General features: G+C 46.1%; 16 protein-coding genes, 2 non-coding genes and 3 pseudogenes across 26 annotated transcripts; 8 read left to right on the plus strand and 13 right to left on the minus strand.

Moving 5' to 3' along the window:
• Positions 1–24,453: 24,453 nt before the first annotated feature.
• On the plus strand, positions 24,454–37,338 carry CCDC102A (coiled-coil domain containing 102A). Its single transcript, XM_063113068.1, has 8 exons — positions 24,454–25,096; positions 27,177–27,403; positions 29,782–29,890; positions 31,791–31,907; positions 32,214–32,423; positions 33,412–33,582; positions 34,565–34,668; positions 37,070–37,338. The coding sequence occupies exons 1-8, from the start codon at positions 24,512–24,514 to the stop codon at positions 37,197–37,199; spliced, it is 1,653 nt and encodes a 550-aa protein (XP_062969138.1). The 5' UTR covers positions 24,454–24,511; the 3' UTR covers positions 37,200–37,338.
• A 9,154-nt stretch (positions 37,339–46,492) lies between these two features.
• LOC134387444 (ubiquitin-like modifier-activating enzyme 1) lies at positions 46,493–47,179 on the minus strand (annotated as a pseudogene).
• Positions 47,180–65,309: 18,130 nt separating this feature from the next.
• DOK4 (docking protein 4) lies at positions 65,310–72,853 on the plus strand. Of its 3 annotated transcripts, none has more exons than XM_063111996.1 (8): positions 65,310–65,474; positions 69,064–69,171; positions 69,325–69,439; positions 69,708–69,827; positions 69,911–70,100; positions 70,860–70,998; positions 71,197–71,320; positions 71,438–72,853. In XM_063111996.1, the coding sequence occupies exons 1-8, from the start codon at positions 65,409–65,411 to the stop codon at positions 71,554–71,556; spliced, it is 981 nt and encodes a 326-aa protein (XP_062968066.1). In that variant the 5' UTR covers positions 65,310–65,408; the 3' UTR covers positions 71,557–72,853. The 3 variants fall into 3 exon arrangements, with proteins under 3 accessions (XP_062968066.1, XP_062968067.1, XP_062968065.1); XM_063111997.1 differs by having other exon boundaries at positions 70,860–70,992; XM_063111995.1 differs by having other exon boundaries at positions 71,197–72,853.
• A 32-nt stretch (positions 72,854–72,885) lies between these two features.
• Positions 72,886–81,297, minus strand: POLR2C (RNA polymerase II subunit C). Its single transcript, XM_063111998.1, has 9 exons — positions 81,162–81,297; positions 80,939–80,988; positions 78,743–78,811; positions 78,537–78,589; positions 75,661–75,789; positions 75,191–75,242; positions 74,813–74,981; positions 74,584–74,658; positions 72,886–73,944 (listed from the first exon to the last, which is right to left on the minus strand). Exons 1-9 carry the CDS (start codon positions 81,245–81,247, stop codon positions 73,800–73,802), a joined length of 828 nt encoding a protein of 275 aa, XP_062968068.1. The 5' UTR covers positions 81,248–81,297; the 3' UTR covers positions 72,886–73,799.
• Positions 81,298–82,613: 1,316 nt separating this feature from the next.
• On the minus strand, positions 82,614–97,045 carry COQ9 (coenzyme Q9). Its single transcript, XM_063111658.1, has 9 exons — positions 96,962–97,045; positions 93,891–94,053; positions 92,647–92,782; positions 87,563–87,705; positions 87,194–87,278; positions 85,569–85,673; positions 84,142–84,297; positions 83,751–83,804; positions 82,614–83,299 (listed from the first exon to the last, which is right to left on the minus strand). Exons 1-9 carry the CDS (start codon positions 97,029–97,031, stop codon positions 83,264–83,266), a joined length of 948 nt encoding a protein of 315 aa, XP_062967728.1. The 5' UTR covers positions 97,032–97,045; the 3' UTR covers positions 82,614–83,263.
• A 48-nt stretch (positions 97,046–97,093) lies between these two features.
• CIAPIN1 (cytokine induced apoptosis inhibitor 1) lies at positions 97,094–113,641 on the plus strand. Its single transcript, XM_063111659.1, has 9 exons — positions 97,094–97,177; positions 101,666–101,851; positions 102,369–102,521; positions 105,193–105,269; positions 106,699–106,867; positions 108,415–108,488; positions 109,414–109,529; positions 112,272–112,353; positions 112,889–113,641. Exons 2-9 carry the CDS (start codon positions 101,695–101,697, stop codon positions 112,997–112,999), a joined length of 939 nt encoding a protein of 312 aa, XP_062967729.1. The 5' UTR covers positions 97,094–97,177; positions 101,666–101,694; the 3' UTR covers positions 113,000–113,641.
• A 9,637-nt stretch (positions 113,642–123,278) lies between these two features.
• CCL17 (C-C motif chemokine ligand 17) lies at positions 123,279–125,110 on the minus strand. The gene is made up of 3 exons (XM_063109912.1): positions 125,020–125,110; positions 123,995–124,112; positions 123,279–123,384 (listed from the first exon to the last, which is right to left on the minus strand). Exons 1-3 carry the CDS (start codon positions 125,087–125,089, stop codon positions 123,279–123,281), a joined length of 294 nt encoding a protein of 97 aa, XP_062965982.1. The 5' UTR covers positions 125,090–125,110.
• A 33,164-nt stretch (positions 125,111–158,274) lies between these two features.
• CX3CL1 (C-X3-C motif chemokine ligand 1) lies at positions 158,275–168,289 on the minus strand. 2 transcript variants are annotated; one of them, XM_063112818.1, is made up of 3 exons: positions 168,220–168,289; positions 162,251–162,371; positions 158,275–160,342 (listed from the first exon to the last, which is right to left on the minus strand). In XM_063112818.1, the coding sequence occupies exons 1-3, from the start codon at positions 168,287–168,289 to the stop codon at positions 159,295–159,297; spliced, it is 1,239 nt and encodes a 412-aa protein (XP_062968888.1). In that variant the 3' UTR covers positions 158,275–159,294. The 2 variants fall into 2 exon arrangements, with proteins under 2 accessions (XP_062968888.1, XP_062968887.1); XM_063112817.1 differs by having other exon boundaries at positions 168,199–168,289.
• An 8,886-nt stretch (positions 168,290–177,175) lies between these two features.
• On the minus strand, positions 177,176–181,266 carry CCL22 (C-C motif chemokine ligand 22). The gene is made up of 3 exons (XM_063109273.1): positions 181,194–181,266; positions 179,768–179,891; positions 177,176–177,260 (listed from the first exon to the last, which is right to left on the minus strand). Exons 1-3 carry the CDS (start codon positions 181,264–181,266, stop codon positions 177,176–177,178), a joined length of 282 nt encoding a protein of 93 aa, XP_062965343.1.
• Positions 181,267–205,938: 24,672 nt separating this feature from the next.
• LOC134387446 (U6 snRNA-associated Sm-like protein LSm3) lies at positions 205,939–206,249 on the plus strand (annotated as a pseudogene).
• Positions 206,250–225,687: 19,438 nt separating this feature from the next.
• TRNAL-CAG (transfer RNA leucine (anticodon CAG)) lies at positions 225,688–225,770 on the plus strand. The gene has a single exon. It is a non-coding gene; the product is annotated as a tRNA-Leu (tRNA).
• A 252-nt stretch (positions 225,771–226,022) lies between these two features.
• Positions 226,023–226,105, minus strand: TRNAL-CAG (transfer RNA leucine (anticodon CAG)). The gene has a single exon. It is a non-coding gene; the product is annotated as a tRNA-Leu (tRNA).
• An 8,597-nt stretch (positions 226,106–234,702) lies between these two features.
• LOC134386824 (cytochrome c oxidase subunit 6C-like) lies at positions 234,703–234,930 on the plus strand (annotated as a pseudogene).
• Positions 234,931–244,249: 9,319 nt separating this feature from the next.
• PLLP (plasmolipin) lies at positions 244,250–265,553 on the plus strand. Its single transcript, XM_063113224.1, has 4 exons — positions 244,250–244,452; positions 260,605–260,778; positions 262,935–263,057; positions 264,619–265,553. The coding sequence occupies exons 1-4, from the start codon at positions 244,318–244,320 to the stop codon at positions 264,733–264,735; spliced, it is 549 nt and encodes a 182-aa protein (XP_062969294.1). The 5' UTR covers positions 244,250–244,317; the 3' UTR covers positions 264,736–265,553.
• A 1,427-nt stretch (positions 265,554–266,980) lies between these two features.
• On the minus strand, positions 266,981–273,309 carry ARL2BP (ADP ribosylation factor like GTPase 2 binding protein). The gene is made up of 6 exons (XM_063113225.1): positions 272,977–273,309; positions 272,125–272,186; positions 270,546–270,652; positions 269,283–269,368; positions 268,992–269,088; positions 266,981–268,454 (listed from the first exon to the last, which is right to left on the minus strand). Exons 1-6 carry the CDS (start codon positions 273,012–273,014, stop codon positions 268,353–268,355), a joined length of 492 nt encoding a protein of 163 aa, XP_062969295.1. The 5' UTR covers positions 273,015–273,309; the 3' UTR covers positions 266,981–268,352.
• A 4,092-nt stretch (positions 273,310–277,401) lies between these two features.
• On the minus strand, positions 277,402–324,440 carry RSPRY1 (ring finger and SPRY domain containing 1). The gene is made up of 15 exons (XM_063110752.1): positions 323,994–324,440; positions 312,442–312,946; positions 307,713–307,765; positions 306,776–306,888; positions 305,760–305,886; positions 304,951–305,009; positions 303,039–303,105; positions 302,476–302,607; positions 301,447–301,562; positions 300,373–300,516; positions 295,196–295,307; positions 293,172–293,274; positions 292,684–292,836; positions 281,942–282,046; positions 277,402–278,908 (listed from the first exon to the last, which is right to left on the minus strand). The coding sequence occupies exons 2-15, from the start codon at positions 312,792–312,794 to the stop codon at positions 278,812–278,814; spliced, it is 1,734 nt and encodes a 577-aa protein (XP_062966822.1). The 5' UTR covers positions 312,795–312,946; positions 323,994–324,440; the 3' UTR covers positions 277,402–278,811.
• Positions 324,441–324,735: 295 nt separating this feature from the next.
• On the plus strand, positions 324,736–351,400 carry PSME3IP1 (proteasome activator subunit 3 interacting protein 1). Of its 4 annotated transcripts, none has more exons than XM_063109465.1 (7): positions 324,736–324,923; positions 333,429–333,570; positions 334,064–334,162; positions 334,569–334,690; positions 339,220–339,353; positions 342,929–342,993; positions 350,410–351,399. In XM_063109465.1, the coding sequence occupies exons 2-7, from the start codon at positions 333,444–333,446 to the stop codon at positions 350,625–350,627; spliced, it is 765 nt and encodes a 254-aa protein (XP_062965535.1). In that variant the 5' UTR covers positions 324,736–324,923; positions 333,429–333,443; the 3' UTR covers positions 350,628–351,399. The 4 variants fall into 4 exon arrangements, with proteins under 4 accessions (XP_062965535.1, XP_062965537.1, XP_062965536.1 ...); XM_063109467.1 differs by lacking the exon at positions 324,736–324,923 and adding an exon at positions 324,985–325,270 and having other exon boundaries at positions 350,410–351,400; XM_063109466.1 differs by lacking the exon at positions 324,736–324,923 and adding an exon at positions 324,985–325,251 and having other exon boundaries at positions 350,410–351,400.
• A 5,005-nt stretch (positions 351,401–356,405) lies between these two features.
• Positions 356,406–400,673, minus strand: CPNE2 (copine 2). Its single transcript, XM_063109464.1, has 16 exons — positions 400,183–400,673; positions 385,268–385,482; positions 382,987–383,166; positions 381,172–381,246; positions 379,249–379,320; positions 378,165–378,248; positions 377,795–377,884; positions 376,564–376,662; positions 376,098–376,184; positions 374,662–374,721; positions 372,254–372,387; positions 370,106–370,160; positions 366,533–366,584; positions 364,986–365,119; positions 358,316–358,552; positions 356,406–356,969 (listed from the first exon to the last, which is right to left on the minus strand). The coding sequence occupies exons 2-16, from the start codon at positions 385,445–385,447 to the stop codon at positions 356,862–356,864; spliced, it is 1,647 nt and encodes a 548-aa protein (XP_062965534.1). The 5' UTR covers positions 385,448–385,482; positions 400,183–400,673; the 3' UTR covers positions 356,406–356,861.
• An 8,141-nt stretch (positions 400,674–408,814) lies between these two features.
• On the minus strand, positions 408,815–469,388 carry NLRC5 (NLR family CARD domain containing 5). The gene is made up of 47 exons (XM_063113289.1): positions 469,305–469,388; positions 467,568–467,874; positions 466,648–466,707; positions 465,087–465,155; positions 462,520–464,194; positions 461,381–461,464; positions 461,157–461,240; positions 459,270–459,353; positions 459,084–459,173; positions 458,387–458,446; positions 456,876–456,941; positions 456,312–456,395; positions 449,527–449,610; positions 448,439–448,528; positions 446,410–446,478; positions 445,535–445,603; positions 444,733–444,816; positions 444,235–444,318; positions 442,635–442,724; positions 441,831–441,875; positions 440,638–440,727; positions 439,439–439,522; positions 435,684–435,767; positions 433,119–433,208; positions 432,875–432,937; positions 430,642–430,725; positions 427,734–427,817; positions 426,836–426,925; positions 426,393–426,458; positions 424,806–424,889; positions 424,634–424,717; positions 421,789–421,875; positions 420,659–420,739; positions 419,808–419,891; positions 419,454–419,546; positions 417,861–417,944; positions 417,483–417,566; positions 414,959–415,042; positions 413,645–413,728; positions 413,263–413,346; positions 413,044–413,121; positions 412,226–412,309; positions 412,067–412,138; positions 411,713–411,796; positions 410,328–410,411; positions 409,889–409,972; positions 408,815–409,065 (listed from the first exon to the last, which is right to left on the minus strand). The coding sequence occupies exons 2-47, from the start codon at positions 467,860–467,862 to the stop codon at positions 408,954–408,956; spliced, it is 5,532 nt and encodes a 1,843-aa protein (XP_062969359.1). The 5' UTR covers positions 467,863–467,874; positions 469,305–469,388; the 3' UTR covers positions 408,815–408,953.
• Positions 469,389–496,987: 27,599 nt separating this feature from the next.
• CETP (cholesteryl ester transfer protein) lies at positions 496,988–515,981 on the minus strand. Its single transcript, XM_063112517.1, has 16 exons — positions 515,864–515,981; positions 514,807–514,921; positions 512,265–512,399; positions 512,105–512,175; positions 511,782–511,869; positions 510,838–510,907; positions 510,550–510,610; positions 508,309–508,400; positions 506,875–507,054; positions 506,080–506,130; positions 502,717–502,884; positions 499,423–499,490; positions 498,991–499,024; positions 498,442–498,514; positions 497,343–497,428; positions 496,988–497,178 (listed from the first exon to the last, which is right to left on the minus strand). Exons 1-16 carry the CDS (start codon positions 515,979–515,981, stop codon positions 497,104–497,106), a joined length of 1,485 nt encoding a protein of 494 aa, XP_062968587.1. The 3' UTR covers positions 496,988–497,103.
• Positions 515,982–540,623: 24,642 nt separating this feature from the next.
• HERPUD1 (homocysteine inducible ER protein with ubiquitin like domain 1) lies at positions 540,624–551,569 on the minus strand. 3 transcript variants are annotated; one of them, XM_063110501.1, is made up of 8 exons: positions 551,315–551,569; positions 548,320–548,397; positions 548,157–548,228; positions 546,929–547,059; positions 544,682–544,804; positions 543,624–543,974; positions 542,217–542,322; positions 540,624–541,387 (listed from the first exon to the last, which is right to left on the minus strand). In XM_063110501.1, exons 1-8 carry the CDS (start codon positions 551,459–551,461, stop codon positions 541,223–541,225), a joined length of 1,173 nt encoding a protein of 390 aa, XP_062966571.1. In that variant the 5' UTR covers positions 551,462–551,569; the 3' UTR covers positions 540,624–541,222. The 3 variants fall into 3 exon arrangements, with proteins under 3 accessions (XP_062966571.1, XP_062966570.1, XP_062966572.1); XM_063110500.1 differs by having other exon boundaries at positions 548,157–548,231; XM_063110502.1 differs by lacking the exon at positions 540,624–541,387 and having other exon boundaries at positions 542,243–542,322; positions 543,781–543,974; positions 548,157–548,231.
• Between the last annotated feature and the right edge of the window lie 11,563 nt (positions 551,570–563,132).

Raw genomic sequence — 563,132 nt, forward strand, 5'->3', positions numbered from 1 at the left:
ATGTGTATATACTAACACAGGAACACGAGAAACACAAAAGAGCAAGAAAACACAACATCACCAAAGAAACACAATACTTCTCCAGTAACTAACCCCAAAGAAATGGAAATTTACAAACTGCATGAAAATAAATTCAACATAACAATCTCAAGGAAACTCAATGAGATACAAGAGAATGCAGATAGACAAGTCAATGAAATCAGGAAACCAATTTATGATCTAAATGAGAAATTCAACAAAAATATAGATATAAAAAGGAACCAAATGTAAATCTTGGAGCTGAAGAATTCAATGAAGGAAATAAAAAATGCAATTGAGAACTTCAACCGCAGACTAAATCAAGCAAAAGAATTCTTAAACTTGAAGACAGATCTTTTAAAATAACATAGTCAGAAGGAGGGATGAATGAAAAAGAGTGAAGAAAGCATATGAGACTTTGGGACACTATTAAGCAAACAAATAATTATGTTATGGGAGTTCCAAAGAGAGAAGCGACAGAGAAAGACACAGAAAGCTTAATTAACAAAATAATTGCTGAAAACTTCCTAAGTCTTGAGAGAGATATAAAAAGCCAGATACATGAAGGTCCAAGATCCCCAAATAGATTCAACTCAAAGAGGTCTTCTCCCAGGCACATTATAATCAAACTGTCAAAAATCAAAGTCAAAGAAAGAAGTCTAAAAGCAACAAGAGAAAAGCAGAAAGTCACATATAAAGGAGTCCTTATTAGACTATCAGCAGATTTCTCAGAAGAAACTTTGCAGGTCAGGAAAGTATTGAATGATATATTCAGAGTGCTGAAAGAAAAAAAAAATGCCAGCCAAGTATACTATACCTAGCAAAGCTATCCTCATAAATGAAAAAGAAATAAAGTCTCTCCCAAACAAGCAAAAACTGAGGAATTTTATTACCACTAGACCAGCCTTACAAGAAATGCTTAAGGGAGTGTTTCAACTGGAAGTAAAAGGATAATAATTACCATCATGAAAAAATATGAAAGTATAAAACTCACTGGTAAAGGTAAATTCATAAGCTAAGTCAGAATTCTCCATTACTGTAATGATAGTGTGTAAATCTTTCAAATTTATCTGGCATAAAGCTTAAAAGTTAAAACAGTCTGAAATAACTATGGCTACAATCAGTTATTAAGGAATACACAATATAAAAACATATAAATGGTGGCAACAAAAATATAAATGGTGCGGAGGAGGGTAAAAGTTCAGGTTATTTGTACGTGACCAAAATCAAGTTGTTATCAGCTTAAATTCACCTATTAAAACTGTAATAATTTTTTTGTAAGCCCCATGGTAACCACTAGCAAAAAATTACAACAGATACACAAATTAGAAAGAGAACATAACTAAAGCTTAGCACTACAGAAAATCACCAAACCACAAAGGTAAACTGAGAGGAAAAAAGGAACAAAGTATCTACAAAATAACCGGAAAACAATGAACAAAATGGCAAGAGTAAGTCCCTACCTATAATAATAACCTAATATGTAAATGGATTAAACTCTCCAGTCAAAAGACATAGAGTGGCTGAATAGATAAAAAACAAGATCCAACTATATGCTGCTTCCAAGAGTCCCATTTTACCATTAATAACACAGATAAGCTGAAAGTGAAGGGACAGAAGAGGATATTCAATGCAAATAGTAACCAAAATAGAGCAAGGGTGGCTATACTTAGATAAAATATATTTTAAGTCAAAAACTGTAACAAGAGACAAAGATGGTCATTATTTACTGATAAAGGGGTCAGTTCATCAAGGGGACATAACAATTATAAATACATATGCACTCAACATCAGAGCACCTTAATAAATAAAGCAAATAATAATGAACATGAAAGAAGAAATAGATAGCAATACAATAACATAGAAAATTTTAATACTGTTCTTTCAACAATGGATAGATCAACCAGAGAGAAAATTAGTAAGTAAATACTGGATTTGAACTGCACTTTAGACCAAAGAGACCTAGAACTTTTCACCCAACAGCAGCAGAACATACATTTTTTTTCCATTGTACATGGAACATTCTTGCTGACAGACTATGTATTAGGCCACAAAATAAGTCTTAACAAACTTAATAAGACTGAAATCATATCTAGTATTGTTTCTGACCACAACAATATAAAACCAGAAAACAGGAAGAATCTTGGAAAATTAATAAATATGTTGAAATTAAATAACATGCTCCTGAACAAACAATGGATCAAAGAGAAATAAAAAGGAAAATTTTTAACTACCTTGAGACAAACGACGGAAACACAATATATCACAACGTATGGGATGTAACAAAAGTGATTCTAAGAGGGAAGTTTATAGCAATAAATGCCTACATTAAAAAAGAAAAAAGATGCCAAATAAACAGCCTAACATTATGCCTCAAGGAGCTAGAAAAAGAAAAGCAAACTAAACCCAAACTTAGAAGAAAGAAAATAATAAAGATTAGAACAGAAAAAAATATCAAATAGAGAACAGAAAAACCATAGAAAAAATCAGTAAAACTAACAGTTTGTTCTTTGAAAAAAAAAATAAACAAAATTGACAAACCTTTAGCTAAACTAAGTGAGAAAAAGAGAGAGAAGATTCAAATAAATAAAATCAAAAATGAAAGTGGAGACATTACAACAGATACCTCAGAAATACAAAGGATCATAAGGGACTATTATGAACAATTATATGCCAACAAATTGGATAACTTAGAGGAAATGTATAAATTCCTAGACAAATATAACCTACCCAGATTGAATCACAAAGAAATAGAAAGCTTGAACAAACAATAACAAATATAAAGATTGAAGAAGTAGCTAAAATCTTTCCAACAAAGAAGAGGTTCAGATAGCTTCACAACTGAAAGCTACCAAATATTTGAAATATATATATTACCAATATTTCTTAAACTCTTCCAAAAAAATTAAGCTAGAGGAAATGTTTCCAAACATAATTTACAAAGACAGCATCACCTTGATACCTAAGCCTGACAAAGACACAAGAAAACTACAATATCTCTAATGAAGATCAATACAAAAATCTTCAATAAAATACTAGCAAACCAAATTCAAGAACACATCAAAAAGATTATACATATCACCAGATGGGATTTATCCCTGGCATGCAAGGCTGGTTTAACATATGCAAATCTATCAATGTGATACATCACATTAACAGAAAGACCACATGATTATCTCAACTGATGCAGAAAAAATAATTTGACAAAGTCAAGCATCCTTTTGTGATAAGAACTCTTAACAGTTTAGGTATAAAAGGAAAATTTCTCAACATATAAAGCCCATTTACGAAAAACCCACAGCTAACATCATAATAAATGAGGAACAATTGAAAGTTTTTCCACTAAGATCTGAAACAAGGCAGGGATGCCCATTCTCACCACTTCTACTCAACATACTACTGAAAATATTAGCAAAAGCAATCAGACAAGAAAAAGAAATCAAAGGAATCCAAATTGGAAAAGAAGAAGTAAAATTATCTCTACTTGCAGATAACATGATCCTAAATGTAGAAAAGCCCAAGAATATCACACACTCAACAAAACTGTTAGAACAAATAAATGAATTCAGTTTAGTTGCAGGATACAAAACCAGCCTACAAAAATCAGTAACATTTCTATACACAAACAATGAACTAGCTGGAAAAGAAATTTTTTTTTCTAAATCCCATCTACATAGCATCAAAAAATCCCCACAAAGTACCTATGAATAAATTTAGCCAAGGATGTGAAAGACTGTACACTGAAAACTATAAAACATCAATAAAAGAAGACACAAATAAGTGTAAAGATATCCCATATTTCTGAATGGGAAGAATTAATGCTGTTAAAATGTCCATACTACCCAAAGCAATATACAGATTTAACACAATCCCTATCAAAATTCCAATGGAATTCTTCACAGAAATAGAAAAAAAAATCCTAAAATTTGTATGGAACAATGAAAAAACCCAAAAGCCAAAGTAATACTGAAAAAGAAACACAAAGTTGGAGGCATCACACTTTCTTATTTAAAATTATATTACAAAGCTATAGTAATCGAAAAGTGTGGTACTGGCATATAAACAAAACATAGACAATGGAACAGAATAGAGAGCACAGAAATACTCGTAAATCCAAACATACATAGTCTACTAATTTTCAACAAGGGCACCAAGAAGAAACAATGGGGAACAGATAGTCTCTTCAATAGATGGGTGCTAGGACAACTGGATATCCACATGCAAAAGAATGAAATTACTTTACACCACACACAAAAATCAACTCACAATGGATAAAAGACCTAAATGTAAGACCTGAAACTGTAAAACTCCTAGAAGAGAACACAGGGGGGAAACTCCTTGACATTGGCCTTGGCAATGATTTTTTTTGACAGCACATCAGACGTGCAGGCCACAAAAACAAAAATAAATAAATGAGACTAAATCAAACTAAAAAGCTTCTTCACAGCAAAGAAAATGATCATCAAAATGAAAAGGCAACCTACAGACTGTAAAAAATGATTACAAATTACATATCTGACAAGGGGTTAATATCTAAAATTTATAAAGAACTCTTACAACTCCATAGAAGAAAACCAAAAAACCTGATTTTAAAATGGGCAAAGGACCTGAATAGACATTCCTCAAAGAAGACATATAAATGGCCAACAGGTACATGAAAAAAGCACTCAACATCATTAATCATACAGGAAATGCAAATTAAAATCACTATGAGATATCACCTCATACCCATAAGGACGGTTATTATCAAAAAGACAAGAGATAAGTGCTGGAGAGGGTGTGGAGAAAAAGAAACCCTAGTATACTGTTGATGGGAATGTAGATTGGTACAATCATTATGGAAAACAGTATGAAATTTCCTATAGAGATTAAAAATAGAACTACCATATGACCCAGTAATCCCTCTTCTGGGCAGGTACACAGAGGAGATGAAATTAGCACATTGTGAAGATATCTGCATTCCATGTTCACTGAAGCATTATTCGCAACAGGCAAGACATGGAAATAACCTAAGGGTCTGTCGATGGATGAATGGATAAAGAAAATACACGTGCATGCACACACACGCATGCACACACACAAACTCACACACCAGGGTATTATTTAGCTTTAAATAAAGAAGGAGATCCTGCCATTTGCGACATGGATAGACCGGGAGGACATCATGGTAAGTGAAATAAGCCAGACACAGAAAGAAAAATATTGCATGATCCCACTGATACATCATATATATATACATGGAAATATATATGACCTCAAATTAAAAAAATAGAAATGGGTTACTTGCCATGGGGTGAGAGGAGGGAATGGAGAAATGTATACAAAGTAGCTGATACGTAGGATTAAAAAGTCTAGAGATTTAATGTGCAGCATGAGACTAAAGTTAAAAGTGTAATCTATTAGGGATTTTTGTTAAATAAATAGATTTTAGCTGCTCTTGTCACACACAAAAAAGTAACTATGTGAGATTATGGATTCTTTAATCTGCATCACTGTTGTAATTATTTTACTATCTATATGTGTTCCATAACATCATGTTGTAAACCTCAAATATATACAATAAAAATTTTTTTTTAAATCGATCACAGATCCAAATGTCAGAACTAAAACTATAAAACTCCCAAAGGAAAAAAAAGGAGAAAATCTTTCTGACTTTGGGTTAGGCAAAGATTACTTAGAAACACTCCGAAAACAAGAAGGTGACCGGTCCCCCCTCCCACAACCAGGCACATTACACCAGTGCCTTGGGGCCCACCTAGGGACCGAGGGTAAGGAGCTGGGGACTGGACCCCCCCTCCCACAACCAGGAACACCATGTCAGCACCTCAGGACCCACTCGGGGACCTGGGGCATGGAACTGGGGATTGGACACTCTCCACAACCAGGCACACTGCCAGCACCACGGAGCATGCCAAAAACATCTCCTCCATGTGGGTGGCCCACCACAGCCACCACAATAACCATGGCTGCCATAAAGGCGGCTAGATGCCACAACCACCACACAGATGGTCCGCCAGCCATTGGAGTGAGATGACACAAGGAGAGTCACCAGCAGAGATAAAGAAAGGAGGAGGATGTCTGTCTCCACAAAGCCCATTTCATAGTGACAGAAGAGACATCTGCTCTCTGATAGTATTGGGGGACCTGAACATGCCTCTCAGCATTGGACAGATCATTTAGGCAGCAAATCAACAAAGTACCCATTATTCTTTCAGAGGGAGAGAAGAAATTTAGGGTGATTAGAGGGGGGAGGGGGGAGAGAACGGGGGATGGGGAGGGAGTGGACAAGGGGCATAAAGAATAATTACAGTTCGTAACAATATATATGCTAGTAATATTGATTTGATAAACATATCTCAATTTTGAACCCCAAAAATATGTATAATCAATTTTGATTCAATAAAAATTTTAAATAAATATTTAAAAAAAGAAACACTCCAAAAACATAATCCATAAAAGAAAAGAATTGATAAATTGGATTTCTCAAAATTTTAAAGTTCTCTTTGAAATTCACTGTTGGGAGAATAAGACAAGCCACAGACCGAAAGAAAATATTTGCAAACATATTTTTTAAAAACTTTACCTTTAAAAAAAAATTAAAAGAAATCAAAACTTGTATCTGGACTATGTAAATAATTCTTATAACTAATAGGAAGATAACACAATAAAAATAGGAAAATATTTGAAAAGTCATTACACCAAATAACGTATAGATGGCAAGTAAGCACATGAAAAGATGCTCAATATCATTAGTCATTAGGGAAACGCAAATAAAAACCACAATGAAATATCAGGACACACTTTCTAGAATGGCTGAAATTAAAATGACTGGTAATGCCAAGCATTGTTGAGACATGGAACAGCCAGAACGCTCATACATTTCTGGAGGGAATGCAAAACAAGACGGCCACTTTGAGAACAGTTTGGCAGTTTCTTATAAAGATACACTTACCATACAGCCAACAATTCTAGGTATTTACCCAAGAAAAATGAAAACATCTGTCCACACAAAGACCTCCATATGCAAATGTTTATAGCAGCTATATTCACAACAGCCCAAAACTGGAAACAATATGAATATCCATCAACTGGTGAAAGCAAACTGTGGTATATCCATACAGTGGAATACTATTCAGCAGTAGAAAAGGAATGAACTGCTAAAATGAGCAACACATAGATGAATCTCAAAATCATTATGCTAAATCAAAGAAGTCAGACACAAAAGACTCTATATTTAGATTTCACCTATATGACCATCTGGAAAGGCCAAAACAATAGAATCAGAATAGATTAGTAGTTCCCAGGAGGTGGGAAAAAGGTATTTACTACAAAAGGGAATGAGGCAACTTTTCAGGGTGATAGAAAAGTTCTGTATCATGACTGTGATATACGTGCACGCGTGACTGTACACATGTGTTCAAACTCATCAAATTACACTCCACAACGATGAATTTTATTGGGTGTATCCCTCTATAAACCGAACTTTATAAAATCAAATCGAAAACAATTCAGAGGGGCTGGCCCCATGGCTCACTCAAGAGAGTGCGGTGCTGGCAGTGCCAAGGGCACGGGTTTGGATCCTGTATAGGGATGGCCGGTGTGCTCACTGGCTGAGCGTGGTGCAAACAACACCATGCCGAGGGGTGCGATCCCCTTACCGGTCAAAAAAAAAAAAAAAAATACTGAGAAGACAGGGAAAAGGAAATAGAAAGGGGAGGGGAGGGCAAAAGAGGTAATCTGCCTCTTCTTCTGAGGAAGAAAGTCACAGAAAAACTCACAGGACTCCAAAGAGGGAGAACCACAAAATTCAAAACACCTGTTTGAAGGTAGTGGCAGAGGAAAGTGGTTGAGCGTGTGCTTTAATTTTTCCACCACTGAATTTGTAAAGATGTGAAATATGATAGCACCCGTCCGTGACAGTCTGTAGAGACAAGCACATTCCTCCACTTCCCCATCTGAAAGTCAAGTCTAATCTCCAAGGGGATCATTTGGTGACACATATAAACTTTACATTCTGTATATCCTTTGACCCAGGAAACTCATTTTCGTGAATTTATACTATGAAAATACTAGGGCAAGCTAGAAATATGTACATGCAAAAATATCTATAATACTATTGTTAATTAAGAAAAATTGAAAACTACTTAAATGTCTATCAATAGAGGAAGAGTTAAATAAATTACAGTTCATGCCACTCTGGAAAACAGTTTGGCAGTTTCTCATAAAACTAAACGTATACTGGGCTGGGCGTTTGGCTCACTCTGTAGAGCGTGATGCTGATAACAGCAAGGTCAAGAGTTCAAATCCCCACCACACATACAAAAAAACTAAACTAAACATGTACCTATCACATGACCCAATAACCGCACTCTTGGGCTCTTATTCCAGAGAAATAAAAATTTATGTTCACACGAAAGCCTGTAACAGATGTTCACAGCAGGTTTATTCATAACAGCTCCAAATTGGGATCAACCCCAATGTCCCTCCAATGGGTGAATGGTTACCCTGTGGTATATCCATACCATGAAATACAAGACTACTTCAAAAAGTTTGTGGAAAAATAGAATTGAGATCATATGAATCCTCCCATGAATTTTTTGAAGTACTCTCATACAACTCAGAAATTAAAAAATAATAAATTTCTTTAAAAACTATTGATACACACTACTTGGATGGATCTTAAGGGAATCATCCTGAGCAAAAAGAAAAAAAAAAATGTCAGTTTCAAAATGTTGCATGCTGTATGATTCAATTTATATAACATTCTTGAAATGACAAAATTATAGAGATGAACAGATTAGTGGTTGCCTGGGGTTAGGAAGGGGTGTGTATGTCTATAAAGAGCTAGTTACAAGGAATCTTGTGGCAATGGAACAGTCCTGTGTCTTGTTTGTGGTGCTGGTTACAGGAATCTACATATATCACAAAATTGCATAGAAAACAGTTTGGCATTTTCTTATGAAGTTAAGATACACTTTTTAAATGAGTGCTTATAAAACTGGTGAAATCTGAATAGGGTCTGTGAATTGTACCAAAGTCAATTTCCTGGTTTTGATATTGCACTATACGTACTCAAGATGTTACCATTGGACAATATTAAGTGAAGGATAGATGGAACCTTTCTGTACTATTTTTTGCAGCCTCTTGTGAATTTATAATTTTTTTCAAAATTAAAGTTAAATAACACAGTACAATGGATTGCCATTTCACTATGAAAAATTATGTGTATGTGGCCATGTAAAAGATGAGCACAGCATATTACTGAGTGGAAAGAGCAGGTTGAAAACAACACACATAATATTGAGGTCAGAGGTAGGGTCGGGGGGGCTTGATAGTCGGCCTCAACCCACCCCATCCTCCTTGACTCCACCATAGGAAAGGATTCAAGAGCAGAGTCACAGGAGACAGTGAGAACAGGCTTAATATAATAACAAGAGATACAGATTTCACAGAGAGAGAGTGCGGCACATAGCTCCAGAGACTGAGCAGGGACCACAGCAAGTTTAATGCACAAGTAAGAAATACACACTTAAAGTGCAGGCTGGCTCAAGAGAATGGAGCAGCTGCTTGCTGAAAGTAAGTTTGATACAAAAAGAAAGAAATACACACTCCATAAGCAAAACCCAAGCCCGCTCCAGGAGAATGAGCAACAGCCCCACCTTCTGCTGGGATCTGGCTTTTATAGTTTCACTACCTAATGAATACTCAATTAAAGGGGTGGGTCCCAGTTACATAACAACAGTCTTGCACATGCTCAGTTGGCTCCTACCTGGAGCATGTTCATTGGTCAAATCCTGTCACATGCACCAGGCATGTTCAAAAATGTTCTGTACTCTCTAACATCTCTAGTAGAAGGTCATTCAGAGGATAAACTCCATTTTACTGAGCATGCTCAGCCTCCAGGGTTACACAACCCCTCTCTACTGAGCATGCTTGGCCACTGGATTTGCATAAGCCAGCACCTTGTGATCTCATGTTCCCCCTGTTGGTGCTGAAAATAGGTCTAACTGGCAATAGGAGTTTTCCTCTAGGGGAGGACCCAGAGGAGGGGGGGCCGAGACCTCAGGGAGTGTCTTGAAACCCAGAGGTGTGTCCTGAAACCGAGCCCAGGGAAACTGAACACCTCCTATATCATTACCTTGGGCAATTCACTTACACTTTCAGAACCTCAGAGAAGAGACAAGGGAAGCATTAAATGAAACAATTTGAAGTATTTCAGGTGACAAAACTGAGGCTTTGGCAGTAGAACTGATTGCACAGAAAGGACCTTGAGCCAACCTGTCCATTCCTTCACTGTACTGATGGGGAAACTGAGGCCTAGACAGGCAGGTGGATTTGACCTCCAGGGTCCAGACATTAAGGTCAGGTCCCCAGACCCCTAGTCGTGATGCCCCCAGGCAGGCACCAAGGGAAGAGGTGCTTGACCCCAATACACAACTGGGGAAATCAAGGCCAAAGCAGAAGTGACAACTCCCTCAAGCCCTTCAGATAGAAGCTGTGGTTTCCACCCCCTTTCCCAGGAGCAAACCACGATCTTTACTTCTGCTTGCAACCTCCAACATCCCCCTCCCCATCCCTTCAGAGAGGCCACCTTGAACCTTCACCCCACACCCTCAGCCATCTTGTCCCTTACCCTGCAATTCATTATTTGGGGCCCTCTGGGAAACAGAAATCTCTTACCTGACTTCCAAGATGGCTCCAATTGACTGTGGGGAAACTGAATAGCACACCCGAGGAGGACTTTGCTTGGGCTTCCACAGCAGGCCAGTGGTCAAGCTGGGACTCAAACCCAGGGCTCCCAACTCCAAGTCCAGTACTCTATCCCCAGCATGCTGCAGCCTCCAGAAGATGGTTGGGTACCTGAGTTGCTGTGTGGACAAGTAAGACTGTATTTAGGCCAACAGAGAGATGAGGGGACATGTGGAGGACAGGATAGAGCCTTTAAAGAGGAGGATTTGATAACCAGCTCCAGTATTCAGTGCCTGTACTGTGTGACGTTGGGCAAGGAAACTGACCTCTCTGTGCCTCAGCCTTTTTCATCTGTAAATGAGGCCAAGGAGACCTATTTTCCACAGAGAGATTCAAACAGCCATTTTCATGATCCACAATCCTGAGAATCAGGCCCTGACCCAGGTCCAGGTCTCTGAACAGAGTCTGCAGCCAGGAATACATCTGAGCACAAGGCTTGGGAACCCCTGCCTTCCTCCCCAGAGCTGACCATGCACCCCCAAAGCCCACCCCCTTCCCAGCAGCACTGGGCTTGCTGAGCCAGCCATGCTTCTGCACACAGCCCCACCTGCCTCCACCAAACAGCTGCCCCTGCCAACCACAGCCCGGAGTCCCTGCCTCAGGTTTCCCCCTGGCCTGAGTGAGCTGTGAACCTGTGGTCTCTGCAAAAAAGCATTGAGAGATGCTACAGGCCCCATTTCAGAAGTGGAGAAAGGGAGGCCATGCCAAAGCCCAACAGGGAGTTTGTGACCAAACTGGCACAGGGCCATTTCCCGGAGACACGATGTCCCCAGGCTCCAGTCCAGGTTGCTCCGAGAGGAACTTTACCTGCTCCAGTTTGCCGAACACAAGCTCTGTGCCAGGTCCCTTACTGAGCACCTGATAGTCTTCTACCCCGTCACCCAAGGTGCAGGTTACTGGACTAGCGCCAGTTTACAGGTGAGGAAACAGGTCCAGAAAAGAAAGGTTCAGTAACTTCCCCAGGCCACATGGGGGAGCTAAGATTTGAACCCAATGCCTGACCACTCCTTAATTTAAATCACCTTTTCTTCCAAAAACATAGATCTCTACATTCCCCCAGATTTGGAATTGCCACCCAGAAATGGAATGAGGGTGAGTCCCAGCTTGCTGCTCCCAGGATATCACCGGGCCTGTGTCCACCTGGGCAGGGGCATGCCCAGTGCCCACTGGGGGACCTGTGGATAAGAACAGAGCACTGGGGGGACGTGAGGGAGGATAGGCCCAGAGGGGGCTGACCTGTGAAGCTGCTACTGCTGCCACTTCAGCTCCTGCCCGGCTGCTGATCTGTAGATTCTGCAGGAAGAAGGGGAAGTCTCTGCTCTCTTCACCCCACACCCGCACAGGACACTCTCGCTTCACTTCTTCTTTTGACTGAGCTGATGGCCACGCCCTGTTCACCTCTTGATTGCACCCCCCAGGGCCTGCAGCACTTCCTGGAGGTGATCGAGGACTGGGCAACACGGAACCGTGCAGGGTTCAAGACCCACCTCAGCTCCCGTCCTTGGGCAAGAGATGTTGCCTCTCTAGGCCTCAGTTTCCTCACCCGTAGAAAAGGGAGAATGATCCCTGCCTGAGCTAACAATCAATGGGATTGATGATGGCAAGGACCTCAGGCAAGGGCTGGATCAGACAGCCTGAATAGTCTGGGTACAAGTACCAAGCCCACCTCTTACTGGCTGGGTGACTTTGGGCAAGTTAACAAACTCTCTGAACCTCAGTAAATGGAGATAATGACAGTACCAGGTTGTGGGATAGCGTGGTGCTTATAAATGGTAAGGCTGACAAAGTCACTGGAAGGGCTCCACAAAGCCATCATGTCTCACAGATGGGGAACCTGGATCCCAGAGAGGACAAGGGTCTGGCCCTAAGTTACCCAGTGGCAGAGCCCTCTGGGGAAGGGCCTCCCTGGCAGCCGATCTCAGAAAACGTGGCCAGAAGAGTGGAGCTGAAAAGCTGGCTGGCTTCTCCTTGAGCCAGGTGTCTGGGTAAGCCTACACAGGCCACACCGTCCCCAGAACCCTAAGGAGAGGGGGGAAGTGACTCGTGTGTGTGTGTGTGTGTGTGTGTGTGTGTGTGTGTGTGTGTGTGTGTGTGTGTGTGTGTGTGTGTGTGTGTGTGACCACACTCTCCCAAGCGAGCCACGGGCCAGGTGTCTGGGTAAGCCTACACAGGCCACACCGTCCCCAGAACCCTAAGGAGAGGGGGGAAGTGACTCGTGTGTGTGTGTGTGTGTGTGTGTGTGTGTGTGTGTGTGTGTGTGTGTGTGTGTGTGTGTGTGTGACCACACTCTCCCAAGCGAGCCACGGGCCAGCCCCCATGTGTGTGTGTTGGGAGAGGGGAGACAGGGTACTCTCTATTGCCTCGGTCTCATCCAGGTTCCCTCGGAAAATTATGACTTTCTACCCCCGAGGGGGTAAGATGGAGATGCAGCAAAGGGGAAACCACACAGGTCCCAACAGGAGCCCTTCCAGCATCAGCCCAAGCACAGCCCATAGGTAGCACAGATGGCCTCATGAGAAGGGGAAGGGGAGCTGTTGCTTGGAGGGCAGCCAGATCCCCCACCTCAGCTACAGTGTGAAGGCTTTGCAGGAACACCAGAGCACCTGTGCCCTTGACTCCTTCAGCCACACTTCTGCTGAGTGACTTATGTAAGCTCTTGCCATTCTTTGCACTTTCGTTTCTTTGGCCACGACCCACACCTTGACCTCTAGGCCCTCCCTTTCTGAGGTCTCCTGGCCACCTCTATGCTTGCAACTCCAGCCACCTCCTCCTCATGCTGTACATGACCCCAAGCAGCTGCTCTCAAGGCCCAGGAGGAGGCCCTGCCCACCCTGCAGCCCCTCCATTTTCCAGCCTGGATCTGTACCAGCCTCACTGTGCCTGGCCTCAGTTGGGGGTGCTGGTAACTTAGCCCTGCACTCCAAATCCTGAAACTCATTGCCAAGACACTCTCCTACTCAAAAGCCAGTAGTGGCTCCCTATTGCCCATCCAACTTCTTCTTCCACCCAGTTCTGGATGCACTTGTTATATTCATATGCACCTCCCTGCTCTGTCTAGGTATATACACATGCACCTGCGCAGTCCTCCAGCTTCTCTCAACCCATCAGGGCTTGGCTTGAGTCCTGCCTCCTCTGGGAAGGCTTCTCTGCCTCCTACTCCCCTACAAAACGTTCTGGATGCTTAAGCTTTAGGAGATGCCAGTCCCTTGCTCAGTCCCCCAGGCAGGGAGGAGAGCCACATATCATCCCTAGTGAAGTATCTCCCCATGTGGGAGCTACTCACCTTGGTGACCTGCAACAGGACTGTAAGTGAGACCCCCAACGGGACATTAGATAACTGAGTCACATCGTGTCTTGGTTGCATCCAGCAGAAGCCTCAGTTTAGGGCTAAATTGACTTTAACCCCTTTCTGACACTGACTTATGCTACCCCCCTTTTTTTCGTTCTTCTATCTTTTGTTAGAAATCAAAAACAAGATATTTGATTTTTTATTGTACTAAAATATGTATAACAAAATTTACCATGTCAACCATTTTTAAGCGTAGAGTTCTGTGGTATTAAGTGCATTCACATCACAACCTTCCATCTCCAAAACATTTTTCATCTTCCCATACTGAAACTCTGTATCCATTAACCAAAAACTTCCCATTCTCCCCTCCCCCAGCCCTTGGCAGCCACCATTTGACATTTTATCCTTGACTCTGACTACTCTAAGTACCCCATATAAGTGGAATTGTCCTTTTGTGACTGGCTTATTTCACTTAGCATAAGGTCTTCAAGGTTCATCCACATCGTAGTATGTGTCAGAACTTCCTTCCTTTTAAAGGTTGAATAATATTCCACTGTACGTATATACTCATTTTGTTTATCCATTCATCTGTTGAGGGACACTTGGGCTGCTTCCATCTTTTGACTATTGTGAATAATACTGCTTAGATCATTGGTGTACAACTTATGTCCCTTTTTAACAAAGAGAAAGTTGCTAGCTAGATTTTAATAATGTTGTTTTGTTTGCATGCTGTTTATTTTTATGATTTTCTGCAACTTATGGCAACTGATATAGATTTACTGGTAATATGAAATAGTCCCTTAAAATACACTTACACCCTAAAAAGTGAAATGATTTTAAGAATAATGCTAAACAAATAAAGGCACAAGTGCTCTGTGCTGGTGGCAAAAAGTGGTGGCAGTAGTACAGGAACGAGAACCTCTGAAGTGTGGGAAATACTGACACAAGCTCCAGTCCTGAGTTGGGAATAGAACCCTGCTGGGGCCACTGGAGAGGCTGACACCAGATGAGCATGGCATTCAGAGAGGTGCTTAGAGGTGTAGTTTTAGGAAAAGGAATGACAATGGTAAAATTCAGAGTTGAATCTGGGCTCTGGACCTCCCAGTGTGACTTTCCTCCCTATGATATGGTGGTATTAACCTCCAGCCCATAAGGTGGCTGCAAAAATGAAATAATTCATGCATGCCAAGCCTATGAACAACATCCATCTTCATCCCATGAGTGGGTGGGTCCTCCCTAGCCAGGCCCCTGCAAGACACCACCACCCCCAAGACAGTATTTATTGCTTGCTCCCTTAAGAGAGAGAGCCCAACTGTGAATGAGGTTGGCTGGAGTTTAGGTACACCATCACCTCAGCTTCCACCACCTTCTCCAGCCCTATCCCCACCTCTGAAAACCCTGGGACAGAGCTCTGGGCTCCTGGTCCAAGGCTGTCACTTATTTGCTATGGGACCTTATGTAAATCTGAGCCAAGAGCCTCTCTGAGCCTTCATTTCCCCAGCTTTAAAATGGGGATATCCTTGTCCTCTGAGTACTCAAGCCCCACATATCCCTACCAAAATCAGTCTCTAGCAGATTATCAGATGCTGTCAACGGTCAACCACAAAGAGCAAATACAAAGCAAATGAATTGACAAGCGAAATTGCAAATCTTGCAAAAAGAGTGGGATTTCATGAAACTGATGGAACGAATGCCAGAGAAAAGGAGAAGCGGCTGACCACAGAGGAAGAGGATATCTGTGAGGGAAGTGATCTAGACCTTCCAAAAAGAATTGCTGGACTATCAAATGGTTCAGAGTGACCCTTGAGTTTGAGGAAGCCCTCAAATGTTTATGCAAAATGAACCTCTTGCTACCAAAAAAACGACTCAAAAGGGAAGGATGCTGCATGTTCAAATTTGTCAGAAAAAAAGTCTTCAAATATTAACAGTTTGATACTCTTCATTCTAGCGCATGCATGGTTGCAATTATAATTTAAATATTGTTCATCATGGGGTAAAACACACATCATAATTTTTAGTTCCTTTTTGTAGGTAAAATTCCGATCCAGCTGGGTCCCCTCACTCTCGTTGTGAATTTCTGATCCTCTTTTTGAAAAGATTCATCTCGGGCGGCCTTCCAGGGCACAGGATGTGGTGGGGAGACGTCTCGTCAAGACCGCAGACACCCTACCCCCAAGAGAGAGGAAGCCCTGAATGCTGGGCGCAAGCGACAGTCCCTTACAGTAATCGCCGGGCCCATCAAGCACCATCGCACAGCCAAGAGTCTCCCTCGGCCGGGCACTTCTTAACAGCGGGGAGGTTGCTTCGGTCAACCCTTTTGTTGTACAAAAGGGGAAACTGAGGCCTGGAGAGGGCACAGACTGGTTGGGATACGTCCACTCGGTGGCAAACCTGGCATTAGGAAGAATGCAGGTAACAGAAGTGAAGACTCGGTAAGCACGCTCCACGTGCTGTGCCCGGGGACACGCCGTGCCCCCTTCGGCCGCAGGGCGCCTAGTGCATCCTTGGCGCTCGGGAGACTTGAGGCGGGAAAGCCGAGCCCACGGGGCCTCCGACCTGCCTTCCGTCCCCCCCCCCCACCCTCAGCCCCCTCGCTGGGGTGGGGCCTCTGTCGGGGTCCCAGCCGCTCTCCAGCAGAGCCCGCCGCCCCGGCCCTCGCCCCTCGCCCGAAGTCAGGCTTGGTGCCCCCCCCCCCCAGCCCAGCAACTCGGCGGGCCGGGGTCACCGCCAGGCCGCGGCTCGCGCTGGCGCAGGGGGCCCCGCCGCCACCCCTCCGTCCCCTCCCCCCGGGAGGGAGGAGGAGACTCGGCGGCCCTCCCTCGGCCCTCCCGGCGGCGGCCGCAGCCAGCACCGTGCCCGCTCCACCCAGCCGCGGAGGGTCGGACATCCGGAGCCTGCGGGTCCCGGCCCGAGGTAAGCGGGGGCGACAGCGCTGGGGGCGGAAAACCACCGCGGCCCGGCAACTCGCTCCAGGCCGCGAACCTTCCGCGGGAGGGAAGGGGTTAAGTGAGGGGCGTGCTGGAGGCGACGGGAGCAGTGGGGGCTCCCGCAGCAACCCCCGAACTCAGAGCAGAACTTTCTCGCCCCCTCTGCGGGCTCCCCCACCTCCTGGGGCCGCCGACCCTGGGTGAGGAGGGGCTGCCGGGCGACGCGGGGGAGCGGGGACGTCCTTCGGAATGCAAGGGGCCGGGGCCGGGACGGACGGGAGGGGGCGGCGGGCGGGGGCGGAATTTGGAACTCTCCCTGGGGACCCAACGTGGTCACCATGGCGAGTGCGGGATGGATGGGCGGTGCTGGCCAATCAGAGCACGGCGCCACCGCCTCAGACCCGCGGCGGCTGCCAATGGGGGCCGCGCAGGCCGGGAGCCCCCGCCGCCCTCCGCCCGCCGCTAGGGGGAGTGGGGCGGCTCGAGGGGCCGAGGCGGCTGGGGAGGGGGCGACTCAGGGGATTGGGAAGCAGGAAGAGTATCTTTGTAAGGAGTTGGGACAGGTGGAGCGATGGCTCAGTGCGAGAAGAGAGCGGGCCTCAGTTACCCACCGTTCTAATGGTGCCGACGGGTGACATCTCGCAAGCCCGTCCCCTAGCCGGGCTTCAGTTTCTCTACCTAAAGTCGTGGTGGTATCCACCATCCCACCACCCTCTCATAGGGCCGTTGGGGTAGGATTGGTTCAGGTTGGCACAACCTCTGCACACCTGTTGGACAGGAACCTTATCAGTGCATCTTCTCATCCTATAGGTAGGGAAACTGAGACACAGAGACGACAGGGACTTGCAGGTATCACACAGCACATCAGTGGCAGCGCTGGGACTAGTGGGATGTCTGCTGTACAAGGGTGTACAGTTCAAGGAGTTACTACGAGGTCTGGGGGTGGGATCGACGCCCATGAAGACTCCTACCCCTTGCCATCCCAGCTATGCTCGTCCACTTGGCTTGGTGCCTGAGGACACCGCCTTGTAGGTGCTCCCAGGGGCAGTGTGCCCTTCAGGTAGTCATGACCCAGGAGAGGAGGCATCCGATCCCAGCACTCCAGTCCCCTGCCCCGGCTTTGGTGCTGGTCCACTGTGTGGATGCAGACAAGAAGCTGCCTCCCTAGGCCTCAGTTGGCCCATCTGTAAAGAAAAGAGTTCAAATCAATGATCTAGGATTTCGTTGCAGCTGCTCAGTCTGAGATGGGTAGCTGGGAACAATCCAAGAATGCCTGCCCTGGGGCTCAGGTCCACCCTGGAGGCCTAGCCTCCCGCCTCCTCCCAGTCCTCCTCTGGAGGTCCAGCAGCTGGAGCCTGGGCAGCAGGACAGAGGGACAGGTTCCCACAGCCTGCGGGCTGACCATCCTTGGGCCCTGCACTTATTCAATCAGGCTGTCCAATGTGGTTTCCTGCCAGGCTCTGCTTCTTGCCCGCAGCCAGGCCTGTAGCCATGGGCTTGCCCCAGATCCCCACCTGAAACGTTCTGGGAGGACATATAGTGTTTCTGAGCTGGGGGGTAGGAGTTGGGGCCATAGGGCCCCCCATCCCTTCAGCTGGCATCCATCCAGGCCTCAGCATTGCTCATTGCTTTGGAGACCATTGAGAGACTCATCCAAACATGCTTAGGACAAAACACAAGGTTGTCTCCCTGTGAGTCAGTTAGGCTTTCTCCAATGAGAAGCAGGAGCCTTGGCCTGGCCATGAAATGACCTCTGACGCTGACCCTGACACAAACAGGCTCAGACACCTACCTGCCCCTGAGCCTGGCCGCAAACTGACTCCTGATCCTTAGGATGGCTTAACCTTCCCAAACTCTCCATGGTCACAAGGGTACCCCTAACAGTAGCATCTGTCCATCTTCCATTCATCAGCCCAGGAAACATTTATGCAGCATCTACTGTATGCTGGGCTCCATGCTGAGAGCCACCAAGATCAAGATGCCCTTGTGGACTTCACAGTATGGCTATTGGTGTAGAACATGGAGGTGCCCAGGGCTTTGGGAGCACTGACATAGTCTGTGCACAGAGGCTAGGGAAGGCTTCCCAGGGGAGGGGACACTGGAGGTGGGTCTTGAAGGATGTGTAGGAGTTTGCTGATGGAGAAAGGTGGGAGAGACATTCCGGAAAAGTGCATGAGCAATAGGAACCATTATGGGCAGGCTGATGAGGTCCTAGCCTGTGGCAAGTGTCAGATCCAAGCATTCTTGCTTCTGTTCTGGAGTGGTCAATGAGCATTGCTGTGGGGCTGGGGTTCAGGAGCTCTGCATCTCACTCAGCTCTGCTCCCCACTTAAGGGGATGCAAGGTCATAGTTCAGCCTTCTGCTTTTCACTCCACCAGGCAGCTTTAAGCAACTACTGTATGCAGGGCCTGTCCTAGAAGCTCTGAGTGGCACAAGTGTCCTATCTGGATGAGGGGAAGCCTGTGCTGCAAGAAGAGACAGGGCCACTGGCCAGGTATGGCTGTGGGATGGTGTAGGGCTGTGTTCCCCAGGTAGGGGTAGTGCTGGGGAGATCAAGGCATATCTTGGAGGTGGTGGCAACCAAGCTTGAAGGATGAATGGGGGTTTCAGAGTCTGGTGGTGGGGCATTCTTAACGGGAGGATGGCCCAAACAGAAACCCAGAGAGTTAAAGCAGGAATAGAGGGCTGGCCAGTTAGCTCATTTGGTTAGAGAGTGGTGTAGGTAACACCAGGGTCAAGGGTTCGGATCCCCATACAGGCCAGCCAGCAAAAAAAAAAAAAAAAAAAAGGGCAGGAATAGACCCATCTGGCTGTTGGGAGACAGGAGAGGGGAGGGTGGGGAGGGTGGGGCGGGGAAGCCTCCCTGGGGAGCAATGAGAAACAGGTCCCACCTTGACCTGTTCCTTGGGGAGTGAGGTGGCACCCTGGGGGAATCAGGAGGCCACCCCATGCACACATACACACACACCCTGGGAAGAAGGCACCAAGCCTGGTGGGGAAGGACAGGCAGGACAGCTGGAGCCTATGTCCATAACTGCGAACTGTGCCTCTGTGTTGCATCTGCCTCTTGTTGAGTGTGTGCGTTACCAGGGCTGTGTATATGTGTCCCCAAGGTTGTGTTATGTGAGTGGGGTGGGGGTGGAGGTAGGGGTGGGGGAGACGTTGCTAGGCAGGGTCAAGCTGCCCTTGGGTCTACATGGGTGTGCAGGATTCCTGGTGTGCTAGGAGAGGTGGGCGTCTCCAGAAAACCACCCTGAGGGCTTCCACCCCCACCCCTTCCCACAAACATGTGCCCACACACCTTCCAGGGGACCCTGGGCCTGCAGGAGTAAAAGCGGGGTTGGTCCAGAGCCTCCCTGCTCCCACTGCTTCCCTTCCTCCTCCCCCAGCCCCCAGGAGGGGCCTAGCCAGGTGGCTGGGGAGGGGAACAGGGGCTAAGTCTGAAGCCCCCACCCTTGCCTTTAGCATGGGTGCCTGGAAGCCATTAGAGGCTTGGTTGGCACCTGCCCTGCCCATGCACGACAGGCTTGGGATTCCTGGAAGGAGTGGGTGTCTCCCTCTTGGCCAAGCCCCATGCCAAGCCTGGCAGCTCGCAGAGGCAGAGCATGTGGCAGTGGCCTCCTCCTGCCACGCTCCTAGCTTAGGGACTGCAGGAAGGGCCCAGCAGATAGGGGCCAGGCCCCCATTCCTGGCACAGCTCTGGTGGGGCTGCTGGGCTGGCCCTTGGGTTTCCTGCCTCTTCCTCCCCTCCCCCACAATCTCTTGAATTGTTTTTCTTTTCCAAGAGCTTCTCCATGTGGAGCTGGGCCAGGAAAATGGGGAGAGGAGGGGTATGAGTGTCTGTATGTGTGTTTGTGTGTGTACATGTGAGTGTATCTGTTTTTCTTAGGGTGAGGATATATCTGTGCATGCCTTCCTGCCTGTCAGTGTGCTGGCACACGTATTCTTCAGCTGTGTCTGTGTCTACACATGTATTCTTCAGCTGTGTCTGGGTCTCTCTGCATCCCTAGCTGTGTGTGCAAATGGATCGTCTGAGTATATGTGTGTCTGCCCGTGTGCCTTTGCATCTGTGTTTGTGTGCATAGGATTACTGATGTGCCTGTGTGTGCAGAGATGTCTGTGAATGCCCATGGGCATCAAGGCCAGCCATCTCATTGCACAGGCAGAGAGACTGAGTCACAGAGAGAGCACTTGGCCTGCCAGGGATCTCTCAGGGTGTTGATGATGTACATGGAATTCGAGCCTGGATCCATATGGCTGTGTCTGGGTGCTTGAGTTTGTGCAGATGTTATTGGGATTGAGGGGTGTGTATGTGTCTAGAATTGTGAGCAGTAAGAAGGCATCACTGAATACTCAAATGTCCCAAACTATTAAAACACAAATTCTAGCCCCACACCTACTAAAAAGGACTTTCTAGGGGATGGAACCCAGGAACTGTATTTTAAGCATGCGTCCAGGTGTATCTGAAGGACGCCCCTGATTAAGAAGCACTGGTCTCCTGAATCCCTCCCCCATTCAACAGGTGGGGAAGCTGAGGCCCAGAAAGAGACAGTGGTTTACATAAGGTTAGTGAAAGAGCTGGGCCTAAAACTCATGTCTGATGAGGGCAGACAATTAACAAACAATAGCAAATGGACTAGAGAAATGTGGTAGGATCACTGAGCAGCACTGAGGAAACATGATGCTAAAGGTCATTCATTTAAAATCACACTGCTCCATGCGGTGGTGTAAAACCTGCAATGTCCGGCTCTACAGGTGAAAGCAAGCGCAGGCAGAGCAGTGGAGGTAACCAAGATTGGCATGTGCCTAGAGAGGCAAGAAGAGGACAGGGAACTGGGTCACTGAGGGTGTTTGCAAAGGAAGGATTAGGACTGTGGAATGTGAGCTGTGTAAGGAGAAAGGGACGTTGGGGTGGGCCCGGTGGACAGTAAACAGGTGGTGGGAACACTGGGTTGTGGTTCCTTTTTGGGATTGAAGAATTTTTGAGTTGGAGTCCAAGAGGGAGCGAGCTTGGAATTGATGCTGGAGAGGAGTCACAAGTATTGGTAATGACAAAGGGTGTGACCACCAGCATGATCAGGTTTGCACTTTTAAAAACTCACTCTGGCTGCTGCTGTTGAGAATGGATTTGAAGGAGGCAAATGCTGTGGGGGGCGGTTCAGGGGTTGGCTACAGTTGCCCAGGTGGGTGATGATGGTGGGGGGTCTTGACAGATTAGTGGCTATGGAGGAGAAAGGTGGACGGATCCAAATGATGTATGGAAGACAGACTGACAGGATTGGGGGAGGTGGTTGGGAGGAGAGAAGGCAGATTCCAGGATGCCCCCAAAGTGGAAGGAGTGAGGGGGTGGCCTTCTCCCAGAGGGGGCATCCGGAGGGAGGAGCTGTTGTCAGGGGAATGGACACAGTGAGTCAGGTTTACACACCAAGATGAATCTGAGATGGCTGTGGGACATCCTGGTGGAAGTATGGGAGGCTCTGAAGGACAGCCTGGGCTAGGGAGAGGTTCAAGGTTGCTGAGGACATAGTGAGATGGTTCAGGCAGGGGCAGCATGAGAGGAGAATGGGACCCAGGACTGGATGACAGCGGCACTTGAGGATGAGCCTGGGAAGCCCTCCAGGGAGGCTGCTGAAGAGTGAGCATGGCGTCCTGAGAGAGAATGACCACCTGGAGAGGGCTGGGGAGGTGAGGAGAGAGGGCTGGGGAGGTGGGCCACTCTTGATGGGCCTTGAAAGGGAGGAGAGAGGGGAGGGTAAAGGGCCAGGAGAGACTTCAGCAGGGGTAAGTCCTCTGGAGAGGACATCATTGGCCGGGATGGGAGAGGGGCATGGGGCTCAAGGAAGGGGCACCCTTCTGTCCTCTTGGGGGCAGAGAGGAGGGGACCATGGGTCTTGACAGCTTCCCGTGACAGCAAACTATGACATTAGATCACCTGCCGAGAGTGAGGGGGGGTTAGAGATGGGAAGGGGGTAGAAGGGACACAGAGGGTGGGCAGGCAGCGTTGAGGCCAGCCAGTGTTGAGGTCCACGGTGCCATGCTGAGAGTCCCACCAGTGCTGCACTGGTCACTCAGAAAGGGAGCTCTTAGGGGCAGGTGTGATCTGTGGACCAAGGCTCAGCCGAATGGGGAAGGAAGGGCGTGATGTACCTGAGGGGCTGCTGGTGACAGTCAGCATGAGGCCACAATGGAAGGAGAGTAGGGCAGGTTGGAGACAGGGAGGGACGTGTCTCATTTATTTTAAAGGGGGCATGGTCCATGAATGGCAGAACCCAGTGTTGGGTGTGGGGGAGCTGAGGTGAGACACAAGAGAAAGGGAGAGGAAGTATTTGCAGTGAGTAAGGGTGTCAGGGAGGGGTGGCCCTGGCAGAGAAGGGTGGGGAACATCCTACCACATCCTCGCCATCTAAGAGACTGTTTATTTCCATCATTGTCACCGGTACATGCAATTTATTCAGCAAATCCTCACTGGTGTTTGCACTGGGACTCATAGATACTGTAAATGTCTTTGATAATTTCCCTCATCTCAAGTTTGAGAGAAATAAATTAGAAAATTCACAGAAGAAGACACAACAACCACAACAATTCCTTGAACTTGTTAAGACAAATGAACAGATATAATGTTGATGGGGGGCAGGGGGAAAGAGGAATCGGTAAAGGGACACAAAAATCAACTACATTGTATATTGATAAATTAAAAGAAAATAAAATTCACATAAAACGCTAGCTAGGCACGGTGCCTGGCCTGTGGTCAGCCCTCCAGAAATTGTCATTGTCATCATGTGCTGGGACTAACAATGGCCAAGACCAGCCACTGCCCTCAGCAAACTCACAGCCTGGGATGAGGATGGGGAGCAGACACAGATAAATGGTGCAGCAAGGTTGTGTAGTGCAGTGATGCAGACACAGGCAGAGGCTATGCACCTGGCCTGAGGTGGCCGCGGAGGGCTTCTAGAAGGAGGTGATATATGTCAGATGAGTTTTGAGGCCGAGAAGAGTTAGCCCAGTGCAGGAAGCGGCAGGGAAGGGTCTCCTGGCAGCAGACCGGGGCTCCCGCGTGGGTTCGGTGTGGAGACAGTGTAGTAGCAGTACGAGACGTTAGGTGTGAGATGGGATGGGTCAAGGACAGCAGATCAAGGTTTCAGGACAGCGGCTGCTGCTGCACGGGGGAGGCACTGGAGGAGGGAGTCTGGAGGCCGGTGAGGAGGCGGTTGCAGGCCCTTGCACGCCATCCCTGCCTCATTGGGTGTCTCCTGGAACAGACCTCTGTACTCCCACCTTTGCCCATGCTGTTCCTTCTGCCGGGCCCTTCGCGCGGCTGATCGTGCGGATGATGGTGGCCACAGCGTCGTAATGGTTGTGTTCTCTCGCAGGTGCCAGGAGGCGTCCTCCACCCGCAGCCCGGAGAGCGGTGGGTCGCGGTGGGTCGCGGTGGCCATCATGCACAGTGGGGTCGCGTCAGCCACACGTCTCCGGCGCCGCCGCTGAGCCCGACCTCGAGTTCGAGCCCAGGGCGCGCCCGGCCACACCATGAGCCACGGGCCGAGCCCCCGGCTGGCCGAGTCCCCGCAGCTGTCCAAGGGCAGCCTCCTGACCATCCTGGGCAGTCCGTCGCCCGAGCGCATGGGGCCGGCGGACTCGCTGCCGCCCACGCCGCCCAGCGGCACGCCTTCGCCTGGGCCGCCTCCCGCGCTGCCCTTGCCGCCGCCGCCCGCGCTGCTGGCCGACGGGGACTGGGAGAGCCGCGAGGAGCTGCGGCTGCGGGAGCTGGAGGAGGCGCGGGCGCGGGCGGCGCAGATGGAGAAGACCATGCGCTGGTGGTCGGACTGCACGGCCAACTGGCGCGAGAAGTGGAGCAAGGTGCGCGCCGAGCGCAACCGCGCGCGCGAGGAGGTGCGCCAGCTGCGCCAGCGCCTCGACGCGCTCACCAAGGAGCTGGCGGGCGCGCGGCGCGAGCGCCAGGAGGCGCAGGGCGAGTGCGAGGCGCGGGGTCGCGAGCTGGCGAGGCTGCGGGGCGCCCGGGGGGCCGCCGACAAGACGCACGACGGCCCCGATCCCGAGCGGGAGCACGAGCCGGTGCGCGACGTCGGGTCGGAGAGGCCGCAAGGCAGCCAGGTGAGCGGCGGGAGGGCGGGACTGCGGGGTTTGGAAGGCGACAGATGCGCTGGGCAGGACCTTTGTGCTTGGTGCTAGAAGGGGGCGGGACTGATTGCCCTGGGCAGAAGTGGGGGCTGCAGGCTTGGGAAAGGAACTGGTAAGGGCCTGGCCCTCTGGAGGTTTCACTCCTCCAGGTTGGACCCTTCTCCCGCAGGGCCACAGATTATCTCCCTTCCGGAGACCGCCAGGGTGGAGAATCCCAGGTTCTGGGGATCCCTCCTCCACTCGCACACCAGAGATGTCAGCAGAACTAAATATTATCATTCCCTTTAAACAGGAGAGGGATCCAGCAACTTGCTGGGAAGTCACGGATTAGTAGCAGAGCTGAATCCATTCATCCGTTCAACTTGAATTGGGGGGAGGGGTAAGCACAGATCAATTAAAGCTGAGGGTTGGGGAGTTATCAGGGCACTAGGATCACAGAAGTCCCCTACCCAAGCACTGGGAAGGGAGGCCTCACAGAAGCTTTCCTGGAAGAGGTCACACTTAAGCTATGACTAGGAGGATGAGTAGAAATTAGCTGTGGAAAGTGCTGGATGGTATTCCAGGTGCTAGAAACTGCCTGTGCAAAAGACCACAGGCCAAGAGGGCCTGCTGAGTTTGGGAAATGGCAATAATAACAGCTCCTGTCATTCAGTGGGCACCTGCACAGAGCGCTAAGCTCTGCATGTGCATTATGTAGTGAATCTTCACAGCAACCCTCTGAAATATTTGCTTTGTGATGAAGACCCTGAGTCACAGGTCAGAACAAGGGTCTCAGCTGGTGATGAGTGGCTGGTGTTTGAACCCAGGTGATCTGGCTCCAGAGTCCCTGGTAATGAGTATGACAGTGGCATTAACAGTGGGTATGGAGGGCAGCCTCTGCTGAGCCCCTGGCCTGTTACCGGCGGATCCTGATTGCCCCCAACTCCATCCCCAGATAAGCCAGCTCCTCCACCTAAGACTCTTGGGTGTCTCCTCCTCTCTCCTGCCCAGCCCCTTCCACCCCTGTAGGCTAGAGTAGGCACTGCTGCCTCCTGGTAGCTGAAGCCCCCTCCTCCCCTGGTTCACCTGGTGTTTGGAGATGGTGTTGACTGATCTTGTTTGGGGCTCCACAGCGCTGTTACTGTCCTGTCCTTGTTCTAGTTGTCAGTCACAGCCCAGGAGGCTGCAGGTACAGCAGTTAGAGCCCTGGGGTTGCAGTCTGAGTTTGCACTCCAGCCCAGCCACTTCTGTGCTGTGACCCAGAACACATCTCTTCTCTCCTGTTTCCCTGTTTGTGAAATGGGACTTCGGACCAGGTGGCATCCAAGGTGCCCCACCAGGATCATCTGAGATACAGGAGGAGTAGAATCTCACTTGTCAGAGAGTCCTCATGTCCACCATCCCAGTCCATATAGGGAAACTGAGGGCCAGACTGAGAAGGGGCTAGCCCAGACTCATCTGGAAAGGCTGTGGAGGAAGCTAGAACAGAGGCCATGGCCCTCTTGGGTTGGTGGTCAGAGACAGGACTTGGGGAGGGGCAGGGGCAAGTCAGTAGGGAAGGAGAAGCTGGCAGGGAGGAAGGGCTCGGTGTTGGGTTAATAATTCCTCACTGGTTCTTGTCTAGGAGCTGGTTCTACTCACAGGTGCATCTTTTATCATGTCACCAGTCTCCCTGTGCCTTAGTATTTGCTCCTGAAAAATAGGATCTTAGAGCTGGAATTCCTTTTAAGGGAATCTAGTCCTAAGCTGTTGTAGGAATCCCTGCTTCAAGATTCCTTCCCACCAGCGTCTCACCATATATTTTCACAGAAGCTCACCACCTATCCTGGGGAATCTTCCAGGATACAGGGAACCCTGGGGGCTGACTGTGCAGTTCCAGGAGGTGAAGGGGAAACCCCAGAGATGGAGAGGCAGGCAGCAGAAGAGGAAACTGGGTCCCAGAGGCACTGGGTGACTTGCCCAAGGTTACCCAGCAAGCTGATCCCAGAGCCAGAGTCTAGGAGAGACCATGAGGACCGCTGCCAGGATGAGGGCTCAGCAGGCACTGGTCCAGCCTCCACCTTGGTCCCCACAGGAGCTTGAGCTGGTGGAGAGCCTGCTGAAGAGCAGACCAGAGGAGCCCGAGGGCTGCTGGGAGGTGCGCAGTGTGGGGGCCGGGGGCTCACGGAGCAGCTCGGGCCGCCAGGAGCGCAGCCGGCTGCCCTGGGAGGACACAGCTGCCACCGAGGAGGATGCCTCCAAGTTAACTGCCTTGCGGCTGCGGCTGGATGAGTCCCAGAAGGTGCTGCTCAAAGAGCGAGAGTGAGTCCTGGAAGGCGGGCGGGGGCAGGGGCCAGGCCAGGTTGTGCTGGGGCACCCTCAGAATCACAGCATGAAAATCAGTGTGACAGAACGTGAGACTTGCTAAGGTGACAGGTAGTATTTAGGCTCAAGTCTTGGAACTTTAGAGCAGTGGTGTTCCACCCGAGGACCCAATGCCAATTTTTATTTATTTACTCAAATGACATATATTGGGCATCTGTTCTGGGCCAGGCAGTGCACTCAGCCCTGAGGGTGCAGCCATAAATATGACAGAAGTCCCTGCCTTCATAGAGCTAACTTTTGCAGGGAAGGTGGGGAGTTGCAGCTGGGAATCTGGCTTTGGAAATGTTGAGTGTGAGATGTCAAGGAGCCAGCTGCGTACATGGACGAATCTGGAGTTTGTGAGTCAGGCCTGGGCTGGAGTTGAAAATGCAAAAGTCAGCAAATAGGTGATATTGAAAGCCATGGGCCTGGGTAAAGTCAGAGAATGGAGCCCTGGAGCAGCCAAGTTCAGAGGTCAGTTCCTCAAGGAAGGAGAAGCAACAGAGGACACAGAATAGGGGAACCAAGAGAAAATGTTCACGGAGGACCAACTGAGTGATCGGCTGGCCCATAGGAAGGGGACTGGACTTAGAACGTGGAGGTCACCAGTGACCTTGATTAATCAGGGCAGTTTAGAGGCATGGAACAGATTGTAACAAGCCTGATTATAAATATCCTGCACCTTTTCTGTCCAGAAATTTTGTACACTACATAGATAGTATAACCTCACTATACACAATTAAAAAAAAAAAAAATCAACATACTCCCCTGTGAAGATGAAGACAGAGATCAGGGTGACACTTCTATAGACATCATTGTTTCTTTGGCCGAGGAATGCCAAAGATTGCCAGCAAAACACCAGAAGCTGGGGGAGAGGTGTAGAACAAATTCTCACAGCCTCAGAAGGGATTGACACTGCTGACACTTGATCTTGGGCTTCTAGCCTCCAGACCTGTGAGAGAATAAATTTCTGTTTTTCAAGCCAAACAAACAAACAAATCACCCTCATGCACTAACTGAAGTATAAAGTAGAAATGAAAGGAATTTATAATAAAACATACATGTTGTGGCTCTGATAGAAGAAATAATGAAGTAGTCAGAATCGGGTGCCTTTATACAGAATGAGGGTGATGACCATAACTGCAAACACTTACATAGCAGGTGCCCCAAGTCAGGCACTGTGCTGGAGGCTTTGGAGTGTTTGCTCATTTCAGTCACCTTCTAGGACAGCTATAGAAGCAGCTTGTGCAGGTGCACGGAGCTGGCAACACAGACACCCAAGTGGTATGACTGGTGACGAGATTTGCTCAGAGATGAACAGCCTTTGGTAAAGTTCTAAACAAAGAAAAGTGCAGTCTTCCCTCAGTTTACACAGTGATTCCACTCCTGGGAAATTCAGCGTATGTTAGTACAAAACAAACTTTCTGTTTATAAGTAAATCAGAATGAGGTTCTAGGCTCAGATTATTTTCACCCCCAGGGATGTCCAGCAGGACATACACAATTCAACAGGATGCAAGACAATGCCTAGATGACAGGACATCCAGGGCATTGGAGGGCATCAGGTACCCCTGGCCCCTGCCCATTAAGTGAACCCTAATCATTGTGATAACCAAAAATGTCCCCGCAGATTTCCAATATGCTTCCTAGAGGATGGCCTTGTACTCTCTGAGAACCCCATGTTAGAGTGTGGAGTGTTAGACTCTCAGAAAGGGAGACCGCTGTGGTATGGGGTTGTGAAGCATGGCCTGCTGGACTGTGATGGTAAGCTCAGCAATTGGTGGGTACCTCCTGTGTGCTGGGGCCAGGCACCATGCTCGTTACCCACAGCACCTCATTCATGTTCAAGGCAGAGAGCAGGTCGGGGGTCACAAGAACAACATGGGGATCTTACACAGTGATAACAGCAAGAGAGGACTCCTCCCTCCAAGAGTCACTGGACAGTGTTTTCCAGCTTTTGTAGCCACAGAGCCTTGTTTCACACCAAGCCTTACAGGGATCCACAGTATGTAGAGCAGATAGGAGCAGGGTAGCCTTGACAGATGAACCCAGGGCCCAAAGGGAGGGAGGCACGGGCTTGGGAATTCCCAGTGCCCTGGAGACCTGACCATCTCCCTGCACCATGAACTAGACACCCACACTTGGGTGGGTGTGCAACTGCAGGGAAATGCTAAACCAGGGTGCTTGCCACAGTGTGGGTTACCAGGACCCTAAATACTGAGGCAAGGACTCTGGACGTGGGCTGGACAGGTGCAGTGTACCAGCAGGGCCACCCTCTGTGAGGACTCCAAGCAGAGGGCCCTGGTAGGTTCAACCCTGTGTCTGTCCCTTCCCTAGAGATAAACTGGCACTGAGCAGGAACATTGAAAAGCTGGAGGGGGAGCTCAGCCAGTGGAAGATCAAGTATGAGGAGCTAAGCAAGACCAAGCAGGAGATGCTCAAACAAGTGAGTCTTGGAGACCAGGGGGGACTTCCTGGAGGCGGCAGTATCACTCTGTTGAATTTCAGCAGTGAGGGTGGGAGAGTGAATGGAATTCATCCATTCAACAACTGTTCTGAGTTCTTGGGAAGGCAGAGTCCCTGCCTTCAGGAGCTCACTTTGTAAAGGCCACGGGTGGGGGAGATCGACACTATCCAGGCAGATAAACTCATGAGTCACTAAGGAGGCAAAACAAAATGAGAGAGATGGGGTGGTGGATCAGGGAAGGTCTCTCTAAGCAGGTGACGTTTGAGGCAAGACCTAAAGGGGTTGAAGAAGCCATCCTTGAGAAGATATGGAGCCGAGTGTTCCTGGCAGAAGGCACAGCAAGTACAAAGGTCCTGAGGCAGGAATGAGCCTAGTGTGTTTGGGAAACAGGGAAGGCCAGTGTGGCTGGAGAGAAGAAAGTGAAAGTTGAAGTCACAAGGGGGGCTAGATCAAGGGGCCTTGGAGACCAAGATGAAGAAGGAGAGTCAGGATGTGCCAGATATCGTTGAAGCTTCATGGCAGTCAAGGGAGCTGTGTCCTTATGTCCCCATCTTACAGATGAGGAAATTGAAGCTCCAGAGAAGGCAGTCGATCACTGCAGAATGGGGCTCAAGGCAGGCTAGGCTGCCTGTTGCCTCCTGTGCAGGCCTCAGTGGCCACCAGGGGGCGCAGCCACCCAAGGAAAGCCAAACTGGATCCCCTGGGTTTCCAGAAGATGGGAGGACCACAGACCTCAGAACCTCAAACTGCCCTGGAAGGGACTGAGACTGGTCTTATGTTAGAATCTCTTAGGGAATCTCCTAAAATACAGATTCCCAGACCCCACTCCCGCCTTCCTGAATCAACATCTTTGGAGATTGAGTCCAGGAACGTGTATTTTTAGTCTTCAAATTGTGAAGTATACTCATCTGAAGAAAATTGAATGAAACACAAAGGTGCAGTTTAGCAGGAAGTTGCAAAGGTTCTCTTTTGTATCTGCCATTTTTTCCTCAACATTGTGTACTGAGGACTCATCTGTATGGTTGCATGGAGCAGCAGTTTGTTGGGGTTTGCTGCTATACAAATAGGGAATTGTATTATTTTGAAAGCATCCCAAGCAATTCTGATGCAACTTTGTGCAGATCAGTGTTGACATCAGTCTATACATTGAGGACTATCCCGTGCCAAGGCCATACAGGGATACAAAGGTGGACAGACAGACAAGCTCCCTGTCCTCCCAGACTTGCATTCTAGTGGAGAGTGGGATGAGGAGGAATCTCCTCTAGGCCTGGTGGAGAGGGGCCTCCCTAAGGAGGGGCCATTTAGGCCCAGGCCTGAGAATAATAGTCAATCCTGCAAAATAACTCAGAAAGAGTGTTCCAGGCAGAGGGACTTGCACGTATAAAGGCCCTCTGGTGGGCAGGAACTTGGCGTATTTGAAGAACAGAAACAAGTCCCCTGTGCCTAGCACAGTGAACTAAGGGGAGAGAGGTGGGAGATGAGGTTGAAGAGGTGGGCAGAGGTCTGATCGTATGGAGCTCTGTGAGACCAGAGAGAGGAGGTGTACTTTATCCTAAGGCACCTGGGAGCCATCAAGGGGGCTTTTGGGGTAGTGGAGAGGGTTTACAATTGAATTTATCTTTTTTAAAAGCTCACTCTGGGCTACTGTTGTGGAAAACAGGTTGGCAGGGGGGCCAAGACTGGACACCGGGAGACTAGATGGTAAGGAGGTGGGAGCAACATTGGAAGTGGCAGAAGGTCAGATTCAGGGTCTGATGCCCAAATGGGGCACCACCTCAGCTCCCTGCTGAGCACTCCTGCACCAGTGCCCACTCCCGGAGCTGGTTCCCAGGTGCATCCTGGTGGCTCTCATGTAATCAGGCTGGCAATACCCTTGCAGCTCAGCATCCTGAAGGAGGCACATCAGGATGAACTGGGCCGCATGTCCGAAGACCTGGAGGACGAGCTCGGTGCACGGTCCAGCATGGACAGGAAGATGGCTGAGCTGAGGGGTGAGGTGAGGCGGCCAGCGGGACCCGAGTGGGCCTGGGGTGCAGGGGGTACAGGGGCCCTGCCTCCATCAGCTGGTCACCCAAGGGCAGGAGCCAGCCACACCTGAGGGTACCCCAATGTGCAGGGGACAGACCTTTCTCCGCCACAGAGACCAAAAGCACCCCACATCCTGCACACCATGAAATAAGCCCAGCTTAATTATAGCCACTGCAGCTGCAGCTGCTTCCTGGAGCCAAAAATGGCTACAGGAGGTGGTGGGGGCATCCAGCTCAGGCCCTCTGTGCCCCTCCCCTGTCCTGCCCTGTTGCAGATGGAGCGGCTGCAGGCTGAGAATGCAGCGGAGTGGGGCCGCCGTGAGCGGCTGGAGACAGAGAAGTTGGGCCTCGAGCGGGAGAACAAGAAGCTGCGGGCACAGGTTGGGGACCTGGAGGAGGCACTGGCCCGGCGACGGCGGCAAACAGCCAGTGCACTGGATTGCGACCTGCGGGCCAGCCAGGCTGCGCTCTTCGAGAAGAACAAGGTGGGGCAGCTAGTGGAGTGGCCAGGGCTGGGGTGGCCGTGCCTGCCCACCCAGCCAGAGCATAGCACCTACTGTATGCCAGGCCTGGTGACAATAATAGTAGCTGCATTTATGGAGCACCCACTGTGTGCCAAGCCAGTTGGTAATTGTAGTAACCACATTTATTGAACACTTACTATGGGCCAGGCCCAGGGATAATTATAGTAGCCACATATATTGAGCACTAACTGTATGCCAGGCCCTGTTCTGTGGTGAGCAGGTTGCTGTCCCCAGTGCTCACTGGCTGCTGCTTGTAAGTCAGTTGGGAAGGCAGGCCAGTGTGTGTGTGGGCAAGGGGTGGGGGTGCTGTTGCTGTTCCTAAGCAGCAGGAGATGATGGAGACCTGGACCAGCCTGAGGTTGATGGAGATGGAACAAAGAATGGATTCAAGAAGCCATTAGGCAGTGCCTATCCATCCCCATTTTACAGAAGTGAAAACGGAGGCTCAGAAAAATCACAGAGCTCGGGCCTGGGTATCTCCTTAGCTGGCTGCTCATTCTCTTCCCAGCCACTCCAGCCTCTGATCTCTTTCTCTGACACCCACTCCCCAGCTTAGTTCGCCCCCAGACCCAGTGCTTTAAATGCCACGTATATACCACCAAGGACTCCTGACCTCACCCCTGCCCAGAAGTCCCGACTGTCAGCCCCACCAGCCTGCTGGGCAGCTCCATGGCGTATCCAGTGGGCTTCTCAGTGACATGTCCAAAATGGAGCCACTGGTTCCACCCACCGAGCCTTCTCCTCCGTTGCCCCCCAAGCCTTCTCACCTCACTAGATGGCATCTCCAGCCTCCAGCTGCTCAGCCAAACCTCTAATGCTGGTGTGGAAAGGTTCTGAGAAGAAGAGACACACCCAGCAACCCTAGAACTGCCTGACCCTGGGGACTCACTGGCATGTGCCCAGGCTGACACTGAGCCCCCCCGGCCACCCTGTCTCTGTCCCCCTGCAGGAGCTTGCAGACCTGAAGCATGTGCATGGCAAGCTGAAGAAGCAGTTCCAAGAGAAGGTGGCAGAGTTGGCTCATGCCAACCGACGGGTAGAGCAGCATGAGGCAGAGGTAAAGAAGCTGCGGCTTCGGGTGGAGGAGCTCAAGAAGGAGCTGGCCCAGGCTGAGGACGAGGTGAGTCCCCACTGTGGCCCCCAGGAGTGGCCTTCAGACCTTGGCCCAGATAAGAGAGGAGCTGCAGGGCCCTCTTGGGGTACTCCATGCTGGGCCTCCAACCTGGCACAAGCCTGCACCTCAGGAGGTGACCAGGGGAGAGTGGGCAGGTGGGCGATGGATGGGTGGTAGGATAGGAGTGTGGAGAGGAAGATGGGAAGGCACATGGAGAGACAAGGTGGATGAGCGGTGAGTAGGTTAATGGAAGGTGCATAGGTGGATACGTAGATGGTTGAATAGAAGGACAGGAGAAGGACTCCATGGATGGATGAACAGATGGAGGAAGGAATAGGTGGACAGATGGATGGGAGAGGGACGGAGGGAGGATGGATGGAGGAGGTATAACAACAGATGTCTGCGGGGTGGACGGACAGATGGGTAGGTGATGGCTGTATAAACAGATGCATGACTGGATGGGTAGACAGTGGACAGATGGTTGGACAACTGACTGTATCAGTGAGTGGAAGAATGAATGGACGGAGGGAAAGGACAGGGTGATGGGAAGATAGGTATGTCTGGAGAGTGAAAGGGCACATGGGTAGCTGGTTAGATGAATGAATGGTGGGTGTGGAGGTGAGTATGTCCATGGGCGGACGAACATCTCCGTGGATGAATGACCAGGTGGAAGATTGATGGGGATGGATGCATAGGCGGGCGGATGGCTGGATCACTCTCCTGTGAAAGAAAGGGAGGGGGAAAGATATTTTTCCAGGGTCCTGGAGGATGGGTAGATTTGGAAGGACGGATGGGAGCAATAGGGATGGAGAATGAGGAATAGTCCCCTGGAGGAGGTGGACCTTGGTCTAGGCCTCAAGGAGCAAACACTCTCAGAGGAGCACATGCCCAGAGAGGAATGGTAGGAGTGGCCGGTCCTGGGCAGATGGCAGGCTAGGCCGCCCCAGCCCAAGGTGACCCCCATGCTCTCGGGCCCCCACACCTCCAGTTGGACGAGGCCCACAACCAGGCGCGGAAGCTGCAGCGGTCACTGGACGAGCAGACGGAGCAGAGCGAGAACCTGCAAGTGCAGCTGGAGCACCTGCAGTCCAGGTGGGCCCTGGGGGCAGGGCCGGGGTTCCAGCGTGGAGAGGATTCACAGCTGGGGCACAGATACGGGGCAGAGAGACTTCCAGCTGCGCAGGGGTAGAGCCTTATACTAGGGCTAGAGGGGAAGATAGAGAAGGAGGAGATTCAGGCGCTCTGGAGCCAGAATCCTGTCCCCTCCAGGCAGGAAGGGCCAGGGCCAGGAAACCACGGAAGGGGGAAGCAGGAAGTCAGCCCAGGTGGGGGCTCTGGAATTGTCTGTGCCAGCAGGCAGGCAGGTGGGCGACATGAGGGCAGGAAGGGCAGCCAAAAAGGTCAAGCCCAAGGGGTGGAGCAGCGGGTAGTGCCAACCCTTCTTGTTGACAAGAAGAAAAAGCAGCTTCCAAGGTTGTGAGCTGGGGTGACCCCAGGATAGCAGGGATCTGAGGAATTGGAGGGCAGGGAATCATGGAGGGGCCTGAGCCCTGATGGCAACCTGACCCCTCAGCTGCCACCAGGATCCATCAGCCTCAGTGAGGGAATATGGGAGGGTCTCTGGGGGGCCTGCCTAGCATAGTCCACCTCTCTCCCCCTGCTCCCATCCTTGTCCCTGCACTCTGAATCACACCCTCTCCCTGCTCCTCCCCACTTCACAGCTCAGAAGCCCGAGGAACAGAGGAACATTATAGCTACCTCCTACCTCGTGGGTGACTCTTCCTGTGCCAGGCCCTGGCCAAGCACTTCTTGGGTTCTCTTATTTCATGGAATACAGAAGGCCTGGGCTCTGCAGCCAGACTGCCTGGGTGGTGGGAAGCCTGGCCCTGCACTTAGTAGCTGTGTGGTCTTGGGATGCTTACTTAACCTCTCTGTGTCAGTTTCCTCATCTGTAAAATAGGGATGATAAAAGTTCTTACCTCTTGGGCCAGCCCGTGGCTCACTCGGGAGAGTGTGGTGCTAATAACACCAAGGCCGGATGTTCAGATACCTATATAGGGATGGCCAGTTAGCTCATTTGGGAGAGCGTGGTGCTGACAACACCAGGTCAAGGGTTAAGATCCCCTTACTGGTCATCTATTTAAAAAAAAAAAAAAAAAAAAAAGTTCTTACCTCTTGATTGTTGTGAGAATTAAGTAAGCTGACCTATGCTTATAAAAGTATTTGGCACATAATAAAAGCTGAGTAATTGTCAGCTGTTGCTGCTGCTTTTACTACTGCCCCTCGGGAGGGGGCTGATATTTGGGTTAAATATTGTGTTACAAGCATCATGCTCCTTCTGTGAAAGGAAGGAAGGGGGAGAGATTTTTTTCCAGGGGCTGGCAGATGAGGAAACTAAAGCCCAAGAGGATAAGTCTTTCCATGGCCACACAGCAGCTGGATGGCCAGGCAGGCTCACCCCCTGACCATCTGCCTTCGGTGCACTATTTATTGAGCATTTACTGTGTGCCGTTGTGTACCGAGATCTTGTGGCAAGGAGTACAGGCTTTGGATTCAGACCTAACAGCTGTGTGACATGACCAACTGAGCCTCAGTTTCCCCATCTGCCTGGGATGATGCCCAAAAGTGTGCAGGGGCCCAGCACAGGTCCAAGTCAGGCTCAGTGTCTGGCCGGCTCTGCCCACTCAGGGTGCAGCACACACCCCTCAAAGGCCGCTTAGCCTTGGGGCTTTCCCGCCGTCTGGGTCACATTCTTCAGGAGCCATAAACTCCCAAAAAGGGCAGGCCGGCTCTGCTCAGTCTCTCAAGTGTTTCCATGGGGAGGGCAGGGCCACCCAGGACTGCTGCCTCTTTTTATTTTCCAACTTTTTGTGCTTTAATGTTCCGGGGACAGCTCACTAAATCACTGCAGTAATGGAGGCCCCCGCCTGTGCCCCTCCCTGCCAAGTTAATAATTCATGCCTTCCAGTAAGATGCAGCCAGGACAGCCACTTTGCTTGGTGGGGGGTGGGTGGGGAAGGGTGGGGAGGGGGAACGGGGATTCCTTCCACCAGCTCTTCTTGGAGTCATAAATTTTGGCCTTAGGAATTTTAATGTGAGGAAGAACTAGGACCGAACACTTTCTCGCTGACACTGGGAATGTGGGGGCTCAGACCAACCCCCACCCCCAGCAGCAACTCTGCTCCCTCTGCTTCAGTTCAGAACCCAGCCCCACTCCCAACTGTCTGCATGACTTAGGCCAAATGACTTGATTCCTTTGTGCCTCAGTTTCCTTGTCTGCAAAATGGGGGTGATAATAGCACATCCATCATAAAAGGGGCTTCTGTGAGGATTATATGAGATGAGGTAACCTATGTAAAAGGCCTAAAGTGGTGCCTGGCAGCGGGGAAGTGCTAGGGAAGGCTTAGCTGCTATCAGCAGCAGCTGCAGCAACATTATCAGGGAGGGAGTGGGGCCAGACTCTGTCTCTGACCTCTGCCACCCCATCCCACAGGCTCCGCAGGCAGCAGCAGAACACCCCCCTCTTCGGGAAGATCCGCAGTGCTCGCTTTGGCACCGAGGAGGCCGGGGATGGAGCCAGCGACCTGGACGAGGACGAGGACCTGCAAATCCAGGTGGCCTAGAGCCTTACAGGGCTGGGCAACCCTGGCCCGAAGCTGCAGGCCCCCAGGGGCCCAGGCTGACCAGTTGCCTGTGCTTGCTCTGGGACAGATCCCACTCCCTGCCACTAACGGATGACTTCCTTGTCTCCCAAGGAGGGCATCAACAGTCACACCCTACCCATGCCCTGTGGAAAGGAAGCCTATGCCCCGGGGGTCCTTGGACCCATTTGGTTTTATAAACACAGGACCACTCTAAGGTCCAGTCCAGGCGACCCCACTCACCCAGGACTTGATGCAGGGGTGGGCCCTGTCGAGGGAGGGTTATTGGGGACCCAGCCCCAGGCTGCCTTTTGTGGCCTTGGAGATCAGGCAGGGGCTGTTCATAATACAATGTGATGAATTCAGTCTTTTGTAATAAATGAAGTTCAAGTTCTTGAGACAAAATCCTGACAATGTGGCAGACATGGGCAAGGGGGTGTCGGGGACAACATCAGCCTGCACCTGGCACTGAACCAGAACTTGGAAATGTCAGGTGACTCAATAAATGAATGAATGGGAGAAAGAATGAATGAATGAACAATGGGCGTCTAATCTGGAGAAGAGACTTCAATTCTAGCACCCAATGAATTCAAATCTCCACTCTGTCCCTTTCTGGCTATGCAACCTCAGGGATGTTACTTTCCCTCTCTGAGCCTGAGTTTAGTCATCTATAAGTTAAGGTGTCTCATAGAGCTGTTACAGAATTAGATGAGTTCATCTGGAGCTCAGTAAAGATTAGTTATTATTAAAATACCTGAAGGTCTGCCCTGGAGAGGAGGGAATTGCCAGCCAGGCACAGGGGATGAAGTTCAGGTGGATGACGGGAGTTTACCCAGAGGGAGGTGTGGACACAATACATAATAAACCCTTTCATCTTTTCTCCAGCCCCGCTCTAAGTAGTGAAACTACAGGCAATTTTAATTTTATTTTTGATGTCTAATTTCCAAACATTTTATAGCCAGCAGATTCTATCTGATAGAAAGTTATTAGAAACATGGTAGCATATGCTTTTGAATCTTTCAAAGTTGAGATGGCATTTAGGACACCGGCACTTCTGATGAGATGCTTTAGGTGTATTCTCAGCACCAGGACCTGCTTTCTATGGAAGGAGGCATTGTCAGAATTTTTCTAGCATGCAAAAGGTGCTAAGTCCCCTGTGTTTAGGGGTGTGCAAGGAGAAGCTAGCACAAACAGGAGTTAAATTAAGTTGAAAAAGGGGCTCCCTGCTGGGGGTGGGAGGCTACACTAAATGACTCTTGTTGTGGCCTAGTATGAGGGACCCCTGAGGCTACAGTGCTGGGACCTAAGGACATCTGCGGGGGGGTGGGGGGGTGGCCCGCAGACCCAGGAGCCCAGCTGAGAGCTGGTAAACACAGGCACTGAAAATTTCCCCCGTTGCCAAGCCTAAACTAATGATGCTAGTGAGGCGGGGTTTGCCGCCATGGCAAAGAAGCCCCAGGTCTCCTCCTGGGCTCTGAGGGGAAGGAGGGAGGGAAGAGACAGCCATGGGGATTCCCCATGGATGGCTCTTGCTCTGGGAGCCAGCACCAGCGGAAAAGGGGCTTTGGGAAGAAGACCATTTCCTGCCTGGGGTCTTTCTTTTTTCTCTTCCAAACAGGAAGTTGGCCCCAGAAAAGGCTGAAAGTGCTGCCCTTTGACCCCCAGGAGTTAGCAGCCAGGCCCTCACTAACAAGAGCCCTAAGAGCCAGCTCCGCAGGCCTCCGGCCTGACCTGCCATTTCCAGACACAGAGCAGACCTGTCCCGGCGCAGGCGGGTTCCCCCAGACTCCCTGGCACCTCTGGCGAGATAGTGTTGAGCAGGGGCCTCCTTGTAGTCCCTATCTCCCAGGCGGGGCTGCTCCTGAGAATGTCAGTGAGGAGGGAGAGGGTCTGGCCTCCCAACTCTGCTGAAAGCAGGAAAACCCAGGCCTCTAGAGGGGAGGGACAGCTGCAGGCAAAGGGCTGGCGATTCTCTGGGCCTGGAGCGCGTGTCCCTTCCCTTCTCACAGCCCTTCCACGGCTCCCCTTCACCTACAGCAAAAGCCACCGAGTGGTTGTGGCGGTCACATCTGCCAACAGAAGCATTAGCTTTAGCTCACATGCTTTAAAAAAATATTTAATGCATTGCTAATATTAGTCATGGTAAGTTTTCCCATAAAAGCGTGGGTTTCCTCTTAAGAAATCAGCACCTCTGACCACCCTGGGCGGACAGTCCCACATGGCCGCAGCTGCTGGGCTGAGAGTCGGCTGCTGCCTGGGATGGGGTACAGGCACCCCGTGCAGCGCAGTCCCCACCACTCCCTGCAGCCTTTCCCTGCACTCACCTCACTTGTTTAAATTACTGCCTTGCCCTTGGAGGCACTTGAGGTGTTTTTTTTTTCCTCTTGCCTAGTTCAGTTTCTCTTTGAACAGATGAGGAAACTTCAGTGAACGAGAGGGGAGGCACTGAGCTCAAGTCAGTGTGAGATACAGTCAGGCCAAGTACACGTGCCACTCTAGGGCTCAGAACTCCTGCAGGCTCCAGGTCCCTGCAGGGGCGACTGCCAAGAACAGGTTGTATTTATCGAGCCACATGGTGTGCCTCACGTGCTTCATGTCACTGGTTGTTCCCAACAGCCATATGAGGCAGGTACCACCATCATCATCCCGTTTTATGCTGAGGATCCAGAGGCTCAGAAGGAGCAAGTAACTATCCCAAGGCCCCACAGTCGATCGCTCATGAAACTGGAATCCCAGGTCAGGCGGTCTGAGGCCAGAGCCCACACTCCTGAGCATGACCGCTCCCCCTACCCCTCCAAGGCCAGGCCCCATACGGCCCCTGCCTCCTGCATCCCCACCTCCACTCCACCCTCCACAAACCCGCAGCTCCGGCCAGGCCAAACCCCCTTACTACCACCCAGACTTGCCCTGCCCCAACCAAAGTCCCACCAGCACTTTGAAGCTCAGCCTGCGTGATTCATTCTTAGTGTTAGTGGGTGTTTGCTCTGCTTTGCCTGCCTCACCAGCTGCTCCTGGAGGGCAGAGAGTCCTTCCAGCAGCCACACAGTGCTGTGGGCCTAGTAGGCATCTTTAAGTGTGGGAAGGGAGGGAGGGAAGAAGGGAAGGAGGAGGGAAAGAATGATGGATGGATGGAAGGATAGATGGATGGGATGGTAGGAGGCTGAAGCCAGAACCCCACCCCACCCTCAACCACACTGCAGTGACTGCCACACCAGTCCTAGAGGGGTCTTCCTGCTGGTCAGCTAAGTCTTCCTCCTAGAAGGGAGCGTAGAAGTCTCCCAAGGCAGTCAGCTCAGGGGCATCCCTGCCAGGGCCTCTCCTCACAGGCCTGGAGTGCCTAGACAGGCTGGAGAACCGGCTGGGCCAGACTACCCTGCAGCCCCTCCTCCCCCATAGTGCAGGGCTAGGGGCCTGGAGTCTGTCTGCTCTCCAGCCAAGGTTGCTTTGCCCAACCTGACTACCAGGCAGCTCCTAGGGTTCCCTGCCTTGAAATCCATGTCCAGGCGTGGACTACACAACAGCCCTCCAGACAAAACTAGCTTCTGACCCCAGCCTGCTTTCTGATTGGCTGTGTGTCTTCTGGTAAGCGCCTGCCTCTCTCTCGGCTTTAGTTTGCTTATCCGTACAATGGAAACAGGAACAAATGGGTTGTCCAAACCCCCATTGAGTAATGTGATTATACTGTTAATATTATCTTTCTGGCTTTCCTTGTCGCTCTGCACTCCCTCCCGAGACCCTAGTGGCTTGTCTACCTGGGGGCCATCTAGCCACTGGGGCATCCTTTCTGGGGCAGCGTGTCGGGGGCTGGAGGCAGAGGCAGCACCCAGGAACCCGCTGCAACTCTCAGCCTGCCGCCTCCCCCAACCCCCCTCCAGCACCACCCAGCTCCTCTGCCTGCTTTATCTACTAATTGCAGGGTTGCTAGATGCCAGCTGCTTCCCAGGCCCCAGGCGGACACCTCCCAGTGGAGCAGGGGCTCCCCGGAAAGCCTCCCAGTCTTCCTCCAGCCCCAGAGACCCAGCTGCACTGGGGGTGGTCTCCATGGTGCTCAGAACCCCCCCCCCCACCCACACACACACACCCCGGGGAGGGGGCCTGAAAAGGTGGAAACATGAAGCCTTTCTCCACGGCTTTCCCACATTCCCGGGCTTCCCTTACGTCAGAGAGGAGCATCCTGGCCTTCCCCTCCCCCACTCAAGAACTAGCCGTGGCTCTCCACTGCTGGACAAGTAAACTCCCACTCCACATCCTGGCACGAGGGCCACCCCAGACTCGCCCTTGAGCACATTCTCCAAGTGGTCTCAGCTCCCTGTTGCTCCAGGATCAAGTCCCAACAGGTCCTGTGCTGTGGCTTCTCTTCCTCCCCCACTGGCCTCCCCAGGACTGCCTCTGCACCTGCCCTACGGCCTAAGCATCAGCATCCTGGTCAGACTGGATGCCAGGTGTCTCCACAGTGACTTGGGGACATGCCTCCTCTGCCCACACCTGGACCTCGAGCTCTGAGGGAAGGGATCCTGCTGCAGGAATCAGAATCTCCCCAGAAAAGAGGGAGGGACTCATTTGGGGCTCATGCTCCTCCTCTGTTGAGTCATCATAACCTTCACAACAACCTGGGAGGTGGACAATAGCAAGATGAGGAAACTGAGGCCCAGAGAGGGAAGGGACCAGCCAGTCAGTGACAGGATCAGGATTCGAATCCAGACAACTCCAAAAGCTGGGCATTTTCAACCACGGCCCTCAGCCCAGGTCTGAGCCTGGTTTAGAGAGAGTGCTGGGTAAATGCTTATGGGAGGGAGAGGGGGAGGGAGGGAAGCCTGAGCTAATGACGGATTGAACAAGTGTCACCAAGCCCCCTGCCCTTCAGATCACTCTGCAAAGCCCTTCTCGTCCAGTGTCTCACTTGACTCTCTAACCGAGGCAGGTCGGAGTTGGGAACCTCATTACCTAGGTGAGTAAACGGAGGTCTGAAGAGTGAAGTGGCTTATCCCAGGGCACACAGCCACTGTGTCCTGGGAATCCCCAGATCCTTTTAACAGGGTCGTAATCCTTCAGTCCTTTGGCCCTTCCATTATAATAACCTGAGGGAGCATCCAAACAGATGCGGATTTGCCCACACCCCTAACTAGGCAAGAAGCTGCGCCTCTTGAGCCTCGGTTTCTATGTACGTAACACGGGGATGTGCTGTGAGATTGAGAAAGGATGTGTGTCAAGCCCCCAGCACAGGGTTCAGCATCCAGCAGTACTGTTGTTTGTCCACCTTTGTCCAAGGGAACCTGTCATGTCTGTGTGGGAGACCAGTTATCCAGGCAGGAAAAGCACACTTGTCCATGCTGAGGCAGAGATCCTTGTCCAGGATCTGCCTTTGCCTGAATGGACTGCCCCACCCAGCCCTGCCCAGCTCCCCCTACCCTCAGCCAGTCTCAGAAACCACCTGATGGCTCGCCCCATTGCCTAGGTGTCTTAACTCCAGAATCGAATAGGGCTGGGAGGTAGCAACGCTTGGAGAGCAATGACATCTTTGTCTGTCCTTGGACCACCACCCTCTCCATGCCAACCCCTGGCTAATACATTGGAGTCAGGTGGGTAAGAAAATCCGTTGGGAATTTGGCTGGTGGGAATCCTTTATCAGATAAAGCGTATCTGATCCTCCAATACCTAAGGGGTAAACTGAGAAAGCTTCCACGCTAGGAGGCATAGGGGCGAGAGAAAAGAGAGGTGCCATGCCAGGCCATCTACCTCTGTTATTTCTTTTGCTGCTCCTGAACTCCCAGTGAGGTGATCACAATTATTATCCCACCTCACAGGGGAGAAAACCGAAGTTGAGACTGTCAGTAGCTTTCTGAGGTCTCATTGCAACTAATAAGCAGGACTTGAGCTCCGGCCACTGCTCTCCAGAGCGGATGCTGGTGACTCCATTACACCAGTGCCTCATGGTGCACTTGGAATATAACACACACCCCTTCCCAGCCTCCAGGGACCCTCGAGGTCTGAGTGGTGTTTCTTTCCACAGCTTCATCTCCCACCATCGCCATCGCTGACTGGGTTCCAGCCCACTGGCCTCCTTTCTATTCCTCCAACACCCCAAGGTTATCCCTGCCCCAGGGCCTCCGGGCATGCTGTTCCTTCCACCTGGAATCATCTTTCCCTCCTTCACATCCTTCCGGTCTCATTTTAAATGTTACTTCCCAAAGGCAAGGAAGTGGCAAGGGCTTCCCTGGCTCGTCAAGCCACACAGATACTCCCTCGCCCGTACTTCCATTAACCTTCATTTCAATCCCTTGACATTTATTTTTCCGGATGGCTTCACCTTTTGTAACTGCCAATTTATTCGCCTGGCAAGTGCTGACTTCCCACTCCCTTGCCAGCTTGTGGGTTCCTTCTTTTGCTCACCTTGCTACCCTCGGCACCTACGCCTGCCACCGAGCAGGAGCTCACTAAGCACTGGGTGAATGAATGAGTGAGCGCGTGAATAAATGAACAATGCATGGCTAACTTTCCATGTTCTCTCCCAGGCCCCAGCTCTGGGTGCCCGAAGTCCAGCCCCAGAGGCTCAGGTCGGTCAAAGGCAGTAGGAGATGGAGCTATAAACCAAGGAGGGCAAATGGACTGTGCAAAGTTTTTCGAGAGGAAATTCAAAGATGCAGTGCTATTAAAAATTGATATTTCAATGAGATAATCCCTCTCCTAGGCTTTTAATTGATTGTCTAAAAAGCCTTCCTCTGTTGTTGTGTTTCTTTATTTGCAGGGACCATTAACTTTTTTATGGACGATCAAACCCAGATAGAGTAGAAGGGCTACCGCACGGCTGATTCAAAAACAGTAACCAGGGCGCCAGGGACAAACATCTCGGGGGTTGACCAGGAGTGGGGACATGGCCATGGCCGTGGAACTGGCCTTGGCTCTGGATACCGGCAAGTTGAAGCTGACTCCTTTGAGGAAGGGGGGAAGCCCCTGCATGTGCAGGACACACACACACACACACACACACACATACACGCCCTCCTCTGCCCCCAGCCCTAATGGGCACAGAGGCAGCAGGTGAGGGCTCTATGAGCGTGCAGAGCAACAGGCCCCCCAGCTGTAAGGGAGAGCCCCACTGTGGAAGCGGAGACCCCTGGGTTGCTCCCTTGCCACTGGTGGCCAGTTCCACGTCTGCTCCTGGCCTCTCTTCCCTCACTGGCCCCTCGCAGGGAGGGGCTGGAGGTGGATGAGGAGGAAGAGCAGGTGAGTGGGAGTCAGGGTGTCAGGGTTCTGCCATTTCCCATCACTGGGCCTCCGTTTCCCCATAGGTGCAGTGGGGGGAACACTAGCTGCTGTGTCAAGGGGTGGCTCTGAGGGCCGACTCACACAGTTGCCAGTCTCAGCATCCTTCTCCTGGCTCTGCACACATACCCCCTCCTCTTGCAGGCTCAGCTTGCAAGGCTTGTGGCCGCAGAGGTGTTCTGTGCACACCTGTCTGATGGGTCTCTGGCCCCATCTGCCTCCCCCCAACACCCACCCAATCCACCCACTCCATTATCCTGACAGGCAGCCTCAGGGAAACCCCCAGAGGGTCCCCGGTTGCAGTGGCAGGGGGCTAAGCCTGAGCCCTTTCTAACTGATTTGTCCCAAGCTGGCCTCCCCAGCTTGCTCTCTGCTGCTCCATGCCCACAATACCTCTTTTCTGGGAAGGAGAAACTTGCCAAGCAGGGCTGGCTTCATAGGCATGCGGGTGGCCTCTCCAGCCACGCAGGGCCCTGCACTTCCAAGAGCCCAGTGCTTGTTTTAATGCCTTATTGTTGCCACCTTGAAATTATTAATAATTTGTAAAAGGGGGTCCCACATTTTCACTTTGCACTGGGCCCCACAAATTATTTAGCCGATTTTGTTGCTAAGGGACAGAGCTGCTTTAGGAAATGGCCACAGGGTGGGTCCCCAGGGTACTGCCCCAGCCATTAGGCCATGGACTGTCCCCCTTAGAGGGCTGACCTTACCCCCATACCTTCCCCTCCTCTCCTTACCCAGGTCCTCCCAGCAGCAGCCCTGTGGCCCTCATGTCCTGTCTGCAGGGCCCTCCAGAGGATGAGGAAATTCATGGGGAATAACTTCCCCCGGCATCTCTAAATCTCAGACCCTGGACAAGGGGCTCGGAGGTATGGCAAGGGGTCCCCAAATCCCTATATTCAGCAAGCCTCATCCGTGGACTGAACAAATAACTTTTCACCCAAACAGGTATGACTCTTGTCAAGTGGAAGCTTGGAGTCTGCAGAGCAGATGACGCACAAATTAATTTAAATAATCAGTGAAACTTATAATAAATAGCCTTTGGTTAACTGGTTGTTGGTTTGGGGTTTTTTTGTATTTGTTTTTTTTTTTCAGGTACCTGGTATTAAAGCTACAAGTGCTTTGACCTTATGGGCATTAGGAAGATTTCATCCATTGGTGCCTGTCCTCAGAGGGCAACAGGATCACGTAGCAAAATGAAGCCAAAACAAAGACAGGTCAGTTTTAGAAATCTATCCTAAGGAAGTCTGTAAGCGTGTGTCATTCTATAAGTGTGGGTGCAAATATTTAGCCATAGGAGTGCTCATTGTGGCATTGTTTACAAAAGCAAAAATAGAGACAGCTAAATGGCCAGCGGTCAAGGGCTGGTTAAACAAAAGATGGTGCATTTCTCCGGGGGCATGCCGGACACTCAGGAATGTCCACCTTGTTAAAGAAGAGAGAGGGAGTGAAATGTTATTTTTGAAAAAGGAGTACAGCATGGACTAGGTTTTCTCTCTATGCACATGGAAGAATTGATACTGTCATGTTAGTCTCAGGGTCATTGTTTTTCTTCCTTCTTATCCTTGACTCTCCAGGCTCCCGGTGGCCAGTCACCAAGGAGTCAGGGACACTTGACTTCTGAAGATCTCTCAGATCTGTCCACTGCCACCACCTCTCCCCTGCGAGACTTACTTTTGCTTCTTGTCTTGCTCCCCAGTTCCAAGGAGGCCACTCCATCTATTCTCTAAGAGCAGCCAGAAGGACTTACTTCAAAATGCAAACTAGATCTTATCCCCTCCTCTGTATAAAACCCTTGACTAACTCCCTGGTACGCTTAAGATGGAGACCGAACCCTTGAACTGGCCTTCAAGACCCTGCGTGGCCAGACTCTTCCCTCTGCTCTGCCACTCTGGCCTCCTCCCCCCTCACTCTTTTCTGGGGGAGATAATAACTCTTTATTAGGATTCAGGTTCCAAACAAGATAGAAAGCAGTGGGAAGAGGGGTTCAGGTAGGGAATGATGAGGGAACACTAGGCTTGGTGAGCTGGGCCACTGCCGGAGGCCGAATGGGAGACCTGGGCTAGAAGGGGTCTAGAGAGGGGTAGACTGGGGCCAGCCTTGAGGAGCAGATAGGGGTCAGCAATGGTGTATCAGACATAGGGGACCTTGACATCCTCACCGCTGTCATCATTGCAGCACAGCTCAAGCACCAGTGCCTGTACAGGGCAGCCCAGCTTTCACTTCAACACATGGCTTATGATCTCTGTCATCAGCAGATCCAACTGCTCCTTGAGCTTGGCAGCTGGCATGAAGAAGAAATAGAGCATGGACACACCTGGGACAGCATGAGGATCTCTAATTTGTGCTCTGCCTTAAAGCAGTCAAGGAACTCTTTGAGGGTCATCTCATCGATAGGCTGTAGCCCCTGTACCCGAAAGCGCTCCCACAATGTCCACTCTCGGTTATAGTGATGTAGTGTGACAAGGGGTTCAGAGAAGTCAAAGAAGGGCAGGGCCAAGTTGAGAAAAACCATTCTTGTAGGAGTCAAGCTGTCAGTGCCCCTGTGCCACCTCGTACAACTCCAGACACACAAGGCCAACCACAGCTGCTGTGGTCGTGGCAATGGCTGGGGTGATCTTCCTTGCAATCAGCTTGCTCTTGAGCCAGTCTGCAGGGGGAATGTTGTAGTTTTCTGCCCGGAGGTTGGATATAGCCATGATGAAATCCATATGGAAGTTGCTGTTATCATCCTTCTCGAAGTCACCAGGTGCCTCTTGAATCCAGGGAGCTTGTCTGGGCTGGGCAGCATGGCCTTGAGCACCTCTAGATGGCTGTCATCAACAGAGGAGTTCTTAGATCCATGCCTGTCTTGTACTAGACCATGAACTCCTCAAGGGCATGGGCTATTCTTATGCACCACTGTGTTCCCAGTGTCCAGTGTCTGGCACACAGTAGGTGCTCAGATGCTTGTTGAATGAATCAATGAATCAGTAATGCAGGAGAGACTGGCCCAAGCACCCAGCCTCGCTTCACTGCTGGCTGGCCCCCTGTCCAGGGAACAGCTTGTCAGACCTGCTATTAGCTTATCACACGTGCACTCAGGAATGCAGCCCAAGGAGAACTGCCCAGAGAGAGCCATGTGCTGGGAGGTGGGGCTGGAATGTCATCCTGGGCCTCCTTCCTGAGAGCTTCTCTCTGAGTCCATCGGAAATCACCCCTTGCCCAGCCTCTTCCAGAGGCTTCCTTTCCACCCCCCTCCTGGTCAGTCCCCTTTGAAGTGAAGGTTACCAGGGAGGCTGGTTTGTGTCACTGTCGAGCTGGGGGAAGGGAGACAGGACAGGACCTCATCTTAACTGGTCAACTGGCCCAGATCTCAGTGCTCCTGTTCAGCTGAGGGGCCTGGGGCTCTCACAGACACCAGCCTCTCCCCAACACCATTGAAAAGAATTCACCAATCCGATGGCTGCACTGGAGCTGCCTGGGATTCCAGGGACTCCTCATAGCTCCAGACTGCATCTCTTCTGGGTCTGGCTCTCTGGAGCCTACCCTTTTCCCAGGAGCTGATCTGGGGGTGTTGGGGGAGAGAGGACCTTGCAGGAGGCCCCATGGGTGGACGACTGGGCAAGAATCTTCGTCTTCTGTCAAGGCCCCAAGAAATAGAGTCTCCATGGTTACCAGTTCAAGTCCTGGTGTGACTGTGCCAGATCCTTCTACTCCCTGGGCCTTAGTTTCCCTACCTGTGAGATAAGGATTGCAATGCCTACTCTGGATTGCTGCTGTGAGGTTCAGTAAGCTATACAGTATTTCCCCAGGTATGGACTCACACCACTGGGGTAAATAGAATGATGCGGGTCACTCTCCGCAAAGTGGAGTTTTTCTTCTCAGTCATTTTTCTTCTCAGACTCTGACTGTTGTCAAGGAAAAAGTCTCAGACAGGTGGTAGCAAGGGTTTTGCACCTCTCTGACACTTGGACTTTTTAAACAAAAGCCTTAGAGCTTCTTAGGCAGGCAATGTTAGCCCGCACAAATTTAACGTACTTGTTTTGTTTTCAAGGTATTTTATTTATACAGTTTGTTCTTGAGGCACATAGAAAAATGCAAGGTGATTTAAAGAAAGGTATTGAGCAAAGAAATAATACAGGAGATGCTTGAATCTGGCAAAAATCGTGAAGTGGCTGGAGTGGCCGGGGCCTGGGAAATACTTTCACAGTGTGGGTGAAAATTCTTTGAACACTGTCAAGTGAAGTACAAACACAGAGTGAAAGGGTCAGCCGCAGAGAGCGCTTTGCATTTCCTGGGAGAAAACCTCAGGCCTGGGGGGCTGAGGCCCAGAGAGAATTATTAATGATTTAAAGCAGTGACTTGTGATAATAGCCTTCCCTCCCTCCATCCTATGTTCCAGCTAGATGCTTCTGCAGCTATTATTTCGTTTAACCTCCTTGTTTCCATTTCCAGGGGAGGACATTGAAGCTCCCAGTGGTGAAGAGTCTCGAGCTGGAGATGCCTCTGTCCTCAATGAGCATTTTCAAGTGCACTGGACGCTGCCTCCTTCCCTCCCTCTCCAGCGTGAGGCCTGGTTAGGCCCTGAGGCCTGGGCTGCCCTCTGCACCCAGGAGGCAATCAGAATCCAGAACTTAACCTCCCACAGGGCACTGTCCCTGCACCACCCCCAAAATAGCCCATTGGAGGGGGGGAGTCAGAGGGAGTAATCACATCCCTTAACTTAAAGTAACAAATTTTGTACTTATACAATTGTTCTTTTTTTCCTTGAAAAATTTGCACATGGTCACTGTACAGAATTTAGAAAATGAATATGCAAAAGTAAATACAGAAGTACCATGGATGATAATGAACCCGTTTTGGGTCTGTCCCACCTGCCAGGTCCTGTTCCCAGGGATTTGTGTGTACTGTCTCATAATTCTAGAAGGGGAGAGTCTCTTATCATCATGATCTCCCCCACTTTACAGATTACAAAACTGAGGCACAGAGAGGCTGGGTAAGTTGCTCAGGTGTGGACCCAGGACTTGAACTAGTCGGTTTGATCCTGGAGCCTATGTGCCTAAACATTGTCCTTCTCTGCCTGGAGCCCTTCTGTCCTTCGGAGCAGAGCCTCTAGTGTGGGTCATATGGGGTTCACCTCCCCAATTTCCAGAGGGAAATAGAGGTGCAGAGGTGAGTTCACCTTATTCATTGCCTCAGTTTCCCCAGGCATCACATCCTGACTGGAGTTACTGATTACTAGGGCTGTGGTGTTTCTTCCCAGCCATGGAGGACCAGGTGAACCAGAGAAGAGGGGGGAAAGCAATAGGATTCGGGAAAAGAATGCTGCAGGTGCCTGCGCTGGTGCCCACCCACAGGCCCAGACATGGGCCTGGGGCTGCCATCACAGCTCCTGGGCTTAGCCATATGCTGCCCAGGAGAACGTGCCGCTGGGTTGCTCCCAACACCTCCACCGTGGCCACTCAAGCTCATTCCCTCCCAGATGAATGGGGCCACACGCCAGCGCCTGGAGCAACTGAAAGCCTTGATAATGCTCAGCCGAGAAGCAAAGCTGGTCTCTTGACCTAGAAAGAGTGCTGGCTGAGGAATGAAAATGTAATAAAATAAAATTGGTCTTCCTGGTGGGGCTGAGGGGCCCTCCCTGGTGGGGGCCATTTGGAGCTGAGCAGTCTGTGAGCTTCTCAGGATGGTGGTCTTTTAGCTCAGCAGGCTTAGGCCTAAAGGATTAAAGCAAAGCCAGCCAGGGGCCAGGGTGCTGCCCCCACCCCATCTGGGACCCCAGGTCCAGCATCAATGCTGGGGTGAAACTGGGACTGAGGACCCTGTCATGAGCTGGAGAGCCGTGCCTGGTTGTCATGTCCTCATTTAATCTCCTTTAGAAAGTGCTGGGGGTGGAGGGGACATCTGTAGGTTCATCTGTAGATTTGGGGGCAGCCCTGGTCCCACGCTTGATTTTAAACGTGAGGGCCCTGAGGTCGTGGGAGGGGAAATTACTTGCCATTGGCCTCACAGCCAGAGGGATGTCAAGCTGTGGCTGGGACATTTAAGTTCCACATTTAAGTCTTTTCTTGGTGATCCACTGTGTCCTCCACCCCCCAGCCCCTGCCCCCCACCCAAGGGTTGAGTGAAAACTTATAGGGTGCACCTTCCGAGTTCAAATTTGGAATTTGGAACTTGGGAAGATTTTTCAGAGTAGTGGATGGGCAAATGCTTGATTAGGTAGCACATGAATAAAATAGTTTCATATTTTTGAGATGTGATATATGAGGGGTCTTCAAAAAGTTCATGGAAGGATTTGTATTATCTTTAATTCAATTTTTCCATGAATTTTTTGTAGTCTTCTCATATATGTACTATATGTTATATTGTGACATATATCATATATTTGTATTGTGTGTGTGCATGCATGTGTGCATGCATGTGTGTGTGTGGAATCATACAGTATATACTCTTTTTTGTTTGGCTTCTTTCACTTTTACTCAGCATAATTATTTTGAGATTCATCCATGTTACTGCACGTATCAGTACAATCATGTGTCACTTAATGATGGAGGATACATTCTGAGAAATGTGTTGTTAGGTGATTTTATCACTGCACAAACAGAGCGTACTTACGTCAGTAGGCGATAGGAATTTTGCAGCTCCATTGTAATCTTACGGGATCACTGTTGTACGTGCAGTCCGTTGTTGACCAAAACGTCAGTATGCAGTGCATGACTGCAGTTTGTTCCTTTTATTGCTGAGTTCTATTCCAATGTATGTCTATATCTACCAAATTATTTTAAAATGCAAAGTAGTAGATGGTGACAGAAAGCAAGTGAATGGTTGACAGGCAGGGAAGTGATAAAGAGAAATGTAAGAGAGGGGAAGAAACTATGCAATGATGGAGATATGTTCACTATCTTGATTGTGCTAATAGTCTCGTGGGTGTATACCTGTGTCAGCACTCATCAAATTGTTCATTTTAAATATGTGGAGTTTATTGCATGTCAACCATACTTCAATAAAATTATATGTGTATGCATATATATGCACACACACGCATATGTGGTATGTGTATATATATGTATCATCTATACACAGACACACCCCCCACAGGTCTCATGGTGCTAGTTACATATATATATATAGTCCTTTATTGGCTGGAGTAGAGTATGTATATATGTAACTAGCACCATCAGACCTAGGATTTAATGGATATTATTGCTTAGTTCAAGGACAGAGCAGGAATGATGTTTATGGGATTTTTTGTTTTTGCTTCTGTTTTTTAAAGTAAATTGGCACTTCCGTTTCTGGGATAATGGAGTAGGCCTCCTTTTCCCTGTTCCTCCCCCGAAGTACAACTAAAAACCCTGGAAATCATGTGTAAAACAAATACAAAAAGTCTCTGAAAGGTGGAGAGAAGAAGGCAGACAGGCTAGGGAACATGGGACCCAAGCAACAACACAGTGGTGATTTTCCTGCCTTTTCCTTTTGCCTCATACATGGCACACTTGGAGCTGAAGAAGCCAGCAACCCAGGAATGCCAATAGACACAGACAAAACAACAACAACAAAAACAAAAAAAACAAAAGCCTGCTCTCTCTAGCCAAGGGATCAAAGAAGAGGGTATCCTGGCAAAACAAAATATTTTTAGGCAATGACCAGTCTCAGCCAAAAACCACAGAAAAAAACTGTGGTCCCACCTCTAACCACACCAGCAAAGGCTGAGTGAGGACCCTAGATTTCCACCCTCACTAGGCTGTGACAGGCACCCCAACATCCCATCCAGCCAATAATGAGGCTCTCCTGCTGCAGTGTCAGTAGACCTGGACTCCACCTGACCTGACAATAATGAGATGTCCCCTTCCCTCACCTTCTGGGGTGTCAGAGGAGGCCTAGTGGAGAGTCATCACGATGGTAACAGGGCCACCCCCATGGTGGTGTCGGTGGAGAACATGAGAGCTGGAACTCCCACCCCTGCCCAGCAGGAATGAGCAGCAGCCTCCGAGGTGTCGGCAGAGGCCACGTGGAGAACCTGGATTTTCACCTCCGCCTGACTGTAAGCAGACGGCGCTCCCCTTCCCCTGCTGGAGCAGCATGAGAGAAAGTCAGCTAACACAGAGGCTTAAACAAGATCTAGTTTCATAATCTAATATGGAAATGTCCAAAATGTTTCCAAAAAGCACTCATACCAAAATTCAGAAAGATCTCAAACGGAGTGAAAAAAGACAGTCAATAGATTCCAACACTGAGATGACAGAGATGTTAAGTTATCTGCCAAAAAAAAAAAAATGATCTGACAACTATTGTAAAACTGCTCCAACGAGCAATTATGAATATGCTTGAAACAAATGAAAAAAATAGAAAGCCGGCAAAGAAACAAGATATAAAGAGATCCAAATGGAAATTTTAGAACTGAAAATCCTGGGTATAGGATTCTGAGTTGACTACTCTTTTCTTTCAGCACTTGAAAAATATTATTCCACTTTCTTCTGGCCACCATGATTTCTAATGATATAAAAAGCTTAGTGGGTGGCTGGACAACAGAAAAAAGGGGACAGAGGAAGGAATCAGTGAACTGGAAGAGAGAACAATAGAAATTGCCCAATCTGAATAAAAGAGAGAAAATAGGCTGAAAAATAAAACAAAAATAAACAGTGCCCCAGGGGCCTGTAAGACTATAACAAAAGATCTAATATTTGTGTCATCAGAGTCCCTGAAAGAGAGGAGAAGGCAGGGCTGGAAAAGTACTCAAAGAAATAATGGGTAAAATCTTCCCAAATTTGGTAAAGGACATTGACTTACAGATTCAAGAAGCTTAGTGGCATGGCCTTGTAACACCAAGGTCTAGAGTTCGAATCCCCATACCAGCCAGCCACAAAAAAAGAAAAGAAAAAGCAGCAGCAGCAGCTGAGTGAGTCTGAAAGACAACAGCACAAAGAAGTTCATTCCAGGATACATCATAATTAAACTGAAAACTAAAGGTAAAGAAAAAAAAAATCTTGAAAGCAGCCAAAGGAAATGATACTTTACATATAGAACAAACACCATTCCAATGACAGCAGATTTCTCACTAGATATCATGGTGGCCAGAGGGAAGTGGGACAATATTTTTCAAGTGCTGAAAGAAAAGAACAGTCAACCCAGAATCCTATACCCAGTGAAAATGTTCTTCAGGAATGAATGGCAAATCCAGATATTTCAAGGTAAAGGAAAACTAAGAGAATTGATACCTACCCTAAAAAATGGCTAAAGGAAATTGTCTAAACAGAAATGTTAAAGAAGGAAATTTGGAACATCAAGAGGGATGAAAGAACATGGTACACAAACATATGGGCAAATAAATAGACTTTCATTCTCCTCTTGAGTTTTCTAAATTAGGTTTGACAGCTGAAGCAAAAATTATTACACCATTTAATGTGGTTCTAAATGTATGTAAAGGAAAATTTTAAGACAATTATATTATAAATTAGGGAGCATAAAGGAACCTAAAGGGAGGTAATGTTTCTATACTTCACTCAAACTGGTAAAATGATCACACCAGTAGACTGCAATAAGTTAAATAGACACAATGTAATAGTTACAGCAACCACTAAAGAACTATACACAAAAATAAAAGTTCTTGGAAAAATAAATTAAAAGATATGAATTTTTCCATGAACTTTTTAAAGTACCCTTGTATTAGTCAGGATTCTCCAGAGAGACAGACCCAATAGAACAGATACGTAGATAGATAGATGGATAGATGGACAATAGGGGATTTATTAGGGGACTTGGCTCATGGGATTATGGAGGCTGAAAAGTCCCACGATAGGCCATCTGCAAGCTGGTGACCCTGGGATTCTGGTAGCATGGCTCAGTCCAAGTCCAAAAGCCTCACAACCAGGGAAGCTGATGGTGTAATTTTCAGTCGGAGGTGAAAGGCCTGAGGACATGGGGGCCGCTGGTGCAAATCTGAGAGTCCAAAGGCTAGAGAGTCTGAAATTCTGGTATCCAAGGACAGTAGAAGAGGGGTGTCCCAGCTCTAGGAGAGAGAGAGCAAATTTGCCTTTCCTCTGTCTTTTTGTCCTATCTGGTAGGTACCTAGCTGACTGGATGGTGCCCACCCACATTGTGGGCAGATCTTTCCCACTCAGGCCACTGACTCACACACCAATCTCCTCTGAAAACACCCTCACAGACAAACCCAGAAAGAATGCTTTACCAGCTATCTAGATATCCCTTAACCCAGTCAAGTTGACACCAAATATTAACCATCATAGTAGACTTCAGAGCAAAAAAAAATTACCAGAGACAGAGAGGAACAGTATATAATAACAAAAGAATCAATCTAACAAGAATATATCCTTAATGTGTATGCACCAAAAATTATAGAACCACAAAATATGTGTAACAAAAACCAATAGAACTGAAAGAAGAAATGGACAAATCTACAGTTATAGTTAGAAACATCAACACCTTTCTCCAACTATTGGTAGAACGACTAGGTAGAAAATCAGAAAGGATATAGAACTACAATCAAAGCTCTCACCTTAAAGACCTAGAAAAAGAAAAGCAAAATAAACCCAAAGCAAGAAGAAGGGAGAAATAATAAAGGGAAGAGCAGAAATCAGCAAAATCTAAAAATAAAAAAAAAAATAGAGAAAATCAATGAAATAAACAGCTGGTTCTTTGAAAACATCAATAAAAACAACAAACCTCTGTCAAGACTGACAGAGGAAAAAAGAGTAACAGAAGACACAAATGACTTATATCAGGAATAAAACAGGGAATATCACTACAGACCCTGCAGATATAAAAAAATAAAATAAAATAACAATAGTAAGAAAAAAGTACAAACAACTCTATACACATGAATTTGACCCGGATGAAATAACCTCTCCCCCCCAAAACACAAACTACCACAACTCATGAACATGAAATAGATCATTTGAATAGCCTGATAACAATTAAGAAAATTGGGTTTCAATTTTTAAAATTCCCAAAAAGAAATCTCCAGATCTAGATGTTTCTGTTGGAGAACTCTACCAAACATTTGAAGAATTCTCACAGTTTCTTCCAGAAAATAGAAGAGGGAATACTGTTGAATTCATTTTATAAAGTCAGTATTACCCTGATACTAAAACCAGATAAAGATAATACCAAGAAAGAAAGGGAGAGAGGGAGGCAAAGAGAAAACCACAAACCAATACCCCTTATGAATATAGACACAAAAATCTTAACCAAATATTAGCAAATAAAATTCAGCGATATTTAAAAAGAATTATACACCATGACCAAATGAGGTTTATTCTAGGAATGCAAGGCTGGTTTTTCACTTGAAGCTAATTAAAAAAAAATTGAAGTCAATTAATGTAATCCACCCTATTAACAGGCTAAAAAAGAAAAATCACATGATCATACCACATATCAGTCAATATAGAAAAAGCATTTGACAAGATTCAACAATCATTCACAATAAAATTTTTTTTAAAAAAAGGGAGAGGAGAACTTCCTCAATTTGATGAAGAAAATCTACAAAAAACCTACAACTAACATTTATACTTAATGATGAAAAATTGAATTCTTTCTCCCGAGATCAGAACATGGCGAGGATGCCAGTTCTCACTGCAACATAGTGCTGAAAATTCTAACCAGTGCGATAGAGCAGTAAAAGATATACAGATAGGAAAGAAATAAAACTTCTCTATGTGCAGAAGATGTGATTATCTATGTAGAAAATCTCAGAGAATCTACCAACCCCCCCCCCAAAACTCCTAGAACTAATAGGTAAATTCAGCAAGATTTCAAAAGACAAATATACCAAACAAAAAAGTTATTTCTATATACTAGCAATGAACTCGTGGGCAGCAAAATTAAAAATACGATGCCATTTAAAATTGCCAAAAATAATTAAATAAAATGCGTAGGTGTAAATCAAATTAAAAATGTATAGGACTTGTATGCTGAAAACTGCATAATAAAAGCTGCATAATGCTGATGAAATAAATCAAAGACGATATAAATAAATGGAGACATATACTGTGTTCTTGGATTGGAAGCCTCAACATAGTAAACATGTCAATTCTCTCCAAACTGATATACATGTTTATTGCAATTTCTATGAAAATCCCAGCAAGGTATTCTATAGATAAATATAGATAAGATTATTCTAAAATTTATATGGAAAGGCAAAGGAACTAGAAGAGCTAAAACAATTTTGAAAAAGAATCAGCTAGGAGGAATCAGTCTACCTGATTTTAAGACTTATTATATAGTTATAGTAATCAAGACTGTGTGCTATTAGCAGAAGGATAGACACACAGATCAACAGAACAGAAAAGAGAACCCAGAAATAGGTCCAACTGATTTTTGACAAAGTTACAAAAGCAATTCAATGGAAGAAAGAGAGCCATTTCAGCAAACAGTGCTAGAAAAATTGGACATCAATAGGCAAAAATAACAAAACAAACGCAAAACAACACAAAACCTCTACCAAATCTCACATCTCCTCCAAACTTTAACTCAAAATGGATCACAGACTTAAATCTAAAACTTAAAATTATAGAACTTTTAGACTAAAGCACAGGAGAAAATCCAGAGTTCTTAAACTTGGCACCAAAAGCACGGTAAAAAGAAAAATGGGTAATTTGGACTTTATCAAAATTTAAAAATTTTGCTTTGTGAAAGACCCTGTTAAGTGAGTGAAAAGTCAAGCTACAGACTGGGAGAAAATATTTGCAAAACACTTATCTGAAAAAGGACTAGTATCTAGAATATATAAAGAACTCTCAAAATTCAAATATATAAAGAACTCTCATATAATCAAATTAGAATATGGGCAAAAAACATTAAAAACAATTCATTGAAGAAAATACACAGGCAGCAAATTAGCACATGAAAAGATGTTCTACATCTTTTGAACATCTAAGATACTTTACATCATAGCCATTAGGGAAATGCAAAATTAACCACAACAACATATCACTACACACTTATCAGAGTGAATTAAGACAAAACAAAACAAAACAAAAAACTAGTGATAACACCCAATGCTGGTGAAGATGTGAAGAAACTGGATCATTCATACGTTGCTGGTGGGAATGTAGAATAGTACAGCCATTCTAGAAAACAGTTTGGCAGTTTTATTTTATTTTATTTTATTTATTTATTTTTTAAGGATGACCAGTAAGGGGATCTTAACCCTTGGCTTGGTGTTGTCAGCACTGCACTCTCCCGAGTGAACCACGGGCCGGCCCGAGTTTGGCAGTTTTTAAAACGAATTCAACATGCAACTATTATATGACCCAGCAATTGTACTCTTAGATATTTACCTCAGAGCAATAAAGGCTTATGTTCACATAAAAACCTGTACACAAATGTTTAAAGCGGCTTTATTTGCAATAGCCCCAAACTGGAAACAACCCAGATGTCCTTCAATGGGTGTATAATTACACAAACTGTGGCACATCAGTGCCGTGGACTACTACTCTGCAATAAAATGACTTGGATGAATCGCTGAAGATTACTGAGTGAAAAAAAGCCAATCCCCAAAGATTACATACTTATGATTTCAATTCTACAACATTCTTGAAATGACAAAAGTATAGAAAAGGAGAAGAGATAGTGGTTGCCAGGGGTTAAGGAAGCGGTGGAAGTGGGAGGGCAGTGGGCGTGGCTGTGAAAGGTCAACAGGTGGGATCTTTGTGGTGATGGAAATGTTCCATATCTGACTGTGCCAATGTCAGTATCTGGGTTGTGATATTGTACTGTAGTTTGGCAAGATGTTACCATTGAGAGAAATTAAGTCAAGAGGACTCAGAATCTCTCTGTATCATATCTTACAACTGCATGTGAATCTACAAATATCTCAAAATAAAAAGTTTAAATCAAAAGCTATTTAGATGACAATAGTACAGAAAGAGGGGACTGGGCAAAAATTATGAGGATGAGAGAATGAAGAAGTTTGGGAAATGGCACTCTAGAGAAGATGTCTTTTTACTGTGAAAACTCATTGGCCAAAACTCCTCCAGAGGTTTCTGGTGCCAAAAACAGTTTGCCATGATGGATCATGTGCTGGGGGTTTTATGGGCCGTGGTTTGAAGCAGAGCAGGCGGGGTCAAGTTTGGAAGATGCAGAGGAAGGTCAGGAGGTGGAGGCCCAGGTCAGCTTGGCTGTGGGGACTGGGGTGGCCACCTCTTCCTCTGGCAGGCTGGGGCTGGCGAGTTCAGGCTCAGGGCTGGAGGCTGCTAGGAGGTCACAGTCACCACAGTGACCATCCAGGGAAATTTTCAGGGGGAGGAAAGCACCCCCCTTAGAAGTTCTCTGGGCAAGGCTGAGGCCCAGATGTCTTAGAGGCAGGGGGATATACTCCACGGACGGATGCTGGAGCTCTTGGTCCCTCAGTGTGTTAGGCCTGTCCGTCTGAGAAACCTGGATAATGGCTGGACTTGGAGTATTTGCATTTCTCAGGACTTCAGTTCAGATGTGGCCTTTTGTTGTTTTGTATACAGTATATGGTCTAAAGCAGTGGTTCTCAAATGTTAGCATGCATCAGAATCACCTGGGGGCCTCTTAAAACACAGATTTCTGGGAAACTCCCAGAAATTCTGATTTCATAAGTCTGGGGTGAGTGGGGAATCTGCCTTTCTAAGTTTCAGGGTGATGCCCATGCTTCTCGTCCAGGGACAGCACTTTGAGAACCACCGGGGTGAAAGGTGCAGACCTGAATACCAGAGAGGGGGACGGTTCCTCCCGAGGGAGGGAGGCGCTAGGCGACTTCTTCCCCATCCCTGCCTGGCACAGCTGAGAAGACGTGTGGCTTGTGATTCCCGAAGGGCAGTGACCCTGCGCCTGCACAGGGACTGAGGGGCAGTGACGTGCGGGGAGGGCGGGGGCGGGGGACGGAAGAGGTCGCTGGGTGGCCTCCAATGGGGAGGCTGGGCTGTGGATGGCCCGAGGATGAAGAGGACTGGGGAGCAATGGGTGTGTATGTGATCCCTGAAGAAGTTTGGGGTGGGTGAGATTTGGGGGCTGGGAGCTGATGTGGGGTTCAGCGTTCAGGGGCTGAGAGGCGATGTGAGATTGGGATCTGGGGCCCACGGAGGGTCGGTAGAGCTGAGCCTGGGGAACCAAGGCGACTTGAGGGGAGCAGGGTCGGGGAGCAGGGTCGGGGCCCGGGACGGAAGCGCGTGTCCCGCGGCTCGGAGGAATACGGCGGGGGCCGGGCGCCCGGAGACCGCGCCGGAGGGCGGGGCGGCGGGACCGGGGCGGAGAGGGGAGCACAGCCGAGTCCCATCCCCAGCCGGAGCCGGCGGCCGCGCCTACCTCGCCGTCCCCGCCCGGAGCCCGGCGCCAACGCCGCCCCGCAGTCCCCGCCGGCCGCGCCGTGACGCGGGCATGAGCCTGCCCCGCGGCCCCGCCGAGCAAGCTTCCCCAGCCCGGGCCGCGGCGCCCAGGTAAGTGGGGAGGAGGGGCGCGATGCGGAGAGGGGGACCTAGGCCAGGCCGAGCCCGCGAGACCCTCCGCGACTCCCACCCCTGGGGACCCTCAGTCACTTTCCTACTCTGTGGGGGGCTTCAGAGACCCACCCCCAAAAGCCAGGGCAAGGGCCCTGAAACTGTCCCTGAGGACGCTCCCCCACCCCCGCCAGCTCTCCTCTCCTAGGAGCCCAGGTGGGGACCTGACTTCACCAGCACCCACACATACTCCATCTGGAAAACCCTGGTCCCTGTGCTCCCTGGGCTTGCCATCTGCAAGAGACACAATCCAGCCCATGGCAGACCCCGTCCACGTCCCTGCTGTCCTGCTCCCCCATGGCCTCCTGCCCTCTCAACTCCTCCAAATTCCAAGAATATTTTCTCTACTCTAACTGGCCCCCACTGCCCACCCCCACTTGCAAATGGGGTCCTATCCACAGCTTAAACTTATGGCCAGTTGCCTCCTGTCCTTGAACCTTTCTCTCCCGGCCCCAATGTCCTGTCCACCTTCTCCCCCAGGGCCCCCCAAGGCCCTGGTTCCAGTTAAATGCTTTCACCACAACGGGGCATGAGCTGAAGTTAGGCACCTGGGTGCTGTGGGCAAAGCAGAGTGGAGGGGGCACTGCTGTTGCCGGGGCATTTGGATGGAGGGCTTGGGGTGTGGGAGTCTGATCATCAACGCAGAGAGGGGGCTGGCCTCAGCTCTAGCACGCTCCGCCACAGCACAGGGGCTGGGCTTGCTTACTGTAGATTCTTTCCTGGACCCTTTCAGAAGGATGTGGCTCCAGCGCAGGCCATTCCTGTCCCCTGCCCGGGATGACTCCCAGGAGCTGTGCCCCCTCTCATGCAGATACTTGTCTCTCTGTGCCTAGGTGCTGGTTACTTCTAGCCCTTCCCTCCCTGGCAGGACAGCAGGGCTGGGCATGACCTCACCCAACAATCCCGGCCAAGGTGGGGCCACTGGGCCAGCCTGGACACAATGTCAGCAGCACGCTGTCCCCTGAGGCAGCTTTGAACCAAACTGTGGGTCTTGGGCCCTGCTGGTTGTTCAGGAACAACAATTGGCCAAGACCAGCAGCCCTGGGGCCCAGGAGGTGGAAGCCCGCCGCTGCTCACACATCTCTGGAAGCTGAGCCAGTCCACCAGATGGGTATTGGTAGTGATGGGAGAAAAGATGAGGAGGACAAATCCTGGAGAGAATTATGCATTCAGTCCCCAGATATTGAGCACCTACTCTGCCATTGGGTAGGTGTTGGGTAGGAGCTGTTAGCTAGACAGACGAGGCCTATCAGGGAGCTGACATTCTAGCTGGCTGCCTGTGGCCAAGTAACAAATGAAGATGAAAGAACAAAAAGATCCCATAGTGATGTTTGTGATGAAGACAGTGACACGATGTTATGAGAGAGTTCCTAGTGTGGTTCCTTTGGCCAGGAGGTGACCTTTGAGTTGAGATTGTATGAAGTGGTGGGATGACCCTTCAGACCATGTGAGGGAACAGTTGCAGGCAGGGATCAGCGAGTGCACCAGTCCTGCATGGGAAGGAGTTGGCATGTTGTGGGGTGGTCAGGCGGCTGGGAGAGGACAGAGTGGCAGCGGTATGGGGGCAAGTACCACTTTCCTGGCTTAAGGGGCTGGGTGACTGTGGCTGTTTTGTTGTCCCCTCCTCCTACCCTTCCTCTCTGCCCCGTTGGGTATTTGGTCTGTCTTTACCACTCATCTTGGATGAGACCTGCAGTGTTTTGGGTGGCGGGCCCCTTATGGGGTTTTGCTAGGGGCACTCTCTGCTGGCCCCTGATAACGATCAGCTGAGGGAGAGAGGGCCAGACCAGCAGGCGATGGGAATGTGCTGGAGAGAATCTCACAGATAGGATCTTTGCCATGGGGTGGAGACAGCCAGACAACAGTGAGATAGTGTCCAGGTAAGGCTGTCCCTGAAGCCCTGATAAGATCTGATCTGTCGGGGTTGGGAAGGCCCAGCCAGGCTGGCAGCCGCTGCTGCTCAGTCATTGGTTGCCAGCCTCAGCGAGTAGTGTTGGTTCTGAAGCCAGAGCCTCCAGGCAGAATCCAGGTACAGGGAGAGAATGTTCAGAGTGGCTGCCCCATGGGGCAGGTGGGCAGGGAGGACCCAGCCCCGCCCCTCTGCTGGGCACCAGTGAGTCTCCCTACCCCTTCACCGGACACCTGCCCTGCTGGGGGAGAGGAGCCATTCAGACCTCAGCTCTCTCTGTGAAGGAGCCTGTGGTGGCCTGGCCCAGGGCAGGTACTGTCTCTAGTTGAGCAGCCTTGTTGATGCCAGGCTAGGAGGAAGGATGGGCGCCCTTATTCCCCCACCTCCAATGGAAACTTGAAGGGGCAGCTGGACACCCTGCCTTGCTTTTCTGGGTGTTTAGAGCTCCCAGGCCTCATGCCCAGTGCTGGGGAAGGGCCCAAGACCTCAGGGCCTCTCAAATTAGTGGGCATTCTTCCATGCTGCAGGCCTGTGAGAGGCTGGTGGTGGCTCAGCAGTGATGGTGACAGTGACCCCAGAGGTGGGCAGGGAAGGGACTGCCTCAGCTGCCCTCTGCTTCTTGATGCCCCCTTGGGCCTTCATGAGCCCAGCTTGGGGGCCATCCCTCTTGCTTAACACAGTGTAGTCCCTCTGGGGGATGGGTTGGTTCTGGGTGCCCTTCACTTTGACCATACTGGCTGTCAAATTTGCAGGTCCACCTTTTGGCCCTTCACCCTCCCTCCTGATCTTCACAACCCCCCTTTGCTGTACCTACCATTTTGGGTCCCAGGTTGAGTCTTGCTCTTGAAAACCTCATTAGGGACTGAGTGTAGCCAGGAGTCCCTGTGACTTGGGGCCAGAGTAAGCTACCAAGAATTTGCCACCCAGTCTTCCCCATAAAGGTCACTCTACCCACTGGTTTATTTCGTGGGGCTCTTCTAGGGCCTGGGGTATGGGGCCGGGTGAGGGCCTATGGACAGAAACAGCAGGAGCACTCCTGAGAGCTTGATGGCCACAGTCACTTGGAAGTGCCATTGTGAAGAAGGCCCATGGAGCTGGGAAGGAGCAGGCCTGCACTGAGCAGGTGGAAGGCTGGCTTCTGGTGCTTTCACAGTCCTCACTGGATAGCAGTTCTTAGAAAACAAACAAAAAACAGCCCATGGAGTTTTCAAGGCAGAAACTCTAGGTTCTAAGTGGGTAGGCAGGTTGCTTCATGGATTCATTTTCTCATTCAAAGTAGGTGGATTTACCCTCATGTTTTTACCAACAGAGAAAATGAGTCACAGAGAAGTTAAGTCACTTGCCCAATACTGCATGACCAACTGAATTCATGCTCCTGATTGTGCCACGTCTGGGCTGTCTTGGATGAACCCAGGAGCCCAGTGGCTTCTTGTAGGTGTGTTCTGAAAGGGCCTTCCATGCTGTGGACCCACAGCCAGTGGCCAATCTGACAGTCATCTTAGAGGGGAACTTCAAGGAGCTGGTTCTTGCTCTGGGGACAAGGCCACCCCAAAGTCAGGCAGTGGAGACAGAGCTGGGAAAATAGACCCATCTCTACTGCTATAGCCCAGGTGTGGCAGGGCTGTTTGGAATTAGTGCTAGTGAGGGGACCCAGACTATACAGGAGGAAAGCAGAGCACTTGAATGTGGGAAGGTCTTGGAAACCAGGGAGCTGGGTAGGAAGGGAGTGAATGGGCAGGAGGGGAGCTGAGGGGGCCATCGGGGTGCAAGTGGTATAGGGGAGCATTACCCTCTCTGCCCCTCTTGTTTGCATGTGCTCACTGGGGTTGTCCCATCTGTTCCTTATTAGGGACTCAACAGACAAGCTTCCAGGAGATTAATTAATGCCAAGCTGCTGGCAGATCCAGCAGCATGCCTACCCCAGTGTCCCGTCCTGGCAGCACAGATGCCCAGCTAACCCCAGAAATGCAGCTCCATTCCCACCAGTGATCCTGGAGACACAGGGGCCATGTTGCTGGCACAGCCCTCCCCCTGAGGCTGGATGGCAGAGAAGGCTTAGCTGGTGGCAGGCAGCCAGAAATAGCTGCAGGACATCTCACCCCCAGGCTGGCTTCCATCACCTACTGCAAACTTCTCATTCATCCCTGGCTGTGCCCTGGGCTTGCTGTGTGAACTTAGCCATGTAGCTTACCCTCTCTGGGCAACTTTATTTTCCCATCTATAAAATGAGGGTGTTAGACTGGGGTCATTACTGAGATGCCCCCTAAGTCTGAGTCTTTGTTACCTGATGATCTGCCTTATTTGGAGTGGCCCTGCTGGTACCTTCATTTCCTGCTCCACATTGATCAACCTTGGTGCCCCATGCTCTATGCCCCAGGCCCTGGCAAGTTCTTTCTGTAATTAACTCCTGCCAATGCTCAGGACATGGTGGCACTGCTTGGCTTAGCCTGACCCAGTGGCCTGTTGGGGCCAGGGTCCTGGGCCCCACCCTCACAGACTGGCCCAGTCTTCCCAGCTTCAGGGCCAGGGCGAGGCATCTGCCTCCACAGTGGTCACCTCCAGCAAGCCAGGCACATTCCTCAGTCTTATCTGGGGGCCCGCCCCACTGGACTCTGCCCTCCCACCCAGGAAGCAACACCCAGAGGAACTGCCGAGGAGTTCCAGGGGCTGAAGAGTTCTAGGAGAAGGGCCTGAGTGGGCTTGAGGGGATGGTTCTGAGTCTCCTGCCTGGGGCTGGAGAGAACCAGGTACAGGACAGGGACTGGCAGAGGGATTTGGAGGTCTGCTGAGCTGACACGGCAAATTGTCTTTAACCTTGGGAAGTGTAGGTTTTACTCAGACAGCAGACTCTGGGCCAGCTCCGGGACTCCCCTCCCCCATCTCTGGTAGGCTCTCCCCTGGGGGCTCCTGTGCCTGGGAGGGAGATCTGCCCTTGTCAAGTTGCCCTAAGTCTGCCTCAAAGTTATAACAGGAGATAGGGCCACAGGCCCAAACAGCTGAGGGACAGCAGCTCCTGGGCCCCAGACCAGGGCTCCCAGCCATCTCCCGTCCTTGATCCCCACCTCCATGGTGGAGCTGGAGCCGGAGCCGGAGCCTGTCCTCCCAGGAAGGGGTTAACTGCCAGCCCCAGCCATGAGGGAGGGGACTGGGCTGGACCATTTTCCTGCTGCTGCCTCCACCTCGGTTTTCCTGAATGGTTCTGTCGTCCTGGGGTGAGGAGGGAAGGGAAGGAAGAAGGGCGGAGGGGAGAGGGAGGGAGGGAGGAGTGTGGGAAGAGGAAGGAAAAAAGAGAGCGAGACAGAGAGGGGAAGAGAAAGATGTTACTGCCTCTAATCTCCCTATCATTTTTATTTCCAGCAGGCGCTGGGCGAAGGAGCTGCTAGAACAATGCTGAGGCTGGCTAGGTGAGGAGCAGCCCAGAGCGGCAGCGGGCAGCCCCGACGACAACGGACGGAGCGTGTTGAACAGGTGATCACAGAAGCCGGAAACCGAGGCCACTTGGGCATCCCTCCCCTTGCCTCTGCCAGGACCCAGTGCCCCAAAGACAGTGGGGAAACCATGGCGACCAATTTCAGTGACATTGTCAAGCAAGGCTACGTGAAGATGAAAAGCAGGAAGCTCGGGGTGAGTGAGCCTTGGCGGGGCCCTGCCAGGGATGGGTGCCCGAGGACTCTGTCTGGAGGCATGGTGGGTTGGGGGTGCGCCGGCTGCCAGCATGAATCGTGTGTCTGTGGTCTCGGGGCTTCTCACCAGTGGCTGCCTGGCATGTGCCTGGGCCCGGCTCTGCCTGCTGCATCCCCCACCCCACCAGGGCTCGCTGGCATCCTAGCCACTGGGCCAGCAGTGGTGGTGGCCGATGGGCAGGCGGGTCCCTTGCTATTGTTGAAGTTGTCGCCACAGCAGCAGCAGCAGCAGGAGTGACTGGAAATGCTGGGCTGTGTCTGAGCAGAAGCCCAGCTTCTCACCTTCCCTCCCTCGCCTCCTTCTCATCACCTCGTCTTGTCTCCCATCACCTCTCCTGGCCTCTTTTCTCTTAAATACATCACCCCCCCTGCTTCCGGCTGCTTTCTGCATGTGGGTATTCATCATATTTTGGGTTGTTGTTCTTAATGTTAAAGAAGTGTTTGCAAAGGAAAGTGGTTTGTTGGGGAGGGGGGGGCCCAGAAGCTATTTATGGGGTTTATCAGTAAGAAGTTAGGGCAAATGGCCCATTGCCCTGGGACAGACTCCTTCCCTCCAAGTTGTTGTCAGGTGGCTCTGTGCTTGCTTGATGCTTGGCCCCAAGCTGAGGGCTTTGAGGGGCTACAGAGATGTGGACTTATAGGGCATGTACCCCCCCCGTATGCTCCCAATGGTAAAGACACCCCAGAAGGCATGGGCAGGGGCCCCAGGGACCAACTTAATGATCCTGGTGAGGTTGAGAGAGCTGCCTCCATTCTCTTGCCAATCCTCCTCCCACCTCCAGTGAGAGGTCTGGCAGCTGCCCCCTTCCCAGTATGAAAGAAAGCCCTGGTGACTGGGTGACTGAGATCGCCCAAGTCTTGTGTTTTCCCCAGAACCCTGTCCCTCCTTGTTCCCCACCCCATTGCCTTGATGGGGTGGGGGTGGGATGATCAGACTGCTCAAGGCTTCCTGGCTCAGCCTGAGTGGGGTGGGGGAAGCTGAGGACGGGAGGAGCCAGGATCTGATACCTGGCTTCCCTGCCTGGGTACCAGACAGAGCAGAGCTGGCCTTGGAGAGGGGTGGTTCTTGCCCGTCCTCCCCTCCTGTGGCCCCAAGGGCCCCTGTATGGTGTGTTCTGTCTGGGCAGGGGCCAGTAGCTTCACTGCCAGGTGGGTGATCAATCAAGCAGGGCTGAGCTGATGGGCAATGTTTGGAGTCTTATCTGGATTTGGATGTGTAGCCCAACCTGGGCCCCAGCCTGGTGGAGAATGGGCCTTGGCAGCCATCAGCCACTTCACTCTTCTCCTGAGATGGGGTTTCAGCCCACTGACTCAGAGTAGGAGCACAGAACAAAGACAGAGCCTGAAGCCGGGCTAGGGAGGTTAAGGCAGCAGGGGCCCAGCTTCTAACATCGCTCCTTATTCCTATGGCTCCAGACCTAGAAGTCTCCAGGGGTCAGCTAGGCTGAGGCCCTGTCCAGGGCAGAGCTTGCCGGGAAGGCACTGGCCACAGAGGCAGCCTCTTGGGTTTAGTCTCAGACCTGTTCTAGAAGGAGACCTGAGCACCCAAGTAGCCAACAAGTGGGCACAGCCAGGGGAAGGGGTTGGGAAGTGGGGTGTGGCCAGGCCCCGTCTGTGGTCCACCCCCATGCAGGGAATTCAGCTTCTTTCTGCAGACCTGAATCTCACTTCCTCTGATGTGAGGGGCTGCAGTCACCCCCAGGCAAAGAGCTCAGGAGCCGAACCTCCTACCTGCCAGGACCTTCCTCCCGTGGCAGAGCTGTCAGAGTGTTTCTGAAGCACTGATCAAAGACCTGTGAGAAGTGGGAAGGAGGGCTCTTGAGCACCGAAGCTCCCTGGGGCTGCGTGAGTGTGTAGCCTGTAACCAGGCAACCAGCGTGCTCAGGCACCCAGGACTTCTGCCCCTGCTGCTGCAGGCTGCATGGAACCCAACCTGACAGGGTGTATCTGGGTCGGCAGCATTCATTCATCCATCCATCCATTCATTCACTGTCCCTTAAATGGTCATTCACTTGTCTGGAAGAGCTCTGTTAACGAGGCTACCAGGATATGAGTGAGGATTCTGAGATTAAAATACAGTTTCTGCCTTAAAGGAACTCTGCAGCTGAGAGCTAAGGGCGGCTATGGTTTAGATAGATAAGCCAGAGGCTAACGGGGGTCCCAGACAGGAGTCAGAAACGGCCTGGCTCTGAGTGGCTTAGAGGGCATGGGGATTTGAGATTGGGACTCCTAGGCCCACTGCATCCTGTGAACCTTTCTGCCAAGGACCTGGCATACCCATGGTAGAGTAGGGCTGAGGAGGGGGCAGGGCCTTGGGGTTGTGGCCCAGAGGTCTCCCTTGCCTGCTCTGCTCTGGACCACCCCTCAGCCTTCCTACTGTTTGCCAGTAAGAGGAAATCCAGAAATGCTTGGGGAACAGGCTCTGCCAGGCTTTTGGAGTGCTTGCTGAATGGAGTAGGTAAACCCCAGTCACAGACTTTGGGCTGCAAGAGAGCCTGAGGCAGGAGAGAGGGGCTGTGGAAGGAAGAGTCCACAGCTCAGGCAGGTGTCTGGGGCCACCCCTCAAGGTGCCTGATAGGCTAGTTTGTCCCTTTAACCCTAGCGAATGGTCACTTCCTCACCCCTTGGCTCCTTGCCCCTCAAGAGGAGTCCACGAAGCAATAGAGAATTTAGGCGGTTTAAGTCACAGGGCATTGACAGTGGTTGGGACAAGGAGAGAACACACCATGCTGTGGGGGTAACCCTGGGTCCTTAGCTCTGCCCCTTTACCTCTGAGAGCCTCTGGTTTCCCAGCTGGAATAGAGAGGTAACTCTGCTCCTTATACTCTAGGGTTGGTAAGAGGATGAAAAGAGAGGGTGAGTGAAAGCTCCTGGAGACAAGGTGGGGGACTGGTATTGCCAGCATCAAGAGCCCTCATCTGGCTCTGAGAACGAGGCTGGCAGCGGGCAAGGGTCTAATCCCTGTGTCTAGGAGATTCCCTTTGCTGTGCTGGTGCTACTGGAGTCCTGGCCAGAACAGCACGTACAGTGGACTACAAGGATCGGCTCTGGATCTAGACAGCCTGTTTTAAATACCAGCTCTGCCATTTATTAGCTGTTACTTAACTTTTTGGTGCCTCAGTTTCCCATCTATAAAATGGGGATGATAACAGAACCAACCTCAAGAGTGACCCTGAAACTGAAGAGTGCTAATAACAAAGTGCATGAATAGAAAGCACAGTACATGTTAGCTACTTACATTAAACTCAGAGCTGTGCTCACAGTAAACGGTAACTCAGGAGAGCACCCTCTGTGGAACAGCTTTTTGGAACCAGCCAAGAAATGACTACCTTTTCAATACGGGGAGGGGGCCTTCCCCACAGGGAGTTGTCACTGCTGGAGACTATCATCCCCAGGTTTGCTCCAGGACTGGGGCTCAATGGAAGGTTGTGTGGCACTGCCCTCTGTGGCAGGCAGGGGTAACTGCAGGGCCATGTTGGATAGGGTGGGAGTGGTCCAGGGAGGCCTGATCCCGTCATCTTGCTCCACAGATCTACCGGAGGTGCTGGCTGGTGTTCCGGAAATCCTCCAGCAAGGGGCCCCAGCGGCTGGAGAAGTATCCAGATGAGAAGTCAGTGTGCCTCCGAGGCTGCCCCAAGGTGAGGGGGCCTGGGTTCCTCCAACCTATAAGCAAAGATGATTTGCTGAATCCTGAGGTCCAAGAGCATACCCCCTCCTGGGGTGGCAGAGCTGTGGGGAATGCAGAGTGACATGCTCCAGCATGGCTAAGTCCCTTGTGGATGCTGTCCTAGGTGACCGAAATCAGCAATGTCAAGTGTGTCACGAGGCTCCCCAAGGAGACCAAACGGCAGGCAGTTGCCATTATATTCACCGACGACTCAGCGCGTACCTTCACGTGTGACTCAGGTGAGGTGCCAGCATGCAGGCCTCCATCTGGCTTCCCCTGGACTGGTCGTGGTCAGCCGTCCAGCCAGAAAGAGGGAGAGCAGGGCTAACCCTGGCTGGAGATGATGATGTGTGTGGGGTTGGGGGGTGCCTATGAGGGAGCAGGCCCCCAGGATTGAGGTGGGGCAGGCAGGCAGAATCTGCATGGTGGGATAACGGAGGCTGATGCAGATGGGTTGGCTGCGGGGTTACCTGAGTTGGCAGCATGATGAGGTATGATTTTCTCCAGAGCTGGAGGCGGAGGAGTGGTACAAGACGCTCTCTGTGGAGTGTCTGGGGTCACGGCTCAACGACATCAGTCTGGGAGAGCCCGACCTCCTGGCCCCAGGGGTGCAGTGCGAGCAGACAGGTGAGGCCTGGCCGTGGGGGTGGGGAGAGGGAAGAGGCCCCCATCTCAGGCAGCTCTGGCTCATTTGTCCTCTCCTGCTCCAGACCGCTTCAATGTCTTCCTGCTGCCCTGCCCCAACCTGGATGTGTATGGCGAGTGCAAGCTGCAGATCACCCATGAGAACATCTACCTCTGGGACATCCACAACCCCCGCGTGAAGCTTGTCTCATGGCCCCTCTGCTCATTGCGCCGCTATGGCCGGGATGCCACACGCTTTACCTTCGAGGCTGGCAGGTAGGACCCTCTCACCTCCCCACCCCTATCCTGCCATGGACATGATGGTGGCTTCCATTCACTGTGTCAGGCACTGTGCTTTATTTATTAGCATAGCAATCCGAAGGGGAATGTAATATTCCCATTTTACAGATGAAGAACTCAAGGCTCAGAGAAGTAAATTGCCCATGGCAGGAAGATCAAATGAAGCTGTTTACCAAGTCAAACTGCTTGGGCTCAAATCAAATGCTGGCATTGGTACATACCAGCCATGTAATTGTAGACTGAAGCCTCGGTCTCCTCATCTGTCAAATAGGGGACAGTAAAAGTACCTAACCTCATAGAATTATGGTGAGGACTGGATATCCCTTAGCTTGAACTCTGGAGTCAGCTTGCCTAGACTTAAACTCTGTTTAATCCTCTTATAACATTGGTTGAGTTACTATTCTTCTGTATGCCTCAGTTTCCTCATGTGTAAAATGGTTTGAGAAAATGCATAATAATGAGGAAACTATTAACGGTGCATAGACGAGAAGGTGGTGGTGGTTGTGAAAACAGAATGGGTTAATTCTTGTAAAGCATTTAGACAACCATCTGGCACACAGAAAACACTCAGCACATTTGTACTGTGTGGTCAGACTTCCAGACCACAGCCCTGCCTGTTCCCCAGAGGGCGTGGGGTGTAGCCACAGCTTGTGATACGGGAGAGCCTGACCAAACACATGCACAGGAGTGGTGGGGTCCCCACCACCTTGCCCTCCGTGCCACCTATGTCTCCAGGATGTGCGACGCTGGGGAAGGGCTCTACACGTTCCAGACACAGGAGGGGGAACAGATTTACCAACGGGTCCACAGTGCCACCCTGGCCATTGCCGAGCAGCACAAGCGGGTCCTGCTGGAGATGGAGAAGAATGTGAGGGTGAGGCAGTGGACATCAGTCCAGGGTACATGGGAGGTGGGTGGGCAGACAGGCCCAGGAGCCTGGGGTCTGCCAGCTAAGTCTCTAGTTACTGTATACACAGTACAGGCAGGCAGGGTCTTGGGCTGGCTGCTCAGGGATAATGTAAGCCACTGCCCCCAGAGCTAATGGGAGGGACCCTCTTCTCTGCCCCCCCAGCTGCTGAACAAGGGCACGGAACATTACTCATATCCCTGCACACCCACTACCATGCTGCCCCGCAGTGCCTACTGGCACCACATCACAGGTTCCCAGAACATTGCTGAAGCCTCCAGCTATGCCGGTGAGTTGCTGCTGTGCCCCAGCCCCACCTGCCAGAAGGCTCTGTGGAGGATAAGGCCTACTGGGCAGGGGTCTTTCCACTTGGATCTGTGTTATGAGCCTGCTTCTGTACCCACAGGTGAGGGGTATGGGGCAGCCCAGGCCAGCTCAGAAACGGACCTCCTCAACAGGTTCATCCTGCTAAAGCCAAAGTCCAGCCAGGGGGACAGCAGCGAAGCCAAAACTCCATCCCAGTGACAACAGGGTTGGCACACACTGATGACTGCTGGGGGCCACCAGTTGCAGGGCTGACTGCAGTGTACCGTGGACAGCCTCAAGGGGCCGTTGGCCAAGAGCCTGGAGAAAGGGAGCAAGCTGTCCCTTCCTTGCCCCCAAGGGTGAGGCTGGACCAAGGCAAAGGGCTGGCCACATCACCTGAGCATGTGTGAGGGGCTAGAGCTACCGTGGAACTATATACTGTTAATGATTTTAATATATATGGCTTATGACATATTCTACATTAATGAGATTTCCCCCTCTATCCCTCCCTGCCAACACATACACATTTTTTAATCCCGTGACTGAGCCATGGTCAAGGATGTTGTTGAGTATGAGGGCAGTTGTTTCCCTGTCCTTCATGGTACAGCCCTCCTGCTGCCAGGGCCAGAGAAAATGGACAATCAGAACTCAAGGCTGGTACTCTGACCACTGGCTTTTCCCAAGCAGACCAGGGGCCAAGACAGCAGGTGGCTCCTCGGTTCCTCTGGGCCTAAAGTGGCACCGGAAGGATCGACTTCCACTGTGCCATCTGGCAGCCTTGAACTTGGGAGTTTTAGGCAGAGGTGACATCTGGTTGATGCCTCAGGTGAAAATCTGGTTTTAAAATGTAACTTCTGCACAGGCTTCTTCCTGCTTAGTAGGCTGAGAAGACGCCCTCAGGGTGGGGGTGCTGATTACCTTGGCCAAGTGGAGGATAGCTAGAGCTCGTTCCTGCCCAGGGCCAGGCCAGGAGGGAAGGCCGCAGCAGGGCTGCTGTGGGGAGCACCCCTGCTGCCCCCTCACTGACCAGGGGTGGGCAATGCCCCACCAGAGGGAGCCCCTCTGCCCTGTGTTTGGCCACCCTATGGCCAGCCAAAAGCACTCAGAAACCAAGACCTTCCCATTTCCTCCTCCCCACATGGTGCTGAGGCTCCCTGCTGAAACGCAATTAAAGCAATTGATTTTCTAGTGCTGGTATTTATGACTACCATGCAGAAGGGCTATCTTTCTATTCACATCAAACCTTTAGTTGTTCGGTTTTTTTGTTTTTGTTTTTAATACTTTAGGGTTCTGATTTGTGGGAATAGACCTTGTAAATAACCACTATTCAAGTTGTGGCAGGATAAAGCAAAAGGCCCCCTCCCAAAGAAGCCCTAGAGCCAGGGAGGTGGCGCAGCCAGCTTAGCTCTGAACGTGACCCAGGAATGATCACACAGAGGAATAAGCTAGCCTAAAGAGGGGAACTGGGCTCCAAAGGCCTTGGGGTGGGGGTGGGGGATGGGGAGGCAGAGCTGGCTGGCTCAGCTAGTGGCACGATGACGCATGAAGGAGATTTTGTTGTGCTCTTTATTGCCAAAAATAAAAACTTTTAAAAAGACAACTACTGTTAATCAATAAATACATTTCTTCCTTTCTGTACTGATCTCTGGTTTTCTCCAGGCTGCCTAATTAACTGCACTGGGTATGTTCCTACGTAGAGATAGTGCTAAGGGGTCAGGCCCAGAGCCTTCATTAAGGAGAAAGGAAATATGTGAGAGGGGGCCCTTGCTCTTCCCCAACCCCCACCACTGCTGCCACCATCACCACCACCACTAAACTAAGTGATCAGGCTATTGGCAGTGAAAGAGTTCATTACTGATGGATAGAGAATGAAACATTGTGCTTATTTATGAGGGGAGGGGCCAGCCAGGGTCTTCTATTCCCAAAGGGTTACTTCTCAAATTAGGGATACCTGGGAATTCGAAGTGCCAGTAGGCTGGCCCTGGAGAAAGGACTGGAAGGGTTTATAGGCACCCTAAATGAAGGTTCTAGCACTCAATCCTAACATCAGAAACCTAAGGTACAACTATGAAGAGTTTGTCCTTTTGGACAGAAAGGATTTAAAGAGCTGGAATGACCAGGAGAGGAGAAGTTCAGCTCAGTGGTTTTCAACAGGGAAGCAGTATGGCCCCTACAAGCACATTAGGAAACAGGATGGAAGGCATGTTTTGGGTTCTGGGAGCACTACTGGCAATCAGCAGGCAGGGCCAGGGATGCTAAATGTCTAGTAAAAAACCGTTCTGTCTAAACACCAATGGCATACCTGAGATCTAACTATGACCCCCTTCTAGTTGGTACTGAAGACCTGCCAAGAAGCTTTAGCAACAGCAGTCCAGATCTCAGAAACTAGAAGAGTCTCAAGAGAGACCTGAAATCCAGCTGCTGGTTCGAATCCCCTTTTTGTTGAAACAAGCAAGCTGAAGCTAGTTTATAGTTAGTACGTCACTCTGGATCTCATGGCTTAATTGAGTCTGTAAATCACTCAGCTTCTTCTTCAGTCCAGAGAGGGCTGAGAGGACAATGGTTTCAGGGCGCAAAGATCCACAAGACTCCACGTTGTAGTAAAACCTGAGAGGCAAGAGTCCAGTGAGAACCCTCATGAGGCAGGCAGGCCAGCCTGAGCTTTGGCCATGGACAACCCTTCTTCCCTATAGGTCTTAACTCCATTCCCACGAGGAACTTGACCTTGGCCCAGGGCTGACCTCCCTTTATCTAAAACCTCTTACACAGAGTGATTCCAACCCAGTTTGTAGAACCACAAGGAGGCTAGATACCTCAAAAAGGTACTGTGAAAATCCTAAAACAATTCTGTATGTATATATGTATTCCACACTGGGGATAATGTAGAAAATCAAGTGAGCAGTGACTATGTGCTATATATAGCCCCTTCATATTTGTCACTGGGGAATGAATTGGTCAGTTTCTGCCCCTAGCTTGGACCTGAAGAGCCTATTCTTTGGGGACTGAAAATCGGAACAGGAGTAACTTGGATAATGAAGAGAGCCCCTCTTTCTCATAGTGACCAAAAAGGCGATAATGACCAGCCCTGGAATATGTACATATCACGGGTTTAGTTTAGCAGTTAATGGCCCCTCCTCGGCTTATGAGAACTGGGACATGAGGGAAAGGAACTGCCTAATTCAGAGCGTGCCCCCAAACCATACATTCTTACACACTTTACCTTGCCATGTTGGACTGGGGTCTTACCTCTCTGGCTTGCCGTTGGGGTCATAGGGAGCCTGGGACTCATCCTCATCCAACTCTGAGTACTCACTCTTTGGCCTGAGGTCAAACACAGGTCAGCACAAGGTTCCCACTATGGCTTTCAGGCACATAGGTTAATAGAGAGCCTTCTTCATCTCAGCCATTAGCCATTTCCACCCTCACCCCCACCCCGAAGACTAAATGCCTGCCTTCACTCCCCATAGAACCATACCATTCCTCAGGCTTGGGGTACACTGTGTGCCTCAGGGCATTGTCTGGATCGTATTCAAAAGCCACCCCTGCAGTAGGGTTCCACTTGGCATGTTCCTTGCCAAAGCCCTTTTTGGCATAGGCCCGAAGTCTCAGTTCCTGGCCCTTTCTCAGTTTGACAATGAGGATGTCTGCAGGGAGAGGTGTGAGTCAGTTAAGGGCCAGGAGAGGCATGGTTCTGCAAATTCTGACCTGGAGTGCCAATGGAAGACCACATACAACTGGAAAAATGGGTCTAAAGCCAATGTACAAGGAGACCAGGAAGTCTGGTCTTTGCTCCCCTCTAGCCCACACAGCAACAGGTCAGGAAGACGTCTGCACACTCACTCCAGCCCCTTACCATCCTGCTCCACATAATCATTGGGATCATTATCTCGGTTCCGGGATGTCACCTGTAGGGAGCCCAAACAGAAGCATTATTAGCTGCTCACCTCCCAGGTTACCTCCTCTGGCAACCATCTCCCAGCATCTCTAGATTGCAATCTGTCAACCAGGGAAAGGCTGCATGAAAAGAAGGTGGCAGAGTTGCCTCCTAGGACTCCAATCATCACTTCAGGGTATGATAATGAATTTTTCAGTCAAAAAAATTCCATGGCCTTTAAAAAGATCCTTGAGTGACAGAGGGCACGCATCACCAATGATGCTTCTACCCAAGAATAATACAGAATTAGCACTTCTAGGCATCAGTTTAAGGCAGAGGGTAACAGGGAAGGTCAAGATCTTATAAGCATCCACCCCAATCTGGCCCACTTAGAGCCAGAGAGAGAAGATCAAAGGCCCCGGGTAGGGAGGATGCTCTCAGACAATGACCGGAATGACCCGGGGGCTGTTGGAGATGAGGTCTCGAGACGTGACATGACGCGTCTGGTCTTCATTGCACCGCACGTCCAGGGTGAACTCCACCGAGCACTCAGGGCAGAACTCTTCACATGTGCAGTCCTGAGGCAGTAGGAGAAGCAGAAATGAGTCTGTGGAGAGTTGGTGAATCCTGACTCGGCTCCCTGCTTCCAATACCCAGTTCCTTAAGTTTCTTCATCTATAGGAAAGGGTTAATCACAATCTTCAGGCACTTGTGGCTGTGACAGTCTGGCATACCATTCTCATATGAACATCTGCTCAAGTTTAGAGACAACCTATATGCATGTTTCCTTTCCACCCTCACCAGCTGCCAGGCTACCACCAGGAGACCAAACATCTCACTCTGGCCCTCAGAGTTCCTCAGAGAACCAAGGCTATTAGGGAACGAAGGATGCTTTTATACCGTATAGTTCAGCTTCCCATGAGCCAAGTGCACCAGCTTGGGAATGCAACCACCCACAATAGAAAAAAGTAACTTTCAAGTTCCAGACAACTTACCTTTTCTAAAAACAACCTTTCTATTATGGAAAATTTCCTACATACACAGAAATAGAGAAGAGCCACCATGTAACCAGGACCCAACTTCCATAATTTTCAACATTTTGCCATCCTTTAAACAACCAACTCTTGAATCAGCCTATTCCCATGTTAGGGACTATCTGCTGCAGTTTAACTTCAGCCAAGAAGAGAGTTACTACAATGTAATCAAGCAAACTGTTCTCTCCCTCACACCAGTGAGGAAAACCCAACATACGTCTGATGTTTGTGAGATGATGAGAGAGAAGAAACAACTAGAGGTCACACCTGCGTGGTCTGCAGTCATACACAGGTAAGGCAGGAAGGCGACCCAGACCCTCAAGATTGAATCACTCTTAGAAATACTAAATGTTAAGAATCAAAATGTAATGAGAGATAACAACATGAGAAGGTACACAACCTCAAAAAAAAAAAAAAAAAAAGTGTACTGAAAGGAGAGGAATCTGTTCAAAATCAAAAGAGACTAAAGAGCTATAACAACCAAATGAATCTTGACTGTATCACAGACCCAGAAACAAACAATAAAGACATTCTGGGGAACAACTAAGAAAATCTGAATATGGACTGAATATAGACTTTACAAATTAATGCTAATTTTCTTAGGCACAATAATAGTGTGGTTATGTAGGAAAATATCCTTATTTTCTTAGAAGATGCAGACTGAAATACTTGGGAATGAATTGTCATATCTGCAACTTACTTTCAAATAGTTCAGCAAAAATAACACGTGAAAAATAAAGCAAATGTTAAAATATTAACAGTTGGTAACTATTCATGAAAATTAAATGAGTGTTTATTCTATTTTTTCAACTTTTCTGTAGATTTTCAGAAAAAGATAAGCAAAAAAAAAAAAAAAAAAAAAAAAGATCCACACCATCTTCATTCACTAAATATAATACTAGAAAAAAATTAAATGGAACGAACTGTTAGGTCATAGGACGTGCATGTCTTTATACAACATATTGCCAAACTGCTCTTGGTTGTACAACTGTCCCCACCAATATCTGTGATGTTTTATTTCTTAAAAACAAAAACCTGGAGATGTGAAACAAATATGGCAAAATGTTAAAAGATAAGTTGTGAGGTGGGCATTTGTTGTATCAGCTCCACAATTTTCTGTATGCTTGAATATTTATTTTAAAAAATACATACAAGGGGTCTTCAAAAAGTTCATGGAAAGACTTGCACTATTTTTTAATTCCATTTTTCCATGAACTTTTTGAAGGACTCATGTATAAATTTACAAGCTACAAGAACACTTCAAAAAGCTCATAGAAAGATTCATATTATCCTTTAATTCTATTTTTCCATGAACTTTTTTAAGTACCTTGTATATATTTACAAGATACATATATATTAAATTAGCCACTACAGGGGCTGGCTGGTTAGCTCAGCTGGTTAGAGCACAATCTTATAACATCAAGGTCACAGGTGTGGATCCCCGTACTGGCCAAGCCGCCAAGAAAAACAAAGCCAGGGAAGAACAGAGCTGAAAGGACTGTCCCCTAGAACCACTGGAACATGGCCTTGCTGACACCTTGATTCTGTACTTCTGGTTTCTAGAACTATGAGAATAAATTCTATTAAAAAAAAAAATTAGCCACCACAAAAATGACATGCCTTTGGAAATATTAGAAAATTGATTGATTTAGGATAGGATCACCCAAAGCCATCAAGAGGCAAACAGTCTCAGGCTGTTATTTAATGCAGCCCCAGTGAAAGGATGATCTAATCCTATCCCACTCTCTCCTTAGTCTGAAGGCCTGTTAACATGTCATCGGAGAAAGGAAACATTACCCAAAAGAAAGGAGGTAAGACAACAAGAGTAGCACCAGCTATGGGGGAGAGGCATGAATGTGGCAGACACTAGTACTTAAGTCCCTTGGGTGTCACTCTTGTGGGACAGTTCTCACTCCCTCTGTTCCTTGCCCTCACGCACCCCAACCTTCCATTGACTCCCGTTAGCCTCCTACGCCCCTGCTACTGGGAAGAGATGCTCTGGAAGGAACAGCCCCCACAGTTCAGTATAAATGGGCATTCTGGTGTATGGTGGATACTCCACTCTTATGTGGCTGGCCAATGAGACTCCCGAATGCCCTGTGAGCCTAATCAATCTGAAGCCCCAACAGGACCAACGACCAAGGCTTGCCTCAGGCTCTAGACAACATCTCCACCATTGTCTTTCTAAACCTACAATACAGTCCACGCTTGAAACAAGAAGTCAGGAAAAATCCCTCTGAGAACTGAAGCCTCTCCCCAACTCCCACATTCCATCCAATCCCACAGCATACCCGGGAGTACTGTAGCTTGTCCACAATGTCGTCACTAATGAGAGGAATTAATCCTGCAAAACATAGAAAAGCACTTTAAAAAAGGCCAAATAGCGAAGCCAAAACAAGAACTTAGAAGTCTCCTTGGCGGTGGAGATGGGGGGAGGCCTCCTCCTCTGGCACCAGACACTATACCCTCCCTCTAACCTTCTAAAACCAGCACTCACCAAGCCTGTGAGCGATAAACTCATCATGAAGGACTGAGGAATTGGCATCAATTTGAACCCAGTCAATGGCTGAAAAAATGAAGGAGACATGCAATTTAGCCACCAAATTCACCTAAAGGCTTAGAGCAGTAGTTCTCAAGATTTAGGAATCACCTGGTGCTTATTAAATTGCAGATGCCTGGGCCAGGCTGCCAGACTCCAATTCCACAGTGCTAGAGTGGGTCCCAGGAATCTGCATTTTAACAAGAACCAGACTCCACATCCCTGCCCAGGTGAATTTAATGCAAAGGGTTACTGTATCACACAGAAAAACACTGACTTAGAGAATAGAACAAGAGTGGAAACATATTTCTCTGAGCTGAATATTTCCATGAGAAGCACTTAAATCTGCTACCTCTGCCAACAACAAATCGAAAAACACAAACTATTTGTGCACTTAAAAGTTAGGGGAAAACTTCACACAAGTAACACAGACTTATGGTACATACCTCATTTTATGATATAATGACTGGATCACCAATTTAGTACTTTATTATCACTCAATCAATGAATGTTTACTGAATTCCTTTAGCAGGCAAGGCTTTCAAGCCCACTTGCTACCAGAAGGAGGATAAGGACTGCACTCTCACACACGCTTGACTTAAATACACATTTATTCATTCATAAATAAACATTTGCACATAAACAATTAAATCCAAAAATCAAATAGCATTGTTGCCCAACTGCCAAATGAGGGGCATGGACACTATGAAAGTCAGAAGAGGACCAGACACAGCCAGGTCCCAACCTGCTTTGTCCTATTGCTGCGTATTGCTTTCACCAACCCTTGCCAAGTAAGGACCATGACCCAACCTTTTCTACCTCTTCACTACCCCAGCCTCTCCCTTTGGCATGCTTACCCTCCCCTGTGCATGTTAAAATCCTCTGAGCCTCCTAAAAAACAAGCCTTGTCTACCCTCCATGCTATAAATGTAATCACTTCCTCCCTTTGAACTCCCCTCTTGCAAAACTCTGTTCAGACTTCCCTCAAGATGCTTGTCATATTTCACCTTGCATCAGACTTGTGGATGTCTTGTCTCTATCTCAAGCTTTGAAAATTCCTTGACTCAAGGTCTTGAAATGACTTTGCATTTCTAGCATGGTGCTGAATATTACTTGCATAACTGAATTTGTGGAAAAAGTGGCATCTGGACTCAGAATGTCAGGGCTACATCATGAAATAAAACTCCCTCTATTTTACGCATGACGAAACTGAAGCCAAGGCATGAAGTAATTAGGCAGAGGGAGGTCCAGCGCTCCACGATGAGGTGAAGAAGTAATTGAGGGTGATGGACGAGCTACAATGTTCTTTTGTTTACCAATCATTTGTCTTGCTTATTTCCTTAAAGTCTGAACACCTGATGCAGCAGCTATGGCTTACACTCGTATTTCTTTTACCTAAACCAGACTCTCTGATCTGACACTCAGAAAATACTTGGAGTATTTCATACAAGTATAGTCAATGCATAAAATACCTGCAGCTGAGTGGCTGGAACGAGACCAGAAACAGATCTTCCCTCTTGTAAGTGCCAACTGCGCTTCTAGCTATGTTTCTCCTGAACTACTGATCAAAGTCTACCTCCCATTAGCGTTGTCTGTGGATTCATCTCTCCCCTGCAACCTCACTGTGAGCTTCATTAGGGCAAAAACCGTGTTCTACACAGATTTGCATTCGCGGTGCCTAACACCATGCCTGGCACTTGTATGCTCCATAAATGCAGCTGAAGGAACAGATTCATTAGACATCTACCAGTATTGAACTTAATAAAGATTACCTCACTTAACCCTAGATATCAGCCCGATAAGTACCATTACTGTCCGAATGTTACAGATGAGGAAACTGCAGCTCCCAGTTTAATAACTTGGCCAAGTTTCAGAGACAGTAAGTGAAAACAGGCCTCGAACCCAAGTCAGCACACTCCTGAACCCATGCTCCTCAGCATTGCATATACAGTATAAGGGGGCACCTAATAGCTGGGTCAAGGGCACAGGGTCTGACCAAGTCCCCAGCACGGCAGTTTTCTCAGCACCCCCACCCCACGCCCACCCCAAGCCGGAACCAAGAAAAGGAGCCTGGGCGGCGGGGGGGGGGAAGGGGGGGCGTAAAGGGGGGCGGGAACTGGTGGCCCTGGCAACAAAGAGGCGGGGGTCGCTTACCTATAATAGGCACCTCAGCGATGAAGACCCTCCGAATAGAATTGGCCACCCTGAAGGATCAAAACCCAAGTGGCGTGAGGGCGCCGCAGCCTCCACAGGCCGGCCCCAAGCTCCCAAAGCCAAAGCCCTGGCACAGGGGCCGCTCTGGAAGGACACCACCCCCACCCCCGGCCCGGACCTCCGGCGCTCCAGAGCCGCCAGCCTCCTCTCTCAGTAGCCTTACGCCAGGTCCGTATTCTCGATGATGAACTTGACGTTCTCGTCGGTGAGCTCCGTGATCCGCACCGTGGGCTGGTTGGCGTACGGCATCTCGCCCACCTGCCCCCGGCCTCCGCGTCCGCCCTGCCGCACCTGCGCCGCCGCTGTCACCGGAAGTTAGCCGCGCGGCCCCGCCGCTTCCGTCCAGACTCGCTCGCAGCGCCGCCTGCTGCCCGGAGGCCGGAACTGCAACTCTCTTGGAGAGTAATTTGGCAAAACATGCATACACCTTTGACTCAATAACAATTCTAAGAATTCAGACTGCAGAAAACTTGCAGTTGTAAATAAGAATACATGAAATACATGTACACGGACGTCCACGGCAGTACTGTTTGTAATTTTGTAATGGCAAAAGATAAAACTAATTCTCCACTGATAGAGAACTGGTTAAATGTACACACAGGAATACTATGAAGGCTTTAAACGTTCATACGTCTATGAATAAACAAAAGTATACTTTAACAGTGCGTTTATACTCTACCAAAATATATTTGTACGATAAGTATATACCCTTTCCCTTCCACCCTCAAGTCTGGATCGTGCACTTCTGAAAACTATAGGAAAAGATACAATGCTCTTTAATATAATGCATCATCTACAGTTCTGTTGCAGTGGGTGGGGAGGAGCTTTTCATCTTTGCATGCCTAGTGCCTGGCTGTATGCACCACATAGTGTGTATGCTCAATAAAGAATTACCGAAGTCCCCTAAAATGTGGCAGGGCCTATATTTAGGGGACAGAAGAGTAACCAGAAGATAAAGAGGACTTTGCCTTAGCAAGGAGTGATACTTTTTCCTGAGACAGAGGAGGGCACTGAAGGGGCCCTTGCTCTACAGGCTGTGTGATCTCAGTAAATTGAGAATTACAGTTGTCTGCTCAGTGTGAGATGGGTGTTATGAAAGGATAAGGGGAGAAAGCAATGAAATTTGGAATAGCTACTGCAGTAACTTGACAGAAGATAGAAAAAATTAGAGAGGTGCAAAAAGGGCCCAGTGGAAGGCCCACAGAAGAGATCTGAAATTCAATTACCTCCTGACATCCCCCAGCAATATTCAGCTGACTTAGGCTGAAGAATGCAAAGCCAAAATCAGAGTTAACCAGATGTGCAAAGGGAGCCCTGCTAGTGTAGAGGCTGAGAAAAATATTAAAGCTAAAGAATGTTTCACTGAAATGGTTAGTGATAGACAAAGGCAGCCAAGGGACCTAATGGTCTGGGGAAAGGTCTGTCACCATTTTATTGACAGGAAGACCTAGACCCAAAGACAGAGTTGCAATAATTACTAAGTATTAGGCAGCACCAGGGCCAGAATTCAGGTCTCCTGGCAGTTAGCATCAAGCTTTTCTACAACACTGCTGTCTCCCTCTGGGGTCTTGGAAACTTATCATGGTCTACATGGGAACTAATTACACAACAGGAAACTGCTTCAACCATATTTATTTATTTATTTATTTTACAGAACTCTAAATACACTAATAATCCGACAACACATGCTGGTGAAATGTGACACCAGGACTGGGATCACACCTTTCGCCAAACGGAAGCATCACTGTCCAGCAGGCACCTGTCTCAGGTGAGACAGCTTTCTGAGAGGGTTCCCAGGAGCAGCATCTCAGGACAGCTGAGAGGGAAGGAGCTGCAAGGATCACCTCTGTGTGCTCATGTCTGTGCTGTGCTGGGGATGAGGTGACACCTTGCAGTAGCTTTGGCTACTTTGACTCTGGCTTAGGAACCCAAGAGCATTTCTAAGGTTAAGACATGATCAAGGTGACTGTGAGACCATGACAGGAACATGCTGGGTTTCTGTGGCTTGAATGCTTGGACAGCAGTCTCATTTTCCAATCGCAATGTGGAAAGACATCTGGAGGCTTGGCCTGGCATTAGGAACTGAAGAAGTGGCCCAATCCTAAGCCAGAACCATGTTATCAAGTGCCCTGTGGCTTCCAAGTGGTTGTGGTAATGACTCAGGAGTCTCAGTTTGTTCTCATTAACACCCTGTTACGTGCATGGCACTTCATACTTTTCAAAGCCCTTTCAATCTATCTGCTCGTTTTCATCCACCCCTTCCTCTCACCGGCGCTGGTTTAGACCTGTCAAGTTCTTGAGCTGATACAGGGATGGAAACAGAGAGAGTGGTGAAGACTTTCCCTGCCTCTAGGACTTGAATGGTAAAGATCAGGAATTCAATGGGGCACACATGGCTATGATAGAGACTTGACATACCCAGGTCCAGGGAGTCAATGATGGTTTTTTCATTTGTTTGTTTTTGGTGGCTGGCCAGTAAGGGGATCTGGACCCTTGACCTTGGTGTTACCAGCACGACACTCTCCCAAGTGATCTAACCAGCCAGCCCCCCAGAGATGTTTTTTGATGTCAGTAAAAAATAAAGAGGTGGGGTATTTGGACTCATGACACTGGGGCTGAGCCAGTGTCAGTCTTATTATTAGCTTTTCAGTTTAAGGCTGCAAAATGATGTTGGGTCAGTGACACATGATGTAAGTATCACAGGGCCAGAGTGAAATAGGGGGTGGGCAGGAATGAACCAGGCAGTACTCACCGTCACCGCAGCACCCATGAGTCCTTGCACCAGTGCCTCTCCAGTGGACTTTACCTAGCAATCAGAATCAAATTCCCTTAAGCCCCCAAACACAAACTCAAAGGTAGGACAAGTAGGACCAATCAGGAGGCCTATGAGCCCCCACCAGTGGAGTGAAGAGGGTCCTGTGTACTGGAAGAAGAGCTCATGGACAACACAATCACCAGTGGGCAAAGCATGGCTCCAGGGGAAGGGCTGGCATGAGGAACAACCTGTCAGGCTCCCTGGGAAGGCCTATAACACGGTCAGCTGAGGCCAAAAAGGAACAGGAGAAGCCAGGTGATCCGCTACGGCCTGAGGAGGATGGGTATTCCTACTGAGGAGGGTTCCCAAATGACTAAGCCTCAACTACCTGCTTGGCAGTGTGGCCCATGTTCATTGCATCCTTAATCCGGTTTTCCAAGAAGCGCCAAGTGTCCTCAAAGTCTGGGGACGAGTCCTGCATCATCACCAGTTCTGTTGTGTTGTAGATGCCAGCCAGCACTGCTCGGCGGGTGTACCAGTTAAACTGCCAAGAAACCCACACAGGAAGGTGGGTTACCACTACTGCTGGGGGACATTTGGAGTGGTTCCCACTCGAGACCATGGGGACTCCTGGGCTCTCTCCTGATTTCTTCTCTTCCTCACAGATACAAATGGCCCTCTGGACAACACTACTGTCCCAAATTGGCTGAGCATCAGAATTACCTGGGAAATTAAAAATGCAAGGTCCTGGGCCCAACATCTTAGAATTTAGAGCCAGTGAGCCTGAATTAAGCACCAGGAATCAGGAATCAGGAATAAGTATCCCAGGTGATTTGATTACATCCAACCAATTTTGGAACTGCTGGTGAAAAGACTAAGTCTTGGGACATCTAAGTCCCCAGTAGACTCTGTAATCAGCTAGTTACAACAAAACCTTGCTGTGCTCATCAATAAAGGGGGGCTGGGACAGGATCATGGACAGATTACAAACCTGAGTAAAGCTGAGAGTTCAAGTCCTTCAGCGACTTCTGACTGTCCTGACAAACTGCTCTTCAGAGGACCAGCTAAGCTGCTTGGTGTTTTATTCTGTTAATTTTTTGTTTCTAATTTCATTTTCCTACTATCTCTGTTGGTGGTATATTCCCACGTGGGGAAAGTTTATTAAAACACTTTGTTATAACTGTGGTGGGAGTGTCTCTGTGTCTCCTCATCCTGGATTCGACAAAGTAACAACACGTTTTAATTTCTTTTATGAATTTTATAAAGGTGAACTTTTTTTTTTTTTTTTAATTCCCTTCTAGAAATATGACAGCATTAACAAGTCAGATTCTTTCCTGGTGCCTATTTAAAGGAGATTATTGATCTCTTAGCAAAGTAGGCCATGATGGGCTGGGGAAGGGAGTTTCTTTTTAAAGCAATGGGCATCTCCATGGCATTCTTTTTTTTTTTTTTTCTTTTTTTGAAATTAGACTCAGGAAACACACCCACTAAGGAATTCTGCAGAATCTACGACTTCGGAGAGTGATGGAGAAATGGTTAGAAAAGGACAGCCCAATCACAAGACCCTCTGATGCCTGTGTGACCACTGTAGGTCAGAAGGAATAATCACTGGTTTGTGGCTAGAATGCTGGTCCCCGAATAAAGATGACCTAGATTCCACTTTGGCTTATTGAGAAAACTTCCTCATACCTTACATGGGAATAATGTTGCAGGCCCCTGAAGGGACTTGTGATCAAAGGAATTTCACAAACTTCTTGAAGAAATGCTTAACCTAAGCCCTTCCCAGTATCCTGTGGGCCTGCAGAAAGCACTCACATCAGTGGACTGGTCCCCAGCATAATGCCACATGTCATCCACCATGCTGGTGAGCAGGCTCAGGCTGGGCGGGATGTTGTGAGGGAGCATGAGAATGCTCAAGGCCTGAGGAGAGAAAGACAGAGGAGTAGATACTGCACACAGGTAGCAACGGTACACAGGTGGCCAGAGTCTCACCTCCACAGAGGTGTACGAGGGGCCTGCCATTCTCTGAGACCCACCATCTCCACCCACCAGTGTGAGCTCCTGGCAACTAACAACGCTGACTACAGCTGTGGGGAGCCAGGGGCATATTCCTGTCCTAAGCTGGCCCGGTCAAATTCTCCATCCGTAGCATCTGGAATTGGGAATGCACACAGCCAGAGGATCAAGACTAGTCTTTCCAAAAGGACAGAGAGCAGGATGGCGGAGGGTACCCCATTCTGTCACACAGAGGAAGCAGAGATAGGAAGGGAGTTAGGGGGTGGTTTCCAGAGCCAAATTCTAGGCCATTCCCAGGGCCCAGTAGCATGCCTGCCCTTGGTGCACCACTGCAGTACCACAGTAGATTCCTCCCTGTTTTTTTGCTTCACTCAAGTTGATTTCTGTTTCCTGAAACAAAAAATGCTTCAAATAACATAAGTGACGGCACAAACAGGAGACTCCTCCATTAGCAGACATCAGCTCCTCCTGGCCTGATAGGATAAGCTCTTGCCACTTTACCAACTCAAAAATCCATTGGCTGTGGCCTGGGGGAGCTGGTCAGAGAGGCCCTAGATTGGCTGGAAAGTTTTCTCTTAGCAAAGCAGCCCAGAAGGAAATGCTGTGCTGAAACAGGAAGGTAGCTGAGGACCTAACACATACGCTTCCACTGCTTTAACTGCAACGTGGAATGAGTCAGGGCTGGGGTCTGAAAATCAAGAGTGGCAAGCACAGACAGGGGACAGGACTTGACTCTCAGCTGTACTCCCTTCACACCCCACCTGGGGTTAAGGGCACTACAGGTGTTCAAATGGCAGTTGACTGAATGACTGAAATTATGCTCAAGAGTCTTCCAGCTGGGCAGAAGACATGAAATGTCTGAGTCCCTCTAATTTCTGATGTGTTGTGACTCTATACCCTCTTAACTCAGAGAATGGCCCACACTCTGACATGCTTTGAAAGAGAAGAAAAAGGAAGCTTTCAGAAAAGGGGAAAAGCCCTTTGAATGAATAGTACAACCCCCAAGCATCACACTGACAATCTGACAAGAAGCCCTAGTCCTTGAGATCTGAATCATGACAGGGCTATTATTGAAGTGAAGATGGTCAATACAATCTTCTGACTTTTCTAACCTTCTTTATGGATTCCTCCTCATTGAAGACCTGGTGGCACACTGGGGCCACTAGGACCCAGCCAGGTTGTGATCTAGAACCCAGGCCACTCATACTTCCAAGAATTGAGACACAGATGGTTCAGTTACTCTCTCTCTGGCATTCCCAAGTTTGAAAGCTGAGCTCTACTAAGTGTCCTAAGTATTCTTGGGTTTATGGAGAAGATTAATGAGCTAACTTTTGAACAGTGTGCACAGTCTTCTGAGTGAAAGGTGCTGAGAATTATAATATTAATATTATTGTTGCTTTGGGGCCTGGATATGGACTTTGTACCCGGGGCCAGTGCTCAATGTACGGAATCAGCATTCTCAGTCTGGTTTCCACTGCATCCCTCAGGAACTGGTCTGTCTTCCTCTTCCTGGAAGAGGGAAAAGAAAACAGTGTGTCTCTGGTTCAAAGATAGGGGCTTGGTGCTACATGGTTTACTCAGCCCTAGGAAGGAGGGTCCCACCAGCTCCTGACGCTGGCCTGACTACAGCTGTCAGAGGGAGGCTGCTGGGTTTCAGGACCATCAAAATGGCAGGGTTACTCAATGCTACTCTCGTTTGGCTCTGCTTGGATTGACATCCCAGAGACAGGTGGTGGGGCCTGAGTCCCTTGATTCTCGGCTGCCACCCTGAGCAATAATGCCATAGTACTTACTCTGCCTGGCCCAGCTGTACCAGCTTCTGCTCTTCTTCCAGAAGACGGCTGAGCTGAGCATTGCACTGGGTCACAAAATGCAGTATCAGCTCACTACCATCATTCCCAAACATGGTGGCTGCTGCACTGGAGAGACCCAGAGACTACAAAAAAAGAGAAAACAGAAAAGTGGTGGACAAATGCAGTGGATATTTGCTGCCTGTTTATCACTAGTGCCTCTTCTAGTACTGGCAGCTTGATTGTCATTGGGACACCCCAGTCTTCACATGGGTCCATGTAGCTGACCACTACCAGTCCCTCTACACTCCATCAAGCCCCTTGATGTGTACACAAAGCATGGAATCCAGACTTGGATAACTGAAGTTCACAGTGACTAGCTCGGGGATGGGCATGTGACCAAATCCAAGTCTTAAGAGTCTACTTTAGGGCTCTTGCAGCACTGATGGGAAAGAGGTGCTCTCTTTCCACTGGGGCTGATAAAGCATTTTTAGTTGTGCATGGGAAGTCCCTGCTGAGAAGGAAGCTCATAGTGCAAAGCAGAGATAATGGAAAGACAATTCCCTGCAGCACAGTCTAAGAACACTGCAGCAGAGCTACTTCCAGACTTGACTGTTATTAAATGAGCCAAAATATTCCCTTTCTAGCTGAAGCCAGTTAGAGTTGAGCTCTGGCACTTGTAACCTGGAGTCCTCACTGATATAGAAAGGGGCTTGAGAAGAGCATTCATAACTCCCTTCCTGACCAATTCACTTAACCTAAGTCTCTTGGAAATTGGGTTTCTCAGTTGTTTAACACAACAAAACTTTTTAAATGAGTTGTAAAGGAGTTAACAAAGTCATGAAAACCCTTTGCTATTCGTGATATACAGCAGTCATTGAGCATCTACTGAAGGCAGAACCCTGACAGCAGCAGGGACAGAGGGCAGGAAAGGAACAAGAAAATATTGAATATAAACTCCTACTGTTGAGAGTGGAGAAACCACCTCTATAGAAGACAATGTGGCAGGCCAGCCCGTGGCTCACTTGGGAGAGTGTGGTGCTGATAACACCAAGGCCCCGGGTTTGGATCCCTATATAGGGATGGCCGGTTAGCTCACTGGGTGAGCATGGTCCTGATAACACCAAGTCAAGGGTTAAGATCCCCTTACTGGTCATCTTTTAAAAAAAAAATAATAATAATAATAAAAATAAAAAAGAAGACAACAATGTGGCATAATAGCAGAGTTGCAGCAGCATCAATTCTTTTTTTTTTTTTTTTTTTAAAAGATGACCGGTAAGGGGATCTCAACCCTTGGCTTGGTGTTGTCAGCACCACACTCAGCCAGTGAGCAAATCGGCCATCCCTATATAGGATCCGAACCCGTGGCCTTGGTGTTATCAGCACCGCACTCTACCGAGTGAGCCATGGGCCGGCCCTGCAGCAGCATCAATTCTAACAGTGATTGTCTGCTTACTATGCGCCAGGTAACTTGCTAAGCACATTGCATACACGGCTTCACCGCATCATCACAACAGCTCTACAGGTGGGTGGTATTATCATCCACATTTTACAGATGAGAAAACTGAGGCTTAATTAAAGCTCTTAACCATGAGGCTAGACTGCCTCTGATATGTATATAACAAGAACCTCAAAAATATACATATTTTTCTGGGCCAGTTATTGCCTCTCAGCTCCAAACCTGCCATTCTGGACCCAGCTTTGTGAGACAGGAGCCAGTGCTCTGAAAATCACATTTCTGGTTCCCTGTTAGGTCCTACCGATAGGGCCGCTAGAGGAAGTCTACAAGGCTGGAGGAGGAAGGGACTCGCTCCTTCCTGTTTACTGCCTGTCTGCTTGTGGTTCCAGTGAGCAACATCCCAGCAATACTTCTTCACCCTGGCAGCAGCAGTTGCCTCCCAAAGTATGCAGTTTTCCCAACACTTGCAGAACTAGTTTCATCAAACCACCATCCTTTCCCCCCATCCCCTGGTCATGTGCCAGCCCCAAGGGACCCTTCCTCCAAGCTTAGAGACACCAGCGCTAGCTGAGTAGCACCTCCCCCTCAGAGGTCAAAGTCTCTACTACATGGGGTCTCTCCTTTCATTTTCTAGTTTTAATAATTCCAACTCTTCCCTTTGTTCCCTTAGCCCAGGGGATGGAGCTGTTTCCTGCAGTTGCTACCTCCATAATACCTCAGAGTGTTCTTTTTATCTTTATACCTGGTTATAATTCTTTGTATTAAATTCTCCTTATTCTAATAACTTGTGCGGTTTCTGTCTCCTGACTGAACCCTGACCAATACACTCTCTGAAAGAGTAATTCCACTTCTTGGAATTTGTCCTAAAGAAACTAATCAGAAGTGTACTCAAATATGTTGTACATATAGGTTTACGATACTAAAAAATTGGAAATAACCCAATTGTTTTTCAACTGAGGTTAAAGTAAATACAATAGGTATGCAGCCACTATGAATACAAAGTGAAAAAGTTGATTAACTATAGAATATTCAGCGTATTCTGATTTTTCCAAACACATTTTCTTCCTCTACTTGTTCTACCACCTTCTGCAATGACTCTTTCAAACCTTCTCAGGACCCTCAAACCTTTGTCTCCTCCCACCTTTCCCAACCTAAGGTTCATGTGGCAACCACTCCTACTTCACAGAAAAAAACAGAAGCCATCCCCTGGGAACTCCCTTCTTGCTTTTCTAGAACTAAACCTACAGCTGTCTTCTCCAACTTTGCACCTAATACATCTAAGGCCAGTCCCTTCCATCTGTTTTCCAGATCCCATAATTCTCTCCTTCAATGAACCTCATAATTTTGGTTTTGCTTGTTTTCTCTTGTATCTTCACCCTTACGCTTGTTTCTGTATTCTTCCCATGAGTGTTCAATCATGTGCAAACTTCCATCCCATTTCTCCTCCTTGGTACACCCTAGCTCTTCTACCTTTCACAGCCAAATGCCTTTCTGCTTCTCTACTTTCTACTCATGCCTCGACCCACTCCCACTGATTTCTGACCCCCCAAATGGCTGCTGCTACAGTAACCAACATCCTTTTGGCTACCCACACTCTTCTGCTTTGCCTACCATATCAAGATGCTCTAACAGACTTCTCTGACAGTTCATCCTGTTCTTAAATGTCACCCTACTCTTAAATGTCAAAGTTCCTTGAGGATCTAGACTCCTCTCCCTTATCACATTATATGCATGCCCTGGGCAATCTCATTCACTTCCATAGTTCAATCTTCACTTATATAAACTCATAATGCTGAAATGCACATCTCTAGTCCAGTTATCTCCACAAGTTACAGACCTCTATGCTTGATGACTCCACTTGGTTGACTCAAAGACCCCGTCATACTCAACAAAGATCAAGACTATATCCATGATCCTTCCCCAAACCCGGTCCTCTTCCAATGGCCCTAATCTTAGAAAACGACACCACCATGTACATACACGTGCAAACTGGCAACTTTGGTGCCATCTTGTGACTCCTTCCCATGTCCAACCTATCACCAAACCTACCCATTTGTCTCTAGTTTACTGCCATCACTCTAGGCCACACAGCCTCATCCTTCCTGGATGACTGGCAGCAGCCCACGATGACCCTCTCTGCTTCCAATCCATTTTTCATCCAGCAGTTAAAATGAGCATTTTGAAATGCCAAATTTAATCCTCTATCTTCAATTATCCTTAGAATAAAAGCCTACCTTCTTAACATGACCTTTAGGGACTTGCCTGATATGGTCTCAACTGACCTTTCTCCAGTCTTTGCTCATTTCAAGTCTCTCTTCCTTCACCCTCTGCATGATGGTTCTCTTTGATTCTTCTAACGTAGCATGCTTCTTCCAACTTTGCACATGCCGTTTTTCTATCTACCTGCTCCTCCCCATCTGCCCCACTACCACCAAGTAAAGCCTACTCATCCCTCAGTTCTCAGTTCAAAAGCTTTTTCTGATGATCCTTCCACCTCACCCCATATTAGATCAGGCCCCTCCATTTTATGTCCCAATAGCACCTTTTCTTGGTAGCACTTATCACATTTTCTAAGTGTATATGTTTAATCAATGTCACTAGACTGGAAGCTCAACAAGGGTAGGCACCATGTCCACTGTGGCCACTGTCATGTCCCTAGGACCTAGCACAGTGCCTAGTGCACACTATTTGTTCAATAAATATTTAAATAATGAACGATTAATAAGGTTTTTTTAAAATGTGAAAAAATAGGCATTAAAATGTTGATAGGATATTTGGTGTGATCACAGATGATTTTTACATTATTTTGTATATCTATATTGTTCAAAGTTTTCACAATGAGTATACAGTGGAGTCATAAGTACACACATTTCACCTATATGATTTCTGTTACCATATGTGCTCTCGGGAAAGAGTGAGAGAAGACAAGGAAATACAGTTACATTTAAGTTTGTGGGATGGGAGAGGTGACTCTGAAATTTCCTCAGTCTCTGTTCTTATAGACCTCTTGTAGGGTGGTATCTGGCTATAGTGGGTGGTTCTGTACAACATGACCTAAACATGAGCCTACTGCTTAATCTGAAGCAGAAGTCTGTTTTAATGCATGAGGAAATGCTATTAGACTTACTGAGAAAAATAAGGTGTGTTGGTCTCCAAAGTGGTACCTTCTTGAGGGTTTTCAAACACCATATATTTCATTAATTCTAAGATGCACATACTTTTTTTCATTTTAAAAAATCCATGTGAATCATAGAATTGATAATTTGTCACCGTTTAATAAGCAGCATTTTTTCTTTTTTATGGATGCATAAAATGGTGCTTCTTACAATCGATGGCATCTTAGAGTCAAGAAAATATGGTAGTTTTGATCTCCAATAATTCTTGCCTAACAGACTGTCTTTAGAGTGTAACTCTCAAAAACCAACTCTATGGTACATTCTTTTTCTAATTAAAAAATAAAGCCATTTCTACCCTATTAGGAAAAAAACCCAAAAAAACCCCAGAATATCTTATAGCTGTGCGGGGCTCCGAACAGGGCAGGAAAAAGGCAGGAGGCCCTCTGTTCTGCCTGATGGGAATCCCTCCTGGCCAATGCTGGTCAGGCTGCCCTGACCTCCCCTATACACACCTGGGCTCCTTCTGCAATCGCCTCTGCAGTCCACCCATGGGCGGGCACAAACCCCAGGGCTGCCGTCAGGATGCGGTGCTGTAGCTGCTCCTCACTCTCATAGTCCTCTTCTTCCTCGCCACCCTGGTCTGTATACCTGAGAAGTGGGAAGACCGACCAGCACGCTTCATCTCACTGCCTACTGCCTGACCGGAAACCAGTAGCTCTGGGTCTCCTCTAAGTATATGTTGGGAGGACATTTACTTTTTATTTTTGTGTCAGTATCAATGTTTTGATGCCAACAGAGTAAATATTATATCATCCTCCCCCTCCCATGAGAAGGGATCCAGTGAGTTGAGGTCATGTGACATGAAAGCAATGTTCCCACAACCCCCTGGATTACCCAGTTTAGAGTCCTTAGCACACTGTGTTCTTTATTTATATTTGCACTAGACTGTAACTTCATGAGGGCAGGGGCAATAGTTATATTATTCACATGGCCTGGCACATAGTAGATCCTCAAAAAATACCTGTCAAATTCAAATGAAAAATAATTAGGAAACCAGAAAAAATGATGAGGAACCCTCTAATTTCAGATCTAGAGAAACTTTTCTATGGCAAGATTAAAAAAAAAATCTAATGGAAATGTAAATTATTATTACCTTTCTGGAGGGCAATTTGGCCCCACATATGTAACAAAACTTTAAATGTACACATACTTTGACCCAATGCTCCCACTTCAAAGGGGTGATTCATATACTTTATTACATTATTTTTCATACCAGTTAAAGAAACTTAAATATCTATCAATAAAAGACAGATTAAATAAATTTTAGTACAGTCATTTGCTGGAATGTTATACAACCATTAAAATAATGTAAACTGTGAAGACATCAGAATGGACTTTTGAGTGAAAAAACACATTCTGGAATAGCATGTATAATGTAATTAATCATTTATTATATACACAGACTTACATATGAAATATGCTTACAGAAACATCTAAAAAGATACACAAAAATGTTAGCAGAGTTATCTCTGTGATTTTGGATAATTTCTGCTTGATTTTTGTGAACTCTGCATTGTCTAGATGTTTTAGAATGTATAGGGACCATTTTTATAAAAACAATGGTCTTTTCAAAGATATCCTTGTTAATGATGGAAGGTGAAGAGGAGGATAGAGAGAAGGGAGGAAGTGGAGGAGGAAAAGACATACCCAAACATGCAAAGGCCAGAAATGGGTGGATTGGGGTTCTGGGGCCTACCTGGGGAATGAATGAGAAGACTCTGGATTGGGTTTTGCTGCCCCCTGTGTCTCAGAATGCTGAGAAAAAGAGGGGGGAGGTTGCTGCTTCTGCTCATCTGAAGACCTCAGCCTCACAGCTGAAGCATGGAAGGCACGTGGCACCAGTAGTCGGCAACAAGACACTGAAATAGAAACTAGGCTGGTCAGTCAGGGACACTTACCAGAGACCCTTGAGACCCAGCGTGGTAATACAGACACGGAGGAGGAATAGTAAGGCAGAGACTCCTCCAGAACCACTTATTCAAATGTTGGGTTCCACAGAAAAATCTTGGGTAAACTGGAAACCTTGGGACATGATGTAGTAGCAAAAGTGGTGGCCAGGAAACAGAAGACCTACCTGGCTTCTTGATCTGTTTCTACCATCTGTTAGTTACGTGGTAATGGGCAAATCATGTCACCCCAATGTGCAGATTTTGAAATCTGCAAATTTAGAGCAATATTCTCTACTTTCTCAAAAGAAGTGTTGTAAGGCCCAAACAAAAAGTGAAAGTGATTTGAAAAGGTTACATATTATGGCAAGAGCACTAAAGTAGGAATTGGGTCTCGGTACTGACTCCCCCAGTGCTTTTATGGTATCTCTGGAACAGTCACTAATCTCTATCTGCTTTCTCATCTGCAATACCTGCAACTCCCCACTTACTTTAGGAAAGATCAGTAGTGTGTTTCCTAAGCATAAACTCATACTACATTCTTCTTTCCCAACATTTTATTGAACAAACTGTAGAATGAACACTTGTATATCCACCACTAGGTTTTACACATGTATCTATCATGCTCTTCATTCATCCATCTTGATTTTTGATGCATTTGTTACAGATCTCAGTATTCTTCATCTCTAAACATTTTAGCATGCATATCATTAACAATGTATACTGTTCTTTTATTGAGGTGCCATCTATATACAATGAAATGTGCAAACCTTAATGAGTTTTGACAAATGTATACACTTGCATAACCTGAACCCTATCTAGACAGAGAACATTACCATCAACCCAGAAAGTTCCCTCACACCCTTTCAGTCTTTCCCCATCCATACTGTTCTCAATTTTTTGTTGTTGTTGTTTGTCTTTTTGTGACCGGTAAGGGGATCGCAACTCTTGGCTTGGTGTCGCCCGCACATTCCTATATAGGATCCGAACCAGCAGCGGAAGCGCCGCTGCGCTCCCAAGCGCTGCACTCTCCCGAGTGCGCCACGGGGCCAGCCCCTCAATTTTTAACTCTAGATTAGTTTTTGCTTGTCTAAGTTCTGCCTGTCCTAGGATTTCATCTAAATGCACTTTTTTCTGTAAGCCTTCTTTCAATTAGCATATTTTTGAGTAAATCAGTAGATCTGACAAAGATTCTCTCCTTAACCACATTCTAGCCAGGCTCCTGAGCCCTCTTCTTAACTAGGCCTCAACCTAGGCCTATAAAGAGGTGAACACACTAACACGGTTTTGCTCAACGCCAAAGCCCTAACATGACCCTAGCCCTCTTTAAAGTGTCTGCCTGAGAAAACTTAAGGGTGTCAAAAAACTTTACCCCAGCCAACACCTGAGGATAGAGCACTGTCTCCCCATGGGAAGATAGAATCCTAACTTCAATAATTGCCAGCTAGCAGATACGGCTGGCCTAACTGCATTTATAAGAACCCTTTGCAATCTTTCACTTTCCTGATTCTACTGAGCCCCCACTTGCCCTCCTCCCTATTTCCTCATTCTTCTTTTAAAGCATCCAGTCACTTCTGCACAAGCTGAACTTAAGGTTGAGTTCTGGACTCTTTTCCCTATTACAAGTTACAACTGACTAAAAACTGTCTTTACCACTTTAACTAGTGTCCAGCTTTGTTTATCCGCAACAGATCTTAAGATTTCTTGGGTTTTTTTTTTTTTTGGGGGGGGGGGGATATTTGTTTGTTTTGGCAGCTGGCCAGTATGGGACCCTGAACACTTGACTTGGTGTTATACCGCCACACTAACCTACTGAACTAACCCGCCAGCCCAGATCTTTAGTTTTTATTACCAAGTAGTATTAGGCTGTTTCAGTGTTTGGCTATTGTAAATAAAATTGCTATGAATACACTTGTACAAACCTTTTTGTTGACACATGCTTTCATTTCTCTTGGGTAAATACCTAAGAATGGATCTGCTGGGTCACAGGCATTACTTTTACTAAACATACTTTAGTTTGGAATTTTGTATAAAAACAGCAAAAAGGCATTTATAAAAAAAATCTAGGGAATGATTCAGGGAACAACGATCTCAGAAGAAACATAGAACAGTATGTGTAAAAATATCAGTATTTTAGTGTATGTACAGAAGAAAATGATGCAAATATACATAAAACTTTGAAATGGAAGGGGTGGGTCCCAAAATATGACTGTGGAACCACCGTGGTTCATAAGGAGATTTTAGGTGAAATACAAGAGAGTATTTCATTAGCTTTATATTTATGTTAATATGTCAATGGGTACGACCTACTTCTGGACGGTGATACTGATTTTCCATGTACGGTAGTGCTATAAAGTTTCCTCTTCAACTAAGATGTAGAAATTAAAATACAGAGCATGTAGCAGCAAAGGTGTTAAGAAAATTAACATTAAAGGTGTTAAGAGAACAGTGACGTGATGGGGAAATGACTGACTATGGGGAAACAACGGACTAGGTGCTCTCTACGGCCATTTCCAGGGTCCTGGCCCAAGGACTTGGCAACGGAGTTGAGAAATGGTCCGCGACTGCCAGTTCTGCCACGGACGGACGGGCTGTACGAGCTTGGGCACTCCCAGCCCTCTCTGAGACTCCGTTAACTCCATGATATGGGGGTGACAGGCCCTGCCCAGCTGCTCTTGCCCCTCACAGCTCGAGACTGGAGACCGAAGCCTGCCAGGCGTCCCGTTCGAGCCCGCGACGCCGGCGATTCTGTGCCGATGCCCTTCACCTCACCTTGCTAGCGGGCCGCGACGACGGCCTCTTCCGCCCCGCACCCAGCCCCGGGCCGTCCTCGCGCCCGCTTCCTGCTCTTCCCCGCTTCCCAGCCCGGCTGCCCCCTCACCGGGCAGGCACCGCAGCTGCAGGAGCCTCCAGCCCGCCCGGCCGAGCGCGCCGGACACCGCCGCCGCCATCTTGGAAGCGGGCACGTAGCCCAGCATAGAGACCACGGAGCGAGGAGGGCGGAAGTGGCCGCGCCGCGGAATCTCCTCCTCTCGCGAGAGGTGCGAGGCGCGGGGCTGGCGGCTGCGGAGAAACCGGGAGCCAGCCTAGGTGGCAGGTGAGAGCGATCGGGTCTACCTGAGAACCCGACTTCCCTCAACGATCCCTTCCCGACCCACCCTCGACCCTCATATCCTCTCCTTTCTTATTTCCGGCCCCGTCCCTCGGTGGGAACGTAGTCACGCCGCACCTCTGAGAACCCTGGCGGGCTTATTCCCCGGGAAGCCGTTGTGAGGGGGCTGTCCCGGCCTGCCCCGAGCTCCCGATGATGGCTTCTTGCTCTTTGTGGCTGCCTCTTTTCTCGCGCAGCCGGCACCGGTCTGAGGTTCCGGGTGCAGCGCGCTGAGGAGAAAGAGCCCTGAGCCGGGATCCGGGAGGCCTGGGTCTGAGACCCGGTTCTGCCAGTGGTCAGCTGTTGTGACCTTGGTCCTCAGTCTCGAAGTTTCGGTCCCTGAGGGTATCTGGTAGCAAAGCACGGAAGCTTGGGGGTACCTGAGCTTACAGATTGTTATTTTCAGCCTGTCATTTGTCTGAACCCCCAAGGGTGTTGAGTTGGTATCATTATTTTACAAATTTGCCAGATCAGAAGAATCATCTAGCATGCTTATTAAGAAAACGAATGGCCAGGAGAGTTACTTCAGTGTGTCTGGGTGTGGTCCAGGAACATTATTTTGAATTATTATTTAATATTATTTTAAGTGCCCTGGTGATTTGTAGGACTGCAAGTTTGGGAAAGGTTGGTGAACATTCTGACATTACTGAGTGCCCAAGCTCTGGATGGCTCAAGGAGGTCGTGGTCTAGTTAATAAACAAATGTAAATGCAGAGTACCTCACTGGGGTATCATCAGGGGAGGCTTAATAGGAAGAAGTAAATGGTTTTTGGGTTAGGGACAACAGGAACATCTAATTCTGTAAATTTTGTGTGTTTGCAGTTAGAACCCATATCTTTATCTGTTGTGTTTTGCATACCCCTTATGAACTCTAGCCTTTTCAAAACATCCTGCTCTCACCTGCACTGAGAGGGTGAGGAAGAACTTCTAGGCCAAAACCCTCCCCAGACGTTAAAATTTCAGATCCATATCACTGCTGATCTCTCCATAAGGTTTTGTTTTCTGGGTTCTGTCTACCCATCTTTGAATGAGTCTTTCCTGTGGAAACTAACACTTGGATATCCTTTCTGAAATCTTTAATTCCTGACACACACCTAATTGCCTGAAGACAGTTTCCCATGTCTTTTCCTTTGAGTTTTCTGTTTCCTTGCTGCTTCTCACCTTTAAAAAATTCTTTTCTGTATGTGTGCATGTGAGCTTCAGTCAGTTCATTTTTTTTTTTTTTTTTTTTTTTTTTTGTCTTTTGTTGTGACCGGTAAGGGGATTGCAACCCTTGGCTTGGTGTCGCCCGCACCGCGCTCAGCCAGTGAGCGCACCGGCTGTCCCTATATAGGATCTGAACCCGCGGCGGGAGCGCCACTGTGCTCCCAAGCGCCGCACTCTCCCGAGTGCGCCACGGGGCCGGCCCTCAGTCAGTTCATTTTAATTAAAATTTTCCTTTCTGATAACTGCCAGTATTTCCAGAATTTTTTTTTTATTGTAAAATTGTACATTTCTGTGGGTACAGAGCTCAATATCATTACCTGTGTGCAATAAGTAATGCTCAAATCAGGGTGATTAGTATATTCAACATTATACCATGTAATCGTTTTTTGTGGCCGGTTACCGATTCCTTCCTTACTTCCCTCCCCCTCCTCCTTGTCCACCTCTGGTAACCTCAGTTTATTCTCAGAATTTTTTATGCACTTGCCTTAAAAAGGATTGATCTTTGGCTTGAACCGAAGCCTACACTTCTTTTTTTTTTTTTTTTTTTTTTTGGCCCCCTTCACCCTTAAGAGGGACCAAATGCCTCAAGATTTTATGCTTTCTGGGTACCTTAAAATATACAAGTGCATCTCTAGAAGTTATTCTCAGACATCTGCTTTTACTGTGTGCCAATAAAATTTTAAAAGAGCCACGGGCAAGTGTGTGCAGCATAGTTGGAGAGGTATCTAATATACAACATCAGTGATGTGACAATGACTTCGACTCCACCTCTATTTAGTTATGAAACTGGGCCCTGAGTCACAGTGTCTATGTATGTTGGCTTAAGTGCCAGACATTTTTTCCTTATGTTTTTTTTTTTAATTAACAACAATAACACAAAACTCTGATGATGAAAGTATTACACTTTGGCTGTTAGATATTTAAAAGAACGTTGTCTCCTGCTTTATCTGGAAAATGCCGACTAAAAGTAGTGGCTTTGCCTATTTTTTGGAGGGTAAATGTTCAATAAATGTATTTTATGAGCTCCCTCTTGCCATAAGATTATTTTGGCGGATATGTAATTCAAAGCATTTTATTTGCGTTTGTCTACTGACATAATCCTGCAGGAGTACTAAGATGTCATAAAGTGCAGCTCTTATATTGTGTAATTCTAACAATGAAAAAGAAGCTCCACATAGCTCCCTGGGGAGTCCTCCTAGCAGTCATGGAAGAACAGGGTTTTATAGGACTATTTGGAGCAAAGGCAAATAAACTTACCACAGAGAAGTGGAGGCTCAGAGTTCTCTTAGAACATTATTTTCTTGAGCTCTGTGTAACAGACCCTGCTGAGTGCTTTGCATATTTTTATCTTCTCATTTACTACTTACGGCAGCCTTGCAAAATATGAGGTTATTATTTCTACTTTATTGATGAGAAAACAGACTCAGAGGCTAATAACATGTACCTAATAAGAAGATCCAGTGGTAGATAGACCTCGTCTGCTCTATAAAACTGCCTCCATAAAGATGCTGAAAAGGTCTAGACATCTGGGTTTTTTTCTCTAGCTAATAAGTAACCTTTTGCCTCTTGTTTTCTTCATGAGGCAAGGTTGTAATAGTCACTGGTGGACAAGGAGCTTGTCATACCTTTCCATTGTCCCAAGGGAGAGCCTGTTCCAACAGCATTCTAGAAACAGGTCATTTATTTCTTATAACTTGGTCACCTTAAAGATTTACAAGTGTTCTTCCTCAACATCATGTGACAGTTAAAAGCTTAAAAATTCCAGTTCCCGACTGTGTGCTTTATAGGGATTTAAAGACCAAAATTAAATGACTATGGAATCCTGCTCGTCTGATAACACCTGGCATCCTTTTACTGGGAATAATAAAGGGTTAGGATAATAAAGGTTAGGCATTCCACATCAAGGAACTAGGTAAAAACTTGATAGAATGAAATGCAAAGGTTTTCATGGAATAAGGAAGGATTCACTTTAGAGTGGTGGGAGATGCAGGTGGAGCCAGATTATAGAGACCCTGAATCCAGAAGGCTAAGGAGTTTTGATTTTGCCTTAGAAAGTAAAACCTTTAGTAACTCCTTTAGGAAATAATTGACAAAATCAAAGTGGTGTAGTATTTAAGGATGACTCTGGCTAATGGGCATGTTTTGTAGACAAAGAAGAGAGAGATTTGAAATGAACATTTTTAAAGAAGGAAGAGTGTAGTGGACATGGCTTAAATTCAGCCCCAGAATGTCTTTGGTGGCATAATTATCACTGAGTTCGCCACCTCTACAGACGTCAGAAGTATTCAGCGTAAGACTAATCCATGCTTGACATCTCTACCACAGCTTCTGTCTTTGTTTCATTTGTTTGAGCTATTTTAAGTCAGAAATTTAGTGGCATTAATGTTTAAGAAAGAAAGGAGGATCTGAGCAGAGTGCTATCTCCTGACCTAATTTCATTGTAAGCACGTTATATTCTAACCTGAGTATCAAGTGGAAGAGAAAGTTGACCCATGGAGGGAAATTTTCATAGGTTAAAAGCATAGGCTTTATAGTCAGATAGATTTGGATCCAAATCCCATTCATTACTTTATCCACATAATGCTTACTAGTTGTGTGACTTGCACAAAGTCAGCTGCCTCAGTTTCCTGACTGTAAAATGGAAATGATATCTAGTTTAAGGCTGTTCTGAGGTTCAGTTATGATAATGTATGTAAGATGCTTTGCACAGTCTGGCTAATGTCAAATGTTAAAGAAAGACATAGTAGATACTATTGATCACTGTAGATTTAATAGAATTGAATTTTTGTATTTTAATGAAAGGGAATGTGTTGTCTCTTTTAAAAAAAACATTATGCTTGTGGTTGGGTTATATCTGCCTTTCTTACTGAGTCACACTTCTGCCTAATTAATGTCCTATGTATTTTATATTCTGTTCAAGTTGAGTTATCTCAAATCAAACAAGAAGTAATCTTTTTGCTTCCAACCTCCTTACTTGACTCTAATCACCTTTTCTTGACTATGCCAAATCAGGATTCTTACCACCTGCCTCTAGGGAATGTTGGGATTATAAGCTTTGAGGTGATGGGTTCATTTATTCAGACTCTGGCATCAACAGTAAGATTTTTAATGTCATCATCATTCTCTGGTGAGAGGTTGGAAGTAGGTTGTCATTTTAATTGTTTATGATGATGCCCCATGGATTAAATTGCACTTTTGTCTCTGCTCAGTCTTGATTTTCTTTTGCCAGTACTTTTTAGATCTGTCAGCACTGCAGGAATGGCAGATTTTGGGATCTCAGAAGGCCAGTTTGTGGCGGTGATCTGGGATAAGTCATCCCTTGTAGAGGCTCTGAAAGATCTGGTGGGTAAGCTTCAAGTGTTAACTGGCAATGAGGGCCGAGTGTCTGTGGAAAACATCAACCAGCTGTTGCAGTGTAAGTACTTGTCTATATCATCTTTATAGGATTGGAGGGGTTTTGATGGGAGTGCTGCATTTCTGTAGTTCCTTGATATCTGAGTTTTTATTTTGGGTGGCACGTGGTATTAGTGGCCAGTCAACCTGTTTTTCAGTTGAGATATATTAGACTTAGGAGTGTAGTTGATGATTTCTGTAAGTATGTTCTTGTTTCTTAGTAGCTATGCCACTTTTTTTTTTTAAAGCTTAGTCTTCACCCAGTTTCCTTTTTAACTTCTTTCCCTGAACATATAATAGAATATGAAACTAGTAAGACTAATAGAATATGAAAAGATAAGACTTCAGGAGAGCAGGGCAGAGCCTTATTGCCCCTTTTGCTAGTAATGGTGGTTTAATAGTGTTTAGACTATTAACTGAAGAGGTGGATGTTCATTCTCCTGGGACAAAGCCTGTAGACTTTGTGGGGGCTTGGGAGGGATTGGGAGATTGCTTCTGGGGCTCAGGCGATTGCTGATTAGAGTCTTCCTTCTTTTCAGCTGCCCATAAAGAATCCAGCTTTGACATTATTTTGTCTGGTGTAGTCCCAGGAAGCACCACTCTGCACAGTGCTGAGATTTTGGCTGAGATGGCCCGGATTCTTCGGCCTGGTGGCTGTCTTTTTCTGAAAGAGCCAGTAGAGACAGCTGTAGGTAAGGAAATCTTCACTTGAAAGACTACAGTTTGACTGGGTTGGGTCTTTGAGTATGCTTGCTGCATCTCCCTGAGCATGACATATCATTTGGAGATCAGTATTCCTACAGCAGAACCTTCTTCTTAGAGATAAATTATTGTTAAAATCTGAAGCAACGCATCTGAAGAAATGGGGATCATTGGCTGACCCATTAGGTAATAATGAGGGAACCTTCTTTCTAAAAATGACTGGGTTCTGAATTTTTATCATCTGGTGTTAAAGGCGTTCAGAGGTGTATCATTCATGACAAATATCATGGGTATCACTGGGAAGAATCTCTATTCTTAATGAACTAGTTTTTCTTGGGGTTGCTAATATGCCACTATATATAAGAAAAACTTATTCCTTGCATGGGAAAATATTATTTCTAAACAGATATTTATTGAATTGGTATTTTAGCTAAATGCCTTATTTTGGAAGACAGTTCAGAAGTTAAATTGTGTTTTCCTTAAGAAAATAGATTTTTATAATTTTTTGGGGGGGGTCAGGTTTTTTTGTTTTGTTTTGTTTTGTTTTTATTTTTATTATTATTTTTTTAAATTTTATTTTGTCGGTATACATTGTGGCTGATTATTGCTCGATTTTTATAATTTTTAAAAAGTTTCTTGGATAATATGCCACTTATTTTAGCTCCTTTCAATGAGTAATGTATTTGAGCAAGTTGTTTTAAAAATTTTTAATACATACATTTCATTTCATAAAATGATTCTTCTACATTTATTTTTTTGGTGAACATTTTCTTGATATATGATGTTTCTAAAAGAGTGGGTTATCTTTCACCAATATTAATGAGAAGGCTTTATCTTAGAAAAACTAGCCATGATATTTATTTTAAGTAAATACCTTTGTTATTTAATAGCATTGTTGGTATTTTTAACCTGTAATACATATTCGAGAATTTGGAAAATACTGAAATAAAGAAGAAAATAAAAGGTGCTCAGAATTCCACTACAGTTAAGATTTTGGTATATCTTCGTTCCAGATATCTACATGGGTCCTCCTCCCTACCTCTTCAGAAACAACAACAGCAAACCCAAACAGATACATAGTTTTGTGTTTAATTAGTACTTTCTGTAGGTACTGTTTTCTGGGGAAAAAAAATGGTTCTACATTATTTGTCTCTCCTTTTTTGGGGGGGCGGGGGTAGGTGGCTGGCCAGTATGGGGATCCAAACCCTTGCCTTTGGTGTTATAACACAATGTTCTCACCAACTGAGCTAACGGGCCAGGCCTTATTTGTTAATAAACCTTTGCCTTCTGGGGAAAAAAAAATAGGCTGGGTTCTGCATGTTAAGCTTTTGTATGTCTGTAACATGGAAAATGATATAACAGTAAAAAGGAGCAAATATTAATATGTGTATCAACTCAGATGGATCTCAAGGGAAATATGCTGAGTGAAAAAAAGCCAATCTCAAAAGGTTCCATGCTGTATGATTTCATTCATATTTTTGAAATAACAAAATTATAGTGATTAGTGGTTGCCAGGGGTTAGAAATGGGAGGAAAGAGGGTATGTGTGTATGTGACTATAGAGGGGTAGCATGAAGTTTCCTTGTGGTGATGGAACACTTCTGTGTCCTGATTGTGGTGGTGGTCGCACAAATCTACAAATATGATAAAATTGCATAGAACTGTACACACATGCCGCCCCCTCTCCCCCCACCCCAACGAGTACATGTAAAACTGGTGAGATCTGTATAAACTCTGTGGACTATCATTGTCAACTTCCTGGTCTTCATGTTGTGGTATAGTTGTATAAGGTGTTACTATTGGGGGAGATGAGGTGAAGAAGGGAATACGGACTGCCCTGAACTTTTTATTTATTTATTTTTTTGCAACTTTCTGTGAATCTATAGTTATTTCAAAATAAATAGTTTAAAAATAATGGCTGAAAGTCTGGGAGTGGTAAGATAATTACTGATTCATGTGAAACTGACACATGAAAGTTTCCAAGAAATAAAAACCAATTTTTGCTCAGTGTTCTATCTGTTAGTCATTCAATTCTGGAACTTTCGCATTTTTCACTAGACTTTGAATCAAAACATGACAATTTACTTCATCAAATAAAATAATAGAGGCTGGCTGGTCAGCTCAATTGGTTAGTGCACGGTGTTATAACATCAAGGTCAAGGGTTCCGATCCCCAGCAGCCACCAAAAATTAATGATAATAATAGAAATGAAAGTATTTTGAAATGTATAAAGGTATTCATTGTTTATGTGATGTGCATAACAAAATCATCAGCATTCTTTGCTGAGAATTTAAACCTTTGGTGACTGAACACAGTATCTCTGTCAGAACTATACAGAGAGAATACTTGTATTTCTGTGCACTTTGCAGTTTATAAGACTCTTTCACCGTCATTATCCAACAACCCCTAGAAAGAGTTTCCCAGAAGCAGAGAATGATAAGAAACGATCATAATGGAATCATAACATTTAAGAGCATATGTAAGAGCAATTTGAACAACCAAAAAGATTTATCAAGTTAAAATGCTATCTATAAAATATATACATGTTAATCAGAATAGGTTATTATTGTTTGAATGCCTGCTGATCTACATAGGATACAGCCTTTATTATTTTTCTTGCTTCGACCTATAAAGCTGTTAATTGGGGTTTTCCTCTTGGCAGTTAACAATAGCAAAGTGAAGACAGCATCTAAACTGTGTTCAGCCCTGACCCTTTCTGGTCTTGTGGAAGTAAAAGAGGTATGTTTATAGACAACCTGCTTTGCTAGGAATTTAAACTTTGGGTGACTAAGCCCAGAACCTCCTTGTCAGCACAGTCAGGGGAAATAACAGCTCTGCAGGTGAGGTGTTGAGGGTTTCATAGAACTAGGAAACGAGAAATGCTACTGATGTGAGATATGTAATACTTCAAAGGACAAACCTCTGGGAATAAATCTCCTTTGAAGAGACTCAGCTTGGGCTTATATGGGTTGAGACTTGTTCTGGTCTCCTTGGTGATGACAGCTGAGGTGGGGAGAGCAGCAGCTCTGCTGCTCTGATACCCACCTCTCAGTGGACATGAATCCTGGGTCTGGGTGGAATGTAATCACCAAGATCAGCCTCACATTTTTAGTGGGAGGCTGGAATAAGTTGGGGGAGTAGGGGAATCCCATTTCTGACAATTCAGTAGAGATATTTAAATTAAATTGGTGTTTATATTTCTATATTCCTCTCCGATGTTAAAATTTCCTAGGGTGTGGCAGAGGTAAATGTTATATCGTGGTAACTGCTATACCACTGATTTTGTTACGTGATCTAGAGCCTTAGATTCTTTATGCCAGTCCTTCCTTCCTGTTAGTATAAGGTTTTCTGTGTTTGATTCTAAAGTAAGGAATGCTCATAAAAATTCAATTTATAATGAAGAATATAGAATATAAAGTGACATTCCTGTCCATCCTTATGCTTCCCTCCCCAGAGGAAGCCACCGATGTATCAGATCTTTTCCTATATATTTACAAGCATGCATATGCATATACTTCTTTTTGTTTAATGTAAATAAGATCATATGTATACAATGTTCAGTCAGTATCTTTTCTGCCACCCTTAGATATCTTAGATACTTATCCACCTCAGTATATTTCTCCTCATTCTTATTGATAGTGATGTAACAGTATTCCATTCTGTAGACAGACTGTGATTTATTTAACCATTCTGTAATTATTAGACATAGAGGTAACACCCTGACCCTTTTTCCCCCCACCTTTGCTACCTGCTACTTCTTCCCAGTGAAGGTAGAAAGGATTTCCCTCCACCTTTCTCTTCTAATACAAATTTCTACTCTCTTCAATGTGGGCATGCTTCCCTATTATACAACAAGACCATGTCTGATTTATCTTTATAATCATAATCATTAAGCCCACACAATGACTAGCATAGTGTCTTATACCTAATATTTGATAAATACTCTAAAACTTTCCAAAGGGTAGGCTCAAAGTAAACATACAGACAAAAGTTATACTCTAGGGTTCTGATCAGTGAAAATCTGAATGTGAGGCATGAAGTGATATCTATTACCTTCTGCCACTATATACTTCGTACACAGAAATGAGTATTTAACTCCTGTATAGGTAGACATAGTAAAACATTTTATAGGACTGTGGACTAATCCTTTTGATGTCTTGAATTCTAGCTGCAGCGGGAGTCCTTAAGCCCTGAGGAGATACAGTCTGTTCAAGAACACCTGGGTTATGAAGGTGACAGGCTGCTTTCTGTTCAGATCACGGGCAAAAAACCAAACTTTGAAGTGGGTTCTTCTAGTCAGCTTAAGCTTTCCATCTCCAACAAGTCTTCTCCTTCAAGTAAGTCTGGCCTAGGGACATTCTTCTGTTTTAAAGGACCTGAAAGGACATATTAGAAATTCAGCCAGAGATCTAAATGATATGGTAATATTTTTAAAGGATCAGTCCTTCTTTAATTTCTGTCATTCCAAATGGGAGAATACTTAATGTACTATTAAACCTGGGTATATAGAGTCCAAAACTGAAATAATATGTAGATATAATCTAGTTCAGCTTCTTCTTCACCAGAGGACACTGAAGCCTCCTGATCCTAGAGTCCTGACTCTAGTGAAGTCTTTCTGGGCCCCAGAATTACATTTATCTTCCGAAGACCTCACAGTAGTGATAATGGTAGATAAGAGTGTCCTGGTCCTGTTCCCCTGTGCTCTTTTTTCTTATACCAGTTAAGTCAACTTTTCTTCCTTTGAGGATCCTAACACATTTATAAACTGTATTTCTTCTGTCCAGAATATTGTGTGCATGCACACACACACACCCTTTGCCTCAACTATCATCCTTTCTATCACTATTTTTTAATGCCTGAATTGTTGTTCCAGCTGTGAGGTATGAAAAAATTGGCAGATATTACTGGTACATTCTCATTGCACTATTTTGACTATCCAGCCTATATCTTTAAGAAATCCTTTGGAATCTAACCTTTGGATTCGCGGTTCCAGAATGGGTAGAAACAGCTTAGATGAACAGTTGGCCCTGTGGAAGTTCTGAGCATCCAGTTGTGACAGCGATCACGAAGGGATGCACTTACCCCAAAGGCCTTGTTGATTTGCCCACACTGAATCCTGGGTCTCAGCTCTCTCAGAGGCCCTTCCTTGCATTCTCCTGACCTAAACAGAATCAGGAGGTGTGAGGTTTGTGTCTGCCACTGATTGTGTTACTTTGCCTCCAGCAGCTCTAGAGCCTATTGTCTTGTATATAACAGGTTTCTGCAAGGCTAAAACTTTGCTGTTTATGAAGTGTTTGACACATTTCTTATTTAACCCTCAAAACACCTGCAGTAGGTATAGGGAGTATTAAGAGGGGTCTTCAAAAAGTTCATGGAAAGATTTGTATTATATTTTAATTCTGTTTTTCCACAAACTTTTTGAAGTACTCTCATTTTTAGCCCCATGTTATAGGGATGGAATCTAAAATAAGGGGGAGAAAGCAATATGAAATGGAGGTTAAAAGCATTAGAAAGCCTTGTGTTTGTGGCCTTGTATAACTGGCTTCTGCATGTAAACCTGTTTCCTCATCTGTAAAATTAGGATGACAAATAAATAAATACTTCATAAGATTGCTAGCAGGATTAAATTAGATAATACATATGAAGTGCGTAATATTATGTGTGGTACAAAACAAGTACATAACAAATGATGATTTCTGTTGCTGTCATAAAGTGGCTGGCCCAAGGTCACGCCTTTCGTAAGTGGTAGAGCTGGGCCTCGAACCCGAGTCTTCAGAGTCCCAGTCAAGTGTGTTCTCTTTTACACAATAGAAAGCACTTTTATACCCTTGTAGTTTGTTTCTGACTATTTTTATGGATCTCTTCTTCTATTGGTTGGGCTCAGTGAAGCGTGCCGTGGACCCAGCCGCTGCCAAGCTCTGGACCCTCTCAGCCAATGACATGGAAGACGAGAGCATGGTGAGTTGCACTGTGGTCACTTGATCGCTTGTTCCAGGCCCCACTTTGGTGGGAATAGCCATAGTTTGGAGTGGCCTTTCTGTACTTGTAGGTGTGAACATATGCAAAGCCCAGCATTGTGGCTGTGCTTGACACTGGTGTCTTTGATTTAGAAGGAAACTCCCATCTTGGTCACATTTTAAATTTCTGCTTTAGCATCTATTTTCCCCACAGATTTTCTCCTTCTCATTTCATGCGGTATTAAAGATTCTCGTGGGCATGTATAAACCTGAAAAGAGTCTTTAGTCAGCTAAAATATTTTTATTGGCCCCTTTGTCTGGGCAAGTCACTGAATGTTCACTGTCTTAAAAGCAATACTTATCTTTGATCAGCCCCGACTATAATAAAGTTCTTAGGTTAGAGTGCTGAGGAAAAGAAGTCATGGCTCATACTCTCATAGAGCTTATAGACTAATTGTTCACACGTTTACAAAGAATGCAAATGTATACAAATGTATGTATAATTATTTGCCTTTTTCTCTGGAATTATAGAAAATATTTGATTCCTTCTTTCACATGTCTCTGTTCAAATATTTAAATAAACCTAATACTTCTCTCTTTGCTCTGCCTGCTTGTTCCCTCCCCCCCCCACACACATGTATATACTCGTGTTCTCCACAGTGCTGGCCAGTCTTACAGCTATTTCTCATGTAAATTAGTTCCCAGTTCTTACGCATCCTAATACATCTTCTGTGGACATTGTTTAGTTCACCATTGGCCTCTTGAGCACGTGGTCAAGTAGAGCATGATAATCAGCCCAAAGTAGGACAGGGTGGACAACTTCTTTCCCTGGACTGTGTAAGTTTGCTCTCAAAGCCTATGATCACTTTAGCTTTTCATTAGCAAAGACCAGAACTCTGTCACTAATTGCTCTGAGCACTCTCCAGGATCTCATTGACTCAGATGAGCTTCTGGATCCAGAAGATTTGAAGAAGCCAGATCCAGCTTCCCTGCGGGCTGCTTCATGTGGTGAAGGGAAAAAGAAGAAGGCCTGCAAGAACTGGTAAGTGCCGGGGTGAGCAGAGTCTGCTACACCACTTCCAGTGGTTTTTCACTCTCAAGTAATTGCAATGCTTTACTGTTTTTAAAACATATTTTATGGTGAAATGTGTCATATGTATAGAGGAGTATATTAAACAGCTATATTGTAAAGAATAATAAAATGTAAAAAAAGGAATAATAAAATGAATGCCCGTGTACTGCTCATTCTGGTTGAGAAACAGAAATATCACTAGTACCTTCGAAGTCACCTGTGTGTACTTCCTCGGCCGCATCTTGCTCCTCCCCCCACAAGAAGTTACCATTCTCCCAAGTTTGTGTTAATCTTTTCTGGCATTTTTGATAGTTTACCAACTATCTCCAAACAATATATTATTTAGTTGTGAAGAACTGAGTAGTAAGCTCAAACCTGACTAGGTAAGGGAAGGTCAATATTCTCATAATAGATGAAGGCTCCCATGGAAAGATAGGGTCTTTGGGTCCTGGTTTGATCTTAGCTTCTTTGAGAATCTACAAGAGCCCCTTCCTGGAAAGTCGGTAGGAAGAACCCTGAGTAAACTGAAGAAAACGAAGGGCACACTACAGTTAGAACATCCAGCGGAGTTGTAGTGAGGTGCGGTTACTGGATGACCTGCAGAAATATGGTCAGAGAGAATGGGTTACTCTGTATGTTCTGTTCTTAGTTCCCCATAGCCACAGCTCTACTCAGGAGTAGATCAGAGCAGAACACTTCTGTGGGACAAAATGAATGTCCTCAGCTGATCTGGAAATCAAAGTATGGAGAGGAAAGTTGAATGTTGTTATCAGTGCGTGGTCGAGGTGGGCCAATGACAGAATCTGGGATAGCGTGCCTGACCTCGGGTTAAGATAATGGTATGATGGCAGCCTTCAGCATATCATCTCCTGTGACTCTATGTCTTCAGCAGAGCTGATAGCTAGGACTCCCTTCACTCTTCCCCTCTGTCTTGTGTTAACTTTTCTGTTTCCTGTACTACCTGTTGTCTTCTTTCATGGTTCTCTCTTTTGTGTTGGCAGAGCAAATTCTCCAGTAGTTTTTTTTAGAAAGTCTACCTGGTAAGTTTTGATTTTTTGTTTTTTGTGTTTTTAGACCTTGTGTGTGTGAAAATGCCTTTTTTCTACTCTCATAAATGATTGGTAATTTGGATATAGAAATCCAGGTTGGAAATAATTTTCTTACACAATTTTGTAGACATTTTTGTTGTCTTCTTTCTTCCAGTGATTCCGATGAGATATCTGAGGCTATTTTGTTTCTTGGTCCTTTCTGTTTTGGAAGTTTGTAGAATCATCTCTGTCCCTGGTGTCATTCTGTAGTAACATGTTTTAAACAGGACTCCGTTTTCATCTTTTGCGTTAGCCACTCAGTGCATCTTCTTAGTCTAGAAAGTCATGTCCACAGTCCTGGGAAGTATTGTTTAATTTTGTTTATGAGTTTTGTCTGTTTTTTTTCTGTAATCTGTGACTCAGATGTTGGCTTTCTTTGGTCCTGTAATTTTCTTTTCTCTCACACTTTCCATATTTTCCTATGCCCTACTTTTTGGGAGTTTTCTTCAAATGTATCCTCCAAAACCTCTATTAAGTTATTTTATTTCTACTATCATATTTCTAATTTCTAAGATTATTCTTTTTGTTCTTGATTTTTTTGTATATATACAATTCTGTTTTTATTTTCTGGATGTGATATCTTTTCTTTTGAGGATAGTGATAGTTCTTTCAAGGTTTTTTTCTTCCTGTGTAGTCTCTGCTTCTTTCAATGTGCCCTTTTCTTTTAGTTTGGTCTCTGACTTCCATATTAGAGTCTTTCTTAAGATGTCTGGTAACCCCTGGTTTCTTCACGATTGTGAGTGGAGGACAAAAAGCTCATTGGGAGCTCTGAGCATATAGGTGGGATTTTTGATTGTGCTTTATTGAAGGGAAACTGGGTAGGCCTTTGGAGGGGAGGGGGGCACTCCGAAATCAGGATGTTTGGGTCTCTCTTTGGGTTGGTTAGATTTCTCAGAGAAGAGTTTTCCTGGTGTTGCCAACTCCAGGGCCTTTTGAGATTTAGAGGTGTAAAAGGGGTCAATACTCAACATTCCACTGCCAGCTTGGGGTTCAGTTTTCTTCCTTCTGTTAAGTCAGTTCTCCCTCCTCATCTGCTTTACAATTTCCAGTGTTGTATTGCTATTGTCTCCTTTTTTGTAGTCTCTGGATTTACATCTTTACTGAAGTTTTGGTGGGGCTTTGAGGGAAAATGAAATTAGATGCATGCATTCAATCTGTCCTCTTAACCTGGAACTTTGGTGCTAATAGTTTTACATCTGCTTTATAAGTGGATGGAAAGGATCATAAAAAGTTATCTGGTGGTTGTAGTCTTATTTGATCATCAGTATTTTTTTAAATGTGAAAGTAGCCAGTGTTCACAAGTCAGGAGATTTCAAGTAAAAATCCTTTCCTTAAATTTGGAAAATGTGACAACACTAGGTCTGCTTTTCCCTGAAGCAGATAGTGGCTGCCCTCTGTAGACAGGGCACATGTCCTCTATTTCTCTCCATTCCCCACCACTCTCACCATCTCCCTTACCAGCCTCACACATTTTTGTTGCCTGCCTGGCCCCTTAGGCACTTGAGTTATGACACCCTTGTGTAAAGAGAAAAAGTCTTAGAGTACGTTTTGGCACTGTTAAGAGTTTGGAGTTCCTGGGTGGTAGGTAGCAAATCTCATTCATCAGCTACTGATCTTCCTGCAGCACCTGTGGCCTTGCAGAAGAACTGGAAAAAGAGAAGTCAAGAGAACAGAAGGGCTCCCAACCCAAGTCGGCTTGTGGAAACGTAAATATCCGGAGGTTACTGAACATTTACAAAACCCCCAGTGGTACTGGGCATCATCCTAAACTAAACACACACTAGCTCTACCTCTAAGAAATTTACTATCCACATGTTTTAATAATAGGCAAATGTGTAAGAATATGTATGTAGGTAGCAATGGGGAGGAGAGGTATCTGCTCGGAGTGGGTTGGCATGCTCATGGCAGGCTCTTGTCCTTTCTTATTTTGGGCCCCTTTTTACTTCAGAGTGGGACTTGATGTTTTTCAGTCATTTGACTGAGCATGACTATGATTTGAACTGCTTAGAATATAGAAATGTGGCCTCCTAAGGAACTTTTCTTGACAGTTGTTTTCATGAAGCCAAAGATCTTTAAAACTGTTAGTATTTGGGTCTCAGTCGGACCTGCAAATGCACCCAGCCATTTCCTTCAGGCCGCTGTGGCTACATTATGAAATTGAGAATCCCTTTCTTGTGGCCTATATTCCTGACATAGGCTGACCCTTGGCTTCCCTGTGCAACTGCTGTTCTCTCTCAACAGTGCTACCTGGGTGATGCTTTCCGCTGTGCCAGCTGCCCCTACCTTGGGATGCCAGCCTTCAAACCTGGGGAGAAAGTGCTCCTGAGCAATGACAATCTTCACGATGCCTAGGAGGAACCTGAGATGGGATGAATCTGCTCCTCCGGCCAACTCCTGTCCCTCAAATCCCACCACTGTGGCTCTCTCATCCCCACCCCCCCAGATTTGCTTACTCTATTTGAAATCCCATTTCAGGGAGGTGTGTAGCAGACAGAGAAGCTGTCTGTAGGATGCAGTGGTGTGTAGTGCTGCTATGATTCAAAAAACCAATGTATAATGGGGCCCTGTTACCCAGAGTGGGGGACCTGTTTCTTCACCTAGTGTTAGGGGAAGGGAGTGGTGCCCTGAAGAGGCCCCTCTCCTGACGTTAAAATGCTGACTGTAACACTCTTGAGCCCAGATATCCTTGAGTATTATTAACACTCTGTGACAAACCTCCAGACCCCTACCCCTATTCTGAGCCCAGCAATGCTGCCACTTACTTGTTTTCTAGAGTTGGTGTGTTACTCAATTTGCAGTTCTTGGTGATATGAGTCAAGTGTCTCATGACCTCCTCAGGGCACCAAAAGAGCCACTCACCGGTTGCTATGATCCTATCCAATGTCTGTCTGCCCCCTTCTACTCCCACCCCCATCCCATTTTATTATAGTATTACATCTGTGTCCTGTTGTCATTTCTATTAACCTACAAGTATTAAACTTGTGTACTTCTGTATATTGGTTGCAAAGAGAGGGGATATGTACATGTGTGTGATGTCTGACACAGTCATCCGTGCTCAACTTGACCACAAAACTTTTTTTTTGGAGGCCCTTAGTGTCACATACAAATCATGCCAGTCCTACATGAATAGAGTCTCTCTTCATCTACTTTACAAGAGTCCAGATTGATTTGATCATCACACATTGTACACAGGTATTGATATTCAGCTGTGTACCCCACAAATATGTTTAATCAATTTTCCAACTTAAAAAAAAAGAAAAAAAGCAATACAGGGGTATCACCTCAAAAAAAAAAAAAAAAGTCCAGGTCAGGTTGATGAGAATTTAGAGGGGAGCAGGACAGAACTCCGAACCAACAATAAGTCTTCCTAAGCAGGAGACCCCTTCATTCTCCTTGTTACCTACATGGTTCCACATGGACTTGGAATCAGTCTTGGAGATTGTGTGGATTTAAGAGACCTGGATTTTTATATTTTACCAAAAAATAATGGTGTTAATTGGTATTTATCATTGAAACTTGATTTGATTCTCTAAGTTTGCCCTTGCTTATCCTGGTCCCTGCTGTGGATTTTAGTTATGAGTGTGGCTAAATTCTAGTTTGACTCCAAAGTCCCTGTGGTGCTTAGAGTTCTAAAATGACTCCCAAGGACCCATGCCCTTGTGAAATCTGCCCCTTGAGTTTGAGCAGAATCTGTGAATGTGACAGGATATCCCTACAGTAATTAGGTTGCATTCTGTGGCAAAAGTGAAGGGATTTCACAGATGTAATTAAAGTCTGATGGACTTTAAGTTAATGAAAAGGGAGATTCTTGGTGGGCCTAACCTAATCAGCTGATCCTTTAAAAGAACTAGAGAACCAAGTTTCTCTTGCTAGTCTTGAAGTAAGTTGCCAAGTTCTGAAAGGTCCATGAGCAAGGAATTGCAATTGTAGACCCTTGTCCCCTGACAGTCATCAAGAAAATGGGGACCCCATTCCTACAGCTGCAAGGAACCGAGTTCCACCCACAACCATGTTAGATTGGAGAGGATCTCAAGTTCCAGATGAGAGTGCAGCCTGGCTGACCCCGTGATTACAGCCTTGTGAGATCCTGAGCAGAGAGGCCTGGCCTTGTGTGCCTGAACTCCTGAGCAATAGAAACAGAGATAAGAAATGGATGTTTTAAACAGCTGAACTTGCGATAATTTGTTATGCAGCAATAGGAAACTAATACAGCCCCCTGAATAGTTTAACGTACTTACCAAGGCCACTGTTAGTTGCTTCTGCTGCAGTTGCCAAGGTAAGGGACAAAAACTTCAACCTCCGGGTTGAGGACAAGAGATCCTGAGTCAAAGTGCTTCCTGGGATGGGTTTAACAAATGCCACAAGCCCTTGCTGACCTGCATTTTGTTCTGAGTCCCAGCTGCTGCTGGCAAAAAGGACAATGCTACCTCCTGTCTGCTGCAATTGCCATAGTTAATGGTACTACGTTGGCAGCTGCTGTGTCACTCCACAGGGTTCCCAGGGAGGCCAGCCAGCTTGGAGTCAGGGGTCTAGGATGGTGGAGAGAGGCCTTGCCAGTCAGTAGTGCACATCTGGGCCTGGGAGCTCAGCTGCAACTCCACATGGTGAGGAGATGCCAGACTTTGGGAGATGGCAGTTCTGAGGGGAGCTTTTAGCCTTCTGCAAGCTCACAGTATTAGAGCCAAAAACAGTCTTAGAAATCACTAAATGCATCCTCAATATACATTTGAGGAAATGGTGAGACCAGGAGGGTGACTGCTGCCATCAGTCACCTGAGGACCTCTTAAAAGTACAGATGCCTGATGTTTTCCTAGGACACCGTCTGTATACCTGAGGTAGGGGAGCTGAGGAATCTTATTCATTTATTTTTTCTTTTTTAACTTTCTAAGGTCTTTTGCTTAGAATTTGGCAGTATACATTTGGGACTTTCTCCCTTCCGAAATCACTCTAAAGCAGTAAGTGGAGTGGGCAGCAGGGGCAAACCACAGCTTCCTCGGGGTTAGGAGACAACCAAAACGAAACCACAAAATACTTGAAAGGGACTGAAAGCAGAGGCTTTCGAGATGGAGTGTGGAAGGGAAAGGATGGAGAACAGGTGAGGCTGCACACCTGCTCCAGGGTGAGGACACCCCTGTGAGATGCAAAATTAACTTGTGAGATGTTAATGGTTGTAACAATGAGTTCCAAGTGCACAGGCAAGCAGTGGGGCTAAAGGAAGAATCCCATGGAGAAGCCTCCCATTGTAGGAAGCCCTCTGGTTGTTGGGCTGGAGAAGGGAGACTTTGCTTTGCGAACAGCCTCACAGCTCACTGGCCCTGCTGTTTGGGGGTGAAACCTTACCAAGTATGGTGAAGGTGTGGCCAGGTAGGAACACACTATTGGTGAGATTCATTTGGGCAATGACACCCTAGAGCTGACTGCATATTAGAGTCACGTGGGTAGCTTCCAAAAACAAACAAAAAATGCCTATGCCTGCATTTCCTTTCGAAAGATCAACGGAGTTAGAATCTTTTGGAGTGGGGCCTAGGGTGTCAATATTTTTGCAAAGCTTTCCCAGGTAATTTTAAAGTTCATCTAGGGTTGAGAACCACTGCCCTAGAGAAATTCTTACACATGCACCAGAAGACAAGCTGAAGATATTCAAAGCAGCACTATGAGGGTACTTTTAAAAAGTTCATGGAAAGATGGAAGTAAAAGATAATACAAATCTTTCCACGAACTTTTTGAAGACCCCTCATATTGGTGAGAGCAAGAACCTGGAAACAATCCAAATGGCCATTCACAAGAGAATGGATGAGTGAGTCTTGTGGCCACATGGTGGAACACTACAGCAGTGATGAGCTGTAGCTGTGCCCATCAATATGGAAGGATCTCACAAATTGTGCCGCAGAAACGTGCATGGGTGCGTGTACCTGTGTGTGTGAAATATGTGATTATACAAAGTTTGAAAGCTCAAAAACATACAAGGTGCATCTGTTATTAAGGCTGAACACATACTATTATGTATACACACACAACAAGACTGAACAAGCTCAAGGAGAATGAGAAACAATTCAGGACTGTCATCAGCTCTGGAGGTAGACGGGACGGGGAAAAGGAACTTCAGAGTAGCAGTAAGTGTCTATTTCTTAAGCTGGATGGTGGGTATACAGGTATTTATTCTATTATTGGTTTGTATACCTTACACATACAAATGTGTTTTGTACTTATAAGAAACTTCGCTTTTAGAAAACTAGGAAAACCCCATGCACAAAACCCCAGAGTCTTAAGGAAGGTGCTGCTAGTGCAGAACGGAGTCCTGAGCCTCCCGGACGTGAACCTCCAGGGGAATATTCAGCCCAGTTAAAATCTCATTCAAAATTTAAAAAGTGGAACCGGCAACAGCAGTTATATAAAAATACTACAAAATAACAACAGAGGTAGAATGTTGCCACAGAGCAGATGAATACTGTCTGTGACCAAAATATTTGCTACAAATGACAAACATGTAAAATACAATAGATACAAGAGCTCAAGAAATTACTAATAAGGTATAAACAGAGATCTGTGATAAAAACATGAAATGGCAGAGCTGAGTCAAGAAGTGGAAAAAATGTAAAATTTTAGATATAAAGTCAATATTGAAATTGCCGCTAAGTGCTGAAAACGGGCACAGAGGACAGAATAAGAAAATTAAAATGAAATGGAAATAAAGAGGGAAAAAGAATGAGAAAATGATTAGGCACAGAAAGACAAATAAGGTACCAGAGTAATTAAAGATGCAATTCAAGAAATTTTGCAGAAATAAAGTAAGATTTGACATGTATATTGAAGAAAAAAGTGGCAAAGAACTAAAAATAATAGATTTATTCTATATCCTTTATCATCCCAAGAACACTGCACGCAGAGGGCTGTGCGTTGTCACAGAGGCATTGTTAATTCTAAAGTTACCTTATCACTAAAATAATGTGATACTGTCTATAAATGAGTGAAATAAAAATTTTTGTGAGCCTAGAAGAGTTTCTGCTTTGCACCCGTTTGCCTTATCCTCTCTGGTCCCTCAGTTTCTTTGCTTCCATTGCTGGCTTATCACAGCAACAGGCCTGGGGGGAAAGAGTGCAGCTCTCTGGGCAGCTTTTACTTCATTCATCCCGCTGAACAGGGGGCCAGTGACAGAAGCTCCCACTCAGCCCTTAGTGACTAAAAGTCTCACCTTCTGTGGTCACTCCTGGTGGTCAACCTTGTGGGCTGACCACTGGTTACCCATGGCCTACCATTCAGCATGAGGCTTTTACCTCTGCAAAACCCTGTGACATCTGAAAACTGCATTTAGACTCAGCTGGGTTCACAAGTACTCACAAGTCCCCTCTGCTCTTCCAATCTCTCTCCCTGTTTTCCTTCCTCTTTTCCTTTTTAATTTTTCTACCATTACTTAAACATTTTTTTCTTTTAAATTATGAAAGATTTCAAACAGAGAATTGCAAATTTAATATAACTGACAACTGGATTTGATGTGTTTGATTCAGATCACTCTTGTTTTTTTGTTTTTGTTTTCAATATGCAAGTGTTGCAGCTGTAGCTAAATCCTCCCAAAGCATTCCCTGTGTTCTCTGTTCTGAAACTGATGTGTCACATCCAAGCCTGCTTTTATACTGCTATTCTACCAAAAAGAGGGTATATTATATGTGTCCCTTTCTCTAAGGTGAAATTCACATAAACTAATCACTTAAAATGTACAATTCAGTGGAAATTAGTACATTCACAATGTTGTGCAACTACCATTTCTATCCAGTTCCAAAACATTTTTATCACCCCAAAAGGAAACCCTGTACCTATTAAGCAGTTGCTCCCTAGCTCCCTCTCCCCCCTGCCCCTGGTAACCACTGATTTGTGTTCTAACTGTACAGATTTACTTCTGACGTTTTATATAAATGAAACCATACAATATGTGATCTTATGTAGCTGGCTTCTTTCACTTAGCATAACGTTTTCCAGGTTCACCTATGTTGTAGCATGTATCAGTGCTTCATTTCTATTTATGGCAAAATAATATTCCATTGTATGGTCATACCATAATTTATTTATCCATCCATCCATTGGTGGACATTTGGGCTGTTTCCACCTTTTAAGCTACCGTGAATATTCTGCTATGAACATATATGTGCAATTACTGAACAAGTCCTTTGAAGGCTCACTTCTTAACAAGTCCCTGTTTTTTTGTTTGTTTGTTTGTTTGTTTGTCTGAGTATTTCATCCCTGTAGTAGCCATGTTAACTCAGAGAAGGACTGGGGGAATACCCAGGTGGTGGCAGTTCAATTATGAGGAAACTGAAGGTTTTCTAAGACTGTTGTCCCCTAAGGGCAATGTGAGAGGCAGAAAAGCAGCCAACTAAGCCCCAATTCTCTTTATTGGGTACATCCTCAAACAAGCTAGAGCAGGTCTTATTTCATTGTCTTATGGAGAATCAGGCCCAGGAAGATGAAACAAATGTGTCAAGGACCCACAGCCAGTCGGTGGCAAAGTAGATACTGGAAACAGGTCCCTGACCCCTTGTGTCAAAATGTACCCCCAGGATTCGAATTCATGAAGGTGACAGTGACAACACAGACAGGTCAATGACATTGCAGGAAGAATTTATTACTTATATTTCCCAAAAGAAGAGGCCACGCCATGCCACTCAGCCAGGGAGGAGGTAACAGGGCTGGTCAGGAGCTGAAATGGACAAGGGGAGGGCGTAGGCTGAGGTTTCAGTGGAAAGGCAGGGCAGGCCAGGGAAACAGCTTAGGAGTGGCTAGCTGGAATAATTCCAGAGGGCCTTGGGGCATAGAGGCTGTCCCTAGTTGTCTGGTACCTGGTGCTGGGTGACTTATGGCAGGGGAAATATTGGCTTGAGGTGTGAGAGTTAGGGAAAGAAATTGGTTGGAGGGTTTATAATATATTTTCAAACACCTGCAGAAGCTGGATTGCAGTGGAGGTGTAAACAACTTCAGCTGTTAATTTGGCCCTGTGATTGATGGATGCCCAGTAGACAAATATAGACTCTAAGAAAACACAGAGCACGCCTAGCCCAGTGCTCTTTGCACTGTCCAAGCTGCTTGTAGAGTTAGTGGCCCTGCAAGTCCCAGCAGTGTTTTTTCCTTCTTCCTCTTCATCCAGCTACCCCCCAGGCAGTGGAATTGGTGGTTTCCTTGACTCTGTTGCCCCAGGTGAAGAGCTAGCTAACGATAGTCACCTGTGCCCCAAGGCCTTGTGCAACTACAACAGGATTTGGCTGATCCAAGCCCCAGAGGAGACAGTGCTGAGGCCAGAGTCTCAATGGATGGCCAGGTCAGGCCTCATGCAGCAGCCTCAGAACTTTACTGTAGGGCTGGAGCACTGTCTGGTGGGCAATTGGAGAACAACTCAATTTTAATTTCTACCTCCTAAGATGTGATGGGCTTCAAGCCCAGTTGTTAGAGCTCCTCGGGAAATTTCCCCTTCCCCACAAGTGCCCCTTTTGGAATTCACCTGGGCGTTGTTGATGAAAGTAAATAAATCAGATGTCCACTACACACAAAGCACTTTTTCCCCCTCTTACAAATGAGTCAGGTGCTGAGTTTCCTGACCCAAATATCTGTCCCAATAAGCTTATTGAGTCAATCAAACACTCAAGCAGCTACAATTACAGGGAGCTAGTGTGGTCAAGATTAGACTGAGGTGGAAGCAGGGAGCTTGTGGGGGACACTGAGTGGGGGATCAGATGTGACCAAGGAGACCAGGAAGAACTCCGGGCAGAGGCGGCATTTGAGCTGAGCTCTGAATGGGAACTGGATTTCAGAAGTGGAGGAGGGGAAGCACCTTGGGAGGCGGAAGCAATGTATGAGCAGCGACCCTCCTCACTGCTCACCCATCCCTGCCCATTCCCCTTTCTTCTTCCCTCCCTGCTCACCAACATGTCTCCAAGTCACAATTCCTTAAGATGCCCCAGGGGAACATGGTAGCTGGTCCCGTCTCCTGCATCGCCCCCCACTCCCTTGCACCCCGATGCTGCTATTGAACACTTGGATTCCGAATCCAGCATTGGTTGCCACTCCTGGATCCACCTCTTCCCTGCCCAGATGCCTTTAAGCAACCCCCCTGCCCTTTCGGGGGCCCTCTGGCAACTCCCCACCTCCTCACAGACCTCCATGGCAGTCTACTTCTCTGAGTTTACAATATGGGCTTCTGAGTAGGATTCCACAAAGAAAAAAGAAATCTTGCTTCTTTTAATAGTGTGCAATGAACAGGGTCAGATGTACTCTGCCCTGCAGATGCAGCAGCCCGGCCCCAGCCCTTGCTCTCCTTTCTGACTTAGGGGCTCCTCCTTGCCTCTGTCCTTTTTTGGATCATCCTTCCCCCACCCTGTGGATCCAGAGGACATTTTTCCACAAACAGCTCACACAGGGCTACCTCTAGGACACTGGATCTGAGACAGTTGCTCAAAGGATGCTCTTCAGCATCGGGGCGGGAGGGTGGTCCACCTGTGGCTGAGGAGACCCTGGAGTCACAGGGAAGCCAGTTTGTTGCCAGAACCCAAAGTTCCAGGTTCGAGTACCCAGTGCTCATCTACATCAAACACTGAGACAATGGGACATAGAGATAAGGAAATGTTTATTCGAATTGGCCAAAGCGAGAAGATGGGTGAGCCCAAGTTTCTCTGATACGTCTTACCATAGAAACAGAAGGCAAGGAGTTTTATAGGGCTAAGAGGTAACAGAGGGGAGTTTGGGGAGATTAGATCTTAGGTAACTAGGCTCCTTGGCACCAGCAGCAGCCGGGGCTGGGTCACCTGGTGGTCACAATTTATTTAAGAGCCTTCATTCTCTTCTGTAAATTGAACTCATAAAGTCTCTTTGTGATCCTTGGGTCATCTCTTTCAGCCTGATGGAAAACTGGACATCAACTTATATTACAGGAACAAGGGGTACTGGAAGGGAAGCTAACAGCTATGATCAAGCAACAGTTGAACTCTACTCTTACTGTTACTCCCAATGAATTGCTGCTCCTGGGAATGCAGCCTGTCCTGTTTGGTCAAACAGATATATATACATATATACATTTTTTTTCTTTTTTTTTTTTTTTTTAGCTATTTCCCCCTTCCCCTAGCTGAGGCCTGCTCTGATGGGGAGCAGGGGAACAGCCATGGGAAACTGGGGGGTCTGTTCCCCACTTCCAAGTTCATCACGATTATCAACCTCCTTATTATTAGGATTTTTGTTTTATTCGGGCCCCTTCTGGAAAGAGAACTTGGGTTCTGGGATCTGCCCTGCAGTGAGATGACTGGCCACAAGGGGGAAGCAGGAGGCAAAAGCCTTGTCTGAAAATCACTCTCCTCCCAGCAGCCATGCCAAACACACCCAGGTCACAGAATTCTAGGACAAGAAGGACACAGTGCCCCTGCCCCAAGACTGCATCCCAGAGAGAGAAGCAAAGAGCCCACCACTGGCTGGAAAAGTGAGACAGGATTAGAATGTGAAACCTGACTGTTCGCCCACTGCATGCTGTGGCTCCAGCCCTGAATTGGGCTTGGGCAGAAGGGTCTGCAGGGTGGGGGGTTCCAGAGCCTCCCATTCCCATCCTTCTGAGTGCATGGGCTGTGGGGTCCCCAGAGCGCCAAGTCTAATGCAGGAGTTGGGGCCGACAGACATACAGGAATCAGTGGGAGAACAACCCCACACCAGGGGTGGGCTGTGGAAGTAAGAAGTAGGTGGGGAGCTGTGCTCAGGGCTGGTGTCCTGCGGGCTGGGCTGGGGCTGAGGCAGGTCAATGCTGGGAGGGGTGGGGCTCACGCTTCGGTTGGGAGGAACCAGGCAGCCACGTGGGGCAGTAAAGAAGTGAAGTAGATGGAGGACCCAGGGCCCCCAGCTCAGCCCTGGGAGCTGGTCTGGAGTTCAGCTGGGAGAGGGAGCCAGGGCACAGGAGGAGCTGAGCCTGACTGGCTGCCGTGAGTACAGGGAGGCTGAGACCCAGGGAGATGGAGACAGGGGCTGCAGGAGCTCCCCTCCTCCACCAGGGAGCTCCCCAGCTCTTGGCGAGTCCCAGACTGCAGAAGGGTCCTGGAAACCTTTGTGGAATTGGATTAAATGCGTAAGAGGAGGCATGTCCTCAGCTCCACATCGGGCAAGATAGGGGCTGCCCTGGGAGGAGACCTCAGGGGAGAGAATCCAGCTGACCCTTCCCAGAGCCCCCATTGCCCACCCACAGCAGAAAGGAGGAGAGGCAGCCAGAGTGGAGTCATTTGTCCAACCCTGCCTGCCTCTGCCTGGGCCTCTCTCACCAAGGCTTCCCCTCACTTGTGGGTGAACTGCAGCAGCCACGTCCCCCTCTCAACCTCAGTTTCCCTTCCTGACCTGGACACGGCAGGACCAGATGTTCTCTGAGGACCCTTCCAGCATGACAGGCCAGAGTGGAAGGGCATCCTTTGCTGCAGGGACAGAACACACTGACCCAGACTGAGGGAGAAAGACTTTAATCTGTGCCCTTTCATGCCCATGGCTCCAGTTCAGAAAAGGGTCTGGGTCTCCCTCTCTGTGGCTCCTTTTTGTCCTTGTGAGCCTCCACTGGACCCAGGTAGCTTGGGGTTGGGGTAGTGGACACCGATGCTGGAAGTCTCCAAATGGTCCAGGGAGAAAATCAGGATGCCTGGGGGATGGCTTTGCGCAAAAGATGTTTAACTGCCTTCTTCACTCTCCTGTCCTCAGGGTCTGAACAGACAGACTTGCCCTGGATAGTTACAAGCCTACAGGGAGGGAGAAAACAATCAGGGCAGTCAGGGCAGAAGGGCCATCCAGAGTCCCGGGTCCAGCCCCGCCCTGCACTGACCAGGACCCTGAGGCCTCAAGTGGGTCAGGAGCTTGCCTGAAGTCGCACAGCACATCGATGGCATATCTAAGCCATCAGGCCCTCTCCTCAGTGTTCTTGACCCTCCCAGGGCCGTGCCTTGGTCCTGGCCCTCCCAGGGAGCCAGGGCTGCAGGATTTGTGCCCCCCCCCCACCCGCAGGCTACCCACACCCCCAGACCACCTAGAACCTGGGAAGTGGAGGTGGCAGACAGGGCCTCGCACTTGGAGCTCTGGCTCAAGCTCAGGTCAGGGAAGGGATCACATTGCCACTGACTGGCAGTGTGACCTGGGCTGTCCCATCCCTCTTGGGGCCTCAGTTTCACCACAGATCAATGAAGCAATTGGACCTCATGGTGCAGGAACTGCCCTGAGGAGCCAGGCGGGTGGTCAAGGGGCAGAAGGCCCTGCTCTCTCCTCCCCTCCGTCCCCAGTACCATCCTGTGGCTCCAGGGTCCACTTGCTCCCCATGCTTGGCTCCCAGGAGTGAGGATGGGGTGGGAGACTTACACAATGGCTTCCCTGGGACACTCCTCTGAGGTCTTGTACCACTTCACCAGCTTTTTGACAGGAATGGCTCCATTGAAATACTCCAGGCAGCACTCCCGGCCCACATTAGTGGCTCTAACTGCTGAGAGACACAGGAGCAGGGATGTCGGTGGGGGGGGGGGCGGGAAGAGGTGGGCACCTGCGGTGGGTGTGCACATGCGTGTCTATGTGTGTGTGTCTGTGTGTGCTGACTGTCTTCGTGTCACTAGGCCTATCTGCATGTGTGTGTCTTATTGGGGCAGGTCTGTGACATGTGTTTGGGGGGTGTTGTGTGTGTTTCTGTGTGTTATGTATGAATCTGTTGTGGAGATCTGTGAGTGCATTTCTGTGTGGGGAGTGTGGGGGGTCTATGTATGTCATTGTGTGTGTCTCTGTGTTAACGTATGCACGTGTGTGTGAGGTCTCTGTGTATGCTGTGGGGGGTCCTGTGCGTTTGTGTGTGTGTTCATCTGTTCATTTATCTGTGTGTCAATGTGTGCATGCCTGCGTGTGTCTGTGCATGTGGGTTTGTGTGTGCATCTGCATATGTCTGTGTCTAGCAATAGCAACCGTATTTCAGCTTTCCTTTCCCAACTGAATGTAAAAATCTCCTTTTTCATATGCTCTTGGAACCAGTTCTCCTGTCTTTATGCTGATTCCCTCATTGTACATAAAGCCCATTAATAAAACAGATGCTAACAAATAATTCTGAGAACTGTTCCTTTTCCACTATAAAACCACAACCATACTTATTGCCTGGCAACCACTGCAGCACGAGATGGGCTGCACACCGCTCCTCACCAAGCCCATCCCTAAGTGCTGGGCCAGCCACACCATCATCATCATCCTCATTCTCCTTTGATTGCTTCCCTCAAAATCCTGCTGCTGCTGGCCCCTCATATCTTTTGTGGGAATAGGTGGAGTATAAATAATACACAAACATGTGTGTTGCTTCTGTGGTCTCAGAGTCTGGCCCCTGTCCCCTGCCTCCTGTCCCTTGCTCTCACCTGCATGGATACACTGCAGAGAAGCCCCGAGCAGGAAGGCAACCAGAAGCAGCATCTTCAGGGGAGTCATGGTGCCAGAAGCCCAGGAGGGGGTCTCTGTGTGTGGGTCCCTCTGCTCTAGGGAGACAAGGGTGGCAGCTGAGTGTGGAGATGTGGAGATGACCTATTTAACTTCTTTGGGGGTCTTGCCACGCCTCCTGCTACCTCCCCCCACATCCTTCCCTAGATCAGTGCAATTCGACGAATTTGAGATGATTCAGAAGTCCAGTCTTGGAATGTTTGTGGCTTTCCAGAGAATGGGCACTCAACAGGGGACAGAGGTGGGGTGCATGTGTCCGGGGGCCATGAAAGTGGCACACTTCTCCTTTCAAAGGGGACATTTCCTGGTTCCTCTATTAGCAGAATGGAAAAGCCTCCATCCTCCACTGGATCCATCCCCGGCTCTGAGCCTGGTGAGCTTTTTTCATGCATGGTGCCTTGGGGTGGTGGGGGACAGACAGGAGGTGGACAGCCAAGCAGGGCCAAGCAGGGCCCTTCACCGGGACCATGCATGAGCTACAGGGTGCTGGGAAGGCCGTCCTGGGAAGGGTCGGCAGGCTGCCGTGCACATGCACACAGGCATCACTCTGCAGGGAGATCCGAGTTTCATCTGATTACAAGAAAGGCCTAAGCCCCAATAAGGTCCTCGAAGAACAACTTTGGTTGCATGTCCTTCCCCAAGTGGGGCTCTGACCACAGAAGGCCAGAGCCTGATGGGCTTTCATCACCGTTTAGTCTCAATGTGTGCTTCTACAGATCAGGAAGTCAGGTTCCCCCAAATGGGGTGCCTAACCCTAGGATGCAGAACAGACTGAAGGATCAGTGGTGAGAGACAACACTTCTCCTGTCCAGCACAGCTGTGTCCTGAGTCCACCTTGGGTACTTGGTCAGGGTCCAGCCCGAGCCAGGCCGTGAGTAGACTTTCCGTGACCCCCATGTGGGGCTTCCTGCCCAGCGCCAGCCACAGCACCACTGCATGTGGGTCGGTCGCCTGACCACCAGAAAATACAGCCAGTTGTCCACTTAAGGCTCCTTTGAGGCCAGAGCATGGGCGTCCCTTAAATAGAAGGAGAGTCCCACGCCCACCTCTAGGTGGGCAGCATCTCAGCAGGGCAGCTCAAGGCAGGGAGGCACCTGGATTTTGATTCTGGCATGTGGGGTCTAGGCCTGGCTTCGCCCTGTCTGTGAGTGACCAGGGCAGCTCCGAATGACACACCAACCCCTCCCGCCACCACATGGCATCAGGTGCCTTGTCCCTCTCCCAGTCAGCTCTGTGTTTGTTGATCATCGCATCACTAGTAAATTTTCATTCACAGCAATGATAACAACAATAGTATCTGTTGAAACCCGACTCTCCCAGGAGCAGCGCTCGGAGGGTAACTCATCAGCTGTCAGGGAGAACCTGTGAGAGGAAACCACGACACTGGGCTAGATCACGGGAGGAAAGGCCAGGTGCTCCTCCTCTCCCATAGGGCCATCTCGGGAGGCGGGGGCTGCTTCAGTTCCTTGGTGGGGGGTGGGGGACTTTCCCCTAACCATGGCAGAACCTCCCTGTGGGTAGCATCCTCAGCCACGGTATCACTGTGTGTGAGCTTGGACATCTCACAGACCCTGTCTGGGCCTCAATTTTATCACCCATGGAAGGAAGTTTGGGCTATTCCCAGAGAGCCTCCACCAAAACTGTAGATCTAAGAAAGATGGGCCTCCCTTGGGGAGCCTCATACCAGCATTTCTCTGCTTCTTTTGGAGTCACATCAGCTGCCAGACTCCCTAACCCTGCTCCTCCTCAAGCCACTTTGCCTCCAGCCTGCCCAGCTGGACCATTCCTCCTGTGCCCAGGTGGCCTCCATTTGCATGAGCAGCAGAGGGGAGGGCAGAGGAGGGAGGTCTTCCTGCCCATGCTTATCCTTGGCACTGGCTTCCCACAGAAGGAGAGGGGCAACCTCCACCCCCAGTGGAGGAGCACCCAGCAGAGTCCCCCATCCTGAGTCAGAAGAGGCCAGGCTGGGCTGCAAAAGGGTGTAGGGGAGGGAAGCTCTGACCTGGACACAGATGAGGGCCTGGGTCTCCCCCTCTGAGAGTGGGAGTGCCTGTTGACCCTCAGTGTTCTCCATGCCCTCTGCCCAGTGGCTTCTGCCCACCCTCTTGTGGCTTCTCCACCTGCCACAGAGGCCACCAAATGCTTCTCAGTGTGAGACAATTGCAAAAGAAGACTGTGATGTGATTAGCAGCTTTATTCATGGTGAGGTGGCCCCGACCCCCCAGCTGGGGAAACTCCCTGAGTGGGTTTCGAGTCCTCTTTGTTCTGGCACAGACTCAGAACTTTTCTCCAGAAGGACTCAAATTCCCCTGTCCGTTCTGGGGAACAAGTCACAACAGCAGCAGCGGAACATTCTGGACCAGCTCTGGGCTAGGGGCGAGCTGCCTGGCAGCGGGGAGAGCAGAGCAGCAAACCTGGGCTGCCTGTGTGTGCCCCCTCAGAGCTGTGCCAGGGCCTGAGGGGTGGGCAGAGGCCAGACGCAGCCCCTGTCCTTGAAGGGGTTCACAGTGGGGGAACGGTGGGGGAATGGGGCCTGGCCCCTTATAGGGACATGCAGGTGGGATAAAGGGCCTTGGGACCCAGAGTGGAGAAAGGTTGCTTCTGGCCAGGAGACCTTGGAAGGCTGCCTGGAAGAGGCAACCAGTGGGCTGGGCTTTGTAGGTGGGATTCACATTAAGAGAGGAGGGAGGGGCATTTCACATGAGGGCACTGCTTAGGCAGAGGTGCAGAGGAGGGAAGGCACAGAGATAAATCAGGGGAAAGGCACAGAACTCTGGTGGGGAAATGGTCTGGAGACAGGAAGCTCCGCAAGGACAGGGCTGCATCTGCTCTGCCCAGCGCTAGAGGCATCCCCAGCGCCAAGCATAACACCTGGCACATGGCAGGCTTTCAGTGACACTTGACCAAGTAGATACAGGACTGGTGGAAAGGGAGGTAAGACTGACATGAAGGGTAAGTGTGCCTCTCAGCCTTATCTGGGAGCCAGTGAAGATTGGGGACATTTTTGAGGTGGTTTCCTCACCAGGGATTAACCGGACTTACTCCTCCTCAGTTCTCCCAGCTATGAAGCGGACTCCCAGGGGCATTCCAGATGAATGTTCTGGAGTGTGGGCCTGTGACAAGGGCCTCCAGAGACTTTTATGGAGCAGTGAGGACTCTAGGGCCTGGAGGTCCATCAGGGCAATCAGGAATGCTCCCTGGAGGAAGCAGCTGTGAAGTGGAACTTTATGGACAGGTTAGATGGGCTGGAGAAAGGGCAAGAGCAAAGGCAGGGAATCAGGCCAGACGCAGGTCTGTCAGGAGAAGAGAGTAAAAGGGGAATTGGATCTGAGTGGTGGGAGGAAATGGCAATGGTGATTTCCTGTCCCAACCCCTCTGATGAAAGCTGGCCAGACATACCACCCATGCAGTGACTTGCTCAGGGTCTCCCAGAGCATCTCAGTAAGGGGGAAGTGTTTTATCCGCCCAGCCCCATCTTCTGACAGCTGAAGCTGAATTTGTCCCACTCTGCGCTTGGGGGTGAGAAGCAGGAATGGGGCCAGCCCAGCTGAGATGTGAGAGTCCTAAATGTTATATCCAGCTCTGATCCCCAAATATTGCCCACTCCCAGTCCCGAGGGCCTGATATTGATGAGTCGTTCGTTCTGACAGGTTGTTGGTCTGCTAGGTCCCTCAGGTCAGGAACCTCAGGGTCGTCCCTGCCCCTCCTGGGCTCTTCCCCACCACCTGCATTCACTCGGCCAGCAGGACCATCTGGATAAGTCTTGAATCTGTCTCCTTCTCACGATCTGCATGGCCGCCCTCCATCTCTCTGCTCGTCCACAGCCCCACACTCATCTCCCAGCTTCCAGGCCTGCCTTCTCCAGGCCATCTTTCTCCCTAAAGCCCAATGATCTTCCCAGAACACAAATCTAAGCAAGGCTCTCCCCTCTCAAAATCCTTCAATGACTCCCCATTGCCTTCAAGATGAAGCCCAAATTCCTGCCTATTCCTCCAGCCTCAATACCCACCACGCCGCTTTGTTCCAGCCATGTGGACCTTCCTTGAAAATACTAAGCTGTCACTGACCCCCCAGTCTGGAATGCCCTCTCCTGCTCCCCTTCCCACCTCCTTTCACTCCTACCTTTCTTCACATCATAGCTTGAACCCTCAATTCCTTCATTCAGCCTCCACCTCCCTCTGTGTCCCCAGAGGTCATTGTCTTCACATTGCATTGTGATTGCTGGTTTAGCTGTTGCCTGTCACACAAAAAACTGTGACATCTTCAAAAACAAGGATCTCTTTTGTGTTCCAACTTGTCCCTCCAGGACTTAGCACCCTGTAGGTGCTCAATCAAATATGTTTATTGAATGAATAAAGAGGTGGGTGGTTGGATGGATGATTAAATGAATGGATGGATAGATAGATGAGATAAAGTGTGCGTGAATGGTGGATGGATGGATGTGTGGATGGATGGTGGATGGATGGTGGATGGATGGATGGATGGGAGGAGGTATGGATGGATGGTGGATGTATGTATGTATGGATGGATGGATGGGAAGATCTGTGGATGAATTGTGGGTGGGTGGATGGATGGATGGATGGATGGGAGGAGGTATGGATGGATGGTGGATGTATGTATGTATGGATGGATGGATGGGAGGATCTGTGGATGAATTGTGGGTGGGTGGATGGATGAATGGATGGATGGATAGGAGGAGGTATGGATGGATGGATGGATGGGAGGAGGTATGGATGGATGGATGGATGGATGGGTAAATGGGCTGATGGATGATGGATGCACGCGTGCATGCATGGATAGATGGATAGTCACTTACAAATTTCTGGACTACAGCATGGGCCCAGCTTATATTCTCTCCCACTGGCTCCTTCACTCCAGAACAAATTATTTTTGATCCAGTGTGTCCCATCAATTCATGAGGCACACCCAAATCCTTCCGTCATGGATAAAGCAGAGGAATCCAACCAAAGGCACTTTGACTCTCTTTTTTTAAATCTAGTTTACATCTTTTGTGGGTTGTGGTCATTTTCTGCCAAAACTAAATTGCTTCAATCATGGCTTCAATCTCAATCTTTCTTCGTCCCAGAGGAGCCTCCTTCCTTCAGTTACACCCCGCCTCCCGGCTCTTCACTGTCTCCTACCCTTGGACTCTCTTCCCTTCTGCTGACGACATGACCCCGACTCTCTACTTCAGAAAGACCTCTCCTCGACCCCAACACTCCCTCACGCTACCCTCCTATTTCTCCTCTCATTCATGACCAAACTTCTCCTCTGTGTGGTCTTCACTTCCCACCACCATTTCCTCTCTGCCATTTGTGATTTAATTAATCCTTAGCAACGTGGCTTCTAGCCCTGACACTCTAGGGAAGCTGTTCTCTCAGAACCCCTCCATCCCCCATGGCCACTCCCCAAACTTCCCATCACCTCCTAGTGGGCAGTGTGGGGCAGTTACCAGATGACGCTCTGGAAGCGTTATCTCCAGCCCTGGGTCCCAGTCCCTCTTCTACCTGTTCCTGGTTGTGTGACCAAGAACAATTTTATGAACCTCACTTTTCTCATCTGTAAAAAGGGCATGATGATGGACGCTGCCTCATGGCTTGTCAGGGAGAATTAACTGAGATGCTGTACGTAAAGTTCCTGGTCTCCAGCTGGTCCAGTGAATCTCCTCGTCATCCCTGGGAACCATTTCTCTTCCTGACGCTCCTCCCCACTGGGATTTGGGACATATTTCCTCCTTGGGCTCCTTGCGGGCTCCCCTTCTCAGTAACACCCCTGACCTTTCACCATAAGTGGGGTGGCGTTCTCAGCAGTGACATCTATTAGTTTACTTTGTCCTCATTACAGCCTTAGGAGGTAAGAATGATTAGCGTCTACATTTACAGATGAGGAAATTGGGGACCAACCAGAGTGGTTTAAAACACTGGCCCAAGGGTACAGAGCCAGCAAGTGGCAGAAGCATACCTAGAGCTTGAGCTAGACTTTGTTTTCGCCTCAAGCAACCCTGTCTCCCTCCTTGACATCTACTCCAGACCTTTCACCTCTGGATGAACGCTTCTTAAATCTCTGCCCCAGCCCTGACCAGTGACCAATCAGACACACCCACCCAGACCCCAGCCTTTCCTCTGGCCTCTTCTTGTCTGTTTCTATTAGATCCTTCAGTTCTCTCTGCCTTGCAGTCTAGCCAGCTCTGTGCAGGTCTAGTCTGTGAGCTCCTGGGAGGCAGAAATCTGTCCCCTGGTGGTTCACTCAGCCCCAGAGCAAGAAATGCATGACTGAGTTCCCTCTGAAACCAGCTTCCCTTTTTTCTGTTCAAGCCCGCATCATTCCCCACCTCCCCAGCCACCCCGCCAGTCTGAAATGTTGCCCTTGACTCATTCCTTGCCTCCGGCCCCCACATCACATCAGAGACTCTGCTCAGCACTGTCTTCACACCCCTCACTTCCTCCTCATTCCCATTGGCTCAGCCCTCATCCTGCACACCCAGACAGTCTCCATGACTTCTGGGTCTATTCCCTCCTCTGCTTTCTCCACCCAGCCCACATGCCCATATCTGAAGGGCTTTTCACAAAAACTGCTCTGACCATGTAATGCCCTCCTCAAGAACCATCAATGGCTCCCTGCTTTCTTTCCCTTTTTATTAGTCAGGGTTCCCCAGAGAGACAGAATCAATAGGATATGTTATAAATATATGAGAGGAGATTTATTAGGGGAATTAGCTCACATGATTGTGAAGAAGAGTCCCACGATAGGCAAACTGAATGCCAGTAGGGTGGCTCAGTCCAAGTCCGAAGGCCTCAAAACCAGGGAAGCCAATGGTGTCCTTGGTGTGAGTCCTGGAACCCAAAAGTTGAAGAGTCTCGAGCTCTGATGTCCACAACAGGAGAAAAGAGGGTATCCCAGCTCCAGCAGATCGAGAGAGAGAGAGAGAGCTTCACCTTTGTTCTCTGTGTTTTGTTCTCTCCAGGTCCCCAGTGGATTGGATGGTTCCTGCCCACATTGAGGGCAGGTCTTTCCCACCCAGTCCACTCAGGCTGTTGTGCTAATCTCTTCTGAAAACATCCTCATGGACACACCTAGAGAGATAGCTTTATTTATTTATTTATTTTGGCAGCTGGCTGGGGATCTGAACCTGTGACCTTGGTGTTATCAGCACCATGCTCTCCCTAGTGAGCTAACCAGCCAGCCCTCTAAAGAGATAGCTTTACCAGGTTTCTCCACATTCCTTAATCTAATCAAGTTGACACCTAGAATTAACCTTCACACCCATCCGGTCCAAATTTTTCAGGCCATTCGTTAAGCCATCCCGTCAATCTAGCCCATCCTTCCAATTCAGTCTCATGTCACTGCTCCCCAATATTCAGCTTCTTCGAGGGTCAGTGTCTTCCTTCACTGTATGACTTGGTTTGCTACTTCCAAACTCCTGTCCTCTTCTCCTCTGGATTATTTGCTCCCCCAAACAAAAGTCTATCCATCTCTCATATATGACATGCCATAGAAGATAAAGCAAGGGGGTCACTGTGCAGTTGAGGGGTGAGGAGCAAAGACTCTGAGTCAGGTAACCTGGTTTTGATTTCAACTCTACCATCAATGGGTGGTGACACTTTGAGATGAAAGTCACTTCTCTCTGACTCAGTTTCTATATCTGCAAAGTGAAAATGATAAAAGTAACTTACATTAGAAGGCTTTGGTTCCCATCAGCTGGCTTACTGCACATATATTTGACAAATAGTACATATTCCCAACTTTAAATATCATCTATTTGCCAATAACTCCCAAGTTTCTCTCACAAACTCCAGACTTGTAGATCCAGCTGCCCACTCAACATGTCAAATAGGCATCTCCAGCCCCCTCAAGTCTGGAATTCCTGATTCCCACCCACCCCCACACCGGCTCCGCCCCCATTCTCTGCCAGCCCCTTCCTTTTGTTGCTCAGGCCAGAAACCTGGGTGCTATCCTTGAGGCCTCTTTCTCTTACCCCCACTTCCATCTGTCAGGCGAGCTCATGTCTCTGTCTTCCAAATACATTCAGAAACCATCATCTCTCCCCTGGTTTAGTGGGTGGTCTCCTTACTTCCATTCTTGCCCCCTGCAGTCTATTCTCAGCACAGTAGTCAGAGGTACCTGGATCTCCTATGTTAAGGATGTCCCCAAGCTCCCCATCTCACTCAGAGGACCCATTGCAGCCACACTGGCCCCTGGCTGCACCTCAAACATGCCAGATGCGCTCTCTCCCTGGGATATTTGCACAGACTATTCTTTCAGCCTGGAATGTTGTCTCCCCAGATACGTGCATGATTCACTCCTTCAGCTCCTTCAAATCTTTGTTCAAATGTCAACTCTCAGTGAGGCCTGCCCTATTTAAAATTGCATTTCACCACCACCTCTTTCTCTGCTCTATTTTTTTCTTTTTCTTCTTTGCTGTAGTGCTTATCATCCTCTGACACACTATACCATTTACTTACTTACTATGTCTGCCTTTGGTTGCCTGGATACCACCTGTACCCCTGCTCCCAACCCCACTGGAATGTAAGTTCCATGGGACAGAAGCCTCCGTTTCTTTTGTTTAATGAAGTATATCCCCTGGCACATGGTAGGCCCTCAATGCATACTTGTTGACTTAAGTGACTGAATGAATGACTGCTATTGTTCCTAAAGCAGAGTGCATAGGCTCTTCTTATTGAATCTCACTCTTACCGATGAACTTGTCTCCATGTCTGTCTGATACCTAGGCCTCAGGACTTCTGGGCTCCCGCTCCAGCACCATAAATCAATTCCTTTTACTCATTGCTAGAGGCTGACTCTCTTTCCAGGGAGTGTTTGCCCCTGTTTCCAAGTTATTTCAAAGGTAGGTCTTCGGTCTCCAGATGGCACTGGAACAATTCAAGGCTCACCCCTCAGGGTGCAATGACAGAAGTCATTGAGAAGTCAGAGGTCTGCCACTCATAGCCTGGCAGCCTGCCTGGGGGGATTCTTCCTGCCAAATTGGACCCTCTGTGATCCCAAGGAAGGTTTGTTCAGTAGCAGTATCAGTACTAAGAGCCCAGCCTCCTAGCAAGGAGAACCTCGGACTCTTTCCAAGGAGCCTCGTGGGTCTGGCCTCTTTCAAAGGCCTTGGGTATCTCCCCACATCCCTGTGCAATCTAAGCCACTTCAGAGGAAACAGCAGAGGAAGGGGTCACATCTCACTAGCATTTGGCAACTTGACACGTGGCACAGTCCCGTCTGGTCATGGCTCACCCCACTGGGGGTTCAGAGTTGGAAAAGGGTGTGGTCACTTGGGAGCAAGGCCAGACCTGGGGAGTAAGTCCCTAGAGAGCCCTTTTCCCAAGAGAAGGCAGCACCTCTGCAGCCCTCTGGGCCCGGGCCAGGATGGACCGTGGCTGCCCTTCCAAACAGTGGGGGCTTTCCCCTCCAACCCCCTGGGCTTGCCACAGGGTCCACTCCTCCTTTCTGCCTTGCTGGGCTCTGCTTAGCTCTCTCAACCCACTGCTGCTGCTGCTTCTTTTTAAAATGAATCTAAACTAATCCATCTCCAAAAGTAATGTGGTATTTTTATCGGGATCAGATTGAATTTTTAGATTTATTTAGGGAAGATGGACATCTGTTCCACCCATTTCCCCTCTATTCCCCAATGTGTGTTCATCCTTAAACAATGTATGGCGCTGTTTACACATGGGGTTTTTTTTGTTTTTTATTTAACTTTTATTTTGTCGATATACATTGTGGCTGATTATTGTTGCCCATCACCAAAACCTCCCTCCCTCCTCCCTCCCCCCCCCACCAATGTCCCCTCTGTTTGCTTGTCATATCAACTTCAAGTAATTGTGGTTGTTATATCTTCTTCCCCCCGCCCCCGTTTTTTTTTTTTTTTTTTTTTTTTTTTTTTTTGTGTGTGTGTGTGTGTGTGTGTGTGTGTGTGTGTGAATTTATATATTAATTTTTAGCTCCCACCAATAAGTGAGAACATGTGGTATTTCTCTTTCTGTGCCTGATTCGTTTCACTTAATATAATTCTCTCAAGGTCCATCCATGTTGTTGCAAATGGCAGTATTTCATTCGTTTTTATAGCTGAGTAGTATTTCATTGTGTAGATGTACAACATTTTCTGTATCCACTCATCTGATGATGGACATTTGGGCTGGTTCCAACTCTTGGCTATTGTAAAGAGTGCTGCGATGAACACTGGGGAACAGGTATACCTTCGACTTGATGATTTCCATTCCTCTGGGTATATTCCCAGCAGTGGGATAGCTGGGTCGTATGGTAGATCTATCTGCAATTGTTTGAGGAACCTCCATACCATTTTCCATAGAGGCTGCACCATTTTGCAGTCCCACCAACAATGTATGAGAGTCCCTTTTTCTCCGCAACCTCACCAGCATTTATCGTTCAGAGTCTTTTGGATTTTAGCCATCCTAACTGGGGTTAGATGGTATCTCAGTGTGGTTTTGATTTGCATTTCCCAGATGCTGAGTGATGTTGAGCATTTTTTCATATGTCTGTTAGCCATTCGTATATCTTCCTTAGAGAAATGCCTACTTAGCTCTTTTGCCCATTTTTGAATTGGGTTGCTTGTTTTTTTCTTGTAAAGTTGTTTGAGTTCCTTGTATATTCTGGATATTAATCCTTTGTCAGATGTATATTTTGCAAATATTTTCTCCCACTCTGTTGATTGTCTTTTAACTCTGTTAATTGTTTCTTTTGCTGTGCAGAAGTTCTTTAGTTTGATATAATCCCATTTGTTTATTTTTCCTTTGGTTGCCCGTGCTTTTGGGGTCGTATTCATGAAGTCTGTGCCCAGTCCTATTTCCTGAAGTGTTTCTCCTATGTTTTCTTTAAGAAGTTTTATTGTTTCAGGGTGTATATTTAAATCCTTAATCCATTTTGAGTTGATTTTAGTATATGGTGAGAGGTATGGGTCTAGTTTCATTCTCCTGCATATGGATATCCAGTTATCCCAGCACCATTTGCTAAAGAGGCAGTCCCTTCCCTAGTGAATAGGCTTGGTGCCTTTGTCAAAGATCAGATGGCAGTAAGTGTGTGGGTTGATTTCTGGATTCTCTATTCTACTCCATTGATCAGTGTGTCTGTTTTTATGCCAGTACCATATTGTTTTGGTTATTATAGCTTTGTAGTATAGCTTAAAGTCAGGTAGTGTTATGCCTCCAGTTTATTTTTTTTGCTCAGCATTGCTTTGGCTACGTGTGGTCTTTTATTATTCCATATAAATGTCTGGATAGTTCTATCCATTTCTGAGAAAAATGTCTTTGGAATTTTGATGGGGATTGCATTGAATTTGTATATCACTTTGGGTAGTATGGACATTTTCACTATGTTGATTCTTCCAATCCAAGAGCATGGGATATCTTTCCATCTTCTTGTATCCTCTCTAATTTCTCTCAGCAATGGTTTGTAGTTCTCATTATAGAGATTTTTCACATCTGTGGTTAACTCAATTCCTAAGTATTTTATTTTTTTGGTGGCTATTGTAAATGGGCAGGCTTTCTTGATTTCTCTTTCTGCATGTTCACTATTGGAGAAAAGAAATGCTACTGATTTTTGTGTGTTGATTTTGTATCCTGCTACTGTGCTGAAATCATTTATCAATTCCAGCAGTTTTTTTGTAGAGGTTTTAGGCTGTTCGATATATAGGATCATGTCATCTGCAAACAGGGACAGTTTGACTTCATCTTTTCCAATCTGGATGCCCTTTATTTCCTTCTCTTCTCTGATTGCTCTGGCTAGTACTTCCAACACTATGTTGAATAGGAGTGGTGAGAGTGGGCATCCTTGTCTAGTTCCTGTTCTTAAAGGAAAAGCTTTCAGCTTTTCCCCATTCAGGATGATATTGGCAGTGGGTTTGTCATATATGGCTTTAATTATGTTGAGATACTTTCCCTCTATACCTAACTTATAGAGGGTCTTTGTCATGAATGAGTGCTGAACTTTATCAAATGCTTTTTCAGCATCTATAGAGATGATCATATGGTCCTTGTGTTTGAGTTTATTAATATAGTGTATCACATTTATTGATTTGCGTATGTTGAACCAACCTTGCATCCCTGGGATGAATCCCACTTGATCGTGGTGAATAATTTTACGTATGTGTTGCTGTATTCTGTTTGCTAGTATTTTAGTGAGGATTTTTGCATCTATATTCATCAAGGAAATCAGCCTGTAGTTTTCTTTTTTGGTTATATCTTTACCTGGTTTTGGTATCAGGATGATGTTTGCTTCATAGAATGAGTTTGGGAGATTTGCCTCCGTTTCAATCTTTTGGAATAGTTTGTAAAGAATCAGTGTCAATTCCTCTCTGAATGTTTGGTAAAATTCTGCTGTGAATCCATCTGGTCCTGGGCTTTTCTTTGTTGGGAGCCTTCTGATGACAGCTTCAATCTCCTTTATTGTTATTGGTCTGTTCACATTTTCTACATCTTCATGGCTCAGTTTTGGGAGCTTGTGTGTGTCCAGAAATTTATCCATTTCCTCCAGGTTTTCAAACTTGTTGGCGTATAGTTGTTTATAGTAGTCTCGAATGATTCCTTGGATTTCAGATGAATCAGTTGTAATATCGCCTTTTTCATTTCTAATTTTTGTTATTTGAGTCTTCTCTCTTCTTTTTTTTGTTAGCCATGCTAATGGTTTGTCAATTTTATTTATCTTTTCAAAAAACCAACTTTTTGATTCATTGATCTTTTGTATTGTTTTTTGGGTTTCAATTTCATTCAGTTCTGCTCTGATCTTAATGATTTCTTTCCGTCTGCTAACTTTAGGTTTGGATTGTTCTTGTTTTTCTAGTTCTTTAAGGTGAAGTGTTAGGTTGTTCACTTGCCATCTTTCCATTCTTCTGAGGTGAGCATTTAATGCAATAAATTTCCCCCTTAATACTGCTTTTGCAGTATCCCACAGGTTTTGGTATGATGTGTCATTATTTTCATTAGTTTCAATAAATTTTTTGATTTCCTGCTTGATTTCTTCTTGGACCCATATGTCATTAAGTAGAAAGCTGTTTAATTTCCATGTGTTTGTATAGTTTCCAGAGTTTCGTTTGTTATTAATTTCTAGTTTTAATCCATTGTGGTCTGAGAAAATACATGGGATAATTCCAATTTTTTTGAATTTATTGAGACTTGATTTGTGACCTAATATGTGATCTATCCTGGAGAATGATCCATGTGCTGATGAGAAGAATGAATATTCTGAGGTTGTTGGATGGAATGTTCTATAGATATCTGCCAAGTCAAATTGGTCTAGAGTATTGTTTAGATCTTGTGTTTCTCTACTGATTCTTTGCCTAGATGATCTGTCTAATATTGACAGTGGGGTGTTCAGGTCCCCTGCTATTATGGTATTAGTGTCTATTTCCTTCTTTAGGTCTAATAGAGTTTGTTTTATAAATCTGGCTGCTCCAACATTGGGTGCATACATATTTATGATTTTTATGTCCTCTTGATGATGGATCAGTCCTTTTATCATTATGTAGTGTCCCTCATTGTCTCTTTTATGGTTTTTACTTTAAAGTCTATTTTGTCAGATATAAGAATAGCTACTCCAGCTCGTTTTTCTTTTCTGTTTGCATGGTAAATCTTTTTCCATCCTTTCACTCTTAGTCTGTGTGAATCTTTATGGGTGAGGTGGGTCTCTTGTAGGCAGCATATAGTTGGGTCCTCCTTTTTGATCCAGTCAGCCAGTCTGTGTCTTTTGATTGGGGAATTTAAGCCTTTTACATTAAGAGTTGTTATTGAAAGGTGGTGACTTATTCCTAGCATTTTATTGGTTGTTTGTTTGTCTTAGGTTTCTTTTGTTCCTTGCTTAATGATTTACTGTTTGGTTTCTGTGTTTGTTGGTTCCTTGGGTTGTAGATAGCGTTTTTGTTTGTTTGTTTTCTCTTCATGAATGCCATTTTTATTATACTAGTGGGTTTTGATTTTTCTTGGGTTTTTATGGCAGTGGTAGCTATTTTTCAGGAACCAAACCCAGTACTCCCTTGAGGATTTCTTGTAAGGGTGGTCATGTGGTAGTGAACTCCCGCAGTTTTTGTTTGTCTGAGAAATATACTATTTGCCCTTCATTTCGGAAGGATAGCCTTGCAGGGTAGAGTATTCTTGGCTGGCAATCTTTGTCTTTTAGTATTTTGAATATATCATCCCATTCCTTTCTAGCTTTTAGGGTTTGTGATGAAAAGTCTGATGTTAGCCTGATTGGGGCTCCCTTATAGGTGATTTGATGCTTCTCTCTTGCAGCTTTTAAGATTCTCTCTTTGTCTCTGAGTTTTGCCAATTTGACTATAACATGTCTTGGAGAAGGCCTTTTTGGGTTGAATATGTTTGGAGATCGTTGAGCTTCCTGGATCTGAAGATCTGTGATTTTTCCTATACCTGGGAAGTTTTCTGCCACTATTTTGCTGAATATGTTTTCAATGCAATCTCCTTTTTCCTCCCCTTCTGGAATACCCATGACTCGGATATTTGAGCGCTTAAGGTTGTCTGATATCTCTCTCAGATTTTCTTCAATGTCTTTGATTCTTTTCTCTTTCTTTTTGTCTGCTTGTGTTATTTCAAACAGCCCATCTTCAAGTTCAGAGGTTCTCTCTTCAACTTCAACAAGCCTGCTGGTTAAACTCTCCGTTGTGTTTTTTATTTCGCTGAATAACTTCTTCAGTTCAGCAAGTTCTGCTGCATTTCTTTTCAGGACATTGATTTCCTTGTACATTTCCTCTTTCAGGTCCTGTATACTTTTCCTCATTTCATCATGATGTCTAGCTGAGTTTTCTTGTATCTCATTCTGTTTCCTTAGAATTATCACTCGAAATTCCTTGTCAGTCATTTCAAGGGCTTCTTGTTCTATAGGATCTAGTTTGAGATTTATTAACTTTTGGTGGTGTACTTTCTTGATTTTTTGTATTTCTGGTATCTTTTTTTTGATGTTTATTCATTGTGGCAGGGGGTTTCACAGTCCACCGGTTTGAGACTATTGATTAACTAAGATGTTGCTGTGGTTGCCAATTTGGTATGGCTACCTCCATGACTGCTCAGTTGGCCTCTAGTGCCTTGTGTGTGTGGTTGCCTCGGGTCTTGGGCCTCTCTGGGGAGCCACCTCTCTGGTCAGCTTGGACTCTGCTGGGCTGCTGGATCACGGGGCGGTACCGCAGGGTGTGTGGTCTCTGCTGAGCTTCCACTTCCCATGCAGGACTTCTCCCTGTTCCGTGCGCTCTGGCCCGGGCTGTTGGATCGTGCAGTGGCAACCCCACAGGGTGTGTGGTTTCTGTCCAGTGTACGCCTCCCTAGCCGGAGGTCTCCCCACTCTGTGCGCACTGGGCTGGGCTGGGACGTGTCTTCTGCAACCCTTGTCTATCAGCTGGGCCTTCAAGACCCTGCTCAGCACCGCCTCGCCCAGGAAGTCTACCAGGTTTCTGCTAGGCACAGACGACCAGTCACTCTGGGTGCCTTTGTAGCACTGTGTAGATCTTTCTCGGGACTTATCACCTTCCTCCTGGTATCGCGGTTATTTGTGTACTTGTCTTATCTCCCACACCAGAGCATGAGCTCCTTGGGGGAGGAGCCCACAGCACACGGTTCACCTTTGTATCGCCCCGGCACGGACCGACTCCAGTGCCCACCTGCAGTCAGCTCTCCGGCAGGTTCAAGCGGACTTGGGAACTCTCCGACCACACTATTCCTAACCAGAAATCGGTTAGGCCTTTTTCCAAACTGATGGCCACAGAGATGGTATCTGCCTCCTGGTAACAGGAAGTTTACCGGGGGCTGGAGCCCAGGGTGCGGTGGAGTGACAGTTGGCCCAGCCCATACTTCCTTGCCCTCCCGATGCTGGCTGGCGCCCCACGCCACCAGCCCCGCTAGAGAACCGCAGAGGGATTGGGAGGGGAGGCCAGCTCACAGGCTCCGGGAAGCCCTGCACCGGGGCAAGCAAGTGGGAAGGCTCAGTGAGGAGCCGAGCTGGGCAAGGAGGACAGGCTTGGCCGAGCCAGGCCAGAGCTGCCACCACCTGAGAAAATGGAGGCAGCCCCGGGCCGGTGAGTGGCCCGGTGGGGCAGGCGGAAGCCGGGCGGGCGTCTGTCCCCCCGAGCAGAGCCAGGCTGGGGGTCACTCACAGGGCTCTGCTGGGTCAGGCAGCTCCCTCTCTGCCTCTGCTTTGTCGCCTTCCCTGTTTCTCGGCTGCCACCTCCTCGGGCTGCTCAGTCAGTCCCGCGGCGCAGCTCGGGCGCTCCCAGGAATCTTCTTTTATGCCGGCCTGAAACCTCGAATCCTGAATAGGGCAGCTGGCCACCTTCAGCGCGGCCCCGGCCTCTGGGATCCTGTCTGCATCAACAGCAGCTCCGGCGCCGTGTTCCCTGTTTAGAGACTTGCTTTTGCAGCTAAGAAACAGTTCTTTTCCTACTCCATACTTCAAAACTGTTGCCTGTAAATGAGGCAGCCTCTGCTGCCAAGGGCAAAGTGGCAGTCAGCCCCCACGACCGGCCACCAGCAGCGGTCCTCCCTTAAGAGACGGCAAGAGGAAGGTCCACAAGTTTCCCGGCTGCCTAAGGCCCAGTGGCTGCCTTTTCCACCTCAGCTACTCCACGCCAACCGCCGCAGCCACCGCCATCTTAGGATCTCCCAGTCATCTTTTCAAGAGTGACATTTTTTTTCCTATCCTTTTGTATCCTTCAAAATCCGAATACTAGGATAGCCACAATAGATACCAGTGTAGCAGTACTTTCAGCATGAGCATATACTTTATAATGATGAGATAGAAGAATACATATAATCATGTCAAGGGGCATATGAGATAGTTGTTAAGGGCATAAATTAGAGACAGGATGGCTGTGGATTCTATATCAGCTCTATCACTTAGTAATAGTGGGCCGTGGGTAAGTTATCCAGTTTTTCTGTGCCTCAGTTTCCTCATCCATAAAATGCCTACAATAGTATCTTTTATCTTCCATACTGGCACTTGTCTATTTCTTTTGTTAGAAAAACAAAAGTGATTATACTTTATGCTCCTATATAGAGAAGATAAAACATTAAAAGATAATTTAAAAAATTTTTTTCCTTCAAATAAATTGTCTTCTTATTTTCCACAAAGTAGGACAAACGAGAGCTCTCAAATAGGAAACCTGGTCTTTGAAGTTTCTGGGCTACCTCAACCCTAGAAAAATTGGCTCTTCTAATACCAAATGCAGTTAAGTCAGTATTTATGAGGAGTCCCATGATTTTGTTCTCAATTCAGTGTTAACCCAAGCCACATTCCAACAATGCAAACAGGTAAAAACAGATTTGCTCTCCAAGATCAGTTTCTGAGGCTGAGAAGTCCAAAGTCCATCTGGTGGTGGCAACAGTGACCTGGGAGTCTCCCATTGCAAGATGGTGGAAGCAGAGAGAGCAGAGAGCCTGCTTACACATGTTTTTAAGCTTTATATTAATACTATAGTATTATATCTGTACTTCCAAATCTTGCAACATTATACTTGAGAGCAGTTTGTGTTGATAGATGCCAATGTATTTGTTCCTTCTCATCATTGTATGCTACTCCATACAATAACTATACCACTATTTACAAAAAAATTAAAATGTGGGGTCTCTGGAGTCAGGCTGCCTTACTGGCTCTGTGGCTTTTGGGTAAACTCTTCCATCTCTCTGTGCCTTTGTACTCCCATCTGGAAAATGGGGCTCCTATGAATATGAGCTCTTCTCAGAGCTGAGGCAGGGATTACATAAGAAAATTCATTCAAAAGCTCACAGTGATGTGATGGGGACAGTGAGCCTCATGAGAAGACAAGTGTTTTATTCATCAGCATCTCTGGCGATTGATGAATGACTCCTCTCCTCCCCCCTCCTGGCCACCACTCCTGTATCTCTGGCAGGTACCTGCCCCTGACACCCTGGAAAGAGGACCTTGGGCCATGTGGGTGGGACTCCAACCCTATCAATCTGATGGTAGTCATGACAATATATAAGCACCTGGAAATGGGTGACACAGGTACCAGTGAGAACCCGGGGTGGGGAGAAGGGGAGACCTAGGAAGATGTCCAGATGGGCAGAAACTTTGGCACTTCGAAACTCCTGAGATCCCAGGGCTGCTGGATTCCTCCACCTTCCCACTCCTCTGGGGAGATTGGGAGCCAAGCAGGACCTTGACCCAGTCCAGGTTTCCCGAGTGTTCCAGCCGGGCATGGGAAGTAATGCCTTGACCAGGATATGAAATGATGGTGGTTGGAAGGACAGAGGAGTTTAGGAGTGACTTGGACACATCTTTACAGATGGCTACTTTCTTTGAGGCAATTAAAAATTTCCACCAGGAAATGCCTTAAAATTCATCTCCTTACATGGACAGGAGGAATTTCATAAACTAGGAAGGGGTATGGCACAGGCACCAGGCAGGAAGTTCCAGAAGACTCAGAGAGCTGTGGGCTCTGGCCCTTTGCCTCTTTATTCCTTCCAGGACTGTGGTGGTCACTGGCACACAGAGGAGAACAGGGCACACACATGCCTGCCCTCACAAGTCTTACAGAAACGCAGTGAAACAAGCAGGTACACCTGGGTCATGGGAGGGTTATGCCAGGCACAGGGACGGTGAATACCCACAGCAGGGAACCTTCCTTAAACTGAGAAGTCAGGGAAGGCCTCCTGGAGGAAGCGACGTCTAAGCTGAGACCAAAGATATGCAGGAGCTGGCCTTCTCTTCCCCCGCCTTAGGGTGTTTGCATGGACCATTCTTTCAGTGAGGGGTAAGTTATCCCAGGCAGCAAGAAGATTGACTTAAGGACATAAAAAAAAAAGCATGGCTAAAGTTGTCAGGAAGGGTGAGAACAGGACAGGAGGAATGAGGCTGGAGCCAGCTGACCAATAGAAATCCTCCAAGAAAACCAAGATCCAGAAAGTGTTCTTGTCAGTCCCCAGAACTGTGCCGAAACACCCTGTGCCCCCAGGCCCAGGTCACCCTGGTATGGCTTCTGGGCTTAGAAGGGACTTGAAAGACTGGCTGGTCCAGATCACTTGGCAGAGAGATTGGTGCTCAGTAACGTTAATGCTCTTCTCCCTATTTACTTCCTTGTTTGCTGAAGAAGCGTAGACAAGCTGTTAGAACTCCTGAGCACCAATGTATCTCAGAGAACCACAAAAGCCCTTCTTCTTTCCAGCTCCACTCAGCCAGAATCCCCCCCAAAATCTGTAGACAGCTGGCTGTGCTAAGGTTGACCTCCATCCTGTCTGCAAAGAGAGTGAATGAAGAGGAGACAGCGAGATTATGGGAAGCGGATTTATCCAGGTAAGTGTGTTTTCAAGCCTTTTGATAGCATCATGCAGGTTACTAACAAGTCATGCTGACTTAGTCCAAGCAACAACATATCTTTTCTTCCTGGTTGCTGAAACCATCAAAGTAGGCCAGATTATGTTGCAATAACAAATATCCTCAGACTCTCTGAGGCTTAAAACCTCAAAGATTTATTTCTCCCTCACACTGCATGTCCACATAGATCAGCTGGGGCTCTTTCCATGGCTAGAGGCTCTGAGTTATCCTCCGTCCTGGACCCAGCCATTTGCTGGAATGTTGTGCTATGCCCAAGGTACTGAAAAGTCTCCAATCAGCAATTAAATGCTTGAATCTTGAGTGACACACGCCACTTCGACTTCCAGAACTGGTCATTCAGCCCCCGCCAACCCAAGGGGTCAGGAAGAGCAGCCCTCTCCCGTGCCCAGGAGGCAGCAAGCCAGAAACATTCTGGAGACTCACTACCCCAGTCTCCAAGGACTTGAAAATTAATAAAGTTTCCTTTATGTCCCAGGTCATATTGCTAGTCTGGTTTTAATCAGTCGGGATTTATGAGTTTTAACCTTGCCAAGTTCGAAAACAATTTACTTTTTTTTTTTTTTTTTTTTTTTAAGTAGAGAAGTCAGGGTTTATTTTTTATTTTTTATTTATTTATTTATTTATTTATTTTTTTAAATTTTATTTTGTCGATATACATTGTGGCTGATTATTGCTCCCCATCACCAAAACCTCCCTCCCTTCTCCCTCCCCCCCCCCCAACAATGTCCATTCTGTTTGCTTGTCGTATCAACTTCAAATAATTGTAGTTGTTATATCTTCTTCCCCCCCCCCCCGGTTTGTGTGTGTGTGTGTGTGTGTGTGTGTGTGTGAATTTATATATTAATTTTTAGCTCCCAACAATAAGTGAGAACATGTGGTATTTCTCTTTCTGTGCCTGACTTGTTTCACTTAATATAATTCTCTCAAGGTCCATCCATGTTGTTGCAAATGGCAGTATTTCATTCGTTTTTATAGCTGAGTAGTATTCCATTGTGTAGATGTACCACATTTTCCGTATCCACTCATCCGATGATGGGCATTTGGGCTGGTTCCAACTCTTGGCTATTGTAAAGAGTGCTGCGATAAACATTGGGAAACAGGTATACCTTCGACTTGATGATTTCCATTCCTCTGGGTATATTCCCAACAGTGGGATAGCTGGGTCGTATGGTAGATCTATCTGCAATTGTTTGAGGAACCTCCATACCATTTTCCATAGAGGCTGCACCATTTTGCAGTCCCACCAACAATGTATGAGAGTTCCTTTTTCTCCGCAGCCTCGCCAGCATTTATCGTTCATAGTCTTTTGGATTTTAGCCATCCTAACTGGGGTTAGATGGTATCTCAATGTGGTTTTGATTTGCATTTCCCGGATGCTGAGTGATGTTGAGCATTTTTTCATATGTCTGTTAGCCATTTGTATATCTTCCTTAGAGAAATGCCTACTTAGCTCTTTTGCCCATTTTTTAATTGGGTTGCTTGTTTTCTTCTTGTACAGTTGTTTGAGTTCCTTATATATTCTGGATATTAATCCTTTGTCAGATATATATTTTGCAAATATTTTCTCCCACTCTGTTGGTTGTCTTTTAACTCTTTTAATTGTTTCTTTTGCTGTGCAGAAGCTTTTTAGTTTGATATAATCCCATTTGTTTATTTTTCCTTTGGTTGCCCGTGCTTTTGGGGTCGTATTCATGAAGTCTGTGCCCAGTCCTATTTCCTGAAGTGTTTCTCCTATGTTTTCTTTAAGAAGTTTTATTGTTTCAGGGTGTATATTTAAATCCTTAATCCATTTTGAGTTGATTTTAGTATACGGTGAGAGGTATGGATCTAGTTTCATTCTCCTGCATATGGATATCCAGTTATCCCAGCACCATTTGCTGAAGAGGCAGTCCCTTCTCCACTGAATAGGCTTGGTGCCTTTGTCAAAGATCAGCTGACAGTAAGTGTGTGGGTTGATTTCTGGATTCTCTATTCTATTCCATTGGTCAGTGTATCTGTTTTTATGCCAGTACCATACTGTTTTGGTTATTATAGCTTTGTAGTATAGCTTAAAGTCAGGTAGTGTTATGCCTCCAGCTTTATTTTTTTTGCTCAGCATTGCTTTGGCTATGCGTGGTCTTTTATTGTTCCATATAAATGTCTGGATAGTTTTTTCCACTTCTGAGAAAAATGTCTTTGGAATTTTGATGGGGATTGCATTGAATTTGTATATCACTTTGGGTAGTATGGACATTTTCACTATGTTGATTCTTCCAATCCAAGAGCATGGGATATCTTTCCATCTTCTTGTATCCTCTCTAATTTCTCTCAGCAGTGGTTTGTAGTTCTCATTATAGAGATTTTTCACCTCCTTGGTTAACTCAATTCCTAAGTATTTTATTTTTTTGGTGGCTATTGTAAATGGGCAGGCTTTCTTGATTTCTCTTTCTACATGTTCACTATTGGAGAAAAGAAATGCTACTGATTTTTGTGTGTTGATTTTGTATCCTGCTACTGTGCTGAAATCATTTATCAATTCCAGCAGTTTTTTTGTAGAGGTTTTAGGCTGTTCGATATATAGGATCATGTCATCTGCAAACAGGGACAGTTTGACTTCATCTTTTCCAATCTGAATGCCCTTTATTTCCTTCTCTTCTCTGATAGCTCTGGCTAGTACTTCCAAAACTATGTTGAATAGGAGTGGTGAGAGTGGGCATCCTTGTCTAGTTCCTGTTCTTAAAGGAAAAGCTTTCAGCTTTTCCCCATTCAGGATGATATTGGCAGTGGGTTTGGCATATATGGCTTTAATTATGTTGAGATACTTTCCCTCTATACCTAACTTATAGAGGGTCTTTGTCATGAATGAGTGCTGAACTTTATCAAATGCTTTTTCAGCATCTATAGAGATGATCATATGGTCCTGGTGTTTGAGTTTATTAATATGGTGTATCACATTTATTGATTTGCGTATGTTGAACCAACCTTGCATCCCTGGGTTGAATCCCACTTGATCGTGGTGAATAATTTTACGTATGTGTTGCTGTATTCTGTTTGCTAGTAATTTAGTGAGGATTTTTGCATCTATATTCATCAAGGATATCGGCCTGTAGTTTTCTTTTTTGGTTATATCTTTACCTGGTTTTGGTATCAGGATGATGTTTGCTTCATAGAATGAGTTTGGGAGATTTGCGTCCGTTTCAATCTTTTGGAATAGTTTGTAAAGAATCGGTGTCAATTCCTGTTTGAATGTTTGGTAAAATTCTGCTGTGAATCCATCTGGTCCTGGGCTTTTCTTTGTTGGGAGCCTTCTGATAACAGCTTCAATCTCCTTTATTGTTATTGGTCTGTTCAAATTTTCTACGTCTTCACGGTTCAGTTTTGGGAGCTTGTGTGTGTCCAGAAATTTATCCATTTCCTCCAGATTTTCAAATTTGTAGGCGTATAGTTGTTTATAGTAGTCTCGAATGATTCCTTGTATTTCAGATGAATCAGTTGTAATATCGCCTTTTTCATTTCTAATTTTTGTTATTTGAGTCTTCTCTCTTCTTTTTTTTGTTAGCCATGCTAATGGTTTGTCAATTTTATTTATCTTTTCAAAAAACCAACTTTTTGATTCGTTGATCTTTTGAATTGTTTTTTGGTTTTCAATTTCATTCAGTTCTGCTCTGATCTTAATGATTTCTTTCCGTCTGCTAACTTTAGGTTTGGATTGTTCTTGTTTTTCTAATTCTTTAAGGTGAAGTGTTAGGTTGTTCACTTGCCATCTTTCTATTCTTCTGAAGTGAGCGTTTAATGCAATAAATTTTCCCCTCAATACTGCTTTTGCAGTATCCCACAGGTTTTGGTATGATGTATCATTGTTTTCATTAGTTTCAAGAAATTTTTTGATTTCCTGCTTGATTTCTTCTTGGACCCATACGTCATTAAGTAGAATGCTGTTTAATTTCCATGTGTTTGTATAGTTTCCAGAGTTTCGTTTGTTATTAATTTCTAGTTTTAATCCATTGTGGTCTGAGAAGATACATGGGATAATTGCAATTTTTTTGAATTTATTGAGACTTGATTTGTGACCTAATATGTGATCTATCCTGGAGAATGACCCATGTGCTGCTGAGAAGAATGAATATTCTGAGGTTGTTGGGTGGAATGTTCTGTAGATATCTGCCAATTCCAATTGGTCTAGAGTATTGTTTAGATCTTGTGTTTCTCTACTGATTCTTTGCCTAGATGATCTGTCTAATATTGACAGTGGGGTGTTCAGGTCCCCTGCTATTATGGTATTAGTGTCTATTTCCTTCTTTAGGTCTAATAGAGTTTGTTTTATAAATCTGGCTGCTCCAACATTGGGTGCGTACATATTTATGATTGTTATGTCTTCTTGATGGATCAGTCCTTTTATCATTAAGTAGTGTCCCTCATTGTCTCTTTTTATGGTTTTTAGTTTAAAGTCTATTTTGTCAGATATAAGAATAGCTACTCCAGCTCGTTTTTCTTTTCTGTTTGCTTGGTAAATCTTTTTCCATCCTTTCACTCTTAGTCTATGTGAATCTTTATGGGTGAGGTGGGTCTCTTGTAGGCAGCATATAGTTGGGTCCTGCTTTTTGATCCAGTCAGCCAGTCTGTGTCTTTTAATTGGGGAATTTAAGCCTTTTACATTAAGAGTTGTTATTGAAAGGTGTTGATTTATTCCTAGCATTTTATTGGTTGTTTGGTTGTCTTGGGTGTCTTTTGTTCCTTGCTTTCTGATTTACTGTTTGTTTTCTGTGTTTGTTGGTTCCTTAGGTTGTAGATAGTGTTTTTGTTAGCTTGTTTTCTCTTCATGAATGCCATTTTTATTATACTAGCGGATTTAGATTTTTCTTGGGTTTTTATGGCAGTGGTAGTTATTTTTCAGGAACCAAACCCAGTACTCCCTTGAGGATTTCTTGTAAGGGTGGTCTTGTGGTAGTGAACTCCCGCAGTTTTTGTTTGTCTGAGAAATATACTATTTGCCCTTCATTTCGGAAGGATAGCCTTGCAGGGTAGAGTATTCTTGGCTGGCAATCTTTGTCTTTTAGTATTTTGAAAATATCATCCCATTCCTTTCTAGCTTTTAGGGATTGTGATGAAAAGTCTGATGTTAACCTGATTGGGGCTCCCTTATAGGTGATTTGACGCTTCTCTCTTGCAGCTTTTAAGATTCTCTCTTTATCTCTGAGTTTTGCCAATTTGACTATGACATGTCTTGGAGAAGGTCTTTTTGGGTTGAATACATTTGGAGATCGTTGAGCTTCCTGGATCTGAAGATCTGTGATTTTTCCTATACCTGGGAAGTTTTCTGCCACTATTTTGTTGAATATGTTTTCAATGGAATCTCCATTTTCCTCCCCTTCTGGAATACCCATGACTCGGATATTTGATCGCTTATGGTTGTCTGATATCTCTCTCAGATTTTCTTCAATGTCCTTGATTCTTTTTTCTTTCTTTTTGTCTGCTTGTGTTATTTCAAACAGCCCATCTTCAAGTTCAGAGGTTCTCTCTTCAACTTCGACAAGCCTGCTGGTTAAACTCTCCGTTGTGTTTTTTATTTCGCTGAAATAACTTCTTCAGTTCAGCAAGTTCTGCTACATCTTTTTTCAGGACATTGATTTCCTTGTACATTTCCTCTTTCAGATCCTGTATACTTTTCCTCATTTCATCATGATATCTAGCTGAGTTTTCTTGTATCTCATTCAGTTTCCTTAGAATTATCACTCGAAATTCCTTGTCAGTCATTTCAAGGGCTTCTTGTTCTATAGGATCTAGAGTTTGAGATTTATTAACTTTTGGTGGTGTACTTTCTTGATTTTTTGTATTTCTGGTATCTTTTTTTTGGTGTTTATTCATTGTGGCCGGGGGTTTCACAGTTCACCGGTTTGAGACTAATGACTAACTAGGATGTTGCTGTGGTTGCCAATTTCGTATGGTTCCCTCCGTGACTGCTCAGTTGGCCTCTAGTGCCTTGTGTGTGTGGTTGTCTCGGGTCTTGGGCTTCTCCGGGGAGCCACCTTTCTGGTCAGCTTGGACTCTGCTGGGCTGGTGGATCACGTACCCCAGGGTGTGTGATCTCTGTTGAGCTTTCACTTCCTGTGCAGGACTTCTCCCTGTTCCGTGTGCTCTGGCCCAGGCTGTTAGATCGTGCAGTGGCGACCCCACCGGGTGTGTGGTTTCTGTCGAGTCTCCCCCTCCCTGGCCGCACGTCTCCCCACTCTGTGCGCACTGTGCTGGGCTGGGGCGTGTCTTCTGCACCCCTCGTCTATCAGCTGGGCCTTCAAGACCCTGCTTGGCACCGCCTCACCCAGGAAGTCTACCAGGTTTCTGCTGGGCACAGACGACTGGTCTCTCTGGGTGCCTTTGTAGCACTATGTAGATCCTTCTCGGGTCTTGTTCACCTTTGTATCCCCCCAGTATAAACCGAGTCTAGCGCCCACCTGCAGCCTGGTCTCCGGCAGGTTCAAGCGGACCTGGGAACTCTCCTACCACACTATTCCCAACCAGACATTCGTTAGGCTTTTTTCCAAACTGGTGGCCGCAGAGATGGTATCTGCCTCCCAGTAACAGGGAGTTTACCTGGGGCCGGAGTCCAGGGTATGGTGGAGTGACAGTCGGCCCGCCCGTACTTCCTTGCCTTCCCAACACTGGCCCGGGACACCCCCTCCACCAGCCCCACCAGGGAACCGCGGAGGGAGTGGGAGCGGAGGCCCCCGCGCCAGGCCAAGCAAGTGGGAGGGCTCAGTGATGGCCGAGCAGGGCGGAGCAGCCCACACCTGGGAAAATGGAGGCCGCACCGGGCGGTGAGTGGCCTGGTGGTGCAGGCGGGAGCCGCGTGGGCATCCACCCCCCGAACAGAGCTGTGCCAGGGATCACTCACAGTGCTGTGCCAGGTCGGGTGCTCGCTCTCTGTCTCTGGTTTGCCGCCTTTCCCAGTTCTCGGCCGCTGCCGCCTCGGGCTGTTCAGTCGCGGCGCGGCTCGGGCGCTCCCAGGAATCTTCTTTAATGCCGGCCTGAAACCTCGAATCCTGAATAGGGCAGCTGGCCGCCTTCAGCGCGGCCCCGGCCTCCGGGATCCTGGCTGCATCCACAGCAGCCCTGGCGCCGTGTTCCCTGTTTCGAGACTCGCTTTTGCAGCTAAGAAACAGTTCTTTTCCTGCTCCACACTTCAAAGCTGTTGTCTGTAAATGAGGCAGCCTTTCCTGCCGGGGGCAAAGTGGCTGTCACCCCCCACGACCGGTCAGCAGCAGCAGTCCTCCCTTAAGAGATGGCGAGAGGAAGGTCCACAAGATTCCCAGCTGCCTGAGGCCCAGTGGCCACCTTTTCCACCTCAGCTACTCCGCGCCAGCCGCCGCAGCCGCCGCCATCTTGAAAACAACTTTTTTTTTTTTTTTTTTTTTTTTTATAAGGATGACTGGTAAGGGGATCTTAACCTTTGACTTGGTGTTATTAGCACCACGCTCTTCCAAGTGAGCTAACCGGCCATCCCTATATAGGGATCTGAACCCGTGGCCTTGGTGTCATCAGCACCACACTCTCCCAAGTGAGCCGTGGGCCGGCCCTAATTTACTTTTTTTGATGGCTGGCTGGTCTAGGGATCTGAACCTTTCACCTGGGTGTTACACTAATGTGCTCTACCCAAGTAGCTACTGGCCAGCAGAAGAGAGAAGTTATATCAGCTTGAACAGCCTCTATTAGCTTAGGGGAAAAAATATACAAATGACAAATTATTCTTACCTGCTTAATGACACCATATCATTTCTTCACCCTACTTTAATGAAAACCAAGATGACTTCATTTCTTTTATAGATATCATATAATTCTATGGTCTTATTTGGGTATCCAATAACAAAAGTGAATAGAAATAGAATGTTTCAAACCCTTTTGGAAATGTCTATGGCATGACCATAGGTTCTATTTGCTAAGAGCTCACTATGGGCACACCATTTTTCTAAGTGTTTAGCAAGGATTATTTGTGACATCTTCAATGGCGAGTTGTTGTTATTCCCATTTTACAGAAGAGAAAACCAAGGCCCAGAGAGGGAAGGTAACTTGCCCAAAGTCACACAGCCAGAGAGCCCTGTGTTATGTTCTGCTCCTGTACTGATAGAAAAGAAGATGCTACTGCCAATAACTCTATTCTGTGCTCTGGGGACAACAGAATCCCCTGAAGGTAAGAGAGGGGTATCTCTTCCAAAACATGTACTGCTATGGAATTTACCTCAATTCAGAGTCACGATTGCCCCCAATTTGGCAAGATTAAGGAGATCTCTCACGGGTTCCAGCTGCTGGACTTTGCTATCAGCTTAGGAAAGCCAACCTGGCCCTTGATCTTTTCCTAAATTCCTGCAATTGAATCATTATTTATCCAGGAAAGCACATGACTAAGCAGAAATGAACGGGGCATGGGTGGTGTCTTGAGTATGTGTATACACACACACACACACACACACACACACACACACACACACAAAACACATATACATAAACTACACGATACACATATGCACACAACATAACAGGTACATATACACATATTGACACACATACACATATAAACAATACACATACACATATATACACACACTACATGCATGCACACATATACACAATACACACACATTAACACATATACACACAATATTCAATACACATAGACATATATACACACCACACATGCACACTACACACAACACACATGTATACACATATACACACAACACAACATATACATATACACATATGTCCACATACATTCACACACATATATACACACACTACGCACATACACACATGCACAATATACACACACACACCCTCCACACCTCCCAGATGCCCATCATTCAGCCTCAAGCTGGAAATTCCAGGCCATTCATTTCTGTTTTCCTTCCTGTCCTCAGCCGTCTGGGGAAAGCACAAAGGTCACAGGGAGGGGAGAGGGGAGGAGGGGAGAGGGGAAGGTGAGAATGCCGACAGCAGCTCGTGCCCACCGGCCGGACAGCGTGGGGGGGCAGCGTGGTGCGTGTTCGAAAGGTGTGACCCACTCCCTCACTCTCTGTAAGAGTCTCGTCCTGCACTCCTGTAACAAAAGACAGGCTAATATGAGAAAAGCATAACAGATTTACTTAATCAAAATTTTACATGACACAGGATTCCTTAGAAATGAAGGCTCAAAGATTTGGGGCAAACTGTCTATTTTCATTCTTAGGTTCGATGAAGAATGGACAGCTGTGTGGAAATGTGATCAGATCAGAAGGGTGTGACATAAGGGTGACAGACTGAGGGAAACCCAGCAAGGCCTGTCTGTTCATGTTCTTCTTGGCCTGTCTGTGTAGCATTCACTCTTCCAGGGCATGTGGCAGGAACCCTCTGGAATGAGGGTCTTATAACCTACTATCAGAGAAGGTTGGTCAGAGAATTTCTTTAAAGCGAGCTCCTATGCAGAAAAGTGGGGGGAAAGTTAGAGTAATATTTCCAGGTTTTACGGCTGCCTTCGTGGGGGAGAGGTGTTCTGCTTTCTATGGCCCACCTTGGGGAAGGGGAATTCTAGTTTCTATGGCCTGTCTTGTGGGAGAAAGAGGAGCAGGGAATAAAAGGGCATGAGAAGGTCAGAAAGAGACTTTGACTTTGCTTCTGAGGCCCTCCAGCATCATTAGTTCAAAGTACTCAGCATGCAACGTGGTGGTATGATTTTCTGAGCCCCAACAGTGGCAGGGTGCAGTGGCCTCTAAAACTTTGGTGAGGCACCAAATCCCCTAATTTGGAGGGTAGTGCAGGGCGGAGGGGGGAGAGGAGCACGGAAGGAGGCTTGTAGGTAGGGGGAAGCTGTGGCTTTAAGGTGCAGATTCCCAGGCCCCACTTCTAGACCCTAAATTCAGTAGGTCTGACAGAGGGCTCAGGAGTCTGTATTTTTAAGAATCTGTGGATCACACTTTCAGAAACAGTGCTTAAGAGTTGAGTTCTGGAGAAAGACCTTGGGTCATATCCCATTTCTGCTGCTTACAAGCCATGTGACCTGGAGCAAATCACTTATCTTTAGAGAACCTTACTTTCATCCTCAGAAAGATGGAGACCAAAGCACAGAAAGAATTTAGCCCATTGCCTGGCATGCAGCAAACATTAAATAAATGATGGCTGTTGCTGTAGATTGGATGCCCCACCCCCTGCCAACATCACTGAAGCTTAATCCCCACTGTAACTGTTGAGGGTGGGACATCATATTATGGTAATTGAAAGGTGGAGTCTTGAAGAGGTGATTAGATTGTAGGACCATGCTATAGTGAATAGATTAATAATGGTGGTCATGGGCATGTTCTCAGGTCTTTAAAAGAAGAGTAAATGAAAAGTTTAGTCTCTCTCTGCTCTGCCATTTTCTACCATGTGAGACCCTTGGGTCACTGTTGCCACAACCAAGGCCTTCACCAGCTGTGTTCCCTGAGCTTTGGACTTACCAACCTCTGAAACAGTAAGCAATAAATTTTGTTTTCTTACAAAGTACCCAGTTCCAGGTATTTTGTTATAAGCAACAGAAACGGAGTGTAAAGCTAGGGCTAATGTTGGAATCCTGCAGACATAGCCAATTGTCAAGCTACACAACTACACCACTTGTCGAGTAAGGCAAATCATAACTAAAGCCAAAATGTTTCATTATTTTAGTTATATTAAGTTTCCATTTGTATTGTCAGGGCTAGGGCTCAGACCCTTCAAACCCATTGTATAGTCTGGGTCACAAACCCCTCACATGCCAGGCTGGGTCACCAGACCCCTCACACACAGGTCCACACTAGGTAATTGGGAAAGATCCCGGGAGCCAATGGCAGACAACATGAGCTCAGTCAGCAGCGGCAGCAGCATCAGCTTACAGGTCCAGCAGGTTACAGGTCAGGCGGTGGCAGTGGCCTTTCGGAGGGTCCTGGGGGCCCCGGCAACAACAGCCACCAGCAGCAGTAGCAGCCTCCCCGTGGCCCCCCAGGGAGTGGGGGGCACTGTGGATCAGAGCCACTTGTCCTTTATACATATGTCCATAACCCAGGACACCTGGGTGCACATGTGCAATTACATTAAACAATAACCAAGGAAGCCCTGGTCACACGTGCATATCTGCATCAAATGCTCGGCAAGATTCTGAACATCTGAGGAGCCCTGACTATTCTCCTATATTTTCCCTATACGGAGTAATACCATTTTATTATTACTTGATAATATTAATGTTTAGTATTAATTAATCATTACTGATAAATACCAATATTATTAATATTACATAATAATGGCTCCATCCAAACTCTGTATTAATTGTAAGAATCACTCCAGCTCACATTTTGTTTTGTAGCAGAAAACACTCCAGGATCCTTGAGGAACTGCTCTGGGCTGAGCTGAAATATAGGTTTCTCCCACTCCCATTCCTCTTCCTGAGCTTGCTGAGGTTTCATTCTTACCCAAGAATGTGATTAAAAGACAGGAATGAATCTTTTTATTTCAAAGTTGCTGGTGGGTGGTGTGGGGGCAGAGCTCGGGTGCAGAGCTCCTTCCTGGGGGTGGGAATGAGCAAGAGTGGAGGAAGCAGGGCTTGGGGTGGAGCAGGAGAGCAATCGTTCATGGCAGAGGAGAGAACTGGAATTTGCAGCTTGCACGGGGACAGCAAACACAGATTCCTGCAGCAACAGGAAACCCAAGTCCCTATGGGGTTTGGCAAGTAGTAAAAGGAGGGAAGCCAGCGGGTTAGGAGAGAAATCATGTGCCCATCATGATTTGTCTTTCTTTCACCTACTTTTGATGGAGACTCGGGCTCAGAGAAAAATATCCTTACTATAAGAAAAAACAACAAGAGAAGGGCGGTGATAAATAGCAACCAATATGGGTGCCTGCTCCAAGAGCACCAAAAAATAGAGGGGATGGTAGAAAACTGGAGGTCTCACCCTGGCCTGCCCCATCTCAAGGGGCAGCTGCTGCTCCAACCCTACCACTCTCACCCCACAGACCAGTGGAGCCAAATCTTCTGAATCACCCTAGAGAACGAAGGGAAGTGGGTTTATGTGTGCAATTTCCTGATTTTTAAGTGTTGCCTTTAATTTTAAAAAACACCATATAGACCTTGAATCTAAGATGCTATTGATGTTAAAATGTTCTGATATTTAATAAATTACTAAAAAAGAAAAAAATGCCAATTAAACTACAATAAGTCATTGATTGCAAAACTAATCTTAATTCCAAATGTCACAGTGTGAAAAACATGCATCTTAGAATTCATGAAATATTGCATATCAGTAGTTGGCCTTGGCCTGTGGCACTCTTGTGCAGTTCTCAACCTGCACAACTATATGTAGCATCCATCCTAGGACACCAAAGGGATTAGGGGCCACCAAAGTCTCACAATTGGGTCACATTTATGAACTCCCAAGTCCCTTGAGAAGAAGTGATCCCTCTTTGATCTTTATCTGAACCAGGAATGAGTTAAAGCGGCAAAGAGGAAAATGTGACTCAGTTTACTCCCATGGTCACCTGATCACTGACAGTGATACCAGGGCCCCTGAAATAGTGGTTCAGTAGGCATGGGGGTAGGGTTTCATAAAGGATGCTAAGTCTTGTCAGACCAGGAGAGGTCTCATACCCACATGTATACAGGCCCAGAGAGGTGAAGGCACTGGTCCAACCTCATGCAGCTGGGCAGAACAGAGCCAGGCCAGGGGCTCAGCCCTGCTCACTTCCATCCCCAGGGCCCCTTCTCCCACTGATGGTAAAAACTCCTGCCTGCCCCTCTGCCCCAGGTGGGCTGAAACAGGGGTCTCCAGGGCTGACACGGGGTGTATTGGCCCCTCCCTTGTCCCATCCCCCTTGAGGCTCTGGTTGCTGGACCCATCCCAGAGAAAGCACCCTTATCTGATTCACGAGACTTTCAAATTTTATTAATAAAATACAAAATGGCACAGACATTGGTAATGACGGATGGAGAAACAAAAAGATCAACCAACTTCTTCCAAAGTCCTCCCCAAATTGTCCTTGTCCATGTCCTGCTTGGAGGACCTAATAAAATCCATGAGAGGGGGCCACTGCCCCCAGCAGCTTCCTCACAAAGGAATCTCTATGCTTCTATACCCTGTTGCCAGATGCCCCCCCTTTCCCCTTGAAGGCTCTCCCAGCCTGCGGGAGCCAGAACAAAGTGCATTCATACCCACTCTCACTCTCTCTGGACTGTCAGAGCGACCCCCACTCAAGCCAGGCTCTGAGCTTCCCAGATGTACCCTGCCATGCTCGGCAGGGGAGTGCAGGAGGCCAGGTGGGCAGGGTCGCTTGGATTCCCCCTCTCATGGACTAGAGCCATGTTTTCTTCCTGTGAGCATCCATCTGCGAAGGAGTGTGTTGCTTGCACCTGGGTGAAGCCCAGCCCATGAGAGGTTCTTCAGGTAGAGGGCAAGGGTTACTCTTGGGGACAATCAGAGGGATGGGTGAGCTGCCACCAGGCACCCTGGGGAGCAAGGCCTGTAGGTCCAGCTCTGACAGTGAGGGACTGGCTAGCCCCATCAGCTCCAGCCCCGTCCAGGCACACTTCAGTCTTCAGCAGATGAAAAGGAAACCCCCAGCTTGACAGCCACAACTTCCCTCTCCCTCAGACCCCTCTCCTCCTTCCCACAGAGTCCCTTTCAGAAATACAGAAATAAACAGAGGACTCAGGGAAAATGTGAAGGAAATTCCTGGCCCTGCCTGCAGTGGGGACAAAGGTGAGGGGAGAAAATCCTGAAGTGCAGAGAACAGTGTTTCCAGGGAGTGAGAGAGGTGGGGGGACCCAGTTCACAGGAGAGAACCCAGGAGGGTGTGGGACTACAGGGGACATGGAGCCCAGCCACCTGCACAAATCCCTAAAGCAGCAGCAGGGCTTGGGGCCTTCTCTTGATGAGGCAGAGCTCTGGGCTGGCTCAGTGGCAGGGTGTGAGCCTGGCAGAGACAGGGAGGGCCTTCGGAGTTGGTCTCTGCTCCCTCAAGTCTCCCAGCCCAGCGCCCATTTAGGGACTCCCTGGGGCAGGACATGCGCTATCCAATCAATCCCTTGCAGGCACTCCAGGTCATAGGGTCCAAAGAGGTGCCAATCTAATCAATTGGCAGTGACTGTCTACGGTGAAGCTGCATCCAGGGTCTGGGGAAAAGAGTCTCAGCATCAATTAGCGATCTTGGGGTACAGGTTATTGCCACATGTCTGCCACCTCTCTTTCCCTTCACAGATGGGGATGCCTTGTTGGGTTGGTGGTGGACCTGGGCCTAGACCCCAGCCTTCAGACTCACGGTCAATATTCCTTCACTGCACAGTGTACACTGAGGAGGAGGAACATCAGAGCCACCTGAAAAACTCTCCTCTCCTTCCACGATGCCTGACTGCGGGCAGAACCTTCACTGGGGGCAGTTCCAGAAACCACCCACCAGCCTCAAGCCAGATAAGATACATCCTCAGCTGGGGCCTGGGCTCTGTACAGGGTACAGGGGGAGATAGCACCGCAGGTGGCCAGGATGACTGGTGACTGCAGCAGGACCAAGAGACACAATGAGGTCTGAGGGAGCAGGCAGTAGGGGCCTGGCCTGATGCTCATTCATGAGATGGGATGATCAGGGCACTCACAGGGGGACATTCAGTAAATAATTGTTCACTGGGGCTGGGATAGTAGCCAAGAGGAGAATTTTTGGATTTGGGTAAGTTGGAAGACCACCCTCTCTGTCCGTGGAAGGCCCAGTACGGTCAAGGTTGGCCTCCTGGGGTGTGCCTGGGAGCTTGGAGCAGCTGGCACCTAGGAGATCCCGCCTCCCTCCTCTGATCATCCCAGCGCAGGCCAGGCCTTGGATGAGGGTAAGTATGAGGGTGGGGGGCCCCAAGTAGCTGTCTGAGTTGAACAACTGGACACAGGCAGGTGGGCAGCTCACACTGGCACCAGGACATACGAGTTACTGCCACAGCCCCGGGGAACATAGCGAAGGCCTTCTACCACCTCCCCTGCCATCTTGCTGGGGCAGCCCTGGAGGCTCTGGTAGGCAAACATGGCCACCCCCAGGCCGAAGAGGAGACCAAGGAAGGCCAGCAGCCCCACCGCTTGCCTCCGGGTGGCCACCTGGGAGTCAGGGACGGGAGTGATAAGGACACCCAACCTCTGTGGGTCCACAGTGGCATGGATGGGCTCCTCAGCCTTGGAGCTCCAGCTGGCTGAGGCCACTGGCTCCCTGCTGGGGATCCCTTCAGAGGATACGGGGACCACAGAAGCATGGGTCATGCTGCCAGGTCCCCAGTCCTGGAGAGCATCTGTGTGAGCTGGAACAGGACCCATCTCCTCAGGCCCTAGAGAGTTCTCTAGCCTGGGGTTCAGTTCCCTGGTGGGGGTCTGAATGGACGGGGGCTCAGTAGAGGGGATCTGGGTGGAGGGAGGCTCAGTGGAGGGGATTTGGGAGAAGGGAGGCTCAGTGGAGAGGATCTGGCTGGAGGGGGGCTCAGTGGAGGGAGCCTCAGAGGCCTTTCCCTCAGCCCAGAGGCCGGACCCTGGCTGGTAGGCAGCAGAACTCTGCCAAGCTATGGCCGTGGAGACGGCAGCTGTGTTGAAAATCTCTATGCCATCAGGACCAGATGGAGGCCCTCCATTCTGAGCCTTTGAAGTGGAGGGGGCCCGAGTCCCTGAGGAACCAGCCACTCCCACTGGCAGCTCTAGGGAAGTCCCCAGGGCCTTCTGTGCATCCTGAGAAGGAGAAGTCAGCTCCATACTATTGCTTTGCCATGTGTCTTTGGGCTTTGACACTGCAGACTCGTGCACTCCCCTGGTGGCCGTGGTGGTACTGGGCTTTTCCACACCGATTTGCTTCTCAAATGTGCCGCTGTTTTGAGCCAGAGCAGCGGCCTGCTGGTTGAGGTACTGCATAGCTTTTTGCACCCATTCTTCATTTGGATCAGCACAGAAGAGCCTTTCCTTTTTTGTCGTCAGGCTGCAAGGAAGGAAGACAGGGACCTCGTGATGCTTCGATACCAGAAACCCAGGCCAGTACCTTGTGGGGGCACAACAGACCTGGCTGGAAGTCCTGCTCCCCACTGATTAGCTGTGGGGCCTGGGACAACTCAGCCTCCTGAGCCTTTGAGTCCTCCCCCAAGAAATGGAGATGAGTGGCCTACCATCTCCAAGGTGATGACCAACTGTCCCAGGAAAACTGGGACGGAGGGGTTCTCAGGAGGAGGAACTTGCTGTTTTAAAACCAGGAAAGTCCCAGGCAAGAGGGGACGAGTTGGTTGCCCTACTGTTTTGTTATTGTAAAAAAAGTAAATCATATAAAGCACCTGGTTCAGAGTAGGGGATCAGTAATAGCTGAAAATAATGACAATGTTAATAATAATATTGTTACCATTAAGGCAGGGGACTCTGGGCTGTGTCTCTTGATTGGAAGGGGATCTTACACCAGGTGTTCACTGATACCAGGTGTGACAGGTGAGCATCATGGTGAGGCTGCTTCACTCTGAAAACGACCCTATGTCACAAAGCCCTGTTCCTCCTCTCCCTTGGTTTCATGCCTATAGACTGCCCTCTGGACTCCTACTCTCCTCTCCTAGTGTGTTTTCTTGGGATGAAAGGGCTTTTAGTGAGCTAGAGCCACACACACAGCAACCCCACTGGGACCCCAAGCTCTATCCAGATTTTGAGCTTCCTCTGAAGCCGTGTGTGGCTGGTTCACTACGGAGACCACAGTTCAGAGCTCACCGGGGCCCTCGCTCCATGCTGCGGCCTGTGCTTGGCATTTTGCCTGTTTCAACCTCACACCCATCCTGCAGGGTGGCTACCACGCTCATTCCCATTTTACAGATGAGGAAACTGGCACTCAGAGTTGTAAAGTAAATGCACCTGGCTCCAGTATGCTGGGAGGCCAGAGAAGTCCGGGAAGGAAGTGGGGACCCTACAAGCCCCCTTGGGCACAGTGATTTCCTCCCCCATATCCCACTTCCCTTTCATCTAGAAAACAGAAGCAAATATTTGGGGGTGCCTGGAGGAAGCGAGCTTTGACCTATGAGCAGAGAGGTCAGTCAGGAGCACACTCTGTACCTTGCCCCTTTTAGACACTGTGCACTTAAGGAGAGGAAGCACTGGACTTCCTTTAGCTGAGCCTAGAAAGCAAAGGGCCACTAGCCATTTCCTGCTGCCAGGCCACTGGGTCTGGCTGAGGCTGCTTTAGGCCCAAAAGTCAGTCCTAGGGAAAGGTCTCAGGACTGGGCAATTGGGCATTACCCAAGAGAAACTCCAGGAGGAACAGGCAACCGAGATGGCCAAGGGTCCCCAAGAGCCAGGAGGAAACTGGCTCAGCTCTTATAGGGGCCCTCTTTCCTCATGTGTCAAATGGACATAATGATCCCTGCGGCCCCTGCTGTCAGCACCGTGCCCTTTTACAGATAAGAAAACCAAGGTGAAGAGGGTAAACAATGTGAGCAGGGCACCCAGCCAGTGAAAGATGGAGCCAGGATTCATGCCAGATCTATTGCAGTCTGGAACCTGCACTTTAAGACCACCGTGCTCTACCTCCCCATGAAATCTAGTGGCTTCGAGTGCTGTGTAAAATGTGCATCGCCCAGGAGGAATTATCAACCTCAGTGGCTGCTCCAGGTCACAAGTGAGGCGGTCCCCACCCCCAGCCACATTGGGCCATTCAGGAAGCCACTTTCCATCTTTGCCATGTGGCGCAGATATTAAGGTCAGTGAGGCAGCCTGCGGGTCAGGAGCAAGAGGAGCATTTGCCGAGGCCTTTGGCTGGGAGCCCAGGTTGGGGCAGGCAGGTGTGGACACAGATCAGTGGAGGCCTAGACTATCCTGAGGGCCTGATGGGCATTTGAGAGGCCTCAAGGGCAGTACCTACATGATGGCGGATTTGCCGCAGGATTCTTGGTTACGTTGATAGCGGATGAGTAAATTCATGGGTATCTCCGAGGTCATCTTGTTGCACGTGATGTTGCATTTGGTCACACTGAAGTGCTGTCCTGAGTGCACAGAGGCCTCCAGTTAGCAGGGCTGTCCGTGGGCACCTGGCTTCCAGTCCCCATGCCAGATCACCCAGGCCACACCACCAAAGCCAGAACCGATGCCCTGCACACCCTGGCCTTCAAGGCCTTTGATTCAGCCCCCCTTCCCCTCCAAACTTCTCTATGCTTCAGGTTCCTTACCTGTAAAATAGGGACAATAAGAGTATCTACCTCGTGGGATTATTGTAAGGGTTAATGAAAATTAATTATTATTAATAAAGTTCTTTTTGCCTGGCCCATAAGAAAAGTTTAATTTTAAAAATTAAGTTGCTGTAGTTGGCTCATGGTACATCAGGGGAGACGAGTCTAAGAGTGACTAGGATCTACCTGAGGTCACACAGCCAGCAAGTGATGGAACAGGCTCTCCTACTAGGCCTGGCTCCCAATCCTTCCTGGCCTGTGGCCCTGCCCCTCCCCGCTCCCTGCCTTTACCCCAGTAAGTCATCTGCTCAACTATCACTCCCCGACATCCATTCCTCCTTCTCAGGCTATCTCACATTGATGGATTTCCACAACCTCTAAGAAAACCCATCCCTCCGTGCATCTGAATCTCACATGGCTACTCCATGAGAAGTGCACACCCCCACACACACATCAGCAAACACAATGGCGTACGTGTCTACCAGACACACACGGACACTTGAAGACATACACATACAACCAGGTGCATAGAGCACATAATAAACTTTTTTAAACATGTAAGTGCAACTGCCTTCTAAGGAAGGTGGGGTCGGCTGGATAGACAATTCTTTGTCCTGCCATTAAGAGCCAGAATGAGTTTGAAAGCATTTGCTGGAAGGTACAGAATCATCCTGCCTAAGAGGAGAAGGGGCATTTGGAGTTCCCACAGCAAGAGCAGTAAAGAGAAGGATTGGAGGTGGTAGGGTATGCATAGGATGGGGGCAGAGTGGGGTGTGCAGCAGCATGCAGATAGCTGGGTACTATGTGGAGCCAAAGAGAAACCCCAGGACAGGATGAGGGTGACTAAACCCAATTATTTGACATAAATATTTGAAGTTGTTTACATTGTATTTCCAGATTCCCCTTTCCCTTAAAATCTCCAGCAAAATTTTTTCTGCTTGTTGTAAGCTCAGGGAGTATGAGTGCAAAAAATGAGGAAGTGTTTGTGTTTCAGATCTGCATCAAGGTTATGTGCAGCAGAAGCCCGACCCCAGAGAGTTTTGCAAACATCCAGAGGCCAGGACTTCCAGGACAATAGAGTCAGAGACCAAGCTAATTTCATCTAGCCCTTCAGGGCCTGAGGCCCCCAGCCAATCCCTGGGTTCCACCAAAACACACATTGCTCTTGCACAAATACTACTTACATATATGCGGATATACAAACATATTCCACCTTCCCAAGTACAGGTGCGCACACACACAAACATACTTTCTAGAATCTGCTGCCTCCTGTACTGATCACTGTCTCTTAGTCTTGCCCACCTCCCTCATGGGAAGGGTTGTTTAGGGCCTGCAGATGTGAGCTGGGTCATCAAGAGGCAGTGCTAGCAGATCCTGAAGTGGGCAGGAGGGGCTCCCTGAGTCACAGGGCTGTCCTTTCTTTCTGAGGAAGTAGGACATGAAAGTCGCCATGCAGGCAAGTCACCCTCCTTCTTTCCCAGAGGGACCTCGGAATGACTCAATTGCAGCCTCCCCAGGCTCTGTGGAGCAGAATCAGGTGGCAGTCCCCTGAACTGATCTGGCAGGTGTCTTCCTGGGGAAGATCCAGCAGAAACAGTGCCCCTGAGTGATCTGAAATAGGAGGAGGCAAAGTAGACTGCCTAGTGGGTAAGAGGGAGGGTCCATTCCATGGGCCCCATAACCCACCTCCGGGGCTTTAAAGAACCACAAAGTCTCCCTTTTCCTAAAGTCTCCACCCTTTGTCGCAGTGCCTGATTGCTCTTGGCAGGACTTGGTCCTTGGTTCTGCCAGAAAGGGTATGTAACTAACCTATGGGAGACTCTCCCTTCTCAGAACTGAAGTTTTCTTTTCTGTAGGTGGAGCTAATGCCTCCATCCATCCAGTCATCTACTATTTGTCATCTGAATGACTGGAGGGCAGGGAACTCATCCGTCTTGGTGTCATAGTGTTTCCCAGCATCAAACACAAGGTGGACACTCAATAAATATTCATTGAATGAAATCATGTTTCGATCTACTTATCCTGCCTTTATGTATCCAACCACCTACCCATCCATCCATCCATCCATCCATCCATCCATCCATCCATCCATCCATCCACCCCCGCTTGTTCTTCTACCCATCCTCCACCCACCCACCTGTCTACTTCACCCTAGTTATCCCCCATCTGTTTATTTACCCACCCCCTACTCACCCACCTACCACCTTCCATCCTGCACCACTTTCATCCCACCCACCCATCCATTTTATTTCACCCACCTATCCATCTCTCACCCATCCTTCATCCATCCATCCATCTATCCATTTCTTGATTCATGCAACACTTGCTTGAATTACTTTCGGGTATATACACAGACTCAGGCCCTCTGTCCTTAACCTTGAGCTCTTCCTCCTGTATGTGCTGATGTTGAGTTTGCAGAAAGCACCGCAACCCCAATAAACGCTATCAGATCACCATGTTTGTTCAGTCAACCACCAAATACTGGTTCTTCCCTCTTGTCAAGCCCTGTGCTAGGTGTCATGAGGCACAGCGGGATGAATGAGGCCCATCTCTGCTCTCAGAAGGCTCAGAGCCTGATGGGAAGGTAAAACATGCCCACAAAGTATTAGAGCATTTTTTGTTGAGTACCTGCTGTGTGTCATACCGTGTGCTGAACACGTGCATATGTACTCCTGTTAATTCCCAATATCCCTGCAAAAGAAGTTCTGTTATCCTCATTTATAGATGCAGAAGCTAAGAACCAGAGATGTCAAACAGTTTGCCCAGGGCCACACAACTGTTTAGCAGCAGAGTTGATTTCTCACCCAGGCCCTAGACATTCCACTGTTCTAGGCGGCCTCAGACACCAGGTAGGTACACCGTGTTCTAGAACATACCACAAATGTACTGGGGTTTGCATGAGGGAGAGACCACTTCCAACCACAAGTGATCAGGGCAGGCTTCCTGGGAGGGGTATCGTTTAGGCTGGACACAAAGATGGTTAAGAGGCTTACTGGCAGGAAGGCCCTGGGTCTCTGGGTGAGGTGACAGAGAGAGGGCTTGAACGGTCTTGAGCAAGTCATTTAGACTCTGAGCCTCAGTTCCCTTACCTGTGAAATGGACATGATAACCCCTGATTCACCAGGTGATTGTGAGAATAAAAATTTTGTAATGTTTGGAGCATTCATCCCATAGATCAGGGTTTCTCAGCAGCGACACTATTGATGTTTTGGGCCAGATAGTTCTTTGTCATGGGGACTGTCCTGTGCATTGTAGCATGTTTAGCAGCATCCCAGACCTCTCCTCACTAGATGCACCCCTGAACCAAAAACGTCTCCAGAAATTGTCAGATGTCCCCTGGGAGGCAAAATCACCCATCAAGGACCACTGCCCTAGAGATGCCCGTATGGCTCACTCCCTCGCCTTCCTCAGAACTGTGCCAATGCTGCCTTCTCAGCGAGGCTTCCCTGACCTCCTATTTACAATGTCAACACCTCCTCTCCCTTCTCCATTTTTTTTTCTAATCCTAGAGCTTTTTTCCTTCTAACAGACCAAATAGTTTACTGATTTATTTTATGTATTGCCTGTCTTCTCCAGTAGAATTTCAGGGCCTCGAGGGCTGGGATCTTTGGCCATTTTATTCATTGGTGTGGCCCCAGCTCCCGGAACCATGCTTGTCACATAGTAGGTGTCCAATAAATGTTTGTCCAGTAAGTGAAAGGACAAAATGCACAAGGAAGCACTTTGTGACATATAAAACCTTAACCAACAAAGAAATAGAGGAATTTCTATTTAAATTCGACAGGGGCCTGGATCTGACGCTGAATTTATCCTCCCCTTCCTTCCCCATCCACCCCCACTGCTAATCAGAGGGGCGGACAATAGCAGCTTAAAACAGATATTTTTTCTGTATTTCTTGCTGGGACTTGAGTAGGAGTGAATGCGTCAGTGCTTGGGGAGAAAAATTCTCTGCTCTGACTTGTGTCTGCAGGTTTGTTATATAAAGCACAGGAGCCTCCCGCCTGGCACAACCCCACAAACCCACATTTGGGAACTGACGCAGCTGTCCTGTACAAGCCAGGACAGCAGCTTTGAAGCCTGAAGTCCCCATTCAGTCCTCTCTGACTTCCAAACCGCCTCCTAGTCCTGCAGGTATTCCCAGGGGGTCTCTCAGAGCCACAAATGTCAGCGCTGGTGAAGACCTCCAAGGTGGGCCTTCCCAGTTTTACAGGAGGAGAAACCGATGCTCAGAAAAGTTGAAATAATGCTGAGTATCTCCCAGCAAAGCCAACAACCAAGATTAGGGTAGGAACCAGATGAGCCTGAAGTCTCAGGTTGCTAATCAGAGCATCCGAGGTCCCCACAAGAGGCCCTCTTTTCATCCAAGTACAGAATCCACCTCCACCCCCAGTTTCATAAAACTAATCCTCTGCCCTCTTCCAAAATGCCCTCATAAGTATTGAAACCTCATCTGCCTCCAGGGAGGCAATAGCTGTATTTAAAGGTGCAGCAAGCAGCTAGGACCAGAGAAGGAAATATCCTGCTTAGGGTCACACAGCAAGGTTATGGCAAAGCAATCTCCATCTGACTCCCCATCTTCCAGTTCTCATTATCCCCAAACACCTCAGGCCTCAGAGCCCAAGCAGAAAGCAGGAAGCCCACAGCAATTTCCCTCCACTGCCCCCACCTACCCACCCCCTCACCCTCCAGCTCCCTGCCCCACTGATGAGCCTGCCCCACGAAGTTATCCTGGAGGCTGGGGATGGTTCTCATTTTCCCACAATTGCTGTGTGCCCTAAGAGAAAGTCCTACTTTCTCTGAGCATCATCGTGCCAGATGACCTGGGCGCTCCCTGAGGACGGGGCTGACTCAGGGAGGCAGTGTGGCCCTCGGAGGCCGTGAGCATGCTGCAAGGTCTCTAGTCCATCAGTCTGATGACTCTCACCCTCTCCTGCCCTGCTTTCTGGCTGTGCACCCTCGAACCAGTTCCTAACCTCTTTGGGCCTCCATCCTCCCCGTGTTGGGTAGGATGGATACACCTTGTCCTACCAGGTCCTGGGCTCCAAAAAGCAAGTGACCGGAGGAGAAAGCGTTTTCTAAGCTTGTGCTTGGAGGAGGAAGACAGTGTGATGGGGTAGACATAGGCAGAGGGATTGGGCTACAGACCAGTGCAGCAATGACGAGCCTCATCTAAGAGCTGCAATGACCTTGACCTTCCCTGGTCCCTGGTCCCTTACTCTTAGGGGCTTTGAAATCAGGCCTGGGGCCAGGGCTGCTGGTTACACATTAACCCTGGATAGGAAGACCCGGCCCCATCAGCCAGGGCTTCCCACCTACGCACCCACCAGGAGCTTCTTCAGGCAGGCTCCTCCAGCCCCAACCCTCCTGGCACCCTTGTGCCACCCACACCACCTCTCTGTGCTGCCATGCAGAGCCACCTTGCTCACCGAACCTGGCAGGGGCAGTTGCTGGAGACAGGGAAGTCTTCCAGCAGGAGGGGCAACCCTGCACTGGGGCTGGGAAGGGGCCCAGCCCCCTCCGCACATCCCTCAGGAAGAGGATGCCTTGGATGTCAGGCCTTACTCAGGCAGGTTTTAGGGGCCCTGGTGTCAGTCCTAAAGGGCAGAAGAGGGTATGGGGGCTCCCCCCCAACCCCCACTCATGCCCGAGTCCAGGCCCCACTCACCTGCCAATAGGATGGTCAGATGGCAGAGGGCAGCAAAGCGGAGCAGCCATGAGAAAGGTATCGGAGCCATGGCTGAGGGTGGGTGAGGGTCTGGGCAGGCGCCAGGGCAGGCGGCTAGGGCCACACGGTAAAGCTAGGCTGTCCCCACAATTCCTGAGCTCTGTCGCTTTTTATAATGGAGCTCTGCTCCTCCGCCTCCGCCTCCGGCCCCCGCAGGCAGGCAGTGGGCGGGGAGAGGAAAAGAGCCAGTGAGCTGCGGCTGGATTCCTCAGGATGTTGCCAAGGAACCAGGCTGGCTCCTCTGCTCTGGGAGGGGGGCCACAGCACGGGGTCCCGGGGCTGGTGCTCACCATCCTCATAGCCAGACCAGCCTGGGAGGCTGCATCAGGCTTGCCAGGGTCCAAAGGGCCTCCTCTCCTCCTTTCTACACAAGCCATCCCCCTGCCAGGTGTGGCTCTAGCTCCTAAGTGGGCAAATGACAGCAGTGGGGCAGAGGAATAGAGAGTGCTGGCTGTAAGCAAGCCTGGAAGGACACAGGGCCCCGCCAGTCTGGGTCTGACAATCTTTTATTTGGTCTGAGAAGTATCTTTCCCACACCATGACGAACCCCAACCCTCACTGCTTAGAATCCCAAGCCCTAAAATGTGAGCTCCTGGGGGACCTTGTTCATCATGCATCCCTGGAGTCCGGCAACTGCAAAGCAGTAGGGGCTCAGTGCAGCATTTGCTGAAAAAATGGTCCAGTCCAATTTCATATGGACAGATGGGGAAACTGAGGCCCAGAGAGGGGACAGAACCACGCCAGGTCATGCAGAGCATCAGAGTAGAGAGCCCACCTCCCTCTGCCACAGACAGCTCAGGACACTGCAGAGAGCCCTGGCCTCCCTGCCTCCAGCTCCTGGACCTCTCCTTTCCCCTTTACACCCACTCCCATCTACAGCCCTGGCCCCTGCCAGCCCTCAGGAACAACATGGCTGCCAACCTGTCCTAGGTAACTCGATGCCTCTTGCTCCTCCTTAACTCTGCAGCCCTGCCTTGGAGAAGTCCTGCCTCCCCTGGGACCACAGTCCTCTATCTACACAAGGAGGGAGTTGGACTAATCTGCTGGGGAGGGAGCTTCCCAGCTCTGACCTTCCAGGAGGTCTCTGCCTCCATGAGAGGCATTTACAACAGGACCAGGCAGGAGCAGCCAGCAGGCTCCCACCAACCCGGTTCACACTTGCAGTCCTTGAGTGCAGCACAGAAGGCTTTAATGGCAGCCTTCTCTGTAGATGGTGGCAATAATCTCTGAGACTCTAGAAGAGTCAACAAGGGGCCTGGAGTGACTCGTGCTGGGCTAGGTGTCTCTGGGCTGTCAGCCAGAGCAAAAGCCAGTTTGTTTCCTAGCCATTGCCCAGGCTACAAATCAGACAGGCACAACTCGAAGACCAGGGGACCTCTCTCTCCTCAGTCACCCCCCACCCAAGCACAGCAGGGCAGCCTGGAGTGGGGAGCTAGGAGACTAGATGCTCCTTGAAGGGCCACAGCACCCCTGGCATGGGCCAATGTCCATTCACACACAGAAGACCTGTCCCAGCCCAGGAAGATACAAAGCCAGTGACCTTCACATTTCTGGTGCCCAACCCCTCATTTTATAGCTGGGGAAACTGAGGCCCAGAGAGGAGAAAGGGGTGATAAAAGCTGAGGTCCAAGGCTCTTTCTGCTCTGCCCATGTAAGAGCAGAGGAGGAAGAGAGGGCAGATGGAGAGGGAGAAAAAAGACAGGGAGAAGGCGGAAAAGAGGAGAAAGGGGGGGAGGGGAGGAAGAGAAGGGAAGGGGAGGGAGGGAGGGAGGAGAAGAGGGGGAGGGCAAGCGGGGCATCCTGGGAAGCCCCACACTTTGTAAAGGACACAGCCAGTATTTGGGAGTAGAGACCCTAGTTCCCCTGGCCCCAGATGATGCTTCAGAGAAGTATTTAGAAAGCAAAGCTTTGGGATCAGAGGGCCCTGGCTCTGGCACTACCTCTATGTGATTTTGGGTAGCTTCCAGACCTCTCTGAGACTTTGTTTCCTCTTCTGTAAAATGGGGATGACAACACTAACTCACACTCTGACCTAAGCACTGTTTTAAGTGTTTTCTATGATTAATTTATGTAATGCTCAGAACAAACCCAGGGTTTAAGCAAAATACCATTCCATGATCCATTTTATGGATGGGAAAACTGAAGCATGCAGAGGTTAAGAAACTTTCCAAAGATCACCAGCCAGGAAGTGGGGGAGGCTGGATTTGCCCCAGGCAGCTGGCTTCGGGGTCTGAGGTCATGACCACCAGGCTACACCACTTGCCTCCACCCCCACTGCAAGGACTCATGTGAGTTTATCCCCATAAGGTGCCAGGTCAGAGCCTGACATGGAATAAGTGTCAAAACACAAAACCTAGCTCTGCCTTTTCTCATTCAGCCTTTGCGGACGTGGCCAACCCTCTCCAGGCCCAGCTTCTCCCCCAGTAAGATGGGAATGGTCACCCCCACCTATCTCATCAGGGCTTTAAGGACTAACTGAGTTTAGATTCAGTTTGGATACAGTAACTAGGCTTTCAAGCTTTCAGGTCAGCCAGAGCTGGTGCCAAACGACTCCACCACTTATAAGGGCTATCACCTCAGGGGAGTTACTTAACCTCTCTGTGCCTCAGCTTCCCCATCTGCAAAGTGGGGTGCTGACAGTCACCTCACCAAGTCACTGGGGGAGCGAATAAAACTAAGGACTCTAGCAGGATCTGGCAGGCAGGAGCCACTCGTGTTTGTTATTAACCCTTGGTGTGTGCCTGGCACTTTGGTGGGACAGGGGGCCCAGAGGCAAATCAGCCAGAGTCTTTGCCCCCAGGGAGCCCCAGCTGACAGGAGAGAGAAGATGCAAGTCCTAACAGAAACTCCAAAGCTGTGAGGCTCAGGGAGGGAGGGAGGCCTTCGTTCTAGTCTGGGAATCAAGGAAAGTTAAGAGTGAGAGAGAGAATGTCTCAGTCAGACGATGGGAAGAGTTTTGTTTTATTTCTTTAACATTTGTTTTGGAACATTTTAAATAATATAGAGGAAGGAATGGGACAAAGAACTTTCATATCTCTGCGGTCATGATTCAATGATTAGCAGTTTTCCATATTTACTTCATCTTTTTTTTTTTTTTTTTTTGCCAAACCATTGCAAAGTAAATTATGGATGCTCAACACTTTACCCCTAAATATTTCAGCATTCATCTCCTTAGTATAAAGACATTGTCTTACATAAATATAATACTATTATCCCACCTAACAAAGTTAACAGTAATTCGCATATGTCTCTAACGCCCAGTTCGTATTAAAATTTCTCCAGTTGTCCCCAAAATGTAGTTTCACCTCCCTCCCTCCCTCCCTATTTCCTTCCTTCCTTCCTCTCTTTCTCTAATTTATTTTTGAGCCAGGAATCAATCTAAGCTCATGCATTACATGTGTTATTTCTTTTTCATCTACAATAGACCCCCTGCACATTTTTTCATGACATTGACTTTCTGCACAGTCAAGACGATTGCCTTAAACAGTGTTCTTATTCTTAATTTACCTAGCTATCTCCTTGTGATGTCATCTAATTTGTTCCTCTAGCCTGTGAGTTTCTTGTAAACTGAAAGTTAGATCTCAATGGTTTGATTAGACCCAGGCTACGTATTCTTGGCACGAATCCATTATGAGTAATGCTGGGTACTTCACATCGCACCACGTGGGAGGTACACCCGCTCAGGTTGCTCTACTATTCTTTGGATTGATCGAATTGATGGATTGATGGGTGACCAATAGATCTCTCTACTGTAAAAGTTTTATTCCCCTTGTAATTCACAAATAAGCTGTAGCATGAAATGTTGGCACCCTGCGGTATGGACATAGGCAGGATTTTGACAGACCATTCCAGGCAGAGGGAAAAGTCTAACCAAGGTGGGAGGTAGGGAATGGGCAATGGTCCAATGCCACTGGTTCCAAGGGAGGAGATGGCAGGGAGGCTGTGGTTGGACCAAACTGTGGAGGATTTTGAAGCTGGAGTGAGAAGAAACGAGGATGCTATTTGGAGCAGAGGTGAGCTGGAAAGGTTTTGAGCTGAGGGATAACTGGAGTAATATTGGATATATGGACAGCACCAGGCAGCAGGAAAAAGGGTTTCCCCTGGGTGGGTGGGGGTGGTGGGGATAGGGGTGTCCCTGCCCACATTTTTCCCAGGCCCTCAGGTGACAGGGACCCTGTCTGGGTGCCCCAGAGAGAGGGAAGCCTGTGCTGTTGTTACAGGAAATGAATTCACCCAGCTCTGAAAGCAGAACAGAAATAACTGTGGAGAGGAGTGTGAGCCCGGGACACTCCTGCAAGGCCCCAGGGTGGGAGAAGGGATAGAAGTGACCAGTGAGCCACCTCTCCCTCCATCTCCAGGGACCCTGGGGGAAGCCTGGCCCAGCTCTTCCCTGCCCCACCCAGCTCTGCCCAGCTCACCTTTTCCGGCCAATAAGGAGGGCTGCCCACATGTGTTTGGTTTTCCCTGTCTGCGCCCAGGCCTGGCCATACCCTCTTTTTTATTGTGGCAAAATATGTGCAACATAAAAGGTACCATTTTAACCATTTTTAAGTGTACATTCAGTGGCATGAAGTACATTCACCTTGTTGTGCAGCCATCACCATCATCCGTCTCCAGGATTTTTTCATCTTGCAAAACCAGAACAGTGTATCCCATTATACAATAATTTCCCATTTCCCTCTCCCTCACCCCTGTCCCTGGCAACCACCATCTCTGTAATTTTGACTACTCTAGCTACCTCGCTAAGTGGAAACATGCAATACTCGTATTTGTCCTTTTGTGACTGGCTTATTTCACTTAGCATAATGTCCTCAAGGTCCATCTAATGTTGTAGCATGTGTCAGAATTTCCTTCCTTTATATGGCTGAATAATATTCCCTTGTATGTATGTACCATATTTCATTTACCATCCTGTTTATGGATACTTGGGTTGTTTCCACCTTTTGGCTATTGTGAAGAATGCTACTATGAACATAGATAGACACATATCTCTTAGAGACCCTACTTTTACTTCTTTTGTGTATATGCTGTCAAAGTCAAGTAAAAATACAGAGATGAATCTCTAAAAACAAAGAAGCAAACAAACAAAATAAACCATTTTATTTGGGAAAAACAGAATTGCAATTTTGGGCATACACCCAGACTGGGTGGTCTTCAGTATATCCGAAAGAAATGGTTGGGAGATTTATTAGAAAGAGAAATGCTATGTATTATTTTGAAAGAAAACTCATTGGCACCAATGAAGTTTTTGGAAGCTCCGATTAGTGAGTGATGATGGTAGGTAAAATTAGTCCTAGAGTCATAGCCCATTGTTTCAGCATCTACTAGATAAAACTGGTCTTAGGGTTAGAGCCAGCCACTTCAGCAGCTGGGCTTGAAGAAAATTCCTAGAGTGGATGCCATGTGCTCTGAGTGCTTTTCCCCCTTGGCCCCTCAACTCTCATTTAGTTTGGGTATGACAAGAATGACCCAATTTGTGTAATCAACTTTCACAATACCTGGAAGTAGAATTGCTGGATCATACGGTAATTCTGTTTAATGTTTTGAGGAACCTGCTATACCATTTTCACAGCAGCTACATTTCACCACATTTACTGCAGCCCCACCAGCAGTGCACAAGGGTTCCAACTTCTCCACATCCTTGCCAACATTTGCTACTTTCTGTTTTGCTTTGTTTTTTATACTAGCTATTCCAATGGGTATGACATGTTATCTCACTGTGGCTTTGATTTGCATTTCTCCGGTGATTAGTGAGGCTAAGTAAGCATCTTTTCATGGGCTTATTGGCCATTTGAATATCTTCTTTGAAGAAATGTCTATCCGTGTTTTTTGCCCATTTGGTTGTTGGGTTGTCTGTACCTTCTTATCTCATCAGATTTTCACATGCTCTGAAACATGCTTTTTAGCCACTGTTTCACAGAGAGGGAGAAACTGAGGCTCAGAGAAACAAAGCCTCTTGCTCCTGATACCCAGCCAGAGAGTTCCTGTGTTGTCTGAGTCCATGCACCTTATTTCCTCCAGATCAGTTTGAGTGCCTCCACCCATATCCTGTTTATCATCCATGTGGCAGACAGAGCCAGGTGAACGTTGACAGTCTTGACTACGAGAGGTTCCCCAATTTCCAAAACATGGTTGGCTATGAAACAGTGGTTGGCCCTTCCCAATGCTTCTTCCTGGCCCCAGACAAGTGCTCTGGGCATCTGGAGCTACTGCCCTGGAAATTCCACTGGGAGAACCAGATATGAAGGGGAACAGAGACCACTGGTGACAAGATGTCCATGGAATGGTTGTTTACACTGAGGAGGACAGAGTGGGGGTCCTTTTTTGTCGTCTTGGCAGAGTGAGCTGTGTCCAGGAAGTTCAGGAAAGTGGGCTGGGCCCATGGAGAACTGAGAAGCCCAGGGAAGTCAGCACCAGTGCTTCTAAACCCACTTCCTCTTCCTCCTGGACACACAGCTTGGCTATATTTCCCAGCATCCCTTGCAGGCAGGGTGGTCATGTGACTGAGTTCAGCGAATGGCAGGTGGGCAGAACTGATGAGCACCTCTTCCTGGCCTGGTTTGCAACACCCTCCCACAGTCCTCCATTCTCCCTTCCCACCTGCTGGAGGTTGGAGAGGAGTTCAGGCCCTGGGGGAGGGTGGAGCCATAAGAAAGAACGAGGCTGGGTCCCCGAAGGACCACATGGAGGGTCGCATGCAGGCCAGGAATGCCTGATTTGACTTCATGGGAGAAAAACAGTTCTATGGAGTAGAGCCACTGAGATTTTGGAATTTGTTGCAGGAGCTACCCTTTCCTGGCTAATGCTCCCTCATCTTCCCCAGTGTCCACCCTTGAAAGGGGAAGGTTAAGGTTGGGTTATTGAATGAATGTGCTGCTTAAAGCTCTGAACTTGAGGACTGAATGACTGGTTCCATCAAATCCTCTCAACAGCTGATCCCAGGGTGGGTGGGCCAGGGGGTGGGAACTCTGGGACAAACTCTGGGATTCCCTGTTGGTCCCTGTGCAGCTACCTCCCAAGTCCTTGTCTCCAGTCTGGCTCCCCACCATTCACAGGGTGACCATGGGAAAGTCATCTCCTATTTCGATGTTAAATCTTCTCCAGTGGGAGAGAGGGGACCACAGTGCCCCCTGCCGCATCTCACAAGGACAGCAAATGCCATGGAAATAAAAGAGACGCTGTTTTAGAGAATTTATTTCCAGAAGGCCTGAGGGCAAAGGGCAGGACGGGAGGGGAGGGAGATCACAGGACACTTGAGGACCCTGTTCATGGGCAGTGGGCAGGTGAGCACTTCCAGGACCTGTAGCAGGCAGATGACCCTGGGCTACAGGAGAGCCACAGCTCTGGAAGACACTGAGCTGTGTGGTCGACAGTGTCACTCCCTGTAGTTTGGATCTGAGCCCCACAGCAACCCTGTAAGGTGAGTATTTTACTCTCATTTGGCAGGTGAGACTCAGAGGGGTGAGATGATCTCCTTGGGATCACAGAGCTCCAACTGCCCTGCTGAGCTGCACCAGGCTCCCTCAGAAAGGAGCAAACACATATAAAGTTTACTTCCTTTACCTGGGACACTGCTGTCCCCAAGGAGACACAGATAAGTCCCAAATCTCAGTCTTTAGCCTGGCCCCAACCATCTGAGAACAGTCTCCACCAAGGACTCCTTCACTTAACTGCATCCCCCCACCCCCTCTGACACACACACAACTACCCTGCATAGCCAGCTGCCTCTCAGGACCACAAAAGCTCCATCTTGTCCCCCTCCCACACAGTTCCTAAATTCTTCCATTTATCCATTTGGTTCCTTAAGTATTTACCCTCCTTTCATATACAAATATAACTAAAGCTTATAGTACCAAGCCAAGGGTATTCATTCACACCATAGCATGAATTTGGTTATCAGCTATTTAGGGAAGGAGGAAGGGAAAGTGGGTGGGGAATACTCTGAAGAGGTCAAGCCTGGATGTTAGTGGTTGGAGCACCACCAAAAGCCTAAGGGAAGAAAGAAGGCTAGAGACCCAACACAGAGGTAAAATGGAGAAGAAAGGTGAATCTGTGCAAATCTGGGGCTTCACAATTGACCCAGTTGAGAGACCTTGAGTCTCTGTATTGGCCTGTAATTGTCTTTTGGGGTGGGGGGAGGGAGAGAGACACTACTGGTATTGATACAGTCTGTAGCCATTCGCTGAGCTCTGATTCTGAGCCAGGCCCTGCACTCGGTGTTCTAGGCTGGAAGCCAGAAGACAAGAGTAACTCAGTCATGAACCTTGGTCCAACTGTGGGCTGGAGGACAAGCCCCAGATTCTGATAATCTGGGCCGGCTGTGAAGAGGGGACAGAAGACAAGGGGAAGTCTAAAAAAATAAACTCAATTACTGGCTGCTTGTGCTGAGCACTGCCTTGGAGGGCTGGTGGGCTTAGACATGTGCAGGTAGTGGGAAGGACATTCTGGGGTTAGCAACATCCCAGGAAAGACCCAGAAGTGGAAATGTATGGCATGGGTTTGCAGAGCAGGGAGCTGGAGCCCAACATACATGAAGAGAAGGGGGCAAGACTGGAGACAGGGATGGAACCCAGATCTGCAGGGCTGGGGCACCAGGTCCAGAAGCTCTGACCTCAGCTTAGGGAAGTGGGGAGCCACGGAAGGGTTTTGAGCAGTGAGTAACTGACTGGGATGTGGACCCTCTGGGTGTGGTGGGCAAAAGATGGGTTAGAGGGGCTGGAGGGGAGGTGAGAGTGACAGTGAAGAGGCCAGACTGAGAGTGACAGCTGCAGGGATGGAGATCAAAGAAGGCAGAGTCATTGGCACGAGCTTCTGTTGGGGAGCAGCTGCAATGGCAGGGAGGTAGGATTCTGTGAGCCTTTCTGGAGGAACCAAGGCCACAGTCATGGGGGCCTCCTTATTTGTTCAGCCTGTCGAGAATCTTCTTCACCCAGGGCATTCTGGGGTCAGCACAGATCTCCCGGTCCCTCGCGGTTAGCAAACTGGAAGAAGGAAACACCAGAGAGACAACGCAGCAGCATTAGCATGTAGTGGGGATGCCACACCCCCCTGGGAGCTTAGCATTTATGAGCCACCTACTGTATGCAGGGCTCAGCATTTATGCATCTGCTGCATTTGGGGGTACTTGCTATATACAGTGGTTCAAATTTTCTGAGCCACCTTTGTATGCAAAGCACATTTCTTGAGGGAGAGATGAGCTGCAAGGACTCCGGGACCCTCAGTTCCTCAGTCCCAGCCTAGAGTGCCAGGTCAGGCCATGGAGTAGAATCCCCAAGAGTCTTGTAAAATCTCTGTCATTGCCTTGAGAAAGAGAGTGGCCAAGAGTGTGGATTTTGGAGCCAGCCTAGCTGAGTTCAAATTCTAGCTCTGCCACTTGTTAGCAAGTCACTTCACTTCTCTGGGCCTCAGTTTTCACATCTGTAAAATGGAGATGATAATATAGCATTAAGTGCTACAGCACATAATAGGTGCTACATAATTAAGTAGGAGCTGGCCTGAACCTTTTACACTGATTTTCTTTTTTCATTCTTTCTTTTTTTCTTTTTATTTTTTGGCTACAACATGAACTTGATACATTGATTTTCTAAATAAATCTTTACAACAACTCTATGCGTGCCTATTATTCTACCCATTTTATAGCTAAAGAAACTGAGGCCTAAAGGGGTAAAGTAACTTTCCCAAACACCAGAGCTGGTAAGATCTGACTGCACTGAGCACACTGTGAACCCAGACTCTCAAGAGGCAGTGCCTTTGGAGAGCATCTCCTTCCAGGCCCCTCTGAGAAGTCTGAAGCACAGAGAGGTGGGCACTGGCCCAGCATCACACAGCTAGGTGTGGGTGAGGGCAGCTGCAGCAAACACCAGGCCAGTGCCTGGGCACTCAAGCCACTGTTGGCAAGAGTGGGCTCAGGGCTGGCTGGTGGTCAGAGCCACGCCCCTACCCTGAGACCCCCTTCCTGACTCTCAAGAGTCTGTCTGCAGGGCCCAGGAGCTCCTGGATCCCCGCATCTCCTGACCTGCCCCCGCCCCACAGATGGCCGACAAACAGAACGAATGAAGAAGGCAGCAATGCAAATTTTGGCCACGCAGGCAGCCTTCCTCACCCACTGTGGTCACTGGGTAACACTCGGCCCCTCCTGGAGCTTCGATCTCCCCCTTTGTCAAACCATATTCCTTCTAGAGTCTCTTCCAGCTCAAAATCCAATAATGACATGTGTACTGTCTTTTATTGAGCATCTATTATGTGCCAGGCATTGAGCTTTATACCTTCCACTTACTATTACTGTGCCCTGCAATGCTCAAGAGGCCCCGTAACCTCTCTGTGCCCATCTCTTCGCCTGTAGAAAGGGCATCAAAACAGTACCTACTGCATAGGGTTGTTTCAAGGAGTAAATGAGTTCATATTTATAAAATGCTTACAACAGTGCCTAGCACTTAGCAAGCACTCTCTAAGTGTTTGATAAATACAAATAATGGTTGTTACTCCCACTATCCTGATGGGGAAACTGAGGCTCAGAGTTGAAGTGACAAGAACTCTGGGAGGACTTCTAGCATCAGCCTTCTCTGTTATTCACCTGCAGAGCTCTCTAAGAGATGGAGTCAGCAGTGAAGAGGAGGAAGAAGAGAAGATGATGATGGAGCCCCAAAAGAGGTCATGAGCCCCCAAACACCCCCCCCACCAATGTGTGATTTGACGGGCAGTGGGCTCTGAGGAGTTGGAGAAGCAGCCAGAGGGGCCATCACAGAAAGAGGGGCCCCTCAGCCAGCTGCTGGCCCAGGCCCTGGTCAGGGAAAAGGAGTCAAAGGAGAACAAGAATCTCAGGAGAAAGCCTCAAACAAGAACCCAGGAGTCCTGGTGCCAGCCTGGGCAATCTTCAGCAAGTCACCCCCCTCACTGAGCCTGTTTCTCTATCTGTAAAATGGGAATAGCAGACCTTCCTCATACGACTGCTATGAGGATTAAATGAGCTCACACAGGTAATGCTCAGAACAGCACCTGGCCTGTAGGAACCCCTCTGCAAGTGTTAGCTCTTCACGTTATCAAAATGATCAAAATGAGCTTCCTGGAATTACTCCCAGGGGGCCGGGGAGGATCTGGGATGCCTCTGGTGGGAGCACTTCACTGATTCCGCAGCACCAGGCACACTGCCTATGCCCTGTACCCTAAACCTATACCCTACAGCTATGCACCGCCTACATGGCCATGCCAATGCTGGAGTGACACCTCTTTATTCAGCATTTTCAGAATCGGGCATGTTGCCTGGTACATAGTAGGTGCTCAATAATATTTGTTGAATGAACACATTATTTTTGTTCTTGGTACACTCAAGCCTGGGCTGGGCGTTCTCTTCCAGCCAAGGCCTTCCGGCTGGCATCCAGAGTTCCAGCCACTCCCATCCCTGCATCTGCCCTGCTTGCCTACACCTGGGCCATCCCAGGCCACACCTGTCAGCCCTTGCAAGGCCCTGTGGCCCCAGCTCCCTACTCACACCACACCAGGCCTCCGGCAGGAATCCGAGGTCCAGTAGAAATATTTCAGCATCCGCAGAGGCAGGGGGTGACGGATGTAGCTCCTGCAGCAGATGCTGTCCTCCACGTTGGCACCGTAGGGGCCTGAGGGGTGGGGTGCCCAGAGAAGTCACAAAGAGGAGCACACAGAGGTCACCCTCAGCCCCTGATTCCGGGCCCCTCCAGGCTCCAGGGAAGAGATGCAGCTTCTTCATTCTCATGTGACAGATGGTGCCCAGAGGATTCTGGGCCCTCAAAGACCCTACTCTCTGGGCCTCTGAGAAGCCAGTAAGGGCCCGGTGTCTACACTCTGGGATGGTCAGCTCCAGGAGAGATTAAGAGTGACCGAGCATCAACAATACCCTAAGCTTCTGGATGGGACACAGCAACTCTGACCAGGAAGAAGCCTTCGATCCTTGCTACTTGAGGTGAGGTACATGGACCAGCCGCTTCAGCATCACCTGGGAGCTTGTCAGAAATGTGGCCCAGCCCCAGACCTGCTGAATCAGATGTGCATATTGACAAGCTCCCAGTGATTTGTTAGCACACGATCACCTGAGAAGTCTGCTTCAGCTCACTTCCACTAGAACCCGAACCCCCGTCCTTGTGCACTGGCGAGGCTGTGGTCCAGAGAGGGGCAGCACTTGCCCAGGGTCACACAGCAAGACTGTGGCAGAGCCAGGACCAAGGCCAGTCAGAGGACAGTCACACAGAATTGGGATCAAGTCCTACTCTGCCCTGAGTTACCAGGCCACCCTGGTCATTTAACATCTCTGAGATCCAATTTCCTCCTCTGACCAAGGGAGTTAATGATAGTACTGAGTTTATGGGCTTTTTAGAGCAGGGAAAGCTCTCAGGAAACACAGTAGCTGTGAGCAATTATTGTTTATAACTGCATGATTCCCACTCCAGTGCTCATTCCTCTACCCAGCGCAGATCAGGAGAGTTTCAATGGGGTGGAGAAGAGGAATCAGGAACCCTGTGTTGAGGACATTTCTGGAGGAAAAAACGGGGTGATGGGAGGGCAGGACCAGCTTTCCAAGGGAGGATCTCTTATCCCAGCTTCTGCCTTTCCCCACTCAGGCCTTCCCCCCTTGGGGGCTCCTCATCCACCCACCAAGGTCCCTATGCTCAAGTTCTCTGGAACAGGGGATCCCCAGGCCATGCCCACCGCAAACCCTCAACCCAGCTGAGAGAGACCCTAGACCACAAGCATTCAAGACTACCCATTTAACAGATGTGTAAACTAAGGCCCAGAGAAGCATGACGACTAGCCCAAGGCCACAAGAGCCAATGGCAGACTGGGGTCTTCTGCTTTTGGCCCAGTGCTCTTTCCATGACATGAAGAAGACACCCTAGTGTCCAGCTCTGGCCTCTGCAAGGAGCCCTCCCTCTTTCCAGCCTCACCTGCCTCAGTTGCTTGAAGAGCCACAGCAAGGAGGACAAGGGCAGCCAGGATCGGAGCCTGTAGGCCAGCCATGCTCTGTCCTATGTGTTCCAGCCCAGGTGTCTGCAATCTCAGAAGGGTGGGAAGGCCTGCTATTTAAGCACTGCCTCTACCCACAAGCCTTGCACACCTCTTAGTCACCAATGAGTCTAGAATTTCTGACATTCACATCATGAAAGAAGAACTCCCCACTTCCTCCAAACTGGAGAAATTCTCCGTGGCGGGGAAGCACCCGAGGGGACCCCCACCCTATCCTCCCCTCTAGGTCTCAAGAGACTTGCAAAATCCCCCTTGAGCTGGGCCTCTTGGAACCCCTGCTCCCCAAGTTCTGCTTGCTGTGTGGCCTTGGCCATGCCACTGGATTTCTCTGGGACTTGGATTCCCTGTCTGGAAATGATAGAGATGGTTTTACAGTCCTACTGATTTACCTCAGTGGTTGTTTGTAAATCAAGTGAGAATGCAGACAATCTGGAAAAACCTGGAACTGAGGCCCATCTTGTACCCTTGATGGCTGCATCATCAATCTCTCTTGAAAGGAAGGGCCTGTGAAGCCATTGGGTTGGTCTCTGCACATCACCGGCCTCTCCTGGGGCCAGTTTGTGGTCCTCTCAACAGTTTATACAGAGCTTCCACACATGTTCTGTCTTGTTTGGATTTTTCTTCCCTCACCCACCCCCTTCTCAATCTATCGCCATGTTTCATTGATTCTACTTCCTAAATCTCTCTCGGATCTGTCCCCTTCTCTCCATCACCACTGTCCCTGCCCAGTCCAGGCCATCTCCACCTCAGGCTCAGACACCGGCCCCCTCAGTCCCCTCCTCAGACTGCCACAGTGGTCCAGACTCAAAGCTGCACACACCTCTCTCCTGTTTCAGAACCCTGCTGTGGCTCCCCATTAACCTGAGGGCAGAGCCCAGGCTCCTGTCTGTGGCCTCCGAGGTCATCTTTCCAGACATGTCCCCACACTGGTCTCCCTCCTCTCAGGGATCACACCACACTCCTCACAGTTCCTCAAAGAGGTCATGAGTGCCACTTTCCACTTCTGTACCACATAAACTCCTACTCCTGTGTCAAGAGCCATTTGAAATGTCACCTCTTCAGTAAGCACACCCCCTCAGGACTCCAAAGTTGTCAGAGTGACCTGGCATGTGGCCCTGAGCAGACTGTGTCAGTTTTTCTCCTTCTCAGGCCCTTCCCCAGAAGTCAAACTCCAAGCTCTTGGCGTGCTGGAGTCTCCTTCTCTCAGCATTCCCAGTGCCCTCGAAGGATCAGGCATACAGTGGGTGCTCAGAACATATCTCATGAAAGAGGAAACTGAGGCTCAGACAAAGCAGGGACTTGCCCGAGGTCACACAGCCACACAGTGGCTGAGCCAAGCCCAGAACTCAGGACTCCGTTTGTAAAGGGACCCATCCATTCATTTATTCATTCACTCAACAAATGTTCATTGAGCCCTGTGGTAGACAGAATAGCAGCCCCCCCAAAATGTCCACAGTCTAACCCCTGAAAGCTGTGAATATGTTACCTTACATGGTAAAAAAGACTTTGCAGATGTGATTAAGTTAATGATCTCAAAATAGGGAGATTCCTGGATTATCCAGATGTGCCCAGTATAATCACAGTTTCATTTCAAGAGGGAGGCAGTGGGTCAGAGTGACAGAGAAGATGGGATGACAGTGACAGAGGTCCAAGTGTTGCAGTACTTTGAACCCAGGAATACAGGTGGCCTCTAGAAGCTGGAAAAGGCAAGGAAATGGATTCTGCCTGAGAGCCTCTGGAAGGAACACAGCCTGCCACACCTTGCTTTTAGTCCACAGAGATGGATTTAGGACTCTGCCCACCTGAATGCAATAATAGATGTGTGTTTTTAAACCACTAAGTTTGTGGTAATTTGTTACAGCAACAAGAGGAAACTAATACAAGCACCTCCTATGTGCCAAGAGCGCTTCCGGGATCTGGGGACACAACTGTGAACAGGAGAGCAGAGGTCAGGAGGTTGTCTTTGGACAGACAACAGACAAACATGCTAGACAAGGTGGTGTTGGGCCTTGATGAGAGTGAAACAGAGAACAATGGCTATGGGAAGCAGCTTTGGGAAGGGTAGTGTGGAAGGGCCTGTAAGTCACCTATGAGGCAGTGACATTCGAGCAGAAATCCGGAAGATAGGAGGAGGCTGCCTGAGAGGAATGCACGTGCAAAGGTCCCGACAGGATAAGAGGGCTGAGCAGCGTGGGGGAAGTGGAGGGAGCAGCGGGCGGCCAGAGGGGAGGGGTGGTGGGCAGAATCCGCCAGCTTTCCCATGAGCCCCCTGATAGGACGCAATCTGAAGCACACAGTGTCACCTCGGAAGACCTCTTGTCAAAAGGTATTACCCAGGGCCGGCCCGTGGCTCACTCAGGAGAGTGTGGTGCTGATAACACCAAGACCCCGGGTTCGGATGCCATATAGGGATGCCCGGTTAGCTCACTGGGTGAGCGTGGTGCTGACATCAAGTCAAGGGTTAAGATCCCCTTACCGGTCATCTTAAAAAAAAAAAAAAAAGGTATTACCCAGGGCTAGTCACAAAGGACAAACACTGTATGACTCTGCCACTATGAGGTACCTAGAACAGTCACATTCATAGAGACAAAGGTAGGATGGTGGTCGCCAGGGGCTGGGAAGGGCAGATGGGAGTTGGTATTTAATGGGGACAGAGTCTCAGCTTTGCAAGATAATCAGTTCTGGGGGGCTGGCCAGTTAGCTCAGTTGGTTAGAGCACAGCTTTGCGACAGCAAGGTCAAGGGTTTGGATCCCTGTACCAGTGAGCCACCAAAAAAAAAAAAAAAAAAAGTACTGGAGACAAAGGTGGTGATGGGTGCATGACAATGTGAATGTACTTGATGTCGCTAAACTAACTGTACACTTAAGATGCTTAAAATGGTAAATATATGGTATGTGTATTTTACCAATTAAAAAAAAAAGGTGTCTCCCAGAATCAAATCAAACCTCTAGTACTAATTCCCAGTTTACAAAAAATGCAAGGGCTAGAGGAAAAAGGTAAATGAGCCCACGAGGAAACAATCAGACAACTCCAGAAGGTGGGACCTTCCAGACCTTCTATAAAATAACTGTCCCGGGATTATCAAAAAGTTAATATTTTTTAAAAAAATAATAAAGTGGATAGGACATTTAAGATTAAAAGAGACTTACGAGACATAACAGTGCAATATGTGGACCTAAATTGAATCCTAGTTTTGAAAAAGAGCAGTGTCTTTTATACTGACTTTTTCATTTTTATATTTATATATATATATTGGGGAAATTTGAATATAGACTGGATATTAGATGATATTAAGGCTGTAGTGTTCATATTCTTAGGTGTAATAAAGACTTGAAGGGTATGGAGGAGAAGGTCCTTGTTTTTAGAAGATGCCCGTTGAAACGATTGGGGATGACGGTCTTGATGATCTTAGTTTCAAAGAGTTCGGGACAAAAGAAATTCGTGTTTGTGTGTATTGATATAAATAGGTGTGTATGTAGTATGTGTGCATGTGTATATAGGTGTGTGTGTTTACAGACATAGATGTATGTGTGTATATATATGTATGTATGGTTTTGTGCATATGTGTGTATAGATATAGGTATGTGTGTATATATGTGTGTGTGCGGATACATACATGTGTGAGTGTGTGTGAGTGTATCTCCCAGAGACAGAAAGGGAGAGACGAAGCAAATACGGCTAAATGAGCGTTAATGATGTTGCAGTTCGGTGGTGGATATACTAGTGATCATTGAACTACTCTAACAACTCTCTTGAACATTTTAAATGTGTCATAATTAAAACCTGGGGAAAACAGAGGAAATGTTTTTTTAAATGTGGAAGTTATGCTGTGAGCCAGGAGCTTTTGCTGGAGGATTGTAAATGAGCGACAGACAATTGGCCTGGTGACTATTCATCAACCTATCTTGGGTTTTCTTACATGGGGCCCTCCAGGCCTGAGGCCCCTCCACAGGTGGGCTTAGGGGCTCCCCCCGGGGAGAACACCTGAGTCCCTGGGGAATTGGCAGGGCCCCAAGCCCTTCCTGCTAGCTCAGCTTCTGCAGCAGCACCTTCTCCCCACCCCACCTTTCCCTGAACTTGGAGGGTGATCCACAGCCTTGGCCCAGCCGCCTCTGCTCCCCACCCCTTCCTGTGCCCTTGGCCTTCCTGGAGCTGGAGAAGAGGGATTCACCGAGCCCTGGAGGCCCAGGCAGGCCGCAGGGGACCACCTTTCAAAGAAAGGAAAGGAGAGTTCCTGTTGGGGCTGAAGGTGGGGAATAACCCGGGATGCAGGGGGCAGTTGTTCCCAGATCTAATCTTCTTTTCCCCAACCTTCTTTCTTCTTTTAAGTTAATTTCTGTTTATTAAAAAATGTGTAAATGTAGAAAAGACCCAAATATCTATCAACTGATAAGTGAGTAAGAAAAATGTATATTCACACAATGGAAATTATTTCACCTGAAAAAGGAATGAAGTTCTGACACATTGTACAACATGGCTGAACCTGGAGGCCATTATGCTAAGTGAAATAAGCAGACGCAAAAGGACAGATATGGTATGATTCCACTTATATGAGGTACCAAGAGTAGTCTAATTCACAGAAACAAAGTAGAATGACGGCTGCCAGGGGCTGGGGGGAGAGAGGAATGGGGTGTTATTGTCTAATGGGGCTAGAGTTTCAGTTTGGGAAGATGGAAAAGATCTGGGGATGGACAGTGGGGATGGTCCACAACAATGTGAATTGCTTCATGCCACCAAACTGTACATTAAAAATGGTCAAGATATAAATTTTATGTAATGCATATTTTACCACAATAAAAAAAGTACATAATATATAAATGTGCATTTGTACACATGCATAGTTTATGTATGGAAAGATACACAAACTCTTGATAACATTAATTGCCTCTGAGGAGAACTCAGGTAGTGGGTGGGGGAGTCTCACTTTCACCAGATTCCCCTTTGTGGGCCTGGCCAGTTAGTTCAGTTGGTTAAAGCACAGCCTTATGACACCAAGGTCACAGGAACGGATGCCCTGACTGGCCAGCCACCAAAAAAGAGAAAAAAGAAACATACAAATTCCCTCTTGTATGACTTGGACATTTTTTAAAAAGATAAAAATTCATGCAGTACAAAAGGGGTGGACTGAAAAGTAATTCTCCCACCTCTGAGAGTACTCCCCACAACAAGACTGATTTCCCTTCTTGAGGGGCAAACAGACTCAATGATTTGTTGTTTGTACTTCAGAAAAGCCTATGCTTATGCAAGCACACATGTAAAGTTACTCATTAATAGAAATGAAAGGAAGAAGGGAAGGAAGGGAGGAAAGAAGGAAGGAGGGGGAAGGGTGGACAGCATATATATAGTAAATACAGAAATGCTGTTTGCTTTTTTCACCTAAAATGCATCTTGGAAGCAGTTCCCGATCAGTATACCTAGACTGGCCTCATTCTTTCTAATGGCTACGTGGTTTTCCACTGCACGCATGTACCGTAATGCATATAGCCAGTCCCCTGTTGACGAACATGTTGGGTTTTCCCAGTCTTTTTTATTTACATAAAAATGCTAAAATGACCTACCTTGAGCACTCTCACAAGGGGGAATGCATCTGGTGGATAAATTCCTAGAAGTAGAGTGCTTCCCCTGAGATGCAAGAAGAAAGTCCCTGCCCTGAGCAACCGCCTTGGAGCTTCCTCTTTTCTGCAGAGACAGGGGGTGCCCCAGGAGAGAGCTCCACATGGGGCTATAGGGGCCACTCCAGGCCTCTGATTTCTGAGCAGCTGTGAAACCCATCCCAAAGCTTCCTGGGGCCATCTCAACATTCCTCTGCTCGTCTGGGTAAAGATCAGCACCCCAGCTTGTTCCAAGAGCTGGAAGGAAGGATGAGCACACTTCTCTGAGGGCCTAAGGCAGGGGGCTGGCAAGTCTGGGGCCCTTGTGAGCAAAGAAAATGGGCCAAAAGCCCTGCCAGGAGGCCAGGTCTTTGAAGCTCAGTCCTGACCACCACTTGGGCCAAACAAGGAGACTGTGAAGCAATCGGGAAAGCCTGGGATGGAGAGAGACGGGTGGGGAGAAAGAAGTAAAAGACTTCTGGGGCTGCTTAGCCACAGTGACAACTACCACCACAGTCATAATAACAATAATGCCAACTGGTACTTACTGAGTGGCATGCTTACTGGATTTTACATTCACTGTCTCATCATCTCCCCATAGCAACACCTTGAAGGGGCTGTGATTATTATCTCCATTTCTCAGATGAGGAAACTGTGACTTAGAGAGAGTCTACAGCCAGCGAGGGGTGGGACCCACTTTGTGCTCAGGTCTGACACCAGGGCCCAGCTGTACCCCACCTGCTCCTTACCTGCAGCCCTGGTCGGATTAGGAATAGAGGCATCAGCAGGAGTAAGAACCCATGCATGGAATCCACCTCAGCCTGGTGCCACCTGAGCTACCTTCCTCCCCAATGAGGAACCAAGGCTCAGAGAACAGAAGCCATCTGCCCAGGCCACTCTGATGGAGCCTGAATTTGACTCCAGATTTTATTTTTGTTTTTGTCTTTTAATTATTATTTATATACTATAAAATTCACCCTTTTCAATTGTAAAATTCAGTGGTCTTTAATATATTCACAAGGTTGTACAACCATCTCCACCATCTAATTTCAAGACATTTTCATCACCGCTAAAGGAAATCCCTTACCATTAGCAGTGATTCTCCATGTTCTCCCAGCCCCAGCCCCTGGCAACCACTAATCTACTTTCTGTCTCTATGGGTTTGCCTTTTGTGGACATTTGATATGAACGGAATCATATGATAGGGCATTTTGTGTCTGACTTCTTTCAATTAGCACAATGTTTTTTGTTTGTTTGTTTTGTTTGTTTGTTTGTTTGTTTGTTTTTCTGTCTTTTCTGTGACCCGCACTCAGCCAGGGAGTGCACCGGCCATTCCTATATAGGATCCAAACCCGCGGCGGGAGCGTCACCGCGCTCCCAGCGCCGCACTCTCCCGAGTGCGCCACGGGCTCGGCCCTAGCACGATGTTTTCAGAATTCATCTATGTTGTATCATGTAGTCATACTTTACTGTTTTTTATGGCTGAATAATATTCCATTATATGGATATACCACCTTTTGTTGATCCATTCATCAGCTACTGAACATTTGGGTTGTTTCCACTTTTTGATTATTGTGAATAATGTTACTAGGAATATTTGTGTACAAGTTTTTATGTGAACAGGTTTTCAATTCTTTGTAGCATATACATAGGAGTGGAATTGCTGGGTCATGTGGTAATTAGATTACCTTTTTGAAGGCCTGCCAGACTGGTTTCAGGGAGGCTCTACCATTTTACATTCTCACCAGCTATGTATGAGGGTTCCAACTTCTCCATTTCTTTCCCCACCCTTGTTAGTGTCCATCCTTTGGATTACCTCATCCTAGTGGGTGTGAGTGGTATCTCTGTGGTCTTGATTAGCATTTCCCTAATGACTAACGATGCTGATCATCTTATCATGTGCATATTGGCAATTTATATATCTCCTTTGGAAAAATGTCTATTAAAGTCCTTTGCCCACTTTATAATTGGGTTGTTTGTTTTTTTGTTGTTGAGTTGTAACAGTTCTTTATGTATTTTGATATTAAATCTCAATCAGATACATGATTTACAAATATTTTCTTCCATTCTTTGGGTTGTCTTTTCACTTTATTGATAATATTTTTGGAACACAAAATTTTTTCATTTGATGACATCCAATTTATCTATTATTTCTTTGTGCTTTAGTTGTCATATCTAAGAAACCATTGCCTAATCCATGGCCATGAAGATTTACTCCTATGTTTTCTTCTAAGAGTTTTATAGTTTTAGCTCTTACATTTAGATTTTAGATCCTTTTTGAGCTAATTTTTGCGTATGATGTGAGGTAGGTGTCAAACTAAATTCTTTTGCATGTGGATATCCAGTGGTCTCAGAAATACTTATTGAAAAGACTATTTTTCCCCCTAGTCTTATCAAAAATCTATTGCCCATAAATGTGTTCATTCATTTCGGGACTCTCCATTCTATTCCATTTATCTGTCTATCCTTATGCCAGTAGCACACAGTCTTGATTACCGTACTTTTTAGTAATTTCCTCCCCTCAATTTTCTTACCTTTTAAATTTTCAAATGTAATCTTTCAAACAAACAGAAAAGTAAAACAAATCTTGGTTCCCACAACCCAGATTTAACATCAGTTGACATTTTACTATAATTTGATTCATATTTTGGTTTATCTCTCTTGTTTTACATTAAGAAGTAAAACATTTTAGATACAACCCAAGCTACCCTTCTACTACCCCCCCATTTCCCCTCCCCCTCCAGGGTAACCAAAAAACAACCATCCTGAAGCTGCTGGGAGCCCTTTCCAATGATGTCATTATAGTTTTATAGGCTTATAAATAAATATAAAACTGTTTTGTGGGTTGTAACATTTTACAACTTGTATCACTCAAATTTACATTTGTAAGATTTTTTCTCCCATGTTTATCCACATGGATCTGGTACATGCTTTTCATTGTTGTGTGTACCAAATTCTATTTTGGAATCACCTCCTGTTTATCTATGCATTCCCCTGGCAATAAAAATTTAGGTTGTTTCCAGATTTTCACTATTACTACTGATAGTAATGTAATAAATGGACATCCTTGAGTGTGCCTTCCTGTTCTCTTCATCTTTTCACTCCTTATTTTGCTCTGTACTTGGTTCTCCCCAAGGGCCTTTCTTCCCCTGCCACCTTCTAAGAGGGGGATATTCTCTCCTCAACAGCTGCCATACCCTGGGGCTGGAATAGGAGAGGCACAAAACGACTATGAAGTTGCTGTTTGTAGCTATTTCTAAGCCATGCATTTTTCTTCTTGTTTTAGTCTGTTTGTGTTGCTATAACAGAAATACCTGAGACTGGGTAATTTATAAGGAAAAGAGGTTTATTTGGCTTACAATTCTGGGACAGCTGCATCTGGCATGGGCCTCAGGCTGCTTCTACTCATGGTGGAAAGTGGCAGGCAGCTGGTGGGTACAAGCAGATCACATGGCAAGAGGAAGCAAGAGAGAGAAGCAAGAGAGAGAAAGAGGGTGCCAGGGTCTTTTTAAGCAATGACCTCTCGCGGGAACTAATAGAGCAAGAACTCACTCATTAATCCTCCCCTGCCCCCAGAGAGAGCATTAATCCATTCATGAGGGATCCACCCCAATGACTCAATCAGTTTCCAACACTGCCACATTGGGGATCAAATTTCCACATGAGGTTTGGAGGGGACAACACATCCAAACTCCGTCATTCTGCCCCTGGCCCCCCAAAACTCATGTCACTCTCACATACAAAATACAATCATTCCATCCCAATGGTCCCAAAAGTCTTAGCTTGTCCCAGCACCAGCTTAAAAGTCCAAAGTCCAAAGTCTCCTCTGAGACCAAAAGCAAAAGTCCTTCCAGCTTTGAACCTGTAAAAGTCAAAACCAAATTTATCTACTGCCAAGATACAATGGTGGAACAGGCATTGGGTACACATTCCCATTCCAAAGGGAGGAATAGGCCAGAAGAAAGGAAAAACAGGCCCCAAACAAGTCTGAAACCCAGCAGGGCAGACATTGTGTCTTAAAGCTCCAAAATAATGTCCTTTGGCCCCTGTGGTGGCTCCACCCCTGCGGCAGATCTCTGCCTGGGCCCCCAGGCTTTTCCATACATCCTCTGGAATCTGGGTGGAAGCTGCCATGCCTACACTACTCTCACATCCTGCCGGCCTGCAGACTTAACACAACATGGACGCCACTGAGTTTTCGGGCCTCTGCTCTCCAGGGCTGCAGTATGAACCACACTTGGGGCCACTCTAGCCGGAGCAGCTGGGATGCAGGGAGCAGCATCCCAAGGGCAGCTGCACCGCAGGTCTGTCCTCCAGGATAACTCAGTCCTTCTAAACCTCAGGGTCTGTGATGGGTGGGGCACCCTTCCAGACTTCTGAAATGCCTGCAGGGCCTTCCTCTCATTTTCTCCACTATTAGCATCTGGCTGCCTCACCACCAAGATAATGTCTTTAGCAACCAGTTTATCTGCTTCACCCTTGCATCGTTCTCCGGCTCTCTGCTTCTTTACCTCATGGCCAGGCTGCAAAGTTTCCAAATCTTTACACTCTGATTCCCTTTTAAATTCTGGCTTTACATCATGATTTTGGTGCCATAACTCAGAGTAGGCTCTTAAAAGCAACCATGCAGCTTCCTTAATGCTTTGCTGCTTAGAAATTTCTTTGGCCAAATGCTCAGGTTCACAACTCTTAAGTTCCAACTTCCACAAAGTCCAAGGGCATGGACACAATGCAGCCAGGTTCCTTTCTGTGGTGTAGCAAGGGTTATCTTTTTTCCAATTCCCAATAAGTTCCTCATTTCTATCTGAGACTTCATCATCCGCATGGCCTTTACTGTCCACATTTCTATCAGCATTCTGCTTGCCACCACACAAGTCTCTAAGACATTCCAAACTTTCCCTCGTCTTTTTCTCTTCTTCTAAGTCTTCCAAACTCCTCCAACCTTTGCCCATTACCCAGTTTCAAAGCTGCATCCACATTTTCTGGTATCTGTTTAGCAACACCGCACTCCTTGGTACCAATTTTCTGTTTTAGTCCGTTTGTGTTGCTATAACAGAAATACCTGAGACTGGGTAATTTATAAGGAAAAGAGGTTTATTTGGCTTACAATTCTGGGACAGCTGCATCTGGCATGGTCCTCAGGCTGCTTCTACTCATGGTGGAAAGTGGCAGACAGCCGGCGGGTACAAGCAGATCACATGGCGAGAGGAAGCCAGAGGGAGGAGGCAAGAGAGAGGGAAAAGTTGCCAGGGTCTTTTTAAGAAACAAGCTTTCACGGGAACTGATAGAGCGAGAACTCACTCATTAATCCCCCCTCCGCAAGGAGAGCATTAATCCATTCATGAGGGATCCGCCCCCATGACTCAATCAGTTTCCAACACTGCCACATTGGGGATCAAATTTCCACATGAGGTTTGGAGGGGACAACACATCCAAACTCCATCACCTCCCTTTTCCCTAAATCCCCCAGCTTCTTTGAAATGCATGACACTGGACTTTCCCATCCATTACTCCCCTTGTTGCAGCCATCTACACACCCCTGGTCATGCCCCCTCCCACACTAACGATTGTAGCTCCCAGCTCATAGTCATTCTCTCCAACATGATTCTGTCACAATCATGGCGATTTCAACAATCAGCCTCTCTGTTCTATGACCTCCTCTCCTCCAGCCAACTTGTCCTTCACCTACCTCAGCCCTTCACTCCCAAGATCATACCCTTGACCATGTCATTACCCATAACTGTTCCTGCATAATCTCACCTTCAAACACCTCATTCTCCAACATCCATCTCACTCACCATCATCCATCAGTCCAGCTCATTGCCTTGAGTATCCAACTCCAAGAGTCCTTGGTGACCCCCTAGACTGATCCTGACCCCTTTCCCTGTCCCTTGTTCCCCCCTCACATCCTTACTCCTCTCCTTACTTAGCTTAACTTCCCTGGTTTTTCATTAAAAGCTTTGTTTACTTGTACCTTCAACTTTCTTGCCAAATAACTTCAACTCTCTTTCTTCTTGCTACCTCCTGGCAAAGCTATGACCCAAGTGAAACCCAGCCCTCCACCAACTCTGCACCTGCAACAATGCAGCTGAACATAGCTGGAGAAACCACCCAGTCATGCTAACTATAAATTCAATACCACTAACCTCACATGGCCCCTCAATGCTGCCCCAAATGCCTACTACATTCCCCTGACTCATTCGTTCTCCCACTCTCCTTGGCTATTTCATGCTTTCTCCCCTTCACTCAAACTTTCAAACTCCTCCTCAGTGATCTTCACTTGCAACTGATGACCCTGATTCCTATTTCCCTGATAAAAGAGAAGTTACCAGAAGACCACTCCCACCTGCAACCACTGCATCTACCCCCAGACCTGCATCTTCCCTGCTCCTGACTAATCCTCTCTCCTACTCAAGGGCATCTCTACTCAGTTCTCCCATTTCTTTACAGTATCGTCCTTTCTCCCCTCTCTACTGTATCATTCTCATCTGCATGCAGCAAGCTGTCATTTCTCCCATCTTAAGAAAACTGTGCCTTGACTCCACATCCTCTTCGAGATACTGAACCTTTACAGAAAAACTCAACAGAACAGTTTACACGTGCTGTCTCTACTTTCCTCCTCCTAGTCTCTCCACTCCAATTCTGATTCCAAAGATTCCTTGGGAATTCCCTGTGATGGCAGATTCATGAGAGAAAGATCCACTCCAGGGAAGGGAGGGGAACATAAAACCCTGTACCCCATTGTATTTCTATGGCGCTGAAAGAGGATTAAGAAAATATTTTTGGTTTATGTGGGATGGGAAAATTGTTGAACACGTGAAGGATATAAATGTTATTTTGTAGTTAAAAGACAAAACAAAAGGAAACAAAAATTGGGCTAGCGTAAGCTAGCATGTACTAGATAACATAATACCAGATGCTGTAAAAACAGACCCCAAATTGTATAATGTCTCAGACACAATATGTTTATTTCTCAACACGCGAAGTCCAAAATGGGTGATCTTAATTAATGGACAGTTCTTCTTCAAGTGATGATTCAGGCACGCCATTTCCTCCCATTTGTGGCTCTGCTGTTGTGAACAGGTCACTGTGGTCATCCACATCAAGCCATGGAAGGGGAGATAGAATAGGGCCTAGAACATAGGAAGCTTTTCTGGTGCAGGCCTGGAAGTTGGGTACATCAGCCCTGCTCACATTCCATTAGTTGGAGTTCAGACACCTGACTTCACCTAAATGCAAGGAAGGCTGGGATGAACATAGTTTAGCTGAGTGCCCGAGAAGAAGAAGAAACAGGAGTTGGGAAGAGCCAGCCAGTCTTGGCAAATAATGGAAGTCCTCCAAGGATCAATGATTGGGCAATGAGAAGATGATTCACCCTCCAGCATCTTGTTCTGAAGGAGGAATTTGTTCTGGCTTGGATTTCCAGAGCAAATTCTATTGTAAAGCCATAGTTGCTTTTTTCCAAAAAGAAACCCCTAAGAAAAACAAACAATCCTACACATTCCATCTACCTCTTCTGCCACTGGATCTGTTTTATGAGTTTCCGATTTGGTTTTTCAGTGTTCCATAACAATGAGAGGCACTGTGTAGCCTGAAGGGTATGGCTAGTGTGGCCCTAAGTCTCAGAGATAGGGACTCTGTCTCAGCTCCATAGCTAATTGGCATTGAGAGCTTGGCTACAATGCCCCATGTCCCTGGGGCTCAGGCTCTGACTCTGTGGAATGGGAATTAGTGATGGTTGCCGCTGCCAGGTTGTTTGAGGATCAAGGACTTGCACATTCACATTCTCTGCTTCAAATGTTCCTCACAACAGCCCTGTGGGTTGAAAGGGTGTGGATGGTCACTGCTCATTACACAGATGGTAAAGCCTGAGCTGGAGTGGTGACATGCTTGACCCAGGGAAACCCCAATTCACAGTCCCCAGATAAGAGGTAGTGGCTGAAACCATGAAAGGAGATGACATTCTACAGGGAAGGAAGCAGAAAAGGGAAGCAGAAAAGGGTGAGGAATGGTGTAGGGGGAAGTAAAGAAGAAAACCCATGGGCACTCATCCCCAAGCCCAAGGGTCTTTCCATAGTCCTCCTAACCCTCTCTTTTCTGTTATTTATTTGCCCTCATGCCTGGTGACCTAGGTGCAGAGAGAAAACTATAGAGAAGTACAGGGGGAAACAAAGGGCATCTGGAATCCCCCAGGAGTCTTCAGGCATAAGGATGACCTAGGTTGATATCTCTCCCATGGCCAATGGCCACCTACTTGAGGAATGAATTCTTCAGAACCATCCTTGAATGAAAAGGACCCTTGCATTTTTTTTACTCTGAGCTCCAGGAAGTCACTGTCACAGAGATGCTGCATGGACCTGGACTCCTTGTCTGGAAAGAGAGGAGACTTATTTTTTTAAGTGAGAAAATGTTAACAATTGGTGAATCAAGGTAATGGGAATACAGGGTTTCTTCATACTATTTTTTCAAATTTGCTGTAAGTTTGAAATTGCTTCAAAATATAAAGTAAAAAAAAAAATCAACCCAGAACATTATTAGCACCCAGAAACCCCCTTATGATCTCATCCAATCACAACCCTCCCAAGGGAAACACCATTCTGATTGCTAACATCTAGACTAGTATTTTCTGTTTGAATCATATAAAAAGCATTCTTTTGTGTTTGACTTCTTTCATTCAACATTGCATTTGTGAGATTCAGCCATATTGTTGCTTGTACTTTTAGTTCAGTCATTCCCATTCCTACACAGTACAGATGCTCCTCAGCTTATGATGGGGTTACATACCACTAAACTCATCGTAAGCTGAAAGTATTATAAGTCAAAAATGCATTTCATACACCTAGCCTACCAAACACCATAGGTTAGCCTAGCCTAACTTGAACATGCTCAGAACACTTACATTTGCCTACAGTTGGGCAAAATCATCTAACACAAAGCCTATTTTACAATTAAGTGCTGAATATCTCCTGTAATCTATTGAATACTGTACTGAAAGTGAAAAACAGACTGGTTGTATGGGTACCTGAAGTACAGTTTTTACTGAATGTCCATCACTTTCATACCACAGTAAAGTCAAAAAATTGTTGAGTTGAACCATCATAAGTTGGGGACTATTTATATTCCATTGTAAGAATTCACCATACAGGAGGCTGGCTGGTTAGCTCACTTGGTTAGAGTGTGGTGTTGGTAATACCAAGTCAAGGGTTTGGATTCCTGTACTGGCCAGCCACCAAAAAAATAAAAATAAAAATAAAAACAATTATCATACAGGAGTGGGACTTCCAGATGACTGAGTGGGGAGCTCTGAAAACTCCTCAAAGAACAATGATAAAACTGTGCAAAATTGAAAAAAAAAGAAATATATATATATATATATATAAAACCATTTGAAAACTGGGAATTGATTAAAATCATAAGTAGTAGGTGGAATAATGACTCCCCCCAAAGATGTTGATATCCTAATTCCTGGAACCTGTGAATATGTTGTTACATGGCAAGAAGGAACTAAGATTTCAGGAGCAATTAAGGTTGCTAATTAACTAACCCTAAAATAGATTATATGAGTGTGCCAGTGTAATTGCAAGGGCTCCTTAAATGTGAAAGAGGAAGGCAATGTAAGAAAGACTTGATTGGTCATTGCTGGTTTTGAATACGGAAAGGGGCTGCAAGCCAATGAATGAAGACAGCCCCTAGAAGCTTGAAAAGGCAAGGAAACAGACTCTCCCCTAGAGCCTCCAGAAGGAAGGCAGCCCTGATGATACCTTGATTTTAGCCCAGTGAGATGCATTTCAGATTTACAACCTATAGAACTGTAAGATAATAAATTTGTATTATTTTAAGCCACTAAGTTTGTGATAATTTGTTGCAGCAGCAATAGAAAACTAATTCAGTATTACAATAAGTTGATAAATGTTTACTTTAAAAAAGTACTGAACCTTAGCAAGAAGAGTGTGAGTCTGGGACATTCAGCCTGAGGCTGCATCCATGTTTTTCTCCCCTCAGCTTCATGGTGTAGAAGTTCTACCAAAGTGATGGGAAAGGGGTGACATTATTTGGAGCAGGTTGGAGAAAATGTCAAAGCCAGGGACATTGTCTAAAACAATATAGACCTCAATGGCATACAATCAGGGAGGCAAACATTGCAGCTAGCCTGAGGTATCAATACTGGCTGGGGGAAAAAAGTAGACCAACATACTAGACAGAAATTTAACAGGGAGGTCTGAGGAATGGACAGCTAGTGGTCCTCAATAAGATGCTACTTATCTCTCACAGTCTGGCAAGTTGTATACATGTGCAAAGCTGCACAGATCTCAGGAGATATTGCAGAAGGCCTCGATGAGCTACTAAGTTATGGGCTTAATATGTGGCCTTGGAAATACAGAAATTAAAACCTGTAATAGACTTGTAAACTGGCTGAAATGTGAATACAACCTCCCAAACACAAACAGATCATTGAGCAAAGGGCCTTACTGACTCAAGATCTTTAAGCACACCTTCTGACCAATCATTTGCTAACAATTAAAGAATTGCCAACCTAGAGGTAACCCCTAGTATAAGGCTTAAAAATAAAAGCAAGAATTTTTAAAAAGCAGAAACAAAAATGAGCAGAGATATCAGCAGCCACATGCTCTGGAAACAGGATCCACAGAATTAGTCCAGATAAGCCACCAAACAAAAGAACAAACAAGCAAAAAACCAACACCAATAAACACCCTCAGTGGTGGGGAGAGGAGCACAAAATCCAGAGTTGCTACAATATATTATCTAAAATGTCTAGTTTTCAACAAAAATTACAAGCCAGGCAAAGAACCAAGAAAGTGTGTCCCATACATAGGAAACAAAGCAGTCAATGGGAACTGTCTCTTGGAAAATCCAGATGTTGGATTTAGCATATAGAGTCTTTAAACAGCTATTATAAATGTGTTCAAGGAACTAAAGATCATTTTTAAAGAATTAAAGGAAAGTTTAAGGACAATGACTTCTCAAATAGAAAATAACAATAAAGAGAGAAAACTATTTTTAAAGAACCAGTAGAAATTCTGGATTTGAAAAGTATAATAATTAAAATGAAAATTTTATTAAAGAGGCTCAAAAGCAGATTTGAGCTGGCAGAATAAAGAATCAGTTAACTCGAGGCTAGATCAGTAGAGGTTATACAATCTGAATAATGGAGAGAAAAAGAGTGAAGAAAAATGAATGAAGCCTCAGAAACCTGTGGGACACCATAAACTGTACCAACATGTATACAATGGAACTCTCAGAAAGAGAAAAGAGAGAGGAAAAGGGGGAGGAAAAATATTTGAAGAAAAAGTGGGTGGAAATCCCCAAATCTGATGAAAACATAATCTACACATCCTAGAGGCACAATGAACTTAAATTAGTAGGATAAATTCAAAGAGACCCACATGTTGACACATCATAGTCAAACTATTGAAAGAAAAAGACAAAGAGAAAAACTTGAAAGCAGAAAAAACAGTCATCATATACACAGGAATAATAATAAGATTAACACATCACTATTTGTCAAAAACAATGGAGAAACACACAATAAATTAGGCATAGAAGGAAACTACCTCAACATAATAAAGTCCCTATATTAAAAACCAGCATCTAACATTATACTCAATGGCAAAAGATTAAAAGTTTTTTCTCTGAGATAGGAATGAAACAAGGATGCCCACTTTCACCACTTCTAGTCAACCTATTACTGGAAGTTCTAGCCAGAGCAATTAGGCGAGAAAAAGAAATAAAAGGCATCCAAACTGATAAGGAAGAAGCAAAATTATCTTTGTTTGCAAGTGACATGATCTTATATGCAGAAATTCTAAAAATTGCACTCAAAAAACCTGTTGGAACTAATAGACAATTCAGCAAAGTTGCAGGATAAAAAATCAACACACAAAAATCAGTTGTACTTATACATACTAATATACTTTCCAATCAGGAAAGAAAATCAAGAAAATAATTCCACTTACAATCACATCAAAAAGAATAAAATACTTAGGAATAAACTTAACCAAGGAGATGAAAGCCTTGTATACTGAAAACTACAAAAGTTGCTGAAAGAAATCAAGGAAAACACAAATAAATGGAAAGACATCCTATGCTTATGGGTCAGAAGACTTAATATTGTTATGATGTCAATGCTAATCAAAACAATCTACAGATTTTAAAAATCCCAATGACATTTTAAAAGCCATCCTAAAATCCATATGAAGTGTCAAGGGAATAGCCAAAATAATCTTGAAAGAGAAAGACAAAGTTGGTGACCTCACATTTGTTGATTTAAAAACACACTACAAAGCAACAGTCATCAAGACAGTGTGGTAGCAGCATAAAAGCAAACATATAGACTGATGGAACAAAACAGAGAGCTCTGAAATAAGCTCTTGTATATATGGTCAAATAATGCTCACCTAGGGTTTCAAGATTACACAACGGAGAAAGGACAGTCTCTTCAACATATGATGTGGGAAACTGAATATCCACATACAAAACAAAATAGTTAGATCCTTACCTTACACTATATACAAAAATTAACTCAAAATGGATCACAACCCTAAATGTAAGACATAAAACTATAAAAATCTGAGAACAAAACATAGGAGGAAAACTTTATGACAGAATTTGGCAAAGATTTCCTGGATATAACACCAAAAGCGAGGCAACAAAAATAAAAACAGACAAACTGGATTACATGAAAATTTAAAATTTCTGTGCATCAAATGACACAATCAACAGAGTTAAAGACAACCTGCAGAATGGGAGAAAATATTCACAATCACATATCCATGTTTAATATCGAAATATAAAAGAAACTCCTACAACTCAATAACAAAAAAAGAATAACCCAATTTTAAAATGAGCAAAAGACTTGAATAGACATTTATCCAAAGAAGATACACAAATGGCCAACAAGATGAAAAGATGTTCAATATCACACATCACTAGGGAAATGCAAATCAAGACCACAATGAGATATCAACTCATACTCATTAGGATGACTATTATAAAAACAAAACAAAACAACAAAAAACAGAAAATAGTAAGTGATGGCAAGGATGTGGAGAAATTGGAACTCTTGTGCACTGTTAGTAGGAATATAAAATGGTGCCACTGCTATAGAAAACAGCATGATGGTTCCTCAAACACTTAAAAGTAGAATTGTCATATGACCCAGCAATTCCACTTCTGGGTTTATTTCCAAAAGAACTGAAAGCAAGATCTTGAACAGATATCTGCATATCCACATTCATTGCAGCATTTTTTTACAATAGGCAAGAGGAGAAAGCAACATAAATGTCCATCAACAGATGAACAGATAAACAAAATGTGGTAAATACATACAATAGGATATCATTTAGCCTTAAAAAGAAAGGAAATTCTGACACATGCTACAACATGGATGATCTTGAGGACATTATGCTAAGTGAAATAAGACAGTCACAAAAGGACAAATACTATATGTTTTCACTTTTATGGGGTACCTAGAACAGTCAAATTATGGAAACAGAAAGTAGATTGCTGGTTGTCAGGGCCTTTGGGGGAAAAGGGAATGAGGAATTATTGTTTAATAGTCATAGAGTTTAATTTTTGCAAGATGAAAAACTTCTGGATAATACTTGCATAACAATGTGAAATACTTAACACTAAGAGATCAAGCAGTCTGGTATCTTTTCTTATGAGGACAGTAATCCTATTAGATCAGGGCCTAACCTTTATGACCTGTTTAATTTTAGTTACCTCCTTATAGTCCCCATCCTCCAAATACAGCTACATTGGAGCTCAGGGTTTCCACATATGAATTTGCAGGGTTTGGGGAGTGGGAGACACAAACGTTCATTTTACAACAAGCAGCAACAAAATACCCTGGGAAGGGGGGGGATTTGATTTCCAGAGTTTCCATGTTCTACCATTTAAAATTCCCAGTTTTCATAAAAAAATTTAGAGACATGCAAAGAAACAGGAAAACATGGCCCATACATAACGAGGGGTGGGGAGTGGGGTAGTCAATAGAAGCTGTCTCCTGAAAAAGCTCAACCATTGGGCTTACAAGACAAAGCCATTAAATAGTCTATTATAAATATGTTCAAAGAACAAAAGGAAACCATGTCTAAAGAATTAAATTATGAGGACAATGTCTCACTGATAGAGAATAACCAATAAAGAGATAAAAATTGTAAAATGAGAACCAAATAGGAATTCTGAAGTTGACAAAAAGAATAACTGAAATTAAAAATTTGCTGGAGGAGCTTAAAAGCAGCTTTGAGCTGGCAACAGAATCTGTGAACTTGAAGATAGGTCAGTTAATATTGACCAGTATAAGAAACCGGGGGCAGGTGAGGAATTTAAAACTGAACAGAGCCTCAGAGACCTGTGTGACACTACCAAGCATACCAACATATGTGTAGTGAGAGTCCCAGAAAGAGAAGAGAAAAAGCAGCAAAAAAAAAAGAAAGAAAAGAAAAAAAGAAAGAAAGAAAATGTTTTTTAAAAAAATGGCTGAAAACTTTCTAAACTTGATGTGTAATATAAATCTACACATCTAAGAATCTCAATGAACTCCAAGTAGGATAAACTCAAACAGATTGTCACCTAGTCATGGCATAGTAAAATCACAGAAAGAACAGATAAAGAGAAAATCTTGAGAGCAAGAGAAAAACAATTTGTCACATACAAGGGATCCTTAATAAGATTAACAGACATCTTTTCACCAGAAATCATGATGCCAGAAAGCAGTAGAATGACATATTCAAAGTGCTGAAAGAAAAAGACTGTCAAGCAAGAATTTCACATCTAACCAAGCTATCCTTCAAAAGCAAATTAGAAATAAAGATATTCATATATAAACCAAAACAGCAAATTTGTCACTAGCAGATCTATCTACAGAAAACATTAAAGAAAATCCTTCACACTGAAATAAAAGGACATTAGCCATAAGTCAAATTCACACATACACAAAAAGATCACCTACAAAGGTAACTACAGGTAAATATAAATAATAGTAGAAATTACTTTTATTTATAACTCTTTTCTTCTCCTATCTGATTTACAAAATGACCACATGAAGCAATATCTATTAAAACTGTGCTAATAGTTTAAAATGCACAAAGATGTAATTTATATGAAAATAATGGTACAAAGAGAGAGGTCATATTGGAGCTATGTTGGAGCAAATTTTTTTATGTTACTGAAATTAATTTGGTAATGATCCACATTAGGTTCTTTTAAATTAAGATGTTAATTGTACTCTCCAGGGATAATACTAAGAAAATAACTTTAAAAATATGGCTAAAAAGGGGGGGGGGATAAAATATTATAAATATTTATTAAACACAAAAAAGGGCAACAATGGAGGAATAGAGGAACAAAAAATAGACTATATATATGAAAAAAGACTGTATGTATATAAAAGACTTTATAAATATATATCATATATATACTCTTTATATATACATATGTACTCATATAAAACAAATAGAAAAATGACAGACATAGCTCTTATCTTTTAAGTAATTACACTGAATATAAATGGATTAAATTCTGCAATTAAGAGCAGAGTTTGGCAGAATGAATTTTTTAAAAACATAATTTAAATATATTCTGTCTACAAGAGATACACTTTTGAGTCAAAGGCTCATATAGGTTGAAAGTAAAAAAATAGAAAAAGATACCATGCAAATAGTAACCAAAAGAAAGCTGGAGTCCATATCGGACAAAATAGACTTTAAGGCAAAATTTGTTACTAGAATAAAGGAAAGACATTTTATGTTGATAAAAGGGTCAATATATATCAGGAAGACATAACAATTAGAAACATATATGCATCTAATAATAGTACCCCAAAATACATGAATCAGAAATTGACAGACTTGAAGGGACAGATAGATGATTCAACAATAATAGTTGGAGACCTCATACCCCACTTCCAATAATGGTAGAAGAGCAATACAAAAAGAGAAGACTTGAACAATATTAAAATGCAACTAGATCTTAAGAAATTATATTAGTCCATTTCTGTTGCTTATGACAAAACACCTGAAACTGGGTGATTTGTAAAGAAACAAATTTTATTGCTTACAGTTTCAGAGTCTGGGAAGTCCAAAGTCCAGGGAACACATCTGGTGAGGCCTTGTTCTCGTTGGTGATGACTCTACAGCAATCACACAGAGAGAATGGCTTAGCAAGAGAGAGAGAGCTTCTCATGTATTCTCCTTTTAAAGCCCTCAGAATCATGCCCATGACCACTATTAAACCATCAACTTATTGGTCCGTTCACTGGCACATGGTCCTCACAATCTAATCACCTCTTTAAGGCTCCATCTTTCAATTACCATAATAGGCTTTCCCATGTTAACAGTGTAACAGTGGCGATTAAGTTTCAAATCCATGAAAACTTGGGGGACATGATTCAACCCATGTCAGACATCTATAAAACACTACACCCAGCAATAGCAGAATACACATTCTGCTGAAATGTATATGGAAAATTCTTCATGATATACCACATATTAAGCCATACAACAAGACTCAATGAATTTTAGATTGAAATTATCCAAAGTATGTTTTCCAACCACAGTTAAAGAAAATAACGGAAGGAAATTACAGAAATTCACAAATACTTGAAGATTAAATTATAAATCCTAAATAGGCAGTGGGTAAAAAAGAAATCATAGGGAAAATTGAGATTTGCAATTTATGAAACAAAAACACAGCATACCAAAACGTAGGATGCAGCTGAAACAGTTCTCAAAAGGAAATGTATAGTTGTAAATACCCATATTTAAAAAAAGGAGGATCTCAAATCAATAACCTAACATTCTACCTTAAGAAACTAATTTAAAAAAGCAAACTAAAACCAAAGCAAGCAGAAGGAATAAAATCATATGGTTTAAAGTGGAAATAAATGAAATAGAGAATAGAAAAATAATGGAGAATTAATAAAATCAAGGTTGGTTCTCTGAAAATATCAACAAAATTACCAAACCTTTAGCTAGACTGACAATGAAAAAAGAGAAAAGACACAAACTAACACAATCTGGAATGAAAGAGGAGACATTAACACCCACCTTGTAGAAAGAAAAGTGATTATCAGGGAATACTGTGAACAATTGTATAACAACAAATTAGATAATGTAGATAAAATGTACAAATTCCTAGAAAGACACAAACTACCAAAATGTACTAAAGAAGAAATAGAAAAGCTGAATACATCTACTACAAGTAAAGAGATTGGATTAGTAAACAATAAGCTTCCCACAAAGAAGAGCCCAGGCCTATATGGCTCCACTGAAGAATTCTACCAAAAGTTTAAGGAAGAATTAACACCAGCTCTTCCCAAACTGTTTCAAAAATAGAACAGGAAGGAGTACTTCCTAATTCATTCCATGGTGTCAGTATTACCCTGATATCAAAACCAGACAAAGACATCACACAAAAAAGAAAATTAAAACCAATATCCTTTACAAATCTACATGTGAAATCCCTCAAAACAACACAAACCACTAGCAAACCAAATCCAGCAATATATGAAAAAGACTCACTATGACCAAGTGGAATTTATCTCAGGAATGTATTACTGGTTTAACATACAAAAATCAACATAATACACCATATTAATAGAATAATGGACAAAAATCACATGATCATCTCAATAGATACAACAAAAGAATTTGACAAATTCAACATAAAAACTTCTCAGCATTAAAAAAAAAAAAAAATAGAAGGGAACTTCTTCAACCTGATAAAGGGCATCTATGAAAAGCTACCATGATCCAGGCCAGTGAGGGAGCCAGCCAGACACCAGGGGGTCCTGAGATGGGGGCCGTGGATCTTCACCCCACATCCAGGCCATCGAGGAGCCAGCCGATGCCCTGGGTCCTGAGACAGCTGCCAGGCCAGCCCTGCCCCATCCACAACCAGATCTTAGAATGTACTTATTAACCACCTGTATTCCTTTGGGGTACGTGACTTATCTGCTCATGTCCTTCACCAAATTTCTGCTTAGATTTTTCTAATTCATTTTTAAGTGTTCTTTTTGCAGTAAGGATGTTAATCTTTGTGTGTTAAAAAAAAAAAAGTAGGCAGTAGAATAATGGTCACCAGAGGCTGGGAGGAGTGGAAGTCAGGGGAGGATGAGGAGCTGAACTAAAGGGGACAAAGCTATGCTGTCTACTCTAAGTGAATCATTGTGGAGTATATGCATGTATTGAAACAACACACTGTACCCCATAAAAATAAATATAAATAAAATTGAAAAAATAAAGAAAAACAACCACTGTCATCATACAGTTGGCCCTCTGTATCCAAGGATTCTGCGTCTTCAGATTCAAACAAACATGAATTGAAATATTTGGGAAAAAATAAAAATAACACAAATTTTAAAACAATACAGTATAACAACTATTTACATAGCATTTACATTGTATTAGGCATTATAAGTAATCTAGAGATGATTTAAAGTATACAGGAGGATGTGTATAGGTTATATGTAAATACTACACCATTTTAGATAAGGGACTTGAGTATCATCGGATTTTGGTGTCCTGGAGGTCCCAGAATCAAGCCCCCATGGATACTGAGGGATGAGTGTACGTAATGGTGAAAGACTGAGTGCTTTCCCCCTGAGACCAGGAGCATGACAAGGATGTCTACTATGGCCACTTCTATTCAACATTTTATTGGAGGTTCTAACCAGGCAATTAAGCAACCAAAAAGGTATCCAGATCAGATAAAAACACATAAACTACTCCTATTTGCAGATGATATCATCTTGTACATAGAAAATCCTGAGGGAACTACAAAAAAAAAATCCTACTAGAAATAGTAAAGTAGTACAGCAAGGTTGCAGGATAAAAGACCAATGCCCAGAAGTCAGCTGTATTTATATAACTACTAATGAAATTAGGTGGGCTGGCCAGTTAACTCAGTTGGTTAGAGCACAATGCTGATAACGCCAAGGTCTAGGATTCATTCCCTATGCTGGCCAACCATCAAAAAAAAAAAAAAAAAAGTGAAATTAGTAAGACAATTCCTTCACAATAGTATCAAAAAGAATAAAATAGAGGGATTTGAAACGTGGTGGATGGCATGGACCAGCAACAAACTACCAACACCATCCAGGAGTCCCTGGATCTCATCAGGCTCAGCAGAATGAGCGAATTTATGTGAAAATGAGAAGTGACCAAGAGCTTCGAGGCAGGTTACATGCTTGTGATCAACATCTAAATATGATATAGGGAGATGTGGAAGAAACGGTGACTACTATAGAAATTGATGAAGAAACATATGAAATGATATATAAGTCAATGAAACAGAATATTCCAATGCTCTTTGTCTGTGGAGATGGTGTTGTGCTAGGTGCCCCTCCACTGAGAGTTGGCTAAAGCAGTTTATCCCGTATGGAAAAAAGGAGACTTCGTACAGTTGTCTCTTTAAATATTCAAAACATTCAAAAGAGAAGCCTGTATATGTTTTGATATTGAGAAATAACCCAAGGATTCTTCCACTCCTGAAATGAGGCGATTTGCAGATAACTTACAACTTCTTGAGCTGAACGGCATTTTTATTTTTCTCCATCCATTGTGATGAATGCAATCACTATGATGCAAAACTCTTTTAGGAGTTGGTTTGCTCCATTGTTCTTGAAGACAGTTTCTGATTTTTTTTTTCTTAAATTCAGTGTTTCCTTTCTGATTTTTTTTAATGCAGTCTCTTGACTTGCAAATTTTTTAAAGTAAATACATGTCTTACTTTCACTTAATACACATTTACAGTGAATCAGCTATGTTTGAGGCAAAAGATTGAGTGCTGGGAACTAGAATTTTGTCACCCTGCTTCCTGCCCTTGAGCCAGTTTCAGCTAACAACTGCAGGGCAGTGATGCCAATGCACATACAGGAAGATGCCATAGGAGCCAGAGAAGAGCACCCAAATCAGAATGGGGCAGGGGTGGTGATGTGTCATTGTAAACATTAACATTGCAGCAGAAGACAAAAAAAAAAAAAAGAATAAAATACTTTAGAATAAATTTATCAAACATGGTACAATATTTGTATACTGAAAATTACAGATCTTTGCTGAGAGAAATTTTAAAAGATCTAAATAAATGGACATTCTATAGCTATGGATTGGAAAACTCATTATTAACAGCTAATTTCTCCTCTATTTGATCTATAGATTCAATGCAATCCTTATCAAAATCTAAGCAGGCTTTTTCCTGTGTGTGTGTACAAAAATGGACTAGCTGTTTTAAAAATTTATACTAAAAGACAAAGGGCCTAGAATAACAAAAATAATCTTGAAAAAGAATAACAAAGTTAAAGAATGTAATTTCTCAATTTCAAAACGTGTTATAAATCTTCAGTTGTCAGGGCAATGTGTGGTACTGAATAAAGATAGCCATACAGATCAATGAAACAGAAGTGAAAGCCCAGAAATAAACCCTTACATTTATGGTCAATTGATTTTCAAGAAAGAAGCAAAGGCAATTCAATAGAAAAAGAATCATCTTTTCAACAGATGGTGCTAGGACGACTGTAGCTCCACATGCAAAAGAATAAAATTGGATCCCTACATCACACAAATTTAACTAAAAATAGATTGGAGACCTAGATGTCAAGTTAAAACTATAAAACTTTTAGGAGAAAATTTTTGTGACCTTGGTTTACGCAAAGATTTCTTAGCTATAACAGCAAAAGCACAATTCATAAGATTAAAAAAATTAGTAAACTGTATTTCATCAAAATTTAAAACTTTACATACCATCATTAAGAAAATCTAAATACTGGAAGAAAATATTTGCAAAGTATTTATCTGCTTAAAGATGTGTGTCCAAAGAACATAGAACACATTATAGAACATTTACAACTCAATAGCAAGAAGACAAATAATCCAATTTAAATAATGCCAATTTAAAAATAGGAAAAATAATTGAATGGATATTTTACCAAAGAAGATATGAACAGCCAAAAAGTACATGATAAAATGTTCAATATCTTTTGTCACTAAAGAAGTGTAAACCACAATGAGATACCACTTTATACCACAAGAATGCCTATAATCAAAAAAAGATCGATAATAACAAATGTTGGTAAAGATGTGGAGAAACTGAAGTCCTCCTAAATGTGAAATGGTGCACCTAGTTTGTAAAACATTTAGGCAGCTTCTTAAAAAGTTAAATATAATTTTTTCATATGAACCATCAATTGCACTCCTAGGAACATTTACCCAAGAGAAATGAAAACACATGTCCACACAAAGACTTGTATATGAATATTCATAGTAGCATTATTCATATAGTCAAAAAATGGAAACAACCAAATGTCCATCCACTGATGGATGAACAAACAAAATGGGGTATACCCATACAATGGAACAATGTTCAGCAATAAAAAAGAGTGAAGTACTAATACACGCTAAAAGTTTAATCTATAGAGATAGCAATTAGAGTAAAAGTTGATTGGGGCTAGGAGTGGGAAAGAAGGGTGACTGAAAATGGCCATGAGGGATGTTTCTGGGGTAATGGAATCTTCTAAAATTGAATCATGGTGAGGGTTGCACAACTCTATAGATTAAAAATTGTTGAATTATACACTTAAAAATAAAATAAGACCTGGCTAAGACAAAAAAAGAATATGCCACGATTTGTTTATCCATTCTATTGTTGATAGACATTTGGGTAGTTTCCAGTTTGGAGCTATTATATGTATTGATACTATAAACATTCTTGTATATGTCATTTCATGAATATATGTACACATTTCTTTAGGTCTGTATCTAGGAGTAGAATATCTGATTCATAGGGTATGCATATATTCTGCTTTAGATACTTCCAAAGAATTCTCCCAGGTCCTCTACTAATTTACATCTTCATCAGCAGTATATAAAATTTCTAGTTGTTCTACTTCCTTGCTGACACTTGGCTTTGTCTGTCATTTTCTTTTCGGCCATTCTGATAGGTGTGTAACAGTACCTTATTATGGTTATGAAATTGAATGCTATTTCAAGTTTTGTTTTTCAAGTTTTTTAGCCATTTGAATATCCTCTTTGTGAAATTCTTATTCAGGTATTTTTGCCCTTTTTTCCCTTAAGTAGTCTGTTGTTTTCTTATTGATTTTTGTAGGAGTTCTTTATATATTCTGGATAAGAAAAAAATTGTTTTAATTGATAAAGAAATAAAATTTATTTTTTACAGTTTTGGAGGCTTAGAAGTCCTAAGTCCAAAGAACACGTCTGGTGATGGCCTCTTTTTTGGTGGTAACTCACCACAGCAACAAGGGGTATTACATGGCAAGAATGGGCTGAACAAGAGCTGATAAGAAAAATGTTTAGCCCACTTTTTGGCTTAACTTTATGTATTTTTGACAGTTTCTTATGATTAACACAAGTTTTAGTTTTAACATAGTCTAATTTATCTGTGTTTTTTTCCTTTATGGTTAGTGTTTTTTGATGTTCCATTTAAGAACTCTTTGCCTACTTCAAAGTCATGAAGATATTGTCCTGTTTTCTCCTAAAATATTTATTGTTTTATCTTTCACGCTTAGTTCAAGAATCAATCTGAAATTGATTTTATATATAGTGTGAGGTAAGGGGTCAATATTCATATTTTTCCATTTGGATAACTGATGCAATACCATTTAAAAAACAAACACTGCAGCTTTATAGTAAGTCTTGAATCTGGTTGGGAAATCCTCCTACTTTGTTCTTAATCCTCAAGATTTCTTTGGCCATTCTTGGTCTTCTGCTTCTCCATATAAATTTTAGAATCTGCTGGAAATAAAAAGCATCCTGGGATTTTAACTGAAATTGCATTAAATCTGTAGATCAATTTGAAGAAATCAGAAGAATTCTTTATAATATTGAGTCTTCCAATCCATGCTCACGGTATATTCCTCTATTTGCCTATTCTTTAATTTTTTTCAAAATTATTCTGTAGTTTTCAGTGTAGAGGTCTTACACATCTTTCATTAGATTTATTTATGTTTTTAATTTTTATACTATTGTATAACATTTTTAAATTTCTGTCAAAATTTCTAATTGTTTCATTTTAAATTTTAAATTTCAATTTCTATGTATGTTGATTATTTATAGAAACATAATTAACTTTTGAATATTGACCTTGGATGCAGAAACCATGCTAAATTCACTTATTGATTCTAATAGCTTGTCTTTAGATTTTTTTCTGGAAATTTCTCTGTACCTAATTATGTCATATAAATAATGACAGGATTGCTTTTTTCTTTCTAATCCTCATGTCATTTATTTCTTTTTTTGACTTATTGCACTGGCTTTCACCTCTAGCACAATGTTAAAGAGAAATGGTAGGAGTGGTCCAAGTCACTATCAGAAAACATATAGAACATTGTATTCAGTATACTATCACATATGTAGGAAAAGGGGGACTGAGTCTACATGTACATGTACGTTGAGAATCTCTCTGGAAGGATATACAGCACTAGAAACTGGCATCCCAACACCAAAGCCACAACCGATTAGACTAGAGTCAGATCTGGAGCCAATGGTAGCCACCCCAGACCTGCCAGTGGCCAGTGCAATGAGCTGGTTTGAGAACTCAGCCAATAGGATCACTCTGAAATGAAGAGCGAGAAATGAAATCTGTCTCATCAGACTTCAAAAACCACAGAGCAGAATCACAGCCAGTTTCTCACAACAGGAAGATGTACCTGGCTGGAATGCAGAAATGGGGGCTTTCACCATTGTTTGGAAAGGAAAGTGGCCCAGAGAAAAGATTCTCTCTTCTGACTAGGTTTTCTGTGCATTTCATGGTCTTGCTCTCTTACTGCTTTCTCTATGGACTTTTTTTTTTTTTCTAGCATCTCAAAAGCTCTCAAATCCGTAAATCACCATAAAAATTATTTTTGAAGAAAACTGGTAAGAGTCATTACCTCTGGGGAGAGTAACCGGGAGTTAGGAGACAGAGAGGGAGCCTTATGTTTCACTGTTACCATGCACATGTAATGCTGATTCAAAAGTAAATTTAGAATTTATTTTATAATAGGTAGATAAATTGCATATTAAATTACTACTCAGTTGAAAAAATGATTGTTGGGAAGGCATCCTTCTTAAGGAATGTGTTAGGGATGCCAGCCCTTCTTCCCTGCCCCTGCTGTGCTTCTGACATGAAGAAAAGACTGGCACAGAAGCCAAGACCTGCCCCCTTCCCAGGGGAGAGCAGTAACCAGGAGCCACGCACAGTAAAGGATGTGAGGAAGTGGGGGCCGCGGCTGATCTAGGGAGACAGCAGCAGCCACTGCCACAGAAAAAGAGGCAGACTATTCTCAGAGAAGCTGAGTCACAAAGATGGCAGAACTCCTGGTGCAGGAAGCAGGAGGTCTTGTTTCTGAGGGATGGAGGACCCGGGGGAAAGGGCTGAGCTGCTCAAGGAAACCCAGGTGCCACTCTGCCCTCCCCCACTATGCACAATTGTAGTTGTTTCTGGGTTTTCATGTTCTTGCCGGGGAGGCCCAGGCAAATTCTTTCTGTGTTACAGGTAGCTATAAATCTGTGACCTCCCTCTCTAGCTGATCTGTCCTTCTGGAGCACTTAGGCAAGAGGACCTCTGCATGGGCCAGTGGTGTCTCTCTGCTCCATGTGGGGCAGCCCCCCTTCCTATACTCCCACCTTCCTAGAGAATCCCTTCCTTTCTTTTGTCCTAACCCCTAAGGATGGATCCCAATCCTGCAGCTGGGATCCTGCAGGCATTTTTCAGAAGCTCCACTAGCCCTTTTCCCAGAATCTCCCCCTCTCCATACCACCCTTCAGGGGTCTTCAATATTGGGTGATGTTGTGGGGAGGGTTTCTTGGAGCCCCAAAATAGCAAGATAGAGGATGTACAGAGGGAAGAGCATTGAAAAAGAGTCCAGATCCAGTTCTAGACCATGTTGAAGTTCTCCCTGCACCCAATTATGGTGTTCATAACAGTAGTTAATAACTACATGTATGTGCCTTTTATATGGATTCATTTATTTAATCCTCATAAAAATCTTTTAAGGTGAGTACTAGTTTTCTCCCCATTTTACAGAGAAGGAAACTGAGGCACCAAGAGGTTAGAATGCTTGCCAAAGTCCACAGCTGTAAGTGATAAAGCCAGGATTCAAACCTAAGTAGTTTGATTCAAAATCTGTGCTCTCACTTCATACATTCTACTGCTTCTCACAGTCCTTGGGCAAGGTCCCCGGCTCTGAGCTTTAGGTCATACTATTCCCTCCTACAAGAATACCCTTTCTCCCTTCTCCACCTGGCAAAATGCATCCTTCCAGGCCCCATCCAAGTGCCTTCCCTGATGTGTCCCCAAAACACACACACACCCCAGACAGGATTCCATGATGTCCTCCTCTGGGTCCCCAGGCTGCTGCTTCCCTCCAGCACAGAGTGGACACACCCTGCTCTCTTTGCTCAGTTATGACCTCACTCCCCACCAAGGCACGAGCATTTCTATGCAGGCCCTGGGCCTTGTCCTTCACGGCGCCCTCAGCCTCGAGCACAAAGCAGCCCTCACCAAGTGCTGGTCAATGTTCCAGCCTCTGATATTCTGTGGGACTTTGGGCAAATCACTGCCCCTCTCTGGCCTCGGTCTCCCCATATCTGGGATTCCCAGGAGTGAGATTTTTCTCTGATTGTTCCTCACCTGCTGAAAGCCCCATCTTTCCCTGCCAGGGAAATTACCTGGGGACTTTTCCTCCTCAGACCACTCTGTGGAAAGAAATCTGGGAGCTGCTGATCAGGCCAGCAGGACTTTCTGCGATCCCAAGCTGGACTTGGAATGTCCTGGAGGAATGTCTGAGTCACCTTCCTGTCTGAGGACAGAGTTAGTCTGTTCTGTCATGGGTGATAAAAGGCCAGGAAAGGTCCTAAAGTTTTTGTCCAAACTTTAGCTCTTCCACCAGGCCTGAAGAGGAAAATCATCCAGTAACAACACCCTGTTGATAACGATAGTTGTTACTAAATGTTATGTACTACCTTTCCTCATACTCATTCACAGTGCTCTGCATCTCCCAAGCCAGGGAGGCAGGGCACTGGGATAGTTAGGACTGCTGCTGCCCCTTCACCTCTCTGAGCCTCAGCTTCCTCATCTGTAAAATGGGATGAGTGCCTTTTCTCGTAGGTTGCTGTGAAGAATACGCATGCAAGCTGCACAGTGCTTGGCATTTAGCTATTGCTCAACACCTGAGAAGGATCAATGGTCTAAGTCAGGTATTGGTCAGCATATGGCTCAGACCAGGTACAGATGAGAAGATCCCTTGAACAACTTGGGACAAACAGCAGGTGTTCTTTTCCCTCCATGTCCCCAGCATCCAGCATATGATAAATATCCAAAAAGCCTAAAGAATGTTCCACTTTCTGCTCAGGCCCAGTACTGTGTGTCTTTGGGCAATTTGCTTTCCCTCTCTGGGCCCAGCCTCTTTGTCACTAAGCTCACACTTAAATATCAAGGCCCAAGGGAGCAGCACGTCACATTAGGGACTCAGCAGTCAGCAGAGCTGGCCTAGTGTGATTTCCGCCTCCAACACTAACTAGCTGTTTGATACGAGGGATGTTCTTTTACCTCTTTAAGCCTGTTTTCTTATCTGTAAAATGGGTGCAGATTCTCCCTACCTCTTGATATGAGGGAAGTTCTTTTACCACTTTAATCCTCAGTTTCTTTATCTGTAAAGTGGGTCCAGAGTCTCTGTACTTCTCAGTATTGTTTTGAGACTTCAAACCATGAGAAGTGCTAGGCACAGCCTTGGAATATCATAAGTGTTCAATTAATTAAAGATGATTTAAGGGTGAGAGGAGGAAGTGGAGGGACAGGGAAAGGGTGGTTGCAAATCCTGTGTTGTGGGAACCCAGAAGAGGGAGCAACAAAGCATCCCAGCTGGTGAGACGTAAAGAGGCCCTCCTTGGAGAAGGCGGGCATGGAAGCCCAGAGAGGGGAGGTGACCCACCCAGTGCCACACAGTTATTGTGGCAGGGCAGGAAGGAGCTCAACAGACCTGGCCCAAGTTTGGGCTGTGAAGCAGCCATCAGTGAGGGGGCAGGGCACTGGCTCCAGATGACCCTGGGGAAGGGGTGTTGTTTTACAGTGTGTATTTGGGAAGTTTTGACTTCCTGTCCTCCTTCAGAAGCCAAGTCACCTAAAACAAACAAACAAATAAATCTTGGACTAAGTTCTATCTCATTCAGTGAATGAACTTTTTAAAAAGAGTATGTTCTGAGCAGGGAAAGTTTATCCCTATCGATTTCATCTTCCAACTTGAAGAATGAGCCCTGAACTGTGAGATGAGACTGGGCTCTGGACCTCTTTGGGTCTCAGTTTCCCCTTCTGTAAAATGACCAGATTCTACAAGCATTCCCATACTCTCGCATTTGTGCACTCTTGCAAACAACTGCCAAGATTTATTGTTAAAAGTTGGTGGAGAGGAACAGAGCAGCATGCAGAGAAGACAACAGCTTTAGGAGGGGAGAAGGAAAAACACCTATACATAACGACTTGTATATGCAGAAAACTCCCTGAAGGGCTGTAAAAGAAACAAGTAGCAGGGGCCACCTCTGGGGAAGGAAACTGGGGTCATGATAGGAAGATTTTCACTGTTTATTCTTCTGTACCTTTTGAATTATGTAAATGTAATTTCTGTTTTAAATATATATATATACCTAATTTACATTATATGCATATATAATGTAGAAAATTAAAAATTATTAAAATCCAGCATTTTGGCATTTTTAAAAATTATACAACATCAATTACAGTTTTGAGGTTCTCAAAAAAAGAAAACCCCCAGTGGGCAGGATCTCTGGCCAGAAACATCCTGATGCCAGTAGGAGAAGGTGGTGCGGCAAAAAGAGGGGGGAAATACAGACAAGGTTAAAGAACTCAAACTTGTTATGAAAGGTACAAAAACGAAAGTGAAAGCCTTTTGCCTCCCTCCACAGAGGCGTGATCTTTGACAATAGCTTTTGTGATTCATTGGCAGGAATGAGAGAACTATAACTAAATAAATAAAAAGAAGGAAAAGAAAACAGGCATTGTGAAAGCCAAGTTTCCGTTTTTAATTTAACCCATACATCCAGTAGGAGCTATTTCTGCAGGCGATTTTATCCTGTTTTTCCAGGTACTGGGCTGGGCTCCATTCTCCTTAGCCAGGAATGCGAGCCAGGAGGCTTCTTGGAAGCAGCACCTCAGTCTTCTCAAGGTTGGGCAGTGACATTCCAAGCTGGCACCTGGGGCGAAGGAGGCCACCCACACCTGCCCTGCCTGAGGTCCTGTCCCCTGACAGATAACCTCACACCCTGGCTGTGGCCACCACAGTCCTCTGTCCCCAGAAACACAAGCATCTCCCCAGTTGGGCTGAGAAAGGCAGTGAGGGTTTCCAGATCACAGATATGCTTTTCCTAACATCTTTTTTTATCATAAAAGTAATGCGTGCACTTGATAAGAAATTCCAAGAGCACAGGAAAGTGAGAACTCCCTTCTCATTCCCTTTCCCTAGAGCACACTGAGTCACCAGGTTTCTCGGTGCTAGGGTTAGGTCTGCAGGTCAGCCCTGGGTGGTAGTAAGGGTAATGATGCCCATTTTATAGATGAGGAAACTGAGGCATGGAGAGAGGTGTGTTGAGGCCCTGCAGCTGAAAAGTGGCAATGTTGGGATTTGAGCATGGCTCTCCTGCCCCCAAGTCTAGAACCTTCCACAAGTCTACCACGGGTAAAGCTCTAAACGGCTCCATCCCAAGTTTATAGTGCTTTTCTACCCCATCCCTTATCACTCATCCCTACCCCCAACACACACACATACACACACACACACAGTGACTAACCCTGCTGCATGAAGATGCCTCCCATACACGTATACACACTCATTCAGTAGGGTGCCTTCACCCCCAAAAATACACACACATCTCAAAATCAACATACCCACTCACGCACACTTAACACGCATGTGCAATCTACATAAACACACTTCAGGCACTCACACACATGTTCGCACTTCTGGAGACAAAATCACACACTTCTACACACCCATAAACATAGACATTAACACACATCCTTCTCCCACCTCCCTCACGCCCTCTGTCTGAGCCCACCCACCAGAGAGGCTACATCCCTCTCACGACTGAGCCTTCACTGCAGAAGTTCTGCCCTCTTCTGCCAGCTCCAACTGCAGTTACTGTCTTCTAGGTGAGTTATTGCAGCAGCCAGATGTCACTTGTCCCCCAGCCAAAGCTGGACCTTCTGCCTCTATGCTTTTCCTCTTCTGCCCAGGATTCCAAGGCTCCTGTCCTCACCTCTCCCACCCTCATGGCCCTGGTACCTCAGAGAGTTTGGGTGAAGAACTGCACAGTTTGACACTTCTGCCTCCTGAGGTCTTGTGCACAGAAATCTCAAAGGGGGGCCTCTGCTCTGGAGAAGGAAGCTCAACACCCACCCTCACTCCAGGCCCTGGTGACCTGTGTATTCTCCAGATGCTCATCTTCGTGGAAGGTTTCTGAATCCCTTGCCTCGATTTCCCCCCAACAGTTCTGGGAGGATGGGAAGCTGCACATTCAGTCTGGCTGCATTTGGCTCTCTTATAAATGTGGCTCCTTAACATACCAGAGACATGGGGCACTTCATGAAAACACTCCTGCCTCCAGACTCACTTGGGATCCCCAGGGCTGGCACAGAGTGGGCACTTGATCAAACAGCTGAGCAGTCAATGCAAGGGCTAGGTCGATGGAGAGAGAAATGCTCTCTTCCATAGGCAGACGCTAAATGGCCAGCATTGGTTCCCCCGAAATGTAATTGTAGGGACTTGACACAAAAACTAAGGTCCTTAGTTGACATGCTATGAAGATCTCAGGAAAGGACTCTGAGTTGGGATTTATCCATCCATTTACTCAATTAATAAATATTTCCAGAGTGCCTACAAGGTACCAAGCACTGGAGTCAATGGGGAATGAAGAGCCCAAGCAGGTTCTGCCTACATGGATTGCAGGGTCTGGAGGGCCCAGGTAGCCTGAGAATCTCATACACGCATGCACACATGTGCTGTGCTGAGGATCCTGGTGCAGGCAGGGGAGCTGACCCAGGCTGGAGGTCAGGGAAGGCTCCCCCAGGAGAGGACGCCCAGTGGAGAGCTGTCAGTGAAGGTGTTGAGCTCCTGCAGCAACTCTGAACCTTTTTTAGACTGCCTGATCTGGAAAAAAATATTGCAACAGACTCTGTCTCTTTTTCATGGGGAGCTTGATAAATAAGACACTTGCTCTATATATCTGTTGAAACCTTTGGAGAACAAAGGAGGTGTCAGTAATGCTATTTTCTTAGGGGAAAAAAGTAATTTTCATGGCTTTTTGTTCTTTCAACATTGCAAAAGCAGTGCGTTTTGGGAGACATGGCTTACCAGGGTGTCTCTGGCTGTGGAACAGGGCACCTGATTTGTACTACCTAGTGATGACCTACAGGGACTCAGAAGGGGACCCGTCTAGCCCCCTCAACTCCAGGCAAACCCACCTGCTGGCACATCCTCTATGGAGGTCCCCAGGACCAAGGACATAGGTGGGTTTTCTAGGATCTAGATCCAATCAGACATAGAACGAGACTGCAAGAAACATGCCTAAGGAAAACAGAGAGCATTAGGTATATCAAAAGTTCAAAGAGAAACAGGGAGCTGTTTGAGGATAGGAGAATTTCCAGAGGAAATGTTTCAATTCCAGGTGACTCAACACCCATGGGAAAGAACTGCAGCTGCTGATTTCTGTCTCTCCCCAGGATTGCTGCCCCTCTGTCCCTCCTTGGAAGCCCCACTCTGGTGGGCTTGGGCCTTGGACATAGACTGCAGTGCTGTGTTCCAGAATTTCAGGGACTCTGGAAAGCTGGGGAAATGGCTGCACCAGCCCTGGGCCCCCATGATGCACATAGAAAATGGATGGTAATTAAAGGCAAAATGGAATATTTGTCCCTTTGTCCTGCACTGTCCTCAGAATCCCGGCTTCCCTGGAGAAATTGATACCCCATCTTAACTCTCAAAGATCCTCTATACACCCTTGGCTCTCCTCATACCCATCTTCTCTCAGCCCTGCCCCTGGGGCCTTTGCTCATGCTGGGCACTTACCTGGAATGCCATCCCCCTTCTCTCAGCGCATACAGATCAGACCTGTACTTCTTTGCCCATCTTCTCCAGCATGTCTTCTCCTCTTTGGCAACCTTGGAGGTCTTTTCCACTGGGGCTGCAGAATTTAATTGGGCAGGATCTGATCTCTTTGCAGGTGAGCCATCTATGCCAACACTGTGCAATAGAAATATGACACAAACTGCATATGTAATTAAATTTTTCTAGTAGCATCATTGAAAAAATAAATACTCAGCAGAAACCTTACAGCCAGGAGAAAATGGAATGATATATTCAAAGTGCTGAAAGAAAAAATTGCCAGCCAAGATCACGATACACAGCAAAGCTATTGTTCAGGAATAAAGGAGAAATAAAGTTTTTCACAGATAAGCAAAAACAGGGAATTCATTACCACTAGACTGGCCTTACAAGAAATGCTCAAAGGAGTCCTATATCTACAAACAAAAGGACCACAGCTACTATCAAGAAAACACACAAAAGGATAAAACTCACTAGTAAAGCATGTACGCAAGTGGGAAAGAGAAAGGAATCCAACCTTTTCACGACAGAAGACGACTAAACTGAAATGATAAACAATGAGAGAGGAAGAAAGGAACAAAAGGTATACAAAACAACCAGAAAACAAAAACAAAAAAACAAACAAAAACAAAAAACAGAACAACCAGAAAACAATCAAAATTAAAGGAATAATTTCTCACCTATCAATAATAACCTTGAATGTAAATGGACTAAACCCCCCAACTTAAAAAACACAGAGTGGCTGAATCAATTTAAAAACAAACAAAAAGAAAAAGAAGACCCAACTGTATGCTGCCTTCGAGAAACTTTCTTCACCTATAAAGACACAGATAAAACGATATTCCATACAAATGGAAACCAAAAATGAGCAGGAATAGCTATACCTATATCAGATAAAACAGACTTTAAGTCAAAAACTGTAAAAAGAGACAAAGAAGGTCATTAGGTAATGTTAAAGGGGTCAATTCAACAAGAGGATACAACAATTTTAAGTACGTATGCACCCAATATTGGAGCACTAAGATATATAAAGCAAATATTATTAGATCTAAAGAGAGAGATAGAGTCCAATGCAATAATAGTTGGGGACTTCAACATCACACTCTCAGCATTGGACAGATCCTCTAGACAGAAAATCAGCAAAGGAACATTGGATGTAAATTGCACTGTAAACCAAATGGACCTCACAGACATTTACAGTACATTTCATCCAACAGCTGCCAAATACACATTCTTCTCATCAACACATGAAACATTCCCCAGGATTGACTGTATGTTAGGCCACAAAACAAGTGTCAGCAAATTTAGAACCTGAAATTATATCAAGTATCTTCTCTGACCACCATGGTATAAAACTAGAAATCAGTAGCAAGAGGAACTTTCAAAACTGTACAAATACATGGAGATTAAACAACATGCTCCTAAATGACCAATGGGTCAAAGAAGAAATTAAGAACGAAATTTAAAAATTTCTTGAAACAAATGGAAACCAAAACACAACATACCAAAAAAAAAAAGTAAAAGTAAATAGGAACAGATGAAATTAATTTTAATAGTATATTTTATTCAACCCAACATTGCCAAAGTATTATCACATCAACATGTAATCAATATGAAAAATTAAGAATAAAATAGTTTACATGTTTGTTTTTATACTGTCTTTGAAACCCAGTTTGTATTTTACACTTATGATCCATCTCAATTCAGACTAGCCATATTTCAAATGCTCAATAGCCATCTAGTGACTACTGTGTTGGACAATGCTAATCTAGATTGCATTTATCTTTGGGTTCCATGTGACATAAGTTCACATTAAACTAGTATAAGTGAAAAAGGGCCTTGACTCATAAAATTGAAAAGAACAGAGATAGACGGTTTCAGGTATTGCTAGATCCAGGTGTTCCAATAATGTCAATGTCATCAGAGATCTGATTTTACGTATTTTTCAGCTTTTCTTCTCAAGTTGGTTCTGGATGGCATAGCAAAGCTAGCCACCACCAGCCCCAAGCCTTCCTCTACCTACTCAGCCACCTGACTCCCACACCAGCTTCTCTTTTCTAAGTCTTCTCCCCCAGCCAGACTCCAATTGGACCCCAGCTGGAATCATCTGCTAATTTCTGAACAAATTAGTGTTGTGGCTAGGTAACTGGAATTGACTCACTGGTCAGACTTGAGTCACATGCCCATTTCCAGCATGGAAGGAGAGTAGAGTCAGCCTCACCTGACCAGCTAGGACTGAGAGTGGGCAGGAGGTTGTTTCCCAAAGGAAAATTAGGGGGCCAGTACCAGAAGACTAGGGTTGGGTGGGCATGCGGAGGAGGAGGAATATGGGATGAGGGTGAGAGCTGGCCAGAGTAGGTATTGGATTGGATCAGAAGGGGCTCCCAAAGAGTACTGGGGTATCAGGTTGAACAGAAAAGCCACAATCTAGTCTGGTGGAAATGTTCACAAGATTTAATGACTAGTGTGGCATGTGCCGATGAGAACAGATAATAGCCTTAGTGCTGGAGTAGTGACTGGGAGTTTGGTGGACTGTGGAGAATCCAGGAGAGGGGAAGGGCCAGGATCATGGTGAGGATCTATGGGTGGCTCAGAGCAACCCTGTGTACCAAGCAGTACAGCAGTGTCATCATCTGTCAACACTGGTCTGGCTGCAGGGAGTACACCAGGAGAATATCCAGTGGTCATGACCTCAGGCATTGCATCCTCTGTACCCCATGCTAAGGACTCAGCCCACCCTGAGAGAAAGCTCTGTGCTGGTGCAGTTCTAAGCAGAACACAAAAAACTTTTAGCCTAAAGAGGCAGAGCCTTCAGGAGGATCTGGAGGTCACCAAGTCCAGGCAGGAAAGAGGAGCTGATGTGTCAATGGGGAGGGCTGGGCATGAGGATCAGAGATGAAGTCTCCAGGGAAGGGACTGGTCATGGGTGGCCTCACCTGAGGGTCCCCAAGCTTCCTGAGCTCCACCTGAGAATGACAAAACACTAGCTTGAAGAGCCCAAGGAATTCACTCCCTTGCCCATCTGTCCATCCATCCATCCATTCATCCATCATCCATCCATGCATCAATTCATCCATCTGTCCATCCATCCATCCCTCCCTCCATCCATCCATCCATTTGTCCATTCATCCACTCATGTAGTACTTATTTACCAAGCTCCTGGTATGTGACAGGCACTGCACTATCTGCTAGGGGTACCATGGTGAATAAGATGGCCCAGGTCCCTGCTTTCACAGCCCAGAGCCTAGTGGAAAAGAAACATGATCAACAAATAAGCCTGCAATTTCGATCTGAAGCCAGTGACTTCGGATCTGAAACAGGGAGTCCAAATAGAAAGTGAGTGGGAGTTGGGGTAGGGGGCACTTTAACCAGGGTGCTGAGAAAGAGACATTTGAGCTGACACAGGAATGGTGAAAGGAACCAGCCCTGCACTAGCTGGGGGAAGACAGCTCCAGACAGAGGAAACAGCAAGTGCAAAGGCCCTGAGGAGGGAACACACTTTGTGTATTGGAAGACCAGAAAGACAGAGTTAGGGGAAATGAGGTTGGACAGGGGGTCAAGGCTGACTCAGGTGAGGCAGTTGGGATATAGTGTGGTTGTGGGCAGGGCACTATAGGGATACTCTCTCCTAAGTCAGATTGGCAGGTGAGAACTCACCCCAAAATATTCACCAGGCACAAGAAATGTCACACTGTTTTATTTTTCCGGGCTAACACTTACTTAAAGTATTTGCTCTGTTCCAGGCACTCCAAGAGCTCAGCATGTATAATTCATTTCACCTCCTCAACAATCCTTCGAGGCAGATACTATTACTAAACCTATTTTACAGATGAGGAAACTGAGGAACTGAGAGGCTAAGTAATCCCCCTAAGGTCACAGAGCTAGCAAAAGGCAGAAGCAGGATTTGAACTCAGGTGGTTCCAGAGTCCACATGCTTACACACTCAGCCATGCTGCCTCAAAGTTAAAATTGGCACCCCCTGCTTATCAGAGTGGAAAGTAGGAGAGTCTCGGCCATTCCTGGGATTCTTTCCAGGATGACCAAGGCCTTGGAGGCATGGCAAGCAGTCCAGAGAAGTGAGAGCCTGGCCTTTGGTCCTTTCCAGTCACCACTGAAATGCTCACTGTCCACATGATCCATTCAAAGTTGAGAAACTGGTCCACCTGGCCCTCTCCATGCCAAGGGTGGTCCTTAGGGTCTTTGGCTCCAGCTCCAGAGGGACCAAGCATTCGCCACAGCACCCCATTTGAGATCTACGCTTGCCTCATCCACTTCAGCCCCGGATCCTCCCTGACTCCTCAGGCTGGCCTAGCTTCATCCCTCAGTGACCAAGATGCCCAAACAAGAGCCTTGGCAGGGGTTCACTCCTGGCACCAGATGGCTTCTGTCCTCTGCCCTCAGCCAAGGAAATCGGAACCTGAACCACAATAGCTTAGCCATGCTGCTTAGATTGCCTTGCTGGGAAAAGCACACCCTTTCTTTCAAGTCTCCTCCAATAATGAAAATGACTAAAAATAGCATCTCAAAGTCCAGCCTGCCATCTGAATTGGAAAGTCCTCATGGCTTTATTTATTTTTTATTGAAGGAGACACTGTAAGGGGCTGGCTGCTTAGCTCAGTTGGTTAAAACACCAGCCAGCCACCAAAAGAAAGCACCTAGCACCAAGCTAGGCACACAGTAGTTCTCAAGAAATAATTTTTGCCAGATAAATCAGGTTCCACTTATCAGCTGAGCAACTTTAAGTAAGTTACTTGACCTCACTGAGCCTCATTTTCCTCATCTATAAAATGGGGGTAATGATAACCTGTGTTGTGGTGCTGTTATGAACATTAAGTGAAATAATGAGTGTAAAGAAGGGATTCACTAAAACTCAGTTTCCTACCACCTTTTCAGCAGTCAGGGCTGGTGATGTGTGCCAATATCCCAGGAATGCTAGAATTCCCCCTTTCAGGCCCCTTGGCTGGATAAGCAATAGGTCCCCAATTGACCATCTGACTCCATCTGTACTAAGTAGAGCTGGGCACAGGAAAAGCCATGCTGGGACTTCCCCAGCTGCTGGAAGGCTTCCCAAGCTGAGCTCAGGGGACTTTCCTCTCTTAAGTGGAACAAATTCCCAGAGCAGGGAATGAGTGAGCCCTGTCTCTTGAGGGTCCATTGTTGGTGCCTAGGCTGCTGATAAGGGGAAAACAGGAGATAAACAGGAGTAGTGGTCTTCTCCCTGCCCATTTTTGGTCTTGGAGACCTGGGACTGGAATGAGGTCCTGAAGGGCTTCTTCCAGGACAAGATGCTGTCACCTGAAAGGTGTCAGGGGATGACAGCTGACCATCCACCCAAACTCAGGAGATAGGGTTGAGAGGGGACCCAGTGCTGACCCTCATGTAGCAAGCATTTTCTCCCAGGCTGGCCAGGAGGGCAGCAGGCAGAGCAGGGCTGGCTGGGTCTCCAGCTTTGGCCCTACCTCTGTTTTCTCTTCTCTAGAATAACACACACACTCAAAAAAGTTGGTGGTGAAAGGGATAAGGGGAGTTTTCCAGAGGTGGAGAGCATGGGGATTCTGTCCCAAAGAGGACCACCTATCTGAGCCTTAGCTCCTTGGTCTGCAAAATGAAGTGAGGGTGAGGGTTAGCAGCCCCTGCCTCAAAGCACTTGTCTCAAAGGGAAGTTGTGGGCTTCTGTAACCTGACCCCTCCATGGTCTTGGTGACTTCCTGTAGCATCCCTGCATCCTCTCTCTCTCCACATTGGAACTCCACACACATACCATAGCCAGCAGGGCTCATCTGTTTTAGCTCCAAAACATCTTGAATCTTGAATTCCACCACCTTTTGCAATCTCCACTTCCCTGGTCCAGCCACCATCATCTCTCACCCTCCCTGCCACGGCCTTCTCCCTGGACTCCAATTCTTCTCTTGACATCTCATCCATCTTCCACACAGCCAAAGGGATCATTTTGAAGGGCCATCAGGACCATGTCACTCCCCTTCTTTAAACACTCCAGTGACTCCATCACACAGAGAAGAAAATCCAGACTCTTTTCCCTGGCACTCCAGCCCTGTGTGATATGGAGCTGAGCATCCCCCCACTCATACCCCGGCCCCACTGGCCTTGCTGCCTCTCCAACTGACCATACTCTTCTCTGCCTCAGGGCCTTTTGCACTGGCTATATCTTATCTTTCTCCCTTCACCCCATGCTTGACCATATCTTGATGCAGAAATTCTGTTTTGTTAACAGCACCTAGAAGAATGTCTGCAAATATATATAAATCACAAATGCTCAATAAATGTTCATTGACTCCCTTTCCAGTGTCCAGAGCAACTCGTATTTTAGAAGAGGACATAAAAGAGGCCAATGCTAAACCTAAAGGAATAAGTTCTGGCAGTCAATAAGGAGGAGGCATTTGTGCCAAGGAAAGGGGAGGATTTCATCCTTTCTCAAATAACCAGGACCTCTGCCCACCCCACGAGGCTGTATCTCAAGACCTGAGTGCCCAAAGGGGACCTGACCCGAGGGTGTTAAGCAGTGTTCAGTGGTGTTCTCAGGCTGAGGCTGCTCTGTGATACCATCTCAGGCAAGGCAGAGAGCACTAAGGGATCGATGTGACCCCACTGCTCACACCTTCTGAGTCTGACCCCGGACTCCAGGGCCGGCTCACAGAAGTGCTCTCAGGCCCTCTCAGTCCCTCTGTACAGAGAGGGGCAGCGCCTGCCCTTGCTACACAGCAGGTCAGTGGCCCAGCCTCCTCTCTCCCTCCTGCGCACCTTTCCTTAGGAGTTGCATTTTCCTTCGGGGAAGTCTGTGGATGGGGGCGCGGGAGATCCTAGGAGGCTGGGGGTGCCCCTATGCCTCCTGCAGATCCCGTGGAGAAGGGCGTTCTGGAGGCCTGATGTCCCCTGGTCCCTGGACACGTGAGTACGTCTGGGGTTAGGGAAGGAAGGGGCGGAAAGTGCTGCGGGGGCCGGGAGAGGAGATGAGTCACGAAATGACGGGATAGAGGAAGGAGGAAGAGAGGGAGGAATTAACCCACGGATCTTCCACGCGCACCTGCTGTGTGCCAGGCACGGTTTGGGCACTGGGGTCAGGAATAGGGTGGATCCGGCTGTGCAGCTGCAGGGCTCAGTGTAACCCTGAGTCTGAGTGAATGAGTTAAACACACATACAAATGTGAAGTTGCAGTTTTGACGGATATTCGGAAGGAGAGCCCGGTACGCGTACCAGAAACCTGGCGATATCGGGGCTTTTCGAGGTTCTGGTGCCAGTAAACGGAGACATCAGTAAATCAGGGTAGGTCTGCGCACTTTAACTGAGTCGTGCAGAAAATGCACAAGAGTATGCATGAGGAACTTCAAGAATGCTTGCAGATATGCAGGAATCCGAGTTGACGTGAATAGTAAACGCATGCGCACAGAATTAATACGTGCCGGGGGTACGAATGCATGCATGTTACGATAACAGTCCAAGTGTCACGAATGCCTGTCTTTCAGATTCTCTAGTATGCTGTGCGCGCCCTCTGCCGCCTCCTAGATGCCTCGCTCTGCCCCTCCTTGTCCCATCTTGCCACGCCCCTTCGAGCAAACAAGTGTATCTAGCTCCTCCCGACGCCCGCGTGGAGAACAGGATCAGGGCCTTTACTGCTGGGTACGCATGCGCACACCACACTGTTCCGGAAGGGGTTTACCGCACGACCAGCGCCAAGCCAGTCAGGATGGCCGAGCGGTCTAAGGCGCTGCGTTCAGGTCGCAGTCTCCCCTGGAGGCGTGGGTTCGAATCCCACTTCTGACAAAGCTTCATTATTGCTTTTCTTCCGAGGCAACTGTAGATCAAATTATTTGATGCTGTACGTCTTCCGGTTTCCTTCCTATTCTTTCATAAAACCAATGTTTTTAGCAGACATTTAATTCCTAACAGATATTTATTCGTCTTCAGGCTGTAAAATGCACACCCCGCTCTGTGCAGTCTTAGTGCCTGTGCAATCATACCTATAAATTATTTTTTTTAGTTTGGGAGGGGAAAATGATGAAAAAGTGCGGAGTCTGTCAGAAGTGGGATTCGAACCCACGCCTCCAGTGGAGACTGCGACCTGAACGCAGCGCCTTAGACCGCTCGGCCATCCTGACGCCCCAAGTAGGAGGCTGCGGGGTTGACTTTAGTGTCTTTTACGCTGCGATGCGGCCCCGGACATAGAACCAGGGAGCGGTGCGGTCCTGGGCGGCTCCAGGTCTGGCCGACAGTCCGGGCCATCCACAACCAAACCACTCATGCTCACGAAACTCACTGCTGTGTTCAAGCCGGTCCCGTCTTTTTACTAAGTACCACGCAGATGTTTTCAATGGGAAATCAGTTTTCCTTGCCATTAATAGAAGTAAATCCAGTGAAAACGATACAATGTTCCTAAATTCTGCTCGAGCCTGAAGTGGTGTTGGAAAGTGTCAGCCTGTGAAGGGGCCCCTGGGAAGTGGGGAGCGGGGTTTAGAGGATTCTTGTTGGAAGAGGGGTGCTCTGTGATGGGATTTCTCATCAGCTCCTCAAGATGGGAAGCCGTGGGCAGGGGATGCCACTCCAAAAGTATTTAGCTGGGGCTCATCCAGAGACAATTGGCTTTTGGACCTTTTTAAAAATTTTTACTTATTTTTTATGTATGTATGTATTTGACGGCTGGCCGGTAAGCATATCTGAACGCTTGACCTCGGTGTTATCAACACCACGCTCTAACCTGGACCTTTTTGTTCAGCTGAACCAGGGACACGTTGGAGGTTAAAAATGAGGAAGAAAATTACCGTCGACAAGGACCTGATGTGTACAAGGCGTTGGGATTGTGTCGGTCTGTCCTTGCTCCAAGAACTGGGGCCTGAGGTGTGGGTTGCAGGGGGTGGGTAGTTACAGAGAGGAATGTTTTGATAGAAGAGTTTGCTGCCAAGGAAACAGCTGCTTGTGGAGACAGTGATATCCCCGTCGCTGGAGGTATTTGAGACAAGGCTAAATGGTCACTTGGAGACTTTGGCAGCAGGGGAATTCAAGGATTCCTGTGTTAGTTTCCTATTGCTACTGTTACAAATTACTACAAATTAAGTGGCTTAAAATCACACCATTTATTATTGTACAATTCTGGAGGTCAGAAGTCTGAAATGGATCTTAGGGCTGCTCTCCTGGAGGCCCTAGGGGAGAATCCATTTCCTTTCCTCTTCCATCTTCTAGAGACCACACATCCTTTGGATGACACCCCCACATCACTCCCACTCTGCTCCTGTCTTCACGTCACTTTCTCTGACTCTGATCCTCCTGCCTAACCTCTTATAAATATCCTTGTGATAACAAATACTTATTTTGTACACCCAAATTTGTATTAGTTGCATATATGATCTAACAAAAAATAAATACAATTTCACCGCAATAGCAGGCACCCTTGATATGATAGGCTCTTGAAGGGCACATGACCTCTGTAGTCTTTCTCCCAAAAACGAGTCCAAGTCTAATCATGAGCAAAACATCAAAAAAAAAAAAAAAAAAAAAAACCAATTGAGGAACATTTTACAAAATATCTGACCAGTACACCTGAAAACTATCAAGGTCATCAAAAACAAGCAAAGTCTATGCTGGTGGCGCGGGATGTGCAAGGGCCACTGCGGGCTCTTCCCAGCCATCTATGTGGAGCTGCGGCAGCCGTGCCTGGATTCTCACACTACAGATCATGAATTCCCTGGTTTTCTTTTTTTTTGTTTTTGAGGGTGGGGTGGGAGATAGGCATATTGCTTTTATATTTAAAACTTCTGCTGACGCTTTCGAAAATGTTTACGCTACAGAATTTGCTAACATATTGTAATCATGTTCCTTAGAAGGACTTTGGTTATTGTTTTTATACATTTAAGGTATTTTCCCTTTTTGCCAAACTGTCATGTGCAGCCACTTCAGGGGTCTTTAGTTCTCTTGAGGTCAGTAGTGCATGTTGTCCTTGTGCCAGTCTCGAGCAGGCAGGATCCCCCAGGACAAACCTGAGATCTTTCACTCCTGTGTCTGTGGCTCTAGGGCTGCAAGAAGGTGTTAGGCAGGTCCCAGGCAAGTCCCAAGCAAGGAAGTCTCTCCAGAGTCTCAGTGTTTGGAAGAGGAGGGAAGGGGCCTGATGGAAAGTCAGAATGAAGGCAAAGAGCTAGAAAGCACAGTTGCTCCAAGTCAGGTGGGAAACCTCACACCTGTCACACTGTGACATCCCAAAGTATTTGATGACTTGTAGCAAAGAGCCTGTCTTTCTCCTCGTCTGCCTGCTCAACTCATCCTGGTCTCCACATCTCCCCCAACGCCCCAGTCACAGGAAGGGGGTTGAGCGTCTACTCCTGCTCCTGCCATGAAAGTGTCGCTGAGTCCTTTGAATGCTCCCCCCCCAACCCCCTACCCTTTGCCTCCCGATCTGGACCCACAGTAAAAGGCTCTGCGGTTTACTGGGGTGGCTGAAGCTAGTGTGGGGTTCGGACAGTCTCCCAGCCCCTGTGCAGCCTGGGTGTGTGGTGTGTGTATCTGTTGTGGCAAAACAGCCACTTAGCTATGGGAAGGCACGTACGTGCCTTCTCCGCTGGGAACTGCCAGAAACATTCTTCCCATCAATGGAGTTGTTGGGAAAAATAGGAAAATGTCAGGGTCCCTCCGATGTTCAGAACCTTGCTGAGCATTTGCTGTAGTAGCCTCAGGTGTTCCTTGTTACTACTTAATGTAAGTTGCCTATGGACACCCAGGTGTCCAGGGTTGTGGACTTAAATATAAACGACTAACAGCTCCGATCCACAGTGCTTCTCAGAACTCTCAGAGAAGCCACTAGGATAGCTGCTCCTAGATCCGAATAAAACCCATTCATTCTTCTATACCTACGGCTCCCAGAACCTTTTTTTTTCTATTACCTAGCTCACAGACCTGCGTGTGGAGGGTTTGTAACCCAATCTGTGCAACAGACTCAAGGGATCTGTAAGGCCTAGCTTTACAGGAGTCGTGCTATTTTTGCCAAAATATCATATTCAATTACAGTAAAATTTGATTAACTTGGCAAAAGAAAAAAGGAAAAAACAAAAACAAAGTCTGAGAAACTGTCACAGCCAAGAGGAGCCTAAAGACACATGATATGATGACTAAATGTAACATGGTATCCTGGATGGTATCCTGGAACAGAAAAAGGACATTAGGGAAAAACTGAAGAACTCTGATAACAATGTATTAATATAGGCTCATTAATTATGACAAATGTGCCATATTAATGTGAAATGTTAATAATAGAGGAAACTGGGTTTAGGGTATAAGTGAACTCTCTGTACTACTTTGGCAATAATTCTGTAAATCTAAAGCTATTCTAAAATTTTAAAAATTCTTAAATGTAGATACATATTCATAACTTATATATAAACAAAATATATAAATTAAATCTATAACTATGTTGTTAATATATTTATATTTTATAAATAATTTTCAAATATATATGTGTGTGTGTGTACTTTAAAGTCTAGAGGCTATAGAAACAGCAGCTGTGATTATCTCTGGGTGATGGCATTTATTGTGATTTTTTTTCTCTTTAGTTATCTGCATTTGATATTCATATAATGAATGTGGATTACTGGGGTAATTCTTTTTTAGTTAAAAAACCATCAGGAAAAAATGGGGAAAGACTTTGAAAAGGGCAAAAAGATTCTTAGATATTCTTTCAGTGGAATGTTAGGTGTTGTCTACAGTACAGCTATGCTATTTGATACAGAAGCCACTAACCATGTGTAGCTAAGAAGCACTTGAAATGTGGCTGGTCAGAACTGATATGTGCTGTAAGAGTAAAATACATGAGGGATTTCAAAGACTTGTACCAAAAAAAAAAAAAAAAGAATGTAAAATATCTCCTATCTCCTTAATTTTTATATTGATTTCATGTCTAAGTGATGATATTTTGGATATATTGGGCTAACTAAAACATATTACTTTAAAGTAAAATATATTATTTAGAATTATTTAAAGTATAGTTCATAGGATGCAAATAAATTCTGGCTGATAAAGGGGCAATTGATTTCACCCTGTGGTAGAGACCAGTTTTGTACCTATCAGTATATTCATTTCAACATTTCTGACTCTGTGTGCATATGAGTGTGTATAATATATATATATACATATATGATTCTCCTTTGAATCAGTTTTTAAAATATTTTTTAATAAAACATTTTTATTGTGGTAAAATACATATGACATAAAATTTATCATCTTATCCATTTTATGTGTACAGTTCAGTGGTATGAGTACATTCACCTTGTGCAGCCATCACCACATCCATCTCCAGAACTCTTTATCTTGCGAAACTGAAACTCTGTACCCATTAAACAATACCTCCCAATTCTCCCCTCAGCCCCGAGCCATCACCATTCGACTTTCTGTCTCTCTGAATTTGACTACTCTAGGAACCTCACATAAGTGGAATCATATATTTGTCCTTTTGTAACTGGTTTATAACACCCAGCACAATGTCCCCAAGATTTTTCCATTTTGTAGCATGTGTCAGTCTTTCCTTTCTTTTTAAGGCTGAATAATATTTCATTGTATTGTATGTATACACCACATTTTGTTTATTCATTCATCTGTTGATGGACACTTGGGTTGCTTCCACATTGTAGGTATTGTAAACAAAGCACTATCATTAAGTCCTAGCCAGGACCTTCTGGCTTGGTGGACATATTGACGCGCTGGAAGAGTGGAGTGCCTGGAGACGGCATGAAGGCTCTGTACAACCCTCACCCCCACGTCTTGCCCTATGCACCTGTTCCGTTTGGCTGTTTCTGAGTTGTATCTTTCATAATAAATCAGTAAACATGAGTAAGTGTAAAAATTTTTTAAATGCAAAGACATTGACAGGAATTAGATGTTAAAGACATATTAGCACCAAACTGAGGCTTTGTACTTGGCATAATCAAATTGAAAGCCAAATTAAGAACAAAGTATGTCCTCTTATTTGATGACTGCCCCTAGACCATCAAAAATCATCTCGCACCCCCACAAAGGTATTTTCCTGAGGGGATGCACTGCCTCCAGGTCCTAAGGGGGGGTTCTGTCACTGATCTCCACTCCTCAGCCTCTCCCACACACCAAACCGTCCTGGCACCGCTGGTCAGTACATTCTTGGGCTGGGAAAGGACAGCAGTGATCTGGAAGCTGCTCAGGCCACCATCTGCTGCTGTGACTGGATGGAGAAGAGGGTAGGAAAGGGGCAGGAGCAGATAGGGAGACTGGGAATAGGAGAGGGACACTAAGGCAGGACTGACTCTTGAGATCCCTGCAAGGGCTAAGAAGATGTGGATTCTAGTTCTGCTGATGCCTCTAATTCCATGAGTGACCCTGAGCAAATCACTACCTTTTCCAGCCTCAGTTTACTTGTCTGTAAAACCAGAGGTGAGCACCAAATAATCTTCTTGTCACTGCACCTTCCCAGTAATAGACAATTTCCAAGGACCCTCCCTCTACCCTTAAAACTGAATTTACTGGGCAGCAAACTTGCATAAGGTTTCTGTTCAACCTTCCTTAGAAAAGGCTGGGCTCCTCAGTAAACAGTGTTTCAAAGTTGTTCGCCTGTTGGGAAATATTTAAAGTTAGGTATCATACTATTCACTGCAATAAATAACAGGTGGCTTAAACTTGGGGTGAGGAAGACAACTCTTAGAACGAGCAGAAGAAAATATATGAGACATGTTCAAATGTTGTGCCAGAGATGGCCTTTTAGGTAAGACATAGAATGCAAAAGTCATTTTTCTAAAAAGACTGATAAACTTGACTATATATAAATTTTTAAGTTTTGTATGGCTTCCTTCCTCCTTCCAGGCTTCCCTCCCTCCCTCAAGAAAAAAAAAAATTCTGAATTGCAAAATGAACTTTTAATATGTTGCTGAGAGAAATCAAAGACAAATAATTTGACAAGAAGACAAATGGAGAGATATACTGTTTATGTATCAGAAGATTCAATATTACTAATTTCTCCCAAATTGGCCTACAGATTCAGTGAAAACGTAATCAAAATCATGGCAGAAACACACAGACTACCAAAACTAACTCAAGAAGAAACAGAAAATCTGAATAGACCTATAACAAGTAAAGAAACTGAATCAGTGTTTAGAAAACTTGCAACAAAGGAAAACCCAGGATTGGTTTGCTTCACTGGTGAATTCTACCAAATATTTAAAGAAGAATTCAAACTCTTCCGAAAAACGAAAAGGAGGGAACCCTTTCCAACTCATTCTGTGAAGCCAGTATCGTCAGAAGACATCACAAAAAAAGAAAAGTATTGACAAGTTTCCTTTATGAATATAGATAAAAAGACCCTTAACAAAACACTAGCAAACCAGATCTGGCAGTGTATAAAAAGGACTATATACCATAACCAAGAGGGATTTATTCCAGGAATACGAGCGTGGTTCAAAACAATAAATTAATCAATGTAATAGGCCATGTAAAAATAGAATAAGGGGAGAGAAATATATGACCATCGTTATAGATGTAGAAAAAGCCTTTGACAAAATCCAGTACTCTTTCATGATAAAAACACTCAACAAACTAGGAATAGAAGTAAACTTCCTCAACCTAGTAAAAAGTATCTATGAAAAACCTAACATCATACTGAAAGGAATAAAATTCAGCGCCAGTTAAAGGAGGAGACACAAACGCAAGGCAGCTCCCCGGAAAGGTTTTTTTATTCAGCGGGCACATCTGCTTTTATAGCGTTAGAAGAGAGCTGATAGGTTTGCTGAGGACACGGGGCGTTCGGGGATTGGATGGATTGCGTTGCTAAGGGGCCAGGAGCAGGGAGCCTGTGCTGATTGGCCTGCGATTCGCACGGGCGGGAAGGTATTGTGGCGCCAGTGGGAAGGAGAAGGCGGAAGAGAAGGGTAGCCAGCGCCATGATGGGGCGCAGCCGAAAGGGTTCTCATACGACCTAATACATATTTAATGGTGAGAGACTGAAAGTGTTTCCCCTAAGATTAGGAACAAGACAAGGATGTCTGCTCTGGCCATGTCTATTCAACATTTTAGTGGAGGTACCAGCCATGTATAGGATAATTCAATTTTGCTTTTTGTTTTTTTCTTGGCAGCTGGCCAGTACTGGGATTAAACCCCAGACCTTGGTGTTATCAGCACCATAAATGAGCTAACCAGCCAGCCCTGTTGATATGAAATGTCTATAAAAGGCAAATCTATAGAGACAGAAAACAAATTTGTGGTTGCTAGGGGCTGGGGGAGAGAGGAACGTGGAGTGACTGTTTGATGGGTATGAGGTCTCTTTTACAGATAATAAAGGTGTCCTGGAATGGGTGGTGATGCTTGCACAACACAGTGAATATACTAAAAGCTACTGAATCGTACATTTTAAAATGGTTAAAATGGTGAATTTTACATTATATGAATTTTATGTGAATTTTTTAAAAAAGGTCTGGCTGGTTAGCTCAGTTGGTGTGAAGTAACCAAGGTGTGAACTTGGTTAGATGAAGGAATGCTGAGAAACCTGGTAAAGCTATCTTTTCAGGTGTGTCCATGAGGGTGTTTCCAGCAGAGATTAGTAGGAGAGTCTGAGTGGACTGAGTGGGAAAGACCCACCCTCAGTGTGGGTGGGAACCATCCAATCTGCTGGGGGTCTGGAGAGAACAAAAGACAGAGGAAAGAGGTGAAGCTCTCTCTCGATCCGCTGGAGCTGGGATACACTCTTCTCTCCTGTCCGTGGACATCAGAGCTCGAGACTCTTCAGCTTCTGGGATCCAGAACTTACACCAAGGACACCATCAGCTTCCCTGGTTTTGAGGCCTTTGGACTTGGACTGAGCCACGCTACCGACATCCAGCTTATAGACGGCCTATCGGGGGACTTTTCTTCATAGTCATGTGAGCTAATGCCCCTAATAAATCCCTCTCATATAATTATAACATATCCTGTTGATTCTGTCTCTCTGGAGAACCCTGACTAATACAGTTGGTTAGATCATGGTGCTGACAACACCAAGGTCCAAGGTTTGATCCCTATATAAAAAAAAAAGGAATAAAGTACTGATATGGAGGAGGGAGGGAGGTTTCAGTAATGGGTCACAATAATCAACCACATTGTATATCAACAAAATAAAATTTAAAAAAAAAAAATAATAATAAATAAATAAAATAAAATAAAATAAAAGAAGTATTGATATGATATAGTATAAATGAACCTTGAAAACATTATACTAAGTAAAAGTAATCAGACACAAAGGCCACATATTATATGATTTTATTTAAATGAAATGTCCAGCGTAGGGCAATACATGAAGACAGAAGATTAGTGGTTGCCAGAGGACGAGGGAAGGGGAAATTGGGTCTGACTGTTAATAGGCACAGGGTTTCTTTTGGAGATAATAAAAATGTTGTGAGTTTTCTGGTGGCTGTCCAGTAAGGGAATCTGAACCCTTGACCTTGGTAATATCAGCACCACGCTCTCCTGAATGAGCTAACCAGCCAGCCCCCTGGAATTGTTCTGGAATTACTAGTGGCAATGATTGCACAACATAATGAATATACTAAAAGCCACTGAGTTGCACACTTTTTTAAAAGGGTGAATTTGTTTTATGTGAATTATATTTCAATTAAGAATTCCCAGTGGGTATTTTTTTTAGAAATTGACAAGATGATTCTAAAATATATATAGTCATTTCTCCATCAGCCAGGAAGGACATTGGTGTTGAGGGACAATAACTACCATGTCTTCCAGGGCTTTGAAGAAATCTCAGATGCGTGGCCTTCTGGCCATGCGTTTGTGATTTCATATTACTGGAGCATTCATTGCATCCCTGGGGGTTGTAGCTCTCTATAAGTCTGCTGTGGCTGAACCAAGAAAGAAGACATATGCAGATTTCCACAGAGATTATGAATCCACAAAAGATTTTGAGGTGATGAGGGAGGCTGGTATCTTTCAGACTGTGAAGTGACTTTGGAATGCAAAAGATTTCTTTGGTTTGAATTTCATAGAAGTTTGTCATTGATCTGTGTTCCTGAACTATGAAACTATGAAACATGAATATGTGGGCTAAGGAATAGTTTCTCTTGATAAAAAAAATAACAAATACAAATTATATATAAATATATCTGTATGTGTGTACACACACACACACACACACACACACACACACACACACACACACACACACACACACACACACACACACACACACACACACACACACACACACACCCTTAGTTTGTCATTGATCTGTGTTCCTGAACTATGAAACTATGAAACATGAATATGTGGGCTAAGGAATAGTTTCTCTTGATAAAAAAAATAACAAATACAAATTATATATAAATATATCTGTATGTGTGTACACACACACACACACACACACACACACACACACACACACACACACACACACACACACACACACACACACACACACACACCCTTAGCGGGTAACTAAGACCACCATTAACTTGGGAGCTGATAATCATCAATTCCTTGAGGTTGGCAGTGGAATTGAGAGACTGACCATATGGTTGATATTGCCCACCTCTTACGTTGATTTACTTCAGAGGCTGTGTACCTAAAATTAAGGACTGAAACTAAGTTTCCTGTTTTTCTTACCTCTCTTATCAGTTGCAAACAAGAGAAAATATAAGAGAAAGGCAAGACAATCTAGCTGATTATAAACTCTCCCCCTTACTTAAAGGAAAACTGCATCCCCATTAATTAGAAATCCAAGTCAGGTATTTTTATGATGCTTGACTGAGGTTATTATCCTTGAGCTCTCCCTAGGAGATAAGGACTCTGACCCTGAGAGGGCATAAAGGGCTTGAAGCTGACTGTGGATTCTGTGACGCTGAAGTTTCCAATCCATCGTGGGACCTTGACATCTGACTCAGACCATCTGCTGATCCCTGTGCTTCCCCTTCTTAGAGTCATCCTTTCTCATAGAACAAAGAACCTTACCTCATCTTCCTGCCTCTTCGCCTTTCTAAACCCCAGAATAGGCATCAGGGGTTGGGATGATTTTAGCCTAGTCATACCCCAGATTTCAGTTACCTGAATAACCCTTCCAATCCTTGCAACAACTTTTGGACTTTCGAGTCATTTGTTTAGTGCGAGAGGGCAAGCCAAGCCTAGTCTGCCAATAACACCACACACACACACGCACGCACGCACGCACGCACGCACGCACACACACACGCACGCACGCACACACACACGAGAACTAAAAGAGCAGTTGACAGACTTATACTACCTGATTTTAAGACTTACTATAAAGCTACTATAATTAAGATGGTGTGGAATTTTGCATAAAGATAGACATTGATCAATGTCTATCAATAAAAAAAGACACACAGATCAATGAACAGAATAGATTCCAGAAAAATCCTCACACATATAAGGCCAGTTGATTTTTGACAAAGGTACCAAGGGGGAAATAGTCTTTTCAAACAAATAGTGTTGAAACAATTGGATATCTACATGAAAAATATAAACCTTGACCCTTACCTCACATCATATATAAAAATTAACTTAGAATAAACATTAGACCTAAATATGAATGCTAAAAGTACAAAACTTCTAGAGGAAAACATAGGAAAAAAATCTTTGTGGCCTTGAGGTACGCTAAGATTACTTAAAAACAAAGCATGAACAATAAAAGAAAAAATTGATAAAGTAAATTTCACCAAAATCTTAAATTTTGCTCTCCAAAAATACTGTTAAAATGAAAAGACAAACCACAGACTAGGAGAAAATATTTGCAAAATATTTTATTTTTATCTGACATATCTGATAAAGTACTTGCATCCAGAATACGTAAAGAATTATTATATCTCAATTATAAGGAGACAAGCCAATTTTAAAATGGGAAAAAGCTTTAAACAGACACTTCACCAAAGAAGATATAAGAATGGCAAATAAGCACATGAAAAGATGCCCAACATCTTTAGTCATTACAGAAATGAAAATGAACATTAAAAACACAATAAGACACAACTACACACCCATTAGAGTAGCTTAAAAAAAAAAAAACCTGACAATACCAAGTGTTAGCAAGGATGCGAAGCTACTGTCTCTCATATACTGCTGTTGAGAATGTAATAATAGTGCAGCCACTTCTAAAACAGTTTTGCAACGTCTTAGAAAGATAAACATACACATACCATATGATCCAGCAATTTTACTTCTAGTTACTTACCTAAGGAAAATGAAAACTTATGTTCATACCAAAAACCTGCCTGCAAATGTTCACAGCAGCCAAATATTGAAAAGAACTCAAATCTGCATCAACTAGTAAATGGATAAAGAAATCATGGTCTATCAATACAATAGAAATAATGTTTTATCAATACAATAGAATAAATTCAGCAATAAAAAGAAAATTTATTGATATTCTCAACAATGTGGATGAATTTCAAAAGCTTTATTTTAAGGACAATAGTTTTGCATAAAAGACTATTCTATTAGTTTCTTCTTGCTGCTGTAACAAATAATCACAAATTTAGTGGCTTAAAACAACACAAATGTATTGGAGTCCAAAATGAGCCTCATGGGGCTAAATCAAAGTGTCCAGCAGGGCTGGCTGCTTCTGGAGGCTCCAGGGAAAACACATTCCTTGCCTCTTCCACTTCTGGTGGCTGTCAGCAGTCCTTGGCTCCTGGCTGCATAATATCAATCTCTGGTACAGGAATCTGAACCCCTGACCTTGGTGCTTGGTGTTTTCAGCATCATGCTCTAACCTAGTGAGCTAATGGCCAGCCCTCAATCTCTGTTTCTGTGGTCACATTGCTTTATTCTCTACCATCATCAAATCTCCCTCTGCATTCCTCTTACAAGGACACTTGTGATTACACTTAGAGTCTATCCAGATAATCCAGGTTAACCCCCTCATCTCAAAATCCTTAATCACATATGCAAAGTCCCTTTTGCCACAAAAGGTAACATTTACAGGTTCTGAGTATTAGGACAAAACATCTTGGGGGAGAGAGGAGCATTATTTAGCCTACTACAACTACATAATGTAAGGAATTATTGGAAACAACTGAAGCATCTGTAATGGGTTGAATTATGTCCCCCCAAAACTCACTGAAACTTGAATTGTGTCCCCCAAGTTTTATGTATTAGAAACTTGGCCCCCACTGTGACTGTTAAGAGGGTGGGAAATCTTATTGTGGGAATTAATAATTCCCACAATTAATTAATAATGGATTAATAATGGTGGTCAGGGGCATGGTTCTGAGGGCTTTAAAAGGGGAGCATGAAGAATCTGTCCCTCTCTCTGTTTCCACCATCTTGCAATGTCACCACTACCTGTTGCCACCACCAGATGTGTTCCTTTGACTTTGGACTTCCCAGCCTCAGAAACTGTAATCAATAAATTTTATTTTCTTTGTAAATCATTCAGTTTTAGGTATTTTGTTATAAGCTACAGAAACAGACTAATACAGTGTCCAATAATTACGTGACATTCTACAAAAGGCAAAACAGTGTGACAGAAAACAGATCAGTAGTTGCCAGAGGCCAGGAGAGCACAAGGGAAAGTTTTGCAGTGATCAAAATTCCTTTATTGTAATTTTGGTAGTAGTTACACAACCTCACACAGAGTGGGAGATACAGAGTAGGAGAAAACAATAGCAACGTATGAAAGTGATGAAGGACGGGTATCTGAATAAAAAGGAATTCATAAAATGAACAAGAAAAGCACAAACGGCAGCAAAATTAGAGGGAGCACAGTAGTCCACATGACCACTGACACTGCTCACACAGCTGCAGAGTTCAGGGGGCGGCTGCACCATCCTCACGTTCAGTAATTCACTAGAAGGACTCAGGACGTGATGGAAACTGGGTTCTAACAGTTGCAGTGTATTACAGCTGAAGGATGCAGATTGAAATCAGCCAAGGGAAGGGGTGTATGGGGCAGAGTCCAGGAAAGTTCCAAACTGGAGCTTCCATTGTCCTCTCCCAGTGGAGTCACGGACAGCATTATTTTCCCAGCATAGATGTGTGACAATATGCACAGAGTATTGCCATCCAAGTAAACTGTCCTGGTCTCCGGGATCTTTTGGGGGGCTCCATCATGTAATCATTGTTAGTCACTCTCAGTAGCTAACTCTCAGCAACTATTCTCAGTCTTCAGCTCCTCTGGAAGTCGAGCTATGTGAGCTAATATTGCATGTCCCAAAGCCCCCACCCTAAGCCACATTGTTAGATTACCTTGTGTAACCAGCCTCCTCTGTAAATCATATTGTTAGACTATCTGGTGTGGCCATCCCCCCCCTAATCAAAGACATTTCTTTCTTTCTTTCTTTCTTTTTTTTTTTTTTGGCAGCCGGCTGGTATGGTGACTAAACAAAAACATTTTCTAACAGAGATGACATTCCAAGACTTTAGAGATTACCTCCCAGAAGCTGAGGGCACAGGTCAGATCTCTCTCTAGGCAAATTCAAATTCCTTTTTATTCCAGCAGCTGGCCAGCATGGTGATTCCAACCCTTGACACTGGTATTATCAGCACCACCCTCTAACCAAAGCAAATTTAAATTCTTTACTACACAAAGGCAAAGGGTCAAACAGTAAATTCACAGAAAAGGAAATATGAATGGTCAATAAGCTTAAGAGGAGACTCAGCTCTACTAGCTAAGTATTATGAAATGTAAATAGAAATAATGAGTTTTTTAAAAAAGTGCTCATCACACATGTGCAGGGGAGTAGGTAAATAGTTAAGGTCTCTAATTCTTACTGGGGATGTCCAATAACTACAAAAAAAATAAAAATTCAAATACCCTTCTATCCAGTAGTTCTGTTTCAAAGATTAAATCCAATAGAAAGTCTCACACATGTGTGCAAAGATATGTAAATAAGAATGCTGTATTAGTCTGTTTCTGTTGCTTGTAACTGAATACCTGAGACTGGCTAATTTATAAAGAAACAAAATTTATTTCTTAGAGTTTTAGAGGCTGGAAAGTCCATGGTCCAGGGAATATATCTGATGAAGGCCTTATTCTTGGTGGTGGCTCTCTACGGCAACGCAGGGTATCACATGGAGAGAATGGGCTGAGCAAGAAAGATAACCTCACTCACTCTCCTTATAAAGCCATCAGAACCAAGCCCATCACTCTGAATGAATCAATCTATTCATTAGGGCATAGTCCTCACAATCTAATCACCTCTTACAGGCCCTACCTTTCAAATGCCATAATTGGATTTCCTACCCTCTGAACACTTACAATGTGGGTCAAGTTTCCAATACATGAACTTCTGGGGGACACATTTAACCCATAGCAAATGCTTATATAATATTTCTTGTAGCGAAGAATGATTGGAAACCACGTAAGTGTCCACCAAAGGGAGGAATGCATAAACAATTATTGAATAGCCATTCTGTGGAATATTACCATAAGTTTAGGTGCCTGGTGCACCTCAGGTACACACTAACTACTCGCTCAGTAAAAACGAATGAAGCTAGTCTCCACGTACTATCATGGAAGAATTTCTAAGACATATTAAGTGAAAGTCAAGTTTCAATATACACAGCATAATCCTATTTTTGGTAAAAACCTAATAAAAAAATAAAAATTACACACAAAGCAAGTCTCTGAATTTCTACATATACATTTGTTAGTGAAAACAAAAAAAAGGGGGGGGGGAGATCTGATAGGACACGCCAAACACTTAGCAGTGATTAAATAGAGAGGAGGGTGCAGGTTTGGAAATGTATGTGTGATATGCAATGAAATAAATTAATAAATTAGTTGTGCAATTAAAAATAAAGAAATCAAAACTAACCAACCCCACAGCACCGAGCAAAGGGCCAAGTGGAAAAGTGCTCAATCAATATTTGCTGATTGTAATCAGCAACCTCCCACAGTTGACATCTGGAAGCTGTTAGATGAACCCCACAGGAAACTTTCTGTGAATTTCTTAAAACTGCACATCAAATGGTGTAACTATCCTCCCACAGCCTGTTTTTAATAATAAAATCCACTCCATTACCAAGAGCTTAAGACTCAGCTGATCTGGCCCTTGGCTGCCTCTTGACCCTCATCTCTCCCTAATTCCCCCAGCTCATAGTCTTCTATCCTTTCTTAAAGACCCCAGTGTCTTTCCTGTCTCAGGGCTTTTGCACGTATGGTAGTTTTCTCTGCCTGGAATGCTCTTCTTTTTATAGATTCTTATTCATCCTTCAAGTCTCTTTTCAAATGTTCTTCCCTAACCTGGCTATCTAAGTAATATCCTCCAGTCCTCAGAATTATTCTCTTGCATGGCATCTGCTTTTTCTGTGGTAACATGATCACAATTGGTGACTATCTGTTTATCTGTGGGTTTGTACAGCTTTTTTTTTTTTTTTAATGCCTGGCCGGTCTCAGATTCGAACCCTCGACCTTGGTGTTATCAGCACCGAGCTCCGTCTTGTACATCCTGTCTGTCTCCCCCATTAGACTCCCTGAGGGTAGGGCCCCTACCCCAGCTCACAGCTCTGTCTCCAGTGCCTGGTGCACCTAAGGTACACATTAACCATTTGCTCAGTGCCTGATTCCCACTGCCTCTCCAGCATGCCCCCAACCCACATAAAGGGAGCACAGGCCCAACACCTGGTGGGGGTTTGGCTGGAACAGGCAGCCTTTGCAGAATTGAGAAGTGAGACATGTGCTGCAAGTATTCTGTGTGGAGATGGCCTGCTCAGACCCTGGGGAAGAGAGACCAATCGGTGGAGTGGATAGGCTCCTCGTCCCCAGCTCAGCTCTCTGTCTCCCCACCCCATCCCAAGAATCCAGGGCTCCTGTGGTGCCAGTGGAGACACTCTGGGTGGGCAGATGGTTCCAGTCTGGGGACAGGTTCCTTCCCACTTTTTCTGACTGGGGTTGAGTAAAGTTGGTTTGGAAGAAAATGTCAAAATAAAACAGTGCAGTGATTCAGTCTTGCTTGCTGTCATTTGAAAGGAATGAAAGTGGGATTAACCAAAAAAACAAGATCCAAACCAAAACAAAAACAAAAACACACTACTGTTTTAGAATCTGCCTCAGAAACAATCATCTTGTTGTTTTCTGTGTCATCATAAAATTAAGGGCTCACCCGAGCTTTGTTCTGCACTTGGACTGGTCTGCAGAGAGGCTGGTCTCTGGATAACAATTTTGCAGCTACCAAGAAGCATTTTCATTTCTAGAGTATCTACTGTATGTGGGGTGGTGGGAAGGGAAGGGTCCCGTGTGCACTGCGGGAAGGGGCTGAACATCTATTGGAGTAGGCAAAGGGCTAAGCCAGCAGCAACCAGTGATATTTTCAAAGTGCCCATCAGAGCTTGTCACTGCCATGTTAAAAAAAACCCTGACCTTAAAATGTTAACCCTCCTCCATCATTGTGGTAGGCTGAATAATGGCCACCCAAAGATAAATCAGATTCTAATCCTTGAAACCTGTAAATTTTACCTTATAAAGAAAAAGGGGGCTGGCTGGTTAGCTTACTTGGTTAGAGCACGGTGCTGATAACACCGAGGTTAAGGGTTTGGATTCCTGTACCAGCCAGTTGCCATAAAAAGAAAAAGGATCTTTGCAAATTAAGTGACTAAATTAATATTCTCTACTTGGGGAGATTATCCTGGATTATCTGGGTAGGCCCTAATCCAACCACAGGTTTTCTTATAAGAGAGGTTTTATACATACAGAAGAGGAGGAGGCAATGTGACCTTGGAGGTAGAGATAGGGTAGTGAGGTCACAAGTCAAGGAACCTAGTAGCCACCATCAGAAGCTTGAAGGGCAAGGAAGGGATTCTCCCCTAGAGCCTCCAGAGGGAGCTTGGTCCTGAAGACACCTTGATGGCTCAGTGAGTGAAACTGGCTTGAGACTTCGGCCTCCATTTCTATTGTTCTAAGCCAAGTTTGTGGTAACTAGTTACAGCTGCCAAAGGACACTAGTGCAGTCATCTAAATAGCCTTATGTGATCTGGCCCCTGACCACAGGTCCAATCTTACCCTCACTGCCTCTGTTCCAGCCCCACCGGCGACCTTCTTCCTGTTCTTCAAACTGTCTAGTTCAGTCCAACCTCAGGGCCTTTGCACTTACTAAATTCTTCCCCAGATTTCCAAGGCTAGTCCCTACTCATGATTCAGGTCTCTGCATAATTGCCATCTCCTCTGAGAGGTCCTCCTTGACCCCACTATCTAAAAATCGCTTCCTGTCACATTCCCCTGTTTTATGTTAGTCACAGCATTTGTCACTATCTGAAGTTATGTTTCCTCCCTGTTTTATTACTTGTCACTCCCACTAGAAAGTGGGATCCAAGAAGGCCTCATCTATATTGTTCCCTGCTGTGTCCCCAGGTCCTGGGATAGGGCTTGATATATAGGTGCTCGGTGAACATTGGTTGATGATTAAATAAATGAACTATCTGTACAAGCCTCTGTGGCTGAGAGAGTGTGTGTGTGTGTGTGTGTGTGTGTGTGTGTGTGTGTGTGTGTGTGTGTGTGTGTGTGTGTGTGTGTGTGTGTGTGTGTGTGTGTGTGTGTGTGTGTGTAAACCGTAACCCCAACATCATCTCCCACCTTCTCAATGACCCCACTCCTCTCACTCTCGTGCCAGGGGCTTTCCATGCAATATTTCATTTATTCCCACAACAGCTCTGTGAGGTGAGGTCTCTCCATATCTCCACATTACAAATGAGGCAACTGAATGAAGCTCTGCGATCTTCTAAGCTATGTTCGTTCAGAAGTAAAAACGGCATCAATAACCGTAAACAGGACGCCCCCTTCCCCCGCGCACCCACAGTTCACCCCTCCCCTCCTTGGTGCTGGGTCTCCGGGGATTTTTCAGGAGTCGCTGTGCAGGGATGCTGAACTCTTTTTACCGAGAGACTGCCAGAGAGGCGCAGGGGCTCGGCCAAGGACACACAGCGCCTGGAAACACCTGGGAGAGTGGTCCACTCGGGAGCCACCACCAGTTTATTCCGAGGCGCCGAAGCTACCAGCCAGGAGGTCGCAGAGGAACGGTCACAGCCTCGGAGGGTGCGGGGGAGTTCCCAGCAGGCGGCTCTCCCCGGGGAAGAAAGGCGCGGCCGTCTTGGCTGGTTCTGGCGGAGCCATCTCGCTGACCCCAGCCTCAGTTTCCCTGTGGGTGAAGTGAACGCGGCAGTTTACGAACTGGTCGAGACTGGACCAGAGGCGGCGAGCAAGGGGTTAAAGGGGCGAGCCTGGCGGCGGGGGCGGGGCCCGGCTGGGGTTTTGGCCGCACCTGGCGGCTGCTGGCTCCCCGCCCCGACGCCTCGCGCAGCGCCCGGAGCCGCAGCAGGAGCCGGAGCGCCCTGGGAGGAGCGGCGCGGGAGCCGGCACCCACCGCGGGAGGCGAGCGGAGCCGCCATGGCGGAGTTCCCGTCTAAAGTGAGCACGCGGACCAGCAGCCCCGCGCAGGGCACCGGCGCCTCGGTCCCCGCGCTGCGCCCGGACCCGGGCTTCGTGCGCTCCAGCCTCGGCGCGCTCATGCTGCTGCAGCTGGTGAGGGCGCGCGCGGGCTCGTGGGGCTGGGGTAGGGGTCCCGCCCCGGGCAGGAGAGGTTGGGGGACTCCGGGGCTGCACTCCCCCAACCCAGGTTCACACGCGCACAGACGCGCCATGCCTACCCCGGGGGCGCTTCCAGATGGACGGCCCCGACCGAGATCACCCTGGAGCCCTCTCACCTCGAGACGTCCCCGTGGTCGTCCCTGTGAGCAACCATGTTCACAATGCCCACTTTCCAACGCCCTATTATTCCCCTTCCATGGTGATCACCAGCGGCCACACACAGAAGCGCCCACCTAAGCGACATCACTGCGCACAATTCTCTCCCCACCCTCTCCCTTTCTCTCTCTGTCTGCCCCTGTTCCCCTCTCCTATCCCTTTCCCCCTTTCTCCCTCTCTGCCCAGACAGTTCCAGGGAACCCAGCACTCTCGGCCTACCTTCTGCCGAGCTCCCAGGGCTCCGCGTGGCTGCACCCCAGAACACTCATCGAGAACGCACATCCGCTCCCCCAACACATACTCTCATGCACGGCCCTGTCGGCTCCCTCGCGGGAGCGGAGCCCTTCTGGTTTCCTCTGGGTGACCCGCCGGCGGGTTGCAGCCGGTTTGGCCTGCCCGGCGTGGCCGAGATAGCACGCCCTGCTCTGGAGGAAGGGATTTGTGGTAAGCCAGAGGCAAGACTCATACCCTCCCAGACCCCTGTGCAGGCAGACCCCTGCTAAGGAGGACCAATGCGAACCTTCTGCCACCTCCCCCCCACTCCCACCCCATTCACACACTAGTTACAGGCCTGGGGGTGTTAGCTTTCTTTCCATAGTACCCTCTTGTGAGGGTCTGGAAGCTGGGTGGCTGCTCCTGTGGGAGGCTTCTCCACCGGCTGAGGGCCTGGTCAGTTTTCAGAAGACTAGGGTGGAATTGGAAGTGAGCCAGGACCCATTTTCCTTTACAATCCAGCGAATGGGCATTTCCCCACTGTCCCCCTACTGCTGGGTTCTAGTAAAGCTGCCGGGCTCAGGCTGGAGAGCAGGATGGTGAGAGTGGTGCCAAACCCTGGGCTGAGATCAAATCTCCGCACCCCACCAGATGAGCACCCACCTCCACCTGGGTTAGGGCTATTTCTATTTCAGGATTTCTCAGATCTCCTTTCCTGGGCCCTCCTCCTCCATCCCAGCCTCGGAAATCTCCTGGAGGGAGTTTGTTTCAGATGCAGATTTTTGGACCCCACCCCCTGAAAAAAATGTGGAAGCGGAATTTGAATCTCAGGAAATACAGCCAGAAATCTATGTTTTAAACTCTTATCCCAGAGTTATTTTGGGGGAGGTGGGATTCCATATTCTGGGAGGAAAGGCCCACTTTCTGGACTAATTTAAGTCTGCAGGTGGTGAGAACCACTGACCTGACTGCTACTTAAGTGCTAGACTCTGTGCAGGTTGTGAAGAGCTCAGAGATGAGCAGCTTGGGGGCTGCCCAGGAGAGAGCCAGGCAGCTTGTGCGAAGTGGTACAGAAGGGCAGAGGAGAGGGAGATCGAGTTACATCCAAGAAGGCTTCCTGGAGGAAGTGGCCTTTGAGCTGGGACTTCACAGAAATCTGAGGCAGAGGTAGGGAAAGGGCTTCCGAGGGTGGACCACTGTGTGAGCCAAGGCTTGGTGATGGGAAAGTTGAAGGAAAGCTGGAGGGAGTAGCCAACAGGTTAGTGAGGCTGGAGTTGAAGTGCTTTTTTCTGGTGTAGCCAGAAGCTGAGGGTCCCCGTGAGCAGTAGGGACTTGGTTCTGTTGGCAGCCTTAGGAAATTTTGGAATAGTGGGGTGATCTCTGCTGGGCAGAGGATGATGACTGGGTTAGAGAGGGTGGATTTCCCCTGGTGATCACGACCAAAGCATGTAGCTAATTTTGTATTTGAATAGTGAGAACTGTGATAAGGGGAATAAAAGGAATTGAAATTAGAGGAGGGCCCTGCTGTGGTCCTTGGTAGCTTCCTCTGGAAGAGGCTTATGTTCCTGATTTGGGGGTTCCCTGTGGGCTCAGCAGCCCAGCCCGAAGCAGTTATAGACATTGAGGTCTAGGTGTAAGGTAGGATTCACCAAGTATCCTGTGGTAGAGCTTAGCACTCATTTGGTCTTCAGCCTCTCAGGGACTAGGTGTGAGGGGGATGGGCTCCCCCCCCCCCCCCCCGCCTGCTGTGCTTTCTGGGGGGAGGGGGGATGAGGGTCTCCCATCAGAGTTCTGAAGTCCTGCACCTTTTAGTTCCTTCAGCAATCTGCTTGTTGGGGAAGGAATGAGCTGTTTCTCTGGCAACGGACAATTCCACTGAGTCTGAGGCGGGAGGGATTCACCCAACAGCAGCACCATCTGCTGGGAAGCTGTGCTCGCTCCCACTGATCAGGCGAGCACTACACTACAGGCCCTTTGCCAAGGGCTTTATATCCTCTTATTCTGCCCCATTTTGCAGGTGAGGAAACTGAGGCTCAGAGGTCAGTTCTTTGCCCCAGATCTCACAGCCCTCCTCCACAGGAGTGATTTTTCTGACTTTTCTGGTGCATGCTCTTAATTGCCACACTCAGCTGAGCACGGGGTCTGGCACGGTGGAGGCAGTGATGGAGACCTCAGGCATAGTGCCTGCGGTGCCCAGAGGATGCATCTCCCCTGGAGGGATCAGGGAAGGCTGCACTGAGGCAGTAAATGAGAAGGTAGAAGATAATTCCCCATCAAATTCCTCTGTTTCCCAGGATTTGGTGAATGTTCCTGGTGTGGTAGGAGGAAGGGAAGGTGGGTAAAAATGCCCCCAGCTCCTTGAGAAGGAAATATACTTTTCATCCAGTATCAAAGAACCAACCTCAGTATTCTTAACAGATGTCAGGCAGTGTTCACTGATTTATCACGACCCCTATCCCATCTAATTTCAGAAGGAACATTAGATGGAATATGATATTAAGATACATAAAGACAGAAGAGTTAAAGTAATATATTTTGAAAAGTTGGTGGTGTGGAGTGGGGAACTGACTTGTAGCAAGTTTAAGGCTATTGATTCTTTGTTGAGCTTCCTAGCAGCCTAGGCAAAAAGGGAAACATGAATTTATGCAGATAGCCTCTAAAATAGGAGGCAGATAAGTTTGATCTAGAAACAACTCTTTTGGTAAAAAAAAAAAATGCCTTGATGCTGCAGATCTTTGTGTGGTGAGGGGTGGAGGAATGTAGAAGTGGGGTTATCTGCTTATGGTATATCCCAGAACCTTTTCAGAATAAGTATAAAGTGAATGCCATTGAGTGTCCATCTCTTTCTTATTTTTTAAATCCTCCCCAATCCCTGAGGAGAAGGATGATCTTACCTGGGTTTACTGATGAGGAAACAGGCTCAGAGAGGATGAAGAACTTGCCCAAGGTCACACAGGGTAGGGTGGCAAGGGCCAAGCCCGTGGCGCACTCGATAGAGTGCTGCGCTGGGAGCTCTGCGACGCTCCCGCCGCGGGTTCGGATCCTATATAGGAATGACCGGTGCACTCACTGGCTGAGTGCCGGTCACGAAAAAACGAAAAAAAAAAAAACGATAGGGTAGGGTGGCAAGCCGGGATTTCCACTCAGATCTGGGAATCCAAAGCCTGGCTCTACCTATGCTTCTTGATTTTTTGTTTTGTTTTGTTTTTAGGGGGTAGTTTCCTAGGGTGCTTTGGAGGGGAAGGAGGAGACTTCAGGAAGGGAGATTCATGGAAGAGAGTAGTAAGAGGGAGGATCAGGGCAGACCATAGCTTGTAAAAAGGCCTGGCAGTCAGAAGGCATCCTTGAGGCCAGGCCATCAAAACTGCATGAAAGTCCTGCGGCAGAAAGTCCTGTGGCAGTAAGGCACTTATGTTTGGCACCTTCTCTCTTCCTTCTTACCCTACTTCATGGGATTGGGGGTGGCCACAGAATTCCCAGTTTGCAGGTGAATAAAGAGAGATCAGAAGGTTCACCTGCCTCTAGAGCACAATGATCTTATGGGGTGGCACTGAGATTATTGGCGGGAGCATAGGCCTGGAAGCAGAGAGCTTTGTGTTCAGATCCTCTCTGCCTCTTCCTGGCTGTGTGATCTTGGGGAACTTCCCTAATTTCCCTGAGCCTCAGTTCTTTATTTATAAGAATGGTGAGATTGTGAGGAATATGGAAGATAATGCCTATAAAGGGCTTAGCACAGTGTGTGTTGGAATGAAGAGCAGTTAGGATTCATAGGGTCACAGAATCCTAGAGCTCTTATGCAAGTATAAGGGATCCCTTGGCAGCATCTTCACTATGAGCTTGCATGCTTCCAAGGACAGAGAGCTCAGTCCCTATCAAGTCTGCCTGCTCCATCCTTGTGAACTTGGGAGTGTTAGAAAGTTCTTCCTTATGGTGATCCTGGCTCATCCCCAACAGGCAGGCCAGCTAGCTCCTCTTCAGGTGGGGAGCAGGGCCTGAAAGTCAACGCTGACCTCCAGGAAGGGGCTGACTAGATGAGGTTGTTGGGGTTTGAGAAGTGTGAGCAGGGGGTGGTCACATTGGGATTGCAGTGGCAGGGACTCCTGGGGCTTTCCTTAGCACTGAGGTTTGTGGGTGGTTCAGTCTTCTTAGCACAGTCTCCTCCATGCTCACCATCTTCCTCTGACCCAGCTCCATAGCGCAGAGCAAGTAAATCCCATGTACTTTTTTTTAAACTTTTTTTTTTTGTGGCTGCCCTTGGTGTTAACACCACACTAACCAACTTAGCTAACCAGGCAGCCAAGTGTGATGTTAGTTCCCTCCACACTCCCCACTTATGGTGGTGGGGGTGAGGTGAGTGTTTGGGAATTAATTCATAATTACATAATGAATACATGAAAACATTCTCCTTAAAAAATAAAAACCTATACAGATTAGGCTAAAGTTGTCCTTGGATCACCCACCCTACTCCCTAAGGGAGTATTTCCATTTTGGGTTGTTTCCAGTCCTTTTTCTGTGTATTTTTTAAAACATTGAGGGTTTTATTCTGTATCCTTTGTTCAGCAAGGGGCTTTTCTCATCCCCTCACCCCAGTCCATCTGAGATCTCTCCATTTTAGTGGAGACCTGTCTCCCTCCTTCTGACTCTTGTAGAGTATCCCATAGTGTCACTGTAGCCCTGGCTCATTTAGCCAGTTCTCTATTGATGGACCCATTGTTGGTTTTTTTAGTTGTTTTGTTCTTTGAAAAAATGATACAGCCATACTGCAAAACATTCAACAGCACAAAGGGTGATCAGTGAAAACGTGGTCCCTCTCATCCCTGACCAGTCTCCCAGGAGCCCTCACCCCAGGCAACTATCACCTGTGTGCCATTACAGGGCCAGCCCATGTAAATTTCTACACCTAACCGCTGACCTCACCTAAAAACCACAGGTGGGAGCCCTCCATGCATTCCCCCAGGGCGATAACCTAGGGATGTTCTATGTCAGTGCACATCACACTGCGTTCATCTTTATTTTTTTTTATATCTTCATTTACTTTCTTTAATAGGTAATGAATTTACCATGCTCAAGAATAAAATAGAGTGGGAAAGAGTACAGTGAAAAATCTGTCCTCTGGTTAGAATTGACTCCTTCATGCTCACACCTCTTAGTTTCCTGCATACCATTTTAACAACTTATTTAAGGAGATATACAGAAATGTGGCTATGGATTTCTGCCTCCCCCCATTTTATCCAAGAGGTGTAGTCTATTCACATCCTTCTGCACACTTCCTTTTTCACCTGAAAACGTGTCTAGAAGGTCTTCTTGTCTCAGTGCGTGGAGTGCAATTACTTCTCTTTTATGGCTTCTGTAGTATTCCATCGTGTAGCTGCGATGTGATTTGTGTGCCTAATCCTTTTCTTGACAGACACTTGGGTTTTCCATTCTTTTGCTGTTACACAGCCTGTTGCAAGGAATGATCTAGCACATGCCACTGAGTGCATCTGTGCGATACATTTCTAGAGAGGGACCACGAGGTTGGAGGGTATGTGCAGGGTATGTGCATTTGTGGTTTTGGTAGAGATTTTGCCAAGTGCCGTTCATAGAGGTCACATCCATTCCTCACCCAGTGGGCCTCCTAGTAGGTGCCTGTCCCACATAGGGATTTAACCCTCCCCTGCATGTGTCCCAGTCTGACAGGCCAGAGGATAGTCAGAGTAGTAGTATTTTCATTTCTCTTATGAGTGAGGTTAACCTTTTAAAAGATGTTTAGAAGCCATTTGTATCTCATTGTCTGTCTGTGTTCTTTGCCTGAGTTCTTGCGTTTGTCTTATCAACTGCTAGGAGCTCTAGAATGTTTACATGTATTTTTTTCCTAGTTTGTTTTCTTAGCTTTGTTTGCGGTGTTTTTTCCGTGCAGAATTTTGTTTTAGTTTTATGTTGCTGAATTTCTTTCTTTCTTTCTTTTTTTTTTCTTTGTTCCTGACTTCTAGAAATTGAGGCTTTTCTACTCCAAGGTAATAAAGAAATTCTCCTGTGTAGAACTTGGAAAGTCTCACATCATCTACATTTAATCACTTCTTGAAAGATTACCATAGAGGAGACAGCCTCTGTGTGGTGCTAACGTGCCTTCAGCACCATTCCAACACTTTTTTTTTAATGAAAGAGAGCTCCAGAACCTGGGAGAAAACTGTATTTGTACTGACATTATTACATATTTGTTGTATTTAATTTTATAGTTTCTGTTATGATAGATAATGCAGATTTCCCGCTTATTAGTGATTTAGAAATTTCTTTTTAAAATGACCTTATTTGTGCTGTCTGGTTAGTTCTGTTAGAGTGCAGTGTTATAAAATTAGCTTATTTGTGTGATATATACAAGTCCATCAGTAGGACTGTTTAAATAAATTATGATACATTTGTGCAATGACATAAAATGCAGAGAGCAAAAAAAAAAAAAAAACCCTTCTACTCAAGGAAAAAACTAAAGCAGCTCCATATGTAATGATGGATAATCTTTAGGCTGTACGGTTAAGTGAAAAAAGCAAGGTACAAAGCTGTGTCTGTAGGATGCTATCATTTGTGTGGAAGAAATATATACAGACACAAGACACATCTGTCTGAAATGTGTTTGTGTATGTGTGTGTTTGTGTAGTCTCTGGAGAGAAACATAAGAACCACTCTTGTTTGCCCCAGGAGAGAAAATTGAGTATCTGGGAAAAGGGAGACATGCTGAATACACTATTTTGTTACCTACCATGTCATATATATTACGAATTTCAAAAATACGATAACATAAAAAACTTTCAAATAAAGGAGAATATTGAGTAAAAAAATAGTACAGGTATTTGTGGATATGGCAAAAGCTATGAAGGTGGTGCTTGAATGCCCCCTCAGGCCCAGAGAGGGAAAGGCACTTTCCTAGGATCACACAGCAGGTGAGCAGTAGCCCTGAGTTCAGTGTTACTGGCTAAGTGACCTTGGGTGGTTTTCCTAACCATCTATAAGTGGAAGGAGGACATTCATACCAGGGACAGATGGGGGTAAAGTCTGCAAAGCTGTCCACATGCAGTGGACGGTTGCTGTTCCTGTTGTGGCAAGTGATGGTTGCTCCTTGTCAGCTGGTGAGTTGTCTGTGGCAGAATTCAGTGCAGACAAGGGTCCTGATTGCCTACTCATAGATGATCTGGGGGAGCTACTGGGGGCTGGGGCAGACTGCCTGGTCTCCATGGTGGTTGGGAACCTGGGTGGTGGTGTGGGGGGCTGCTTTTCTTGGCAGTCTGGCAAGCCCAGACCTGATACTGCCAGGGCCTTTGCTGTTGGGTTGGGTTGGCCCTTCCTGTTTGCCAAGGGGGAGAGGCCAGAGGCCAGGCCACCACCCCAGGGGCTTACAGGGAGGAGAGGGCTGATGGTCAGGCAGGGGCTGGAGTATGAACTGCTTGGGAATAGGTTTGAGCCTGTTCTGGGACGTTCCAGCTAATTTAATTTGGGGGTGGGAGTAGTGTCAGACATCAGATGAGTGTTTTCACAACTGCCACCCTGTGCAAGGATGGGGGCACTGGCCCCTCCTTGAAGTTGAGATGAGTGGGGCTTGCTCAGGGTCATTCAGAACATCAGTGCCATTGTCAGGAGTAGAACTGGGGTCTCAGGAAGTCCAGAGAGGGAGTGAGGAAGACCCTTACTTCAGGCCATCCCCACCCCCCATTCAACAGCAGGCTGAGGCCAGGCATCATGAAGCTAGTGAAGTTCCATATGCTCCTGACAGCCCATGTGGACAGCTGGTGTTGGTTCTTTTTCTGGAAGCTGATGGGAGGATCGGGACCTGCCTGAGTGCTGAGAACATGAGCTTCCTGTTATCCGGCTGCCCTGGGTTCGAGATCTGCCCCTGCCCCCTCTCTGCTCTGGCCTCTAGGGCAGTAATGCTCCCTCCAAAGTGGTCTCGAGGGGAGTGGCCCCACCTCCTGGGAGTTGGTGACAGGGGAAAGGGAGTCTGGGCCACAGAATTAATCAGGCCACACCCCTTACAATGCATGACCATAGGCCAGGTCCAGATCTTCCAAGAGCCTTAGTCTTTCTCATCTGTGAAATGGGCCAAGTGCTTCCCTTGAGAGAGAATTAAGCCCAGAGTGAGGAAGGCCCTGGGAGAGAAACAACTAGTGGGGGCCTGGTGGGGTGGATGAGGAGGGTGGCGGGTGGAGGGGATGAATGCCAGGACTCAACCTGGGGCTTTGCGAGGGGATAGGCCTTCCTGGGAAAGCTCAGTGTGGCTGGAGGGGTCTTTGTGCTGGGGAGGTTCAGGGAGGCTTTATGGGGTGGACTAGGAGACCCCTGTGGGAGGGAGGAGAGGAGGGGTGTTAGCAGGCTTGTGAGCTCTGTGTTTTGGGAACCCTAATGGGGAGTGTTGCCACCTGTTTGGGAGCCAGAGAAGTCCTCAGGGGTGTGACTCACCTGCCTTCTCACACCTGGGGGCTGCATGTGGAGGGGACCTACTTGGTCTGGCCCCAGAGGGCAGAATGGGAACTGGAGTTAAGTAGGAGGTAGTTTGAGTTCATGTTAGGGAGATTTTTCTAGAACCCTGAGGGGAGACCTCAAAGGAACCATGGTGGGATCCTCAACATGCAAGAGGCACGCAGGGGCTGGAGGACCTCGTTAGGGGGCTCTGGAGGTGGCCCGGCCATTGGGGTAGTGTGCAGAAACCCCATCCACCTCTGGGATTTTAAAAACTCTCAACTCTGGAATAACAGGTGACGTGATGAAGGCTGTATTTGCAAAGCCTTGGAGGTGGATCAGGCCCTGGGCCTGCTGTCCCCAGCGACAGCCTCAAGAAGTAGGGCCTGAACTGGAAGCTGGTGTGGGTGGGGACCCGGGCCACCAAGCTCCCAGGGCCTGGAATGGCACCTGGCACAGAGCGGGCCCTTGGGAGAGGTTGTTTGATGACTGACTGACTCAGTTTGGTAACTCACATGCTCACTTTCAGATAACAGAAGGGAGGCTGGGAGTTGATAAGTTCTTCCCCCGGTCTGGTTGGTGTGGGGCTGGGTTCTGAGTCTGCTCTCGCACTTCCTGGAGAGCTGGGGTGCGATGATTCCAGGATTCTCGAATGCGCAGTCGGGAATTCCAAGGTGCCTACCCCCCAGCCCTCCCTCTTGCACAGGGAGCGGGTGGTGTGTGGTGATGTTGTGGCCAGCCCAGGCGCCTGGAGCCTCTGTCCCCTGACCCTTTGTCTCGTGTGGCACAATGGGTGGCTTTTTGTCCCTATAAAGTCCCTTTCACTGGAGGGAGAAGGGCCAGAGCGGGGGTGGAGGCCGGGCCGGGCTAGGTCAAGTTCTAAGTGTCCTCAGGCTGCCCAGATGCATCCCTAGTGAGGGGGATCCCTGGGAAGGGCTCACTTCACTGCCCTGGGCCTTGGTTTCCTAGATGGTGTGGTGGGGGGAAGGGAGGCCTGGGGGCTGTGGAAGGGATCGTTACCTAGCCCCTCCCAGCAGTCGGTGTCCCTTGCTCTCGCATTATTTCTAAAACATTTGGTTTAGTTGCCAAAGCTGAAGATTTCACATAAAAATCCAGAATTCTAGTATTGCTTGAAAAGTAGCAGCGCAGGCTACCCCAAGCCTGCATTCCTACCAGACACCAGTGGGTTGCTCTCTTGCTCCGCAGACCCCACCCAGCCCAGCAGGTCATTTCTGGACCCGCCTGCCCCAGCAGCTGCTGAGTTTAGACCCTAGTGTCATCTTCCAGGCTCTGAGGTGCTTTCCCTCCTGGCAGCTCCAGGGATCAAGGTTCCCTCTCTCTGGGATTTACTCCCTCTGGCCCCTGGACAGTCTGTGGACCCTCATGACTGCTATGGCTTTTAATTTTTTCTTTCACATCATTTCACCTGCACAACACATCTATGAGGTGACCAGGATACATATACACTCCCAACTCCCTCGCATGTCAGATGAAGAAAGAGACCAGAAAGGTTAGGTGACTCTCCCAAGGCTACACAGCGAGTTTACAAGGGTCTGACCCTGCCCAAGATATGGGGAGGATTAAAAGGAAAGTTGGGGTGACCATCTTTGGGCAAGAGAGGAGTTAGCTCAGTGCTTGTGGGGTTGGTAGAGCCCCTCCCCAACAAGGGAGGGTGGGCTCTGGGTCCTCTGGAGTGTTGGGCCTCAGACTGTGAACAGTAGGCTGAACCTCCTTGCTCCCATTGTACAGGGTGGAAGACTGAGGTCTAAAGGGCTAAAGGGGACTGCTCAAGAACCCCCAGCCTGTGAGGAGCTGAGTGAGTACAGCTCCAGAGAGGCCCTAGGGCTGGGCTGGACTTCTGTGGCCTCCTCCCAGCTGCCTTATCTGTGAGATGGGCGGGCCAACACTGGCATCAGGCCCTTCTCTGTGCCAGGCCCTGTGCCTGGTGATTGAGTTCACATTCATTATCTCACTGAGGCCCAGCCCCAAGGAGCTGCACGCACTGTTACTACCTCAGGAAACCAGGCATAGAGAACTGACTCGAAGCCCACATTGTTAACCCCTCAGAGTGATAATGACATCAGGATGTGTTGAGTGTTAGGGCTGTGTTGGGCACTAGTACCTGGCCTGTATTACTTCATTTACATCTCAAAACCACCCTATGAGGCAGGCATATGTTGAAGATGAAGACACTGGGACACAGGTTAAGCAGCTTGCCTGAGGTCACACAGCTAGTAAGTTAGCAGGGCCAGAGCTCGAATCCAAGGAGTTGATAGGCCAGCCTTCTGTCACAGCTGATGCCAACATCACACAGTTAAGATCGTGACACCCATCCACAGATGCAAAGAGTAGCTGGGAAAAATGTATTCATTTCCTATGATGCTGTAACAAAGTACTCTACACTGGGTGGCTTAAGACAATAGAAACGTATTGTCTCACAGTTCTGGAGGCCAGAAGTCTTAAACCAAGGTGTTAGCAGGGTTGGCTCCTTCTGGGGACCCTGAGGGAGAAGCTGTTCCATGCTTTTCTCCTCTTCTGGTGGTGGCTAGCAATCCCTGACATTCCTTGGCTTGTAGATGTATCGCTCCAATCTCTGCTTCTGTCTTCATGTGTCCTCCCCATGTGAGTCTCTGTGTCCATATGTCCCTCTTATAGGGGCACCAGGTATTGAATTAGAGCCCACCCTAATCCAATATGACCTCATTTTAACTTGAGCACATTTGCAAAGATCCTATTTCCAAATAAGGTCCCATTCACAGCTACCGGAAGTTGGGACTTGAACATATCTTGGGGAACACTATTCAACCCACAATGATAAGAGGAGAAATCTCCCCCAGAGTCACTGAAGGGCACAGGCACTGCACAAACCTGACCTGGCTGGCTGTCACTGTTGGCAGCTTCTGGAGAAATCGGCAGGAAGGGGTGCACTGGGGCTAGGAATGCCTGTGGGTCAAACATTTGTGACGAATCTCTCCTCTCTGATTCTGCAAGTGGTTTTAACAAAAACACCTCTCTGTTGCCCAATTGTTTAGAAACTCTTTGGCGATAGAAAGGTCCTATGAATGTGTTCTTTTTGACATTGCAGTCCTTATTTAAAGAGAAAGTTTCTAATTCAAATTCTTCAGGTTTTTGGAGAGAAAAGGCTCTGTACCCTTGAGATTTCTAGAGAGTTCTCTGGTTATCTGTAGTCTCTGCCTGAGGAGGTGTTGCAAGGGCCTCAGAGTTTGGAAGGAGGGGGAGGGGGAGAGGGAGAGAGAGAGAGAGAGAGAGCGCGTGCGCGCCAGTCAGTCACAGACGGGGACAGGTGAAGCAGGCAAGGGGAATGCAGGGGCAGAGAGGTAAAGGCACAAAGTTCTGCTCTTCCCCTGATGCCCACATGGCTGTCTCCCCCTCCTTTACCTCCCAGGGTCTTTGCGCACATGTCGCTTTGCCAGTGAGATCTCTCTCCTTACCTAAAATTGCAGCAATGACCCCACTGCTGCCACTGCTTCATCCGCCTTCTCAACTGGATTTTTTTCCCACCACACTTATCCTGTGATCCACTTCTATTTACTTATCTTGGGGGTTTTTATATGGCTCTCTTTGGTAGAATGGGAGCTCCATGAGAGTAGGGCTTCTTGTCTGGTGCAGCTCACACAGCAGTGGGTTCTCAACAGATATCTGCTGAACAGATGAAGGCAGAGATATGCACACACAGAGACCTCTGCTCCAAGAGGGTGTTTCAGTTGCAGGAAGAGTGTTCTGGGCAGTCTGGGCCTCTACCCCATCCCTGCTTCCAGCTACCTACCTCTGTCCTCCTTGCTCTGAGCAGTGGGGTAAACCCTGCTATAAGAGGACAGGTCCCTTGGTCCCTTCTTCCACTTAGACTGGGGGTCCACAGCAGGAGAGGGGTCCAGTGGGTCTTGCAGCTTCCAGAGCTGGCCACCCAGGCCATCCAAGGGGTCAGCAAATGTAAGGGTGACCTGTTCTGAGCATGAGGTCTCCCTGGGGGCTCAAGGAGGAGGAGAAACCAGTCTGTCTGGTTCAAATGGAGGGATAGACCTTCCTTGTTCTAGGGCAGAAAGTGAAGCAGCTCCCTGGGCACAGAGCCAGACAATACAGCCAGAAGGAACACTAGAAATTCCTACTGCTTATCCAGTGGCGTCATCTCCCAGAGGCTGAGTTTGCTGATCTGGAAACCAGGGGTGAGGCTGGAACACAGGGCAGGGCAGGGAGGAGCCTCAGTGCCCAGCCCATCCTGGCCCTTAGAGCCAGCCAAAGTGCCCTCATTTTTTACCTGTAACTAAATGAATGTCAGTTGTGTGGGTTTTAGGGAAGGAAGGTCTGGGTTCTAATGCTGCCCTGCCCTTTACTGATGGTGACCATGGGCACATCTCCTTCTGAGCTTGTTTGGAAAATGGGGATAACAAAGAGTTCAGACTCATGAGAGAGTTTCAGGGGTAAGTCAATGAAATAGAGGAGGGGAGGCACTGCCCTGTGCCTGGCATGCAGCGGGAGGGCATCACGTGACTTGTGATGATGTCTATGAGTAATGGTGCACATCATTCATAGGTGTACTGAATTGGTCTGCTCTTGATTTTCAGTTCACTGCATCTTCTAACATCCTCTCAGATAGGTGGAACCAAGCAACACAATGGCAGTGGAGCCCCGTAAGGAACCTGCTTTAAATAAAATTGTTGTTTGTCCTTGATATGCCCAGTTCTCACCTGCAGAAAGTGCTGGGGTGTGCTGCCTCAAGAGTATTTCTTCTCCTTCAGCACAGAGACCTCACCCAGCTCTGGGGGTTTGTGGCCTCCCCTGGTGTGTCTGTTTCAGGCACAATGTCCTAAGGATGGGTGGTAAAGATGATGGGGGCAGGGAAACTGTTCTGAGACATCCTGCCCTGGGTGCTCTCTAAGGGCTTTGCCCCAGCTGGGTGTGTGACTGCAGGCAAGACCCTGCTACTCTACCTACCCTTCCTTGCCAGTAAAGTGGGCCCCCCAAACACAGGCCTGCCTGCCTGTGGAGGTTAGAGGAGCACACAGACGGGGCAGCCGAGGCTGGCAGGGTGCTATTGGAGCAGGGACCTTTGGGTACTCACCCATAGTGTGGGAGGAACAAGTGCAGAGCCCTGGAGAAAAGGACACCTTCTCTGGGCCTCCCACCTTGGGCTGAGCCTCTTCTTGGGTGGGGGAGACAAGGCCAGGAGCAGTCCCCAGATTGTCACCTCCTTCCTCTTTTTATGCACAGCACTTGTGCAGGGCAGTTTCTGACCCCTATTTCACAGATAAGGAAATGGGCTTGTTAGTTTCTAAGCAAATATTTATTGAGCATATACTATGTGCTGGGCACGGTTGGGCACTGGAGATACAGCAATGAACAAACCACAGAATTCCTCACAGGGAATTCCTGTGTTCTAGTGGATGGGTGACAGGACTTTACTGGAGTTGCCCAGGTGGAGCTGCCCAGAGAGAGGAAGGTCTTGCCCAGCGTCACACAGCATAGAAAGGACTTGAGGCCCAGCCCTTGACTCCCAAACCCAGGGCTCAACCTACCAGTTCCCCAGTGGGCCACACCCTTCCCTTCCCGGGGAGTGAGGAGGAAGAGGAGAAAGGAAGTTGAGAGGGGCTGCTGGACTCCTGGGCCAGCTCAGTTACAGGCCATTCCTGTCATGACCCTGCAGGTGTAAGGGGATCCATGCAGAAAAATTCCCTTCTGGTGCTTCGTGGGGGTGCTCCGGTTGGGGGGTTGGGGGTGGTGCTGGCAGTTGCCCTAGCTCAGCTGTGCTCTGGGTCCTGAGCCCTCAGGTGAGCACCAGCTTCTAGGAGCTTACAGCAGCCCCTCAGGTGGTGTGAACAGCTAGGGGTACTTTTTGTCTACAAAGACCAGCCACCGGAAATAGGTCTTGCTGCTGAACTGCTTCTTTGTGATCCAACTGATGGTTGGCTCATCCTTGGGCTGGTGCCATGTGCCTGGACACTGTCCAGGGGAAGAAGAGGGACAACTTTCCATGTGTCTTGATTGGTAATGGAGGCTTTCTCCAAAACCCCATGGTAGAACCTCCCTGTCCCTTATACGCCAGGGATTCCAGAGAATGCCCTTTTGGAGAAGGGAGGGCACCCCAACCTAGAGGATTCCAGCCAGCAAGGAAGGGGTTTGGGAAGGGGCTGGGGAGGACCAGGATGGCCACATGTGAAGTACCACTTGTGGGCCTCCCCTGAGCTCCCTGGGCCCTGCCTCAATGCAGGCTCTTTGCTGGGCCACACCCTGATAAGTTCCCCCAGATAGCCTCTCCAGATGAGTTGGTAAAACAGTCCCTGTAGAATTCCCTGTGGCTGAGAGGGTTGGGGCTTGTGCAGTCCAGCTAGGACTTAGCCTCTTCTGGAATAATAAAAGCAAATACTTCCATTGCTCCCATCTACACACATGGACTTAGAGAGATCCTTAAGTAGCTCTATGAGGTAGATAAGGTCATTATACTCATTTTACAAGTGAGGTGACCAAAGCACAGAGAGGTTATGAGCTAGCCCAAGGCCACACAGCTGGTAAGAGATAACCAGGCAGTCCATACTGTTAGCCACTATACACAGTCTCCTGGGATGTTAGGACCTATCTTGCCCCATGGGAAAAGTATGACAGGCAAATCCCTTGGTTTCTCTGAGGTCTAGTTTCACCCATAAGATGGTAACACCTGTGCAGAAGGACAATTGGGAGTCAGGGAAGGTGGGTAGGAGAAGGTGGGTGAGAGGGCTTTGTGGGGTTTCAGGTAGGAGGTCACCCAGAAGCCCCTGTGATGATCTCTGCTGGGCCCAGCAGGGAGCACACACAGGCTGTTCTTTTCCCACCTCTGGGACTATGTGACTGTGACCATCCCTCAGGGACATGCTAGCAACTTGATCTTCCTTTCAGCAGCTGTTATGCAGCAACTGGTAGGGCCCAGGTCCTGAAAGGGGTGTCAGGACACAGCTCTGAGTGAGATAGCCATGTTCCTGACCACGGGGAACCCACAGTCTGGGGAAGGAAACAATCACATTCCGGGGGGGGGGTGGGGGGCATGTGAGCACAGAAGAGGGTTCTGGAACCCAAACTGGAAGAGTGGGGAAAGAGTCCTGGACCACATACCATCTCAGCTGAAACCTGAAAGAAGAGTATTATTAGGCAAGGGCCCCAGCATGGTGGTATACAGCAGGAGCCAAATCAGTTTTTCTTGACTAAATGAGAAGTGAGGCCAAGGTCTGGGGGCCTCTGGTCTGTGGCCTCTGGCTAGCATTGTAGGACTCTAGGAGACTCTGGCCCTGTCTTGTCCACCAGGTGCTGGGGCTACTGGTGTGGGCCCTGATTGCCAACACCCCATACCACCTGTACCCAGCCTATGGCTGGGTGATGTTCGTCGCTGTGTTCCTCTGGCTGGTGACAATCGTCTTCTTCATCCTCTACCTGTTTCAGCTGCACATGAAGTTGTACATGGTACCCTGGCCGCTGGTGGTGAGTCTGTGCTGGGGTATGGGGGGTTGGCTCCAGGCTGATCATCTGGCCTCTGGAGTGGCCATGGACAGGACCACTATGACCTTCCCTAAATGAGAAGTGGCAAGGTGGGGGTTGGGTTGGCTGTAGTCCTTGCTGACCTTCAGCTGGCCTGCAGAGCTGGGCTTGGACGGGGTGGGGAAGGTGGAGGATTCATGGTTCAGATGTCAGGTTTTTCTGAGAGCCATGAGGACACAGGCTTGATGTCCCAGGAAGGGAGGAAAAGTGAGGGGGCTGTTGGATGGATTCACAAGAAGCCATTTGGAATCTTGAAAATATTTTTCCTTTTTGAGGTGGTCAGAATTTGAGCCTGTGTTGCATGGGTTTGTCAGCTTCTGGCTGGGCACAGACGGGCAGCCCTGTGGCTGGAGGCTGGGGTGAGCTGTCAGGAATCACCCAGGCTGGGGCCTCGAGTGTGTAGGACAGGCTCAGGCGCCCAGCTGTCTCCACAAGGACCCTGCAGCCTGGGAGAGGATGGGCGACCCAGGTTGGCCCCAGGTCAATCTCCTCTGGACACAGGGCTAAGAGCGGACATAGGAAGTACGCCTGCCAGACACAGAAAGCTGCTGGGTTTTTTTTTTCTGGGACCCGGAAAACCCCTGCAGCTGGGGTCTGAGGCTTTCAGTGAGCAGAGATGCAAGAGAGGCACATGATTGTAAGACAAGCAAGGCTGGGACTAGGCAGCATTGTTTGGAATTCAATGACTTTTTAAACTGAGGAAACGTGAGTCATCCTCAAGACAGAATGGGTTTGTTAGATCTTGACATCACTGGCAAGGGCCAGGCAGTGTTTGTAGGGTGGCTGCTGGGACTGGAGGGAAGATTGGACTGGGGAGGCAGCCTGATTTCTGGGCTCAAGGTGCAACCCCCTGCCCCATGTCCCAGGAGCCTCTAAGATAGAAGTCTCTGGAGATGGAGGCCTCTGCATCTCCAGGCAGATCTGGGGCTCCAGCCACAGTTGTTGATAGATGTAGGCCTCTTTCTGCAGGCCACGATGGCAGAGCACTGTTTCTTGTGCTCCTGGGTCTTTTAACAGATGGGGCAGGGAGGGCTTAACTGCATCTAAAAAGGCTGGATTAGGATGGACAATTTCGGATTTTCTGAGATGTGGGCTACAAACCCCCACAGGGCCAGGCAGGATATTTGAGTGAATTGGGTCAGGAGGGGTTCTGAAGAACCCAACACCCACCTGTCCCTAGGAAGCTGCCTCTGCTCAGCTCCAGGTGTTGCTAATGGGAATGCAGGCCTCTCGGTGCCAAATCTTGATATGTTAGTATTTTTTAATATGAAAGTTTCATATGAAATCTAATTTTAAAATGTTAGTAATTAAGGAATATTAGACAAACAACATTTGAGGGCCACCAGTTTGAAGACTGTTAACTGGCTCCAGGGGCCAACCATTTAGGATATAGGACTGTGGTCATGTTGTTAGCTGAGGTCCCCTTCCTGCCAGTCTGGCTCAGTATCCTGGTAGGAGGATCTGGGACTTCTTGCAGTCCTGACCCTGGTATTTGCCCTGGGGCCTTAACCCTGGGATGTGGCCAGAAGGGAGACAGATTTCTCCCACTGGAGGCAGAGAGGGATGTGAGGCCCCACGCCTAGGACCAGCCACAGAGCCAAGTCCTGCAGTGGTGTCAGGAAGGGCCTGGGCTTGGCCCTGAGCTACACATGGAGTGGCCCATAGTTCTTTAGCTGGTACAGTTGAAGAGATGGGTTATGGATTGGCCTCTTTCCTCATGGGACTGGCACTGCCCCTGACCCAATCACTTTAGGCCTTCCCATCCTTTCCCCTCCCTACATGCAGCCTTAATGTGTTTATGCTCCCTGCTCAGACGGCTCTGGGGTGGGGACTGCTGCCTCTTGAGGCCCTTTTGTTTGTTTGCTTTTTTCTTGGTAGCTTGCCAATACGGGGATCCGAACCCTTGACCTTGGTATTATCAGCATCACACACTACCAAGTGAGCGAACTAGCCAGCCCCTTAATGGGAAAAACCCATGTGTTTCCATCTCCATCCTTTTGCTATGAAAGGGGTGTGCAGTAGGAACTAGGAGGTTCCATAGCTCCTGAAAATGTTAGAGTCTCCTCAAGTCTTAAGCCTTTCTCCCTGCCCCCCACCAGTTAATGATCTTTAATGTTGGTGCCACCGTTCTCTACATCACCGCCTTCTTCACCTGCTCTGCAGCAGTGGACCTGACCTCCCTGAAGGGCACCCGGCCATATAACCAGCGGGCAGCTGCCTCTGTGAGTATGCTTCTTGGGCTCCCTCGGCAGTCTGTGGGGCGACACGGGGCCGTGCCAAGGTCTCTACCCCTGAACGCACACTGCTCCCTTGGTCTGAGGCCAGGCACTGCCATCGCCTGTGTAGTTGTCACCCAAACTCTCAGTGGGTCTCACAAAGGAGCCAGGCTGTTATCAGGCTTTCGTAACTAACAGTAAAACCTCAAGGAACCCAAATGCTTGGGGACTGGTTCGTTCTGGCCAATGGAAATTTGGGGTTTCATTGAATTTTTGAACTGTTGATCTTTGCTGTAAATCAGTCGTGCCACACTGATCTAAGGTCACATACTGCCTTGGAGAATCTAATAAAAAACTATGCACCCTCCCTGTTTGAAAAGTACACATGCAAAAACCTTTTGGGTTAAACCATTTGGGGAGATTCATGGGCTCTCCCATGAAGCCCAAACTCGGGCCCCATGTCAACAGGCCAGTAAAGTAACTGCAGTCCCTTCCACACCTGTCATGCTTCACTCACTGCTCAAGGCCCTACACAACATTTGTTGCTCCCAGGATCCGGTGACACACACACCCCCTCCTCCCCCACCCCTAGTCCCTTTTGATAGATAAGGAAACTGTGGCTCAGAGAGGTTAATTAGCATGCCTGGAGTCATGGTGAAGTCCACAGTCTAGACTAGCACTTGAGTTTCCTTACTCTTCCCAGTGAAGGTGGTTTTTGAAACTAGTAAATTCAGTCATGGGGACAGAGACATGGAGCTTCTGAATATGGCCATAAGTGCTAATGTAGAGGTATGAACTGGTTCCCCAAAATTCCTAGGGTGGCTTTTTAATTGTTTTTTTGGTGGCTGGCTGGAATCGGGATCCGAACTCTTGACCTTGGTGTTGCAATACCATACTCTAACCAAGTGAGCTAACTTGCCAGCCCCTGAATATTGCCTTTTTATTTTTCTATTGTATTTATTATTATCACTATTTTTTTTTTTTTTTTTACTGTAGCTCTCAGATCTCAAAAATGTTGCCTCTTTAAAACTAAATCCCTGCTAGGTGTCTAACGTAGCTCCTACCCATCAGTCATTCTTAACACATAGCCCAGTTTTGTTTTGTTTTGTTTTATAAGATGACCAGTAAGGGGATCTTAACCCTTGGCTTGGTGTTGTCAGCACCACGCTCAGCCAGTGAGTGAACTGGCCATCCCTATATAGGATCCGAACCCCTGGCCTTGGTGTTACCAGCACCGTACTCTCCCTAGTGAGCCACGGGCCAGCCCCACTGCCCAGTTTTGATATCCTTATCACAATCTGACATACCTTGTCTGTGGGTTTTACCTATTTCCCCCTTGTAGAATGTAATGTTGGCAGTCCCAGAACCAACAGCTGAGTATGGCCAGGTAGGAGGTGGTGAGGTTTCCAGAACATCGTGTTCTGGTTTTCACTGGGGGGGCCGTCACTCAAGGTTATACTATCTGAGGAGATCCAGTTGGTGCTTGCTTGTGTCATTGAAACCCTCTCGCTCCCAGCGCCACATGCAGACTGACTCAGCCTCAGCAGCCTTCTCCTCTCTCTTTCAGTTCTTTGCGTGTTTAGTGATGATAGCCTATGGAGTGAGCGCTTTCTTCAGCTTCCAGGCCTGGCGAGGAGTAGGCAGCAATGCGGCCACCAGTCAGATGGCTGGTGGCCATGCCTAAACCACCTGTGCCACAGCCCACCCTGGGGCTGAAGTTGCCACTGGGTCACCATGCAGGGTCACCCTGCAAAAGCCCAAGGCTGGAGCCTTGTGTGGAGTCAACCCAGCAGCGACTGCACCTGCTCCCCTCTGCTCATCAGACACAAGCTCTCACAACACACCTAAGGAAACAGACCTACGTGGCCATGCATTATGGGCTGGCAAGAGGCCAATGGCTGAGACCTCCTCCCCATCCCCCTTATTCAGCGGAAGGTGATGGGGGATATGGGGCTGTCCATGTCCGAGGCTGGGGCCCACCCTTCTCACCAGCACTAAATGCACTAACAGACTCCAGACATGCAATTGTATATGCCTAACAAGCAACACGCATTTATCTTAGTCTCTGTTATAGGAGAGCTGAGCAAGCTCATGAAAGCATTCTGATTTCCTTAAAACACAGTTCCGACCCTCCCCTCCTCTTAAGCCAACATGTCACTTGTAGGGAGACATTTGTAGGAAGAGAGTTATGATTTCTGACAGCATGGTTTTCCTTCCCTGCATTTCAGACATACCACTTATTTAAACCAAATCACTTATTTAAATTTAAGCGACTTCTCAAGGATGAAAACCTACCCATGTTTCATTCCCTTTTCCAAGCCCATATTTGTAACACTCCCTTTGGGAAAAGCTAACATCAATGCCAACTGCCTCCCTGACACTGTTGATTGGGCACATGGGACTTGAAGGAGGGAGGGAATCAAAACCTTGCCTGGCAAGTTGTCATGGGGTTAATGGTGACTTTTGTTATTTGTTTTACAAAAATAAAGGTGGAAGAACTTATTTGGAAAAGATGTTGGGGGATTACTGTTGGAGATACTTGAAAACTCTAGCAAGTTAAAGGTTAGACTATGAAAAGTTTCCAAAATGTCGATTACTGGGCAATTCAAGTTCTGCAGTCACTTAGGACAACCAGCCAACTCTGACCTGAGGTAGGCTGACCACACTTCCTGACTGCTTTGTCTGGAACAATCCTGGTTTATGCCATTTGTTCTGGGATAAATTTAATAGCACAGCCTTTTTTTCTCACAAGTGCCCCAGTTCAACAATAAATTATTCAGTCACCCTTGTTTTAAGGCAAATTAGGTCACCTTACTGAATTTAAGATTTCAATAATGTCACCTACCTGGAAAGTTTATGAAGCTCAGAGGTGATATAATCCAGGTGCTGGCCATGCTAGACGTGCAGAGCTCGTAGAAACAGCAGAGAGGAAAGCTGCCAAGTCCTCCTGAGCTTATTTTTTTTTAACACCGCAGAGCAACATTCTCTGAGTAATAAGCCAAAGGCATTTCCAGGCCCCCTTGGTGCCTTTTAAACTAGATTCAAACAGCTGTGGATGAACTACTCTATTACTAAAGGATGGGGGATTAAGTCGGGTGCCCACGTCCCATCCCAGTTAGCCTGGGACAGACCCAGTTTACACCTGTTGTCCTGGTGTAGATATTGGTAGCATCCCTCTTTACTCTCAAGTATCTCAGGGTTTGAGTAATTAGTTATTCCAGGATTAAGCCATAAGAAAAGAGTTTAAAGGAAGAGCAACCCATTTTGAGGCTTAAGAGAATACAAAATCCTAGGCAAGGTAGAGAGCTCACCCCTTTATCAGGTTTCTGACACTCTAAAACAGCCTATTTTAGGGGAGACATTAACATGCTTAGTCAATTAGACTGCAGTTTGGGTGAACACTGCTTCCCATGGTTGAGGAGTCCTAAGCAATAGGAGAATGCAGCTGTCTCCAGAGGCTGGGGCAGACTGTTGGAATTTCTCACACCAGGCCAGGCCTAAGCCCCACTGAAGGTGGCACATGACATCACTGTCTAAGTTTCTGTGGGGACAGAGACAGATTTCTAGTTTATTTTAAAAGAAATCAGGAAGCCTATTTACAGTATTAAGCGACAACAGGCTTTCTTGCTTTTTTCTAAGTAGTAAGGTTGAAAGGAACAGTTTGCCTTTCTTGTTCTTTTTTCATCTTTACATCTCTGGACTTGTCCACGTGACTCTTCTCAACTAGGCGGGCTGACCAACGGGTCTTATCAAGTGCTTCCAGCATGCCTAGCCTATGATGGAGAGGCCCATTTATAAAAAGAGCAAGGGAAAGCAAGCCCAGCAGAGGTGGCATTTGAAAAAGCTGCCTCTGAGAGCGCCTTTGGATTGAAAGGAGCAAAGCAATAGTCATCTGATGGTGGCAGCAACATTAAAGGGGACACGACTCATTTAGAGTGATGGTTCTTGCAAAACACCTCATTTTAGTCATGGTACAAAAGTACTTAGTAAGCGACACATTTGTACAGAAAAACACAGCTTATAGCTCATCTTTAAAACCAGATTGGCCAAGTGAAAAGTCAGTACAGATTCTTATTTTTACTTTAAAAAAACAAATCAAAGGTGCACACTGGGAATTGAACTACTATGTTTTTTCTTCTTTCTAGAAATGTGACATACATGTTTTCTGGTAATCTACCAAACGTACTAAAGCAGACGACAGTAAAGCTCTTTACTACCTCCTACTCATGCCAAGCTAGACCAGTGGCACACCATCTTGGTAGAAGAGACTGACAAGAAGAAATTGCAGAGTCCCTACCTACCCCATCAGAAAATCTAACAAACTCATTTACACAGAAAGGATTTTAAGCAAACGTGCACAACGCACTTAACATGCTATAAGAACAGGATACCTGTTAGTCTATTTCTAGTGCACAGCGTACATTCACTGGTGCCCAGTAAAATGGGAACACCAACATAGAAAGCATTTTTGCATTCACAACACTAAAAAGCACACAGCATATAATACTTTGATCTTTAAGTGGGTAATCATGGAAGTTCCAAGATCATATCCACTAGGTTAGCCTGAGTATTCATCTATAAAAAATATTTTTTTCAAAAATAATGCTTAAAAGAGACTTCTAGAAACAGTGGGACTAAATCAGGACCAGCAGAAGACATAGTGATTCAAGGACTGTAAATGTAAGACTAGGAATTGATTTGCACATATAGCTTCTTTAGGTAAAGGACATCTCTCTCAGTTGATTCCTACAAGCTGTGATCATAGGAGATTCAGAAATCTCAAGATGGGCAGCTAGCCTGAGTAACACTCTACACAAATATTCCCCAACAGTCGAAAATCCCACTGAGGCCGAAGGACTCAAACTCTGACCCATGTAAAAAAGCTATGAGTACATAAAAAGATTCATGCAAAGCCTGCTGGGGCAAAGAGGGTTGTGATAGTGGGTTGTGCCACACTGTTGACACACCAACGTGGATGCTGAGGGAAGGGGCCCAGGTGGAACACGTGACATGTGCTTGCTCCAGAGGAGTCTGACTCAGAAGCACTTGAGAGAGGTGTCTCCTTGGGGAGGAGAGGAGTACTAGGGTAACTGAGCTCTTGGGAAGGACTACTAGGGTTACTAAATACAAGAAAGTGTTTCAGGAGAAACAGTCAAAGAGGGTCAGGCCGTTTTGTTTTGATCCATCAATACTTAAGATGAATGAGAAGCTGCAGAAAAGAGTCAGTCTTTCCAAGATGTATTCTGTCATCTTGAGCTGAGGGTTCTCCCAGCCTACTGGGCCAGTGACAGTATGTGGGACCTAGTGACGCAGGCTGTTCTGGGAAGCTGGTGTAGAAGATGATTTGCACAGTGAAGTCACCACTAACCCACTGCTTAAGTCCAATCCCCGGCCTTCTTTTTCCTACAAGAGAAAATGAAAGATTTCAAGAGGCAAGGAATAGAAAAAGTCATTTCTGGCCTCTTGAATGGGGAAAGAGGAGCTCAGGGTGGCAGTGTGGACCACTAGGGAGTACACAGGAAAGGGAAGGTGGTTATTTTGCATTTCTGCTCAACACTGGTCCTAGTCACTCAAAAAATGCACCTCTCTTCACTGGGAAACATTTATTTTTCTTGTATAGAGCCAGCACTATAAGAAAGGCAAGGCAGAATTAGACCTGATTTTTGGGTTTTGTCCTTCTAATTATTTAGGGACCATAAGATGGTACCTAGGGCCTGTTTCACCAAAACATGAAAAGGTCCCACCTAGAGTAGAGAAAGCAGCTCACTCTTCTGATACCCTGCTAGCTGCTACACTGATACTGGCCAGTTTTATGGGGTAATGATGGGGGAAGCATGGGAGGTGATTTATGTTCATGGGAGGTAGTTTGTGTTCATCAGTTCTATTTGGAAATTTCTAATTGGTTCAATGTGGCTAAATAAACAGGCAGTGGTAACTTACTGCTCTGTAGTCCAGAAACATTTCTTTAAAAGCCAGAAAATCCGTAAATGTGAGCAACATGTCAAATATGTCACCAGCCACTTCATCTTTATGATGCCTGCAAAAGGAAAGAATGAATGATGAAACAGACTGTCTCAAGACTCCATTCAAAGGTTTTGAGGGCTCCACCCAGGACCTAACCACCACTTGCTTTCACTGCAAAAAAGAAAGGAGGGTCTTTTTTTCAGACTAGGGAAGAAGGAAGGGGAGAAAACAAAACAAAACAAAACAAAAAAGTCAAGCTCAACTCACTGTAATGTAGTTGTGAAAGCTGCCATGTTAAATCCAGGAATCCGCTCCAGCAGCTGTTCTTCAATATACTTTTCTACCAAAGAAATCTATAACAGCAGAACAGATCTTGGTCAGACCACACTTTAGGAAAACAAGACTTCGGTACAGAAAGCTGGTCCTCCGGCCCTTGGTAAACATTTCCTGAGATCCTATCTTATGTGCCAGGCTCTATGCTGAATGCTGGGTGTATCAAAGAGGACCAACACAGCTCCTGTCCCAGATAAGTACTCAGCCCAGTGCAGGAGAAAGGCACTGGCAGGTAATCATGCTGTAACAGGATGAACGCTCTAACACAGGTGGAGACAGTGAGCAGTAGGACTCCCATCTTGCTCCCCAGCACAGGAAGTAAGGAATAAAATAAGTGGGGGCTTTTCTTCCTGGGTAGATGGAATCTGTGCAAACAGAACATACAAAAAAGCATATATTAGGAGGCAGTTACGGTTTCCTTCTGAGCAGATTTCATTGATTATTCCATGCTCAGGTGTTAAGAAAATAAAGTCCTGGAGGCTCAAACCTACGCTTAGGATAGATGAGATAATCCCAGGAGGCTGCAAGAGGCCTCTGGGTAGAGTGTGAAGACCCAAGGGTAGACTGGCCAGTCAGCTCAGCTGGTTAGAGCACGGTGTTATACCACCAAAGGCAAGGGTTCAGATCCCTGTGCTGGCCAGCTGCCAAAAAATCAAACAACAAGACCCAAGGGAGAAGAGTTGAGGTTCCTGGGTTCTAGGTTTGGTTTTTTTCCACCAACCATTTAGTGACCCTGGTCTCAGTTCTCACTTTTACTTAACAGTCACGCATACCTGACTGAATTATGTAGAAAAAGAAATAGGGTGTAAAAGCAAAAAGGTTTTACGAAAGCAAAAAGGTTTTACAAAACCATACAAATGCAAGGTATGGTGAACTCACGTATTGCAATTGGAAGCAGGATTATGGCAAAGCCAAACTTCTTTTAAATAAGAAGTTCACATGCTCATCAAATAGTTGCCTGAAAGCTTTTTGGAAGAAAGGCCCAAGAGCTACAAGGATGAAAATGAACTAAACAAGAATTCTCATTAGAATTCCCTCAATATTTTAGTACACACTTTTTTGTTCCTGCTGCTGTTGGCTGGCCAGTATGGTTGTGGCATATTTTAAAAGATGAGCAAATTTCAACATCTTTGGATTCTAAATTCAAATTTCAAAGAAACCATAATCTCCTGGTAGCAGAAATAGAACTCTACTTACGTATTCGTTAAAAATAGGTGTGTAGGTGAGTTTATTCTCTTCCGTGTCTTCAAACTCTTGGTAGTACTTGTCCATGAAATTTCTCTGTAATAACTGGAACTCGTCATCTGAACCACAATAGGGAAAATTTATTATTTTTAATGGAGACTACAAACCATTCTCATATGCATAAGCAGGCAGGATTTATGTCAGTAGTAGTACTTTCTCAATGGCCAAACCCTAGGAGAAGGAAAACTGGTGTTTTAAGGGAGCACCAGATGGGACACCAATGTTGAAATAGACCAATCCACTCTTAAAATTTTATTTTTTAATTGTGGTAAAATACACATATAAATATAATTAAAAAATATATAAAATTTACCATTTTAACCATTTTTAAATATACCATTCAGTGGCTTTAAGTACGTTCACATTGTTGTGCAACCATCACTACCATCTGCCAATCCATTTTAAACATCCATAAGGTGGCTTGGGAACTCCCATAGTACTTTCCGTAAAGGAACAAATTGGTTCTCTCTTATTTTAATATAATTTCAGCAGCACTTGTGGAAACAGTATAGTGATTAGAAGTATGGGGTCTGAGAGAAGCCAGGCTGCTGGGTGCAAATCCCATCTCATCCATTCACTAGCTGTGTGACCTTGGATAAATTACTCTATTTCCTTAAACTCCTACTCCTTCATCTGGTAAGTGAGGATGATTTATAGTACGTATATAGGAGTGCTAGGTGGAATTTAGATGAAAATTCATGTAAGCAGATTAGTTCATAGTGAAAACTTAATAAATGCCAGGAAATAGGGAATTTTAACAACTGAATAGAATATTTCTAAAAATAAAAGCAAAGCTTCAAAAAGGACCCAGACTTCGGGATAAATACCCTGGACTTATAGAAGGCTCATTTTCTCCACAGCACATAGGGTACCAATAACAGGCAAAAGAACTGAACAGATTCCTCAGCATTCCCCAGAAATCCTCAAATCCACATGGGATAAGAGCTTAATGGTGAAACATCCTTTATAGGACCTGAAGGTACGAAAGCTTGGTCAGTGATTTTCAGACTAAACCGGACTAAGTTACACAGCCAATAACATCAAATAAGTGCTCTTTTTCTATTTCTCATTAAACTTAGAGTCAATAGAGAGAATTTTCTCAAATATAGAACCAGCTGAAGTTTGACACCTTGTTTTCTTCATGGACATGTATGCTTATGGTTATGATTTTATGCTGTTTTATGGCATAAAAATGTTAAAACTCAAAATTATCTAAAAAAAAAGAAACTGCTCTTATCCTATATGTGAAATAAAGTAGGTCATTATTTCCTGAAGCTTTGCCATGAGCTCCATACTTCTAGGTGCCACGTTACCTGAATAAGTCCCTTGCAGGCCCCTGAATCTATGGTTGTTTCAAGGAGTGCTGGGATGTTTGTTTCTAAGACAAATCACAGTAAGGCTTATTTAACATTACATTGTGCTATGTTAAAAATACATGCAGCTTAACGTTTTCTTTTTAAAATTAACTCTTCAAACTGATTTCAACGTCCTTAAAAGCAAGCACAAAGCAAGCAAGTCCTTAAAAGCTTACCCATGATGATGTCCTCCAAATATCCAACCACAGCATCAAATTCCGCATCAGAGGCAGAGGAGCTGAAAAATATGCCTGGATTAGGCGCTGTTTCAAATAATTCCATCAAAAAAATTTTTTTACTATGTACATTTTCAATCACGCACAATAAAAAAAAAAAAAAAAAAACTAGGAAAATGAAATTCCCATCACTCAGCTTCAGCCATTAAGAACGATTGATTAATGTCCGATCTAGCAATTCCAAACAGAAGACACACTTGACATATCTGTGACATGAAAGTTGAATGTGATGGCTCCACTTTCACAAAACCTGATATGACTCCATGAATCACAAAAAGGACAAATAAAGGGAGCAAAGGATGGCATCGGACATCTCCAGGATCCTCCGCATTTATTTCCTTCATGGTCTACTCACCACATCTCCGCTATCACCCCACATCTATCTGTTTGTGAGCGTGAACCTGGGGCGGGCAAAATATTGGCCAGGAGGGTCATTTAATCAGGAGTCCCTGGTGATGGTGGTGGTGGAGAGTCCTCTGACCCACGGTCAGGCCTCGGCAACAGCTCAAACACACCTTTGTTGCTAGCTAAGGTTCGGCGGCTGGGGGACTGTGATGGAGGCGTAGATCAACGGGTGCCACCCGCCTCTCCGTCCTGTCCTCCCGGGCCTGAACCCGGCCGCCTGGCTGCCGCAGCAGCCATGAAATGGAGACTGGGAAGTGGGGCGGAGCCTTGGCCGCCTCCCACCACCACCCCCACCCTCCGGGGACACCCGCTTTACAGGGCCCAGGACGAGGCGAGCGCCGCTTGCCCCCGGCCTCCAGCCGCCCGGGCTCTGGCGGCGTCACTCACAAGGACAGCGCGAAGCTCTCTTCCTCTAGGGCGTCCATCGCCGCCGCCACCGCCGCATCCACCGCGCAGGCGAGCGGGCCCGTGGGCCTCCTACTCCGCCCGCGACCCGGGCCCAGCTTCCGCCCTGCTCCGCAGAGCCCCAACACGCATCGAGGGCACGGCGTCTGCGGACCGGAGCGCCACCGCCCAGGCCGCGGCTCGCTCACCACCCAGCCGGGTCAGCGCCTGGCGCGAGGCGTGGCCTCAGGGTGCCCGGCTGCGGCCACCCAGCGGCCGGGCCTCCACAGCCCGCCAGGCCGCCCCGCCAGCGCCGCCGCCGCCGTGGCGGGTCCAGAAGTCTGTTACTGACCTCTGGGCGCCGCGCCCAGCCTCTTGTCACCATGGTCACCGCAATCCCTTCCGCTGCTTTGCCTGTCGTGGCAGCCAATCACAGGCGCGCGTGTTCCGACGCCAGGGGCGGGGCAAAATGGAGCGGAAGTCCGGGAAAGGGAGCCGGGCAGGGTTGCTGGGCCTCAGTAAGTACATAATGGGCTACGTGAAACTCTGACGTGCTGCTTGGTGACTCAGTCTCATGTCGCCCCCATTTTATGAAGGAGTCTAAGCCAAGAGCCTCAATTTTCTCACTTATGCCTAAATTGCACCTCACAGGGTGTTTGTAATGCGTGTTTTAAGAGCACTATAAATTGCCAACTCTCTTGAGAGCCAGTTCCTTATCTCTTGAACAAGATGACGCAGACAACTGATTTGCAAGACAGTACGCCTGGAGCAAGGAAAGCCCCACGGCTGGAAGGGGACGTCTTGTAATTTACATCATAATCTTAACATCATAAAGATTATTCGGCAGTAACTGGTTTCTTGGTTAAATATGCAAGGTAAAAGTTGTCAGAACCATTTTGAGCAACACAGTCATAAATCAGAAAACTTTGCTCCGGGAAAAGTCCCCTCCAAAAGTGCCGGATTTTGAAAAAGGAGTCTCTGCAGTTGATTTCTCTTGATGGGACCCCTACAGGCATTTGGTCTCTTTGGTTGCATGATAGCTTTTGGCCAGATTTGTGGTATATGACTACAGGGATTTAAGCTATGAACTGAGGGTCAGATGGCCAACCCGAATGAATTAGCAGCCATCTCCGTGGGATCTGGAAATACAGATTGTATGGAGGATGAGATCAAGACTCATTACTCTGATTGGTACCAGAAGGAAGACAGGTATCTAAAAAGGTTTGCTGAATTACTGGACTGAGTTCTGTTTAGTCAAGCACTGGTCGCACAGCTCCCAGCAAATTCAGCAAATTTCCTCATGACCTGCTTTCTCTATACACCACACTTATTTCTGGTGAAATTAACTGCTCACCCTTTCTAAATCACTAAAGAGGTAAGAGTGGTGGGGAATGAAACTTGATTTCATCTTTTCTGGTTATCTATTGCTGTCACAAACTACTAAAAAATTTTGTGACTTAAAACAATTATTTTCCTTATTAATCTGCAATTTGGGCACGATTTGGCAAGGACACCTAGTTTATTTTCTACTTGGTGGCAGCTGGCACAGCTGGAATGGAGCTAGAGGAGCCTCTTCCAAGGAGCTCACGTGGCTGGCAAATTAGTGTTGGCTCTTGGCCGGGAGCTCAGTTGTGGATACTGGCAAGAGGACTGGGGGTCTCAGTTCCTTTCCATGTAGGTCTTCCCGGGGATGCTTGGGTTTTTTCACACCATGGCTGCTGGATCCAAGAGCAAATGTTTCAAGAAACAGGAAGTGGTAGCTGGTAGTCACGTAAAGGCCTCATATTGGAAATTGGCACAGTATCATTTCCACTGTATTCTACTGGGCAAGCAGACACACAGCCCACCCAGATTTAAGGAGAGAAGATATAAACTCATTTCTTGATGGGAGGAATGTCAAAAAATATGTGGCTGCCTTTTAATTCTTTTAACAGGTATCCACTTACTCAGGCATGTGCCAGATACTGTGCTAAACATTTATACATTGTCTCCTTTTGAAATATTTGAAGCCCTATGAGAAAAAACAAAAACAAAACCCTTATAAGGTGGGTATTATCTCCATTTTACAGACTGGAAAATCAAGGCTTCGTGGGACCAGTGTCCAGGCCCACTCCAAAGGGCCTTTTTCAACCATCCGATTATATAGCACCTAATCTCTGTGTTGTTAAACCATAGCCCTGGAAATCAGAACATAATATTTTTCTTTTTGAACATAATGTTTTTCTCCTGACAACAGAATGGTGGACTTTTTCCCACTTGTAGAAAAATTAAAAATTTATTTGAATATATTAAATGTTTTTCCATTAATAATAGTTTTTAAAATCCTCTGGGTTAGCATTAAGAATTTTTCTAAGTGAATAAATAGCAGAAAATGAATGATGGACAATCTTGGAAAGAGCTTGTAGTGGGGAACCCTGAGCATTTTCTGATTGTTAAACCTGTCCCCTTCTGCTGGAGAAACTTTTAGAAATTTTATGCTTGACTGTCTTAATCGTAAACTTTAGCTTCTGTAACCTAGCTTGCTTCCTGCACCCATGCAAATTAGGCTCCAGACAAAATAAAATTTAAAAAAAAAAAAAAAAAAAAATTAGGCTCCAGAACTGACCGATGAGCTATGTCTCATAGCCAACCAATCCGGACTAACAGACTTGCATCCCTCATTTGCATAAGAGGACCTAAATGAGAACTTGTGTGGGAAGTTTTTGGCTATATAAGGTGGGCGTTTTCCCTCATTTGGGAGACAGGAGTCTAATGCTCCTTCTCTCCTTGCTTGCAAGTGTGATGTGCTGTAACACCAAAAAGAGCTGTCAACTATTAAAAGAGCTATAAAACCAACATTGGTCTTGGATTCCTCTGTGCCAGCGCCTCACAACAAGCTGATCTTGGTTTAAGTTTGTTTTCATGGATACACATTCAAGATGGTTGAAATTCATGCAAGAATTGTTTCCTGGTACTATGCAAATGGCACTAAGAGTTCCTCCTGTTCTATATCATTCAAAAAAAGTGGCAATTTGTTAAAAAAATTTTTTTGGCTGGAACCCTGGATTTCCCCAATGAATCATAGCATTGACATAACTTAATGTTTTATGTTTTTCCCTCAGGTAACAATATATCAGCAGTAAAAGTCTAGCTTTTAATTTCTCTTAAAATGCTTATACTCAGTGAAGAATATGGATCTGTTTACTCTCTTCCACATAGTTAGCTAATCCCTAGTTTTTTCTCCTCTATGCAGTAAATGTCTTTCCTTTCGTATTAACTCCAACATTACAACTTTGCTTCCATCCTTGATGATTTAATCAGTTTAATATGGAAGTCCACTTTTTTTTTTGGTCTCGAAGAATTGGAGAAGTAGACCATCTTATGAACAGAGTTCAAGGGTAGATTTCTAGAAAGATGATAGGCTCCTGCATTCCTTTGACTACTGATAGATTATCTATTAATTCCTTCTATTTTTCTCCATTTCCACTGAATTTAGACCACCTTCACCTCTCAGCTGGACTACTTGTTTCCTTACTGGTCTTACTATTTTAATTTCTTGCATATCTATCTCCCTCCCACCTCTCCATTCCACTCTCCACATGGAAGCCAGAGCTATCTTTTAAAATTATTTATCAAGGAACTTCCATGCCTAAACTCCTTTGCTTTCTACTGCACTTTGGATAAAATACAAAATCCTTAACATGGCCTCCATGAGCAGTCCCCTGACCTCTCCAACCCAGGAGCATACTATTCTACCCTCTTGCTTCCTATCTTACTAGCTGCAGGGGCTTTTATCAGATCCCAAAGCCCAATGAGCTCCTTTCCTCCTTAGTTAGGGCCTTTGCCTATAATGTTGTGTTCACCTAGTTACTCAGTCCTACAAGCTTGTCCTCAGTTTCTCTGCCTGGCTATGTCCTAATTCCACCTTTATGTTTTAATAATGTTACTGCCTCAGTGAGGTTTCTTCTGATCCCTACCGCCACCGCCATCTAAATTAGGTTCCCCCCATTCTCTCTAAAACCTTATTTTTTTCTTTTTTCCTTTTCTTATGTTCTGAAAGTGCTCATCTCTAGGACCCTATTCTTTTCCTATTCTTGAGACCAGCTTCTTTTCCTTCAGGGCACTAAAAATTTATTACAATAAGCACAAATATATTGTCTTCTCTCCACTACCAGACATAAGCTCCAGAAACAGATGTTTTGTATACCATATAGGCACAGTGCCCAGCACATAACAGATGCTCAATAAAGATTTGTTGAATGAATAAATGATTAACCTTACTTTTTTTCACCGTTTTGATTAACCTTACTTAATTCTAATACTTGATGCTTTCCTATCCTGAAAAGTAGCCCTTAAATCTGAGAGTATATAGTCTCAGAATCTTAGTAGTAGGCATCAATGAAAGTTGTGAAATCTTAGTCAAAAACAGATGTTTTATTCTTCAATGCAAATTACTGTATTCACCACAAGCTAAAGAAGAGAACATATATCTATCTATATATATATTTTATGTATATTTTTGGATTTATGGAAGACTAAAGATATGGAAAAAAAATCCAGCACCCCAACAAGTACAGCCAGGAAGGAAATCAGCTCTGTAACAGGACAGGTTGAATGAACTACAAACAAGAAAGGGTGGGAAAGGAAGAAGAAAATGTGCATTGAGTTTAAGACACTTTAAAACTCAGAAGACATATTTACTATTCAAGTATAAACTCAGTAAGGACTTGGCATAAATTGAAAGGCAGCTGCTGAGGTACACCATTATAAAATAAGTTCTATGAATTTACAATTCTACCTTCCAATTTTCTGGGAGAAAAAACCAAACTCTTGAAGGTCTTCACCAGAGACGCTGAGAGGATTAACACTTTTGATGAAGACATAGTCAACAATCTATGATTGAATTTCCTATTCAACAACATGTATTTATTTAAAACAATAGGACTACGTGTTCTCAGATTGTCCTCTGGAGTTTTTGAGACTATTAGTTCAAGAGTTTCAAAGTATATTACTTTCAAAAACAATACTGATTAAAAAAATTTTTTAAACAAAGACAAAACTGATTTGATGATACCTTAAAAATACCCTACATACCAAGTTTTCTCCAGTCTAATGTTGCAATTAATTTTAAGAATTCCTCCTGCACTGGTAAAACATTTTTTCATCACAAAATGTGGGTACTGAAATTGGATAGAAACACCATGAATGTGAAAATACCACCAAGTTTCTGCAGTTAAAAAAAACTAGAATGTTCTTTGGAATCACTGAAATATCAAAAAATTTGGGTTTTTTTCTATAGTCTGTGCACCTTCTTTCAGGTTCTCCTTGTTGCTTGTAGTATTGACCTGTGAGATTCTAATTTTATAGATTCAAGTCTTGCAGTGCAATATTCACACTTAACACACTGTTGTCTCTCTGACCAATGGGAAGTTATGTTTAACCCAGAAAAGCTTGTATTTACTTCTCCATAATGACTTCTGCCCAAAATAAAAACTTTAGAATATGACACAAAACACCCTGTGTTAAACAATCAAATGAACCCAACATGGAGAATTCCGGCGTGGTTTCAGCACTTGTGAACGCATTGTCTCCTACTGTTTTTCATGGAAGTACCACAGGCCTGGCTGCTAGCAGTCAGCTCTCCTTGGCCTCAAAAGGAATTTCTCAGGGATGGCAAGTTGGATTAGATTCTAAGAGAATTTTGTCTTTGACAAACTACCATTTTTAGCATAAAATCTGGCCATGGCTATAAGTTTCAATGTGCGTACAACTGATTAGAGATGTTTTTTTCCTTTGTTTTTCTTATCAACATTGGCTGGAATTGAGGAGAAATAAGTCCATGATGCCTCTTCACATGTGTCATGAAATGTGAGAAATCTGTCTGACTCTAGACACTATTTCTTTACGACACAATGGGCAGGTCTCCAGTTGCAAGGCACAATCCATGCACAGGTCACTGAGGAGAAAGACATAAAAGCCAGTCAAGTTAATGCTTCAAATGTCAAACTGTACCTGCAAACTAAATCTAATATGTTAACAAGTTGTTTATTGAAAGGGTAATAATGACACATGATTTAAAAAATGAAATGAAGTAAATATACAAGGGTATTTCAAAAAGTTTGTGGAAAAACAGTATTAAGAGAGAATACGAATCTTTCCATGAACTTTTTGAAGACTCCTCATATAAGTAAAAAATAAATCTCCCTCCCATTTCTGATCCTCAATCTTCCTCCTCTGAGGGACAAGTTAAAAGTTCATGTGCATTCTTCCAGAAAGTCTCTATGTATACGGCATAACATATAGATGTGTATGAGTATATGCAGGTAGAGATACAATGCTATTCCCAGACATTTAGCCATTTATCCCAATATTATTTACTGAATAGTTCATCTTTCATCACAAATTTGATGCAATGCTTTTATCATGTGTTAAATTTTCATTTTTAGTTAGTTCTATTTTGGGGCTTCTGTTCCATTGTTCTGTCATTCTTGTTAAATACCGGGACCAATCTATTAATACTTATTTTAATATGTTTTAAGATGTGGTAGGGTTGTCCTCTCCATAACTTTTCTTTTTCAGAATTTTCTTGCTTTCAACTCTTAAATTAGTACGTCTAGTTTCAAAGGGGGAAAAAATATGTTGCCGTTTTTATATGGACCAAATTAAACTTAGATAGAGTTTAAGGAGAACTGTCACCTTTATAATACTAAGAGGTTTTCCTATCCAAGAACAGATTAATTTATTCAAGTCTTCTATTTCTCAGTAGTTTAAAAGTTTTCTTCGACAGCTGACCAGTTGGCTCAGTTGGTTAGAGCACAGTATTATACCCATACCAGCCAGCCACCAAAAACAAACAAAAGTTTTCTTATATAAGTGCCACATATTTCTTGGCACATATTCTTAGATAGCTTTTTTTTGACAACTGTAAAAGGGACCCTTCAATTATATGTTCTAACTGGTTGTTATTTATACATATAGCTAGAAGAGCTACTGATTTTTGTATATTTTGTAAGTCATATGGCGACAGCAGGCATCCCTGTCTTGTCCCCAACATTTCTTGGAATGCTGCTAATGTGTCAACATTAAAGAGATGCTAGCATTTGTCTGAAATATGTATTTTTTTTATATCATTAAGAAAGTATCCATCCATTCCTATTTTATATTGTTTTCTTTCCTCCATCCATTTCTGTTTTGTAGTATTCCATCTATTAGGAATAGATATTGAATTTTAACAAATGCCCCTTAAGCATTCTTGAAGAAAACAATAATTGTCCCCCTCCCCCAGTCTATTTGAGAATATACACAGATTTCCTATATTGTACTATCCTTGCATTCCTGAGATAGGCCCCCCTTGGTTGTGTTGCTGGGTCCTATTTGCTAATATTTTATTCAGATTTTTAGATTTATATTCACAAATAAAACAGTTTTTTCTTTTTTGTGTGTTTTCTTTATCAGCTTTTACCATGGAGCCTTTATAAAAATAATACTGTGGTTTTTCTGTTTTATGTATGGTCTGGAGAAGTTTAAATAGAATTGGACTACCTATTCCCTGAAACTTGTAAAAAATTCACCTGTGAAACCAGCTGGGTTTAGTGCTTCGGGAGAGGGAAGGCAAAAGAAGCATTGATAATCATCTTAATTTCTTCTATTGAATAGGAATTCTTCCAGGTAATAGGAATGCTTAGATTTTCAATCTCTTCTAGGAATGGGTTCTTATAACTCATTTTATCCAGATTTCCTTTTTTATCCCCGCCCTTTTAAAATTGTTGTTGCTCAAAGTTGAGCTAAATTTTCTTATAATTCTTTTAATTTCCTCTTCCAACCCTGTTTTGGATATATCTATTATGGAGACTATGATCATACTTAAGATACCTAGTTCTAAGTTTTTACATTCCAGCCCTCATTAATGAGCCCTTATCATATACAAAACCACAGAGAAGGGCCAGAGACTTCAAAGATGAATAAAACCAGATCCTGCTGTTCGGGATCTTAACATTCTTACAGAAACAAAGATCAAAAAGGGCATCAAGATATCCAACCTTTAAACTCTGCATCTGTCTGCAAGGCCCTGATAACTAAAACCTCCAAACTGAGAAATTTTGGGCTGCAGAGTTGATAGAGAGCATTAATCACAATTGGAGTCACTATACTTTTCTTTCAGGAGAGACTGTTATAGCTAAGGGTTAACTGATATACACAGCATGCACTTCTCTTAACAGCCAATTAGATAACAACCTATTTATTTCAAAATACAACAACTATAAAGACAGAGTCAGGGGCCCAGGCTGAGTCATTACTGGGGTCCATCATTCCAGGTTTTAGAACCCTAAACAGTGGTTAAAGCTATGTCAGAAATAAGAACAAGGCAGGGTATGGGGTGTGATGAATTACAGATAGCTGGTCTGTAACATCAGCATGGGTGTTGCTCACATATGGGCCACCACATTGCCCAACTCTTCTTGCCCTTTCTAATCTTAGTTGGGATGGTCTTCTTGAGGACCATCTTACTTGCTTCTCTTGCTGATGCTCAGACACACTGTTCTATAGGATCCAGGCTCTGAGTTCATCTCATACAGCTGCAATTTGGTTAGATGGCATGGAGACTGCTGCCTTCTCTATGGTTAGGAATGTAAATAAGAAGTTAATGAGGAAGATCTAAAACTAAAAGGGATTTCCTGGGAAGCTCCTAAATAGCATTAAACCTTTTACATTTTGTGGAGCCAAAATTGTATTAAAAATATGGTATTGATTAAACAAATAAAACAAAAACACAGGCCTTATATATCAAGCAGCTGCTATTTCAGGTGCTTTCTGGACAACAGCCAGATACTACTTGGCAAACTCTTAATTCCTCATTTAGCCCACTTTAGATATAATAATTGATGAACAGCTATGGAACTGGTAATACTTTAAAAGCAATTCAAGAACAGGAGGAAACTTTGCCTAATGTAACGTTCAAAAGAGGAAATAACCAAACAAATCCTCTTACCTGTGTCCGCATGGCTTCAATTGTGTGTCTGCTACCTCATCGCAACAAAGGGAGCAGCAGTTTTCTCGGATACTGACTTGCCTCAACAGAGCAAGTCGCCTGTGCCTGAGGAGAAAAATCAGTTTAAAGTTAATTTTATCAATAATTGAGGCCTGTTAGCAGTGATGCATATGAAATGCTTTGAAAATGCTCTGTACATGTAAGATATACATGTATACCTTAAGCTTTTTGCAGTAAAGTTTTCATACATGATATCTCCTTTCGATCTTATGAGGATTTTCTGAAACAGGGAATGGAGGAGGCATGGCCATTCCCATTTTACAGACAAAGAAATTAAAGTTCAAGGAAATGATGTACATAAGGTCACAAAGTACAGAGTCAGGAATCAAATTCAAATCCTTTGGGCTCTGCCTTTTTCCACCATGTGAGACTGCTACACTGCTGTAAAGCCACCACCAAGAAGACCCTCACAAGATGTGTTCCCTGGACTTTGGACTTCCCAGCCTCTGAAACTGGTCTGCTGTGGATGAGACCAGGGAGGCAAGGCCCTCTTCTCTCTGCTCTTCCTTTGCCTGCAGCTCAGGCCTCAAGGGACTTTGCAATCCTGGGGTTCCCTGGTTTTGTGGATTGAACTGGCAGCACTCCTGACTACATTTGAAGTACCTTAGCAAGAGTGCTCAGAGTGCAGAGAAAGGTAGTTCTGGTCAAGATGGCGGACTAGATGGTCCCTAGTGTCATTCTCTCCCACAAATCAATCAATTTAAACTATAAAAACATAACATCAAGTGCATATGGAACGGGGAGATGTCCAGCGGGGGAGGCAGAAGCTCCACAGAGACCACATGCCCTGCGGGGCCACCGACGCACGATCCGGCAGATAGGTTTCACCGCTGCCACCCGGCTCCATTCCCAGCCCAGCCCAGTGCGCACAGAGAGGGGAGACGTCCGGCAGGGGAGGCAGAGGCTCCGCAGAAACCACACACCCTGTGGGGCCGCCACTGCGTGATCCAGCAAGTAGGCTTCACCGCAGGCACCCGGCTCCATTCCCAGCCTGGCCTAGTGTGCTCGGAGATGGGAGACATCCGGCAGGGGAAGGGGAAGCTCAGCAGAGACCACACACCCTGCGGTACCGCCCCGTGATCCAGCAGCCCGGCAGAGTCCAGGCTGACCAGAGAGGGGGCTCCTCGGAGAGGCCCAAGACCCAAGGCAACCACACACGCAAGGCACTAGTGGCCAACTGAGTAGTCACTGAGGTAGCCGTACCACATTGGCAACCACAGCAACATCTTAGTCAGTCAATAGTATCAAACCTGTGGACTGTGAAACCCCTGCCACTATGAATAAACATGAAAGAAAAGATACCAGAAATATGAAAAATCAAGAAAGTACACCAGCAAAGGATAATAACTCTCAAGCTCTAGATCCTATAGAACAAGAAGCCCTTGAAATGACTGACAAGGAATTTCGAGTGATAATTCTAAGGAAACAGAATGAGATACAAGAAAACTCAGCTAGACATCATGATGAAAAGAGAAAAAGTATACAGGACCTGAAAGAGGAAATGTACAAGGAAATCAATGCCCTGAAAAAAAATGTAGCAGAACTTGCCGAACTGAAGAAGTTATTCAGTGAAATAAAAAACACAATGGAGAGTTTAACCAGCAGGCTTGTCGAAGTTGAAGAGAGAACCTCTGAACTTGAAGATGGGCTGTTTGAAATAACACAAGCAGACAAAAAGAAAGAAAAAAGAAAAAAGAATCAAAGGCATTGAAGAAAATCTGCGAGAGATATCAGACAACCTTAAGCGCTCAAATATCCGAGTCATGGGTATTCCAGAAGGGGAGGAAAAAGGAGATGTATTGAAAAAATATTCAACAAAATAGTGGCAGAAAACTTCCCAGGTATAGGAAAAATCACAGATCTTCAGATCCAGGAAGCTCAACGATCTCCAAATGTATTTGACCCAAAAAGGTCTTCTCCAAGACATGTTATAGTCAAATTGGCAAAACTCAAAGACAAAGAGAGAGTCTTTTTTTTTTTTTTTTTTTTAAAAGATGACCGGTAAGGGGATCTTAACCCTTGACTTGGTGTTGTCAGCACCACGCTCAGCCAGTGAGCGAACCGGCCATCCGTATATGGGATCCGAACCCGGGGCCTTGGCGCTATCAGCACCGCACTCTACCGAGTGAGCCACGGGCCGGCCCCCAAAGAGAGAGTCTTAAAAGCTGCAAGAGAGAAGCATCAAATCACCTATAAGGGAGCCCCAATCAGGCTAACATCAGACTTTTCATCACAATCCCTAAAAGCCAGAAAGGAATGGGATGATATATTCAAAGTACTAAAAGACAGAGATTGTCAGCCAAGAATACTCTACCCTGCAAGGGAATCCTTCCGAAATGAAGGGCAAATAGTATATTTCTCAGACAAACAAAAACTGCGGGAGTTCACCACCACACGACCACCCTTACAAGAAATTCTCAAGGGAGTACTCGGTTTGGTTCCTAAAAAATAACTACCACTGCCATAAAAACCCAAGAAAAAATCAAAACCCACTAGTATAATAAAAATGGCACTCATGAAGAGAAAACAAACAAACAAAAAGGCTATCTACAACCTAAGGAACCAACAAACACAGAAAACAAACAGTAAATCAGAAAGCAAGGAACAAAAGACACCTAAGACAACCAAACAATAATCAATAAAATGCTAGGAATAAATCAACACTTTTCAATAACAACCCTTAATGTAAACGGCTTAACTTCCGCAATCAAAAGACACAGACTGGCTGACTGGATTAAAAAAGAGGACCTAACTATATGCTGCCTTCAAGAGACCCACCTCACCCATAAAGACTCACATAGACTAAGAGTGAAAGGATGGAAAAAGATTTACCATGCAAACAGAAAAGAAAAACGAGCTGGAGTAGCTATTCTTATATCTGACAAAATAGACTTTAAACTAAAAACCATAAAAAGAGACAACGAGGGATACTACATAATGATAAAAGGACTGATCCATCAAGAAGACATAACAATCATAAATATGTACACACCCAATGTTGGAGCAGACAGATTTATAAAACAAACTCTATTAGACCTAAAGAAGGAAATAGACACTAATACCATAATAGCAGGGGACCTGAACTCCCCACTGTCAATATTGGACAGATCATCTAGGCAAAGAATCAGCAGAGAAACACAAGATCTAAACAATACTCTAGACCAATTGGAATTGGCAGATATCTACACAACATTCCATCCAACAACCTCAGAACATTCATTCTTCTCATCAGCACATGGATCATTCTCCAGGATAGATCACATATTAGGTCACAAATTAAGTCTCAACAAATTCAAAAAAATTGGAATTATCCCATGTATCTTCTCAGACCACAATGGATTAAAACTAGAAATCAATAACAAAAGAAACTCTGGAAACTATACAAACACATGGAAATTAAACAGCATTCTACTTAGTGACATATGGGTCCAAGAAGAAATCAAGCAGGAAATCAAAAAACTTTTTGAAACTAATGAAAATAATGATACATCATACCAAAACCTGTGGGATACTGCAAAAGCAGTATTAAGGGGGAAATTTATTGCATTAAATGCTCACCTCAGAAGAATGGAAAGATGGCAAGTGAACAACCTAACACTTCACCTTAAAGAACTAGAAAAACAAGAACAATCCAAACCTAAAGTCAGCAGACGGAAAGAAATCATTAAGATCAGAGCAGAACTTAATGAAATTGAAACGCAAAAAACAATACAAAAGATCAATGAATCAAAAAGTTGGTTTTTTGAAAAGATAAATAAAATTGACAAACCATTAGCATGGCTAACAAAAAAAGAAGAGAAAAGATTCAAATAACAAAAATTAGAAATGAAAAAGGTGATATTGCAACTGATTCATCTGTAATACAAGGAATCATTCGAGACTACTATAAACAACTATATGCCAAAAAATTTGAAAATCTGGAGGAAATGGATAAATTTCTGGACACACACAAGCTCCCAAAACTAAGCCATGAAGACGCAGAAAATCTGAACAGACCAATAACAATGAAGGAGATTGAAGCTGTTATCAGAAGGCTCCCAACAAAGAAAAACCCAGGACCAGATGGATTCACAGCAGAATTTTACCATTCAAAGAAGAATTGACACCGATTCTTTACAAACTATTCCAAAAGATTGAAACGGACGTAAATCTCCCAAACTCATTCTATGAAGCAAACATCATCCTGATACCAAAACCAGGTAAAGATATAACCAAAAAAGAAAACTACAGGCCAATATCCTTGATGAATATAGATGCAAAAATCCTCACTAAAATACTAGCAAACAGAATACAGCAACACATACGTAAAATTATTCACCACGATCAAGTGGGATTCATCCCAGGGATGCAAGGTTGGTTCAACATATGCAAATCAACAAACGTGATACAACATATTAATAAAATCAAACACAAGGACCATATGATCATCTCTATAGATGCTGAAAAAGCATTTGATAAAGTTCAGCACTCATTCATGACAAAGACCCTCTATAAGTTAGGTATAGAGGGAAAGTATCTCAACATAATTAAAGCCATATATGATAAACCCACTGCCAATATCATCCAGAATGGGGAAAGGTGAAAGCTTTTCCTTTAAGAACAGGAACTAGACAAGGATATCCACTCTCACCACTCCTATTCAACATAGTGTTGGAAGTACTAGCTAGAGCAATCAGAGAAGAGAAGGAAATAAAGGGCATCCAGATTGGAAAAGATGAAGTCAAACTGTCCCTGTTTGCAGATGACATGATCCTATATATCGAACAGCCTAAAGCCTCTACAAAAAAACTCTTGGAGGTGATAAATGATTTCAGCACAGTAGCAGGATACAAAATCAACACACAAAAATCAGTAGCATTTCTTTTCTCCAATAGTGAACATGCAGAAAGAGAAATCAAGAAAGCCTGCCCATTTACAATAGCCACCAAAAAAATAAAATACTTAGGAATTGAGTTAACCAAGGAGGTGAAAAATCTCTATAATGAGAACTACAAACCACTGCTGAGAGAAATTAGAGAGGATACAAGAAGATGGAAAGATATCCCATGCTCTTGGATTGGAAGAATCAACATAGTGAAAATGTCCATACTACCCAAAGTGATATACAAATTCAATGCAATCCCCATCAAAATTCCAATGACATTTTCCTCAGAAATGGAAAGAACTATCCAGACATTTATTTGGAATAACAAAAGACAATGCATAGCTAAAGGAACGCTGAGCAAAAAATATAAAGCTGGAGGCATAACACTACCTGACTTTAAACTATACTACAAAGCTATAATAACCAAAACAGTATGGTACTGGCATAAAAACAGACACACTGATCAATGGAGTAGAATAGAGAATCCAGAAATCAACCCACACACCTACAGCTACCTGATCTTTGACAAAGGCACCAAGCCTATTCACTGGGGAAGAGACTGCCTCTTTAGCAAATGGTGCTGGGAGAACTGGATATCAATATGCAGGAGAATGAAACTAGACCTATACCTTTCACCATACACTAAAGTCAACTCAAAATGGATTAAAGAATTAAATATATACCCTGAAACAATAAAACTTCTTAAAGAAAACATAGGAGAAACACTTCAGGAAATAGGACTGTACACAGACTTCATGAATACGACCCCAAAAGCACAGGCAACCAAAGGAAAAATAAACAAATGGGATTATATCAAACTAAAGAACTTCTGCACAGCAAAAGAAACAATTAACAGAGTTAAAAGACAACCAACAGAGTGGGAGAAAATATTTGCAAAATATACATCTGACAAAGGATTAATATCCAGAATATACAAGGAACTCAAACAACTTTACAAGAAAAAAACAAGCAACCCAATTCAAAAATGGGCAAAAGAGCTAAGTAGGCATTTCTCTAAAGAAGATATACAAATGGCCAACAGACATATGAAAAAATGCTCAACATCACTCAGCATCCGGGAAATGCAAATCAAAACTACACTGAGATACCATCTAACCCCAGTTAGGATGGCTAAAATCCAAAAGATCCTGAATGATAAAAATGCTGGCGAGGTTGCGGAGAAAAAGGAACTCTCATACATTGTTGGTGGGACTGCAAAATGGTGCAGCCTCTATGGAAAATGGTATGGAGGTTCCTCAAACAATTGCAGATAGATCTACCATATGACCCAGCTATCCCACTGCTGGGAATATACCCAGAGGAATGCAAATCATCAAGTCGAAGGTATACCTGTTCCCCAATGTTCATCGCAGCACTCTTTACAATAGCCAAGACTTGGAACCAGCCCAAATGTCCATCATCAGATGAGTGGATACGGAAAATGTGGTATATCTACAGAATGGAATACTACTCAGCTATAAAAACGAATGAAATACTGCCATTTGCAACAACATGGATGGACCTTGAGAGAATTATATTAAGTGAAACAAGTCAGGCACAGAAAGAGAAATACCACATGTTCTCACTTATTGGTAGGAGCTAAAAATAAATAAATAAATTCACACACACACACACACACACACACACACACACACACACACACAAAAAAACCGGGTGGGGGGGGAAGAAGACATAACAACTACAATTCCTTGAAGTTGATGCAACAAGCAAACAGAAAGGACATTGTTGGGTGGGAGGGGGGAGAGGGAAGAGGGAGGGAGGGAGGTTTCTGTAATGGGCCACAATAATCAACCACATTGTATATCGACAAAATAAAATTAAAAAAAAAAAAAAAGAGAGAGAGAAAGGTAAAAGAAATTCACTAATAGAATTGAAAAAGGAAGGAAACAACTCGAATGTCTACTAATAAATATAGTTAAATCAAAAAAAAAAAAAATTCAAATCCTTTGGTTCTAAGTTGATGGAGTTTGGATGTGTTGTCCCCTCCAAAACTCATGTGGAAATTTGATCTCCAATGTGGCAGTGTTGGAAACTGTTTGAGTCATGGGGGCGGATCCCTCATAAATGGGTTAATGCTCTCCCTTGGGGGAGGAGGAATTAATGAGTGAGTTCTTGCTCTATTAGTTCCTGCGAGAGCTCGTTGCTTTAAAGGACCCTGGCACCTTCTCTCTCTGTCTTGCTTCCTCTCGCCATGTGATCTGCTTGTACCTGCCAGCTGCCTGCGATTTTCCACCATGAGTAGAAGCAGCCTGAGGCCCATGCCAGATGCAGCTGTCCCAGAATCGTAAGCCAAATAAACTTCCTCGCTTTATAAATTACTCAGTCTCAGGTATTTCTGTTATAGCAACACAAAATGGACTAAAACATAAGTCCAGTGCTCTTTTTTTTTTACCAGCAAATCTCAACCTTTTAAGTCACATATCTCTCAGAGTTTGATGAAAAGCATAGTCTTTTTCAAGAAACACACACACACGTCTTTATCCAATTTCAAGGGGTTTATGAGAGTCCATCATAGACTCCCTGCAAGTCCAGACACCTTAGGTTAGAACTCTTGCATTACACTTTCACTCAGCACGTAATGAAAAAGCAGACAGGCAAAACTGCTCTACTGGAGGTACAGCCCTAATAAATGGGCAAGAGAGACATGAAACATTGACTCAATTCACTTATGGGCCTACTGTGTGCCAGGCACTGTTCCAAGCCCTGGAGATTCAGCAGTGAACAGAGGACTAAAAATGTATCCCTGCCTTCAGAGAGCTTAATCTCTAGTCAGAGGGAGACAGAAATAAATAAGATAAATAAGCAAAATATACAGAATATTAAATGCTGATGAATACTATGAAGAAAAATAAAATTGGAAGTAAAGGAGTGTGAGCATGAGAAGTGGGGAGGTACAATTTTAAATATGGAGGCAAGGAGCTGGCAGGTTAGCTCAGTTCATTAGAGCAAGGTGTTGGTAACACCAACGTTAAGGGTTTGGATACCCAGACCAGCCAGTCACCAAAAGAAAAAAAAAAAAAATGGAGGTCAGGGATGGTCTCACTAAGATGACATTCAAGTACAGACATGAAGGGTGTGAGCCTTCTCCAGGTCTGGAGAGTCTGTTCTAGGTAGCAGGAACAGCAAGTGCAAAGGCCATGAGGCTATAATAGGCCTGGTATGTTTCAGGAGCAGCAAGGAGGCCAGGGTGGCTGAAGTAGCATGAGCAAATGGGAGAGGGCAGGAGATAAAGTCAGAAAAGTAATGTGGAGAAAGGAGAGGACAAATTGTGTAGGGCCTGGTAGGTTACTGTAAGGATTTAGGCTTCTCTCTTCAGTGAAATAGGAAGTCACTGGTATCTGAGCAGAGAAGTGCATGATCTGACTCATGTTGTAACAAAATTGTTCTGAAGGCTGTTTGAATAGACTGAAGGGGGTCAAGGTAGGAACAAGAGGGACTAGTTAGAAGTCTGGGCAAAAATAATACAGGTTGGAAGGTTGGACCAACGTGGTAGCAGTAAGGGTGATAAGAAGTAGTTGGATATGTGGTGTATTCTGAAGCCACAGCCCACAGGATTTGCCAAGGGATCAGATGTGGAACTGGCAGAAAGTAAGGTGCAAGGATAGTCTAGGATTATAGCCAGGGAAATAGGAATGATAAAAGGGCTGTTAACAGAGATGAGGGAAGACTGCAGGAGAAGCAGTGGCTATGAGTGGATGACTTGTAGCTGAGAGGTGGTACATGGTGCTTTACTATACTCTTTTTTCTTTTGTATGTATTTGAAATTTTCCATAATAAAAAGGTTAAGGAAAAAAAAGTGAATGGAAGGAAAAGAATTAGAGACAGAGAGTATATACAAATGTAGAACAATTTATATAATATATAAAATGTAGAAACAATTTATAATTTATGGGCCATGATTTGAAGTCAGAAAGGAGTACTATTCCAATGAGTAAAAAGTATCATTGAATATAAATTTTTTGAACACAGGCTGAAAATACTAATGGCATAGAAAATGGTCTTAGGCAAGTTCACACTTACCACCACAATTTGTAATTAAATGCAACTGGAATGTTACGGGGAGCAAAGTCCCAGCAGGAGTTTGACATTAAGGAGTCCACTCAGTTAGGCTCCTGTCTTGGTGTCACTGTCAGACAACAAATTCTAGATGCAGCATAGGATTGAACTAGCTTATAATTCTGCTGTTCTTATTTAAGACATGATAAATTTTGGGTGCCAAATATATATACATGGTCACCAAGAGTATGTATAATCTGTCCATAAAAGGAAAATTTCTGACAGTTGATGCCCATCACCATCTGAGTTTTGCTAGGTTTATTTCTGCAGGAGTGGTTAACTAAATGCTGAGAAGGTTTAACTCCAGGGGAGCTCTAAGATGGATCAATTGTGCCTTTCAGGGTATTCGTGACAAGACAGGACTTGTTTGTGGGCTTCATCCAAGGAAAAGGCAGGCTGGATAAAAAGGAACAGGGTATGACAGGTTAGAGAGAGTTGTCACCTCAGACTTTCACCAAGAGGAATTTAAAGTTCAGATTCTCTGTCAGGAACCAAGGCAAGTTGAATGGAAGTTCGAGGAATGAACCTCAAATATAAGTTGAGCTGGGATATAAGCAGCCCTTATGTTCTTGAGATATTACTGAGGTTCTACTGTTGCAGACACTGCTGCTGTCACTGTGACATTTTCTAGTTCATCTGGAAGCTGTTGAACCACTGAGATATTGAGTCCAAGGAGAAGCACATCCCAGATGGCTGCTTACTGACCTGCTTTTTGAGCCAAAACAAGAGGGAGGATTACATTATGTTATAGATACCTGCAGGGGTATAATGGTCTGACACCAGCTATGCCACGACTAGTATGGTCTCCTTGGCCACTGAGAGAAACTCTTATTGATATGACATGTGTGTGGCATTAGTGAAAGGAATGCCCTTCCCCACACAGACCCGGGCAGCTGCTCTGCTGAAAAAATGATAAACCGGCTCACAGCATGAAACAAATTTCAACTTGAAGTAATTACCAGGAAGCAACTGGAATCTTTCCCTGGCTTAAGGAACAGACTACATTAATTTTGCAAGGAAGAAAAGCAGGCATTCATCCGATGACATAATTAATGCCAATCACAGTTTTTGTTAAATAAGGGCTGTGAAATTTTATCCAAGATGGCATTCACTGTCCTAATGGTTGTAGAACAGTGTTGGCATTTTTGCCACACAGGTAAAACTCAATAAGAAATCTGTTTTAATAAACCCAAGCCTGTTAAAAGATGCACTTGATTTCTTAATATTTAGGATTTTCACACTGACATTCAAGTGAAGGTAGTTTGCAGTTTTTTGGTGTATACCTGTATCATATATTTCTGATTTTTATACCAATGTTATTTGGGTTATAAAAAGAATTTGTAAGTGTTCCTTCTTTTTTCTGGGTTATATAACATTTAGTTAAATTTAATTAATTAATTAATTATTTGCTGGCTGGTATAGGGATCGAACCCTGGACACTTTGTAACATTTTAAATAACAATAAAGTTATCTAGTACCTAAAGATTTGGTAGATATCTTCTGTGAAACCACCTAGGTCTGGTGCTTTTTGGGGACATAGCTCTTAATTTTATAATAGTAATTGGTTTGTATGTATCTCTTCTGGGATCTGTTTTAGTAATTTATATTTCCTAGGAAGTAATCCATTTTTTTTGGTTTTCAAAATTATATGTTAAAAGTTGGAAAATATCTCTTATGAATTGTTTTAATTCCTCATGGGAGGTATGTGAAAATTTGGAGATAGTCTGGGCAGATTCCTTACCTTGGCAAAATGATTTTTTCTTCAGCTGTTAGGAAGGCATAGTCATTAAAAGTGCTAAATTTCATAGATGGTGGGTATTTGAATGGTTTTGCTCCAAAATTGAACTCACATTGTTGATATGACATGAAACTAGCTGCAGCAAAAAATCCAGATCTAGAAATAAAAATGAGTACAGAGGTCAATATAATTAATACAAACATACATAGAGTGGTTTTCGGAAAGTCAGGACAAGTTAGTCATACCCTAGCAGTAAGGAAGGATAACACATTCTATCTACTAACCTAAACAGTCTGTGAACCCAAGAATATCCTACCCTTATCTTCCTATAGCAGACTTTGGGATAGTTTTAGATCTGATCAAATAGGACCCTAATTACTTGAAATAAATGAATTTCCAATTACAGTTACCTGCATAAATAGACAAAGATTTTTTTCCTGGAGAAATGGACATTCCATGTATTTAATTTTTGACTGAGAAGAGCTACTTACATAGTAGATGAAAAGACTTGCTTCTCAGGAGGCAGCTGGTTGCCATTTAAAAAGAAGATCATTTGCTTTTCATTCAAGTCTAACAGAAATCCTACTGTGTCTCCTACAGAATAAAGTGAAACACTATTAGAATAATGGTATGTCCTACCAAGATTCTGCTGCGTGTTTCAAATGTTTCAATGGCACTGTGTTACATCTGCATCTTTAGCCACGTATACAACATGTTCATCTTTCTAGTTTCTTCTGCAAGTAATCTGACCACTACATACAAATATTTTTATGTCCCATTAAGAAAGAAATGCTGCCAATTTAACTTTGACAAGCCAGCATTTGTAAGATGCACCCCAATTTCAAAGATGTTAAAATGTAGGAAAAATGTGCATTTTGGGATCAATGAAATATGGTAAGATCAAAATCATGTGCTTATTTACCTCACTGGTAAGATTTAAAACTACCTAGATTAGATAAGAACTACCCCAAAACATGTTTAAAAAAATAGTTCATCTTCATTCATCAAATAAAAGTCATATTTCAGTTTTTGCTTTTTAAATTGTCAAAGATGGGCCGGCCCGTGGCTCACTCGGGAGAGTGTGGTGCTGATAACATCAAGGCCCCGGGTTTGGATCCCATATACGGATGGCCGGTTCGCTCACTGGCTGAGCGTGGTGCTCACAACACCAAGTCAAGGGTTAAGATCCCCTTACCGGTCATCTTTTAAAAAATAAATAAATAAATAAATAAATTGTCAAAGATAAACAAATGAAATTACAGTGATTACAAGAAAGATGAACACTCAACGCAGATGGGGGAAAACTGGGTGATATATAGCAAAAGCTTTGAAATTCTGTATCCCCTTGCCAGAGAAGTCTCAGTTGTAAGGATTCATCTTGAGAAAATCCAGAATACTTTATAATAATAAGTTTAAAAGGTAAATGTCCAACAATGAGGCATTAATTAATGTATAATACAACTATATAATGGAATATTGAGAAGCCATTAAAAGCAATGTTATTTAATAACCTGGAAAGCTGTTCAAGTTATTATGCAAAACAACAAAAAATATAAATATACAATAATTTAAGTGTTTTTAAAAACTCTCTGGATGAATTATAGATTTTAGTTTATTGATTTTACTTTTTCTATTTTAAAGTTTTTATAGTGAACATCTTACTCCAGTAATCCTTTTTATTTTTATTTCTTTTTATTTTATCAATATACAACATAGTTTTTTTGTGTGTCCCTTTCAGTAATCCTTTTTAAAATTTTTATTAAAAAGCAAACTAGACAGTTTTTGAAAACAGTACCTCTATCTAATGCTATTAAATGAAGTTTTATGTTCCTTCAAGAACCCGCAAGCCATTAATAAAATGAGTGCTCCTGTAAGCTCTTCAGATTTTTTTCCTTCCCCACACTATCAATTTAATCAAGTGGAGCTATGTCCTCATGGGGGTAGTCAAATTCCTACTCTCTTAGCATACCTGAAACTCAGTTTACATCTATAATGCTGAATGGGATAAGAGAGAGACGCCTGAAAAAGGAGCTGGGCCACATTCCCTATCTAGCTCTGATGTTGGGAATATAATCCTTCCAGAGGTTCCATCCCCTATGATATGACCCTATTTCCTCAGAGTGTGGCCATATTCTACAGCCATCTTGTTCTAAAAATACCCTCATTCTAGTGGCATTACAACTCCAGTGTCCCCAATATCTCCATGGCTGCTTTGATTCAAACCACAGACCCAAAGATGAAACTAGAATTCACATTAATCTTAAGAGTATCATTTTCCCACTAATTTAAGAGTTTTATATTCTGAGATGTTTTTGCTACAGGACGGACCCCACCAGAGGTGAATTTATCAAGGAAATACCATTCATATGAATGGCAGTGATATAAAGGCTAATTAATATCCCTTTTCACATTTAATCTTCCATTAACGTATTTTAAGGTCAGACATAATAAATGCTTCATAATAACCAGATGTCTTAACCCAGTTAATAAATTCACGATGGAGAAGTATGAATACCTTCTTTCCAGCATGGGTGTAGGTGAGGCTTACTTCTGGCATTGTACCAAATGAGCTGCCGGCAGCCATCATATGCACAGGAGTATTCATCATCCCCAATGCCATAGCCTTCCTGGAGAGAGACAAGACCCATAAGATTAGCAAGGCTTTGCCTGCTCTGACCGGGGAAGAGAGAGTGTGTCTTTTATAAACATTAGCCCAGTGGCTGGAATTCTAAGCTTTTCGGATGGAGGGAGAGCCTATGATTCTCCGAAGATACTAAAATTATGACCTAGAGACCTGGTTTTAAGTGAATAGATAATGTATTCAACAAATATTTGTCAAGTGCCCCCATTGTTCCAGGCACTTTCACATTTGTTAGTTCATTTAATTCTCAGTGACCACCACGAGGCTGGTGGCATTATACTCCATTTTAAGAGGAAACAAAGGCTCAGAGAGGTCAACCAGCTTGCTCAAGGACACATTATTAAAAGAAGCAGAGCCAGGTTTGGACCTAAATTCTCTGATTCCAAGATCAGTATACTCCCACTTCACTGCAGCCAGACAAACACTTTTCTTGCATGTAGCAGACTTCAAAATACCCAAATGCTCAGAGATTTCAAACTAGAAACAAGAGAAAGGTTACAGTGGACAATCAGCTAAAAGCTATTCTGAGATCAGCTCAATTTGAGTATCATAAAGGTCCTCGGCAGTTACTTTTTCTATTATTTACTGCCTTTCAAGTATTTCATAAAATTGTTAAAAGGGTGGATGGGTTCTTATGAAATTATTTAGAGTGCTTATAAAAAAATAGAAGAAATTGAAGAAGCATGCAAATCAGACAATCATCACCTTCAAGGACCAATGGTTAAAAATCTCTTAGAGAAGAAAGGGTTTGAAAATATGGCCAAATCCAAGTAAGATCTCGGGTCCTAATGACCTGCTTATTCTTTATTTATTTATTATTTTGGCAGCCAGCCAGCTTGTACAGGAATCAAACCCTAGACTTGGTTTCAAACCCTGATGGTTATCAGCACCATGCTCTAACCAACTAAGATAACAGGCCAACCTGCTTAGTCTATGGGGTAAACAGTGCAGTGAGCAGACAGGCTGGAAAAAAAGTTCTGACAAATTCTTCAACTACAATGTACAATCCTTGGACTACAATATACTGAATTCAGATGAATGTTCTCCAGAGTGACCCTTCTGAAGTGTTGATATGCACTATTCAGACTATTCAAGAGTTAAATGAACTCATATCTAATTGCCCTTAGGCAGAGAAGAAATTCACTAGCCTGCTAATAAGAATACCTTGTTATCCCTTACAAAGGCAGAACAAGTCATTAAGTAAAAAATCAAAAACCACTATAATTTGGGAATTCAGGCATAGGCAAAAAGCAAGCAATTCTTTTCTATCTTCATTTTCTAATGTCCTAGAAGTCCTTGACAGAACACTTGAAAGAACTTCCTAGAAGATTCCTAGCCACTAAGAGTTGGTAAAGAGCAACTCATTACACATTCATTACCATGTAATGCCTTTTATGCCTAGATGAGTTCCACAACAGAGTGGCATTATGAGACAAAGAGGGAACTCTAATAATTTTAACAAGAGAACAGCTTCTACAGATCTAAGAAGTAGGGATACACTTAAAAAATTCCTTTGAGCTTGCATCTCAGAGAGCGACCCAGATATACTATACCTTCTTTCAGCTCAAAAATATTCCTAATATTTAGCATTAACTTTCATTTCCATTGGCTGGAGCAGATGAATGAGAGAACAGGATGTCTGACATGGTACTCAGGGTGAAAATTTGAACTGCCTATTTATTGGTCATGTATATTTTATTTTATTATTATTTTTTTTTAAAAGATGACCGGTAAGGGGATCTTAACCCTTGACTTGGTGTTGTCAGCATGACGCTCTCCCAAGTGAGCTAACTGGCCATCCCTATATAGGGATCTGAACCCGCGGCCTTGGTGTTATCAGCACCACACTCTCCCGAGTGAGCCACGGGCCGGCCCTCTGGTCATGTATATTTTAGCAATGGAAATATTATTAAAAACAAACAAGAAAGTTTATCCACAGCTTGTTATTCAGGGAAAATTTTCACTGCCTTCCGCACATGGTGAACACTGTCCTTTTTTCTGCTGTTCAGCATCCCAACCTCTTCCTATTATGGGGAATGTAATGAAGTATCCTGATCCTTGCTCTGCAAGTAGAGGGGTGAGATGTGACCCAGGCTCAGCCAACAAGACCCTTCCATCAGAGACTCAGTGTGGTGTGAGTGACCCCACACAGAGGGATGGTAAGGACTGATTTGTGGCAGCAGTGTTGGCTGCATCTTGGCCAGATCATTCTCCTAAAACACTGGCTGTTTCACTTCCTGTCTCCTGGCTGTGATGCTGCCTTGGAGCCTGTCTAGTTCCCAAACCCCTCACCAGTCCGGGAGCCTCCAACAGGCTTCCAAGTCATTCCTTTTCTGTTTGAGATAGCCAGAGTCATTTTCTCTAAGGGAGGATGCTTCAACAGGGGAAAGGAGCGCAGGCTATCCTGATCAGGGTTTGAATTCTTCAGCAGTTGGAAGCTAGGTGTCTTTGGGCAAGTTTCTTAACTTCTCTGAACCTCATTTTCCTTAACTTTAAAGGGAGAATAATCCCCTCCCAAATTCTGGAAAAGATTAGAGATAAGTATGTGAAAGACCTATCACATATTAGATGCTCATGAAAAAGATATTTTAGATAAATTGAAGAACACCATTGGAAACTTGCTTCTCCCAACCCTCCATAAAAATATACAACACAAGACAAACTATTCTGCAGATGACCTGAACAAGACCTATCCTTAAGCTTCTCATTTTAATGATCTATCTTTGAGCCCAACACATTGATCATCCTGTCAAAACTGAAACCTAAGTAGTAAGAGTTAAAATATGAGGTGCTATGGAGTGAGTTCAAATCTTTCAAAACTGGGTGTATCCAGAGAATGACTTATTCCATAAAACCACACCCTATCTGTACAGGAAAAAAAGACTCAGAATCACCAGAACAATGTTCATTTGAAGCAAAGTTGTAAATATGGCAACATCATTAACATCCTACACTTGGGAAATAATATCATATCAGACTTTATCAATTTCTAACAGAGAATCAAACAGTACATGGATCAGAGAAAAATGTTTGTTCTTAAAGAAAGAAACCAACAGTCTATCAAGCAGTTTGGAAGGTTAGAAAACAGTATTTTCAGCTTCTTAACTTGAGAATCCAAAGGTCTGCAACTATATAGCAGAAATTACAGCTTTATCCACCAGATGAAATGATTCAGCTTCACTGGCCATTAACAACAACAAAAAATTATAAAATTAACTAATAAAACTAAATAAATATATACATACACATATATGTATACGTGTGTGTGTATTTATAACATTCAGTGTTAGATATACTACACCTAGACTTGTAGTATGTTTGCTGCCAAACTAGGAGAAACAAATCTTATATCGAAGCTTCCTCCCTGGAGGAATCAGTATTTCTTCTAGTTTTGGAATTTTTCACTTCCAAATGAGGAAACTAGCTAATTCTCTGAGGTTTGTCCCATTCTCACACACAAAGAAAACTATTATAGAACAGAAAGCGGACTGAATTCTTGTCCTAGTTTATTTCCTACTTTCAGTCTCAGTTTTCTCATCTGTGAAATGGAAATTGTGACAGTAAAAACTACTGTGGGAATCAGATGATAGGCTCTAAAATGAAGGTGCTCTGGAAATTAAGATATTTTTAAGTCTTAAAAAAATCATCTTTAGGACTTTATTTGGGGCAGGCATGCAGTATAATTGATACTACACTGTACCTGCTTTAAATCAGTGCTCAAGATGGGAACTAGAGAATTACTGGAATTCTCCAGACCCAATTACTTCTGACCACATGGTGCCTCAAAAAAGCCCCATGCTTCCAGGTGTTAATTAAAGACCCAGAAGCCTAGGAGGCCCTACATCAGCGAAGGTTCCCAACAAAAGCAATAGCAGACTGGATCTAGTTCTCCATCTTAGACAAGAGTCTAGACCTTACCACTTCCTCCAATTTGTCTCTAACCTAGGAATTTTAGTAAAACACCATCAATAATTCTGGGGTACAATATAGTCTTGCTGAAAGGGTCCTTTAAAAACTATGCTTATGGCAGACAAGTTTAGTTTGGTTTTGTTGGATCACTTCTAAAACCTACCCCAGAACCTTACCTGTGGGATGGAAGACTATTATTTAGATAATCCAAGGAGCTTTTCCCAGCTCAAAGGGTAAAAATCATATGAACACAAAATATTCCTGATCCAAACTAGATTAATCCCAAACAGCTTAAAATTTGACCAACAGAAAAAGAAAGCTAATTTGCTGGGCATTAGAAAGGTATAAAGTAGAAAGAAATCATACATCTGTAGGAAAGGAGGAACACCAATACCTTTTCACACTCAGGTAGTGGTAGCCCAATCCTGCTTACTCTAGTAGATTTAACCTTTCCTTTTATATTATAGCTTTCTTTACCAAGATAAATACTAAATATTATAAACAAATGTGCCTACTAATTACGAGGCAAAAGTCAAGTGAGAGAAGTCAAGCCAACACTAAGTATTTTTTATTTTTATTTTTATTTATTTTTATTTTTTCTATATAAAGATGACCGGTAAGGGGATCTCAACCCTTGGCTTGGTGTTGTCAACACCACGCTCAGCTAGTGAGCCAACCGGCCATCCCTATATAGGATCCAAACCCGTGGCCTTGGTGTTATCAGCACTGCCCTCTCCCGAGTGAGCCATGGGCCGGCCCCTAAGTATTTTTTAAAAGAAAGAAAATTTCTCAGAATTCTTAAAGCTTAAACAAGGTAAAAATCATCACTAGTCCCCATAAAAGAACTGAGCCAAAGATGTGGCTCGGGCCAGAGCAGAGCCTACAAAGACTAAGGACACATCCAACCTTTAGGCGGAAAATTAATGTCAATTTAAAATTCAAGGAAATCAGAAAGGCTGAGGGGCAATTTCATTTGTGTTTTCCTATTTCCGAATCAGTTTAGCAAACCACTGTTAGGGATCTGGCACTTGTTTCCATCCAAGAAAAGAGTATTGAGCCAACCCACCCACCAGAGGAAGAAAAAAAAAAAAAAAAAACAAAGTGCAACTACCCCCGTTTGCACAGTTCTTCAGGATACTCACATGATTGAGGAATTTGCTGTCTCGAGTGGCCCAGCCAATCTGCATGACGCCAGAAGTGACCACTGTTACTTCATAGTACCACACCCCAGCATCCACACAAAAGGTGCAACGCACACTTTCAAAAGAGGAGGCATCACAGCGAGCCTGGCAAAACCAAAGAGCGTAGCAGTTCATTGTCAGTGACTGAAGACCACCAGAGATGATAGACTGCTTGGAAGATCAAATGCATTCTTCCTTATTAAAGTTTGTAGTGGATTATTGTTTCCTCCTCTGTCCATCCTCAGTGACAAAAAGTATAAAAACGAATGAAGCACACTCCATGACTATTTTATAGTTGTATTTCCAGGGAATTCTAACAGGATTGGTGTCAAGCTTCAAAGACCTCAAAGATGGCTGCAGTAAGAATTAGTAAAGGCTACTGGCTTCATTTTTAAGTACTCACAGAGCTTTGCTTTCATATTGGAACCTTGTACAATGCATAAACACTGCCTTAACCTGATGGAGGGAGAGAAGGGTATAAGATGGGATACTTAATTATAAGCAGAAAACGATAAAAGGCATTTGGCAATAGGTAGGATCAAAGAACTGTCTGCAGCCATTCTTCAAACAGTTCTTTAATCTTGTCATGTCTAGGGCCTTATGGAACCTTTCTGCACATAAACAGCTCTTTCATCAAACTTAACCACAAAATCAGCAACATTTCCATCATAAAGGGTGAAAGGGAAGCACCAGCTAACCTGTATATGGGCTATGCAGGGATTAAAAAAAGGAAGCGTTTCTTTTTGAAATACTAGTCTTTGTACCTTTAGCTGCATAAAATAGCACAGGCAAAATCAGACATATATAAACCAGTCAGTAAATATTACAGTGCTTACAACAGGTGTAGCAGCATGTGGGATATAAGAGTAGATAATGTTCTAAAACACCCTCTCTCCCACCACTTCTATCTCTAACCACTCTTCAAATAAACTTCCACCTATTCTGCAACATTGCTTTTGTTCAAAAGTAGGGCATAAAAATGAGAGCACAATGACCCTCCTCCACCCTCAAAAGATCCATCTGTGGAAGCTTTACCTCCAACCCATGAGGCGAGATCTTCAGGTACTCGCTGACATCATTGCTATTCAGCATGGCTCTAATGCTGTTCAAGTCCACTTTCTCATAGGTCAGCTGTCTACCTTCTTTTAAAACTGCAAAAGAAAAAGTGGTCATGTTTCTAAGGCAGGTTGCTGTGGGAAAATATAAAAGCTAGTGCCATCTCTGGCTGCCAGCCCAATCAAGGATTGGAGGTACTCATAAATGACAGAATAGGTCGGGAGACTTGTAACCTTAGTTTGCTGCTACACTACCAAATGAAGATTAATCAAGCAAATGCTAGGAAAGGCAACCCTGCTAGGTTTATGTTTCTATTCCCTATATTCCCTATATTCTGCAAAAAACAAAATCCAAATTTCACTCTTTCAGAATTATTCGTTAACTGGCACTTCACGGGCTGTGCACTAAGCTCCTCTCCACAATGTTGGGGTAAGAGTTGGGGTGGGGGGTGAACTAGTGTCCAAATGTGCTTTAGCAGTGTTAACTATGGAGGGGGTAGTGAGGATATAGTAGAAGTAGTTTTTGTTCCAGTAGCCCTGGAGGAGAAAAAGAGAAAAGTCAGGAATAACTCTTGTGGTGCAGGTAAGATGTGACGAGTTTTGAAGAGCAAGGTTGGCATAGGGAGAAGAGTAAAGAGAGGGAATTTCAAGTGAGGGGAACAGGCCCAGAGGTAGGAATCATTGGCATCTGTTTGTAGGACAGTGAGGAGACAGTCTGTGTTGGAAAGAATTGGTTAGTGCCATAAAATTAAGGGACTTGATGCAATAAGAAATAGGGAGCCAATAAAGGTCATCAAACAGGAGAATGCTGGAGTCAGAAGTATTCCATATAATTCTTGTCTTAATGTCTCTAGGATACTTTTATGCTGGAATATACCCAACCTACCTGTAGAGGACCTTATAAAGAAGGGTTCACACTCACTATTTCAACAGGTAGACCAGTTAGCCTCTAAAAGAAATAGGTTTGGAAAGAAAACAGACATTTTAATAAAAGACAATTCCCACTTACAGAGATTGTCTAAGCTCCACTGGGCACAGAAACCAACTTGACGTTTCAGATAATCAGGATCATCAGCCCAGGACTCTAATGTGACAAGCTGGTCACTAATACTGGATTCAGAGATAGTCAATTTATTTTCACCTGTTTGGAAAAATGTAATCATTGAATTAACAATGAAAGAGCAGAATGATTTGCTGGGCAGATTAGTGGTGGTATGGAGTAAGGAGAGGCAATTAGAGAACTCAGAAACTAGAACAGACTTCCATTAAAATTTCTAGTGATTACATAGCCAAAGAGCTTTGACTATTTTCTACACATTAGCAATCTTATTACTAAATTTTTAGCTATAAAAAGTGAGTAATCACAGTCAGCCAGTTTTGATTCTTAGACAAGAAAATCCTTGCTTTTGTTCCTGTTACACTTTACTGGACTTGAAATGTCTACCCAGACAAAAACAGTGTATTTGCATGTTTGATGGGGTTCAAAGAGTAGGCTCATCCAGTAACTAAGAAAAATGAGATTTTTAACAACCAATATAGAAGATCATTAGTGCAAGAATTCACTATACCTACTTGTCTGTGCAAACTTTTCCAGTGCGATAAGTGCAAAAAGCATGACTGTGGGGTGGGACTGTAACTTCTGAAAGACAACAAAAGATTAAAAAAAAATTATTCCCCTGCAGAGGCAGCAAGTTATCAATTTCACCTTTTTGCCCAATATGGTGCTAGATTTTTTTGGAGCACTCAGAAAAGTTTCACTCATTCAAGTCCTCAATTATCCATTTGGCTAATAATGTTAGTAATGAGGAACCAAGATAGAGTCTCTCAACCTTATATTTGTATTTTTTTCTTGAAGTCACTGTGTTAATCTACAGATATAGAAATTTCAGAAGTATCTTAAATGCACTATGTTATTTTACTTAGTAACATTTATATTAGGGCTTTATAAATAAAATAATAATGATTCTTACATTCACTTAAGCAAGCCAAACAGAAACCTAGAAATTGTAGCTAAAAATGACCTTTTGTTTAGAACCCTAAAAAGAACCATTCATCACTATCAAGTTCCAAAATTACAAAAATGAAATTAACTAATGGCTTACTTTTTAATCTGTTCCCTGAAAGGAATTCTACAAATGCTGATGATAGGTGGGAGAAAGAAACAAGTGAGCTCTTTCAGTTACATTTAAGTTTATGTCACATGAGTTCCCACTTAAAAGGAAGGTCTGTTTAACATCACATCTTAGCCATGTTTTACCACAGCTGCATTAGGAGCCTCTTTAAAACATCAGATGATCTCCACTCACTTCCCTGGTGCTCACCTAAGTTCTGCAAAGCTCATAGAACCCCCGTCCTCCTGTGCTTTAAAGCCTATTCAACATCATATTTCTTGCCGTAGCCATTCTCAATCTGCCTGCCTGGCTTTTCAGGCCCTGAACCCTCTCTACCTGGCTTCTCAGTCTATGTCTTCCTATCTCTGAATACTCTCTTCTCTGATCAGACAATTCTCTGTCTCTGGGCTTCTGCCTGTCATGTTCCCTTAGCTAAAAAACCCATTTTTTCCTCCTCAGGGCACAATCAAATCCTAACCTTGTGTCATGACCCAGCTGAGGTTCCCCACCTTTACAGCGAAGTCTTTCATAACCATCCCAGCTCTCACCACCTATACTACTCACCTTCCTTACCTTCTCTGAACTCTTATGGCACTAAGTCTGGAGGAATTAATTTTGCCCTTGATCATCCAGTCATAAAATGGGGGCTAATTGTCTTGTCTGAGTGTTTTTGTTCCCGCAGCTAATCAGTAAACTTCTTGAAGGCAAAAGACTGTCATACTTCTTTATTCCCATAGTGCTCGCTTATATTGTAAGTGTTTTAAGCACTTATCGTGTAGGTACTGACAAATAAGGTCTTTCAGATCCAGAGTTTTGAAAAAGGCCAGTGCTCACTAGGCTTGCAAAATAACTTTTAAAAACACAGACCAGTCAGACTGCACTCCAGTGCTGTGAGAGATCTGAAGGCACAGCCTCAGCAAACCACAAACTTCACAGACAATATATCAAACACTCCAATGACAACAGTTTTAAAAGCAGAAGCAGGGGAGGACAGGGAGGAGGAGAAATTTATGTACACTGGGAATCTGACCCTGATGGTCTCCTGGCTTGGAATGTCGTGTAACTTGTTTTCACTGTGGAGGTCACTATCACCATTTGGCAGACTCTAAGGACACAAAAATAAGCCAATCATAGCAGCTATCTTATGACTAAATTTAAAACCAGACCAATTCAGCTGTTTTTGCTTGTAATAAATTCCTATTCCACCCTCTTTTTTTTTTAAACATAGGAGGGAATAAACAAACACTGGGGAAACACCTGCAAATAAAATTTACGACTGATTCCATTCTCTGTGCCAGTGGCTATGCTAACAATTTGAGAAAAGTGCACATTTCTAGATGACTAAGAATAACTAGCTTTGATGTCTCACTTACCAGACACTGTAGCAAATATTCCAGTATTCCTGGGCTAAGTAAACCTATACTTGCAGGACCTAGACAAATACAACAAACACTGATATAATTAAAAGTGTCATGTAATTTTTAATCAGTAACTAACAGTCAAATTGTTTGGGTAGAACTTTTTACCTTTTACAAAGTACTCTTATGCACATGATCTCATTTAAGCCCCATTTCACAGTTGAGCAACTGAGCCAGAGTGATGTGACTAACTCCAGGGCACTTGAGGAGCACATGGCAGAGTCTGAACAAGCACACAAGTGTTCAGATTTCTAATCCATTGTTTCTTCCACTATACATGAGCTAACTAGCTGAGCTATTCGCCTGTATTTTACTAACTTTCCTAAAACGGGAAATATTCATGAACAAATTAAACATCTGCTTCTCAGGAACTACTTTAACGTTCCTTTTCCTCTTTCCCTACCTTGTATGTCTTTATTATCTAGCTAAACTTTATAAATTGTATGTGTGTACATATATGTATATTATATATTATATACTGTACATATATATGCATATATAATCTCTGTTATACTCAGTTTAGCATCTTCCCTTATTCTCAATTTTTGAAAAGTTTTTTAAGTTTCCCTCTAAAAACCCACAAAGATAAATTAGATTGCACTTACTTCTGTGGTTGAGTAATTTTCTTCTAGCTAGTCCCTGTCTCTCAATTTTTTTTTGACACACTTCTTTCTGGTATAGCAGGTTTGATCAAAGACCTGAAGTGTAAATTTCCCCTTAATATGAAACAGCTTAAGATCTTCTGTGGAGCTTCCCAAAGTTACCTGCTAGTTTCTCAGCCAAGCAGCCTAGTACTGCAGATGTGTTCCTGTGTTTGGCAGGATGGCCTGAGTCCTGGCAAGCTACTTCTCCATTTAAATTGAGAATGTCAGTCAATTTCTGGAGTGCATCCTAAAAACAAAAATGTATTTGATATATATACACTATTCAGATTGTTTCCTCAAGACAATTCTTTGAGACACCAGTGATATTATTGATAGGAAATATTACGTGATCAATCTGAAAATTTTCTCACATGAACTGCTAGATTCTATTTCATTAAAAATGTACCAGTTGTATCAAATATATTTATATATTCTTGAATCATTACACAGACTAAACCCAAATGCCAATATGATTAATAATATTAGGGCCTAGTGATATTGAAGTAAAAAGTACCAAGCAAAAACAAATCCCACCAGAGTTTTGAGGCAATTAAAACAGAAAGGTCTTACAAGCTTAGGCAAAGGTCAATGCATTAGTGACTAGGCTAAAGACTTTTCCTTTCTGTCCACAATGTTTTTCCTTCCATACTGGGCCCAACTGTCTGAGGCTTAAACAGACAAATGAAAGATTCCAGAATCCAAAAAAAAAGGATTCTGTAGAACATATGGACTAAGGCAATGAAAGTTTGGTATTTCTGTTCTCTGAAAGGGATAATCAAGGTTATGCTAATCCTTAGAATGTTTGAGTAAGACTCAAAAGGGCTTTTAAAAATAAGAAAATCAGCTCTGTGATTGAATTCTCTTCTAGTTGTGAACAAAGATTGCCATTTAAGATATAAATGTTTCTATTTTTAACATTTTAAAACTTTTAAACTAAAGCCTTATAATAAGCTATTGATAGAGGATGTGGCTTCATTAGTAATAAAAGGACAAATATACATAATGAAATCAATACTGAATAAAACAGACCCCCAAATGCTGAAAGAGGAAATGCAGTATATCAAATGTTCTTTGTGGTTGTTCATCCTGTGCTTAAGCATGGATGACAGTTTCATAAAAGATAAGCATTAACTTACTTTAGTGGGCAATGGACATTCATCTAGTAGCAACGTTATAACAGCTGGTCCCAGTGGATCTTCCAATGGAATAACTCTAATTAAAGACTGGACAACATCCAACCATCCTTCATCTAAGAGCAAATCAAGAAGATTATGGAGTCACTATTTTAAAAACGTGAAAATATATAACTTATAAAGTCATACAAGGTGACTTCATATTAAAATAGAAACACTTTTGGCTTTCATCCTGTAGCTTTTAAGCAGCTAATATTTGGCATGGACATAATCATCAATTGATGTCACCATGGTAGAACCAAAAAACCTGTTACAGGCTGGCTGTTTAGCTCAGTTGGTTAGAGCATGGGGTTATAACACCAAGGTCGAGGATTCAGATTCCCATACCAGCCAGCCACCAAAAAAAAAAAAAAACCCCAAAAACAACATCCTGTTATAGAAGTCTAATGATTTGGGGACATGTTTATTTTGAGAAAACTTAAGCTACAATGTTGGGCTCTCAAATTATGATTAAAATAGTTTTAAGCATCTTATTTATTACCACATAAGAGTTAACTGAGAAAACTAAGCATACTCAGCAATTGGCTCTATTTTCAGAATGATACTTAGGAAATTGAGGGCCAACCCCCCCACCCCCCATTCCAGAACGGTTACGGTAAAGGATCTGTCAAAGCCCTCCCCTACCCCTCCAATTTTTTCACCATAATTTCAAATGAGATAAAACCATCACTGAGAGGTACAGCTATAAATCCAGGATACAATATTCACTGCCTATTACCCTCATACAGGGAAATATCCATACACTAAGGGCTTTTTTCTTTGTTATGTACTAAGTATTTTGAAAATCTTTTATCTCAAAAAACAAACAAAAAAAGGTGGCCACATTACTTCATTATTGTTAACTCATTAGGAACTACTAAAAACAAAACTTTAAAAATACCTGTTTCTGCCATTTCGTGTAATGTAATCATTGAATAGGGAGGTTCCTGATCACTGAAAAACAAACATTCAAGACATTAATCTTGAGGAAATAGTAAATGACAATTCCAAACAAAAATTCAAGCTGGAATTGTGAGGGTAGAAAGAAAAAGAAAAAATGAACAAGAATGAATGTAGAAAATGAAATGGAAGAGACAGCTAGAGCTACAACCTGAGGACAAGTGTATACCATATTTGCTCATTTCCATGATCACTGACAACGATGGCTCACAAAAAAAATGGGCAGATGGGCACACATAAACCACTGTGTGGCCTGAAATAAAAACCCAGGAATAACAACTGGAAACAACAGCCTACTCTCAGCTTTACCTCTAGAGGCCCAATGCGAACTGAGGCAAGTACGGAAGGTCAATATTATCTTCCTCATACTTACCTCAAAGAAATTACAGGAAGGGAGATGACAATTCCAACTGAAGACTTATGGAAGTAAGGGCCTACATGAATACCTTCATTTTAAAGTTTTCTTCTGGGCAATATCACTACATGCTTAAACTTTATAAAATAGTATTAGAAGAAAAAGAAACTAAACTTAATCAAAGAACTATTTAATATTCTAGACAATGCTCTAAAATGGCATTATATACCTTAATTCAATGGGTTTTCAAACTGTGATTCCAGGAATCCTAAGGAGATGCTTCAGGGGAACTTCAATATTGTCTTAAACCATTTAATCCTCAGAATAACATTGTGATATGAGAATTACTATGTTCATTTCAGTTACTCACTAGATGCTGATTGTTTGAGATATCCTGTGCCTTTCCATAATAAGGAAAAATTATTATTAATATTATTATTTTTTTTTTAAAGATGACCGGTAAGGGGATCTTAACCCTTGACTGGGTGTTGTCAGCACCACTCTCTCCCAAGTGAGCTAACTGGCCATCCCTATATAGGGATCCGAACCTGTGGCCTTGGTGTTATCAGCACCACACTCTCCCAAGTGAGCCACGGGCCAGCCCAAAAAATTATTATTTAAAAGATCTTTTTTTAAACAACATAACTAGCTGATGTGCAAAGATTTCTGGAGGGCAACCTGGCAAAAATGAAATTAAGTATGCATATACCCAAGGTAGACCCAGGTCTACAAATTGATGCATATTTGTGCTGTTCACTGTAGAGTTATTTGTAGGAACAAAAATTTGGCAGTAACCTAAGTGACCATCACCAGATGAAATGATAACAAAATATAGTACTTTCAAGCATACAAAGGAATATTCTGTAGCAGTCAGAAGCAGTTGTAGATTTACATACAGCAACATAGGTCTCAAACACAATGTTGAGAGAAGTGAAAAACAAAGAGGTTTATATAACTAAACCAGTTATACAAATTTTAAAAATCACACACAAAACTCTCTATATAAATATTCTTCTGGGCTGGCCCGTGGCTCACTTGGGAGAGTGTGGTGCTGGTAACACCAAGGCCACTGGTTCAGATCCCTATATAAGGATGGCCAGTTAGCTCACTTGGGAGAGCGTGGTGCTGACAACACCAGGTCAAGGGTTAAGATCCCCTTACCGGTCATCATTAAAAAAAAAATATATATATATATATATAAATATATATATATATATATGTATGTATTCTTCTTACATAGACATAAATAAACATGTCATGCAAATTGGAAGAACATATCTTAAATTCACTAGAATGGTTACCTACTGGTATTTGGAGGTGTGCAGTGGAGAGGAGGATGGGATTAGGGAAAAAGAGAAAAATAATAAAATACAATAGAGTCAGCAACCAGTAAAAAAGTAGGAGTACCTCGATTCTATATAGAGGTATATAACCCACCCCTAAACACACACACATCCCTGCACCCAAAGAACAAGATAAACTCCTCTATAGAACAGAAATAGAGCAGAAATTTCTGGTAGGAGGCGGAAGCTAAAGCCACAGGAATACTGGGCTGTGGGTCAGGAACTGGACAGAGGTGACCAGGAACTCTAAGTCTGCAAGATAATGGGAATCAAAACCCCACCTGTGCAAGGGATGAAGCAAATTCACTAAGTAGAGCTGGGGCAAGTTTCCCATCTTAGTGAATGGAGCTGAAAAAAGTTATGAATGATAATTTGAGCTACAACTGGTATAAAGCTGCAAGTCTCCATTTGACAGAAAAAGGCAAAGAAAGCTATGCAGCAAGATCTGAGCTTCTTACAATGGGATGAGAACTCAGAGCCACCAATTCCAATTTTAGGTTCAGTCACAGACTGAGGGTCCCGGCACACAGATAAAGACAACAACAATAGTGACAGAAATGAAGAGAGAAAAAGAGAGAGACAGAGAACACAAATACGCAAGTGGGGAAGAAACTCCCATCAAAAGGAATCTGCAAAGTACATGAGAATAACTATACTAAGACCACTAACAACTTGAGGATAAAGTCATTACCAAAACTATGCAAATAGAACTTGAAAATGATATTAAAATAAGAGTATTTAAAGAAACTATAAGAAGTATATGAAATTAAGAAAACAAACCCCAGATATGACTCAAGAGGGAAAGAAAATTAGAAATCCCAGAAATGAAATATAGCTTCTGAAGTAAAAATCTCAATAGGCAGTATAACTCCAGATGTGCCATAAAGAGAAAATTAATGAATTGGAAAAGAGTATTGAGGAATTCACTCAGAAACAGCAGAAGCAAAATTCAAAGAAATAATGACTGAGAAATTTCCAGAACTGAAGAACATGACTTTAGATTGAAAATATGCAGTATTAAAATTAGACAACAACAAAATATAAGAACAAAAATCTTTGTTTAGATGAGAGGAAAAGAAAGCTGAATATAAACGCATGCTGCAAATAGATGGTTTTTTTTCAAAACAAAGTCCGTGTAAAACTAGAAACCAACACCATGAAACTCTTTCTCATAGCAATTCTCTCACTATGGCACTAGGAATGGTGCTCTCCTCTCAGATCAGTATCATCCTTTCCTAAGTAAACAAGTAGAGAGAAGAGGCTGATAAAGATAGATCATTTTATAATTGCAATATCTGCATATATTCGTTTAGATATATTCTTACTAAGCCCACCTGTCTTAACTATCTTTCATGTTTGGTTTTAACAGCCCTATAAACTTTATGTTATAAAATTCTTCTCCTTCAATAACTTCTAAAGAACAAGCTGTAAAACCATGTTTAAAACTCTCTGAATTCTGTTTTGCCATTAAATTCTCCAACATATCCCTTACCCATTTTTTGCACATCTGCCTTGTTTTTCCATTCTCAGAAGAGTTATACCTATAATTCAGTAAAAACAGGTTTAAGGTAAAAGTTGCCCTGTTATTCAAAAGTACACCAAAAGTATACCACTTGCCTCACGTAAGTGAATTTTGTGTTTTATCAACAAGGTCATTTATAATCTGTAATATTTTCCTGAAACTTGGAAATAGGCTTCTACCTTGTTCCCATAATTCCTTAATCACTCTCTTGTAAAACACGGCTAAGTCTATTCTGCACCTGCTTTTGCAATGGGCTTAAATTAACATTACTGTGGTTTACTTCCTTATTTGGGAAGGACAACATTTCATTACACTTTCATAGTTCAAGAGATAATTTTTTTTTTTAAAAGTATTATTGTTCTTAAAGACCAACAAATGCTCCAGTATTTTATGGAAGAGTCTGATATAGCTCTAAGGATTTGTTTGTATGCACAGGTACACCATGTTTTATGCTATAATTTTTGAGGAACTAAATAAAACTGGGTCTTTATAAATGTGATTATCAAATATTTACACACTTAAATTTACTAGCAGGGCCTGAAGCAAAACGTGCCCAGAAATAACTTTTTAAAAAATACTACCACTATTGAGCAATTATATAAAAAGCACTATACTAGATATTTTATGTACATTATCTCATGATAATCTTTGCAAGAAAAGTATTATTTCCCATTTATAGATGAGGAATCTGAGGCTCAGAGAAATTACCTACCCAATGTCATGAACCCAGTAAGGCACTGGGCCAGAATTTGAACCCAGGTCTATTATGGTTCTAAAATTTGTGCTCTTAATTATTGAATTATACAACCTTAAGTTAAAATGTTCTTTCAACTTAAACAATACCCTTTAATTTCACTGTTATTCAATCTGGGATTTTATACTTAGAGTCAGACAAAGCAGGGAAAAGACAAAAACAGGTACAGATGTGTCATGCAGTTTCAACTTGCAAGCTTCCCAAAGAGATCTAAGACAGCCAAGTAAGGGATATAAAATAAGGAGGATAAAATCTGTCCTTGAGTTTTGTCCTTACATTGCCCACAGAAGTTACACACAGCCATGCTCTTGGAAAAACAACTCATCTTGAATCTCTGGTCAGTGGAATAAACAGGCAAGCACAATAACAGTGAGTCTTCATGAACCCATTTCCCATTGTAGCTAGCAATACAAACTCATCCCATATTTACTATATTCCCTAGCAAAGATCATAGTTTTATTAGTGTTTTCTGCTACAGAAGTGTTTAGACATCTCCAAACAGGAGTAAATAGCAAGTAAAAACATCAGACCTTATCACTTACTCAGTCATCAGAGGAGAAATAAAATATTCTCCCTTGCCCTATGAACACAAGGCTTGGCAAATATATCCTAAGTGAACTGAGGGAGTCCAAAAGTCACAGTTCCCGGCAGAATATTTTTCATCACACTGGAGGCCACTGTGAGTCAGATACTTACTTATCTACAAGAGTCCTTATTACTGCCAGTGTGTCCAGCACTAGCCCATCTACATTTTGTTTCTTTCTCCTTGGCTCATGTGGTCCTCGGCCCCTCCTTGGTGGCCGAACAGGGTCCCGGGGTTGGCTCCTAGTGTCAGCAGTGGGTACTGCACTGTTCTCAGCCTGTTGCTGCTGGGTGTCAACACTGTCTTCTGCTCTACTGTCATCTCGGCAGATACAGGAATTACCCATAGTAGTAGTAGTAGCACCTCTAGTCCCCAGGAAGTGGGCTATGTGCTCCTCAAGGGTCAATAGCAGACCCTGACCAAGGCTTCTGCTTGCTAAGAACACGGCCCAACCAAAGACAATCATTTAGACAGTTTTCAGTTTTCCAAGTACTGTTTTCATAATCAGTTGAGGAACTTGCATCCTATTTATTTTTAACAATTGAATGCTGAAGAAAGTTGCAGAGCTGATCTCCAACATTATCAACTACAGGGAATCCTGGTCATCCAATGGCAGTTCTAAAAGAAAAAGAGGAAAAGAAAAGGAAAATGAGTAGAAGATTCTTGGCTACTCAATTACTCAAACTTTCCTAGTTTGCTTTTACAGCCATTAGAATTACAATAAAGAATCATTCTTTGGTTATTTTCAAAGGTTTCCAACACAAAGAGATATCTTTGGATAACATAATTGACAATCATCCAATAAAACCTTTTTATCATTATATTATAAAATTGATTGCTAAACCATATCCTTATAAACCACAGGAGTTACAATCAGCTTTTAAAAACCATATGTATAATTCTTCCTATCTATACAGAAATATACAGGAAGAATGTGTGCAATTTTTTCAAGGGCTCCTTGGGTGATAAAAAATGAATTGTCTGCTATCTTAAACATATGGGACAATTTAACGCTGTTTCAAATAAAATATCTAATTTCACATGTTTGTTGTTAAAAAAGTTATGATACAAATGTGATGCCACCCGTTTGATATCAAGAAAAATAAAAGAATAGCGTGTTCCACTAAAATTACTGAAAGGACATAGATTTCCCAGTTGGAGGCCTGCTCAAGAATTTACAGAAATCACACAAGCAGTTACAAAGTTTTTTTTTTTTTTTTTGTTATGTAAGCAAGACTGTTTTGAAAAAGGCAAGTTTATATGACAAAATTACATTTTAACAATGATTAGTTTGTTGTTGCACAATGTCTGCTACGAAGTTAAGATTAAGATGCACTACTTATCTTTGTCTGAAAATACTGACTAAGCACCATGTGCCAGGCACTGTGCTGGGACTAGGAGAATAAAGATAAATAAGGTACAGTCCCTGCCCTTCAGGAATTCATGGATGATCATTCTTATCCCACACTGTATGATTATCATCAAAAAACTGATAGAATCACCTCTTCATTAAGCTGAGAAAATCTGATTAGATTCTGGAAAAAGTAAAGATTTGGATGCAGGAGACTGACGCTGGAAGCAAAAAGTAAAAAATCATGCTGACATCTGGAGATTAGGACACATAAGGAACAGACAATACTAGTGTGGAGACTCTACTCAACATTTGACTATTTAAAATTAATTCCTCATATCCTGAGCAATGTCTCAGGAATAGATATAAATAAAATTTATAATTCAGTGGGATTAGAAGAGAAAAATTACTTCCATTATTCTAGACAGATTCATAGCAAATTCTTTTCAACATTTTCCCAGTTTAATTACTGCACAGAGGGGGAAAAGAGAAGAAAATGAGAGAGATGGAGATGGAAAAGTCTTTACATATGTATGTAATCTAATATAGAGAGAGAAGGGTGAAGGAAGAAGAAGGGAGAGAAGGTGATGGGATAAGGGGAGAAAGGAACAGACAGGCAACAGACAGATATTATCTTCCCCCAGACTACCAAGACAGCAATGGCTCAGCCAAGAATATTACAGATGTTCTTGGTACTACAAACCTAGTCACGCTGTCTTCAAAATTTGGAGGTTTACTTAAAAAGATGTGACTGAAGTACATAGGTAGGAGCATGATGCAAGGACTCAGCTGGAAATAGCTTTTTAAAAGAGAACACATTCTGAACCAGCAAAGAGCTGAAGTAATGAAATTCCAATTATTGTGGGAAGCAAGGTACAATTCCCTCCAGAGGGTAGATAACCAAGAGATTTCAGTGCTTAAAAGAACAGAGGATTCAGAAATCAGAAATAACTCTTTTAAAGGATTCCTGGTATAAATTTCTATTGATCTTATAAATTATGCTGGCTTCTGAGAAAGACCAAAAAGCAACATTTAAGAAGAAACTATGTTCTTGCCCTTCTCACAGACATTTCACAGATAAGGCACTGTTGGAACAAAGGATTTCTGACAGGTTTGCTGCTGGGCAGTAAGTAGCCCAGCTGATTACGCCATAAGAGCACTTCTTTGAAATCCTAAAGTATTACACTTAAAAAAAAACTTTATCTGTTATTTTTTAAAAATACATATTTATTTTTAAAACCTAAATGCTGCACAAGTCCACAGAAAATGAAAGTCCCTCTTCTGCTCTTCCTAAGTCCATTCCTTTCCCAGAGGCAACAAAAGCTTCACGTGGTCTGCTTCCATACCTATACACTTACGAATTAGCTTTTTCTTTAAACCTAACTAGGATGATACCATAAATACTGTTCTGTGACCTTTTTTTTTTTTTTTTACTTAATACCACAACTTTCTATACCAGTATATATAGAACTACCTCATCCCATTTAAAATCTGTTAGAAATCCATACTTTGGTATCATAGTTTAACTATGCTATAAAAACCTGTAGCTAAACCAACGAACACTTTAGGAATGGTAGAAGGCAGTGGTCCAGGATCAGATACAAGAGAATTCTATTGGGGAAGGCTCTAACCCCTGGGGAAGTGCTCTCTAACTCCAAACTGCTTCCCCACAGTGGTGAGGGCCCTAGGACTGTGCACTGTGCTGTCAACATTGCCAGAGCAGAAGAGAATTTTTCTGGCTTCTCTTAATGCTCCAGAGCCTTTCCACACAATCAGTATGGAAGGTGAGATGGGACACAAGATGCAAATAATAGATTCAATCCAATCAGAGATGTTAACTCGGGGAAAGCATACTTGAGGAAGGGAGACTAATCAGGTCCTAAAAATAACGCAATGATTTGAGAATTTGAGCTTAAGTCCCAGAAAACAAAGCCTTGAAAGGGAGAGAACAGAGGACCCTATAAAGTTACACTTTAATGCCAACACTTATAAAGCTACTTAGAATAATTAACAAGAAGTAATGTTTGGGGTGCCCATGAGGAAAGAAGTAAGTTAAAAAGAAATTTATTGGATCTCAAATTCTTAAACTTTATTCTATCCAAAATGCTTTTCTTATAGCTATATAAACTGAATATAGAATAATTAATTTATGCAGATTTCCATTTAGTACAATTTCAAGGTGACTGGAAGAAGCCAATGCATGCAGGTATTTTTAAAAATCTGACTAAATTTGGAAGTGAGAAGATAAAAGTTAAAGGGTTTTTTTTCTATCTACAAATTGAACTCAAGTGTATTTCAGGTCAACTACTTTCAAAAGAGTCATTTACCTTAAATGACCCAGAAAATGATGTCATCTATAAAATTTGTCAGAGAAGGAAACAGAGTTGTTTTTAAAAAGTTTTCAAATACTTTAAAACCAAAGACTTTTTAAAAAAGGACTAGCTACAAAGACCAGGTGAAAAGAGGAGGTTAATTAGGTGCAGGAAGCTGTGCAGTATTCCACAAAGGAAAGAAACTCTATGACAAGGAACAAAAAAAGAGCGGTCACCTTTAAAAAATTTCTGAAATGAGCACACAGAGTACTCTTGAGGGTTACAGCCACAGGCAGGGCACATAAATGAACAAAATATATGATCTTTTAGATTTATTCAGCACTAAAAATGTAGTTTTTCATTTGAAAATGAGTGTCACTTGTGACACTTTTCACAGAGAAATTGTGACTACCGTAGGCAAAAGATTGGGTGATAAAGCTAAACTATTACACTTTACACAACTTTAATTCAAAAAAAGCATTATGTGGCCCACTTTCCAAAAACCATTGTTTTAAGACAGTAACACTCAGTTTACAGATTTTGCGCCGGATGCCAGAGGCCACCTACAGCACAGTACAAGGTCTTTGTAGTCAGATAGACCTGGGCTCAAGTCTCAGCCCTGCAACATTTACCGCTATGTATCCTAATTAACAGTCCTAATTAACCTGACTGTTGACACACTTTGAAAAATGGAGATAGGAATAGTAGTGTTGTGAGGATTAAATGCATGCAATACATGTGGCACAGTGCCTAACGCTTAAACCAGATCCAAAAATGCAGGATGTTATTATAAAATGAGCACCTATCTAATCAGAAGTAACTAACTGGGAGGGGGACTCTGGACTAAGACTTGAGTTAGGGGCACTAAGAAAACTAAAGAATTTATCTTTTATAGAACTTATGTACCCTGTACAGAAATAATTTTTACTTATCTATACTTTTAGACAAAGAACCTCAGAGGGATTGTAGGTTAATCATCTCAAACATGACATTAGAATCTCTTAAGGTACTTATTAAAATGCAAAACCCTGGTTCCACTCCAAATAGCCAGAATCAAAATTTCTAGGATGTGGCCCAAGCTTGTGTTTTCTTAAAAGCTCCCCTGGTGATTCTGATGGCAGCCAGGTCTGGATATCACTGTGCTTTAGAACCTAACACAGAACCTGGCATAGCAGGCAGGAACTACTGACTGAATAAAGGGACAAAATTAAATATTAAAGGGTAATTCTTCTGGGGTCAAAATGTTAATCTCCCTTTCCAGAAAAATGAACTGAGACTATATCTGAACATAGTCCTTTGTAGAGGTCAGCCAAAATAACCATTAGAAAACAATTATATACATTAGTGATATGTATAGTACATATCAACACAATAAGAAAAAAAAGTTGTATATATTTCCCATTAGATCCACCCTGTGAATTATCATAATAAACTTAGATGGCATCCTGCTTATGGGTAATATCATCCAGGGTTGACACACTGAATGGAATGGAAAATGAGTAAGACTAGAGATTTTGTAAAGGCAACACATCTGTAATACCTATATATTTCAACTTAACTTTGAAGACTACTCAGCATTAGCTGAAGTCAATTTGGGGACAAAAAAAAGCTAGTCACATAATCTAAATACACACAACTATCACATCAGTGGCTGTGACAATCATCAACTGATTTAACGATAATTTTTATCACTGGATGCCACTGCTTATTCTTTCCATATGAATGGTAATGCTTTATTTATTTATTTATTTATTTAAAAAAATTTTTTAAAAGATGACCAGTAAGGGGATGTTAACCCTTGACTTGGTGTTGTCAGCACCACACTTTCCCAAGTGAACTAACCGGCCATCCCTATATAGGGATCCGAACCCGTGGCCTTTGTATTATCAGCACCACACTCTCCCAAGTGAGCCACAGGCCGGCCCTGGCAATGCTTTTTAAATCATTATGCTCTTGATAACCATTATGCTACAAGAACATAATTATCAAACATTTCCTTTACGAATCTATTCCTGTGACATGCGGTATTATTAATTTTGATCCTTCCCTTTTTTAAAAAAGAATACTATTCTCTCCATTTCTATATAATTTATGATTTATTAGATTTTTACATTTTATATTTTTTAAAGCTGTTCTGAGAAGAAAACATATCAAACTTGGTGTCATGTAAGTTCATGATAAAGCACTGAAGTTCTGGTACTCATTGTCAGTACAAAACATAGACCTCTACCATCATAAACAACTCACCACAGAGACATCTGGCAAACTGGTCTAAACCTCTCTAACAAATGGTTCAGGAATCAATGATTCATCTCTCCAAATATTTGCTTGCATTCAGTCATAATACAGATCAGTGACAGAAAGAACACTTTCTTTTCCATGAAAATAAAACTTTAAAACTATGCTGTCAAGAAAGAAGAAGCTGGTTAAATGACCTTAAGGAAAAAAACCCAGACTTTGGGCACAAAATTACTATTGCTGTAATATTCACCTCATCATTCCAAAATAATGTTATAGGATGTAGCATGTTTCCACCCCCTGCCCCCGCAAAGGCTAAATCAAATAGCATGTACAGCAACAATGTCCTGTATAACATACCAGAAATTTGAACAATTTTCTCTCACTAAAAAATGTTCTCAGATTTTATTCCCTAAGACAGTAAGTACGTTACAAGTGATAGTTTCTAGTGTCACATTTACTGCCTCCCCAACATTTTATTTAGAAAAATTTCAAACATACAGCAAAGTTGAATTAAAATTCACCATAAACAGTGAACACCTATATACCCACCACCTAAATTATACCATTAACATTTTACTGTACTTGCTTTATCACATACCTATCTCTGTACCTATCATTAATCCATCTACTTTTTCTGATGTATTTCAAAGTAAATTGCAGTCACCAGTATATTTCCCCCTAAATAATATGCATATCACTTAACAGACTTAGATGTCTTTAGAAGTTAAATTTATATGTAATGAAATGTGAAAAATCTTAGGCATATATGAGGGTATTTCAAAAAGTTTGTGGAAAAATTGAATTAAAATACAATCCTTCCAGGAACTTTTGAAGACCCCTAATATGTGCTAAGTTTTGTCAAATGCGTACCCTGTGTACTCAAACCTGATCAAGATAGAGAACGTTACCCAGAAATATATTTGCTTTAAAAATGTCTTGCAGGACTCCCCAAAGACCATAATTTCTTACTGAATATTGAGTTTAAATGGGAAAAAACTCAGAAGTCAACAAGACTGATTATTTGGTATTGAAATAAGCAGATAAGAAAAAGTAGATATATATCAAGAGTGCACGCGCTAGTTGAAACAGAATCTACCTAAAAATGTTTTTATAAAACGAGTGTTTCTGTCTATAGACTCTAACCCCTGGTATTTTGTTGGGGGAAAAGAGGGTAAAGATTGAGAAATATTTGGTTGGAATTTCACTTTTCCCCTGCAAGGAAAAGTAGCCTTGATAAGGTGTTTTTACATGTTACCCGGGTGTCAACAACTATCTATTTACAGTGGCACTGAGCACGAGGTTTAAGTCACACAGGGTATTATTATTCCTTGGATTGTAACCTTTGGAAAAGGTCTGGGAAAAACACTGGATGATTCTGATACTTCTTAGGCACTGAGGTTGGTTTAAGAAAGTACACCTCTGAGGGAAAAAAAGATAATTTTTATGTTGAACTGTTAGATAAAGAGTATCTGGAAAAAAACTTCCCCTATATTGAGAGCTTTTTAACCCAGTAGCAGTTATGCCTCTGGTCAGGTGAGACGTATGGCAGAAAGAATTATAGAATACAGTCCTGACCTGAAACAGTACAAAGGAGAAAAGACAAATTCTTTTAGCATTCACAAAAATGTATTAAAAAATAAAATTTAGGCCTAGGATAGAGTTAGGAATTTCCAGAAGCAAATAATAGTAAAAAAGGATAAGTAAATAAATCCCTGCTTGAAGTCTTAAGGATTGAAAAATTTGCCTTGGACCCAAAAAGGAAATACTAAGGAAGAACTGAGGTAAGTGCTAACGATGGCTGCAGTACAGGGAAGAAAAACAAATATAATTAATTCCACACTATTTGGGGTTTTCCCCCCAGGAGACCAAATAACAGAAAATCATATAGCTGTATTATTCAAACACACACAAATCTTAAGAAAAAGGATTTTTCTATTATAGAAAACTCTTTGCTACTAAGGAAAGCAAACAAAATATGTAAACAGCATGAATGACAACACGTAATGACATCAACTTAAAATGGTGTCTAAAAACATTCAATTGCATACTCCATTGGATACCTATTAGAACTTAATAGGTATTCAACAAATATTTTAAGTGAATTTATTTTAAAATCTGTAAAAATAGAAAGTGTTTACAAAATATTTACCACTTTGAAAAACTGAAAAACTTATATGCCAGGTACTGAGCAAAGATGAAAAAATGTCCCTCATGCTTTTGGCAAAGGTGGTGGGGTTAAGGACGAAGGACAGCAATAGACAACATACTTAGCTCCTTACCCAAATAAAGCAACATGTCCACTAGAAATAGGCCTCTCACTCCACCAATTTTCCAGGGAAAAGGAACTTGATAACATTGAGTATCTCTGTATAAGCAAGTTTTTAGGTTACTGTATAAATAGCATTAGCAAAAGGGGAATACAGAACTTACATTTGCATTGCAATACATTCATGTCTTTAATTATAAGCCAAAATATTGCTGGTACAAATATCCCTACCCACAGAGTGGAAAGGTTAACCGAAAAAGCCCATACATTAAATTGATAAAGATGAAGCTAAGTAGTAATTCTGATAAAAAAGAAAAACCAAGAGGAAAAAAATGATCTTTTTGAGACAATACTTATGATGCACCCCAAACCAAACACCCTTCCTGAATACTGCAGGAATCCTCATTCTGCATATGACATGTGAGAAGCTTTCCACTGGTGCCAAGCTTCCTAGGACAGACTTCCTAGGGAGAAAAAGGTATTAGAGACCACAGTAAACTTTAACTTGGCTTAGTTTTGGGTTATAAATACCATGTTTTAGTAACCAATAATTCACTTTGTAGAGTATGAATAAGTAAAGTAATAAGAACTTAAAAAAAGGAGTTGCATTTCCCATGAGGAGGGGTAGAATAGGAACCATATTTTGAAAATCATTGCATTAAGGGAACACAAGAGAGGAAACAATTTTTCAGGAGGTGGAAGGGGTAAGAAGAAAAACTAACACTGAAACATTAAACTATGAGGTAATAATATACATGCTGAGTAAGTTATTTCAAACCTTCTATTTGAGGTGTAAAAGGACCCATGAAATTATGCTTGGAAACTGTAATTTCAAGCACTAAGAGAGCTACATGCAGAGTTCATTCCTTAACAAACTTAAGGAGTGCATCAATTCCTTGCTATGTCAAATGTATTCTTAGTTTTCAAAAGCTCAGAAACAGATAAAGGAGAATATTTTCAAAGAGTCCACCACTATCTATAACATAACTTTACCGGATTTAACCTTGTACATATCATACATTTATCTATGGTTACTACTTTTACATATTTAACCAGCAACCACTCCCTTTTCGAATGGACACTGAGAGTAAAATATTACAAATTTGTATTTTTTTCCTAATCATAAAGGTTGGCAAGAAAAGTATTTCAAAGGTGGCTTAACAGATAAACCAAAGGGAAAATATTCATTCTTTTGCACTCCTAAAAGCCTTTAGTTTTCTCCTCCTAAAGGCCCAAGTTTTGGCATTCATTACTTCCTGACTATTCTGTTTTTCAATTTTCTAATTTTAATGCCAGGAAAAAAACTATCCAAATTCAATGGCAAATGCCTTGAAAATGCCAAGAGCTTAAAGAGAAATTAAATCCAGAGTTTGCCATCCCTAAATAACTCTTTTGAAATAGATTACTGGTTCCTCTGTGTTTCCCATTTGTGGTGCCTATTGACTTTCAACCTACTTTTGCAATCCTGTAACTATCATATCCTACTTTACAAGATCCCATCACAAAACACACAAAAATTTCCAGGTTAAAGAAGTGTCATAGTGATAACCATCCTCAAGAATTCCTAATACTTCATCTAAATTATACAGATATTAGAATACCAAAGTAAGTTGTATTTTAAAGGATGCAAAGGGATTTCCCACTTTGTTATAACAAATTACTTCATACAATTCTTGAAAGACTGAATTAAGCTCATGAGTTGAAACACACTACGTTGTAAGTGCACTTCAGAAACACATGATTTTTTTTTTGTTAAACTCTTGCCAAAACACACTTCAGAGTTGTCTTTTACCTATTCACTATAAAACAACACACTATTTTACAAAATGCTAAGTTTTTATTTCCCCTTGATGCTTGCTAAATGAAAAGTTTGTTTTGTTTTGTTTTCTGACAAAGCAGAAAAATGTCCATATAGAGGATGCTGGAACACTTCCTATGATCAATAACTTAAAAATAATCACTGAGTACAGAAATAATTAAGGACTTGTAAAAACACCAAAAAGGAGAAAGACATTAAGGACAACATATATCCAAGCATTAGTGAAAAGTCACACATGGACACAAGTATTTTATAACCTCACAGAGGTATTTACCAAGCAAGATGTCATCCCAGGAAATACAAACTCTACATAAGGTGAAAAATAGAAAGAACCATTGTGGAAGAGAAATTTAAAAGCAATCTCCAATGGACCTCATAATCTATAATCTGGGGCTACCACAAGACATATTTATGGAGGAAAAGAGAAGGCAGTCTGGTCTAATTTACAATTCACAGCTGAAGGAGGATGGATAATATTCACTACCTACACATCCAAAGGCTGTATATATATATATATGGAGGCGGTTTACAACACTGAGATCAAATTGTAGGAAAATTTCAGCTGTCAGGGGAAAACTTCATGAAGGAAAAGATTATACTATAGTGCTAACTCCTGCCAGCAGCATTAGAAGTTCAAAGTAAATCAGCACTCTGGGAGCAAACACCAGAAATCCCTCCACCCCCATCTAAACAGGGTTTGAAATCATGGGTTTATATTATAATATGACCTAAGAAGCTGTGAACCTTGAAACTTTCAGTACAATATGGCTCCCAGCACTGCACAGGTGATAGACAACACCTACGTACTGCGTTACAGTTAGAAAGTGCCTTCACTTTTATTCCTCAACAGTAACCGATTTGATAGTAGAATCACAGTACCTGACTTTCACACAGCTTGTAGCTTGTAAAGTACTTTCACAAACTGCGTTGATTATTTTACAGAAGAGACCCAAGGCGGTGAAGTCACTCCTCTAAGGACAAGCAGATGGTAGGTGAGGGGCCTGGCAAACTGCGGGACTCTACTCAGTCAATAATAGACACTTCCAACCCTTCCAAAAGTTTAAAGTACAACATTCCAGGAGGAGCAACCTCACTCAGACAATTGTACAAGATAGGATCTGAGTTTCAGCCGACCATCTCTGCCCCGGTCTTCCTCCCCAAAGACAAGGAAAATGAGGCAGCAGGCAGAGACAAACACCTAATCTGGAATCACGCAGAGCGTGTTAGTGGGATGGACTCCTTCCATCCCTACACTAAGCCCAGAAGCAGCTGAATCCTGTGTCTAGGACACCTGGTAGTCCCCAGAGAGAGAGAGAGAGAAGAACCCTTGCCATTCCCTTTCCCTCTCACACTCCCCACTAGGGCTTTCCTTTTGATGGGAGTGTCCTCTCCCCAAGGTCCCTTACCCAATTTTTAGCTCGGCCCTCCAGAGTAGGAGAATCTGCTAGCTCCGGCTCCCTCCCACCTCCTAGCCCCTCTCTCTCTGTGGCATCCCGACCCCACCGTTTTAAAATCTCTGTGGGGAAGGTCTGCCTCCCACCCGTGCCACCTAAACCGCAAACTCCACAAAAGGAAACCCCCCCAAAGCGCCCTCCCATCACCCCCTTTTGCCTCGCACACCCCTGAGGAACACCTCTCAATACCAGAAGCCTTCGTAGGAGATACCTGCCTCTCACCTGGGCCCCGTTAGCCGCAGCCTTCTCAGAAGATCAACCCCAAGAGCCTCTTCCGGTCAAGATTCCCCAAAGGGGAACACCCTCTTCCAGGAACCTCTTCAGGCGCCCTCAGCACCGGCCTTGGTGAAGAACCTCCCGGCTGTTTCCCGGGCTCTGCCCAACGCCACCGTCTCTCGGGCCCTTTCCCAGACTCCGGCCCCAGTCCAGTCTCCCCGCTTCACACTCGAGCGGCTGTTCTCTTCGGTCACAGATGTCCACAGCCCTCGGACTCCCTCCCGCTCCGCACCCCTAGGGGCTTTCCTAGAGCAGCGCGGCCAGGATGCGGCACCGACTCTTTCCAGCTTCCGGGCCCACCGGAGGGAGGGGGCGGCGGCGCGAGTCCTTTGTGACAGGTCCGAGAGAGCGGTAAAGATGGACGCGAGGCCACCGCACTGCCATTACGCGCAGGGCCCACCCCCGCTTCGTACCGCCCCGGCCCTCCCTCAGTCGCCTAGGAAACGCCCCTTCCTAGGTGGCAAATCCTCTCCCTGACAGCCAATCATATTTCAGAGACTATATCACGTGGTGCCGCGGACCGGCCCGCCCCGCCCAGGCATGAGCTGGCCAATCCCCTTGCTGAGGTGTGAATAGCCCAATCAAGTGTCTCCGGCTTGTGTTTGGAGCACCGGATTTCCATCGGGCTCCTGGGAAGGAAGAGAAGTGTGGATTGGGTTACGCCGCCGGAAGAGGGGCGGAACTTTGTTGTGGCGGTGGGGAGCCGGAAGCCCAGAAGGGTCAAAGGAATACAAAAGCAAAGGCTATTTTTTTTTCTTCTTTCCTTACTCTCTTTTTTTCTTTCTTTATTTTTTTAAAGTGCAAGCGCCCTTTGCGGTGGCGGTTTGGGGTGGGCGCCGCCGAGGTGAGGGAGTCTCGCCTCCCGCGCGCTGGTAGGTGAGTGTGGCATGGGTCCTGGCCAGGCGGCGAAACCTGGGCTCCTCGGCTGAGGAAACGGGCAGCTGCGGCTGCTGCTAGAGTTAGGGTCAGGCCTGTTCTCGGTTCGCGCACTCGCCCAGTGTCCTCGGTCGCCGGGCCGGGGACTTGCGGGGCTCAGCCTGAGGGAAGACAAGGGAGCCCGTAGGAAGGCCTTCGCTTCGTGGGGAGAGGCTCCTTGAACCTTTCAGGCGGGCCTAGGACTGCAGGGCCTCTTTTTGGCTTTCTCCACTTTTCTGTTAGGTGGGACCACCCAGGCCTCAAGTGAGGAGTCGGCTCTATTTCAGAGGTGCTGGAACAGCTGCGGGGTAAACAGGAGATGTGGGGATGCCTGGTTGGAAATGACTGAATCCTAGAATGTAAATGCAGGATGGGAAACATTTACTGTGTACCATGTACCAGTTGCTGTGCTAAGAGCATTTTCTTCTAATAGAAGGCAAGCCAGCGAGACGTTTTGCAGAAATCCTAGGGAACCAAGACTGAGAGTTTTAATCGTCTTGAGAGTTGGTGGTCCTTGTGAATGTCAGTCCACATAGAAAGGGAAAGGAAGACCTATTCGTTCATAGCAGTGGTTCTTAAACGTTAGTGGAAAATACCATCTTCGGGGCTCCTTTTAAAATGCGTATTCTTAGACCCCCATCCCCAGGTAGTGTGAGTAGGTCGGGAGTGGAACCCAGAAAGCCAAGTTTGAAGCTGGTGGTCAGAATTCCCAATGACCTCTTGTTTACCAGTTGAGAGAGATTTGTTGATTCTTCAGTTTGGTTTTTTGAAGTGTCAACGGGGATATCATAAAATGTTTTTGAGGGCACTTTTCCTGAAATCCTTGAACGGAATCACTTTCTAGACTCCTTTTTGATACAGGGAATTGAGCAGAGGTAAAGCCACCTTGTATAGTCTTTCAGATAGCCTGAAATGAGCTGTGAACAGTTTGTAAGGCTCTGAAAGTAGAGGCTTCCTGGTTATCTTTCTCAACTGAAGTCTTAATGCTTTTTACCACATGAGGAATTCTTCATGGTTCTAAGAAAGGAAGAATTACGTTAAGACCATCTACCTGGTTATCAGTCTTCACACTCACTTGATGTTTGTTTAGAGTCAGACTGCCACTTTAGAAATTGAAAACCACGTATCTGGTAAATGAAGTAATTTAAGTGTATGGCTTAGCTATGGGCTTAGTCGTAGTGTACTTATGCCTTTGTGGCAGCTAAGTGAGCCATTTCAATGTTCTCACTGTAAATCACCTTTTGAACTTACTTTGTCTTCATTCTCAAATATGATCTGTTTCATTCTTTACTATAGAAGTGTTTTTAAGATTTTGTCTTTGGTTTTATGCATTTTCACTACTATGTGTCCAACTGTGGATTTGTTTTTGTTCAATTTCTTATTTATTAGTCTTCTGGAATCTGCAGATTAGTGTTTTTAGTAAATTCTGTAAAATTCTCAGCCTTTTTTTTTTTTTAGCTTAAGTAATAAAAATGTATTGAGAATCTCTAGGATGGTTGTTATCCTTTCCTAACCTTGAGAGAGGGAACTACACTTATGCATTTTCACTACTATGTGTCCAACTGTGGATTTGTTTTTGTTCAATTTCTTATTTATTAGTCTTCTGGAATCTGCAGATTAGTGTTTTTAGTAAATTCTGTAAAATTCTCAGCCTTTTTTTTTTTTAGCTTAAGTAATAAAAATGTATTGAGAATCTCTAGGATGGTTGTTATCCTTTCCTAACCTTGAGAGAGGGAACTACACTGTAGGAAATTACAGAGAAATCGCACACTGTCCCAACATCCCTGGCCAAAACAGGGAGGAGGAAAGTTATTCCCTCGAAAAAGGGCTGGCCTTCAGACTTCCTTCATCCAAGAAGGGTTGGGAAAACTGGTTGCAGAGGGGACCATCACATGATACCGGGGGCAGGGTTCATTTTGTATTCATATATTGCTTCTGTTGCATTCTCTCACTTTCTTCTTTACTGTTTGTTAACACAGACCTTTTCACTCTATTTTCTATGCCTCTTTCTTTCTCTTTTTCCATACTATATTCTGGATAATTTCTTTATTGATTTTTAAGTTACTTTCAATCTGTTATTAAATTATCCCCTGAAATGTTAAATTCAGTTATTGTATTTTTTTAGTTCCTGAATTTCTTTTTGGTTTGTGCCACTGTTTCACAGTTTCTTATTTCCTGCTATTTTGAGGCTTTATTTTTATTTCTTTATACGTGGTAAGCATAGTTGTTTTATAATCTATTTGCTTAATTCCGCTATCTGAATTCCATTTGGGTCTGTTTCTGTTGTCCATTATTCCTGCTGTTTTATCCTTAGTTCATCTTTACCCTGAAGGTGTAGTTCTCTGGGTACCAGATTAAAATGGAGAGGGATGTGGTTATCAGACTGCACACCCTGGGTGGGCTTCTGGCTTTGACTTGTTTCTGTTGCCTCAAAAGGCACTGAAATTGTAGTCCTCAGGTCAGAGAAGTTTTCAGGATGAAATCCATTTTGAATATTAGGCTTAATTTCTGGTTTTCACCTTCTCCGAGATTTTGCCCGATTCTTTGGTATCTTGTTAGCTTTTCTGTTCGTTAAAGAATTACTTTTTTGGAATTTCCAGCTTTTTTAGCATAGAGGTGGAGAATTGGTCTCAATTACCCAGCCCACTATTTTCCAAAATGAAAGCCCCCTTCATTCTGATTTTGGAGAGTAAAATGTGTGTGATCGCCAGCACTCTTAAGTTAAAGATGATTTTTCTTTATTTACCTAAAAGTTATACCACTTTTCACTGTATTGTTGCAGCCCCTATGAAAATTAAGCTTCCCTGATGCTTTATTCTAGTCTTTCTTTTCTGAACTCCTTAGTGTCTAGCTTCTACTCCTCATTCTACTTTTCCTTAAATTGTTCATGTTCCAACCTTATCTCTTTTACTGAATGCAAGTTCTCACTTGCCTGTTTACTATCAAGCAGTGTACCTTGCACAAAATAGATCCTCTGCAAAGGTTTGCTTTAAAAAATTTTTAAAAAACTGAATTAGCCTTGTACAGTTTGTGTAATGCAAAGTAATTTTTTTTTTCTAATTTGGTCTTAGAGTGAGTGTTATATAAGGGGAATGCGGAAGAGGATGGAATATGATTTGGTGTGTGAGTTAGGTTCTAAAGCCAGCCCAGATGGCAAAATAGTGTATATCAAGGCTACACTTGAAAATCTCTTAGGGAGGCACCATAAAGTTTGTGTACTAATGAGTTGAAAGATGGCTTCCATCCCCCCCACCCCCACCCTCCACCCCCATCACTGGAAAGACAAAGGCATGATTAGAGGGTTGGAACTTTTAGCCCCAACCCTCAACCTCTGGGGATGAGAGAGGGGCTGAAGGTTGAGTTGACCACCACTGGCCAATGATTTAATCAATTGTGCCTACATTATGAAGCTTCCATAAAAACTCAAGAAGACTGCATTCAGGAAATTTCTGGACGGTGGCACTCCCAGAGAAGACATAGAAGCTCCACACCCCTTCCCACGTGCCTTGCCTTATGCATCTCCATCTGTATCCTTTGTAATATCCTTTATAACAAACCAGTAAATGTAAGTAAAGTGTTTCCCTGAGTTTTACAAACCCAAGGAGGAGGTCGTGGGAACCTTGATTTTTAGCTGATTGGTCAGAAGCACAAGTAAAACAACCCATGGCTTGCCATTGGCCTCTGAGGTGGGGGGCAGTTTTGTGGGATCTGAAGCTATCTCCAGGTAGATAGTGTCAGAACTGAATTGAATTAGAGGATACACAGCTGGTGTCCACTGCAGAACTGCTTGGTATATTGAGAAATACCCCCACACATCTGGTGTCAGAAATATTCTGTATTGATTGTTGAGTGAATAGGAAAAGCACTTTGGTTTGGTTTTTTCCCTATATCCTCAGCCAGTATTTCCTCCACCTTTGTAAAAACCTGCTGTTTTTCTTCCTGTGAGCCCCAGATGAAATAGTTGGTTTGCATTTAGGAGTTGCAATATGTTAAAAAAAAAAAAAGAAAAAAGGACTAATATTAGAGTCAGATGTAGTGCAGGCAGTGTTTATATACTGATAGGTACATGTGAACTGGGGAGCTGAGGATCAGCTAAGGGAACCAGCATTTAAACTAGTTCTCTCTTTTTTTCTTCTAGTCCATATACTTGAATTCAAGGTAAAATGAAACTACTCTTGGGCTATGGAAAGATAAATATATATATTTTTTAACTTATTATTGCATGTGTTTTTTAGGTGCCTAGAAGGTTACAAATTACTCTTCGTAATAAACATTTTAACTATGGATTAAATTGTTTATGTTATAGTCTTTTTTAGATTATTTTAGTCTCCTTTGCTACTGGAGTATATTAAACAAGCATCAGTATTAGAAGACTGACTTTACTTTGTCTAGTAATAAATAGTAACAGATTACTCTCAGTAGATGTCATTCTTTGAAGAAGTTTAACAATATAGGAAAAGTCAGCGTGATGTAGATTATTGTATCGTGGTAGAAGTGCCTTCTGACCAGAAAGCAATCTTTATTTGGAATATAGTTGAGTTAGCCAGATAGCAGATTCCTCTTAGTTGCTATCCTTCATTTTTGAAGTACAATGTGACTTGAACATCAGGGTAAAAATATTGGAAACAGTAAACTATATTTACTGACAAAAGGAAATAGACTGACCTATTGTTTTTGCTATTCAAAGTGAAGCCTTGGAACTCCATAACACAGAAATCTGATTCCCCCAGTGTATTTTTAAATGTACAATCTATCTAATTTTAGAATTAGGAGGATATGGTGGCCAAAGATGTAAACACTTAGTAATCTGCCATCACAAAATTCAATTCTATAGGAAACCAGATCTCATTAACTTGTGTCATGACACTAGCTAAATGGAAGAATTTTTTAAGTCAGGGATAGCACTTATTTGGGGGCATGGATGTAAGTTTTGTATTTAAAAACTTGCATAGTATGCTATATAAGACACTGAGCCCATTTTATCCCACCAACCTGGAAATTAAATATCACAGTCTGCAGCATAAAACAGTAGCACAGTGTTTAACAGTTACTTTGGCATGAAATAGAAGAACTTTGTTTTCTCAGCTGTCAAGCAAATTTGAGAACCATGTGCTTTATTTGTGCCGGTTTGAAACTTTTAAGTTTGGACAAAGTGATTTTGGGTTTCCGTGAAACATTTATTTGAAGAATGTAAATAATTCTTTTAAAAATAATGTAATGTTTAGTTTGATAATTAAACTTGAGTGACTTTCCAAAAAAAAGCTGAAAGCATTTACTGTTTCTATAATTGAACACAGTAAGGACAAAATAAACATTCTCAATGTAAATCTTCTGCATTCCTACATGGTTCTTTTTTTTAAAAGATGACCGGTAAGGGGATCTTAACCCTTGACTTGGTGTTGTCAGCACCACGCTCTCCCAAGTGAGCTAACTGGCCATCCCTATATAGGGATCTGAACCCTTGGCCTTGGGGTTATCGGCACCACACTCTCCCAAGTGAGCCACGGGCCAGCCCTCCTACAAGGTTCTTGATAGTTAGATCCCTATAACTCTGAGCTATTTGTTTTTCTTTTGTTTTATTTTTAATTATTCTAGCAAACAAAAGGGAAAAAGAAGAGACTTGTGAAAATTTAGCCAGGCAGTAGGGATTAGAAGTCAATGCAGTCTAATTTCCTAGCTTCTCTGTGTACTTCCCAAGGGAGGTCAGTAAGTTGCAGGTATTTAGCACCTCCTATTGCAGAATAAACAGCCAATGAAGAAAAGTGCTTTGTGCAGCAAATACTTATTTCTCAGTATAAGTGAGGATTTTTAGTCAGTTGAAATTAAAGGAAAGTAGGGGCCGGCCTGTGGCTCACTCAGGAGAGTGTGGTGCTGATAACACCAAGGCCACGGATTCAGATCCCATATAGGGATGGCTGGTTAGCTCACTGTGTGAGAATGGTGCTGACAACACCAAGTCAAGGGTTAAGATCCCCATACTGGTCATCTTTTTTTTAAAAAAAAAAAAAGAGAGAAATTAAAGGAAACTAGCAAGAGTTGTTCTTGAAAGATGATGTCAATTATATAATAAAGTGATTTAATTTTTGGTGCTTTGTTTTTCTGCTGCACAAACAAAATGGACAGTGTTTGAATAGAATTCCCTATGGGACATTGAAGCTTCAGTAAATACTTGTTTAATGGCTACCATTCTCTATAACTTGCATTGGAAATTATCTAGAAATATTCATGTGAGAACATTCCTCCCTGCTCTGATTCTTCAAATCTCCACCTCATGGCTGATTTATTCAGTGAGTGGTTTATTATATACCTAATTTATTGCAGACACTGTGCTAATAAGCACTGTGGATACAAAGAGCTGTTAGAACAATCTTGAATAATAAAACACATTAGATAAGTGCTGTAGTAGAATGATGAATGGCTGTAGTGGGAACACAGAGGAAAGAAACACACATACTAAGTACTCTAGGAAGTCTTGGAAATCTTCACAAAGGTGGTGTTCTTCAATCTTGAGTCTGGGCAGGTGGAGCAGGAATTTGCATGGGGCTGAAAAGGAGGTATTCCTGCATTTGTGACAGAGGGAACAGCCTAGGCAAAGCCATGTGTAGAGGTGAGAAAGTTAAGCTGTGAGTAATTCAGTTCAGTTTAAGGAAGAACTATCCTAACAGTCAGATCTGCTCAGAGGATGGAGTTGGCTGCCTGGGAAGGGAGTGCAGTAGTTCATCTTGAAGTTTTAAAATATGAATTGGGGGGCCAGCCCGTGGCTCACTCAGTAGAGTGTGGTGCTGATAACACTGAGGCCACAGGTTCGGATCCCGTATAGGGATGGCCGGTTAGCTCACTGGGTGAGCGTGGTGCTGACAACACCAAGTCAAGGGTTAAGATCCCCTTCCAGTCATCTTTAAAAAAAAAAATTAAAATAAAAAACAAACAAACAAATAAATGATAAATATGATTAAATAAATAAATAAAAATATGAATTGGATGATCATCTCCTGAGTGTGTATGGTGAATGGAGTATCATAGTAGGTGGGCTATCAGGTTCTGTTCCACTCTGAATTACTTGCCAGGAAAGAGGGGTGAAGAAAAGAAACCAGACAGCTAATATAGGGTGAGAAAGGAGAATGACAGCTAATAGATGATAAGAAAGGGGAAAGTTGAGGGCCTGGTAAGTCTCTCCCATCCATTAGAGCCCTACAGAGTTTACGTTTTCTTTGCTGGAGACATTTAAGAAATTGTTGGCTCTTGTTTCATAAGATGTTCTGCAGAACTTGAAGAATTTTTGGCATGGTCACAGAGACTGAACAATTCTGCTTTTATAACAAGCCTGTCTGGAGACATCGAGTGATGCTAAGTTGGAAGTGTCGAGGTTGTGGGGTTTAGGTGAGAACAACAGCTTCTGTTAGTTAATTTAGTTTTCTTTTTAGTAATTTTCAAAATTCTTTCTTATTGTTAATTGAACTAAACCTCAAAAACAGTAGGATTCAGGCTGAGACAGTTTCTCTTGTTCTGAAAGTTTCGGTGTATTTTCTCAGCTTCCATTTCCATCTTTACTAAATAGAACTGTTGCATGACCACTTTTAGTGCTGGAATTTGATGTGTGAAGAAAAGCTGAAATTGACATGCCCTTGTTTTCAACCAAGATTTAGAGGTTTCTGGGGAGGAGTATGGCGAAGTGCGTAAGAGTATGCATTTTTGATGTCAGGCCTGTATTTGATTCTTGACTCTACCATTCACTACTTGTATCACCTTAGACAAGTTACCACACTTCTCTGGGCCTCAACTTCTTCATCTCTAAAGAAATAATATTTCTCATAGGGTCAATGTGCATGTACGTGAGATAATATACATAAAAAAATATTTACATGGTAATAGCCCAATAAATATTAGCTGCTTTGTTTTTGTGGTGGCAGTAGAGACTTATTGTATTATTTTTGTTATTAGGGGTCATTAGAATGGACATTGGGTTGAATATGTGCCTCCTTGTTAAGGCCTAATGCTGTGAGTAACACATAACATGCAAGAGCAGGTGAATCAAGATAGTGTAATGTCCCTGAAACAGGAATTTCAAGAAAGAACAATGTCAGTTGTTACAGAAATAGAAGGAGGATGAGAGCTGGGAAAAGGATGGGGTGGCCAGGAGGCCCATTTGTCTGGATTAGAGGCAGAGAGAAATATCTGCAGTGTGAGATTTGGTATGGAATACCAGGTAATGAGAATTATTCCAGGTCCTTTCTCTGACATTGTAGATAACATGGATATTCATAAAAACTATATGATACATTAAGAAAAATGTAATCATGTGCTTTTTCTTCAATGATCTATAAATTAAACTATTTAAAGCTTTTTTTCACTTCAAAGTTTGAAGAAAATTTTTAGTTTGTTGCTGGGTGGGACAGCTAAAGCTCCTGTTTCTCTTTAGGATTTTGATTGCAGTTCTCACTTGAAATTTTTTTTTTTTTTTGGTAGACTCCTTGTTTAATTATGGATGGAGGGGATGATGGTAACCTTATTATCAAAAAGAGGTTTGTATCTGAGGCAGAACTAGATGAACGGCGCAAAAGAAGGCAAGAAGAATGGGAGAAAGTTCGAAAACCCGAAGATCCAGAAGGTATATAGACTTATAGTTTGACATTTAACATAATGATCTTTAATCCTCACAAAACCCCTGCAAAGTAGGTATTAATTTTCCCCATTTGAGAGTTTAGGAGCTGAGGCTTAGGGGTGAAGTACCTATGTAAGGCCTCTGTAGGGGAGCAGAACCAGGATACTCCTATCCTTACCCTTTCCTCTCCACCACACTGCCTTCCAGGAGATTCTGGCAGTCCATTCCATCTGTACAGGTGGATCCACCATCTGAACAACTGAGAATACTGCTGCTGTGGAGGGTGGGCCCTGTCGACTGATAGTTGGCTTTGAGAACTGCTGGCCCCTCCCTGAGGTCCAAAGGGAAGCTGTGGACTTTGTACTATTTTTGTGTTATCCTTACACTCAGATCATGGGGAGACTTTAACTTTAAAACCCTTTGTGATTCCAAAATAATGTGAAAAATTCTAAAATATATGTCTCCCTCTTTCTCTCCCACCCCCTTCTCTGCCTTTCAGAATGTCCAGAGGAAGTTTATGACCCTCGGTCTCTTTATGAAAGGCTACAGGAACAAAAAGACAGGAAACAGCAAGAGTATGAGGAGCAGTTCAAATTCAGTAAGCTTCGGAAAATATAGGATCCAAGGGACTCCATGGGGCCTTTTTGATACTCTTTTGCCTCATGCAACACTTTTTCTAACTAGCCATGGAATTGTCTTGATTATTTAGTCTCCAGATGCTCATTTGGTGGAATAGAAACAGTCTTCTGCCTTCTAGACCACATTTAGCATTTTTGTTTAGAGCTCAAGATACCCATTTTAATTCTGTGCTAATGTCTAGTAACGAGAGAAATACTTTGATTTTATGCCATGTTATCTACCCCAAAGCCATGGTGTTCACCAGTTCTTTCTTCTAATCCCCTGAAGAATCTACCGTTTATTAAAAAAACGGAAAAGGAAAAATTTTATTTGACTATATTTTCCCTTTAGACTGCTAAGTGTTCCTTGTTTAATTATTTCTTCAGAAAACATGGTAAGAGGCTTAGATGAAGATGAGACCAACTTCCTTGATGAGGTTTCTCGGCAGCAGGAACTAATAGAAAAGCAACGAAGAGAAGAAGAACTGAAAGAACTGAAGGAATACAGAATATCCTTTGTACTTTGAGAGAAATCTGTAAGGTGTCAGTTTTCTCATCATCATCTATGGATTTCAGTTTCCTCATAAATAGAAAGAGGGTATTCTATCTGGTGATCTCTAAAGTCTCTTTCCTATGACTGAATAAGTGGCAGTGATTTGTGGAGTTTGTTGTGTGCAAGAGTCTGTTACAATAAAAAAATCCACATCCTTTGGGGTTAACTAAAGGCATAAATCCTAATAGTTTGTACCATGGTATTCTTGCCTTGCGGGATTAGACTCTGAGACAGATGGGCAATGTAATCAACCTCATCCAGGGCAGAAATTGGCTTCTGAGTTTTAAAAGAACATGTTTGGCAATTCTCTTGTGTCCTTAGTAAGACCTTCTCTACTGGTTATAATGTGGTCCCTCCCCATAGAGGGACTGAGAAAGCAACAAAGATGACTTCACTTTGGCTCAATATTACATTTTGGCATCCATTTGAATGTCTTAACAGCCATCCCAAGTGTAACTTGCTGAATCAAAATTCTCAATTCCACATCACTCCCACCTTCATCACATTGCCCTCCCCCAAAGTCTTTTCTTTTTCTGGTCTTCCCAGTCTCAGTAACTGGAGTTCCTACACTCCTAGGTGCCTTGGCCGAAAACGACATCCAAAGTGTACTCCAGGGCCGGGCCCGTGGCGCACTCGGGAGAGTGCAGCGCTGGGAGCGCGGCGACGCTCCCGCCGCGGGTTCGAATCCTATATAGGAATGGCCGGTGCACTCACTGGCTGAGTGCCGGTCACGAAAAAGACAAAAAAAAAAATGCAAAGTGTACTCCAAAACTAATTCTTGCTCTCTCTCTCTAATTACTGTAGTAATTATAGACTTTCCTCTGTACTGCTATGACCATCTAATTGGTTTCTGTTTCTGTTTTTATCCCCAGCAATCTATTCCTCAGACAACAAGGGAACTTTTAAAAACATATATGGCATCATGTTACTTTTCTGCTTGAAACACTCTAGTGTCTTCCCGTTGCATTTACACTAAAGCCTACGTTCTTTATCAGGCCCTACGTGGCTCTGCATGACTTAGGCCAACCTACCTCCCTGTTGCATCTTGAAACCTCTCTTCTTTGTGTTCACTGTACTCCAGTCTGCTGGCTTTCTTTATGTTCTTCTCTCACACCAAACTTTGTGATTCCACCTCACACTTGCTCTTTCCTCAGCCTGAAATGTTTTGCTCTCGGATGTTTTACAAGGCTGGCATTTCATGGCACTCAGGTCTCAACTCAGATCTCTCTTATAGAGATCTTCTCTGTTCACCCATCAAAAATCACAACCACCTCATTACTGTCTGTAGTACCATTTTTTCATAGCACTTGTCACTCTCTGAAAATCTTCATTTATTTGCTTACTGGTTTGTTTATGTCTGTAATGCTGGAATGTAAAATAAACTCCGTAAGAACAAGGATTTTATCTGACTTGGTCACTACTGATTTCCTCAGTGTTTAAAATATAGTAAGTTCCCAGTAAATATGTGAATAAATTAATGAAGGACTCATAGGAGATGTTAATAAAACCACTCTTAACTATTTTCCTCCTGTGAGGAAGCCTATTTGGATATTTCAAGCTTATATGTTGAGTAACCTCACTAGTGTGATCGAATAGGCTTCACCTCTAAGATCGGTGATATGACTGTGTGTATCTGCTAGTTGATTTTTTCTTGCAGGGATTGTGCAGTAGGGTCCTTTAAATAGTTATATGGGAGGAAATGTGGGCAGCTTACCTGGGATTTGGTTTAGATCTGAAATGGAAGTAAAAGACCTGCCTTCTCTCCCCTGTTTTGTTAGTGGCATTCAGGTGCAATGTGAAAACAAGAGTCCCATTTGTAGGATTGAGATTGATTCTTCTGAACTCCCTCTCCCCTGCCCTGATGACTCTAGAATTATATTGTGCATTGATGTTTGTAGAAATAGGCAGATACATATATTGCATTGTTTCAGACACCAAGCTTTTCCCTCTGAGGAAATACATTAGTTATACTTCTCACTTGAATTATGCCTTGTTTTATGTTGGCAGACTAGCAAATAAGACATAGAGTGTCTCCCAAAGCAGTATTCTTGAGAGTAGTGCTGTGAGTATGAGGTGCCCTTCAGTTTTCAATTAAAAGGACAGAATGAACAGGTCAGCCCCAGGTAATGGCCTGAGACAGCTGGTGTTAGGGCTGTCACAACATGCTGACCCCTGGGTCTTTACGCATGAAGATTATGTACAGGTTTTTAATTTTAAAAAATATATATATATATATATTATATATATATATAATATATATATGTGTGTGTATGTATATGTATATGAAAAGGGCAGCAATGAGGCAAAAGAAGCTTTTCTGTCTTGGTAGCATTGCAGTACAACATTGAAGAGTCTCTAGGGGTATTGGCTTTTACTGCAAATGTGGAAATTTCTGATGGTCTAGAAAAGCTGAAGAAAAGCAGGCATTCCAACCCTCTAATATATAATGCACTAATCCCAAGCATACAAGTAGCCAGAGACATGTTGAGATAGGAATTGAAGGATTAGATATTTTTTTTTTTTTTTGTATAAAGATGACCAGTAAGGGAATCTCAACTCTTTGCTTGGTGTTGTCAGCCTCACGCTCAGCCAGTTAGCCAACTGGCCATCCCGATACAGGATCCAAACCCATGGCCTTGGTGTTATCAGCACCATACTCTCCCGAGTGAGCCACGGGCCAGCCCAGACATTTGTTTTTTTGAAGCTCTAAATTAGGAGCTGGTTCTTAGCTTTGCTTGATTATTATATGATGCATTTTATAGTGTGATACTTCTGACTATAAATAAGCTGTGGTTTGTGCCGTGTAAACAACAGAACTCTAGTTGTTCCCTCTCAGGTTAAAACAGTATTTAGCAATATTTATGTGTATTAAAAACCATGTGATTTTTTTTTTTAAAGCCTCATCTAATGAATTCCTTGAGATTTTTGAGGTGTGCTTGTGTTTTTAAAGAATTTTGGGGGGAGAGGGTCCTAAGGAGGAAAAATCACTTATGCTTTGGATTTCGGTCAAAAATGAGATTATTACTACCCCCTGCCTGCCAAAAAAAGGTTGGGGTTTTTCTTCACTTTGCAAGAATGAAAGTTAAATGTTGGTTTTTATCTGTGTCCTGGTATTATAAATACGTTTATACTTTTGTTGTTAATTTTTTCCATTTTGTTTTATTTTTCAATATTTCGTATTGAGAGTTTTCTTTGAGAGTTTCTGTCCCTTAATGACAGAAATGCAGGTAAAAATTACATGCTAATGTTTTTTGGCATTCTTTACTAGAAAGATAAAATCTTTATTTTTTTTCATTTTTTCCATAAAAATGAACATTTAGTATTAACATGTTACCTGTTTCCAGGATGACCTTAAAAATATTAAATTGATGAAACTCTAATAATGAGCATTCTACATAATCTCCATTGAATACTATAAATGTTTAAAGTAACTGGTGCCCATAAGAACAGAATTTGTGCCTGAAGAATGATCAGAACTGGAATTTTCTTATTTCTGGTAGTCAGTTTTCTCAATTGTTCAAAGATACATAGACGAATAACCTAGACTGTATATTCTCTACCCCAACCAACCCCTTTAGGCTGATAAATACATGCTGCTTAAGTTTCTTGGGCACTAGATGTCACTATTGTTCTAGTAAGGCACTACTTCATCTTAAATAAGGACTTAACACCATGCCAGAATACTTATCTATTGTCTCATAAACTGTGAGAGCATAAAAGGCAGGCAGCAGAGGGAGCTGGTGGAGAGATCGAGTGAAAGTGATAGACCTAGAGAGCCAGGTATTGACATCAAGCATGAAAAAGTGATGTTACAAGTGAATGATTATGCTTTTAAAAACAACTTTTTGATTCTTTTGTTGTATACGCACAGGGTTTCTCATTAAAATCACCTTGAGAGAGTGTTTAAATAGACTCCTGGGCCTCTAGAGATCCTCATTCAGCAGGTTTGGGGCAGGGGTTTCAATGAGACTGTGAAGTTTGGGGCTGTGTGTTTCAATGAGACTGTGAAGTGATTCTGATACTGCCTTGCACCAGCAGAGCAGGAGCTAGTCTTCATGGTGTCTAACATTGAATACCACTGGTAGTCTTAAGGACATTCTGCAGAATTTGAATTTTACCGTTAAGGGAGCAAAAGCACCATTTTCATAGTTTTAGGGAAGCCACACTTGTTTCCTTTATATTCCTTAAGCTCTTTGTTTTCACCATTAAGGATTTTCACTGAGAATTAGAGGAAAAAGTTTCTTCTCTGTATTATTTTGGGCTTGATATCCTGTCCTCCTCTGTGGTTTCCTTCATTTCTCCTTAAAGCAGCTGGATTTGACTGGAAGAATGAAGAGGGGAGGGGTATTTTTTAAATAAATAGGCCGACATTACACAGCACGGGTGAAGGGCTAGTGGGTTACATTTGTCATTTTTCTCCTGATTTACCATTACTCTGTGGTAGTTCTTCCTTTTGCTTAGTTTGACACTTAACCTGTAACTCACAGTAGTCTCAACAAGGTTGGAATTTCTTCAGAAAACAAGAAGGAAGTGGAGAAGAAAGTGGCTGTGAAACCCATAGAAACCAAGAATAAGTTCTCCCAGGCAAAGCTGTTGGCAGGAGCTGTGAAGCATAAGAGGTCAGCAGCTCTCATACAACTTAAATCTCTCTCTGACTGTGTACTTCGAAATGCCACTTATAATGGTAGCCAGAGCAAAAGGTTACCTAGCATGTAGTCTCAGTGAATTTCCTCTCTCTCCCCTTCCAGATTTGGTGTTTTCTATAGCCTTTGATCGTTGTCTCTCTGATCATTCATTCAATAAACATAGCAGTAGCTACTCTTCATTGGGCACCTGCCATATGCCAGGCATTATGTTAAGTGTTTCTAGTGCATTATCTCATTTATTCCTCTCAACAATTATGTGATGTACAAATCATTATAATCCCTGTTTTAGAAATGAGAAGACTGAGAATTGAGAGGTTAAGAACCTTTGTCTAAGGTCACACAGTAATAGAGCTGGAGTTCAATATTTGAACATTTGTGTTCCTAGGCAAATGAGGTGGCAAGTCCTGTGAAAGATTTGTGTAGGGTGTAATGAGAGCTAGGAGCAGGAACACATACCAGTCTGGGTGTGTGTGTATTTGTGTTGGGGAAGCTAGGGAAAGCGTTAGAAAGATGCTGGTTAGGTAGGACGCCTAGGCCTTTCACAGGCAGACAGGGGAGAAAACATCCCAGGCAGAGGGAACAGCTCCTGCAAAGGCATTGTGGCAGCTGTGATGACAGGGTTACAGACCTGGCTGTAGCTCTGTTTTGGTAAGTTCTTTGTTATATTTGCTCCTCTCTTTCCAAATCCTGAAATGGCACCAGAGAGATTGAATCTGGTCATTTCCATTTGACTAACCAGATCATGGCTGAAATGATGTTGAGTTTAAGTGCAGTCTATTAGGAAAATCAATAAGGTATATTGGCAACCAGCCACATGTTTTGAAGGGAACGTATTGATGCAGTGTTGTGGTTTGGCACATTATGCATCTGCTGCAGATGTTCCTAGGAACATTGCCTATATGTGAAGATGTCATCATGCTGTAGCAGTAGATGGGAGAAGTATCAGTAGCCTGAAAAGGGCCCATTACCCAAGCCATGAATTATTCCTTTCAAGTTCTCATATAAGCTTTTCTTCGAGGTCCATTGTCTTTCAGGATTTGGAACTGGGGCAGTTTTACTGAACTGTGCCAAGGAAGGGCTTTCTACGTGGGCAATTAGTTACCTCTCAGCAGTACACTTGCTGGTAGTAGAATGGGTTTATAACTATCTCCCTTACTTAGTCCTCACACACCTTTAGAGGGGACTCTATATTAGCTTATTTGGTGACCTGCATATAACCAACCTCTTTGAGGTTTTGAAACTGCATCATTTAAAATTGCTTTGTGTAGCAAGATGATGAATTAGTCTCCTGGGATAGGAGTTCTAAACTACTTGGCCCTGGGTTTATTAGAATCACCTGGCAGTTTGATAATGTGGATTCCCAGGCCTATCACTAATTCAGGTTCAGTAAGTTTGGAGTGAGGTCTGGGAGTCTTAATTTTTAAAGTTCCATGGATGATTCTGATGCCTGGTGAAATTCTGGAAGCCACTGGTGTGTGTGTTATGGAGCATAAAAACAAAACAAGCACCTATTTCGTACCTTCTTCAGAAGAATATTCTTTTCTTTCTTCAAGTTTATTCTATTATTTATTGTTATAAACAACTGTCAGAGATGTAGCTCAGTTACTTTCAGCCTTTCTCTTTAGTTATAGACATCTAAAGCTATAAATTTTTCTCAGCTTTCACTGTACACAAGTTTTGTATTTCCTTATAAGTGTTTCTAAATATCCGTTATAATTTCTTCCTTGACTCAGTTGTTGTTTAGAAATATATTTTTTAATTTCCAAATTGAGGTACTCATATTTCATTGGTTCTAAAATAAGCCTTCCCCCCACACACACACATTTAACAGCTTATAGTCAGTGGTGTATTAGAGGCTATGAAATATGGTACTTATCTTTTGTTATGATATCTGACTTAACTGCATTGTAGTTTGTATACACTAATTCCGTTGAAGTTGCTTTAGACTTGCTCTGTTGTCTATTTCTAATGTTAGTTTTTGTGAATGTTCCAAGTAAGTGTGAGGAAAATTTGTTTTGTACTCATTGGTTTTGGGTTCTGTGTTGGTGCCACAAATCAAGCTCGTTGTTTGTATTGTCTAAATCTTCTGTGTCTTTATGTATTTGTCTGTTTGCCCTATCAATACTTGAGAGAAGTATTTTGAAGTCTATAATAGTGATTTCTTGATTTCTCTTCATAGTTCTATAGAATATATATTTTTAAGTTCTTTAATTAGATGCATACATGTTTACAATTACTTCTTCATGGTGAATTCAAATCTTGTTTTATTTTAAAATAACCTTCTTTATCTTTTACAGTGCTTTTGGTCTTAAAGTCTATTTTCCTAATATTAATATACATAGCTCAGCCTTCGTTAGGTTTAGGTTAGTATTTGCCTCGGTACCTCTTTTTTCCATTCTTTTACTTTGAATCTTTCTGGGTAGTAAGTTGTTTTCTTGTTTGTTATGGGTTTTTTTTATTGTTTTTAGTTGTGTCTCTTATAAATGTATGCTTTTGAATTTATCTCTTAATCTCTTTTTACTAATCGGTTTGGTCTATTTATATTTACTAAGATTTTTGATCCCTGTACTGGCCAGCTGCCCCCCACTGCCCCCCTCCAAAAAATATTTTTTATGTAGTTTCCACCATCTTAATGTTGTCTTTTTACTTTTTAAAAATATTTTTTCTTGTATTTTTTTAAAATGATTGAGATTTTAAATTTTTTAATTCATTTTTTTCTACCAGTTTGGATTTATATACTCTACTTCTGTTCTTTTAGTGGCTAACCTTGAAATTTGCCAAGCATACTTAGCAAAACCTGAAGTAAATAGCTAATTTCGCTCCCTACAAGATTTATACACAAAGCCGAGAAGCTTTAGCTATAATTGTCCTCTTCTTTACATGTTGCTATTGTCCAGGACTTTAATATGGTCATGTTTAACACCACAAATTAGATGTTATTTTTTTATACAGACAATATTTGTTTAGATTTATGTTTGTGTTCAGATTCCCGCACCAGCCAGCCACTAAAAAAATAAAATGGAAATTTATGTTTTTATTTGCCGGTTTTTCGTTCATTATCCTTTGTCTGGGATTAAGGCCTTCCTTCTGAGGTAGTTTCTTTCTTCGCCGAAATACATGCTTTAGACGTTCTTTTAGTGAAAGTTGTTTGGATGACTTTCAGAATCTCTAGCATATCACCAAAGATGTTTTCTTTAATCTTTAATAACTTAACTAACTTTTGTTGTTTATGAACATGTCCAAATATTTTTGAAATCCATCTGTGGTTCTAACCAAGTTGAAAGATAAATACAACAAAGAATCAGAAGTTTAAGTGATGCTTGAGGGTATAATGCTTCACCCCTTAGATTTGTCAGTTGTTTAAACTTTTAACTATTGATATAATTGGAAGGAGATTAAGAACCTGAAATGAAGACTTTTCATTTCAGATCATCCCATTTCCTTGAGGCTGCCTAAGACCCATATAAATTGTTTTTGAAGTTCTTGATTCCCTAAGCTTTGATCCCCAAGATTGGACATAGCTGAAATCACTATGCTTTTTGTTACAGCTCAGAGAGTGGCAACAGTGTGAAAAGACTGAAACCAGACTCTGACCCAGATGACAAGAATCAAGGTGGGTGGCAACTTTCATTTTTTTCTTTTACTCATAATACACATGAACCACAGTAAAGGGCTGGAATGCATTGCATCTGTAAATGAATGCATTTATCTCTCTTCAAGCAAGCCTACCTAAACTTAATTTACCAAACTCTTTTATACCAGGCAGGATTTATACCCAAGAGTATGTCAGCTGCCCTGCAAAAGTAATATGTTAGAAACCAGGGGAGCTAAGTGACAATTGTGCTCTTCGAGGAGCTTACAAAGCCCTGGTCATATCACCTCTGCTCACAAAGGGTTTTTCTCTGTCTCCCTCAAATGTCAAGTTTATTTCGCCTGGCTTGCTTCTGTTGGAAGGTAGAATGCCTGGCTCCTACTGAGTGTTGGATTGGATTGAGCCTCGTCTGTAGGAGTACACTTTCTTTGCTGGTTACTTTTATGAAATCTGCTTCTGTATTAAGTGGCACAAAGTTGTTAGTGAAGGTGAGTGTTTCCAGGGACTGAATTAGGGATAACAAATTCTAGAGTGTTTTCACTTCCACCTCTGACTCCCTGTGGGATTGAGACTGTGAGCTAAACTCAATGAGTCATCTATAAACAAGGCTTACATTTATTTATCTTTCCAAAAAAAATAATGGATGCTTTTTAATGTGTATCTACTGAACATCAGTAATGGTGAGCTGTTGCTGTTACCCTGTTACTCTACAACCTACCTCTAAAAAGGACATTCAGTAAAGAGTCTCCTTCTACTCATATCCTCTGCTATCCAATTCTCCTTTCCAGAAGGAAACAGTATTGTACATTTCTTATGGGTCCATTCAGATTTATTCCATGTATGTATAAACAATTACAAATATATATTTTAAAAAATGCTTTATTATGGATAGCTTAAAACATTCATAAGTTGGGATGATAGTGTAATGAACCCCTATCACATAGCTTCAGCAATTTTTAACACATATCTGATCTTATTTCATTTACACCTCCCCAGCTGTAATATTTTGAGACAAATCCCAGACATCATATCATTTTATTCATAATTCTTCAGTATGTATCTCTAAAAAATAAAGGTTTTTTTTTTTGTTTAACAGTTGCAATACCATTATCATATCTACAATAATCACAGTAATTACCAAATACTATCAAATATCAAGTTAGTATTTATTTTCCCCAATTGTCTAAAAAATTTTTTTCTTGACAATTGTTTTTTAAAAATCAGGATCCAAGCAAGGAGCAGACATTGTATTTGGCTGATATGGCTTTAAAAAAAATTGAGATATGGGCCGGCCCCATGGCTCACTGTGGGGAGTGTGGCCCTGGTAGCGCCAAGGCCGCAGGTTTGGATCCTATATAGGGATGGCCAATGTGCTCACTGGCTGAGCGTGGCTCAGACAACACTGAGCCAAGGGTTGCAATCCCCTTACAGGTCAAAAAAAAAAAAAAAATTGAGATATAATTCATATACCCTAATAGCCACCCTTTAGAAGGATACAATTCAGTGGTTTTTAGTACATTCATAAGATTGTGCAGTCATCACCACTATCTAATTCCAAAACATTTTGACACCCAATAGAAACCCTGTACCATTAGCAGTTACTGCCCATTCCCTGTTCTACCCAGCCAGTGGCAACCGCTTAATTGACTTTTCGTCTTTATGGTTTTGCCTTTTTGTGCCATTTCATATAAATAGCCTTTGTACGATATGTAGACTTTTGCATCTGGCTTCATTTCACTTAACATAATGTTTTCAAAGTTTATTCATGATGTAGCATGTGTTAGTACTTTTTACTAATGATTGAATAATATCCATTATATGATATACCACATTTTGTTGGTCAGTTGATGGGCATTTGGATTGTTTCCACTTTTGGGCTAATATAAATCATGCTGCTATGAACATTTGTGTATAAGTTTTTGTGTAAACAACTGTTTTCAGTTCTCTTGGGTATATACTTAGGAGTGCAATTACTGGGTCGTATGGTAACTCTGTGTTTAACTTTTCAAGGAACTGCTGAACTATTTTCCAAAGTAACTGCATCATTTTTATATTGTAGTGTGTGAAGGTTCCAATTTCTTCACATCCTTGCCAACATTTGTTATTGTCTTTTTTTATCGTATCTATTTTTGTGGGTGTGAAGTGGTATCTCATTATGGTTTTGATTTGCATTTCCCTAATGACTAATGATGTTAAGCATCATGTACTTATTGGTCATTTGTATATCTTCTTTGGAGAAATATCTATTCAAATCTTAGCCTATTTTTAAATTGGGTTATTTGTCTTTTTGTTGTGAAGTTTTTTATTGTTATGAGTTCTTTATATATTTTGGATACACTTATCAGATATTTAATTTGCAAATATTTTCTCCCATTCTCTGGGTGGTTTTTCACTTTCTTGATAGTATTGTTTGGAGCACAAAAAATTTTAATTTTGATGACATCCAATTTATCTATTATTTCTTTGGTTGCTTGTGCTATAGGTTTCATATTTAAGAAACCATTGCCTATTCCATTGTTGTGAAGGTTTACACTTGTGTTTCCTTCAAAGAGTTTTTTTTTTTTTTTTTTTTTTTTTTGATCTTACATTTCAGTCATTCATCCATTTTGAGATAATTTTTGTATATGGCATGAAGTAGGGATAGTTTCATTCCATGGGTATGTCCAGTTGTCCCAGCAGTTTGTTGAAAAGGTTATCCTTCTTTCCACTGAATTGTCATAGCACCCTTATCAAAAATCAGTTGACCATAAATGTATAGGTTTATTTCTGGACTCTCTTTTCCATCGATGTATATGTCTGTCCTTATGCTATTATCATATAGTCTTGATCACTGTAGCTTTGTAGTAAGTTTTGAAATTGGGCAATGTGAGTCCTCCAACTTTTTCTCCTTTTTCATGTTTGTTTTGGTTATTTGGAGTTCCTAGCATTTCCGTATGAATTTTAGAATCACCATGTCAATTTCTGCAAAAAAGGCAGTTGAGATTTTGGTAGGGATTGTTGAAATCTGTAGATTAATTTGGGAATATTACCATCTTGTACCGTCTTAACAATAGGTTAATGTGTCTTTTAAGTCAAATTTAACCTGTAGGTTCTCCTCCCTTTTTAAATTTATTTTTTGTTTCCTTTGTATTTTATTGTGAAGAAATTGGGTCTTTGTCCTGTGGAGTTTCCCACACTGTAGATTTTGCTGATTGCATCCCCATGGTGTTCTTTTATACCCTATATTTCCTGTAAAGTGGTAATTGATCAATTCAAGTTGATTTTTGACAAGAATACTTCATACATTGTTTTTATACTTCCTATTATTAGTCGTATTGTTTTAATCTAGCCTACTCTGGTGTTCATTGCTTAATTCACTTGTTATTGTACCTTGGGAATCATCGCATAACTGGACATAAAGAGCTTCCTCGTTCCTTTTTAAAGCTATATAGTATACTACATATACTATACTACATATAGTATATATAGTATGTATATACAATATTCTCTATAGTATACTATAGCTATATAGTATTCCATTGTACATTTGTACCATAGTATATTCATCCCATTTTTTATTGATGAACTTTTAGATTATTTCCATTCTTTCCCTATCCTGGTGTTTCAATAATAACCCTGTACATGCATAATTTTTCACATGTACAAATATATCAGGTTGAATACTCATACTTGGAAGTAGAGTTGTTGGGTCAGAGAGGATATACATTTGTAATTTATATAAATATAATCAAATTGCCCTTCGAAGATGTTATCCCAATTTGTACTCCTATTAGCTTTGTAGGAATTCTTGTTCATTGACATCTTTTTAATGTATGAGAAACTTGCTAAAATGTGGCTGCTTAAATATAAAGGGTCTTCAAAAAGTTCATGAGAAGATTCATATTATCTTTGACTTCTTTTTTTTCCATGAACTTTTTGAAGTACCCTCATAGGATAAATGTATACTGTATACTTGTACACACACATACATTTAAGATTCCTGTGAAGTTTTATATGTATGTCAACTAGTAAATTAGTTGCCTTGTATCTGGTTTTATTCCCTGGTAGGAACTATTTGAATGATCAGTAAAAGGAAAACTTGTGTGGCTTCTTTCAACTACCTCAGGCAGACACTTGTGTTTCAGAGTCATCTTTTTTGTCATTCTAAATCCCTTTTTTCTACTCCTGCATTCTTGTAGCAGAAGCTAGGCAAGAAATATCCTTTCTGCTAGGAGTTAAGGCCCCACAAGAAGAATGCCCCCTAAAGCTTGCTTCAGAGTCTTGTCCTCAAGCAGTAGAAAGATTTGCCCTTTGGTTCCCCAGAAGGTAGTTCTATGACCCTGATAAAAGATTCAGGCTTTCCCCATTGAAGACTCTGGACTTAAGTTCCAAGCAGAGCCAGTGAATGCAGAAGTTGGCCCCATCTACTTCCAAGTCATGCATCTGTCTGAATCCCAAGAACATTCTCTGTTAGTAATTTTCTGTTTATTTAGTATGTCAGTGTGGTCCTGCAAATGGAGAAGTTGGCAGGAAGCTTCACCAAATGGGTGCGATTGGAGGGTACCATTTTGTTCTCTTTGGACACTTAACAGCTTTTGGAATGAAATTGTCAGAATTGCGGTCTCTTTTCTTTCTTGAAACCTCCTAGATAATTGGGAGATTTGGTCTTTTCAGTTTCAACTCTTCTGATGCTGCAGTGGTCCAGATTTCGCTGTTGCTTTTCTGTAGCTGGCTTCCATCCTTCCCTGAGGCCAGCTCTTGACCTCCATAGATACTCTGAACTTGATCCTTCTTTTCCATCTAAGATAGACCCTTAAATTCAATTCACCCTTGAACTACTTGATAAAATGATATATCTCACTGAACAGCTTCACATAAATTAGTTTTCTCGGTAACTATGTGATACATACTAATACATTGAATGTTCAAGTAATTAATGATATAGTTTGATGTTATGTTCCAAAATTTAAAACAGCATCAAGTTTTCATGGCTCCCCCCATTAGCCATTTACAATGAAACTCTGTTAAAATGTCTTTAACACATTTTCCTGCATTGTGAATGTTGGCTTGCTCTGTGCCAGGCCTTATGCTATATGTCCTGGGGATGGAATGGTGTAAAAGAGTCCTTACCTTTAAGGGGCTAATAGTTAGTGGAAAATATGGACAGGCAACCTCTCTGGTCATTAGGACTGTTCAGTCGTCTACAACCTTCTTAGCTTTAATACAGGGATGCCCTTGGGGTTGCAGAGATAAGTGGGACTATTTCTCCCTAATTTAAGTGGCCCAGAATGCGTTTTGAACTTTTATGTTTGCCTTTTTAAAAAAATTGTCTGAATCGGTAGTATATGTACATAATAAAAAATTCAAAAGGATCGAAAGAGTGTGGAGTGAAAAGTAAGTTTTCCCTGTTCCCCAACCCCTAGTTTCTTTCCTCAGAGCAGCCACTGCTACCAGTGTTTTTTGTATTTTTTCAGACATTGTCATGCATATATACATGGGCATAGTCCCCCCCCCCCGCCCCCAGCACACACATAAATTATAATTTATACACACAGTTTTGCCCTTTGGCTTTTTGATTTAGCACAATATCTTGGATATCATTCAGTACCAGTACAGAGATACTTTATTTTTCTTAATGGCTGAATAGTAGTCCATTATTTAACCATACACCTGTTAATGAACACTTTGGTTGTCTCCAGTCTTTTGCTACTATAAATAATGCTGTAGTGAATGTTATCTTACGAACATCTGTTAAGTTTAAAGAACATTGCCAAATTTTCCTATACCCCCTAAGCGACTACTATAAAGTTGGCTGTTCCTCATATGTTCCCTCCTAATAGATTATTCATCTTCCTGTGTTTAAAATTCATCTGTTTCTGTGAACAGAAATTGAAGTTTCTGTGAACTGTTCGTGTCTTCTGTCTACTTTTCTATTTAGTCATGGGTTTGTTTTTTTAACGCACTCAGAACTCTTTATATCGTAAAGAAATTAGCTTTTGTGCTAGTCGTTGCAAATATTTGCCTCTGCCTTCTTGTTGTCTTGTTATTGCTATCTCTGCAGTTGTTGTCAGCTCTTATTTTACTTTTCCACGTCTCTGTGTTTTAATGTTACCTATCTTTAGCAGCTTCTTTTTCCCTTATTAGAGCTTCCTGTAAAGACAAGCTAATACACTGAGCTCCTCAACAGGGTGTACTGGCAGTTTGATATCTCTTAGCTTCTCAGTGGTATTTTTTTCTTACTCCTTGTTTCATATAGTTAAAACCATGCATCCTTTTCACATTTACTTGAGGTTTCTGGGTAAGTGAGGTGTTAGTGCATCTAAGGCAAAACCCTAGAAAGCAGTATGCTTATCAGCTGGAGACAATGAAGTATGAACTCCAACCCTTACTGTACAGTGAGCTCAGGTATCATTTTAGTACATTATCTTTTGATTCAGGTTTACTTTAACGTTTTCTCCTCTAAGTGGCATATAACCTTGCCAACTCATTTGACTTCTCTCATCATAATTAAAATGGAGAGCATACGTACATATCAGGTTGCCGTAGTGATTAAATGAGGCTGGAAAACTTAGAGGGAAGAAGGGGTAGAATAGAGTTCTTAACTTTTCCTTTAACCTTCCAGTCCTGCATATTCTAGATTGAGGATTTCATTATTGGGGTGGCAGAATAACTGTGAGTTTCCTGGGAAGAAAAGAACCCTACTTACTTGGTAACATTCTGTATGATCTTAAAATGTCACTTGACTGGCTTCGGTTTTCTCAGTTGTAAAAGAGGAACACAACTGGAAAGCAAAGGTCATGTTAAATAGATTTCTAAATTGTTCATCTCCACCCTCAGGGGAAAGTGGCCCTTGTTAGTAAAGAATATTATTCTGCAGCTGATGTTTGGCTTTCCAAAAGTATCTGTGCTAGCTGGTAAATTGGTCAGTATGTATGAAATGGTATAATATGCTGAGAATTGAATAGAATTGTTAATATTGTTCATAAAGTCTCTCTTAATCCAGTTTCATCCCTACCGTTGAGAGCATGTGGAAGCCTTTTATCTTCTGCCATGAGAGTAAGGAATGATATTAGACATGAGTCCCACTTGCTATAATACCATGACTGTGTGAGTACAGGGAAATCAAATCATGCTAAGCTACACTTCAGTGTAGTTTGTTCTCCATCTCAGAGCTGATGGGGAACAAGAGAGGCTCTGGGGTTAAAAAGACCTTGGTTCAAGTCCCAGCTTTGCCTCTTTACCTTGAGAAGACATTTCATCTCCTGGAGCCTCACTTCCTCCTTCAGTTTCCCCATCTGTAAAATGAGGATAACAATAGTATTTACTGCATAGGGTTGTTTTGAGGCTTCCACGGGCTTCTGTGGGTAAAGCTCTTGGCACAGTGCCTGGTGCATGGTAAGCACAACCTCAACTTTGGAAAAGGGTTATGAAGTAACAGTCCTTTCTTCATTCTTGCAGAGACCCCGTCCTGTGTGTCTCTTGGAAGCACTTCTGTGAGTGGCCCCTCCATCCACTGCCCTTCTGCTGCAGTCTGTATCGGCATCCTCCCAGGCTTGGGTGCCTACTCTGGGAGCAGCGATTCTGAGTCCAGCTCAGACAGCGAAGGCACCATCAATGCCACGGGCAAGATTGTCTCCTCCATCTTCCGAACCAACACCTTCCTTGAAGCTCCCTAGCTCCTCTGTTCTTACCACAGGGAGCTCCTCCCCAAGAGTAGACCGGACCGTTCATTCTGCCTGCAGGCATTACCACCCTCAAAAAACTCCTTTGCCTGCTTCCTGTGCCCACCATGACATTTTTAACCTAATCTAAAAATGTGCCAGAATCCACTTGTGGCCCAAATTTTGTTTGGTTTCTCTTTCCACTCCAGTGCAGATGACCAAACCTGTCCTGCCTCTTTCCTCACTGATGTGGTGGGTGGGGGCAAGGCCCAGCAGAAATTCTACTGAAAATGCCCTGGGAGTATGGTACCAGCTGGCTTGCAAATGGTTTGGGTTTTATTGCTTTCTTGTTTTTCCTTTCCCAACAGCACAAAGAAGCAAGGGAGGGTTACTGGACAGGTGTTATTTAAACATTCTATTGTAGATGAACATGTTATTTGGTTCTACTGCATTGTGGAGCATGTAGGGAAAGAGGACTAACCCAGATGATGAAATGGAGCACTTCCTTGGAACTAACCATCCTTGATGTTGTATGAATAAGTAAAGATGATAAAACTACATCTGCAGGGGGTGCCACTTAACACTCAGCATTCATTGTGAACTGTTTTGTTGCTCTTGGCCATTCCTTCTTCTTTCCTCATCCAGTCCCATTTATAGGAAGGGACTTGTAACAAGATAGCTTCCATTTTCTACTTAGACCTTTTCTCTGCCTGGAATATTGTTTTGTTTTTGTTTTTGAAATAAAGGATTCGTTTAAGATTCTAAACCCGAAGAAACAAGCATAGGCCTTATTTATTAATCATGGCCAGAAGTCAGAACTGCTGGTAGGTATGTTAATGTGATAACTTATTTCTGGTGGCTCCTGGAATTCTAGTACCACAAACTACTGGGACACTCTTGCATATTAATTACTGTGCTCTATACTCTATTGAGGCCCTTCTGTGTTTGATGCATATTATAGTTGTGGCTTTTAACTGTGGAAGCTATTTCTAGTCTAAAGGTACTTTTATCTGCTGCCCCTATTGCTCTTTTCCCTTCCCAAACAGATCAGCTCTGAGGCCATGAGCAGCCAAGAACTGGAGGTGCTGCTCCACCTCTTTGTCTCATAAAGGGAAACGGGTTCATCACTTTGTGAAGGAGGGAAGGAGAGAAAGTATGGAGGCCTCAAGGACAGAGGTAGACATGAACTTTTAGAAAAATCCATAGTCTCCCCTTCTTTAGAAGAATGAGCCTGTATAATTCTTTCTTCCCCTTGGTTCCTACATCAATTGTTTCTACTTCCTTGGGTGTGAGACTGAGTGAGACACATACAGAATGTGTTGACACTGTGATGCCAGTAGGCAGAGAAGCTACTCAGTTTTAACGTGGGCAGAGAGGCCCCTGGATCTCATCCAATCCACTTATTTTTCACTTCCAATGCGGTGACACTCTGATGCCCGTTGGCAGATGGTGACTTCTCTTCATCCATAACTGAAGCCTTGTGAATTCTTCTTCCTTTTCAGAACTACTCTGTGTTAATTGTTCCTGACTGTCAGTATAGGCACATCAGCTCCATCCTAACAAACAAGACATTTAGGTAAAACTGTAAGCGCCTTCTACTTCATTGTTCCTGTGATTGTGCTATCATTATTACAGCACATACCCAAAGCAACCTCAAATCATTTCAGTAGGCAGACCAAGGAATCAAAGTCACCATCTTTATGTGGTTTGACTTTTAAGAGACCATTACTGTACTCTGTGGCCTCTGTTGATGTTGGAAGAAGTTGACGAAGGGTTGCAGGGATGAAAAACATACATTAACTTGAAAGCTATAAACCTGTCAAATGAGATCTTGCTTTTCCTATACTGAATCTTGTGCTTTCAGCTCTCCCCAGCTATCACAGCTAGATTGTGTTGAGAAGGTTGAGACTCTTCAGACAGAGATCTCTGCTGTTAGTGTCTCAGGAGAGATTGAGAATCATCGGTGATCATTTCATTATATTCTAGTGTACACATTAGCATAGAGCCCTGGAACAGAAACACAGCTTCTGTAGAAACCACTGCTAGTGAAGCAGGGTCTGATCTGACCAACAGAGGAAGCAGCCTTGGAAAGCATCCAGTGTAGACCTTGTGGTTCAAACACAAAAAAGAATAGAATAAACAGGGATGGAAGGAAGCAAGGATTTAAATCATACAATGCAGTACTCCTGCCTTAATAATTGGGACTGTATAACCAGGTAATAATGGATAAGAAAAAAAAGTGAGGTGGGTTTCTTTAAGCCTGCTTATATTGTCCTGAGTGGTAGACAACTCTTGAACTATGTGAGGGAGAAAGCTAAAAGGAATCCTATTGCCAGCTCTATATGGGGAAAGATTATCTAGCTGTGGGAGGGGGAGTGGGAGAAGGGGGCATGAAATTCAAAGCATCTGTTTTTCCAACTATAAAAGGTAGAGAGGCTGATGTGCCTGAAACCAAAAAGGTGGCTGGCTGCTTGTTTATGTACGCCTTCCCTGGGTCCCAGGACCCAGAGGAGAGAAATCTGGCCCCTCAAATCCAGAGTGAGGGCTTCAGCTTTTTTCAGGAGGATTCTAGTCTGGGGGAGCCCCTAAATAGGGGTGACTTAGGCTAGTCCCTCGCATCCTCATTTCTTTCACTCTGGCTCCTGAGTTCTTCCCTTCTGGCCACCTCCTGCCTACCCAAGAAAGAAGCTTCATTTGCATAAGACCTTCCCCACTGTTTCTGCTTCTCCTTCTCCCTGGGAACTTTCACATTCGATGGTTATACCGTAGTGGTTATGAGCTTGGAGCCAGGGATTTATTAGCTGTCACTTAGGCAAGGTCCTTAACCTCTCTGGGCCTCACTTTGGTCCTCAGTAAATAGGAATAACACTACCAACTCCCTAGTGAGGGTAAAAGATAATCTAGATTAGGTGCTTGTGGTGGGACCTTACCATCCTCATTGGTACTGTCACTATTGGCCTCTCCCTGTTTCTTGGTGGGGTGGCCGGAGCTCTGTACAGGTTTATTATTCCACAGGCATTCCTCAGTTGCAGCTAGAACTCTGGCACAATGAAGGGTCAGATCTGGTCATGAAAGCTCCAACCACCAGCTTCTGCTGTTTGCTTCCCTCTTAGCTAAATGTCAGTTGCTTAGGCACACCCGGTTCCTTGGCTCGAGTGTCCTAGCCGTGGGTTTATGGCTCAGCTGTCGTCTTAAGCCCCTCCAGAAAAACAAAAGGGGAGCTTTGTGTCAATGCACAGTCATTTGGGCTTGGGTATTTCTTGATTTCCTGGCATGTCCAGCCCACTTACACATAACAGGTTGGAATGCAAGTTCTGCTCGGTGGGAGGCTGGGATCTTGGCAACATTCTTATGGTCACAGGTTGAACACAAGAAGCCAGTCTCACATTCATGTCTTAGTTGCACTGGCAAGGGCTGGTATTTTTCTCCCTTACCTACTAGAGCAATGGTTTAGGGAGGGGGAGAGTCTCACAGCATTAGCAGGCAGAAAATGTGGCCCCAGCATCACAGGTTTGCAGAGGAGAGAGGCAGAAAAACCCAGAGAGACAACCCTTGGCCTGAGCTTTATACTGTAGGCTGGTCTTCTCCCTTACCATTTCAGGAATAGTCATACACATCATTATCCTTTGTGTTGATTTCTCTCAGTCAGTATATACTAAGGCCTGCTATGTATGCGCCAGGCAGTTTGGAAGCTTTGTGCGCTATTTTTGTGGACTGTAGTGTCTTTAATCCCGAAAAACAAGTCTTGTGAAGCAGCCCTTCTCTACATTTATAGAGGAAACCAAAATTCATAATGGCTCAATGATTTGCCTGAGGTCACGCAGCTAGGTGAAAAACCAGAATTTTCATTTGAGCCTATAAATCTTTCTGTGGTTTCAACAGAACTTTTAAACAGATGCAAGTGCCCAGACCTCAGTAGAGGGGATTCAAGGGTGAGGGAGTCTTTCTGGTCAGATTTGCAAGAACCAAGTAGTAGCACCAAGGCTTGGATTTTCTTTTTAAAAAAGCGACTTGGCCTTTCAAGAGTGTGGGCATATCCCTTCCCCTGTGAACTGAAGCCAGCCAGGAGTAAAGGGCCTGCTTGACTTAACCACCCAGTCTCGGCTGAAAAGAGGCAGACAGCAGAGAGGGCTAGGTCTGCCCCCATGTGAAGCCTGGAAGTGGGGACCATGGCCACCACACCTGAGGTCGGTGTTCTGTGAGAGTGTGAGCATTTTGGGATGGACCCTCAGTGCAAGGCAGGGACTCTGCCTTAATGTGGCCCAGTAGATGTCAGTCTCCCATTTCACCAATCTGGTAAGTTACTCCCATGGGGACTTGTAAGGGAGAGGTAGAGGGGTCTGTGTGAGAAGTGGTCACCCCAATACATCCATCATTGAGGGCTAAGGTTGAGTGTGGGGCTGGGTAAAGGCTGCTCCACTGTATACACTCTGATCAATCAGACTTAACAGTTCTCCCAGGCTGAGGTGGGTATAAACCTACCTGGATGTGACATCCACAAGACTCATTTCAACTACAAACAAGAGGGTAAATAAGCAGTCTTGTGCCAGTGTTTCAACTTACACCCAGTCTTGCACCTGGCCTGAGCAAGTGAACCAAAATGTGCCAGATGCTCTAGTATTAGGGATCCATCAGTATTGCTGGCCAAGGGGCCAGTGAGCTGTGCTTTCATGAGGGCTCCATACACTCCTGTGGTCCTCTTGAGAGAAGTGAAGGTGTCCCTAAAAGATACTTCTGGCTTCAGAATCAGCAGAGGCACTGGAAGCTTAGGATGGGGGTATTCCTCACTTGCTCCCATCAGATGAAGCATGGCTCCTGAGCTTACCGGGTACTTGCAGGTGGAAACCTGCCTGGCATGCTGCCCAATTCTAGCAAGCCACCAGTAAGAATTACTAACCTGGGAGAGTAGATGGGGATAACTGACAGCCCAGTTTCAGTGGAGTGGAGTGACAGATTTCAGTAGTGAGCAGCTTGAGCAGAAGAACTCCTCGCAGAGCCAAGGGAAGGCGTTAGGTGCAGAGGAAGTGTGGGCCATGGAGTCAGCCAGTCTCAGATACACATTCCAACTCTACCTCTCCTTGTTTCCTCATCTCTGAAATTGCCCTAGTTGGGGGCTAAGGTAGGGTTCATCAAGATAGTGCCTTTAACACTTAACACAGAGCTGGAAACATAGTGCATAATAGACATGTTAGTTGACGGGGCTGACTAGAAATCCCAGGAGGAGGCAGATAAAAGACGGATGTCATGTGGAAGAAAGGAGGCAACTGGGAGGAGGGCTGGGGTTTCAGAGTGGTCTCTGGCTGGTTTCATGAAGTTGGGCCTGAGCCAAGAGGGGGGGATGCAGTAGAAGCAGCAGAGATGGAGGCAGCCCTGTTAAGGGTCATGAGGCCAAAGAGGCTTTCATGCACTGCAGACCACAATTCCTGGGAGGTTGGAAGGAGGTAAAGTGGGAGGCAACGACTACTGTCCAGAAGGGTGGGGAGGAGCATAGGACAGAATATGGACCAAGGAAGTGGGGCACGTGGTGTTGGCTGGGCCTGAGAGGGGTCTCCCAGGAATACTGGTGTGGGCTTACACTTTCTATTCATCCACATATATTTATTATGTACAATGTGCTGAGTTCTGTGCCAGTTTACCAGAAGTTATCACTGTTAGAAGGCATGTCCCCAAGCAGAACGGGCTTGCTGGGTGGGGGAGAGGTGTTTTCATGTTACATTCCCTTTCCCAGATCAGTGAGCCCACCAAGTCCTGGCTGAGGAAGGAGCTGGCACAGGGACATCTGAAACTCCTTTATTACCCTGAGTATAACAAATAGAACACAGTCACAGTATTAAAAAAACAGCAGGAATTAGGTGCAAGCTACAACACAAAAGTACGCACCAAGGTCATGTTCCTTTCAGAGTCTGCAGCTAGTTACTTGGAAAAAGCCAGTTATGATTGTAAAAATTTTATTCTCAATAACAATAATAATTCCACTAAAATTATACAAAGTACATTCAATACTTAAGAATGGAAGGGTGGGGAGAGGGGGAGAGGAAGCCAGTTTGGCCTGGAAGCATCATCAGTTGACTCTAACAAAGGAAGCCCAGCTGGGCTGGGGGAAGTTGGAGGTGGAAGTCCAGTTGTAAAAAATAAAAACGTGGATTGGTAAAAAAAAAAAAAGGCCACCCACGAGGAAGCAGGGTGAACGTGCATGTTCTGGGGGAGGGCGGGAGGCTCAGCCGGCATGCTGCTGCTGGGCCCTGGGGCTCAGGCGGGCTCAGAGCTGGTCGGGGGCAGGTTTTTATGCTTGAAATACTGCACAACTTGTTGGGGCAGCTCTGCCAGCACAGCTTTGGCCAAGGTCTCTTTTGCTGCCTGTGGGGTCAAGAGTGGGGTGGAGAGGAGAGAGAATAAAGATTGATGAACAGAAGTTGTGAGGAGCACCATGCCCAGAGAACTACTACAGCAGATGTCCATGGAGGACAGAAATAGGGCTGAGGGCCAGGGCAGTCTAAAACTAGCATTCCTCATCCCAGCCCATGCCTGAAATCCCATTAGCAGTTCCTTCCTTTACATTGTTACTCTTACCTTGAGCACTGGAGATGCCTGGGAGTAACATTTTAGGATGAATTTGTCTATGGGAGGCTTTGGGGGAAAGAGACAGTGGAGGTGAGCTGTACAGCCTACTCATCAGGCAAACATTTCCTGAGCAACTTCTTGGCCAGTATAAACGGGCCGTAACTGGCTACTGCTGAATGGCCAGCCACAGGCCAGGTACATGGAGGTGCTCAGTTAGTGTCCCATGCAAGAATGGGCAACTGATGCCTAGCATCTGTCCTCAGGAAGGTAATACTCCAGAGAAAGGAGTAGAACCATCTCATCCCAGGACACTGGGCAGAGATGTGAGGACCACTGAGTACAAACCAGTGTGGTCAGTTCTTGCTGGCTCCCAGGATCTGAGCCACAGCACCCCTTGGGAGGCCCTTACAGCTGAGGGAACTGAGGCCCAGAGAGGTCCGAGATCACACAGTGAGCCTCCAGTCAAATGAGGGTTAGGCTCTAGGCTGCAGTACAGGGGTGGTCTCAGAGACTGTGCTCCCCTCTGGGGCTCCTCATGGGCCCTGCTGCCAGGGCAGTACTAGGAAGCCAACACCAGCCTCCCTGTGAGCAGACCTGGGATCACCTGCAAATAAGGCCAGAGCCACTACCAGGAACAAGGCGGGGGTAACAGGCCTTTAGAGAGAGGAGGCCAACCTAAGATAAAGAGGGGCCTTGTTTTCCATATGCAAAATGAGGGGGCTGGGTGAGGTGTGATTGTCAGTGAAGCCTCCCTCGCCTCCTCTAGGCCTTTGCCCTGGTCTTTTTGTCTGCCTGGAATGCTTTGCCCACATGGATAACTCCTACCTCTCATTCAGGACTGCGGTTAGAGGGCAGGTCCTCCAGGAAACCCTGCCCCGGAGCCCAGTCTGCATTGGGCACTGCTGCCGAGTTCCATCAGCTTGTGGAAGCAAGTCCTCACACCGTTATAAAGGCCTCCCCTAGGGCAAGGCCTCACATGGCACCTGGCACATAGTGGGCCCTCAGGAAGTACACAGTCATGGAGCCAAGGGTGGAAGAGTCTAGGCTTGGGCCAGACAATCCCAAGCCTTTCATCTTTGATTATGAACTACAGTTGTTGTGGTCCTGTAACCACCTGCTCCCAAGCTGAGGCCCACACTCACGTTGCGGAATTCTCGAAAGGGCACGAACTGCACGATGTCGCGGGCTGCTTCCTCCCCTGTGTGGGAGCGCAGAGTGCGACTGTCCCCATCCAGGAACTCCATGGCAGCGAAGTCGGCATTGCCCACGCCCACGATGATGATGGACATGGGCAGCTTGGAAGCCTGCACCACAGCGTGCCGTGTCTCCTCCATGTCGCTGATGACGCCGTCCGTGATGATAAGGAGGATGAAGTACTGCTGCAGGGAGGGGGTCAACCGGGTGCTCAGCAAGGCCCTGAGGCCCCTGGCACCCCTTCTTCCTCCCTCCTCTCAGCCCCCAAAAAACTCCAGCTCCTGCTAGGAAGGCAGTGCTTCTTACCCAGCTGCACCAAATCCCAACCACCTCCCTAAGCAACATGCCCTCTCAGTGCCCTGCAGGCCCCTCACACATCTAAACTCTGACCCCAGCACGGCTGGAAGCACACACTGCTCTCTCCTCCTGCGCCGTGTGCTATCGAGATCCCCTGTTCTGATGTCTAAGAGCCCCACACTCTAGGCCTAGTTTTGCTAGTAGCTATACTCTGTAGGTCTCTGGGCAACTGACTTAACTCACTGTGCCTCAGTTTCTTCATCTGCAAAGGGGGAGGTGCTGCACCTATCTCAGATAACATGTCTGACATGTAGTAGTGGCTGGGTCAGCTGCATTCCTGACAGGCCCAAGGCAGATGCAGGAAGACTCGTTCTGGCTGAAAGACCCTGGGACCAGCCTCCTATTTTCTGCTCCACCTTGGCTTGAATACTTGTGACCCCTACTCAGCACAGCATCTGTATCACAGATACCTTGTGGGAACTAAGAGCAGGTCATCTGGGCCAGAGCTTCTAGGATTGTGGGACTCTGCAGGTAAACAAGTGGATTGGGGGTCACATCCCAGACATAACATTGAACATCATCGAGTCATGGTGGGAAGAGTTGATTTTGCAGTGGTCTTTCAATACTATGAACTGTACCCAGGAGGAACAGTTTGGTTTAATGGTACTGTGTCTTTAACGCCTCCCTAACATTTGCTAACCTTCCTCATCAACAGAAAAGGCAGGAAGCTCAGAGCTTCAAGAGGCAATAGTCTCTAGCTAGACTTTAATACCATTGTACAATCTGTTATATTTATTTTTATTGTTAATATCTACTTATGATAAGTGATATTGATTTTTCATTTACAGTGGGATATAAAGTTTCTTTGTAAATTATTTAAGCAAAAAATACTGATTAATTGGGTGATTTGTGGATAAAGTATAAACCGTGGATGTTGGTGCGGGGTGGTGAAATTAAGTTCAGGAAAGCGCACTAGACAATCAAGCTAGCTAAGACCTCCTTCTCCTGAGCATCCTCTGGACCTTGTTAGGAAACTCAGTTTTCCCCAACCATAAAATAAACTGATAAGCCCTTGTAGTCCTAATATTCTCTATTGGGGCTTTTGCCTTCTAGTCTGAGCCTTTTGTTTCCTAGAAGAGGAAACTGGAGCCCAGGCATGTCAAGGTCATAGAGCTAAGGAGGGCAGAACCAAGCCAGACCCCAGATCAGCACTTGGCCACCTTCTCATCCAGCAAAGCTGTTTGCTCCCTGGGGAACTTGCAGAGGACACAAGCTCAGCCCCTTGGGGTGCCTTGCTCCCCTGTCTATCCTCCAAGCACAAACTGTGGAGGGAAAGAGCGGGGTGAGCCACATGGAAATATGGACCCCCACCATCCTCATCCTCAACTCCAAGCAGCAGTAATTCAGCTCTAGCACTGTGCCTTTAAGAGACCAATCTCTTGGCTGGGGATACCTGTTTCCATGGCAATGGCAGCCTGAATCCTCAATGGAGGGCTGTTGCTGCCAGCCCCCCCATTCCTGGCTGTGGGGGTCCTCATAAACCTATCTAGACCCTGTCCCCCCATAACCCACCATTGTTCCTGGGCCCTTTCCCTTAGGTGGCCATGTAACCCCACCTCAATCCCACCAGAAATAGTCCAGAGCAATTTCTGGGGCACCTAAGCTGCAGGAGGGAGGATACTAAGAGTCCTGGCAAAAGGAATGGAAAGAATATTTGACCTTAGTCTAATAAGCTCCACCATTCAGTGGGTGGGACTTTTCTCTAAGCTCCTTCAGCTCAGACATGCGGTCCCCCACCCTGCTCCTCACATGGCCCTCTTGGCTCTCCTGGTTCAATCAGTCACACATCTGGGAGACTTGGAGGGCTCAGACCTGGCCCTCCCTCTTGGCCTTGCAGCCTTCCTTCCCAGTGAGGTGGGGGCAGACAGGGCCCTGGGGTTCCTGTAGGACTGTGGGCACCAATGACAGGGGGAGGAGTTCCTGATAACATGCAATGGCAGTGTCTGCACAGACCCTCCCTGAAATCCTCACATTGTAATTCCTGTTTCAGAGATGAGAAGACAGGCCCAGAGAGGTTAAGTGACTTGTTAAAGCCCCATAGCCAGGAACTGGCACTGTCCAGATTTAAATCCAAGTCTGGCTGACTTGAAAGTCGAGGCTCTTTCCATGGTGTCCTCCTCTACCACCCAGTGGCACCGGTGGCCTGTTGTCCCTCCAACAGTGGAGCCTGGCAAGGAGAAGCTTTGCTCTCACCCAGCACCCCAGTGTCTGAGGGCCAGGATAGTAGGCCAGGGTATGGCCCAGAGCCCTGGCACTGGACTTTAACCTCACTCCTGTGTGCCCACCAGCCAGCCACAATGCCTATACCCACATGCTGGCCTCAGCTTGTGCCCTCCTGGGCCTGAGGATCAGCAGCCTGGGCCAGCTGGAGCAGTATAAGTGCAGCTGACAAGGCCTGGGTTTCTGCCCAGCCTGGGCAGAGACAGGGTTGCCCAGAAGCCTTGAAGACCCATTGCAACCCCAGGCATCCACAGCCCCATTCCCAAGACAGATCAAAGAGGAGATGGGAGGGGCCTTTAGATGGGAAAAATAAGGGCAGAAGAGGGTGGGGGAGTAGGAAGGGGCTTTGCTGTCCCCAAGGACAGTCCTGCTACACCCTACTCCCAGAGTTCGCACCTCCACACTTCTACTTGATACACCCTTCTGAGCCACACCGCCAAGACCCATCAGAGCTTCGAGCCCTCCATCCCAAGCAGAAATGAAGGCCTGCCCAGCCCTGATCTCTGCTTCTACTTCAGGGGTTATCCCTTGGGGAGGGCTCCTCTGGACACTCCTCTCCCCATACCTGAGTATTCCTCAGGGCAACCCATTGCACACTCTTCTGCATCTTCCAGGCCTGGCACCCTGTCCATGCTACAGAAACAGCAATTGCTGTCAGGTTGGATCCAAAAAGCCAAACTCCCAACACATTTCAAAGATGGAGTATCTCTCACCTTTACCCAGAGTTCCTTCAGGTTAGCAGGGCTGTAAATAGCCACTTCCCCTAATGCATTTAACATATGATTTGATTTATAAGAACTTGACTTGACCAAAACAGTTCCAGGCAGTGTGGGGAAGCTGCACTCACTCCCTAGCAGATTTCTGAGAAGCTGGCTGCTGAGGGCCCTGGGGAAGGAAATCTCCAGGGTGCTGGCTGTTTCCCTGCTCCCCTCCACTAGGACACCAGATGCCTAGGTGACCAACCAGGAATGAGCCATCAACAGCAAAGCCCAGGTCTTATGGGCCAAAGCAGAGGGAAGGATGAAGGCCCATGATAGGAGTCCTCTCCAGTACCCCCAAACCTGCTTAATACTCTCCAGGGGCTCCCCACTGCTCTCAAGAGAAAATCGAGATTCCTCGGTGGCTTCCAAGGCCCTGTGGGAACTGGCCTACCTTTTCAACCTCACTTACCTCTACTCACTCCACTTACACCACACTCCTTCCATCAGTTATGCCCACACAGCAAACCTCCAGGCCTTTGCAGAGGCTGTTCCCTCTGCCTGGGACACTCCATGCACCCACATCCTTTATGAGGCTAACTCTTAAGCATCCTCCAAGTTTCTGCCTGGATGTCACTTTCCCTGAGCCCTCCATCTGGGTCCAATGGCACCTTTATGGGTCTGTACTCCCATCCCCACAGGTTTAGCCACACCGTGTCACAGCTGCTGCCTCCTGGCCTGCCTCCCTACTAGACTGCGGGCACCAGGAGGGCAGAGGCCATATCTTGTTCATCATGGTCTCCCCAATGCTGCACAGAAATATGCTTGGTAAAGATGTGTTGAGTTAATGAATGGGAAAGTGCAGGCCTGCCTGCAGAGATGCTTCCACCACCTGCTCTCGATTTCCTGTACGTGGGTGTGCAGGCGTGTGCATATGTCTGGGGACAGGGAGGGTGAAGCCATACCAATATTCCTCCAAAAACCAAAAAATGGCTGAACAAAAGCATCAGATAATCTACAAGTTACTTCCTTTTGCTTTGGGTCTAAATGTGCTCAGCATCACCAAATATTAGCACAAGAATTGTCCCCAAAAGATTCATCCACCAGGAAAGCACTTATTGTGTGCCAGGCACTGTGCTGAGCAATTTATATGCCTATCTAGTTGAATCCTCACAATGCTTCTAGAAGGCAGATACTGTTTCCATTATCCTGGTTGTACAGGTGAGGAAAGGAATTTCAGACAACTTAAGCTACCTTCCCTAGGTCACACAGCCAGGAAGTGGGGGAGCTAGGATTTAAACCCCATCAATAGGCCTCCAGAGCTTGATGCTAGACCATCAGGCAGCTCCACCTCCCCTCCTTTGGTGCACCCTGAGACCAGGGATGATGGAAGGTAGGAGGTGGAGAATGGCTGCATCTGTTCTTGGACATCAGAGTGGGAGGGGCCAATAGAGACCCTCTGGCCCCACTCCTGGCAGCCCAGAGATCTCAGAGATCACCCAAGGTCACACAGTCTGGGTGGGTGACAGAGCTTATCCAGGGTAAGGGAGCCAGGAGGAGGCTGCCTCCCCAGGCTGGGAGGACCAGGTCAAGACAAAAGTGGCTGGGCTGTCCAGAAGATTAGGACTAGGTGTCCCTTGCTTGGGACTCAAGTCCTTTTGCTTAGAGAAAGGGCCAAGTTCTTCCCTCTGGGGGGCCCTCAGTTATGGCTCCCCAGAACACAAAAACGTCCTTCTTGCCCTTCCCCAAGGCCCAAGCTCCACTCTAGACCTGGGGTCCGGCAGACAGGGGCCCACCTCTCCCCAGGACCCCATCCCCTGTCCAGTCCTACCCCCAGCTCGGCAGGTGCACAGGTGGAAGAGCCCTGGCACTAACGCTGGGCTTCACTCTTGCTCCCACCCATGTTTTTTCCCCTTTAAATGAAAATGCAGGCCTTTTCTTCCATCCTTTTGAAAGCTGGCTCAGGCAGATAATAGACTGGGTGGGACAATGCCTGGAATCCAAACGGGAGGCAGTGCAAGCCAAAGGCTGCCTCTCGCTCTGCCCTCTCCAACCAATTCTATCCCAGTGCCCCCAGAAATTAAAAACAAAAATCCCTCCCAGCCTTTCCCAGTTATCACCTATTCAGGTTGCCCCAGATCCTCACAGTACCTGTGGGTTTACTACTCCCATTTCATAAGAGGAAATAGGCTCAAGGCAGGGAGGGGACTTGTCTCAGGCTCTCAGCTGTCATGGTCAGGGCTGGGACAGTCTCACAGCAGTCACGACCAACACCTCTCCCTCCCCACACTGACCTCCTTCCCATCCATCCCCATGTCAGCACTTTGTGTTTGCTGTTCCCTCTGCCTTGGGATGCTTTTCCGTGAACTCTTTGCTGGCCTGTCCTTTCTGGTCCTTTAGGTCTTTTGGGTGTCAGATGCTGCATCATTTCATTTAATCTTAATACCACTCTCTCAAGGTAGGTCTTATTAGTATTTCCGCTGTCCAAATGAGGAAATTGAAGTTATGTGATTTGCCCAAGTCACAGGTGAGGGAGGGGTAGGGGCAGGATTCAAACTCTGGCACCTGACTCCAGGGCTCCCATTCCCCAGAGACCTTCTACTGCATCCAGAACAATCAGAACAGGCCCTGCCCTTCCCTAAGGCCAGCCCTTGTGTCTGCTTATCTTCTATGTAACCTTGCCCCTCTCCTATCTTTGCTGCCACATCCTAGAAGCCAACCTCACCTCCCTAGTGACAAGGAACCTCCCTCTTTGAGCAGTCCTGATGGTCCCTTATTCATGGTCCCTTTCCCTTTGGGAGGAGGCTCTGACTGAATCTTGTCCAGGCCTCCTGAACCTCGCATAGCACACAGCAGGGGCCAACTTAAACTCACCCATTCAAGGAGCAGTATGAACACCTGCCCCAGTCTGGGCACAGAGAGACAAGGGTGAACACAGAGTCCCGGCCCCAGAGGGGTGAGTCCAACTGGGGGAGACGTATGGTAGACACGCAAACGCAGAGAACACAGACCAGATGCTGCTGACAGTCATCAGAGTCAGGATGGGAACAGACAGAGAAGGCAGAAGGATCTACTTCAGAGGGTAGGTCAAGGAAGGCTGCTCCATGGAGGTGGCACTGGAGGGGACACTGAGGCATGAGCTAGAGCCAGGTGTGCAGAGAGTCTGGAGAAGGCCCTCCAGGCAGAGGCTCTGCGGCAGGAACAGCTTGGTGTGTTTGAGGAACACAGAGGAGGTTGGAGTGGCAGAATCATCATTAAAAAAAGGAAGGGGAGGTGCAGGCAGGGGCACCCAACTTGTGCCAGCCTTACCCAGGCATGCCCATGCTCATGGCCGCCTACTCACCGTGGCCGTCTGCTGCTGCGTTGCCTGGGCCGCAAACCGGGCCACGTGGTTGACGATGGGGGAGAAATTGGTGGGACCATAGAAGCGGATGTGGGGCAGGCAAGCTGAATATGCCTGAGCAATGCCGTCCACACCTGCTTCAGGAGAAGAGTCTGGATCAGCCCAGGCACCTGGCCCGCACCTGCTGTCATCCCACTGCTGACAAAGCATCATTTCATGCTCACCCAAAATGTCCCTGCACGACCAGCGTGGGCCCCCATGAGGCTGGATGCTCCCAGAGGGCAGGGTCAGGGTGGCATAAAGCCAAGAGCCCTGAATGTGGAGTCAGAGAGACCTGAGTTTGAATCTTGCCTTTGCCACTTCTTAGCTGTGGGGCTGGGAGCAAGGCTTTCTAAGCCGGCTACCTTGCCTGTCAATGGGACTGATAATCTACACTTTTGAGCAGTTGGCAGGAGGGGGTCCAGCCAGCCCTTCCCAAGAAACCTGCAGTAACCACGTGAAGCCATCCGGAGGTCTGTTCTAGACATGCCACAGCTTCTGTTCAGGGTTGGGGGACTTGAAATGCTTGCATAGCCCCTGTACACAGTAGGTACTCTGAAATAGCTGCTGTTACGAGCCTACGAATACCCCACTGCCCTGTGGTCCTGCCCAGGACTCTGGCCAAGAATGAAATCAACCTGAATGTGGACAAAATGTCTCTAGAGACCTACCCCAAACCAGACAGATCCCAGCAGGAGTTCAGGACCACATTTGTAGCCAACAGACACCCATGGTTTCTGAATGACAGCATTGTCCCCAAGTTGGTGGCTGGATGCATTTCCCTTCTGAGTACAAACCTGGCCCAGCTTTGGGGATCCCCAGGGAAGGGAGTTGCTACACTGAAGCCAAATCCTAGGCTGAAAGGTCCCATAATGGTAGGGACCACCCTCTTCCACACCCACCTGGATCCCCCCTCCTCCTCTAATAGTTTCTTAATAGTCCCTGGGGGACTCAGGAGTCCCTCTTAGGCCTGGGGGTTGGGGTGAGCACAGATACCTACTTACTTCCTAACCCTGCCTCCCCTTGACCCCCACCAGTTAACCCTCCATCCTTGGCTGCCAAGGGTCTTCATGGAAGGCAGGGAGAGCAGGGCTGGCCCTCCCAGCAAGGAGGAGAGAGCTCATGTGTAATGGCGTCTCCCTTACTTCCTCCTGGTTTACACAGGGATTCCCATCAATGGTCAATGGCTCCCCATCATTCTCACCTGACCTCCCAGTAAACTAAGCTAACAGGTATCACACCTCCCTACAGCAGGTAAGGCGGCAAAGGCCCAGAGAGGTGCAGTGGCCTCTCCAAGGTCACACAGCCAGGAAAGGGCAGTAGCAGGCCTTGAATCCAGGACTGTCTAACTCCAAACTCCAGCTCTTCCCCATCTGTCATTCTGAGTGAGTGTGACAAAGAGGAGATGGGGGAAAGGGATGGAAACCTGTCCTCTCCTCTCCCTCTGCCCAGAGAGATGGCTGAGCCTAGCATAAACCCAAGGCAGACCCAGTGGGGTTAACACTCACCTGAGCAGAAAGGGTTGGTGGGATTGAAGTTGATGGCAAACTCATGGGAGACCTAAAATGCAGAGAAAACGCTGAGCTGACAGCCTCTCACCCCCAAACCTGGGCCCAGGCCCCCACCGACTGCCAGGCCAGGCTCCCTCCCAGGGCACCTGGCTCATACTCCACCCCATATTTGGGCTACTGCCTGATACCCCCACATCTGCTTTCACCTCCACTGCTGGGGCTGACCCAGGGAGAGGCCCAACACCCTCACTTCATAATGGAGGAAACTGAGACCCTGCTATATCACCCCAATCTCTTCTGGGGGATCAGAGCTACCTGTACCCTTGCACCCCATAAGGGAGTCCCTGAGTGGGACAGAGATGCCCCTGATGGCAGTGGGCTCAAAGAGTACCTGGAATGCCCCTTCATCACTGCTGTCACGATGCATACGCTTTATAATAAGAGTGCCACTTTTTGGGGACTCGAAGGATTTTCCCCATCTTAATAGTAAGCAAAAATGATTGGAAGGGAGCCCACCTGTGCCAGCTAGCTAAACTGGGATCAGCTGACAACCTACACAGAGCTGAACTGGGGGATCAGGAGGTGTACAGGGTTGGGAGGGGGACAGATAGGGCTGTCGCAGTTCCCCCAGGGAATGGTCCTGTTTCTCTGCCTCCAGGCCCAGCCCCCCAGCCCAGGTGGATCATCAAAGGCTGATCCTACACCCTCCAGGATGCTGCTGGACCAGCAACAGTCCAGTTATTGCTGCTCACCTGGCTCTGGAAGCACAGAGGGACCAATAACTAGCCCCCATTCAGGGTTGCAGGTAGGACTGCAGTGGCTGCAGGAGAGGCAGCGAGCTCAGACGGGAAGCACCCCACTCTCCCTTGCTTCCATCACCTCACAGCCTAAAATCCCCACTTAGTCCCCTTCCCTACTGCATGCCACACCCCACATTCAGCACTTTGCTGGTATCCCCTTCACTCCTTCTTCACAACAACCCTGTTACTGAAGGGCAGAGTTGGGACTAGAACTGAGGTCAGGCTGCCTCCAGAGCTCACATTCCCTGAAGCCACTAACCTCAGAGGGTGCTCCTCCCCCAGGGATTTTAAATTAGGAGGGTAAAGAGATGTTCAGGGCAAAGGGACACCTCCCCTCCCAGTCCCTGTGGGGGAGAACTTCAGTCTGGGCACAAACAATCCCAGACAGACCCTTTAGTTCCAAGATACCACAATGGGAGTGCTGGAAGGCCCTACTAAGTTCAATGTCCCTATTTTACAAATAAGCAAACTGGGGCTCAGAGAGGGGAAGCCAGGCACCAAAGCCACACAGCAGAACAGGCCTGAGACCCTGGGGGTTGAGTTGGACGTCTGACTGTACTCCTGGGCCAAGAAACTGAGCAGCATGTGTTCACTCCATACCGCCCTGTGCCTGGCAGCCGGGCGGGAGGGGTAAGGGGGACACCTGAGGAGAAGATTCCTCCCATTTCAGGGAATGGGGTTTTCTGTTCTTTGCTCTGTCAGCTTTAGGTGCCCCACATGGAGCCATTCCCCTGGTGTCCCTACTGGGCCCTGTCCCTGCCCAACGGCCCTCTTCATCCTGTCCCCAGTCTGGGCACCACCTGTCAGGGCTGGAGGTCCTTGTTGCCATGGAGACTTCACGAGACTCTATAGAGATGAAGGGGGGGCTTGTGTGGAGGGGCTGAGAGAGGAAAATGGTTGCCAGGGAAACAGGCCTCTCTTGGGCCAATGACTTTCCACAAAATCAGATTTTAGAGACCAAGGGGGAAAAGCCCCCTCCTGACAAGGATGAATTAATATTCTTCTTCCTCAGCCTCCCAACCTCTTCATCCCCACTCTTTCCCTCTCTTTGTCTGGGGGAGGGCCTGGCCTGGTGATCAGGAGGGTGGGGCTGTGGGAGGTCACCCACCACTTTAGAGGCCTCTGAGGTCACCTAATTCAGCAGCCCCAATTCACAGGTAGAAATACTGAGGTTCAGAGAGGCCAGGGAGTGCCCAGATGACATGAATGATCCCTGGCAAAGCCAGGACAGACCTAGGGGCAAGCGTTCATGCCCCCCGTACAGGCAACCCAGCCCCTCCCTGCTGGCTGCCCTGGTCTTCCCGAAAGGCCAGTAAACAGGGCAAACTGCCTGGAGACCTCATCAAGCCAATTAGGGCCCCTGGGGACCACAGGATGTTGTCCTGGGAATCCCTGCTGCCCTCCGACAATCAATGGCCCTGTTCACCGGACCTGGCCTGGCCCAGCCCTGTGGTCAGTGAGTTACTTAAGACCCAGCTCCCTGTGGCCCTGACAGGGGCAGGCAGTAGAAGGAGCTGAAGGGATCTCAGAGTGACTGTTTCTCTGAGCCTCAGTTTCCATACCTGTAAAGTGTGCTCTTCCCCACTCAGACCTTTGTACAGGCCATTCCTTCTGCCCAGACCCCACTCTTCATCTGAGTAAATTTGGCTCATCTTGAAGGTCTAAGACTTCATGCCATCTCCTCAGAAAAATGTGTAGTCCCTCTGTCACTGCAAGGGGCGGGGGTCCTCTCTGGGCTCACCTGGGCCAGTCCCAGGGAGAAACTGAGGGCCCAAAGGCAGGCAGCTGGTTGCATGCTCCTTCAGCCTCCTTCTAGCTCTCCACCCTCAGGCAACCAACACCTCTGTTTGTTCAGGCCACTGGGCTGGGTCCCAAGTTCACTCTGTCAACAAATAAGTACTGCGCATCTACTGTATGCCAGGTGCTGGAACCAAGTGCCTTCTCCAATCGGTCACTAGTAACTCACAAAGTTCTGTGAGGACAGTGCCCGAGGCAGGGAGGAGACGCCCCCATGTGAGCATGGTCAGGGAAGGCCTCCCAGAGGGTGGGAGCTCTAAGCTAGAAGCCAGAGATAGGAGCAACAGGCTGGGTGATGGCCGTGGCAAAGGTCCTGACATGGGAATGAATGAAAGGAGGTTCATGTGGCAGGAGCAAGGCACTTTAGGAGAGAAGGGGCCAAGAGGGGCCAGGTCTGGCAGACTCCCGTGGCAGGGGGAGGTGGGGCAGAGCATCACCCTTTCCTAGCCTGGTTCCATCATCCCTCTTGGCACCACCAGGCACTCTGGCCTGGCCAAGCCCCAGCCTCCTCAGAGTTGCCCTGTGACATTTACAAGGAGGCTTTTGCTCAAGAAAACATCTCATTCAGCCAAGTTCTTTGAAAGCTGGCTGGTGTCCTAGCAACGGGCTCATGCCGCAACAGCTCACCCTGCCCCCCAGAGTGGCATCGCTGTCTGCCCGGAGGCCCAGCTCAGGACTCATAGGATACTGCCTCACACCTACAGGGCCAGGATGCCTGCCTCTCCTGCAGCAACTCTGTCTTCCCCACATGACACGGGTTTTAGGGAGCAGAGACCATAACTGTGCTCCCCCTGGCCATAGCCCCCATGCCTGTGTGAGGTTCAGGCTTGAGAAACGAATGTGGTGTGGCGTGAGTGCAGAGAAGGCAGGGCAGCTGGGCCCCCAACCTAAGACCTTTCCAAAGCAGATCCTGGAGAGGCCATACACACAAATCCATCTCAACCAAAAGGAAATGAAGTCCAGCTTCACTCACCTTCCAATCTGGGGGTAACTGGGCCCCAAATCCCAGAGCTGGAAACATCTTATCACTAATCAGAGGAGAGAAAAACTCTGTGAGACACCTGGACAGGGGCCTCCACCCACCCACACCCACCCCTCTTGACCCCATACCTGGGAGTGGGCCCATTCTGCCTTGTATACCTCCATGGACAGAAAGTAAAAGCTTGCCACTTCTAGAAAAAGCTCTGTTAGAATGAACTATCTACTGAGTCCAAATTCACCTTTGGGTATCTGGCGAACATGTGGATTGACCATATCTATACCTGTGGCAGACATTCTTCTAACCAATGGGCCTGGGTGCAGTTTCTAGATCCTTCTCAAACTGAGACCCCAGGCAGCCACCAAACCAAGGTCATGATGGAACTGGAAGGTACTAGCTGTCTCTCAACCTCCCATTTATGACTAGGGAAATTTTTCCTAAAATGAGAACCCTGAATTGGCACTCAAGGCCCTCCAGCATCCAGCCGCAGAACCTTATCTCATCTCCTTCCACTTTCTCTCCCTCACACCCCATTCCCCCAGCCCTGGCCACTGGCCACTTGCTGTGTTCCCCAAACACACAGAGTGCCTTCATATCCCAACTTCAATTCTGTTGTGCACCCCCTGAAATACCTCTCCCCAACTGTTCCCCTGGCAAACTCCTACTCATCCTCTGATGCCCAATCAAATTGGCCCCTCCTCTCTGTAGATTTTCTGGGTACCTCATAATGCCTCTCTCTTTTGTGCTACCATAGCTCCTGCCTCACATGTAAACTGGTCTCTCAGAACTCCAGTGATTTCTTCCCTATCTTCCTCTTCAAGTGAGAACTCTGAGGGCAGGAACCATGTCTCATTTGTTCATTCATTTAACATATATTTATTGAGGATCCCTCTGGCTGCAGTGTGGACAAAATGTTGGGGGCCAGGGCAGAAGCAGGGAGACCACTGAAACAGCAGCTACTGAAATGATCTGGGCAGGAGGTGATGGTGGCTGAAGCCAGTGTCCAGAGCTCACTGGGGCTTTGCTAAGTCTGAATGCCCACTAGACGGCTCAGTGAAGGGGCTAAGTGGGGAGCAACACAAGGACCTCCACCCAACCATACAGATGGGGACTTCCACCTCCCTTGCTCTGCATGCTGTACCTCTCTTAATGTGACCTGGGATCATAGCCACCCTTCAGGCCCTGAGCCCCCTGGAAGTCAGACTCTGGTCCTCTGGCTCCCTCTCTCTAGGAGGCCGTCCACACAGGAGTCCTGAGTCTGCTCTTATTTCTGCCAAATCTCTGGCACCTGTTCCTTCCTCCTCTGCTAACAATGTCGGTGTCCTAGTCATTCCACCCTCTGACCTGCTGGAGCTCCCAACCAGCCCCATCTGTGACAATGATGCCACATCCTTTTGGTGGCCAAGCCTGCCATACCCTCTACACAGCTTTCCTTCACTGATTTTCCACTATACCCCCACTCAAAAGCCCCCAGGAAGCATGGTCACGGGAAGAAGGTCATGCATGCTGGCTGCTCCTCAGAAGTTCCCAACAGGAGGGGCCGGCCTGTGGCTCACTCGGGAGAGTGTGGTGCTGATAACACCAAGGCCACGGGTTCGGATCCCATATAGGGATGGCCGGTTTGCTCACTGGGTGAGCTTGGTGCTGACAACACCAAGTCAAGGGTTAAGATCCCCTTACCGGTCATCTTTTAAAAAAAAAAAAAGAAGTTCCCAACAGGAGACTGGTAGGCCATTAGGTACCAGGCCCAGGAACTGGGATGTCTGGGGTCCAGTCCTCCAATCTGTGTGATTCTGGACAATTCTCCACTCCTCCCCAGGCCTCCTTTTCCCTAGCTCTAAAAGGAGAGGTTGCAGCAACAGCAAATGGGTTTCATCTTCCATCCTGACTCATTTTCTTACTGGTTATTTGGTGTAGTGTGTTGAGAAGAATCCCAGTTTGAATCTGAGCTCAGCAGATAAGAGTATGGCAAGTGATGAGCAATGTCTGCCACAATATAGGAAGGGGCAATAACTGCATGTATGCCATACACTGGCCAATCCTAGATTTGATGATCTCTGGGTCCCTTCTAGCTTTGACAAGCTGAGCTTCCCAGGTTGGATGGAACCCAGGCTGACCTTCAGAGCCTTTCTCCAAGCTTACCTGTCGTAGTCTTGAATGATCTGCCCAACAGCCCAGATGGCCGACAGATATTCGTTGGTGCCCATAGGATTGATATAGTGCAAAGAAGAAGGGTCGAGGGGATTCCCGTTGGAGGCTGTGAAGTCTATTCCAACCTGCAGAGTGGGGAAAAAGGCCACCCAGTGTGGCCAGAGACTCCAGCTCCCTATCCCACTCCCAGGGAATAGGAGAGACTAATGAGACATGGTAAGCCCACTCCCAGTATGCCTCCCCACATAAGATGATCTGAAACCTAGAAACTATCTGATTGTACCACTACTCTGCTCTAATGCTATCGATGGCTCCCTAGTGCCCAAGCATAAAGTCCATTGTCCAGGTGTGATACAAGGCTAATTTATGGCCCTAGATACCTTTTTCTCTTTGCTATCTCTACCCACATACTCGTCTATTCCCATTTCTGGGCTTTATTCATGGAGTTCCCCCTGTCTGAAGAGCCAGGCCATCTTATCTCCTTATCTAATTCTCTCCCATCTTCCAGGCCCACCTCAGATGCTGCTGTCCCACTGAAGACTTTCCAGACATCTTAGCCTCAACCTAAGCCATCTCCCCATCATCAAGGGGCCCTAAGACCTGGGGCTACCTGGTAAGGGAGTGCCGATCTCCCCAGCCAGCTGGGTGCTCACTGTGAGTGAGGCACATGCCCTAGTCCAGGACTGGGAACAGCACACAAGGTAAATGCTCAACAGGGACTTGGGGACTGATGGGTGGCAAGAATTTGTGCTCCATCTGCTCTCTCAGCCTTGAGCAGATCTCAACCCAGTCCCTGGATGGGTAGCACAGAGGGGTGGTGCTATAGATTGAATTGTGTTCCCCAAAGTTTCAAGTATTAGATACTTAGCCCCCACTGTGACAGTGTTAAGAGGGTGGGAAATTAAATATGGTAATTGAAAGGTGGGGCCTTGAAGAGGTGATTAGATTGTGAGGACCTTAGTGAATGGATTAATCCATTTGATGGTCTAATGATGGTCATGGGCATGGTTCTGATGGCCTTAAAAGGACTGTGTGTGAGAAGCTCTCTCTCTCCACTTCTGCCATTTTGCCATGTGATACCCTGAGTCACTGTTGAGTTACCACCAAGAATAAGACCCTCACCAGTTGTGTTCCTTGGACTTTGGACTTCCCAGCCTCCAAAACTGTAAGCAATAAATATTGTTTCTTTACAAATTACCCAGTTTCAGGTATTTCTGTTATAAGCAATAGCAATGGACCAATACAGGTAGGCAAGAGTGGCCCGTGCCCAGCAGAGGAGGATTAGGTAGGAGCCAGGGTGAGAGATGGCCACCTTGAAACCCAGTCCCCATGGGGTGAGAGAGAAGCGGCCACCTATCTGAATCCTCATACTGCAGGAGGGTTAGCTTCCCAAGAGGTGGCATATCCTGGTCCTCAAGGGAGCCCTGTAGGGGCACAGCCTAGAGTATGGCACAAAGAAGGTGCTGAATGAACAAGCCCATGCAGGAGGAACAGGAGAGCCTGGCTTCTCTGCAGGGCAGGGGGCAGTGGTGACCAGTGGGGTTAGAGGTCAGCAAGGCCAATCCCCTGACTCCATGTAGTCCTCTGCTGCCCTCCAACCCCCTCTGGGATCGAGAGGTGGTGATGGAGAGTGGCAAGGCAGTGTGGGCAGGTGGACAGAGTGTGGCACCCCAGCAGGCTCCCTCTGGGGTGAGGAACAAAAACCAAATTGAACAACACAGAGTCTGTGGGGGACACACTGCAGGCCCCAGGCAGAGTGGCAATTCACTCTTTCAATGAGTAATTATCGAGTACCTGCCAGGTGCCAGCACCAGGCAATATGCTGAGGTTGGAGTGGAAATACAGTATGCAAAGTGCTGCACTTATGGCCCTCACAGTCCAGTGGGTGGGACAACAGGGACAAGCAAAAAATGCATAAGATAATTCCAGAGGGAGGCAAATGCCCTGAAGATAATAAAATAACCTCTGTCACCTCCTCAGCCCTGAAGGATGGCAGAGAGGCAGCCATGCCAAGGTTCTAGGGAAGAGCATTTCAGGCAGAGGGAACAGCAGTGGTTGGAGCCGAGTGACTAAGGAAGAAGGAAGCAGATGAGACAGGTGGGAGCCAGACTGGAAAGGCCTTGTGGCCAGTGGCGAGGAATTTGGCTTTTGTTCCCTGTAAAGGGGTGTAGCCAGCAGACTGAGAGCCGAACAGCCATGCAGCTAAACCCTAACTCAGGCTCATCCAGTAGGACTGAACCACCTATGCCCTATCCTCTGGAGCTAGACATACCCTTTGCCTCAGGTAAGTCCTTCTTGAAGTTTACCCCAAAGTCCCTCCTGTTGCAGCAGTGGCCTAAACCCCCAGGGAGGACCCTCACTGGGGTGGGGTGGGTTGGGGGAGGAGGGGAGAGCCTTACAGTAAACATGAGCTGGCAGCCTCCTAGGATGTAGTCCAAGAAGGAGTAGTCCCGGTTTATCTGGAAGGAATTGGGTAAGCCAGTGAGTCCCCTTGATTTGGCCACACTTGCTATAAATGGCCTTGGGGGAGTTGTTGCTTTATGTCTTAAAGCCTCAGTAGAAAAAAAACTAGACGGTCCTGACTCGATTACAACAAAACCCAAATCTCTCTATGACAAAGCCCTCTGAGCAGCAGTTCCCAATGGGTGGGGACTCAACATGATGATTCCAGGCAGGGTCCCAGGGCCTAGAGTCGATTACACTTACAATTACCTGATGGAGAAAGTCTCTATTTGTCGCTTAAGTCCTTAACTCCTCCTAGCCCTTACTAACTTTACTTTTTAACAAAGAGACAACAGGCCTCCAGCTCTAGGCCTTCTTCCATAAACTAATAAAGCTGTTAAAATACTTTATTTGTTTTGATGGTCTTTGTCTCTTTTTGGCAACGAATATTGGCTTTCCAATTTAGATGGAGTTACCAAAATAAATGTATGTGTAATTTAATTTTAAAAACTGGACAGAGAAAGCCTGATTAGAAAAAACTAAGTAAGACAGGTGCCAAAAATTGTGAAAAGGGGAGATGAATGATGGAATTTTCAGAAACAAGGACACTAAATCGTGATGCTGCATCCCGACCCCTTTACCTTGTACAGAGCACTTTTTCATCGTGACATCACAGAATGGTCATGTAAACCCTAGCCCGACAGCTGGTCTCCAGATAAGCAAACAGGCCTGGGTCTGGGATCTGCCCACTGGTAGAGAGCAGTGCCAGGGCCCACTCCTGAACCCTCAGGCCCCAAGTCCAGGGCTCCTGTTGTCCCGCCCCAGGCTGCCTTCCTTAATGTCCTGCCTGATCCAGCAGATATTTGGCCACCAGATATCCTGGCCCCTGACCACAGCCTGGCCAATGCTAGTATGAGCTTCATAATCTTTCTGGGCTTCAGTGGCCCCAGGTATACCATGGGAGTCATAGTCACCTAAGCCCTCACTGATGTCACTGCCAGAGAGGACAGGGTGCCCCCACCCAACGTCCTCTGCCCCTTGGAGGCCCAACGTGCAACGGGCAAGCTACCAGCATGGGTAGCAACTCCCCACAGTTACCCTCCAACTAGGAGAGGCCCATCTCACACCCTACTTGGCTCTGCATGGGAATGTGATATGAGACTATCCCTTGACATACTGTACCTTGTTAACATCCCATTCTACAAAAGAAGAGACTGAGGCCCAGTGAGGTTAAGCTCAGAAGGTCACAGAGCAGGACATGGCTGAGACAGGATTTGAACCTAGGCCTCACTGGCTTCAGACCTGATGCTCTGTCTGTCCCTTCTGCAGTGGTACCTCTCTCTGTGTGGCTGCAAACCTGGTCTCTGTCCAGTGCTCACCCCCTCTGGCTCACCTTGCAGGAACGCAGGATAATAATGCCCGAGTTTTTGTAGTTCTTCTTCTTCCTCTGCTTCTTGGGGTTGATGCACTCGAACTCCAGCTGGGCAGCACAGGACAAAGAATCTCAGCTTGGGCTTCCTTGGGACAGATTCTCCCCTAGCCCCAGATTCCCCTCCACAGCCTTCATAAAGGGGCCATATCATGTCCGTGTCACACACACCCAGAACTGTCACTCAGGGCCTGGCTTCTTGGGGTGACTTAAATGGACAGCTCCTGACTGCCCACTATGTGCTGGGCATTTCATTCATGTCATCTCATTTAATTCCCTCCTTAACGCTCTGCCCCCATTGACAGATGGAGAAACTGAGGCTCAGAGAGACCTAATGTCTTGATCAAAGTCACACGGTCAGAAGAGGTGGGATCTGAGCCCAAGTCTGCCTGATTCAAAACCCTGTGCCCCTTCCTTGGCCCCTGCTCACCGGGACACCGTTGCGAGCCTCACACATCTGTGACACCGAGGTCTGGAACTCGCCGATGAAGTCATGGCCCCCGTCATTGTCATAGTCGTAGCACATGACCTGGGTTGAGTCCAGCATGGTCACCCCAGTGCTGTCCCCCAAGAGGTGCCCTCCAGCCCCTCTCAGCTCCCCAAGCAAACCCCAGATCTTCTGTTTGGGTGGTGCCTCCCCCAGCATCTGTCTAGCTTGCTTCGGTAGCTCCTGAACTGCCTCCTTCAGGAAGACTTCCATGATTGCTGGGAAAAGGAGAAAGTGTTCTCACCCTGGCAATGGAGGCTGTTTCCTCTGGTGTAGGAAGCTTGACTCCTCACACACCTGACAGTTGGCTCCTCCTCTATCTTGCAGTGTGACCTACCTGGCTCAGGGGCCATGGTCTGGAGCCTTCTCTAGGCCGTTTTATTTTGTTTTGTTTTGTTCTGAGATGGGCACAAAATCCCAGCCTTACCTGCTCTCTAACTCAACAGCCATGACACTCCTAGGAGGAAGGCAGGAATTATTGTGCCCATTCTACTGACAGGCAAACTGAGGCCCTGAAAGGGATGCACTTGCCCAAAGTCTCTCAGCAGCAGACCCAAGACTAGAACCCAAGTTTCCTGGTGCCCTGTCTGGGGATGCCTGCCCTTCCCTTGCTGCTCCCCCACCCCACCTGCAGTCAGACCCAACCCCTGAAAACTGAGGGCTTTCAGAGAGAGACTAATAATCATTGCCCTCATCATGTGACAACATCTGATCAAGATTTTTTTTTTTTTTTTTTTAAAGATGACCGGTGAGGGGATCTTAACCCTTGATTTGGTGTTGTCAGCACCATGCTCACCCAGTGAGCTAACCAGCCATCCCTATATGGGATCTGAACCCATGGCCTTGGTGTTATCAGCACCACACTCTCCCGAGTGAGCCACGGGCCGGCCCTCCAAGATGTTTTTGCATTCATTATCCTAGCTAGAGGCTCCCTCCAGGAAGCGTGGGACTGTTTTAGAGAAGGGGCTCACAGAGGTGAGGGCCCTGCCCAGGTCCCTCCTTAGGTCAGGCAGACCTGGGATGCAGACCCAGGTACTGTCCTCCCTGCTCCCAACGTGGGCTTCTTTCCACCTTAATAAGAAAGAGCTTTGACAAGGCATCCCCAGGAAGCCTCGGGTAGACTGGGAGGCTGAAGCCAATAGGGTGGCAGCAGGGCCTCCAAAGCCCCCCTTACCTGGATGGATTTCTCCATGTCCCCATCACACAAGGACACCAATGGCACAGTGAATGGTTTCCACACAGGGTCCAGTGTGTACTTGATCACCTGCAGGACAGTGAGGGGCAGGGGTGAGCTCAGGCCAGCGCAGCAGTGCTCTGGGGTTGGGCCAGCCCAATGGGGACAGGGGATGACAAGATGGAGAAACCCCCAGCTCCCAGGGACAGAAGCAAGCATCCCCATGGCAGGGAGGGAACATGTCCTGCAGGTGCCATCATGGGTTTTCCTGCACCCTGCATGGCCGCAATTGCACAGCCCCATCCTGAGCTTGGGGGTGGCTAGACGGCAGACCCACTGGCTTAGAGACCCTGGGGCCCCATGCACCCACCTCAGTCCTGTGGACCAGCATCCACTTGCCATCATGTCCTGGCTTATAAAACTCAAGAAATGGGTCTGACTTCCCGAAGAGGTCCTGGGGGAAGCAGAAGGAGCGGGTGAACTCCCTGTCAGGGTGGGAGCTGTGGGCAGAGCCAGCCTGGTTCTTCTCCCCTCAGCCTCCACAAGGTTTAGCAAGAAGCCCAGGGCAGCTGCAGCCCCCTGGGACCACCACCTTCCCCATCTTGAGGTTGTCAGAGCTTGTGCTCTCTCAGAGACCCTGAGACCTAGAGCCTGCGGGAGTTACAACTTCAGCATCTTAGACGGGGCAGGACTTCAAGAGAGTCATTGTTCCCAATGCAGGACCCCCAGTGAGATGTGATTTTAATTTATTTTAGTGGGAATCTGAAAAACTGAAACTATCTTGTACATGACAGAAGGGATACACTGTCCTTTGGAAATTCATTTATTTAAGTTAAAAAAAAAAGTCACTCTAAAGAAATTATATTCAAGTGAGGGAGACAGAAAATAAAACAAATAAGTAAAGAACATATGTTAGACAGTAGTAATTGTTAAAGAAACAGGTAAAGTGGGAGGGGGTTGGAAATTGAAGACCACTGCAATTTCAGGGAAGGCCTCGCAGAGGAAGTGACAGAAGCAAAGGCTTGATGGAGGTGAGGGGGCACCAGGAGAATCTTCAAGGAAAAGAGCAACCCAGGCAGAACAGCATGTGCAAAGGTCCTGAGGCAGGAATCCAGAGACAACAAGGCTGAACTTGAGTGAAGGGGGTGGTCATGGTGGAAGGGGTGAAGTCTGGGAGTCAGGGCACTGGGGACACATCAGGTAGGGCCCCCTGGGGTACAGTAAGAACCCTGGAATTTACACTATGTGACATAGGGCACCAATGAGTGGGCTTCCAGTGGTGTTCAGAATGCCTCTAAGTAATGAGAAGCTCACTACCTCAATGCGGAAGGAATCTTAATTTGGAGTGGCCATGGAGCCCTGTGCTAGGCCTGTCCCTGGGGGCAATGAAGGTAGTAGCCAGAGGCCCCAGGGGTAGGTCACACAACCACCCTGATGGAAAACCCCTTCCTCACCTTCTTGTCCAGCTTCCTGCCCGCCAGACTCAGCGTGATGACCCGGTTGTCTGACAGCTCCTGGGCAGCAATCTGTAAAGCCAGAGGACTGTGAGGGGAAGGGGCTTGCTCTCAGACTCCCCCCAACCTCCTGCAGGCAGGGTGGGCATAGGGTGCCCCAGGAGTTAATTCTCCAGGGCCAGGATGGGAAAAGAGGGGAGGGGTAGTGCCAGGTGACCTTGGACGTCACTTGTCTTCCCCAAACCTCAGTTTCCATCTTCTGGAAAATGAGGGTAATAACTCATCTAGATATGAGGAATCAGGAAGTGACTCCTAGTGGCTCAAGAGAGAGGCCATGGGATGGTGGGGGGAGATGATGCAGAGACTACACATGGAGGGTGGTCTCAAGCCCTGGGGAGAGGTTCTGGACCAGGGAGCAGTATGACAGGACTCCTCTTGCCTCCACTTGGGCTCGGCCCTCACTGCAGACCCAGAAAGCACAGCCACCTCGAAACACTAAGGTGTCAGGAACTGCAGCAACTGCACTGTGCAGCTGTGGAAACTGAGGCCCAGGGGAGGGACGGGAGCCACCTAAGCTGTCTCATCAGTTCATGCCAGTCATCTGTCTTCCATGTTCCCCAACAGTCAAGGTCCTCTGACCCCAGCCTGGCCAGTGATGGGCCAGCTGGTGACCTAGAGACTGCAAAGAGCCCTCTCTGGGCCTCTCTCTCAGGGCAGGAAGTCCTCTGGCCCTTAGCAACACAAGTGGGCTGGGCCTTCTCTTGGCTGGGGCTCCCTCTTCTCTTCTGCCGCTAGGATGGCATCACTTAACACAAGACATTAGCCCTCCAGAGCCATAGACATAGGCAGCCAGATTGCCCATTCTCCCCTTTCTGTCCTGCAGCTGGGACTTACTCAACAACCCTATAGGGTAGATCCTACCACTGTCCCATTTCCCAGAGAAGGGAACCCAGGGCTAGAGTGGAACAGCCAGAAATGCTGGGGGGATGGCACATCCAGCAGGGTAGGGTTGGGCTGGGTTAGCTTCCAGGTGGAGGGAAGCTGGCTTGTGAAGGTGTTTAGATGGTTCTCCCCATTGAGAGATAGGGGGAGGTTGCAAGGGGGCATTCCAGGTGGCAGGATCAGAGTAGATAAGGGCCTGGGGTATGTTCAAAGCATGATAAGAGTTCAGTCTGCCTTGAACTCAAGGCATGTAAGTGAAAGGGGGAAGAAACAACCAAGGCAGGAAAGTCAGGCAGGGACTGATGGGTCCTTCACTGGCTTGAATAAAGGGTTCCTCAGGCAGTAGGGAGCCACAGAAGGTTCTAGAGCAGGGGACTAACAGCCATGGGAACACACAAAGATACGACGCTCCTTCCTCCAGCAGGGTCTGCTCCCCAGGCATCATGATGCAGGCTCAGAAGCGGACAACCCAAGGGAGAATATCCCTAGCTCAACTGCTTCAGTTCCCTCATCTGTAAAACGGGGTTGCCTCGCCTTCTGGGAGTCTGTGAGGACACAGGGAAGAGCCTTCACATTGCAGGAGGCATCACTGCGCAGGGCAGGAATCACCATGCAGCACGGCCTCAAGCAGAGCACAATGGACAATGCACTTCTGAAAGTCCCCCAAGAGAGGGCAGGCAGGGGCCAGTACAGGGAGGGGGATGCTGGGAGGGCTTGGGAGGCCTCCAGGGAAGAGTAGGAGCGCCCCTACGCCGGGAGCCACTGTTGGGGCTTTCTGGCAGTCCCCCCAGCTTGGCGGCCCCCAATGCATCATTTGTGGAGCCAGGAGCCCGTTGCTAAGAGACCTGTTGCTAAGTTGTAACTTGGGCCTTTTTACTCCAAACAAAGCTGGTGATTATCTGTCAGGGAAGCAGCCCATTGATGGGGGAGGTGTTGGGCAGAGGCGAAGGGGGGTGTGGAGGGTGAGGAGGGGGCTGGTACCGTAATCAAGCCCTTTCCTGCAGGCTTGTCATTCATCAGCAGCAGAGGCCGAGTGATCTTCTTGCTGGAGACGATCTTGGGGGAGAGAGGAGAGAAAGGTGCTCAGTAAGGGGTGGTGGATGGCCCCCACAGGAAAAATCCTCAACAAGCACCACTCACAGCACGTGTCTCCTGCCAGGGCTGGCTAAACCTACACCTGCTGAGCCTCACCCAGGGAGGCAGACAGCAATCAACCTTACTAGCCAACCTGGGCGACTGAGGGGACTGAGGCCCAGAGAAGCTAAGACACTTGCCTGAGGTGTCATAGCTGGGGGGAATCCCAGCAGCCTGACTCCCACTGACTCATGTGTCTCCAAGAAAAGGCTCTTGCAAGGCTCGTATTCTGGAGACAAGTGCCAGAAGTTTAGCCCCCAACCCTCTAAGCCACTCCACAGACCCTACCCTTAGTGTGATTCCTGATAGAGAGGGTTAAACTCTGATTCTATGTACTTCCATTGTTTTGAATAGGTAATACATTCACACAGGGTTCAACGATCAAAACAGTCTAGAAAAGAAAAGTAGAACACACTGAAAATTGCCCTCCCCCACTGGTTTCTGTCCACTACATTCCCACCCCCCTCATGGGACACCACAATTCACAGTTTCTTGGGTGAAATACCAGTATTTCTTTATGTGTTTGTGAGCACACACCAGTGTGATCTATTCCTGTTCCCCTGGACTGGTTATCCTCCCTGGTCCCCTCTCTGCCGTTCTCTACCTGCTTCATGCCTTGTGGACTGCGTCACCCATCTCCCTTGTCCTCTGGCTTTCAGGGCTTCAGCCAGTGGGGGAATCAGCAGGGGATGGGAGAGCAGGAGGAGACAGAGGCCAGGCCATGGTTTGGCATAAGATCTTTTGCTTCATCCTCAGTCTCAGCTCCAGTCGAGGCCTCCCTCCCTTGGCCACAGTTCTCATCAGCCCTGGCCCTCTCTCCCAGCTAGAGGAGGTAGGCTTCCTGCTGGTACCTGACCCTGGGCTGGTTTCAAGCTCTCTCCTCAGTCATGCTTAGAGGGTGTAGACACATGGCGGGGACCCTGATTGCCACACCCAGCTTCTTACACAAAAGGTGGCATCACAACATCTATCCGGCCTTTGCTTTTTTCATGGACATCATCTTCCAGAAGGCATTTTAGTCTCCACTAGGACCTCTCATAGGATTTTCCATTTTATCCCCTCAACATCCCTGTAGACTGAGCAGAGCAGTCATTATTATCACCAAGTGGTATTTGGGGCAACTGAGGCCCAAAAGGGGGTGGGGGCTTGCCCAAAGGCACATAGCCATCAAGAGTGATCAGGACTTGTATCAGGGGCTCCTGGTCATTCCCCTCCCAGCCTCCAGGAGCTTACCAAAGGTTGAGCTAGAATAGGGATGTGTGGCGCAGGGAGGAAAAGGAAGTTGCCCAAGGTCACACAGTGAGTCAGCCACAAAGTGGGACTATTATGGGTGTCTTGGTTACTGGTTAGATGCTCCTATTTCCAAAGTCCAGACCACACCTGACTGTTTCTAACAATCAGAAGCTCTGGACACATGGGGCCCCCATTTCTGTGTGGCAGCAACTGGCTGGCACTGAGTTTGGCTACCTCTTCAGAGGACAGCTCTTCAGCCTGGCCCCAAACCCACCAGGCTACTTCCCCCCCTCTTGTGCCTGCTGGAAAATGGGGCCAGGGAAAGCAGATGGAGGGAGAGACTGTCCAGGGGCTGCCCTGTCCTTGGGAGTCAGGTGATGTCTAAGGGGAATTGCCCTGCTCCCACCCACCAGGAGGGGTCTGGCTCACCGTGCCCAGGCTGCAGGAGAACTGGCCCAGAAAGTCATGCTCGTCGAGCTGTGTGCTGGACTTGTCCTGGTCGAACAGGGCAAACTTGAGCTTCTGCACCTCCTCAAAGTGGTAGTCAAGGACGAACTTTTTGGAGAATGCAGGATTGAGGTTGTTGATTGCTGTTTCTGTCCTGTCATACTGGCACAGGGATAGGGAAAAGGGAGTCACAGTCAAGACAGCTGGTTCAGCCCCTCTTAGGCTGCCGGAAATCATTCTGCTAACTCAGTGAACACCTACTCTGTGCAAGGCACTCATGGTCAGTTACACATACGGCCGAAGCAATCATTACCCCCAGCTCACAGATGAGGACACTGAAGCAAGAGAGGTTAAGTGACTTGCCCAAGGTTGAACAGCGAAGGGAGCAGGGCCAAGATTCAAAACCCAGGTCTGACTCCAGCATTCACACTCTTAACTATTCATCCCTGGCCCCAGACCCATGTGCCAGGGTAAGAACTCAGGCCCTGTCCCTGACTGAGTAAGGGACAGAGGGCAAGTTCCTTACCCCATCTGGACCTCAGTTTTCACTTCTGTAAAATGAAGAGATTTGATTCTCTGTGATTTTCATACTTTTTGTTCTGGGAAAAACCTTTTTTCAAACCACATTTTTACACAGAAACTGAGAAAGGAGACAGAAGCAACAGGGAGGTACTTGGGGGGAGGTGGGGTCAAGGGCTCCCCCGACCCTGGAGGGCAGATGTTTGTATCTTGCATAGAATTCTGGAATTGTGCAGCCCAACACCCCACCCACTGTGGACACAGAAGCCTGGGTGAGGACAAGGCCTAGTGCTGCGGGTCAGTGGTGGCACTGGGACAGGAACCCCGCCTCCTGGCCTCTTGACACTGAGGGCCCAAACCGCGGAGTCTGGGTAACAGACTATTTTGGGGCCCAGGCTGTGTTGATTTTTCCTCCCACCCAGTCCGTTTCCAAAGACTTGAGTAGAGGGATGGGAGAGGTCTTGGCCTTTGGCTGTTTTTAGCCAGGGTGGCTGCACTGGGTGAGAGCAGAGATTGTTGGGGACGGTAGGGGGAGTGCCACATGTGGGGAAGGATGCCACTCCCTGAGGGGCAGACAGGGTTCCAAAGACCTGGCAGAGGGGACTGGTGCCCCAGACACACCCAACACAGGCCTAGAGTCCTCAGCTGACCCTACATCCCACCCCCACTCTCAGCTGCACTGACAACACATTGAGTGACATGGCAAAGTCCCTACCCGCTCCGGGCCCCACGTTCCCTTCTGTAAAAGGGGTCAACAATCCCAGCTCCTTATCCTTGGCATCACAAGAAGGAGCCAGTGGAAACTCTTTGTAAACCACAATATGTTCAGTTGGATGCCCACCGTGTCCCAGTTAACCATCTATTAAAAAATAAATACATATTTTAGAAATTAGACATGCATATAAAACTATCTGGATGGCTGGATACCAAACTGTCAACAGTGGTTCTCCCTGATAAGTAGGTTTCCAACTGTTTTGATTTTCTTCTTTGGGTTTATCTGGATTTTCAAATGGACTATAATGAATATAGTTTCCTTTTAGAATAGGACACAAAGCAAGTTTTAAAGCCGGAAAATGTTAACAGTTCAGGTTCTCAATAACCTTCCTCAAGCTGCATCTCTCTCCAACCATCAAGCCAAAGTCTTCCAGCTCAGAAGTCCTTGGCTGAGGCACCATCAATGTCTGTTACTCTGGGGCTCTCCAAAGTAGGCAGGGAAAAAAAATTCCCCATTTCACAGATTCAGAAAGGGACAGCCACTTGCCTAAGGCCTCACAGCAGAGAGCAGCATTGCTGGGCCTTGGACGGCTCTAGGACCAAAGCCTGAGCTCCTGTTTTCTGTTCGCTTCTCCTTGACTGTGTGTTCATTTAGAAATAATGCTTGCTTCCACTGTCGAAAAGTGGAAGCAAGCATTTTGTAAAATTATAAAGTTTTAACTATGTAATATAATAATGTAAAATCTTATGATATAAAACAATAAATATGAAGTTATATAATTATAAATATAAATCTATGGATTGTAATTATAATATTAAGCACAAATATAATTATTTTAAGTAATATTTTAAATATACTTAAAATAAAGTTTAATTTCAAGAATAACAATTTTCTAAGTAATCCCCCACAACCAGCCCACACTCCAACTACTTCCAAGGGCCTGACCCGGAGGTCCCTCAATCCAGTGGAATCCCCCACTCAGCAACCTAGCCACCCCCTTATCCCTCACAGATGCACACGGAGCCTCACCTCAATCCACCTGCCATTGTTCTCTGTAAAGAGGACACAGAAGGGGTCGGACTTGGAGGTGACGTCCCGGTCCAGCAGGTTCTGGCCACTCACCGACAGCTCCACCTTGCACACGCAATACTGGGAGCCCATGGGGGCTGCCCCCACTGCTGGGGCACCCCCACCTGGTATGTAGGCCATGGGGGCTGGTGGTGGCAGCAGCAGTTCCTGGCAGTCTAGGGGAATAGGAGTGAGGGTCAGAAAGGGGACTGACACCTGCTATGCTACCCCATCATAGGGAGGCATTACCACCTGGCCTTCAAGATATGGGTAGAGAGATAGAAGGCAAAGGGTGGGGCAATAACAGGGGCAAAGACTCGGAGAAAGGAGAATGCAAGAAATGTATGAAAAAGGAGTCTCTGGTAGGTATGTTTAGTTTGAAGTTTTTCTCTGCTTTGGTCAATCTCTACCCAGGAGATATGCACAGCTCCCTATGTGTTAGCCCTGTCAGATCAACAACAAATCACAGTGGACATCGGCATTCCAGATAGTCATTGTGCCAGGAAAATTGGGTTTCTCCTGAGCAACTAACTCATTGGTATCTTGTAGCTACAGTGGAGCTTTATAACTGCTCAGGTTTCCTTCATTACTTTGGCCACTAGGAAGCTCACTTCTGGTAACTTATTCAAACTTCAACCTTGTCCATTGTCTATTATGTTCATCCTATATTTCTGGTCTAAGCACAGTGACTAGTGTACAGGAAGCATTCAGTACGTATTTGTTGAATGAAAAAATGTGAGTGTATAAATGAATGAATGGACAAACCATTTGCTTAGATCCTGCCTGAGTTGGTCCTTATCTTCAGTACAGAATCTGCCCTTTCATTCATACATGACTTTCCCAAATTCCATGTCCTGGGCCTATGTACCCTTCTGTCAAGGCTAATTACTGACATTTGCTCACTGTCAGTGGTCCATTTTCCTTTGAGTGCAAGGCATTCCCTTGCAGCAAGACTGGAGGAATCCATCTCAAGATGTGGAGAAATCTAGGTCTCACCTGTCACAGGCCCTGCAGACAAGCCCTCTGGTTCTTTATGCCTCAGTTTCCCATCTGCCCATGAGACATCACAACACAGTTCTTTGAGACTCCTATGGTCAGATCTTATTTCCACTGGCTTGTGTGCATTTAAGGATGACACAGGCCCCATCATGCAGGTGGACAAATCCAGACCCCAAACACTTACCCCACAAAAGCCAGGTACCAACTCCTTCACTAATATTTTGTCCTCTCACTGTTAAGTGGGTAACGGACCCTGCACTGCCCCAGATGAGGAAGGTGAGGAGGGGGTTCCCTTTGGGAACACAAATCCAAGTTACTGTGCTTGTAAGCACTGACTGATAGCGTGAAACCTGCACAATGTCTCTAATCTTAATTCAGTCTTGTGCGGCAGGTGCTAATATTGCCCCCATTATTCAAAGGAGGAAACTGAGACTAGTTCATTTATTCTAGTGGGTTTACTGAGCATCTACTAGGTCCCAAGAACTGGGGATTCTGAACTAGGAAGACCATTCAGCCCTTGCAGAGCTCATGTTCCAGTCTGGCTGGAACACAGTGAGAAAGCAGGAGAGTGGCCAGGTCTTGTGGGCGCTGTAGGGTCTGGCTTTTATTCTGCAAGTGATGGGAAGTCCTGGAGGCAGAGAACTGACATGATCCGATTTATGTTTTTAAAAGCTCTCTCTGGCCCCTATAGGGAGAGCTGGTTGTCAAGCTAAGGAGAGGCAGCAGGGAGGCCGGCAAAGAGGCAGCTATTGTGGCCCAGGCAGGAGGGACCAAGCCACAGTCACTATGTGGGATCCACCCCTCCTCCCTTCGACCTAGGCCGCTCCCTGAGTGCCAGCCTGTTGCTGGGCAGATGCAGGCCCCCACAAGGGCAGGGTGAGAGTGGGGCTGGTGGCTGAAGACCCTCGCTCTCCTTCCAGATACAACACTCCTGGGGCATGCCTGGCAGGGAGAGGATGTGGACAGTGGTGAAGCCAGTCCTCAATCCCCTCCCTCCCACCGTCTGTCCCTAGAACTCATTCTAATCATAAGCCCAGAGTGTCAGGACAGCACTGCAATTTGCCTGCAGGATTTATTCTTGTTGTTTAAAAATCAGTTGCCGCTGGAGGGGCTGGCAAACTGCGTTCACTCTCGCTGTGTGCAGCGTGCAGCTGGGTGGCTGTGCCAAGCGGGGGAGGGGTGAGCAAGTCCTCGACCCAGCAGTGGGTTAGAAATGGACACTTTACCATGCAGCTGAGAGTCCCTGTTTATACTTACATCTCAGGGGATGGGGTGGGGGCAAAGTGGGGCAGGACAATCACCCCCACTTTACAGATGAGGAAACTGAGGCCCAGAGAGTGGAAATCACCTGCCTAACATCACATGGTAAGGAAACAGGAGAGGCAGGGTGTGAACTGGGTCTCCATATTCCCACACCAGCGCTTGGCCTTCTTACCAGAGTGGGGAGACTGCTGGGCATTGTGGGGACCTAGAACCTGGAACCTAGGTGGGGACAACCAGGGAATCATCCATGCGAGGGGGGCCTGAGGCAAAGAGGGCAGGGTTGTGACCAGGGCCACAGAGCTGGGGAAGCCAAGGACACTCCTGCATTTTAACAAGTACCCAGGACGGGTCCCAGAGCACCCAAGGTCACCAGCTCCTCTGGAATCACCCTGTCCATACCCCTGCATCTCCTACCATCACTGACAGGGTGGCTTCCAGCTCACCCACCTCCTCTCCACCTCATTGGCTGCCTCCATGACATGTGAGATGCCACCTGGGCCACCACACCCTGCTGCCAAGTCAGACACCTCTGTTCTCATCCTAAGGGGTGTCAGGTACACACACCCAGGTTCACAGACTTCCTTATCCGTAGGCACAACTGTGCAGTCACATACACACATGCACCCAGACTAAACAATGCAAAGGCCATGTGCTCATGTGAATACTCTGGGGCCACTTCTTCCTGTCCCCATCGCTTTTCCTCCGCAGTCCAAGCCCCCATCCTCTTGCCTTGATTACTACACCAGCCTCCTACCCCTCACTCCCTCAGCCCACAGGCCCCAGCTGGAGTTAGTGATGGGTGGGTGGGGAAGGGGACTGCTCCCCCAGCCAGGGGCAGACCTACTATCCCCAACTCACCTTCCGGCAGGAAGCTTCTGGATCCCCGAAACGGGGAGCACATGATGTCTGGAGTTGGGGCAGGCAGGGGCCAGAGTGTGCCCCTCTGTGCTAGCCCGGCAGCGCGGGCAGGCGGGCCAGACCCTGAGGCCTGACGCAATGGAAAAAGAAACCACAGCTTAGGCTGGGCTGGGCCCCCTCCCCTCCAACCCTAGCCAGAGGGCGGGCAGGCAAGGTGTCATTAAGGGCGGATTGGGCCTGCCATGCGCATCTGGGTGAGATGGAAACGCTCCTGGTAATTTGAGGTTTCAAGCAGGAGCAGGGGCATGGGGAGCCAGGGCCTGCTCAAGGGATGGTCCTAATTCCTGGCACAGATGGGCAGACCTTCTGGCGTGACCAGATCCCCCAGCAAGGAGCTAGGAGGATGGGGATACACAACTAGTAGTCTCTTTTACAGATGGGTTAACTGAGGCAAAGAGAGGGCAGGGCTTGGGAATCCCCAGTCATTGATTCATCCACTCATTCAACAAACACTCCCTGAGCATGCTCAGGCTATAGCAATAAATAAGAGACATAGGGTTCAGTCCCCACAGGGTCCACTGGCCGCAGGGACTAGGTATCTTGCCGTTAGGCAGGACAGGATTAGGAAAGTCTGGTGTGAGCAACAGGTCTAGAACATCGGTTTTAGCCAGAAACGTAGAAACCCACCATCCTTGACGCCCTCTTACATTCACCTCTCATATCCCACTGCTGATTCCACCTGCAAGCTACATCCAGCATCCATCCTCATCTCCCCACATCCACTGCCTCAGCCCTGCAAGGACCCCGGCATCTCACAACTAGCCATGCCCCAGGCCTCCCTGAGGCAACCTCAGCTACACTCTCTTCTCCACACTAGAGCCAGAGGGAGTCTTTAAACACATAAATCAGGTGCCACCAGAGCTTTACCTAAAAATCTTCCAATGCCTTGCCCTTCCAGGTCACACAAACTGCAAATCCTCCCAGGCCGACAGGACCCTGCCTGACCTGATCAACTTTCTCTGCCCCAGCTACACTGGCCTCCCCTCTGCTCTGCAAATGTGCTAACTTCTCTCCTGCCCCAGGGCCTTTGCATTTGCTGTTCCCTTTGCCAGAATGCTTTTCTTCACAGAAGAGTCTTAGCTGTCAGCTTAATGTCACATCTTTAGAGGTGTTCCCTGATCACTAGAGCTAATGTAATCTGCCTCACCTCTATGCTGTTTCCTTACAGATCATTGCAATATATAATCATTTTACATATCTGTCTATGTGCCTATGTTTGTCTGTCCACCTAGAATGTAAGTTCCTCAAGGGAGGCATCACCACTGTCTCCCCAGCACCTAGGGCAGCATCTCCACACGGTGAGTGTTTAATAAATATGTGCCAAATGAATGAGGCAGCTTCCTTAATCTGCAGCCCCAGAGGAATCACAACCACCTCGCTCCTGCTCACATCACTTGAGAGATCACAAAGCCACTTCTCAAACCCCGGACCTTCGTAACTGCTCAAAGAGGTTGGCAGGAGAGGGGCTTGTGTCCTGCCTCACAGGGATGGAAACTGAGGCCCAAGAAAGAGCAGTGATTTTTCTATGTCAGGGAAAGACGATGCCCAGGCCCAGAGCCAAGGCTGCCATGATTCCATCCTTCCCACCCAGCCCTGGCCCCAGCGACTCAGGACCCAGGAGCAGGCTGCCATCAAAGGGTGGGGAGGAGCTGCTGACTGGATGGCAGGACCCCCAACTCAGAGGTGGGCAGTGAGAGGGAGACACCAAGAGAGGCAGGCACAGGGAGGCAGACGGCCGAGGGGCAGACCTGGAGACCCAGATGCGGGGGGAGAGCAGATAGAAGGTGAAGGGCAGGTGCAACATGGCCATGGAAGCAGCAGCCCTACTCCAGAGGTTCTCAGCTGGTAGAGACTACAGGGTAAGTGGGACGGCCCATCGGAACTTCTAGTAGGGGCCATTAAGTGCTGTAAGAAAAAGCATGTACAACTTAATTTTTGGAAAATAAAAAAAAAAAGAAATTATCTGTTTTGTTGTTTGCAGTAACAAAGAAAGGGACTTGGTCCTCTGGTCAGTACCGAGCAGTGGTTAACAGCACAGACTCTGGACTTAGACGGATAGGGTTAGAATCTCTGGCTCTGCCATTTACTTGCTGTGTGACCTCAGGCAAGTTACTTAAACTCTCCATATCTCAGTTTCTCCCTCTGTGAAAAGAGGACATTAAGAGTGCCTTCCCAGGTTGTTGTGAGGATTAAGTAAGATAAAGCTCTTGGAACAACCCTATGTAACTTTCGCTATTGTCAAAGATTCTAGATGGCTATAGGAAGGAACAGATCAAAAACTTGGGGGATGTACAAGGTTTATGGTTTACATAAAGGGATCGAGAGGTTAAAACCAGTTAAGAAACATGCTCTAGGCTGGCTTCTCTGTTGGTGGACACAGTGCAGGGATGCCAAGAGAGCCACGGTGGTGTGGGGGGGGGGGGGGCGGGGAGCAAATAACAGGTTTGGATACCACCATCCACACAGTCTCCAATGTGGCACCCATTCTCAGGTGCTGTGGCTTTTGGGACGTTCAGGGTCTCTGAGTCCTTGTCCATTCAGTGAATCCTGCTCAGTGGCGTCTAGTCTCTGACAGCAGAGGCTCCTGAAGTGGCTTGGGGCTCTCCCTGCTCCAAGCGTGTCTCCCATATGGGTCACCGCGGCATCTCCTGGGAGCGTGTTAGAAACGCAGCATCCCGGGCGCCATCCAGACCTGCTCCATCAGACACCCTAGTGTGGCAGCTACTGACCTGTGTTTCAACCAGCCCTCTTGGTGATTCTGATGTGGGCTAAGTACACACAAATCACGGGTTGGGCAGGTAGGTGGGGCAACTTGTTAAAAGATACATCTTGTAGATTCAGATTCAGCAGGTCTGGGGAGGGACCTGAAATTCTGCATTTCTAACAAGCTCCCAGGTGATGCCAAGGCTGCCCACCTGGGATCACACTTTGAGCAAGGAGGGCCTAGATCAGAGGTTGCAATATGACCACCTGCTGGCTGCCTATAACACAGGGATGGCTCTAGCTTAGCCTGTACTTGGCATAATTAGGCAGATCTCATACTTGGTCTCCACACAGGCCCTGCCAGCCTCACAGGCTGCATTCCCAGCCAGGTCTCACAGATCTCTGAGTTTGCGACCACTGGTCTAAATGGTAATGCTCGGTTAACCAGAACCCTCAGCTAACCAGACTGGCCTATTTCCCACTGGCTCTGGTGGCTGCTAAGTTTACTGAACTTTCACAGGGTTGCAAGTGTCTTTAATGCACCCACATCTAAATTGTCTCCTTCACCCCACTGCCCAGATGAGAAGATCCAGAAAGACAAATGGCAACTGTATTAGTCAGAAATTTCCAGAGAAACAGAATCAATAAGATATCTATATATGTAGAGAAAGAAGTCTATTTTAAGTAATTGGCTCACACAATTGTGGGAGCTGGGAAGTCCGAAATCTGTAGGGCAAGCCGAAAAGCTGGAAACTAAGGCAGGGTTTCTATGCTGCAATCTTGAAGCTGAATTCCTTCTTCTTTTAGAAACCTTAGTCTTTGCTCTGAAGGCCTTCAATCAATTGGATGAGGCCCACACATTATGGAGGGCAACCCACTTTACTCAAAGTCTACTGATTTAAATGTTAATCGCATCCAAAACCTACCTTCACTGCAATCATTATTTGGTATTTGACCAAACAACCGGTCACCATAGCCTAGCCAAGTTGACACATAAAATTAACCATCATGGCAATCACTAGGTCCTAGGAGACCTGTCATGGGGCAAGGAAACAGGGTGTTAGGGTTGGAGTTCTGGGTTAGCTCCTCCTAAGTGTGGGAGCTAGGAGAGCCCAACTCCACCCTGTCAGCCGGAAGAGAAGGGTAAGGGTGGGTGTGGCTGCGTGTGGCCATGCTGATGGAGCAATGACAGTAATAAAATGAAAGTGATAATAATACCTGCCCCAGGTCCTGTGCCAAGTACATGAGGGTTGTTAACTTCTGTAGCTTCACAATACCCATGAGTGAGGTGTTACCACTCCCATTCTCCAGATGAGCAATCCAAGGCTGGCAGGTTGAATCACTTCCAGCCCTCTGGCTCCCAGGCCAATCCCCTCTCAACCTCTGAAAGGATCTGTGCTCCAGCGCCTCCACTAATGACTCTGGACAAGTCATTTGGTCTTTCTGTGTCTCAATTTAGTTTCCTTATCCATTAAGTGGAAATCACAAAATGCCTAACACACTGTAGGAAGTAGCTCAAAATGAGAAAAACCTCTCTGTGGCTCCCGCCGTTCTCAGCTCCCTGATGAGGCTCCCAAGGTCCTCTCCCTCGCAGCTTTGGCTCTAGCTAAGCTGTCACTACACAGTGTTCCAGCAATACTTCTTCGTGCCTCCCTAATTTTGCACGTGCTGTTCCATCTGCTTGGAATGCCCTTTCCCCTTCTTTGCTTAGCTCTTTCATTCTTCAAACTCAGCCCAGTAAAACCAAATGCAACAACACCATGCACCCACCCCCTAGATGGCGACAGTTTGAAAAGGGTGACATTACCACATGTTGGCAAGGATATGAAGCAATTGAAACTCTCATAGGTTGCCAGTGGGAGTGGAAATTGGTGTAAGCACTTGGGAGAAATGTTTGGCAGTGTCTACAAAAGCTAAATAAATGTATCCCCTAGGGTGACCCTGCAATGCCTAACAGAAATGCTCACATATGTTCACCAAAAGATGCATGCAAGAATGTTCACAGCAGTACTATTTGTCAACTGAACCCCCCTTCCCATAAATCCCTGTTATCAGGAGAAAGGATACATAAATGCAGAACACGCACAATGGACGACACACAGTGAGCGTGAAGGGAGCACGATGCACCAGCAAAATGCATGGGTCCCACAGATACAACGAGCAGAGGAACCAGACATGAAGGAGTATATCATCCTGTACAATTTCATTCCTATGACGTTAAACACGAACAAAACACATCTGTGCTGTGGGAAGTCAGAATGGCAATGGGACAGGTAGATGGGTGTTACTGACTTGAAGGAGACACCAGAGCGCTTTGGTGCTGTTCGTGTCTGTTTCTGGATCTGGGTGCTGGTGACACAGATGTGTCGGTTTGTGAACAGTCATTGAGTTGTATGTGTAAGATTTCTGCTGTACTTTGTATGTTATACTTCAATACAGTGTTAAACTACAACACCAACAACTCAGGGACTCCTCTACAAAGCCATTCTGAGCTCTAAGTCCTTGTGGGGGAATCAGTTACAATAGCACCATATTGTAACCATTGGCTTAGGAAATGTCACCCTCACTTGAGCTTAAAGATGGGACCAAATCTTCCCTGCATGTCTGTTGTTCCCAACACTGAGAGGCATAGGATGGGAGCTTGATAAATGTTTGGTGAAAGAGGAAAAGGAACCGTGGCATCTTGGAATTATGAAAGCCTGGGACTACAGATTCACAGAATTCCAGGATTTGGGAACTCTGGGATTTCGGAATTTCTTTGAGTCTGAAAGTCTATAGAGTTTATCTGGCCCCACTTCCAGCCACACAGGAACCCTGGCCGTAGGCCCACCACCCCAACATCCTGCATCCTAGTTCTGGGGGGAGGGTCCAGCCAAGTTGCTCAGCCTCCCCAGGGCCCTCCCCGTACCACGTCCCTGCTCCGGCTCCTGTGGGGCGGCATGCAGCCCCCAAGAAGCAGGCTGGAACTCTCCACTAGGTGGGGGGTGGCATCTCCACACAAATCACTTCTCCACCTGAACTACGGCACTGGCTGCTGTGCTCAGAGTCACTGCACTCTGACAGGCAGCCAGGTCATTATAGAGATAAATATAGCTGCAGACAGCATGGCAGGAGGTGCAGCAGGGGTCAGCCTGATGCTCCCCTCCCCTGGGGCCTCCAGCCTGCATCAGACCACACTCTCTATAACCTGCCCCCCATCACTGAGCAATGGCCCTTGGGAGAGAAGCCCCCGGGGGTCCCCTCAGGCCCCTGGTTCAACTCAGCCTGCACCAGAGGGCTTGGCCAGGGTCTTTTCGGCTTGTCCCTATACAGACTGGCCCAGCAGTCTGAGAGGCAGCTTCCATCCTACCCCCAGGGAGCAAGGGGCTGGGTTCAGTCCTACTGCTGCCAACCTCCCTTTGGAGGTTGCAGTGGGGCTGGAGGTGCCCTGCCCTCCCAGGATGGGTGAAGATGTACTCTGGGTTGCGGGAAGACTGAGTACTTAGGAGACCTTGGGAGTGGGTCTGGCCAGGATCAGAGGGTGGGTCAGGCGAATGAAGGGTTGAGGGCTTGGTGAAAGTGACCACCTGGCCCAAGTCATCTGAATGTAGCTTCACTCGAAGGGGCTCTGGAGCAGCCTCACTGGGGCCCTCACCCACCCAGGGGAGTGCCATGGGGAGACTAGGCAACAGGAGGCTTCCAACTCTCTCTGTGAACCCAAGCAAGTCCCTTCCCCTCTCTGGGCCTCAGTTTCCCTGCCTATGAAATGAAAGATGGCCAAGCCTCCTTCCAGCCTGGGGGAGTCTAAAAATGCCCCTGGGTCTTTCCTGGATTGCTCTGGGCTTCCAGTCCCAAGCTTCAACCCAGAATCTCTGGCTGACAGGGTGTGAAAAGTCATGTGGACTCACCCAGTACCTGAAATCCTTCTGTGGATTCCAACAGAGGCTGCGTACTCTGTGCACAGCCCTCTGAAGGTGGGGCTCTCACCACCTCTGCTAATGGCTCCTTGTAGGTCAGTGGCTTTCAGGCCTCCCACCCCACACCCTGCCACCTTCTCACCCAGACAGTGGGGGGCCTCTCTAGGCCTCAATATCCCAGGCAAGAGGCCCACAACCCAGGAAGCAGACTCAGCTGCAGGCCAAGGCTCTCCTCGGTAAGTCCTTCTGGCAAAGGATACTGCTATCTGTTCTGCAGCTCCTGGTCCCGGCTCCCAGGAAGTATTCCCCAAGGAGATGGAAATCATAGCACTGACTGGATGCTTCCTGTGTTCCTGGACCTGTTCTTAGGGCCTAAGCCTCCCCATAACCCCAAGAGATGGGCTCTTCAATTATCACCCCATTTTACAGATCAGAGAACTGAGGCTCAGAGAGGTTAAGTAATCTGTTATAGGTTGATTGTGTCCCCCCAAAAGATACCCCCAGTACCTCAAAATGTGAACTTATTTGGAAACAGGGTAGATGCAGATGTAATTAGTTAAGATAAGGTCATATAGCAGTAAGGTGGGCCCTTAATCCAATAAAATTGATGTCCTTATAAGAGGACAATGTGAAGACACAGAGGGGAAATGGCCATGTGAAGGATGAGGCAGAGATTGAAGTGATGCTGCCACAAGCCGAGGAATGCCTGGGGCTACCAGAAGCTGGAGGAGTCGAGGAAAGATCTTCCCTGGAGGCTTCAGGGGGAGCGCGGCCCTGCCGACAGCTTGATTTCAAACTTGTGGACTCCAGAACTGTGAGAGGATAATTTCTTTTGTCTTAAGCCACCCAATGTATGGTACTCAGCTAGTCTATGGCAAGCCAGAGTGTGAAATCAGGCAGCTCGGCTTCCAGCATCCACTGTGCTCTTAAACAGCACCGTGCACATCTCCCAGGTCAGGGAACCAGGTGCATAACTCTAGTGGGGGCCCAACTAGAGGGAGGGGTTAGAGGAGTTATCTGCTGGGAGCTGAGCACGCTCTCTCCTGTGTCTTTGAGAGGGGACAGCTAGGGCACACTGGGAGGCCAGATACTCCCAGCTCCTAACAGGACACATTGAGGGAGACAGAAAAGTGAGTTGTAGAATGGGCTCCCTACCTCAGGGCATTTGCATTTGCTGTTTCCTCAGACTGGGGCACTCTTCTCTCATTCATTCATTCAAAAATATTTGCTGGGATACAGCCACAAAGGAGACCAATGCCCTTCTCTTGTGGGGCTTCCAGTTGATTAACATTTCAGCTCAAATGTCGCCACCTCCTTGATCCCCATCGCACCACCCCCATCACAAATAACTTCACTCTGCCTTATTCTCTGTATGACACTTTCCACTATCTGAAGTTTTCCTGTCTCTTTGTCATTTGCTCACCTCTCTCTGTCCTCTGACTCTACTCTGAGCCCCTGAGCCCAGGGACTGAGTCTGTCTTGATCATAGTTGTACCCCCAGCATACAGCACAGTCCCTGACCCAGAGGAGCTGCTCACTAGACATTTGCTGAGTGACCAAATGGATGGCTGCGTGATGAGGGAGGCCTTCTCGTAAGGCGGTGACCTGAAGCCACAAGTGCACAAGTGGCAGAAGAATTACAACACCTGTGCACAGCCCTGTCCAATTTACAAGTCTTTTCACAGCTGCCTTAAGAACTTAATGAAGAAAGCAGTAGGGAAAGCTCCTGTTCTTAACGTCTCCATTTCCTAAATGAAGAAATTGAGGTCAGAGAGGTTAAAGACTTGGCCCAGGTCACACAGAAAATGGGTGACTCTCCCCAGTACACCTCAGTCCCCTGGGGGGAAGGCAATGCAGCAGGTGATACCTCACCCAGGAAAGCAGCTGACTCCTCCTCCTCGACATCCCCCAGCCCTCAGTCTTTCAGTATCAGGTGAATCCCACCTTCTCCCAGACACACACCTTTCCCTAGCCCCTCCTCTGCTGGTGAGTCCACTGCCTCTGGCAGTCCCCCAGCACTCAGCATGGTGAGACAGGGATCCTTCCAGAGACCCAGGAAGGCAAGCTCATAATTCTTCCAGGCTCCATCATCCAACGCCACAGACCCATTTAACAGGAGGCTACAATGAGGGGCAGACTCAGTCATTCCTTGCACAAACATTTACTGAGCACCTACTATGTGCCAGACACTGTTCTAAGTGCAGGGACATAACTCTGAACAAGATGGACACTGTTCTCACCCTTTCGTGGAGCTGACACTCTTTGGCGAGGGGGGCAGATAAGAAGCTGATTCAGAAATGGATAAATGAGATGATTTTAGGGAGTGGCAAATGCCCAAAGAAAAAGAAAGCAAGGTGATACAGTTCCTCACTAACCAGCCTCATCTCAGACCTTGGAGGAAGAAGGTGTGGACGGGGAAGTGGAGAAAAGCTCCAGGACACGGAGCAGCACTATCGCTGAGCTCGCCATGGGAGCCAAGGCCAGGTGGCCCGACAGAGGGGCAGAGGACACTGGGCTGGGAGCTAGGGGGTGCCTTTGATCCTGGCTCAGTCCTCAGGCACTATGGGACCCCGTCCTCCCTCTAGACTGTGAAGGGTGAGACGCACTCTGCTAGGCGCCCTCTCCAGCTGCTACCTGTCAAGGCCACAGGGGACCTGGTCTCCCGTTCCTACATTGTGGCCCGCACCCCCCCCTTTCTGAGGCCATATTATCCAAGGGGGAGGGACTGGATCCTTGAAGTGTTTTGTTCCTGACTCAGCAGCCCCAGTACTGTCTGTTAGGGTTGGAGAAGGAGAGAGGGAGGGAGACCTCCATCAGGCAGCTGGGACCCTGACTCTGAGCTGGGGGCTTCTCAGTCAGGACCTTGCCTGGCAACATGCTTCCTGCTAGAGAACGCTCTTTTGTTTTCTATTCACTCCTTAGAGCCCTGTGAGGCCAGCCCAAGGCAGGGAAATGGGGACACCCAGACAGTATCTACCACTTCCATGGTGTTCTCCACACCTCAACTTGGTAGAACGTTCCCACCCACCCTGCCCCTAGAACAGTCTGATGTTTGGATTCTGTGGCTCCTCTCTCCAGAAAAGGGGGAGAGGAGAGGAGCAAGCTGGTCTGAGAAAATCCCAGAAGGAATCCTGAATGCAGTTACCCACCTTAGGCCATGAATAACGATAATAACAGTTAATGGTTACCAGGCGCTTACCACATACCAGTCACAGTGCTGGCATGCAATCCCTTTGTTACCTAATTTAATCCTCACGACTGCCTTTAAAGAAACACACAATAACCCTAAAAGATGGTAAAGGTATACAGAGTATTGTCCTCACTATTTTACAGATAGAGAAACTGAGGCTCCATCCCCGACCCTCTTCTTCACTTATGCCCCTGAGTTTTTAATTCTCATGGTATTCTGGGATGAGAGGGTCCTCTGAAATACCACCAGAGACATCATCCTTGCTGCTCATGAAATGCTCTCCATTTTGCACAACACTTGCCCCCCATTCCCCAATCCCAGCTTCCGAGCAGCCCTGTAAACTGGATTGTGTCATAGTTAGCCTCATTTTACAGATGAAAAAAAACCATACCCAAGGGGTGATAAGGCATGCAGACAGGAAGTGTCGGGGGGCGAGGAGAACCCAAGCATCCACATCCTCAGTCCCTGGTTCTTTCCTTGGACACACCTCCCTGTGTGACCCTTCTCACTCCAGCTGGCTAAATCAACAGCCTGGGGCGGTCCCAGGGCTCACTGGGCCCCAGGCCAGGGGAACTGCAATAAAACCACTCCCCTTTACGTTTGTGCCCAGCCTCCAGGCAGCAGGTCCGGGATGATTAGCCCATTTTACAGTCGATAACTAACCCAGAGGCTCAGAGGAGAACAGGGTCTGTGCCAAGGTCCCACTGCTGGTCAGAAGTGGGGGTTCAGACCCAGGTCTCCCAAGGCTCCCCATCAGGGCTGTCCACAGGCAGGCTGTAACTGCCAGAGATTACAACCCGGGCTAAAATGCCTGTTTTCCTGTGGATGAAGGGCTCCCCCCATCATTGAAGCTGTGGATGCCCAAGGGACAGAAAAAAACCCCTAACCCTTGGTGACAGCACACACACTTAAGTGAGCAAAAACTAAGGACAGATAAAACAAAGAGCTGCTCATGATTTTCCCAGACCCCTTGCCCTTGTCCCTTCTCCCTATACACATGGGGCAGGGGGAGTCAGACAGCAAAATGAACCCCCACTGGGTTCGAGATGTACCTGCGATCTTGGGTAAATCACAGCCCCCTTTGAGGCAGCCCCTCCCCCAAAGGAGAGCTTGCCGATTTAGGGGGTGGGAGGGGGGCGCGCGAGAGGCTGGGGGATGGGATGAAAAGAGAAGGGAAGAGGGGAATAAGATCTTTCTGTTTTCTGAGAAGCATCGCTGCGGGGAACGGGAATGAAGAAAGGGCCTTGCTCACTCGCTCTCCATGTCCCCCCCCCCCCCGCCCCCTTTAAACACACAGGTGCCAGACAGCTTTTGCGCAAAAACTAGTTTGCAAACACACTCCGACTTCTGGGCTGCTACCCAGCTCCACTCCCCCTCTTCACTCTCCCTTTCCGGCTGGGAGCTGGCCCTCGGGCAGTTCGCTGTGGGTCATGGGATGGGGGTGGAGGGTGCGGTGGGAGTAGGGCCTCGGAGAGGGGCCCTCTCCTGTCATGAGCCAGCCCGACCTCACGTCTTTAGCAGTTGTGGTGGCGGCGGGACTCCACCTCCCGAATGCCCTCCAGTCTCCTCGGGAGAGGAAGGAGGGTCTCCAAAGCAGCTGCGCTCTGACCCCGAGGGCGCCACCCTCCTCCTGCACCCCGCCCGCTCTTCCCCCGCAATCCGGGCGAAGGCGGAGCGCCCCCGCGTGGCCGGGTCGGAGCTGAGTCACCTGAGCGCCAGAGTCTGGGTGCGCGCGGGTGGCGGGGGCTTGGGGCACCCTAGACCTCCCCCCACGCCCCACCATCACCGGGCGGAACACAGCTGCCTTCGCACCCGCCACTGGAGCCAGAAGCTGAGCCCCAAGGCCGAACTTGAGCGCTCGCGCTAGGCTGCCCCGCCCGCCCCTTGCCCGCTCCGGCCCCACTCACCGCTAATCCCGAGGGCGCTGCCGCCCTCACCGCGTGGCTGCCGCTGCCAGCGCTCCGGGCCGCCGGGGCATCCCCGGACGCTTCCCCTGCTCGGCCGGGCCCGCGGGCGCGGGACGGGCTCAGGGCGCTGCCCGCAAGGCCATGGCCCGCTCGCGTGCGCTCCTAGCCGCTCGGGATCTAGTCCTCCTCCCGGGCCGGGCGGGCGGCGGTGGCGGCGGCAGCTCGGGCTCCTCCCTTCAGCCGAGTGGGGGTGTGGGGAGGGAAGTAGAGAGGCGAGGCAGGCGCTTCCTGGAGGAGCAAGCGCTCTCCCACGGGCGGAGCTGGGGCGCTGTCCCGCCCGCTGCCCGCACCGGCGCGCCCTGGCACTCGGGGAGCTCGGCGCCACGGGGTCCCGAACGTTCGATGCCGGAATCCGAGGGTCCTAACGTGGCAGGCTGGGACTCCGCGGATCGGAACGCCACTGGTCGTGCCCCCCTCCAGGCCTGCTCCGCCGTAGCCTCAGGCACCTACGAGTTGTGAGCGCTCAGCGCCCAGGCCCGCTGACGCGGGAACCCAGGGGATGGCTCGGGCCGGCCGGCTGGGCTCCCGGGCGCCGCCTGCGGCCTCAACCCCAAGCGCTGGTGGGCGCAGCGCTGCGCCCTCGGGGGAGACACCACAGGGCTTGGTGCTGGGCCGTATTGGGCAGCACTAGGATCGCAGTGTTTTCTTCCTTTTTTTTTTTTTACCCCCCAATAGCAAAAGAGCTTGGCATTTTCTTGCCGCTAGAGACTGGAAAGATGACATATTTCGCTGAGCGGGACGATAAAGATAAAGATGGGTCGGCACGGGGCGGAGGTAGCGTGAAGGCAGTTAGGCGAGTCTTTAAGGCCCTGCAACTGAGACCTCCCTTCAGCGAGGGCCTCCTTTTTCCTAGAAGAGGCAAGAAATGAGTCTCTCGCTGGCGCTCAAGCTGCAGGCTACTGAGCGGTATTTATGTGCCCTTCCAGCGAGTCAACCCCTGGGCATCCAAGAGGTGGGCCTCGGCTAACCAGACTCTGGGGAGGCAGGGCTGCTCCCGGGCATCTCAAGGCCATGTTAAAAGCTCTGTGTCCCTGGGGCTTAAGGATTGGGCAGCAAAGTGTGACTGCCTAGCGCTTCGGTTGTGTTTTCAATGCTGGGTAGATGAGGGTTAACGTGAGAGCCTCAAGCTGCCGCCTGCAAACCTCCCTCCAAGACTGAGTCACAGGCACTTGTCTGCTTTGGAGGGGCCTCCGCTGAACAGCCCCAGGGCGCTGAGCTTTGTTCTCTGCCCCCTGCTCCCCATCCATCCTTCCTTTCTCCCAGCCTTCCTCACCTTTCTTCCTCCTAAAGTCATCAAAAGCCTTCTGCCCAGCTCTGGGGCAAACCAACCGATAGGCGTCCTTAGACCCAGTTCCAGCCCCATGGAACCCCCCCACGGAAGAACCACCCCCAGAACCCCTCTCTTCTACTCCTTCCAGCAGCAGGAGAGCCAGGCACTGGGCTGGATGGTGGTGAAACAAAGCAGGTGGTCCCTGTCCTCGAGTAAGTTGCTCACCTTGGGGGGAGAAATGAAAACACGTATCCGTACAAAAGTTGTTCAGGAATGTTCCCACAGCAGCATGATTCTTGAGCCAAAAAGTGGAAAAAACCCAAATGTCCATCAACTGATGAATGGAAATAAAAAATGTGGTATAGCCATATAATGGAATATTATTCAGCCATAGAAAGGTATGCAGTATTAATACCAGCTACAATATGGATGAACTTTCAAAACATGCTAAATGAAAGAAGACGGTCACAAAAAAACACATGTTGTATGATTCCTTTTAGATAAAATGGCCAGAATAGACACACCCACAGAGATAAAAAGCAGATTTGTGGTTGCCTGGGCCTGGGAGGGGAGAATGAGCAGTGACTGCTGCTGGTATGGGATTTCTTTGGGGGTGACAAAAATGGTCTAACATTAGATTATAGTGATGGTTACGCAGCTGCAGATATACTCAAAACCATTAACTCATACACTTTATTTTTTCCCCAAACTCTCATGTGTGAGGGTGGAAGCCACACATTTTTGGCAGGAGGACGGTTGCCAGTACGGGGAACTGCACCTTGACCTTGGTGTTACAAGGTCATGCTCTAACCAACTGAGCTCACTAGCCCTTGACTCACACACTTTGCAGAGAAGAGATGAATGTTACGGTGTTTGAATTATATCTGAATGAAGCTGTCTAAGAAGAAAAAAAAGGTCAGGGATCAGGGATCAGGAGAGCCCAGAGGTCAGTTGATTAAGGCCAAGTGTCCATCACGGGTTGATTCTGCATAATCTGTCCTCAATCCACAAATGGCACAGACAGCAAAATGTTGAATGGAGTCTTTCCTTGCCCTGGTAGAGACCTCTCTGTGCATAGCGGGAGGCCTGAATGTCCCTATGTAGATCCATATGGGGGAGTGTATGAGAGTACCTCAGAAAGTTCGTGGAAAGACGGATTTAAAAGATAATATAAATCTTTCAATGAGTTCTTTGAAGACCCCTCATGTATGTATTAACGCCTGTCATCTGGGTGTTAATTTTCACAGTCCGTGCTGCTTGGACAAACAGATCAGAATGACTAGGGTTGCCTGTACACTGCAGTATGCTTGTGAATTAAAGACACATTGTGGCCTTTAATGAAGGAGTGCCATCTGTTTACGAGGACCTGGTTGGGCCTCAGGTGTGTGTGTGAGGGGAAGAGGAGAAAGGGAGTTCCAGTTATATATGCTGCATCACAAATCACTTCAAACCTTATCTCTCATACTTCTGGTGGTCAACTGGGCTCATCTAGGGCAGTTTTTGCTTAGGGTTTCTCAGAGTTGCAGTCAGACCACGACTGGGGCTGGAGCTATCTGGAAGGCTCTCTCACACATATGCCTGGCAATTGATGCTGGTGGTCAGATGGAATTGTCAGCTAGGACACCTACCCATGACCATTCCATGTGGCCTGGGATTCCTGTAGCATGGCACTGGGTTCCAAGAGTGAGCATCCCAAGAGAACCAGGTGGAAGCTTTATCATCTTTTATAGGACCTAGCCTTGGAAATCACATAGTGTCACTTTCACTGTAGTCACAAAGGAGTGCTACTGTCACATAGTAGGAAGAGCGTGTGGAATGGGTGATATTGTGACGGCCATATTTAGAAAATACCTTCTGCCACAGGGGGTCGATATGGAAACATATCAGTGATGCAGACGTCCACTCAAAGATCTCACCATGAGAGACAGGTGTGGCTGACTCCAGTGCCACATCTCAGTTGTAGAGTTCTGGCCCTGGGTTTGAATCCCAGCCACTCTACGTGGTGTCTGAGTGAGATCACTCAATCCTCTGAACCTTGGTTTCCTTCTCTATAAAATGGGGATAGACAGTGTTAGCTTCATGGGATGGTTGTGAGAATTCAATGAGACAGAATTCAGAGAGACTGTAATGTGGCTAGCATGGTACCAGGCTGTGTAGACACCAGAGCTAGTGTGTTATTGCTATTTTTCAGTTTCGGTGTTGTGGTCACTCTGATGCAAGAATGGCCCCCTCTGAGAATCAGGATGTTCAGGCCTCCCCAGCCCTTCCAGTGAGTCCTAAACACCTCCCTCATCTCTAACCCTGCATGTGCTGGAGTATGCACGTGGGGGGGGGGGGGTAGAGGGCCCAGTCACTGATGCTTCTGGCCCCTGGCTCCTAACCCAGGGAACCTTAGTTGGCTTTTGTTCTCTGGAGAAAGCTCCTCTTCTATTCCCTCCTTCCTGGGGCAAAGTTCCCTTTCTGGGCACTTAGGTGAGATTGGGGTGTGTGTGGGATGAACCACCAGGTGTGGCTTCCAAGGGCCAAAGAGGAGGTTCTGGGGGCTGAGAGACACACAGGGTGGAGGTGGGGTTCTTCACAGGGGTGACTGAGAGGCAGCAGAAAGATCAGCTGTCCCTGGAACTTCCTGAGCCCAGCTCTGAGAGGACCTTTACCAAACCAGCCACTGAATGGTCTATCTCAGAAGCTCTAGAGGGGTCCAGAGAGTGTGTCTTGCTCTGGCTGGAGCCACTGCTTCTTAGGCCTGGCCTTGGCCATGCAGGACGGGCTGGGGGTAGTAGCAGAGCTCAGGAAGGGTGCAAGGCACTCTCACCTTCCCAGGGACCACTCTCTCTCCTAAGGAACACACAGACCTGTAGGCCAGCTAAATCTCCAGCCCAGGACCACCCAAGGTCCCCCTTTTCTTTTTGCTCCAGGGTTGGCCTCTGAGCCCCACTGAATATTCACTGTGTGACTTTGGGCAGGTCATGTTACCTCTCTGTACCTCAGTTTTCTCATTTGTAAAACAGGGAGATTGTTGCTGAGATCATTGTTATAGGTTAGCGTAGGTCACAGAGGGTGATGTTCTATCGAAATAACCAGGCAGAGCAGGTGCCAGAGGATCCAAAACTCTCCCCAAGAGGGTATAGAAATGAGTCGTAAGGTCGTCTTTGCAGCTGAAAAAAGTAGGTCCTTGTGCCTTATCTCATTTTGCTCGACCCCTTACTATGTAGATGAGGAAACTGGGGCAGCACCTGTGGGTGAGTTACAGAAAGTCACGAAGACCTGGGTTTGATTCCTGGTGCTACCAGCTTTGTGACTTCAGGAAAGTTAGGAAAAATCTCTGTGTCTCGATGTCTTCATCTGAGCATGGAGCGTCACCAGGATCCTCAGGACAAAATAAGGGTATAGGCACAAAGCATTGCCCTGGCCTGTCTGGGGGACAGTATGCTCTGGACCAGGGGGTCTCTACTGTGTCTGCATGTTAGGATCACCCACGGAGCTTTTTCAATACTCTCTTTCAAAATAAGTATCTTAAAAAGCTCCCCAAGAAGAAAGAAAATAAACAAACAAAAAAATTTTTTTCAAAACAAAGCTTCCCAGGTGATTCTAATGTGTGGTCAGGGGTGCGATCTCATCACAGGTCTACAGTATCACCAAGCTTAGTGTGGTCCAGCCCCATCACCATCACTGGGAACTTCCAGGAAATGCAGACTCCCAGGCCCTGCCCCAGACCTGCTGGATCAGAATCTGCATGTTGCCAAGATGCCTAGGTGATTCCATGCACATTACCATCTCTGCAATTGTGATTTGATAGTTTGGGAAGTACTGGCCTGGACAGTGGATTTCAGACAGGTGTGTGTGTGTTTGGGGGAAGAACAGAGGAGGTAATTTGGGAGGACTTGAGGCCTCTGATGATGGGAAGGGAAATTCTGTGACTCCCATCAGAAAGATGGACATTCAATCTGTAAGACCGTAGACTGGAGGCCAAGTGACAAATTAGCAAAATGAGCTTATCCCAGTCTTACAGATAGAGATGGGTACTTACCAGCCTGATCACATTCTTAATGAGAAGGCTCACATGCAGAAACTGGGAGCACCGTTTTTTTACACTGCTTCGTGGCCCATAGCTTTACTTTTCTTTGAATTGTATTTGTTTTTATGTATATATTTAAGCTGAGCCCACTTTTGGGAGAAAGGGAGCAGGGAGACTGGACCCCAACAGTGTTGGATAGAAAAATAGTCAAGGCCTCCAAGCAGGCAGGCAGCAGGAGAGGAAGTTTCTTAATAAAATGAACAAGGCAACTTCACACCAACTTGATGTGGGCCAGCCAGCTCTGCTGTGCTGACAACACTGTGGTTTATTTCAGGGCAGCTGCTGAAAATTTCTTGGAATGTAGAATTTGGGCAGAGATGAAGCAGAAAAAAGAAGAGAAAAGTAAAATGGATTAGCAGCAAATAAAAACTGTCCCTGAGCTCTGGGCTCCCTCTTGCGGTGAGCATTTCACCTGGCTCCACACTTCAGGTTGGTATTCTGTTTCTTCCCCAGCCTTGACTTTGCTGGTCAAGGCATCTTCAGGCTTTTAGGGACTCATCCTCCAGTTTGGGGCAGGGAGAGAAGACAATGCAACCCCCTTAATATGAAGGTGCACCCTAAAGGCCCAAGGTCAACTTGATATTGTACTCTAGGAAGGGGAGACAGAACTTGGAGCCCAGAGTTTTTGGGTAAACTTCTTGGATCCTCCACCTGCTTACTTTCTTTCCCATCACCAGGCTGATGGCCCCATTTGGTGTGCCCTAACCCTGGCATAAGGGTGTCCCTGTGCAAGGTGCTGGTGCTTGGCATTCGGTGGGAGGACTTTCTCCTCATGCTTGGCAGAGGGCCAGGAACAACGTGGAGGGAGGCAAAGATCAGGGCCAAGACACTTGGGTGAGCCACTAGAAGGTTAGGACATCCCAAGCTCCTAGGCCATGTGGGAACAGACTTTAGAATTACTACCTACCTACCTTCCTTCTGGTCCAACAGTGGAGAAAGTTATCTCAAGAATCGCCAGTGGACCAGCCTGCCCTCCAGTGGTGCTCGGCCCTAACTGCACCCTCCTGGCCTCACTTTTCACTATGGGGTGGAAGGCTCTTCCTGAGACCAACTTGTTCTACCCACAGGCAGAAGAGAGGGCACTGTTCTCTTGTTATTTGGGGCATCTTTCCACCTCATATGACATTCAACCCTAAAAAGGGAGGGGAACTAGCATGTAACCAGTACTTACTTCTTTGTACCAGGGACTTTGCACACCTTGCTTCCCTGACCTCTCCATAGTCCTGGGGCTACATACAGTTCCTGGGGGTGATAGTTCCTGCCCTCAAAGACAGGTAGCAAGGGGTCAAGTCACATTCCATTCCATGCCAGTCTGACTTTTCCAAAGTCATGTTCCTAAGGTACCACCCACCTATGGAAACCTTCCAAGTCAGGAGTTTGCAGGGTTCTGCAAAGACCAGGCAAGCAGCAGAAAGTGGTGGTGGTGGTGAGGGGGGTCAGGACACTGGAGAATGGTAGGGTCTGCAGCAAACTGAGGGATGTGTGCCCTTCCAAAAGGCACAGTCATGTGGCTCCAGCAGATTACTCTTGAGTGGGAATGCTGGGCTAGCACTTAAGAGAAACCAGAATCTGGATTTTTATGTAAAAATTCCCAATTTTTTTGGCAGCCAGCCTGTAAGGGGATCCAAACCCTTGACCATGATGTTATCAACACCATGTTTTAACCAACTGGGCTAACTGGCCAGCTCCTAAAAGTTCTCGATTTTAAATACTGACAATTAATTCAGAAAAGAGTTTAAATATTATGCAAGTCCAACAAAAATGTTTCTAACATTTTGAGCTTCTAACATTCTCTGAGCTTTTATAATGTCCTGAAGTTACAGGTGAGGTCTGGAGAGAGGAGGTAACTTGTTCATGATCATTTGACCATCTAGAGACAGCATCTGAGCTTAAACCCATGTCTGCTGACTCCCAGGCCAGTACTCCTCTCAGTATACCTCCTAGCTGTTTGCCCTGCTCTCCAGTCCCTGGGTGCTATGGGTTAAATGGGTCCTCCAAAAGTTTATGTATTGAAAGCTTGACCCCCATTGTAACAGTGTTAAGAGGGTGGGAAATCCAATTATGGTATTTGAAGGGTGGGGCCTTTAAGAGGTGATTGGATTGTGAGGACTGTACCCTCATGAATGGATTGATCCATTCATGGAGTAATGGGCATGGTCTCCTTATAAGTGCCCTCCTTATAAGGAGGGCATGTGAGAAGGTTATCCCTCTCTTGCTCAGCCCATTCTTGTCATGTGACACCCAGGTCACCACGGGACCCTGTAGAAAGTTCCCGCCCAGAAGAAGGCCCTCACCAGATGTATTCCTTGGACTTTGGACTTCCTGGCTTCTGAACTGTAAGAAATAAATTTCATTCCTTTATAAATTACTCAGTTTCAGATATTCTGTTATAAGCAACAGAAATGGACTAACACAGCGGGGCAGGGGGTCAACCACTTCCAACCTCAGCCTGGACCTGGACCCCAAATCCTTGGAAGCCAGGGTTTAAAGGGGTGAGAGAATGTCATCCAGTTTACAGATGGAAAAAAATGAGGCTTGAGGCAGGAGGGGACTTCACAGCTGAGTCCCCAGCTTGGCCTGGAGTGGTGGCCTTTGAGTCACTGGGCTCATCAATGCTTGGCACCATCTCTCTCCCAGCTTGGAGTGGAAGACTTTCCTTGGCTTAGCTTCTCTGGAAATGCAATCTATAAATACATATTTGATTTTAAAAAGTAATAAATTAGATCTTGGGCCAGTCTGAGGTTGTCTGGCCAGCCACATGTCATGTGACATGGACATTTGTTATGCATCATATACATACCACCAATCATATGTCCTGCTACTTGCTGCGCTAGGATCCATGCCATTGACCACATGTGTCACACTACAGGTTTCACGTAATGCCATGTCAAGAGGTCACACTGCCACCACATACGACCTTCCACATCATGCGTTACATCATGACACCCTCATTGTGCCACATGTCACACGTCACATGTGATGCAGGATATTCCTTTGGTCATACGAGGCTCCTGGTCCCCAAGGAAGTCCTCCCTGAGGACTGTAGCAGGACAAACATATCCTTTCCTCCTGGACCAGGGTGCAAGGCACCCAGCTGAAGCTCTTTTTCTTTTTTTCTTTTTTTTTTAAAAAGATGACCAGTAAGGGGATCTTAACCCTTGACTTGGTGTTGTCAGCACCACGCTCACCCAGTGAGCAAACCGGCCATCCCTATATGGGATCCGAACCCGCGGCCTCGGCGCTCCCAGCACCACACTCTCCCGAGTGAGCCACGGGCTCAGCCCTGAAGCTCTTTTTCTGAGCCTTCTGTCCTGGTGGGTGAAGTTGGCGTCGCTTGGCTGGATCCCAAGGATCCTGAGGGAGCTGTCAAGAACCCCGAGGGGCCTGGGGCTGGTTGTCGAAGAAGGCAAAGTCCAGCCTGGGCTCCTGGCACTGCAGACGCTTGACCACATCGGGGGGAATGGGGTTATTCCAGAGGCTGCAGGGCACAGAGACCAGTATCAGCATGAGGAGCTGCTCACTCATCCTCCTGTCTCTGCCCCTGTCCTATCTACAGATTGGGAGACCAAGGCCCAAATTGGGAAGAGCTGCGCCCAGAGTTAGCTGGCAGACGCAGGTACTAGAACAGTATGGCTGCCCTAGGGAGACGGTGTCCCCCATACCCAGTTCCTGAGTTCTCCCACTCAGTCTTCTTCCCTAGGAGCTAGTGATCCCAGCCAGGGCTATGCTCATATTTGTGCAAATAAGGAAAAGGCTCCTCTTCTTCAAGACACTTTACTTCCATCCATCTGAAATTGTCATAATATATTGATTTTCATAGAACAAGACACTTCACTACCATCTGCTAGAAAACTAACGTGTCTCTGATGTGAATGGTATCCCAAGACGCAATGCCTTTGTGCAGTGCACAACTTATACAACTGTTTGTGGTGGTGGCCCTGATTATAGCTACCATTTTAAGTGTTTACTCTGTGCCAGGCATTGAGCTCAGTGCTTTATGTGCTCATTTAGTTCTCACAACTCTCTGAGGCAGAGACTATCATTATTTCTATTTTACATTTGAGGAAATTGAGGTTCAGAGAGGTTGAGTTACTGATACAAAGTTACACAACTGGCAAGTGGCAGAGCTGGGATTTGATACAGATCTGCTTGCTGCCAAATTCTTGGTGGAATGGTCTAAGTCTCCTTTGATAATCAATCCTCAATCTAGGCCCTGCCTCTTCCTATAGTGAGTCCTCTTAGATTGTGGGGGTTGGTGTGGAGTCCCACCCACCATCCGTGCCCCTACAAGCCTCTGTTACCGGATGACTTGGATGCCAGACCCCAGGGCCAGCCCTTCAGCCAGGAACCAGGCTCCACAAGCTGTGATCTGATTCTTCTCCAGGCTTCTCAGTGGACAGTAGAAGAAGGGGAAAGAGAGAGACGGGCTTGAGACTAGGTGAGAGGGCTTCCCTATGTCCTTCCCCAGGCCAAGATGGGGAACATGGTCTCTCCACACTACCTTCTCAGAGAGCCCAAAAGACAACAGTGGATTTGTAGCAGGTACAAAAGGAATGCTGAAGCTAGAACCCAAGAGAACTAAGCTTGGCAGGGGCTTGGAGCAGACCAGAGTGTCCAGCTCAAGGAGGGCTTTCCAGGGGGCAGAGGACTAACTCAGTGGCTTCCTTGCTTGCCTCAGGAACCAGGTCCCCCTTCAGCCCTCCCCACCGCCTCTGGCTTCCCAGGCTGTGTCCCTCATACTCTACTCTCTTCAATCGGGCCATCCGTGGCAGAACCTGGGCCAGCTCAGCAGCCGCCTCATCCCCGAGGAGATTCCAGGACAACCTGCAGAATAGGGGTCCCAAGGTCAGTGGCAGGAGAGCAGTGAAGTTGAGGGGTGGAGACAAGACAGCAGGGGGTGGGTACTGGGGCCAGTGATGGGAGGTTGCCAGGGAGGCCACCTGATGGGGGGCTTGTGTGCCCTCCCCTGAAGACTTTTCAGGGCATAGGTGGTTCCTTCCTTCCCACTCCTCATCCCCTCCCCCATTCCTGAGCTGGTCATCTCTCAAGAACCCAGACAGCTTAGGAGTTGACTGTCCCAAGAGTTTCAGGCTTGGCCTGGAGTTCAGAACACATGGTCCACAGAAATGTCATGACTCTAACTTCTACTATGCACCTGCCCCTATCACGATTTTTGTCACATCCTAGCACCTCCTATACTATAATGTGTGTCATATTTTTCTTTAAATTGACCCTGTCCCCTTTTTTTACTTAAACCATTAATCTTAAAAGAAAACATTTTTCATTACTATTCATAGAAAACCTGTGTCAAAAGTCCTAAAGAGAAGATAGTTACAAGGATAAATACAGTGTGAGCAATGACATTAACTTGTAGCTCGAACCCATTCCTAAGATGCTGAGTCTGGCCTGCTCCTATTGGTTAGAGAGAATCACCAGTGTTAGGTGTTAAAGATGATTTAGCACTGATCTGATTCTTTCTCTTTGGTGTGATGAAAAGGTTTAAGATCTTTAGGAAGCAAACCTAAAATCTTCTTGTAACCACTTGTGTCCTGTACTTTTAGGAAATAGTCTTTTCTTCCATACTGTGGTGAGGGTCCCAGGCTAATCCTGATGGTCTAGCTTACCCACGAGGCAGTGCCGCAAGGCCCTGAGGCCTAAGCAATTCTGATTGTCAAGAGGGAGCCGGGCACAGCCAGCAGCAGGACGTGGGCAGGCAGAGTGGTGCCTGCTGGCTTCGCCACTCTTCACTACCAACAGTGGTTCATAAGTGGAGTCTCCATAAACCAGGCAAGGTGGTCTATCCCGCTGCCTCCCACATGGAAGGTCGAGGCAAAGAACCTTTAGAGGCCACCTCACTCCTCTCCTCCACTCCCACCACTCCACAGATGGGGAAATAGTCAGGAGAGGCTGAATGGCGTTGTGCAAGGTCACCCTTAGCTCAAGTGCTAAAACTTATTCGAGAGAAGGTTTGAGCAAGAATAATCTTCCTCATATACAGATGGGAGGACCAGCCAGAGAGGAAGGGACCAGCTCCAGGCCATGCAGAGGGCCAGCACCAACCCCCTGCCTGACCCCCCCCCCCCCCCACCTGCTTTTCCCAGCTCAGGGCTCTTGCAGGCACTCACAAGATTTCTTCCAGGGCTGGGCAGAGCATGAAGCTGGCAATGAGGAGCTTGGCAGTCTTGTTGTCAATCTCACAGGAAACCAGTCTGGGGAGGGAGAAGGGGACGGGGTAGAGGGTGCATGAATTGGAGGCACCTCTAAGCACATCCCTTTCTCCCACAATGAGAGCAGGAGGGAGCAGAGCAGCAGGGCCTGGGGCAGGGTGGGAGTCTTAGGAAAGTGCCCCTTCCTTGCTCCAGCTTCCCTGCCCCCCTTCACGCCTGAGTCTTGTCACTTCAAAGGCCTTCCTTGCCTCAGCCAGAGGACTGGTCCATACCCCACCATAGGTCACCAGGCAATCAGGGAAGGCTACTTACTCAATCTGTCTGAGCAGTGGGAACCCTTTTGAAAAATGTGGGACTCCTCCGGCCAGGATGTTCTCTGCCAAGCTGCAGTGTAGGGGAGACACCTGTAAGGGGAACCCCTAGGTCCTCCCTGGTCTGTCCCCCTGTCCAGGATGTGTGGCCCCTACTCACCTGATCTCCTCCACATGTGAGCATCCATCTAAGGCCTGGCCCAGGCTCAGTGCCCCCTCTGGGCCCAGACGGCTGGATGGCAGGCTAGGAAAAGAGGAGGGATAAGAGGAACCCCAGGGGTACACCTGTGTGTATTAGGGGCCTTTCCAGAGCCCCTCACTCTCAGCTGTGTCTCAGGCTACAGCACCAGACTTTTGACGGTCTCTGGGTACCTATCATCCCAGGACCTGGGTAGGCATCAAGGGCCCTGGCTTTGGGATCTGAGATTCCAAGTTCAAGGCTTGGCTTCTCATGAATTAGTAAGGTAAACTCTCCACACCTCTCCTGGCCTTAGTTCCCTTGCCTGGAAAATGGAGCACACAAAAATCCTGGCCCTACAGGGCTGCCATAAAGCTCAAATGAGGCCATGGACTTAAACTGTTAAGTACTGAGGCCACCTGGTGCTTTTCTCCCACACGGCTCTTTGCTGACATTTCCACATCTACCCTCAGAGCCTGGCTCACAGGGCAGGCTGAGCTGGGGTCGTTGTGCTTCATTTGCAGGTGAGGAAACTGAGGCTCAGAAGAGGTAGGGACTTGGCCATGGACACACGGGGGTCCATGGCAGAGCCAGGACTAGGCTGTGTCTCCCGATTTCCCTGCTCCTAACATCAGTGGTGGGGGAGGAACAGACAAGAGAGAGAGCAGTCAGCTCCAGGACATGCCATAGTTTGACCTCAGGCAGGGCAGCTCAACCAGTAGGGGCCTTGACCCCCACTGCTCCCAGGGTACCCCCTCACCGTCAGCCCTGAATGCACCGTGGGCAGGGGGGACACTCACTGCAAGACCCTCAGGTGTTGGGGCAGCTTCTGAGCCAATCTCAGGGCTGTGGGATCCCCCAGGGCATTGCAGCCAAGGCTGAAAGAGGAGAGGGAAGAGCATTGAGCACCATACTGGCTGCTCAGGACCCCTGCCCCTACCCTGTACCCACCGGAGGAGAGGAGGGCTGGGTGGGCCTGAGGGGATACAGGCCAGAGGCCCACCTAGCTAGACACTCACATCAGCTCCTCCAGGCACCTGCAAAGAGAGAGCGACTCCACCAACTGTACTCCCCCAGCCGGTCCGATGCCATTTGCTGAGAGGCTGTGGGAGGGGGGCAGCCATCAGATCCTTTGACTCTCCCCACCCCCACCCCACCACATTTGCTGGGGGCGGGGGCATCACACACTTTCCCAGCTGGATGGGGCAGAAAGGCCCAGAGCAGGGGCTGGGATGGGTTAGGGTCCTATAGTCAGAGCCATGAGGTCACCCAGCCCTAATGCCCAGACACTGAGGTTGGGGGAGGGGAGATTTTCCAATGCTGCCCTGAGCCAGGGGCCAGTGTCTCCCAGGACCATGGTGTGGCCACTGTGGGCCCCTCTCAGTAGGGCTGGCCACTTACTCTATCTTCCTGAGCTCAGGCAGCCCTGGTAGGATGGCGGCTAATTGCTGGGCACCGGCGTCTCCAATCTGGTTGTGGCTCAAGCTTGGGGAGAGGAATGGTGTCATCATCTTGCCACCCACCTCATGTTGTCCACAACCCCCTCCCAGAACAGAAGAGGAAGCTGAAGTTGGGAAAAGGGCCTCAGCTCACACTGAGAGAGCCACATCACTCCATGATAGATGTGGACTCCCAACTCTTGGCTCTGTTTAGGATGTCCTCCCTGTTGTCTGACCTAAATCCCTCTTGCTGCAACTGACACTCTTACCTCCTGTCTTTGGGTCTCCCAAGGTTCTAGGCTGGAGTTGGTTATACAGTATGGAAGTGGGTGAAGAGGGTGAGACTAAGAAGCAAAGAGTATGCTCAAGTGACCCCTTGCTTGTGTTCTCCTTCCTTGCCAATGATGTCTTGAGTCTGGGAGAAAAACAGGCAACTCACTCTAGCTCTTCCAAGCTGGTAGCAGCTCTGAGAGCCTCAGAAAGGTGGCAGCAACCAATATCACCAATGCTGTTCCCACTCAGTCTGGAAAATTAGGAAACAGACCTTAGGAGCTTAAAGGCCTTTGCAGGTGCTGTGCTAAGAACTCTACAGTTTGCAAAGCCTTTATATGAGGGTAGTTGTTTTTGTTTCCATTCGTTTCACAAATTAAATTTTAGGGAACTGTCTTTCAGTAAATTAATTTTGAGTGAAATGGCCTGGTCCTATAAAATATACCCTCCCAAACTCTCTAACTTCATTTCCTCCCCAGTCTACTCTGCCAGGGGTGGAGTGGAGGCTTGGATAAAAACAAAGCAATGCTTGTGTTATGGCTTGGATTTGTTTTTAGTCACAATACTTTATATTTTGAAAATCACATTAAAAGAGAGTGTGATATTTGTTTATCAAAGTGGATAGGGAGTGAAAATCATAAGAGGAGAATATCAAGGTCACCAGATCTGAGTTTAGACTCTCACTACCCGAAATAGTCTGTGGCCCCCACAACTGGTGTCACCTGGGAGCTTGTTAGACATGCAGAATCCAGGCAATCCAGACACATGGAATCAGAATTAGCATTTTAACAAGAACCCAAGATGAATTGTGTGCATATGAAGGGTTGTTCTAGGACTTGGGCCTAACTCCTGCAGGCCACTTGTAACCAAGAGGAAGCTGATGGCATTAGAAGGCAAGAGCAGTGGGCCACAAGAAGGTGCCTCCAGTGCTTCCCGAGTAGGTGCTCCCAACAGAGCTGGGGAGTGTGTCCTCCCACTCATTTCCATGGGTCACTCAGTCACTCACCGGAGGCTCTGCAGGAGGGTCATGCAGCTTAGTTCTTGAGTGAGTGTGGCCAGGGTAGAGCCGCCCAGTGGAAGGTGACTGAGGCTGGAGGAGAGGAGGCCAGATGAACTTGGTGTCTCTGGGGTGGGGTCCCAGATACAGACTGAGGCCCTGTCCACCCTAGGGGTTTGAGGCCTCTATGCTTAGCATGCCCAGGACCTCCAAGACAGCCATTTACATCCACACAGTGTAAAAACTGTACAAAACAAATTGCACTGGGAGATCCAAATGCTGTTTCTCTGCATGAATTGTTGAGGTCATGCCGGCAGCAGTTCTATGCTCTGAATCATGCTGAACCCAGACTAACAATCAGTGATAACAGCAATTACACATCCAGCATATAATATGGGCCCAACACTGGGCTCAGGAGCATCTTGAAAGGTAGGTCTATTATCATCCCATTTACAGATGAGGAACACTGAGGCTCAGAGAATTAGAGAACTTGCTCAAGGTCACACACAGAAAGCGGTGGCATCAGGAACAGAACCCAAAGACTCCCATTCCTGGGCCCCAACCACATGTCACCCATGGGATCATGCTCCTTAAGTCCCTGCCTGGGCAGGGGAGGGGAGCGATAACAATAGCCAATACTTGTGGGATATGAACTCTGTGCCAGGCTCTGCTCTGAGCATTTAACTCTTATTACTCCTTTAACTCCTATAACTCCTATTAAACCTAGGAGGTGGGGACTGCTCTTATCCCCAAAGTTAAGATGAGGAGACTGAGGCACAGAGCAGTTAAGGGAGCTGAACAAGCTCATGCACTAAGAGGTGGAACCAAGAAGGGATCAACTGTCCTGGTTTGTCTATAACTGAAGGACAGGGGACTTTCGGGGCTAAGACTGGGACAGGCCCAGGCAAACTGGAATAGTTGATTAACTTACCAAGAGTTGACCCCAGACAGTGAGGCTCCTAACCAGGGTCCATGCCCCTAACCACTTCATCACAGGTAGATGGCTGGAAGAAGCCAGCTGGATTTATGGGGAGCTGCCCATGGGAAGGGACCCTTGGAAATGACAGATCTGAAACTGGAAGAGGCCTCTGAGCACTTCCCTTCCTTCAGATAGGGAAGATATCATTATGCCCATTTGATAGATAGGATAACTGAGGCAGCAAGAGTTAAGCAGCAGCACTAGGTGCTTGGGAAATCAGAAGGGCCCCAGGCCGAGTGCGGTGGAGCATAGATACTTCAGTACTGCCAGTTCCTGCCCTGGCCCAGGTGCCCAGGCCAATATATCTTTGTCAAATGCTTGAATAAGCCAATGAATGACCTCCTTGGGCCTCCAAACTCCCCCCTCCCCCCAAGCAAAAGCTTCCAGAAGGCCAAGGAGAGGTGCAGGCACAGGGGAGAAGCCAAAGAAACAGCTTGGTGGGAAGACAGGAGGGGTCTGTGGTCAAAGGTCTCCCTAAACCATCCTTGCCCCTCACCTGACTCTCTCCCCAGGACAAGAAAAGCCAGGCAAAGGGGGAGAATTTCATGGTTAAGGGATAAAAGGACAAAAGGCTACTTTTAAACTGCACTCAAAACATATGCAGAAAAAAAATCTAGAGGAACATTCACAAACTGTTTGTTCACAGAAGTTTTCTCAGGGGATGTCATCTCCAGGGGATTTCATGTTCTTTGTTATATATTTCTGTAATGATGGAACTTTTATAACCAGTGTGTAATTTTAGTCATCAGAAGAACTTGGAGATTAAAAGCAGAAGATGCACTGTTCAATTTTCTGTTTAGATACAGTTTAAACAGGAATCTGTGCATGATGGGGACTTTTTAGATTGAAGCTGTTTCTGGCATTTCTAGGAATCAGTGACTCCAAATTATGGGGGAGAGTAAAAGTTCCAGTTACTGAGGAAACAACTGTGGACAAATGAAAGTGGACATCTGTGGGTTTTTTCTGCCCAGAGTTTGTTTCTCCTTCTTCTGTTAATAGCACCCTGAAATACCACCCCTTTATCTAATACCAGATACTAGGGCAGCCATGTGACCCAGATCTGGCCAATAAGACTATTTCATGCTCAGATGCACAGTGATTGGTTATAGGGATGGGCAGGTGACCCAAGCTAGTCCAGTGAGACTCAATCTAGGCCCTTTGGTGTAACCACAGGGAGAACAGTGCCCCCTTTCCACTGAGCTTGTAGAAAGTAAGCCTGCAGCTGCAGGGACAGCCTGCCCAAGAGAGCAAGGGCAAGAGAGAAATAGAGAGAAACTCGATAAATATAGAGCCCCTGGATCCAATCATGCCTGAAGTCAGTTGCCTTGTAATTTTCCATGACATAAGCCAATAAATCTCTGTCTTGTGTTGGTTTGAGTTGTATGTTCTGTTTTCTATATGGCTCTCAGAACCAGGCAAGGAAGTAAAAGCTCTTGGGAGGGCATTCAGCTCACCTGGGTCCATCCAGAGACTTGAGAGTTTGTGTTCACAAGAGATGCAAAGTTTCCTTGGCATGCTCCTCCCACTTCCCCATTACCCACCACCACCACTTACTTGAGCCTCTTCAGCCTGCACTTCCCCTCAAGGGCCCCCATCAGAACCTCAGTGGCCTCCTCAAAGAACTGGTTGTTCGATAAGCTGGAGAATACCAACACAAGGTGAGAAGTAGACAAGCCTGGCCAGCCCCTGGAACTGAGCCACCTTGTCAGCTCCCCTCATTCCCTTGGTCCCCCAGGAGGTCGACTCTGGGTCTGCAGATCCTAGACCATCGTTGCTGTCCAGGCTCCACACCCAGAACTGCCTGACTGCGTCAGGGAGGAAAGGAACGGGTTGAAGTCCCACTGTCTGCCTTACCAAAGTCCCAACTGTCCTCTCCACCCCGAGCCCTCCACTGGGCCATCCCTTCCCAGTTCCCTCCTCCCTGTGACTCACTCCAGCTCCTCCAGGTGGTGGCAGTGGCCCAGACCAGATGCCAGGTGGGCAAGGCCCTCAGCGCTCACACAGCTGGAGGTCAGCCTGATGGGGGGTCAAAGGGAAGGCAGCGGGTCGGGCAGGAGCCCTGAATGCTGCTGGCAAAGGGCAAGGACGTGGTGTAGGGATGTGGTTCCTGGGGACAGTGGAAAGGAGCCTCCTTCCCTTCATAAATCTCTTCCCTGTGGACTCATTTAGCCAAGATATAGCTTGGAGGCAGGAGCATGAACTAGTTGAGTATCTCCTAAACCACAATCATTCAGGTAGCAATTTCACAACTTATAACATAGTTGGGTATCACTGTAAAGTCTAGCTAGCTACTGCTGTTTATCACAGCTCTGTATCTTCAAAGCAAGTATTGAAGAGGTGTCAAAGATCTACTGGCCCCAGAGAGCTTCTTCTTGATGAAATTAGTTGAATTAAAAGAAAATTGAAACTTAGAAAAGCTTCATTTTGCAACCATCACACTGATAACTGATTTAGGTGAGAATTATCAATGGATGCTAAAATTCGTGGGTGAAAGTTTGAGGAAGAACAGGATATTCACATAGACTCAAAGTATCTCTCCACAAGATACATATAATTACAAAAGGAAAAAACAGTAACTTTGCAAGTGTAGAAACCTGGCAGAGACCACCTTCACCAGGCAATCAGAGTTAACATCACCAGCAGGGGGACACATAGACCCACGTGCCCCTGAGGTGAGGCACTGAACACAGCATCACTTGTGTGATATTCCTGCCCAAAATGCAGACTCTAAATCTAAGCTTGAGGAAACGTCAGCCAAACCCGAGTTGAAGGACATTCTACAAAATAACTGGCCTGTAAATGTCAGAGACAATGCCGTGAGAGACAAAGATGGGCCGAGGAACTGTTACAAACTGAAGGAGACTAAAGAGAAATGACACTAGATGCAGCATGTGATCCTGGATTGGATCCAGGACTGGGAAAAAGAAAGTAAAAAACCACATTATTGGGACAATTGGTAAAACTGGAGTATAAACAGTAGTTGAGAAAATAGTAGCGCATCATTGTTAAAATTTCTGAATTTTATAATTTTACTGGAATATGGAAGAGAATGTCCTTGTTCTTAGGAAATTCACTGACATATAAAGGGGTCAAGTGGTATGCCTTTCCAATGATTCAGAAAAAGAAAGAGGGAGAGAGGAAGTGGGGGAGGAAGGAGGGAGAGGAAAAAATGAGCAAATGTGAAAATATGTTGACAAGGGGTGAATTTGGGTAACTGGTATGTAGAAGTTCTTCTCAGTCTTCTTGCAACTCTTTCTCAGTTTGTAATGATTTCAAAAGAAAAGCAAAAAAAAAAAAAAAAGAAAGAAAGAGCATTGAAAAGGGCATGACTTTCTCATCATGTGGCTCAATATTACTAAGGTAATGTCTATGACCGTGAACCCCTAACCTCATTTCCAGCACCTCCTGTGGTATCTACCCACAGGATGGGACACAGAGTCCTCTGAGCCCAGGGCTGTGGGATAACAGAGGTGGGGTGCAGGGCAGAGCTGCAAGGGGGCCTGAATGGACCTATGGTCTGCATACCGGAATTTCTTCAGCTCAGAGAGGGACAGCAGGAGGTCTTGTAGCAGCAGAGAGCTGGCATCATCGTCATCACAGAGGTTAACCTGGGAAAAGCTGAAAAGGCCCAGGTACATTCCAGTGGATTTTAGACTGGGTGTACCTCAGGGGTCATCACACACAGATGGGGAGGCCACGAGAGGGGAAAGGACCACGCAAGAGCTCCCCTATGCCACTCTGGATTCTCCCCCCCTCAACAGGCCAAGTGAGATCCTTTCCGACACAGGCACGTGAAAATGCCAGGGCACATGTGGCTGGAGTAGGCACTGGGGTCAACCAGACAACCCAGGACCCCAGACAGTGTTTCTGGGTACTGACCTGAGCTGCTGCAGCCTGGCACATGTCCCCATCAGCTGCCTGACCAGAAGGCTGTGGTGGGTCCCAAGGTCACAGTGAGCCAACCTAGAGGCAGACAGGGAGGTGGCAGTTTCTGAACACCTGGTCCAGTGTGGGGGATTCAATTCTTGCCTGTAAGGAGCTTATGATGCAGGGGTAAATAAATGCTGATCAAACTAAGTCCCACAATTTGCTACTCAGTCATGAGAAGTGCTATGAAGGAGGGGACCAGACAGAGCAGCTGGTATACCTGTGCAGGTTGTCCACTGTACAAGGCCATTTAATCAAAAAAGTGAGTTGGGACTGAGATCCAGCTATGTTCTATTATCCAGAATGTATACATGCAGGGCTGCATCTATTCAGAAAGAGTGACACCTTCCCAAAAATGTGCTGTATGGATTAGAGGTGCTGTGAATCTAGGTATCTTTAAGAATGGATAGTGGGAGTACATGACTAAGACTTGGGGATCAGGGGACCTCCCTGAAGTGGTGGCATCTAAGCTGAGACATAATGAATGAGGAGGAATAGCCAGATGAAGAAGGAGGAAGAGGTAGATGAGAAGAGAACATTCTGGACAGAGGGAGCAGCATGTGCAAAGGTCCTGAGGTCAAAGAGAACAAACTGGTGTTCAAGGAACTGAGGGCTGTCTGTTGGGGATGACGAGCTGACACTGGGATTTGGGGTTGGGCCAGACCACAAAGACCATGTAAAGACTTTGGGCATCAAAGGACTCTGAGCAGGGGCAAGAGAAATATTGGTCAGAAAGAGTCGTGCCCCCCCTTCCTACCCACAACACCAGCCACTCCCTTGGGACCCCAGGTGCTGGTTCCCACCTGAGGGCCACAGCCTCTGGATTCTCTTCCTGACGAGGAAATTCTAGCTGGACACAGAGCTGCTGCTGGGTCTCGGAGATGCTGAGGAGGGGAGGGGTAGGCAGCTTGAGGCCCGTGTTGGCTTTGCTGGGCAGGCTGAGCTGGCACTGGGGCTGCCCGGCCTCCAACTCTGAGCTCCCAGACCCTTCGCCTGGGTCCCCTCCTTCCCCACCAGGGCCCAGCTTAGGATAGAAAAGCAGTTGCTTCCCCGAGTCCTAAACACCCAAAGTAGTGCCTTTTCAGCAATTTTAAGTTAATAAGTTGATGAAGCTTTTCAGACCATGATAGAAAGCCATTAGAGGGATCTAAGGGCATTTCAGAATTTTCTGGGGGGCTCAAGGGCTACACTGTGATGGAAGGGTGGGGTGGGGGCTTGTCTGCAGGCTGCATTTGTGCTTTGAGCTCCCAACCTTTACTTGAGTGTTATGTTTGTGGGGATGGCTGTGGGGAGAGGGCTGAGGGAGATGTTCAAGTGCCCCAGCATCTCCTTGATGACTCCTAGAGGCAGGAGGGTGGGAACAAGGGGCAGGCTATGCAGCTGGTGACAGCACATCAGACATCTTACATGCTCCAGCTCTTCTAATCCTTCAGCCCTGCAAGTGGGTATAATTATACGCCCTTTTTAAAGTAGGAGGTTGAGTCCAGAGAGGCCCACTAATGGACTCAGACCAGTATGTGGCTGAGTTGGGATCTGAATATACATCAGAGGGATGCCAAAGCCTTTGCTCTTAGTGACTCCATGTCATCCTGTCATCTCTGGTCACAGAGCCATGAGGTGTATTGCTGTATCCAGAGGTCAATTCCAGGCAACCAGTGTGGACTCCCAGCCGTGTCTGCCTGGGATCCCTTTGTCTTGAATCTAGGACTGCCTCCTCTGTCTGGCACTGCAGCTTAACTACCTCACAAATCCCAACAAACATGCTAGCCCCCCGTGATGACCCAGGAGCTCCTGCTATCTTGGGGACACAGAGAACTCACCAATGACACAGCTATTACCCCACAGGACAAGGGACATGAAAGAAGATCAAGAGAAGGTCCCAATGGTCATGAGAAGATTACAAATTCCCAGGGGGTCTCCTCTCTGGACTCACCTTATTTCTGTGACATTGCCTGAGGCCTGGGTGCAGACTTCTAGCAGGGAGAGCACCCCAACTCTGCCCACCCACGGCTCCTCCACCCTGTCACAGAATGAGACATAGTTAAGGTCCCTTAGGGTAAGCAGCAACTGGTCATCATGTTTGGGGGTGGGGGTGGGGAGAGGAGTGTCAAGGGAGGCCTAAAGGGTTTTTGCTTTTTGCTTATTTTAAGACTGTGAAATATACAACTAGGCATAAGCATAAAGAAGGAAATTAGCATCCCCCTTATTCCAATAATTATTATCATAACAATCCAAACAGAAACTGTTATTTATTTATTTTTTGTGTGTGACCAGTAAGGGGATCGTAACCCTTGGCTTGGTGTCGCTCGCACCGCGCTCAGCCAGTGAACGCACAGGCCATCCCTATATAGGATCCGAACCCGCAGCCTCGGCGCTCCCAGCACGGCACTCTCCTGAGTGAGCCACGGCGTCGGCCCAGAAACTGTTGTTTTTTTTAAATGATATTTTTAGATTTAAGAAAAGATCACATAATGTCACATTGCAAAGGTAAGGAAACAAAGATGTATATAAAATGCGACCCCAATTTTGTATTTTCAAAAAAAGGGAAAAAAAATATGAAGTGAAAAAAAAACACAGAGAAAAAGAGAGCGATATGACCAAAATATACTAAATGTTTATGGTGGTTGTTTAGATGGTAGAATTCTCACGAGTGGTTTTTATTTTATTTCTTCTTTAGTATTCTATGTTGTCTAAATTTTCTACAGTGCATGCATTAATTTAGAAGTGAGAAAAATATATGTAAAATATTCTCACTTTAAAGTTGCATTATTTTTTTAAAGCATTATTTTCTTCATGTTCTGGATTTTCCACAAATTTCTACAATGAGTACATATTATTTTTAGACTAAAAAAAAGTTTTATTTTAAAATGTTTTGGGTGATCCAGCAATTCTGGATATATACCCAAAAGAATTGAAAGCAGGGGCTTGGAGAGATATTTATGCCCCCATGTTCATAGCAGCATTATTCACAATAGCTAAAATGTGGAAGCAACACAAGTGTCCATCGATGGATGAGCAGATAAGCAAAATGTGGTGAAATATTTTTCAGCCTTAAAAAGGAAGGAATTTCTGACACATGCTACATTATGGATGAACCTTGAGGACATTATGCTAAGTGAAATAAGCCAGTCACAAAAGACAAATGTGGTATGATCCCGCTTCAATGAGGTACCTAGAAGAGTCAAATTCACAGAAACAGAAAGTAGAACGGTGGTTGCCAGGGCTGGGGCAAGTGGGGGAAGAGTTGTTTAATGGGTAGTTTCATCTTTACAAGATGACAACAGTTCTGGAGGTTGGTTGCACAACCACGTGAATGTGCTTAACACTACTGAACTGTGCACTAAAAATGGTTAAGATGGTAAATTTTATGTTATGTGTATTTTACCACAATTTTAAACAAGTAATTTTGGGGAACAACCAGACCTCATCTGCCTCATCACAGGCTGCGATGAGAAGCACACAGCACTGCCGTGAAGTCAGTTTTGGGGTATGAATATGTAACTGAATCCCGTCAAGCCTTCTGACCTAACTTCCAGTGGGCAGGAAAGTCAGGGGTTAGAGGAATGATCTCTGTGAGATCACAGGGAAGCAGCCAGACAGAGCCAGAGGGTGGACAGTCTACAGCACAGTGGCTGGTTTTGTCAATAGTCGTCGACATGAAAGAGGCGAGTGGGGGTTGCCACGGACTAAAAGAGTCACAAGAGCCATCGTGACTCTTGGACCTTGCCTGCATCCTGGATCTGACACACCAGCCGTCCCATTTGTGGGACATTGGGGAAATTTTAGACTAGACTAGGTAACCTATGACACTAAGGAATTGCTACTGTGTGATTATGTAGAGAATGTCGTTATTTTTTAGAGCTTTATGATGAAATTTTTAAAAATTTTTTAAATTACTTATTCAATTAATTAATTAATTAAAAAAAGATGACCGGTAAGGGGATCTTAACCCTTGACTTGGTGTTGTCAGCACCACGCTCTCCCAAGTGAGCTAACCAGCCATCCCTATACAGGGATCCGAACCCGTGGCCTTGGTTTTATCAACACCACACTCTCCCGAGTGAGCCACGGGCCGGCCCATGATCAAATATTTAGAAGTGATATTTTATGAAGTCTATAACTTACTTACAACACATCAGGCAAAGAAATAAAAATATGAAGCAAATATGGAAAAATATGAACAATTGTCAAACCTAAGTAATGGGAATATAAATTTTTAAAAATTATTCTCTCTACTTTTTGGTATCTTCTTTTTCTGAATGTTTTAAAATTATCGTGGTGGTAGGACCAGCCTGTGGCTCACTCGGGAGAGTATGGTGCTGATATCACCAAGGCCACGGGTTCGGATCCTATATAGGGATGGCCGGTTCGCTCACTGGCTGAGTGTGGTGCTGACAACACCAAGACAAGGGTTAAGATCCCCTTACCGGTCATCTTTTAAAAAAAAAATAATAATAATAAATAAAATAAAATAAAATTATCGTGGTGAATGTACAAACATGATATTTGTTTTACATTACTTATATCCTCCACTGGGTATCCTTTGGAGCTGTCTTTTTGTTCCTTAAATCCCAAAGCCCAGGCCAGGCCCCACCCTGGGAAGAGACAGCTTCTCTGTGCCTTGGGTTGTGGGAGGTATCTCTGGGATAGATGGGCAGGGTTCTGGGTGAAGGAAATGGCCAAGGCCATGATCCTGAAAGGTTCTGTACCCCAGTGCCTGCCCCTGCCCCCCCGTCATGCCACAGTCCCCTCCCAGGGGCAAGGGAGGAAGAAGATACCTGAATCTGAGCAGCCCCACTGGCCGCCTCACCAGACTCAGGAGGATCGTCAGCTCTTTCAAGCCCAGGCAGCACCGCGTCAGCCTGGGAACAGAGGACGGTTGCTGGGGTGGCTCTGGGAGGGTTCCCCCTCCCCCCCAGCTGTCTCCATGGGCTGGGCCTGGTCACTCACGTGAGCTCTGTCAGCTGGAGGGCCTGGCTCAGGCTGCTGGCCAGGCCAGGCGTGTGCTCTGGCCCAAAGCCGCACTCGCTCAGCCTGAGGGCAGAAGGCAAAGGCAGGGGCTGGGTGGGGCCTGTGGGGGCTGCTGTCCTCCTTCCTCCCAGTCTCCCCGAGGGCCTATTGGGGGAGCTCCCCACTGAGGGCAAAGGCCTGGACCAGGGCCTGAGAAAGGCCAAAGATGCAGCTTCTGCCCTGGGAGCTTCCTGTCCATTTGTGGAGAATCTCCCCCTACCCCCAGGAAAGCACTAGGAGCAAGTGACTATGGAGCCTCGACTCGGTACCTGCCTTGCACTATCTCATTTAACTCTCCTGGCATCATTTATAGGTGGGGAAACGGACTAACCCAGGGATACACAGCTGGAGAGAATAAGGGCAAACCCCAAGCCCTTGACCGCTCCCCTACTCTCCATGCTGCTGAGGCTCCCTTGAGGGGAGGGTGTGCCCTGCCCTCCAGGCACTCATCCCTGGGTGGCCAGCAGATGGGCACAGACCACCGTCTCACAGACGGCTGGCCAAAAAGAACCACAGGGATGGTTCACAGATGTGACAGGGCCACTCCGAGGCTCCAGGAGGGGCTGACCCTTGAGCTGGGTCTTAAAGAATTGAGAGAATTTTTTCTCAGAAAAGCAGGGAAGAGAATGTCAGGCTGAGAGTCCGGTGTGAGCAGAGGCAGGGAAGCCTCATCAGGCAGGGCGTGTTCCGTGAACAAATAGCAAAGGTCCCTTGTGGCTTACGTGTGTGCGCTTATGTGTGGTGTACGTGTGGTGTGTGCGTGGTGTGTATATGGTGTATGTGTGCTTTGTGTGCTTTCTGTGTGTTTGGTGTGGTGGTGGGTGAGAAGAACATGGTCAGAGGGGACAGCTGGATCAGACTGTGAAGGAGAAGACCAGGCTAAGGAATTTTAACTCCGTCCTAGGGGCAATGGGGAGCCGCTGAAGGGCTTAGAGCAATAAAGTGGCATAGACGGGTGTGTGTGTTGTAAAGATTTTTCTGGGTCCTGTGGGGTGAATGGATTGGAGGAGGCCAGACCAGAGGCAGGGATCCAGTTCAGAAGCCATGTTCATAGCTGCAGTATAGCAGTCCAATGAGCTAGGCCCTTTCCAAGCACTTTACACATATTAACTCATTTAATCCTCACAATAACGCTAAGGGGTGGGTTTACAATTATCTCTATTTTACAGATGAGGAATTGAAACAAAGAGGGTAAGTAACTTGTCCAGGGTCACACAGCTGATAAGTGGCAGAGCTGGGATTTATGCTCAGGTGGCTCAAGAATTTTAACCACAACACTCAGAAGCCTCAGGACTTATAGTTAGGACGTGGCTAAGAGGCACACGCACAATGTGAAGGCCCTAACTGAGACCGGAGGTATGAGGGCAATGGGGGCAGATCTGGGGACCTAACCAGGCAGTGAGCTGGAAGCAGAATGTCTGACGGAGGAGAGGGCCCTGTGAAGGAGGCGGCACGGAGGCCTCCAGGGACAGCCTCCTCTCCCCCTTACTCTCCCCTGTCCCCATCCACCCCTATCCCCAGGATTACCTTAGCATCTTCCCAGCCTCCTCCTGTTTGGAGAAGTGAATCTGGAAGCTCTGCTTAGAGCCCAGGCTGCAGAGAGAGGAGGGTGGGGAAGCATGATGCCCAGACAGACCAGCATCCTAGGGACTCAGAGCTCCCAGGGGCATGGAGAGGGAAGGGGGGCTGCACCCACAGGGACCAGAGAGGGCAGAAGCCACAGAAAGAAAGGCCCCTGCAGCCAGAGGAGACCCCTACACTCATTCTGTGAGCATGGCCTTCCCCACCCCCATGACGTCTCTGGTCCCCATGGCACCTGGGCATCAGGGGATGGGAATTATGATCCCATGTTCAGGGAACCCCGAGACTCAGAGAGAAGCAGAGGTTGCTCAAATCACACATTTGCAGGGCTGCGAGGTGTGGGAGTCTTGCTTCCCCACCATTGGCCAGTGGCACCAACATCTCCTTACTTCACTGAGGCCTCCTGGACACGTGGGAAAGAGGGCAGAGTCTCCACCAGGTACAGAACACCTTCCTGAGAGATGCTGTTGTGACTCAGACTAGAAGAGAAATGGGGCTCAGGAGAGAGGTGGGGGGAAGGACCCCATGGAGCCCTGCCCAGCCCACCTGTCTCCTCCCATCCAGCTGTCATTTCTGGGAAGAGAGGTCACAACGACCAAGCTTCCATCCTCCAGATGGAGACACTGAGGCTCAGAGAGAGGCCCAGAAGGGACACTATCCCTGCAGAGGCAGAACTGGCTCCAGACCCTGAGCCCCCAAGAGCTGCACTCCTGGTGCCTGCTGTCCTGTGGTTTGGGGCTGGGCATCGATGGGTCTGGGCCAGCAGCTCCAGCCCCATGTGGGTCAGTGACTCCCAGAGCACAAAGCGCAGTTGCTTAGCAACAGGTTGTATCCTGGCTCTGTCTGTCAGTCTCCCAGATCATTGGGGAGATGGGACGAGAATGCAGATGACTTCCTAGGGGCCCTCCCCCTGCTAAGGGACATCTTCAAATTCATGTACCATAGATTGGGTCAGAGGAGCTTCAGGGAGGGCATTGACCAGGAGCCAAGGCAGTTGCAATCCCACATCAGAGAACCGTCACTTCCCTACCTTGAGGTCAGTTTGGCAAAGGGGTATCTGGAGTGGCAGGCCCTCCCTGCCATGAGTCACAGCCTCTCTTGGGCGTCTGGTGGGGGCTCTGCCCATGGTTGGCATTAGGGAACAAGGAAAGGACCCAAGGAAAGGGAGGTCGAAGTAAGAATGGCCCCTTTCCCCTCCCCAGTTCTTGACCTCCAGAGGGATGCCCTCAAAAGGAGTCCATTCATGCTCTTGACCCAGGGGAGATTTCCTCCCCACCTCCCACTTACTCAAGTGAGCCAGAGATGGGCACCTGTGGCAGACATTTCAGGAGGCATCGGAGCCCGTCATCACCCAGCAGGTTTGCTGAGAGGCTGTGAAAGGTAAGATGTAGTGGTTGGTGGTCAGATGTGCCTCCTCAACCTGTGCCTCTCCTCACAGTTACTGTGAGTCTACCGTCACTGCTACTCGACATCGCCATGCCATTACCAGCACCAGCTCCACCACCACCACCAACACTGAATGTATTTACCTGTGAGAAGAACATGAAGTTTGGGGGCTAATGGTGCAATGCTGTGGATTGATTGAATTGTGTCCCCCAAAGTCTATATTTTAGAAGCTTAATTCCCACTGTAAGTGCTGAGGGTGGGAAATCCTATTAAGGTAATTGAAAGGTGGGGCCTTGAAGAGGTGATTAGATTGTAGGACCATGCTGTAGAGAATGGATTAATAATGATGGTCAGAGGCATGGTTCTGAGGGCTTTAAAAGGAGAGCCCATGAGAGTCTCTCTCTCCTCTGCCATTTCTGCCATGTGAGATACCCATGTTGTTGTAAAGCCACCACTAAAGAAGACCCTCACCAGATGTGTTCCCTGGACTTTGGACTTCCCAGCCTCCAAAACTGTAAGCAATAAATTTCATTTTCTTATAAATTACCCAGTTCCAGGTATTTTGTTATAAGCAACAGAAACAGACTAATGCAACCACCAGCACCAGCACCAGCACTAGACAAGCACCACTACCACCACCATGATCACACCAGCACCAGCATCAACACCAGCATCGCTACCACCATTATCACCAGCACCAGCATCAACACCACCAGCACCAGCACCAGCATCACAATCACCAGCACTACCACCAGTACCACTATCACCATCCCCAGCACCAGCACTAGCACCAACACCACCAGCAGCAGCACCATCATCCCCAGCACCAGCAGCAGCAGCACCACCACCACCAGCAGCAGCACGATCTTGACCACCACCAGCATCACCATCATTTCCATCACCATTATAATTATCACTGATTCCTGTATTCCTTGCTACCATCCCCCTAACCAGCACCACAGTAACCAGTCCTCATCTTCCCCTTTGATATCTGGCAACTACTCCCACGGCTCACGTGCTTCCATCAGGCTTTCAGGAGTTAGAGAAAAACCGATTAGCTTTTACCATGCCCTCGATCTGCATTCATTGGGAGCCACAATTTTTGAACAAGAGTAAATTCAGGAAGAAAAGAAAAATGTTGGGAGCATGCATTTACCCAGAAGATTTCTTCTTTTGATTTGGAATGTGATATTAGAAACTGTGCCCGCATACTTTCTAATTCCCCTTCATTATAGCAATCTGGGGTTTTAGCTACAGTTTCAGAAACAACAGAACCAATGTGCCCTGGAGTATCTGATTTCCCTCTGACATCTTTGAACTCAATTTGTCCCTGATTATGACAATTTGATGCTTGTTTATTTTGCCTTTTCCTGAGAAATTTCATTTAAAAATTGTTTTGTTTCATGAAGCCACTTAATAAAATAACCGTTAAAATAAGAAAAATTTTCCTCTACAATGAAAAACAGAGAAATTCGAAGATGTATTGCTCAATCATCCTTCTTTAAAATACATGCATTTCATCAGCCACATTTCTCTTCTTGGCCACATCACAATGGAAATTTAAATTGTGTGAGGTGTTTTTGTTTGTTTGTTTGTTTTTTAGACAGTTCTCTCTATATCCCACCAGTCCTAAGCTGGACTAACAATTGTGAGCAAAGATTCTGCATTGTACTAGCTGTGAGACCTTGGGCAAGTTCTTAAACTCTCTGGGCCTCAGTTCCTTCATCTGTAAAATACAGACAAAATACTCCCTAGAGTTGTTGGAAGAATAAAAAGAACATGTAGGGCTGGCTGGTTAGCTAAGTCGGTCAGAACATGGTGCTAACACCAAGATCCAGGGTTCAGTCCCTGTACTGGCCAGCCACCAAAAACAGACATGTAAAGCACTTAGAATAGTGGAGAAAGTTCTCACTAGATGTTAGTTAGTATTGTTAGACAGAACTATTTGGGCTCCCAAGACAGGGTACCACAAGGGTACCACTTCTCAATACTACAAGAGCCTGAAAGCCCCCACCCTGGCTGGCTCTGGGTCCCATCTCAGATGCAGTTATTTGATACTTTTAACCGCATGCCAGGCAAACCAATGGATCCCTCTGCCAGCAGAGCTTGGATGCACTTGATCCACGTGAGGCCAAGGGCCTCCTGCAGCCTTTCTGAAGGGCTGCCCAAGTTAGCGGGGCACACCATGAAACTAACTCCACCGCAGCAGGGGTTGGGGTGTGGGAGAGAGAAAATGGGTACAGGGAAGCTGATGGAGTTCAGATATTTTATCCTCCCAGAACTCATGTGGAAATTTGATCCCCAATGTGGCAGTGTTGGAAACTGATTGAGTCGTGGGGGTGGATCCTTCATGAATGGATTAATGCTCTCCCTGGGGGAGGGGGGATTAGAGTTCTCGCTCTATTAGTTCTCACGAGAGCTGGTTGTTTAAAAGACCCTGGCACCTTCTCTCTCTCTCTTGCTTCCTCTTGCCATGTGATCTGCTTGTACCCTCCAGCTGCCTGCCGCTTTCCTCCATGAGTAGAAGCAGCCTGAGGCCTGTGCCAAATGCAGCTGTCCCAGAATTGTAAGCCAAATAAACCTCTCTTCTTTGTAAATTACCCAGTGTTAGGTATTTCTGTTATAGCAACACAAATGGACTAATACAGAAGCCTTATGGATGTGACCCAGAATCCCAGGTGTCCTCTGACAGCTGGTCCTGAGAGGTGTAGGCAGGCACACTTGAGTGCATATGTACACAGAGACACTCACACCCCTCCAGTGCCACTCAGGTGCCGCTCCTCTCCCTCCTGTTCCTCCCCCAACTTACTCAAGCTGGTTGAGGTCTTCACACTTTCTCAGCAACCAGCACAGTGACTCCACATGCTCCTGGGTGAGGTTGCAGCCCGTGAACCTGCAGGGCAGAGGTGGGGTGGTGGGACAATCGGAACGGAGTATTCGGCCATTCATACCACCTCTACCCTGGCAAGTCCTAAGTGCAGCCTCTGAGCTCTCCACCCAAGCTTAGACCCTCTGGAATTATCTAGCATCCACTGCTCCCCCCCCCCCCCCCAGCAGATCCCACCTGGCACCTACATCCTCCCTCTGGGAGGTGCTTCTCAAATTATGGTCCCTGATCAACTGCATCAGCATCACTCGGGAACTTGAGATGCAAATTCTGGGACCCTAGTCAAAACCCACTGAATCAGAAACTCTGGGGACACGACCCTCCAGGTAATTCTGATTCAAGCTCAAGTTGAAGCACATTTTAATGACTGGGCCCCACCCCCAAAGAATAGACATGGTGGTGGTGGAGAATAAGGAGGATGTCTTCTCCTGCTAGGGGCTATTGATGCTGACATTTAAAGTAACAATAAGTCTGCTGGTGAGAGGCCCCAAATGGGACCACATGGTAAGATAAATGAAGGGGCTATGACCAGCCAGCAATTTTTAAAAGAATCTTAAAATTAGTTAAGTCCCTGAGATCAATGTCTCAAATTTTTATCACTGTCAATCTCCTTCATGATTTTTTCCATATCCCTAAATTCCCTATTATACTCTTATTTACTTCATATTTCTTTAGGCCAGCTTATCCTTTTTATTTAACACATCTATTGTAAAAATAAACCTTGTATCATATCACTAACTTAAATGGAAAACTGGAATTGCATGTTATAGATCATAAGCTTAAGAGCACATGAAATGAAAGCAAAATATCATCATTGAATTTGAGCCAGATATTGACATCTGCTGAGGACTCTCCCTTTATTAAAAAGGGAGCTTAGTAAGTGCAAGAGAGGCATTAAAGATGCATTAACACCCGACTAAGACTTCCTCTTGGCCTTACTCAGGAAGAAAAATGGAAAGGAATAATGATCTCACTAAGGGATTCAGTGATGCTGAACTACCCTACTATCAGCCCAACCTCCTAAAAATTATCTCATCCATGTCTATGTCGTATATTTTGGAAAATAACAACTTAGAAACTATCAAGTCAGAATAGTGTTGGGCTAGGTCAGGGGTCAGTAAAATACAGCTCCCAGCCTCCTGTTTTTGTAGGGCCTGTGAGCTAAGAATGGTTTTTACATTTTCATACAGTTGAGAAAAAAATAAGAAAGAGGAGGAATATTTCATGACACATGAGCATTAAGTACAATTCAAATAAATACTGTGTTGCTGGCCCACAGCTATGCTCGTTTGTTTAAATATTGTCTGTGCTGCTTTCAAGCTAAGAGGGTAGAGTTGAGTAGCTGTGACAAAACCCCTACGGCCTGCACAATCCCAAATTTTTACTATCTAACCCTTTACAGAAAAAGTTTGCTCACCCCTGGGCCAGGAGCCCAGCCAGGTTCAAGTCCCAGCTCCGTGAGGCTTATAGAGGTCATATACATAAAGCTCTTAGAGTGGTGCCTTGCAGATAGTGCTCAGCAAATGTCAGCTATTCTGTCTTTTGTTATTTCCAGAGAGGAGAAGGGACTGGTCCAAGGTCTCCTGGAGAGCTGGTGGCACCAAATTGTTACCAGAAACATCATCTTGCATTCAAGGTCGCCTTCTTGCCCCCTTATCCTGCCTCCAGTGCAATCCCTTTCTCCTTCCCATCCCGAGGCACCCACAGAGCACAGGTCCAGATGTCAGCAGAGGAAAATCATCCACATCTGAGTACCTGATGCTTTACATGTTACTTTGTTTAATCCTGCAAATGCCCTGCAATGGTGTGGCTCCCTTCTATAGGAAGCTGAGGATCAGAGAGGTTAAGCAGCTTACCCAAAGTCCTGGGCCCCTCTGAAGATGGGGTTTAAAACCTGGTAGGCAGGCTGTGAAGCCCTTTTCGCAGGACCCTGAGATCTCATCCAGTCTGAAGTGGACTCTGTTTTCCCTTGGATGAAGCCTGGCCCTCTCTGGACCTCTGCTTCTTCATATTGGGCTAAACAAGTCCCCTCACAGGGTTCTTCCAGGGGAATGTTCTGCAGCAGGTAGCCTGTACTTTGCTCTGGCCACCCAGCAGGCAGGTCTCCTGGTCCCCAACACCACTGGCTGCCAGGGCATGGTTCAGGGAGACTTACCCACAGCACACGCCTTCCTGCTCTTCACTAGACCTGAAGTGCAGGGTCACATGATGCAGGGACCTGGAACAGGCAGCACATGGATCAGCCATCCTTGGCCACAGCCTCAGCATGCTCCCAGGGCACAGGCACCCCTCCTCGCCTCTGATTTGGGTCCTACTGCCTCCTCCTACCCCCTCACACCCACCAGACTCCAGGCACAACCCACCAGGACTAGTCCCAGTTGTCCCAGGGCAATGCCCACCTGAGATACACCTTCTGAACTCGTGGGCACATGCTAAAGATGTTGGCCAGCAGGAAGGGGCTTCCTGGGGACAGTACTGTTTGGCTCAGCCTGAGAAAGAAAGGGGAAAAACCAAGCAAGATCAGTGGACAGGCAACCTGGATAGGCTGGAGGGGAAGGAAAAGGAGGATGGGAGTGTTGGCAGCTCAGCAGGGCAATAAGGAGGAAGGCAGTGACTCAAGAGAGATAAATAGGGGATTGCAGTCAAGCGGACTTGGGTTTGAGTCCCAGTTCTGCTTACTAACTATGTGACCTCGAACCTCTCTGAGCCTCAGTTTCCTTATCTGGAAAACAGGACTAATCATGGCATACCTTCCTCTGTGTGTGTGTGAGGATTTAATCAGATCAAACTGGTGCACCACTTGGCATGGTACCCATGCTCGTTGTTATTACTACTGTTGATTTCACCTGCAAGCAGAGATTTCACAGGCAAGTCCTTGCTGACAGAGAGTGGGAAGCTTCAGGCCCTTTGAGCAGCGTTTCTTATCCTCTGCACTATTGAGATTTGGGGCCCAATAATTGTTGTGGGGTGTCCTATGTCCTACAGGATGTTTAGCAGCATCCCAGATCTCTACTCATTAGACGCTAGTAGTAGCATCCACTGCCCCCAGTGGCAACAACCAAAATTATCTCCAGACATTGACAAGTGTCCCCTGAGGGGCAAAATCACCCCCAGTTGTGAACCACCACCTTAGGGAAAGGGAGATGGTGGATTGGTCCGTTAGCTCATTTGGTTAGAACATGGTGCTAGTAACACCAAGGTCAAGAGTTTGGATCCCTGTACCAGCTGGATGCCAAAAAAAAATGAGAGAGAGAGAAAGTGAGAAGGGAGATGGGTCCATCTTGCCCTCAGAGGCACCCTCAGCACCTCCATCTCCCTTGCCCCATAAACGCTTCATCAGCTTGCCTGGTGTCTGGTCAGTTCCACCCCCAAGATCCACCCTGAATCCACCTATCCCTCCCCCACCACTATCAGCCCTCATCATCCCTCAACCCGGCTGTACGCAGCTTTCTGCTGTCATCTCTACTCTTGCCCCTCAATCCCTTCTCTACCCAGCAGGCAGACTGAGCTTTTGATAACCCACATCATTCCTCTGCCTTTAAGTTCCCTTGGATGAAAATCCAAACTCCTCCCCATGACGACCAAGTCCTGCGTAACTCAGCCCTGGTCCATCTCTCCACCTCCTCTCCTAGGACTCTCCCTGCCAACCACTGTGCTATGGCTACATTGGCCTCCAGGCTGTTCCTGGAGCCCACCAAGCTCAATCACACCTCAGAGTCTCACACATGCTGTTCCTGCTGCCTGGAATGCAGCTCCCTGCTCTTCACGAGGCTGGCTCCCTCTCCTCCTTCAGATCACAGCTTAGCGTTCGTCCTCAGAGTCGTTCCCAGGCCACTTCTGCCACCATCTAAATCACCTCTCCTGCCACTCTTTACTATATCACGTGGGAAATGACCTTATTACTGGCTAAGTTCATCTTATTTGATTTTACTTTGCTTGTTGTTCAGTACCCTCTACTACAAGATTAGCTCCAAGAAGACAAGAACCTAGTCATTTTTTTTCTCCGCTGCATCTCCGGCACCCCAAACAGTGCCTGGCCCTCAGTAGGAGCACAAGCGCTATGGCTGAGCAATACAGAGTTTAAGCCCAGGTAAGGGTCAGGCTGGCCACCTCCTTCCAAAGAAAGATGAGGAGTTGGGGCTGATGCTGTGTGACAGAGGTATAGAGAAGTCCATCTCTGGTCTGAGATTTCCCATCTGTTCATTTTAACCTGCCATCTTTTTTGTATAAAGGAGCCCTTCCTGACCCATTCTTTCTGGGAAAGTTGGGATAAGTGAGATCCTGGAGGTGACGTGAACTGTCTTAGGCATCCCAGACAGCCTCAGCCCTAGCACTTACAACACTGTTATTAATATGATGATTTAATTTCCTGTTGTATTTTTCCATCTCAGCTGCAGCTGCCTTTCCCCCACTAGAAGAATATTTAAAGTAAATCCTTTTTAAATTCTAACCAGTCTGAGCTGAAATTAGAAAATAGAGTTTTAAATACTTTGGGAGACACCGCTTAAATACCCCTTTTATGAAGTTAGATGGTGACCTTTAAAAAATGGTTTTTGACAAACACAAGACCTACATCTGTACAGTCCCTTACTAGGGGCAGGTGACCTTTCTGTGGGTGAGTAGAAGTATGACAGCCTGTTTATCACAAACCTTCCATTCTTCAAGGTGCTTTTAGATCAACTGTTTTGTTTAAGTTAAACCTGGGTGGGGGTGGGGGGGATGTTAATTCCATTCATCAGATGAGGAAACTGAGACCCAGAAGGGGCAACTAACTTACCCTGATGTTGACAAAGTATTAGGGTAGAAGTGGAAGCAGATTTGAGTCCCCAGTTATGCCAGATAAAATGGTGAAACCAGCCATGGGAAGGAAAGAGGCGGAAGTGGGGAAGGCTTTGCAACCCAAGAGCCTCCGGGACACAGACACAGGGAAATGGGAATGGGGAAGAGGAGCCTCTGAGTCTTACTGCAGCAGGCTTAGCTGGGGGAGTCGGGGTAAGCAGTGCAGCAGGGTCTCCAGGCTCTGGTCGCTCAGGACCTCACAGGACAATCTGTGAAACAAAGCATTTGAATGAGGTGTGGGGAACCTTCCAGAAAAGTGGGGAGTGCGGCCTCATAGCCACAGATTGTGGAGATGAGACCTAGTCACTGCCTGAAACATTCCCTCCCAACAAAGGGTCCTTGAGTTATCCTTGAGGCTGGAAGAAGAGGAAGGTCAGATAAGCCAAATTAAATTGCTTTCTTTGTTGTAGGACTTTTCTGAGCCTTTACTGTGCTGCTGTGAAATGTGAATTTCCGAGAGGCTATGGTAGACTGTTTCCCAAACTAAATGGACTAGCAGAATTATTATTTGAGGGCCATGAAGATTAGTGTTCTATGGAACATATTTGTTAAGAATGCTGCCTTAGGCTGAAGCAGTGAAGATGATGGAGGAAATTTGGCGTGCAACAGGTCAGCAAAGAAGAGACGTGGGCTAGCTCAGGTCTGATTGCCACCAAAACCACAACGACCAGCCCATCACTTGTCCAGAGGAATCGTCAGATCCCAGTGCATTTGTGAGAAACTACAGATACCCAGCCTTCAGTATCTGCTCTACTGGAGGACAGGGACTCTGAGCACCCTGATTTACATATGTGCAGTCCCTGCACTGGGGGACTCAGGCCACTGTGTTCTCCTTCTGCCTTCACTACCTTTGCCTTTTGCTTCCCTCTCTCTGCCTTGTTCCTTTGCCCCCTGCCAGCTGCCCTTTTCTTCACTGTGGCCTCCAAGGGCCTGGCCCAACTCCACGGCTTTATTCTCTGGTTGGTTGGGGGAAGGAGATGGGAGGTGCAGGAACCCAGCATCGGTTTGTTGCTGGATTGAGTGGGAGGAGCAGCCTGTGGTTCTGGAGCTGGAAGCCTCATAGGGGAACCTCTGCCAGGGCCCAGCTGCAGGCTCAGCTCTACCCTTCTGTCCCAGGGAAGTCCCTGGGGCCCTGAGGCACAGTCAGAACTGGAACCGGGGCAAGGTTCAGATCCCTGTATTGGCGGCCAGCTGCCAAAAAAAAAAAAAAATAACAAGAACCGGGGTCTTCATTGAGGAATGGTCTTTCCACGAACACCTCCCTGCATGGCTTCCCATCAGACCCCAAAGACACAGTGCTATGGCCCTTGGTTGGGGTAAAGGTGGGGTTTACACACTTTTTTTTTAAAGCAATGGAAGCTTTACCACTACAACATCCCACATGGTATGCCAATATGTTCATGGGCAAAGTGGACCCACAGTGGTTGAATTTGGGGAAGGGGCTAGAGCCTCACCACCTTCCCTGTCCTTCCCAGGAGAATCCCGGAACACAGTTGGCCAAACACTGGACTTCAGGGTTGAGTACCCTGTTGATTGTTGATAATGATAATCCTGCCAGTGGTCACAGCACTCTACTCTCAGCAAAGTGCTTTTATACTCACTATCCCACTTCCTCCCACCACAGCTGAGCGAGGGGGCCCTAGACCCCCACCTGTGCTCAGATCACCCAGCACTGTGGATGCTGAGCCCCGGCGGGCAGTGCCTGCATAGCCATCCTTTGGCCCCCCGGACCTCACCCAGTGCCTGGCATACAGCAGGTAACAGTTAAATAAGGGAAGAGTAATGCAGAAGAAAAATAACAACAAAACACCTGACACTGTGTGGATAACTATCTAGACCGTAGTGGTGGGTTGCTGAATCACTTCTGGCCATCCACACTGTGGTGGTTGCCATTAAAAGGCAAGACTATAACTATAACTCTGCAGAAAACACATTAGAGACAATGAGGGACAATTGAACATTGGTGGGATATTTGATGATTTTAAAGAATTACCATTAATACTTTAGGGCTGATAATGGTTTTGTGGCTATGTTTAAAAAAAAAAGAGTATTTATCTTTTAGCTATACATACTGAAATATTTACAGATGAAATTTTAAGGTATCTGGGAACTGCTTCAAACTCTATGTGTGTGTGCATGTGTGTACATGCATGTGTGCCTGTGTGTGTGTGCTTGCGTGTTTGTTTTGGGGCCACGAAGTAAAAACTATTGAGATAGGTGGAGGGTACACTATTCTTCCTACATTTATATATACTTGAAAGTCTCCACGAGAAAAGTATTTTTTAAATTAAAAAGTAACTTTACAGCAGGAAAATCTGACAAAGGCCACCTTGACCAGTTGACCAAGGTCAACATCCACAGTGACAAGTCAAGTTGACAGCCTGCGTCCCAGCGATGATGTGATGAGAAGGGCACTTCACCTCTGTGAGTTCTTCCTCCATCCCCAACCCCAGTTTAATCATGAGTAAAACATCAGACAAACCCCAACTGAGGAACACTTTACCAATTACCTACTACTTCTACAAACTACCAAGAACATGAAAAACAGAGAAAGAATGAGAGACTGTCAAAGACCAGAGGAGGCTGAGGAACAGGATGACTAAATGCAATGCAGGGTCCTGAAGGGGATTCTGAATCAGAACAAGGGCACTGGTGGAAAAGCTGGTGAAATCTGAATAAAGTCTGGAGTCCAGTTACTAGCAATGTTGGTTTCTTCGTTGTGACAAATGTATGGTAATGTAGGCTGTTAGCAACAAGGGGAACTGGATGAGGGAATTCTCTGTTCTATCTTTGCAACTTTTCTGTAAATTAAATCTACAACTATTCTAAAATAGTTTATTAAAAAATGAGTTTGATCCACATGTCATGATATTCAGGGAAAGCAACATTATGCAGTTATGAGACAAAAGCTAGCTGCAGAGATCTTATATGGAAATGTGCCATGCCTGTCAAACAATACCAGCCCTCTCTGTCCATGTCTGTATGTGTTTGAACCTGGAGAAAGGCCTGGGAAGGGCACATACCACAGGTCAATACGGATTATCTTGTTGGAGGGGCAGGAAGGGAGTTTGAGAAGGGAGTCAGAAAGCAAAAAAAAGACTGTAGCAAAAGATGGAAAAAGACCACATATGATGTGATGTAGATGAAACTGTAGATGGCACCTAGCCTATGACTGCACATAGATAAAAACTGGATACGCAGATGGACAAGGAATAGGAGGTCACCTGGATAAATGACAACTTTGAGTTGACAGAAAGAGGCAGGTTTTGTCTTGGATTTCTTTATTTTAAGGTAATTATTGTCATGAAATCACAACAATGACAACAAAAGGAAAGGCTGACTGTCCACTTTGCAGATTAAGAAGCTGAGTAAAAGCCATTTGCCCAAAGTCACCCAGCTTGTAGGTGGCGGAGCCATGACTCCTGATTCCAAGTCCAGTCTCTGGTCATAGACCCAGTGTTCTGGGGTGGGTGAGATAGTAACCCCAGGAGACAGAGGTTCCCCAAGGAAGGGCTTTCAGAAGTGATGAGCTCCAGCCACAGAGGGAGGCCCCAGTGGGTGCCTGGGTGGGGGCTTTAGGGGTCGGGGGCAGACAGGACTCCCAGGTGCCCTGAGTCCAGTGGATGGGGAGTGTGAAGGCCTTCCCCAGGCCCAGCACAGCATCTCTCACTGGGAGGGGAGGGTGCCTGAGGCTGAGGGCTACCAGGAGACAGCCAACCTTCTACCAAGAGGTCAAGGAACTCCCATGGGGTAGGGCTGGTGGGGTCTGGTGGGAAAGGGCTGGGAAAGGCTCACCTGGCCTCTAACCAGAAAGCCCCCTCCCAAGTCACTGGGCAGGTGGCCTACATTGGGCCCTTTGGGGCTGTGTCTTGTTACTTACTGGACTTCCAGTGGCCCTGGGACCTCCTCCAGAGTTGCACAGAGGCGGGTGAGGCTCAGGGGCTCCAGCTGACACTCCTTGAGGCTGGAAAGGGACAGTGGACAGGGCAGGGGATCTGAGAGGGCCCAGGGCCCCTGCCCAGCCCCAGGGGCTCTCTCCTTCTCCCAACATCCCTCCTCCCCAAGCTGCAGGCAGCAGGCTTCTTCCCTCTCAGGGCACTCTCTCCTCTCCCATCTCCCCTCCGGCCCCCATTTGCACACTGAAAGCAACACCAAAGGCTCCTGAGCACCCAGCTGCTCTCGCCTAGTGATTCTCCTGGGCCTTCCCACTGTCCCTGCCTGAGCCCAGGCCACCATCCTCACCACCTGGAGCATTTAACACCCTCCAGGCTTCCACTCCTGTCTCCCTACTATCCCTCTCCACCCTGCAACTGTCTCATCTCTTAACCCTGCAAATCTGACCAGGCCTCTCCCCTGCATAAAACCTTCTGTGGCTCCTCATTACCCTTAGACTAAAAGCAAATCGCCTTTCCCATGACCTCACTCGCCTCCTCCCCCGCGTGTGCTCTAGCCACACTGAAGTGCTGCCCACGAGCCAAACCTGTGCTTCTCTGGGCCTTCATACATGCTGCCCTTCCAGAGACATTACTCACTCTCCTTGCCTGGACAGTCCTGTTCAGGTCTCAGCTTAGGTGTCCCTCTCTTAGGTGAGGAAACCAAGGCCCAGAGAGGGGAGGGGCCCAGCCAGGGTCTCACAGCCCCTCACAGCAGAGCTGGGAAAGCTCCTAACTCCCAAGCCAGGCTCCAGCAGGAGCTGTCTGCCTTTCTCTCTACACCCCAGCCTTTCTTATAGACAGGTGGTATATTTGGGGAGAGAGGCCAGCCCCTTGCTTTCTGGAAAATGGGTATCCCCCAAAGCAGATGGCACTCCCAGGCAAGGAGTGACTGGGCTGCTCTGTTTGCTTCAGAGAAATGTGGAATCTTTTAAGGAGAATTCTGAGGCCTGGGCCAGCCAAGCTGCTCCAAAGGGGCCAGCAGCCCCCACCCCCAGCCCTCACACTCACCACTCTCCTTTCCCCTTCTCTCAGATGCTTCCTCTTCCCTCTATCCCAATCCTCATCCCTAGCCCCCCAGGCTCTCTGCATTCCCTGACCCTTCACCCCATTGTGGTTACCCCAAACAGGAAGTGGGTGAGAGTACCGAAAACTCCTGGGGATGAGGCGCTGACCAAACTCCAAGGACTGGGCTCCTGCTGAGAACTCTGGCAAAGATCCACCAGCCGATATAGCCCTTGGAGTAGGGAAAACAATTTGAAAGGAAAGTTTAAATCATCCACATTGGACTCCTAGACTCAGAAGTCAGGGCTGGAAGGGGTCCTACAGACAATCATGTCACTCGATCCCAGTCCAGCTCCTCATTGTACAGATGGGGAAACTAAGGCCCAGGAAAGGAAAGTCAGAGCTGGAAGGAGTCCTACAGAAAATCAAATCATTAGATCCTAGTCCTGCTCCTCAGGGTACAGATGAGGAAACTGAGGCCCAAGAAAGGGAAGCCAGGGTGAGAAAAGCCAGCCGTTTACACCTGTCCAGGTGGGCAGCTCCTGATCAGGTGGGAGGACCCAAGACAGAGCCTCTTCCCTCTCTGACCACCTCCTCGGCACTCACATGACTTCTGCCTTCCTGTACCTCCATTCTTTCGGCTTCAAAAACCTAGAGGATCCCCAGAAACTCTAGTCCAGGTAGCAAGACCACCTGGCTTTGGGCCACCCCAGCTTCAGATAGCCCACTGTATGGCTTTGCTTTTCCCTGACACGTCAGCTGTGAATCCATTCTGCCCAGCTGGTCTCACATTAGGCTGCCCTTTCTGCTGCCAGCCCTCCCAAGTGGGGCTGGGCATCCCAATAGGCCAGCTGCGAACATCTGTGACAGCTAAAACTATTGTTCATTGTTTAATGCGGAGACGTGGAACATTTTTTCCAGCACACCAACGGTTCTCGGCTTCTCCAATATGATACTCAGGCTGCGAAAGGGCAGTGACTCATAGAAAGTCATGAGTTGGCAAGTCCCCGAGAGACAGAAACAGAACTGCTCCTGTCTCCTCCCACACAGCGCAATCTGCCAGCACGTGCTTTGCTCTGGCATCGCCATGTCATGCCTTCCCGCCCTTCCTTCTGCACTGCCTTCTTCCGCGAGAGATTTCAGGCAGCTGATTATTGACCATCTATATGCGGGGGCTGGGTGTTACAGAAGTGGTGATTGATTCTAGTGTGCCAGACCTGGGCAGTTTACTCTAGGGTTGAGAGTGGCCAGCATGGGTCTGGGGGTGGGGACACCTGTAGGAAATGGGAATCAGGGCAGAACCCCCAGCCCCCACACCGAGTTCTCCCTCCTCACCTGCTTCTCTTGTCACCTCTCAGAAGGATGTGCTGGCTTTCAAAGCTGGAAGCAGAGAGAAGGCAGGAGTCTGAGAAAGAGCAAAGAGCCCATCTCCCAGACAGCGGCAAGAGACCAGATTGGACAGGTCAAGGAGGGCATGGGAGGTGGCTGGATTTCTCAGCAAATATCACAGTAAACAGATTAAGTAACAATTACACTTATCAAGGCATGTACAAAGCACAACACCAACGTCATCTCATGGGATTCTCACTATAAGGAATTATTATCTCCATTTTACAGATGAGGAAACTGAGGTATGGAGAGGCTCAGGGACCTGTTCAAAGCTGCTCACTGGTAAGTAACTGAGCCTCGTCCACCTGATATGGCAACTTCCACTCCTGGGGATCCTCAGAGAAGGGGAGGGAGGCAGACCTCCCCGGATGCTATGCACTGAGTGGCCTGGGGGTGCTTGGCTGGTGGTGCCATCCCTTCTACCTTCTCATCAGCTGCAGCCACCCCACAAGTAAGGCAGGTCCCTGAGTACCCACTGGCCACCAGGGAGCTCCCAGCTTTCTTAAAAGTCTCTGAGGACAATCCAGAGAGTGAGTCATAGTCATTGTGGGGAAATATGAGTGTCCCTAGAGTCATACTTACTCATTCATTCATTTATTCAGCAAATATCCATTATATGCTCCTTGGACCGGGCACTGCCCAAGGCCCCGAGGATGATACTCATGAACATGACAGAAGAGGGGTACTTGGGAGCTAATGGCCCACAGGAGGGAGGGTGAAGCAGGGTTTGGGGTGGAGAGGCACACTCACCTGATGTCCACGTGGAAAATCCACTGCAGAGCAGAGAAGCACCAGGCCAAACTGAACAGGGCGTCCTGGGATAAGCCATTCTCACTGAGGCTGGAGATCACAGGAACGACATTGGTAGCGGTCACCCAGACTCAGACACAGTCTTTTTGGTCAGAGCACAGAGCAGGGAAAGGCTGCCCCTGATTCCAAATGATGGAATCATCTGAACCTCAGATGGGCAGAGAGTGCCCGTTCTAACTCCTCATTGTACAGATGGAGAAAAGGAGGCCCACAGAGGCAAGGTCTCACCCAGGGTTACAAGACACGTTGGTGTCAGAGCCGAGATTAAAACCCAGTAGTTCCCTAAGTCTGTGATGAATCTGGAGCGTGCTTTTTGGCCAGAACTGGGCCTCAATTTCCCCACCTGAGAAAGGGGTGGTGGTGCCCAGTGCAAAATGAAAATTTGGGGCCTCTTGTTCAAAAAGCAGGAGCAAAGCTTTTCCTTTCATGGTCTGTCAACTGTCATGGTATTTTTTATTTGCCGTTTAACGTTGCCCTGCTCGGGCCCAGGGACATTAGTAGGGTGAGTGGGGACCTTCACAAGCACCAGGTCATCCAGGCGTCTGCAGTATTAAGAAGGTCACATGGGGATGTGCCTGAAAGCTTCAGTCTCCATATAATTTGCCCACAAGGGTGAGGCCTTCCTCCCTTGCCAGGTGAGGCCCTGAACAGGAACAGGGGTAACCTTCTTTTTTTGCCAGCATCCCAAAGGAAGATTGTCTAAGCAGGAAGGATCCTCAGGCCACAGCACTCATTCCAGAGGTTGTAGACACAGCAGTGGCCACACCTATAGTTTATGTGTTTACTGACTGTGAACTGGGATCTCAGAGAGGTGGTGTAACTTACCCAAGGTCACACAATACCTAGGTGGCAGAGCCAGCCTGGAACTGTGGCCTCTGGCTAGGGCTCCTCTCGCTTTGGCCCAGAGGAGCTTGGGAGGAGGAGGAAGATGTAAGAGCCAAGAACAGCAGGGACCTTTTAGGGCCCAGAAACTCTGGTCTGCTGCAGGCAAAATTTGGAGATTCCTGGCTTCCTTCCATGGGTCTCCCTTCCACACCAAATGTCTCCCCTCTCTCTGCCAGGTACTCACGGCCCTCTGGCAGCGTTAGCTCTGGGCACCCTGCTTGGGTATCCTCCCTGGTACAAACCCTCTCTGCTATGAGGACTGTGCCCTATCAAACAGTCCCTCCCTGTACCCTGGGGCCAGAACAGCTGCCAGCTATTAGACACATAATACTTCCCACCCCTGCCATCCTGCCCCAGGAGGCCTGGGCCTCCCAGAGAGCCTGTGCAGAGACAGTTTCGAGAAGTGAAACCTTAACCAGAAGCTAGAGGCCAGTCTCTATTTGAATGAGAATCATAAATCAGCTACCTTTTCTTGAGCACTTACCATGTGTCAGGCACTGGACTAGGCGATTTACATGCATTTCATCTTTACAGTAACCCCAAGGGAGGAGGAGGATGGGATACAGGAGGGAAAAAGGGAGGGACACAGAATGCTCTCCCATCCCCCATCCTGCTGGGGACAAACCCCAGCCGCTTTGCTTAGCTGGCTACTCACTTCAAAGACTGTAGGGTGCCCAGCCCGGGGAGCAGCTGGGCCAACAGGGCCACACCTTCATCCCCCAGAGCATTGCCTGATAAGCTGGATGGGAAGGAGAGAAAATGTCAGTGGAGGGCAGGGGTGGGTCTAACAGCAGCACTATCTCTCCACCCAGCTACTGGACTTCTGAAACTGTGGATACAGCCCAGGCTGCCAGGCCAGATGACAGCAGATCTGACATAGGGCAGCTGGTGTCTCCCCCAGGTGCTTATCCTGAGGTGTGTGGACCCCTGGGTGACCAGGGGTGGGCTTCAGAAGGTGTAGAATTTGGAGGATCTGCGTTCTGGGAGAAAGTCACAAGTTTCACCAGCTTCTCTAAGGGGTTCCTGACTTCAGCAGAGAAAGAACTGCTGATCTAAACCTTAAAAACAAAACTAACCAAATCACCAGCACACTAACACCAACTGAATTTGATGGGCTCCAGCCCCCCCCCCAGCCCAATGTGCAACCACTCACTCGAGGTGACCAAGGGAGCAGAATCCTCCCAGTGCCTTGCAGAGCTGCTCTAGGTGCTTGGCTTGGAAGCCGCAGTGTGTCAACCTGCAGATGAGCAAAACCACAGCCCTGCACTGCCTACCCTACCATCCTGGACACAGCAGAGAGCAAGGCTTGCAGGAGAGGAAGTGCTGTGACACATCCACCACCCAGACAGAAGGGCAAACAAAGAGGGACCAACACAAAGCACCCAAAAGATGTCACACAGGCAGAGAAGGGGCAGAGAGAGTCAGAGACACAGAGAGGGAGGGAAACCAAGATGGAGAGATCCAGAGATGTGAGAGACAGTGACAGAGGAGGACAGACAACATGACTAAGGGCAGTAGAGATGGAGAAATGGAAACTATTAGAGAGACAGACAGACAGAGAGCAAGAGAGAAGGTGAGAAGATGGGAGTCCTGTGGGGGCTGAGCCGAGCCCACTGGCCTAGGCCCCAGGCTCAGGAAAGAAGGGGCTGAGTGCTCCCCTCTGTAGAGTTCCTGTACAGAGAGCTGTAGAGTTCCCACAACTCTGCAGCTGTTGGAGTCAGGGAGCTGAGGGTTGTGGGGTCCCCTGGGCGGTGGAAGGTGACTGAGGGGGTTGCCTCCTGAGCCCCATCTGGGGTGGGCTGGGCAGGGGAGGTAGGAAGTAGGGAATCCAGGCCACAAGCCCTGGATATAGCAGATCATGGAGTCCTCCCGGGAGGACATGAGGTCTGGGGACAGGCTTTGGGAAGAAGAAGGAGGCTGGACCCACACACGAGACCTGGAGGCCATCACTGTACCTGATCCTTCGGGAGCTGAGGTGTGGCTCAGAGGGCTTCTTGGTCATGAGGCTGTCAAGGAATGCAGCCCTGGAGGGACACACACCAAAACCAGGCTAAGCAAACACCTCACACACTTTCTCCAAAGTCCATCCTCAGCCTCACCTTCCACCATTCAATCTTACACTCTGCCTGGAATCAGTCAAACTTTGGTTCTAACTTGGCTTCTCCACTTCCTGGATGTGTGACCAGGGACAAGTCACTAGGATAATGTATGGGAGTTGCCTTAATTTGGTGCTTGATGCATACATAATAAGTGCTCAATTAACCTTGGCTGCTATTATCACTAATTTCATCCTTCTCCTCTGCATCAGTTCCTTCAGAGATGTCACCCCCAGCTCTAATCAAGCCATTAATAGTACAGACCCTACAGAAGAGATCATGGGTGGACTCCAAGGAGCAAAGAGCTGAGTCTCTGCCCATGTGCTAGGCTGAGGCAATCCAAGAAGGCACCCTGGAGGAGGCAAACACCCCCTAACGGGTCCTCGTGCCAGAGGATGCCAGAAGTTCCAACCAGATCAGAGCCACAGTCCAGACAATCCTCTGAGTTTAAGCTGAAGGGCCCCAGTTTCCTGAGCATCACTCTACGGCCTGCACCAGCAGTCCGTCTACATCTTACATCTCAGGGCTCTCTTCACACACCTCGAAACCAGGAGAAAGTCTGTCTTTGACCCTCAACCCCTTAGGGCTGCATCCCCTGCCAAGCCTGCCCACTTCCTGCTCCTTTGCACATTGGACAAGTTTCCCCTGGCAGCTGACTGGCACTGTCCAGCTGTGGAGTTTGGGGAGGGGTTGGCCCTGACTGAGAGTGGGGCTGGGATGATGTCACACCCTACCTCTTCCAGGTCTCCTCCTGCTCTTCTGGCTCTTGGGCAAATGTGAAGACAACAGTTTTGTGCAGCAGGCTTCAGAGAGAAGAGAGAAGTGAGCAGTGGGAGGTTATTGGGTCCCTGCTGTTCTGTGTCATTTTTAATCCCAGCCTAGAGATATCTCTAAGGTGCCATCCCCCCACCTCCAGCTGCAGCCACTTCTGACTTTCCTCTGACTTCCTCTGAGTTTGGGGGGCCTGAGTCTTGCTACCACAAAGATTTCATAAACTTATTTATTGCTTAAGCAGCCCTTGTTTCCTGGCAAGTACTTGAAAGAAAAGTTAAATTCTGTCTTCTCTCTAGTTTGGGCCTCAGGCTGAAATCCTCTTCCCTCTGCCAGTCGCTGTTCCTCATGTGCTCAGAGCACTCTGGGCGGAGGGTGGTGTCCTTTCTGTACTCGGAGTACTATCAGCTGAGGGTGTTGTTCCTCGTGTACTCAGTGATGTCCCTCATGAACTTAAAGCATTCTAGGTTGAAGGTGGCGTCCCTCTTGTATTTGGAGCACTCTAGACTGAGAATGGTGTCTCTCGTGCATATGGAGCAGTCTAGACTGAGATCAGTGTCTCCAATGAGCTCAGAGGACTCTAGACCGAGGGTGGTGTCCCTCGTGTACTGAGTACATATTAATTACCATTGTTAACCACTTGGAGTGGGTCCTTCAAGTCTCTTGCTGTCTTAGGCAATTAACTTTTTTCTTACAAAAATGAGATTAAATTATAGACTCTGTATTAAAAATTAGTTTTTAAAGATGCAAGTAGCCAGGGTGACAAATAATTATACAAGAGTATTTCAAAAGGTTCATGGAAAAATAGAATTAAAAGATAATATGAGTCTTTCCTTGAACTTTTTGAAGTACCCTCGTTTATTAATAATTGATACTACTGATGGGAATGGATTATACCAGTCTCTCTACCTTCGAATATATTTGAAAAGCTTTATCATAAAGAGGATAAATTCAAATTTTTATGTTTACTCTATATACCACAGTCATTCCTGCATATTAAAACTGCTTCTATATTGTCATTTTTTCATGGTTCCATTGAGTTCCTATCTCTAAAAGTATCTTGGTTTATTTAACTAATACCCTAAATATTTACATTATTTCCATTTTTTTCCTACTATAACCAATATGGGGGTGAACATCCCTGCAGCTAAACATGTTTGCACAATCATGATGATTTCTTTAGCATAAGTTCCTAAAAGTGACTGGAGTATCATTTGGGATGCACTGGAGATCCTTAATTGGATCATCATATAAAGTGGATCATGGTCCCCTGCTCTACCTCGTAGGTGAATCCGGTTTCCCTCTCTTCCCTGGAGAGGTGTTAGAGCAGGGACCACGCCACTCAGCCGAGAGCTGAAAACGAGGCTCCCTCTGAGAAGGTACCTGCAGACACTACTCAGGATCTGTGCTCAGCTACCTGTACTGAATAGCTAAACTTACAGAAATAAGGTTGGCCCTGTCTTAGGCCAGCTTCCCTAGTGGCAGAGCCTGGGCCCAAGTGGGGCAGGGAGTCATGTGTCACTCGGTCACTTGTGCACATGATATGCTGAGGGACTGCTCTCAGGAGACACTGGTAAGGGACTGAGGGAAGCCCAACAGGGCAGGTCCTCAGGCTGATTCCACGGAGAGCTCTGGGGCATGAAGGGCATCACGAAGCTTGTCCCACCTGAGGCAAGAGGGCTGGAGAGTTTCACCCTCTGCCTCTGTCACTGGCCACTCTTGGTTGGGGACATGGGGTGGGGTGGACCCGCCCAGGCATCTCTGGCTCCCATCAGCCAAGGGCAGCTCTCCAGAGGAAGCAGAAGCTGTGAGCAGCTGGGAAGAGGTGCACCAGCTCTAATGGTGTCTGGGCGGGCACCAGCAGCAGCTTCCACTAGTTCCCAGATCCTGGGACCAGAAAGAATTGCCAAGGACTTTAGACAGCATGATGAGAGAACCCAAAGCTCTGGGCTGGAGGGGGGTGGATGACTGTGGTCCACGGGAAGCTCCCACCTGATGTGCAGCTCTGTGAGGGTCCAGCACGTGCTCACTGCGCTCAGCACACAGCACACCCCAGCCACAGAGAGCCCGTTGTCACTGAGGCTATGGAGAGGAGGAAAGGCAGCCATCAGCAGGCTGTGGGAGTCCCCAGCCCCACATAGCTCCAGCCCCTCAGCAGCCTGCTGGCTGTCACTGTCATGATGTCCTGGGTTCCCAACCAGGGCCTCTCAAAGGATTCTGGCCCATGTAAGTGAGCCAGGAGACATATGACCCCTGCTCCACTCAGAGAATGAAGTTCTCTCGCTTGAGCGGTAAGAACCCACTCAGTGTTTTCACCTCTCTGAGCCTCAGTTTCCTCATCTATAAGATAACCATTTTCTGAGCACTGACTGCACCACGCTCTGTACTAAGGGTTTCATACATATACAATTTCATGTAATTCTATTTTACATATGGGGAAACTGAGGCTCAGAGACATTCAATTACTTTCCCAGGGTCACACCATTACTAAGTAACAGAGCCAGAATTTAAATCCAAAGCCAAGGCCCAAACCACTGCTACCCAGCCTCAACACTTCCCCACCCCAATCCACACGTGATCCGAAGACCCCAACGTACCCCACCCAAACACCACCACCACCCCACTCCACAGCACACCCAACAGCCTAATACCTTTTCTTTCCATCTCACCACCCCAACAACCCAACACTGTGCCCCCACCCTAATGTACCACTTCCTACCCCAATATCCCAGTCCAACATTCCAGCACCCATCCACCCAATACCCCAATGCTGCCCCAGTGCTAACCCTAACCCTAACCCACCCCACTCCAGGGCCATTGCAAGGATGACGAACTGGCACAGAGGTCTTTGGTGTAAAATGAACATGCTCTACATGTGCAAGGGGCTAAATAATTTTAACTAAGACAGTGGCTCACAGCAGAGGCAAAGGCAAGGAAGGCAAGGTGAAACCATCCCGATTTTGCTGGAGTTGGGGGAAAGTAGGGGCAGTTGGTGGACCAGCACTCTTACTGCTGACTGTGGGCATGGGGACCTGCAGCAGCAGGAACCAGCTGGGATCAATGTGGGGCAGGCAACTCACTCCAGCTTCCTGGCGATGTGCAGCTGGGGTGCAGCTTCTGCCATCAGACGACAGCCTTCATCTTCCAGCTGGTTCCCTGAGAGGCTGAGACAGAGGGGCCTGATGCCCTGCGTTGCTGGGCTGGAGTCCCCCCTCAACCCCCAGCACTCACGCAGCCCCTTGCTGACTTTAGCAAAGGCATCACTCCCATAAGGAACCTTAATAATAACTAAAGTTGACAGACTGCATATTACATGTCTGACAATGTCTTAGGTGCTTCTACAACCATCTGCGTATTTCATCCTTACTACGACCCTAGGGAGGAAGCACTATTATTATCCTCATCTTACTGATGAGTAGACCAGGGCACAGAACGGTTAAGGTGCTTGCTCAAGGGTGGTCCTGGATTTGAATCCAGACAGTTTGACTTCCAGACCCCGCCCTCGACTGTTCCTTTATGCTGCAACCTACGTAATTGCTTCTGGTGATAAACTTCATGAGTATAGGAGGAGGCATCTGATTTAGTCTGGGGGGGTCAGTGAAGGCTGCCCTGGTGTTTGAGCTACATGCTAGAAAGACTAGGAGTTCAATAGGAAAAAGGTAGAGGAGAGATAGGGGAAGGGTGTTCCTGGGAGTAGGAACATCACATTCAAAGGTCCTGCAGCACAGCACATATGAGGACCTGAAAGGGAGCCAGTGTGTCTGCACTAGAGATTGAGTGGGAGGATGGGGTTAAATAGGGCTTGGGGGGCTGTGGGCAGGATCTGGGCCACCCAGAATTTTAGGATTTGGGCTTTAGCCTGAACGGTGGAAAGGAGTGAAGGGGACAGACAGCAGTGAAATGCAGTTTGCCTTCTGCTGGGGGGAGGTGGCCAGGGTGAAAACAGAGATAACAGTGAGGAGGCTGATGGGGTCGTCCAGGTGAGTGATGAGGGTGGTTTGACTGTGGAGGTGGATGAAAAGAGGATGGAGAAAAGGGTACAGTTTTGACAGCTACTTAGGAGGTAAGTCGATCAGGGTGGACTGGCTATGGGGGGAGAGCAAGGTGGCTGTGAGACATCTGGTCTGTGTAACCAGGTAGGTAATGGAGCATTACTGCAGTGAGAGCACAGGGGGAGGGGCAAGCTTAGGGAGGCAAGGTGGGTGGGAGTGCTCAAGTTTGGTTCAAAAGCTGATCACCAAGCTTTTGTGATCACCCTGTCCATCTCACTCTGGAGTGGGACCACTCACTTCAAAACATCATAGTATTTGTTGAATAAAAATTAGGAGGTCATTATTTCTCACTAAGTTCCTGCATTAGGCCCCAAAAGACCAGACTAAAAATAAAAATGGAGTCACCCCCACTAAGTTCCAGTCACTTAGGTTGTGGTCTGACTTTCCAAGAAATCAGGAGAAGGAGAGAGACAATTTCCCAAACAGGCTAGTTTAAATCTTCAGTAGTATGATAATGAAGTTCTCTCTGCTTTAATCCTTACAAAACGGACAGCCTGAAGTAACCTAATGTTAAATAATCTGTTACTTTTCTGTTCTGTCTCCCTGTCCCCACTTTACAAGGAAAGTAACTTTGAAATGACCAGTCCACTTTTTGTTCTTTGTTTCTGCTTTCTTCATCCTTTTCTGTCTATAAAACCACCCTCTTCTGTGTGGCTCATGGAACACTTACTCTATTTTATGGAATGACATGTTGCCCAATTCTAGAATTGCAATAAAACCAATTGAGATCTTTAACTAAATTTGTTGTAATTTTACCCTTTGACAGTTCTGGTGACCACAAAGGGACCTGAAGGATACTGCTGATGACCCTGAGAGACCCTTGAGAAATACAGGAAGGTACCAATAATGCCCTCTTTTTTGGGGGAGAGCCCCTGTCTTCCCCATGGAGCCATGAGAGTTGTAAGTGCCACTCAGGTCTGAGTTCTGCTCCCTTTGCATCTGAGCTCCCTGATCTCTTGACTTTTTGAGGTGCCATGGGTTAGTTTGCACTGTGAGAGAGCATTTGTGGGGTACCAAGAGTTAGCTTGTATGGTGGCAGAGCACATGATCTTTGGGTTTGCAGTGTCTGATGAGTCACAGGTAAGAAGAGCTGCAGTTTGAAAGGTAACTGACGGCAGTTGTGGTAAGTGGCTATTATGCAGCGAGTGTGAACTCTGGCTTTCAGAATTCACAGGCATGTGGGTTCTTTTTTATACTGAGCACTTAGATAAGGAAGGCCTGAGGTGTCTGACTGGGTCAGACAGAAATGAAAATCATTGGCTAAGTGGGTCAAGGAGATCTCAGACGCAAAGCCATCTCGGCTCTGAGAAAAGCAAGATCCACCCTCCCTAACTTCTAAAGATCTGGATACTCTGCCTTCCGGTATGTCTGCCTTTTTCATGTATAAGAATTATGGCTCCAGAACCTGCAAATATTCACAAAAATGGCAAAATACTACTAAAAATAATCCAGAACTATGATGGCCACTATGTAGAACATTCCAGATAAACAACACTGCACTTTAAGACTGACCTTTTTCCTCCCATAAACAGCTTTTGCTTTCCTGTTTGTCTGGTACTTTGTCCTGAGAACTTGGTATGACTCTCTCTCTGTCTGGGATACACAATTTATCGGGCCTGTGTGTGCAGGCAGCCAAACAAAAGGTTAGGAGCCCCAAGAATATGGCTGGACAAAAATGTTGGTTGCATTCCATTTGTGGCCAGATAGAGTATTGCTAGCTCTCAAGGCATTATCTAAGTCTTTCTTTTGGCTGTTTTCAGGAGAGACTCTGGGTCTTGGAAGGGCTAGAGTGCATTTTAAAATAAGGATACCTAAAGTAGGCCCATCCAGAATCTTCTAAAAAGATTTCAAAAACTTTTTTCCCCATTTATTTATTTTGATGGCTGACCGATACTTTTTTCCTCTTTAGGAGGCTGTTCATAGACAACCCCCCCAAAAAGCTTTAAGCTACTAATTGATGAGAAAATTAAATCTGCCAACATTTTTGTTCAGTTACTATGCCACTCCAAAGGCTAGATAAAGTATTTATAAAGGTTAGTCCCTCAGTTCAAGCAGGTATAAAAATGCTTTCTTGGCCCTGAAGTGAGTAATCTAATTAAGAAATAAGCAAAATTAAGAAAGACTGCTCATGAAACTAAATTGGTCTCCAAAATATGACATTCTGGCATCCAAGTGGTTATTTTGAACAGATTTCTTAATTTTTTTCTAGGCTCATCTGTATATTTCCTTATAAAATCCTGTGGCAAAATTCCATTATTTTGTTTTGGCATCTATTTTTTAAAATCTTACTCTGGGTCTCCTCTGACACAACTCCTTGGAAAGGCTCACATTCTTTCTCTGTGCTTTGAGATGTAAATTTGCTACCTTGCTTTCTTTCAAACTCAGTGAGGGCTTCAGCAACGTGGGGCACACAAGCTTTAACTTGTTCTGTTTATAGACAATTTGAATCCAACTCTCTGTTTGTTTGTTTGTTTGTTTGGTGGCTGGCTTGTAAGGGGATCCAAACCCTTGACCTTGGTGTTACTGACACCATGCTCTCCCAAGTGAGCGAACTGGCCAGCTCCCAACTGTTCTTTTAAATTATATTGTACCCGTCTCATGGCTAAAATTTTAATGAAATCTTTAAGATCTTTATTTGTTTCTGTCTGAGTTTTTATGCGTATGTGATATGTTGTGTCTACAGGTATGCTTATGCCTATACATGTATTTGTATATTGTCCTCATGGACCAAATTGGCTTAGAAATAATACGCACTCCCAAATTAAGTAACTAAGCCTAAATGCTTTTCAAGTTCATATAACTAGTAATCATTGGTAAATAAAACTAGTCTTAAAAATTGTTGGTAAGATAAAATGGAAATGTTTTCAGAATCTAAAAATTAAAATTTTTTTGTATAAGTATTTTTTGAAATTAGCTTTTCTGAATTTAATTTAGACATATTTGCCTAGGTCTCTTGGTCAAACAGATAATGCTGTCTCTATTAGATGTTTTAAGGTCATAAAACTTGCTCTGTCATATTTTTTGATACTGGCTTAATTTGTTTGTGGACTAAAAGCTCTGAGAACTGGCTCATGGGCTTCCCCTAAAGCCTTGCACACATCTTTTTGTGAGCTTATGTCTCTGGTTATGAGTCTCCGAATTCAGGGGTCTAGACGGGTGGCTATGGTGAGGCTTGGGCACATATATGTCCATAGTACATGGGCCACCAGCTGCAGGACAAAGCCCAGCCCAATATGGTCTCATCCTCCCTGTCCCAGCTCTGCCTCCTGGCATGCTAGAAGGGGCAATATTCTCCAGGCTCTCTGTCTTAGGATCTGCACCTGGTGTGTAAATCCAAGTGGTCCCTGGGTGACACATGGACCCAGGACATCTAGAAGGATTATTGAGGAGTGTACCTGTGTCCAGTATCTCCAAGGCCTTGGTTAAGACTAACTGATACAGGTTTACCTTGGTTTTGCTTTTACAAAAGAATAAAATAATGTCCAGTATCTCCAAGGCCTTGGTTAAGACTAACTGATACAGGTTTACCTTGGTTTTGCTTTTACAAAAGAATAAAATAATAATGTAAATGACCAGCTTTATTTTTCACAAGCAGTTCAAATATAATTGTTAAGAATAGAAAATTAGGGGCCAGCACCGTGGCTCACTCGGAAGAGTGCGGCGCTGGTAGCGCTGAGGCCATGGGTTTGGATCCTATATAGGGATGGCTGGTGCACTCACTGGCTGAGCGTGGTGCAGACAACACCGTGCTGAGGGTTGCAATCCCCTTACTGGTCAGAAAAAAAAAAAAGAATAGAAAATTAGGGAAATGTGAATGGGGTAAATGTTTATAAATAAATCTGTCATAGCTTCCAAAATCTTTTCAGTAAATTAAAATCTTAAAATCATGTTATGTCAAATTAAGTAATAGGTAATCATAAGATATCTGAGTCATTTCTAAGTTAAAATACTGAAACATTAATGGTTAAACATAAGTATAAGTTTATGTACTTTGACATTGTGTTTTCACATGGTAAGAAAAAGCTAAATATATTTAGATCTTTTAAAAAACTGAGAGAATATGTCTTTCCAGAAATTAGGAAGTAGTTTTCAGCTATAAATACTCAAAACAGTTCAAAATTACTTACTTCCAATTTTTTAATAAATTTAAGTTTACTAAGTTAAAAATTCTAATACATGTAACTAAAACTATCAGATGGTTAATCACTTGGTTAGAGCATGGTCAAGGGTTCAGATCCCCTTACCAGCCAGCTGCAAAAACAAAAACAAAAACAAACAACAACAACAAACCTATTAAAAATAGGAAAACAGTTCTGTATGCAAAGTGTACAAGGAAAGTAAGATGTGTTTTCAGTGAGAAATTGTAAAAAGACATGAGGATATATTTTTGTTAAAAAGGAGCAGTTTTGGGCCGGCCCTGTGGCTCACTCAGGAGAGTGCGGTGCTGGTAGTGCCGAGGACGCAGATTCGGATCCTATATAGGGATGGCTGGTGCGCTCACTGGCTGAGCGTGGTGCAGACCACACCGTGCCGAGGGTTGCAATCCCCTTACCAGTCAAAAACAAACAAACAAACAAACAAACAAAAAAAGGAGCAGTTTTGTCTAATTCAGAGGTTATTTAAAGATTGTTTCAAAATATAGATATAGGGAAAATAATTCTTCCTATTGCACAAGAGAGAACTTTGTGTATTCCAAATGATAAGGGAAAGAAGACAGTAATCTTTGTCCTAAGGTACAATGTTTGTGAAAGCAATTGTATGTGTAACCAAGTTGGCTAAAATTAGAAGGGGATTGTTTATAAATTTTCTAAAAATTGAACATTAGTATCAAAAGCATACTGATGCAAGGCTTGAGTTTTCTCCCCTGTGTTGGAACAACAGGGTTTTCTTGAAGCACTGATCTGCTCTTAATAGGAAGTTGTGAGAGATTTTTCCTTACCTTTTAGGTAACTGGCCTAGGAAACAGATTGTGCATTTTATCAAGACAAGTTTTTTGTGCTTTGTGCCTTTGAAATCTTTTGTCACTTTGGTTTTATTTCATGATGATTTATGATTCTATTTCATTAAGTGTTTTAAACCTTTGATATTTGACAAACTTCCCAAAATCAGATTCTAAGAATTGTCTTTTTGACCTCGAACTAACTTTGAGATGCTCCAAAAGAACTTCTCAAAGGACTTATAAAAGAGAGAGATTAAAATCAACTGGGCTTATCTGATAGGTTAAATTATATAGGAAGCATTATCAAATCAAGAAATGATGTTTGACCTTCCTTGAGTTATGTGGATATATTAGTAATATGTGTTCCAAAATTGTATAAGGTTCCCTCTTTACTCTGGGAGAAAGACACAGGGTGGGGGAACCATCAGGGCCTGTGGTTTGGAAAACAAACCCAGGTGTGGTGGGGTTTCTTTGCAGATCTCAATGACAGAGGTGGCAATGGGTATGAGGATGAGGCTAGGAGCCAGCCTGTCTGGGCTTGAACCCTGTCCTTCCTGGACTCTTCCTACCTATGTGTCCTTGAGCAAATTTACCTTTCTGTGGCTTAATTTCCTCCTTTAAAAGTGTGGATAGTAACAGTACTTACATCACAGAGATGTGAGGATTAAATGAGAGGATATTTGTAAAAGCCTCTAGCTCAACACCTGACACAGGACAAGTGCTAAATAGTGGCAGCTGTTTTGATGATCTTATTCCCTTAAATTCTCCATGAGGCAGCAGGCCACTCCCCCACACCACCGACCCAAAGGTGAGGCCATGGCCACTCTTCCCCTTCCCCTCCTGGCTCCCTCCCAGGGTTTCCCATGATACTCACTCCACTTCTTCCAGGTGGGGACCTTCCCGGAGCAGGGCTATGAGGACCTCTGCATTATGGACCTGGAGCTGACACTTCTGGAGCCTGGGGTAGGGGTAGGGGACAGAGAGGCTCAGCGAAAAAAGCTACACCATACCCTGCTCCCCCCGCTTCAAGGTTGGGGTTGTCAGGAGACCACCAGACCTGGGGTCTAATCCTGGCCACACCTCTTAGTAGCTGGGTGATCTTGGACAAGGCGCTTAACCTGTCTGAGACTCAGTTTCCTCCTCTTTCAAATGGGAATAATAATGTATACTTTACAGAGCCTCTAAAAAGATTACAATGAGGTAACAACTATAAAACATTCAGCACAGTGCCCAGCATATACCAAACATCCATTAAATTATAACTATTGTTGTTATGACAGGTGCTCTTTATTCAAGCCAGGATGGGTTATTTGCGTCCTTTCCCTGCCTCACATCTACTTTTCATTTCATCCTCCCTGCACCTGCTATTCCTCCCCTGGGAAGGGATCCTTCCCCCATATCATCCATCTTCCTAAGGCCATGGATCCCATTGAGGTACCTGAGTGTCAGGCTTCTGCTCTGAGCCTCCTTCCTCGGGCTGTCATTTTCTGGTAAGTCTGAAGCTCTGAAAGAACAAATCACACATTGGCCTGGACTCAGAGAAGTCCAGGGCCTGATGGACCAAGCCTCTTCCCTTTCTTCTAGAGGCTGAAGACCCTACAGCACAACCCACAGTGAAATGAGTTACAAAGACAGTCACTCAAAGGTGCTCAGGGCTCTATTTAGCCAAGCAGCAGGAGCAAAAGATTTGAGGTCAAATGGAACCTTTATGCAAATTCTGGCTCTGTCATGCACAGCCCAGCCGTGTGGCCTTGGGCAAGTCACTTTACCTATCTGAGCCTCCATTTTCCCTTTTCTAAAATGGGGTGACCTTATCTAACACAGAGTGCCTGAAGGACTGAATGAGACAATGTACAATGTTCAAGTGCCCAGCATAGGCACAAAATTGAAGCTTAGTAAACAAAAGTTGCTGTTGTCTATGATGTGATGGTCTCCATTTGTAGCCATGCTGTCTCTGGTTCAGAAAGCAGGGAGCATGAGCTATACATAAGTGGGTCCAGGCTGGGGGAGACCACCTTACTTCCAGACTCTCTCCTGCTGGCCTAGGGGAGGGCTGAGGGCTGCAGGAAAGTTAGGGCATTATGAACCAGGTTTTCAGATTTCTAGATTAGTGCTATCTATCAGAATTTTCAGTGATAATGGAAGTGTTCTGCATCTGTGCAATCCACTACAGGAGCCACTAGTCACCCATGGCCACTGAGCACTTGAAGTGCAGCTCATGTGACTAATGAACTAAGATCTCACTTTACTAAATTTTAATTAATTTATATTTAAATAGCCACATGTGGCTAGTAGCTATCATATTGGGCATTACAGCTCTAGACAGTGAGAGAGGAAAGCAACTTTGGTCCTACCAAGTCATTATACAGGTGAAGACAAAGGCCCAAAGCAAGGAAATAAATTGCTCAAGGACATACGACATCATCTGTCTCTGAATCTCACCCAGGGAGGAGTTGGTGAGCACAGCTGGAATATTCTTTCAGGGAACCCAGCTTCTCTTTCTTCATCCACCCAAGACTGGCCAAGCTAGAATCCATGCACAACCGGAATAGCCAGCATTTGAGTGCCGACTACATGCCAGCAGTGTTCTAAGCATTTTAATGTATTAACTCATTTAAGTCTCCTTTTTTTTTTAGTTGTGAGTTTTCCCAGAATTCTCCGACATAGTGATGCTGGTATGACAGTATCTTCATGTCCTCCCTGAGGGTCTGGCTCACTCTGAGACTTCTGAAGATGCTCCCTCATCAGAGGCCAGATGTGGTTCAGATACACTAAAGGAAGTTAAAATCCTTTGCTGACTCTGAACAGTCGTTCCTCATCATGGCAGCAGCAGGAAGAATCCCCACATCCCAGCTCTTCTTAGGATCTCTTGGCTACCCTTCCCTCAACTGCTTGAGCCCAGGTCACTTCTCAAAGTGGACCCAGACCACCATCTCCCTGGCTTCTTACCTTTGTAGCACTTCAGCTGTCTCTGTGAGCGGGGAAAGGAGAAAGATGAGGTCTGCCTCCCTGTGGGGTCAGATACAGAGCCATGAATCACATGGGCTGAAAACCAGCACATAACTCCCCACCTGCACACCCCTTCCCACCCAAACATCCAGAGAAAGCTGATTTTGTGATTGATAGAGAAAATAACAGGACTGGCAAAAGTGATCCAAATCGGGCATGTAAAATTCTGCCTGATGAATCCTGCAAGAGTGACTTAAAAAGTCATAAAGAAATTTTCTACATGAAATATAATAAAAATTAGGAATGCTGAAAGCTTTTAAAATAGGAATTACTAACGCCATAGGGTTAAAATGCATGACACCTAATCTACCCCGAGACCCAAATAGTCCGCGCTGGTTCAGCACCATGGAGAGCGACAAGCAGCTAATTACTCTCTCGGCTATGCCTATGCATCCTAGATTTGTTGATTCATTCCTTCATCCATCCATCCATCTTTGCATTATCCATTCATTTACTATTTATTGAGTGCCAGGTGCTAGGCCTGAGCTAGGCTCTGGAGACACAGTCGTAAGTAAAACAGACTCAGAAATGCACCCATAGATCTTACAGACTAGGGGTCTCATCCTTTCCCTATCCCCCACTTCCCCTCTCTTTCTTTCAAGATTCTGAAGGCCAGGATCACATTCCTTCTGCTTACTTGACCTGCAGCATCCTGACGGTAGGGAATGTGACTGCCATCTTTGCCAAGCAGAGTAGGGTCGACACGGAGACGTTGTTGTGGCTCAGGCTGCATGATTGTGGCAAAAGTGTCAGAAGTGAATCCTCCACCTCATGGGCCCCAGATGTTCCTCACCTTGCAAGGAGGAGTGGAAAGACCACTTACTCAATCTTCCGGAGCAGCGGCAGGTGAGGGAGTACCTCTGCAATGGTCAGCATCTCCTGGTCCTTGAGTAGGTTGTCCTGAAAACTGCAGGGAGACCAAGGCCCACACCCTCAGCCCTGGGGTGGAGGAACTTGGAAGCCCCAGTTGGCAGGTGACAGGCATGGCCACCCTTATGTTTGAGACACAAGACAGGAGCTCAGACAGAGTTAGTGGCCTGCTCCCTTGCATCCAGCAGGCATAGCTGGGAGGAAAGGTCCTCTACTGGCCTCACTTCCATCCCAATTCAGTGCCTATGGAGGAGTTTCTGCCTTGTGGCTCAAGGGCTCTAGATGACAGACTATGAAGGCTTCATGAGGTGGAATGTGGGGGCCCAGCACTCTGCTCCCAGGGCTTGTGCCTGGGCTGTGCCTGAGGATCAAGGTCACCAGGGCCTCTTGGCTCCCAGGTGATGAGTAAAGTCTAGACTGGATATAGAGATGTTGATTCCTGCCTCAGCCCTGGCCCAGACTTACCCAGAGCCCTAGGCCAAGCACCTTCCTCTCTGACTTCACTTTCCCCACCTGTCAAGTGGGGTCCACAACCCAGCCCTGTCTGGATTCCAAGTTAGAGGGACAGATGAGCTCAGGGGTGCAAGGCTGATTGAGAGCAATGGTGGGTGATGGGAGAAAAGACTAAGGTCACTCTCAATAGTCAGGAAAGAAAAGTGTCAACAAGTTCAAAATATTCAAACCTTTGTTCTGACCGGAGTGATCACTGTACAAAGGTACCCAGCCAAGGGGACAATAGTGGCTGTGGTCCAGCTTATGCTCATTCAACAAGTGGTGCACCCCAGTGCCAGGCTGCATCTGCCTGGACAAAGGGACACCTTTTAAAAATCTCATAAAGGTGCCAAATAAACTAGCAGGGGTCCTGCCAGAGAGTTGCTAAAGAGGGTCCCTAGCCCCACCCCTCCCTGGGGCACTCAATTCCAGGAGTATATTTTTGTCTATATCCTTAGTTAGTGTGTGCTTGCATCTAAATGTGTACATGCATCTAAGTGTGCACGTGTGCTGCTGCACACACGTGCACACCTATGAATGAGCATGTGTGGGGTTTATACTTGAATGAGTATACTTCTGTGAAAGTGTGTACGCATGTGATGGAGTTTGGATGTATTGTCCTCCCAGAACTCATGGAAATCTGATCCCCAGTGTGGCAGTCTGAGCCATGGGGGCAGATCCCTCATGAATGGATTAATGCTCTCCCTGGGGGTGGGGGTCCTGAGTGAGTTCTTGCTCTATTAGTTCCCCTGATAGCGCTGGTTGTTTACAAGACCCTGGCACCTCCCCCTCTCTCTCTTGCTTCCTCTCAAAAGATGTGATCTGTTTGTACCTGCCAGCTGCCTGCCGCTTTCCACCATGAGTAGAAGCAGCCTGAGGTGCTCACCAGATGCAGCTGTCCCAGAATCATAAGCCAAATAAATCTCTCTTCTTTATAAATTACCCAATCTCAGGTATTTCTGTTATAGCAATGCAAATGGACTAATATAACATGTGTGCACGAATGTGAAGGCATGTGTGTGTTTTATGCATTCATGTGTAACCACAGTGCTGACTACTGTCTACACACGGCCATACCTTCTCCCAGGGTCACAGAAAGGGGAAGGAGCCTCAAAATTCATGCTTCTCCAAGATGGCCCAAAATATTAGATGATAGAAGGCTTGTTCTTTGAGAGACTTGCATTTGGATTCAGCCCCACCCAGTTTTTGGACTGATGCCTTCCCTCTCCAGGTCTACTGGTCAGATACTGATGGAATATGCAGGACTCAGCACAGGCCCTAGGGGGGCCCTGGAACCTGGGAAGTGACTCCTGTCCTCAGCCAGTGAACCCTCCTGGAGATCACTCACCTGATCTCTTCCAGCTGTGGACAGAGAGGCAAAGCCTGCACCAAGTGGTGGATGCCTTGGGCAGTGATCTTACTTCCTGTTAACCTACAGAGTAAGCAAAGATGGTGGGAAGAAATGGGGAAGAGGATGGGCCAGGAATCTTCCCAGTGTAGGATTGGGGGAGGGGAGGAGAGTGCCAGGCATCCCTGGCTGAAGACCCTTCTTATTTCCAAGCTCTGGCTCACCCCAGCTTCTTCAGGCTCCGCATTGTTGGCAAGCTCCTGGACAGGGATTCAGCAAAGGCGTCCCCACACTTCCTGCTCTTAAAGCTGCCGTGGGAGAGGCAAAGTGGCAGAGAATCAGTGGTGGGCAGGGCTTAGAGGTCATCATCACCCCTTCCTCTGACAGATGGGGCTTAATACAGTAGTAGTAGTTCTAGTCTAAGTTGTTGTGATAATAACAAATACATATTGTGGCACAGACTGCTTCATCCACAGAATTCATTCTCCACTTCATTCATAGCAGTAGCTGAGGACATGGTTTCCAGCCACAGATGACATTTCTCAGCATCCCTTGCAGCTCAGTGTGGCCATGTGATTAGGTTCTCATCAATGGAATGTGAGTAGAAGGGATGAGTCCTAGTTCCAGGACTAAACTTTATCACATTGAGCATGTCTCCTCTGTGCTCTTTCTCTTCCCCCAAGCCAGAGCACAGATATGCCCATGACACAGCTTTGATCCTGCAGATAGGGTGCTCAAGGGGATGACAGAGCAACAATTGAATGGACCTGGGTCCCTGCATGATCGCATGGAGCTGGACATCCCACTGACTTGAGCCACTTACTGCTGACTCTTCCATGAGACAGAAATAAAATTCTACATTATTTAACCCACTGTATTTGGGGAGATTTCTTTGTCACTGCAGCCTAGACTTTGCTCTAGCTAATATTCACATTGAGCCTTTGTTTTGTGCCAGGCACTGTGCTGAGAAGTGTTTTTCATGCATTATCCTATTTTGTTCTCACAACAACCCTACAGGTTAGGTATTACAGATTCATTTTAGGGATGAAGAAATTTTGGCTGAGAGAGGTTACATCATCTGCTCAAAGCAGCACAGCCTGGATCAGAGGCTCCAGCCCATGATAGACAGAGACTAAGGTTCCAGAAACCACAGAAAGGATGAGGGTCCAACTGGCTTGCAGAGGTCCTGTCGAGGCATGAAACTTCCCCCTCAATATCACAGGCTAAGCGGCAGTCAGGGCCATTCTGTTCTGATATTCAAGATTTGTATCCCATCACCCTCAGCAGAGGTCTGCCAGACTGGTTGGCCTCCACTCTCCCAAAAGCCCAGTTCCCTTCCCGGTCCTTCTCCATCCTTACTTACCTGAGGTTCTCCACCTGCCCACAGCCTACCAGAGCCTCAGGACAGTGGGGCTCTAGGGAGCAGCCCTCAAAATCCAGGTGGATGGGGCTATCCCTGTGCTCCAGAATGTTGGTCAGGGCGGCCAAGTCAGCACAGGTCAGTGGGAAATTGCGGAAAGGAAGTTGATAGGGGAGGCTTTGGGCAGTGAGTCCAGCCAGCTCAGGTTCCTGTGTCTCAACCACACAGTGACACAGCTCTATGAGCTTTGGCCCCTTGCACTTGTGGGTGGCCAACTTGCTCAATGCCTGCACAACAGCAGTCTGCTTGGTGCCCACCCAGGCCTCGTCCTGCTGTGCTAGGTGGCTGAGGAAGGAACGGCAGGCGCAGGATGCCAGGCCTGCCAGGAAGGTGGGGAGGTGGTCTGAAAGGTTCAGTCTAGCTTTGGTGCGAAGCACCCAGCGGGAATTGAGGGTGACATGGCATTCAAGCATGTCCTTGCTCACCCTGGGACTGACCATCAGGTACAGGGCAGCAAAAAACTCCTGCAGGCTGAGGTGGGTGAAAGCATAGCCTGTCTCTTGGTGCCCGGGGTCTGTGTGGACGCAGAAGGAGGTCAGCAAGCTGTGGGCTGCCCCAAAGGCCATCATGGGTGGAGGGATGTCTTCTGCATAGAAGATAACTTTCCCAGTCTCCAGGCCACTCAGGGCCACCTCCCCAAGGCCTAGAAGGGGCGTGGTGGGCAGGAATCCAGGGGGACTGAGGGCAAGCACCATTTGCATGTACAGCTGAGTCACAGTGGGCAGGAGAGCTGCAGACTGGCCTGGGGAGGTGCCAGGAAGCAGATGGCGGAGGCAGAGGCAGGCGACCTGGCACAGTATGGGTACTGCGCACATGCTCCGGAGATGTCTATTTGCCCGAAACTCTGCTAGTGCCACCTTCTGCAATGTCTGGTTGCTGAAGAAGTGACTCACATACTCCTCCATCCTCGGCCCATCAAAGCCCCACATGTGGATTATGGCTGCCTCCCTAGGCAGGCAGGCAGGCAGCTTTCCCGGACGGGAGGTGGCCATGACCCAGCAGCCGGGCAGGAGGGTCCCACGGCAGAGACCAGAGAAGAGGGTAAAGGGTGGACCTGGGTCATCAGGCCCCACAGTCTCCCTGTTGGAACAGGAGTGAAGTGCCTCATCCAGCCCATCAAAGATCAGCAGGACTTTATCAGCATTCTCCTCCAGGTACTGGAAGACAGCATCAGGGTCTGACGTGGGGTTCAAGTACAGATCAAAAAGGAGCTGGGGCAGCGTCTGGAAACTTTTGATCAGGTTGAGCTGGCGGAATTCAAAAAGGAACAGGGCCTGGAAGCAGTCCAGCTGGCCCTTGGCCCACTTCTGGCAGAGCCGGTGGGCCAGTGTGGTCTTGCCCATGCCAGCTTTCCCCAAGAGCACTGTCACCCTTGGGCCCTTGTTGGTCTTGGAGTTGAAGAGATCCCAGATGCTCACATCAGTGCCATCTTCTGCCTTGAGGTCCCCCATAACAGCCCCCTCTTGAGTGTCTAAGGGTGCTGTGGCCCGGCTCCACTGCAGGATTGGGGGGACGTAGGCCTGGTGGAGGGCTAGGGGCTGCCGTGACCCAGGGAGTCCATTGTCATAGCGCTGCTGGGCAGAGGTCCTCAGGAGCTGCAGGTACCTCTTGGCCAACTCTGCAGGGGACAGGGAGATGGGATGAGGGTAGGAGCCCTCGGCCCTCCACCCATGTCCCCTTACTCCAGTATGGGGCTGTTGGGAGCTTCTAGCTCCAGCTGTGTATGTATGGGGAGTTGAGGGGGGTGGTGCCAAGAACACAATGGGGGGGGGGTTCTTGTGCCACCAAATTCCCAGGAGAAATCGGTTCTTCAGAAGCATCTAAACAGCAAGGTAGGAGTAATCGGTGGGCCTAGGTACTGAACAAGCAGAACTGTGGAGCTTGATCACTACCGTGCCAGGTGTTAACCTTATAATTCCTGGGTCATTGGGAGGTCTCAGGAGATGCAGGGTAAGGGGCCACTGCTGGGGAGACTGGGAAGGCCTGAGGTAGTGGCCTGTTCTTTATAGATGTGAGTCCTCTGGCTATGTCCATGGTAGACAATAGTGGTGGGGGGTTCCAGTTAGTGGGACAACTGGTCAAGAACAAGAGATGTTCTCTCTCCTCTCCTCCCCTGGCCTGGCTGGCCCTCAGCAGCCCCGTATCTTCCCAGGGCCTCTCAGGCATCTTCACCACTCCTCATCCCTGCTCACCCCCAAACTGGCTAAGGAGGGCCCCGGCCCGAGGTCATGCTGATTGCCTCCCTGGTGTCCCTGGAGGGGTGTGTGTGTTAGGTGCTTCCAGCTCTTTCAGCTGAGCCATCTTTGGAGAAGCCACCTTGCAGCCTGATGGGGGAAGCCCTTCCCTGCCAGCTCCAGTCCTCTCCTCTGCCCACCCAGGACCTCCAACGCTTTTCTCCTGGAAAATAAAGAGTCACTTGGCCCATGGAGGCTTGTTAGCAGTGGACAGAGTCCAGAGTCCCCAAGGCAACCCAATCCCTGTGTTCGGGCCTCTCCCCACCTGGTACCCACCTAGCTTCTGCTTCCTGCTCTGCTTCCGGTGGGGTGAGGACCCACAGCTCTGATGAGGGCGCTTGAGGCCTGAAAAGAGTGAAGGAAGGGATAGAGGGGTGGACCTGGGGGCCTGGACTGAGGAGTCCCCAGCACCTTTGTGGAGCTCCATTCCACAAACAGGTGGCAGGCAGACAAGTATACCCACACCAGGGGACTGAGAGAAGGCAGGCAGTGGGCAAAGCCTGCTTGTTTGCAGAGGGGGTTCCAGGCCCCGGCTGGAGGGCTGCTGGCTCTGGGCCTGGGGGTGTGCAAGTCCAGGATGCAGGCAGCAGCACCCACAGCCAGCAGCCCCAGAAACACTCAGCCCCAAGCACTAAATAGCTGTCTCTCCACCAGGGAAAGACCAAGCTCTGTGGGGCCACTGCTGGTTGTAAAGGTGAAGCTTCCAAAGGGCTTGGCCAGGCCTTTGATCTCCCTCCTGTGTCGGTGTGTTTTATCACCCTCATCCACCCACTCCTCTTCGTGCTCTCATGAGTTCTTGTCTTGTGGCGTGGATTTTCAAGAGTCACTTCCATGGCTTTATGGAAGAGTTTGGGAAAGAAGGAGGAAAACGAGGAGGAGAGGAAGAAAGGAAAGAGGACTTAGGAAAGAGTTTTAAGAAGCAAAGTAGGATATACTCCTACAGCACTAGCGACCAATCAGAGCAGGCCCTGCAGCGGGACCCAGGGCCCCTTGCCCTGCCAGGGATTTACTTTTTCATTGCTGCATTGCAGGGAGGTCTGGGGGTCCCGAAGGGGGGCTGGAGCCAGTTTAAGACTATTTCAATGTTTTCAAAAGTTATATCTTCACAAGGGATTCATTGGCCAAATATCAGTCAGACCTGGTTAGAGCCATGTGACAATTATGCCATCACAGTTAAGGGCCAGAAAGGACCTGGGACTTGGACAAACAGTTTTGAATTGTTGGAGAGCTGGGATTACAGGTGGGTGATTTCTGTTAACATTAACCCTGTGGATGTCACTGCCATGCACAGCTATAATGAAAAAGTCAATATTTCTATAAAAATGAAGGTTCTGAGACTAGAGTGTGGCCCTTGAATCAGTAAGGTGGTCAGCATCTGATGGCTGACCCTTTAGATCTCCATCAGAAAATCAGTCAGAGACTGCCTGGGTGTGGGCAGCTATCGTGGGTCAGCGTTAGGCCCAAGGTGTATGAATGGGGGAGAGTTAGGGTTTCCTGGTGAAGTCTGACTGTGGGGTTGAGAGACCAGGCCCTGAGACTGGGGCACAAGGAAGTGAGAACAGGCTTCCCTCAGTGAAACCAGGCAAGGGATTCTGGAGGTGGCCAGGGCTGACACCTAGGGGCAGCTGGACAGGCTGAAGCCTTGAAAGTCAAAGTCACAGAGTGGGAAGAAGTGGGGTGGAGAGCCACAGTGAGGGGCATGGCACGTGTGCAGACAGGTCAGGTACAGAGGAGAAGGAGATGGCTGCGACCAGCCCCCACCAGCCTCCTGCAGGTTGGAAGTGAGGAGGTAGCCACGTTCACTGCCCTCCTGCTGCTCCCTAACCCCAGTTCTCACCATGGTGGAGCTGAGACCCAGGCTGGCTTTCCTCACCAGTTCCCAGCTGGCTGGGGAGCCCTGCAAGAGAGAATATAATGTGCTGTGAAGATGTGGTGGATGCCAGGGTGCAAGCTCTGGCCTGGTGTCTGGCCCAGAGTTTATCCCACAGGGTGGGTACCCAGCAGAGGAGAAATAAAGTTTACACTCAGTTGTCTGTTGCAGGGAAAGCTGGAGGTGAGCCTTGAAGGCAGTGGTGGGCAGAAATGTGTGTGTATATGCATGTGTGTGCGTGTTTGTGTGTGTGCATGCACTTGAGTGTGCGTGTTTATGGACATGCGCACACCTGCATGTATTCATGTTTATGCACATGCACGCATTGTGTGTATGTGCACATGTGTGCACGTGTGTGTATGTGCCCCCCTGCATTTCCCACATTCTGCTTTGTGGTAGAGTTCTTGAGCGAGTTTCCACTTTCTCTCCAAGGATGCCGTTGCCCCTCAACGTCCTTTTTCCCCTCAGTGCTATGCAAACAGAAGGTGCCCAGAAATGCTCATTGAACTTAACAGAGCACAATCTGCCTGCCTATCAGGAGTAAAAGGGTTTTCCCTGGGACTGCTTCTAAACACACTGCAAAAAGAAACTTCTTGGGCAGTACGGGTTATTCGGAATTTTCTGGCTGGAAGGAGTCACTTGGTCCTTTCCTTGCACCCTGCCTCCTTGAGCAGCTGAGGTGGGACCATGTGGAAGGAGGGCTCTTCCTTGCCCAGCTGATTTCATAGCATTGGGGAATTTGCTCTGGGAAGTGCCCAGAAACATGGGATTTTGTTCATACTCCCTCTGTATAACTCAGGTGGGTCCCTGCCTCTCTGAACCTCCCCTGGCTCCCCATGACATGGGGGCTGGGCTGGCTGCTTTGCACCTCTCCTGCCTGCCCTTACCGTCTTCATGGCCCCAAGTACTCAGCAGCTGCACCTCCAGGTCCAGAGGCACCTCCAGCTCCATGCACACGCAGTGGATGAATGACTGCCAGGTGGCCAAGCCTTGGGCATGCAGTTTGCTGAGTTGGAGGATGACCCTCTCCTGAGGGTCCGAAGCCTCGTTCCTGGAGCCCAGGTCCATGGTGGGGAGAAAGAACTTCACCTTGGCACTCATCCATTCTGAGTGTTTACTGAGCAGCCTCACAAGCCAGCCCCACTTGTTCCAGGTGCCCAGCTGGAGGATAACGGATTCCATGAGGAGCTGGCCCTGCAGAGATGGGGTAGGCAAGTGAGCTGAGGGGGTAGGTGAGTTGGAGTACAGATGAGATGAGAGGCAGGTGAGAGGAGGGGAAGGTGAGCTGGGGGGAAGCCAAAGAGGCAGTCAAGAACTAACCCCCACATCTGAGCAGCAGAAAATAGGCAGAGAAATGGCCTCTCTATGGAGTTTTGATGTCTCTGCCAAGGGATCAGTTCCAGAGATCAGTCTGCTTCTTCCGCACCCCGCCCCCTTCTGTACCTGTATCCTGGCTCTCTGGGATGGTCTAGTTCATCCTCTGTGGATGGTCTTCTGAGGATGCTTCATTCATTTTAGTTTCCATGGACCATTTGTGCTGCTCTCAGTCTGAGCTAACCTTATGGCAGAGACAACTAGTTGTCCCCCCAAATCTGTTCTTCCTTTCTTCTTTAGTACTAGAACTCCTGAATGTTCCATGGCCATCTAGAATAATTTCCCAGCCTCCTTTGAAGTTAGATGTAATCATGTAATTAAGTTTTGGCCAATGGGATGTAAGTGAAAGTGTTGTCTATCCTTCTTTGCTTCTTCCTGTTGGCTAGAATGTTGGTGTGATGGCTGGACCTTGGGCAGACATGCTGGATCATGCGGTAGAGGCCAGCACTCAGGAAGGCGGAGGGTAAAGCTGCCCACCTGCCCTGACTTCAGACTTTTATTACATGACAGAGAAATACACTTATGTTTTGTTTAAATCTCTGTTGTTTAGGGCTTTCTGCTACTCCGTGGTACGCATTAGAGCTGTTCACAGATACTGCGTTTTTCTTATTTCTAGGCCCTTGGTAGGATAACACTCTCCCACCCCCTTGAAATTGGGCATGGCCATGAAACTTGCTTTGGCCAATGAAATATGCTAAAAAGTGATATGTTATGTCTGTGGAGATGTTTTAAGAGCCAGTGTAAGATTCATCATGCTCTCTCTTTTCCACTACTACAGGGACCGACAGTATTCTAGGTCATGGCTGCTCCTTTAGCATGAGTTTGGAAGAGAGAATGATGTGGACTAGAGCTCACGGTCAATTCACAACAGACAAGAAACAAGAACAGGAAATAAACTTTTGTCATCATGAGCCACTGGGACTTTGGAGGATGGTTGTTACTGCAGCATAACCTAGCCTATCTTGGCCTATGCACTCATATATGACCTTGAGCAACTCTCTTCCCTATCTGGGCCTCAGTCACACCATCTACAAAATTGGTGGATCAGGTGCTGCCTGAAGTTCTTCCCTGATTTTCTGTGTCTGATAATGCCCAGTCTCATGCTGAATGACGGTTAAGGGTAGGTTTGCTGTGTAGGGGGCAGCCCAGTAAGGTAGGTCTGGGTAGGGAGCAGTCTTGGCAGTAGGAGGGGAGTGAAGGAGTGGATGGGAGGGAAAAAGAGGAGTTGAAGGAGAGAGAAAATCATCTACCTGGCTTCCTGGTTCATGATAGATGATCTAGGGTCCCCGTGGAGAGGGTCTCATGGGATCTACGCCGTGTCCTGTGCCTTGAGCTGGATTTACAGGTTGTTCCCATAGTGTAAGCCCTTAAGGAGAGAGAAGATAGGGAGCTCTCCCCACTATTCCAAACTCCAAGAGGAATGCTGTAAAGAGGGCACCAGCCCTTGCCCCTGCCTGCCAGAGACACTTCTGAGGACAGAAAGTCCTCAGTCTTGGCCCACGGTCCCCTTGACTTCACGTGCAGATCTTGTTCTTCCCCAACCACAGCTCTGTGTCCTGGAGTTTGCACAACCCAACCTTCCCTGGTGTCACCTCCTGCCACACCTGGACCAGATGATGCCCCGTTCCTTCTCCAGTTCAGATATTCATCTTACAATGGCCTGTGGTGTTACAATGGACCCTGCAAATCCAGTAAACTTATTACAGCAAATTTATTCAGATAAATAATCTTCATTGCAGGAGCCAACTTTTTCCCCCAGTACAAAACCCCCAAAAGACTTGCAATCTTCTTTCATATTACATTATAAAGTAGTTTTTAAACAATTGAGAGTAAACACTCTTTTTTTTTTTTTTTAAAGACGACTGGTAAAAGGGGATCTTAACCCTTGACTTGGTGTTGTCAGCACCATGCTCACCCAGTGAGCTAACCGGCCATCCCTATATGGGATCCGAACCCGTGGCCTTGGTGTTATCAGCACCACACTCTCCCGAGTGAGCCACAGGCCGGCCCTAAACACTCTTCTTAAAAAGAAAACCCAGAGGCATCAATCACTGCCTCACAAAAAGCATAATGAAAAGATGCTCTGGCACAAATTCCCATGTAACACAAGAGAGATCTTGCCTAGTAACGAATGGACAAGAAAACAGGTGGCTAAAAAGTACGTGGAAGAAAGGAAGAGAAACAAAAGATCAATGTGTGCTCTCACTGCATATCTGTGAAATCTAGGGTACGTAAACACCAAGTTCCATGACTTAAGATAAACCACATAAATAGGGCACGTTCTAACATAACAGAGGTGAGTACTGTATTCAGAAATAAGAAAAGAAAAAAAGGTCCTTTGAAGAGGTCCTGGGGTACCAATGACATTTAAAAATATATATATATCAAATTCTAACAGTGAAAAAAGGCCATGAACAATTCGAGAGAAAACCTTTCTATGGACTGAATGTTTGTGTCCCCCCCTCCCCCGAATTCATACATTGAAGCCTAAATCTCCAGTGTGATGGTATTTAGAGTCGGGGCCTTTGGGAGGAAATTCAGTCATGAATGAGGGTAGAGCTCTCACGATGGGATTAGTGTCCTTCTAAGAAGAGGCAGGGGAGGATATGCTGTTCCTCTCTGCTCTCTGCCACATGAAAATAAAAAGAGAAGGCCAGGAAGAACGCCCTCACCAGACACCAGATCTGCTGGCACTTTGATCTGGGACTTCCTGGCCTCCAGAACTGCGAGAAATACATTTCTGTTGTTTAAGCCACCGTGTAGGGTATTCTGTTATAGCAGCCTTAACTAAGACAAACCTGCCTGCGACCACCGAAAGTAAAAGAAAAAAGAAACTTAACATGCAGATTTAAGGTAATGCCACTTAAGTTACAACGGGATACTTTAGAGAACTTGATAAAATTGGTACAATTATATAGTCATTTAGAGAAAAAAAGGCAGATATGGCAAGTGTTTATATGTCTTAAATATTTTATAATAAAACATTTGAGCTAATTTTAAGTCTCATTTTAAGTTGGAATTAGATAAAAAAGAAAAAAAAAAACGCAGGCAATTATATCAAAAGAATAGTCTTTTGAGGTTGTTGGGAAACAAGCCCTGCTCTCCACTACTGGTGGAGTCAGTACTGCTTCCAATCTCCCCGGGGGTGTAGCAGACAGCCCTGGGGCTCGCCCAGATGCCCTCCAAATTTTTCACAGAAGGAGAGTGTACCTGGCTCTCCTTCTAACCACCTGCACCTTGCCCCTTTGCCTAGGGTCTTTCTCTAGACTCCTGATCCAGCTTCCTGGACAGAGAACCAAGGAATTACTACTTTCTCAGCCAATGACTGATGAGAGTTGATATACCAGTACCCCAAGCCCCCTCACTCCTCAGGTAGGATAACTGTGAGTTTTGTGTGCATGTTCTACACTGGCTCCTAGAGTTCCCCGGCAGGGTTAAGTTCCAATTGCCCATAGTGTTAACTTGCTTGACATGACTTATGATTTCCCTTTCTTTTTTTTTTCTTTTGACAGCTGGCCAATATGGGGATTGGAACCCTCGGCCTTGGTGTTGTCAGTATCATGCTCTATCCACTAAACAACCAGCCCCACCTTGCCTTTCTTGTCTCAGTTCCCTATTCCTGTACTGGTATTTTCTTGGATCACCCTCCAAATAAACTACTTGTGTTTGTCTCAGTGTTTGCTTATCGGGGAATCCAAACCAATACAGGAAATTTGACAATATGTATAAAATTACAAATGCACACACTATTCCTCTTAGCATTTGCGTTTTTAGAACAGTAACTGAAAGATGTCCTTGTATATGTGGCAAAGAAATAAAATGACATTAGTAGCTTACATTAGTAGACCGACTCTGGGAGGCTACACGGGAGACTAGCAACAGGGCTGTATCTGGGGAGGGGGCCTGGGGGACACAGGGGGAGGAGAGCTCTTCACACTGTATTCTTTTGGACCACTTTGAACCATTTGAACTCCTGAACATGTGCATTTTGATTAAAAAAAATTTTTACATTAAAAACTAGAATAGACATTTCCTCAACAGGTAAGGAAGAGAACTACACGATGGTTAGTAAACATTAAGAAATTATCGGCGAGGGCTCACAAAAATGGAAGTCCCAGAAATAATGTGAAATAGTAAAACTAAAACAGAAATAGGAAGGCAAGAGATGAGGGTAAATACCTGCACTGAGACAGAAGCTGCATATTTGAATTAAAAAGCAATTCATACCTATTGAGGAAATATTTTATTCTACTTTTGAGTCTAACATTTGTGTGTGTGTCACAAGGACAACACTACGTTTTCCCTGGAAAATAGGTTGACACCGTTGAACAATATAATGAATATTTGCTAAATGCCAGGTGAGCGCCTTTCAGCATCATCTGTTTTAATTCTCCCAACAACTCCACTTGGATGCCTCACATGGGTTTCACCATTTCCAAGCCCAACACTGAGCTCGTGACCTCCCCTCCCAAGCTCCCCGAACACCTTCCCCATTTCAGTCAAGGGCGGCCTCACGCTTCTTTGAGCTCAGGCCCAAGATGGTTGAATTTCCCAGCATGTCCCAGAGTCTTGATTCCTCCCCTGGGGCCGCCTAGACCGGGCACTGTCACTTGTCACCTGGATTCCTGCCCCCACCTCCTACAGGGTCTCCCTCCCTTCCCAAAGCTACCAAGTTGTTTGAACGGTTATTAAAAATATCAAACTTGATAACTTAAAAATGTTCCTCATTGTGTTGGTCATTTTCCACTGACTTTTGGTTAACTTTTGACAATTTATATTGTTGAGAAAATCGCTCATTTTGTCAAGATATTTGAATGTAGGACAGCACACAGTTGCATATAGTATTTTCTTGTCATTTTAAATCACCTCCCATCTCCACATTTAATTTAGTTTATTTTACTTTGTCTTTTTCTGTTTATTAGATTTGCCAAGTAGTTGGTATCTTTTATGTTTAAAAAACAAACTTTTGTTTTCACTGATCAATTCTGCTAGAATTTCCCCTCTTCTCATTTGTAATTTTTGTTTGTATCTTTTTATTTCTTTCCCCTGATTTACCAAGGCTGTTAGCTATTCTCTACTCTTTCCCTTTTAAAAAATAAGAGAAAACACTTTTAGCCAATTTCTGTAAATTTATGTCAAGTATCTGTATTACCAAGTAGATTATGGTTATAATTTGGAACTGAGCCATTTAATAGAGAGTTAAGTTGTTTTTGAAGCCTTTGTCATTAATTTTTTGTTTTATTATACTGTACAAAAAATAAGTCCTATACAATTTCTGCTTTGGGGAGTATGTTGAGATTTTCCTTTTTTGCTTGACAAATTTAAGAATATTCCTTGAACATTTAGCAAGTGTTCTTTTTGAATAAAGATGGACGACTGTCTCACATATTAGACCAAAATAAAGTTTCGATGGGGGCCAAAATTCAAATGTGAAAAGTTAAACCATGAAAGTACTTCCAGACTGTAGGTTCATTTTATAACAATTCATGAAACTGTACATTTATATTTTTCTACGTGTTATACTTCACAACAAAAAAAAGTTAAAAAACATTTAAGTGCTGAAACAAAACAGAGGAAAAAATATTTTTAAAAAAATAATTTCAGAGTAGAAAGGCCCTTGCTAAGCATGACACAAAACTCGGAAATCATGAAAAACAATTAGATAAAATTGACCAGATAGACATTAAAATTTTTGTATTACCAAATGTATTAGTCTGTTTCTGTTGCTTATAACAAAATACCTGGAACTGAATATTTTATACGAAAAAAAAAATTTATTGCTTACAGATTTGGAGGCTGGGAAGTCCAAAGTCCAGGGAATACAGCTGATGAGGGTCTTCTTTGGTGGTGGCTTTACAGCAATGCAGGAGTCTCACATGGCGGAAAACAGCAGAGCAGAGAGAGACTCTCACTGTTCTCCTTTCAAAGCCCTCAGAACCACGCCCATAACCACCATTAAATCATCAACTTAATCACCTCTTCAAGGCCCCAAATTTCAATTACCATAATAAGATTTCCTACCCTCAACAGTTACAAATGGGGATCAAGCTTCTGAGATGTAAAACTTGGGGGACACAGTTCAATCCTTACCACCAAAGAATACCACAAATAAAGTCAAAAAACAAATGACAACTAGAAAAATATCTGCTAGCTATATCATAGACAGAGACATAAATGTTTTTAATATATCAAGAGTTACTACAAATCAGTAAGACCAATGACCTGATAGAAAAGTGGGCAAAGAACATACACAGTTTATAAAAAAGGAAATATCAATGGCTCTTAAATATATGAAAAGACGTTTAACCTCACACAAAATGAAAGAAGTATACATTAAAACTAAAAAAAAAAAAAAAAAAAGACCATTTTCTAGTTCTTAGATTCACAAAGATTTTACATAGTTGGCAAGGTTGTAAAATTTAGGCATTTGGATGGATGCTAGTGGGAATGTAAATTCTGATACAACCTTTATCTACCAAAATTGTCAATGCCATATAACCACACCTAACAATTCCATACCCAGGTATTAAACCTACAGATATACTTATAATGTACAAAATAACCTATGTCCAGGGATATTTAATGTGGCTGTGGTTGTAATATAGATTGGAAAAAAAATCAAACATCCATCAAACAGGACATGCTGCAGTCAAATTATCATACACCCATACAATGGAATTTTATACAGCCACCAAAAAGAAAAGCCAGAACCATATGGAATAATATGAAACAGTGTCCTAGATTTATTGTTTGAAAAAAAGAGCAAGGATATAGAACATGTGGCATTTGTGTAAAGAAAAAATAAATGTGTATGTTTACAAATATATGAATATTTTTGGAAGAAACTCATAATAGTAATTGTTGGGGGGGGACTTTTAGAATTTTACAATGTATGCATGCATTATCTAATCAAAATTAATTTTTAAAAGTTGAATATATCGATTACCTCTACTATACTGGTTGTCATTCAAATCTCTGATGCTCATACTTATTTGATTTGGCGACATCCACCAAAAAATGAGAGACAACTTCGACCACTGTGCTTCGATCAATTTCTCCATGCATGACTAGCAGTTTTTGATTTGCATATGAATTTTGAGATTTATGTTACCCAAATGCATGAGGTTTTATTGCCATTCTACGGAAAACAAGAGAGCATAGCTGCTGCAAGCAGAACAAAGAAAATGAAACCCAATCCTCTCAAGCCTTCACATTTGCATTTCAGCACAAGGACCTTTCGCTTTAAGTCCAAAAATGTTACCTGTAAGAATCCCCACCGTGTCTCTGAAACAGGCTAATCAAACCCAGGGCTCAGGGAAAGGTGGGGCAATGCCCAGGGTCACGCAGTCAGAAGGGGAATCCAGGCAGGTGGAGCTGCAGTCCTGTGCTCTTGCCATTCCAAGTCCCAACAACTAGAGGGAAGACGGTAAAGGACATGCTTTGGGGCCTTATGGGGGCACTAGTCTGAGGGATCTGCAGGCAGGTTCACCCCACCCTGACTTCAGTGTTCCAGTAGACTGCCCCTTCTGATTGCCCTCATTGCTGTGTTCCTGAGGCATCTTTCCTGCTACTCTGGAAGTGTTATTGGCACAGAGGTTGGAGGCGGGAGTGGAGAAGTCAAACCCAGCTCCCTCTCTGCAGCCCCCAGGCCTTTGCCCTTGCTGTTCCCTTTGCCTGGAGAGCTGTCCCACCCCCAGTCTGCACACATGCACACGTGCACCTGTGCACACATACATGTATCCACATGTGCACATGCACACATGCCCCTGGCCAGAGTCCTCCCTGAAACTCAGCTCTGGTTTAGCTTCATTTCTGTCTAAATCTACCATCAGCTTCCCACCACCTTCAAGATAAAGTCATGCCATGTTACTGTGACTTCTCCCAAGCTGCTCCACATCACATCAGGCATCCAGGAAAAGTTCAAAGGATGAATAGACAGAAGCCCCTTCACTACCTGGCTTCTGTCCCCCGGGGCACCTGCTGGCCCGCCCACAAGACACTGCTCAGCCTCTTCTCCTCCACTCTCTTGCACAACTCCCTGCCTTGCACATGCTGCTTCTTCTGCCTCATGCCCCTTCCCCCTTTTCCCACCTTGCAAACTTCTTCTCTTTCCAGCCCCAGCTCAGCTCTCATTGTGTTCTCAGGAAAATCTTCCTGCTGTCTCCCCAGACTAAGCCCCTTCCTCCTCCCCACTGGGCTTCACTCCTTAGCCCTCTCTCCTTTCTCCTCTATCATGGGTCTTGCCACTTTGCAGTGTCATTTCCTCTGGGCCTGCCAGCCGCCCTTAGCAGGCTGGGGACACCTCCAGGGCAGGGGCAGTGCCTGACCCTCAGTAACAGCAAATACCTTGGCATCAGGGCTGTGGATTTGTCTCCACTAGATACTACTTAGTCTCTCTGCACCTCGGTGTCCTCATCTGTAAAATGGGGATGTTCTAGAGTAGGTTCCTAGAAGCACAGCCCAAGATGGAGGTTCTTATAGAAGTTATTTACTGAGGGGTTAAGAAAAGCAAGATAGGGTAGCAGAAGAAGCTAAGCAAAGGTGTGGTTTCAGGAGAAGTCCAGCTTCAGCCTGACCCACGGGGAGATCCGGAGTGTGAACGGTACCAAGGGTTCATCCTGCTAAGAGGCAGGGGGTCTGGGCTGCCCACCCCATGTCAGTCAGTCACTGGCTATGTGCCACACCTAATAGGTGGGGAAGGGAGGCTCAAGTGCCCAAGCAGCTCTGGATGAGGCACTGCCAGCAGCCAGGGACAACCTTCTGGAGAAGGGTGCAGGGTTAGGACACCCGCAATGGATGGAGATAGAGCAGTACCGATGGTGTCTGCTACAGGGTGATAACAACATCTACTTGGCAGGCCATTGTGATATGAGGCCTGCAACATCCCTGACACGGTACCTGACCCATGGTGGGAACCCCACCCACGTTAGCTATTGTTGCCATCAGCGTCACTGTGGTTGTCTCCTCTGTCTCCCCAGCCCAGGCACAGGGCACAAGGAAGGAAGGGAGGGAGGAAACAGAGGATATGAGTTGAGTCATGGACTTCTGCCTGCTGTTTTTTTAGCTTCTTCCCTCTTCCTGCCTCTTGAAGCCTAAAGGGGAGACGCCATGAGGCTGTGTGCTATGGGTTAAATGTGTCCCCCAAAACTTGACCCCCATTGTAACAGTGTCGACAGGGTAGGAAATCCAGTTATGGTATTTGGAAGGCGGGGCCTTTAAAAGGTGATTAGATTGTGAGGACTGTACCCTCGTAAATGGATGGGTCCATTCATGGAGTAACGGGCGTGGCACTCATGGCTTTACAAGGAGGGCAAGTGAGAAGCTTCGCTCTCTTGCTCAGCCCGTTCTCACCATGTGACACCGTGGTCGCCATGGGACCCTGCAGAGAGATACCACCCAGAGGAAGGCCCTCACCAGATGTGTCCCCTGAGCTTAGAGTTCCCATCCTCCCAAACTGTTAGAAATAAATTTCATTTCTTTATAAATTACCCAGTTTCAGGTATTTTGTTATAAGCGAAAGAAATGGACTAATACACATGGTAGAGGAGAAAAGAGAACCTCAGTTTTCTCATTTGTACAAGGGGTCACCACCTGCCTTTCCTGCTTCCTGGGGCTATTGGGGAATATCAGGCAGAGAAGGGCCAATGAGAGGTGGGAAGCCCTGTCCCTGTGGTGCTGGAAGATGCCAGTGTCACCCTGGCATGGGAGAAGAGAGGACAGGAGAGGAAGGCGGAGGGCAGGCAGTGAGAAGAGAGGGGCAGAAATAAAAAGGCTGCAAGAGCCAACTTCAGGATCAGGAAGGATGTGATTTGTGGGAGTGATAAGAAAGGCACCCCATCATGACACAGGCATTTAGACAATAATACCTGGAAAAAACAAACAAAAAACACAGAGACACCAGAAAGGAAAGTGGTGCTGAAACTGGTTTTGCAGGACCACTGGTCAGGTCAGGTCAGGTCAGGGCCTGGGGAACCTGAGGTGGACTAGAGCCACAGAGGCCCTCGGGTCCTCTCAGAGTCCTCCACACCAAGTCCTGCAAGAGGTGGCAACAGAGAACCAGGGCCTCTGCCTTCCCTCAGAGTGGCCGATGATGTCAGGGCTTAGAGGACACCTGAGCCCACATGCAAAGCATGACAGAGCTGGAAGAGCCCTGGAGTCCATGTCAGGCCCATTTGAAAGATGGGGAAACTGAGGCCCTGAGAGGGGAAGCACTCACAGTGAATAAGAAACAAGACAAGGCCACCTCCACCCAGTGGGCTCTCGGGAGATGTTAGCAGCCATTTCCTCCCTCCCCCCCGAGAAGCCGGCAGGGCAGGCAAGAGACGTCCCTGATACAGCACAGATACAGGGTCAATGATGGTGGTGGGGGGGGAGCCAACTGTTTCCTTTGAAAGACCATTATCTCTATCATCCTGCACAATGACAGGGCCCCCGCAGGACTTCAAATGCATAGTCACAGCTCTTTACAGATGGGGAAGCCGAGATCCCCTGCAGTGAGCTGCCCAGGCCCCAGCTAGAGAGGCGCAGAGCCAGTTGAATCCAGGAGTTGAACATATGTCTCCCCACCTCACAGCCCCCCGGAACCCTCCAGGGGGTTCCAGAGAGAGCCCAGCAGCTTGCACTCTGGGTCTCAAGCCTGGGCCTGGGTGGTCCCTGTCCCAAATCCAATAAGGCCTCTCACTTCTTGTCATTGGAAACCCAGAAATCTGGGTCCCAGTCACCAGTCTTTAAACCTCCTCCTTCACCTAGCTACCTTCCTCAAAAGGCTCATACTTTCCACCAAAGGATGCGCTGGGGTTTCCAGTTGCACCCTCCTCCAGAACCGAGGTGCCCTATTACTGGCCCTAGCCTGGCTGGCAGAGTAGGTGGCCAGGGAGTGGCCTTGCCTTTCCTGCTCAGCCCTGACAGTTTGGGCCGAGCCCTTGCAGGAAGTGGCTGGTGGCGGGGGGAGCCCCTAGAGAGCTCCCACCCACCATGTTCTTGGGCCTCCTGAGGCCTCTCCCAGACTTATCCGCACATCAGTATCACCTAGGACGGAGGGGCGGGTGGGCCTTTTAAAAATCCCAACAGCACATACTCCAAACCAGTGGCAGCACAATCTCTGGAGGGAGAACGTAGGCGCTGGTTCTTTTGGAAGCTCCCCAGGTGCTGTAATTTGAATGTGTCCCCCAGATTTCATGTGCTGGAAACTTAATCCCCAAATTCACATGTTGATAGGAGGTGGGGCCTTTAAGAGGTAATTGGGATTAGATACGGTCATCAGGGAGAGGCCCGTGCGATGGGACCGGTGGCTTTATAGCAAGAGGAAGAAACACCTGAGCAGACACACTCACTCTCACCATGGGATGCCTTCTGCCATGTCAGGACACAGTACTAAGGCCCTCGCCAGATGCTGGTGCCATGCTATTGGACTTCCCAGCCTCCAGAGCCATGAACTAAATAAACTTCTTGTCTTCATAAGTTATCCGTCTGTGGTATTCTGTTATAGCCACAGAAAACGGACTAAGATACCAGGTGATTCCAACTACATCTGAATCACTTGTGCTGACAAGTCTGAGGGCTACTGTTCTAGGCCTCGGGTGATGCCCAGCTTGTCACTTCTAGTGGGGAGAGATTGGCTCCCGGTTCCCTCACACCTGGCACCCTGCTTCTCCAACAAATTAGAGCCAAGTTATTCTTAGCCCATGAGAGGTCCCAAAGGCCCTGGGGACGGGAGGGCTACTGAGGTGTCTATCTCTAGATGGAGGCCTGAGGTGTCTCCCCATGACTAACCCACTCAGCCCTGCCCCCTCCCCCAGTTGGGTGTCCATAGCCTCTGGGCCTTTCCTCGGCACCTCATGCCCCAGCTCTGTGGCTCTGCCAACTCCTCTCACAGGCTGGAGCTCAGCAGGCCTATACTAAAGTGAAAATAAAACTGAGGTTTGGAAATGCCCTCTGTAGCTTCAACCGTGCAGGGAGGGCCTGGCATGAGGATCCCTGAGGAATTTCCTGCCAGTTTGGGAGTTGAGGCAGGGGCCAAAGAAAGCTCATGATGTAAAGGAGAGAAGGCCTGGATGCCGAGGTTCAGATTCACAGCTTGGAAACTAGTTTGCCCACTTTGCAGAGAAAATAGTCAGCGACTTCTAATTAAAGCACACTTAACCTTTTACCTCACAACTGAACTTCTCAGCAGAAAGCCACATGGAAGCACCACGAGGCCCAGAACGCATGGTGTTACAGACTAAACATCTGTATCCCCCTCAAATCCATATGTTGAAATCCTCACCCCCACTGTGATGGTATTAGGAGGTGGGGTCTTTGGGAGATAATTAGTCGTGAGGATGGAGCTCTGGTGAACAGGATTGATGCCCTTATAAAAGAGACTCCAGAGAGCTCTTTAGCCCTCCTGCCACCATGTGAGAGTACAGTGAAGAGTTTGCAGCCCAGAAGAGGACCCGCACCAGAACCTAACCACACAGGCACCTTGATCTAGGACTTTAGCTTCCAGAACTGTGAGAAATAGATTTTTATAAGCCACCCAGTCTATGGTACTTTATTATAGCACGCTGAATGGACTGAGACACACGGAGTCTTGGAGAAGGAAATTCCTGCAGTAGTGTTTGAACAACCCGTAATAAAGTTTGGTGTAACCACACTATGGTATTATGGGCGTGAAGGCTATTGATTATGTATCGACATGGCTGGACCCTCAAGATGTATTATTGAATAAACAAGACACAGTGTATAGTGATGTGCACAATATGATACTGCTTGTCTTAAAAATGCACGTCAGCCTGAGCGAGAATCTCCTGGGTGTAAATTTAGCCACTTAGGGAGCTCTGTTAACACTCCCAGGCCCTTATGATGCTGTTATGGCTTTAGTGCGTTAAATGTGTGTACTCATTCTTTTCTGTTTTGTGCACTCTTGTACATTATTTAGACTTTACAGCATATTCCTTGTAAATACACAAAAATATTGGCAATGAAAAATATATCTTGAATAAAACCTTGGCCACGATTATTTTTAAGTGAAAAAAAAAATGCACATCAACAAAACTGCAATACTGTATTTCTTCCCACAGGTCTATAATAGCATGTTTTTATAACTTATAGGTTAAGAGCATGAATTTTAGAGCCAGGCTATCTAGATTTGGGACCAACTTTTCCCACCATTTGCAGGCTGTGTGGCATTGGACAAGATATGTAGCCTCTCCGGGCCTCAGTGTTCTCACGTATGAAAAGGGAATAATAGCAGCACCTACCTTGCAGGGTTGCTGTGGGGTTTAGATGAATTCGTACATGTGAAGTGCTTAACACAGGGCCTGGCAGTTAGTAAGCCCTATGCAAGTATTATTTTTATTATGAGAAGGCTTAGATAAAGTTCTGGAAGGTGACATACCAAACAGTGGTGACCTTAGGGGAGGGGACAGACACAGGGCTGGGAGCAGTGAGTGAAGATTTCAGTCTTATGTTTAAGGCATTTAACTTCGCAAGGAGGATTTAGTCATGTATTACTTGTGTGGTTTAAAATGAATAGATTTTTAAGCTTTTTTTTTTTTGGCAGCTGGCCAGTAAGGGGTTCTCTACCTTTGACTGCGTTCTAACCAAGTGAGCAAACTGGCCAGCCTTAAAATGAATGAATATTTTATAAGTAAAAGAAGACACATCAATGACCAGAAGGCTGGGCCTTTTGAGTTAGAAGAGAAATTTTGCCTCCAGACTGGATCATCTGAACTGCTCCCTTCTGTCCTGGCCAACAGTGCCACACCCATAAGACAGGGGCAGAAGACAGCTTGGGAATTGGAGCCTTGGTTCTGGACCCCACTCCCCCAACTGACTTGCTGAGTGACACCAGGTAAGTCTCTGCCCTCAGGGGTATTACTTTCTACCCAGCCCATATTACAGGGATTTGTGGAGCTGATAAAAGAGGCTCTGGGGATCAGGAGGCCTGGGTCAAATCCTAATTTCAACATGTAGTGCTGTGCAACCTTGGGCAGGTTTCTTAACCTTTCTGTTCCACAGTTTCCTCATCTGCTGATGGGGTGATGATTTTGCATCTACTTCACATAGTCACTCTGAGGGTTGGAGATGCTAACACATACAAACTGCATAGCACAATGAAGGGACATGCCCAGTCCCCAGTGGATGCTAACTAGCTCTTATCTACTGGGCTCCCAGTACAGGCTGGACATCGTGCCTCAGCATTCCACCCGCACTTCCTGGTTGGATGATCAATCAACCCTTCCAGGCAGATGTTTCCTCCATTTTACAGATGAAGAAACAGGCTCCAAGAAGTTAAGGAACAAAACATGGATTTAAAACTTATGCTGGGGCCGAGCCCGTGGCGCACTCGGGAGAGTGCAGCGCTGGGAGCACAGCGACGCTTCCGATCCTATATAGGAATGGCCAGTGCACTCACTGGCTGAGTGCCGGTCACGAAAAAGACAAAAAACAAAAACAAAAAAAAAAACCTATGCTGATTCCAGAGTCTGTTTCCTAACTGAAACACAGTGCTGCCTTCCACAAATGGTCTTCCTTCAAAACTAAATTATTTCAATATATCTTTATTATTTTTCTGCTTACACATATATTCTGCACTCATTTAGAAATTTCTAAACATTGTAGAAATATACAACATGAAGTTTCCCCATAATTTCACCTTTTAGGGATAGGTGTATAATTTCCAAGACTTTTTATCTGTGTTTGAGGATTTCTTTTTTGCCTTATCTGAGAATCAGAACATCATTTCCTTAAAATGTGTCTAGAAACCATCTCACTTTTAACTTTGGTTTTTAAAGTATCATTCGCTATGAACTAAAGGTAACCACCTAAAGAAACCCAAGGAAAACAAAAAACCAAAATGATGCTATTGAACATATCTGGGTATAGTTGCTGGCCCAAGGCTCTGGCCCAAGACCTGGCCTCCTGTGAAGGTTAATTGTAGGTGTCAACTTGATTGAACTAAGGAATGCTGAGAAACCTGGCAAAGCTATCTTTTTAGGTGTGCCCATGAGGGTGTTTCCAGCAGAGATTAGTATGAGAGCCTTAGTGGACTGGGTGGGAAAGACCTGCCCTCAATATGCGCAGGAACCATCCGATCAGCTGGGGGCCCAGAGAGAACAAAAAATGGAGAAAAAAGGTGAATCTCTCTCTCTCTGCCCGCTGGAGCTGGGATACACTCTTCTCTCCTGTCTGTGAACACCACAGCTCAAGACTCTTCAGCTTTTGGGTTCCAGGACTTACACCAATGGCACCATTGGCCTCCCTGGTTTTGAGGCCTTTGGACTTGGACTGAGACACGCTACCAGCATCCAGTTTGCAGACGGCCTGTTGTGGAACTTCTCTTGACAAGTGCATGAGCTTACTCCCCTAATAAATTCCCTCTCATATATTTATAACATTTTTCATCGGTTCTGTCTCTCTGGAGAACCCTGACTAATACACCTTCCCTTGTTGAAAAGGAGATCAGGAGCATGGGAGGTTTTATAGACACGTTAGCACCTGACTGAGACTTTCTCCTTGACTAATCAGCAAGGATTAAAGAGAACTGAAAAGAGAACAACTTTCTCACTTTATGATTCAACTTAATCCAATGCCTGTCCATGTACCTCCTAAGATCATCTGGTTGACTCCTACTGGCTAAGTCTTTATTTGGGGCAACAATGACCTGTCCTTTTCAATAAGAGGATTCCGGGGCTGGCAAGTTAGCTCAGTTGGTTAGAGCACGGTGTTATAACACCAACGTCAAAGGTTCAGATCTCCATACTGGCCAGCTGCCTAAATAAACAAACAAATAAATAAATAAAAAGAGGAATCTGAAGCCAGAAATGCATAGGACACCTCCAAGAACTCAGGGAAAAGACTAGGATGAGATGCATAAAACAGCAAGCTATTTCTCTCTTCAAAAAAGACATCGTGATAAGATCTGAATGCCTCAGAATACCAACTCCCCAAGGTGGGAATGCTCCCTCCGTCTTGCTGTGAGGGGCAGAAGAGACCCACCAAGGCAAAGGGCTGGTGGGATCTATCTGGTCCTGGTACAGATTCCATCCCTCCCCCCAAGAGGTGGGTGTTGGGGTATTGGGCAGTGTCCTGACACAATCTTCTAGGAGAGAAATTTGGCAACATGGTCTTACACACTTTTAAAAATAAAAGCCCATAAGTCCCTTTAGAAGTCCACTTTGAGAGTCTAGCCTAAGGAAACCATCCAGAATATGCTTAAAGCTCTAGCTCTACAGATGTTCATCACAACATAGCTTATGCCTAATGTCAGCAGAAGCAGCCCTACATTTCTTGAGGTAGAGAAAATTGGCTTGGCCACCAGGCCACCTGCAACACCATGACCTATAGAAGGCTATAGCCTCCTCACAGATCTCTGGGATCCCTGGGGAGGGGGTGGGAGGTTATAGTGACATGGTTTCCTCTGGCCAAGGGCTCCTGCTCCAGGTCCAGCCCTTTGTTAAAACACATGCATAAAAGTCACACACAGCAAGCATTAGTGAGCACAGCAGACTTTAAATGACTTCACCTCCTCCTCTCCTCCTCCTTTTTTTTGTTTTTTGTCATTCCCGTTGCCTGGTTCCCTCTTCCTCCAGACATCATGTCACACGCCCTGCCTCACCTGCTCAAGTCTTCTCGCAAACGTCCCAAGTCTCCTTTATGAGAAGGCCATGCCTGGCCTCTCTGTCCCTAACATGATCCTCCCTCTGTGCCCTCACCTGCCTTGTCTTTCTTCACTGCAGTCACCGCCACCTGATGTCCTATCATTCCTCTTTGTTTACTTGTTTATCATCGTTTCTACTGGTGTACCGGTTGTGTGGGGCCAGCACTTGGCTGTGTTCCCGGTCACAGCCCCGTGCCCAGAGCAGGGCCTGGCATGGTGTCAAACTCTCAAAATCAAGATATTCCTTCATGATTGCAGGGAGGACCCAGAGCCGGCATCTGTGTTGTCGGTACCTGCCTCACATGGAGCAGGAGCATCCCAGACTGAAAATGTCCTTTTGCCATCCTACTCCCAAGAAGTTCCCAGGAGTCCTCTCCCTGTGTGGCCTAACCTCTCTCTCCTCCCCTCCCCCTCTTCCCTTCTCTCCTCTCTCCTCTTCCCTTCCATTTTCGAGCAAATATAGCACCCCCCACCCCCACCCCATGCCAATACTCCATGGAAAGCAGTTGGTCACCACCCACAATGTCCTGTTGATCGACTTGCACACAGCCCCACGCCCCTAGATCCTATCAAGGTGTTTTCCCAGAAATACTTCCTTCCTTTAGAGGAATTCTGGTGAGAGCTATTGGAAGAATTAAAATGTCATATCTTTTTTTTTTTTTTTTTTTTTTTTTTTACATAAAACAGGGGAAATATTATTCCATGCATCATAGAACAAAATGAGACCCAATCCAAATGTGCGACAATGGTGGATATGGTTCAGCCATTCTATGGACAACTATGCCACCATTAAAATGATAGTATAACCAAATTATAGGCAAAGAGCTCATTTCTTTAGTAAGTAAAGCGCTTTTACAGCTCAACAGGAAAAAGACCAACAATCCAAAAGAAAAGTGGGTAAAGGATATGGACAGACAGTTTATGGAAAAGGAACACATGAGCTGGCCGGTTAGCTCAGTTGGCTAGAGCAAGGTGCAGCTAACACCAAGGTCCAGGGTTCCGTTTCTATACTGACCAGCTTCCAGAAAAAAAAAAAGAAAGAAAGAAAAAAGGAACTACAGGTGGCACTTAAATATCTGAAAAGATGTCCAATCTCATTGATAATAAGAGACATGGAAAAAAAAGACATCATTATTCATCTCCCAGATTTGCAAATATGGAAAAGTTTGATAATACATGTTGGGGAGGGTGTGGAAAGGAAGCACCCTAACACAGAGCTGGTGGGAGGCAGAATCAGTACAACACTTAGGGAGAGTAATTGGCCATGTGTATCCAAGTTCAAACTGCATGTTCCTCTAGGGCCTTACAAATCTACTCCTGGATGTTTTTCTTAAAGATTTACTCCCACATATGAAAATGATGCTTGACTCAGGATATTCATCACAGCACTGTCTGGAACAGCGAAAGACAGGTAACAACCTAAGTGTCCAATGACAGGTAAATCAATTACAAAGCAGCCATACAGTGAAATACTATGCAGCTGTTAAAAGGAAAAAGAAAAGAGAAAAAAAAAACAACAGATTTTTTTTGTTTTGATATGGAAAGATTTCCAAATTGCATTAAGTAAAAAACAAAATAAAACAAAACCAAGAAACCAAGATAGGGAACACTGTATATAGTATACTACCATTTGTGAAAAGGGGGAAATACACGTGTGTGCGTGCATGTATACGTGTATACGTATAAGTATATGTATATGTCCATGTTTGTAAAAACTCACTTTGACTGTCTTTGGAAGGAGACACATGATAACATTATGATAACATTCTTATGATATCAGTTGCCTTCAGGGAGGGCAACTTGCTGGCTGGGAGGCAGGGGAGGGAGGCTTACTTTTCATTATATATCTTTTTGTATGTTTTATATTTTTTTACTATATGCGTGAATTAACTACTAAAAAAATTAGTTTATAAAACAATATCATAGTATTTAATTTTCATTTAACATATAATTCCATATTATTTAGTTTAAAAAGTGAGATTTCATTTTTGTTTTTATGTATGAGTCCATTAAAAATATGAATATACACAAGGAAATAAACTGGAAGTAAATCAAAATGGTTATAGAGATCATCTGAGTGTAAACTCAGTGTTTTCTCAGGCTCCTTAAAGTCCTCCTTTGCCAGATGTCAGAGACATCTCAACTAGAAGCGCTGCTAAAAACCTTTCTGGAGATGATTCCTGTGTCTGGGAATTTCTTAGAAGACTTTGGAGAGACTCACAGGATGGAGCTGGAGTCTCATAACAGAGAGTCAGGCTTGAAACAGGCAGGATGAACGAATTCATGTCTCCCGGCTCCTGGTTTCATGCCTTGGTCAACCAGGGTGAGAGATGACCACAGAGCAGAAGAAGAATCTGAGGTCAGAGATGGCCAGGAGAACTAAGCTCACCCCAACTCCCATCCTCCAGACCCACAGAGAGCTTGAGAACACTTAAGCCTTCCCTAAAGAGCAGAATGGGGGTCATGCAAACTTTACTCAGCTTTCAAGGACCCAGGAAACCCCAGACAGCATGTGGATTACACAATCATGCTTATTTTATGGGTGATATGTCCCACATATAACCAGTGTTTGCCTGCTGCACCACTTCCATCTGGCTTTAGCTGCCGCGAATGGTACAGTCATGTTCTCCAGGGTGGTCTGAGGGGTCCAAAGGCTTCCCATCTCCAGATAGCCTGCACCAATAGCCAGACTGATCAACTTTTCTGATTTTTTTTTTTTTCTTTTAAATCATCTTGCTGTTTTCCCCGCAGCCTGAGTTTCAGCTAAATAGACTCTAGGTCACCAACTAACACTCAGAAAATACATCTGGCAAAGGAAGACAGCAGCTTACATCCTTGAATGCCTACAGAAAGTTTTTACAGTGTTTGCATTTGTGTTAATTTGCCTGATCCTTAGTCCAGTCCTGTGTGGAAGGCAGAGGAGAGATGCTGGGATGGTGTATTAGTTGTGACAGCAAAGTACCACAAAGTAAGTGGATTAAAGAGAAGAGTATTCTCTCACAGTTTGGGAGGCTAGAAGTCTAAAATCAAGGTATGGGCAGGGCGGCCGTGCTTCCTCTGAAGCCCCTATGGGAGGATCCTTCCTTGCCTCTTCCAATTTCTGGTGGTTGCTGGCAATTTTGGGCATTCCTTGGCTTACAGATATGTCGTTGCAGTCTCTCCTTCCCTGTGTCTCAGTCTTCAAATGCTGATCCCCTCTCTTGTAAGGACATCAGTCATTGGATTAAGGGCCAACCCTACTCCAGTATGACCTCATCTAAACTGGTTGTATCTGTAACAACCCTATTTCCAAATAAGGTCACATTTGGAGGTACTGGGGATTAGGGCTTCAACATATCTTTTGGGGGGGACACAATTCAATCCATAACAGATGGGAAAAGACATACTAAGAAGTTTTCCTGAATTTTCCTTAGAGGGGAAAGTGGTATGTGTGTTGGTGTGTGGGAAGGCTGACCTGGCCCTGGGGACATCTGGACACCTGTATCTGTCCAGCAATAAAGCTAAGCAGTCTGTGAAACTCTTCCAAAGAACTTCCTTCCCTTTTGCTTGTCTGTTTTTACCAAGGACCCACCACTCCTCACACTGGTGTGAGGCTGACCAAGCCCTGAGCGTACGTCATATCATTCAATCCATGAAACACACCTTGAAGGATAAATTATCATGCCCATTTTACAGATGAGAAACTGAGGTTCCAAGAGATGAAATGGTCAGTTCATGGTCACCCAGCAAATACAAGGTGCTGAGAGCACTGGTCTGTCTGCCTCCCATGCCAGGTGCCAGTCAACCTGGTGCCGCACTTCTGGAGACAGGTGGGTAGGCATAATCAATGGCCAGGAATCCAGATACTCCTGGAAATCAGTTTACCTCCCCCTCTGTTTTCTGTTGAGACCAAGCCTAGAGCTTTTCAGGGCTTATTTCTCCCTTAGAGAGAAAGAAACTGATTTGAAGGGACAAGGCTCCAGGTACTGGCTCAGGGTCTATCCCCCTCCTGCCACCTCCAGGTATTAGAGGTTGGGAACTGCTGGTTTTGAAACTGCTTTTTGTCTGCAAAACCCCTAACCTTTAAAAAAAGAAATGTAAGAACTCCAACTTATAAAATGGATGCAAATGGCTCTGAACGTGGGGGCCTCTCCCAACCCTCCCCACATGGCCACCTTCGCAAACTCCAGGTTCTGGCTTTCTCAGTGAGAAAAGTGAAAACGACAGAGAAATGCAAAAAAGAAGTAATAAAAGGACAGCATGTGTTCATCTATGAAGGGTCTTCAAAAAGTTCATGGAAAGATGCATATTATCTTCTCATTCTATTTTTTCACAGACGTTTTGACGTACCCTCTTATTACTCGTGCCTTTCACATGTTCATTAGAAATAGTCTGTAGAGAGCTGCCATTAAAGAATTATTGTTAAAATGTGTAAGGTATGCTCACGGTATGATGGTTGTGGTTTTAAAAGGACTCCTTCTCTTTTCGGACATTCTGAAGTATCTGGGCCTTCGTTTTATCAAAACCATCAAGTTCATTGGTTCAACCTAAATCTATTTCTTCTGCTATTGTATATGCTTGGAATTTTCCATAATAAATAGTCTAAATTGTGCATAATGAACAGGGTGACTTCTGTAATTCCTTTAAAAACAATGAAAAGTTGGAAAGGAAAAAAAGCAAGAGAGAAGCCACAGGAGCGGCGAGGAGAGAGGCGGTAGGAGTGGGGAGTTTGGGGGAGACGTCGCCGTGTACCGTGTCCCCCCACGCGGGCGACCCCGAACTGCCTTCCCCTGTGGCTTGCAACTCATGCTTCAAACTCCCGAGGGTAGCAGGCTGCGCGCAACCCCGGCATCCGGCGCCTCATCTGCCACCCGTCCATCCGTCCGTCCGTCCGTCCGTCTGTCCGCCGGCCATCCACCCAGCCATCGGTACCTCCCGTTCCAGGGTCTCTGGCATCCCCTCCTCCCCTCTCCGTGCGGAATTCGAACCCCGAACCACCCCGCGCCGCTCGCCCCAGCCCGGGTCCCGCAGCCCCGCGGCGCGCCCTGCACTCACCCGCAGGCTCCCGGCTGCGCTGAGCTCTGCACGAAACTGAAAGCAGACGCTGGGAGCCGCCGGGCCAGTGCAGGCAAAACCGCCTGCCGCTGCCGAGAAATCACGTGGATTCGAAGTGCCAGCCCGGACGCGGGCGGGGGCCAGGTTCACCCACTCCCTGCTGCGCCCGCGCCCCGGCGCCGCCCTGCGACCTGCGAGGACCGGACCCCCCGGACAGCCCCAGGGCACGCGTGGGCACACTTTCGTGGATGCCAAACTGAGACAGAGAAGTGAAGATCGGCTCACGACAGGAGCGTGGGCAGGTGGGGAGTCAGGGCTGCGCAGGACCCCAGGCGGAGTCCCCCTCGCCGTGCCTCGTTGGAGACTAGACAGGATGGGAAAGAGGAGACGCCCCTGGTCTGGGGTGCGCTCCAGGATGAACGGAAGGGAACAGGAAATAACTGCAACAGCAGCTGGTCTTATTAACTGAGCCCTTGGCCGGCTGACCCGGGCGCGATAAACACTATCTACAAATTTATCTCCTCCGATCCTCCAAAGAACCCTAAAACACTGGTGCAACTAATCGCCCCATTTTACGGATGAGTAAATGAGGCTCAGAGAGGAGAGAGGTGAAGGAATCTGGCCAAGTCATACAAGGAATCACAGGCAGAGACGAGGGCGAGCAGCAGGAAGAGAAGGTAAAGGGGCCGGGGGCAGGGAAAAAAAGGGCGAATGGCTCCCCCAAGAGGGGATCAGGGGCAATCCTGAAAGGCTGCTAGTCCAACCACCCTTCAAAGCTTCCCTTCAGATTCTGGAGATCAGCGCATCTCACCTGCCTGTAACCACCTGTTTGTTCTGCTGCAGCCTCTGTCCTCTATGACCTGCTCTGGCTGTGAGAGTCATAGGCAGGACGCCGGGACGCCTTGGGAGCCAGGAAATGGACTCAGTGGCCTTTGAGGATGTGGCTGTCCACTTCACCCTGCAGGAGTGGGCTATGCTAGATCATTCCCAGGAAAAAACAGTACAGAGAATGTCATGGGGGAAACCTGTACAAACTTGGCCTCCATAGAAAAAAAAGGGAAGATCAGAACATTGAATATCAATACAAAAATCACAGCAGAAATCTAAGGTAAGTAATCACACTGCAGACAAAGTCAGTGAAAATAAAGAAAGTCATCATTGTGGAGAAACCTTCAGTCAGATACGAAATCTTAATCTGCATGAGAAAAATTTTCCTGGAGTAAAACCACGTGAATGTGGTTTGTGTGAAAAAGTCTGTATGTGTCATTCCCCCCCTAATAGGCACATCCCATCTCATATTGGACCTAAACTATATGAGAATCAGAAATATGGGAACGATATACATATAAGCAACGTGAGAAAGCCTTCAGTTACCACTCCTTTCAAGTTCATGAAATATCTCGCAGAGAGAAATCCTATGACTGTAAGGAATGCGGGAAAGCCTTCATTTCTCTCAGAAGTGTCCAAAGACACGCAATAACACACACTGGGGATGGACCTTGTAAGTGCAAGGTATGTGGGGAAGCCTTTGACTACCCCAGCTCATTTCAAAGTCGTGAAAGGACTCACACTGGAGAGAAACCCCAGGACTATGAACTATGTAGTAAAGCTTTCAGTTCTTACAGATTCTTTTGTGAGCATGAAAAAACTCCTATTGGATAAAAATGCTAAATATAAGGAAAGGCTAAATGTAAGGAATGTGGAAAAGCCTTCAGTTGGCCCATACATGGACAAAAACATGGACAAATGCACACTGGATTGAAATCCCATGAATTTTAAAAGTACAGGAAAGTTTAAAATTTTACCAGCTACTTTAAAATCATGTGAAAATTACACTGCAGTGATATCATACAAATGTCCAAAATATGGAAAGCCTGATGAAAATTAATTCATGTATTATGCTCCGAAAAATTTACAACATGAAAGAAATGTAGTAAAAGTAATAAATATGTTTATTAGTGGCTTAAAAACAAGCAAACAAAAAACAAAAGTTTACTACAACCTCCCTGACTTTTTGCACCTGCCTAGGACAGGAAGCTCCCCTCCTCCTGCAGAGGACGTATTCATCCTGTGGACAGATCGGCTGCTAGGAAAGCCTCCTACCCACATCCCTGTGACATCCCCACAGTGAAGCAGCTTTCACTCCCAGACCACTGCTCGCCCGCCTCCCAGGCCAGGTGTGTGGGAGGTGGGGGCGAGTGTGAGAGCACTGCAAGGGTTCAAGTCCTACTCTCTAACTTACTGGCTGTGTTACGCTGGCCAAGTGCTTTGACTCATTTGAGCCTTTTTGCCATCTGTAAGACGGGGATGATGATAATAATAACTCCCCATAGAGTGGTCATGATCATCTAATGACCTCAAGTTGGGACAGATGCAGTCTGTGCCTGAAGCCCATAAGTCACCTTTATATCTTGGTCTCCTTCTGCAGGCCCCACATTCCCATGAAACTCGAACTGCCTCGCTCCAGGACCAATTCAGATAAGTAGAAACCGCGTGAATCTGGGAGTGGGAAGGGCATGGATTCTGCAATTCCCAGCTCTACCACTCCTAGCTGCATAACCTCAGATAAACTGACCTCGCCTGCCTCAGTTTCCTCATCTGTCCAATGGGATATTCCCAGCCTCCCCAGGCCACTGTGGGACATGGTGGGAAATGAATGAGAATGTGGGCTGCCAGCTGTATGAATGAGAGGGCTTATGTTCCAAGGTCAGGATTCAACTCAAGTTCACTGAGCACCTACAGTATGATTGGCCTTACATAAAGTCCCAGGAAAGACTCTGGCCTGTTCCCTGTGCAAGTAGGGGAGGGAAGACAGACACATGGACAAATAACCACAATCCAGAGAGACAAATGCAGAGCAATTTCAGACACATTTAATTCTGAACAGCCCCATGCAGGGTAGGACAAAAGTTATTAACCCATTAGGCAGATGAAGAAACTGAGGGCCAGATAGGTCAAGTGAGTTGCTGAAGGTCACACAGAAATCAGGAGCAGAGGTGGGTCTTGAGCCTTTCCATCCTGGTGGTACCAGGACTGCCAAGAAGGTTATCACCGAAGAGTTCTGGAAGAACTACCTCCCCACACTCTCCGTGTTCTCAGCCTGGCCTGTGGCCTGAGAGTCCACCATTAGCACATGGTTCTGGTGTAAATTAAATGGGCATCAGTCATTTACAGTTGAGTGTGAAGAAACTAATCAGATTTTATGGGTGGGAGATCAGAGGGAACCATGAGTAAGTATTGGACTTTGGGGTAGGAAACTTGAGATGCAAGAGGAAAGGTTGACAGCAGAGAGAACACAGAAGGTGGGTGGGGAACTGAGTCAGGGGGAACCAGAGGATGGAGCGAACCCACATTAACTGGGCACCTCTGTGTGCCGAGTACCTCATCTATACGAAGTATGACCAGTAGCTGGCACTCGTGAAGAGTGCTTAAGACGTGCCAGACACCGTTCTAGGCACTTGTGCTCTTTCCTTTAATCTTCACAGCAACTCTATTATCTCTCTTTTTACAGGGGAGGAAAGAGGGGCACAGACACTAAATAACAGCCAAGATTTCACAACTAGAGGTGGAGAAGCTGAGATTTGGACCCAGACAGGCCAGCTCCAGTGTCCCTGCTTTGACCACCACATGATACTCCCTCTAGGCTAACCCAGCGTTACCAGAACCCTACATGGAAGATATTATCAACCCATTTAACAGATGAGGAAATAGAGGCACAGAGGGACCCAGGATGGCAGAACTAGTACTTGCTGGGTGCTGGGATTTGGAACCAGGTCTGAAGGCCGGGCCTTCCCCCTATACTTCCCATTTGCCTGAGGCCTGATTCCAACCCCCCGGGCCCCATCCTGCCCAGGATCAGCAGTGCAGGTGACAGGATGTGCTTCTGCAGGGCCCTGGCCTTGCGAAGCCCTTGTTTTCTCCTTGGAGGAAGCCTTCTCCTTGGAACAGATTTTGACTGGCTCCAGGCCAGGACCCACCCAGCCTAGGAGGACTTCCTGGTCTTTTGAGGTAGGCCTAGTGATGGAGTTTGGATGTGTTGTTACCTCCAAAACTCATGTGGAAATTTGATCCCCAAAGGGGCAGTGTTGGAAACTGATTGAGTCATGGGGCGGATCCCTCATGAATGGATTAATACTCTCCCTGGGGGATGGGGGATTAATAAGTGAGTTCTCGCTCAATTAGTTCCCACGAGAGCTTGTTGCTTAAAGACCCTGGCACCTTCTCTCTCTCTTGCTTCCTCTCACCACGTGATCTGCTTGTACCCGCCGGCTCCCTGCCACTTTCTGCCATGAGTAGAAGCAGTCTGAGGCCCATGCCAGATGCAGCTGTCCCAGAATTGTAAGCCAAATAAACCTCTTTTCCTTATAAATTACCCAGTCTCAGGTAATTCTGTCATAGCAACACAAAACAGACTAAAACAGAAAATTGGTACCGAGGAGTGGGGTGTTGCTAAACAGATAGCTGAAAATGTGGATGCAGCTTTGGAACTGGGTAACGGGCAAAGGTTGGAGGAGTTTGGAGGACTTAGAAGAAGACAGAAAGATGAGGGAAAGTTTGGAATGCCTTAGAGACTTACGTGGTGGTGAGCAGAATGCTGATAGAAGTGTGGACAGTAAAGGCCATGCGGATGATGAGGACTCAGATAGAAATGAGGGACTTATTGGAAATTGGACAAAAGATAACCTTTGCTACACCATCGCAAGGAACCTGGCTGCATTGTGTCCATGCCCTTGGACTTTGTGGAATTTGGAACTTAAGAGTTGCGAACCAGAGCTTTTGGTCAAAGAAATTTCTAAGGAACAAAGCATTAAGGAGGCTGCATGGCTACTTCTAACAGCCTACTCTGAGTTATGGCAGCAAAGGCATGACATAAAGCCAGAATTTAAAAGGGAATACAGAATGGGTAGTAGAGGAAGGTAGTTATAAATACCAGCTTCGGCCATGTGACCAGTTACAGAAATGAGGATTGTAATTGTTCTCCCTGTTGTGTCAAGAATATGTCTCTGTGTATATATACTGTACACGTATTAAGCAATTATCTTTGTTTTTGTTCCTCTTGTTCTCTATCATGTACCATGAAACTTACTGCCTTTATACCAGCATTTAAATGTTGTTAACCTTACTTCATAGTATTTGCAATTTTAAGTTATGGGATATGGGGAGAAGGGTAAATATCATTTAAGGACTTTACCTTTTTCTTTTTGGAAAGGGATTAATGCGTTTCCGGTTGTACGCAGGATAATGTATCATGTTAGGCAAAACTATTATGTTATTGTACCATTTGAAAATTAAGTGTGATTTAAGGAGATAGTACGGACACCAACTTGACAAGGGGTGGACTTGTGAGGGTTAATTCTAGGTGTGAACTTGGTTAGATGAAGGAATGCTGAGAAACCTGGTAAAGCTATCTTTTCAGGTGTGTCCATGAGGGTGTTTCCAGCAGGGATTAGTATGAGAGTCTGAGTGGCCTGGGTGTGAAAGACCCTCCCTCAGTGTGGGTGGGAACCATCCAATCCACTGGGGGTCCAGAGAGAACAAAAGACAGAGGAAAGAGGTGAAGCTCTCTCTTGATCCGCTGGAGCTGGGACACACTCTTCTCTCCTGTCCGTGGACATCAGAGCTTGAGACTCTTCAGCTTTTGGGTTCCACAACTTACACCAAGGACTCCATCAGCTTCCCTGGTTCTGAGGCCTTTGGACTTGGACTGAGCCACGCTACCAGCATCCAGTTTATAGACGGCCTATGGTGGGACTTTTCTTCATAGCCACATGAGCTAATTCCCCTAATAAATCCCTCTCATATAATTATAACATATCCTATTGATTCTGTCTCTCTGGAGAACCTGGACTAAAACACCTAGGTCAGAGATTCTGGGCTTCGATGGAAGGGCTAGGACTTGGTAGAGGGGCCAGGAGGTCAGTCCTGTTTTGGTAAGCCTCTTGACCTCTGTGACTCCATATCTCCTTCTGCTAAATGCACTCCTTGGACAGAACAGTGACACCTAAGTGCCCTCTCAGCTCAGACCTGGGGTGATACTCTCCAAGAACAATGATGGAAGTTGGGTGGATGCACCCACCTTCCTTTCTGGAGCAGAAACAAGCCCCAGGGCCTTCTGGAGTCCCAGCTGGGCTGGGGTGTACACTTGGGGGAAGACTCCAAGTGACTCCTCTGCCTGCCCCTTGTGATGGTGAAGTTTTCCATTCAAGGAAGGACCTGCCTAGGGCTGCCAAGTTATCCTGATATTGTCCTTGTGGCATCAAAGGAGGGCCTTGGGCCTTCCCAGCCCCCTCGAGAAAGCACTCTTAGGTGGAGTGTGGCTTCTAACTGGTGTCACCATCCCGAAGACTAATATCTCAAGGCCTGGAATGCCTACGTTGCACTCAGAGGCTGGTGGGTTCTTTCTGCCAGGAGCCCTTTGAGAGCTGCCCGCTTGCCCCCATGAGAGCCCCTAGTCAGCTCAGTGAGTCAGACCCTTGCTTTGGGCCCTGAGGAAGGAAGAGAAACAGGCATAAGAAATGACTTGGAGGGGCAGGGGAGGGGCTGGAAATAACCTGGCTCAGAAGATGATGCCCTTTCCTCACATCTTCCCAAGCCTGAAGGGCATCCCACTGCCATGCTCTCCCATCAGCCCTCGCTTCCTGGCCATCTGTCCTGGCTGTTAAAGACCAGGCCCCTTGGCCACTCCCATAGCATGGACCCAGCCTGCTGCAAATGGGTGGCACCTGTGTGAACTTGTAAGGGAGGTACTGGAGGGTGTGGGTGATTGGCACAGGTTCCCAGAGAAGCTGAGCCTTGATCCAGCCTTCGAAGGGTGGGAGGAGCTCTGGAGGGCTTTGAAGAGGGGCTCTGCCACGGAAGGGGCTTGTCAGGACTGTCCAGCCGAGAGGTCAGCACCAGTGTGACAGGGACAGAAGGTTCTGGCTGGGAATGGTGGGTTATAGGAATGAGTTTGGAAGGTATCCAGGGACCTAAGCAGGGAGAACCTTGAATCCCAAGGTCAGAGGTTCGGATTTCTTCCTACTGGCACTGGGGGTCTTGGAGGGTTTGGGAGCAGCTGCCTTGGAAGGGCTGAAAGGAGGGTGCACTTCTGGGGCTGGGCTTGTCAGATTTGTCCAGCAAAGGGGCAGGACCAGCGAGCCATGTCCCTTCTTTTCCCTCGCCCACCCCGTACCCCCTCTCCCCAGCCACAGAAGTAGTACTCTCCCAGCTCTTGGACACAGGTTTTTAATGCCAATGGGCCTTTAGGATAGTGTGGATTTGGGAGCCATTTCCATCTCCCTACTCCCACCCTGACCTCCACCACGATGGACGAAGACACTGGGGTTCCTGCTGTGAGCCAGGTTCAAGCTCCATCCCAACCTCTTTGGAGCCTTCTAGTTTAAGCTCTGGAGGAAATCCACCAGCAGGTGTTCAGGGAAGCCAAAGTCCATCTGCAGCAGCAGGAAGCCCTGGAAGGAGGAGAGAGGGGCAGGCTGGGGTGACTCATTGACCACCAGTATTGAGGTGGTCACGACCCCTCTGCCTGTCTCCCCAGCAGCCCCCAGTCATCCCAAAAATGTTGTCTGGGCCTCCTCCCCAGAAGACAAGGGCTGGTGGGGGGCTTTGTACTCACATCCCGAGTGATAATCTCAGGGTTGATGATTTCAAAGAGGTCCAGGCCTTTGCTGTTCATTAAGGCTGTAAACACCACCTCGAGCCCTGAGGTAGGGAAGGGGGCCCTCGTCAGCCCTTCTCAGGGAGCAGGGCCAACCCAAGGCTTATGGCACCCTGGGAAGTGTGAGACATTGGGACTCCTTTGGACCAGCATTTATTCCATAAACATTTCTCTCTGATTTAGAAGAGAGGTCAGGTGCTCCTGGGGATGGGGGATGGCAGAGGTCACCTGGTGGCAAGAGTGACACTCTGCTACCCCAAGAAATTCCACTCTGCCCCGAACTTGAGCCCCCTCTTGGCCACATGGCCCACACTTAGCTGGATCTACCCTGCTAGGAAGGAAGGTTAGGGAGCAGCTGTCACTCCTCAGGCATGCCCTGGCGGTCACTCTTCACCCGACAGAGCTTCTCAAAGCTTTCTTTGCAGCCACACAGAGGGGTCTTTCTAGGAAGACAGTTTAGTCCCTCCCTGTAGTTTTTGCTCCATGATATAGATGGGGAAAATTGAGGCTAAGAGAGGCCAAGAAACCCAGCCAGAGTAATTCCCACTCCCACTTCCACCTGCGGGGAAGGCAGCAGAAAGCTCTCAGCAGGGCCCTGTCCAAAATACCCCCAGCACACCCTCGTTGACAGTGTCTGAGATTTCACATTAGAGTCAGCTCACATGGACAAATATCCAACAATGTCAGGGTCAGTACTTTCATTTTATAGAAAGAGAAACTGAGGCTCAGGGCTGGGCTAGGACTCAGCTTCAGCCTCCAGCTCAGGGCTCTTTCTGCTGCTATTGGGTTGCCATTAGGAGACCTGTATCTTAAAAGTGGGTTGAGCCATCTCATGGGGTGGCTGAGAGGATAATCTCTAGGTGCACCAGGAACAGGGATGTGTGCATCTGGCTGAGTCACTGGTGTGCATTGCCACCAGTAGGGAGAGGTGCCTGGAAGGAAGGGACCCTGGAAGGTCAGAGACACTTGGAGCTCTGCCTGGGGAGGGCCTACAAGTTGAAGTGAGAGCCTCCCATCAGCCTCGATGTCCCCAACCTTTCCTCCAGCCCGCACTTACGTGACATGACCTCAGGAATGCCCACTGTGGTGATCATTGACCGCAGGAAGCTCTGGACAGACTCGGAGCTGCTCTGCCAATCAGAGGCCCAGGGTGAGTGTTCCCTGGGAGCACAGAAGTAACCCACGGGGCATATGGCTACACAGCCTGGGCGAGCATTCTTCCAGATGACCATCCATGCGAAAATACATCCCAACCCCTCTCCTCCTGCCTGCTAGACAGTGCCTCTCCCCAGTGGTCCCTCCTAGGTCCTGGGGAGGGCAGGATTGTTATCCCATTCCACAGAAGGGGAACTGAGGTCCAGTAAGAGGCCACTTGGCCAGAACTCTCTTGTGCCCCCCACCCCATCCATACCATGATCCCATTTCTGCAACACAGGGCTCTCCCAACAGACACAGCAGGGAGAAGGGTCACGAGAGACATGGGAGGGGCCATCAGGTCTAATTCCCTTTGGTCCCATTGCCTGGTTTCCTTTAGGGCACTCTCTGACTTTTTAGGGCATGAGGTCCTACAGAGCTTACTCCTCCCAATCTACCCAAGACCATCTACCTCAGTCAGGTTGGAAACAGTCTTCGGTTTAATCCTGAAATCAAAAAGAGGTGAGAATGGGACCCTCAGTAGTGGGCCCCCTCCTGTAACATCCCCCAGAAAAGAAACTCTAGGAATAATTCTAAGCGCTCTGTCTAAATATTTATGCCCTCTGTAAAAGAGCCCTTTGAGCACTCTCTTCAGATTTGCCATTCCAGCCGCCAGGCCCCTGCTCAGGAAGTCCCTTCCTTTCGCTAAGCCCCTCCATTCTTCTGGCTCCTCTTTCTCTTAATTAAGACTCTAGGTAGGGTCTTATCTCCCTGCAGTCAGGTCATCAGTCCTGAAGGGAACAGCCACATTTTCCCACCAATACCCAGTCCTGTGCCCAACACCAGAGGGGCCAGGGAGAGTTGTACCAAGTTGACCGCCCCCTCCCCTCTCTGTAGTACATACTGGGAGTCCAAGAGGCTTAAGAAGAGCTTTTTCTTGGAATAGGAGGCCTGGACGGTAGTGATGATATCCTGGGAAGAGAAACCAAATTCACCGTGAGCTGGGGCTCTCCAAAGCAAGGAGCAACCTTCCTCGCCCAGGACACTTCATTTCTACAGGGAGCAATTGGAGGGTGTAAGGAGCAGTGGATCCTGGGGAATCTTGGGGTCTGGCCTGGCTACTGGTCTGCTGAAAACTGAGGGAAGTTCCCCCCACCTGCGGCTTTGGGGTTAGGACTGGAGAAGTCACATGGGCACTTCCTCTCCTGGTTTCTGATGTATCCACATTCCCGATCGCCTCTTCCTGGCTGGTCAGATATGAGCGTAGACCAGGACTTCCCTGCATAGCTCACTTCTTCTGCCTCCACATTGGAACCATCATCAAAGCAAGATGAGGCTTCCTCTGCTGGAGGTAGGAGTTATCTATGGTTTTACACTCTAGGGACCAAATACACTAGATTCCGGCTGCTCCAAGTGTGGTCCCTTGACCAGCAGCATCAGCACCATGTGGGAGGGAACTTGTTAGAAATGCAGATTCTCTGGCTCCACCCAGACCTGCCAAACCAGAAACGCTGGGTGTGGGTCCAGGAATCTGTGCTTTTACAACCTCTCCAGGTGATTCTGATGCACACCAAAGTCTGAGTCCCACGACACTAGATAACTTTCAAAAAGCCTCTAGATTTTGAGTTGTAAGTTGCATAAGCACCTTCCCCAACCATCCATTTTTATTTCATAGTGCCGTGCAGAATTAGAAGTTATATAGTCTTTTGTTTGACTGATTAGTTATTGTCTATCTCTGCTTATTAGACTAAGTTTCATGAAGTCAGGAAACATAGGGATCTGGCCCAGAGTAGGAATTGAAAAGATATTGTTGAAAACAATGAATGAATGAATGAATGTGCTGGGGGCACAGAAACTATTGACTGTGGTACGAATGTGACATGTGACCCCAAACAAATGTCCTGTAGGTTCTAGGCTTGTGGAGCTCCCTCTGTACAGTGAGGGGATTGGCCTAGCTGACCCTAGAAGGCTTTTCCTGCTCTGTCATTTTAGCCAGGGCTCAGGTCGATGCCTCCCCAATCCCAGCACCAACCATGTCATCTCTCCCCACTTCCCCATCCCAAAGCCTTCTGTGGCTTCTACTTCCTCCTTCTGGACTTTCAGCCTCCACAGCATGGTCTCAACATACTCCTGGCCTGACCTGCAACTCTCTTACCCACAAACGACCCCCTCCCCTAACCGCACTGGGATTCCCCTCCTCAAGCCCTATTTGTTTTTCCCTCAGCCAGGACACCTTCCCATGGCTTTCTTCCTGCCCTTTGAGATCCAGCCAATACTCCCTTCTGGAAGCATTCCCTTCAGCTCCAACAGAGAGAAGTCCTGGTTAACACTAGTTTCTAAAAAAAGTTTAAGTACACAGCCAGATTCTAAAGTGAGAAGGGAAGTCTTCAGGAGCCAGAAACAGGAGAGGACTCCTAGAAAAGTCAGGGGAGGGGGATGAAGCTCTCTGGAATAAAGCAGGATATTCGGGGGGGGGGGGCGCTGACAGGTGTTTGTTATATCACGACAAAGATTCTTTGCTTGACCAGGCTTTTGTTAGGCTCCTGAACCTTCTAGAATGATCTGTGTATGTCTACGTACAACCCAATTTTCACAAGAATCCTGCTAAGTCAGTTTAGCAAGAACACCCCACCCTCAATATCTGATCACCCTGCATATCTGATTGGGTTCCTCATCCTCCCCTGTCCTCCAGATGATGTCTGATCACCCTGGCCTGTCTTCAGCAAGAGCCTTATTAGGGTGGTTTAGCCAGAATCCCCTGCCCATACCCTTGATATTTCCTTTTAGTAATTTTTCATGCATTGACCCCTGCCCTGCTTCTTGGCTATAAATTCTGAGTTGCCCACACTGTATTCGGAGTTGAATCTAATTTCTCCCCACATGCAAGACCCCAATGTGGTGGTCCCTATACCGATCACAGTGCTGCCTTGCTGTGCTTTAACAAGTATTACTGAATAAGTTTTTTCTTTAACAAGTACACTAAACTTTTCAGATTCTTAAATAACAAAATAATAATAATAATAATAATAATAATAATAATAAAGTAAAAGAAGTGTTTTAGAATTTTTAAAGATTTTCAACAAGTTAAATACAATGTGCTGTCTCTGGACTGAATCTTGGAACAGAAAAGGATATTGGAAAAACTGGTGAGATTCAATAGCGTCTGGAGTTTAGATAGTAGTAGCATAGCAATGTTAATCTTTTAGTTATAATCAGTGTAGCATGGTTATTAGGTAAAATGTTAACAGCAGGGTAATCTGGGTGGGATGTGTATGGGAACTCTCTGTACTATACAACTTTTATTCAAGTCTAAAACTTATTCTAAAATAAAAAGTTTATATAAAAATAATGAAACATCAGAAAGAAATGCCCCAGTGTCCACAGCAGAGATCTCTGGGTTGAGAGATTATCAGTAACTGGCTTTCTTCTTTCTACTTCTTTATTTTATTATTTTTTATTTTTTGGCAGCTGGCCAGTACAGAGAGCCCAACACTTGACCTTGGTGTTATCAGCACATGCTCTCCCAAGTGAGTATACCTCTTTATTTTCTATGCTGTGCCCGCATTACTTTTGTCTTCAGTGTTTAATGCATTAAGAAATATGGAAGATACCCAAAGGAGCATTAGGGATAGCACGGATCCTCAATTTCTTATTTACAATTACAAAACTCAAACAAGTTCTGAAAACTGTGAGTTTTTTCTTGTTTGTTGGCCAAACCTGGCCATTTGGATGGGAGACCATTTATAGGACTTATCTTGCTTCATGGCAGTATCCACACGTGGAGAAATGTCAATGTGGCTGATCGTGGGGGGCCACCCCAGCCCCTATCAGGCTGTTCTGCAGTATATCCAGTGTACACATGCACTACCCCGCCTTTCTAAAAGCCACAGAATTCTGAATTTGGAAATCCATGTGGTCCTAATGAATATGGACAGAGGATTGTGGACCCATGTAACTAACATCTGTATCCCACCACTCGGCTTAGAAAGAAAATATTAGCCAAACTGTCAAAACCCTTGTGTACCCCTCATTGCTTGCACTGTATGATTTTGATGATCGGGAGCCATGTGTGAGAAACACCAATCACAGCATAAGAAGTGGGAAGAATGTGGAGGTTTCAGAGGCCCCCAGGCCCCTGCCCCAGGTGGTGCATCTGTGGCCAGGTCCCCGCTCCCCACCTCCCCTGCTCCCACCTCACCTCTTCAAAAGTGTAATCCACGAAACGTTGTGTGCCTGGGCGTGGGAAGAGGAATTTCACGGTCACAGAAGAACTGACCACGACGCCCTGGTTTTGACAGGAGATCTTGGGTCTCTTGAGGCAGTGGACGGTAACTTGGGCCTGGTTGATGGGGAAGCCACTGAAAAGCTGTGGGAGACAGGGGTCCCATGGCCAGGACAGGGGCCCATCAGAACAGTTGCAGCCACTGCCCTCAGAGACAAGAGGGATGATGCTGACTTGGGGTCCCAGGGCTGGAGGGAAAGGAAGCAGCCCAGGGTAGGACGGGCTCCGAAGGCCTGAGCCCTGGACTGTGCCCCATCACTAATTTGCCGGTCACTTGGCACATTAGGACTCTTGGCTTCTCTGACCCTCGGTTTTCTCATGTGTATGCTAGTGAAGCTATTCCTTGCCCTGTCCACCTCTCAGAGCATGGTGAGGATGCCTTCACTTAACCTCCTGTGCCTCACCTTCCTCATCTGTAAAATGGGGATATAATAGTACCTACCCCATAGGGTTGTGTGAGGATTAATTGACATAGACTGGGATCTGCTGCAAGGTGACCCTCCCCAAGACACTGCTCTTGCTTTTTTTCACAGTATTCATGGAGCACCGACTATGCTTCAGCCCTGGGCTAGGAGGTGGGCAGAGAGCCCAGTAGACATGATCTCTACCTGCAGGAAGCCCAACATTTATCACATAATCCTAGAACTGAATATAACATTGAAACTGAGGAGTATTTTAAGGGAGCGATATACCAGGCTGTGGCACAAGAGCCATCGAGAGGGAATCTGACCTAGTCAGAGAGATGAGAGAGGCCTCCTCTGAGGATGAGGAGGAATCAGATGGGCAAGGGGAGAGGACCAGCCATTCTGGGCAGAGGGAACAGCATGGCCAAAAGCCCTGTGGCAGGAGCGTGGCCAATATGAGGAGTGGACAGGCCAGCAGGACCTCCTATTTGCAGCCTGCAGGACGAGGCTCAAGGAGACCCTCCCCCAACAAACCATTGAGTTAGTAGATACATTACAACAAAAGGCTTTATTTAATACATATCTGAGCTCAAAAGAAAGGAGACAATCCCAGGTCCCAGAGACAAAGAAGAACCAGCTGAGAGCCAAAACTGCAAGCAATGTGGCCCAGAGAGGTAAGAATGGGGTGTGGGTTCAAACCACACCGACCTAGGGTTTTAGTACCCTACGAGAGAAAGGAGTGAGATGTGGAGGTAGAAATAAGATATTTCCCTTCAATGAAAAGGAGACTAAAAAACTTCATCCACCAAGAGAAGCCACAAGGAGTATTGGAGAGGGAATGGAGGATATAAATTTAAAACTCACGTCAGGCACATGCAGGCCTGACCTATATGTTTATACTGCCCCTGAGCTGAGAAATTAATGTAAAAACACACCCAGACTAATAAATGATGTAGCGTTTGGGGTCCCTGGCAGGAAGAAATGCAAAAACTGTTCTCTTAAAAAATGTAGGCAATCCAGGGAACAGAGTCTGTCCATAGGAAAATCAAATCCCACTAAAGATGAACTTACAAGTAGACAAAAATGACAAACTACACGAGGAAACCATTCACCATGAGAGAGAGCTAGCGAGCCCAACAAATAAGAGGATAAGTACCCACAATAATTTGACATAATAGAACAACCTGGAAGAAACTACAAGGTAACTTTTTTTTTAAATGATTAAAGAAATAGAATAACGAAATGACAGGACTCCAGTAGGGAGGAGGAGAGAAGAGTTAGACTTGAAAATGAATTCAGTAAAATTTTATAGATAAAAATTATTGGTATTAAAACAAAAAACTCAGTGGATGAGTAAAAACAGATAAGGCAGAGATGTAGAAAGAATGAATGAACTGAAAGAGATATTTGAAGAAACTCTCCAGAATTTATTATAGAAACATAGAGATGGAAAATATGACAGAACAAGGAAGAGACATAAAAGACGGACTGAGAAGGCCCCATGTACGTCTGATGGAAATTCAAGGAGATAAGAACAGAGAAAACAGGGGAGAGGCAATAATGGAAGAGACAGTGACCAAGGAATTTGTAGAGCTGAAGAAAGACATAAACTCTTAAACGAAACAATTATGCTGGCTCCAAAATTAAACTGAAGGCAGACAGGGGCCAGAAAATTCAGGGCCTTGGAGGACATGTCAGAGAATTTGTGTTCCGAGACTCTTATCTTGTATGCTTGATGAGTTTTAAGCAAGCAGGTGAATGGTCAGTTTTGCTTCTTGAAAAGATTGTCTGGCTGCTGGAGGGAACAGATTGTAGGGGGTCTTAGGATGCAGCGAGACCCACTAGGAGGCTATAGATGGGTCCCCACAGAGATAATGGTAACCTGGCCTGGGGAGGAGGTGGAGACAGAGAGAAGTGGAGAGACTGTAGAAATAGTGAGGACATAAAATGGACAGGACTTGGTAAGGGGGACAAGGAGGAAGGGAGGGTCAAGGGCATGCCTAAGATTCTGAATGAGTTGCATACCAGGAAGGAGAAAGACTTTCACAGACTTGGGGAAGGCTGGAAAGGGTAGGTCTGAAGTTCAGAAGGGAATAGGGACCATCCTCTATTAGGACAGGAAAAGGACCCCAGGAAGGGGCACGTGTGGGTGAGTGGTAGGGCTGGCAGCAGGACAATAAGGGAGAAGTCCTGCAAGCGGCAGTGCCCAGCTCTCTGGGAAGTAGGCTGCTGTGGGCGGGGAGGTTGGAGGTAGACAGGAGGCTCTGCTGGAGATATGAGCATGGTAGGGAAGGACTGAAGATGTCGTTGCGGTGGGTGGGGGAGCAAGTTGACCAGAAAGCTGAGGTAGGCTAACCCAGAAAGGGTGAGGGTGCATAAGGGTAGGGGACCATGGATTCCTAGTGGAGCTTTGCATCGAGAAGTGGGATTACGGACATCGTTGCCACTGGCAGACCAGGCAGAGGCCGTGACCCTCAAGGACCCTGACTGAGGTTGGCTTTGGGATCAGGAGTGCTCAGTAGTCGCGTCCTATCGCTGGGGCCCTCTGAGCCTGAGGTTGATCCTGGGGTTCCAGCTCCCACAAAGCCCTGGGTAATGAGGCAGGGGTATAGAGCATAGTCTTTGGGGGTGACGTGGCTGGGCTCAAACACAGCCCTGACATTTACTAAGTTTCCCTGTGTGGAAAATGGAAATCCAAAAAGTGCCTTGTTCTGAATGAAAGAATACACACATAAGGTGTTTAGCTTGGTGCCGGCCACCTAGGAGGAGCAAGTGCTAGCCTGTTGTCATTCTTGTTGTTGCTGTTATGTGGGGGCTCCTGAAGCCAGAGCAGGGTTGGGGTGCATGTGATAAACCCAAGCAGGGGGGCAGTTACCTCCTGAAAGATTTCCTGGTGGGTGTTGAAGCCCTGGGTCTCCAGCACGGCCTATAAAAAGACGGAAAAGGGGTAGGAGTAGGGGGGAAGATCAATCCTCAGAAGGAAACTTTGCAGGGACAGAGTGCAGTGTCAGGGACTGGACCCCTCCCCAAACACACCTCCCAACCCCCGAGACAAGATTTGAGATGCTCTGGGCAACATGAGGTACAGGGAACCCCTGACCTGGCTGGAGGCTTAGCTGCTGTTCCCTGCTCTGCCACACACAGACTGTGTGACCTTGGGCAAGTCTCTTCCTCTCTAACAGCCTCAGTTTCCCTACTAGTTCAATGAAAAGCATAGGCTGGAAACCACCTAAGCATTTCTAGTATAGCATCAAGTGAAGAGTGCAGGCTTTGGAGTCACCTCTTTTAAGCTGTGTGATCTTGGGCAAGTCATCTGCCCTCTCTGAGCTTTGTTGTTTGTTGTTGTTGTATTTGTTTTTGCAAAATGGAGATAACAATGGTACTTGCCTCACAGGCTGAGCACAACAAAGATAGCACACATATTATCAGCTACATTTATTACACAATTACCATGTGCCAAGCTATATCTATCTAACTATTTAGCTAGCACCTAACACATAGTAGGCCCCATTAAATGCTGGACTTTAGTATTATTTCTCCAGCTTAAGTGATCCAGGATGCCTTTGCCCACACCCTGAGTTTCCTCCCTCCTCCTACGCATGTGCACACACATGCACACATACCACAGGTGCACATGGATTCCCCAGCAGCCCGGCCCCACTCCACTCACCTTGAACTCGTCTCCCGTCAGGCTGAGTGTGAAGCGGCCATCCTGGAAGGCAGCTTTGGCCAGGGAGTCGAGGACTTGCTCAGAGAACCAGAAGTACAGCATGCGTGAGTCCCCCAGCAGTGTGGGCGAGAAGGTGGGGAGGGAGAGGTCCTCCGAGACGTTCTTGTGGATGGAATGGCCCTGGAGAAAGCCAGGACATTGGCTGGACCACTCTCTCCCCTCATGTGTCCCTGCTTAGGAGCCAGCTTTAGGGAGACTAAGAGGAGTCTTGGAAAGCATCCAGCCAGAGTACAGGTGGGGAAACAGAGGAAGAGCAGTGCTTAGTTTCCTCCCAGCTGGCCTTTCATTCATTCAACCAATACTTCCCGAGTGCCTGCTATGTCCTGAACACTGTGTAAGGTGAACCAGACAGACGGGTTCCCACCTCACAGGCTTATATTCCAGCAAAGACATCAGTCTGAACAGCTGGTGACCATGAACCTCCACGCTCCCACTCTGCCCTGCTGACCACCAGCCCTGCACCTTCAGGGAGCAGACAGCCAACTGGGAAGCCCTGGGTAGCCAAAAAAATATATAAAACAAGCCACTTCCCAGTTTCCTGCTCCTCCAACATCATCCAGCCCAAGGGTTGTCCACAAACCCCTGAAATGTTCCTTTTGTTCACTTTCCAGGGAGAGGTTCCATCACAGAGATGGCTGGTTGCCCCCTAAAATCCGTTCTCCCCATCTTCCCAGAGTTCTGTAACACCCAATTTTTAGCTGAGTCCATAGCTGCCTGGAATAAAGTTGTCAGCTTCCCTTGCTGCTAGGAGTGACCATGTGACCATGCTCAGGCCAGTGGGATGTGAGCAGAGTAGGTGTGGTTGTCAGATCAGCATCTTAGACCTTGAGACCAAGGCCACACCTGGGGACAGTCGAGTGACACAACAGAGGAATCTGCATGCCTGACACCATGAAGCCACCAAAGCCACCCTGGACTGCACACACTTGGGCTATAGCATAAATGTCTGTCTTGCTTAAGCTGCTATTATTTGGGGTCTCTTCGTTATAGCAGCAGAACCTATTCCTCTATCTTAATGGAGGGTCCAAAGCTTTTGTCAGATCCCCTGCGGGACCATGATTGCCCCAAACCACCGCTGTAGATGGTGATGCAAGCCAAATAAGCCTTCTAGAGAGGAGCTGGTGTGTGGCTGGGACCCTGGGAATGGGGAACCCTGGAGCCTGCAAAGGGGGCTCGGACACATGTTGCTGTGGGCCTGCACTCCTTGCTGCAACAGGAAAGGCTCTTCTGCAGAGATGTAGCAATGGGATTCTCAGCTTCCGTGGAGTTGAAGCTGGGGCACAGGGGTGGGGGTGGCCAGGGCACAGGTAAGGACCTGACCCAAGCAGCACCCTGGGAAGTTGAGCCCCTTCCTCCAACCCCCACCACTCCCACCTTGTGATGGGACTCCAGATAGGTGGCTGTGATGACAGGTGATCCCGTCAGGGAGATGTCCACCCCGATATCTCCATCTGAGAGGATGTGGGCTGTGGGGAGGAAAAGATCAAGGGGGAACCTTAGGATGATTCATCAGCTCCTCCTGATATGCACCCCCACATGTGCCCCAGCTTCCAGCCCAATGTCCCCATCTGTAAAATGGGTCCTGGGTGTGGAGGAGAGAGGTGTGCTTTTTCAGTCTCTCCTTTCTTAACTTTGGATGGCTCTACCATGCAGGAGCCCTTCTCGAAGACTGGCTCAAAAGTGTGGGACTTTAGGTCAGAGATACAAGCTGGAACCCCAGCTCTGCCCTCTACTGCTGGACGACAAGGGCTAACGTCACTGGGCTTCTGTGTCCTCACCTCCAATGACAGCATCTACCTCAGAGCTGGGAGAGTATTTAATAGCGTCATTTGTGTAAGAGTGGGTCAGCACCTGACAACACCAGCAATTCTAATAATTTTTCCTCCTAATCTTCTCCTAGCAGAAACATGGAGTCCTCCTAGACTTAATCAGTCAGTCTGTCCTGAGTTCTGTAGTTCAGAACAAGGGTCAGCAAACTTTTTCTCTTCAGGACCAGAGAGTGAACGGTTTGGGCTTTGGGGCCACTTGGTCTCTGTCGCAATTGGTCCCCTACTGCTGTTGTAGAGCAAAAGCAGCCACAGGCAATACTGCCTGAGTGGGTATGGCTCTGTTCCAATAAAACTCTATTTACACAAGCAGGCAGTGGGGTGAATTTGCCCCATGAACCTAGTTTCTAACCCGTGTGCAGACCAGCCTGAGGGCTGGAGCACAGCATGGGAGCATAGGGCCTCTCTCCTGCCTCTTCCCTTGGGCCTGCGACAAGAGCCATGTCTCAGCGAACCCACCCTGACCACCCAGCCCCTTCTGAATTCCTGTGGCTGCCTGGGCCAGTCCAGAGACGCCTGCCTTGCTTTCCTGTTAGCTGTGCCCATGCTCCCACCGACAGCATAGCCCAGAGGACGGACAAGGTTCCCATTCCAGGTTCACCCAGCGATGGCAGTGGAGGGGGGGGAGGGGTTTGCCACTCGGGAAAGTAGGACCATGCTCTTCTGTGCCTTGAGCAGAGCCTAGGACACCCACATGAATCTGGTGCTGCCTGGAATCTCCCCCCTCAACTTCCCCTCAGCAGTGCAGAGGGTCTTCTTACCAGGGGTTTCCCTGACTTTCATTGTCCCTGTTCACTGAACACTTACTATGCACCGGGGCATAAAGATCCAGGCAAACACCCTCAGCCTGGCCCTCTCCCTCTCCATGGGCCAGGAGCGGAGTGGGCGACGTTACGGTGCAGGAAGGTTGCTGGGAGCAGCGGCCTGGCAATCATCAGAGGGCCCAGGCTCTGATTCTGCTCCTCCACTTCCTCTCATCTCCATAAATTTCAGTTTTCTCATAGTAAAATGGGGGTTAGTGGCACTCTCCTTGCTGGACAATTGTAAGGATCCCATAATATAAATAAGGTATTTGGTAGTAGTAGGTCAGCCGATGGTGGCTATTACTATTGTTATTATTAGGACAGGACAGTACCTCCCACTTCTCACATTACCTTCTCTTGTCTTGGGTTCCTCCCAATGACCAGGGACATCCCCATTGGACAGATGACAACACTGAGTCCTGAGCAGTTTCTCTAGACTGCACAGCCTTGTGGGAGTTCCCCCTTAACCCAAGGCCCGATGGGAAGGGAAGGCAAAGACTCCGGTAAGGGAGGGGGAGTTCTAGGTCTCCATTCTGCTTTCTTCCTGCTTATCTTCCATCCAAGGTTTACTGATTCTTCAAATGTTGTTGATGCTACACTTGGTGCTAGGGGGATCAGGGTAGTGATAATGTAGTCATAATAATGAGGGTTAACCATGGCCAGGTACTGTCTTAAGCATTTTACACACATTTTTTCCCACTCAATTCTTACAGCCACCCTATGGGGTAGGTGCTATTGTCATCTCATTTTACTGATAAGGACACTGAGGTTCAGAGAGGTTAAGCCATGCCCAAGGTCACACAGCTTGTGTGGCTGCAGCCCTGAGGCCATGACCTGACCAAAACTAATCACCAAGTGTGAGAGCCAGACAGGAGCCATGAGACCCAGACAGGGGAAGTGACTGTCCCGAGGTCACGCAGTGACTGTGGGTGGCTTTCTGGCTCCCATCACTGCCTTCCAAGGCATGCACATGGAAACACACTCACCAGCCCTCGTCTGGACAAAGTCGGCCATGATGTTGGAGAGGACGTTGATCTCTTTGCAGATCTGGGGTGGACAGGGCAGGTGGCTCACCAGGCAGGAGAGGGCAGAGGAGGGGCAGGGTAATGCCTCCCTCCAGCTGCATGGGGGTGGCAGTGCTGCGAGCGGGCACAGGGGACTGACCGTGCTGGGAAGGTGGGAGGGGCACTTTCTCAGGGACAAGCAGGGAGGAAGGGGGGTCCAGCCTCTTGGGCATGACCCTGGACTGTGGGCAGGTCACCGGCCTCACTCACCTGTCCCTTCAGGACCAGCTTCAGGGTGAAGGAGAGGAAGTTTGTGAAGAGCTGCTTGATCCACCCAGGTCTGAGGGCAGGAAGTGCAACCGTGAGCCTCTGACCAGTCGACCAGTCGTGTGCATCCATTGAGCACTCATTGTGTGCTGGGCACTGCTCAGGGCTCTGTCAGCCTCAGAATCCTCGTGCAGCTCAGGAGGTAGGAATTATCACCCCCCTCTCCCAGCTGAGAACATGGAAGCTCAGACACAGCCTCAGAACCAAGTGCTAACCACAGCACCATCTCAGAATTCCTTGAGAGGGCCCAGTTCCTGTGAAGCTCACCTATCACACACATGAACATGCCTAGAGTCCAGATTCACACACATGGCCATCTGCTCTGGGGCAGAGAGAGGCCTGAATAGAGGGCTCCTTCCCAGACCCTTCTGACCAGGTGTCTCCCGTGTTCTAGGTTGGCCACTGATTGTATGACTTGGGCCTCTCTGAGCCTCAGTCTCCTCCTCTGTGCTATGGGACTACTCACAGCTCCTTGACAGAGGGTTGGCCAAGACAAAAAGACCCACCCCAGGAAACATGAGCTCAGGTTCAAATCCTGCTCCTAACCCTTCAGTGGCAAGCTGTGTGTCCTCAGCAAGTTACTTAGTCAGACTACAAATTTAAGTTGTGAATTAGTGTGATATCTGGAATCAGTAGATATGAGTTTTTCTTTCCTTCCTAACCTCTCTGTGCCTCAGTTTACCCATATGTAAAGATAGGGATAATAATAGAATCTACCTCCTAGGGTTGGATTGTGAATTAATTAATTCACGAAAAGGGCTTGCAGTAGTGCTTGGTACATAGTACGTACTCAGTAACTGCTAGTGCATTGATGGGGAGGGATTGGAAATGACCTCACTGAAGGTGGGGCAGGAGCAGGAATGGGGCCACAGAAGTGCTGGACTTACTCACGCTCCCCTTGGAGATGCAGGAGCAACTTATGGAAAGTCAGGTGGCAGTCAGGAGCAGTGGTCCGCACACTGCCAGAGTCGCAGGCTACAGAGAGACCCCAACACCACATCAGGGCAGGCTCAGCTACCAGGCAGTACCCGTGGGCTTCCCAGATCACCCGGGAGCCTGGTTAACCCTGGGCCCCCCACCCCACAAACTTCTTAGGCTGGGCCTCCTTTGGTGGTCTCAGAACCCTCTGCCCATACAACCTTCCTTCTCTGCTGAGGCCAATCCCTGCAGCCTGGCCTCCCCACATCCCCAGAGGATGTTGGCCACATACTCAGCTGTGTGCTGATTTGGAGGTCAATGGCAGAGTCAATCTCGAAGTCGACATACTGATCAATGCTCAACCTGCAAAGAGCCAAGGACCCAGGACCCTCATTCTGCCCTCCAGCCCACAGAGGGCCAGGGGTGTCATGTCTGCTGGTGGAAATGCTTACCCCCATGCACCTATGTAGCCATAGCTCAGGGTCCCCTTGAAGATCACAGACACATTCTGGATAGAGATGTCGATGGACTTGGCTTCCACCAACTCCACCTGGCTGCTGGCAATGGACAGGTGGCTGATCTGAATGCTGGGAGGACAAATGGAAGTAAGGAAGGGCATCATGGGGCCCAGGTGCTCAGCCTGTACTGCCCAGGGCCCGCTCTGGGGGAAGCCCTGTTCTGCCCTCCTGGAGCTCAGAGTCCAGACGGGGAGACAGTTACCCTCATGGATGTGGGTCATCCAGGAAGTCCAAGGGTGAGCCTCCAACTTTGCCTAGATAGAGGACTGGTGAGGGAACGGTAGACAGAATAATGCTCCCCCACCTCTGCAAGTGTCCACATCCTAATCCACAGAGCTGTATGTTACTTGACATGGCAAAAGAAACATTGCAGGTATGATTAGGCTAAAGTTCTTGAGGTAGATGGGGAGATTATCCTAGATTATCTGGGTTCACCCAGTGTAATCACTAGGGTGCTGAAACGTGAAAGAGGGAGGCAGGAGAGGAGAGACAGGGCAGGCGTGATTAGGGGATAATGGTCAGAGAGAAGCAATCTTGCTGGCATTGAAGCTGAGGGAGGGGCCACTAGCCAAGGCATGTGGGCGGCCTCTGGAAGCTGGAAAAAGCAAGGAAATGCGTTCTCCTCCAGAACTGCCAGAAGGAACCTAGTCCTGCTGACACCTTGATCTTAGCCCAGTGAGACTCATGTCAGAACTTTTAACCTCTTTAACTGTAACATAATAAACTTGTATTGTTTTAAGTCACTACATTTTGGTAATTTGTTACAGCAGCAAGTAAGAAACTAATACAGAAAGGTTCCCTGAGGAGGTGACACCTGGGTGGAGGGCGTGCAGGAGGGTGGGGGTTTAGAGGACAATGGGAGGTTTGGCTCAAAAGGTGGCCTCAGCCAGGCCCTGAATGCAGGCTGAGTCGTCTCAGGGTCTGGGGTCTCAGGGGTGGACACAAGACAGGATCTGTGCTGCACAGAGCTGGGTCAGAGGCAGGTCTCAGTGAGGGCCCTCAGTGACACAAAAGTAACTGCTTGGTACTGAGCATGCACTGAGGCTTCATGGTCATTTCTTGGTTTAATAATCACAGCCACCGCACGAGGTGGTTACTATTGTCACACCTACTGAACAGACAGAAATAGCTCAGAGAGCTTTGGTATCTTCAAAAGGCCTTAGTACATCTGGAATTTAATCCTGGGTCTGTCCCACTCCAAATCCCATATTATAAGCCACTATGACACACTGTGCCCAGCAAAGGGAATCTGGGCATACCTGGTTTCCCCTCTCTCCTCTGTTCTGTTCTATTCCGTTTAGAGAGAATAACATAAGGAATTCTCATTGTACCAATTATCCAGCTTCAACAAATATCAATCATGGCCAGTCATATGTTATTTCTACCCCGTCCATACCTGTTTTGGATAACAGTTATATATTAATGAAATCTATTCAATGACAGTCTGGTCTTATTGAATTAGTGCTGATTTATTAAGGGTATTATTTTTTTTAGCCTCTCAAGGCAATTTTGCCATCTCTGACCATTTGTGACATGGGTCTAGGACGGCATTATCCTCATTCTACAGAAAGGGAAACTGAAGTCCAAGGTCACACGGAGAGTGAGGGGCTGAGCTGGACCTGGGACACCCTCACCCCAAACCCTTGGCTGTAGGAGCTTTTCTTCAAAAGGCACAGGAGCATCGTCAGCGCCCCCTGGTGGCTCTAAAACGTTTACCAGCTCTAGTACCAATTAATCTGTGTAAAGCCGGGTCCACCTCTGTTGAGCATGTTTTGCAGGGTTGGGAAGGATGAGGTTGGTTTTAAGGCAAAGATAAGGTCCCTGAACAGTATCTTCCCCATCCTTGGGGTCTCAGACAGACACACAGACAAGGACCGAGGCTCCAGGGCAGCTGAGGTGCCAGGAAGGTGGCTGTATTCCAGGAGCCGAGCTCTGTGCTCAGACACGAGTTTGGAGATAAGCTCTGCTGCTGCCTGCCTCGCTGTGTGACCTCCAAGCTGCTTAACCTCTCTGGGCTCCTCTTCCCTTGTTTGTTAAGTGAGCCATTAGGGTATATGGTAAAGATAAATTAGGTATTGTTTTTAAAGTCACCTTGCCCACAGCCAGCCTCTGCCTGTTACCATCATACTAAGAAAAGTCAGGAGACCATTTTGCCAAGAGATCTCTGTATCCCAAATAATACCCCCATCCTTCTAGGGCAGGGGAAAACGGCCCTTTCCAGGGCTGGATCTTACAGGGGAAAGGTTGGTACACACCAATGAATCCCCATGGGGCACTGGGCAGGGCAGGGTGGGGGGGTAGGCTGAAGGAGCATGGTGGGTAGGGGGAGGCCAGGCTTCTGCCTCTGGTACCAAGTCAGGTGGCGAGGCCTGAGTTCCCCTGGCTGTACTTCCTCCCTGTGTGCTGGGAGCAAGTCCCAGGCCAGTCCTCCTTGCCTCCCACCCCGCAGCCTGTTCACACCCCAGGCCCAACTCACTTGTGCAGACCATACTTGACTTGGCCAAGGAGCATCATGGCCCTCTCGCCCTTGATGTCTGGGTATCTGGCTCTCTGGAAGGCCGTCTGGACCACTTTGGTGGTCTCCTGGTTCACTGGAAGGGAGGGCAGTGGCTGAGGGGCTACAGGCCCAGGCCAAGCCCTCCACCCCTACCCAGCCTTGGCCACAGCTCGACCTCTCTGGAATGAGACTTCCTAACAGGCCTTAAAGCCAAGGGGTTGGACAGGGCCTCACAATGTGTGTAAGTCAGATGGCAATTCTGAGGGGATACAGAGAGTTCTGACCCCTGATCCTAGCCATACCCTAGCCTCTGGATCCTGACATACGAAAACCCCACAATCCTAGTCAAAGGGTAGCCCCCGAACCCAGACAAACTCTGACCCCAGCCTCACCCAGACCATGCTGTGACATCCCTCCCACCCCCCACCCTTATATAAACTGAGTCTACAATTCTGGGTGTCGCACTTGGGGATACTGTATTTTAGAGACTATCATTTAGCCTCCCCATGCCCTCATTGTATTGAGCAAGAGGCTGAGGCCCAGAGAGGGCAGGGGAACTGGCCAAGGTCATGCAGCAGTCAGTGACAGAGCCTCCCCAGCCTGGACTCATGCTGACCCCTGACTACGGCTATAGAATGACCCTCAACACCAACTACACACTAACCACCTAACCTTCACCCCCTAACTGGACCCCCAATCTGGCTCTGCTCTGAACCTAGTTCAAACCCCAGCTTGACTCTGGGTCCCAGCAAACACAAAACGCTGCACCTGGCTGTTGGCAGCCCAGCAAGGACCTTCTGATCAAAGAGCTTGGCCTTGAAGGTGAGGTCAGGAAAGAATGAAATAGCTCTGCCCCGCCCATCTCACTGCTAGGGCACTCCTCCCTTTGGGCTAAAGTGTGGTGGCCTTGCTTCAGGGCTGGCTTCCAGCTAGGGAGGCTCCCAGCACAGTGGGTATCCTCGAAAAGGGCCCTGGCTGGACAGACAGACGGATGGACAAACAGTTGCCAGGACAGAGAGGGGGCACTGGTACTTACACACCAGGAGAGCAGGCTTGGTGATGCGGCACACGATGCCCGCCTCATATGAGGTGCCTTTGGCACAGCTGCGGGCACTGCCCAGCAGGGCCAGGGCCAGGAGAGCAGCAGCACGCATGGTTCTCGGGCAGCGGCGCGTGAGTGGCCCCGCTGGTCGGCCTGGAGCTCGTATGTGTGTCCGCCCAGCCCCCACGGGACATGAGGCACTTCCCGGCAGCAGGGTCTTCCTGGCCCCAGGGATTAGCCTCCTTCCTGCCCAGCCCCTCCGGCCTCCTGTTGGGTTCAGAGCTGGATGTTGGACCAGAGCACCCCACCCCTGCCCATCGCCCCTCAACCACCCGCACCCTTTCTTCCTTCCCTTCTAATGTCTGGATAATTGCTGCTCTTATAGGTTTTCTTGAATTTCCTCTTTTTTCTCTTTTACCTAAAATAAATATATCTAAGAATAAACTTTCTCTCACTTGCCGGAAATAGAAAGGGACCAAAATACAATGGCTTTAAAATAAAGACATTTGATTCTCTTCGGATAATGTTGCCTGACGATGACCCTAAGTTTGAGGCCTGGTGTTGCATATAAATTAAAAGTCAATTTAAAAAAGGAGAGGGCTTTATGAGTGTTAAAGACTCTAGCCCCAACCTTTCCGTTTCTGTATTTGGAAGATGGTAAGTATCTGATGTCCTCGTGGTGGCATTCCATGGTAGCTAATGTCACTTCTGTATACACCATCCTACAGCCGCCAGAGGTGTATGTCTCGCTCTTTGGTATGTTCTTATTTAGAGATCATTGCATTTAGCTTCCCTACACCCTTATTGTCTTGAGCAAGAGGCTGAGGCCCAGAGAGGGGCGGAAGCTGGCCAGACCACACAGCAGTTGGTGACAGCCTCCCCAGCCTGGGCCCTTTCTTTATCCCCAATCTGGGCGCTCAGGTTTGGGGACATTGAACTTCACTCTCCCCAGACATTTTGCCCTCCTTGGAGGTTCCCAGACCCCCTCCAACACCTGTGGCAGGATGAGCCAAGGGGCTCTCCTGGAGCACATCCCACATCCCCATGCTCCTCTCAAGCTATCTTTGCTATTATAGTTGCCCAGAGTCAGAATTTTTTGGGTGTCTGGACCACTCCGGCCATCTGGGCTCCCATGTCCTTGGCTTTCAGAGGAAACAGAGAAAGGAGGAGAGCAACTCTGAGGGACAGCCTGATAGACCCAGGCCCCTGCTGCCTACCGACCGTCACAGTGGCCCCCAGGGGACCCTGTAAAGAGGGGTCAGGAGTTCTACTGGGAGGTAAACACACCGAGGAAGATGACAGACACCTGGCACCTCACAGTTGCAGCTCAGGAGGTCTGGAGTGCCTGGCTCCCAGGGGAGAGCTGGTCTGGGGACACAAGAGAGTGGGGTGCTAACCGTCTCCCTTAAACCCAACCCCATGTGTGCTAAGATAGTAACAGGAGCCAGGCTAATTTTGATGGTGGCTCTTGGCACCAAGGTCTCAGTCCTTGCATCCTAGTTCTGTACTGCCTTGTATGGGATGCCTTTGTTGACTTCCCTCCCTGGCCATCGTCTCCACAATGAATTCTCATCTGTACCAGTCACTTGACATGTGACATCATTAACCTTGGGTGAGCTATTGTGCTGTTAAAATTTTTAATATTAATTATATTACCTTGTAAAATATGGGTACCTGCATAGTCAAGAAGATGTAGAGAAAAGGAAATCACACCACTTGTTAGTCCCGACATTCTAAAGCAATCTTATTTGGGGGCAGGGGAGGGGGTAGGTGAGTCTTTTGTTCTGCTACATATTCGTTCAATCGGCAAGTATTTACTGAGCAGCCACTGCATGCCAGGTAGGGACGAGAGGTGAGGAACAAGACAGCCCCTCCTCCCATAGGCCCTCGTTCTAGTGGGAATAAAGACATGGTATGAAGCTCATATGCTGTGTTTCACCTCCACCTCCCAGAACTAGGAGGTGACAGGATTATTTGCAGAATAATAATACCTGCTGTTCATTGAGCTCTTGTTATGGGCCTGCTAGGCCATGAGAATCCCAAGTCAGGATCATGGCTGTGTGAGGTCCACACATAGTAGGTGCTTGGCACGTAGCAGGTGCATAATAAATGCTTGTTGAGTGGACTATGAGATGCCAGGCCCTGTGCCAAGCCCTTCGTGTGCCTTATTTTGTTCTTATGATAACTCCATAAGTAGCTGTAATCTCTGATTTCCATCTTATAGGTGAAGGACCTGAGCTCAGAGAGTTTCAATAACTGATTCTAGATGACACAGCTGATGGACATTAGAGCCAGGACTTAAACTACAAAGCCCATGTTGTGGAATGATCTACAAAGTGCTACAAATAACCCCCTGCTCCTTTCCCAAAGGGCAGCCAGCTATACCAAAAGATTTCTAATGCTGTGTCACCTGGGGGGACAGGATCCACCCTGTTATCACCCCCCCCCACCCAGGCTTGCCCCAGTGACAGGCTAGGCTGTGGCCATCACCACAGGGCCCACTGGCCACCTCTGGCCACACCTTTCTTAGCACAGGCTCTCACAAATCCTGAACCCAGAGAGAAGGAGGGGGAGGGGCAAGGCACTGGGAGTCACTGAGGGGACTAGCCAGCCCCAGACTCACTCACTGTGTGACCATGGATTTGTCACTGCCTCTCTCTGAGCCCCTGTTTCCCCATATGCAAAATGGGAAAACATTGATTCCTGCCTTTCTTATCCAAGGAGATAAAGGAAGTGAACCTTATAAAGAGTCCTCTACAGAAACTTTTGCTTGATAAGTGTAAAATACCTCTGGGTGGGTGCACTAGGCTCTGAGAACAATGGCTGTCTTTGGGAGGAACTGGATCTCTGGGAGAAAGGGGTGGGAGACTTCCATGGCTTTTGAATCTTGAGTCATGTGAATGTGTTATCTTTCAAAACAATTACAATATACAGTATTTTACCCAAAGCTGGGACCAAGAACTCCCCTGTGGTAACTGTGACCAAGTGGCCAGTTACTGCCTCCCTGGATCCCCCAGGGAGGAAGCCATGGCTGCTGGGATGTGGGCAGGATCCCGTGACCCAAGAGAGCCAAGGAAATGGCAAGCACGAGTGGATTAGCTCAGTTTGCTCAGGGGGTCCCTGCCAGCCTGGTGTTAAGTTCCTGCTCAGAGCCCAAAGCTGCCCAGAAACATGCCCAGAGCAGGGCTGAGTCTCACCATTTCCCAAAGCTCGGAGAGGTAAACTGATTTCCCCAGGTTGCCCAGCCCTCAAGTTGGTACCCGCAGTCATCATAAGGGCTCACGTTGGCTGAGTGAGCCTGTGCCCACTGGCCTTGCCAGAGTGAGGGCCAGAGGAGAGCCATTTAGTCCAGGCTGCCCAGTCCCCTATCGCTGAGTTGGACTGGGAGAGCTTCATTAATGGGCTCCATTTCTGCAGGAGCAGGAGGACTTCCTGGCGGTTATTGTCCTCCTGGCCGTTGTTTATGTTCCACTTCTGGGGCCATGGGGGCAATGACCGGGAGTGCCCCTGGCCAGGGTACTGGCATTCAGCGCTGTGCCTGGAGAGCAGAAGGAGGCATGCTCCACTCCACCCTCTGGCACAGCCCAGGGGCCCGGGGCCTGGCCCCAGCAGTGTGAGAGCCCCTTGGGATAATGGATTAAAAAAAAAATAAAAAATTAAACAAAACCAAACCAGAACACCAGGAAAGCCTATCCCTTCAAACTTAGGACACTGCATCTAAGACTCTTAAAACTTAATCATAATATCAGCTATATTTTCAAGCTATATGCTTTTTTGCATTATCTCATTTAATCATTTTTTTAAATTGCAGTAGAATTAAGTTTACCATTTTAACTGTTGTAAAGTGTACAATTCAGTGGCATTTAGTATTTTCATGATGTTGTGCAACCATCAGTTTAGTTCCAGAATGTTTTCACCACCCTGAAAGGAAACTCTGTACCCCATAAGTAGTCACTGCCCACTCTGACCTCCCCCTGCCCCTGGTGACCACAAATCTGCTCTCTGTCTCTGTGAATTTCTGGACAATTCATGTAAATGGAATCATATAATACGTGGTCTTTTGTGCCTGGCTTCTTTCACTTAGAATGTCTTCAAGGTTCATCAGGTTGTAGGATGTGTTAAGGACTTCATTCCTTTATGTGGCCTGAATTCCTTTGTATGGATATCTCACATTTTGTTGACCCTTCATCCATTCATGGACATTTGGGTTTTTAATCCTACTTGATCTTCACAAACACTCTTGCAGAGGCTTTGATTGCCCCTGCTTTCTAGATTGATCAGTGAGGCAGAGAGATGTTAAGCAACATCACCATGTCACACAGGGTTGGAAAGCTGGGATTTGAACTCAGGGGCTGGGCACCAGTGCTGGCAGTCCAAGCCACTGGAACACACTGACCCTGCGTGGCTTCTGGGGAAGGGGCTCCCTGGGGCTGGGAGGGGGCAGGCAGTGCTGGGCCACAGGATAACCTGGCACATCCTCTCTCTTCCACAATGTAACTTGCCCAACCGTTTCACGGAGGAGAAAGCAAACCCTTCGTGAATTTTTTTTTTTTTTTTTTTTTTTTTTGACCAGTAAGGGGATCGCAACCCTCAGCACGATGTGGTCCGCACCACGCTCAGCCAGTGAGCGCACCGGCCATCCCTATATAGGATCTGAACCCGTGGCCTCGGTGCTACCAGCACCACACTCTACTGAGTGAGCCACGGGGCCAGCCCCCTACGTGAATTTTTTAAGTAGACTTTACTTTTTAGAACAGCTTTAGATTTAGAGAAATTGGGCAAATACTCAGAGTAGAGAGAGTTCCCATATACACCTCATACCCAATTTTCCTATTTTTTTTTTTTTTTGGTGGTTGGCCAGTATGGGGATCCGAACCCTTGATCTTGCTGTTACAACACCAAGCTCTAACCAACTGAGCTAACCATATTATTTTTAACACTTTGCATTCATATGGTACATGTGTTACAATTAATGAACCAATATTGCTACATTATTATTAACTAAAATCCCTGGTTATTCAGATGTCCTTAGTTTTGTATCTAATATCCTTTTCTTGTTCCAGGATCCCATCAAGAATGCCACATCACATTTAGTGTCATGTCTCCTTTTGTTCTTCTCGGCTGTGACAGTGTCTCAGACTTCTTTTAGTTTTGATGACCTTGACAGTTTTGAGGAACTGTCAAGGATGCCCCTCTGTTGGCATTTGTTGGATGCTTTTCTCATGATTAGACTGCTGGGGTTATGGGTTGTTGGGAGGAAGACTGCAGAGGTGAAGTACCATTTCATCACATCATATCAAGGGTACTAACTGGCAACATCATTTATGACTGTTGATGGTGACCCGATCATCTGGCTGAACTAGTATTTGTCAGATCTCGCTAGTGTAAAGTTACTCTTCCTGCCTCCCCCTCTGCATGCTGTACTCTTTGGAAGAAAGTCGCCTAGGCAGCCCAGAGCTATGCTGGCCCTCCTGTAGGGTGGAGCATCTATGTCATTTAATTTGAAATTCTTCTACATGGGACATTTGTCTCTTCTCCTCTGTTTATTAATTTATTTGATCATTTATTTATGTCAGTCTGTGGCCGTGGGTACTTAGTTTACACTTTGGGTTATAATTCAATTCTTCTTTATTCATTTTATTGCCCAAGTTGTTCCATCTTTGGCCACTGGGATCTCTTTCAGCAGGCTCCTGTGTCCCTTTGACATTCCCCCATCAGTATGGTTTCTTTCTTTTCTGAACCCCATGTGAATTTTTAAAGATAAAAAATGAGCTTTCCAATACATTTCCACCTTGCAGTGACAGATCCAGGCCTAGGGTGAGGCAGGGGAGGCACTCACCTTGGGCACAAAATATAAGGAGTGCCAGAAAAACTCAGCAGCCAAGATAAATATTTTAATGAAATATTTTTTAAAATCGGGCCGGCCCGTGGCTCACTCGGGAGAGTGCGGTGCTGATAAGACCAAGGCCACGGGTTCGGATCCCATATACAGATGGCCGGTTCGCTCACTGGCTGAGCGTGGTGCTGACAACACCAAGTCAAGGGTTAAGATCCCCTTACTGGTCATCTTTTAAAAAAAAAAAAAAAAGAAATATTTTTAAAAATCAAAATTAGGGACTCAAAACAGATGTTTGTACACCCGTGTTCATAGCAGCTTATTCACAACAGCCAAAAAGTGGAGGAAACCCACATGTCCATCAACGGGTGAATGGATGAACAGAATGTGGTATGCAATGGAACATTATTCACCCTTAAAAAGCAAGGACAGCCTGACACATGCCACGACGTGGATGAAACTTGAGGATGTATATGCTAAATTAAATAAGCCAATCACGAAAAGACAAATACTGCATGGATCCACCTGGATATGAGGTACCGGGCACAGTCGCATTCAAGAGACAGAAAGATAGGACAGAGATTGCCAGGGTCTGGGGGCAGGGGAAATGGGAAGTTGTCATCTAATAGGAAAAGAGTTTCAGTTTTGCAAGATGAAGAGTTCTGGAGGTGGATGGTGGTCGTGGCAGCATGACAATGTGAACGTATTTAATACCACAAAACTGTACACTTAAAAATGGTTACAATGGTAAGTTTTACGTTATGCACATTTTACCACAATAAAAAAAATCAAAATTAATGCAAAAGATCCATAATGGACAAAGTATCAAAACCTTCAGTAAACATTGGATCAGAGTTTTTCCTTTTGCCTCAGGTTCCAGCCTGTCCCATGGCTGAGCAGGGTGATGGCCCACTGACCCCAAAGTCCTCCTCCACATACTCAATGATGCCAAAATCACACCTTTAGAGGATAAACTCAGAAAGAGGAATTTGTGGCAAAGTTGGACCCAGACCCAGGTCAAAATTCCCATAACCCCAGTAGGGGGTTTCCACTGATCAGAGGCTTGGTCAAGTATGCAACAGCAAGAACTAGCTAGTGAGTTCCCTCTCTGAGAGTAAGTGTTGATCACAAAGAAGGGAAGAAGTATGTGGGCATTAGGCAGGAGGAATAGGGTGCCATCGAAGAGGAAAACAGACTTAGGGTGGGGAGGTTTGGGGAAGAGAGAGGACCAACTTCAGATTTGCCTTAATGTGGTGCCTCTGTGCCCAATGGTTTGGGGTGATAGGGTCTATATTCCCAGGCCTGAAGGAGCTTGGATTAAAAGCAGCTGTGGCCTGAGGCGGGCCACTGCCCTTTGGCCCGGCCCCCTAACTCTCTTGGGAAGAGTCCCAGCCTAGGAGAAAGGGAATGGTTGTAATGACCCTCCCAGAAATCTTGGATCTGTCTAGCAGAGGGAGAACTGCATGGAGGCCTCTAGGTTGGAGAGAGAGGCCGGATGAGGGGTCAGCCAGCTGGGGCAGGAAGTCTTCACTGCAGGCTGCCAGGAGACAAGTTTTCCTTGACTGGAAGGACATGAGGAGCCTGTGGCCTCCTGTTTGCAACCAAGGGCTGAGGGAGGGGCCGGGAGTTCCTGCTGTAGGTCAATGACCGGGAGAAGTGCACGCTGAGAACAGAGTTCTGGTCATTGTCACAGTTCAAACCCAGGCAGGATGTCAGGCTTAGAGCTCCTTGAGTTCCAAGAGGTAGCTTCATGCAATTCCAAGAGTGCTGGAGGAGCCTGGTCTACTCATGGGAGTTAACTGTTAAATTTTCAGGAATTTTGTGAGTCGATTATTAAACACAGCTATTATAAAAAATAAATTAGATAAGTTACAATGAAATAAATTATATTAAAAACAAAGTTAATACTCAGAACTCATCATTTCTGAATTATTTGGCTAGTTTACCACTATCGATGCTCTTGAGGTTATTGATATTTATTGTATTTGTACAGCGGAATTAGTTGTATAATGGTGTGTTCCTCTCTCTCCTTTCCATGCTTTTGTCCCCTAGCACTTGTCATTATATGTCCACTCGTTTCCTTGTATAGTCTCTGTTGACCCACCAAGACGTAAACTCATGAGGCCAGGGAACTACTGGCACCAAGTGGGTCCTCAGGACCTAATTGTTGTTGAGTGTTGACTATATCGTACATATGCCTACCCATGCATTCTCCAGCTGTGTGGACACAGCCTCACAAGCCTATACACTTATAAGTACCTACACACTCAGGCACACACATTCGCATGTATACAATGGGCATCAGAGAGTCCGGTCCTGCAGCCAGGTCAGTGGTACCGTTGTGGGAAAGCTACTCTTGGATGTCACCAAGTTGGAGACAGCTATTCCTACCCACTTCCCAGACCAAAGGCTCAGGCTCTTGAGCATTTGGTCTCAGGCAGAGCCAAGAAAAGGCGCACCTGACTCTGAACAAATGACACAGCCTGCCTGGAAGCAACCCCCCTCCCCACACACACTGGCTAATAAGCTGCACAAGGGTAAGGAGCTGGACCTCACCACCTTCAGAGCTGGTACCCTGTATCAGTTAGGGTCCTATCAGAGAAACAGAACCAGTAGGAGTATTTATTTACTTACTTATGTGTTTATTTATTATTTCTAGGAATTGGCCTATGTAATTATGGGGCCTGGCTAAGCAAGTCTGAAACTGTAGGATAGAGAAGCAAGCTGGAAATTCAGGCAGGAGCTGACCCTGCAGTCCATGGGCTTAATTGCTTCTTCCTCAGGGAAAACTCAGTTTTGCAATTAAGGTCTTTCTTTCAGCTAATCGGATAAGGCTTACTCAGGTTATCGAGGATAATCTCCTTTACTTAAATTCAACTGGCTGCAAATGTTAATCACATCTGCAAAATACATTCACAGCAACACCTAGATTAGGGTTTGATTGAATAACTGGGCCTAGCCAAGTTGCCACGTACAAGTAACCATCACAGCTCACTATTTGTCAACTTGGCACCCATATTCATCTTCAACCATACTTAATCTCCAGATAAAGACAGTAACAAAGTTTTACTCCCATCTAACGTGACACAGCTGTGCTGCATACAACAGAGACATGCTAACCCTTCCCCAGAAGAGGATGCAAAGTCCTTGGGTGATGGTCACTCTTCTTGATATCCTGCTACTTAAATCCTGTGATGTAAAGTTAACTATTATTAACACATCTCATGTTAGGTGATGATAAGGGGATAAGAGAGGGAAGAAAACAAAAATGTTTGCTTTATATATATATAAAATATATATAACATACAAGTTTGTATATGAACACGCAAACATATTCATAACAAAATAAGGAAGAAATACTCATGGCAATTACATTTCTCATTTCTGAAACTGGTCCTGTGCACGTAGTTGGTATTTATAACTACCTTCTTCCACTACCTATTCTGTATTTCTTTTGCCCTCAGCAAGCACCTCACCTAGTAGTAGTATTATAACCAATGGGATCACCCAAAACTTCATTCCTGAAGAGTCTGAGCCAGTAGAAATTCTGCCTGAATTGGGCTGTTATGGTTTTCCATTGACTTATTTATTTATTTTTGTGGCAGCTGGCCGGTACCAGGATTGAACCCTGGACATTGGTGTTCTCAACACCATGCTCTAACCAACTGAGCTCACCAACCAGCCCTTCCATTGACTCTAATCATGGAGCATGGTAGCACTAAGAGACATCCTGTATTAGTCTGTTTTTGTTGCTTATAACAAAATACATGGAACTGGGTAATTTATAAGAAAATGAAATTTATTGCTTACAGTTTCTGAGGCTGCGAAGTCCAAAGTCCATCTGGTGTTGGCAACAGTGGCCCAGGGGTCTCACACTGAAAGATGGTGGAAGCAGAAAGAGCAGAGAGAGAGAGAGAGAGACAGAATCTCCTCTTCTTTTAAAGCCCTCAGAACCACGCCCCTGACCACCATTTTTAATCCATTCACTACCGCAGGGTCCTATAATCCAATCACCTCTTCAAGGCTCCACCTTTCAATCACCATAATAGGATTTCCCACCATCTTAAACAGTCACAGTGGGGGCTAATTCCCTTCTTTGCCTGCTGATACAGAGGCATGAGAAGCCCAAAGTAGTCAGGTGGCAGTCCTAACTTCCAGTTCAATGGAATCATTGTTGTGTCTCCTGGTGGAAACATTCCTCCCTGTCGTGGGCTGAATTGTGCTTCCAAATAAGGGCACAGAATGTGACCAAATTGTGTGACCTTATTTGGAATTGGACATTTTACTTATTTGGACATTCTGTAGGACATACACCTTCGCAGATGTAAATCCAATGACTGTCGTCCTTAGAAGAAGGCCACATGAAGATAAAGACAGAAACTGGAACCATGCAGCTACAAACCAAGGAGTATCAAGGACTGATGGTACCCTCCAGAAGCTAGCAGAAATGCATGGAACAGATTCTCCCACAGACCCTCCCAGAAGGACCCCTGCCAATGTTGGAATGAGCAGGACGGAAGCCATGTTAGAACCTAAAACTGGGGCCGGCCCGTGGCTCACTCGGGAGAGTGCGGTGCTGATAACACCAAGGCCCCGGGTTCGGATCCCATATACGGATGGCCGGTTCGCTCACTGGGTGAGCGTGGTGCTGACCACACCAAGTCAAGGGTTAAGATCCCCTTACCGGTCATCTTTAAAAAAAAAAATTAAAAAAAAAAAAAAAAAAAAAAAGAACCTAAAACTGCTTGAGGTTTAGAAAAATGTTAAAAGACACAGTTTTTTCCTCCAATATTTTTCCCCATCTTTTGTCTTTCTTGCTTGCTGAATAGAAAAACAAGGCTGTCAAAAGCTAATCAGTACCTTGAAAAACTAACAGTTCTTCTTTGAGGATTGCTGAGTTCCAAGAACAGAGGTCTGGACGCTGACCGTGGGTGCCAGCAAGGGAGACATCAATAAAACTATCATGGTGCCACCCTGAAGCAAATCAAAATCCTGCAGGACCATAAGATAACAGCAAGGATGAGAAAAGAACCCAGAGGAGCCTTGGCGAGAATTTGCACCTGGCCCCTCACACGTGCCCCTCCCTCCTGCTTTTCACTTCCCACAGTCCATTCCCTCAACCTCTTCCTTAAGAACCTCTCAGTAAATCTGAGACTTGGAGATGGGGTAGCCTACCATCCAACCCCTTCAGGTTGCTGGTCCTGAATAAAGCTGCCTTCCCTTGTCACCAGCATTTGACTTTTGAGTCATTTGTTTCTGTTTGGTAGCAGGCAGCCGGACTCAGGTTTGGTGACACCAACACCTTGATTTCAGACTTCTAGCTTGCAGAACTGTGAGAGAATAAATCTCTGTTGTTTTAAACCACCTGGTCTATGGTTTAAAACATAGATTTCTTATGGCAGTCCCAGAAAACTAATATGCTCCATTATAAATTAATACCTCTAGACCAAAGCATGAGGTTGTGGAGAAGGGAGGAAAAATTTTGCAAGTGGGTCACTAGGGATAATGGTGAGTGATGACGCTCCATTTCTACCGCTTAACTCCTGGGCCTGTGAATCTTGGCTATGAAACAGCGCTGTATGTTGGGTGCTGATGTAGAGCATATTCAGCCTTCCGGAGAATCTTGCCCCAGCCCTGCAGGACATTGCCACCTCGCTGGTGCTATAATTGAGTCTTCAAAAGGCCATTCCCCTGCTCTGTCAAGCCTGCTACTTCAGATCTGTTTGTCTCTTTGGCCTTCCATAATAAATTATCACAAAGTGGGTGGCTTGAAACAACGCAAATTTACTTTCTTACAGTTCTGGGGGTTGTAGGTTGAAATCAAGGTGTCAGCAGGGCATTCTCCCTCTGACGGGGCTAGAAGAGAATCCTTCTTTCTACTGGCTTCTGATGGTTGCTGGCAATCCTTGGCATTGCTGGGTTTGTGGCAGCATAACACCGATCTCTGCTTCTGTCTTCACACAGTTGTCTTCCCTCTGTTTTTGTCTGTGTACAAATTTCCCTCTTCTTATAAGACCATCCAGTGTGACCTCATTTTAACTTCATTGTATCTGCGAACACCCTATTCCCAAATAAGGTCACATTCACAGTTTCCAGGTGGATGGAAATTTGGAGGAACATTATTCAATCCAGTATAATAGGGAACATAAGCCAAAAAAACAACGAGCACGGGCTCATTGCTGCACTTCATTTGCTGTGAGGTAAGTTTCTTGATCAGAAGCAATGCGGTGCGGAACAGCAGGATGGTGGATAGGGCATTCTGTGACATCCACAGACAATAGTTTTGGGAGAAACATTGTGTGCAGGGAAGACAAATCCACAGCCAGCGTAAATGTCTAATCCAGCAAGAACAATGATGGAAGTGGCCCAGTGTAATCAACCTGCCTCCCAGTAGCTGGCCGATCACCCCAGGGAAAGGTGCTATATCAGAGACTCAGCACTGATCTCTGCTACTGGCAGTTTGGGCACTCGGCAGTGGCTGTAGACAGGTCAGCTTTGGTGAGTAGAAGTCCATGTTGCTGAATCCATGCATAACCTCCATCTTGCCACCATGGCCACGTTGTTCACGAGCCCACTGGGCAAAGACATGGTGGCCAGGGAAAGAGACTGACTGGCATCTATAGAACAGATCATCCTATCCACTTGATTATTAAAATCTACCCCTGCTGAGGTTACCCTTTAGTGAACATTCACATGAGACACAAATATCTTCATGTTATTTACCTATTCATAGAGGTCTATCTACCTACCTCTTTCCCAGACCTCTTGTCACCAATTTTCCAATCATGTTCCTTCCAAGTCCCTGACCTTCCAGCCAAACCACTGGCCACAGCCATGAACCAGTATACAATTGCATCTCTGGCTAATTCTCCTTCCTCCTACTAAGCAAAATGAACAGCCAGATGCACTGCTCAAAGTTCTGTCCACTGGGAAGGTTTCCCTTCACCACTGTCCTTCAGGGATGTCCCAGATAGGGGGTGTAGTCCATTTTCAGTTGGTGCCTGCATATCACGCAGAACCATCTGTAAACTGGTCCTGAGTCTTCTCTTCCTCTGTTTACTTATCATAGGGAACTCCCATGAGGCCATAGGTGCAGACTGGGAAAGAGAAGGCAGTGTAGCAGGGGTGGGGACCATGGGCATTTGGGCCACTTTTTCATGTAACTTGTGCTTTCTGTGCCCAATTACCTGCATACCACTTCCATTTGATGATGGAGTGCTGCTGTGCATGCCCAGCTCTATGGCTTGGTGGGGTTGACAGCACACTGTTCATGATGGGCAGCTCAGGTCACAGTAACCTGGTGGCCCATGATTAAGAGTTCAGTCTCCACTGGGTGCAACAGCAAGCCAAAAGCTGTTTCTCAAATTGACAGTTGTTACCTGCAGATAATGGCAGGGTTTTGCTCCAGAATCCTAAGGGTCTGCATTGTGATTCATGTACAGGGGTCTGCCAGAGGCTTCTGACAACATCCCTATCTGCCACTGACACTTAGAGCACCATTGAATCTGCTGGATCTTAGGGCCCAAGGGGCAGAGAAGCTTCACAGAGCCGTCTCTTATTCTGGGCCTCACACAAAACTAGCAGTTTTTCAGACACTTGGTAAATGGGCCAGCGTAGCACATCCAAATGAATATGTTGCCTTCAAAATCAAAGAGGCTAACTAGGGGTTGTGCCTCTATTTTGGTTGTAGGGGAACCAGTGCAACAACTTATCCTTGATCTTAGAAAATTGATGTATTGACATGCCCCAAATCAGTGCAAATCAGAAGTAGAAGGTCCTAGAATTTGTGTTAGATTTATCTCCCACCCTCTGACATGTAAATGTCTTATCAATACACCTAGAGTAGTTACTACTTCTTGCTCACCAGGTCAAATCAGCATAATATCATCAATATAACAGACCACTGTGATGTCTTATGGAAGAGAAAGGTATCAAAGTCCTTGCAGACTAAATTATGACGCAGGGATGGGGAGCTGACATACCCCGGGATAGGATAGTGAAGGTGTATTGCTGCTGTTGCCAGCTGAAAGCAAACTGCTTCTGGTGGTCTTTACAATCGGTGTTGAGAAAAAAAGCACTTGCCAGATCAATAGCTGCATATCAGGTACCAGGGGATGTGTTGATTTGCTCAAGCAATAAAACCACATCTGGAACATCACTGCAATTGCAGTCAACACCTGGCTAAGTTTATGATAATCCACTGCCATTCTCCTGCACAGGCCAAACAGGCAAATTGAATAGGGACATGGTAGAAGTCACCGCACTAATCTCTGCCATCCCCCCAGGAACATGGTATTGTTTTTGGTTTACTCTTTTTCTAGTTAGTAGTACTTCTAGTGGCTTCCACTTAACCTTTCCCACCATAATAGCCCTCACTCCACAGGTCAGGGGACCAGTGTTGGGATTCTGCCTGCTGCTGATTATGTTTATTCCAATCATGCATTCTGGAACTGGGGACATAACCGCAGGATGGGTTCAGGGATCCACTGGAGCCACTGTGAGCTAAAACTCTATTGATAGCCTGAACTTCATAAGACCTTATTTTAACTGGGGGCCCACAACAATGTTTTGGGACTCCTCGAACTAGTGTCAGTTTGGAGCCAGTGTCCAGTAATCCCCACAAAGTCTGATTATTTCCTTTTCCCAAATGCAGAGTCATCCTGGTAAAAAGCTTTAGTTTGCAGGAAGGCTGGGAGAAAGATTAACAGTATACATTTCTGGCAGTGTAGCGGGTCCTTCCTCAAGAGGACCCAGCCTCGCTTTTAGTCGAGAGGATCTGGGTCTGTAAACTGGCTCAAGTCTGGAATTGAGGGGCCCTGATTCTGTTTTTATGATTCAGGTTAGACCTTTGTTCACTTGACCTAGAACTTTTCTGCTTACACAGATCAAGTAAGAATTTAGTAGAATGTCCATTTCTTTTTTTCCTAGGGACACCATAATCAGCTAGCCAATGCTACAGGTGTCTTCAAGTTGGACTATTTGGATTACTGTTTTGAATGAACTCTGCTATCCATTATGATAACCACACCCACCTTGTCTTTGGTTACTAAGTGCTGCCACTTGGCCCCTGCCACACTGGGACACAATTATCCGCATTGTATTTAGGTATACCAGTTCGGTGGCAGCATTACCCACTGTAATTTCTGACCTACAGAGAAGAGTGACCATGAGCCCCTCAGTGATGCTGGGGCTCCCCTCACAAATTTATTTCTCACAGTTGTGGTGCAAGGCATGTCCTGCAGACCCTCCCAGGTTGGACAAGCAACACATGATAAATCCCCTCCAACATTCCAATCTAAGCCTTTGGATCCCTTCCTCTTCAGTATACCAAGGCAGTTCCAGCATTTCAACTTCTCTCATTGTAGGCCACCTTTTGGTCCATGTTTCAGCCCACCAACCAAGCAAACTGTTAGAACCCTTTCTAACTCCTCCTGCTAAAGCATTGAATCCAAAATCTCTGCTTAATGGGCCCAAATCAATAAATTCAGCCTGATCCAAATTTTCATTCCTTCCACCATTATCCCACACCCTTAATATTCATTCCCAGAAATATCCCCCAGATTTCTGTCTGTATAAATTGGAAAAATCAGGCAGTTCTTTTGGTGCAGAGCACACCTCTGCATGGGTCACACTGAAGCAGGACAGAATAGGGACATGCCCCAGGGAGGCTACTCATAAATATTCGGACTGGATCGGCAGGAGCTGCCTCCTTGTCTGGCAGTTAATGAACCCACAATAAGCTGACGACAGCAATCAGAGTGCTACATCTGGAACTTTGCAGTTTACAAAAATTGCCACACCTGCTCACTAAGCAGAACAAGGATGCAGATGATCACTGTGCAACCTTCCACCCGTGATGCTAAACCAAAAAGGACAAAGTTAAGGGGAAAATGACCTCACTGTGTGTGACCAAAAACTTCAGAAACTCAGGGATGCATGATAGTAAGCTGATCGACCTTGTATTGGCCTATTAGGACTTAATTACCCTAGATCCCCCCACGGCTGAGTGTTTCTCCTCTTAGTTAGGATAGAGAGACAGCCCCATCCCCGAACAATATACAAACCCTCCCCTTAAGAATTCACAGTGCGTTTCTCGTTCATGAGGTCGCCCATGCACATTTCTGCGCATACTTTCACTTTACAACAAAATCCTATCATTTAAATATTCTGCCTGTCCCTCTTCCTTTTTCCTTTTTCTGGGCAGGTGCTCACTGCAATGTGGACTCCACGCATTCGCATGAAAGGTTCCCCTTCACAGCTTGACCAAGAACCTGGAGCTACCATCCAGGAACAACACTTTTTACCTCACTCTTTGGGGCCTGCTGGGACTTGAGTCTAGTTATATGTCTAGAAAAAAGAGGTGGGAGTAGGTCCTAAGAAGAATCAGCAGTGTCTTGCAAGGAAGTGACCTCAGAGGAAGCCATTACAGTTTCTTTAGACAAAGTGATACCTTCCTCAGAGAGGAGTGGATAGGCTGCTTTTATTGGCATAGAAGAGAACAGGATTTAGAGGGTTAATGTTCCAAGCTTTGTTGGGATCTTTTCACATGTTCCCGTCCCAATTTTCGGGGTCCCTTATTTTTCCCCATCCATGCCCTCACTTTAACTGAAGACACCCTGTGAGGCTGGGAATTCTGTTTGCACTGAGACTTTGGATTTTGTTTTCAGAAATCTCAACCCTGCAGCTACAGGAAATAAGGCTTTCTTTCAGGGAAGACTAGAAGATTTCAGGTCATTATGCAGAGCTTGAGCAGGGAATGTGAAGCCTTGAGTTCATTCTATTCTTTCTCCATTTTGTTTAGTGCAGTTAGAAGCAACCAGCCAACTTCATGTGCCTTAGTTTGACTAAAATGTCCTAAGGCACCAAATATGTGGTCACCCAGAATCTTGCCTTTCGTAAGTATTTGATTAGGAGCACCCAGTGGTGATATTTCGCATATTTCTATTGCCACATCATGCCATGAACTACCAGCGTCCTCTTTAATCCTGGAAATAGTGTTATTAGTGCTTTTACATCTAATCGGATTAGAGAACCAATTGCCCTGACCTATACCGTCCCAGGTGCCCACTCCTAATGTCAGCCTCTGCCCCTCCATTCCACCTCAGTGCACAGGTGCTGGCGGATCCAGTCTGAATATTTATGAGCAGCCTCCCTGGGGTGTGTTTCTATTTTGCCCTGCCTTACAATCAGTTCAAAAAATTCATCCTTAAGATTCCTCTAGAACCACTCTTGGCACCAAAATGTGTATCAGTCATAGTTCTACCAGAGAAAACAAAACAAGTAGGATACAATTATATCTTATATTGATTGTAAAGAATTGTCTTACATGAGGCCCACCCACATTATTGTGGATAATCTCCTTTACATAAAGTCAACTTATTGCAGATGTCAATCACATCTGCAAAATATGTTCACAGCTACACCTAGATTAATGTTTGATTGAATAACTAGGTACTATAGTGTATTAGTCTGTTTCTCTTTCTTATAATGAAATACATGGAACTGGGTATTTTATAAAGAAAAAATACATCACTTACAGTTTCTGAGGCTGGGAAGTGGCATCATGCACCTTGACTCCATGTTCGATGCTCTCCATATGCTAGTGCAAGGGTTGGATCCCCAAGTCCTTAGGAAGCTCTGCTCCTATGGCTTTCCTAAGCTCAAGCGATGCTTCAGTTCTTGCAGGCTGGCATTACATGTTGGTAACTCCACAAGTCTGGGGTTTCTGTCCATGGCTGTCCCGCTCTCACAGCTCCACTAGGCATGGCACTGATATGGTTTCTCTGGTGCAACTCTGAGCCCACATTTCCACTCGCATTGCTCTAGTGAAGGCTCTGTGTGGTAAATCTACCCTGTGACATATCTCTTCTTGAGTCCCCAGGCTTTTCCATACATCCTTTGAAATTGGTGTGGAGGCTCCCAAGCCTTCAGAGTTCTAGCATTCTGTGAGCCTACACCACGAGGACGACGCCACCAAGACTTCCAGTTTGTATTTTCCACAGCTGTCGTTGCAGCCACACCTGGGGCCAATTTAGCCATGGCTGGAGCAGCCGAAGCAGCTGGGGTACTAGTGCTAGAAGCAGCTTCCCAAGATGGCCCTGAGCAGCAAGCCTGTGGAGGGTGCCTCAGGCCTGTTCCCCAAGACCATTCTGTCTCCCTACGCCTTTGGGTCTGAAATGGAAGAGTTGGTCCCAGAGGCTTCTGCAATGCAATGCCTTCAGGGCCCTTTTCCCCTTCTCTTGATAATCCCTTTCCTTTGTGCTAATCTTCTCAGTACCATTGAATTTTTCTTCTGAAAATGCTCTCTGTTTCTCTACCACATGGCCAGTCTGTAAATTTTCCAAATCTTTATCCTCTGCTTCCCTTTTAAATTCTGGCTTTATGTCATGCCTTTGCCACCCAAACTCAGAGTAGGCTGTTAGAAGTAACCTTGTAGCACCAGGCACACTGCCAGTACCAAGGAGCATGCCAAAATCATCTCCTCCATGTGGGTGGCCCACCACAGCCATAACTATAACCATGGCTGCCATGAAGGCAGCTAGACACCACAACCACCATGCAGATGGTCCGCCAACCACTGGAGGAGTGCATTGACACAAGAAGAGTCAACAGCAGAAAGAAAGGAGGAGGAGGTCTCTCTCCACAAAGCCCACTTCAGAGTGACAGAAGAGGCATCTGCTCCATGATTGTATTGGGGGACCTGATCATGCCTCTCAACATTGGACAGATCATTTGGGCAACAAATTAGCAGAGTAACCATTATTCTTTCAGAGGGAGAGAAGAAATCTAGGGTGATTAGAGGGGGGAGGGGGGAGGGAAAAGGGGATGGGGAGGGATTGGACAAGGGGCATAAAGAATAATTATGATTTGTAACAATATATATGGTAGTAATATTGATTTGATCAACATATCTCAATGTTGAACCCCCAGAATATGTATAATCAATTTTGATTCAATAAATAAATAAATTAAATTTTAAAAAAAAGAAGTAAACTTGTAGCTTCCTGAATGCTTCGCTGCTTAGAAATTTCTTCCACCAAATATTCTGGTTCACAATACTTATATTCCAACTTCAGAAATGTCCCAGGGCATGGACATAATTCAGCCCAGTTCCTTGCCAGTTCATAGCAAGGTTGATCTTTGCTCCAGTTTCCAATAAATTCCTTCTTTTTTCTGAGACCTCCTTAGAATGGTTTTTATAGTCCATATTTCCATAAGCATTCTGGTCACCACCATTTAACCAGTCTCTAAAACACTCAAAAATTTTTCCCATCTTTTTTTCTTCTTCTGAGTCCTCCAAACTTCTCCAACCTTTGCCTAACACCCAGTTCCAAAACTACTTCCACATTTTCAAGTATTTGTTATAGACAACACCCCACTTCTCTGGTACCAATTTTCTGTATTAGTCTGTTCTTATGTTGCTATAACACAAATATCTGAAACTGGGTAATTTATAAGAAAATGAAATTTATTGCTTACAGTTTCTGAGGCTGGGAAGTACAAAGTCCATCTGGTGGTGGCAACAGTGATCCAGGGATCTCACATTGCAAGATGGTGGAAGCAGAGAGAGCAGAGAGAAAGAGACAGACTCTCTTCTTCTTTTAAAGTCCTCAGAACCACACCCCTGACTACCATTTTTAATCCATTCACTACTGCACAGTCCTACAATCCAATCACCTCTTCAAAGCTCCACATTTCAATTACCGTAATAGGATTTCCCACCCTCAACATTTACAGTGAGCATTAAGCTTCACTTAGGTTGGAGGAGCATCTAGTCTACAGCATATAGCTTAGCCAAGTTGACATATAAAACCATCACAGACCGTATGCAGGGCTTTTATGAACCATCATTCTACTTGGTTCCATCATTGAACATATAATATCTGCTTTTTCATACCATGTTAAAATGAAGGTTGACCCTAGAGGGTAGGTCCTTACCTAAGGTCACACAGCAAGTTCATGACACTGCTAGACTGAACTCCTGGTCAAGTGCACCTTTCTCTACTTCCCGTTTCTCCCTCTTGGCAACGTTTTAAGGCCAAAATGCTACTAAATATTACAATTCTACTTTAAAAACATTTTAACACAGAAGAACAAAAGTCTAAACAGATGTGGAGGAGGACGTCTGAAATCATCCATGTAGTGTTTCCCAAATGGTGTTCTAGTGTTCTAAGGAATACTAGGTGCACCCGGAAAAAGGTTTCGTGGATGGATTGTTTAATCCAGTGTCTCCTTAAACAGGTTCCTTGATGCAGGACTTCCAGAGCCTTTAAGTCTCTAAGAGGAGGGTTAATATGCTGTGTTTCTCAAATCAACGTGACCATGAAACTCTCCCCCTTTCCGGCACTCCTGCCCTGCCCTCCACTGGGAGCCTCTTGATGACCCATGCTCTACCACAATACTTTGGGGAATGCTTATTAGACCAAACCTCTCCTTTATCAGCTTGGGAAAGTCAGTCCCACAGCTGGAAGAGACTTGCCCATAGGCACATGGATTCCTTCCTTTTCCACTACACTACACACTGCCACTCATCCCTCTACCCAGCCTAGGCTTGCCATCTTGGAAGGAAAAACAACCCACAGAGCCCTCTTTACCATCTCACAATGGACTCATTCATTTATCCAATATGTTGAGTGTCTATATCTACCATGCCCTTGGTATCCAACAGTAAAGAAGATAGTCATGGAGCTTACGTAGTGGCAGGGAAGACACTTGCACTCATATATAAGCAGTACGTTCATGTCTAGAAATCTACAGATTTTTGTTACCACTCCCCTAGTTATGACTTTTGGATCTGGCATTGCTGGATATGCAGTGAAAGATTAACTACCAAGTCTGGATTGTCCACATCATGCATGTTCCATAGAAAGTTTGGTCCTTGCCTGGCTCCTGGGACAGTAACCTCTAAGCCCTTGGAATATCCTGCCTGATAAGAGAGTCTTTGTATACTGGGGGCTGGGGGCACTGGGACAGGCCAGATAGTTTATGCTAACAAAGTGATTTATGGTGGGAACCTTAGGCCACACAGCATCAGCTTGATCTCTGGAGGTGTTGAAAACTGAAGGTTAGCCATGCAAGTGGTTAACCATACCTACATGACTGCTATGATTTGAATGTGTTCCCTATAAAGCATGTGTTGGAAACTTAATCCCCAATGCGACAGTGTTAAGAGGTGGGAACTTCGAGAGGTGATTAGGTTGTGAGGTCCCTGCCCTCATGAACGAATTAATGTTGATTATAAAAAAGGGCTTGGTGCTGGGAATTTGATATCTATCCTCCCATTGCCCCCATATTTCTCTCTCCCCCGCTCTCTTGACCTTCCACCTTCCACCATGAGATGTTGCAGCAAGAAGGCTCTTGCTAGATGTAGAAACCTCAACCTTAGACTTCCCAGCCTCCAGAACTGTTCTTTGTAAATGACCAAGTTTCAGGTATTGTTACAGCAACAAAACTAAGACAGTGACCAACCCCCATTAAGACCCTGGACACCAAAGCTTGGACAAGCGTTCCTGGTTGGCAATACTCTGTGCACGTTGTCACACATTGTTGCTGGGAGAATGAAGTGTTGTCTGCATGCGTACACTGGGAGGAGACAACTGCAAGCTTGCATCTGGGGTCTGCTGGATCCTGCCCTATGCACCTTTTCCCATGAATGATTCTAACCTGTATCCTTTTGTTGTAACAAACCAATACTGTGAGTATAATGGCTATTCTGAGTTGAGTCTTTCTAGTGAATCACTGAACCTGTGGGCAGTCTTGGGGACACTGTGCTTTAGTTGTTGTGGCTCCTCTTCTCATTACTTCCCTCTTTGGATAGTCACTGCCCTGGTTTAGGCCTAACTGCCCCTACCTTTGCTCTGACTATGCAGGCTACAGTGACCACTTTCTGTGGTCAAACCAAAGCTCATCCAGTCAACTTTTTCTTGGGGGTGGTTCTAGAGCCTAGTCAAGGAATATGCTGTCTCATGCATAAACTTCCTCCCCTCTTCATGTGGACCTGATGTTTTCTCCCAGTTATGACAGGGATAACTGAAATGAAGTGCAGAGGTTTCCTGGGCCTGACTGGGTGACCTCCACCAGTTCCCCTGAACTCATGCTCAGTCTCCAATCATGGGGGACCAGGAGGCAAGGGGTGCTGTGGCTTCCAGTGTTTTGCATGGTCAACACCCCGCACCACACACATTCACCCATCCACCCTTTCTCTGGCCTCAATCTCTGTACTCCTTCCTTTATACTCATTGTGGAATTCTCTTCACTTCCTCCTATGCTGCATTCCCTCTCACCTCCAGGCCTTTGTGCAGATGGAGCTCTCTTCCCCCTTCTCCACCTGGCTAACTCCTGCTCTCCCTGAAGTCTCTGCTGAGGCAGCACCCTTCCATTCCTGCCAAGGAGCCAGTCTCACATGCTTATTTCCCCCATCCTAGGACAAAATCTTCATCACACTTTTCCATAATTGCTGCTTTACCCACCTCTCACAGCAGACTATAGGACCCAGGAGGGCAGGAGCAATGTTCAGCCTGCTCATTACATCTCCTGGCCCCCACACAATGTTTAGCACGTGAGGAGTGCTCAGAGAATGATCGTTGAGGGCCGGCCTGTGGCTCACTCGGGAGAGTGCGGTGCTGATAACACCAAGGCCCCGGGTTCGGATCCCATATAGGGATGGCCGGTTTGCTCATTGGGTGAGCGTGGTGCTGACAACACCAAGTCAAGGGTTAAGATCCCCTTACGGGTCATCTTTTAAGAAAAAAAAAAAAGAGAGAGAATGATCGTTGAATGAGTGGATGCAATACAAAAAGTACCGTGCCTGAGAGGCAGTGTTTCTCTCAACTCTGCCCCTTGTGGGTCTGTGACCCTGGACAAGTCGATCATCTCCATGAGCTCCTATAAAATAGAACAACTAGATTGCAGGGTCAGCTTATTAAGACAGAGACTATGTACATCCAAGTACTTTGAAAAGCATCAAGTGATTACATAAAACCTGGGATTTCTTCAGGTGACCTGGAGTCTTTCCCTTGTCAGACTGTAGACAAATATGGATTCTCATCTCCCTACTGGCTATGTGAAGAATACTTATCTCTGTTATTACATAAAATGTCACTTCTAACCAAGTACTCCTGTTTGCTACTTTTTCTGGTAGCTGGCTGGTAAGGGGATCTGAACCCTTGACCTTGCTGTTACACCATGCTCAGACTGAGCTAACCAACCAGCTCCTTTGCTACTTAGAATGCCAAAGGAGGTGCAGATTAAGTAGTAACTTAACCTGCATTTCCCAAAATGGGGCACCCAGATCAGTCCCAGGCATATTCTCAGGAAGGGACAGGCTGCAGACCAGGTGCCCCACTTCTGGCACATCAGCATATTACAGGCCCCAGAAGCCCTACAGTGAATAAACCTATGTACTTGTGCCAGCCTGAGGTTTCCAAAATTTACTTGACCACGGAGCTCGTTTTTTGGAGTTTCTTCTACAGGAACTAAGGATTCAAGAAAACACACCTGAACAACTGCAAACTTAAAAAGCTGCTATGGCCAGACCTGAAATTTTATTTTTTTTCAGCTATTTAACTGCTACTTAATAATGAAGACCCAAACCAATAGTTTGCTCCATGTTCAGAATGGTATGTGGCACATTACTATATATGGCAGCTGTTACAGAAGCATTGACATTTCTGCTTCCCCACCCCCATCGGCCATCTTAAGCCTTATGGCTGAAGGTCCCCCATTTGCCCTAGCATGGCCTGGTCCAATATAAACCCTGGTCAGCTTTGCTGAGGAGCACCCTCCTGGCACTATTTATTTTGGGCCCATGGAATCTGGAGTTTAACCCTGACAACCTGACACTGCAGGGGTTGTGGCCCCACTCCTTCAGAAATAGGGGATGGGTACTGCCAGCTGCCTGGAGCCTCAGGCCCCTTGCCAAATGGTGATGGCCTCACCCCTAAAAAGCATTAGGATTTTGCACCCGAGACTTCACAAGTTCTTAATAATTACTTTCATAAACCACCAAGTCCTAATTCCCAGGAATGCCCAGAATCCAGATGTTTGGCAGGAGGGGCAAGCCCCACGGCTGCACTGTTGCTCTTGCTGTGGCCTTTCTCTCCAGCTCCGCAGACTCTCATTTCACACCCAGTTCCTTGCCCATAAAACTCTCCCAAAACTCCAGTCTCAAGTCACTTCTTCCTTCAGGTAAATACCACCTTCATAATTTGTCAAGAACCACTGCTTTCTGATAGTTCCTCTGTTCTGGAGGCATGCTGTTATTTGAAATGTTTTGCCATTTAACTCCTTATGTAATCATCTTAGTTGGCTTTTGAAAGCACGACCATATGTAAAACACCTTTGTATTTACCCAGTGTCTTACTATGAAACATTCAGTGGATGTTTATTTGATGTAAACAATGTTTCTAAGTAAGGATTAATTTAAAATGTTCACCACACCATGATACAAAAGACCAGTTTACTTCACCAAAAAGAACACTGACCAGGCCTTTAGCATTCTACCCGTAACATTACTCATGTGAAAATACACAGAACTTTGCTTTTAAGATTAGTCTCAAAATTAATACTGGAAGTATTAAAACCACAAAAGTAAGCTCAGCTTACAAAAAGCATGACATTTGAGCAGGCGAAACTGCAGAATTGCCAAGTTGGGGGTACTTAATGCCAATGGCTTTAAATTTGGGGGAATTTAACTTTGATGGGTTCTTACATAAGCTAGTACTGTTTAAATCAGGAAATAGGGAAAAACATAGGTGTATTATTAGTAAATTAAAACTTTCAGGGCCTTACCTTATCGTTCTTTGCTGGTACAAACAGACCTTTTGTAAAAAGCAGCATTTGGGTTACTTAAAAATTAGCAACTCAACTGTTGACTATCCAGTACAATGAACACAGAGTAAACTGCTAGGATGACAGGAGTCTCTAACAGGGCCATTCATAGTAAAACTTTATTGAACAGAAAATCCAGCAAAGGTTTTCACCTCTGCAAAGTTCCCCTTGGTTTAAAGTAAAGCACTGCATTTTAAAAAGCAATTATACATAAGTCTTTCCTAGAAAAGTCCTGCTAAAACATGTCTAGCAATTTCATTGATTATATAAAGTAGTACACTTAGTGTAATTTAAACATTCCAACAGGAATCAAATCGTACCAGCAGAACCATTTCTGCATCTATGACTTCTATGTACATACACACATGCAGACACACATCTGGAAAACTTCCTCAAGCATAAACATGCGACACCTAATGCCTTCTACTTACAATGCCTATTAAACTACATACAGTATATATTAAAGCTCTTCAGAATAAAGACATGAGAAGCCTTGGGCATTTTTTGTTCAATTTGTATCATGGCTTCATGTCTTACTTTCTGCTTCTGCTTGACCACAAAAGCATATCATCAACCTTGTTGATTTTTTGATAACTCATTGCCATGTCCAGGTGAGAAAATCTAGCTGGAGTCAGACAATCCAGTCCACGCCTGTCAAAGGCTCTCTAGTAGATACAGTGCGAACACCATCAGTTTGCTATAGCTGGGGGACCCTCTGGAAGAAGAGAGGCAAAGAAAGTCTTGAAGACAAGCCATGCTGTGCTCATAAATGAAGGGCTAGTCTGCTCGTCATCTAGTACGTCTCTGTCTGGAGGGAGGTGGTTGGGCTCTTCAGTTTCAGGTTCGGCACCTTCCTACAGATAATGAAACAAAATGAGAAAACAATTAAGGCCATGATGAACACCAAATAATGTTATTAGGAAAGGGCAGGGTAAATCTCTGGCCCCTTGCCCCATAAACCAAGCAGCCAGGCAGCCAGGACCCCAGGGAATGATGTCCTAGGCTGGATAGGGCTTTCTCAGGCTTCCACTGATGACACCGATGACACTTTCATAGTTTTGAATACTCCTGGCAGCAAACATCACAGCAAATGAAGTAACTAGGTCTTCAACTATCATTAGCTAGGAATTAAGTTAAACACTTCATTAAATATGGATATTCTTCTAATTTTGGCAGTGCTCTGAGTTAAGAAACCAAAAATAGAAACTAAGAGTTCTAAAAACATACTAGGGTGACAATTTATATTATAAAAGAATATCCTTTAGGATCATGCATTAATCTGCCTTACAAAAATTCTGTTTCTGTGTGTTATTTTCTAGGAAATCTATTCTGTGAGATATGCTTATGCTCCTTATCCTTAATTAGAATAACTATCCATTTGCAGGTTCCATGGTATAACACATTGTTTCAGACCATTAAATACTCAAAATAGTCAGTTTTTAAAACATTATTTACATATGCAAAAATGCAAATTACCGCATGACAAATATGGTCCATGGATTTTATGGCACATTCAATGTTTTAAAAATAGCTGTTGCTCTAAGAATAAATTTGAAAAATCAAAATCATGAAATATTTTAGCTTAATAAAATGGTAAACCACAGACTAGAAAGCTAAGGTTAAGGATTTGACAGCCTGGCATATCACATCAAGCTTGCCTGGGCTCCTGTGGAGGGTCCATACCTGTAAGTTATTGTTTGGGTCCTGATTTACAGCTTCAAGAGGAAGACCATCATTCGGGAAGTTCTGAACAGGTCTTTGTCTAAATGGAAACCACCCAACGTGATGCCTTCAAAGGAAACACATAAAATCCATCTTAGCTAATGTCACAGTGAGATTTACTCAAGAATCTAAGGCTCCCCTTCTCTAATCACAGCAGCACCCTAATTAGAAGCTCACAGCAAGACCCATCTGCAGAGACATTCTATCACATTGTCTCCTAGACCTTCTCACAATCCTGTCAGGTCCTTGAAGGCAGGGACTGTGTTTTGTTCATCATTGTACATCCAGCAACATAAACATCACCTGGAACATAGTATGTGCTTATTAAATGCTTGTATATCTGAACTAAACCTTATATCTGAAAATCTTAAAAGAGGGAGGAAAAATATACACAGATTTATAAATACATGTAATATATAATAATAACCTAAACTTGGTTGCTTAAATATATGGTTCTAGAGACTATAGAAAGAATTGACTAAGTTTTATTTGGAAAATCCAATTAAACTGAAGCAAATATGGCAAAATATTAACAATGATTAATTGTGGATATGAGTGTTTGTTACATTATTCTAAATATTTCCCTATTTTTTTATTTTTAAAAACTAAAATAAAAATTCACTTTTACTATAAAGGGAAAAATTCTTCTTTCAGTTTCAACAACAAAGAGCCATCAGTCTAGGCCAGGCTTTCTCAACTTTGGCACTAGTGACATATGGAGGCAGATATTTACTGTGAGAGCTGTTCTGCGCACTGTAGGAAATTTAGCAGCATCCCTTGCTTCTACCTACTAGATGCCAGCAGGATCACCTCCCTAGTTGTGAAAACCAAAAATATCTCCAGATATTGCCAAATATCCCCTGGGAAAGGAGGGTGAATAATCATCCTGGTAGAAAACCACTACTCTAGGCCACAGCTAAAGCCAAACATCAAGTATATAAAGGTTCCCTGATCCTTCATGCCTATGCTAACAGTCAGTGCCTGATCTTTACCCTGGAAGGTCGCTGAAGCCTGATAAAGACAAATATGTTTTTATTCAAAACAAATACAATTTCCTTCCCATGCCTCAATATGGCTATATTACCGTAGTTCATGAACCTGGAAGGGGCCTTATCTAGAGACAAAGACGAGAATATTCTTCTTGTATTAATCAAGAATACAAATGTGTTCTTGGCAATATACAACCAAGCTGTGAATTCCTTGCATTGAATATGCCAGAATAATACACTATTTAAACAACCCCCCTTCAGTGATGACTGAGACTGCTAAAAAAATAGCAAAGTCTGTATTGTACTTGTTTTGAGTCACAGTATAGTGTAATTTTTAGTAAAGGGAAAAAAAGGGAAAAGAGAAAAACCATCTGCTTACAGGTACATAACAACGGTGGCCCCCATGACCATGAGGAATCTGCTCAGGGAGGAGTAGAAGTAGAGGATGCTGAGAAAAACGGAAAACGTAGCTGCTGAATAGGTCCAATCCAACCAATCTCGATTTATCTCATCATCTTCTTCCACGATAGGGCCACCTTGTGCATTCATCCGCAAATTTTGATTGGCTCCAGGATTAACAACAACTTGAGGAGCAGCATTCTGATTGGCTGGCTGGTTTTCAGCTGGAAACTGGTTGTGAATAGGAGCTGGAGCAGGTGCAGAGACCACAGGTATCTCTTGTGCACTCGGTGATGGGACAAAAGCCCCCGATGCAGCAGTGGCTGCCAAACTAAAATAAAAATGACAGAGGCAGATACGGTTGAGAGCAAAGCACCGTGAAGACTGTGGCTCTTGTAACCTCATTTACACAGGGGTCTTTTACTATTAAGAATAAGTAGATACATGCACACTTGATTTTTATTCAATTTAGTAGAGAACTTCTTTACCAACAGTATCTGTAAATGCCTTTTCTGGGTCATATCTATAAATGCCTATTCTAAGAAAAGCCACATGGTAAATTTCATCAAGACCACTACAATTAAAATTATGGCACAGCAGCAAATTAAAAAAATTTTTTTTTCTTTTTATAAAGATGACCGGTAAGGGGATCTTAACCCTTGACTTGGTGTTGTCAGCACCACGCTCACCCAGTGAGCTAACTGGCCATCCCTATATGGGATCCGAACCCGTGGCCTTGGCGTTATCAGAACCACACTCACCCGAGTGAGCCACGGGCCGGCCCTCACAAAATTTTAAAGATACCACAAATTGAAAAGGAAGTAACACATTCTAAATAAAGTTATTAAACTATATATCAGACACAAACATCCCGGCATCATCACACAAATCAGACAGCATCTGTCATTTACTCTCCACTCCACCCACAGAACCAGACAGAGCAGGGCTCTGCAGAGACTGACGAAAATACAACATGGATGGAATTTCCCTCAATTCCCGGGAACCCTGGCCACACCCAGCATGGCAGGAAGGACTCACTACTGCATGTAGTACTGCCGTGCGTAGATCTGCTGGAACCAAGACAGCTGCAGCCACCCGTAGGTTGTGTAACCAGAGAAACCAGGCCCCAGGCCTTGCAACGTCTGCTGGGCAACTTCAAGCCTATACATAGATTTAAAACAAAACACTCATTTTGAGTTGGTTGAGCATGAATATATGAAAACTAAGTTCAAATTACAATCAGGAATTCAAAGAGAAGAATGGGCTTTATGGCAGTTACATGGTATAGGACTATCTGATACACCCATGTAACGCAAACCCAGAAAAGTACTGAATGGCAAAGCTCTCCTACCATGGTCCAGATCCCACGGAGAAAAAAGAGAGCCCTTGCCCAGTGCTAGGTTCTCATCATGTTATCAACAGGGGGACTGCTGCTTGTTTTGTGCATAGATGTATAAACTAGGTGAACCTTGTCAGGTTAAGTAGACCCCAACCCCATTTTTGATTCACTGAGTCTCACTGCAGGTCTAATCCCACTGTTCATCCTTTAGAGAGTAGCTCAAAGGCCACACTTCTCCCAAAATCTTTCCTGAAGGAAATTTCTCCCCTCCTACCAATACCTATTTCTTCCTCCACCCCTAGATCTGAATCTATACTGGGGCAGTATAGTATAATCTATCACCCGTGTATGCTTACTGACCACTTGATGTCCTGGACAGGTTGTGGGGAAGAAGTTCTCACCCCATTTTACAGAGGGGAGCCCAAATACAGTTCTGGGAAGGTGAGGAATTTGCACAAGGTCACTGAGCTAGTAAGTAGCAGGGCAGGATTTGAGACCTGGTTTGACTCCAAACTCATGCTTCTTCAATCATGCAACACAGCCTTCAACTGCTTAGGGCAGAGTGTGGTGGAGCCAGCTTTGGCTTTGTGCTTCTTACACAGTAAACTCCTTTGACACAGTACTTTACAAAATTGAATTATAACAGAATTGCTCGTATATCGGGTTGGTTAGGTGGTCACCCTGCAAGTCAACTCATATTTTTAAGCAAAGTTTTATGCACTGACTGTTCAATAAATATTTGTTGAATGAAATCAACAAGTTTAAATAAGGTGAAATTCAAGCAGACATGGGCCTCAATTCTTCAGCTGTATGGCCAGAATAAGCGGGGCAGTTTTAAGTTTTTATATCCAATAATGTATCCAATTATCCAATTTATATGCTAGCAGTCTTTTAACCAAATTCCATACCCAGAGTATTTCTAAAATAGAATTCTAATACAAGTAGGTCTTCATATAATACTGTTTTTTGGGTTTTTAATCATTTTAAAAAGTTATGGTACATGGAAATGAGATGATAAAGTGCTTTTTAAAATTGTTAGATCTGATGATGATGGCATTGTAGATATACAAAATAACCAAAAGGTTTTACAGTTATATACTGAAGGAGGTAGGGATGAAATGACATGATGTCTGAAAATTACTTTTAAATATTACTAAAACAAAAGTGAAGGGGAAATAGAGAAAGCAAATACGGGAAAACTCTGATCACTACTGGGGCTGCGTGACGATGTGGGGATTCATTACACAGATCCTTCTACTTTTGTGTATATCTGAAATTTCCATTAGGGAAAAAAAAAATTCATTCCTCAAACACCTGGCTTTATCAAAAGGGAAAAGGGAGGGGAATTGGATAGTTATGGAATTTCAACTTAGAGTTATCAAATTATTTGTTCCCAAAAATACTTAGGAAGCTGTTCCAAGAACTATCAAATAGAGACAGAGCAGTCACTTCTGGCTTTTGCTCTAAAGAAAAGCTCTAACTGCTCTAAAGAAATGGCTTTTGCTAGTACCAGCAACATCGTCCTTGGCAGACACTTCTTAAACAGTCTCTTCCCCTCTTGTCACCCATTGTTACAATAAACAAAGCACAAAGCCTCTCAGCTAAGCAGCTGCACAATGCTTACAACAGCTGCTTTTCTGCAGCAGCACTAATTTCCTGAGAGCAACTGAGTGGTCAGCACAACAGGAAACACACCCATGTGGGAAGACAAAATGCCCACATTTTCAATACATGAATCTCCTACCTTTTTAATATGTTCCTAAAAGGCTGTGTATTAAGAAAAGTTAAATACATAAAGACCTTTAAAGTGAAGCCCTTCATAAAGCAAAATTTTATACATTTTAAAGTTTGCTGATTATATACCTATAAACACACCTTATTCTTAAGTTGATGCAAATGAGGCACATTCATGTTGTATAAACCTGGTTCCTTACTATAACACTTACCTTGAGATGTTTTCCCATCCGGAGGAAGAAAGGTTCCGAAGAACTTCCCTTTGCCTTAAACCATCACTTGAGGAATCCCCAGGATACAGTCCCTGATTAGGACCAGTAGGCTGCTCTGTGGATTCAGCAACCTGAATAAGTGTGATATGAACATCAAAACAAAGCATCTGATGCAACAGTCTGAAATCAGGCTAAAAGGATTTTGCTGTGAATGGCTTATGCACCCCCCCAACTTGACAACATTAAATAGATGTAACGTTATGTAAAAAATATTCTGAAATTTGTTCAACACAATTTTCAATATACAGATGCTAAAAAAAAAAAATCCATATTTTTTTTCCTGGGGTAACTATGCTGCAGTTTCACTAAAATCTTCCAATGAAGTTATCACTAGTGAGAAAACTTCCTCATAATGCTCTACACATCTTACAGTGTTAAATTTACTAATTTGAGAAATTAAATTTGACCAACAGGATCTATAAATACAACCTAACCAGCAATATAAGGAAATGGAATTTCTTATACTATGTTCAGATGTTTTAGGAAATAAAGCTGTAATAAAATTTAGAGTGCATCACATTAGAATATCAATACGGTATATTTGAATAAACATTGTGAAATAAAAAAATGCCTTTTTTTGGTGGCTGGCTGGTACAGGGATCCAAATCCTGACCTTGGTGTTACCAACACCACACTCTAACCAACTGAGCTAACCGACCAGTCCAAAAAATAAATGGCTTTTACGTCAAACACAAATAAGTCTTTAGAGATCACCTGATAAAGACTGTGTAGCCTTTTCTTATCCAACTAATCACAACGAAAATTTCCAAAGGAAACATATTCACTTTTTTACTCTTCATAAAAATTAATGGCTCCTTAGATGAAACTTGTTATGTGCTAAATTAAACAAAAATCCATTTTCAAGTGCCTTGCTAGTTCAGTGATCTGAATACACAGTAACCATAGTTCAAATCATATCACAGAAGGTAGTGTAAATGTGTAACTCCACTTTTCTACTACAGCACTAATGGAACAGTCTACTACTACTATAGTAAACTCTCACTTGTATTGATAACGGTTTCTGATTCCTGATACTCCATGAGAAAAAAACCAAAATATTACTTGGCAAAAAGGCTACAATCTCTCTTAAGAATTTTATCTAACTTCCTTTATTCCTCCCTTGAGAGTTTGAATGACACAAATTGTTATAATCATAAAAAAGACATACCTTTGTGCTGGTTTCTGGCATTTTTGAAGGTCTCTTCACATTGCATACCAGATGCAAAACATGCCGCTTTTCCTGCTAAAAGGAATAAGGAGGCAATTTAGGACCTGAACTCAATCCAGTAAATGCTTAAAAACATTCAAAAGTTAATTTGTAATTGACATACCTTTGGAAGCAAGTCCCTGAGACATTGGTGATCCAACAACAGCTTCCCAGAATAAATTAACCTCTGGTCCTCCGGATGCTGATCATGGAAAGAAAGAGTAACACAGGTCAGCATTTAGCTCCCAGAAGTTCCCAAACACAGAGGAAACTGTTTCATATAAATAATCTAAGTATGTGTTTTCCCCCAACATCACAACCCCATATACAAAACTTTTTAGAAAGTGCTTAACTTTAAACTGTTCTCTAATATACAAATAAATTTAGGACGGCAAATTATCTCCAGTCCACAAAACCTATGGCAACATTCTTAACTTCTTAATTCCCAGAGGAATTGCTCTCTGCCACTAAAAACACAAATTTTATTTGGGGCTCTTACAGCAACTTACTTCAAAACCTGATTTAGTCTCAGAGAAAACTCAGAGTACTCCCAATGTCAGCCTTCACAAAAACCAACCTAGCATAGCCTCAAAATAACATGAAGCAATCCTAAAATTAAGCCCTTAGAGAGGATTTCCCAACATACACATACGGTTATAGAGGAGACCGTGTGTGGGTAACATTTCACACAACAACCCCGTGAGATTGAGTCCCCGTTTTAAGAGAGGAAAGTCAGAAATTGACTTGTCCAAGGTCACCTGCTGCTAAAGAGTCAAAATTTCAAGCCCTCTTCTCCATACCAGTGATTTTAAAGCTACAGGGACTCCACTTTTATGCAAATCTCACTTTAAAAAATTTTTTTTTTTTCTTCCTTTTTCATGACCGGTAAGGGGATCGCAACCCTTGGCTTGGTGTCGTCCGCACCGAACTCAGCCAGTGAGTGCACCGGCCCGCGGCTCCCAGCGCCGCACTCTCCCGAGTGAGCCACAGGTTCGGCCCTAAAAATCTATTTTTAACTCCTTTTAAACTGCACTTAAAATAATTCCTCAACACAAATTTGCACAATTAAAAATAAATTTTAAAAAATGAATAATGGCTTCTAATAATGCATATCAAAATCAGTACACTGGAGAGCACCAACTTGCCAACCTACCCTTGCCAGAATAATCTATTATGCAAAACTTGGAATAAAGCTGTTCCTGCCAAGTAGCCTGAAATAATAAAGTAAGCTGTTTAAAACAAACAAAACAGCAAAAACTGCATCTACTTATCTACATACATCAGGACTGTGTAACTAAAACAAAATAAATATTATTAGATGCTGCGTTCGGCATTCTTCTCACTAATTGGCTTTATAGGTAAACACTATATGGATAAACTTGTAAAATACTATGTATTGCATATATGGAGTCCTGCATTACATTCAAGAGTTTAACCACTAAAAAAGGTACGCGGGCCACAGCTGCCTGTGAATTTGAATTATTTTACCCTTTTTAAAGGCCTTAATTGACATTCTGTGTCTTCACCCAGAAGGCTGATTTGAAAAAAATTTAAATACGTTAAGCAAACAACTATTATAAACTAGGGCTTCTTCTCACATTATACCATTTTATACTACAGAAAACAAATGAGTGTGCTTCAGCCATAATAATGTTTAAACACAAGTTTGTATACCTTTTATTTACAATCTTAGGTCTTCAGACTCAACAAATAGGAATGATGCTCCTCACCCAAGGAAGCCCTCAAGGAAAACTCTCCTCCAAAACACTGCCTTTTACCAAATGATGCAACTAATGACTACACCTGCTTCCCCAATTTGTGTCCCTAATAGCCAATCTCACAGCAACACAGCCACTAGTTTCTTGGAAGCAGCTGTGGCGAAGTTGCTAAGAGAACCAAGGTGAATTCTAAAGGACACTGGAAAGGAAGCTTACTAAATAAAAAATTTCGAAGTAACAACTCAGAAGGAAAACTCACTTCTACATTCTTTACAATATGGAACAAAAACAAACTGACACATGAGCTGCCCCAGCTTGGAACTCTTCAGATAAGAAGGCAGTTTCAGGATCTTTTCCTGTCCGGGTGCCCTCTCCTGCTTGACCGAGGATCACACTTGTGGGCAGTAAAGAAGACTGCTGACACTTACATGATAGAGCAGAAAGTAAATACAGGAAGGTCTAACTCATAGCCTCCCATCACGTGGTGGGGAGGAAGGAGGGAGGGCGGCGCTATGGGTGATGTTGACAGCTGTGTCAACCAAAACAAAGCAAGGAAGTCTCCCTAATTGAGCGACCGAAATCTTAAAACCAGACTCAAGACAACTCCTTCTGCCTGTTGCCCTTCTAAATCACTCTTTGCCAGAAAGTGCACGGGGCTCCTCCCTGGGACTAAGCAATGGCCGTGCAGTCCAGCGCGACAGGGAAAGGGAGGGGCAGCTGCGGAAGGTGGACAGGGAGGGGAAGAGCCACGTCTTGCTTCTGAGTGTGGGACCTTCAGTATACTGTGACTGGGCGCTCACCATGTTTCTCTAGCCACCGGCCCGGAGCTGGCACCTGCACGCCTCTCTCCCCGCTGAGACGCTCGCTACATTCAGAAAACTCATTTTACAGCATTTATTTTCTTCTCATTTCTACCCATTGGATGCAAGCCTAATTAGGAACACCTAGTCGCCCGGTCGTTTGGGAGAAACTGAGGCTTGGAGTGTGAAATGACTCACCCAAGGTCAAAGAGCTGTTTAAGTGGCGTGGCTAAGGCTGGAAGCCAGATCTGGGGACGAAGAAGGGGCCTGGGGAGGTGGGGCAGGAATGTGACAGCCTTGGGGGTTTGCAGACACGGGGAGGGGAAGTGACGAGGGGACCAGGAAACGGCAGCCCGTCAGGGAGGCAGGGTGATGGCGGCCTAGAAGGAGGAGGTGACAGTCTCTGGGCAAGGAGAGGGGGCGCCTAAGGCGGCAGGGAAGGGGGAGACCAAAGCCCTGGGGGAGGTGACCAGGAGAGAACCAGCCGTCAGGGGAAGGCCGGCGAAGGGAGCGGCCACAGGGAAGGGGAGGCGGACGTGGCATTCCTGGAGGGAGGGACGGGTGATGGCAGCCTCGGAGTGACAGTCGGGGCCCCTCTTACCGGGCGCTCGGGGTAGACGCGGCTCAGGTGGGCCTTGAGGCGGCCCACGCTCCAGCTGCGGTCGCCGCTGAGCTCCAAGTCTCGGTGGCGCTGGTTGGGGCTTTTCACCAGGAGCGTGACGGGCTCAGGATCAGGTTCGGGCTCCATGTCGGCGGCGCTGAGGGCTCGGCTGCGCTCCGAGGTGCCAGGCAGGCGGCGTCGCGGCCGCCCCGCAAGCTCCGCAACGGCACTTTGGGTCTGTGGGGCGCGCGCCCCCGCCTCAGGCGCCTTTTATAGGCGCCCCGCTCTCGGGCTCTGCGGCCGGAGCCCTCTGTGGCTGCCGCCCATTGGCTGAGGCGGAGGCCACTGTCCCAACGTGGCCCAATGGGCGCCCGGATTCGGGCGGCAGAGGGGCGGGCACGTGGGCGCGGGCTGATGCAACGCGCAGCCCTTGCGTCACCCTGAGAGCCCGGAGCCCGGGTTCGGCGGCCATGTTTGAGTGCGCTGCGGCGCCCGCAGGGGGCTCGGCGCTGAGAAGGCTGGGGGGTTCCGGAGCTCGGCCTGCTTAAGGGGCACCCCGGCTGGCTCCCAGCTTAGCGGCTCTGCAAATTGTTTGCTCACAAAGCAGCGCAGCGCCTTTTTTAACGAAGGCCCCAAGGCCCGCTTCCGCCGTCCCTCCCACACGGTGGTCACACAGTCTCTCCTAGAGAGGAGGGCTCCGCGCCCCGACGCTGGCCTCGGCTCACAGAATGGCTGGGTGGAGGGCGCCGCGAGGAGCGTTAGAAGCTGAAACAGTAAACAGGGCCCGTTCTTCCCTTGGCTCAGAGGGGGGAGGCTTCGGGACAGCTGTGGCCTCAGACTTGAACGTTACACCCGCAGATATGGGACATCACCGTCATTATGAACGGCAAGGTGGCCACGGTCCGGCTTACACAGGGAGACCCTCGAAAGGACAGGGCTTTATAGCACACTCACACATTCCTCCTTTAAATTGGGGCTGACACAAAGAGGGCAGGGTTCTCAGATTCCTAAAACGTGACCACAAAGGCCTCCCTGTTGTAGGCACTCCCTCCCTCTCCTCTGTAGGGAAAAACAGTCTTGAAAAACAAAACGACCATTGCCCTGGCCCCAACCTTGTTCGAATTCTGTTGGGACATCTGTTTTTCCAGGTGTGTCAGGAGCTTGGCCCGGGCAGGAGGGTACGGGAGGAGTCTGGTCTGGTGGGTGGGTGTGTTAGTTTGCTGCAGCTGCAGTAACAAAGTACCACAGGCTGGGTGGCTTCAAGCTGCAGTAACAAAGTACCACAGGCTGGGTGGCTTCAGCGACAGAAATTGATTCTCACCGTTCTGGAAGCTGGAAGTCTGAGATGAAGGAGTCAGCAGGTTTGGTTCCTTCTGAGGCTGTGGGGGAGAATCTGTTCCATGCCACCCTCTGCTTCTGGTAGTTTGCGGACAATCTTCAGGGTTCCTTGGCTTGTAGGTGTATCACTTCTATCTCTGCCTTACGTTCATACGCATTCTCCCAGTGTGTGTATTTTCACATCATCATCTCTCTATGCATGTTTGTCTCTGTGTTCAAATTTCTACTTTTTATAAGGACACCGGTCATATTGGATTAGGGCCTGCCCTAATGATTTCATCTTAACTTTGCCATCTGCAAAGACCCTATTTCCAAATATTGTCACATTTGTAGGTACTGGGAGTTAGGAATTCAACATCTTTTTGGAGGACACAATTCATCCCAGTCGGTCTTAATATCATACAGAACCTGGTGTTTTCTTTCTCAGCTGTCTTTATATTAAGAAGTGAGGTTGAGGGTTTGGGAGATAAATTGTCTCCATGCTCAGCTTCTTGTGATTGGTTTTTGTCTGCGGAGGAGGGCTCTGTCCCCTTTCACCAAGGTAGGTTTCGTGGGCCTGGGACATGTGCAGTTGATCAGAACCCCACACTTGGTTTAATGCTCCACTGTTACTGCCTTAAAATTCTTAATAAATTAAACAAAAGCCCTGCATTTTCATTTTGCACTGGGCCCCACAAAGTAGGTAGCTTTCTATACATTGGGATGGGAGAAAATGAATGATTATGATCTGGTAGTCTTGCTGCTAACTGGAAGCTGACTAGTGGGGCAAGACCAGATAAAACAAGCAAGAGGCCTTAGAGGAGGCAGCCAGGCAGGAGATAATGGCTTCATTGGGAAGTTGTCTGCCCATAATATGGTTTCCCCTAGCCTGTGGTGACAAGCCTCAGCGCCCCTTAAGAGAGCTCATCCGTTTCCTCTCAGTAGTAAGAAAGTAAATGGGTATGGGTGGGGTGGGGTGGGCAGGGTTCCCTAGGGAAAAAGCAATTCAGTTTCTGTGATTTCCTCTTGAGTTATCTCCCAATGAGATAGCTCCTTTTAGAGGACTCTGGTGATTCAGCTTATAACACATTTAGAAAAACATTAAATTCAGGTCAACAAATGTGCCAGGAATAGAAAGATATACATAGCATGACCCTGTTCTCAGTGACCTTACAAATATAATAGGGGTGATAACAAAAATACAAAAATAAAAAACAATCAGAAAGTCTCATACATTTCTGAAAGATTTATGATTAATTCAGGGATTGCACTGACAAAGAGGAGAGGAAGTCAGTGAAAACTTGATAGAAGAGGTGGAATTTGAGCTGAACTTTGAAAGGTGGGTGAGATTCAAATACAAATAATAATGGCAGCACTTATTAAGCCCAATAGGGTGCTATTGGTTTATATACAGAATTTGTATGGGTAGGTATTGCTCAGTGGTAAACTCATGGGCCCAGAGCCAAACTGCCTGTTTTCAAACCCAGTTTTTGCCACTTATAAGCTATGTGACCTTAGGCAAGTTACTGACTTCTCTGTACCTAATTTTCCTCATCTGTAAAACAGGAAAAACAAAAAAATAATAATAGTATCTATTTTATAGGGTTGTTGTGAGGTTTAAAAGGTATGACATTGCTCAAGCTCTTGGGACAGACCCAGACATTTAGAAAGTGCTCAATAAATGTGAGCAATTAATGTTTAGAGAACTGCAATGAGTCCAATCCAGTGATTCCTAAACTTGGTTGTGCAACAAAATCAGCCAAGGAACTCTTTTTAAAAGTGAAGTGCTATGGTTTGAATGTTTGTCCCTGCAAAACTCATGTTGAAATTTAATTGCCATTATGATGGTATTAAGAGGTGGGACCTTTAAGAGGTGATTAGGCCATGAGGGCTCTGCCCTCATGAATGGACTAATGCCATTGTCACAGGAGTGGGCTCCTTATCTCAGGAGTAGATTTGCCCCCTCTTGTGCACTCTCTCTCTTTGCCCTTCTGCCGTGTGATGCCTTCCACCACATTGTGACACATCAAGAAGGTGCTTGCTAGATGCCGGCACCTTGATATTGGACTTCCCAGCTCCCAGAACTGTGAGCCAATAAATTTCTGTTCATTATTAATTGCCCAGTTTGTGGTATTCCCAGTTATAGCAGCACAAAACAGACTAAGACACGAAGATTTTTACAACACCAAGTATTGACAAGGACACGAGGCAATCAGAATGCTCATAAATGATTGGTAGGAGTGTAAGATGGTACAACCCCTGTGGAAATTGGTCTGGCAATTTCTCATGAAGTCAAACATGCATCTATTATACTGTTATACCCTATTATACTATTATACTTACAGGGATTTACCCAAAAGAAATGAAAACATATATCCATACAAAGACTTACATGAGGACTTTCATGGTAGCTTTATTCATAACAGCACCAAACACTGGGAATAGTCCAGATATCCACCAACAGGAGACAAGATATACAAATTATAGTATATCCATGTAATGGAATACTACTCAGTATTAACAGCAAATTACTGATATATGCCAATATGAATGAATCTTAAAACTACGTTGAACAACAAAACCAGACAAAATGAGTATGTATTATATGATTCCACTTTTATGAAACTCTAGAATAAGCAAAACTAATCTATGGTGACAGAAAACAGATGAGTGGTTGCCTGGGACTGGGGGGTGGCAGAGATTGAGTTGGAAGGCACATGGCAGTGGTGTGCCGAAGCCAGCTTGTACTGGATCACAAAAGCTGATTATGAGTCTCTCTTCCCAACTCAGCTTTTAGTGACATCACATTGATAGCTTGAAATTGGCCACAGAGGGAGTATTTACACCATTGAGATCAACAAACACTAAATCAGAGCTTTGTTCCCACAGGGAGCCAGTTGTTAAACTTTTACCAGCACACCACTGGGCATGAAGGAGATGAGATATCTGGAATGATGAAATGTTTTCTGACTTGATAGGGGTGTGGGTCACACAGGCATAGATGTTTGTTAAAATTGATCAAGTTGTACACTTACAAATTGTGCATTTCACTGCACTTACATTATACTCAATGTAAAAATGTAAAAAAAGAAAAAAAGGACAGATGTCTGTGTCCCATTTTAGGCCTACCAAATGGGGCCAGATGCATTTAATTGGGTACTGGTTCAAGGGCCACTTTTGGAAACCACTAGTCAGTCACATGTGACCATAATTATTTTTTTAAAAAATAATAATAATGTCAGTGAGAGGTGAGTCCAGAAAGAAGTCTTAGGATCAGCTCAGGAAAGACTTTGAATGGTCACCCTTGGGAGTCTGGGCCTTATTTTGTGAGCAATGGGAGATTTTGAGCAATAAAAGGGACATGACGAGAATCTGTGTGGATCTGTGTCATTACAGAGGGGGAGAGACTTGGGGCTAACAGATCCGACTGGTTCATTCAAGAGCAAATGTGGATCAGCGCTAGGATGGACCAAAAAAGGAAAAGTGAAAGAAAAGATATGACAAAAATAAAGCAGGAGGAAAAGTTCTTGGTCACAAGACTGGCTCATGAATAGAAATAATGGCTAACGCAGGTCAGTTGGTTAGAGTGAAGCATAATAACACCAAGGTCAAGGCTGCTGATCCTAATACCAGCCAGCTGCCAAAAAACCAAAAAATAAAGAATGGCTAACGCGTATGGAGTACTTAACACATGCTAGACAAAGCTTCGAGAACCTTATACGCTGTTGTTCATTCAGTCCCTACAGCCACCTTATAAAGTAGAATGCTATTATCATTTCCCTCTTACAGCACGGAAACTGAGGCACAGAGAGTTAAAATAACTTGCAAAAGGTTACAGAGTGAGTAACTTTTTGGAATTATTTTTTAATTAACTAGTTCTGGGGTATAATTTACATACAATAAAATACAAGGATTTTAAGTATACAGTTTGAAGTTTTGGCAAGTTTATTCACCTGTCTAACCCATACCCCAAACAAGATATAGAACATTCCCATCAGCCCAAAAAGTTCCCCAGTGCCTCTTCCCAGTCACCCCCTCACTCCCTCCACTCCTGGTCCCAAGCACCACTGATCTGTTTCTGCCACTCCATTTGACTGTGTATAAGTGAGATCATAGAGTACATATTCTTTTGTGTCTCTCAAAGACAGAAATGCAAGCAAAGTAGGGAAAGAAAAATAGTGAGCTGAAGGGAAATCCATATTCTTAAATGGGGTTTTCTGAAATGTGGAAATGAAAGGACTATAGAAACTTTTCACCTTGATTGGCGTAACGCTGCTGTGGTGCTGTGTCTCTGCTGTGGCCTAATTCATGTTTAAATTCTAAGAGAGGGAAAGGGACCAGGAACCAAGGCCAGTCTTATTTTACAATCAGGCCGTGAGTGCCTGGAAGAGACCTCTGCAAAACCTGAGCTGGCAAAAAGGTCATTAACAGTACACATGTTGTATTTGAAACAATCTGGTGGCTTAGACCCTGCTAAACTTCTGTACTTTGTTTTTGGAACTCTTGTTTTTATTTGGTTTCTAGAGATCCCCCAAATAATTCAACCAGAAACTTTGCCTTTTATGGTCATTTCTGAAGTCCTGATTTGGCCACACACTCGAGCCATCTTCGTTAGCCCAGGAAGTGGACATTCTGTTCTATACTCATGAAATCCATCCCATGCCAACTCTCCTGCCCACACTAAGCCAGAAGCAGCTTTCTTTCGTTACCAAGAGTAAACCCCAAGGCAAATCCTCCCTTACAATTGTGGCCAGTGATGTAAAAGTGTTTTAGTTTAATAAAGGAAGAAGGAATCTTAGACTGGAGTTCTCATCCTTTGACGACTAGTGGCACCTACTTCCCTGTTATTTCGTGACTGTGCTACCTTTCTCTTCAAAGAGCTTGTTACATATATTTTTTAAATTGAAGAAAATTAAAACTGAGCTGCTTTTTGAAAACTCCAAAGTCTTTCTTGAATAGGAGACACCAAAGGGTATGAACAGTCAGATTGATGATTAGGGCCAAGCTATGGTAGCAGAAGAATGATCTGATAGTTAACTGCACAGTACAGTTTTTAACTCAGCCCTTGCACAGTTTAAAAATGTACCCAGAGTTCCTCAATAAGTCAAACATAGAATTACCATATGACTCAGCAATTCTACTCGGAGGTATAAATCCAAAAGAATTGAAAACAGGAATTTAAACAAAAATTTGGTCATGGGTATTCATCGCAGCATTATTCACAATAGCCCCAAAAGTGGAAACAACTCAAATGTCCATCAACAGATGAATGGATAAATGAAATGTGGTATATCCACACATCTCAATATTATTCAGTCATAAACAGGAATGATGTACTGATGCATGCTACGAAATGGACGATCCTTGAAAACATGCCGAGTGGAAGAAGCCAGACACAAAAGGCCACATATTTTATCTATTTATATGAAATATCTGGAATAGGCAATCCATAGAGACAGAAAGCAGATTAGTGGTTGCCAGGGCTTAGTGGGGAGTTATTAATTAATGGGTCCAGGATTTCCTTTTGGTCCAGGATGAAAATGTCTTGGAGCTAGATAGTGGTAATGGTTGTACAACATTGTGAATGTACTAAATGCCACTGAACTGTACACTTTAAAACAGTTTAAAAAGTGAATTTAATGTTATATTCTCTTACCATAATTTTTTAAAAAACCTACTCAGGCTTCTCTGTTCTGCTGAATGCTGTTACCCAGCCTTTCCTCCAATGCAGGGAGAAATCTAAATTAAATGACCACTACCACAAAAAAATCCTTACTAATTCTCCCAAAAAGGGATTTAGACCCTGGACGGGATAGGTAGGTAGGCAGCATCATCTATCTGGTTTGATAATCTCTCTCACAGAGTAAATGCTTGACTTCGTTCTAGGTTGCAGGTGTACCCAGTTGTAGATTTATGGCTCTCCCTGGCTGCCTAGGTTTTGCTCCAGGACAAACAAGAGTGGGGTGGATCTGCCCTCCAGGCTGGAATCTGGAACAAGGGTCATGGCTGAACTCAGAAGCCCTGGGTAACCTCAGAAGTCCACATTCTTTTTCCCCCATTACAGCCTTCTGTCCAGCCCTCTTCAAAATATCTTGACTGCAGTTCAGCATTTTACTTTAAAGAGAAAAGAAACACATTTTTATTTATTTAAAATTTCATGTACCTTTCATGTACACAGAATCTTTTCTGTACCCTAAGTAGAATTTTGATCGTGTGTTAGTTTCTTTCTTTTTTCCCCAAGCAAAACCCCTGTCTTCCCCAGCCTGGTTTCAGACTAGACCTAGCACTTGGGCAAGTTGCATAAGACTACAGAAATAGCTCATAGCAGCATTCTTGTTAAAGAATTAATAAGAATCTTTTTAATCTCCTCCATGAATTTATTTCTACTTGCTCTGCCCTCCCATTCAACCCTGGACTTTTCTTGCTGTTTTTACTAGCTCATGCAAACACTTCCACTCATTCCTCAACTCTCTTATCTCTGACCTGGTCAGCCTTTGCTGCCCCAGGTCCACATCAACCACTCGATCTACAGGGATTAACCCCGGGATCTGGTTCTTTGAGAACAGGCTCCAGCCACCTCCCCCTTTGCCTTGCCCTACTACACAAAACCTCCACACATTGACCAACCCTGCCTTCTCCAGGAAAGGACCCCTGAACATCACCCCACTGAAGGAAGCTCTTTCTCACCCCCATCCCCATTGCTGCTTCTGAGTTGGTGTTGTGCATCTTAGCAGCTTTTCTGAACCGAAGGTTGACCTGTCTGCAGGTACGGTCTACTGACTTCTAGGGCTCCCTCCCAAGATGTCATTCTGTACTTTCAACAACTGGCTTACAAGTCTCCTTTCCATCCCTTGCCCATCGTAAGAACTGCAGCATCCAGCTCACACTCACTCTCACAATGCTCAGCTCCACTTACCTTTACCTCATCTCCGCTCTGCTCCCACTGCACATTGGTATGATCCATTCATTTGTCATTCATTCATTAACTTGACAAACATTTATTGAGCGCCTACTCTGCTGAGCCCCATGCTGGGTACTAGGGTGCAAAGATGAGTCAGGCAGGATCACCATTGTTGCTGGCGTGCAGTCATTAAGCCATTTCAGCAGTTAAGTTATTGAAACACCTCTGTGCCTGTTGGTACATAGCTGCTGCCCTGAGTACCCTCTAGCTGCCCTAGGCCCTCCCCTGAGGCTCCTGGGTCTCCCGACTATCCAACAACTAAAAGGTCCATCCCAGTTACCATCTTCATAGAGCTCATAGTCCAATGATGGACACCTTAAAGTTTGATAGTGCTCCAAAATATTTACCTCCTCCAGAATGTCAGACTTTGAAATGTACACATACTGACCACAGACAACCCTTTGTTCTCCATCGCCCTCTCTCCCACACCTGCAGAACATCCTTTTTGTGCTCATGCTACCAGCCCTTCAAGTCTTCTCAACCCCTGCAGCTCACTTCGGCCTCTCTATCCACCTCACAGGTCACAGTCAGCCACTGCCATTTACATTTTTGTCCTCCTATAATACCCGTGCCTTGTCCTTCCATCCTTTTGCCAGGGTAGGTCACAAGGACAGGTGTCCTGAGAGTTTTGCACCCTTCAGCTACTAGACTTCAGCTATACCTTTCCTGCTGCTTGGCAAAAATTTCCTCGCATTGTGTTGATCTGCCATTACTACCTCTTCAGTTATTCTCTTCCTTCTTCTTAAATCTCTCCCCTCTGATCCAATAAAACACTTGGGCCTCTATTACTCACCCCACCCTGTAACAAAGACATTTATTTCTCGGTGGATATTTATATGTTCCACCCAATTTTCCAGCACCCTTGCAGTTAGGTGGAGCCATGTGATTTACTTGGCTAAGGGACTTTGAGTGGAAATAGCATGTTACTTCTGGGCTGAAGCATTTTTTTTTCTTTTTGCAGGTGGCTAGTATGGGGATCAGAACCCTTGACTTTGGTGTTATAACATGGTGCTCTAACCAGCTGAGCTAAATGGCCAACCCTTGGGCTGAAGCATTTAAAAGACAGTGCATGACCCTCCACCTCTCTTGTCCTTTCTTCAATGAGCTGGAAGCTACTGGCTGAGGAGGTGGCCTCATACAGTGGGAGTAGTTTTGTTCGTTGAGTCTTGATGTGGAGAAAAGGGCCCTGAAGAGCTGCCTGACCATCATAGGAATGAATATGTGTAAAAGATAAATAGATTCATGCCATGTAAGCCACTGCATTTAGAGGGGAACTTGTTACTGCAGCATAGCCTAGCATCACCCTGACTAAAGCACCCCCTATGAAAATAACAACCAAAACACCTTCCCTTGAGTCTGCTATTCCCTCAAGTTCTCACCCTATTTTCCTCAATCTTTCCTCTGCTGGCTTACTCAGTTATAAGGTCTATAAACAAGTCTGCTGTTTTCCTTTCCTCTCCACAAATTCATTCCTCAATCTCTGGTCCCTGACCCACCACTTTGCCAGATTATTCTCTGGTAAAGTGTCCCAGTAATGCCCAGAACCCAGGATTTAACAGCACTTTCAGTGGCTTCAGCCCGCTTGCAGACAGCTGCTACTACATGGGTCTACTCTGTCCTTCTTCCACCCCTTCTCTGGTGCTGTCTTAGTTACCCAGGTTTTCCTCCTGCCCCTCCAATTCTCTTTTTAAGGCTGCTTTACTGGCTGCCTTTTCTTTGTCTTGCCCCCTACATATTGCCCTTCTCAAGATCTAGCCTCGGCCTTCCCCATTCTCTTGCTTTCTCTCTTTATCTCACCCAAGCCATGACTTCAATATCCCTGACCATGAGCATAACTACCAAGCCTATTCGTGGTAACCGTTCCTAAAGAGCTTCAGGCTAACAGTGGAACACCCTGAACTCTTCCAAGCTCCAGGACCACAATTCTGATCATCTGAATATCCTCACACTTAAAGTACCAAACCCGAATCTATTTATTCTCTCTTTCCCTCCGGCATCGAGCCTGTTACCCTGTTCTCCAAGGTTTCTTCATTCTTATAACTGCCAAGACTCTACTTCTGGGGCTGTATCTCCATTCGTACATATGTCCAGGCAATCCAGTTCTGGAAGATTCTATTTCTTCATGCTGCCTTCCATCTCTTCCCTCTACCACTGTTAGAGCATTGAGCCCTGTTGACTTACCTTTGGAATTCTGCACAGCCTCCTCCCTGGCCTCCCAGCCTTTTCCAACCTCCTCCATCTCCTGTCCAACCAAGCTCCTGAAGGCTTGGATCTGCCCCTTCACCTTCAGTGGCTGCCCAGTGCCTCTGAATTACTTGGGAGCTCCTCAGCCTCATATCTGGGGCCTTCACATAATGACTTTCTCAGTCATATTTTCCCATGTACACATCCCTCATACTCTAGGAAAACTGGTTTGTTTCTTGCTGTCCCAACATGCCTAGAGCTGTCTTTACTCTGGCCCTTGTCCAAGCTATTCCTGCTGTCCGAAATGCCTTCTCCCAACCCCAGCTCTCATTTCGGTCTTTCTGTCGAATCCTACCAATCTTTTAAACTTACTCTAAATGCCTATAGACTTTCTGTCTATAGAGACTTACTTACTATAGACTTTCTGTCTATAGAGACTTTCCTAATTCCCTTGACCTTATGTGCTTGCTCATTCTTTTCCAACCTTAGAGCATTTTATTTGTAAATCTCTTATGAGTTGGAATCTAAAACACTAGTTCTTTGTTGCCAGTGCCTCTCATCCATAAGACATTCTGCTCTCTTGCCTCCTAGTCAGATGGTTCCCAAAGTGTTTTTAGAAACTGAATTTGTTATGGCTCCCTTTCAGGAAGCGGGTACTTATGTCATATTCATGGTTTTAATCACAGGACTAAACCTCAGGTGGGGAATTACCAATGAAGCCAGTGGCTGGGCTTTCCTGGGCCCCATTTCTGTGAACATCTTGAAGTTGACATTTTTTTTTTGACATCCTGAGCTATACAAAGATACAAGCGAAACCTGGCTGCTTTGCATGTGCCTGGGGGCCTCCCAGCCAGGTGGTTCTTCCGGAACATTCCACAGTCTCATCCCTGTGAGACCCACCTCCCCCTTGCCACACTAGAGAGACCAGGCAGATGTCTAAAAGGGATTTCAGTCCAAACTGTGGCTCTCCATGTGATGAGGCCCACAGCCTTCTGCCTGGGTAAATGGAGCTCAGTGTGCCTATTGGGTGAATAATGTACTTACTTCAAAGCCACAACAAGTCTGGGCAGGAACCGAATGAGGATACTAAATATGGAGGCTGAAATGCTGAGGGGAAAATTGGGCAGCGGATCCCAGGGGATGTAAGTCAGGAGGCCCTGCTGGGGTGGCTAGTGTGGCAACTGCTGGGCTGGGCCTCGCCCTGATGATCCACCTCTCTGTGGGTCAGGCTTTTCATGCATAGTGAAAGAGACAGAACTTCTCACCACTAAAACTCATTAATGTGAAGCATTTTATCATCCAAAAGTAGAAAGATACAGTGTGGACTGAAATCTCTTCCCTCCCATTGCCTAATAG

Source organism: Cynocephalus volans, chromosome 10 (genome assembly GCF_027409185.1).
Source record: "Cynocephalus volans isolate mCynVol1 chromosome 10, mCynVol1.pri, whole genome shotgun sequence".
Lineage (NCBI taxonomy): Eukaryota > Metazoa > Chordata > Mammalia > Dermoptera > Cynocephalidae > Cynocephalus > Cynocephalus volans.

What these genes read in the sequence shown, in the direction of transcription:
- HERPUD1 (XM_063110500.1), bottom strand. Translation starts at nt 551,461, where the DNA reads ATGGAGCCCGAACCTGATCCTGAGCCCGTCACGCTCCTGGTGAAAAGC. An exon ending in GCGTCTACCCCGAGCGCCCG is followed by an intron (nt 548,398 to 551,314) that starts GTAAGAGGGGCC and finishes TTCCATGATCAG; the next exon opens with CATCCGGAGGACCAGAGGTT. An exon ending in TGCCAGAAACCAGCACAAAG is followed by an intron (nt 547,060 to 548,156) that starts GTATGTCTTTTT and finishes ACACTTATTCAG; the next exon opens with GTTGCTGAATCCACAGAGCA.
- CX3CL1 (XM_063112817.1), bottom strand. Translation starts at nt 168,289, where the DNA reads ATGGCTCCGATACCTTTCTCATGGCTGCTCCGCTTTGCTGCCCTCTGC. An exon ending in TGAGTGGGGCCTGGACTCGG is followed by an intron (nt 162,372 to 168,198) that starts GCATGAGTGGGG and finishes CTGTGCACTCAG; the next exon opens with GACAGCACTTCAGTGTGACC. An exon ending in TGCGGCAAATCCGCCATCAT is followed by an intron (nt 160,343 to 162,250) that starts GTAGGTACTGCC and finishes CCTTCCTTGCAG; the next exon opens with CCTGACGACAAAAAAGGAAA.
- NLRC5 (XM_063113289.1), bottom strand. Translation starts at nt 467,862, where the DNA reads ATGGAATCCGTTATCCTCCAGCTGGGCACCTGGAACAAGTGGGGCTGG. An exon ending in GAGCAGGAAGCAGAAGCTAG is followed by an intron (nt 464,195 to 465,086) that starts GTGGGTACCAGG and finishes TGTCCCCTGCAG; the next exon opens with AGTTGGCCAAGAGGTACCTG. An exon ending in GGGCAGGTGGAGAACCTCAG is followed by an intron (nt 461,465 to 462,519) that starts GTAAGTAAGGAT and finishes CTCCCACGGCAG; the next exon opens with CTTTAAGAGCAGGAAGTGTG.
- CCDC102A (XM_063113068.1), top strand. Translation starts at nt 24,512, where the DNA reads ATGAGCCACGGGCCGAGCCCCCGGCTGGCCGAGTCCCCGCAGCTGTCC. An exon ending in AGCAGGAGATGCTCAAACAA is followed by an intron (nt 29,891 to 31,790) that starts GTGAGTCTTGGA and finishes ATACCCTTGCAG; the next exon opens with CTCAGCATCCTGAAGGAGGC. An exon ending in CGCTCTTCGAGAAGAACAAG is followed by an intron (nt 32,424 to 33,411) that starts GTGGGGCAGCTA and finishes GTCCCCCTGCAG; the next exon opens with GAGCTTGCAGACCTGAAGCA.
- POLR2C (XM_063111998.1), bottom strand. Translation starts at nt 81,247, where the DNA reads ATGCCGTACGCCAACCAGCCCACGGTGCGGATCACGGAGCTCACCGAC. An exon ending in ACAGCCCCCGGGTCATTCCG is followed by an intron (nt 75,243 to 75,660) that starts GTCATTGTCTGA and finishes GGCTCCCTACAG; the next exon opens with GTGACATCCCGGAACCGAGA. An exon ending in TACCCCAAGCCTGAGGAATG is followed by an intron (nt 74,659 to 74,812) that starts GTATGGTTCTAT and finishes GTTTGACCTCAG; the next exon opens with GCCAAAGAGTGAGTACTCAG.
- CETP (XM_063112517.1), bottom strand. Translation starts at nt 515,981, where the DNA reads ATGCGTGCTGCTGCTCTCCTGGCCCTGGCCCTGCTGGGCAGTGCCCGC. An exon ending in CTTTGTCCAGACGAGGGCTG is followed by an intron (nt 508,401 to 510,549) that starts GTGAGTGTGTTT and finishes TCCTCCCCACAG; the next exon opens with CCCACATCCTCTCAGATGGA. An exon ending in ATCTGGAGTCCCATCACAAG is followed by an intron (nt 507,055 to 508,308) that starts GTGGGAGTGGTG and finishes GGCTTTCTCCAG; the next exon opens with GGCCATTCCATCCACAAGAA.
- COQ9 (XM_063111658.1), bottom strand. Translation starts at nt 97,031, where the DNA reads ATGGCGGCGGCGGTGTCCGGCGCGCTCGGCCGGGCGGGCTGGAGGCTC. An exon ending in GCAGCTGCGGTGCCTGCCCG is followed by an intron (nt 94,054 to 96,961) that starts GTGAGGGGGCAG and finishes TTTCTATTTCAG; the next exon opens with TGTCTTGTTGCCGACTACTG. An exon ending in GTACAGCTGGGCCAGGCAGA is followed by an intron (nt 87,279 to 87,562) that starts GTAAGTACTATG and finishes TCCCTCTTCCAG; the next exon opens with GAAGAGGAAGACAGACCAGT.
- PLLP (XM_063113224.1), top strand. Translation starts at nt 244,318, where the DNA reads ATGGCGGAGTTCCCGTCTAAAGTGAGCACGCGGACCAGCAGCCCCGCG. An exon ending in TGGTACCCTGGCCGCTGGTG is followed by an intron (nt 260,779 to 262,934) that starts GTGAGTCTGTGC and finishes GCCCCCCACCAG; the next exon opens with TTAATGATCTTTAATGTTGG. An exon ending in ACCAGCGGGCAGCTGCCTCT is followed by an intron (nt 263,058 to 264,618) that starts GTGAGTATGCTT and finishes TCTCTCTTTCAG; the next exon opens with TTCTTTGCGTGTTTAGTGAT.
- RSPRY1 (XM_063110752.1), bottom strand. Translation starts at nt 312,794, where the DNA reads ATGATTGTCTTTGGTTGGGCCGTGTTCTTAGCAAGCAGAAGCCTTGGT. An exon ending in GGAAAAGTTTGCACAGACAA is followed by an intron (nt 302,608 to 303,038) that starts GTAGGTATAGTG and finishes TTTTCCAAACAG; the next exon opens with GTGAAAATAAATTGACTATC. An exon ending in ACACCCATGCTGGAAAGAAG is followed by an intron (nt 293,275 to 295,195) that starts GTATTCATACTT and finishes TTTATTCTGTAG; the next exon opens with GAGACACAGTAGGATTTCTG.
- CIAPIN1 (XM_063111659.1), top strand. Translation starts at nt 101,695, where the DNA reads ATGGCAGATTTTGGGATCTCAGAAGGCCAGTTTGTGGCGGTGATCTGG. An exon ending in CATCAACCAGCTGTTGCAGT is followed by an intron (nt 101,852 to 102,368) that starts GTAAGTACTTGT and finishes CCTTCTTTTCAG; the next exon opens with CTGCCCATAAAGAATCCAGC. An exon ending in GCCAGTAGAGACAGCTGTAG is followed by an intron (nt 102,522 to 105,192) that starts GTAAGGAAATCT and finishes TCCTCTTGGCAG; the next exon opens with TTAACAATAGCAAAGTGAAG.
- CCL22 (XM_063109273.1), bottom strand. Translation starts at nt 181,266, where the DNA reads ATGGCTGGCCTACAGGCTCCGATCCTGGCTGCCCTTGTCCTCCTTGCT. An exon ending in TCTTCAAGCAACTGAGGCAG is followed by an intron (nt 179,892 to 181,193) that starts GTGAGGCTGGAA and finishes CCCACCCCTCAG; the next exon opens with GCCCCTACGGTGCCAACGTG. An exon ending in TGCCGGAGGCCTGGTGTGGT is followed by an intron (nt 177,261 to 179,767) that starts GTGAGTAGGGAG and finishes TCCTTCTTCCAG; the next exon opens with TTTGCTAACCGCGAGGGACC.
- PSME3IP1 (XM_063109465.1), top strand. Translation starts at nt 333,444, where the DNA reads ATGGATGGAGGGGATGATGGTAACCTTATTATCAAAAAGAGGTTTGTA. An exon ending in AAAACCCGAAGATCCAGAAG is followed by an intron (nt 333,571 to 334,063) that starts GTATATAGACTT and finishes TCTGCCTTTCAG; the next exon opens with AATGTCCAGAGGAAGTTTAT. An exon ending in TGAGGAGCAGTTCAAATTCA is followed by an intron (nt 334,163 to 334,568) that starts GTAAGCTTCGGA and finishes TTATTTCTTCAG; the next exon opens with AAAACATGGTAAGAGGCTTA.
- CPNE2 (XM_063109464.1), bottom strand. Translation starts at nt 385,447, where the DNA reads ATGGCCTACATACCAGGTGGGGGTGCCCCAGCAGTGGGGGCAGCCCCC. An exon ending in GCAGGAAGCTGGACAAGAAG is followed by an intron (nt 378,249 to 379,248) that starts GTGAGGAAGGGG and finishes TGCTTCCCCCAG; the next exon opens with GACCTCTTCGGGAAGTCAGA. An exon ending in CCTTTCGAGAATTCCGCAAC is followed by an intron (nt 356,970 to 358,315) that starts GTGAGTGTGGGC and finishes TTGACCCCACAG; the next exon opens with GCAGCAAAAGAGACCTTGGC.
- DOK4 (XM_063111995.1), top strand. Translation starts at nt 65,409, where the DNA reads ATGGCGACCAATTTCAGTGACATTGTCAAGCAAGGCTACGTGAAGATG. An exon ending in GCCTCCGAGGCTGCCCCAAG is followed by an intron (nt 69,172 to 69,324) that starts GTGAGGGGGCCT and finishes ATGCTGTCCTAG; the next exon opens with GTGACCGAAATCAGCAATGT. An exon ending in TTTACCTTCGAGGCTGGCAG is followed by an intron (nt 70,101 to 70,859) that starts GTAGGACCCTCT and finishes CTATGTCTCCAG; the next exon opens with GATGTGCGACGCTGGGGAAG.
- ARL2BP (XM_063113225.1), bottom strand. Translation starts at nt 273,014, where the DNA reads ATGGACGCCCTAGAGGAAGAGAGCTTCGCGCTGTCCTT. An exon ending in CACCTATTTTTAACGAATAC is followed by an intron (nt 269,369 to 270,545) that starts GTAAGTAGAGTT and finishes CTGCTGTTATAG; the next exon opens with ATTTCTTTGGTAGAAAAGTA. An exon ending in TGTTTCTGGACTACAGAGCA is followed by an intron (nt 268,455 to 268,991) that starts GTAAGTTACCAC and finishes TTTCTCTTGTAG; the next exon opens with GAAAAAGAAGGCCGGGGATT.
- CCL17 (XM_063109912.1), bottom strand. Translation starts at nt 125,089, where the DNA reads ATGACTCCCCTGAAGATGCTGCTTCTGGTTGCCTTCCTGCTCGGGGCT. An exon ending in TCTGCAGTGTATCCATGCAG is followed by an intron (nt 124,113 to 125,019) that starts GTGAGAGCAAGG and finishes GTCTCTCAGCAG; the next exon opens with TTAGAGCCACTAATGTGGGC. An exon ending in TGTCCCAGGGAAGCCATTGT is followed by an intron (nt 123,385 to 123,994) that starts GTAAGTCTCCCA and finishes CCCTCCCTGTAG; the next exon opens with GCTTGTAACTATCCAGGGCA.